Raw genomic sequence first — 576,716 nt, 5'->3', positions numbered from 1 at the left:
ACTTTAGTATACACATAACTGTGGTATGTCCAAAAAATTATATATTTTTAAATCTGTTTTGTTTAATTGTCTTGTATTTTAATTTTGGCGTTGACTTATTTTACAGTACTTTTGTTACGTAACTTCAGTAATTTGCTAACGGTTACGTAACATACATAGTTATTTTATGTAACGAACTTACTTCTTTTAACCCTAACCACAATCTTTTCCTAAACCTAACCAAGTGATTTTGTTGCAGAAGTAAACTTAAAAACAAAACCTATGTTGGACGTTTATTTTGAAGAGATTGTATGCGTGTAGCAAGCATAAACTGTACGTTTCCTGTGAACACGAGAGCCTATTTTGAAAAGACACTATGCATGTAACAAAAGTGACACGCTGTCCCTAACACATCCAAAACGGTGGCAAGAAGGGTACCTAGAGCGTCATAGTTTGAAGCATATGTCCACTGACCAAGCGGCGGTACTTGACGAGTTGGGAGTGAGAATGTGTTGGGTATGTAGGCCTTTGTATTCATGTCTAAGGGTGCTAACAATTTCATTTCATGTCATGATTCAATGGGGGTTTGTAAAATAATCTGGACCTAACTTCTAATTTGCTGCCAGTAGATATCTCTCAGGATCACTGTTATGGATTAACGACCAGAGATTTTACGACGTGTCTCTCACGGTAGTTAACTTTTGTCTGAGTCAGGCCAAAATCACACAGTCAAAATTGTCAAATGCTATAATGATAATAAGACATTAATGTTCTATTGGTCGCTTTTCCAATTGGCATCTGCCTGGATAGAGAGCATAAATGTTCCATGAAGATATATTTTGGTTTGCGGCTTGAAACTGAGGGATGCCTTCATGGGGCATTATTTTTTCCAGCAATTCAGATGAGCTCTCCTGTGGGGTGACTGTAACCTGCCAGGCCTGTTGGCTTTGCTCTGCTCATTCCCAGGCACACAGCAGCAGGTTCAGGCCCTCTGCTTAGGAGTCTAATTGGACAAACACACCAAAATAATTGCACTTGGACGCTAGAAAAGCAGCATTCTCTGACACCTGCCCATGTTGCTGTCTTGTGTTTACATTCCACCAATGAGATTCATGAAAAACCCGTAATAAAAGCTTTCCTTCCCTTTATTCCTCTTTGTCGATCATCTGTATTCTGTAGCCCTTTCCTTTCCTCTGAATTCATTAACTCTTATCAGATATAGTGTGCTGGCTATGGTTGCGGTGCTGATGGAAAGGCCCCGCCAACACAACGGACAGCCTCTTATTGCTTCCATTTTTAAGTCCCATATACCTGCAAAAAACAAATTCCCTCCTCCTCTCTTTCATTTTGCCTAACTTCCCTTTTTACTCTCCAATCTGCTGCTTTGCTACCTTTTCTTTTTCCATCCATCTATGCATTCCTCTAACTTCTCTGTAGCTGGGTAGAATTCACTGATACATCTGAACAATATTACACTTAATTTACACTCGACATCAAATAATAGTTCAACATTCTGAGAAATATACTTCACCGAGCAGGAGATGAGAAGATGCACGGTAAAAGCACAGAGCTGGAATCAGGATGTGGGTGGCCTAGCTTAAAAGATTTGTCAGATCTTAACAGATTTTGGAAATGTGAGAGAGCCCACACATAACGACATGTTGTTTGCAATTGAACAGTTCTGTTCCTTTAGTGTGTGGAGAGCAATGATTTGGCCCAAAAGAGCACACCACACACTAACAGATTCATTCATGAACAACAAGAGTCCCCATTAAAAAAAAACACGGAAATCTTGCAAAATCCCTGGCGATCAAACGTGACTTTCAAAACATGGCGGACGACAGGCAGGAAGAATTAACAATGTTAGTTTTTACTTTGTATAGAAAATTCATGAAGGATGGATGGAAGAAGTCATGGAGACATTTTGAACAGTTAAAAACTGTGCGATTAATTTGCGATTAATCACGATTTACCATGGACAGTCATGTGATTAATCGTGATTAAATATTTTAATCAATTGATAGTCCTAATTAAAACAGATTCCTGTCAATATTACGATTCCATAAAAATCCTAGATTACATTAATTGACTACATTTCACATCTAAAATCAGCATTCTTAAAATTCTCACTTTCTACGATTGTGTTTGTGATGAGACGCCAACTCCGGTCTCCTGCATGAAAGTCAGACATTTATTTAGGTGTTTATTTAGATGCTGGGGGCTCATTAATCCTGCATATATTGTAATTCCTCCTTTCTCCTTTAGTAAAGGTGATGTTTCATGTTTTAGTTTTGAAATACATTACAGTGCAAATGTTGCTGTCACTTCAATTACTAAACAATGTGACCATTTATGATGTGAAATACAGTAGAATTATGAGTAATATGGCATGGCTCGGCTGTTTCACAGCTATGAGACCAGGAATGTGACTGGCTGAGAGTGTATTTATTAATCAACACTACTGTATACTCAACTTCACTTAGCCCTTTTGCACTTTGGGTCGCTGCACATTTATGAACTAAAATAGCAGGTGCGCTTGGAGACGCCCACACAGTCTGTGCGCTCAATACCTACCACTTTGCACTTGTTGTTGTGCTTGCACTAATAAAAATAGGGCCTTACAGGGTCACTGCCTTAATACTGAATACTTGACATGAAAATAGTCCAATGTAAAGATACTGAATATCAGCAAAACAGTAGATGGCAGAACTCTCTGATGAATGAGTGCCAAGGGTTAAATCTCTAAGTGGTTGAGTTATCTCTGAGCAATGGTGCTATGGCTTACCAAAGAAGTGGACTATGAAGCCGTTGCCATAGCCGTAGATGTTGGTGGCAGGGTCAGACTGGAACTGGATGGTGAGGTCTGCGGTGGAGGTGTAGAGCTTAAATCGGGACTTTGATCCACCATACTGACCCAGTACTTTAGCTGTAAGGTCATCTCCATCATAAAAGGTCAACAGGTCATTCTTCCCAATATTCAACCTGAAAAAGGAAGCACACACATAATCAAATCCGTATCTAGTGTCCACTTTAACCAGCTTTAGAACCGTTTTGGTGGTATTCATTAAATTCCTTTTAGGGTTTTTATGCACATAAAACACAGATGGATATAAATACACTTCACATGCTCTCTCTGGCATCACCTTTAAACTCTCTCTTGTAGTGAATGGCGTGTTCACAACCTTCAGGTTGAACACCTCTTATGTACACAGCCTACAGATACACACCTCTTTTGCCAGTGAGAGATTCTTTCATTTTTAAAATGACAGTAATTGCACAAAGAGGGCCACGACAACTCCAGGTCAGACCAAGGTTACTTATTACAGAGACAGACTATTACATCATTCACAAGGGGCAGAACAGTTCGTGTTTCCTTGCTTCGGAGGAAACCACTGTCAGGATAATAATGTGACGATCGACAAGGTGAGATTTTATAAATATGAAAAATCATGGAGCTTTTCAGCCTGTCTTTAATGCAGCAGACCTATCTGGAGGTGATGATGGCCCTAGTTGGCGGAACCTGGGCACGGTGCTCTCCTACTAAAAAGCTCTTCCTTTCTGGCCACAAGCTTCTGTTCTCACCCCTGAATTGTTGATTTTGTTTTCACCCATGCAACCTCACACTTACACGCAGCCCTCATGCATACAGACATAGACGTTTCCCTCTAAGGGCCCTATTTTAACTATCTATAGGCCATGGTCTAAAGTGCATGGCGCAAGTGCATTTAGGGCGTGTTCAACTCCACTTTTGCTAGTTAAGCGGCACATAACCTGTGCGCAAAGTAAAGCGCAAGGGGCAAAGGGTTTGTATTTAGTCTCTTAAAATAAACTTATATTAAAGTGCACTTTTTGTAAGTAAACTTAAATACACTTCCAATTAAGTGAAATGCACTTAAAAAAAATAATACTAATATTATAAGTAAAGTATTATAAGGGACTTGAAAATAATTGTACTTTTTATAAGTACACTAAATTAGCACTGTAAGTATTTCAATCTAGTATACTTTTTCAAAGTACACTTAAGTACAATTTACAATACACTTACAATTAAGTAAAACATTTTTTACAAGTACACTGGAATACCACTTTAAGTATCACAGAATTAGTATATTAATTTTTAGTACATTGAAGTTGAACTTAGTGACATCTAATTTGAAGTTACACTCTCAAAAATACTAGTTAAATATACTTTAAGCACAAAAAGTAAAAGTATACTTGTAATAACTTTTGCATACATAAATTACATTTCTAATACACAGAAGTATACTACTTTTTTGACTCATTTTAAGACCAACACACCCATTGGCGCACAGATGGGCGCAAGTACATTTGCTACTTACACAACGTGGGCGCTGGGCGGGAAAATGCCTCGGTCTGAAACTAGCAATGACAGTTGTGCTGCACGCGCTTTGCTCCAGGTGTAAAATAGGGTCCTATGAGATGAATGAATCAACATGAATCATGCTGAATAACCACACCTACTGTCACAGTTCCACTGTTAAAGGGCCATGTACTGTATTTGTGATATAGCCTGTAAAGCTGGAACTCTTACAAACCTCAGAGCTGTTTAAAAATGTCACCTGGGGCTGAGCTATCTCTTTGTAGAGAGAAGATTTAGAGCATGGAAGAAATGGCTTAGCCAGAATAAAGCAGTGACATGCTCTTTGCTGTTGCTAATTAATCACCAGCGGCTCCTGATAAAACTCATTAGCCAGCCTGAGATTGAGCTATTAATCACTATGGGAATGCCGGAAAATCAAAGGTTCAAGAGGCGTGGATTGAATCGACACATTACAAAGCCTGACAGAGGATGAAATGTTTATTTTTGGCTTTTTTTTTCTACCAAAAACTGGTAGAACTGACAGGAATATGAGTGAGGTTGTGTAGCAGACGACAACTGGAGTGGGGAGTGTTTGTCTTTCCACAGGCAGAACCATTAGTCCTCTGTCAGCTGTAGATGCATGTCTAGCTACACACTCACTAGCACTTGTATTACTACACTTGTAAGGACTTTCCACTGAATAAATCGATTTTCAAACCCTAACTGTAACCCTCTGATCTGAACATAACCTGACCCAAATGTAAACCAGGGCAGTATTTAACAGGGAAGGGAATTAGTCCACTGGTCCAAACTTGTGACTGGCATGTATTTTGGTCCTGCCTCAAGAGTAAAAGCAATCAACTTCAACTTCATCAGCTACATACATAAGCCTTAATATAATTTAAACGGGTGCGTTATATAAAAATTCATCCCCCGTACAATTGTCATGAAAGGGTAAATTAGCTATAGAGACCAAAACCGTTTTTTGTAACAGGCTGTAAACATGTTTATTTCTGCTGTAAAGTTGGGCATTTTAACATGGAGGGGTCTATTGGGAGTGACTCCCTTTTGGAGCCAGCGTCTCAAGTGGCCGTTTGATGAACTGCAGGTTTTGGCGCTTCCCCGTTGGCTTCACTGCTCAGCACTGGAGGTTTCCGCTTGGTGTGTACCTGGGAAGTGAGTGGTGAAGCAAGAGAGAAAGTGGCGGCGAATGTGTGTAAGCGAGTGGAGCAGAAGACAGAGCTAGTTTAGCTCTGAGAATATCAAGTGAATGTACAGTGAAAGTTGCAGTTTGTGCAGAAATAAATGCTGCAGCTCCTCAAGACCAACAGAGGTTTCCCCGTGTCTTGTTTACCAGCTGACGGGTTAACTCGGAATGTTTTGAATCCGGCCCCAAGTAGGAAAAGTTAGGTTTGCCCGTTTTGGGCCATGTAGAAACATGGCGGCCATCTCCGTGAAGAAGACCCACTCCGTATATAAACGGCTCATTCTAAGGTAACAAAAACGCAACAATTCTTATATTCAGGTGATTATACACCAAAGAAAACATACTTATTAATATTATATTCCATATCTGCCAATATATCCCCCTAAATGCTACACACGGTTCCTTTAATTATTCATTAATATAGGATCTGCAGTCTGTGCTGTAGTAACTAATCTACTATATCTACTATATAGTCCTATATAAGAATTATTAGAGAAGTGCTCATTAACGATATTGTTTTTTTGTTAAATAATCATTTGCTCCTCTACAAAATTTGATTAGGAGTTAGGTTCATTAGCAGTTAGTTCCTCATTCGTTCCCTTTAGTAACTACTCACATTTTTGTGGTCCTTATTGTAAAGTGTTACCAAAGATTTGACTCAGTCTGTCGGTGGTTTTAATGTGTTGACTTCGTAGTAAAAACTACTGCGAATAACTACAAAATGGAATCATTCACCTTTCCTTTATTTAATAACTTTCATTTCAAAATATCAGTTAAATGTTGATGCTTGATGAGCGAAGTCTCTGAAAACCGTAACCCCATAAACTCCTAAAATAGATTTCACCTAAACAGTTGAAATATAATGTTAACCTTTAATCCTACTCTTAAAATCACATCACGAGAGGCAAGACCTGAAAAGGCGGCTTCACCTTGATAGGGATTTCATCCTTCTGAAGGTGGTCCTCACAAGTGTAGTAAAATGAGTGCGCCGTCTACTAAACTCATTGTGTTCCATGTTTATTTGATTGCTACCGGATAAAGCCTCTCACCTGCTCAGAGAGCGAGGCAGATTGAGAAATATTGTCGGCTGGCGTCAAATTTGTTGTGATTAGGCTAAACAAGGCTTTGTGCGGCTCTGCAGTGCATCTGTAGAGAAAAATCAATCACAACCTCCATTCCCTGACACTAATTTGATTTAGTTCAATTTGAAAAAACAGGGCTGAGTTTGGCCTGGCCCCCGGGACCAGCTGCCAACACATTTTACCCCAACTATCCACTTTATGGTCTGCTATTTCCGTCTCTCCAAAAGTCTGAAAGACAGGAAGAGAAAGGTTGGAACTATTTACACTTTTCTGAATATCTGATTGTTTTACAGGACACATGTCAGTTTCACTTTTTCTTTTTCACAAGACGTTTAGATGAAACATGTTTAAATCGATCAGATATCTATTGATATTCTAAAGTTTTTTAACAAATTGCTTAACAGCGACTACGTTTACATACACAAAAGGTTCCGGTTCTTGCCCTTATTCCAAAAAAGACAATATTCTTACTTAGCTGTTCACACGGCTAATGAAAATGAATAATCCACTAATATTCCCATTTACATGCAGCCATCCATACTACAATTAACGGAACCGGTGGCGGACTTGTCCGACCATGCGAACACAGCCTCCCTCTTTCATTCCTTCAACCACCTTCTTGAAAAGGTTGACGTTGCAATATTTGCACATATCCAAAAACCTGTAGATATTCAAGTCTTTCATAATGAATATTAAAATAGGTGTGCTTCTCCCTCCGACCAGAAATGTGAGCTTTTCTTTTGGGCTTGGATCAACTGTTGGCTAGTTGGGTTTGTGTACAACACAGAGCTGGCCGCAAACGGGCAAGAAGCCGTGGGGCCGTGTGTCACAAACTGCCGTAAAAACACAGATTCTGAATGCGCTGTAAAGAATGCAAAGAATGCTCCTAAAACTCGAATAATATTGTCATATCCCACATGTCGTAATCAGAAAATGCTCCTTGCAGAATGAAGTGTAATTCACAATATCCAAACAGAATATGCTTTTTACATGACCCGTATCAAATTTGGAATACTGTCATATTCAGAATAATAGTTGCTGTTTTCAAACAACTAATATAACCCTACATAGTACAGACTGTACAAAATTAGAATTATGTAAATTAGTGCTTTGTCCTTGAAAATGATCTTCATCTCAGCTTTCAGATACCACCTGGGAACCTGGGCTTTTGTAACATATCATCAACAATAAGGAAATACAATATCTCTTTTCAAACATAGGGGACAATAGTTTGGAATAAAATAAACAAAATTAACTGTCATTGGCAAAAATATTGTCATTTAGTGATAAGAGTCCTCAAAAGGTCAAGTTGGACACAACTACTACTACAACTACTTTTTTTGCTCTGTGTTTTTCCTGCAAGACATCATGAATACGATGTGTAAAATCAATTAGAAAACTAGAATTACCGCCTCACGGTTATATGTGAACCATATATATTATATATATGGTAATGTTATATATTCAACCAGTGAAGTTTACATCCATGTATGTCCAAAATGTCATCACTTCATCATTTCATCCTATTGGATGTTTGTGTGAAATTGTCAAAATTAGCGTATGAGTTCTTGAATTATGGGCACAGTGACCTTGACCTCTGACCACCAAGATCTAATCCTTGAGTTCAAGTGGATGTTTGTGCCAAATCTTTTTTGAGTTTCTGAGTTATCACGTTCACAAGAACGGCCACAGCTGTTGCCGGCATGGAGGCATAACTAGAGCAGTCTTCAATTGTGGTGTCATGGCAGCATTATATCTAACAAAAATAGATGTCTCTCTCTGTACATATGTATTTATGTGTGTCCTTCGAGTTTCTCGATAACTGTTCATCCCATCGACTTCACACTTGGCGGGTGATGCAGTGTCAAGTGTGAAGTAGTTCCGTTTACTACTTGCAATCACATTCACTATCACACTTGCTTTGCTGTTTCACTGACAACAGGACTAGAATCCATCATTATTGATAACAGATGTTGGATACAACAAAAAAGATAAATCATCAAATGAGTCTGTGAGTGCACTCAACAAACTGACATCATAATATAACAGCATGCGAGGTTGATTGTTCCTTTAATAATGCAGACTAATAAACACTTACTGTTATTTAAAAAAGTCAATGTTTTGTCATTTCCATCCAGAAGCAGAGGACAGTAGTCCATCTTTTATGGGAGAGAGGTCAGTTTTGTTCTTTTTACTTCCCTCGTGTTCACTTTAATCACACCTTTCACTCCCCCTCTCTTTCATTTGAAGGCCATCCATAAAAGTCATTTGATACACCCTGGTGATAATGTCCCTCCTGCCATTACACAGATGGAGCAGGAGATACGTGCGATGTGTGCACAGGTGTCTGTGTGGACCTTGTTAAAGGCCTCATATATCTCTGTACACTGTCTAACCCCGAGGGCCCTGCGAGAACAGCTGCTATTGATAAGCTTCATGTAAATGCTCAGACACCTGCTGGGCATATGTTCAGACAGTGAGGAGACTTTGTGCTAGATTAGAATGCTTCTCTCCGTGGAAATCTCTGTTTTTGGTATATTCCCATGAGCCCTCTCTGGGAAACTGGACCGCAGTGTGCTGACACCTCAACTTTAGTTTGAGCTGCAGACTTTTCACTTTATCCCTGCACACACTGATGCTGCACATACACAATACAAGCAATGGAATCCCCTAAAGCTTCTATTTGTTTCACCACAATACAGAAATGAGCACCAGACTGACGGTTGCCTTACCTCCAGGAGACTAACATTTACAGTTTGACCTCACGATTCCTCACAATCAAGAACAGGTTTTGCAAAGCAATAGGTTTGGCTTCAGAAGTGGTGGTGGACACAATGACGTCAGAGGTTTTTGACTTAATTCTTAATAAACCCCTTGACATGATACACCTTCCTGTAGCCAGTTTCATGCTACTCGACTGAATGACGGTTGGTAGCGGTAGTGCACCAAGAAAAAAACATGAATACCAAACATGGATGTCAACAATGCAGGTTTAAAATATTCAGAAAATCAGCTTTGCAAATGTTTAAAAATAAAAAAAAATGCATTCAACATGTTTGTTAGGCCTCAATGATACACACAAATTACCACCTCGCTGGTGTATATCTCCGCCAACCAGTCAGGTTGCAGTTTACAACCGTGTCTATCTCGAAAACCGTTCATCCGATCTACTTCACACTTCGTTTGTGTATAGCTGGGGACCCAGGGACGCGCAGTGTTGCCTATGTTGCAATTTGGATAGGTGACATGGTCAACATTAATAAACTTTGAATAGTATGGCGAACGGTGCTCTGTTCAGCAGTGGAGGTGGGGCTTCAGGGCTCTGTGGACTGAGTCGTGCATGTCATCCTCACTTTTGCTGCTGGATGCTGGATATATAACGATACAATCAAACTCTTCCTCACTTCCCTGGCGACAAACAAGTGATGAGCGGTTCTCGACAACGTCGCGAGCAGCACTTCCGGGGATTGCTGAGCAATCGGCCCGCTACAAAACGGGCATGCATTCCAAACAGCCACGCTCCCCCGACAATGCTGCAGTCACCAATACCGAGAGCCAAGCAATCGACCCACTCCGAACGGCCAAACCTCGAACGGGCTCGGCACTAGTAGCTTTAAAATCATGGGAAAAGCTTTAACCTTAGTTCTATTGCAGCTGACAATAAACTTGAATTTGTCATTGAATGTGATTCAGGGTTTTGCAGAATAGTCCAATAGCAATGTTCTGTCTGGTGATAGGGTTGAATATCAATGTAAGGATGTGGAAGTGTTAATTTGATCATGTACATAACACTACCGTGGCATGGCAGGTTTATAAATCTTAGAAGTTGGTGGCGTTAAAAAAATGACAGGTAACAAAAAGATGAAGGCAGTAGGATGACAACACATGTCGTCTTCTCCTGGAGTTTGTTTTTTAGGCTGTTGTATTGTCTAAATGTTTTCACAGGATATACCGTCACTTCTCCTGAAATCACCCGCTCTGCTAAATGAACAGCAGCAATTACTTATGTTGACAGACTTCCTTTCAAAAACCAGAGGAAGCCATTAATCAATGCTTCTTAAAGTACAACAAGAGCACAGGTGCTGTTTTAGAGAGAGAGAGAGAGAGAGAGAGAGAGATACAAAGAGAGAAAAAAAACAGAGCAAAGGATGCAAACTATGCAAATGAGCCCTCCTTAATTTGCTTGCAAATGGCAAATGATTTTCTACGGCTGACTGACTTATCGGGCTCTGACACGGCGGGGTGTGTTGTTCTGTGTCTTCACCTTGGCACCGCAATCACAAGAAACACACACTCCCATGCTGTACACTTGCACCCTCTACTCCGCACAGCAGCCATTACAGGAGTGGGAGGAGGCGTGAGGAGAGTGTTGGTGGTGGGGAACTGCCAAACAAACCCTCCCTGATATAATTAGTTTTCTCCGCTGCACCTAATTAACCTTTGTCTGTGTGGCACTTACGCATCTCATTCACAAGCCGAGCGCTCTTTCATTAGCAGCGTGTTGTGTTTTTAATGCGTTTACCAGTCATGGTGAGGTAGCTCTTTGTAATCTTCAAACTGCTTCTGCGGCGCTGTTTGAAGCCGAGGACTGGTGTTCGTATAAGCACGGGGAGATGAAGTGGGTTTTGTGATGATTAGAATCAAAGGCCCTGTTCAGACCTGACACTAACATGTGTCTTGGGTGATGCGATCACAAGTGGACAGCTCAGGTGTGAACGCACTCAGGATGCATTGAGGACGCACTGAGATCCAATCGCTCAGACCTCATTTGGAGGTGGTCTGAAGGACAGCCTACTCAACTGACGTACGTGTGTGTGTGTGTGTGTGTGTGTGTGTGTGTGTGTGTGTGTGTGTGTGTGTGTGTGTTACTCTAGAAAGGTGATCCACAGGAGCTTGTGTCGCCGAGGGTTACGTTGCGCCTATACTTTATAAAGGCAATAAAATAACGGCAAACACTTTAGTACTCCCGCATTGTCAACAGCAGCGGACTTCACTCCTTCTATTCTGACCTTTCACAATAAAATTCCTAGACATAACCTATACACTGCATCAAAAGGCAACTCAAAACAATAGCTTAATATATAGTTATAGAGCTTGTCGGTGATGTGTCAGTGTTTATGTTCTGGTGTTCTGCACAGATCTGACACCTCTCTGTATGCCGCCGTTGCCTGGCAAAGGTGGGATAGGCAGCCGTGTCGGGGACCGCCGGTAGACGATTACCTTATGGTTTTAGGTTCACTGTTAGGTTGGATATTACTACTGCTGCTTCCCAATGGTTAAAAACAACGACGCATTTGGGCTTTGCAGATGGATTACATGTAGGTTACGTGTTTATTTGCATATAGAGCAGGGAAGTGAGATCCGATCACAAGTAGTCACTAGAGACGCATGTGGAGATGCATTCTAATGCCAGGTGTGGCCTGACATATTTAGAGCTTGGATCACCCAAGACGCATGTTAATGCCAGGTCTGATCAGGGACCAAGACTCCAAGGAAGGTTTTTTTTTTAGTAATGTGATTTCATGCTTATCAAAGGGTAAAGGGTAAAGGGTGAGGAGGCGGATCAAACTGCAGATGTGGAAGGCGGATACGTACACTTGAATGTCAACCATGATCCTCTTGTCCTCCTCAACGTGGATTCCCCAGATACAGTCCTGGCCTTTATCATAGGCTTCGGGCCAGTTAGGAGACAGCACCACTCCAGCTGAGTCTGTGATCTCACCACTGCACACAGCTGGAACATACACACACGTACACACACAACCATGGATATTAAGACAATGCTGAGGGTAAGTTCAATGTCGTTACCAAAACAATAATTTTTTTTCGTTACTTCAATAATAATAATAAAATGTAGGCGTTGTTTTTCGACAGGTTTTAATTTGATTCAATAAAAGACGCCAAACTCTTAAATGTTGAATCCTATCTAAACACAAGCAACCAAACAATAGTTTTGCTAAAATAAAATTGCGATTTAAATAAGAAGCTGTCTGATCAAGCAATGTGATCTCATCCCTACTCGTCATATTTTCCTGCTTGGCCAGAAGCCCCCAAGCCTTTTTGCGTAGTATCTTAACACAGAAGGTTCTTGCACGGTTAACGTTGAACTTGGTTAAGATGACGTAATGTCACATGACATAACGTCAGTAAAAATAACTAAACTTTTGGTTTGACATGGGACACAAACACTGGCCTTCCGAGTAAAAGTCCCTCGCACCCTTAACTGACTGTCTTGCTCTTAACCCCCTGGGACCTGCGGGATCGCGACCGACTTTAATGTCTTTCAGGGGCTGTAGCAGGTTCAGTTTTAGTGCTAGTGAATGTACAATTATCATCTGAAACTAGAAAATCTAAGGTAACAACCACATCATGCTATCTTGTCAGCAAGGAGGCTCAGGAACGCTCCAAAGTTACGCTAAATGTTGGCGAAAAACTGGCAAGGCCATTTTCAAATGGGTACTTTGACCTATGACCTAGAGATATATAATGGAAATGGGTTCTATGGGTACCCACGATTCTCCCCTTTACAGACATGCCCACTTTATGATAATCAAATGCAGTTTGGGGAAATAAACATGCACTTTTTTGCATGCAGTAAAAATTTGTTATTTTTGATAATTCTAAAATGGTGCATTTGAATATTTCTGCATACTAATGCCTAAAATGATATATAATGTTAATTAATTTTATGTAGATGTAGATGGGTCACTTCTTTTCAGCAATATACAGACATACAGACCTCTGCAGGCAGGCTCGGTTTCATTCCACTGGGGATTGTTGGGGTCCATGCATTCAATGGTGACTGATCCCTGTTCCAGAGTATAGCCGGGGTCACAGGCAAACTCCACCACAGCTCCCACTGCCCAAGTGTTGTCACTACTGGTCAGGTTACCGTACTTCACGAAGGGTTCGTAGCAGTGGCCTGCTGCAAAGGCTGTAATACAAATACATTTTCAGTGGTGGAAAGGACTGACCTTTACCAAAAAGCAAGTGAAATGTTATGCTTGCCAGATGAGTTAGCTTCCCCATTTGGAATTTAGCACCTTTATTGAATTGCCATGCTCGACATTTAATGAAATTCAATTTTTGTCTTGTAATTTGTTGTTTGATTTAATCGTTTCATGTTTTTCTTGAACTCTTCTTGCATTTGGAAACATTTGGCTATTTAATAGGTCCCTGGTTTCCTGTGAGGTAGGCTACAGTAAGAAAACAAGTTGTATAACAACAAATATGTCAAGCTGTCACAGTGAAATGTTTCACAACTTATGCAGAACTATCTAGATACTCAATTTAATGGTACAGCTATGAAAAAATGGTGTACATTTAAACATGTTACTTAAAGGGGAACACCACGTAAATTAAGAATTCCAATATGTTATTTCCATGGCCTTGGAAAGTTCAATCAATGTTTGTGAAAATGAGCTCCTCTCTCTCAAAGCCAGACACTAGAGAAGTAAGTCTAAAACTTGTGATGTCATCGGGTGTAAAGTCTGGAGTTTTCTCCATAGACGATGAATGGGAGATTGGTTTCCTGGACCCACAGAATGGTTTTCTGTTTTATACCCAAATTAGCTTTATTTTATTGTAGTGTTCTCAGTTGTGAAACAGAAAATGTACCCATACATGAACATTCTGAACATTCCCCTGGATGCTTTCAGTGTCATCTCTAACAATGCGTTGTCATTGCCCTATGACATTACATGTTTGAGTTTTAGCACTCTAGTTTTTGGATTTGGGAGATAGTTCTTCGTGTTTTGGACTGTCTTAGACCACAGGAATAACATGTAGGTAGACTGAGAGAAATGCTTAGACAAGATACAAAATATACAGATATGAAATGTGAACACATAATGCAGCTGTTGTCAACAACAGTGGATTTATTGTACACTTCAAATCCAACCTTGAAGTTACTTAAGTGGACCCATTAGCATTCAAATGGTTGAAGTGTCCAGAAAGTAGGCCTACTGCCCTGCATTACACCACATGTTTGGAACAGCTGATCTTAAAGCTTTTATTAGCTGCAATTATGTTGGATTCTAAATGTTTGTAATGTTTGTGAGAGCCATCCATTATGGCTCTATCGTTGGCGATGTCAGTCGGTCCACTATTTTGGTCAAGACTGAACTATCTTGAGAATTTTGAATGGATTGCCATGAAATTTGATGCATATATTCAAGGTTTCAAGAGGATCTACTACATGGACTACATGAATATGGTTCTGACATTCATGGTTCCCAAAGGATGAACTGTAGGCTAATGCCTGTAGAACTGATGATACTCCCATCAGCTCTGCAGCTGTTCATTGTATTTATATTTAATTTGCTAACAAGGAACATATCCCCGCATTGTGTCCAGAACACAGTAGTTACATTTTAGAATTTGTATAGTACCAAATGCAATGCATATAAACTTTAAGATGAATTAATGACTTCCAGTCACTTGCAAATAGTTCTGAATGGATACATTCAGCGACAAGACGGTGCAGAAAGAAGAAGAAACTTGAGTGGCAGTTAGAAACGGCTGAATGAATGAGGATAGCGGCTCAACAGGGTGGGAATGGTTTGTCAGGATAAAGGAGGTACCATCAAATCTGTTAGGGACTAGCTGAACAGTATTATGTCCTGTTAATGGCCATAATTAGGTCCGTTGCTCCCTTTGGACCTAATCCCATTTGCGGCAGTGAAGCGGAGGCCTAAGCAGATTACACTGATCGTATTTCCAAGTGGTCCTCGTGGACCAGAGAAGAGCTGCCGATCTGATGGCGAGCGCTGAGACAAATGTGAGGGCAAAAGATAAGAGAAGCTAAGTGATAGCTCACCCAAGCCATTTAGATGGAAATGACTGTAAAATAAATCACATTGATTCTAATGTATAAGGTTATATTGGTAGAAGCTGCAAGTTAATATTGTGCACGCGAAAGACTGTCCTTGATTCTTTTATTCCCAAGCACCAGAGAGGCAATAAGTATGAAGTAGCTGTAAGATTTATTGGGGGTATCTACTGAGAGCCTTTATTAAATGGCTACAAAAGCAACAGAAAGAAAAGACAAAATAAAGAAAGAGAGGTACTTTTCACCCGGTTATGGATGTGTATAAATGTACCCAATTATGTGTTTATTGCAAAAACTGCAATCAAGGCTGCAATGAAAGTGAAAAACGTCTTTTGGTTATCTCGAAAGTATTTTCGAAATGGGGCTTTTGTTCAGATAAATATGTGTTTTGTTTCTCTCCTGCACCTTCAAATTCCATTGAGGAGATACTAAGGTTTAAAGAGAGCCGTTTCATGGCTTCAGTCTCAGTCTATGGCCCTGTTCAGACCTGGTATTAAGATGCGTCCTCAGAGATCTGATCACAAGTGGACAGCTTTAAGTACGTCTGTTCACACCTGGCATTAGAATGCGTCTCCGCTTTTCACTGCTTTCACACAGTCCATGTAACACTTCATTTAGTGGTCATGTTTGCCCTTTATTACCTGAATGGCATTATTGCTGTAACTCCTGACCTCTATTCACCAGTCAGCATCTCCGTTCACTCTGCAGTAAGTTTTCACACTATATTCTGTTGAAGGTCTTTGCTCATTATATTTTCAAATCGATAATTCACTGAGAATCTTCAGCAGGACAACGTTTCTCACTGATGATTGCTTCTTGGCCTGAAGCATTTAGTCAGCTTACATCTTCTTACATGAAGTCCCTTTTATAAAGAATGCTTTCTTATAGGGTTTGCTGCCACGATTTGTCCACGTTTTTACAATTTGTGACATCAAGAGCCCACATGACACTATGACAAACACCATGTCACCACATCCTATACTTGATTTATCCATTGCTCTTGTGCTTACCTTGGTACCTTATGGCAATGCCAGTGGATGTGCCTGTAGCGTCTGTAGTCAGCTCAGCGAAGAGATGCCTGGATGTGCTGAGTAGACCTTCATTGGGAAGATACTCCACCTCATATGAATCATACAGGGCGGCTGCAGCTATGCTGTTACCATTTTTGATCAGCAGCCTAGAAGAAAGGGAATAAAGAATCATTTAGCAGGGTCGCTGATAAAATTAATACCTGGGCTACGTTGGAATTTAAAGCGCTGGTACAAACATATTCAAGTAATCACCGCTTTTCCTAAGAGTTTTCAGGAAACACGCTCCCTCACCCCCTGAGTTCTTCCTGGAGAAAATACGAAGTCCAGGAATAAAGCGTACTAGAAGCCGACCGAGAGGAACAATGCCAAACGGAGAATCATACACACCATTCAAGGACATATAGGCCAATTAAACATCCAAGACTATCAGATTGGGAGGCGACTCTCACCCAATCCAAAGTAATCCATGTAAGCAGGTGCTGCGGATGCCAGATGTCTTTGTTTGTAATGCAAGATCATAAACAAACAATGTAGACAAACTCAAACTGCTCTTGAAATCAGAAAAAGCAGACATCGCCTGCATTACTGACACCTGGGCTCACTCAAATATCCCAGATGAGTCACGTCACATACAAAACTTGTGGTTTTTAAAAATTGTATGCATGGTTGTATGTAAGTGTATGGTTGTATTTGTAAATGCATATGTATGAGTATGTATGGGCATATGTGTGTATGAATAAATGTATTTGTTGTGTTTTTTATATGACGTTCAATCATGTAATGATTTCTATTTATATCAATGTAAATTCTGCTTCTATTCAGTTAACTGTGAGCATAAATGCAAGTAAACTCAAACTCATGTTGTGTTTTCAGCTTCTTCCGCTGACCCCAAATCCATTATTGCAGTTTTAACGGTCACATCATATAGTTCAAACAGTAATTAAGAGCAAGCGAAAAAACATTCAGTCTCCTTGATGTAATAATGAGTCAGAGATGTTGGGAATTTGTGATGATGAGCATGTCTCCCACTTGGTGAAAAAAACCAAACCCTACAATCAGTGGCCAAAATGGCTGCAAGTTATCCATCACTGTAGAAGCAGAGTGGGTTCACCAGCTTCTTGTAGAAGGGAAAAAGTTTGAAGAGGTCAAAACTCCAGCAACACTTGTAAGACCAACGCGTTTCGGCTTGTGGACCTTCATCAGGGTTATCCAAATTCTCCTTTGCTGACAGTTACATTTAAACAAAAAACAATATTAACACTGATGCAATCAATTTAGCTAATTCAAAAGGAGCTATACATGTTTGTTTGTTATCTGGTTTCACTTGTTAATAAACCCCTACAAATATATGCTATTTAAATGGTGTGACTATGAGGCTAACAGTGGGGGCAACCATCCTGAAATAATGTGACTCCCAAGTCAGAATAACCAGCACGTTCTCACTCACAACGCACAACAGCAGAAGCTTGGTCAGTGGCCTTATGCGTCAAACTACGATGCTCTACATGGCCGTAGTTATGGCGGGAGTAAATGAGGAAATGAGGTCACGTAGTATAAAGAGCGATAAAGTCTGCGTAGAGGGGAGGTCTGGTCTGAAAACACAGGCCTAGGAGACCACTGTTTGTGTCCTGTGTGAAATCAAAAGTCAACGTTGATTGACGTTATTTTAAGTATATATGTCGCATGAGTAATGGAGTCTACTTAATTACATAACAAATGTACTTATTTTAACCCAAACCACAATCTTTTCCTAAACTTAACAGAGTAGTTTTGTTGCCTAAACCTAACCAAGTTGTTTCCTGTGAAATTGGAAGTTTATTTTGAAAAGACAGTGTATGCATGTAATGAGCGGAAATTGACACGTGCAAAACTGACGCTGGGAAAGACTGGGTGTTATAGTTTTTTTTGTCCAGTGGGAAAGGGGCTTCAGGGTGCACCTGTTTAGTTCAGCCGGTGTGTTTAGTTCGGGTCATTTAAGCTGGTGTGAAAGTTCAGAGATCAGAATTGGTAACTCGGATAAAGATCTGGATCTGGTTTGAAAAACGCTAAATAATGAGTCCTATGAATGGTGGTGGTGTATCTATTGGTGAAGCCAGTAATCTATCAAAAACATGCCGATCATTTTGGTGTCATTTGGTTGATGTTTATTTGATCAAGCTTGGAAGCTACATTACCAAAGTCATTGAAGCGGTATGTATAGAATGACCAAAAAAAAGCAGGTGGCTTTTAACAGGAAACTGTCGAAATGCCAACAAACCTCAGCTCATTACGCTGCCACCTTTAACGCTTGTGCCAATTCTCTATCTTCTCCACATCTTCACTTCTATCTGATCTTTTCAGTTTCCTCAGAGTTGTCCAGATGTCTCTTCATATCTATGAGGTCTATATTTGTAGCAGGGGTGTCAGAGCAGCCCCTAGCAGCTATTGGCTGGTATACAAAATGGATTATTCAGCTAATTTCCCCCCTGTGGCTCTTCCTTTCAGTCCTCTGTCACGAGAGCCCCATGCTGCTAAAATGACACTCTACTGTCCCCGCTATGAGCTGCACTGACAGCCAGTTGTTACCCTACAGAGTCCTCAGGAAGTATGTTTTTCCAGGGAAAAGCAGAGGGTATGAAGCACGAGAGGCCTCAGTGAAGGAACGCGCACAAGTAAAGAGGAAGGTAATACATCACTGTTAACCAGAGCATGACACAGTAGTTACACCAGCCTGTAACTAGCATGTCGTGACATTATCAGATGTCATCAATGTAGACCGTTTCATGTGAAGTAACAAAGAATTCGATTCTTGTCCTGGTATACGCCACTCAAGTGAAATTTTAACCATTATGTCACCCTAACGGCCGGGCCACACAGTGAACGTCAGCAGGGCGTAGCGGCTGCAGAACCTGTTGTTTATATTTTGGCGCCCATGTTAATCCATGTTAATTTCCGTTTCAAAATAAAAGCCCTGTGGCATTTTTTTGGGTGGAAATAATCCATTAATTTGTTAACACAATGCTTTTATTCTGAAATATTCTGAAATATTCTCAGGAAAAGGCTGTGAAAAAGCAGTTACTTGCAGGTCTCCATAAATTAATGTCGACTGGCTTTTAATTTTGTAAACACAGTAGTCATATTAGAAACCCCACGTATGCTATTAGTAGGCTATGTTAATAAGTTAAAAGAACATCAGGTGAAAGGCAGTATTTTTCCAGTGTTCTCTCTGTATTTCTCTCTCTCTCTCTCTCTCTCTCTCTCTCTGTCTGTAAACAAAAACTATGTGACTTCTTCTTGGGTATAACTCTACACTTTTCAGACAGTTCATCTTCGATGGATGACACTAAACTCATCGTGGAGGTAGAGAAACACAGAGCTTTATGATCCACAGAACATTTTTATAACAGCTTTATAAAGATATAATGAAAAAAGAAAAAGCATGGGAAGACGTTGCTGCTGCTGTTGGTTTTAATGGTTTACGGTTTGATGTAGCCATGCGCTGCTGACGTGCCCAGTCTGGCCCGGGTTTAAAACTCTCCACTGATACCATTCACTGCAGATCATTTTCCAGAGCTTGTATCCTTCTCTTTGGTTGATTGCCAATATGAATATCTTTAGACTAACTTCTTGGTACTTGCAATTACATATTCATCCCAACTCGTCACATACCACCACTTTGTCACGCCCCTTGGCATCACTTTATTTTTGTCATCAAAACCACTATAGTTAACCATGGCGCCACTTTAGGATTAGGAATAAACTACATGGTTGACCACGTAGATGACCACTTAGAGTAACTTTTAATCTCAAAATAATGCATTATAACAATCATTATAATGCATTATAAAAATGTGACAATGAATTACAACTATGGGAATTATAATAAAATATGATCTTTGAAAAAAAATTATTATTATAATACTTGACCTTATAAGTCATCATCATTAAGTGCTTTATAATGTGTCATGATTATTGTTATAAAGCATAATTAATATGAATGAATGCTTATAACTTTAATTATACAGTGCTATAAACGGATTATAACACATTATAAGTATGTTTATAAGGCATTATAGACATGGGCGTCATAGAAAGTGTTGAAAGATGAAAGGTCCTGCTTACCGATCATCATCCTCAGCCAACGCCACCTTCTCAAAGTGGATATGTAGTTTCTGGCCCTCAGGGGCCTCCAGCAGCCAGTGGCAGGTCAGGTTGTTGCTGTAGTTGCTGGGAAAACCAGGCGAGACGATCCGACCGACTGTGACGTTCCTGATCAAACCACCACAGGCAGCTGAGGGAGAGGAGGAGGAGGGAATGAAAAACTGCACTTGATTGTTTAGATTGAAAATACATTGATTGAAAGCCAACCAAATTCACTTACTGACCATAGATAAGCTTATTTGCCCAAATTAAACTCTGGTGTCAGTATCGACAAATTGGGAGCAACCAGGCCAGAGAAGGCATTGATGAATGTTTCATGATTGCATCACAAAGGACTTTCCATCTGAGCGCTAAAATCCCTGTGAAATTACGTTAAATGGTTGTGCACCAAAAACAAATTACAAAAAACATATGAGCTGGGGGCCAACATGAAAAAGTAAAGGCTGGGAGGGGGGGACAGAATTCCCTGTAGTAAGATGTCTCACATGGTAATGCTTTCTGTCAATAAAATCCAATACTTCCTACAGATGTTTCACATTAAAAGCCGAATAGCAACACAGATGACGCCCTTTTATCCTCTGAAAGACTTTTAGTGTGAAATGCCTGTGCAGGAATATTGTTTTCATTCCCTAGTTATTTCTAATTGCTTCCATTTTACCTTTTTTTTGGTTGCTGTCATTCCCCCTAGTGCTTGCTCATAGGGGAATGTTGGGTCTCTGTCAATTATGGAGTAAGGTTTTGACCAGCTCTATATGAAAAGTGTCCTATGATAACTTCTGCTATGATTTGACGCCATGCAAATAAATTAAATTAAACAATTTAACTGAAGGGAAAGTAAAAATGTGAAATGCAATCAACCAGTGTTTGTTTTTTCTGTTCTGGGCTACTGAAGAAAGATGGCAGTGCAACATGGTGGACATCATGGAAGAGGACCAAGCCCCCGGGAAGAGCGCCAGGCTTTGAAGCAAGTGGCCAAACGGTCCGTCACGGGATGCCATGGGCCCAAAAAGACTTTTTCCCATAGACTTACATTGGGAAAGAGACGTCTGTAACTCAGCGGATAATGTTTTTGAGGTAAATCAACTTCCAAGTACGAACACATGAATAGCGCTGATTTAAATCATTAGGTTCTAAAAGTTGTAAAATGCATTAATAGCCGAATCCAGAGTTTTTTTTTTCATGCTGCTGTTCATGTGAATGAGCCAGAGACCGAGCGGCTGGGAGACAGGGTTAAAAAACACAACAATTCTAAGTTTCAGGTGATTATATACTAATGTAAACATAATAATGAATATTATATTCAATTTATGCCAATAGATTCCCCAAAATCTGACACACTGGTCCTTTAAAAGCCCTCTTCAGGATGTAAAGGACTGTTAAAAGATTATGTATATCCTTCCAAAAATAATGTTCCTGTTACTCAAAATAATCTGCAGCTTTCACCAGAACTGCTTTCCACCAATAAATAGTCCCTATAAAAACGGTTGAGAGTGTATGTATGGCTAGATGCCATTGGAGGTATAGGGGAGAAAATATGTTTTTGTAATTTGGGTGAATCAACCATTTAATAAATTGACCAAGTAATTACTGTATCCTGTAATGTGTCTGAAAGTGGATCTTTTGTGCAGATTGATCACTCATCCATCACTTTTTATTTTAAATTCATGAAGATCATGAACCAAGAGATGAGGTGAGAAAGATAGCATCATAAGAGATACAATCAGATTTATCAACACATACAGAAAAATCCATCTACAGCTATAGGAAGGTGTTTGTGTGTGTGTGTGTGTGTGTGTGTGTGTGTGTGTGTGTGTGTGTTGGGTCCCAGATGATCAGGTCAAGGTTACTCATGCAGGCAAAGCTTAATTAAAGCAGAGCAGGAAGAATAAACCCAATGGCATCCTGCCCAGCTTTCAGTAATCACACCTCGATACACCTGCTTTATGCTCTGACACACACTCACTCACACACACACACACACACACACACACACACACACACACACACACACACACACACACACACACACACACACACACACACACACACACACACACACACACACACACACACACACACACACACACACACACACACACACACACACACACACACACACACACACACACAGAGATAGAGATACAGATATACAGCCACACAAACTCCCCGTTTGAAATTGCTTTCAGAGAAACAGTCCCTGTGCTGTGAATCAGAGTCGATCAGGGTGATCAGGAGTAAAATGGTCACTTATTATTCATCAGCCAGCCTCTTAGGAGCAAAGAAAGAAAGAAAGATAGAAAAACTTTCATCATCCACACACTCCTGAGGGAGTCCAGTTTCTGGCTCTATGCCTGTCATGCAAAAGGACCAGAAGGTCCAATAGATAACTCTTGGCTGAAAGTCTTCTAAAAAAAATAACCCAAAATGCTGTGATCGTTGATGGGAATTGAAAAGCTGGCAGGGAGCGACTGAAGCACAGTTAGCTCTGATTCAGAAAAACAATACTGAAAAGTAACAGCACGATACCTTTACGTCTTCAAAAAAGCAGAGGTCAGGGGTCGAAGGGCAAAGTTTACTGACAATATAAAATACTACAACAACATCATGCTTATGCTAAGTAATGTTAATAATAGTTAATCTAAAAAGAAGGACAATTTGAATATTGTAAAGTTGTTTTTAATATATATAAGGAATCTTTATTAAATAGTTTGAATAATATCTGTATTATTATGTTAGATGTACACAATTATTTAAAATAAATATAATATTAATGCAAAATGATGGTAATGCTATCAATAATTATGCTAACAATAGTAGTAATGCTTATAATATAAAATAAATTTGTTTTATTGATACATTTATACTTATAAATAGTAATTTTGTTTTTATTATGCTAATAATGATAATACTAATACTGTAAAGAAAGAGATATTGGTTTATCGGATATATTTCTATAGCTTTAGTTTATAAATAATCATGTTGTATTTATACTTATTTTAAACATCTCTGTTATAATTTTAAATATCAAACACAATATGTTGAAAGACTTTATAATAATAATAATAATAATAATAATAATAATAATAACACTATTTCTAATAATGATAATAATGATAATAATAATTTAATTCCGGGTCATGGTAATACGGATACAGTAAATAAATAATGATTTTATGAATACATCTCTGTTTAGAAATGATGAAATTGTATTTAATACATCACTAAGTATTAATATTATAATATTGTATTATATGTATTATTATATTATTTAAAAAACAGGTTACAATAGTCTAGAAAATAAATAATGTTGAAAGTATCAATAATTATTATTATTATTATGACAATGGTGATAGTGCTAATATTATAAAGAAATGTATTGGTTTTATCACTTACTTTAAGTATTATCTGTATTATTATTATACATTATCTATAATAATAACAATAATAATAATAATAATAAAGTATGTGCAATGTTTTTATTATTTGAAATATTACATATAATATTATTAAAACAATAAATCAATAAAGAATTAACAAATATCACAATAAATATAATATGCACTATGTAGATTGCAAATGGTTTAATCTTTAAAGAGAACACGTTTAAATAGAGAGTCTTACTCTCATAACTCTGATGAAATGATTTTGTAGTTCTATGAATTAATTGTTCCTTCTTGCCTTAATATTGATTCATACAACTGAATCGGAGTTCTGCCTGGGAAGCTGGAATATGTGTGCATTTTCCTCGAGTCGGTAATCTTTAAATGATGGCAGGTAATTAGACAACAAATATTTGTAATGATTAGACTTTGTAGTAGTCGGGTTTACTCAAACACAGAGGCATCTCTGTGAATAACTTGAAATTGTTTTTAAGTGTTTAGTTGTTGTCCTTCCTATCTCTGGCCTGTGGATATAAAAGATGAGCTTTGATTGTGTTTTCTCTTGGTTCTGGTGACCTCACCTAGGCAGTGTGGTTCCTTGCCACTCCAGTAGGGGGTGCTAGCATTGCGGCAGGTCAGCACACTGGGGCCTTGCAGCTGGTAGCCGGTCAGACAGGAGAAGAAAGCCTCCCCCCCAGAGTGGAGACTGCTCACTGATACATCACCGTAGAGAGGCCGCTGGGGGAAGACACAGCTCAACACAAAGGCTGCAGAGACATAGATAGAGAAAGAAATGAAAGAGTCAGAAATTGAGAGATTTAAGACAGAAACAGAGGAACAGAAAGAGACACAAAGGGAGAGGGAATTAAGCTGAAAGAAAGTGAAATTTCAGCAAGGGGCTGAAGTTTGGTTTCAGAAGTTGAAAGGACTCAATGAAGTTAGTTTGAGCTATAGCGGCTCATGTATCACAACAACCAAATTCCATACAGCCCTCTATATAAGCTCCAACAATATAATGGTCTTGTTTAGGCTAGAAATGGTTTTGGTTAGGGGTTGCAGCAAGATATGTTTGAGTAACTAAACCCAGAGCAAAAACAAATCTCAAAAAACCCTGGCTATAATGACTCCTGGAGTTTTTGATGAAATCATGTGTAACGGCAGAAATTGGCAAAACTGTATTGTGAATTTTTAGCAATTCAGCACATTCGATCATCCAGATTTTGGTGGCTGGGCATAGAAAGTACACTACCAGCATGACTTAAGAGATGTCCTGTCTCATGCACTACTGTCAGGATATAGTGATAGTGATAATTTATGAAAATAACTTTTTTTTTAAAATCATATTTGCTCCATTTCTACCTACTGCTGCTTTAAAGCATGTAAACATGTTGTAGTAGAACCTTAAAATACAAGTATGAACCTGAAAATGAGCATAATAGGTCTTCTTTAACTATGTTCAAATATCCACCACAAACTGCTCTAGTGTATGAATTTCCATACTGTATTTATAGGACCTTATTTTCCGTTAATGTGGGACAAACCCTATAGGCCCCGACTTTCCAAGCTGCCACAGTCAAATTGATTTTCTAATTAAGCTGTCTGCTTATACAGAGGTAAATAAAACTACAGGGAAATATTTAGTGTACCAGTGTCCCCCTGTGGCCAGCATTTAAACCCACACACACACACACACACACACACACACACACACAGTTGTACAAAGACCTGTCACATCATTGCCAATATATGAGGAACATACAGGCTGGCTCTCAGGTGACCAGTTAACTAACTGGCTCTTTTATTGCCACTGATTTGTCTTCCTTCAGCCTCCTGGCGTTCAGCCACACATATTAATAATTTATTTCTGCTAAAGACTCTGATCCATCTCACTGTAATTGTCCTAGTTTTATTGTTAGCCCTCGGATGGCTTGGCAGTAGTGCTGCTATTGATTCTGTCTGTTGGGGACAGCGCCGGGCCTCAGGCGAGGAAATATGTAGGGAGATTAAATAGGCCAATAAATGACAACCTACGACCTCGGCCGCCTCCAACACTCTGTTAGAGCTGAGGGATGTTCGTCAGCTCTATAGTGTCTCAGAAATAGAGATAAGAAGAGAAGTTTTGGTCTTTATAGTATTTCTCATTAGAGCAACATCCCAGACTAGTGCTGCCATAGCAGCAGCTGCTGAAGCTGTGTCCTATCACTCCCTGAGCTAGTCATTACCATGGTCAGCTGTAGCTATTAATATCCAGGCCAACCAAAAACTATGAAGCTCATAGGCTCGCTGGAGACTAGAAAAAGAGATAAAAGAGCCATCATGGTAGCATTGTGGCATCATAACACTGGTGCTAACAGGGAGCCTTCACGGAGAGAAATTGCCTTTGGAGCAGTAAAATGCCTGCTATTTGCTACATCACTTTGTCTTGTCTTCGTAGACCTTAAGGCCATAAATCATGTTTCGGCTTTAATGAAAGGTTATTGATAATCACTGCCCTTATTTTGTCTTCTCTTTCACACAAGAGGGTGCAAGTTGACCTACAGTGTGGTGTTTAGCTGAAGTCCACTGGATCACAAAAAGAGAGATGAGTAGCAAAACATAAAAGCTGAAAATGCATAGAGCAAAGGGAATGAAATGCAACAATAACCTTTGCGCAAATTGGAAAAAGTTTTCAACAGGGTTTCTTTTGAAAATTACCATATTGAGTGTCCATAGATATATAACAGGATCATATACATGTCCTTTTTAATAGTGGTAGTAGTAGTAGTGTGTGAAAGTTCTGCATAGTGCTATAGCCTGCCACAGGTGGAACAGTGTGTATGTGTATTCATCACTTACTTTAAGTACTCAAGTCAAGTCAATTTTATTTGTATAGCCCAAAATCACAAATCACAAATTTGCCTCAGGGGGATTTACAATCTGTACAGGATACGACACCCTCTGTCCTTTACAGTACCACCCTCTCATCGGATAAGGAAAAACGTAACCAAAAAAAACCTTTTAACAGGGAAAAAAAAAGGAAGAAACCTCAGGAAGACGAACAGAGGAAGGATCCCACTTCCAGGACGGACAGATGTGCAATAGATGTCGTGTGTGCAGAGTAACAACATAATGAAAATACGCAACACGACCTCCTCTCCACGCCAGATAGATAGAGCCAGAGCAACACGACCTCCTCTCCACGCCAAATAAGTAATATCTGTATTATTATTATAAGTTATTTCATAATTATAATAACAATAATGCTAATATTAATAACAACACTATTTACTATGTTTTCTACCGTTTTGAATATTAAATATTTATAACATTATTATTAAAACAAGAAATCTATTACACATTTAAACGGCAAATGGTAAATTGACTTGTATTTATATAGCCGCCCCAGTGTGGAACAATTAGGGGGATCTATTGGCAGAAATGGAGTATAATATTAATAAGTATATTTTCTTTAGTGTATAATCACCTGAAAATAAGAGTCCTTGTTGCACCGCCTGTTTCTACAGTACTGTTAACTTTTCCTGCTTGGACCAGAGTCGATAATGTTACTCGTTGCTGTCACCGTCACTCTCTCTCTCTCTTGCTTGACCACTCACTTCCAACATCTGCTCCAAATGACCTACGCTACTCTCACAACGACGTGTTTTCACGTCAGCCACCATAGTTCTTCTACACGCTTGGAGAGGCTTCAGTTGGCTGCAATCTGCAACCTCAGAGCTAGATACCACCAGAACCTTTAACCTTTAAATACAGACTCATAGGTTGCTTCTGAAATTCCATACAAACATGCTATTTAGTACGCTAAAACAATATGTGAGATTTTTTAGTGCGTCCGAAACCTAGTATTAAACAAATAGTACGTGAATTGCATACTATTTCCGGTGAAATATTACAGTATGCAAACACTGGACACTACGGCGGCATAAATATCCCACAATGCAATGCGGTAGTTATGACAACGTTCTTAATAGACAATATCGAAAGGAGTCTATCGCCTTTTTTTAGCTGGTTTTCCCGTTTTCTTTTTTGGTAGAAAAAGGGTATAATTCACACCTTTGTATCATCCATCCTGTAATGTTTTGTTATCAGGCCTGCTACATGATAATTCTGGATAAATGAATGACATAAAAATCCTGGGATGCTGCTGCAAATTTTTACAATTTGGTCAGTGGCTGAGAATGGCGTTTTAATTGTGCTTGACTCGAGAGGCTGCTATGTGGGGATAGCCCCACGCTCACAATGTCAAGTGCCCTGAGTGTGGGAAAACAACAACACGCATGCCCAAAGCCTTTGGCAAAGAAAGCGGTTGGCACAAATTTGATGCCGAGTGTGGCATCTTCAAGCTACTACATATCCGTAAAGCTTTGTGACCGCATCTTGCACGGTTGCGACGCTGTGGCTGTCACAAAATTTGTCCACAGACAGAAATATAAACACCTGGCAAAATATTCACACACAGACTGACAAGGTGAAAACAATACCAGCGTCGATGGCGTGGCTGGTAATTAGATCTGACTCTCTGTATAATGAAAGCAATCAGGCTACATGATTCTGAACCAGCCACATTAACCAGGTGTGTTTGTGGAGCAGCAGCTGGACGTTTTTGCTCTGGACAGCTGAGCCAAACAGAGTAACTCATTGCACAATATCAAATCACAAGTTAATCAGTGTCAGTAAATGGTTAAAATCACTGCACATAGGAGAGAAGGAGACAGCTGTGTATGGCACATGTTCTCACGCTGCACCACCTGTAAGCGCAGGTTTGATGTTTTAGGACCAAAGCGAAACATGAAACGAAGCTCTCAGTGTCTTGGTCTGGAACAAATGATAAAGCGTGTGTTCAGATCAGTCTGTGGACTGTGGGGAACATCTGGGCAGAGCTGATCATATTAACATAAGATTAGATAGAACTTTATTTAATAACGTTCCAAACTGCAAACAGCCACAGTCAACATTTTTCATTTCATTGATCACAAGAACAATTGGCAACATATGATGCTGAATGTGCATCATGTTTTACTCTGACTTTACATACTTAACTTTTCTCTAGGACAGCTTTCTGTTATAATGCAGAATAAAGGAGTGACTGTATCATCACATTCTCACATTCTCAACTTGTCAAATACCGCCGCTTGGTCAGTGGCCGTAAGCTTCAAACTATGACGCTCTAGGTACCCCTCTAGCGTGTCAGTTTTGGACGTGTCAGTTTGGTCAGCTTCCGCTCGTTACTAGGGGTGTGACAATTTAAATTCTCAATTGGAAATCGAGTGAAATTAACTTCCGATCTCGACCATCAAAATCAAAAGAAGGAACGATGATCTCCGCCCCCTGCCCACTTTCGTACGTTACTAGTACAATCCAGCTGGACTCAAGAAATGTAACAGCCACTTCACTCATGGTTAAAACTATAAACCAGCACAAAAAAAAAAAAAAAAATCACGGTTGAATTTCAGCCTTCATGGACATTTTTCAACTCAACGTTGTTGAATCAGAGCAGCTGATAGTAGTAACAAGTTAGCGGGACTACCGAGTGCCGTGTCTCAGCACACAGACTTAGTCAAACGCTCAGCCTCCCCCGTCAGTGACTGTTTTTGTCCTTTTTAGGGGGGTACAGAGGTAAAGTTGTAAAGTTTCATGAGGCTGTGATTATCCTAGAGGATAAAAATGATCAAGTTTCAAAAAATGGTTTTACTACAATGAAATAGCTACTATTATTATACTGCTACTATCATCACACATGAATATGAATAGGCTCATTGGATCCACAAGAGTTTCAGCTTTAGAGTCATACCCAATTTATGCAATTCCAAGACTGTTTAGGGACCTGTATTAATACTGCATTCAAAAAACTGCGTGCTTTATGCACAAAACTGCATGTGATTATTATAAAGTGGGCATGTCTGTAAAGGGGAGACTCGTGGGTGCCCATAGAACCCATTTTCATTCACATATCTTGAGGTCAGAGGTCAAGGGACCCCTTTGGAAATGGCCATGCCAGTTTTTCCTTGCCAAAACTTAGCCCAACTTTGGAGAGTTATTTAGCCTCCTTCCCTCAGGGACAGTAAAGTCGGAGGGTGAAAAGGTCACTGAAACTTTTAGTGTATATGATGTGTGCACAATCATTTCTTCTGATCTATTTTACATGTCATTGGTAAATGTCTGTTATCAGTCAAATATATCCTTTTTAATTTGACCTGGTATGTTGATTTTTACATTAGGAATTCTGGTGCTGCTGGAATTGTAAAACCTCAGCAGAGTACTTCAATGGGCTGTATTATTGTTTCCTCTGCTGCTCCCGAGCTGCTAAACCAGCACATGAGCCCCAGACTGGCCATAAGCCAGCTCCCTACAACTGCTGTTGGCCTTCACTGTATCTAATCAGGCCTCGCGGCCACAGTGTAGATCACAGGGGCAGAGCAATAATGTGATATGTTTAATGGTCCCCCGTAGCTAGGGGATGTAAATTGAATTTATTTATTTCGTGGTTGCATTGTGATATGGCTTTGATGTGGAATGGCTCCACTCGGATCAAACTTCATCTCTAATCTTGTTTGCTCCCTCAGAGCATTTATTTCTGCTGACCATTGGCCTCGCATTACTGTGAGGAGCTGACAAACTCTGCAGAGATTAATGAATCTCGTAGCTCTGTTTCCGGGCTTCACTCTGGAGCCGCTGGGATCTGTGCCACAGGATATTTTCTGTGTTTCGTGCTTCATTTACAGTACTTATGCTACAATTGTCTGGAAGGCCACTTAGTCTCAGAGGTCAATGCCAGCCTGGTATAAACATTCTCCATACATTGTTTCATCAAAGGTAAATACTCAAATTTAAATCAATCTGATTTAGGGTTTGCACAACATCCAGCTTTAAACATCATTATGGAAATCATATTTACTCAGTCTTTGTCAAATGTCAACACTTTAGCCCTAAGCAAGATATCTCAACACCTGTTGACCAGATTGCAGGTGAATAGTAATGGTTTCGGTGACCCCTGACCTTTGCTTTTTCCGCCGCTTGCGATCCAAATTTCCCTATTGTACATGAGTAAAATCAAAATCTACTCAGAAGATTGCTGTTACATTTACAGAGCACAGTCATGCTGCCCATGAATGCTTTTTCAGGACATCCTTAGGAATCCTTAGGAACCACATTGCATTTTACATAAATGACTGACATAAATTAATGCAACAGTAACACATTATAACCTTATATTAAAGATGATAAACTTACACACACGCATAGCATCATTAGCATTCATTTGGAGTTCTGTTTGTGCAAACTGTGCACCCACTTCGAATGTTATCAGCCGATGGAATGGGCCTCATCAGCTGTTATCAGCCTCCTAGATATGGGTTAGATGGGGCCTGCTACATCTATTAGTAGGTTCAGAAGACGGTTATCATCTATTCCCATGTTGATCACTGATACGAATAAAAGAAGGCAACGGCAACCTCTAGTGGCCGTGGTAATTGTGATGGGAGCAAAGGAGGAAGTCAGTATAAAGAGCAACAACACAGGACTTTCACCAAAAGTCCACGTTGACTTATTTTACCTTACTTTTGTTTCGTAATGTACGTACTTCACAAACACCAAGTAACATAGACTATGTAACAAGCGTAGTTATTTTAACCACGATCTTTAACCAAACCTAACCAAGTAAGTTAAGTTGTTTTGTTTCAATTCACAACATTTAGTTTCACTTTCACTTTCCCAACACAGTATAGGTGCAGTTTGGCCCGTCTGAAGCATTAGAATGGTAGTGATAACCGCTGATAACGCCCATTCAATCCGTTGATTACATTTACAGCTCAACAGTACACTACAAGATGTTTCTGAAAACATTTGAGGCGAGAAATAGTCATTACAGTAACAGACTATTGATTCATATTTGATAAGCGCTGCCTAGTTTGACCATTTGATCAGAGTTCACGAGTGACTGACAGCTGCCTTTGTTGAATGAACAGCCAATAGGAATGCTCTCTCTCTGAAATGACCTGTGATTGGCCAAAGTCTCCCTTCACAGGCTAGATTTTCTAAAGCCTGAAAACAGAGCCATGAGGAGGTGCAGAAGTGTTTTCTCACAAAACACTTGAATAACAATATGCTGAAAGGTTATTATGGATTTTTTTGCGCAATGATGCCAAAAACATTCTGCCTACTGCAGGTTTAAGTGAATTTGCAGCTCATAACAGTGAGTATGTTGTTCTTCAGTCACAATCCATTTTGAGTGTTGAGTGCCTCCAGCTACTACTGTGGAATAATTCTACTATTAAATTTGCAGACCTGTAAAATGAAGTGTTACCAAAATATTCATATTAATAATGACTTGATATCTGGATGTTTTCAAGAAGGAGCTGCCATTATATTAGAGGTGGGAATGAAGAAAAACAAGCTCTCTTCATGTGCTGTTTTAACTGTATTCCAGACATTTTCTGCATTGTCCTAATTTTGCGGTGATCCACTGGGAGAGCAGTCTTGACAGAGAGAACGGCAGAGAAAAACAAAGAGAAAGATGGAGAAGACCTAGCAGCTCTGAGGAGAATCCACTGGGGCTACACCCCTCTTCTCTCCATCCTCAAGAGGCCATCAACGATGATAAATAGCCAGCAGGAAAGAGAGGATGAAGGCACAGAAACACCCAGATCACATATAAAACAGAGGACCACAAATGATGAGCCGAATAGAAAAGAACAAGTGAAGAAACAAATTGCTGACAGACTGTGGTCTAATCTATGTTGCAGTGAAAATGCAGCTCTCTTCTTTATTCCCCCACTCCCTGAGAGTCAATGAGCCATAGACATACAGTGGAACCCCCACACCCACCCTCCATCCCTGCAATCCATTTTATTTATGCTTTATTGCAGCAGCCTCTCAGCTCAGCGGCAGCCTGTGGCAGCAGAACGTGGACATGTTGTTATAGCAAGATCACCCTGCCGTTTCTCTTTCAATTAGCCCAACATGCATGGGGCACTAGACCTCCCACCTAGAGGTAAATCACCCAGTAGCACCTAGAGCTCTCGTCCTCTGATGGCAAGCTGCTCTATGGGGCCAATGAAAGGACACATGGAGTTTGTAATGATGGGGACCATGAAGGAACTTATGAGGTGAACCATACGAAGCTGATGCTAATGTCTTTACTGCAGCCCACCAATGGGGATTCTGCAATTAGGCTACGGTCCAGTCCTCCAATGGACAGTGTTTTGTGTCAACATTCACTGTGTGTCTATTTTGTCCCTGCTAGCATGATTATGACAATGTCAGTGAATCTGTAAGTCTAACACTTTCAGTAAGAATTTTCAACAACAACCAGTGAGATTGCCATGGACGTTGGTATGGATGCCATAATTTATCATAGAAGCTGCAAATGATGAGGGTTCACGGGGTTTGACCATGACCCTCTTAAAAAGGGAACACAGGCGTAGTTGCAGATTTCGTGATGGAAGATATGTAATGTGTTGGCCTCTTGTGCAAACATATTTACAAAATGTGTGGGAAAAATACGTTTTTAATCGCTGATAAGCTGCCATCAGTGAAACTCAACACTTCCGGCAGATGTTCTAACAATGACAAGAGCTCGACAACGATGCAAAAAAATGGCAAAGCAAACTGAAATTAAAGCTGAAAGCGGCAATGAACGGGCCCTCGCTCCTCCATGCACGTCAGTGGTACTAGTGGGATTCCTGTCAACCCAGCTGTGCATTTCCGCAACTTTCGGATACTGCATGCACGACTTAGACATTATTTCCTGTGTGGAGTGTGTGGTGCTGGAAATTATGTGTTGCAAATTTTGTACCATATCCTGTGTCCATTATGTGGCGCTAGAGAACACACACGCTAATCATGTTGCTGTATATCATGTGTAGACACCATGATAGCTTAACACCATGTAAATTTCATGTAAATCGTTTGATCTTTGTCACATAAGGCCGACTTCCTGTTGTCAGTAAGTGGTGCTATGACTATGACTCAATATGGACATTTAGCTGTCTTCCGGTCTGGACTGTGGACCTCGCAATAGCAACGCCGTTCCATGAAAACAAAAGAGCTTCGAAATTTGGCATTGTGAAGTTTCTTGAACAAGGTGCCCCAGAGGCGAACTGGCACCTCTCATCAGTCCTTACATGGTCCATACAGGGACTTGAACCGGCGACCCTCCTGTTCCCAAGCCAAGTCCCCGTGGAATGAGCTGTCTCCCCACACAAATATGTGAAATACTTATGAAAGAAGGACATAAAGGCCTACGTTTAATAATTAATAAAAGCCTGTTTCAAATAACGGCCTGATTCTTCTTGAGGTAAATACAGGCTTCGGCCAGAGAAAATTTTCGACGCCATACGTCACAACCGTGCAAGTTGCAGATGGTCTTTAGTTCCTCATCCTTTTGGTGACCTGCTGATCTTTCCTCTAGCACCACCAGGTCAAGTCAGTCTATAATCAAGGTCAACATTTTGCAGTGATCATTACTCTGGTCCATGAAGATATCTCACAAGCTAATGGCTATATTCATGTCAAAATTCTATCCTACTTTTTCACTAGTGTCATCGTGTATATAGGAAATATCAAACTAAGCATGAAATGCTCTGAGTACATCCAGTCTCCCCAGAGGACAAAGCTTTTCCACTTTAAACATTGGATGGCAAGGTGTTTTAGTCACTAATAGATCAAAGAATGTCCATATTTAGTATTGTTTTGTGCTAGAAAAAGTGAAGTAGCGCTGCTAATAATGACATTACTGCAGATAATTGCTGGTTACTGCAGGTTGTGTTTTAGCATACGCTTACATTTGTCTGTAAAATGTGGGATGTCGCAAAGGACATGGAATGTAAATTTGTACAAATGGCTACTGAAACCAATTTATAGTTACTGATTGAGAGGAAATTGTCTCTGTGTGGGAGAGAGGAGGTAGAGAGAGAGACAGAGAGAGAGAGATTAGACAATTTTAGCCCCTCTTATTATCAACGTTTCATAAATAACTATATTACAATGAGAGCCACTTCAACGCAGCAGGAGAAAGAATACTGCAGCAAAGTAAAAGCTGCTTAAAAAGTCACTTTACAGGAGCTGCAGCAGTACCAACAGAAGACAACAGACCATGCTATGCAATAACATTACTGAATTACTTTTCACATCACTGTTGTCTGACCTTCCCTCTACTTGAATTTGTGATGTCTGCCAAGTAGGTACCGTACAGTGGCATTTTAGAGCCGCTTTGCTGAAAACAGCTAAAAACTCGTTGAGAAAGCTCCATAAAGCCGAGGGGAGCTGCAGTGACCCCTTTCACATTGTTTTCACATTGGCACATTGTTATTGTACAAATATCAATTACAGTTTTTTTGCAATTGCCAAGACACAAAAACTGGTACTTGTGGCACAATTACTGAAACCACTCAGCACCACCACTACATAGCGCAGGGCACCAAGTGCCAGAGGGGCACCATAACAGCCTGGACATAACGCCGACGCGACAATATCGGAAGGAATGGCCTGAAAAAAGACAACAGAAGTTGGAGGCAGAGAAGAGGAAAAAAGAAGAAACTATGGATGACTCTTGCGCATTGCTTTCAGGTATTTTTATTTTTTATTTCAGTAGGCAGAATTTTTTTGCATCACTGGGCAAAAATTCCATAATAACCTTTCAGCATATTGTAATTCAAGTGTTCTGAGAGATAACTAGACTAGTGCACCTCCTGATGGCTCCTTTTTCAGGCTTTACAAAACCTAGCCTGTGACGGGAGACTTTGGCCAATCACAGGTCATTTCAGAGAGAGAGCGTTCCTATTGGCTGTTCTCCGTCGGTCGGGTCACAAACTTTCTCATTTTACAGCTAAACCGTACACTACGAGATGTTTCTGAAAACATTTGGGGAGAGAAATAGGTATTACAGTAACAGAATATTTATTCATGTTTGATCAGCGCTGCCTAGTTTTACCGTTTGGTCGGAGTTTGCTAAGTGATTGACTCGTGACTCTCATAGACGGCAGAATCCAGATCATCTCGGATTGGTTGTTTTCCTCCGGTCTGTGAAATCTTGCAGATGCCATTAGGAGCACCAGAGGACACCGAGGCCCATGTTTTTTTTTTAAGATTACCTGTCTCATGCACTACTGTCAGGATATAGTGACTGTTTTATAAAAAATAACTTTTTTTAATCAAATTTGCTCCAATATTACCTACTGCTGCTTTAAGTATTTGCTTTTGCAACAGATGTAAGATTTATTGTATGTTGTGTATGTGTGTTTTTTTTTTTTTTGTGTAGAGTTTGGACAAATAGGGCCCTAGTTTCAGAAGTTGTGTTTAAGCAATTGCAAATTGTATTTAAAAAAATTTAAAAAAGTAAGTCGTTAAATATGTTGTTTCTGTCACAACAGGGTCTGTTTACAGCAGTGGTCTTGTAAGTACATAAGTAAAACCAACATGTATTTACTATTTACTATGATCTCAGCTTGGGCTTGGAGACAAGACATGTTTAAGAGGAAGCCTGTGTTACAAACTGGATGTGTGTCATTTGAAAGACGCGGGCATTTACAATGGCAAGGAGGGTATAACGAAACATGTTGTTGAGTTGCATTATGGGAAATGTAGGATCCAGTGTTGCTGCTTCAATTCATCTTTTTTAAAATGTGTCATTTGTGAGTCCTGTAGTTGCGATACAAAATTATTAAGGTAGCCCTTTAATCAACTGTTGTACAGTATACATACAGCAACATCAGTGCATTCTGAAGTTTTCTTGGTTATATAGCTATATGTTGGTACAAATGTATGTTATCTATAAGCTTAAAGCATTTAAATGTTAAAAGTTAAATAAGTTCCTATCGCAGAGATTGCCCCAGTTACCAGTAACAGTCTCCTAAATAAGGATGTTCTCCTTCAGTTTACTGTCCTGTGACCTGACAGCCCTGCTGATGTTCTATATTTATAGCACAATGAATTCTCCTTTTGCTAACAAAGACAAATGGTCTATTAGCGGTCTTGCATTTTACATGGACTGATGAAAAATACATACATCTTCCTCTGCGCCCGGACATCAATAAAGAAACTGACAGAGGGGATTCATTTACGCCTCGCTCATCAGAGCTCATTGAGAATGATTGAGCGTGACAGGCTTGCACAGGAGAGGACACTGTGGGTGGGAAATATCCTTCAGTGATGAGATTCAATTTCACACAATGTCATAGCCTCTGTGGGACTGGCCGTTGTCTGTGTGGAGGGATGGTTTACTGTACAGTCAATTCTAGACTGCAAAAAGCTGCACAGCGTATTATGAGACCCATCTGGACCACTTACAATCAACTTGCATTTGACGGTTTAAATTGAAATGTTTCATCGTTTAAAGAGAACGAGGAAATGAATCATTCTTCTGAGAGATTTGTCATAATGCTGGTGCAATGACAGCTGGTCTGAGTCACAGTTAGAATGGAGGACAATGAAACACAATAAAGGAAAGACAGGTGTGAATGTCATTCAATATGAAGGGGCCTGTAGTGTGACCTGGAACATTTAGGCAAAACAGTTTAAACTGTGAAATCTCTAACTGCATATTTAGACATAATGAACTTACGGTAGTTAGTCCATATTTCTTTAGGAAAAGTCAACATAATACACATTACTGCTACAGTGAAACATGAACTATGACAGTGCGAAATTTCAGGTTCAAAATGCTAGCCAGTTTCTATACAAATCACACACTTTTCATTATTCCTTTAACACAGCAGGTGCTAAAACAGAAAAACCTCTAAATAACAGGAGCTTCATGACTGCTGTCACCTCTTTTCTTACTCTGCCCTACCAACTAATTAAAGATCAAAAAGAGTTCCATTTCAAACTTACTTACTTTTGTACAATAGCTGCTGTCAGGAGAAGTTAAAGTTGGGATAATTTGTTTTCACGGTGACATTTTCTGATCGTGTCTGCTTATGTGTTCAAGCTTAAATCCAACTGATAGCTTGAAATTGGGTTTTTCATCAGTCTCTCAGAAGTAAGAAAAGAAAGAGCAGAAAACAGCAGCACAGCTAACAGAACACACAATGAGCATCACTATCGTCATTGTTTGGTTGTCTGTTACAAATTGGAACCAAGCCAAAATGTTTACTGAAAGCCACATATGCGTACATATTTTATATGGTCATTGAGTTTATCATCTAATGAAATGCATTTTAGCTTGTAGAAAAATAAGACAATCATGTTGAAAATTGGTGCAGTCTATACCTCAGCATGCATTGGGCAGCATGTTTTTTTTGTACTACAATCAGGGACGCCAAAATTGGAATGTTTAAAATTCAATACAAAGTGGGTTTAAAATTGCATTTATCAATCATTTTGGATTAACAATGACTGAAATCACTATGTGTGATATTAAAGTGGTTGCTAGTAGTGACGAACACATAGAGAGTAATCGTAAAAAATAGGTTTATATACTACTAATTTGCTTTGCAGGATACATTTTGAGGGAAACATAATTGCTGTCTGGATTATGTTCATTGGCGTAGTTGTTTTTTTTTCAGTAAAGGAAGCGCCACTGCAAGGAAGCAGGAGGTCAGGGTGGCTGTATAAAGCAAATTACTTTTATTCTGGAGACCAAGGTTTACACAACAAAAGCACTTTCTACAGAGCTTTTTAAGGTCTTAAAACACATTCTGGCCCACTAACTCCACTCTCATCTACATTGTTTCCAGCTGCAGGCAGCCGTTTTCAGTGACAAAGATGTGGATGGGTCCAACAAACACAAGGCTTTCATCCAGGAGACCCCTGTTTGTGTCCCGTGCGTTAAGTTTCACTTTCACGTTACAATCCCCTGTTCGTTCGTGTCCCGTGTTCACAACGTTCAGTTTCATTTTCACTTTGCAGACGTAGTAGTTTTAAGCCCAACCATGTATTTTTTTTCCTAAACTTAATCAAGTGGTTTTGTTGCCAAAACCTAAATTGACACCAAGGGACGTGACAAAACAGCAGTATGTGACGAGTTGGGATGAGAAGGTGTCGCAGCAGCATTAATGTGCATTGATGTGCTAACTGAAACTAAAGGTCAAAAGACAAAGTCAGAATGTTGTAGAGTGATACAAACACGTGTTTTTCTTCCCTCCGCAGCTGAACACTGTAATTTGTCACTGAAGAGATCACCCCATGTCTGTTTTATGCTCGACGGACTCAACTGAATGCCAGACCTATTTGTGTGTGCTGCTATTCCTGTTAATTTCTGATATGGCAGTAATTTAATGCAGCAGAAAAAAAGGCAATTTGACTCCCCCCCATAATTAAGTAATAGAACAAATCCCGTTCCAATTACATCTTCATAATAACCAAAAGAATATTAGATACATGCCCATATTAAATTAATTTGTCAGCATGTCAATGGTTTATAATTATCCAAGGAACAGAATGAGCTGGTCCATCCGCTCAACATTGAGCTCGATATCCCAGCATCACTCCTGCGATGCAAGAGTTAAATGGGAGACTACTGAGTGTTTTCCATCAAGCGATTAGATGGAGCATGCAGCTCTTAAATTCACTTTACATCAATTGTATTGTATTCTAATTAGGGTTTTCTGGGGTTTCGAAAAAGGAGATACTGACACCAGCAATTTTTAATTGAAGCAGTTAATTGCTGGTACTTTGTGCCAACATTTAATATCAATATATTTGGGCATTTTATTGCAAAGAGAGTTTTATTGTTATCAGGGTGGACCATCCTCTGAAACAGCTTTTACACATTCAAAGGACACTAGTCTGTTAGATAAATTTCTGGGGTCAGATAGTGTTAGTCATTTGATCAATGGTTAATTTAAAATACTGCCATTCCTTTCAGCTCTATGGAGCCCTTAAAGGGACTGTTTGTAACTTCTTACAAGTATAAATCCATCCGGGTCGGTGTCCCATGCGCGCTCGCGTGTGGCTACGCTGTTCAGACTCAGACTCCAACACAAACTACATGGAAGCACCAAAACCGCAAAGTTCTATCAAGTGAAGCCCGTCTGTTAAACAGTGTTGGTCGCGGTCGTAGTACACGGGGGAGACCGTAGCTTTGGTCTCCAGGGCCGGAGTCTCTGCTGTACTCTGCTCCTCTGCTCCTCTGCTCCTCTGCTCCTCTGCCTGCCTGCCTTCACTACACACACCGCTCGTTCTCGCTCAGCTCGCTCCACCTCATGTTTGTGTGTGCACACTACACACAGCAGAATAGCTGGTAACTCTGAGAATATCTAGTAAAAGTACAGTGGACGTTTGTGCAGAAATAAATGCTGCAGCTCCTCCAGACCAACAGAGGTTTCCCATGTCTTGTGAAGTGACGGGGCTCCGCAGCGAGTAACGTTATCGTCTCCGACCAAAACTCCGGTGTCTCCCCTGTTCCCTCCGGCCGTGGTCGGAGGGCTGAGGCAGGAAAAGCCAACGCTAGGATCAGCAGTGATTCATGGAGAGACCTTCGTCTGGTCAGCTAACATTACTGCCAAGCAGGTGAAATATAGAGTGATATTGTGGTTTTAGCTGACGTGTGTCGCCTCACTGTTTTGAGCGATGCTCGTTCATGTCTATTTAGAGCGAGCACAAGCGCGAACCCGATGCTGACTTTCGTTGACTTAACGGCCACAGGTGTCGCTGTTAACAAGCATTTCTGATTCTTACAAACAGTCCCTTTTAGTATTATTGCGGTGCACTCTGGGGGCCTTATCCGACACCCGGGGCTAAGCGGAGTTTAGCCCAACTGTCCTTGCAATTTTCAGACCGACGCAGTTGTCTTCTTCACACTCAGAAACCACGTTGTGTAAATATTAATGCACTTGCGCCCATCTGTGCGACCATGGGCGTGTTAGTCAGGCGCATTGTCCTGTGTTTGTAGAATTAGGTTTATGATTGCGTAACCTTCGTTATTCACGTACTCATAGACCCCATGATTGATTATAGAATGTATCACCCACCCAGTAATGCATATTCATGAGAATTTGTGGTTTGTGGATTAATCAGTAAAAGTAACTCTGTTACCTGTTAATGTTTGAGACAATAACATTTGAATCCATCAGATACACCTTTGGATCTCACATCTTATGTAGCAGTAGACAGGCCTACATAGCCATTTTGGCATGGGAATGACGTGGAACAAAATTTCTTCCCTGGGTCACATATTGCGTATCACCTCACACACTGAATTATACAATGAGATTTATTGTGCAGCCCATGCCTTATAGGCTGCTTCCTGATAAGTAAGAATATTGCCTGGGGATGTGGTTAGAATTTCCAGAAGGATGTTGTATATGCACGTCAGAAGTGACATATTGCAAACTGATGTGAGCATGTTCTGAACATGTTCAACCATGAATACAATTACATATTCATCCCTGGTACCTATCTGTCATTCTCCTCCACTGCTGCCTGGTCTGCACTTTCCTTTCTCTGCCTAGGAACAATACGTTGCAACAGCAACTCAATGTGATGAATCCTATCTCAGCCAACACATGCACTACTTCACTGTCCAAGCCATTGCAATCCAAAACATTGAATGCATTGATCAACAGCTCTTTTCAGACAAAAAAGCCACGGAGGGAAGGCTAGCTTCTAGAGGGATTTGAATGGTGAACAAAAAAATTGAGTATTTCTGTGGTGTATGTCTGAGGAAAGTTTTAGCTCAATGTGTGGGAGCTTTAACTGGTATAGTTCTGTCTGCATTCTAATCAATGGGTCAGTGCAAATGCACTTATTAAGGGAAGGTGGGAGGAGCTGAGGAGGGACAAGAAAACCACACAGACAGTTATCACTGGTTTGAACCTGCTCATTAAGCCTTAAAGTGGCAGTAGGCAGTATATTTTTGGCATCATTGGGCAAAGATTCCAGAATAACCTTTCAGCATGTTGTAATTCAAGTGTTCTGAGAGAAAACTAGACTTCTGCACCTCCTCATGGCTCTGTTTCCAGGCTTTAAAAAATATATTGGCTGTGCTCCGGTCATATGACCAGAACTTTGCGTTCCTTCAACAGATTTTTCAATGGTGGCCGTGTCACAAACGTTCTCCTTTTACAGCTAAACCGTGCACTACAAGATGATTCTGAAAGCATTTGGGGCGAGAAATAGGCATTAACGTAACATGATATTGATTCATATTAATCAGCGCTGCCTAGTTTGACCGTTTGGTCGGAGTTCGCGAGTGATTGACAGCTGGCTCTCATAGACAGCAGTCCACAGATCAGCTCTTACTGCTTGTTTTCCTCCTGTCTGTAAAATCTTGCAGATGCCGTTAAGAGCACCGGAGGACACCGGAGGACACCGGAGGACACCGGAGGACACCGGAGGACACAGAGGCACATGATTCTTTTCAGGCTACTTGTTTCATGTATTACTGTCACGATATAGCGACCGTTTTATAAAAATAACTTTTTTGAATCACATTTGCTCCAATCTCGCCTACTTCAACTTTAATTCTCTGATTATGTTGGGAAAAAGTTTTCACAGTCCTGGTTTAAAAAACATTACACTAAGCAGATGATGCTGTCTGAAATGTTTTTTATTACCCGGACAGTAAAGTATTTTTTATCCTTCGGTAGAAAGTGGAGTCCAAGCAAACAGGAGCCCACAACTGGCTCACATCCTTGCTGGCACGCACACATACACACACAAACACACACAAATACACACACACAACTATCAAAGCTTTATAGTTCTTCTCCCATTTGGCCAGCAGTGGTGAGAAACTAGCAAACACAGCACAGATTGCCTTTAAGCAGCAGGTAAGAAGTTTGCACATGCCATCTGCGCTTTGGAGGGCAATCAATGGAAACGGGCATAAAGGAAAAGAGATCAAGAAGTGGAATCTCTACACAGTTTTCAGGGGCTGACCAGCAGGACCAGAGCTGACCCCGTCTCCTGGGGGCTGTTAAAACGCCATCACACATTTACAAAACCCCTTCATGGATTTCCACAACAAAGGCAGCTGCAGAAAATGACTTTCAGTTAGCTGGCTGCAGGATAAAGCTTTTCATAATTGCTGTATCTTTTAGACATGTCCAGTACAATAATTGATAAGTTACAAAGATAATGTATTAGATAATCATTGTGGCTGACTGACAGCAACAAAACCTTTTTCTTAACAGGTGGTAGATAACATACACTCAGATACACATTGCCTACAGCCTGCCAGGAATGCAAGCCAGGCACACATGTGCTTGATCTCACGATGAATCAAGTCCATCTCCAGAACAGTCAAGAAGTCCAATTCCAAAGAATACACTGAAGTACGCTATGTATTCTGGGCCCCTGTGCCAGAATGACTTATAATGGACACCTGACACCAATTAGGAAAAACTATATTATCCATGACCATTGTATGCTGTGTGCAAATCCATGACCATGATTTGCACCTCAAAATTCTAGTTTCATACATACAGGTGGAATTTGTCTTGTAGGACACACTTACCTTGGTATCTGAGCAGGACGGATCCAACCTGAGACCTCTGGCTGTGGAAGCGGATAGAGATCTGATTGCTGTGGCTTCGTACTACCAATCCCCTCATCAGAATGGACTCATTGGCCAACATGGTGTTCTCCCCGTGGCCCGCATCTTCAAACACCACCTTGTCTCCCTCAGATAGATTCACATTCATCACCTGACAGAAAACAGAGAAAGGATAAGTGTATAATATATGTTATATGTGTTGTATAAAAACAAAACAACAAAAGATCCAGATTGTGGGATCTAGAGTCTCTCAGGACCTGAGGCAGGAGACCAATATTGACTCTATTATCAAAAAAGGCCCAGCACCCACTGAGGATGCTCAACCTGTTGGGAGCTGATGATCCTGTTTTGTACAGCAATCACTGAGGGCCAGATTTACTATGAAAATGCAGTTGCAGTTTTCACTGAGTTTATATCCGCAATTTGCAATTATTCAGCGCCTGATCAACTAAGACAGCATCTAATAACACAGTCAGCATGTAATTACAACCTGAAAAGTGTATCCAATGCGTAGTGCCTTAAACTTGCATTCTTTCAAATAGCCAGCAGGGGGCAGCAAAAAGAAGTCTGGTTGTATAGAAGTCTATGAGAAAATTAAAATTTCTCACTTGATTTATCATCTCAGTAAACATTTTAAACATGAGTTTATGGTCTCAATCGCTAGTTTCAAGTCTTCTTCAATACAGCATGATGTTCATTTAGTAAATTATGGTCCCATTTAGAATAAAAAAGATGATAAAGCAGGGTATGCTTTAGGGCGTGGCTACCTTGTGATTGACAGGTCGCTACGACGGCATTGTCCGATTTGGGTGTTGTCCGTGTTTTCGTCTTATAACTTTAACCCTTTCATAGTGTGTTCATGGAAGTTAATTTTAACATTTTGGTCGCCTAAAAATGTCTTATTCAGCATTTGGTTGTACTTAACTCCAGCCCTTCGTGTCACGTCTGTTTGCAAAAAAACTAAATGGCGACTCCCAAAATAATCACAAGGAACACTCTGGACTAAAATCAGAGAGGAGAGAGAGAGAGAGAGAGAGAGAGAGAGAGAGAGAGAGAGAGAGAGAGACCTGCTTCACCTGCTCCGGGTGGAGCAGGTGAAGGTGGTGTTCATATGGATGTTAATACTGGGGTAAATGCAGCCAAACATTCACTTAAATGTTATAACTAAACGAAGAAAAGTTTAGCTGCAGCCTGTAGTCATTTCACAGTTCACTGATGGTTAAGTTCAAATCAAATCAAAGTGTGATGAACACACAGCACAACATCCGCCCACTATTCATTGCGTTACAGTAATAATATTGCTTTCAGTAATAATAGCCTGATTGCTTGATTTTTGTTCAGATTTTAGTAATACACAAGCATATATTTAATTAATGTTTCTTTTCCCACTACTGTACAATCTTCCCTGTGGCTCTGTGTTGACGCCTGTTCTTTAGAGGCGGAGAATTTTCCTCACACAAAACTGACTGTCGCAAATTGCATGACCTCAGTGAATCCAGCGGGATACATAATCAACCTCTGTTAGCACGTCTCCTATTATTTGTGTGATCCGCCCTTAAATGCATATTCAATGAGGACAGAGGCGTACCCTGACAACACTCGCACAACATGTCGTAAACTGCGTCTCCAGGCTGCCTCATCTATTTGATTAAAGCATGTGTTTGGAGCAGAGTGCGTCACAATCTCCCAGAATATGGGGGATGGAGGATTTTGTAACCCAATAAAATGGCAACGAAGCAAACACATTCCGCTGAGGAAGACTGTTAGCTGTGGCTAAAAGCTCTAAGGTCAAGAATGGACCTCTGGCTTAACTGATTTCCAATTATACCATATTTGTTTTGGCATTCTTTACACTCTCATAGACTTTTCTTTGCATTTGTAACCCAGTATATTGTAATTGTACATAGTATTATGTTTATGTTGTGTATCTTTGTTGTAGCTGTATGTCTGTATTTATCTTTTTGTACATTTGGTCTGGCAATTGTGTGTAAGTTTACTGAGAGCTAGTGAAAACCAGAGTACAATTCCTTGCATGGTTGAACATACTTGACCACTAACCGTATAAAATGAGTAAAAAGCTGTTCAAAAACATAGCCTCTTTCTGCCTGCCACAGCCATACAGATGTAAATCATATGTAAATGACACTATTTACATAATTTATATTTGCAGTCATGGCCAATCACATCAAAATTTCACCCAACTCGTACAACAGCATTTCCCCACATTACTCTGGATAAATTCAAAAGTGGCAAAAAGTACGGTGGCCCTTAGGGTCAAAACACAACATTTCGCGGCTTTTTAGAAAACACATAAACATTTCACAAAACACAATATTTCACAAAACACAACAACATTTCAGGAAACACATTTCACCAAACACAATAACATGAAGATGACACGCAAACCATACTTATTGGACAATGATTCCTTGATGCACTGACTGTCAATCTGCCAATATATATATTGTATTTACAGTATATACAGTATATATATATATATATATATATATATATATATATATATATTAGGGGCTGTCAAAGTTAACGTGATAATAACACATTAGCACAAATTTGTTTTAACGCCACTAATTTCTTTAACGCATTAAAAAAATCGAGAGAGACTACAAAACCAAAGGAATCCATTGGTACCAACCATTTCATACTAGCTTGTCACGAAGGAGGTTAAATAACGCTCCGAACTTGCGCTAAATGTTGGCGAGGAAAAACTGGCATGGCCATTTTCAATGTGGTCCCTTGACCTCTGGCCTCAAGATATGTGAATGTAAATGGGTTCTATGGGTACCCACGAGTCTCCACTTTACAGACATGCCCACTTTATGATAATCACATGCAGTTTGGGGCAAGTCATAGTCAAGTCAGCACACTGACACACTGACAGCTGTTGTTGACTGTTGGGCTGCAGTTTGCCATGTTATGATTTCAGCATATTTTTTATGCTAAATCTTCTGGACAATATTTGTCATTGTTTTGTGTTGTTAATTGATTTTCAATAATAAATATATACATACATTTGCATAAAGCAGCATATTTGCCCACTCCCATGTTGATAAGAGTATGAAATACTTGACAAATCTCCCTTTAAGGTACATTTTGATCAGATACAAAATTTGATTAATTTGTGATTAATCGCGATTAACTAGGGACAATCATGCGATTAATCACATTTAAATATTTTAATCGATTGACAGCCCTAGTTTTGTGAAATGTTCTTGTGTTTTCTGAAATGTTCTTGTGTTTTTTTAAATGTCATTGCGTTTTATGAAATGCTGTCTGAAAGGCTTTGCACGCAGTTTATCCATTCAGAGTGGCAGCCATTATTGTTGTCACACCATGCTATTTTAATGTCTCTCCCTTCTCTGCTTTGTGGAGGAAATGATGCGCCTCCAGTCAAACTCACACCCCTAAACCTGGAGGAATATTTCTATAATATAAGTGAGAAAGCAAAGCAGAGAGAGTTTTCCAATTTCAGATCAGATAATAAAATGCTTCAATTCTATAAAAAGGGCTTCAGGGTGCAGGGGTGCCAGCCTCCGTGGATTAATTTGACATCTGACGCTATTTGTACTTCCAATTTGTGATTAAGGGGTTATTACTTGCACAGTCCAAGGGCTTGTTTGCACTTAAACTTGCATGAATTTCCTAGTGCAAAATAAAATAAATCAGCACTCTGGTGAAGTGTTGACCTGAGATACTCGGAACTTGACTTCTGTGGTTCAAACGATATCTGTGACCATTGTAATGCAGCAAGTGACAAACATTTTATCGTTAACAACATATCAGCATGTACCATCTGAAATAGCGTTGGAAGTCTGCTTTGCATAATGCTCGGGCACAAATCAAAAGTAAGAAATATGGAAAATGCCAAAAGGACAATGTAGAGCTCAGTGATTACACCGCAGATAGGCGTTATAATTGTCAGCTTGTCTCCACCGCAGACAGCACGTCTGGTGAGACATGTCGCTGTTATCAGCTTTTATCACAGCGGGTATATCTTTATTCAGGCGTTAAAAGGAAGGGGGAGTCTTGTTTCCACGTGGCCCTTCATAGATCATATCAACTGCCTCCTATCTTACCTAGCAGGGGGATGAATCCACAGCTCTCCTGAGAAAAAAGCTGCTGAGGGAGTCTGTATTGATGTGTATCCAGAACACAAGTGTCAGTTAACAGTATGTTCATATTATGTGAATATCAAAGCCACACTTCAGACTATTGTTAGAGGTGCAACAACGTTGTGAACATATATACAGACGTAGGCACAGTGACTACTTTTCACCCTTTAAATAGGCAGACTGACTGATTACAAGTTTGAAGATACCTGTGATGCTAATTACAGGACACACCTTAGTTTAACATGTCCCTATGGTCACATTATTTTACATATTTTCTAGGGGTACCATCATTTTTGTCCTGGCCAGTTTCATTAGTTTGTTTTTTAAAATGATTCTGTTGAACCACAATTCAAAAACAATATCTGATTTTCATTAGTTCATTTTCAGTAAATTTTTATTTATTATTACTTTTGTCAGTTTCAAGTTATTTCAGTGACCATTGTGGGTTTTTCTCTCTTTAACGGAACGTTACCAACAACTTTGCCTACGTCTGTATATTATAAGTAGAATAAAAATAGTACTGATGCAAAGACATTTTTGGAATAACGTTGACTATTAGATACAAGGATAACTAGAGTTACAGCCCTGGGGTTGTATGTGTCTGCCAACAAATCAAGTTGCAGTTTACATCCATGTCTGTGTGCCAAATTTGAAGAAATTCCCTAAAGGTGTTCCTGAGATGTCACGTTCACAAGAATGGGACGGATGTGAGGTCACAGTGGCCTTGACCTTTGACCACCAAAATCCAATCTGTTCACCCTTGAGTCCAAGTGGACATTTGTGCCAAATTTGAAGAAATTCCCTACAGGCGTTCTTGAGATATCGCCTTCGCAATGGGAAACGTGGATATACGTAGATGATGACCTACGGACAGACGGTGGGGAGGCATTAAAAAGTCTGTAGCTCTGGCATCCTTAATCATGTCATTAAAATCCATTAAAAGCCCTTACTGATAGTGAACTTGTAGATGGATTTCCACAAACGCTCAGCTCTGCAACAGATGCAGTTAAAAGTTCTCGTAAAAACAAAGTTAGTAAGTGAACCTTGAGTTAATATTATTTTGCTAAACGAATATCATATTATTCACATGTCCTCATTTCATAAATTAGCACTGTGTTTGAAAGTTTTTTATTTTTTTGTTTTGAATGTAAAATGAGGGAGGAAGTTATGACTGTTATCACTTAAACCCACTTAATACTGCTTATATAATATACTGCACGTACAGTCCATTATTCAATTACAGTGCATTAGTTTGAACTGAAACTTTACTTGCAGCCCACGTACAGTAGGAGTCTATCCAGCCTGAACGCAACATGAATGACTCATACTGTATGAGCTCAGCAGCCTCTGCAGCGCGCTTGTGTCTAACAAGTCATAATGTGCTGTTAATGAACTCATGGACACAGCATCAGGATAATAGTGCGCCGAACAAAGGGCATCACCAAGTAATCACATTATGCCTTCAGCTCAGGGATAATAAAACACTTGAGAGAACATTGGAAGACGTAATCCAATTTGCCTTGGCACCAGTCCAGCTTCTGTATAACTGTACCTCACAAACATAATCATGAGGGGTGAACCCACATCTGGGAAAAAAAAAGAGTTATTGCTCTGACAATATAATGGATCACAATACACTTTCAAAAATGAATCATTGGCTGCAGTAAATAAAGCTGGAGATATCGGAGGAAATTGAGATATGTCAACAAGTTCCGACAGTAAAATCTATGGAAAGCTACAACAGTGGTTGTGAATATTTGTTGTACTGCAGCTGAGATCACTGCGTTATTAGTGAACTGACTGCGGTTGACATGTCTGTCCGCACTAAACAGTCCTGAACTCTTCTTCTGAAACGGTCAATTCCACTTTGTACAGTTCATTAGCTACACCTCTTATAAAAGCAGTAACAAAAGCACTAAAGCTGTGAAACACAGGGTGCTTTCACTAGTTGGGTTCATTTGGTCTGGAGCAAAAGGGGAAGAAATGATAACTGGTTGCATTCTAGTTCTGGTGCGGTTCCTTTTCACACTGACTTTTTACAAACAACCCAGAGGAGTAAACAAAATGTCATAGAGACTGACAGGTAACTTGTTGATTGGGCAGTTTTTGTTGATTGTCATCCTGCATCATCAAATTCCGATGACTGACAGAAGCAGCACATTAATGCTTCTGATCACGTTGTTTGGTGTAAAAAAAAAAGCTCAAATAAATAACTGATTATAAGCATTAGTGTTATTAGACCGCCAATTGACCACATGTTATGAATAATGACTAACAGGTAGAGACAGGACTGTACAAAAGCCCCTTTGCACGCTCCCAGATGACTGATGCAAACGTCGGGGAGTGCTAGGGCATGCACATGAGAAGTCTTGTACAGTAATGATTCGGGGGCTTATTATTGTGGGATCACTGCCACACACTTTTTAATGGACTAATGAACTGACAAAGTATACACAGAGTCCAAGCACAGCAGTTTTAACAGCTTTTGACCTATTAAAGCTTCAGTAGTATAAGTGTTCTGAGAGATAATTAGACTTCTGCACCTCCTTATGGCTCTGTTTTCAGGCTTTAAAAAATCTAGTCCGGGACGGAAGACCAATCACAGGTCATTTCAGAGAGAGCGTTCCTATTGGCTGTGCTCCGGATGGTGGGCGGAGCTTGGTATTTCCTTAGCAGATCTCAACATAGCGGCCGGCTCACAAACTTTCTCATTTTACAGCTAAACAGTACACTACAAGATGTTTCTGAAAACATTTGAGGAGAGAAATAGACATTACAGTAACAGAATATTGATTCATATTTGATCAGCGCTGCCTAGTTTGACCGTTTGGTCGGAGTTTGCTAAGTGATTGACAGCCGGCTCTCATAGAGGGCAGCTGGACGGCAGACTCCAGATCAGCTCTGATTGGCTGTTTTCCTCCGGTCTGTGAAGTCTTGCAGATGCCAATTTTCAGTACCGGAGGACACAGAGGCACTTGATTTTTTTCAGATTTACCTGTCTCATGCACTACTGTCAGGATATAGTGATATAAAAATAATTATTTCTACCCACTGCAGCTTTAATCAGGGAAAATACCTGTGCTGATGTGCATTCATTTGCATAAATAGGATTTATACATGGCCTTATATACTACTATAAAATTGCTTCCTGAACAGATTGGGAACAGGGAGGTGCGGGACTCCCAGCGCGACGTTTACCATGCTTATGCTGTGTGATTTTTTGCCATCAGCATTCCTAACCAGGCAACTTTTATGATTAAATTGTTTACTAGAGCACCACGTTCTTCATAGACTCTTAGAATTGCTCTCAAAGTGCTCCAGATTGATGCATTTAACTTTAATATGTTCAAAATGTTCTTTCAAGGGAGCATGACCCTGAACCCCCATAGAGGGTCCAAGATCCTCCCACCACAGTCTCTAAAAATCCTGTATAGGAGACACTGTATTAAGTCATCCAAAGCTGAAAAAAGCAGCACCAAAAAGCACATCGGGCAAAACAGCGGTGCGGCTGTAGAGCAAGACTGTGTGCTTGCAACCGCGCAATCAAATGTGATTATTACATCACTTACATTACATCACACAGCAATGTTGGGTAGGGGTGTGTCAAAGGGAATGAGGCGATAAAAAGGTGGGATGGCATAAGGGATTGTGCGCCATTCTCCAGTGACAGAGGCTTTGTTTTTTGAGGAGTCATACGAGGACTTACTAGTCAGTTCCATTAGCCGTATTAAAAAATAGATTACTTAGGCAATGTGTATATTTAGAGTACAATCAGTTGTTCAAAATCCTCTTCACTGAACTGAAGACTTCCAATATGGCTGCCAAAGGGTGTTACACTACCTAAGAGCCCTCTACTGAAATGTAATACTCTTTATTCCATCATGTAACTAACATAGGCTATTTCCATACTGCATAACTAAATCCTCATAAAAAAAAACCAACTCTTATCTCGTGCAGCGACGCAGCAGAGAATAGAGAACACTGTGTGCTGTGGTGTAAAGAGAAGCGCCTCTCTGACATTCATTTACTTTATAAAAGCAACAAATGACAGCTGAATAATTCAACTGACACTCCCTCATTAAATATAAGCCGACAACTTTGGGGGACAGCATGGAGGATGAGAGCAAAACAGGGACAGATGGAACCCTGGGATATGGTGTTGACTAATGGATCAAAGTCGATATGTGTGTGTGTGTGTGTGTGAGAGAGAGAGAGAGAGAGAGAGAGAGAGAGAGAGAGAGAGAGAGAGAGAGAGAGAGAGAGAGAGAGAGAGAGAGAGAGAGAGAGAGAGAGAGAGAGAGAGAGAGAGAGAGAGAGAGAGAGAGAGAGAGAGAGAGAGAGAGAGAGAGAGAGAGAAGAGAGACAAGTAAAAACAAATGCAGCAACACAAAGAAGGAGATGGAGAGGAATGGGAGGGGGGTCCAGTATCCAGTGTAATGCAATATCATGTTGAATGTTGTACTGAATTTCTGTGTTATATATTCTCCTGTTCACCACAGAGACTCTTTGTTGATCTTCTGTTTTTGTGTAACACATGCCAGAACCAGCAGAGAATAAAAGGACTTTACCTCTAATTGCTTGCCTCCCTGCAAACATCACACTTCCTCCCTCTACGACCATAATTACAGCTCTATAAACTGCTGAACCTGCCTCTCAAATGCATCAAGCTGTGTTTTTATATATTCAAGTATAATATCACCGTCCCTTTCATGCGATGGAAATACTATACAGTCCATGCATGTTCCTATAAAAAGGCGTATGTGTCTGCTAATTAGCGGCAGTAATTAAGAGGGAGGTGAGTAAATGATGGTGTCGAGGGAACATCTGTTTCAGCAGGAGAAGTGGGTCATAGAGAGAGAGAACAGAGATAGACTGAGGCGTCCGTCAGAAAAGGCCACTGATGATGAAAATTATGTTTTTTTTTTCTCCTCACTTACTGTCTAAACTGCCCCGCTGAATTAAGGGCCGCAGGTAGAGTTTGCAGAAAACTGCCTTCAAATAAAACCCCACTAAATTAATAAAGATAGTTATGAGCTTATCATATATAGATGACTGTCTCCACCTTTGGTTATTAAAAAAAATATATATAAAAAGAAAAAGATAAATGTGAGGACCCAAACTAACAATGGATGTATCTACTAACAAGTATTGTGTGTGAATCAAATCCTGTTATATCTTCTTCCTCTGTGCCAAAGAGCTCCATTGTTGCCCAGAAACTATTAAAAACACATAAATGAGCCGTACTGGAAGACATCGCCTTCATTACCATGACCACACACACTGTAGTTTATTTTGACTCAATCCCACATACATTGTTCTGCTAACATAAATACTAATGTGGATTAATCCGCTGCTGAAAATAGTCCCCAAAAACTGACCTATTCCCCCCTGTTTGAGTTACATTTCATAAAAAACAGCATCTTTTAAGAAATGACCAAGCCTTTTATCAAAGGAAACTATGAGATTTACATCTTCAGTAGGAACCAGTGGACTTGGAGCTGAGAGCTAAAGACAGAGTAGTGTTGAGAGACAACATATCCTCATGCAGCGGTTTGTATGATATCTTATAAGTAATTTTGTTATTTTTAGTGAGTTTTCCAACAAATGTCCAGCGATCAGTGCGCCTGCACAAGCTCCTGCGGCGTTTAGGCATCAAAACTACTTGGTTAGGTTTAGGAAAAGATTGTGGTTCTTTTTCTTTCGGGGCCGAAACTATCTACATAATTGTAAATGTAAATACCTGGTGTCTGAATTATACTAAGAAAAATGTATATTATTGAGAGAAAGAAGAGGAACATCAATATAGCAGCTGATTCTGAACTTTTGAGTGGTTGTGTATATTAAATCATATTACTTCCAAACATAAAGCTAATGGAATCACCACTACAAAGGGATCATGTGACCTTTTTCAAATAACCTTTATTGTAAAAAAATAAATTAGACAATTTAAATAAAGGAACTATTCAGGGGTGCTAAGAGACCGGCAGAACCACAATGATTTGATCAGAAACACATATAATATTTATTATCATATCAGATATACTTGGACCATTTGCATTTTTCTCCTCTGGCTATAAAAAAGACCTTCTATCAACTGGACTGTATACGGTACGTATCAATAATGAATAAACTCTACTGTTGCATATTAAGTGCAAAGGAATTATTTCATCATTTTCCCGAGAGTGATTGATGCAATAGATTGCACAAATGTTCCCATTTTTAAAACATGGAAATCTTCTCACAGCCTCAGTGTGAGACAAGCTAGTGTTTCAGTAAAAAGATCTGTGCAGCAGCCTGCCTTAATGACCAGACAGAGATAAGACTATTAATGTAGCCAGGCATTCACTATCTGCAGTTAACATTCACTAATCCACTTTAACCACGACAGCAACACAGTTACCATTAATTGCAGTGCTTGCAATTTCTCATTATTTGTTAATCATAAGAACACACATTTTAACAGCTTAATCCATTACTTCCCATATTTAGCTTCATCATATTTATTGTACTTTATATATACAGTATATATACACACACTTTTCTCATCCCAACTTGTGCACCCGATTTGACTGTTATCAGGCCATTAAATAGGCGTTATCAGTCGATATAAGAACCGTAGATGTGGGTCAGTATGGGCCTACTCCGCCTACTAGGTTGTAAAAGTAAAAGTGAAACTTTAAAGCAACACGTTCTAACATGTTGTAAAACAGAATAAAACGTCACGTTTTGAACACAAACAAAAAGGCTTCTTTAGGTTTAGGCAAAAAAAGAACCCCACTTGGTTAAGTTTAGAGGAAAAACATCCATCGTCCCCGACCTCCACCCCATATGGAGTTTCACACTGTGTATACTGAGCGCCTGACTTCCACTTCTGCTCCTGTCATAGTTACTACGGTCGCTAGAGGTCGCTGTCGTGTTCTTTTATTCCTTCTTTCTGTGATCGACCATGTGAATAGATGATTAAACCCACCAGTGGGTGTAGTAGGCCCCTATTAACCCACATCTATGGGGCTTACAGTGATTGATAACGCCTATTTAATAGCCTGATAACAGCGCTTTGTCAAGCCCCTTAGCGTCACTTTATTTTTTGGCATCAAAACCACTATAGCCCTAGTTACCCTTGGCATCACTTTACCTCTTAGTTTGTTTTAGGAAGAAATTACATGGTTGGGCTACAATCTACTACGTTTGGAAAGCGAAAATTAAACTGAACGTTGTGAACAAACGGCCGATTGTAACGTGAAAGTGAAACTTCCCAGATTCTGTAAGAACATCACAAATATACTTTAAGAGTCAGTAGTGTCCAACTGTCTTGCTTGGCTTCTTGTGCAGAGTATTATAAAGGAAATTTATAAGAGAGAATTTTTAATTTTCTCTTTTTTCCTGTTCAAGATCTCCTTCATTATTTCTGCAACCAAGCAAGGTTGCTCTTTGTCTTTGTGAAGGCAGTCTTTACAAGCTCTCCAGCCTTGACCTTGAGCGGGCCGCTCCTCTGTTCGGACGACCTTCTGCCCATCTGCATTCATACTGTCCGTGAGACAATGATTACCTGGCTGTCCTGAGGGAGAAAAAAAATGAATAAAACAGAGAGAGGGAGAACTCTTCTTGTCTGGTCGCTGTGACACAATGTTCAATTTCCTTTCAAACAGCCAGACTAATCTCGAGCCTCTCTCTTTTGTGTTTGTAGCCGTGGCTCTTGTGTGATAGCAGTTTGAGACTACAGGGCGACTCAAGGACAGGGCTGTGGAAGCAGGCTGGATATATTCCTGCACAAAGAGAAGGCCATGTTCACCGTATTGTGTCTGTATTGCTACTATAGCATGTACACTGGGTGCAAAGCTATTTGTTCAACTGCAAAAATCCACATCACGAAAGCTTTCCTACACTGACAGTGAGGAAACCTGTGGGGAGAGAATACTGTTGTTATTTAACGTGGGCCAAGGGGCGTGACGCCAAGGGGGCGTGATAAACCATTGCAACTGGTTTACACATATGGCGCCAAGGGTGTTATTAGTCAGCGCCGCTTATATGTCATCATGGGGAATTTCTTTTCAGCCAAGGACCCGGCAAGGTCCCGGCACGGACCCGTCACGGATCGGCCTCGGCCCCATCACGGAAAAAGGGCAAATTCTAGGTCGCTGCATCTGTAACTAAGTAGTTTTGTAGCCTAAACCTAAACTTCCTGTGAAGACAGAAGTTTATTTTGAGAAGACACTATGTAACTGGCACGCCGTGGCACCTCCAAAAACAATGCTAGAGGAAAACCTAGAGCATCATAGTTTGAAGCTTAGGGGCACTGACAAAGTTACGTTTTTTGACGAGTTGGGAGTGAAAATGTGTTGGTATTAGGACTGTCAATCAATTTAGATATTTAATCCTGATTAATTGCAAATTAACCGTCCATTTTTGTATCTTTTCAAAATGTACCTCAAAGGGAGATTTTTAAAGTATTTAATACTCTTATCAACATGGGAGTGGGCAAATATGCTGCTTTATGCAAATGTATGTATATATTTATTATTGGAAATCAATTAACAACACAAAACAATGAAAAATATTGTCCAGAAACCCTCACAGGTACTGCATTTAGCATAAAAAACATGTTCAAATCATAACATGGCAAACTGCAGCCCAACAGGCAACAACAGCTGTCAGTGTGTCAGTGTGCTGACTTGACTATGACTTGCCCCAAACTGCATGTGATTATTATAAAGTGAGCATGTCTGTAAAGGGGAGACTCGTGGGTACCCATAGAACCCATTTTCATTCAGAGGTCATGGGACCCCTTTGAAAATGGCCATGCCAGTTTTTCCTTGCTAAAATTTAGCCCAACTTTGTAGCGTTGTTTAGCCTCCTTCTTGACAAGCCAGCATCACATGGTTGGTAGCAATAGATTTCCAATAGAGTTTCATATGATAGCTTCACTGTAGCCCTAAAACTGAACCTGCTCGAGCCTCTGAAAGACAGTAAAGTCGGTCGGGATAGCGGGTCTCAGAGGATTTTAAGATGGATATTAGAATGAAACAACAAAAAATATAAGGTAAAAGATGTACTGTTTGACTGCCAAGTGATCCCTTGGAAGAGAAACAATAAATACTTAGCACTAGAGATGGAGACTAAATGAAAGCACCACATCAATTCTTGGTTAGCACCACTGATGGAGACACCAAAGATTAAAATTCAAAGAACAAAACATTACAACAATGGGCGAAAATCTAAATAAGAATACTAGGGTTTGAAAATTAGCACTTTAGAGATAGGATTAGTCAGTCCAGAAATCCCTCATCACACCAATGAGGATGAACTTTCTTATATTTTGGGGGAAATCAGTTACAGAGCTCTCTACAATACACAGTATGCACCTGTCACAACCAAAGGGTAAACCCACGAGACTGCTCTTTTTAAACCTTGTTCTATTTTTTCTGTTAGTCTTTAATGTCTAAAAGGCTGTTCTGTTTAACATTTGACATTTAACATATCTGTATTGTACCCGCCTAGACATACAGAGAGTATCACGCAAATCATGTGAACCTTGGAAAAGGGAAATGGACTGTAACTTATAATTGAAATGCTGCGTGTGGAAATTGGTTGGGCAAATGTGGTCTGGGAAATTAATAAAAGAAAGCTATTCCCTACTATGTGCCCGAGAGCAAGGCACTGGAATCCCAACTGATAGAGCTCTGCAGATGTACTGAGAATCCTGTATGACTGGAGGGCTGGAAAGTCTTTCATATACATTTACATATAGAACTACATCCAGTTCAACTCTACTCTACTCACCAGCAGGATAACAATCCCCATTTTCCTAAGAAACAGAACATCCACTCACTTCATGGGTTGGTACTTATCTTGTTTTAACATTCACCTCGCCTATTGCTGTTTCATTATCACCACAATCCCTACACGCCTGTCAGAAAATTGGTTTTATGCAACATGCCTGAATGAGAGGCAAAAAAAAAAAAAAAATCACTGCGCAGGCTGAAAAACAGCAAAAGAAACAATGACCAAGTAAGGTGAAGGTGTAAATATTTACGTGCGCTGCAGTAGTACTGTATGTATGAACAGAAACAGAATGGAATTTACATTCTCAGGCCTGTTTGTCATTGGAAATGGTGCTGAAGAGAATAAATTGCATAGAGGGAAATAAAATATGTATTTTTCTCCAGGGAACTGCATGCAGAAATTGGGCTTTAGGATATCAATATGAAGCAGAATTGAGAAACATGGTGATGGTATGATAATACTAGGACTGTGCTTGGAACCATACTGGGAATGCTGAGATGATACTGTAAGTACAAGCAATATTCAAAGTAAACCAAACACTGATAATTATCTTTCCAAATGGCTATCTAAGTCTCTGGTGGATTTAACATCATCAGACAGACAGAGACAACAGAGATTACATCTCTGAGTCTAGCTTTGCACCAGACGAGTCTCCCATATCATATTTACAGGGTAATATAATTAATACAAACATTTGTTACTAGTTACCAGTGAATGAAATCAGGGACTGGCTGATGATTAATAAGTACTTCATGAGCAACTCTGAATCAAGACCTATATAATAGATGAAAATAATGATAAGTTACAAAAGACTTTGAGATGCAATGTTATTGAGACTGTATGTAATAATTAGATATCTATGCTATCTTTACATATGGAGCTTTCTTAATCAATTGTTCCTGATTAACTCCGAAACTAAACCAAATTAAAGGTGCTTGTTGATAACATTGATAACATTCAGCCACTAGATGTCACATTCTCCCTCCCCTGTTCCATTGCCTTCACTTCACAACAAGTGGCTGCCAGTTTGTTGCACAACGTGCATAGCCTATTTGTCATGTCATGTCAAGTGATGAACCTGAACATGGAGCTATAGGCCTACATCTGCCGTAGTTTCAGTTTGGAGATCAGCTGTTCTGGCAGTGGAGCATTGTAAAACCATAGACTGTATATAAGAAATGGATATAGTCACCCATTGGTTTGTGGTCTACTCTTTTGAAGCCTCGAGTTCGGCATTTTGGTTGTTGCCATCTTGTTTTTTGCAACCAGAGAGTGACAAGAGAGGGCAGAGCTAAGTACAACCGAACGCTTTTAGATGACCAAAATGTTAACGTTAACTTTCATGATTTGAAAACACACTTTGAAAGAGTTAAAGTTGTAAGACGAAAACATGGACAACTACCAGACCGGACAACATCGTGGTAGCGACCTGTCAATCACAAGGTAGCCACGCCCTAAAGCATACCCTGCTTAATGGTCTATTTGACTCTAAATGGGACCATAATTTACTAAATGAACATCATGCTGTATTGAAGAAGAATTGAAACTAGCGATCGAGACCATAAACTCATGTTTACAATGTTTACTGAGTCAATAAATCAAGTGAGAAGTCGACTCATTTTCTCATAGACTTCTATACAATCAGACTTATTTTTTCTATCCAGAGGAGTCGCCCCCTGCTGGCTGTTAGAAAGAATGCAAGTTTAAGGCATGTCCACATTGGCTTCACTTCTCAGACCCGGAGGTTGCCCACTGCATAACACGTACTTCATTCAAACTCGACAGAAACTAAATAAATGTCACCAAAATCGTCTTGGTTAGTCTTTCCAACAATCACCAACTATGGTTCAGACGGCCACCCACTTCTAACTGTAACTGGACTCGTACTATATGTAACCATCACTAATGCTAACGTAGCTCCTCAGGGATTGAAGTTGTGAATTGATGCCATCTTGGGGCCATATAACACCCAGCGTCTTCTTACATTTCTGGTCGGTCTTCGAGTTGTCTTGTTTGGGCGTCAGCAGCAGGATCATGAGCAGGCAGAGCATCCTGTCTATGTCATAGTTTGGGACAAACTACCACCGCACCATCCAGATAGTGATTCAATATCAACCAGCAATTCATTAAGGTTTGCCTTCCACCATATTCCCCTTTCCTCAACCCAATAGAAGAGCTTTTTCTCTTCATGGTGATGGAAGGTATATGACCGACAACCCTACACCAGGGAAAATCTCATACAGGCCATGGAATCGGCCTGTGGTGACATAGGTGCGAGTCTTGCCAAGGCTGCCCTCTGGTGTGCCGGCACACCGGTTTCTACCTCTGTTGCCTGGCTGGGGATAATGTGTCATGTGACGTACATGAAGTCCTGTGGCCTGACCCAGCATGAAGACCTAATGCTGAGGCTGAATGACAAATCATTTGTTGACTTTGATTTTGTGGTCCCCTTAACAGTGTACTGTAATGTGCTTCTCATTTACATGTAGCCTTTGTCCTATTCCAGGACATTTTCTTTTACTTTTTTTACTGTATGTAAAGTGCTAAATCCACTGAGTTATGATATTTTTTTTTTTTTTGGAAATGCAAAATGCATTTACTGAATTGTAAACAAACATTTTTTTTTATGCTACATTCCCTGAATGCTGATGTAGTGTGTAATGAATGCTCAGTAGTGTTTTTATTTGGAGTATGATCTGACAACATCTTTTGGTTTTGAGCACAGATGAAACTGTTTTAAGGCGATTGTTTAGTTTTGCGAGAAGAGTCAGAGGTTTTGTGAAAGTAGTTTGAAAATTGGATTTTGTGCTTTCAGTTTTGAGAAAAGAGTTTCAGGAAATGTGTCTTAACGATTGTGAAAAAACTGTAAAACATTGTGCTCTGAGAATCTTGTGACTTGACAGCATGCGGTAAAATGATGAGCCGAAGTTGCCCAATACAAAAATAATATGGATATATGGACTCCTACTACTTATTAGTGAGTCATTCATTTTCAGTCAGTTACATTTGTTTATGACTCATTCCTTTGCAACTACTCAAAATGTTGCATAAAATGTCACCTATAAGCAGTATCATTAAAAAGATCTGAGCCAAGTTCTGTGAGTTTGCTCCAAACGGTACAGTCTGTGCAGTGTATTTACTCTAAATCCACATTCCAAAACAGTGCTTGAGCTTTGACCGAACATTTTTCATTTGTTAAGCTGCTCCTCTGTGTTTCTGTGAAGTTAGCAAAGCTGCCATATCTTTCTCTCTGTGTCAATAAGATGTTAACACAAGAGCACTTTTAATCGATTGAACATCTCGGAGCAGAGTGGAGCCTGCAGGTAGTTTTCAGTTCAGTCCTGACTTCTGACTGCTGCCATCTTTGTAGCTATCCCTTAAACTCTGTTTTTTCTTTTCTTCCATTAAGAATTACCTGTCCTCATGCTATAGACGATCATTCTGTCACCAGACACATTTTTTTTTGGAGGGGGACTTTATATGCATGAAGGATTCTCTCTCCATCCCAAAGCGAGCTTGTGTAAAGGCTGAGGAGGAGGCTTGAGTTTAGCCAAGTGAAAAGTCAAGGGCAAGAAGAAGGAGACTGTGTACAAAGGTGTACGTACCTGCACTGCACTCTGCATGGCGTACATGTTTATATGCATGTGTGTGCGATCAAGCGTGTGTGTGTGTGTGTCTTTGAGTGGTGAATCAAAGGCCTTGTGTGCAAGGCTGCACAGAGCTGATAGCTGACCCATCAAGCGTGGCCAACCTAAAGCAGAATAAAAAACACCCACATCAGAAAAAGCCCCAGCGGAGAGAATTTCTAAAGTGCAGCGCTGCACTGTGCACATCTAAACGGCCTACCTCAGCCACAAACACACGCCTCAAATCCTCAGACAACAATGGGTGCTTAAAAAAGGCTGAGCTGAGGGCAAAGAGACGGAGGAGAGGGAGATGGGTCAAAGAGACTTGTGTCCTTCACTCTTCACCCTTTCATGCTCACGCTTTATGCTTCCTGTCAACAACGCACTCTATGTTGTCAGGAGTAGAGGCCAAAGTCCCCCACTACCTTATCTGTGAAGATTAGATGGACAGAGAACAGCTGAGTTCTGAATCCACAAAATCATTGAAAAGAATCATCTTTTGGGGGGTGGACTTGTTTCCACATGTGCCATGGCCAAGAAAGACGCTTTACGCCTTTCTGGCACTGCGTCTCATTCCTTTCCTACTGGGGACAGTGAGGCGGGGGCACTTGTCAGTCTGGTAGCCCCTGACTCAAATGATGGCGGCCCAGCTCTGGACCATCCCCCAGTTCTGGGGGGCTCTGTCTCAGGAAGTGGGGGTGATAAGTGAGGGTTTTGGCAAATAAAGACCGGTCTTTGGCCACCCTCTCATGAAGCGGTTTCTGCAGGGGGTCAGGAGGCCTCCTCCATGCAGTGGGAACTGCCATTAGTGCTCGAGGCTTTGGTGTAGGACCCCTTTGAGCCTCTAAAAGCATTCCTCTTTAAAGGTGTTGTCATTCAATACAGCTCTGCTGCTTGCTTTGACCTCATCTAAGAGAGTATGTGAACCAATCGCCCTGTCGGTGCACCCCGGTTGCTTGATGCTCCGTGGTGACTGCAGTAGGGATACTCTCAGACCAAACCCCTCCTTTGTTCCCAAGAACTTGAAAAGTTCATTCAGATCAAGGGTCATACAACTGGTTGCTTTTTGTCCTCCACTCCATGCGAAAAACAGAGAAGCAAGATTGCATCTGCTTTTCCCTGTTCGTGCGTTGGCAAGTTATGTTGAACGCACGGCCCCCCTCAGGCGCACTGAACAGGTGTTCGTGTGCCTCTGTGACAGTGTGGACGATAAAGCCCCCTGCTGCATGGTTAAATAACTAGACTTGGGTTAAGAGGAAAACAATTAAATCTTTTGTAAAAGCAGCCTAAACAATATATTTTCTCATGAAATTAATCTGTTACTAGAAACTACTCTGAAATCTAGCTGCAGCCACATGAGCCGCAACTTCAGCCATTAGCTGGTGTAAAGCTTACTACAGAATTGATGAAAATACAGCAGTCTTTTTACATACATCCAGCTCTAGCCCAACTTGCTTTTTTTTGGAGAGTAGAAAATACAGAGGAGAGAGAACAACCCCAATCAGTGTCACTGCATGTTTTTCACACCATCGCCCAGATTGGCGGTGGCGGGAACAATCACAGCCAGATGATACAGTCATGACTCCCCCGCTGCCAAATTAAGTGCAACTCCATGTTTCTCTGCTCTCCTGGAGTGATGTTGAGTGAGGCACCACATCCAAATCCACTCCAAATCCTATAATTGAACCTCTCTCAGGTCTTTGCTATAGTCTTTGCTACAATGTCGCAGCTAAACAGGAGAGAAAAAAACATTGCCGGGGAGGAGAACACTTGTCACTGATCTCTCTTCTCCCCACACAGGTTCAGACTTAATTGATATTTAATTATTTTGCAGTTTAAATTAAAGGCAACTAAAAGTGCATTATCATACTGCAGCAACAGAATAGTAAATGGACAGACTTCAGTGGTCAAAAGAAAAAACTGCTTTAGGAGATAGAAGACAATAGAGACAGTGTGTCAGACAAAAAGCAAGGAGTGAAGGAAAATGTAAATTCTCTGACCAGGAAATATCTGCTAAAAGATTTTAAAGCTTCCAAGGATTTTTATGTGATTATAGCATTGTTCATATAATTCTGATGGCATAATTTTTTGCAAGTTTGCAATGTACAGTATGTGTTGCTTTCAACCCTTCATTGTCAGAACCATGTCAGCATTGCTGTCTGCCACTGTGTCTTTTTTTATTTTAAGCTGCCCTAATTTAATATTGTGTTGTCATTATGTTTATTCATTAATATATCATGTCTACATTTTGTTTATTACTGTAATTATGACATTGAGTTGTACTACACTTTGTGTGTTCATCGTGACATCATGTGCCAGATTCGGTTTATTCATTGTGACATCACGTTGTACTACATTTTGCTTATCCATCATGACATCATATTTTACTGCATTTATTCATTCTGATGTCACATTGTACTACATTTTGTTTATTAGTAGATAGATATCATCATAGATATACATGTACTGAATTGTTATTTATTAAAATAATGGTATCTGATACCAGATCGGCCCACCGATCTATGCCCGATCCACCTATTTGACTCACTATCGGACCAATATCCAATATTGGTATCGGTGCATCCCTAGTTGCTCTGTAGATATTGAATATTAAGCTGGGATCTTGTTGGCAACACGGGCCACTCCCCAAGCTTATTTGATATGCTAGTAAAGCTTATCTAAATTGAACTGATGACAAAAGAGAGAGACACGAGAGGCAATGAGTAAATGATTGTGTATATAAGAGAGGGAGGGTTATAGAGGGAGAGAGATGAGCCTGCCACTACAATAGACTTGTTCTAGGGCAGTGGCAGAGGAGTGCAGAGGTTGTTTTATTGAATGCTGCTGTCTATAGAGCTGTTTGACAGCTGTTCATTGAGCCGCTCACTGTCAGTGAGTGTAAACACTGGAGTCATGAGGGAGAGGCAGAGGCAGCTTTTCTACAGATGAAAGGAAGATTGGCCTGGTTTAGTGTGGGCTATGCATCGTGGGAGTTTGAACAGATACAGTATTCTGCTGCAATGCCTCTCAAACCGGGGGCGAGGAAACCACCAAGGGTCTCTGTAGCAACTGGTGATGTAATAAATTCAGGATAATGTAATAGGCCTACTGTGGCTGGTCAAAATGAGGTCACGCTAAGTAGTGTAGGGAGTGATTATTGTTTGATGAATTCAGCCATCCTGCTACGAGGAATGTCTCAAAAATCCATGGATAAAACCAGTGATTCCACTCACGGAGGTGATGCGTAATATTGATCTGGGATGATTTTATTCTGCTGAGTTTGTACACCTCACTCCACTCTCATTCAATCGCAGTTAGGTAGTGTATGTTAATCCAAAAGAGGTTTTGGCAAAATGAAGGAAAAATATGAAAGCAGAACTCAAACTAGATGTGAAAAGAAAAAGGGGGTCAAACTTGCACAAAGAAGCATTTCTGTTCCCATCTTATAAATATTGGTACTTTCAAAACAGGGCTTTAAAATGCAGAGCAGAAATTCCGAGGCCCGGTCTCATACAAGTGCTGGGGGCATGGAAGGCGCAAACAAATAAAGGCAGGGTAAAACACCTGTACCTTTCATGTTAAATTCAATGTAAAGCAATATTTTCACAGTTCTAAATCAATCAATACAACAACAAAGTCATGTCATACTCACCACTCTGCTTCAAGAGTTTCTCTTTCAACAGATTTAATTAAATTTACTTACTTTAAATAATTCTAGCAGTTCTACTTTTCTGTTTTTTTCAATCATTGTTAAGCTACTGGAAATGAAAACTAAACACTCCTGCTCCTTCTAGTACCTCAAAGGGCAAACTTATTAATTTTCCTGGTAGACGTCTAATGTAAAATAACAGAGGGGGGATTTGCTCAATGGGAACTCTGATGTAATTTATTTTATGATCTAATGATTGACATTGTGGCACATTGCCTTCTTTGTTGCTGAAAGTTGATCTTTTGAATATGAAATAAATTGCATCAGAGTTATAAGTGTGTGATTTCCTATCTTTGATGTCCACCTCCCTGGAGTAGATGTGGGGGTTTTATTCAGTCCTTCCTGCTTTTGATATGAAACACCTTCAGGAAGAGTTGTCAGTGCTAGATGTGAGTATGACTTGACTCTGGTCAAGTCAAGTCAATTTTATTTATACAGCTCAATATCACAAATCATAAATTTGCCTCAAAGGGGTTTAAAATTCCTCCTTCAGATAAGAAAAAAATCCTTTAACAGGGAAAAAAAATGGAAGAAACCGCAAGAGGAGCAACTGAGGAAGGATCCCTCTCCCAGGACAGACAGATAGGCAATAGATATTCTGTGCACAGTGTGCATCCGGGATGATGTCAAGCAGCCTCCAGGTGTCGGTGTCTAATTAGGGCACCGGTATTGAATTTAACAGAGAACATGGATGGAAGTGTTGAGTTTGCATTGATAGCAATTGTAAAACTGTAGCAGATTATAAAACAGGGATAAAAGATGAAACAATCTGGCCCAACCAAATCATCTCAAAACAGAAAGAAAATCAAATCAAATATTGGAACGAAACCACCAAATCACAAAGTAAATTAGAATTCTATCTGACCCTAAACAGAGAGTACACGGTGGCAGAGTATCTGACCACCGTGGCTGATAGCAAACTTAGAAAAACGTTGACAAAGCACAGACTGAGTGGACACAGCCAGGCCATAGAAACAGGCCGTCACAGGCAGAACAGACGACCCAGGGAGGCCAGGCTGTGTTCACGTTGTCATACAAGAGAGGTGGAGACAGAATCTCACTAAAAGAATATGTATTTAAAATGTATTTGGTATATTGTGATGTGATTATTTTGTGATTATTTCTTGTGAAATGTAATTATTCATTAATATGTAATTTAGCTTTGGCAATAATGTAATCTGAGCATTCATGCCAATAAAGCTTATTTGAATTTGAATTTGATAAAAGATGATAAGACCTATAAATCAGGAAATTTTAAATAAAGGCATATTTCTAATATAAGCTTAGAAATAAACACCTTAAAGTAAGATTTTCCTTGTAGTCCGAGAAAATAAAATGAGTTGCACAAAACACACCTAAGTCTTCTCCTTAACTTTTCCTTAAAATGTTCTGTTTTAAATGCTGCTTTTCTGTCTCTTTCTTCCACCGTTTTACCCTCATGTGGGGTTTTTATGCCTGATTTACATTTGGTCTTAAAATGAGATTTTTTTTTTTGTTTAGCTGAGTTTATTCTTATTCTTTGTTTTTTTTGCTAGCTACACAGTGGAGAACAGGAGGGACCTGCAGAGGGTGGTGAGGATGGCGGAAAAAGTGATTGGTACCACATTACCCCCCCTCAGTGACCTATACGCTGGCCGGCTCTGTAAGAAAGCCAGCTTTATCTCCAAAGACCCCACCCACCCTGGACATGTACTGTTTACTCCCCTTCCATCCAGAAGGAGATACAGGACAATTAAAACACACACAAACAGACTACGAAACAGCTTTTACCCACAGGCTGTCAAGTGTGTAGAACCCCCTCACCCCAAAGGCTGAGGACACTAGCTGCTGAACCATAATTGTGGCACCTGCACTTTATGATGATCCACTTATTTATTGTTCTACTTTGTGACTGAATGTTTTTAATGTTTGTTTTTCACTGCAAAGAGCTGCTAAACTGTTTTTCGTTGTTTTCAATGACAATGACAATAGGGTCTATCTATCTATCTATCTATCTATCTATCTATCTATCTATCTATCTATCTATCTATCTATCTATCTATCTATCAGTTAAGTATATAAGGTATTCTCCTTATCTTGGTCTTATACTCCTTTTATCCCATAAAGTTAGTTATAGATAATGAATATTTATTTGTTATTTATTACTCATCATTATTTGAATCATTAAACATATTCCAGAATAAATTATAGGAACAAGGTGCTGTGTAAAAGTTGTTGGAGTAGGGACGGGGTGTTGACTTTTAAAAAAAAGCAAGACTCACCAGCGTTATTATTTGTAAAACGCTCTCTTCCCATCAGCTCAAAGAAATATAATAGTATTCTTGTTTTTACAATGAATCTTACAAGGCAAACTCCTTTTGTTGCATTGCCTCAGAAAAACGAAACAATACCCTGCCTGTTTTCTGGCCTTAACCAGATAACATATCCAAATACGGATCACAGGTTAGGAAATACCAGGTGTAATTTCAGTCTTATACTGCACAATTCCAGGTTTAACTCTCACCAATATATCATCTTGCCATGTACTCTGGAGCAATTCAGGAAAAAAAAATCAACTACAATCTTCTGCAGCACACACCCAGACAAAAGCTTCATTGGATAAGGAAATGTAGATATTCATACAGTGGGCCTGCGTGGGGCCAGTTGGGCTGCTGCCTAACAGCATATACTTTCCTCTGGTCAATGAGATCTTGACAGGCTGCTGCTATCTAATCAACCTCTCCACCATTTTAATCCTCCGGCCCAATCTATTGCCTTCTCCAATTTCCTCCTCTCTGAAAGGCAATCACAGAGTGTAGGGCATTTTAATAGCTATTTGGCAGAATGCACTTGAAGGCACCATGAGCTCAGTACAAGGATCTTTCATTAGATTGTCATCTTTGAGTGATGTGAAGCACTCTGGATGGCACAAACGCAGGGGCGGGGGCAGTGGAGGGGGGCAGTGGAGTGGAGGGTATGAGCTGTGACCTTGCTCACATGATATCCCTGCAGATGGATAACTGCAACAACTAAATCTATCTACCTAACTCGTACTGACTCAAATATGACACGTTAACTAACAAGAATGTCCTTTGTGATTAAGTTTGGCTGTTGGCCCCTAATGGACTCATTCAGGATTAGTAATCACCATTTTTGACAACGCAAACAAGCTCATCCAAATGTTGCTGCAGACTATTCTCAGATGTTATAACTGTGTCCTGGAATGGCGAGTACAGAACAGTAGATTTTATTTTCATTCATGTGTCAGTTGACTAACATGTACTCTATGACAATGGTTCTCAAACTATGGTACACGTACCACTGGTGGCACGCGTGCTCTCTCTAGTGGTACGCGGAGGAATCTCTGACTATCGATTCCTCTGTATTGATGCTTTCCCACAGTTACACATGCACAATGACGCATATGCACGCTGTATCATGTTTCCGTTTGTTTTGGACTGGAGCTACGGTGAAGAGAAAAAAAAGCGCTCAACAGCGTGGCGCTACTAAACCTGAGGGATGCACCGTATTTTTCCTTGATAATGCGACACTGTGCAACACGAAATCTGTGTTGAAATCAACAGGATGCTGAAAAATAACATGTTGAGATCTGTTGGGGAAATACCAAGCCCCGCCCACCAGCTGGAGCACAGCCAATAGGAACGCTCTCTCTAAAATGTCCTGTGATTGGTCAAAGTCATGCACTAGATTTTTTAAAACCTGAAAACAGAGCCATGAGGAGGTGCAGAAGTCTAGTTATCTCTCAGAACACTTGAATTACAATATGCTGAAAGGTTATTATGGAATTTTTGCTCAATGATGCCAAAAACTTGTTGCCTACTGAACTTTTAACCAGTGGTTTATAGGACCAGCGTGTAACAATTAGGGGGATCTATTGGCAGAAATGGAATATAATAATAACTGTGTTTTCTTTAGTGTATAATCACCCGAAAATAAGAATTGTTGTGTTTCCGTTACCTTCGAATGAGCCCTTCATATCTAGATAGGGAGCGGGTCCTCTTCACGGAGTTCGCCATGTTGCACCGCCATGTTTCCACGGTAACCCAGAAACGGCTTGGGCCAGAGTCGATAACGTTACCCATTCCCATCGCCGCCGCCACTCTCTCTCTCGCTTCACCACTCGCTTCCCTCGCACACGACCATGCTCAGCAGCACTGGCTCTGCTCCAAATTACGCTATACTCTAAAAACAACCGGCTCTAGGGAGGGCTATTTGCCTTTTTGCGTCAGCCACCGTAGCTCTCCTGAATGCTTGGCACATGGGAGAGGCTTCGATTGGTTGCAATCTCAACCTTACCGCTAGATTACTGCCAGATCCTACACTGTTCCTTTAAGGTCATGGAAAACGGTGGTCATCATATAGGTAAATAATCAAATGTCATGCTGACTTTGAGGTGTGACACAAACCTGGGATGCTGATGAAGGCAAACACTTAACATCCCCCTCCCCCCTTAATTTACACTGCACTGTATGAAGGTCACACTGATCTCTGCCACTGAGCATTACCATTTATTGTAAATCTCAAATGAAGAATAACTGCATATGGATGTAGTTTACAGTAGACTGGGTTGAGATTGTAGTGGTATTTGTGGAAAAAAAAGAACTGGCAAGCCACTAATAGCTTTCAATGACTTAACAGCTTTCCTTTTCACAACTGGATGCTCTGCTGTGCACACACAGCAACAGAATGAATGAGGCAATAAAGTGTGCCCTTTACTGTACTGCAAACAAAGTTTAGCCCATGGCTACAGCCTTGTGAATTTGTGCTCAGCTATTTTTTCAAAGTGTAACCAACGCAATTAACTCTAAGGAAAGGAAATAAGGAAAGCCAAGTCGACCTCTCCTTCTCTTGATGGTGCACAAAGTAACGAACGACCCAAAGGGTAGAGATACGCATGTTTATGGTAATGAAGCTCATACATAATGTAGCATTGGCGTGCAGCTTAGGTTGAATTAATTATCCTCTGCTTCAGGTATCCTTCCTAAGTATGTCATTTTTCTCTTGATTCTCAGCTCCTCTGTCATTTAGCATGCATGGGATTATTAGTCTAGTTGACAACATGATAAACCTATACGGGCCTCAGCAGACAAACATGGTTAGGTGGGTTTTACAGCAACAACATGCAACCTCAACCACTCATAATACACTGTGAAGGCTCATTATTACAAGCTAACAACGAAGCAGAGAAACTTAACCTGTGAGAAGCCTGCACATTTTACAAATGAGCCGGAAAATACCTAAATGTGGCAGCTGCTCCCACAGGACGTGAATGTTACCTATTCCTATTGGAAACTGTCTCAGCATTGACAAATGCTTCCTAATCAATCTCTGCCATCAGTCCAGACAGGGACTGCAGATAGAACTGTGCTTTATTGAACTGAGGTGGAGTCTGGCTCAGCTAAAGCAGTTGAAGGTATTGATCCATCAGTCGATACCCTGCACTATCCGTGGCCAAACCTTTGCTGACTGTTGTTTGTATCTGTTTCGAGCTCTCTTCAGGGAGATTGCTATTTGGCCTTGGCTCTCATCTTTATATGGTCAGATGGGATTCGTGCTCGGGCTGCACACATCGGGAAGGCTCTCATTAAAGAAGAAGACTGTCAAAGTAATCACACAGTGTCACAGCTCACAATAGTGGGGCCAATTTACTAACGGTATAAGCACATTTAAAAAAAAAAAAAAAAACTCACACGTTGACCGAATTACTGTACAGAGAGAGAAGCTACTCAAATCACTAAAATACATTCAAATAAATGTAAAAACACATTAAAAACACAAATACTGCATAAAAAGCACTCTACGTGAACTGACATTTTGTTTCACTTTATTCATTCAGCTAGCCTGGCTCTGTTCAGAGGGAACAACATCTACCAGCATCTCTAAAGCTCAATAATTAACAGCAGTGATGCTGTTCCCCCTGCCTCTAGTCTGTATTCTAAGCTAAGCTACTTGAAAAGGGTCCTTTAAAAAAAAAAGAAATGCTTCCTGGCTGAAAGTACACCTTTCCCCAAAAGGACAAGTGAGACAAGTGACTCTGAGACATGCGACTGGCATCCAGTTGATTTCAGATAATGGGATACCACAAATCACACACCGGTTGTGTCCTCTAAGTTTACTCAAATAAAGCTCCCCTGCTGCATCTGAAGGATCCCTTGGAATGGGTCAGCCTCACTGACATCCCAGGTCTAGGAAGTATTTGGTCTTGAAAAACAAACTTAATAGGAGGAGATCCTTGAAATGTGGCTGTATATGTTGTGGACCGAATATGAGAAACAAAGGGCTGAAAGATCAATGTTGACTTCTTCGCAACCCATCTGATCATCTGACTGCTTGTGTTTCTTACCTCACTGAACTTTGTTGAAGCAATGTTGCCATGTTTCTAAGTCTAAGCAGCTTAAAGCTTCAGTAGGCAACAACTTTTTGGCATCATTGGTTAAATGTTCCATAATAACCTTTCAGCATATTGAAATTCAAGTTTTCTGAGAGAAAACTAGACTTCTGCACCTCCTCATGACTCTGTTTTCAGTCTTTAGAAAATATAGCCCATGACGGAAGACTTTGGCCAATCACAGGTCATTTCAGAGAGAGAGGGAGAGAGAGGGTTCCTATTGGTCTTGTTCCGGCTGGTGGGCAGTGCTTGGTATTTCCTCAGAAGATCTCAACATGGCTGCCGGGTCAAAAACGTTCTCATTTGACAGCTAAACCGTGCATGACAAGATGATTCTGGAAACATTTAAGGTGAGAAATAGGCATTACAGTAAAAGAATATTGATTCATATTTGATCAGCGCTGCCTACTTTGACCGCTTGGTCGGAGTTTGCGAGTGATTGACAGCCAGCTCTCATAGACGGCAGCTGGACGGCAGATCAGCTCTGACTGGTTGTTTTCCTCCGGTCTGTGAAATCCTGCAGATGCCATTAGGAGCAACGGAGGAAACCGAGGCAACATGATTTTTTTTTCAGATTACCTGTCTCATGCACTGCTGTCCGGATATGGTGACCGTTTTATAAAAAAAACTTTTTAAAATCATATTTGCTCCATTTCTACCCACTGCTGCTTTAAGTAAGTACAATATCATCCTCACTAATTGGAACCAATTATCCTTCAACACCCTCAAAACTGATGCCAAAGGAAGGTAGGGTAGGTTAAGGGAAGGTAAAGACCAGAATACGTCCTATATGAATATGAAAAGTCCGTCCAAAAGTAATGCAAGTGTGTCGGTCTCCGGTGCCGAGGGGTACTGACCAAGCGGAGGTATTTGACGAGTTGGTAGTGAAAATGTGTTGGAAAAGTCAGTGGGTTAAACCTAAGTAGTCTGGGAAACTGGAGCAACTGTTCTTACCTCTGAATAGGCCCCTTTATTACCTCATAATCATTATCATGTTGTTAATTATTTATAGGTTGCTGCTATGACAAGTTCCTCTGCAGGATTCTGAGTGAACAATTCATCCTTGTAATAAGAGATTGTGTGTACATGCAGACAAGTTTTCATTATCTAGAAGTGGAACAAAAAACACACCTGAAAGTATTTGTAATGTTGTTCTCTCACAGTTCCAGCACATGTCTCAGCTATCAGATGTAATGCAGGCTCTATGTTGCCATGAGGTCTTATTATGTCCTAAGATAAGAATTGCGACCCCAGAGCTCCTTCACATTTCTGGGGATCATGGCCAGGTGAGGGAGAGGAGATTGAACAAAGCTCACCCCGGGGCTGCCTCGCTGGGGTGATGAACTCTCTTTTCTCCTTTGCCAACAGCAATTTTCACATATTCTGTGTGCAGTCCCAACCCAGATTCATACACAGAGTTCAGCTCTTCAGACCCCTCAGGACTTACACAGTGAGAAATTACTATAGTATATGAAATATAATTTAATGGAATAAGAAATGACTTTCTTATTGATAAATGCATTTGACCAGACAGCCTGAACAGATCTGAAGTCTATCACAGGACTGACACAGACAGAAACACATTCATCCCTTTGGACAGACAAATCCAGAACAAATGAAAGACCAGCAATCGAACCTTCATCCTCTGTGCTAGGGTGCTTAACAATGAGTCAACGGGATTCCCCACTGTCATCAAAATCTCTATAAAACTAGAATTAGTTACCTTGACTTTTGACCACCAAAATGTAATCAGTTCATCCTTGAGAAGTTTGAAGAAATTCCCTCCAGGAAAACTTGAGGTATCGGGATCACGAGAATGGGTCGGACTGACGAGGGACGGATGCACTGACTATATCTTACACTAGACAATCCAGGCATGCACCATGATGGCAAAAGTGTAGTAGTGTAAGAACTAGAGGACTTTTGAGACCAAAAAACAGTAACTGATCTGTTCGTAGGGAGAATTGATTGGAAAAGTGCAAATAGAACTGACAGTTTTAGTTTTGGACATCCGACTGGTGGATTCACTGTCATTTCGGCTGTCTGTAATTCCACAATTCATCTGAGTGGGAGATATCCATGCTTTACTGTACTGCTCGTGTTGCAGGTTTTGGGGTCTTACCTGGTAAAAAAAATCCAAACTCGACCCAGTAATCCCTTTTATCAGAGTCCTACATCAGGGTAAAATCTTTCTTATCTTGTACACAAAGACAATCAAATTAGGTAGCTGTGATTCTCCGGGGCTAATAAAGACCTCTGAAGTAGATTAATGAGCATGATTTTCTTGATAAGACAAATTAGAAGCCAGCTCTTAGTGCATAAAAAGCTCCAGATCGACCTCCCAGGTCCACCTGACATCTTTGATGTAAGTCCAACATTATTTTAAATTTCCACATTTGTTAAAGAGTGTCTATCTAGGGAGGGAGCCTTTTCAATTTAGTTTAGAGAAGCTGATAAGACATTTTAGCCGAGACACATTTAAAGAGGTCCGTAAACAAACAAAAGGAGGGGACAGATAATCCATGAGTAATTAATTAACCGCGGCAGCTCAGCCACATCCGGACACTGGAGTCACTTTTAATAATGAGTAAATGGAAGATGAGAGAACTGCATTTATTTTATCTCAGGTGTGTGCTTATCGCCTCCTCTTCTCTTTTTCTTTGCTTTCTTTATCTTTTCTTTCCTGCTCCTAATGCTCTCCCCTTCTTTTTTTCTGTCCTTTCATCTCCCCGTTTCTCATCCTTTGATTTACTTAGATTTTCTCCTCTTTATCTGATGGCTTTTCTTTTCACTGTCCTTTTCCATTCTTTCCATTCTTCTCCTTTTCCCCCTCACCCATTTTTCTGTTATCCAAGGGCATCATTTCAACTATAGGGGAAGGGGTCAGCGGACGGGATAGGTGGGTGCTCTGTTGCCTGATAATCAGATTCAATGGGCATCTTGTTTCACGTCATTCATTCAGGCTGACACGGTAATTCTAGCCCATTTATCTTGTTTTGTTTTGCCCAAATCAATCAGTAGTGAGTGATTTATCCATGCAGCTGACTTCCCACCAACACAGACAACCTGTTCTCACTCCTAATTTGTCGAATACCAACGCTTGGCCAGTGCCCCTCGGCATCAGATACCGACGCACGGAGGCAGCCTTTAGCGACTGTGCGGTGCACCAGGCTTTCAACTAACTCCAATGTAAAACCACCTGAGGCCTTATTAGACGGTCAGAGCAAGTGACGTGGTACAAAGAGCGTGAGAGTTTGCTCAGGGTGGGTGGGAGCTTGTGGTGGATGGGTCAAACAAACACAGGATTTTCAACCAGGAGACCATTGTCCGTGGCCCAGTACAGCTTTCTGCCTCATTAGATTAAGGGCCACTTCTTGCCAGACGAATCGGCAAGATCACGTTATATTTGCTCTGGCAGATGCATCTGGTCCCCCTCCGCTTTGGACAGCAACTTGAGCTTGAGGATTGTTCTGTGCAGTTGGGTTATTTTCCGCATCAGTCTAGCCTAAACTGATGCATCTTGCGCCGCCAGTTTCCTCTCTAATCTACTCTGACGACCCAGCTGCAGTGTTTTTGAAGAAACCAATAATGTCCGACCCGATTCGACTGTTATCAGGCCAATAAATTATGGCGTTATCAGTCGCTATAAGCACCATAGATGTGGGTCAGTAGGGGCCTACTACGCTTACTACATTTAAAAGTGAAAGTGAAACTTAAAAGCAAAACCTTCTACCATGTTTTAAAACTGCATGAAATGTTACATTTTGAACGCAAAAAAAGTTAGGTTTAGGCAATAAAACTACAACTTTTTTAGGTTTAGGCAAAAAAAAAAAAAAATACTTGGTTAAGTTTAGGGAACAATATTGTGTTTTGACTCAAGATAACTAAGAACACAAAGACAGCTACACATTGATGGTTTCACACAGGATGCAAACTTAAGTCTCCTGGGTGAAAGCCCTGTGTTTGGTGGTATTTTTTGTATGCTGGCTTTGCAGCATACAACACCCTCTGGAAAATAAGGAAAAACTCCCCCTCAAAAAAAACTCTAACAGGGAAAAAATGGAAGAAACTAAGAACACAAAGACAACTAACCACAGTTGGTTTCACACGGGATGCGAACTTGGGAACTTGGTTACCATGTGAATAGATGATAAAACCTACTAGTGGGTGTAGTAAACCCCTACTAACCCACATCTATGGGGCTTATAGCGACTGATAGCACCTATTTAATAGCCTGACAACAGTCTAATCGGCTGAATATCCATTACACTTTACGCTAGTCCGTCTTTGGGCACGTAGGCTCATCCAGGGCGGGCACAGGTGACTCAGTGGGCAGGATGCACAATGCCCGTCCATGTCGCCAGACCAGCTGCTATGTTTGTTTTTTTTTCCTTTCTTTTTTGTTGACTGAAGAATCTGCCCACAAAGTAAACCTATACACTCTTGCTTTCATCATGTCTTTTTATGTTCTTCTATTTGGCCTCATCCACCTTTCCTCTCTCAAGTCAAGTCAAGTCAATTTTATTTATAAAGCCTAATATCACACATCACAACTTTGCCTGGCTTTGCAACATACAACACCCTCTGTCATTTCACCCTCGCTTCAGATAAGGAAAAACTCCCCCTCAAAAAAAACTCTAACGGGGAAAAATGGAAGAAACCTATAGAGCAACTGAGGAGAGATCCCTCTCCGAGGGCGGACAGACATGCAATAGATGTCATGTATAATGTAATAGAGTTACAGTATAGACAGTCCAAATGACAAAAAATCAAAGCGAGAGCGAGAGAGAGAGAGCTGTGCTATGAGCCTCTCTTCCTCTTCTTTTGCTTTCCGGTTCTCTGACCTTATTTCCCTTCCTTCCCTTTCATTTCCTTCTCTCTCCTGTCCTTTTCTCTCCACATCAGCAACAAGAAGCAGCTGGCAGACGTCACTGACCATGATTTGCAACCACATATTCATTTTTTATCCTAAATATATTAGGCCAGGCATCTGGAAGGTCAGCGGCGTAATGGCCATTGTATATTTTATGAGCAGCAGGAAGCAAAGCTCTTGGAGTTAATCATGTGGAGGAGGGGATTTTCAGGTAGAGACAAGGGCACTACTTAAATCATCACATAAGCCTCCCCAAAAAGGTCAGACGCTTCAAAACGACACCGAATGCCCCAGAGTGGATAGAGTGGCTGTAATCATTTGGAGCGCCTGCCATTGTCTACGGGCCAAACACATTTGTGGAGGTGACATTGGGCATCTACAGCGCATTTCCATGGATTGCTGTATGCTAGCATATGTGCCATGCCTTGGTATGTCACATTTTGAGGAAAGGAGGGAAAATATCTTTTCCGTCACTCATGTCTTCGAATCTTTTTAGTTATTTATAGGTAAATATATAGCCATAAAGTGATGACAATGACAATGCATCCATGTATCGACAAGACATTGTTGACTCAAAGTGCTGTATGCTAACACTGTGGTGGGTGATAGCTGGCCGCATTATTTCACACAGTGACAAAATTAAGATTTGAAGCAGCTCTAAAGCTACAGCTCTAAATAGTGAGCCATTTCAAACAAGACAACAGTAAACATGTTGTCTTCAATCCAGTTCTCCTCCATAGCAACCTTCTAAGTGCCAAGAAGCAATTTCTTAAATATTACACACACCTGGCCAATCATGGCGTTAAGTGGGCGTGCTTGTGGGATAATCAGTTGTGGGTAGTTGTGAAAAAGTGTCAGATCCAAACCTCCTAATTCGGATGTCAGAAAGGTGCAGGAGGAGTAGGTTTCAGACACTGTTTGATGAAGCAACAAGCACTTTGTGTGAAGCATAGGTTACTGATGTGTGACACATTATGTTGCCAACCTCTTTCTTTTCACCTGCCAGCAATGAGCTTCACCTGGTGGGCACAGGAGGTTTTCCTCCCGGTTTCTCCCACACTGCGTAGGTGTTTTGACCAACTATGAGTTGCTAGTTCAGCGCAAGGAAGCTTCCCAACAGGGAACACAGTGTCACGGCCGTGCTCCAGTACTTTCTCTTGTGTTTCCAACTTCCCCTGTCTCTGTGGTTGTATTCAAAACCACCTACTACATACTACTGACGAATGTAGTATGCAGTACATACTGCGTTCCTCAGTAGTATGCAGTATGAAACAGTTAAAGCGATTTATTTTGCAATATGCCAGGCCAAGCTTTAGCCTTTCAACAAGCTCTTAAAGCACTGGACAAAAAAAATTAACTTTTGTTTATGACCAATTTTTGTTTACTTTATAAGATACTGCAGGTTTAGCTCCACCACCCCTTGAACAATTTAGTCTAGTCTGGTGAAGTAAGACAAACAGGATCATCAACAAGGGTAGACGGTAATATAAAACATTGATCAACAAAATTTACTCTAACTGCTTTTTCAGTTACAGCAAGAAAACAGTGGACTGTGATCTCCCTCCAGATATTAGAGTAATGTTAAAAATGGTAATGTTGTCTCAGCAGGTATCTCTCTGCCCCGTCAGAGGCAGCTCTTTCCCCTGCCTCTTCCCTCGCCACTCTGCTGCTCTGTAGCCGGTCTGCGAGCGAGACTGGCCGGCTGGCGAGCGAGCTATGCTCGCGGGCAATTATGGAGCTTTTCAATTCCAAAAAGGCAGATAAACACAGGTTCCCGTTAATTTTACAATGTGCATTTGTGTTGTGATATTTAAACAAACTATCCGTCAAAAAGGAAATAAAAGCCCCTCATCTACAAGACCGGTCTCTAGAGAGCTCCAGACAGCTCATAGCAGTCTGTGAGAGTGACTGCCTGGCTGGAGAGGTGGCGACCCCGGCAGGGGCTAGCCAGCTGTCACGGCAGTTTGAGTAGCTTCAAAACTCCTAAAACGTTGGAGCAAATGTTCGATTCACCATCTAATATTCTAAACTGCCTTATTCAAAATCTACACAGTTGATTTCTTGCCTCAAAAATGTTCAGAAGTGAATTTAGTGATGAAATAGCTACGAAAAATGTATAAAAAACAAGCCGTTTTTGGCTGCTGTTTTTGGCTGCTGTTTTTGTTGTAACCGCAGTCTGTATCGCTTTAGCGCTTTGCATTGTGTGATACAGTAGGCAAGATAGACTGGTCCGATGAATACTGGAGATTTTTTGCGAATCAGTATGACATGCGGGTATTTTTGGCATTTTGCTTTTGTTCGCATACTGCATACTACATACTACATTTTGGCTAAATCAGTACATACTACTAGTATAGTATACGGTTTCGAATACAGCCCATGGCTGTTTTCGAAACCGCATACTGCATACTACTGAGGAGCGCAGTATACAGTACATACTGTATACTGCGTTCCTCAGTAGTATGCAGTATGTGACAGTTAAAGTGATGTATTTAGCAGTATGCTAGACGAGGCTTAAGCCTTCAAACCAGCTCTTAAAGCACAGGACAAAAAAACTAACTTGTACCACTATTACAATATTATCAAAAAATACAACTTTGATTTTGTTGTTTATGTTGTGCTTGTTTACTTTATAAGATACTGCAGGTTTAAACTATTTATTCTGACAGCTCATAAAGAAGTCCGACAAACAGGATCATCAACGAGGAGAGACGGGAAATATAAAACATTCATCCACAACGTTTACTTTACTCAAACTGCTTTTTCAGTTACAGCAAAAGGACTGATCTCCCTCCAGATATTAGAGAAATGTTAAAAAAGTGTCATGTTGTCTCATCAGGAACCTCTCTGCCCCGTCAGAAGCTGCTCTTTCCCTCTCCTCTTCTCTCTCCTCTCCTCTTCCTCTCCTCTCATCTTCCCTCTCCTCTTCTCTCTCCTCTCCTCTTCTCTCTCCTCTTCCTCTCCTCTCATCTTCTCTCGCCACTCTGCTGCTCTGTAGCCGCTCTGTGAGCGTCACTGGCCGGCTCTCCAGCGAGCTACGCCCGCGGGTGATTGTGGAGCTTTTTAACTCGAAAAAAAGGCAAATAAACACAGGTTCCTGTTAATTTATAATGGATACCTGTGTTGTGATATTTAAACAAACTATCCGTCAACAAGGAAATCAAAGCCTCTCGTCTACAGACCGGTCTCTAGAGAGCTCCAGCAGCTCATAGCGGTCTCTGAGCGTGACTACCCGGCTTGCTGGCAGCGACCCGGGCAGGCGCTCGCTGGCTGTCACGGTATTCTGTGGAGCTTCTAAACTCCGACAACGGTGGAACAAATGTTCGATTCGCCATCTAATTTCGTAAAACTGCCGATATTAATAATCTACACAGTTGATTTCTCACCTCAAAAACTTTCAGAAGTGAATTTAGTGTTGAAATGGCTACAGAAAACGTAAAAAAAGAGCAGCTTTTGGCTGCTGTTTTTATACCCGTAGCCTGTGCTGTTCCGCCGCTTTGCATTGTGGGATACAGTAGGCGAGCTAGACTGGTCCGATGCATACTGGAGAATTTTTCCAAATCAGTACGTCATCCGGGTATTTCTGGCATACTGGAGATTTTGCTTTTGTTCGCATACTGCATACTACATACTACATTTTGGCCAAATCAGTACGTACTACTAGTATAGTATGCGGTTTCGAAAACAGCCCATGTCTCCATGTCTGTGTGGTGTTTTTGTGGCTTTCACTCCCCTAGTTCCTGCTCAGTCAACACACCTGCTATTAATCAGCTCATCACCTCTCTCACTCACCTGGCTCCCTGCTCAACCTGTCTTCAATCAGTTCCTCCCCTCTCCTGCTGTATCAACCACTTCATTATCTCAACTGCTGTTGAGAGTGAGCCTTTTTGTTTTACTCCCTTTTCTCTTGTTGATGTGCACAGAGCTCTCGTTACGTTGGACCCTCTTAAACATCCTGGTCCTGACAACCTGGAACCTTACTTGTTAAGATTAGGTGCTGATTTTATTTCCAAACCCAATTTGAGTATTTTTAATCTTACACTTATTCGCAATGAAATTCCAAAGATGTGGAAATCAGCTTATGTTCTCCCTCTTTTAAAGGATGGTGATCAAACTCTTTTAAATAACTAAAGGCCCATCTCTAAGTTGGCTGTTCTGGCTAAGGTTCCGGAGAAGCTGGTTAGTGATCAACTTAAGGAGTATCTGTCTTCAAATGCTATTTGAAGACAGCACAGTACTGTTACTGCAGCAATGAAAATAGTGAATGGTTTAATCGAAGCCTTGGACTGCAAACAATTCTGTGCAGCTCTTTTTATTGATCTATCAAAAGCCTTTGATACCTTGGACCATTCTATACTGAAACAAAGGCTTTTTTTATATACGATTGTCTGAACATGCTGTTGGATGGTTTAATTACCTTGCTGAGAGAACTCAGTGTGTCAGGGTCGATGGTGCCAGCTCAACAGAACTGAATGTGTCCAGAGGTGTGCCCCAGGGTTCAGTCCTTGGTCCAATATTATTCACTATTTATATCAATAACCTGGGTCAAAATGTTCCAAATTCTAATTTCCACTTCTATGCTGATGACACTGTCATTTACTGTTGTGCCACCCCTCTCAGCCAAGCTTATGCATATTTACAGCCTGCCTTTAACATTGTTCAGTCACAATTACATAATCTTAAACTAGATTTGAATGCATAAAAAACTTAGTTTATGTTGTTTTCAAAATCCAAGAAGATGGTTGATACTAGTCCAAGCATTATAACTGTGCAGGGTGAGAAGATTGAACAAGTTCAAATGTTTAAATATTTGGGTATTTTAATTGACAGCCAGCTCTCTTTTAAACCTCACATTGAAACACTTGTGAAGAAGCTAAAACTAAAACTAGGATTTTATTATCGGAACAAGGCCTGTTTTTCTACTGAAGCTAGGAAGAGATTAGTTACTTCTACATTTTTACCTTTGCTAGATTATGGGGATCTGCTTTATATGAATGCATCTGCCCAGTGTTTACGAATGTTAGATACTCTCTATCATAGTGCACTGAGGTTTGTGACTGGCTGTAAAGTGCTCAAAACATCACTGTGCCCTGTACACCAAGGCTAATTGGCCCTCTTTGTCAATGCGGAGGCACAAACATTGGCTCACATTTATTTATAAGTCCATTCTTGGTATGCTCGCCTCCTATCTGTGCATTCTCATATCGCGCAACACTGGCAGCTATAGCCTACGCTCGTCTGACCTGTACTTATCATCTGTACCTAAAGTCCGCACAGAATTAGGTAAGATGGCCTTTAGCTATTCCGCTCCCTACTCCTGGCAAGCTAAGTTGAAACTGGAAAATCTGATTACTTTTGATGAATTTAAAACATTAATGAAAGACCAACAAGCAGAGGCAATTGGGAGCTGTCTGTGTCTCTGAATATGTTCCCTTTAACGTTGGCTTCATACACTTGATTTTAATGTGTTTTGTATGATATTATGCTGTGTATTTATTTTGCATTTATTTTATGTTGTGGCTTCTGAAACTTTAATATATGTTTAAAAGCTGCTGGCTTGGCCAGGTCTCTCTTGCAAAATAGATTCTTATTCTCATTGAGTACTACCTGGTTAAATAAAGGTTAAATAAAAAATAAAACTAAATAAAACTGTGGTAGTCACACGTTGCAGGCCTCTAAAGTCTAGTTAATTCTGAGAGCTGTGTTGTTTCCTTGCCTGACATTAACTGTCTTTTCCCCTGTGTCCCAGGATCATCTTCCAGCTGCCTGCCTGCTAACCCTCGAGCCACTCATCCTAATCCACTCGTCTGCCATCCACCGTGGACAACCCGGTGAAAACTATTACTTAATTACCAAGGTTGGAATTTAATTATAAAAGGAATAGCATGTAGGCCACCGGTCACAAAAGTGAAACGAAATGGTTGTTACATTGAGAATCGTTGCTCAACCTCTAGTCCACTCATATTTATTGACATGAATCCAAATTAGAATGATTGTATGAAAATACATGATGATCTGCGTCTTTTCTTGGTCATGTTGATTGTTTGTTTTCATGAACGTCGCTTTAAATGTTGCTGCCACAAGGAAATCTGGGACGACATTACCTTCTTTCCTTTTGTGAAGGACGGTCTAGTGTTTAGCATTGAAAGACCTTTCTTTAGCATTTAGAGAATTGGACCAGCTCTTATCATTTGGCTGCCACTTAGATACTTTACCGCTTCATTTCATTCAGTTAGGAACCTTCCTAAGCAAATAACACACACGGTCTTTACATCTGATGGTAAGTTTGCTCCCGCACCACCCGTGTGCCCCAGCACCTGAGTATTTCAACATTATGGGTTGTTAGCATTGGCTTGGTACATTCTTAAAGATGCTGAAGTCTTCACAAACGAAAAAATTGTACATTAGTACACAAATTAGTACTATGTATTCCTAGCAGAGATGGAGAGTAAGTTTTGCTGAAAAACAACTTCACAGAATGGCATTGAGTGAAAACCGGATCTAATAGAAGCTCCAGGTTCTCCACAACTCTGTGACAGGGAAAAGCCAGAACTAACTTGTTCTCACTCCCAACTGGTCAAATATGACTGCTTGGTCAGAGCCCAGTGACATCGGATACTGACGGATGGAGGCACCCCTTAGCAATTGTATGCAATGCAGAGCGAGAAGTCCTAACTCAAAGTGTTTGCGTTACCTAAACCTAACTTCATGTGAAAACTGAAGTATATTTTGAAAAGACACTATGTATGTAATGAGCATATATTGACAAGCTGTCCCCTAATGCTGATGCTAGAAGGGTACCTAGAGCGTCATAGTCCGATGCCAAGGGCCACTGACCAAGCGGTGGTATTTGACGAGTTGGGAGTGAGAATGTTTGGAAGAGCAGGGAACGCAGATAGACAGGATAGTCGTGGCAACTTAGCCTAAATACCAATGGAGTCTACTGTGGCAGACCTAAAGTCCAGTGGGAAATTATACAGCATGGTTATTGCCCACTTAACCGTCATGGAGGACAATGGCCTTCCTTTTCAATTAGACCGAATTAAATAAACACATTATCTCTCTCTCTCTCTCTCTCCCCATGTGGCCTCACTGACGGCTCAATGTTCTATCAGGACTGTGTCTAATAACATCCGTTCAATTGTGGATGTTGTTATATTACTTGAATTAATATAAATTTGTTTTGTTAAACCACAGTTACATCAAAGTCAGACCTACAAAACTGCTTGTAATTGTGTGCTGCTTACATACAAATATTCAGTACCATAGACGGGGCACATCAATCTGAATAAATCTGGAACTCTCACAATTTTGCAGTTGTTAGTCTCAGTCATGTGGGATTTTTGTTGGGGGGATTTTTTTTGCAGCTTTTGAAGAGGATCTGGCAGATGCTTGTTGATTTTTTTTCCCACTTTGCTTTGGTTTTAAGCTTCTCTAATAAATAACTATAATATAATAAATAAATTATATAAAAAACAATGACCTTAAAGGTGCTAAATAAGGGATTGGGAGCATTGCCTCTCAACATGGTGACAGCGAGCCAGCACGACTTCATTGCTCGCTCTGACATTCAACTGGCTCTGAGGCCACAGTGCTGAAAATCCAGAGCAAAATCCATAGAGTCAAAAGCTGCATGTCTCTAATCACATGTGGAAGACAGACTGATGAGTTTTGACTTGGAACACAATAGCCAGTGTCAAAGATGAGACCTACACTCTATGTGAATTCACGAGGGTATTAAGAATTGATTGACGTATAGCTTCATGAAATGTAATCTTTGGAAAATGTCCTTATTGACCTCATAATTCAAAGCCTTTTTTATCTTGTCAAACATGGGAGGAAACGTAAGCTGGTATGTCAGAATTGGTTGGACTATAAAAGCATGTTTCATATTTCTATGACGTATTTCTGGTGAAATCCTTTTATAGAATCCAAACATGGTAGAAGGGAGAGGTCATTTTTTAAAATGAACAGTGAATTGCTCTCCAGTCAGAGCAGCTGCAATGTAAATGGTAAATGGATTGGATGCATTTATCCACTCAAAGCACTTTAAAGTCAACAATCACCCATTCACACACATTCATACAGTGATGGCAGAGGCTGCCATACAAGGCGCAACCTGCACATCAGGATCTCATCTAATGCTCATTCACAAACCGACGGCCAAGGACACTTAGACATGCGGACTGGAGGAGCCGGGGAACGAACTGCCGATCTTCCGATTAGTGGACGACCCGCTCTTCCTCTGAGTCACAGCTGCCACTGCATATATCCGCACTGCTGGCCTGGAGATGGCTTGAGAACTATTGTTGATAAAAAATTAAATTAAAATGCTAATTGAGCCATACATCTGACAGGAGGCCAATACCATGCTCAGTGTTTTAACAGTCTCAACAGGGACAATGATTTGGACACAAATGGACAATGTCGGAGTGGGTCCAGAGCCATTACATGCACAGGGACAACACAGTGTCTGTATGAATAAAACCTAAGCCTGGCATAGGTCACACACACAATATTGATTATGGTGTCAGCATGTCAACCTGCTAGGAAGGCAATCCAATTAACAACATGTCCATAGCCACTAATGTTAGTCATGGTGATCACACTCTGTTTCTACCTACTTGCCCTATGCGCCTGTACGTGGTCTAAGATCATCTGATCAACTCCTTCTTGCTGTTCCCAGGTCCAATTTTGTGACAAGAGGAGATCAAGCTTTTGCTGTCAGGGCTCCCAAACTCTGGAATGCACTTTCCATTGATATTCGGTCATCTAATTTTGTATCCACTTTTAAAAAACTTTTGAAAACACATTTTTTTGGGATAGCATTCTTATAAGGTCCCCAATGTTTTATGTCTGTATGCCTTTTTTTATGTGCTCATGTGGTGAAGCATGTGTACAGAACATGCGTGTATGGGTATATATATATATATATATGTATGCACCTGTTTGTATAAATGTAATGTGCTATATAAATACATTTATTATTATTATTTCTTTCTCACACACATACGCACGCACACATGCACAGATACGTTAAGAGGAGGTCGACAATGTTGCCCAGAATATGCAAGCAAGCAGAAACGCAGCAGTAATACACTAACATCTGCTTACGCAGCACCACGATTCAGAAACTATCTGATGCTGGTTTTGACACGAAAGAGATTATGGCCGCAAGTGGCCACAAGTACAAAACCTCTCACCAGAGCTATCGGAAACCGGGACTGGAGAAGGTGGAGAAGCATCCTCGCCATGCCAAGCAACACACCTCCACCTAACAAAAAAAAATGCAAGCCTAGTACGAGCAGTTATCAAAGTCATCCTACTGATGCTGGACAGTTTTGCAGGGGTTTCACAATAAATGGCAACATACAAATCAATGTAAATAAATAGCAAAATAATGAAATCAATATAACCCTGGCTTGTGATGAAAAAATAAATATGCCAGCTGCTAGTATACGTTCCATAGGTAATGCGTTGGTATGTGCAGGCAGCCAGCCCAGGAGGGCCTGTATTATTCTGAACATTATTGTTTATTAATAAAAAAAAATCTTTAAATTGTAATGTGTCTATAACTTTCCTATTGCTGTACTTGAGACTGTTTTATAAAAGCAATAGGTCATTTCAGGCCGTGATATGTTGTGATTATAATAGAAATGTACTTAGTTACAGTGATACATTTTTAAAAGGAAAAGGGAGGGGTGGAGGGAGGGTAATGAAAAAATTGTATATGATGACGATGTTATGTGATAGACCCATTCCATTAAATAACACATTTAGGCTACAAAATAAAGTCCATTAACATGTCAACATATACACCCTACAGAGCCCTAATGTCCAAACCAATGATATATTCCTTTTCTATAGACAGCGCTTTGTAGCCTTTGCACACAACTGATTATCAATTATACGACCAGAAATGAGGTCGAAACTCAGACAATTAAACAAAAATGGTAATAAATTAAGAGCTATGGACACCACGGCAGTTGCAACAAGCATTATTAAGCCACATAAATCAAATAGCCTGACGCTTCTTATAGAATGAACAGCAGAATAAAACCCCAACCACCAAAGCAGACAACACAGAGACGTATAAACATTATAAACTCTACAGTGGCTGCAGCCACATGTTACAGCAAAAAAAAAAGAGCTGCACAGTTTTTGCACAACGTGCAGTGCACAAACACACTACGTTGCCTAGCAACGTTGATGTTTTCCTCTGTGCAGTGAGTTAGAACCATCGCAGTGAGTTTGTGTTGGACCCTATATGAACGTCATTCTGTGAGTCCTGTAAACGCAAAGTCCTCCTCTAGTTTCAGCTTCTCGGCTTGTTCATTCTAAAAACATAATATACTATGACCAGTCCACTCAGTGTCTCTGTCCCATTATAACCAGTCCACCCAGCCTCTCTGTCCCACTATAACTAGTCCACCCAGCCTCTCTGTCCCACTATAACTAGTCCACCCAGCCTCTCTGTCCCAATATAACCAGTCCACTCGGCCTCTCTGTCCCACTATAACCAGTCAGTAGTATAAGACTGGTGCGTTTGCGCGTGCATGTGAAATGCGCGTGCACGTGAGCGTGCGCGCGCGTGCGTGTGTGTGTGTGGGGATACAGGTGAACCCTTGGTGACCCTGGTGTCCTTTTTGTAACCCTAGGGCTGATGTTAATTATTGGTAGTTGTCCAAAGGTGTCTGCTGTATGTGTTATCAGTTGCTCCACAACAAAAAAGAAGACCCCATCCTGTGGATCCTGATGCAGATAAAAAATACAGGTGTATACCAATATGTGTCTTTATTACCGTATCATTAAAAGTTCAAACAAACCCCTGGTCCCTGTGACCAAATGTTTTTGCTTTTTGGTGTTTCCACAGAAGACCCATACTGTTGATCCTGAGTCAGATAAAAAAAAAAAGTCGGTTGTATCCAAGATGTTATCAGTTGCTCAGTAAACAAAAGAAGACCCCCTCCTGTGAATACTGGTTCAGTGAACAAAACACAGTTGTATACCTATATGTGAACTCCGTTGTATCCAAGAGGTGTCTTTTTTATTACAGTATCATTAAAAGTTCAAACAAAGCCTAGTGTGCTGTGGTCAAAATGTTTATGGCTTTTGATGCTGTGGTGGTTGGTACTGTTTGCAGGCTATAGCAGCATGGATCCTGTAACCATATGTTTGTTTGTGAGAGGGTGTATGGATTAGCGTTGTTCGTAGTCGATATTAACATGTATCCAGGACAAATGGTGTGAGAAGGGAAGTATGTCATCTCCTTCATGTCATCTCCTAAAATTCTTTATGAGATGTATCTGTGAGAGGGGGTGGGGTATGGGGTGGTATTGTTTGTAATAGATATCAGCATGTATCCAGGGACAAATGGGGTGGATGTGAGCGGGATGGGGGTCATCTCTTGTATGCCATCTCCTAAAATTCTTTAGGAGATGTATCTGTGCTGTAATGATTTGTTAACATTTTAAATTGGTAGATGTGTGTTAGTACACCACTAATTTTGCTTGTAGTCATCTCCCAAAAAAAAAAAAAGCGGTGCAATGTCGGTAGAGTTACAATATAGTGGGTTTTTAAAAAAAAAAAAAAAATGTATGTAGTGTGAATGGGGCAACCTCAAGGCCTGTCAACCATGCGTATTCATGAGATGTCACTAGCTCCATCTTTTACCGACACTTTGTGTATATAGTCAGCATTCAGCTGAGGTCGTGTTTACCAAACTTCACAACTTTTGAAGAGGACGCTTTTCCTAACGCCACTCTTGCATTTTGCACATTAGGTACAGTGTTCTTTTCTTTGGATGCTTCATTTTTGGCGTCTGTGAACATAGAGCTGATGTGACTTGCCAAAAAGCCCCAGTTTTGTCTCATCTGTCCAAAAGACATTCTCCAAGAAGCTTTGTGGCTTGTCAATATGCATTTTGGCATATTCCAGTCTCACTTTTTTATGATTTGGTGTCCTCCGGGGTTGTCTGCCATTAAGTCCACTTTGGCTCAAACAGGAGAAAATGGCTCATGGACTACTACTAAAACACTATGAATATTATAGAACTAACTAGCATTGTTAGAAAAATAATTATTAATGGGACAAATTTCTTGGGTATTTTAGCGTGCGATCAACTGCCTAAACACATCAGGCTGCTTGGAGATGGTCTTATAGCTTTTACCTTTAACATGCTTGTCTATAATTTTCTTTCTAATCTCCTGAGACAACTCTCTCCTTAGCTTTCTGTGGTCCATGTTCAGTGTGGTACACACCATGATACCAATGTTTAATGTGTCCCTATGGTCAAATTATTTTCAATCTTTTCTAGGGGTACCATCATTTTTGTCCAGGCCAGCTTCATTAGTTTGTTTTTTTAAATGATTCTGAACCAAAATTCAAAAACATTAGCTGATTTTCATTAGTTCATTTTCAATACATTTTTATTTATTATTACTTTTTTGTCAGTTTCAAGTTATTTCAGTGACCATTGTTTTTTTTTTATTCTTTCTTTAACGGAAGGGTACCAACAATTTTGACTATGTGTGTAGATACACACACACACACACACACACACACACACACACACATACAGTATATACATATGTCTATATCCACACCCGCTTACATATAGATATCCACTTAGACACAGCCAATGTTTAATGTGCCCCTATGGTCAAATTATTTTCAATCTTTTCTAGGGGTACCATCATTTTGTCCAGGCCAGCTTCATTAGTTTGTTTTTTTAAATGATTCTGAACCAAAATTCAAAAACATTAGCTGATTTTCATTAGTTCATTTTCAATAAATTTTTATTATTACTTTTTGTCAGTTTCAAGTTATTTCAGTGACCATTGTTTTTTTTTTATTCTTTCTTTTAACGGAAGGGTACCAACAATTTTGACTATGTGTGTAGATACACACACACACACATACAGTATATACATATGTCTATATCCACACCCGCTTACATATAGATATCCACTTAGACACATTTGCTTACACAGTTATCTATTCTATTTTACAGACAAAAAAAAAAAAAAGGACATATTTACATCCCTTTAGTTGACCTTTTTGTCGACATTACTTATTAATTAATTTTGTTTAACTCCAATCCTCACCCTGACTCAAAGTAGCCCACCCATGATCAAAAATGATATTCTGTTCTTTTATTTCTATTAACATCCCTCTCAAGAACCCACTGATGTTTCAAAAACATTTTGAAATGTTCAGTGTTTAACTGTTGTCTTTTTATAGCTTTAAATATAAATGCTTTCCCCATCGTAATGATGATGTTGTTCAGGTCTTTTCCTTTTTTTTTTTCATCACCCCTTAAATCACCAAACATTATAGATAAAGGACAACTATAGAAATTTGATTTGTAGACTGAGATCCACTTTTTTCAACGTTAATCCAAAATAATGCAACTTCCTTACAATACCAAAAATAAATGAATGTCTGACTCCTCTTCCTCCTCACACAATCTACATATGTCACCTTGTTGGATGCCCCATTTTAATTTTTTTTAGCATTCTCTTAGTAGGCAAGAATTTGTAGATTAGTTTTAGTTGTAAAATTCTAATGGAGACATCAAAAGAAGTTGTGTAAATACATGCATATACTTTCCTCCATGGGATACATTTGTCTAACAAATACCCCCATTTTTGACTGGATAGCTACTGGTGTAGCAGAAATGTGTTTAAGTTGCATGTATAACTGATATATTTTCTTGTTTATTTTTGTCTTATTCATCCATGTTGTGTCCTTAATGTAGGGGTAACATGCCACTTGTTTTGTACATAATAATAGCTTCCTTTTCCAGATCTGAGGTATAGCTGCACAGAGTTGATTAAATGTAAAAAGGTCACAAACATTACCGTATACTATTTTAAATTCATCATAAGTCTTGATTTCGCCCCCACTATTCAAGAGGTCATTTATAAATAATATTCCTTTTTTCAAACATTGATTCAATAAAGATACGGTGATCATTAATCAAAATATTTCTATTATACCACAACACTTGGCTCTGGATTTCATAACTTCACACTGGTTGATGATATTGGTATTGAAACCAACTGACTATGGCCTCGTCCAAAAAGCCGGATAAGTATGGAAATGACTTTCTCTTTAATATAGTGAACTGAAAAGCAGTTAACTGGAGGTAAGGATAGAGTTCTTTGTGGAACAGAGGATGAGCAGACCTCAATCATTTTGCTGAAAACCACTGCGGATTTAAGATACATTTTGGTATAAGGGATGCTTTTAGTGCAAAGTTGAGTGCCTTAAGGTTTAACAATTTAAGTCCACAGTGTTTGTAATCATTATACAGATAAGCTCTTTTAATTTTGTCAGGCTTCCAACCCCATATGAAATTGAACACATTTTGCTCATATTTTTTAAACAGCTCCTCTCCTGGGGTAGGTAATGACATGAGGATATAGATAAACTGAGGAATCACTAAGGAATTTATCACGGTTATTTTTTTCCATATAAAGTTAAGTTAGTCATTCCCCAAACTTTTTAATTTTCTGTCTACTGTATGTAGCTTTCTATCAAAGTTTTCCTTCGTGATAAGGTCCATGTCTTTAGGGATATGTATACCAATGACATCTATTGGGCCATCTGACCATTTTAGTGGGCAGATTACTATAGATATTAAAATTTGTACCTTTCAGAGATCCAATTCGCAGCACAGTACATTTATCATAGTTAGGTTTTAGTCAGGAAATTACTGAGAAGTTATTCAACTCTTTAACTAATGCAGTAAAGGATGCAACATTTGGTTGATTTTGAAAGTTTACATCGTCCGCATACATTGATATTTTTGATTCCAAACTATTTATTCTCAAACCTTCTATGTTGTTATTCATTCTTACTTTTTGTGCTAAGATTTCTATAGCTATAATAAATAGATACGCAGCTTGTGACACATTTGTATTATTGTCTACCCGTTCTGTTAAATCTTCTATCTCAGCTATCAATATTTTTTCTGTCTCCAAACGATTTTTATTTTTCCTTGAGCTGTATTGAATGCAGTGTCCCCTTAAGGTGTATTTTAAAAGCATCCCATATAATCAAAGGATCCGCTGTATCATTATTCACTACAAAGAAATCTTTTATGAATTTGTTTGTTGTATCTATAAACTCTTTATCCTTCAATAGCTTCTGATTTAATTTCCAGTATCCTGGACCCCTATGAAACGTTGTGGTACAAATGCTCAAGGTTATAAGATGATGATCTGACCTAAATCTCTCTTTAATCTCGACTTTATTCATTTTTGGAGTCAAAGAAAATGATGTTAAGAAATAATCTATTCTGCTAGCCTGATTTCCTCGTCTCCATGTATATCTTGTTTGCTTTGGATTTCGCAATCGCCATATGTCAATTAAATCTAGTGAGGTCATGAGGCCAGAAATAGCATTATATGCTCTAGAATGATAATTCTTAGTTTGTATGCCTTTTCGATCCAGATCTACATCCAACACAGTGTTGTAGTCTCCTGTCATTATCAAATTTTTTATCATGTAGTTTTTCTTTTCTTGCAACATGTTGAATATATCTTGAAAGAAGAGTGGATCATCAGAATGAGGTGCATACAGATTTACTAATACAAATTCTAGGCTATCCACCAATATATCTTGTATAATATATCTACCTGCTTGATGTATTATTGTATCTTTGACCACAATATCTACTTCCTTTTTATACATTATCATTACAACTTTAGAATTTGAGCATCCGTGTGAAAAGTATATGTTATCCCCTCCACTCTGTTTTCCATTTAATCTCATACAGTTGGGTAGAGTGAGTCTCTTGTAAACAAAATATATCATAGTTTTTATCCGTAAGCCAACTAATAAAGTGTCCCCTTTTCTTCCTATCAGCTAAACCGTTACAGTTGAAGCTTGATATTACTAACTTAGACATATTTGATCTTCAGTGGATTCTATACTTTCATGATTCTTGAAAAAAAAAAAAGGATGGAAATAATAATAGTGACACCAAAACAACGGGAAGGGGCTGAAAATATTTCCTGTTTCTTCCATCCTCTGATGATATATTTTCTATTGTCATATTTCTCTCCCTTTTTAAATAGCGTCTAAGAGAAACATTTTACTATAACAAAACATCCAATCCCAATTTATGAGCGCAAAACTAAGAACAAAAGATCATAATTTTTTTATTTTCTGCATTGATGATCTTTTGTTCTTAGTTTTGCGCTCATAAATTGGGATTGGATGTTTTGTTATAGTAAAATGTTTCTCTTAGACGCTATTTAAAAAGGGAGAGAAATATGACAATAGAAAATATATCATCAGAGGATGGAAGAAACAGGAAATATTTTCAGCCCCTTCCCGTTGTTTTGGTGTCACTATTATTATTTCCATCCTTTTTTTTTTTTCAAGAATCATGAAAGTATAGAATCCACTGAAGATCAAATATGTCTAAGTTAGTAATATCAAGCTTCAACTGTAACGGTTTAGCTGATAGGAAGAAAAGGGGACACTTTATTAGTTGGCTTACGGATAAAAACTATGATATATTTTGTTTACAAGAGACTCACTCTACCCAACTGTATGAGATTAAATGGAAAACAGAGTGGAGGGGATAACATATACTTTTCACACGGATGCTCAAATTCTAAAGTTGTAATGATAATGTATAAAAAGGAAGTAGATATTGTGGTCAAAGATACAATAATACATCAAGCAGGTAGATATATTATACAAGATATATTGGTGGATAGCCTAGAATTTGTATTAGTAAATCTGTATGCACCTCATTCTGATGATCCACTCTTCTTTCAAGATATATTCAACATGTTGCAAGAAAAGAAAAACTACATGATAAAAAATTTGATAATGACAGGAGACTACAACACTGTGTTGGATGTAGATCTGGATCGAAAAGGCATACAAACTAAGAATTATCATTCTAGAGCATATAATGCTATTTCTGGCCTCATGACCTCACTAGATTTAATTGACATATGGCGATTGCGAAATCCAAAGCAAACAAGATATACATGGAGACGAGGAAATCAGGCTAGCAGAATAGATTATTTCTTAACATCATTTTCTTTGACTCCAAAAATGAATAAAGTCGAGATTAAAGAGAGATTTAGGTCAGATCATCATCTTATAACCTTGAGCATTTGTACCACAACGTTTCATAGGGGTCCAGGATACTGGAAATTAAATCAGAAGCTATTGAAGGATAAAGAGTTTATAGATACAACAAACAAATTCATAAAAGATTTCTTTGTAGTGAATAATGATACAGCGGATCCTTTGATTATATGGGATGCTTTTAAAATACACCTTAAGGGGACACTGCATTCAATACAGCTCAAGGAAAAATAAAAATCGTTTGGAGACAGAAAAAATATTGATAGCTGAGATAGAAGATTTAACAGAACGGGTAGACAATAATACAAATGTGTCACAAGCTCTACTGGACAATCTTGAGCACAAGGAAAGAGAGTTAGAAAGACTATGTGCAGAGAAAGCCAACGTATCATATTTGAGAAATAGAATAGAATGGCTGGAAAAATCGGGAGAGATCAACCAAATATTTTTTAAATCTGCAGTATAAAAACACTGTAAAGAAAAATGTTTTGAAGCTTGTAGTAGGAAATAAAATCATTGAAAAAACCAAGGGAAATTTTGCTGGTACAACATAATTATTTTTCAAAATTGTACTCCTTACAGAGCCCACCAGAGGATTTATTGCCTCAAAATACTAGCCCCAATTCTCAAGACGATAATACCGTAAAGTTAACAGAGAAAGAAAAAAATCTTGTGAGGGACTTATTACGCTGGATGGAATTACATCCAGCTATTAACTCCTTTGAAAAAGGTAAAAAGTCCAGGAGCCGATGGCATACCTGTAAACTTTTATCAAACCTTCTATGAGTCTGTTAAAACACCTTTGCTGAACACATTCAACTGGTCATATAGCAAAAAACAACTTACAGAAACTCAACAGGAAGGTTTAATCTCACTATTATTGAAACAAGATTCAGGTGGAAGGTATAAAGATCCCACTACTCTAAAGAATTGGAGGCCAATCACACTACAATGTAACGATGCTAAAATATTAGCCAAATGTCTTGCAAACAGATTAAAACTAGTACTGCCCAATATTATTCATCCAGATCAGTGTGGCTTCTTACAGTGTCGATCTATCAGTGACAGTATTAGACAAATAATTGAAATAATTGAATATTATGACTCAACAAAAACCTCTGCTTTCATTTTTTTTTTTTTTTTTTTGCTGCCTTTGAGAAAGCTTTCGATAAAGTACGTTTGGATTTTATTTATAAATGTTTAGAATATTTTAACTTTGGAGACTCTTTAATTAGTTGGATAAAAAGTAATGTATAGTAATCCAAAGTGTAAAATAATAAACAATGTTTTTTTTCTGAAACAATTAAGCAATATAGAAGATTGAAAGAAGGATGTCCACTGTCTGCGTATCTATTTATTATAGCTATAGAAATCTTAGCACAAAAAGTAAGAATGAATAACAACATAGAAGGTTTGAGAATAAATAGTTTGGAATCAAAAATATCAATGTATGCGGACGATGTAAACTTTCAAAATCAACCAAATGTTGCATCCTTTACTGCATTAGTTAAAGAGTTGAATAACTTCTCAGTAATTTCCTGACTAAAACCTAACTATGATAAATGTACTGTGCTGCGAATTGGATCTCTGAAAGGTACAAATTTTAATATCTATAGTAATCTGCCCACTAAAATGGTCAGATGGCCCAATAGATGTCATTGGTATACATATCCCTAAAGACATGGACCTTATCACGAAGGAAAACTTTGATAGAAAGCTACATACAGTAGACAGAAAATTAAAAAGTTTGGGGAATGACTAATTTAACTTTATATGGAAAAAAATAACCGTGATAAATTCCTTAGTGATTCCTCAGTTTATCTATATCCTCATGTCATTACCTACCCCAGGAGAGGAGCTGTTTAAAAAATATGAGCAAAATGTGTTCAATTTCATATGGGGTTGGAAGCCTGACAAAATTAAAAGAGCTTATCTGTATAATGATTACAAACACTGTGGACTTAAATTGTTAAACCTTAAGGCACTCAACTTTGCACTAAAAGCATCCCTTATACCAAAATGTATCTTAAATCCGCAGTGGTTTTCAGCAAAATGATTGAGGTCTGCTCATCCTCTGTTCCACAAAGAACTCTATCCTTACCTCCAGTTAACTGCTTTTCAGTTCACTATATTAAAGAGAAAGTCATTTCCATACTTATCCGGCTTTTTGGACGAGGCCATAGTCAGTTGGTTTCAATACCAATATCATCAACCAGTGTGAAGTTATGAAATCCAGAGCCAAGTGTTGTGGTATAATAGAAATATTTTGATTAATGATCACCGTATCTTTATTGAATCAATGTTTGAAAAAAGGAATATTATTTATAAATGACCTCTTGAATAGTGGGGGCGAAATCAAGACTTATGATGAATTTAAAATAGTATACGGTAATGTTTGTGACCTTTTTACATTTAATCAACTCTGTGCAGCTATACCTCAGATCTGGAAAAGGAAGCTATTATTATGTACAAAACAAGTGGCATGTTACCCCTACATTAAGGACACAACATGGATGAATAAGACAAAAATAAACAAGAAAATATATCAGTTATACATGCAACTTAAACACATTTCTGCTACACCAGTAGCTATCCAGTCAAAAATGGGGGTATTTGTTAGACAAATGTATCCCATGGAGGAAAGTATATGCATGTATTTACACAACTTCTTTTGATGTCTCCATTAGAATTTTACAACTAAAACTAATCTACAAATTCTTGCCTACTAAGAGAATGCTAAAAAAAATTAAAATGGGGCATCCAACAAGGTGACATATGTAGATTGTGTGAGGAGGAAGAGGAGTCAGACATTCATTTATTTTTGGTATTGTAAGGAAGTTGCATTATTTTGGATTAACGTTGAAAAAAGTGGATCTCAGTCTACAAATCAAATTTCTATAGTTGTCCTTTATCTATAATGTTTGGTGATTTAAGGGGTGATGAAAAAAAAAAAGGAAAAGACCTGAACAACATCATCATTACGATGGGGAAAGCATTTATATTTAAAGCTATAAAAAGACAACAGTTAAACACTGAACATTTCAAAATGTTTTTGAAACATCAGTGGGTTCTTGAGAGGGATGTTAATAGAAATAAAAGAACAGAATATCATTTTTGATCATGGGTGGGCTACTTTGAGTCAGGGTGAGGATTGGAGTTAAACAAAATTAATTAATAAGTAATGTCGACAAAAAGGTCAACTAAAGGGATGTAAATATGTCCTTTTTTTTTTTTTTGTCTGTAAAATAGAATAGATAACTGTGTAAGCGAATGTGTCTAAGTGGATATCTATATGTAAGCGGGTGTGGATATAGACATATGTATATACTGTATGTGTGTGTGTGTGTATCTACACACATAGTCAAAATTGTTGGTACCCTTCCGTTAAAAGAAAGAATAAAAAAAAAACAATGGTCACTGAAATAACTTGAAACTGACAAAAAGTAATAATAAAAATTTATTGAAAATGAACTAATGAAAATCAGCTAATGTTTTTGAATTTTGGTTCAGAATCATTTAAAAAAACAAACTAATGAAGCTGGCCTGGACAAAATGATGGTACCCCTAGAAAAGATTGAAAATAATTTGACCATAGGGGCACATTAAACATTGGCTGTGTCTAAGTGGATATCTATATGTAAGCGGGTGTGGATATAGACATATGTATATACTGTATGTGTGTGTGTGTGTGTGTGTGTGTGTGTGTGTGTGTGTATCTACACACATAGTCAAAATTGTTGGTACCCTTCCGTTAAAGAAAGAATAAAAACAAAACAATGGTCACTGAAATAACTTGAAACTGACAAAAAAGTAATAATAAATAAAAATGTATTGAAAATGAACTAATGAAAATCAGCTAATGTTTTTGAATTTTGGTTCAGAATCATTTAAAAAAACAAACTAATGAAGCTGGCCTGGACAAAAATGATGGTACCCCTAGAAAAGATTGAAAATAATTTGACCATAGGGACACATTAAACATTGGTATCATGGTGTGTACCACACTGAACATGGACCACAAAAAGCTAAGGAGAGAGTTGTCTCAGGAGATTAGAAAGAAAATTATAGACAAGCATGTTAAAGGTAAAAGCTATAAGACCATCTCCAAGCAGCCTGATGTGTTTAGGCAGTTGATCGCACGCTAAAATACCCAAGAAATTTGTCCCATTAATAATTATTTTTCTAACAATGCTAGTTAGTTCTATAGTATTCAGTGTTTTAGTAGTAGTCCATGAGCCATTTTCTCCTGTTTGAGCCAAAGTGGACTTAATGGCAGACAACCCCGGAGGACACCAAATCATAAAAAAGTGAGACTGGAATATGACAAAATGCATATTGACAAGCCACAAAGCTTCTTGGAGAATGTCTTTTGGACAGATGAGACAAAACTGGGGCTTTTTGGCAAGTCACATCAGCTCTATGTTCACAGACGCCAAAAATGAAGCATCCAAAGAAAAGAACACTGTACCTAATGTGCAAAATGCAAGAGTGGCGTTAGGAAAAGCGTCCTCTTCAAAAGTTGTGAAGTTTGGTAAACACGACCTCAGCTGAATGCTGACTATATACACAAAGTGTCGGTAAAAGATGGAGCTAGTGACATCTCATGAATACGCATGGTTGACAGGCCTTGAGGTTGCCCCATTCACACTACATACATTTTTTTTTTTTTTTTAAAAACCCACTATATTGTAACTCTACCGACATTGCACCGCTTTTTTTTTTTTTGGGAGATGACTACAAGCAAAATTAGTGGTGTACTAACACACATCTACCAATTTAAAATGTTAACAAATCATTACAGCACAGATACATCTCCTAAAGAATTTTAGGAGATGGCATACAAGAGATGACCCCCATCCCGCTCACATCCACCCCATTTGTCCCTGGATACATGCTGATATCTATTACAAACAATACCACCCCATACCCCACTCCCTCTCACAGATACATCTCATAAAGAATTTTAGGAGATAACATGAAGGAGATGACATACTTCCCTTCTCACACCATTTGTCCTGGATACATGTTAATATCAACTACGAACAACGCTAATCCATACACCCTCTCACAAACAAACATATGGTTACAGGATCCATGCTGCTATAGCCTGCAAACAGTACCAACCACCACAGCATCAAAAGCCATAAACATTTTGACCACAGCACACTAGGCTTTGTTTGAACTTTTAATGATACTGTAATAAAAAAGACACCTCTTGGATACAACGGAGTTCACATATAGGTATACAACTGTGTTTTGTTCACTGAACCAGTATCCACAGGAGGGGGTCTTCTTTTGTTTACTGAGCAACTGATAACATCTTGGATACAACCGACTTTTTTTTTTTATCTGACTCAGGATCAACAGTATGGGTCTTCTGTGGAAACACCAAAAAGCAAAAACATTTGGTCACAGGGACCAGGGGTTTGTTTGAACTTTTAATGATACGGTAATAAAGACACATATTGGTATACACCTGTATTTTTTATCTGCATCAGGATCCACAGGATGGGGTCTTCTTTTTTGTTGTGGAGCAACTGATAACACATACAGCAGACACCTTTGGACAACTACCAATAATTAACATCAGCCCTAGGGTTACAAAAAGGACACCAGGGTCACCAAGGGTTCACCTGTATCCCCACACACACACACGCACGCGCACGCTCACGTGCACGCGCATTTCACATGCACGCGCAAACGCACCAGTCTTATACTACTCCAGTCCACTCAGCCTCTCTGTCCCAATATAACCAGTCCAACCAGCCTCTCTGTCCGACTATGACTAGTCCACTCAGCCTCTCTGTCCCACTATAACCAGTCCACCCAGTGTCTCTGTACCAATGTAACCAGCAGTCACACCAGGGATCATTGTGACAGACAGCAGAAAGGCCTCACACACCTCACTGAAGGTAGACGTTCCTCTGTGTATTTGGGTCACTCAGCGTGCTGTTGGGTGGTGCATAAAACCAGTGATTAATTAAGGCAGATGCTTTTTTTTTTTACCTATGCCGAGGTACACTAATGTTTACTATGTTGTACAGTTCACAAAGATATTCAGCCAGTGAATGTTAACATTAAAAACAGTGTCTCCTCTCTGGAGCTCTGCCCTCCTGCAGCTGAACACATACACACCAGCAGCTTCTTCTCTGCTGCAGCTGCTGATTGATTTTCTTTATTTTGTTCCATTCTCACACAGTTTATCAGGACTGTTTCATCTCACTTTTATTTTTTTCAGATCCAGCTTGAAATGTAGCGAAGTAAAATACTTGAGATAAAAAAGTACTTCAGTAAAAATAAAATTACTGTTTTTTTTAATACTCAATGACAAAATGACCTTGTATATATAGTATATATAACACAAAACCAAACAACATCCAGATGACCGGCAGAGATGGTATGTAATACCTGGACTAGCTACCGTATGTCTTCCCACACTCTCCACATAGTTGATTTATGTTTATGTTTCCCATTTCATAACTTTGTATGTTGTGTATTGTATACTTGTGGCACTTTGGTAAATATTCTGTGGCCCAGCACCGGTCGGTCAAGAGGATTTACAGCACTGGACAAGAGGATTTACTCAATTTTATCTGGTAAAAGGCAAAGAACTGCCATTGTAAATAACATTAGATTGGACCAGACTCAACTGATAGTATAATTAAGTGTGTTTATGTATAACAAAAAGTCAGTGTTCACTTCCTCAAAGGACCGTCCAAGGGTTTTAAAATCTGAAAATGGCTCTAAATGCTCACAAGTAAGAATTTTTTTTTTTGTGATCCAACACATTGGGGTTTAACAATAATAATAATAATAATAATACATTTTATTTAGTGGCGCCTTTCTGGACACCCAAGGACACCTTACAAAAATCTGTTAAAACATAGACAGATAAAAAACAATATAAAAACAACAGGACATGACAGAGACATATTTGTACAAACACATAGGATGGGTGATGATGAGTTCTAGAGAGAGTAGGCCAGTTTAAACAGGCAGCCAGCAAACGGTTTGGAGGTATTTACTGCCCATCAACAGCTGTCTAGTGGCTGCATATAGCACTCTACATATCCCATCTTCATAGTGAAGCCACTGGCTACACACACCCTCCAACTCTGAACAAAACCAGCTGATTCCTCCATGTAGGCTTACCAGTGGCTGATGTTAGCAAACCAGCTAACAAGACACAACATGTGATAAGACAACTGTGGATTTGCTGGGAGGCTAGCCACCCTTCCATACCTCCAGCTTGTGAGGTGTCCTACGAAAACCACAAGTTTTCATTGAATATCATACAAATCAGACAGCCTTGTTATTAGTATTGATACCATGAATTTCAAAAATGACACTCATGTGCTTTTTGGCTAAAATAACTGCAATGATTGAGACCACAAAGTATGCAATCTTCCCTCCATATAGTAAATGAAATGTATAACAGTAGTACATTTCCATGACATCAGGCTTGCTGGAGAGTATCAGGAGTTTAACATATGCAAGATGTATGGATGTTGTTCTTACCTGGACCTCCACTCCATAGCCCATATAGACAGTGATGACGTAGCTGCAGTCCATAGTGGAGTGAAAAGCAGAGCTGGACTGTGGTGGAGCCTCTATGTATCCTTCTGGCCCAGTCAGGTTCAGCTGGCAGGGAACTGCAGGGACAAACGGAAATGGAAATGATACTGATGCAAGTGCGGACAAACACACACACTCACACAGTCATTCATTTTCCATAATATTCACATAAAATTGAACACTAACATACTTATCAACGGAAGCTAAAGTTGCTCTCATGCAAGCTGATTTTGGCTGGTGCTTTTTTTCCTCATAATTTTATTCATGGCAACAATGAAATCCTCCCGAAATGGCACTGAGGCTACAACTCTCCACTGTTAAATTTCTTTAAACCATGACCATGACCTTTCCTTATATCATTTTAGTTTTTGTAATGATTGTATGTCATTTTGGAAGGCACTGACATTCTATTTTGTTGTCAACTTTGTACACAAAATAGCTGAGCCTAATTATGGTCTGAGGAAAGAGCCTGGGGCCAAATTAATATTTTAATCTCTTGCAATAAGGCTCTAAGAACAACACAAATGTCAGTATGTTAATTATATAGTTGCAAATATTTGTATATTGTTGCGTGTGTTGCCATTAATAGCCCTTTTCGACCCCATTTCCACCTGGTATGAACATGTGATCTGTATCTGGATACATTGTGTGAATATTGGCATCTGATCACAGGCCTTTGCATTTATGCCTGATATTACTAAGTGTTCTCATTATCTCGAGACTGCCTGCATTGTGATCAGATCTCAATATGCAAATTAGGTAGATGGAGCTGGTAGACTTGTGAACGGGCATGGTGTGTCTCAGGTCAAGAGAAGTGATGCTGGATACCCTCAAGACGTGCAAGGCAAAGGTCTGACTGCAGATTACTTTTCAGTAGCCTGCTAACTTGGCTAACATATTGCAAGAAGGTAATCTATTTACCAAATATTATCATTCTGTTTCTTCATACTGTAACTTAAGTAGGGGATAATGGGATTATTTCACAACAATGACCCGCTAGCTGTACATTATCCCGCTTATAATATGGCTACTTACTTAAGAAATCAATATTTTGGCACAAAAACAGTCCGCCAGAGTCCGACATCAGAGCTGCGCCCATAGCAACTGTCTGCTATACATTGCAACAGTCTGTTATACAGAAATTACAGACCGCAGAAACGCTATTATTGACCAATCAGAATCGAGTATTCAACACAGCTGTGTAATAAATAGGTGTTATCAGTTTCTATAAGCCCCATAGATGTGGGTCATTAGGGGCCTACTACACCCACGAGTAGGCTTTATCATCTATTCACATGGTAGATCACTAAAATAAATTATAAAAGAACATGACAGCGACCTCTAGCGACCGTAGTAATTATGACTGGAGCAGAAGCTGTAGTGTAGACAGTATGAAACTACATAAGGGTACCTAAAAGTGTTTTTTTTGCCTAAACCTAAAGAAGTTGTTGTTCTGTTGCTTAAATCGAATGAAGTTGCAGTTGTGTTCCTTAAACCTAAAGAATTTTTAATTTGATTGCCTAAACCTAAAGAAGTTGTAGTTTTGTTGCCTAAACCTAAAGAAGTTGTAGTTTTGTTGCCTAAACCTAAAAAAGTTGTAGTTTTATTGCCTAAACCTAAAGAAGTTGTAGTTTTGTTGCCTAAACCTAAAGAAGTTGTAATTTTGTTGGCTAAACCTAAATAAGTTGTAGTTTTTTTTCTAAACCTAAAGAAGCCTTTTTGTTTGTGTTCAAAACGTAACGTTTTATTCAGTTTTACAACATGTCAGAACGTGTTGCTTTTAAGTTTCACATTCACTTTTACAACGTAGTAGGCGAAGTAGGCCCTTGATGATCCACATCTATGGTGCTTATGGCGACCGATAACGCCTATTTAATTACCTGATAACAGTCAAATCGGGTGATGCTGTACAGATTGTAAAGCCCTGTGAGGCAATTTTGGGCTATACTGTATAAATACAACTCTTGACTTGACTCTTGATCATGTGACTCGTCTTCTCGTCTCCTGTAGCAATGCTGCTGTATGGGCTCTACTTTTTTTTTTCCTTTGCAGAGGACGGGCTCATCTATAGCTTTTGTTACGGACAGCTTGTGACAGCAGGAAGAGGTGAGCTCAAATGACCTTTACCTTAAATTTATTTATTTATTCTTAAGAATGTGGTCACTCTGTACAGATGTTATTTACACCTGGCTGAGATTCGATAACAATGCAAGGCAGACCACCTCCAGATGTGATCCAGCCAACCCGATAGCATTCTGTCTGCCGTGTTTTCTGTGTGTATTTACATCAGCATTAACACAATTTTTTCCTGACCCAGATCAGATATCCAGCAGGTCACATGTCAATACCAGGAGTAAATGGGATATTAGTCTTGTTAAGGAAAAGCCAAGATAAACAAACCAGTATACATCAGTGTACTGTAACTCTATTGCACATACTGTACGCGTACAGCCATTGCTTTAAAACACACATAGACACTCTATCTGACTTTGTTTGAAGGTTTGCTGCCTCTCTGGCTGCCTTTTTAAGCAGCTCAGCCCTGCGATGGGACAGCTGAGGACAGAATATTTCCTAGTGGCCTTCGGGGGGTTTCTGCTCCACCACCTTCATCTCTCATAGCTGAAAAGTAAACTTTTGCTGAAGTGCTTCCTTATGAAGAAGAACATCTTCCCTGTGTCCCCTCGGCACTTCACCTCAAGGAGCATCATCTCCATTATTACTGCATTATTAGTGCTGTCATTCACCCTGTGCCTGGATGGATATCTGTGTTACAGTGGGTTCTTTATGTACAGTTCTGCCTTGTCTGTGCTTTGACCTGCCGTCACCATGCACACAGATGAGCCGATTAATCAAGCTGCTCCCATCTTGCTCTTCCTGACCGGCAAAGACCACTAAGAAGTCACTGGCCTGATATTTAATTGGCAGATGCTATGAGCACGCAGGTGTCGGTATCCAACAATAATATTTGCAACCGTGCAGAATAGCCAATGTGGCTCTTTACACCTGGGTGTATACTGTATAGCATGGCAGAGACAAGCACCCATATATTTTCCCCTAAACTTAACCATGTAGTTTTGGTGCCTAAACTTAACCAACCTCGTCCTCAACAAAATTACAAATTTATATTTAAATTACTATTTCATAGTTTCTAATGTTCATATTTATTTTAACTGCATTTTTTTATGCCTGAGATTATCATTTTGCTTTTGAGTTTTCTAGTTTTTATATATATTTTATGAGCATTGTTGAAGGAACCTGAGACCAAAGATTTGCAATAACTGCTTTGCTGGCAATGACAAATGACAAATAAAGAACCTTGAACCAAACTGTGACTGAAAACAGAAAATAACAAGTCATTTAACTGAAAAAATAGACTGGCCATGGAACTCGAAGCCTAGTCTCCTAGGTTGAAGTCTTGAGTTTAATCCATTCATCCACCACAACCTACTCCTTTGCATGCATTTTGTCGCTCGTTATATTACAACTATTACTACAACTATTAATACTGCTACTAAATATTTGGTAGAAAGCCCAGTTAACTTTAGCATGTGCAACTTGGCAGGGTGTAAATAGCCGAATGGTTGCCGTGTGACAATTTTCAGCCGGGTGCAAATAGAAACTCCATATTTAATTTCCCCATCCGCTCTCTTCATAACTGACAATCTCAGAGTGTTATGCTGCGGTCCCTGTTTGGACCTCTTGATTAAGGGTTAGTGATGCAGCGATGCTGCTGCAGTTTATTTCAGCCCCGTGGCTTTGTGACCGTGAGAGATGCAAATAGAGAAGATATTAGTTAAGAGTGTGAAGACAGAAGAAAAGGGAAATGATGAATAAATTCAAATAAAGGATTACATAAGATTATCAAATATGCTTTGTTCCTTATAAATGTAGAAACAAATAGTTTTGTTTTGATGTAAATACTTTGTTTGTCTCACAAGAAAAAGTTTATAAAAGCAAATTAATTCACCTTTTTTTTCACTTTTGAGTTATCCTCCATAAGCGGACTATCATTTCAAATGTATTTGTGATATCTCAAAAACATACGTAATCCGCAGCAAAATAAGTTTTCCCTGAAATGTCATTCACAACGCAGTTTTGTTGTATGGGAATGTAATTTTTAGGAGACAGGGCTGATAATGTATGATAAGCACAAGAACATAGTGTTTGTAAATCACATCTCCATCCTGGTGAAGAAAACTCAGAAACAGCTGTATTGAAGGACCAATATGTAATATATTTACTGTAATAAATCATGATATATCATCAGAGATTAAGGAAACATGATGAATTGAAATACTGGCTGCTCCGACAACAATGCTACAGTCAGCAAGCAGATGATTATTGTAACTGAACTTTTGTTGTTGTGCATCATTTCTCATGCAAATTAACATCTAATTGACATTTGTATATTTATTAAATGAATACAAAGTAATGAAATGGACCGCTTCACTATTTACTGGCTCGCTGCCAATTCTTCTGCCTTTTCCCTCACCGAGGGCGAGGCATTGACGTTTTTGGCCGGCTCTGCTGCGCGAGCGTTCACTTACGCGCTTTACGTGGCATTACGTGACCAGGCATTATGGCAGGCACGTGACGAGAGGCTTTCCCCCGTGCACATTTGTTTATTATACAGAGAAAATTACTTTCTTTGTGCATGCAGCGTGAGCCTCAGATATCCAGCCAGAAAGCAGACGAGTCTACAAGGTAAAGTATCAAGGTAGTAAAGTAAAAAATCAAAACTAAAATTCAACGTTAGTCTAACATAGTGTGAAAACTTTTTTCCACGTTTTCACATATGAAAAGACCGAAAATTAACACTGTGAGCGGACTACTTGATTACTATAAGCGAAATATTCAAACAGCATTTGTATAGGAATGTTTCTGTCCCAAGCTTTTCGATCCATATAAGCATTTGATTACTGTAACCATGATCACTATAAGCGGTTTCCACTCTAGTTGGCGTCACTTTAGGTTTTGGCAACAAAACCACTTAGTTAGGTTTAAGAAAAAACAACATGGTTGGGCTTAGAACTACTACATTTTTCAAGTGAAAGTGAAACTGAATGTTGTGAACACGGGACATGAACAAACAGCTGATTGTAACGTGAGAGTTAAATTTCACAGGACAGGACACAAACAACAGTCTCCTGGATGAAAGCCTTGTGTTTGTTGTCCTTGGTGTGTCATTTCGCTCTTGGGTGCTCTTTGTGGTGCTATCACACGCTGACGGCCGTGACAAAGCCGCAGTATTTGACACCCTGGGGATGGGACCGAGAGGTTTCCATCTGCAACCTAACCGCTTGATGTTGCTAAATCCTAAACAATGTTCCTTTAATGACAGTTTTCACTGACTCCAGTCACAACAACTCACCACTCAACCCACAGATACACATATATCTGCACCAGCACTTTATTTAATTATATTATATTATATAATTGTTTTCAAATCATCATTAGGAAGTTGATTCTTATGTTATGTGGTATATTTAAAAAGAAAGCATAATAATCTTACCCGGACTCTGCATGGTGGTGATTATGGTGGTGGTGGTGATGGTAGTGGTGGTTGTCTCGTCTTCATCACTGCCGGGCCTCACATTGTGCTTCAGTCCAAGCTGATCTGGCCTCCCTACATCTCTCTCCCATGCAGCAGTAGAGGGGATGGTAGCAGCATGTTCTGGATCTTTTAAAACCACACCGCTGACTGGAGCATGGGTGTTGGAGTGAGAAGTGGCCACTAATGCTTGCATTACAAGGGTTGTTTGCATGTTGGAGCTGTCGGCACTCTCGTGTGAAGCCCTTTTATCACCATTATCCAGTGGAGTACCGGATGGCAGGGTTGAGAAGGTGGGCTGAGAGTTGGATAACCCGCTGTCTTCAAAGTAGGTTGGCTGACCCTGAGGGCGTTGGGGGGGATTCCTGTAGAGTTGGTGGTGGTTCGGGACGTTGACAGGTGGGGCGGTCGTGACAACGGGGAGCCTGCTGCCTGTGTCCTGGGTGGTGGGGTACAGGCTGGCCCCACTCTCTGGAGGGCCCCCCGGGGTGATAGATATACCATCCTCAGAGGCAGAGGCTGCAGAGAATGAAAGAGAATAACAAATGTGGTCGGATGGATGTTGATTCGTACCACTGACTCAATAATCGTTTGGCCGTGCAGGTACAGAGATTTCTGGCTTCACTTTCTTGCCTTTTCTCTGCTTTGGCTCCATTTAGATGGAGATAACTAAAAGAAAACACTGCCAGGCCCACTTTCAATTGGTTAGTGATGGAGAATGGTGCTAGAGCAAGAAACCAGCCTGTGTCATAACAAATCACATATCTGCAACAAAGGCAAAGAAGCCTTCAATCCAAAAAACACAAAGTGCCAAAACAGCCTTATTCCAGTGATATTTAACAGATTTAACACGGCGACATGCCAACCTTTTATTTGAAAGTCAAAAAACAGTGATTTATTTTCTTTTTGACCCTGGGCAATAATTACAATGTTTACTTTTTATTGGAAAAAATAGCCATAAAATAATCTTTCTCATATTTCTTCATCATGCTTATTTTACCTCTTAATGCACCGCTATCCCCATTTGTACTGTACATTTGTATGATGGCCAGCTTTTTGTTCCAACATTGAATGTGGTCGAACACGTCATAGAAACTGGTTTGTTTCAGGCATACTCCGGCCTCGAACTTACTAAGTGGGCCCTAGCGCCCATTCTTCTCACCCTCTGTGCATTACATATGCACATATCCTGTTGCCTTTAAGTACCTCAGGTACAGAGAACAGGCTACACTTCATGAAAAGATAAACATGGCAGCTTCGGTATATTTTACCTTGAGCTCCTTTAAAGTTACAATGTGTAATATATGGCGGCATCTTGCGGTGAGGTTGCAGATAATGCAACCTCTTCCGTTTGCCAAGCGTGAAAACATGAATGGCCCTATCTAGAGCTGTTATAAGAAGTACGTGGAGCAAGTATCACTGTTTCCTCCGGCCCAAGCAGGAAAAGTTAACACAGTGATTTGTCCGTTCTGGGCTACTGTAGAAACATGGCGCCCTGCCCCATGAAGAAAGGACTCGCTATGTAGATATAAAAGGCTAATTATACACAAAAGAAAACATACTTATTCATATTATATTATATTTCTGCCAACAGATCCCCTTAAATGCTACACAGTGGTCCTTTAATAGAAAACTACCTGGTCTAAGGTTCACCATGTGTCACGAAGTGTGTGTTTGATTTAACACAAAATTATAAAAGGGGATATATCATGAAAAAGTCACTTTTTCAGAGCTTGTTCACATACATTTGGAGTGCCTTCCAACCCACAAACTGTGAAATAAGACAACCCAGTCAGTTTTTTGGGGGGGCTACCTATTGATCAGAAAACATGTGATTCAACAATCCAATCTGATTTGACTCCCCATCATATCTCAAATGCAGGCTCATTAGAATATACTGCCTCTCCCCCAATCTGATTATCTCCACTCATGGCTTGAGAACTACTTTTGCAAAGGTGCACCATATTTTTTCTCGTAAGCCAAATCAGAGCAGATTGGGCTTTTTCAGGAGGGGAGCTTAAAGAGAAAGGTGCTAAAACAAAGCGTGGGTGAATAGGTATTATATATATAGGTATATTCAGACAGACAGTATGAGATAAAGAATTTTATTTTAACATTAAAGCATGTAAATACATATAACCAAACTACAAATATGAACCTGAAAATGTCCCCTTTAAGAAATATGCACCATGTGAGCATAATACCAGCTGAAGCAATAACGCTATTAAGACTTGATTTTTACTCGGACCCACCTACAACACAGGGCTTCACAATTGTGTAATAATCATTTGAGTTTTTAAACAAATTTAAAATGAATCAAATTACTACTACAAATTGATTGGCACACAGTGAACCAGGCGACTTTGGGGCCCTGAAGGTCCCAGGGAAGATGCCCACTTTGTCGAGTTGGTAATTCAACCTTGGAAGCTTTTGCAGCAGTGGTGAGTAGATGAATTTCCCTTTCCATGAATCAACTCACCATAATGCATCATGACATATTGTTAAAACCTGATGTGGTGGAATTGCACATTATGTCGCACTGTATACAAAAAAAAAATCCCTTATTTTACTGATTTTGTGTTGAATTCAGCAGTTGCTGTCAGCTGCAAACCTGGAAGGACTGACCGGACATTTCATTTAGAGTTCTGCTATAATTAGACTTTGGTGCTGTGTAGTGTTTATTTTAATGACATGCCACTATAGGCCGTGCACATATGTACGAGTATATATGACTATGTGCTGCCCACCAACCCTGTTTCTCTACTCAAAAGAAGAGATTTATACTGTGCCACTGATTTATCTCAGTCTCGTATTGAAAGTTTTATTTCACAGAGCTGCAGTGATTTTGACAGCAGAAAGTATAACTTCATAGCCAGAGAATAAATCTGAAATTCAGTCACCCTCTTTATCTCTCCCCATTCACTGCTCTGCTTCACTGTACTTCACTCTGGCATCAAGGCAGAGAGAAACCTGTCTCATGCTTGTGGATGGAGACAGGACCATTCACTCACACAGCTCTGCGTCCATTCCATCTTTCCTATTTCCTTTTCAACACTTCTTTATGTAGAGCAGTGCATTAGTGCTGTTACACCACTGTGAGTCAATTGGCAGACTGAGACGCTACAACCCAAACAATTCTCATAAATTGCTCACATTAGCGGCTCCTTTCCTCCCCATCCTCCTCGTAATAAGACTTAATATTCATTCCTGAGGAGATTTGATGAGCCGCTATAATTCTCCCAGTGTAATGATCAGCGCTCCCCTCCCAAGTGCACCTGTGAGATCTAATCTGAGACCCCTTCAGGAGGCTATCATCCGCCGAGGGAAGTCTTATGTTTCTTTAACAATGCTTCATTTCCACCATAATAGCTCCCACTTTCTGCCGGCTAATAGCTATCTGCTTCAAACAATCAGGGTTTATTGTAGCTGAGCCATCCAGCACCTCACTTCTCAAACACACACTCACACACAGCTCTTTGCACAGAATCACACACATTGGCAGGTAAATCTACAAGAAATACAATGAATGAGACAGAATCCCAAATTGACTGACTAGAGGTCTGTCTTTACCCCGCTGCCACAAGGCGTGAAAGAAAATGTGCACTGGGTGAACGGTGTGTTTTGTCAGTTCCTTTGGCTCAAAGTAAATCAGATGTGTGCATGAAACATGACAGATGCAGTGGGAGGAGACAGCTTTAAAAATGTATATCCATGGTCGTGCAGTAGGTTTGCTTTCAAAAATGAGGGGAAAAGTTAAAATCAGGGTTTTTTCTTACCAGCCAGCAAATGTGAATGTGAATTTTTTTTTTTTGCATTTACACACATTAATCTCAACCTAAGAAAACACAAAAAAACGTATAACCAGCGTTGCCAGATGTATGATAATTATTGTATTTGTGTGATAGTGTTGCCCCCTGTACAATCAATAATGCCAAAAGTGCCATAATGTATAATATAGGGCTGTCAAAGTTAACGTGATAATAATGCGCTAATGCAAATTTCTTTTAACGCCACAAATTTCTTTAACGCATTAAATATTGAGAGAAACTGTGTAGCTTTACTTTGACACTAGGAGTCATCATTTAGCTCTGGAGTATTAAATACTGGGAGTTAGGCTAATATCTTTCTACATATTGTGTCATTATGACTTCACATAGCACAGTAGTATTTCTATAAATCTGCATTGTAGAGCATGAAGAAGTTGTCATTGTCTCCCTCTTGTGTTTCAGTTCATCCTCATTCATATGCACACTGATGCATCAAGGTGTCCCAATATCTCCAAAAATCACATGTGCGAAGACTAGTGTGAGGGGGTACCTGTAAAATGTGGGATGAAGCTTCGACCAAAATAAAAACTCAACACTCAGTTTGTAATTAAGAAACCTGTACGGCCACACAGAGTCATAGCGTCCTCCTGGCTGCATCCCACAGCCTCTCAATAATCTTCCCTCAAAAGCGTTCGTGGTGCTGAACTTGATTGTATGTGCAAAAAGTGATGCAAATGGTTGTGTGAACTAAAGATGAAAAAGGGGAGCTTGAGAGTGAAGTTTGAAACCCACCCACATTCACACCTCAAAACACCTGGTGGCCAGTCACAGCGAGTGTCAAACGTCACTAGAAACACTCGAACAGCGGTCTCCTGGTTGAAAGTCCTGTGTTTGTTGGACCCATCCACCTCTCCACCCGCCCACCATAAGTGGGCTTTCTCGCTTTTTATGACACGGCTGTGTTGAATACTCAATTCTGATTGGTCAATCACGGCGTTCTGCGGTGTACAGCAGACCGTTGCTATGTATAACAGACCGTTGCTATGGGCGCAGCTCTGATGTCAGACTCTGGCGAACCGTTTTTGTGTCAAAATATTGATTTCTTAAGTAAGTAGCCGTGTAATAAGCAGGATAATGTACAGCTAGCGGGTCATTGTTGGGAAAGAATCCCCTTCAGGGCAATGAAAGACCCTTCCGCTATGCGTCGGGTTGCAGCATCGCCCTTTCGGGGATTCTTTCACAACAATGACTGGCTCGCTGTACATTATCCCTTACTTTTTCTACGTCACTAACTCTGGTCGTAGCATATTTATGCAGAGCGTTTACATTGCAGTCAGTACAGATTACACATGTACAAATGATGCAAGAAAGTCATTCTTATTGAACGCTAAATACCTTGCACATTATTGTGGCATTCATATGCCTTTTCCTATGATTGGGGAGGGTAAGTGTTCGTCTCCACAAAGGATACAGTTTGTGCTGTTCCTCTCCCTTGCTTTCCCTTCACTTCAGGAGCAGTTTTTAAAGTCTTTGTGATGCAGCAAGAGGAAAAATGTGACAAGGGGCAAAGCACCTTGAGGGACACTTTGATGTCTTTCCCCTGGGCTATCAGAGAGCCACAACAGAATTTAAGCCTCCCTTTGAATAAACCATGAGTCCAATACAAATCCCAATCATTAAAGTTCAGAAGAGTTTACAGTAGGAGACAAAACGGCCAGGAAGACAGGATCCAAAGCTTGATCACTGGATTATTTTTAAACTCTCTCCATGGAGTCATTCAGCTGAAAACTACAGTATATAAAACACTTGTCTGACTTAATAAGCATTCTTATCGCAGTACATGAAGGTGTTATTGTGCTGTGATGAGAAAAAAAGAAGAGTCTGGATGTCCTCCTTAAATACACATAAATATTTTAGTAACCGACATCAGTGCACTCGGGAAAGGTGATTTTTTTCCCCTTTGGAATATTCACATTTATTTGTATCCTGAATGAACAAAATAGATAACTTATTCAGTGTGACTGTATAGCGAGGAGCATCTGGATCAAGCAGGTGTCTTGCTGCGGATGAACTAAAAACAGACATGAAAGGAAGAAAAGAAGTCAACTCCTTCTGTGCGTTTTAACAGGATTTCTTTGATTTCGGCTCCTCCAGCTAGACAGAATATGTGTGTGCAGCATGAGAGGACATGTAAGAATTGAAAGGATAGCAGCAGGCCATGGCAACGTGCTTCTGACACACTCTAACTACAGTGGTGAAAGGGTCAAGAGTTTGTGTGTGTGTGTGTGTGCATGTGTGTGGTTTTGTGCTTCAAAGGATAATCTGCACAGGCGAATAAAGCTAGGACGTTTTCACACCTGTAGTTCGTATGCTCTGGTCCGAATCACGGACCAAAGTGTTATAATGTTGCATATTGCCTCGAGTTTGGTATGTTTTTACACAGCAGCGTTTACAAGCGGACCAAAATTTTGGTGTGCAAAGAAACTGCTCTCTAATTGTTCAGAATTTCCATGCTGGAAAACCCCCGGAAGTAAACAAAGAAGAGCAGACTTCCAGAACGCAACAATGGAGGGACAACTACGCGGCTTGATCTTGGCTCGGGTCATCTTTTTTTTGTTTTACCTCGTAGCAATTTTTCACTCAAGGCAAACGATACAGTTTGAAAATGAGGCGCGGCTGTGACTGGAAAACAATGTATTGATGCACTTGAGTCGCCGAAGGTGCATATCAAGACAGTTCAGGAGGAGGCGTGCATTAATCCTCCTAAACAGTGACATGCTCGTCGGCCAAAAATATTTTCGAAAATCCATCAGATATGCCCATGGTCTTCAACACAGCCTGACATTACACCTGTTTAGTACTGATGTGAATAGCGAGGGCAAACGTTGGCTCTTTTGTAGTAATAGTGTCTGGTGTTGACATGCACAGCGCAGCTTGCTACCGGAGAAGGTTTAATCCAAAAAGGGACAATGCTTTCTCCAGTTGGGCTGTATCGAGGTTGGATCATGTTCTCACCAAAAACGAAGCGTACCTAACCACACCGCAGATTGTTTGGAAGCGACCGAGACCACCCCCTCAAGGAGGTCTCGATTCGCTTGTTTTGGTGCGCACCCGAGTGCGATTGCTGTGTTCACACCTGCCCAAACGAACCGCACCAAGAGGGTAAACGCTCCAGGGTTCGATTCAACCGAGCTAAACAAGGCAGGTGTGAATACGAATAGTTTGTCCCAATGTAAGCAATCTGAAGAGACTGCACTAGATTCTAAAATAATGTCTCACATGGTGAATATAATGAAATGTACATTCCCACAGCACTAATTCCATCAGTATAGCAACAGAATCATGTCCTACTCACCAGTCTACTGCTCTGAGTTACTCTTCTCTAATCATCATTTCAATTGTCTACTCTGCCGTTATTTCAATCACTATTAAGCTATTACCAATTAAACTCAACACTTCCTGCACATGTGTCACATTACAATTTTTCTCATTTGCTTTGGCTCAATACTCGAATGAGAATTCTTTTTTTTTTCAAAACAATAAGTTCAAATCTCTGAATAATTAGTTTGTTGTTCACATCAGATTCAAATTTCTCATTCATTCAGCAAATTGCACTTGCACATGTCTTACTGATCAAAACTGATGAGTTGACTCTCAGTGAAACTGTTGTATTATTCATAACATATAAACATTCTTTCATCGTTTGAGCAGTCACATGCAAAATGATCCATTCAATTATCAAAGTCAGACATATAGGACATGTATATTTAATAAATATTTATGACATCCCATTGTTATTATCATTTAGTTTAAATTGAGCAATTCCTCTGGAAATCGTACCTTACTGTAAGACATTGGATCAAAAAAGAGAAATCACAATGATATTTCCTTTCTTTTTTTGTGAATCTATCTATGAATCTAGCAAATGAACATTATTATGGAACAGGCTTTCCAAATTAATGGTAGTCTAATATGTATAAATAAATAAAATGCTATGTTCATTGCAGTATTATCAATACACTAATGCCAATTTAATGGCATTTGGTTTTCATAGATACATGGATAGATACTATAGATAGATAGATCAGAAAACAGGGAAGTTTCTTACTAAATATGAGTAAATATATGGACAAAATTAATCTTAGCTTAATTTATCCGACTGGCTTATATTTAAGGTCCCCCAAGTATATTCTGACTTTGTAAAATCTGCCTTTTTGTTTAGTGCTCCAGATTCTTGGAACAACCTTCAACACACTTTAAAGATCGACACTCTTCCAACCTATATGCACAACTCAAAACCATGATCATAAACCATTGTATATCACTGTGCAACTGTTTTAGGTGAATCTTTTTGTTTTATCATGTATTTTATGAGATAGTTCCCTGTTTTTATCTTTGCTTTATAGTGTGTTGTGTGACTTTCCCTGTTTGTATCTTGTTTTATCACATTTGCATGATTTTCTCTGTTTTTATCTTGCATTTTGTATTTTGTTGTGTAATTGCTTTTGACTTGTCTGTCACTCGACAGAGTTTAAATAAAGGTTAATAAATAACAACTAGCTTTTTTCAGGGGATTTCAACCACAGTTTTCTTCAGTGGATTCTACTGCACTACGGAAAAAGCTAGATACTGTCTCCAAGATGATTAGTAAATTATTAATTATACTAAATACTAGTTATGGATAGAGGTCTGTCTATATACTGTAATATAAGCCAGTTTCAAATAAATACCTGGTTCTCTCTGCAGATGAGGCTGAATAGAGCAAGAATAATTTCCATTGCCCATTTTAAGTTTATGTATAAACACAGAATATTTGTAGCACGTTTTCGATTTTTTTGTATGAGGAAGAATTGATTGCAAGGCATACAAACCAGACTCTTAATCCAGTGTTGCCTGTAGCAAAATGTTTTTCACTTTAAAATTTCCCTCATCGTATTGATCCTGCTCCTAACACACCCGCAGCGAGGGACACTCATTCATGCAATCTTAATAATAGCAGGTATAGGCAACCACCATTATATCCAAACACAAGCCTCTCAGCCTCCCCGTGGCTCATGAAAAACTGAACACCAGAAACATTACAGGAGTCAAAACCTACATTGACAAACTTTGCTTTGGTACAAACAGCTGAATCTCTTTTTATCCCAAAACATCTGCAGCAAATAAATGAATGAAAGGTGTATTTTATTTGTCACACAGCATGTCGTATGTCCTTGTTTGAAATGTACGAGCCCAACAAAACATCACAATAGACTGGATGGTGATTTATATTTAGAATATTGAATAGAATTTTTTTTCAATTGAAGTCCCTATTTGCTTTCAAAATTTATGAAACACCAGAAGCAGTACTTTTACTGCTAATGTAACTACTTATATAGTCCTATCACTCTCACTATTGCCTCTACTACTGCTGCTACTGCCATAAATCATATTATAACAGCTACTAATTACTACTACGTAATATTGGTGTAAGTACATGTACTCAAGTACTGTACTTAAGTACAATTTTGAAGTACCTGTAGGCCCACTTTCCTCAAGTATATCCATTTCATGTTATGATTTCATGTTAATAATACCTTATTTTATAAATATATAATTTCCTGGAAAGAACTATTTAATAGAGGAGACTAAGACAAGTGTGCGCTTGATACACTTCAATAAAAAGTCTATACAATGATCAATGACAACCTTTCAGTGGCACGGCACTGCTACGAGCTGAATATCCTCCCTTGTGCTGCAGTTAATGTTGTTCTATAAACGTTTGTGGCGTTTCCTTTGATACGGAGTCACACCATTTTAACTGATCGACTATACATGTGTGATTGACACAATGAAGACCATTGCAAACTTTTACTAGCACTTTTTAATCCTGGAACTTCTCTCTCCATGCCAAACACAACCTGTACGAAGGGGAAACAACCTTGCGCTCCCTTATGAGCCTTTCACACAAAACGCGGTAATGGCACCACTGCACCCTGAAACCCATTATTTTCAACGGTTTGTGGGGCGCAACAACGGCTTTTTGTTGTGCCCAAAGTTCAACTGACGCAGCGCACTGTGATGTGCGCTGAAACCAGCGGCAAGTGCAACGCAAAGTTCCGTGTGAAAGGCCCATTACACCAAAGACGCACCACCAAGAGGGATCCAGCAGCCGCAGGCCGCCGCTACCCTCCATGATACTTAGCAATGTGAGGTCACTAAAGAATGAAATGGACGAGCTGCGGATCAATACTAGTGCCTGTTAAGAATACCATGAGTCAGATATCATGGTGATTACTGAGACGTGGCTTCATCGGGACATTCCTGCCTTTTTGTGTGAGCTGGAAGTTTTTTCTCTCATTCACTCGGACATGAGTGAAATGATGGGGAAAGGCAAGAGTCGGGGTATGTGTGTCTTTATCATTGATAAATGGTGCAGACAGTACATGATGCATAACACTGTTTGTAACCCCGATGATGTGTGTGAGTTTAAGACCCTTGTATCTACCTAGAGAGTTTGGGAATATCATCTTCTACACTGTTTATGTCCCATCCAGCGGCAACGCTGCAAGAGGAGCTGATTAAATCACCAACTGTGTTCACCAGCAATTACTACGCACCCCCGAGGCCCTGATTTTCATTTTAGGAGACTTTAATCATTGTAAACTCAAACTGTCACTTCCCGGTTTTCAACAATATGTTAAATGCGAGACACGAGGATAAAACTCTAGGCAAATGTTACGGCAATGTGAACAACGCCTACGTGAGTAGAGTCAAACCTCCACTGTCAATCTCGGACCATAATACAGTGCACCTCATCCCCACGTACAGAGCTGTTCTCAAATGTATAGCAAACAAACCAAGACTGCAAATATTTGGACGAGCATATAGAGTCTCTCAAAGGATGTTTTCTCTCTACTGAGTGGATTATCTTTCATGAGATGGGATATAGGGAGATTACTGAACAGAATGTTTCTGCAATGAACTCCAAAAAGCTCTGGGACACTATGAAAGCAGTCACCAATGTGAATCCAGTTAGCCTTATGCCTTAGCACTTCTGATGACCTGCAAAAAGCAAATTAATTAAATGACTTTTATCTGAGATTTATCTGCTCTACTGTTGCCACATATACAGTATACAGTATATATATATATACTTATATATATACCGATCAGTCATAACATTAGGTCAGCACGGGCACCCTGACCGGTCTGCGGCTACGCAGCCCCATAGGCTACAAACTGCGATGCACTGTGTGTTCTGACACCTTTCTATAAGAACCAGCATTAACTTTTTCAGTAATTTGAGCTCGAGTAGCTCTTCTACTGGACCGGACAACACGGGCCAGCCTTCGCTCCCTATGTGCATCAATGAGCCTCGGGTCCGACCCTGTCGCCGTTTCCCTTCCTTGGACCACTTTTGGTAGGTCCTGACCACTGCAGACCGGGAACATCCCACAAGAGCTGCAGTTTTGGAGATGCTCTGACCCAGTCGTCTAGCCATCACAATTTGGCCTTTGTCAAAGTCGCTCACATCATCCTTACGCTTGCCCATTTTTTCTGCTTCCAACACAAAGTTCAAAGTTCAAAATGTTCACTTGCTGCCTAATATATCCCACCCACTGCCAGGTGCCATTGTGACAAGATAGTCTATGTTATTCACTTCACCTATCAGTGGTCTTAATGTTATGACTAATCGGTGTATTTTAGCCATCTTTGGCAGAAAAATTATTGTAGAATGAATACATTTCTTTCTTGTATTATTGCTATTTGTACTAAAACTACATTTACTACCACTACTCCTGTTATTACTACCAGTAATGCCCTACCACGTATTGTTTTTTACTACCACTTGTTCAACCACTGCAACTGCTTTTCCTACAGTTAATTATAATATTATTAAAATTATTACAACTACTATTACCCCTCCTACTTCACTTACTACAACAGTACTTCTACTACCCCCATGATTGCTACTGTACAGCTATAAATACCAACACTCCTGTCAATACTGATACCAGTACTGCAGCTACTACTCTCACTACAATAAAATCACATCACTCATCTTTAAATCTCTCCATAGATACAAATAAACAAAGACGCATACAAGCCAAGCATTATGATGATAGAAATTAACCGGCCATTATGTTGAAGGGCATTTTAACTTTGTGTTTAGAAGCATAGTGGCTATAGTGGGAGTGTACATACGGTACATGTACTGTATATCCGCGTGGTGGTATACAGTGATGGTATACTATCGTGTTTGTGGTCAGTTTTGTCTCATAAAAGTCCTTCTAACCAGCGCTACAAGGCGGAGTCTCTTTATTCTCCTGAAAGCTGTTAAACAGTCTCCTTTCCACTCCTGACACCTTTGGAAAAGGTCACTCTCTCATCTCCATAATGACCGAGGACAAAGACAAAGCAGAGTGGATCAATATGCAGCTCCAGCTCATATCAGTGCAGATGCATTGATCTGCTGCTTAGAGAGGAGACGAGCGATGCTCTGTGCCAAGATACTGCCTGGCCTGTTTTTCTAGCAGCAGATGAGAGAGGCAGTGGCACATGTGAATATCTAAAGCAGGCACCCACTGCCTAAAACTCTGCAGTATACCCAGTGGGCAACTCCAGAGTGTGAGAAGTGAAGCAAATGCAGAAGTGTCTTAAACTTGCGTTCTTTCTAATAGCCAGCAGGGGGCGACTCCTCTGGTTGCGAAAAGAAGTCTGATTGTATAGAAGTCTATGAGAAAATGAGCCTACTTCTCACTTGATTTATTACCTCAGTAAACATTGTAAACATGAGTTTATGGTCTCAATCGCTAGTTTCAAGTCTTCTTCAATACAGCATGATGTTCATTTAGTAAATTCTTGCTAATAATACACAGTAGATACAGATGGTGAGAGTTGAAGGAGGAAGTAATTCTGTACACTGTCATGGATGTTTACAATGGACAGTGTGGTTCATCATTTTAGTGTTCGCCTTTGTTTTTTCTTTAAATTAAGTTTGACTTTTGCCTTGACAGACTTTGTTGTAGTGATGTCACCGTGCTCCCAGATCTCAGCCGTTACTTTGGTGAATACAATATTATCATAACCTCTTGGTATGACAGCCAAAACTATGAAAATAAGTCCCAAATTAAATTAAAAACCTTTCAAGAGCCTAAGTCTGTAGTTTCCGCATGAACCATAGAAAGCGCGGTCCTCACTGATGTGTAATCTAGGCATTCTGACTGAAACTCGCACTCATGAGTCATGATGAAAAAAAAATGAAACAATCTGGCAGCAGTTAATTGAAACTGTGTGTGTGTGTCTTTGTCACCAACTATGTTCAAATCCTCCTCCCAGAAATGCCTTTCTTTCTACTCCACCTCTCTCTACATCTTTGCTTGTTTCGTCACAAACATTCACCCTTGAGCTACAGATTAGCAATGCCGGCTCTTTGTGAAGCTGTACAAAGCCTGAGCAATTAAAGGCTCTTCTCTCGCTTAACAAGCTCTAATCCAGACATGCTTTTATTGCATTTGATTTTGCTCGCTGCTTGTGCCAAAAATGCTGAGAGACAGGGACCCTGCTCTTGCTCTAAGTGTAGCAATAATCAGTGAGGATTCAGACTCCGCTCAGGTTCTGGCGACTGTCACTTCCCCAGCTACGGATGGCAAACAAATTAATGTAAAAAAAACAAAACAGCCTCTAGAGAGAGGCCTGGATCCACCTATCAAACAACGGCAAATGGAAATTGTTTGGCAGCCTTGAGCCTCAGCAATGCCAGGAATTGTGATTTAGAGGGAAAGTACTTTGAGACAATACAAAGCAATGCTCTCTATGCTGGATATGTCTGACCTAGCGTGAATTCATTCAGACCTGTGGAAATAATTGAATGCTAACTGGGAACAGATTGATAACTGGATGATGTGGCAAGCACACAGGTGTATGCTGTTAATGGTGAAGTGAAATAAAAGTGGCCATTGCCAATGTCTGTGTGCATAGATAACAAGCAGGGAGGAATTCTATTCATACGGTCCTCGGAAAACAAATAGAAGCACTATTCAAAGCACTAAACACGAGCTGCATGTTGCTTTAACACCTCAGCAACACCATACATTTAGAGTCTCAATATAAAACACAAGTAACCCCGTGTTTACATACAAAAAGCATTGCCATTATGTGTAGATTCTACTCGAACGCAGCTTTAAAGGGTAAATGTATGAACAAAAAGCATGTTTCACCGTGTATGAGAGCTTATGTGTGCTCTCTGAAGGTCAAGTTTAGTATCTAACATGATGGGAGTGAAGATACATTGCATTTTCTAAAAGGGTTACAAAAAGTAGAAAAGCATCTCAATGCTCCAGGGCTGGGTGATTATTGTTTATCAAATGTCAGCAAAATCATATTTCGATGATAAGCCTATATTATTGTTTTACACATTTCTGAATGATTGTGTGCAAATTTTGTAGTTTGAAATCCACCAAAGAATTTGGTCCTCATAAGTAATGTATGACAGTGGAGCAAAAGTTATTGTTTTGAACATGCATTGAAATCTTTTATATGTATTTGCAACCCTGTCTCCTACAACATTACATTCCAACTAAACTGCGTTCTCGATTACGTTTCGAGGGATACATAATTTCTCACGGGTTATACGATCATAGTTTTAAACATGTGGTTAATGTTGTAAATTGACACAAAACAAAAAACAAAAGCGCAACAAAACTACTCGGTTAGGTTTAGTAAGGCATCATGATTTGGTCTTAAAATAATTTTGTTGCATTATTTAACCCCTTCAAACAAACAATCTGGCCACTATTCTGTGTTTCAGAGGCTGTAGATACTGGTATCATATGAAACTAGATAACCTAAGGAATCCGTTGGTACAAACCATGTCATGCTAGCTTGTATTAGTTCATGGAAGAACTAAATAATGCTACAAAGTTAGGCTAAATTTTGGCAAGGAAAAACTGGCATGGCCATTTTCAAAGGGGTCCATTGACCTCTGACCTCAAGATATGTGAATGAAAATGGGTTCTATGGGTACCCACGAGTCTCCCCTTTACAGACATGCCCACTTTATGATAATCACATGCAGTTTGGGGCAAACACCATTAGTTGTTTACATGCAGTACAAATGTGTTGTTTGTGTGCTTGCCATCCAATCACCTAAAAATACAATTCTTGCAAAAATCTCCAAATGTCAAAAGTCTTTATACCAAATCCCGACATGGCTTTTTCTATGGTGTTCCTCAAGATCTTGGTGTCTTAATGTGGTATTTTGGAGGAATTATTGATCATTTTTATCGATTCTCGAGTGGGAAAAGATGGTTCAATTTAGCACCAAATCTGTGTAACAAATGGTATCAACCCAAAAATTGCTGCAACAACATACAAGACATAAGTGACCATGGGAATGGCCATCATACACTTCCATCACAATGTTCTAAGCCCTTATACACTTTCAGAATTTATTAATTTAAATTAATAACATAACATAACATAAAATAATTAATGGTTCTTATTTATGACTGGACCAACTTGACACACAGTGCTGAGCTGTATCTCATAATTAACCTTCATGCGTCATCTTCTATGTGACATCTACGGTTGACTTTTTACCTACCCCTGACATCCAGCCTATGTCTGATAGATTATGATAATTGAATGGATCATGGAAAGGAAACAAAGAAAGATTGTTTAGAGGTTGTGAATAGTACGATGATTTCACTATCAACTCATCAGTTTTGATCAGCAAGACGTGTGAAAGTGGTAATTGTGCAAATTATAGACAATTGTACTGACTCGTTTGCACACATGTGCCAAAACGTGCAATTTGCTGAATTAATGAGAAATTATTATCTGCTGTGAACAACAAACTAATTGTTCAGAGGTTTATTATCTTATGTTGTTGTTATGTTTGTTTTATGTCTGGAACCGTGTAACTGTGCTGCTGCCTATCTTGGCCAGGAAACCCTTGAAAAAGAGATTTTTTAATCTCAATGAGTCTTTACTCCTGGTTAAATAAAATAAATATAGAATTATTGTTTTTGAAAATAATAATTCTCATTCAAGAATTGTGCCAAAGTGAATGAGAAAAACTGTAATATGATGATTTTTTTAAAGTGTCAGTTCACCCAAATACCAAAAATATTTTTAAAATGTTTTTACTAGGTGTGCCTGAAAGTACTTTCTACCAATAAATGGTTGTTATGAAGACTACTGACAAAGGTCCAAGCCCAGATTTGAACCGGGATTTTACTTTTCTGACCTCTGAACCACAAGGGTTGCAATTTTTCCACATAAAATAATTATCTTCACCCCCAATGTGTTGGTCTGGAAGCAAAAGTTTCAGAGACAGATACCTCAAAACCTTGTCACATAAAACTGAAACTCTCTGTGTGGCTGGATACCACTGGTGAAAAATGGGAAAATATTATTCTGATTGTAGTTTGACGACCGTCATTCAAACTACAGTCTGTTCTGATCTGGAGTTGTGATATAAACTCGCCCTCACTCAGACTGTCTGGTGGGCTGCATAGTTTCTGCTGCTAGTCTGTCAGCTCCACTGCATTGTACTGCCAGTGTCCAGCAGCTACAGTCCATCTGCCACCTTGGATCTGTCCACCTACTGTCTCCATCAATCCTGAGATCCAGCAGCATAACTGAACAAGATGTTCCCCGGTGACAGACTGCAACAAAAAAAGACAGTGTGCAGTCTCACCGGAGGACAGACAGAGACTATTTGACTTCATCATGGGGCTGGAGGGGATGGAGGGAGTAAAAAGAAGAGAGGGGCTGCAAAAGAAAACAACCACTATAGGAAGAGGAAATGTTAGGTAGATAAAGACAGAGAGTGAGATGGAGGACAAGACAAGAAAGAGACAAAATATGAATGGATAGGAAAAATTATGAAGCAAAGTCATTACTTAGGCTGTGTCGGGAAGCCCCGAGCTAAGCAATCAGCGGCAGAATGCCGTAAATGTGGAGGAGGTGGTGGTCGTATACAATGAGACGCTGACAAGCTGCAATCCAATTAGATGAAGAAATATGAGCGTGGTGCGCTGAGATGTGGGACCTATCAGCGGCTTGCAGCTTTGGGGAAGATCAAGCACTTCACAACCTTGGCTGCTTACTGCCGGCAAACGTGATGGATCACCTGACACACACATACGGTAGACACACATACACATAGTAAACTCATCACAGCCCCTTGCAAGACACATTTTTATTGATGTAATCATGAATATTGCCGTAATATCGCTGTGGTAGCCATGATATTCAGGAGTGATTGGATGGAGATTTATTCAAAACGGTACAAATTGAAAGCACGGTGATTATACACACTTGATGCTGTGCTTTAGCCCACAACCAAGTACAAGGACAGGTCAATAAATATAGGCCTACATAGTCATCAGGTTTTGATTGATAGACACACCTCGTATCTACGGCCACACTGGTGGCTGTGACTCTGTTCTGGGGCACAGTGGTGCTAATCTCAGCATACTAACTTGTGAACAATGACAATGTTAACATACAAATGTTTAGCAGGTATCATCTTAGTTTCTCTGTGAGGCTTTAGCGGTGCTACAACATAAGGCTAACCTCAGCATGCGAACACTTACATTGTTAACATATTGTACCCATGTTGGGTTACACATAATGTTCTTAAAGCTGAAGTAGGCGAGATTGGAGCAAATATGATTAAAAAAAGTTATTTTTATAAAACGGCATCTGCAAGATTTCACATACCGGAGGAAAACAAGCAGTAAGAGCTGATCTGAGGTCCGCTGTCCAGCTGCCGTCTATGAGAGCCGGCTGTCAATCACTCCCGAACTCCGACCAAACAGTCAAACTAGGCAGCGCTGATCAAATATGAATCAATATTATGTTACGTTAATGCCTCAAATGTTTTCAGAGTCCAGCCCATACCTGTGTCCCCAAGAAAGAGCACCCCAGAGGACACTATCATGTTTTATCTACCATAGGACATCCAAGAGGGCACTTTTGCCGTGGTTTGTCCGAACATGGGGGTGGCCAAGGAGGGCGGGACGCAAAAGAAAAAACAATCTTCAGAAGGAAAAATAAAAGGATTTGAGGGGGAGAGACTTCGGAGACAGAAGAGAAGGACATGTACAGAAAGAGAAACCCCACCAAGTTATTCCAAAGAGAAAGAGAACAGAATTCCATTTGGGGATTCAACACAGTAATCCCCCCACCTCATTCATTCACAACCCCCACTGTCTCTCCACCCTCCAGTCCATACCATGATAGAGCTGCTGTCATTAATTCTGTAGAATGGGGTGAAGATGAGAAAGGCAGCGAGTCACAATCTTCACAGCCACATATATAGAGCCTGGCCTCCTTTCATCTCTCCCAGACAAAAACACAAAGATACTATCTACTATGCCTGAAACCCATTTCTCTGTACCATTAGGAGCTGAAATGGGGTCCTTCAGAGGACCCGTGGGCCTGGAATAATCAAAGCCTATATGTTACTGTGATTCACCTGCGTCAGTGTTTTCTGCTCACAATCTGGCTGAAAACCGATGAGTGGAAACTGGATACGCAGATTAGCAAACTGGTTTTGAGCCAGTCAATGTGACCGGTATGTTGACCATCCAGTGACACGGACACTATGGGATTTCATTGTAAGTCAATGAGTAAAAGCATTTTAACCCATTTTTCAGACAGCAGTGTGTGTAATTGACCCTTGTTTGACCCCTTGACCCTTAGTAAACATTAGTTTACTAATGTAATCAGAGTGTAATTGTTATTGTCTCTTATCAGCAATGATACAATGTGTAAAAAACTAATGATAAATTAACATCAATTATAGCATTATTAATAATAAGCAAACGTAATTCATTATCATTTCATTGTTTGTTAACAGTAAAATAACTATTAGTAAAGGTTCTACCAGAAATACATACAAATTATACTTTGAACATCATAGTTATTTCTGGAACTTGGAAATAATGATAAAATAATATTTACTCAAGGCCCACTTACTAGCTTTTTTTTTTTTGTTTTCAAACACATTTCCGGGTCTTCATCAGTGGATGGTTCTAACTTCATCCATGCTGCAATAACATGTGGTATTCAGTATTCACTAGATTTTTGCATTATTTACTTTCTTCATCTAAATGTCATGTTGAACAACATTCAAACTAAATAAAAACCCTGTTTTCTTTGAGTGAGGAAATGTCTCTTGTATGGTTGTGATGCCTTGAAGGTTGTACGATACGGCATCTTTTATTCATAACATTTGTATAGTCATTTTGAACAACAGAAGCAATAAGAAAACAAAGTGTACAGTAATATGGTTCTCCATGAGCACAAGATACTGTATATAGACATGTGCTTTCAAAAAAAGGAAAGAGAAATAGCAAATCACACAAAAACATAACCCTTAAATCAATATGTGGCAGGTTTAGAAGCAATAGCATTGTTCCCTGGGAGGGGGAGAGAAAAGAGGAAGCCAGCTCTATTTCCACTGCTGGGAATGCCGCTGATGCTGCGCTGTGTTCCACATGGCTGCCCGCCTTCACCAAACTGACAGCCACAAAAATGAGTGTTTACTGCTCTCCGGTGGAACAAGATAAGCCCACAGATGGGCCTCTCCACTCCAACAGGTCGAGAGGAGAGCCATCTCAAAGTGGCAGAAGGCTGGATGAAGGAGATGAGAAGGGGGGGCTGGGGTGATAAAGAGGCGGAGGCTGGGCACAGATAGGGAGATTTAGAAAGCAACTGGCAACATTTTAACCAGTTCAAGACGATGCGAGTGCTTCTGACCGACACATGGTTATCACGAGCAAGCTCTGTACGGCAAGCTCCACATTATCTGCCATGTAGGGCTCCGATTCAGTTTTTGCGATACACCACACAATATCCCCCTAACACACTTTCTACATCATGCAACATGAATTTAGATTTCACATAGCTTTGGATTAAAGGTGATTATTTAGGCTGCGGTATAAAACTCCAAGCATTCACTGTTTGTAATGGTATCTCTGATACCACTTTTTAGCTACTGAAACTGTCCATTGAAATCAATACACAGTAGAATATTGAAACATATGTAAGTCAACCGATAAGACTGTTGTCAGGCTATTAAATAGGCATTATCTGTTTCTATAAGCCCCATAGATGCGGGTCAGTAGGGGCCTACTACACCCATTAGTAGGTTGTATCATCTATTCACATGGTAGATCACCAAAAGAAGATATAAAAGAACACGACAGCGACCTCTAGCGATCGTAGTAATTATGACAGGAGCAGAAGCGGAATCAGGTGCTATATAGACATCATGAAACTCCATATGAGGTGGAGGTCGGGCAGGATGGATTGGTTTTCACACAGGAGACCGGAGTTAGCATCCCGTGTGAGACCAACAACGTGTAGTTGTCTTTGTGTTCTTAGTTATTTTAAGCCAAAACATGTTTTCTTTGCCTAAACCTGAAGAAGTTGTAGTTTTGTTGCCTAAACTTAAAGAAGCCTTTTTGTTTGTGGCCAAAACGTGGCGTTTTCTTGCATTTTTACACTGTAGTAGGTGTAGTAGGCCCGTATTGACCCACATCTATGGTGCTCATAGCGACTGATATTTAATGGCCTGATAACAGTTGAATCGGGTGTGTAAATGGTCGGTGCACATAGTCTGAATTTCACACCTTCTACAGGTAAATCCTTTAGTTGACTTAAAGGAACAGTGTGTAACATTTAGGGGGATCTATTGGCAGAAATGGAATAAATAAAATATTAACAAGTATGTTCTCCTTATTGTATAATCACCTGAAAATAATAATTGTTGTGTTTTCATTTGCTTAGAATGAGTCATTTATATCTATCCTGGCACGTGCATATATATAGACCTTAAAGGGGGCTGGAGCTCCTGCCGTCATGCCTTCTGGAGAAAACTGACATCCTGCTGCTTCCTGTCTGTCAGGTTATGTATCCCCAGATCTCGGAAATGAATAGGGGTGGGAAAAAAAATTATTCACCTATGTATGATGAGTCTCTGCAGAGATAGAAAGAAGTTACCGCTATTATTGGTGTAGTCTGAGTAAAGTGACGTCATATCCGTTCTGTATCCTTCAACAAAAACAAACAGCAAGCTGCCACCATGAGCCGAAACGAAAAAGTAGAAAACGGCAAAGGGTCCATGTGGATACGACCTGCACCCTCACATGTTAAATCAAAAGTGGTTAACACTACACATACAGTAAAGTATGGAAACACTTTGGGTTTCACACATTGCAGGAAATGATGTCTAGCTCTAGACATCATGGCTAAAGCTGCATGCTAACGCTGTCATGGACAGGAAACATTATCGTATTGCGGTAACGTGCCAGCCGTCACTCTCATCTCCGTGGTCAAATGGCCCGACGCTACAACTGTAGAGCACCCACATACTGACATTTATGTTAAATGCATTTAAACGACCGTGGATGTATAAAGAGAACGGAGCTGACGGGAGAGATAGAGACGACCTTTGAGAAGTTAGAGTAAGTATACACGTGTGACTACGTCAGGTTTTCAAAATAAGGTGTTAACAAAGAGAGCCGTATATACAAAATACATATTTAGAAATAAGATTGATTGGATTATATTCACCAGAAGTATAAAACATTACATGTCCCTCATAATTTAAAAAGAAATTACCTTCAATCTGTGAGGGAAATGTCTTTATTATTTGATTTTTGGGTTGCTGGAAATTTTCTTTATAAACAATTCCTGACAATGACTGATATGTTTGGCTTCAGGACATCTCTGACTACATACAGGCTGAAAATCAAACCTTTTTACTGTATTAATTTAGATATTTTCCAAAGTAAAAGTCCCTTGAACTGTATGGTGTTTCAATTTTTTCCCATGGTCTAGTGTTAAAAAAGTTAATAATAAATCACAATATCGAATCACAATATTTGCATCACAATAATTCAAAATCGCAACACATATCGAATTGGCACCCAAGTATTGTGATAGTATCGAATCAGGAGATAGGTGTATTATCCCAGCCTGAGAAATTAACCTGGTCAATCAAATGACGACCAATATGGCCAGAACTATGAGTATATGATCCAATCTTCAATCACCTCAGGGGAAATCATAAATCATAATAAACCCCACAGCAATTACATGTGACTCTCCATCATGTCATACTGCAGCATTCCTTAATTAAGATATTTGCCTGTTATGAATTTGAAATATGGTTTATTTAAAAATAGATGAGCAGGAATGGGACCGGTTGTGACCAGTTCAGCTTCAACCTGAAGCCATCAGAACATATAGACGGGGTGGAATGGGGCAAGGGGGCCCGAGGAGGCGACGGTTACACTCAGATGTGCTTGTAGCTGTTTGAGGAATCAGGCAGCCTGACAAGTGTGAAATTTGAGTGAAGCCAGTAGAGTGGAACGGAAAGGACTGTCAACATCCAGTGACTCAGAGAGCGGAGGGAGCCCAGATGAAACACTGGCGCTGTAAAGACCTTTGAACTTAAGATAGAAAGGCACACTGGCAGCAACAAGGGCACTCGGTGGGAAAATAAGCCGTACGCTGATGTCTTACATGGTTCCAGTCTTGTTTCACCAGCCAGAATGGAAGCGATCCTTGATTTCCCAAGTGCAATTTTTAATCATTGGAGTGTGAGAGAAGGATAGCCACAGGGATTAATCTGAGAGAAAAACAAACAAACAAGCTGGTTGTATGTTTAGGGGTGAATTTAACTATCATCTCTAACAGTAAAACAATTAGAGGAATTTGTTTAGAAGTGAAATGAAAAGAGGAAGTAGCTCACTCCGGCCTGATTAAAATACTCCCCCACTAAGCGATCTGCATATCAGTGCAGTGACCAGAATAATTCAAATATTTGAATTAGGCACAAAGAATGGGTGGCATGTGGAAATTGCTTTTGAATTTACCAGGAGCAGAGAAGGGGAAAGATGGAGGCTTCATTTGCCTCTTTGTCTAAGAGGAACCCGTCAGTGGCATGGATCAAGTGTGCGGCTTCCTGTCTCTCTTATCGAGCAGCACTACCTGACGATTTCCCCCAACACATGGGAGATAACTGACAGCAGACAACTGCGGATTCAATCGGAGATGGGCACGCAATCTTGCCCCCTCGAGTCTCTCATCTCGCTGCGACAGGCAGCCACACCGGGTGGAGATAACAAGAAGGGGAAAGCGGAGTCGGGGAACCCTGCTGCGGTCTGTGTGGATACATTTCTCTCTACAGTTGCATGTCGGTTTAATCAGACAGTGAAGAATTTCAACTGAAACAAAAAGCCGTAAGAGGACACGGAGATGGAGAATAGATGTCGGCGTGACAGCTTCACGCGCCAGCAATGACAACTTGTATAAATATAGTGTCAAAATAAAAGACAACATCTGTAGCAATGAGGAGCTCCTGCCTGTGTTGTTTTGTAAAATTAAACCTGAACATCTTTCTGGGTATCATCTCGGTATGGTCTATAAAGTTTTTTTACCATGCTTTGAAATGTCCTTGTAGGTTTTAAGAGATGTAGAACGTCTCTATGAGCAGCTGGTGTTGGTCTTCGATTTGTAATTCTAGATTTGAAATTGTATGAAGGTTTGAAATTGATCTTGTCAAAATGGGTATGTATTTGATATTCTGAATATGTACTGAATGGACACAATGTTTTGAGGCTAAATTGAGTTTGATCACAGCATATGAAAAAAATATCTATTTAGATAATAAAAGGGATAAGGCTTGTATTATTCCACGTTTGACTTATTGTCTACAAATAGTCCCATGAAGAAGAGGCTAGTATCACCAGACGTATCCTGTAATTTCAAATATGCTTTGCACCACACGTCTCAAATTAAATTCAGATTGAAATGTAATTAACAATGGTCTATTCAATTCTTCACATGCAGATTCAGCAATCTGAGAACTACAGTTGTGTTATTATCTTACATGTTACTGCTGTTTGTGCAGTGTTTATTTGCTCCAAACAGCCAATGTACCACCTGTACAGACGTTAGCTGTAGTTAGCGAGCAACAACCAAACATATACACCGATCAGCCATAACATTAGGTCAGCATGGGCACCCTGACTGGTCTGCGGCTACACAGCCCCATAGGCAACAAACTGTGATGCACTGTGTGTTCTGACACCTTTCTATCGGAACCAGCATTAACTTTTTTAGCAATTTAAGCTGCAGTAGCTCTTCTATTGGATCGGACAACACGGGCCAGCCTTCGGTTTTCCTTCCTTGGATCACTTTTGGTAGGTTCTGACCACTGCAGACCGGGAACATCCCACAAGAGCTGCAGTTTTGGAGATGCTCTGACCCAGTCATCTAGCCATCACAATTTGGCCCTTGTCAAAGTCTCTCACATCCTCCTTACGCTTGCCCATTTTTTCTGCTTCCAACACAAATTTCAATGTTCAAAATGTTCACTTGCTTCCTAATACATCCCCCCCACTGCCAGGTGCCACGGTAGTCAATGTTATTCACTTCACCTGTCAGTGGTCTTAATGTTATGGCTGATCGGTGTATATGTGGAGTGTGACTGTGTGTGTGATAGCTCAGCCTCTGACTGATCCAAGAACTCACAAAGAGCCCCAATTCTTTCTGTAATTTCCCTCCACTTATTCTCCCATGTCCTCTTTTCTCTGGGGCTCATGCATTGAAGTTATCCAGCCAGATAGGATACGTAGAAATGTTTCACTTGTTGAAAACAGAGCTGAAATAGTTTCAACTTGTTCAGACCACTCAAGACTTCATATGCAATTGCTCTATATCCAAAATCTGCTTTTCGTTCAGTCAACATACCTCTTTACTAAAAAGCAAATGGCCAAGTTGGCACATGGTGTGCAGTCTGAATTTCCTGCCTGTGAACCAAAAACTTAAATCCGAATTAAAGGAATTAAATAAATTATACCACTACAAAATAAATATAGATAGATAGATAGATGGATGGATGGATGGAGATATGGAGATAGATAGATAGATAGATAGATAGATAGATAGATAGATAGATTAATTTAAAATAATAATAATGATCTGTATACTGACTGTGTTCTGAAGTTAAGTGCCTTAAAAATAGTGAGAAGCCAGTTATGACAAGTAATTGAGTTCTTAATGTATTTGAAGTATTTGTTTTTTCTTTTATCATTTAATACCCTTCGTTGTGTTATTGTAACTGGTCTGCATCCCACTTTGCTGAAACTAACTAGCAGCAGACATTTTTCATTCACTCAACATAACGCTGCAGTGCTTCAGCAGAAATGACAACGTCCTTAATTCATGCCAGCAAAGTTTTTGGGTCCAGCTCAAGAAAGCAAACACAATTAACAAATCAATTATGTTCCCGCTGATTACTCTTGATTAATAATTACAGAGCTCGGGGCCTGCTCTGCTTTCTTTTAACATTAATTCAATAAGCTTGTTTGTGCACAGCGCTGGCTTGCGGGGTCTGATTGGCGGCGGTCGGAAAGCTGTACAGGTGCCGGTCCTCGGCCTCCCTTTTCCTGTCTCACTGACAAGAAGGCCTGTTAAACAAACTCACTGGGATGGACAGGCAATCAGAGGTAGCAGGAGTTTTCCCAGTGGGACACATGACCCGCAGGGCAGTGCTGACACGAGTAGGACGGATATGACAAGACTCTGAAAACAAAACCATGGCCCTGCTGTTGGCTTGTCCTTTAGACCAGTTCCTTAGAGGGAGACGCAAGCTTCAACTAATTTGGGTTATGAAATCCAATATTAATAACTGTATAATCAATATGTTGATAACCAATATAGCAGGCCCATATTTAATATCATAAGATGAGACATTTTTACTGTCAAAACCTCTGGAACAGCATTCAGATCAATGCAGCACAATGAGCTTAAAAGGACCATTGCAGCATTTTTTACATGATTTTGGGTTGATTGAGACCAGACTCTCCTGGATTATTTGACAATGCTAGGCCTAGAGATTAGTTGTCTCAGTACCTGTACTCTGTGCAATGACAATAATCTAATCTAATCTTATTGGTATGGTCATTAGTTTACATATTTTTCCACTATGTTTCTGAGAAACTTTGTTTCTAACATTTATATTCTAATTGTGACCCCAAGAGGAAAAGAGAGGAGTCTCCTGGGGAAATCTGGAGGATTGGAAAGTATGCTTCTCAGTTGTCCAACCACCATCACCATCACCAATGAATCTAGTTCCACTAATATTGCCAATAATTATCAACCACTCTGGTATTAGAAACTTTTCATGAATTATATCCATTTTACCAAAGAATATATGGTTTCAATATGAATTTGTGTGTGGGGTATAAGAGTGCAGGTAAGTCTACCTGGTGATCAGGTGGGCGACCTCTTGGGCCCACGACACTGAGAAGACGCAACAGTATGCTCAGGCATCCCAGAATTACCCCCCTCTTTACCTGCACCCACATCCCTCTGAAGCAGGACATATTCACCATATTCACCTCATGACCAGATAAAAACATGTTAACCTAACTAGCGTGTTGCTATAACCGGCAGCATGCCGCTCAACCAACCAAGCAACAAACCAAACAATCATTCTCAGCTATGTCACCTTAGTAACCAACAAAGCATACGCTCCTGTCTACAATATCACCAGCTAACACACATTGCATAAAACAGAATAAAATTAGGTCAAACACAGTTAGTGAGTTGACTTAAGCTTGATATCTAACAACTAATGCTGTTCATATCTTCACTGACGCTTTTTTCATAACTGCTCACCGAGAATGTGAATTGAAAACTGTGAAAAACAAACAGTCCTCCTCAATGACAATGACGAGTCAAAGGAGAAGCACAGAGGTACATCACAATGTGAAAGGAGAAGAGGAGTAGATCACTTACAGGCTGAATAAATAATTCAGATTGCAGCATCAGCAAAGCAGATTTTTATGAAGCCTCAGAAGACAAGGTGACACCTGCGAGGAAAAGCAGCTCGGTCTCCTTTGTTTATGGGAAAAAGTTAGTTCAAGTGAATATTTTATTTTTGTACTCTATATTCCTCTGTTGAAAAATAACAAAAGCTACAGCAGAAAGAAAATAAATATTAATACACAAAGTCAAAACTGCATAGGCCTACCAAAATATCTTGTTTTTTCTTACGTGTTAAAATGTAGCTTGAAACTGATAAAGTATGCTAGTGAAATGCTATTATGACAGTACTTGATATTAAATTGTCTTTTACTGTACATGCTGACTTGAAGGATAGAACAGTTCCCTTAAAGCTGAATCACATCAAGTGAATATGAATCCATGTGCAGATATGCACATCAGGCTATAGCTAACATGCCATCAGTGATTCGGCAAAACATCTAACACACACTCCTCAATATACAAAACATTTCAAATTGTTTTACTCACTGGCACCGACTGTCGAAGGGCAATAACATGCATGATGGACTTTGATAGAAAAACATACTCAACACTGACAACAGCAAACCGCAAGTCCAAGGACAAAGAAAGAGCAGCTTCCTGTCACATGTGCTGCCAATGTAGTTTGGGAAAACTGCTGAGCCACAATCATGGATGTATAATAAGACCTGGTAACGACGACGACGACGCTCAGCATTGCTACTCGCGGTATTACAGCAATAAAATCCCCCTGCAGCCTAAAAAAGTAAAAGAGACGTCTGTAAAACTGTTGATTGGACACCTTAAACTGCAAACACATTCGATTAAGGACCTCTGTATTATTAATTTTTGATCCATGGAGGTTTTGCATTTGTAAAACCTTCCTCGAGCAGAGCGGGAATTTGCGGGCAGCCAGGAGAAACACTACTGCGCATATTCACAGGGCCGCAAAACCCGGAAGGTGAGCAATTCTCATTGGACTGAATAGTCACCATCTTGGGTCCGGTATCCAGTTCTTATTTACATACATGGCCAGAATGTAACACCCAAGTGATGGTTCATCCTCTGAGAGCATTAATGTCCATAATTTCATAGCAACCTGCCCACTCATATTAAGCATTTTATATGAACAAGTAAAAAGGTCGGACTGACGGTGGCGCTATAGAGGAAAGGTCACCAACAACATCAGAGTTAATCCTCTGGGGACCATGAATATTTCAAGTGAATTTCATTTGATCTGGAACAACCAGCCAACCAGTTCAACATTCAAAAGAGCACAGGAGAACCAAACAATTGTATCTATCAACTATGTGAACTGCATCTTATTTCTACAAGTTTAGACTTGAACATATCAATCCTTTGGGAAAAATCACGTGTCTGTAGTCAGATAGGACATAGAGATGGACTGCTTATGGTTAACAACCTAACATAAAATGCAATGGGAAATATCTTATTTCCTTTCTTTTAAGATTTAAATTCCTCACTGATTTAAATATAATTACACATGAATGGAGAGGTGCACCGTTTTAAAAGGCAAAAACCAACAAAGTTAACATTTAGGAGTGAAACAAGGGTTAACATATCTGGCTGTAGTGCTGTCTTCCAGGCTCTGTGGAGCATGTCTATTTTAGAATAAGGCACACTTACAGCTTTAAACACACATATGTGCACACACACAGCACTCACACCAAGGTAATGGAGGCATTACTGTGAGTGATGGGCCATGCCGGGCTCCTCCACTCCATCACCTGCCCATCTCGAAGACATCTCCATTTGCTCACCACACCTCAGCAATACTCATAGAGTGAAGAGAAAACAGAAAATACCTGCACAGTAAAGTATTTTGATTCCACAGCTATGGCCAGGGGAATTGAATGCATACTATATGCATTCTGTGCTCTGTGTCATATTTTTTGAGCAATCTATTTCTAAGATGTGCTAATCCAATACCATCTCAGTCTTTCAGCCGGGCTCAGTGCCATGAGCTGTGCTTGGAGCTTCATTAGTCACCTGAATGACAGGTTCAGACATCCACACCGCGGCTTGGAATTCGGGCTGGGCAGGCACCTCACACACTGCTGGCTCATCTAAAGCCTGCATGCATTTCTAGCTGCCTGACCAGACCAGTATAGCGAATTTACAGACAAGCATCCATCTGTGGTAACATGCATCAGCCAAATAGTTTTAAAAACACTGAAACAACCACGCCTAGTTCTGCCTCCAGCCATCACATACAAATTAAACTTCACAATACTTATTACTTAATGATAATATCGGAGTGGGAGGATCCTCTCCATGGCGAGCCCATTTTCCCATTGTGGTGCCCCGCGACTGGCTCTAGGTCGGATTGGAAAAGCCCAGGGTGAAGGTAGAGCCATCCATACTTGCCCATCCTCCTAATTTTCCCGGTAGACTTCCGTTTTTTCATTACCTTCTCCTCCCGACGTCACAATTCTCCCGTATTTCTCCCAAATTTATGACAAAATGTTCAGATCTTTTTCCCTTTACGTTATCACAGCCTGTTTCTGGCACTGTACAACATGTATTAGCCCTACTGTTACCACCACAATCCACAATAAAGCTACACCAAATGTGTTTTCCTGGCAGAAAAGAGCTGCTCGCGACCTCCCGACACAACGCGGTTTGAGCTGCGTTCAGTGCACATGACAGCGTGCAACCATCATGGCACAGCGCAGAGTGGTGCTGTTGTTGCGTTGTGTTTGAAAAGGCGAGGGGGAGGACCCCGCGCCTTAGCTTTTGTAAATAAGCTCAGAAAAAGGTCTAAAATGGTTTATTTGTCATTGTCAATGTTAGCCTACTTGACTATAAAGGTTCTGCAAAATAGGAGACGACAACAGTTATGTGTATTCATGTTAATTTATGATTTAGCCTAATGTTAGTAGAATATCAATGCATTACAAAAATTCTGTGTACGCACTTTGGCTTTGCATTGTGGACACCTCTAGACCTCCCTTTTCCACCCTTGTGTTGTTTGTTCTGTTCAACATTTTTATATTGTGGGGAGTTATGAGGGTTTTTAAGTTTTTTTGCAGAGAGAACATTCATTCCGGTTAGGCAGCTACATGCATTTGGTCAAGAAGAGTGTTAACGGTTTCCATAATGAGTAAAAAAAAAAGCAAAACTCTCTAAAAATGAGAAATTCACTCACAGCAGAACATGAGTTTAGAATTTACCCTTGACCCACTGGAGCTGAAAATAAGTGCCTCCGCCCTTCCAAACACCCCAACCTCCACACCCTCAGTCACATTCCTGTTTCCTGCTCCTCCAACTAATTTTCTGCCAGGGAATTGTATTTCTCTCACCTTTCTTACATGGAACAGCATTTTAAGACATTTGAGCTCACTTCAGTACATTTCAAATTCAGAAAGAGCAAGGTGAAGCAAATGGAATAGTGCAGCATTAGCACTTCCAGTGTAGAAAATAATCCACCAAGTATGATGGCTATATGGTAACAGGCTTTATTTATAATGCAGTATACGGGCACTTAAATGGTCGGTCACAATGCCTGATGACCATGCTTAAGAATGTGCTGATATGCTGATATGTCAAAGCATGATGAGTGCATCATACCTTGACCAGACATGAGGCATTTCTTATTGATGTCCTTATGATGCAATATATATATTATATATGGTGGAAATATGTTTCCAAAAATTCCATTTTGTTTCCATAGTGTGAGGGGAAAGGTTGGGATTGAATTTGATTTCTTTATCACGGCAGAGAGAGGGCCTCGCAGCCAGCAGGTAATCAACAGTTCCGTATCTTTTCACAGCTATACGGGAAACACAGGAGTCCCAACAGGAGAGGCGTTGAGTAAGACTGCTGTTTTGTCTCAGTAAACACAAGAGGCTTAATGGGATTTCACGATTATCCTCCAAGGCTAGATATTGCAAATCTCCCACACATCCCTGTGTACAGGTGGAGAATATTAATGGAAACTAGGTAGGCTGAAGACGTTCGCTGCAGATCTGGTCAAAAGCCAAATATCTTCCTGCAGACACTGCTGGAGGGTCAAATTCTCTGGAGCCACCGAACAAGGAAAGAAAAGGTATTTAGCTAAACTGGGTCTGACAGCTTTTGATGATGACTTCTGAAGACATCTAGAGTGATGCAAAAAGCTATGTAGTTACCCTCAGTGTTGGGCAGTAACACATCACTGAGTTACCAGTTACAGATTAAAGTAGTGTACATGATCACAATTTGAAATTCAGTCAATACTTTACGTTACAGTTTCTAATCCAAGTAACTCTCCACTAATTTGCCATGTTGCCGGGTCAGCTCGTTGCTGTAGAGGTGAGAATTACAAATCATTCAGTTCAGTTCAAAGATTAGTAGTCACTGACTCTGTAGTTCATTCAGGCTTTTAGCCAGGCTAGCAGCATGGCTCTCTTTATCATACATGGGCCCCTAGAACAGGGGTTCTGAAACTTTTTGGGGCCAAACTACTCCATTTGGAGTCAAAATTATACAATTTAGTTGTTTTTTTATTGATTTTATTCTGTGCACAATGGTAGAATGTGATGATTCACAGGGTAAATGTCATGGCCAAAGGCTCCATTGTGTGCACATAGCCTCCTGTAGTGGATATCAGTAGTATTTTATAGCCAGATTCCCTTTCAAGAAGTAGAAAACCCATTTTGGCAGACTTTGGGTATCCAAGTGGCCAAATGGAGAGTCCGCCTGGTCCTATGCTTACTGAAACCTTTGTAGAATCTATGTGCTTTGTGTTATTTATATCTGCTTTGGCACAGTTGTAGTCAAGGAGTTGCTGAATTAATTCAGTGTCATCTCTGTGCATGGCATCATTGCTATAATGGTGTTATCCACTGTCTAATCTAGAAAACATTTTAGGCGAGGATAAAAATTTTATATTTCCCTTCGGTTCATCACAATTTACTCATACATAGTAACAGTCACAATGTTACTGACACTGGGGATGAATTCTCTGTGGTCTTACCTATCCATAGAGACCAAGATAATGCATATACACCTGGTAGTTGTGGAGCTATTCTTGATTTATTTTGGGTATGTCTGTCTAGGTGAACCACATGCCTTCCAGCACCCTAGAGCGTAAGAGGTTAACAACAACAATTAAATCATTGCTGTCGTAAGCAGGCCAGGCTATTCAGACACCCAGTGAATGTTGATTTGCATTTACTGTAATTAAAAGAGACAAGGGAAGAGTTATTTCCTGGTCTAGAGTAGAGGTTTTCAAACAGCGAGTCATGCAGGAGAGTTGGAGGGAGAGACGTGAGGCAAAGAGACCGCGTGAGGTGAAAGGGACAGGTATATGACAGTGTTCTTTACACAACGGGAAGTTTGTTATTATAGTTTGTCAGTCTTGCTTAATATTAAAGTAATCCAGTGATAGTTGTCTGTACATCCAATCGAGGCGGAAGGGAGAACAATTTGTTGCCCAGCTGATTCCTTAAAAAGCTGCACATACATTCTGTAAAGGCCTAATTCTGTTCCTATTTACAATCCAAATAGCAGCAGCTTAGCATGCGATTCAGTACAATATTCAGGCATTAGTCAGCAGAGCTGTTCTTCTCCTTGTGTGCTCCAAATAGATGAAGTCAGGGCAAATCAAGTGATCAATTTACTTCCACAGCACATTTAAAATCAACACATGTTGACTGAAGGGGTTTACAAAAGTACAATTAAATGATAACAATGAAAACAAATAATTGATTTAACCGATGCATGTAAAAAAAAGTACGATAATGATATTAGTGCATGGGGGAAATGGCCTGACAGTGAGGAGTTAATGGCTCCACAGTTTGGGGCAACCACTGCAAATGCTCCATCACCCTTGGGTGCTAATTACCAGCGTGGAATGGAGAGCAGTGATTGCTCAGTAGATCTGAGGTACTCCATTGGAAATCCTTGTGGGACGGTCGAATAGCTTCAGAATCCTACCTACCCATAGCAACTACAGTATGGTTCAGGTTAAAGAAGGATTTTGTTTATGGCACATAAACAAGAAAATTGTAGTTATAGATCATTTTTCTTAAAGAAACATTAACTCTAAGACTGTGAAACGACACAAACATGACAGCATGCCAATTTGATAGCGTTAGTGTTACAGTTAGGGTTAAGGTACAGGGTTGAGCTCCACCCTTACAGACATTCTCCCAAATCTTATTTAAAAAAAAAATACAATCATAAAACATACACATAAAGGTAGAAGTTTGAGGTTACAATATAAATCAAAATGAAGGCAGATGTGTGATATCAAATTGGACGCGACTGTTCATGAGCTCATATAGGATTATGCTTGCTTAAAGGTAATGCAGCGGGGATTTGGAAAATGTCAGAATAGTAGTTTATCTTGAATGTCTTTGGTGCAAGGCTGCTCAGATCAAAGCTCTGTATGTATGCTGGCATTTCCTTGTTGCGCTGGGATTAGCAGAGCTGGCTACTTGTGGAGGGGCTGCTGTGTTATGGCACTCTTACCCTGCTGCAGCTACTTAACCCTGCTGAGTTTTCACCGGACTAACCCCTCCTTCCTCAGCCTGTCACAAGTCACTGGCCAAAGCTTCGAGTCAACTGCTGGATCTCCAGCACGTGTCAGGGGAAATGAATGAACGGTGGCTTTTGCAGTAGCAATCATAGTGTCCGTTGATTGAAATGTGGCAGAGGTTAGGCCGTTCTGACACCAAACTGGTTTACACACCAGAGCACAATCAGACCAAGAAGGGTTTTTGAAAGCCGTTGTGGAATAAAAAGTCCTCCAACCTAAATAATATAATAAGTCCTTTGTCATTGTCTTCCAAAACAACTTAACAAAGATCAAGAATGAATCTTCAAGTCCCAAACAAACCACATGAGCATTACAAAAACTTATATAGGCATTTCTGTAACTGCCATATCTATGTTTGGTTTTTTTTCATACAGCCCTGGCTATCTGATCTATCAACTATGATGACATTGTACTTATCTCAGAATTTTGCAGCATTGCTAATATAGGTGTAAGGGGGCAGGGAACAGACAATCAGATGAGTTGTAAACAAGCCAACAGTTAAGCCAGATTACTAACCATTTTTTTTTTTTAAATATACAGTATATATATAAAACCAAAAGTGAAAGCACCCGTACTGTCAAACCGTGAGTGAACACAATTTCGGCAAGGTACGCTAAGGAAAGGTAAGTGGAACCAGAAAGTTTGTCTATAAACTGTGATGGATGTTTACAACGGAGAGGTTGGGCAAAGGTCAAAGAAAATTAGGCTAACCTGAGGCCTGCACTATGAAGCGAGTTCCATAAACCCAGGGTATCTTCCGTTATCTGGCTTAACTAACCCTAACAAACGAAATCCCCGCTAAGCAGTCCTACGACGGTGGTTATCAACTCGGTAAATCAACCCGAGGTCTCTCAATCTGGATATGAGCGCGTTCACATGATGTTTGCAGCATGTGACCAATCACAAACATGGACCAGTCTACTGTCAGCAAAGTGGCAGATTTTACCACATTATATTTTAAACGAAGAGCAAACTATCCTAATGCCATGATTTCACATCTCACAACTAAAACAACATGTATTATGTGTTTAAATTTGGGGAAGAAAATGTGCATCGCATTGCAATAAGACTCCCCCCACCCCCGTCCATGTTTGTCCCACCTGGAGACTTTCCATGGAGCCATATCAGGAGCTCTGTTTGAAATCCAGCCAGTGTTATTGAGCTGTGTTTAAGGTATTAAGTAAAGCCCTCTGGATCCGTCCACTGTGCAATGATTCCCTTTAATTAAAGAGTGCACTGAGCCGACTGGAGGTCTCAGGGGAGAGTCAGCTGGTCACACTCCGCTCAAAAAGTCAAACACTGCCACAAGTCGAAGATCCGCTTTAAAGCTCATTAATCTAGCCCAACCTATTCGCTGGGAGTGCCCCGAAGGACCTGCAGGGATTTGGGCTGACCAGTATTCCCTGAAGCAATATTGAACCTGAAATCCTCAGGGAGAGGTAGAGCTCCATTTGACTCCAATTTTTGCTCCATTAAATCACAAGGTGCTCTCTGCATCTAGCCTGTCAGGGTACGGTAGAGTGATGAAGACTTAATAGTGGACGCTAAGCAGTTTGAAGAATGACTCACAAAGATGAAGTTATCCATAACTAAAACTGATCCTTGCATTTTTTTTCTGTATGGTGAGGAAGACAATGAAACTTCCATTGCAAGAGATAAATCTAGTACAAATTGGATCCACCTTATCCAGTTTAATTCTAAGGATAGCTCCGAGGAAAGATGAAACCCAGTTAAAACAATATACATCTTTCCAAAATATACACAAATATAATATTAATTTTGCAGTGGTTAGCACTGTCACCTCACAGCAAGAGGGTTCAAACCCGGCTTGGGGCCCTTCTGTGTGGAGTTTGCATGTTCTCCCCGTGTTAGCGTGGGTTTTCTCCGGGTTCTCTGGTTTCCTCCCACAGGTGTGAATGGGAGCATTAATGGTTGTCTGTCTCTATGTGTCAGCCCTGTGATAGTCTGGCGACCTGTCCAGGGTGTACTCCACCTTCGCCCAATGTCAGTTGGGATCCGCTCCACCATTTCTCACAAACAAGAGTCCTCACAAAGTGCGAGTTTGCCCTGGAAAAGGATCCTGACCATACAGTGTTCACCTCTGGAAACAAGAATATACATTATGTTTGTGATGTATAAAAAAAAATATGGCTAGATCTGCTCAAAGCCAAAGCAGTGGATTCACAAGCATATACTTTTGCCAAGAAACAAAAAAATAGCAAGATAAAGAAAAACCATAAAACAAACTCGTAACATTATCAATTATTTCTCAAAATACTGCATAATATACTATGACTTTTTTTTTTCTTCAGGAAACATTATAAATCAAAAATGCATCTTTATGATATATAATATTTATAACATATAATATATGTATAATATTATATTTATATTTTATATTTTTAGTATATATTTTTTTCCTAAAATATTTGTTTTCCTTCACATACTCCATTATTGTTTTAAAAGGATAAAATAGCAGAATTCTACTGGATTTTCACTGCATACACAGTAGAGCAACAAGGCAGTAAACAAAACTCTGCAAATATGTTGCAACATGTCTTGTTTTATTTACTATCTGATCCATATATCTGCTTTGCTGTCAGTGTTGATACAAGCTGCCCTGCATCCGAGGTCAGGGGTTAAGTTAGCTGCTTTTATGTCATACCAGGAGGTACGATTACACCAGCCCAGATCTGGGAAGCTTTGTTTCAAGTGTCAAACAAATTCTGACCTGGTATAAAACATGTCTGACACCCTGGTGCTGCAACATTTACACTCTAAAGACCTTCAAAGTAAAATACAGAGCACAGGATGCTCCTGCTGCCATTCCCAACTTAAGGGTCAACAATGATACACTGTTGGAGTCTACAGGACAAGATACGCCCTGTCAGATGGGGAGAAATGTGTGTTCCTCTGATCAAGTGTTTTTACAGATGTGTAGTTTATGTCCAGTGTCGAAGACAAGACAGCCTAGTAGCCACACAACAGGCTATTAGGATCTCTTATCTTAAACACAATGGAATATGTTCTAAGGGTAGTAAAACTATATTAAGCTATTGCTTCTATGTCACGTGGCAATACTACTATTAAAAAGTAGGGCTGTCAATCATTATTCATGATTAATTGCATGATTGTCCATAGTTAATGGTGATTAATTGCAAATTAAGCGCTCGTATCTGTTCAAAATGTACCTTAAAGGGAGATTTATCAAGTATTTAATACTCTCATCAACATTGGAGTGGGAAAATATGCTTGCTTTATGCAAATGTATGTATATATTTACTATTGGAAATCAATTAACAACACAAAACAATGACAAATAATGTCCAGAAACCCTCACAGGTACTGCATTTAGCATAAAAGAATATGCTCAAATCATATTATGGCAAACTGCAGCCCAACAGACAACAACAGCTGTCAGTGTGTCATTGTGCTGACTTGACTATGACTTGCCCCAAACTGCATGTGATTATCATAAAGTGGGCATGTCTGTAAAGGGGAGACTCGTGGGTACCCATAGAACCCATTTTCATTCACATAACTTGAGGTCAGAGGTCAAGGGACCCCTTTGAAAATGTCCATGCCAGATTTTCCTCGCCAAAGTGTAGCATAAGGATATTGTAGGAAATCAAATGAAATACTTTGTCCGGGAGAGTTTTACTGATCCTATCTGTGTCAACAGTTTGCTACTTGTCAGATTATGAATAGTTATAACAATGATTCATCATTATGTCTATAAATAACATATTCTATGCAGCAAAATCTTGTATAATATAATAATATATAGTATAATATATAGTAATATCATTTTTAACTTAGCGGAAATTCAAATTGTGTCTGGAGTCCATGTGTATGAGAGATTCCCTCATCTGGCAGTAACATGGAGACAATGTCATCTCAGAAAACATCTGTTCAGACAGGTGGAGCGGTCCACATCTGACAGTAGTCCAGTCCGAGGCATGTTAAAGGTTACCTACACTGTGACCTTGCTGTCACCACTTGTTGAGTCTGTGAGAAAGGACAGGAGGCTACACGGGGAGAGACGTAGACAGAAACGGTAGGTTTAGTCAGCAAACAACTCATCAACCCTGGGGTGATGGATAAACGCCAGATATTGCTGTCTGCTTCATCCCAGCCAGCCTGAGCGTCACTCAGTCAGTCTGTGTGGCCTCCGGAGAGACTGCAGCTGTCACACAGTCTCTCTGGAGGCCAATTGAAACGGTGTGACCTTGAGAGAGTAGATTGAACTAATATGTCAGCTGAAGGCCAAGCGGGGCTTTCACCTTCCTAATGGAAAGCTTCCCGAGAGCCGGCTGAGCGATAGCTCGACGTTAGGTGATACCTATTTGGATTAATAAAACACTGAGACATTTGGAATGAGGCTGATAGCCTCTCCTCCTGCGTAAGCACATAAAATGTGTGCAGTCACATATAATGCCTGAAAGACACCGGACCAGTTTTTAAAATCTTATAACAATGTAGGAAATGTATCACAAATCACAAACAAAATCAGAGAATCCCAGCCTGGAAGACAGTGATCTCATCGGCTATATGTCTCTTACACGTGGTATCAAGGTCACATTGTGAACAAGCGTCAATGCAACTGACGTGAGAGTCAATTTGGAGCGTTAAGGTTGAATTTGCAGTTCTTTTTTTATTGCTAAATATTCAATATAAATTACAACTTTCTAAAAGGATTTATGGATGTTTTTCCTTGATGAACATCACAGTAAAAAGTGAGCTCTGCTGATCGTAATAAGCTGTGTATGATGTCTGTGTGTTTCATGGGAAGGCATATAAATAGCACAACATTTTAAAGACATTCCGCCTGCCATTATAACGTATTTAAGGCTTTTCGTGTGTCATTTCACGTCACGTCGTTACCATGAAACGGTCACTGTTATATGCAACAAAACTACACTAATGGCCGCAATTACGTTTAGGCAAAAAAAAACACATACTGTAGTTAGGTTTAGGAAAAGCATCATGGTTGGGCTTAAAATAAGGAGGTAAACTAAATAAAATCTATACATAAACAATGTAACATAAAAACACCGGTCTCGAACAACGGTTGAAAGTCATGTGTTTGTTTGACCCATCCACTTCCCCTCCCCACCCATACATATAGTACATCACTAGCTCTGAGCATAGCATACAGTATTCACATGGATGCGTTTACATTACAGTCAGTACAGACCATAGGGCATCAAATGACACAGCAAAAGCAACAACAGCGTTGTTATTAAACACGAATGACTTTCAAATTGTGTTATTCATACACCATTTGGTGAGACCGGGCTGAATATTAGTAGGGGTGTCGTGGGTATTACTGCAAAAAATCTATGGAGGATTTTGAATCAACTCAATTTTGATTCTGTTGTCTGTGCAACATCCCCCTCATAAATAAAATAAGCATTGTTTCAGCGGTGTACAACTCCACCACCACCTTCCTAATTTGTAACAAATTGTGTACAACTAAAGTCAGTTCAACAACCCTCAATGTAAAGTCTAGTGATACAATACAATTGGGTTAAGTTCACATTGTAAACAGGAGGATGGCTACTACTACTACTACTACTAGCAAAAAAAACTGTGTATGTCACCTTGGACGAAAGCATCTGCCAAATGCATACACGTACAGTAATGTAAAAATTGTAATCCTCTAGTTTCTGCCAAAAGCAAGACACGCTCATTGGCTTCCAGTTGGCATAGTTTGCGCCAGTACTTATCATGCAGTGCGTGTAGTCTTGTGACAGGCTGAAATAGATGGCGAGGTCAATGAATCTGTCAGTGGAAGGAAGTGTAAAGATGAAAATGTTCAATATCATTTTTTGACGTTAAAATTTCCCAAATTGTGTAGAAATAATGGAGTCAGGACCCCAACAACCAGGGGCCAGATGCAGTGTAGGAACTATACGGGGTACAACTTCGATCCAACTGCAACTTCGGAACACTAAGGACAATTTTACATTTGTTTTGACCTCAAATCCGAACAATTAGGAACTGTTTATCATTGTTTCATTCACATGGTCGGTGAAACACTAAGAAGTAAACCAGCTTCATGCTTTAAAAGCACAGACGGTGAATTAACATTTCTTAAACCTGCAGTAGGCAGAATATTTTTGGCATCATTGGGCAAAAAATCCATAATAACCTTTCAGCATATTTTAATTCAAGTGTTCTGAGAGAAAACTAGACTTCTGCACCTCCTCATGGCTCTGTTTTCAGGCTTTAAAAAAATCTAGCCCATGACAGGAGACTTTGGCCAATCACAGGTTATTTCAGAGAGAGAGTGTTCCTATTGGTTGTGCTCCAGCTGGTGGGCGGTGCTTGGTATTTCCTCAACAGATCTCAACATGGCTGCCGGGTCACAAATGTCTCATTTTACTGCTAAACAGTACACTACAAGATGATTCTGAAAACATTTGAGGCGAGAAATAGGCATCACAGTAACAGAATATTGACGGCAGCTGGACGGCAGACTCCAGCTCGGCTATGATTGGTTGTTTTCCTCCGGTCTGTGAAATCTTGCAGATGCCATTAGGAGCACCGGAGGACACAGAGGCACATGATTTTTTTTTCCGATTACCGGTCTCATGCACTACTGTCAGGATATACTGACCGTTTTATAAAAATAACTTTTTTTTAATCATATTTGCTTCATTTCTACCCACTGAAGCCTTAAGGACAACATCAACCTCAACACTATTTCTTGTTTTTATAACCCTTCCATTAATTCAATGAACTCAATGCAGAAATTTCAGTGTGCTGTCTTTCCTGATTTCTCTAAAACTGAACTGTGCTTGGAGATAAGGTTACCAGAGTCAACCAGAGGTGACCCGAGCAGCACAAGTAGCTGATACCGCAACCTCTCTCTCTCTCTCTCTCTCTCTCTCTCTCTCTCTCTCTCTAACTGACACCGAGCTCGTTTCCAGTGACAGGTGGAGCACTAAGACAGCAATCCGTCAGCGCTAATATGTTCGACTCACCCGATCGATAGTGCCGTACAGTATATGTGAGCTAAGAAAAGAAGCTCTTAAATGAATGCAAAGCAGACAAGAGTATAACTGCCTGGAGCAAAGAGAGGTCTCCCCGCTATTAATATGAGCAAAGCAGACATCTCTAGGAAGAGTCTGTTTAATTTATATCTTGTGCTTCCAGCCATTATGGACTCCAACTCAAATCTAGAGGGAAATAAAAGTCTGGATGGTGCTGACTGTAAAATATATTCGAGATGTCAATAGAATTACTGTTTTTGCAGCTATAATGCTGTAGATCTCGACGCATGCTTTGAGGCTAGGTGAATTTAATCTTCCATCAGGGCTGATGATGTTTTCCCAAAACATCGTGCAGTAAAAGCTATTTGAAGCCTCTCGGTAATGATAAAGCAAATGGCTAATGGTGATTGTGGCGGCATTACCCGCAGCCCCACCAATCATAATCAAGACGGTGCTGATTAACATGCCGCGCTCCTGCATAAACAAACCCCGTGTTGGCTAACGACAGAAAGCACTCTGCATTAAATAACAATTATACTCACTAGGATTGATTCAGCTGCTGTGCTCCATGACATTTAGTCCAGAACCCCTAAATTAGCCGATCTATTGTACTTTTCAAGTATCAACCCAAACTGTGTTCTTGTCTTACTCTTTTGCCATTTTTTTATTCTTTAACCGTCTGAAATCATTTTACTCTTGCTTTAGTTCATGTAAAATAGATGAGCTGACCTAAAAACTGCTACAAAAACTAAAAAAAAAACTGTAGCCTTTGAGACAATACAAAAACTGCTCAATGTAACTGCGCTTTTCACTATGAAAATAGGAATGACCTTTGACCTCACTGGCTCTGGCCTCCGTTTCAAGTCAACTAAACTTAACCTAGATCAGAGAGAAGGTGTACTAGCACAGACAAAAGCGAAAGATAAAAAACCTTTTTCCAGAATAAATTTGGATATATGAATTTTAAATAGAGCATATTCTCATTCACGAAGAGTTTGATTTGTAAATAGAGAAACCTCTGTACTCCATCCTGTTTTACTTCACTATTTCCCAGTATCAGCACACAAACAAGTCTTAAAACACGGCACATACAGCAGTCTCACACAACCCCGGTATCAGGCTCATACTGTACCTCAGCACATCAGTCTGAGAGATGTTGTTCAAACACTTTGAGAATCCTATATGAGCAGAAGAATGATCAGAAGAAGAGTGCTGCTGAGAGCGCTAACATACTTATTACTACATACTAATTCAATACATTTGTATTTAAATGCATTACTAACAGAAAAAAAACAATGCATGGTTAATTAATGCTATACATTACATGAATAAATAATACACACACATTTGCAGAAACCTGCCCATGAAAAGTGGAAAAAGGAAGAACTAATGAAAGCTAATTTCAAAAGCATTAACTATTTGCATATGTTACACCTGACATAACCTTACATATTCATGTGTTTCTCAGCCATTTTTCCCCCCAGGAAGATAGGACAGTATGTTTGATAATGTCATGCAAGTGTGCATGTTGCAAACATCTGGGAGTTCCATTGAAATGAGGCACTACAAAACAAGTAGTTGATGTTTTGGGTCAAATTGCGTCTTTGTTAGGAATGTCAGTAAATTTGTTTGCATTTATCTATGAATTAATATGGGTGATTCTTACAGTATATGTTGTCTACAGCAGCTTTATACTGTATGAAAAGTTCCTCCTTCAGTTCATTAAATCCCTGCTGCCACTTGAAGGCAGCAGAGCACAAATGTCGTATTAATATGTGCATGTCAATGATACTGTTTTTATAATAACATTAGTGCATTTAACGCTGTTGGTGGTTTGATTGTCTAATTGCTTTCCTATGTTGGCCTGTGAAGAACTTTGTAATATTATAGTTCGGAGATGCCTATACACAGTCAGTGCGCCCAAGACCTATCACAACGTAACATGCCAAATAAAAATATAAAATAAATATACCTTATGCTTCTTGCATGTTACATTGTTCAGAGAAACAACACATTCTATGTTAATAAGCGTTGATCTTCGCTTTTTCATATGGTCATACATGACTGCCCTTTAGGGCTGAAACTAGGGATGTTAACCATTTAACCGTTAACCGACATAAAGAATTTTAACCGATTAATTCTATCGGTTAAACAGTTAAAAAGCTGAGCAAAACTAAGAAGAGCGGCTTGTCACTTAAATGAGAAAAGCTGGTCCGCCTTAACAGCTCACCTTAAGAGAGAGACTAGCTGGGGACTAGTTTGAACTGGGGACTCATTGTCTGTTTTGCACATACACTGCAGCTGGCGCACCGCTGCAATGCGACGCACTAATCTTGTTGGTTAACGGTTAATAACCGGTTCAAGAGGGTCGATTATCGGTTAAAAAGAAATAATGAAACGATTCCTCAAGAAAATCAAATAATAAAAGTCTGCAGGGTGCGGTTTTGCTGTGTCGCTAGTGGTCGCCGAGGTTAACGGTTAATGATTCGTCCTTACTGAATACTACATGATCAGGTTTTATCCTTATGTACATCAGTATTGTGGAACAAGCTCAGTGAGACGATGATACTCTTAAGTTTCTGTACTTTTATCTTCTTTTCTTCATATAACTGCTCTTGGCATTTTATTATGTGGATATTAATGGCACTATTGATAAAACATTTTAACACCGTTAATGGTTTGGTTGACTAATTGCTTTCCTATGTTGTTCTCCGAGGCACTTTTTAACCTGTCTTGTGAAGTTCTCTTCAAATACAGCTCATGAATTATGGTCCTATGCTAACCGGTCGTACAACAAACTCTATAATGACATCAACAACACCGCTGTATTGCAGTGCTTTCCACATTCTCCCTACTGCAAATGAGAAGCGATAGTGACCCAGGTGAGACAGATCAGTGGCTTGGCTCTAATGACATTTTAATGGGAAACTAATGGGGGTTTCTGCAGACAGACTTCAGTGGGTTCAGTGTGGGGTCAATGAGGCATGAGAAACAGGCTAATTGCTGCTTCATAAAGGCTGTGTATAAAAACAGTTATTGTTCTGCTCGACCCTCCCCGGGAGGTATTTTGCAGCGGATTGAGGTTTTACGCTCGTTTGTGTCAGGCTCACTGATGCAAAGATAAAAGTTTACTACATGTAATACAGTACGACAATACAGAACATTGTTTTTAATGGTTGTGGAAGGCAAGGCAATTCTGAAATCATTCTATTCCCCGTCTTTTCATCCTGGCAGGTCTTCTGCCTTAACAAGGAGAAGATTATAGGAACTTCTCCCTATAATATACACATTTATGAAAAATGCAACATTTTCTATGGCGCCCATGTCTATAATGCATTTTTAAATATACTTATAGTGCCTTACAATCTTATTATAGCACTGTATAATTATAGTTATAAGTTAGTAGATTATATCGCATTATAAGAATGTTTACAATGCATTACAGACAAAGACCATAATCTTTACGAAGACCTTATTAAAATAGTTTGAAAGGGAAGATTGAATATCTAACTGAATTTATTCTTTAGATTTCATTGAATTTATGATTATGATGACGTGAATAACATGTGATTTCAATTTAAAAAACATTTTTTTTCAATGCATAATGGCAACAAGACCTTTTTTTTAAACATCCAGTCCGATGACATTTCATTATGGAGTCGCTTTCCCGACAGCGCGTTGTGCGGGATGTGGTATTGAGTCCGAGGGCTCAATTAGTGCAGCTCAATAACTCTCCCAAGACCATCTGTTCCAACCATTGAATCTTCAACATGTCCAGAAACATGAGTTCAACTTTAAACCAAACAGTATCTTCTCTTGGGAGCATATTTAAGCTGCTGTGTATTCATTTTGCGACTTTGCACATTCCGGACAATAATACGTTTCCTCCGGACTGGATCCCCAAACAATGTTTAAAGGGGACACATGTGTTTGGCCATGATTTTCACAGCCTTGAACACGCGATCCCGCCCTGTATCCGAGTGCACCACAGGTGCGCCAGGCCATTTTTAAACTGCTCTTTAAATTCAATGTCATTGCATTTTCAAAGATACACTGCACCACCAGCCAGACCTGCAGCACATCAAGACTGAAACTCACTTTGATCACACCATTTGGTCCCCCCTTTATCTCCAGAACATTGCTCTTACAGTCAGTCATGTTATATATAAGAAGAAAAAAAAACGTAAACTGGACCTGTCATGTCTAACCGGATACAGCACTCGGAATAGTCATTGGTCAAAATCAATGTATCTCAAGCACAATGCAGTTTTTCTGCAAGGTCAACATGGAATTCTAGCATTCACAGCACAGCCTGTGATAATCCCCTTTTCTGTAAGAGGTCAGCAGGTGAAGGAGTCCCCCAGGGTGATGTGTGTGCGTGTGTGTTTGCGGGTGTTTCAGCGTGCTTTACTTTACTCTGGCCAACCAACAGTAGTTAGCGTGGCTGTTCTGTCAGAAGCTTAAAGCTGTAGTGTGGGGGTCAGGGGCCAGGCTGCGGTTAATGCTGTTCTAAATTGCCTTTCCTTGGAGATTTGCCCCCATCGAGACACCTGAGAAAGGTGGGAAGGTCACGCTGTGAGGAATAGGGTGAAGGAAGTGGAAGGGAAGTCTCAAAGAAGCACATGCAAGGCCAGTTAACATGTCCACTATGCTGACTATCACCCTGCTTATAACGCTTATGACAATGGACTGTATTCCGCAGGCTGTGCTATTATCTGCTGGAGTTTTCTTTGGCTGTTTGTGTCTGATTCTCTCCAAATCAAAGAGAAAAGTATGTGCCAAAGGCCAGGCCTTTACTTTGGTGAGTACAATTTATCATAACTTATGATATAGTTTATAGTATGATACGTATAGACATCGTATTTTTTTAAGTAATTGTAATTGTCACAATCGTACTTACATTCCACCTCTGTTAAGTACTGCAATCACAAATTACAAGATCATGCGGTGTATATTTTCTTGATTTTAAATCATCCTTTAACCTCAGTCTATCAGGGTAATGATCTTCCTTCTGCATGTAAATATTGGGTTTATAATTGGTTTGACACCTGAGTCATTAGAAATGGTCTTGGAGGAAAGAACCGGGAGGAGAGTTCAAATGATATTCTAGTTTGAAGGTCACCATTGATATTTTACAAATGTAAAGGTTAAGGATGCCCATACGCTTCACAGTGTAACATAGAACATATTTTGTAAAACATTATGAATGACGTGATATATTTGTCTGTTTTCAGTGATGTTGGAAGTAATTTGAACATCATTTTGGAGGTTTTGTTTACCCATTGTATTAGTCTTGAGTGAATCACTTACAGTATGCTTAGAATAGTAACTGATCAAATGTATTTATTGTTTGACGTTTTAATAATAAAAAATAATAATAATACATTTTATTTGGTGGCGCCTTTCAAGACACCCAAGGACACCTTACAAAGATAAAATTATACTCAAACAGATAAAAACAGCCAGACATGACAGAGACACATTTAGGCAGACAAATATGATGAACTGATGGACACGCTACAGTGAATAGACCAGTTTGAACAGGTGAGTTTTGAGGTGGGATTTGAATGTTGTAATAGTGTCAGACTGTCGGATGTGTGGAGGGAGGGAGTTCCAGAGCCTGGGAGCAGTGCAGCTGAACGCCCAAGCTCCCATGGTGCTGAGGCGTGAGGTGGGGATTGTCAGAAGACCACCAGCTGATGATGAGCGCAGGGAACGGGAGGGGGTATACTCCTGAAGGAGGTCAGTGAGGTAGGTGGGGGCAAGGTTGTGGAGGGCTTTGTAGGTGAGCAGAAGGATTTGACATAGACAAATTGACATTATTGACAGGCAGGCTCCTGAGCAACAATACGGCCTTCTTAGAGATTGTGTTGTTAGTTTGTGTGTTAGTGTTCAACCAAGGGGCAACCTCCGGGTCTGAAAGTGAAGCCAATGCGGAAGTGCCTTAAACTTGTATTCTTTCTAATGGCCAGCAGGGGGCGACTCCTCTGGTTGCTAAAAGAAGTCTGATTGTATAGAAGTCAATGAGAAAATGAGCCTACTTCTCACTTGATTTATTACCTCAGTAAACATTGTAAACATGAGTTTATGGTCTCAATCACTAGTTTCAAGTCTTCTTCTTCAATACAGATTGTTCATTTACTAAATTATGGTCCCATTTAGAGTCAAATAGACCATAAAGTAGGGTGTGCTTAGGGCGTCGCTACTGTGACGTCGCTACCGCGGCTTCACTACCACAACACTGTTCAGTGTTCTGTTGTACTAAATGACACTTTGGCTGTTCATTTTTTCCCGGTGTATCAAGCATGTTTTTCGCTATCCCAATTGATATCACAGTTAACCAGAATTACGCATGCAGTAACAGTACCTGGTCCTAACGGGCCTCGCTTTTCCCCAGCTACACCCTCTCGTCCAAATATGAGCATTTCTGGTTCCAAAAAAACAAGATGGCAACGGCCAAAATGCCAAACTCAAAGCTTCAAAACGGTAGTCCACAAACCAATGGCTGACGTCACGGTGACCACGTCCACTTATATACAGTCTATATGTTCAACACAGTTATATATCACTAAGTTGTATTGTGTTATACATTTTGTAAGAGCACATAATTGCTGCCTGCATCATGTTTTTTTTTCCTTTCTTGATTTAGGGAAGTGCTACGTTTATTCAGAGCTCAGCTTCATATGGAGGTGGTTGGGATGGATGGTGGGCGTACAAAGACTTTGACATCAGAGACCAGGCTTCACATCCTGAATCCTGTTGGTAGGTTTTGGTTATGGTTAGAGAAAGATAGTGCTATAGCTGCTCTAAAAGAATACTCCACAGATTCAGCATTGCACTTCAATAACATTGTCGGACTCACGATGGACAGCTTAAAAAGAAAATAAGGATCAGAATTGATGCAGCAGAACCACAGATATTGCCTTTTTTTATTCCACATATTCTTTCCTTCCTTATCCTAAACCTGGAGCCCACAATGCAACTCAATCACTGACAGTTCAGTTGAGGATTCGGTTGTAGTAGCGGCTAATGTATACCGGAGACTCTAGCCTGCAGCGGAGATGAGCAGCGGGCTACATAGATCTGGTAAGCTCACTCCGTTCTAACTCCACACCTCAGACCTAACCGACGCTTACTCAAGTGACATCACGTATACAGTCTAAAAAAGGGTTTAATTTACATATAAAATGCTACATACAGTCAGTCCTAAATTTTACCTGCTGACGTCTTCCCAAATGCCCCTAATAAAAAGAGATAACCTATTTAATGATGTACGGATGAATACTGTATACTATACTATATATGCTGCATGTAACCATACAAATCGTATACAACGTTCTATTAAAAACAAGGCAGAGCTGAGTGTATCCTTGCACAGTGTATGTTGCCTCTGTGGACTAGCGCAGTTCTCCCTCCAGTGCTCTCTGCCTTCACTTTGAAACTAACAGAATCAGGTCTACAGTGTTAAATATTTCATTGTACCTTTCCATGTTACTGAACTAAAGAAAAAGGGTGCAATGAGACACCTGGCTGACATGCATTTAAATCTCGTTGAGGCTGTGGGAGTATGTTTACCTCTCTACACCGAGCATACGGTGTACTGTACCACACCGAGAAAGGTAAACATGCCACGAAATGCAACCGCGGAATTTAGAGAGCATCACTCTGTAAGCAAGTGACTTGTATTCATCTTTTCATTGAATTTTCCGAAATGAAGAGATGATTGGCCTTTCACTCCATTCGAGATCAAAGACTTCAATAGTGAATCAGCTGAAAAGAAGCCGAGGGAAAAAACACCTCAGCGGTTGACCTCGTAGACGTGGAAATGAATAGCAGACAGTGGCACTGATCCTTAGTGTAATTTGTGGGGGTCTACAAATGTGAGGGTGGAGAAGAATGACACTGAAAGCACCTTCCGTCTGCACTATGGAGCAGAAGCCATTACTGGCTATAGTGTTGTCAGCCGTTCAGCATCAGCTCCTTTGAGAATGAGGCTTTCAATCAATGTATGAAAAGCTAGTATCTCGGTGGAAAGAATGAGACGGAATAACTCATAACGGGGGTAGCGGCAGCAGTCGAGTGAGTAGGTGTTCAAAAGCAATGCAACTGTCTGCTTTTATCCATGCCATCGGCCTCGCTGCATTGTTTGTGGTAATGATGGTTTTCTTGGCTGCTGTCAGGCATATTTACAAGGATGACACTCCTGAGAGAAGTTAGCATGACTGGACTGAATTGTTGGATTGGATTATAACATTTTCTGTGTTTGTGTCTGTTTTAGTTGTGCATATATTACTATTATTCTATCATAATAAATAACATAATATATGTTGTTCATATCCAAACTAAATATTTAATTGTTAACATTAAACTACAATGCCAGTGATTTTGCACGTAACTTACAGTATCTATTTACCAATTATCACATATACGTAACATAATAATAATAAAAAAATAAATAATAATAATAATAATAATAATAATAATAATAATTATTATTATTATTATTATTATTATTATTATTATTATTATTATTATTATTTATTTTTTTATTATTATTATGTTACGTATATGTGATAATTGGTAAATAGATACGGTTTATTATTAACAACAGCATTTTTTGGGCTTCAATTGATTTCCATGATTTTCCATGAGTCATACAAGTGAATAACTGCAGTGTATATTTCCATAAATGATAAAGTAACAGCAATAAATGCCGACGTGATGTTGACTGTGATGGATTTAGCGAGTTGTTTTGTCAAATTGATATTTAATTGTGATTAAAGCCGTCACTCACGAGAAGTCCTGCTAGTGCTATAGATGAAATCCCAACGGCTACTGAGCTCGACATTTCAACAGATCCGTCTTTGTGACAACCGCTGATGAAGACTGTGTCAAATGGTTGAGCGCTCTTAAAAAGCTAGTACAGTAAGTGGACCTTGATTTGGTTTTTTTCTGCAACAGTCTGTAAGATGATTTTCACACTGTAGTAAAATTATTACAAAGGGTGCTTGAAGGTTTGAAAAACACAGAATATATAACACATCTGTCATGATCCTTGATCAGGGCCCCAGACCTTCAGGGGCTCCATGTTGCCCCTGTAACAATTACGTTGTGGTATTTTAACCACGGTAACTTGGTTTGGTAATATGCACTAAAGCACAATTAAAAGCTGAAGTAGATAGGGGCAAATTTTCAAATTATCAGTATTCCATGGTAGAAAGACTGGTTGGTTTTTGGGCCTCTGGGAAAAATGGGTTGAGGGGACATGTGTGGAGGGGGCGACATCTCAGCCAGTTAATTCAGTCCGGTCCTTGATCAGGTAGTATCTATTCTATGCAGTAAGTATATTTGTACTGTTTAAACTGTATGTTTTCTTTTTTTTCTAATTTTGTGATGATTTTGGTCCCTGGGGACAAAAGCAGTAGTGATCCCAAGAATCCCTTAAGAAAACCTCTCATTTTAAAGCAACAGGGTCTGACAGTCTTCTTTGTACAGTCCTGGTTTTGGTTCTCCCCTGGCCTCCCTTCCCTCCAGCAGGCCCAGCAATACGGCCTGGGCCTCCACCAGCGGGGTGTCCGTGTTGGCTCCGGCTAAGCGGGGACCGGCGGAGTGAGGCTGCTCCTGGCCGGAGAACGAGCTGCTGCTTCCGGGCGTGGAGCTCTCCACCTCCCGCCGGAGCTCCGACTGCAGGTCGAAGGCGGCAGCGTAGCCGGCTCTGGGTCTGTCCGCGGTTTTTAAATCGTTTTAGATTTAATTTTGATTTTCTTACCAATGGTCTAGTTTACTTATGTAGGTCATATAGTGGGATCAGTATTACATTTAGACTGTTTCATAACCAGTTAAAAATTCCTCGTAGTAACTTTAATGTAGATGTTTACACATTTCACATGGTCAAATTAACATAGCTCCCACCTCGTACATATTTCTAGCTTGTTCTGTAATTTCAGAGCACCATATTATTACCATTTTCACTTCTAATATAAAATTATATATATATATATATATATATATATATATATATAAAAACATTGTGTGGCAATAATTTCTAGTTGTTACATTGTTGTTAATTACAATTCCTGATCACAAATAATTATCAGTAAAAGTCAGAATATTTAACGTGAACGCATCATGAGTTTCTTTTTTCCGTGACGCACACTTTGTCAGACATTTTTTTCTTGTGTACAGCCATTTTGTGCTTCCATGTTGTGCCCTCCTTCCTGTTCCTCACAGGGAGGAATGAGCCATCCTGTTATTTGCAATGTGGGAGTTTTGAATAGCGGCCTTTATAGAAACAGGTGTCGTTTACTGTAGGGGAGCAGAGCAACTCAGTCCTCCTCACTTCTGCCAGCCATTCAGAGCACACAATACCTCTTGCAGCCTGCGGCATTTCCTTGGTGCGTAATTAAGCCTTATTCAAGAATACGGCATGACTAATACTGCCAATTTTTCCATTTGGGCTGTTCAAAAATGCGTCATCGCCCTGCAACACTAAAGCACACTGCAAGCTGCTTTCAGAGTTGCGAATTTGAAGTCCTTGCACAGTAATATGGAAGTATATTGATGACAAAAGATTTGAGAGAGCACAAAACAAATTCAGAGCGCTCCTCGGTCGGCAAGTCAACATTTGAGAGCTCACAGGCACGGATTCATAAGAGGTTCCAAGAAACTTTATGAGCACATCTCTGGTAAAACCAAGATTCAAAGTGGTGCTTTTGTGTGATTCTTTGAGGAGAAACTCAGTTTTACAGATCTGTTGATTAAATCAACTAATTGATTAGTCGACAAAATCGTATGAGTTTTAGTCGCCTGTTTCTTTGGTTGAGGGCAGTCCCACTACAGTATTTAGAACTACATGTGAATCACATTATTGTGGGCATGTGGATCTGCATTGTATATTGAAGTTAAGCCAAATTCTGCCTATCCAATAACTGATCCCCTGACCGTCGTCTCCTTACGTTTATTCATACTGGTATGTCGGATTTGCACACCGCCTACTGACAATGCGGTCATTCTGAATGTAGCTACAGGCCATAATCATTTTCTTCTTATTATTAATATTTAATACTGCTTAGAAGTGACTCAACTCATGTTTTTCTTATCATCGTTCCAATCATTTTCTCTGTTCAAATTATTCGTAAAAACGGAAAAAGAAGAAATAAGAAAACCCTGGATCAGAAAATCACACTATAATAGAAGTACACAGGAAGCTAAGCTAGTGACTACTTTTAAATTAATTTGACTCTGAAGCACTGCTGCAGCTTTCTGCCACACGCATACCGGAAGTCACATAAAATAACGTTCATTAACTGAAAATGAAATGAAACGTTAGGTCAAGCTGAACGAGGAATAATTCAACGACAACCGTAATGATGGCAGAGAACTCTGCCACAGAGAGAGTGACACCACTGTGTCCTAACGGCAAGCGTTACGTTTCATCATGTAAACAAACCACGTACCCACAGTATCAGCTGTGAGCTCCAGATCAGACTTGAGATGTAACCACTTAAAAGATGGGTGAGTAGTACTTGCTATCTTCCAACCTTTGTGCTTTTTAAACAGAAAATTCACGGTTTATATTGAAAATGACTGTGAATATAGCCAACAGCAAGAAAAAGACTTCCAGGTGATCTCCCTCCAGCAAGGTCTTTGTTGTGAAATGTTCGGACACGGTGTCATGGACATGACATGAAAACAGATATTTGAATAGTTTGAGTGAAGCGTTTTTGGCAGCCCTATTTTACACTGAGTGGATTCAGACCTCCAAAAGTGAGCGTGAGCAGCTTTGGTCATTAGTTTGATCATCCTCAGTGTGATAATTCCTGTTTCTGGCTCAGATATAGTCACACAATTCCTCTTACATGCTCAAATCACTTGTCACACTCAGCATCCTGTCCTCCCTCACGCACAAATCTAATTCTGTGCTCACGAATCCATCTGTGCTCTTTCAAAGGTTGACTTACAGACTGAGGAGCGCTCAAATTTGTTTTGTGCTCTTATACTCTTTTGTCATCAATATTCTTACCTACAGTATAGAAGATGAATGTAAAAGACGTGTTCAAAAAGATAGAGGAAAAACAAAGACAAAATGCTCCTGGTATTATCGTTATGTGAGAAAACTCAAAACGCAAAAGTCTGCACTCTTCTCACAGTCGGGCATTTGTCTTACATCTGCAGATTTGCAATGCCAAGCCTTTGCCATTTGTTTAGCTCTAGGCGCTGCTCTGCAGCTCACCCAACAACTCTCAAGGTAAATAATGATGCAGCTGATTTCTTCTGACGCGAGTCTGTGTCTCTGCTCTGCATCTGCATGTTTTATGTTTATTACTGCAGGGATGAGAGCCCGGCGTGGACTGTCAGTGCTATTTTACTTGGTCAGTTCATTACATGCACAGTGCCCGCCTCTAAAGCCCACCCCCACCCTTCATTTCCATGAAAATGATTAATACACATTTCTCCTGAAACTCTCTTTCACCGTACAATATTTCATTGAATTCATGAATAGTTATACGTTAAAATGAAAAACCCGACATTAGAAAAACATACTTCAGTAATGTCGCTAAGGCTCTGAATTAATGTTCACAATATAATTTACAATCCCCCCCCCAAACCCCGGACAGCGCGAACACATCCGGCTCCTCTGTCCGCATTCAACTGCTGAATGAATAATCATTCTAATATCTGTGAAGAGAAAAAGTCGCTGAAGTGGCAAAATGGGAGTCGTGTGGATTCGGCTCTTTTCCTCTTGTTTTCCCTCCGTTCATATGGCATTGTTTTGCAACAGCAGCTTGTGAGAGTCTCAGCTTTCATATCGTCCTCAGTTTAAAGCAAATGGCTTGGCTTAGTGTTAACAAGCAACAGCGTGGCTGTGATCATCTGTGGTGCATACTGTACTAATGAGACCATTACAGGGAAAGAAGCAAGCTCCTGGGCCTCACAGATGTCACCATTGCACATGTGCTCTGCTGTAACCAACGGTACTGTACTGCTCCGTCACCTCGCTGTTTTAAATAGATATGCTATCCGTTTTTTCCACTCTATTAATCAACTATGCATATCCGAGCCTCCCAAAACACATCTATGCAATGATAATAATCTATGTGATAAAATACATTTTTGATGACATACACATTTTATGAAACGTTGGGGCACAGAGGCCCCAGGTTGCCTGTGTGACAAATTCTTAGTGGTCATTTGATCAATTATAAGTATTTGTTTGGTAATATGCACAATAAGCACAATTAAGAGCTGACATGGCAAAGGCCTGTCACCTAAAAATTACATTCCCATACATCAAAACTGCATCGTGAATTACGATTCGAGGGAAACACATTTTGTCACAGATTCCGTTTGTTTTTGCCGGAGTGGTGGAAAGGTCAAACAAACGCGCAAGGCATTTAGCGTGTAATACGAACGCCATTATTGCTTTTCACTGTCATTTGTACGCCATGTAGTCTGTACTGAGTCCATAGTAAATGCATCTGCATAAATATGCCTTGCTTAGTGACGTAGAATAAAAAGCGAGAAAGGCCACTTACGGTGGGTGGGTGTGGAGGTGGATGTGTCCAACAAACACAGGACTTTTAACCAGGAGGCTGGGCTTCAAGATCAGTGTTTTGTTTTGCAAGTTATGTTAGTGAAGTTTGTCTCACGTTTTCCGTAGTTATGTTACATTGTTTCCATACGTATTTCACTTAGTTTACATACTTATTTTAAGTCCAACCATGACGTTTTTCCTAAGCCTAGCTAAAGGGTTTTGCTGCCTAAACATAAGTTAGTGGTTTTGCCTCAACCTAACATCATCGTAGTTTTATTGCCTGGCATACAAATGACACGCAAAAAGCGGCGTACAACTGATGCGTAAAAAAGGCTAAGAATCGTCTTCATGACATGCTGAATATCTGTGTTATGTTGTGCTATTTATATGCCTTCTTGTGAGACCGGGTTGAACAAACAGAACTTTGACCCAGGAGACCGCAGTTTGTGTTCCGTGCATTTCACGTAACAATCAGCCGTTTCTACGTGTCCTGTGTTCACAAAGTTAAGTTACATTTGCACTGTCCAAGCATAGTAATTTTGTCCAAATTGTATCTAATTCTATCTAAGTGGTTTTGTTGCCTAAACCTAAGCAAGTGTTTTTGTTTAATTCACAACCTTAAGCATGTGTTTACTGCAACCAAAAAGCCAATGGGTCTGACAAAGTACGTGATGAGTTGGGATGAGAACGTCTTAGTCTGTCTGTGGACAGATATTTTCACCGCAACCATGTAAGATCCAGTAATGAAACTTTACAGGTCTGTAGTTTAGATTAAAAAAAGAAGGCTGGGTTCAAAGGTGGGTGTGGTCCGAGCAGGAGTGTTGGAAGTAGGGGGGTGTGAAGTGTGCAAGGGGCCCCCTCCACTTTACGCCCCTGGCCTGATTGGGCGTCACGGCTGGTGTGATCCAATCGCAAGATGGTCTCTAGTTTATGTTATGTATGAATATGCAACCCGGTCTCACGGGAAGGTATATAAAAATTCACGACATTACACATTCCGCGTCAAGAGGACGCATTTTAGGCTTCGTGGTTAAAAGGCCTGTGTTGGTTGGACCAATCCACCTCTTCACCATGCCTGCCATAACAGCCTTTCTCGCTTTTTATTCTACGTCACTAGCTCTGAGCGTGGCATATTTATGCAGATGGGTTATCATTGCAGTCAGTACAGACTACATGGCGTACAATTAATACGCAGACAGGCTGGAATGTGGAATATGGAGTAACGCCTAGGCCACACTACCTGCGAGATGCAGCAGTTCAGCGAGGCAGCCATCATGAGCTGCTCACACAGGCAGTGTGACCTGGGCGTAAACCCCAGGAACATATTTTACTATTTCAGAAAGACAATGATGAATTGTGATGATTCGTGAACGTAAACTTTGCACTCATAACTTTGCACTTTGTGCAAAGTCATGTCGGTGTAACTTAATCCTTGTCAGACTCAATATCTCTTGAAAAGTAAAATATCGTAATCACTAAATGCTATTCCAGACCAGCTGTAGGAAAAGAGAATTAAACTGAACACAAACAAGCATAGAGTTTTGTCTCTGACTTATGAAATTTATGCATACTAATTTTTGCACTTTATTTTTAGTCTGGTGTTTTGTACAGCAGGTTTAACACTGCACTGACTAAATTTTTCATTCTACTATAGTATGAAGAACTTATCTCACTACAGTTACTTGTCTTCATACATTCACCTTTTATAATAATGTTCATGAGATATTTTCCAGCAAAACAATGCCAAAACCAAAAAGAATCAACAACAACAAGTAACCTACAATTACAAAAACTAGATCTAAAACTAAACTAGTCTGATTCTGATGTAGTGAACTCAGGCCCACAGCACCTAGTGTGGTGGTCTCGTTTGTTCACTTCTTCTCTCATTTGTTCTCATCTTCCTCCCTAACCAGCATTCCGGCTTTCCTGGCAAGATTTCAGCTGAGCTCACCCCTAGCTCGCCCGGGCAACTCTGCTTATCCTTGGAATATAGATCCAAAGAAGAGGACATGAAACAAGGATTAGAATCACAGCCTTTACTAACAAGTGTTGTTTCTCGCTTTCTGTTCGTCACATACACTTGGACTTATTTAATACAGAGACACGCACACACACAAAATGAGCAACTTCCTTTGCTGCTGCCACTGAGCATCAAACTATGACCCTCCTCCCCTCCCCTCCCTCACTAAAACAGCTCTGCGGATGTCAAGCGGCAGTCTAAAAGAGAGCCAAGCCTGTCAGAGTCCTAATCGTTGTGGAGAGGCCCTTGGCTCTGTATGCACAGCGAACGCCAGCCCCAATTACACAGGTGTATACAGTCTGCCAGTACATGAGACGAGAGCGGACAGGCCCTATTCTCTGGACAAACACTGGTTCTGCGCCATCGCTGCTGGATCGATGTGGCGCTGAGAGCTGGACCAGGAGGCTCTGCAGCAGGCGGCAGCGGTGACTGAAAATAAGCCCGAGAAGGACGGATAAGATGTTGACAGAGGAGGAAATGAGAGATCGTTGTGGGAAATGAGGAGAGGTTGATGCCGATTACAAACCCAACTTGTCAAAGCCGGCGAGCTGAGTTCTTGTTTCCCAAGTAACATTTTGACAGTGAATAGACGATCAGATGACAGTCTGAGCGTATAAATATAGAGCCACGAGGAGAGCTGAGACAGCGTCTGTCGCTGCTACATGGACTGTTTTATCCAACATGTCCTCATACCTAAACCACAGAATAGGTTGTTTGCCAATGTATGACGGTTAGAGAGTGCAAGCAACAGGCGCATATAGGGAAACTGTCGCAGATTTTGTGGTTGTGAAGTGAAACAAAACTACTTGGTTATACTGGAAGGTTTAGGAAAACATCATGGTTTGGGTTAAAATAGGTAAGTTTGTTATGTGACTTACGTACATTAGTTGAATACGTTACATAATTTAACTTGCGTAAGTAAGTCAAAAGAAGTCAACGTTGACTTTTGGTTTCACAAGGGACATAAACAGCCGTCTCCTGGGTGAAAGTCCTGTGTTTGCTTGACCCATCCATCTGCCCTGACCTCCTCTCAATTACTTTGTCGCTCTTTATACCACGTCACCTGACTTCCTGCTTTATTCCTGACATAATTACAACGACCACTAGAGGGCGACGCCTAACAATAAACGTAAATATGGATCGTAAGAAGCTGCTAGCACAGGCGACCTATACGGCGGTTTTGTTGGAGAGGACACCAACATATATTTATAAACTTTATACCTCCTAGAAGCATTTTAAATGGTGTATAACAAAGATAACGACTTAAAGCTTCAGTAGGCAACAGGTTGTTGGCATAATTGGGCAAATATTCCATAATAAAATTTCAGCATATTGTAATTCAACTATTCTGAAAGAAAACTAGACTTCTGCACCTCCTCATGGCTCTGTCGGAAGACTTTGACCAATCACAGGTCAGTTCAGAGAGAGAGCGTTCCTATTGGCTGTGCTCCGGCTGGTGGGAGGTGCTTGGTATTCCCTCAGCAGATCTCAACATGGCTGCTGGGTCACAAACTTTCTCATTTTACAGCTAAACAGTACACTACAAGATGTTTCTGAAAACATTTGAGGCAAGAAATAGGCATTACTGAACAGAATATTGATTAATATGCATTCATGGTCCTCAGAGGATGATTTTCAATGACTTTTGTGACTGATTATTACTGTTCATCTACAGTAGTGCCACCAGCCTGTGAAAGTTTTCTGTTATCCAATGAAATAGCTGATTTCATGATCCCAGATGATGCATCCCTGACTTTGGCGATCCTCTAACTTTTCCTCTATAGCACCACCAGCAGGGCTGGAATTGTTTGGTTTAGACTCATGAAATTTGGTACTGGGGTTGAATTGTAATAACTTGGATCTTTGCTCAGTCTCACAGAGATGCTTGCGTGGCTGTAAATGTTGTTTATTCAGTGTTTTTCATTGTGCTTTAGTGGTGAATACTACGAAACAACTTTGTAAATAATCTAATTACCACAAAGGAATTGACAACCAGAGGCCTTCAGGGCCCCGGGCCAGTTGCTTGTTTCTCTCGGTTGGCCTTGCCAGCTACAATAGTAGCTGATTCACTGACAGCCTTAATAAATCCTTTTATATAGGCAAGGGGTTACAATGAAGTTTGATTAAATTGAGTGTATGATTTGATATAGAGTGATTTGTTGGTCACCTCCTGCTGACCACAGTCCATCAAATGCTCGCTTGCTTTTGTCAATCAGTGGCAGTTACAGGCATTATGAGCTGCATGACGCATTCATATTATTCTGAAACAGGCAGAGCTAGTCGAGCCCAACATAACTCAGATTGGCCAATGATTTGTGAGAAATATCCCCAGGTGCCCCCGGGCGAGATGTTGAGTGACAGCTGCAACATGACGGCTATCAATTAGACCGCGCTAAGTATTAAATGCAGCAGCTGAGAATTACTGTGAGAATTAAGGTCGAATTAAGTGTAACTGTGAGCAGAATTGGATTTAGAGAATGTTCTATTGTCAGATTTAGAAGCAAATGAGAGACATTCAGCTCATTCTGGGACTATTCGCGTCACGGCGTGTTATTCAAAGAGCAATACACCAGAGAGCTGAAACGATCTTCAAAGATGACAGGGTGTGGGATGTGATGGTGACACATAAAGCAGGTGCAGCTCAAAGCACATCAGATCCCATTTGCATCCTCTCTAATTTAACTCGGCTCTGTCATGAGAAAATCTCAAACAGGGGAGGAGACAGAGATATTGTAAAGCAGATGAATGCAGCCTTCAGGAAACCAGCTTTGATTGACAGAGATGAGGGTAAACACTTCACAATCGCGCCGCTCGCTTCAGAGGGACTGTTATGCAAAGAGGGGGATAGACGGAGAAAAGGGAAAATGAGAGTGCTCCACCCCTCCGCCCCCTCAGCTCCTCTCAGGAGGTGTCAGGAGCTGTGTGTAAAGAACCCAGCGCCCCCATTTCCTGTGAGAGGGAGTAGCGCTGAATTTTGATAACACTCATTTCAAATTGAGCGCTTCAAAGAGGAAAAGGCTTGGAGACAATTAGAATGAGAGCGTAGCCTCGGCACCCTGAATAGCCCTTGATGAGAGCAACGGGCGAGTTTGGATAGGTTAATCAGCCGTAATCGGAAAGCAGGTGTTGAACACGCAACCTTACAATCCTCCACCCCAAATTATATGATCGTCACATTCACTAAAGTGTGTCTTTTAATTAAACACAGTGTCCTTTCCTGCTGTCTTTTCCTTATTCAAAAGCGTGAAGCAGCGCTGATTGCATCAGATCAGTGACACCAGGAACAAATTGCTTTTCTGCCGTGGCAGGGATGATGAAGGGGGTGGGAACAGTCTGTGTACACACGTGTGTGTGTTTGTGTGTGTGTGTATATATATATATATTAAAAGAAAATGTGCGTGTGTGTGTGTGTGTGTGTGTCGGGGGGGGGGGGTGATAGGGAGAGAGTGTTGCTTATCACAGGAGAGGCACAATGGCGACTTTAATCTGAAGTTGATTAAAAAATTACTGTGCAAAAATCATCTTCTCAAGCCGTGGAAAAGAGGATTTGAAGTTTCATTTTGACTCTAAATAGAGTGAACCTTTTAAACAGGCCCTCACAGGCCTGCAGCTCACACCCAGGTATCGTGATCAAGGTGCACAAAGTGTCATGCTAAAAAAAAAAGCCTCATCAAAGTGATTCTAAGATTCCATTTAACATTATATTGTATGATAAAAGAAGGACTTGTGAAACAATTACAGCACTTTTGGTTCAATGTTTACAGTAAGTGCGTTGTGAAATGATTATATATATTATGTTATGGTTCTAATGAGTCTAATTAAAAGCTGGACTAGTTTCTGTGATGCAACCACCGCAGTTGGTCTCCAGTTTAATCTTACCTAATGAAGTGTGATAAAAATACATCCACAAACAAGTCTTTGGATGCAAATCAACCTTTTTACACGTATAGCTATTTTACTAACCATTTACAGGTAAATCTGAGAGTGCACAAGGTCAGATCTTGCAACAGAATGACAATTAATCTTTAAAAAGGTGTACAAACAACAATCCAGCCATCTTTAGGAAACATCAGGGCCATCGGATGATTCAAGGATCAACACAAGCCCTATATGTGATACTGTACATACAGTACAGCAGCTCGATCCTATAGTGTCCTGTTCAGGTGGCTCCTATGGAAACATGGACTGAATTAGATCTCACAAAGCCGTGAGAAATAATGACTGTATTGGTCTTCCTGACAGGCCCCAGGACGAGCATCTAATTGATGAAGTTTCCATGCCTGATCAATACCAGCACGGAGTGACTGACAAGCTCAAACAGCTTTGGGCTCGACTCACTCCCCTCACTGCCCATCATTTTAACGAGCACATACCATAGTGTCACATGAGGATTTTACAGAAAGATAAACTCATGTACAAATTCCAAATGTTATGTCTTTGCTGGTATAATAATGATGAAAATAATGTGTATGAACTGGCTATCAGCAACTTTACATTGAACAGTTATGCAATTTACTCATGCTTTTTCAAAGCTCCCGTGGTATACTTACAGTCACCATCTTTACATTTTACAATTTTCTAGACAAAATATTGCATTAATAAAAACTAATTTGTATTTCACCACCAGAATTGCATTCTCGGCATTGTTGAGAGAGCATTTTGATAATTATATAGGCAGGGCCAGAATACCCATTAATGGAGCTGTGATGCTCAGAGTTACCAAGTTAGTTTGCTTATAATTGATTAAAAGCAAAAATATTCATGAATATGCACTATATAAGATTAATATCAACTAAAATATGTCAGATTCTGAAACTAGATTTTGGGACAGGGTTCTTCAGGGCCTCAAGAATAGGTCAAGATGATGAAGTATGGTGTAAGTTAGGGAGATAATATTTACACAAACTATAAATGTCAAATGAATAAATAAAACGTAAAAACATATCTTTAAATTATTTGATAACTTTACAATCCTTTCGGGTGACAAAAATGTAAATGTGAGTTGGGTGGCATGCATTGGGAATCCTGGGAAATAATTTGGGATCAACTTTAAAAAATTATCTCCAGGAGAAAAAAAACGAAATTCAAAATGTAACAGAAATAGAAGGATGTGCTTTGCCTAGGTTAGCACAGAGCGTGTAAGCAGGGGGGAAACTGCTAGCCCGGCTCCATCAAAGTGAAAAAATATGCCTTCTAATCATTATAAAGGGAAAGCAGGGCAACTGCCCTGGGGCCCCCCGAAGGCTCCAGTTTCACTGTAGGAATTTTAGTTTGTACATATGTAATTTGTTGGAATTTCATTAATTGACAACTATTACATACATAATGCGCAGAGTGAGAAACATGGGGGTCAATAGAGGTTCATTTATGTCCCTGGGCCCCCATGTGGGTTAATCCGGCCCTGCTTTCAACAACTCCAAAACTGTCCTATTTACACATTTGATCTTTCAGTAAAATTGGAGACTGGAGTTGGTGTTCAGTCTTGACAAAAACCTTTATGTGTGTGTAACTACACTTTTTGCCCATACTTTAAAAAGTAATATGTTGAACTCAAGAACATACTGCTCAATAAATAATATTGAGTTTGGAAGTTTTTAGTGGTGTGGTGACAGATGTAAAAAGAGAGGAACTGTTTTAATACAGAGACAAATCAATGAGTGTAGTTGTTTAAGATTGCATTCCTTTCTTTGGCCAACAGCACTGAGCAGCCCCTTCCTCTATCGTCTGAAGGCTGTGATGTGTGTGTTTGGTGTACTGAGTTGTTGCTGTTGCTGGACTAAAATAAAGCCCCTTTAGCCCAGTCAGCCCTGCAGCAGCCATTAGTTTGAGGCAGCTCTCCCAGCAGAGCGCTGACAATGATGACAGGCAGTGGCAATGCAAGCAGGCCCCGGGGGTGGGACTCCGGAGGCATCACTTGCTCCGGGTCAGCCGGGGCCAACGTATTTATCTGGGCAGTAATCTGAAGGAAAAAGGACAGAGTACCTGACCCCTAAACCTCAGGGACATCATCAAAACAGCTCCTATTTCAGTTCCACCATAACTCGCAGTGTCGCTCCATGCCTGCTCTCAAAGAGAGAGAGAGAGAGAGAGAGAGAGAGAGACAAACTGATGAATAACAGAGCAGCAATCAGCAGCGAGTCTAGTAGCGAGGGTAAAGCGTTAAGGAGAAGCAGAACTGATCACTCGTGGATCTGAGCTCTGAGCTGAAACTGGCCCAAACCTGAAACAGCAACACTGTCATCTCACTACGGACTCCGTCTGCACCGTGATCTACTGCAGTTGGAGACTTCCTCACTGTGATGGCAATGCTATACTTGTATATAGGTTGAGTACTAGTTTAGTTCTATAATATTAAGTCAATATCAATTAAATTCCAAATTGCAAATGTTAAAGGACCTTACCAATTATTTAACATGTTTTAGCCACAAGGCTGGAGTACCAACTGGACAAAATTAGCAAACCGATCCAGGGTTCCAGATCCCTAATACGTTTGTGGTTTGGGATAAATTAATTAAATGCAAATTTGTTTTCCAAATTTTGGAATATGTACTAAACCGCATAAACATCTAAAATATTAAGGGCATTGATGCAAGTCCTGTATCATTACTGAGGGCCTTGAATTTTAGGTTTTAGGAATTAATAGTCACTACTTTAGTTGATATAGTGCTTACTTCGTGCACTTGGTTTAAACTTTTGAACCCTATGCTGTTTTACTTAATTTTTAACTCTTTTTTTTCAGACTTAAAGCTTCAGTAGGCAGAATTTTTCAGCATCATTGGGCAAAAATTCCATAATAAACTTTCAGCATATTGTAATTCAAGTGTTCTGAGAGAAAACTAGACTTCTGCTCCTCCTCATGGCTCTGTTTTCAGGCTTTAGAAAAATCTAGCCCGTGACGGAAGATTTTGGCCAATCACAGGTCATTTCAGAGAGAGAGAGGGTTTTCTATTGGCTGTGCTCCGGCTCATTTTACAGCTAAACAGTACACTATTTGATCGGAGTTCAGCCGGCTCATAGACGGCAGCTGGGCGGCAGACTCCAGATCAGCTCTGACTGGTGATTTTCCTCCGGTCTGTGAAATCTTACAGATGCCGTTAGGAGCACCGGAGGACACCGGAGGACACCGGAGGACACCGGAGGACATCGGAGGCACATGTTGTTGTTGTTTTTTCCATCTCATGCACTACTGTCAGGATATAGGGACTGTTTTATAAAGAAATATTTTTTTTTTATTATTATTTTGATAGCATTTGCTCCAATTTCGCCTACTGCTGTTTTAAGTCACCACATGTCTTAGCTAGGCATGCCATATCCTTTTTGACAAAAACATCTTAGCACAAGGTTACTTACCAGGGACCAAAATTCCACGTTTATGTCATATAATAAAAACTGGACCATCTCAATGACAACTGAACTGAATGGCATCTGCTGATGAAGGCTATGTGATATGGCTGAAATCTTCCGGGGAACTTCCTATAAATAACTGTGTTCTAAATATGTTTTTGTATTGCCAAGGTTAATAAGAAACCTTCAAGCTCAATGCCATATATTATTATGTGCAGAATAAATCAGGCTACTACAGCTTTACTGTATATATAAAAAAAAAACATGTTAAGAAAACGGTGTTCCCTGTACATCATGAATGGACAGAGGGGAGTGTCAGTGTTGCAGCAATATAATAACCGTGTTGGTGCAATATTCTATATCTTGGTGCTGTTAAAAAAATATTGTAATTCCAAAAAGCTCATTTTCATAGATGTTATCATACCTGTTGATTTTATTTGTTGTTTGTTTTTAATTTTGGATGAATATAATTGGACCTTGGTCCACAACGGTTCCCATCATTTGGATGATTTAAAACAGGGTGTGAAATAGCCTGTTAGTTTGTTATGGGCTCCTTTTCTGTGACCTGTTATAGTTTAAATTTAGGTGAATCTTCACCATGGAAATTATTAAGCTACTACCATGGATGAGTGAAAACTGAAGAAAATATCTAAGTCTATCTGAGGCAAAATCTGAAGTTATAATGGAGCATCTTATTTTAAATGTGTGGCAATGTATCCAAAATAGACATCAAAGCTAGCACAATTACTGAGAAGGGCTGCATTTTTCATGCAAAATGCTCCAACCAGGTTCAAGGGATTAATCAAATTACCAAAAACTATCTGACCACCCGTTTCAAATGTTTTCAGCCAATTGAATGGATGTTATCAGCGGTTATCACTACCATTCTAATGCTTCAGACGGGCCAAATTGCACCTGTCGCATTATGAAAGTGAAACTTTAACGATGGAAATTGAAACAAAAACTTTAGGTTTAGACAACAAATCTACTTGGTTAGGTTTAGGTAAAGATTGTGTTTAGGTTAAAATAAATACTTTGCTGCTTTATATACTGTACAACGTCACCTCACAATATTGCTACGGCCTCTAGAGGTCGCTGTCGTCATGTATTTGTATCGGTGATCAATTATGTGAATAGATGATAACAGTCTTATGAACCTACTAGAAGGTGTTGCAGGCCCCATTTAACCTATATCTACTGTACAGTAACCATTGATTACCATTCATTTCACTGCATCACTGCATTCTGTCTTTTGAGTAAATGCAGATTTATTTGAAATGCTTGTGCTGTATCAACAGAGCAGACATGAAGATCATTGTGAGGTTTCCAGTCTGTACAAATTGATTTTCATACGATACAGAAATGAATGGAAACAAATGGCTGCCTAGAGAGCAGAAAAACAATTCAAAATGGGAAACACTATCACATGCTTTGGAAGATGGTCATAATGTAATGTAGGGTATTCGGGATTTGTAATAAATGGAATAGACATGCACCACCACATTCCCCTTGTAAATTGTGTGTTTTTTAAAGCAGAACTGTTACAGATCCCTGCAGGGAAACTGTCCGCCTTCCAGAGAGGTCAGAGGTCAAGGTCGGCTACAGACCATCACCCCTGAAGCCAGCAGCGATCCAAAAAAGGACAGTCTCTCTAACCTCTGCCATACTGCTTCCCCAAAGACACTCCGTTTACTACTGTAGGTATTTTATGCAAGTGAAGCTCTCAAAGAACACGCTGGCTGTTTTTGTGCATCAGTGACAGTGAGGAGCTTTGAATCAGTATCATAGCAAGAAGTAACAGCCAGATGAAGAGGCTGCAGGGTCCTGGCACTGCTGATTACAGGCTAATCAGGGGGCAGGGGAAAGGATGGCCATTGCTAATGTGAAGTATCACTTGCCTTGGGTGATACTTGTCTATTAGAGCAAGAATAGCATCTCATAAATCTGATTAATCTTAACAGTGCCGATGATGGATGAACACTAAAGAGTGAGAAGACCTACTGTACATGCACAAAACCTGAAGACGGGAAAGATTAGATTCATTAGAATATGCTATGTGTACATTACTAAAACAGAGGGGTCTGATATTGAAAAAGTGGGAAAAGCTGCGACACGCAAGTGCCTCAGCTGGTGAAGTCTTCACCTCTACAATCGTGTCACACTAGTAGGTAGATTATTATGCAGCCGAGCATTGTTCAAATCCACAGAATTACATTCTCTTCAAGATCCCAACATTTCGAGTGATACCAAACATGTCAGGCTGAGTTATGTGCAAATATGTCTAAAATGATACACAAGAGGGACCAAATATGCGCACATCCAGGCAAAGATATTCAGGTGCAAGACAAAAAATACTTAACTGTCGGGTACAAAATGATACACAACGCATAGATTTTATTTACTTTTTTTCAACTGGATGTACCAGTGAAGGAATAAAAAAATAAGGTCAAATCAGGGTTTTGAATGTGGCAATGTCATACATTGTGGAAAACTGTTAAATGTTATTTGACTTTATAGCCTTAGTGTTGAAAGATCATGAAGTCCCACAATGGTCAGTACTAATGAGTGATGTTTAATTGTGTAGTAATGAGTGATGTTTGATTGTGTGTTTTGATGTGTGCACATAATGCCAAGCCATCTTATTATTATTATTTTTATTTAGTTTTGAGAAATATAAAAACATTTTGAGACCCACTTTCTAATGACTCAAACCTTTTACAGGGGTAGAAATGGTTTAGACTTTGTAACTAATGGATCCATAAATGTTTAAAGAATCATTTAATTAATGCATTGGAGCTTGCTGTTTGTTCCTCTGACTATCTATTTGGCATGGAGAGGAGGTCGTGTTGATCTGGCTCTATCGATCTGGCTCTATCTATCTGGCGTGGAGAGGAGGTTGTGTTGCTCTGGCTCTATCTATCTGGCATGGAGAGGAGGTTGTGTTGATCTGGCTCTATCTATCTGGCATGGAGAGGAGGTTGTGTTGACCTGGCTCTATCTATCTAGCGTGGAGAGGAGGTTGTGTTGCTCTGGCTCTATATCTATCTGGTGTGGAGAGGAAGCCGTGTTGCTCTGGCTCTATCTATCTAACTGGTGTGGAGAGGAAGCCGTGTTGCTCTGGCTCTATCTGTTTAGCATGGAGAGGAGATCATGTTGCCCTGGTTCTATCTGTTTGACGATGCTGGGAAGCTGCTTGACATCCTCCTGGCTCCACCTTCTCACATATGTTCATATTATATGTATTATTTTTTGTCATATGGATTGTCTATGTTGTATTTTCATTATGTTGTTACTCTGTACACAACATCTACTGCATGTCTGTCTATCCTGGAAGGGGGATCCCTCCTCTGTTGCTCTTCCTGAGGTTTCTTCCCTTTTTTCTTTTTTCCCTGTTAAAAGGTTTTTTAGGGGGGGGGGGTTACCTTATACGATGAGTGTCGCAGTGTACGCACGGAGTGTGTCGTTTCATGTATAAATTGTAAAGCCCCGAGGCAAATTTGTGATTTTGGGTTATACAAATAAAATTGACTTGACTTGACTTGACTTGCTTAGCTATTAATAAAAAACCTTGCATTGTCTTTTGAAGATATCTACTTGATTTGTCTACCTCAGACCAGTAATGGCTCTAGACCATTTCAAATGGGGGGAGGGGGGCCAGGCTGGGGCCACATGCAGTTTTAGGGGTTCCGAAAATATTAAGCACAACTATTACATACCTCAGACGGTCACCCACTAATATGAAGGTTGGTGGTTCAAACCCTGGCCCTTGCAGTCTGAATGTCGAATTGTCCTTGGGCAAGATTCTGAACCCCAAATTGCTGTGAGCAACTGTGTGCGTGTGAATGTTTATCGCTCCTGATGAACAAGTGGCACCTTGTATGGTAGCCACCACCATCAGTGTATGAATGTGTGTGTGTGAATGGGTGAATGTTGTGTTGTAAAGTGCTTTGAGTGGTCGCTAAAACTAGAAAAGTGCTATGTAAATGCAGTCCATTTACCAACCCTACAGGTTTATTTAACAATAAACACAATAATACTCATTCAGTGCTAACATATATTTTATCACTGCTATGAATAATTACAATTTCCCCTCTCTGGGGTGAAAAATGTACAACAGTATTTGCCACAGCTAGGGGGGGTCTAGGCAATATTACAGGGGCATCATCTGGACCAAAATGTATTAACAACCTAACATTTACTACTGCAGACTGGGTCCATTATTGTAACAACCATTATTGATGACCTAGTAACATTATACACTCACAGATGACTAACTGGCTTTCGCTGTTTGCCGAACACCCATTATTAATGACTTTACTATTAATGACTCTCTGGCCACAGAGGTTTTTTCACAACTTGTCAACCCAAAAGTTGTTCTTATTAATAGCTTAGAACTATAATGGTATATAAAGCGTATAGATATTTTATAATGGGTGTCTGATGAGAAAGTGCCACTGATTTTTCTTCTCGATGGTCCTTATCATTCATGTAATGTGCATGCGTATCTGTACTTTGTTACTGGTTACATCGTGTATTTTCTGTCATTTTACAACCCGTTCTCACCCCATCTCGTCACATACGGACGCTTGGTCGAGACCCCTTGGCGTCACTTTCTGACATGTCAGTCCACTCAGGTCGTAGTAAACACGTGGTTAACGGGAATTCAAACAAAAACACTTGCTTAGATTTAGGCAACAAAACCACTTCGTTAGGTTTAGGAAAGAAGATTGTGGTTTTGGTTAAAAATACTACGTTTGTAAAGTGAAAGTGAAAGTTATCGTTGTGAGCACAAAGACAACCAACACGTGTTGGTTTTACACGGGACACGATCAGCGGTCTCCTGGATGAAAGACCTGTGTTTGTTTTCCCCCTCCGACCTACTGTGTGTGGGTTCTTTCTGTCTTTACACTATCACCACACTCCCCGAGCACTTCCTCTGAGTGTTTAATAATGACGCGGGTGGGTTTACATTGGAGTTACTTGAAAGCCCAGTGCGTCTCATACAGATGACAAAGGGTGCCTTGTGCATCAGTATCACACGCTGAGCGGTGTGACAAAGCACTGGTTGAAAACAAACAAGTGTTTGAAAAGGTAAATAATCAAATGAAATATGAGAATTTAATAAAAGATAAACAAAAAAATTGTTGACCTGTTTTTCTCTGTATGTTTATTTATCCTTCTGTCTCTCTACCAGAGCTTTTATCATTGTCCACAGCTGACATTATGCGTTACAGTAACTAACATCTTCACCATCTTCCCACATGCACATATTATTTGTACTCATATATCATACTGTGAACTTTTGCATCAATATTTTGCATATTCTTGCCCAAACTGTACATCTCTCCCACTTTAAATACATATATTTTTATGCATTTCTTATATTTTTTCCTATTTTATATTGTAAAATATCTCTTTTATATTATGTCCCTTGACTTTTGCACTATATTTACTGTTATGCACCAAGACAAATTCCTTGTGTGTGCAAACCTCCTTGGCAATAAAACTGATTCTGACGCTCTGCCATCAAAAGCAGTTTTAGTCTACATACTTACTTTTTTGTGTTCTTAATAAAATAATACTTAATTTTCCTGTAGGAACACACTACAGACGCAGCTCTGTTTATAGAAATGTACAAATAAGTGAGAAATCTTGTATTTGTTTTCAACTTCTCACTATAGAATTATATCAAAATCATTTTGAAAATGGACTTCAAAATCATCAAACCTTTAAGCGCTTGGACTGATCACAGTAAGCAGCTCAATCCATCTATGGGACAATTAATTGCCTGCTTTTTGTGCAACACACTCACTAACCTGTCAGCAGCCAGACCATAGACCTGAATGTACAAAACTAGTCAACACATTTTTGGGTGATTATGCAAACACAAGCACAGGCGTGGGCATCCATCACAACCTGATTTACAAGGTTGTGGAGTCAGCTGGGTGTCAGTTATGTCTACACAAACACATCCAATTAAAAGACGCCTGACAGGGCAGGAGTTTGCCTTCAAATAACTTCTTCCCTTCACAAGTTTATATAAACTGTCATCTATCCAATACAAAGAGGAGTTTGTATGCAATTTGGATGATATTTCTGATGCACACATGACGCAGCGTGAGAATTGATTTAATGATAATCTCTGAGACTTAATTTGAAGTGCAAGGAAGTAGAAAATATTGAGTGATTGTTCAAATTGCCGCAGCCATCCAGGGAGACAACTCTCTAAACATCACACATGTTTTGTAGCATTCTTTATTTTGTCAGGGGGGATATGAATAATGCAAGGATGCTGCAAAAAAAACAAAAAAACACTATCAGCCATTCCTCTATTGTGACAAGAGCACCAGGGGATAGGCTGCATTCATTTGGAGCACTTCTAGTTTTTTTTTTCCAAGGCTGGAAAATTACATTTTTATCAGCCTGCTTGCCTACTTGAGTTCTCTTTTCTTTTTTTATTCTTGAAAATTGAAAAACTTGAGGCAATATAACAAAACTATAAAGGAATCATATAATAACTTTTTATTAGACAGTGGTTACTATTATATAAAATGTGTTCTGACTGATAACTTTAATAGGCTTTGAGGATATAATCTTTGCATATATTATCTGACTGGAATGTAACAAAAAAACAGCACATCTCTGTTAGTGATCCTGTGTGTTTTTTCTGAGGGGGATCAGTGAGCCATGTGAGCACATGGAGGGGACTGACAAAAGAAAGAAAACAGAAAGCTTCCCAGGCGAAAAATAAGACACAACAACAACAACAACAACATGTCATTTGGGAGATCGAGGGCTGAAAAAAAAAAGCTCTTCTGAACACTCAACATATCCAAAAAAAAACAAGGGAGTAAATATGTTTTTGGACAATCCTTACCTTCAGCGCCCATCTCTGTCACCGCCGCCACAAAAACAAGCAGGAGAGGGAAATAAGAATAATAATCTCTGGCAGCATTCATCGCGTTTTTCCACCCCGTTTTCCGCTTCTCAAGCTTTTAGTAGTGAACGTCCTTGGGATCAACACTTTTTTTCCTCTGGCTGGAGTGAAAAACACTGAGCTCCCGCCGAACACCGACTACTCACACACACGAAGCGCTCCTCTCGGTGACTTCAGCCCGGGGTTTGCTGTCTGAATGTTACTCATTGACAGAGACGACGGTGCTTTTTAGTTCTGGGTCCGCCACCACCACGACTATACTGACTACTGACTGTAGTGAGTCCACTGACTGAAGCCTGTAGACTGTGGAGCTGCTGCTGCTGATGATGCTGATGCTGCTCTGTGCTCTGTGCTGGGAGCCTCCTCTTCAGGCTCTTCCGCGCATTCAGCACCACGGACAGCTCCTAGCGTCGGCCGAGGGAACACACGGAGGAGAGCAAAAAGAAGCTCAAAGTTAGATATTATCGAAAAAGCATTTTCTTTCCTTCTCACTGTTCATGCAACCTCACCTTGATAGTTACCTATATGTCATGCTTTTGCCCAGTGTTTAACCTTGCCTGATCACTAGTAATATGTGATAATAATGCACACAGAGCACTTTCATAAACTAAGCTACACTGTTAAGAAAGTCCCAGTAAAATAACAGTAAAGAACTGGCAGCAGGGTTGCCTTTATGTTACTGTAAAATTAACATTATTATACTGTCGCTGAAATTCACAGCTTTGTACTGTTAATGAAAAATACAGTTTGAACTGTTTTTTTTTTTTATTAATTTCACAGTATTTTTCAGTTAATTTACTGTTTAAAGATACATTATATATAGCTGTTTTTCCACCTTTCTTTTACATTATATTACTGATTTGTTTTAATGCACTATTTAGGTTGTATTTTTTACATACATTTTAATAAACATTATTTTTGCCTAGATGAATAGACTTAGCAGGTTACAGACATAGGAATAGTCACACTAAATACAATTAAAGGCACTTGTTAGGAAAAAGGCTATAATAGACTTGTTGACACTTTTCCCAAAATGTCTGTCTATAGCTGGCTACAAGCACAGAATGCAAACCAGAACAACATGTGAGTGAAGAACAATAAAGCTAATTCACTGATTTTACAATCTTGTACAATGTACAAGCCTCACATGAGCAGATCAGGTCCCAGAATTAAAAAAATACTGCATGAAACTGTTACTGATGATACTTTAGACAGTTGATCAGCAGTAAATTGCTGTTTTTTAAGAATGCATTATAGTTCAATTAAAAAACGGCCTATGAGCGTAATTTAACAGGTTTTCTTTTGTATTGACAGTAAAGCACTGTTTTTAGCAATAACAGATTAATACTGCTGAAATCCTGCTGTAAATTAACAGAAATTGTTTACAGTGTATATTGGAATTACCCTGCACTATATTCATTTTGAACAGTCTCTTCTGCACTATATTCACTTTTTTTAAATAGTCCTGTATCACAGCTGTTACCCTGCACTATATTCACTTTGAACAGTTTTCTTCATCTCCTTGTATTTTTTATATCTGGTATATTTTTTTGTACTTTGCACTACTAACTTTGTTACTGCCTTTTTACTAACATGTTTTGCACTATGGAACTGTGATCCTATCTATCTACCTATCTATCTATCTATCTATCTATCTATCTATCTATCTATCTATCTATCTATCTATCTATCTATCTATCTACTGTCATTACAGATCCTGTTACCTTCATCTACCCTGCAATCACCTCATTCCCCTCACCTGAGCTTCCCAGCCCCATGTCCACACCTGAGACTCTTTTATACATCATCAGACACTCATTCATACACCGGCTCAGATTCACTTACCCTCTGCCAGATTGTCTAGTAAATGATCTTGCATTTATACAGCGCCTTTCTAGTTTTCTGATCACTCAAAGTCCTTTACACTACATGTCAGCATTCACCCATTCACACACACACATTCATACACTGATGGCTGCCATGCAAGGTGCCAACCTGCCCATCAGGATCTAATCCAAATACTCATTCACAAATGATTTCGAGTGATATGATTAAGATAAATATGCAAGTAATGCATTACAATACATTATAAGTTATTAATTGGTATTCTTGATTGATAGTGAATTTATATTTTGATAAGGCAAATTATATCAGTAATTGATTTATATTTTTGTGTGACAGAGATAAAAGGTAATACTTATTATATTTAGACAAGTTTAGGAAAATTCATTAGATTATATGTTTAGCTCAATAAGGAAGCTGGTAAATTATCAATGAATGACTTATGGAGAAGGGCTGGGATTAAATGAGTTTGTACTTCTTCTCACTCCTTTTCGAATATGTAAACCAATTAAGGCATCAAGTGTTTGACAATTTCTTTTGCTTGTGCTTTTCATTGTATGTAAATATTACTTTTTTTTCTGGTTGTCCACTTGTTTGTATGATCATTCTCTTTTTTAATTTTTAATTTTTTTAATTTTTTACAAATTTTTAAATTCAAATTTTTAAATGAACACACCGATGGCTATATGCCTGGAACCAGGATGATGGACTACCTATTTTCAACCGGTTTTAAATATATTTTAATACTTTTGTGAAATGACTGATATAACATTTTGAAAATGTACACACATTAAAATAGCACTGATACCAGGTCAGGGGGCATCCCACTGATTTCACACATGAAGATCACACAACATACTCAGCCTTTGTTGTATAGACAATGATCCCGCTGATGTCACAGTGGTGTCATCAGAGGGTTATCTCAGCTTGAACATGAGACCGTGAACAAGGGACAAACCAAAGACATTATTGAGTTGCAGTTCTAAAGTTTGGCTCGTGAAGAAGACTAAAACATTTAAAACATTTTTTTAAATCTTGGTTTTGCAAATCCCCCAACTTTATGAAAGTGCATTAATAAATCCCTCGGGTTGCCCTTTAACTGTCTCAATGGACTGTATCTTACAAAGCTTAAAAGTGGCAGTCTGGACTCTGAAATAATTAACTCCAAACTCATTTCTTTCTTACTGTTGGCCTTTGCACAAACACAGCTGTGTGTACATTGTCTGAAAGAAAGCAGCTTTAATATTTAGAGCTCTAAATATGAGGCATTTCAGGTAGAGTACACAACTTAAGCCTGTTTAAGGAATTACTTTAACAAAGAGAAGACTTGAATGATTTCAGTACACAATGGAATAACAAATTCATACAGATACTGTACAGTGTATGATATCTGATAGCTAGAAGCACAAATACAAAATGCTGTTGACATCTATAAGTTGTGAGCCTCATTTTCAACACACAAACAGAACAATGAATAGCTCCTATTGAGCTGCTAATGTTGACCAGTGTAAGAATTCGGGGTTCTCCTAAACAATGACAGTGTTTCTCATATATGTGATTCTAATGTGCATTAGAATATTGTGGAGCATTCAGAGTATCCTGGTTATGTTTTGCACGTGTAAACATCATACCTTGGTTTCAGAAACCTGCATAAATCCTTATTTCAGTTTTGAGAAATTGTGATATGCTAGCTGGAGTACTCTGATAGGACACTGTCAAGTCAATTCAACAACCCCCTCTAACCTTAGACCCTTGATTCAGATAAGCGAAGCCAAATCCACAGAGTTCAGGCAGCCAGAAACCAAACTGTTCTTTCTTAACTGTTGAGGTAACTCAGACAATCCAGAAATGACAGATTTCTGGATTTGGAAGAATCACAGACTCTGCTGCACTAGTAGACTGTGGACTACCAAAAACTGTTATAGGAATATGAATAAGCACATTTCTCAGTGTTTGGTGTAAATGGTATGTCCTGAATATGATCTAAATCAGGATACTAGTGTGCATATAAACATATGCAGTATTTCTAAAAAAAACTAAAAAGTATGGCAACTACAACTCAAAACTAAACAATAACAAAATAAAAAAAAAACGTACTTTCTAAACCATTATTTTTGTTTTCCAAAAAACACTGATATCTTATGCAGCAAATTGTCTTGCCTCTGTCTTTTCAACACAACTCATCCCAACTAAAATACTGAGGCTTTGTCAGACCCCTCTGTGTCACTTTTCGGACGCAGTAAACACGTGCTTAATGTTGCTTAGGTTTAGGCAACAAAACCACTTAGATAGGTTAAGGAAAAAACAACATGGACGGGCTTGAAATTACTATGTTTGCACAGTGAAAATGTAATTTAACACACAAACTAACAGATGATTGTAACGTGAAAGTGAAACTTAACGCATGGGACACAAATAGCTGTTTCCTGGATGAAAGCCTCGTGTTTATTGCACCCCTCCCATCCACCCTGAGTGTCTCTTTTCTTTCTTTAAACTACGCCACCACACACACACACACACACACACTTTCTCTAAGCGTTCACTGATGCCGCGGATGGGTTTAAATTGTAGTTAATGGAATGCCCGGTGAGTCTCATACTGGCACTAAAGGGTGCCTTGTGCAGCGGTATTGGACTCCGACGGCCGTGACAATGCATCCGTATTTGACACCCTGGTAATGAGAAGGGGCTGGTCTTTTTAGTGTGATGTTTTGAAAAATACATCATCTCTATGTGGTATATAGCTAATGTTACCCGAGATAGCATTACATTTGATTAATCCTCATCCTACAGCCTTTTCTCTTGTAACATTAAAAGTGAAATGTACCATTTGAAAATATGAAGAATAAAACAGAACATCTTGAATGTCGAGGTATGTAGCTAAGCAGCTAAACAAGGTTATTTTTTCCCATTTTCCTTATCATACTTATAATACTATAGGACTAAATAGCTCTACACTGCAATACAAGAACAATGTTGTTGTTTTTATTTCCATGTCTTCTACATGAATCATGAACTGGAGAGAATGCTGACTTTATGCCAGCCATCAAGTTTATATTTAAGGTGTTAATATTTTTAAACTCAGCTTGAAACATCAAAAAGTCTGCAATTCATAAGAGCTAAAAATAGCTTAATTGACCAGCAAGCTAGCTACAGCTGATATTATTTCAGAAGGCAGAAACAGAAAGCTTGACAGATATATGTACAGTAACCAAGGCGAGTTTGGCTTAACGACCAATCAATCGTAAAACACTGTAATAAAAGAGTGGGTAACGTTCGACCTTCAATTAGGAGAAGAAGGCAAACAACTTCCAAAACGAACAGAAATTATTTCATTTTCAGAGGTGGATTATTTTTTTTCTTGAATTACTCTCAAAGGAAGAAGAAAAAAAAACAGGAGGAAGCTCAATGGAAAGGAAGAGCTTAAATCAGTCTTTTAGAGGGATTAGATTACAATGACCTGAACATCGACATGTTTGCTCTCTGGAAATAGCTAAATCTGCAAATGTTGTTGAATGTATGCTTTAATGTTTTCTACTGAATGATGATATGTGAGTTTGCGTCTCATCTGTGAGTTTATGCTTGGAAATCTACATACTTCCTGCCACTGATGTGTCTCCTCCCTCCTTTGACTCGCCGAGCATGGGTTTGATTTGACAGTGTTGCGTCAGCTGCCCTCTATCAGCGCAGTCTTTTACATCAATTGGTTTTTGAGTCATCCTTCTGCTGCACCTCTGGCTACTTAAAACCCGATGAAGACCTTTGGGCGTCTGATCTCAGCTCTGACTTCTGAGGCTTTTGCAGCCGAGGTGCTCCACATCCCTCCAGTATGTGTCCAGCCTTGCAGCTGCTGCTCACCTCACTGAGAGATGACTCACTACGTCAATGCGGGAGAAAGTCTCCAACACAGTAACTGTGTTGAATCTCCTCAACACATTTGCTGTGATTTACGCACCTTTGCCTCACGGCAGATAAGCTATTCATAGATTCAATACTCTGTATGTAAAAGGCAAGTCATGCACAGGCATTACTCATCACATTAAAGGCCCATTCTGCAGTCTTTTTGACCACTAACATGTGAGGTCTATTCACATACATACAGTAACTGGGGAGATAAAATATTGTGCATTTGATACATTTTACCACCAATGTAAAATGAGCCTTATATATATATATATATATATATATATATAGACTTTACTGATGTAAACAAACCTTTAATATCATCAGCAAACATTTAAAAAGTAGATTTAGTTGTTATCTGGAACAACTTAGGAAACGATTGAAGGTCCTGAATGTGAAATGTTTGGTGGTTGGAGGACACTTTTGTTTACACTGGGGTGATGGATTTATTAAGATTGTGCATGATATTGTATTGCAATTATGTTATTATTACATCTAAATAATTAAAATGGTATTATTTAATCCATCCATTCATTATATCACGGTGGCAGCAGGCTCAGTAAGGTATTCCAGGCGTCTCTCTCCACAGCAGAGACACAAATTTTTATACTATTTATGGCCACAATTCTTTCAGCAGCATAAGCAAGTCAATGTAATTACATTCTGTAATTGCAAACTACTATAGAGAGAAATTGTTAATGGCAGAGTCTGCCTTTCCCATGTGGGATTCAACATGCGTGCCTCGCGGGACACCAGAGTTCATTTTAGTTTTTTTGTTTTTTTTACTGCAACCACAATCTTCCCCAACCAACCATGTAACCATACCACGGCTGTTGAACCTAATCAGTCATTTTGCAGAATCCTCCATTATCATTGTTCTGGTCTGGTGATAGAGTTGGCATTTCTGAGTATGCTCAAGGCCTGTTTGCTGCCCCTGTGGTCAATATACGTATGTGTTGTTTCCAACAAAAGCAGGACTGAAACTTTAAAGCTACCAATGTGGAATTTTTGACCACTATGGAGCAAGCTTGTGTTGCCACAATACACTTTTCTGCCACCTATTCCACTAATAAACAGATGATGGCAGTGGCCCCTTCGCCCCCCTTGCTGGGACCAGGCCCATTTTATAACTCAACCTTCAGTTTGATCTCAACTACACACCTATACAGCGCCTCTCACCCTGGGCGACTCTGTAAAAAGCGAGAACCCAGCCCCTCTCCAGGAGTTTGGTTCCAGAACCAGAGCTACTCGTGGAGGTGAAACCAACTATATCTAGTTGATACCGCTCCACCTCCTGCACCAGCTCCGGTTCCTTCCCCACCAGAGAGGTAACGTTCCACGTGCCAAGAGCCAGTCTGCGATGCCGGGGATCAGCACGCCTATCACATTAAACATGCATTAAAAAATGTAAATAGGTCTCATAGAAACACAGGGTTAAAGCACAGCTCTCCCTCAACAGCAGAACAGACAGCTCTAGTGAAGCACTACTGAGATAAAAAACACTGAGTGAGTAAAACCTGAAGTCCCTGTTTGTTAACAGATAAGCACAGATTGTTTTGATTGGTAACTGCAGATGTATATTTTGTCCAGAGCAATTGTCTTAACATTACTATTAAAAAGGTGCATACAATGCATTCAAATTAAATGAAATTCAGGCAGAACAGCAGGGACCATGAAAAAAAATCCCCTCACCTCAGCTCCAGACATTCTGGGCTTAGATGCGGACCTTGTCAATTCCTAGAAACGCCCCATGGCCCATCTTACTTATTGTGCTTAAAAATCTGTAACCATCAGTTTCTGTCTTATAGGATATGGGTCAGTGGAATAGTAACTGCGGCTTCCATACGGCTTTCACTTCTTTCTCTCAGCTTAAACCCACCTGTGATACCTACAGATTAATTTCCTCCCTGCTGTAGAGTCTGCCAATCACAGAGTCAGTCAATGTCTGAGCTTTTCAAACGGCCCAGTCAAATTCCAGAGGACTTAATTTCCTTGGAACACAGCTTCATCTACCAGAAAGGAAGAAGCAGGAAATTTAGATATCCATATAAATATTCAACAGCGGTGCAGTGGTTAGCACTGTTGCCTCACAGCAAGAAGGTCCCAGGTTCAAACCCGGCTTGGGGCCCTTCTGTGCATGTTCTCCCTGTGTTAACGTGGGTTTTCTCCGGGTTCTCTGGTTTCCTCCCACTGTCCAAAGACCAGCCCCCCTGAATGGGATAAACAGTGACAGATAATGGATGGATGGATACTAATATTCAGGAACATATTACTGGTCGCAGCAATCCGTTGAAATGAATTGATTTGGTTTCAAAATGTCACCGTTTTAAATGGTGGTGTAACTGGGGTATTACTTTTCTTTTCTAAATATAACAAAACTGTCAAGATGTTGTTCTTTCCAACACTTTTGTATTACAGAGAATACTACATGTTTCAGCCCTCAGAGGAATCTAGCATGGCTTCAGACTAACAATAGACCTGCTTCACAAAAGTTGTTGTATTTTTCTCTTTGTTCACTCCCTTTTTCAGGCGGCCAGAAGTGTGCGAGACAGTAATTAGCAGGATTTAGACCAAGCAGCACACAGCGTAGTGACAGATATTTCCATTCCTTTCAGATCAGAGTAGAGCAACTTTATTGGATGTGGTGTGGAGTAAAGCAAGTGGGTTCAGTTCTATTGCCTCCTAATGACAGCATCACATTAAGGCCTCTCCACACCTTTGCTCTGGCACTGGGGCTTATTTGTCTTAATAAGCAATAGTGTCGTGGCTGCTTCTATTAGACATGCGGTCAGGCTGAATGCATTTCCCTTCAGAACCAAGGATAGATTGCCCCAGCGGCTCCTCCTGAAGTTATTCTGGCAGTGCATACCTGTCTACCAGGGCAGGGGAATTAGGGAAAACATCTAATCAAGGTTTTATTTTTCACTCTACTCTCTGGGTATAAATAGTGGGCACATTGCTTATTCATAGTTTACTCTTGTTCTGCCTCTGTAGGCATGGTTGTCTTGTTATATAGAACACAAGGTATGTATGTGACAACAGACCATCATAAATGTATTGTAACCAGTGCTCGAGGTGGGCCGGTAGGCTACTCACCGGTATGTACTGGCACTTTCCCACAACATTTTTTTATTGAATTTTCAAAAAAACAGCATGGTATGTAGATCTATACATTAGATGAAAAGACATGCAGAAGTCTCAGGGCTTTGATATATTATACAAATCATGGAATACACAGCCAAAGGCAAGGCAGTAAAATGCCCAGAGAAGAACGTTAGACATTCATGGGGGCACTGGAAGGGCGCCAGTCCACAGTGCAATGCCCCCTACGTATTAAATCTGCTGTACAGTTTGGGAGGGGGTTTAGAAAGGGTGCCCACAACTCATCAGAAACACTCTCATTCCCCTTCAAGATTGAGCTCAAGCGCTCCATTGGCAAAACTTTAAAGATTTCACCATACCACTGGTTAACAGTAGGAGGTCTGGGCTTAATCCATTGGAATAGAATGCATCTTGTGGCTAATAGGAGAAGCTTGTTCAGAAGTTTTTGCTGGACACTTGTCAAAGAGAGTACTGGCACTTCTTCATTTTACTCCTTGGCGTACCGTGACTTTTTCTCATGTACCGGAACTTCTCCGGTACTCTTCTTTGCCTTCTCTCTATGAGGTTCTCTGTGAGACTCATAATGGCGATTCATAACGGCGCAGTGCCAGCGTATTTGCACCATGCCTCATAACATCTCTTCCTAACTGGACGCGATGCGAATGAGTGGATGAGGGTGCTGTAATTTATTGATACAGTGTTCACGTCCTTTTTTGTAAATAATTAGTGAACTGTTCGTCTCATAACTTTTTTTTTTAGTTGTTAAGAAATAGAATTAATGAAACATTATTTAAACGATTTCTGAATCTGCTCTTCTGATTTATGGAATAGGATTTTACATTTACAAAAGAATTGAATGTTCAGACGAAGGCTGTCATAAATAATACAAATAATCATTTAAATAGTAATAATAATGGTCCATAATGATTAAAAAAATTGCATAGTTTTAAGTCAAGAACCTTCAGATTTTCTCCTAGTATCTTTTATTGACTGTAGAAATTCAGAATGTGTATTAGTATTATATGTAGGAGCATCCTGACTGCAGGACACTGCTCCTAAAACCTGAATGAACAGCTCACACTCCTCAGCGCAGCATGCATACCTGCCTGTCTGACTGGCTGCAATTCCAGGCTATAGACATCCTATAATATATTATAATATACTTTAGGTATTAACACTACAAACACACCACCTTAACCCTATAATGTTCCAGTTGGAATATTATAGGCCTACTATAGAAGATGCATATGGACCAAGTATAATAATAGCAATGAAACCACAGCTGATTATGGCTGACACAGTATAACATGCTTAAAGAAATGATGAATAAATAGGAATAAGTTGCAAGAGATTGCTCGTACCGGCCGCACCGGCACTTATTTTTTTCCACTTCAAGCACTGATGGTAACCATAAACTTATTAATACTTCATGTCTAACCACTTTCTTTCCTGTGTGGCTTATTGATCAACTATCATAACAACATTTCTGGCATAACATGGAATTAGTTTGAGTTTCATGTAACAGTGATTTCAAAGTTGTTTCAAAGAAGGTGCAAAAAGCAATTTTTAACAAATGGGCTCATTCAGTATGCCACTGCATGCATCCACTGCATGTTTCCTGCTGAACTGTCCAGCCATGCTATTGCTCAGTGAGCAGAGGTCAGCTAATGTTCCTCTCTCTCTGCATCATGACCAGATGTGACCTGCATAGCCGAGGCTCTCTACGGCCGTGTTCACACTGCAGCGAAATATGTCCCAGCGTAGCTGTTGTTTTTCTCTCATGTGATGCAGATCTGATGTGCTTGATCAGTGTGACCAGCATAATGATGCACAGCAAGTTGACAGGTTTTCATTTTCTCATCGGCCTGCAGTATAAAATCCAAATTTTCTGTTTTCACTGCAAGCATCAAGACCGGCAGCATGTTTATGTTTGCTGGTGGTTCACACTGCAGTACACTACAAGCTAGCAGCTTAGCTCGCATTGCGAGCAGCATAAAATCAAACTAATGGTGCTAATTTATGGTTTGCTTTATTGGAATACAGTAGTACAAGTACTTTCAAAGTATGTAGTTAGCGGGAAGCCTCATCTTTATTCCTTGCAAGTCCCGGTACGGAGCTAGACTCCCCGGTGCTACTCGAAGTAGTTGAAGATGTACATGAGCCTAAGTGCTTACGCATGTGCGTTACAGCAGCAAGCACACTTTCTTATTTCACATTAATGTATAGAACTGCTCCCATTATGATGTCCTGGAGGCTTCTTGCTGGCAGCACGGATCCTATATAGTTCCATATTATGACATTTTAAATGAACCATTAAGTTACGTCGAAATTACGCATGTGTAGACCACATTTTGCCGACCAGTGCAATATGACTTTAGAGAAATATACCTCCAAACACTAATCAATATTGTCTCTCTTTCGACCTACAACTGAAAAATTATTAAAATGATTAAACAAATGTGTTTTGTGACACGTTGATGTTGTAACCGCATTTTAGCTGGTTGAAAAGAGGGCAAAAAGAGGTATGTTCAGACCAAATATAACTCTGTTTTATAACTAGAAATCAACGTTGAAATCCTGTTTGGTGCTGTTTTTTTGGCATGCAGGACAAGGAGACGAAAAAGCACCAAACAGCAGACTTGACCTGTTTTTAGGAAAACTCCTAAACTGAGCGAAATACTATTCTCAGTGTCTAGCTGAAACTATTGTGATTGAAATGAATTGTTTCTCTCTTTATTATCTAAAAGGCTGTTGTTAGAAGAATAGGTACAGTAATAAATGTGTCATAGTTCTAATGGCAAGATTACCTTGAAATTCAACAATGATGGACCGTCGTCCATAATATCAATATGAATATCCATAGGAGACTGACATCCACTGACCCGTTAGTGTAGTTGTGAAGCGCACTGTAGTTGTTGAAATATTTTAGTCTGGACCAAAAGGGTGGACCGACAGACTGACATTGCCATATAGAGCCATGCCGCAATTTTTTTTTTTCTGTGAGGAAAGGTCAGGAATGGTAAATCGTAAATGGACTTCTAGTCTTCCGACCACTCAAAGCGCTACATGTCAGCATTCACCCATTCACACACACATTCATACACTGATGGCAGAGGCTGCCATGCAAGGTGCCAACCTGCCCATCAGGATCTAATCTAAATACTCATTCACACACCGATGACGCAGCCTTCAGGAGCAATTTTGGGGTTAAGTGTCTTGCTCAAGGACACTTCAACATGTGACCAGAGGAGCCGGGGATCAAACTGCAGACCTTCCGAGATCGATTGTTCAAGGTATTCATAAATGTGAAAATGTATTTAAAAGAAAAAAAATGTCTTCCTTTAGTCTTGTTCAACTTTGTTGTCCTTGTTTTTAGCTGTATTTATATTTCTGTGTATGTGCAATGAAAGCAAAATGACCAGAGTCAAATTCCTGGTATGCGTATTTATAATTGGCCAATAAAGCTGATTCTGATTCTGAAAAAGCAAATAAAGTGAGTTATGAACAAATTATTGATCTGAGTCTGAAACTGTGAAGAGATGCAGTTCATATGACTGTCTGGATTCTTATATTGCCATTTGCAGGCTGATGGGATAGAAGCCATGTCTTTGTCAGTAGAGAGACTATGCCTGTCTGCCAGCTCCAGAGGGAGGGATATCGACAGCTGTCTCACCATCCCCCAACAGAGAACATAGTCTAAAATATGCTACGCTATCCAGCGAGAATGATTGGGTGAGATTGTTATAGTAAAAAAAAATAGAATGGTTTATTTCTGCCTATTCAGATTGAAAAAAAACTGAAATGTATTCAGCAAGTCCAGCATGTCCAGATGTCACTACATAGCCTACACATAAAAGAATAACCAGTTAGCTATGACAAAGAAATGTAGCTTGATGCCAGCATCTATTGTACACACAAGATAAAGTGAGTGAAGTGAGCAGTCTGAGCTTTTATCCATAAACACCCTCCTGAAGCAAAGGTAATCCTGTTCCCCCTCAGTGAGCCCACATCTATCTGACGAGCAAAGAGCAGCCATTAAAGTTGGCAGCAATAGGGGCCACAGAGGGAGAATGAAGCAGCTAATCCTCCAGCAATTCGGGTACAGGAGAGAGTGGTCAAACGGAGTCATTAACACAGCAGAGGCAAAGTGGAGAGACTATTCTTCAGGTCAGAGGCGTCCGTCTGCCGTGGCCACTGGAACTATGCATTATCACGACAGCAGCGGGGACGACGCTTCCAGCTGCCTATAGAGGCTCTACCTGCAACTGAAGCGGTGGTGGTGGGGTGAAAGCTGTTCATTATTCATGATGCTTCAGTTATTCATTACAGGTTCCTGAGCGTACTCTTGTCCTGTTGGTATGGGCAATCGTCATGAATATTTACAAGGGGTGCTTGATATTTAAACATGACTCAGAATACATTGCCAGCAGTAAATGCCAGGTAAATAGCAGTGGAGTAGTACCTGAGTCTCGGGGACCGCTGTCTTTTTACGTGACCTTTTCTCAAATGAAGCTTATGTCACCGGGTTGGAATTTCTGCCAAATAATCTATTCAGACAGCCACCTGGCAGAGTGTGAGGGCGGCATTAACATATGTCAAACTTCTCAAAACTCTAAATTCATGCAAGAATTGAAGTAATAATGCAGGATATTTCCATATCAGTTTATGTGTTTTTGCGCGGTTTCACTAAATGATAAGAAATGGCAGTGTTTCAACCCATGTGCAAATTATACGGCATTTGATTTTTGTTTTAAACACTTGGATTTGAATCACTGATATTTTAATTTGAAATAACCTGTACTTAAACTGAATGTCTATGGGATGGGATGGGGATTTTGTAGGAGACAGGTTTGGCTTAACCATACTGAATTGAAAACTGAATTAAATTGTGTGACAACTCTCTGATTTAACATTATAATGTCTGATTAGCATTAAAAAAAAAAAAAAAATCTTGTAGATTACAATTCAAAATATTCCTAAAACCATAAAGATCAGCCTGAAACAGAAACACGTGCCCTCGTTTTTGTCAAAGTCAATCAAGCATGGGGTGATGAGGGCATTTTCTAGTGGCGAAACATAATTTTTTCTGACTGCTTCCAGGATCCCTGATGTCAGGGACAGTGGCAGTGCTTAGTGGAAATGCCCTGACGCTGCGTTTTCTCCCCCCACCGCTGCAGAGCGGAGGAGTGTTTTAGAAAGCGAGGAGGCACACCGTTCATCATATTACACACAGCTGAGGGACGTGGAGGGGCCTCAGCGGCAAGCCTCTGCCATGTGCACAGAGGGAATAAACTTTCACTACCAGCAGATGGTGATTTCAGCATCCCAGTAAGACTCCCAGATCATAAACAGCACACTGATGTCTCATTTTATCTCTCTACGAAGCTTTGGAGAGTCTCGGCTGACTCAAACCAGAATAATGAAAATCATATTGTACCATACCCAAAATTATTAACATACTATAGACATGTAAGCATTTGGGGTTTTTCATTAATGTTGCCTTGGTCTGTCACTTCCTGATGAATGCATGTGTTCAGGGATCATGATGAGTGATCTGAACATATAATAATAATCCTGAGAAGGGCACACAACCTTTGGCGCAGTCAACATAATACATCTGCAGTAAAAAAAATGTGCCCATATTGTGTTCTAGAGGTACAGTAATGAGCCTTTCAAGTAACTCAGGGAAGGAAGATCAAAGGTAGAGTGCTCCCCCCCGTCCCACCCCCACACACACACACATACAAGAGTCTAATTTGAATGGAGCTGTCTGTCTGCATGCTGTTTTCATGAGCGGTTTGATTTGATGGAAACAGGCAGGAGCAATCACTGTGGACTGCAGCAAGTCAAACCCCGACACTCTACGATACAGACAACGCAAACCACTGCAACAAATCTGACACATACATTATATATGCCTTTTTACAAGAAACCTTCCATCACGCAGAGCTGAACATATATACTGTACATATTTAAGCCAGTATGGCCGCAGGGGGACAGGGGGTCATGCCCCCCGGTACACCGTCTGAAATAGGTGACAAAGCCCTCTAGCGGCTGTAGTAAACGTGAAGGGAGCAAAGGAGGAAGTGAGGTGACGCTGTTATAGAGCAACAAAGTCCACATATGGAGGGGGTCAGGGTTGATGGATGGGTCAGCAAAACATCAGACTTTAATGGAAGAGATAGCTGTTCCTTTCACATTTCCAACTGTGAGTCAGAGTTGTTGTTTTTTTATAGAATGACCACGATCATTCCCTAACCGTAACCATGTGTTTAAAGGTCCAGAGTGTAAGATCTGGCGTTATCTAGCGGTGAGGAGATTGCAACCCTCTCCCCCGTTTGTTGGAGAGCTATATGGTGGTCGACGCTAAAACACGAATGGCCCTCTCTGGAGCCAGTTGTTGTAAGAGTAGCGTAGGTCATTTGGAGCAGATCCAGTGCTTAGAGTGTACTGTATGTACGTGGGAGGTGAGTGGTGAAGCAAGAGAGAGAGAGAGCAGGTAACATTATCGACTCCGGCTCAAGCAGGTTAACAGACTTTGGGTTGTCCGTTCAGGGCTACTGTTGAAACATGGCGGTGCAACATGGCGGACTCTGTGGAGAAGGGACCCGCTCTCTATGTAGATAAACGGTATTTCTGCCAATAGATCCCCCTAATGTACACACTGGTCCTTTACGTTGTGTTAGGTTACACAGCATTGTTTTTCCTTCAAAATAGGATATTGAACTATGTGATGTAAGACATACTACACATCTATTTTGTATTATCTGAAATTTCTTTCTATCCTTAACTCCTTTTTTTCACAGAGCTGAACAATCCTGAACCAAACAGATGTTTACACACATACACTATATTAAAACACTTAAAAAATGGAATAGTTCGGGGTCCTTGATTATGATTGGCTGAGCTGCGTTTCACCCCTTTGGAAGAGATGGATGGGATAGAGGGGGAAGATAAAAAAGAAAGGAGACTTACTGAGAGAGAAAGTGAAGAGCTGGAAAAGTCTAGAAACGAAGCTGGGCCCGTTACACTGACGATGTGGCCTGTTTGCTGTTTTCTGAGCTCAGAAAGATCTGGCTATTAATTTTAAAGCAATCACCAAAATGGAGCTCAACCAAGCTCTCTGTCAGTTTTATGCCACTGTGCGTCAGGATGGGCATCCGGCGTTAACTGTATGCCAAATCAATGTGTGGGTCATTGATCCGCTGTGGCGACCCCTAATGGGAGCAACAATGGCGATATCCAGATAAATGTTAATATTCACCAAAATCTTCAAGCATGCTTTCACCTTCGTCTGTGTGTTGCTTGGCAACCATTCTGCTAAATGTCCCTGACGAACTATATTGTTTGGGGAAAGAATGATTATTTGTGATATTATGATTGCATTTTCTGTTGCTGTATGTTTATTTTATGAAACCTCGCCAGGCATAATGCAGTAATGGTTTTATAAAAGCAATAAGCCACTTGAGGTCATAAATTTACAGTGATTTTACAACAGGGTTCAAGGTTCCACTCCACGTTGTTGGCTGTTCTAAAAATCACAAATCAAAATGAAAGGACCAGAGTTAAACTGATATTTTTTTTTTTTTGCCATAAGAATATTTTTGAGATTCACACTGTAGTGGAATAAATGGAAACCAGTTGCTATCGCAAGGTATTAAAACATTAACAAATGTAAAACAACATTGCATCCTTCGGAAACTGTTTAACAGTACAGAAGGATATATGCAATTTGAACTAAATGTGCTGAAACATTACTGATACGGTCCTTTAAAGTAGAGCTGTACACAGAGGGGTTGAATATGGTGTGTGAGGTTAATGTTCTGTGGCGTGATGTAGCGGGGTGGTGGCTGTGGGGGGGTTCACACTTCATGTGTGTGTGACACGATGGAACAGCGGGGTGTTTGACCAGCTGACCCTCTGCAGGTCTGTCCTGCCTCACCATCCATCTGCTCGGCCTGCTGTCTTCAGACCCCTGCGGAAGGAACAGAGGCCATCTCCCACCAAGTCCACTGTTTACCCACAATTCATCTAACATAACCTACTCCAGGTGTGGTTACGACCTCGTCAAAGGCAGCGATAATGTGCAGTCAGGCAGTTGACTAACACTGTGCTGTACATGTTGTTAGCGTCTTGTATTTATCTTGCACTTATTGCCTCATTAAGGGCATTAGGATCTCTTGTATACTTCAATTTGCTACACATTCAATACGCATAATGGTTTCCGCTGTGCGAGATACAGGGGATCTCGAAGGTCTCGGATCCTTTATTTGATACCTTGGACTCTCTTACAACAATGGAAAATATGTTGTAGTCATACACTACAGTATTTAAATGCAATATTTAAAGCAGCTAAAATAGATATAATAACAATGTGTCATATGACGGTGTTAAAACAATGTGACCATGTGAAAGAGGTCTCTGATGAACCAACACATTCTCACTCCCAATTCATCAAACTATGACGTTCTAGGTTCCCTTCTAGCATCGGTTTGGACTCCAGGACGGCTTGTCAACTTTCTGCACGTTACATCCACAGTGTTAGTTTTAGGCAACAAAAGGATAAGATTGTGGTTTGGGTTAAAATAAGTACATTTAATTACATAAAATAACTTATTACGCCATTGCTGTTAGTAAAGTCCGGAAATTACAGAGCGAAACTGTGGTAAAATAACTTAACGTTGTCTTTCGGTTTCACACGGGACTCAAGCAGTAGTCTCCTGGATGAAAGTCCCGCGAGTGTTTGGTCCACCCTGACATTCTCCCTACACGGACTTTGGCAGATTCATTAGAAACGTATTTGTGATACGTCAAAACAAATGTAATCCGGGAGAAAACGTTTCCCTCGAAACGTAATTGACAATGCAGTTTGGTTGTATGGGAACATCATTTTTTAGGGGGCCAGGCTGGGTTAAGCATTTGCATAGAAACTAAAAATAAAGCTCCAAAGATACAGGTTAATGATTCTACCATGATTTCCCATTTTGTGGATATACTTTTGGGAGGTAATGAATATTCCAGCCTCTATTGGCTGTTTCTGGCTGAAGCTGCTGATGACTGATGTTACTTATATGAGATACCTTCATATTTAAAAAAAACAAAAAAACTGTCCATTTTGTTGGCATCCTTTCAGATTAGGTTCTTTCCAAGCAAGGTAGCACTAAGTATTCCCGTTATATGTTCATCAAATCAGCATTGGTTCATATTTCCTGATCTTATGTCCCAAGGCAATGTTTATATTCAAGTCCATTAATTTAAAAACCCACTTTGAAATAACTGAATGATTGATGTGTAACCAATGCAAATAAAGGGCATTATATCAAGGCTTATTATTGTTATATACAAATGAGGAAAAAATGTTTCATCTCAAATTCAAAGTGCAGAGCGATTGTACAGCATATGCATATGAGTAACAGTCAGGTTGTGGTTTTAGAGGAGACTCTCCCTTACTTCTGTATTGTCGTGTTGCAGAGGTCGATGGGGATGAGCTATCTCAGCTCTGATCGATTGCAAATGAGAACTGTTCAGACTGAGGCTCCAGCTGTCCACAGAATGAGAGGAGAAAAAAAAAAATCAATGAATGAATGCTTGAATCTCTCAACCCCAATCAGAGAAAACTCCTGTGCCTGGGATGAATCAGTCTTGGTTAAAATTTAATAAAAGAAAAGGTTGTTTTACTGTATGCATAAAGACAATAACATCACCATAAACCTGTATATGTCCATATGAAAATTATCAATTGAAGTGCGTTCATATGGAGCTAAACCAGCACCCTCCTTCACTGGTCTTAATCAAACTGGTGTAACAAATATGGTGACTACTACTTACATTCTCACAGAGAACCAGTAACATACTGGGACTGAAATTCAGCCCATGACTTTGAGATGCAGAGGCCTCTTATGCAAGGACCGTAGGACCATACGGTAACTGCCGACATCAGAATTTGAAAAAATACAAACTCAAGTTTGAGTGAGCAGATACGGATATGAGAATCAGGTCAGGTCATCAGAGGATTCTCAGGTTAATGGTTTATGGTCTGTAAGAGGAAAAACATTAACCAGATATTTAGTGTTACACTTACATAAAGTTGAGACTCACAAGAAACAAATAAAAAAAAGTTCCAATCTAAGCAGCAGAGGCAGAGATATCATGACCCTTAAGCTGGCCACACATAATCAGCGTTAAAATCACTCTGCGCTAGCTGTGCCATTGTTTACCTATGGGGAGAGCGGTGCTGCCAAACTAGGCAAAAGTGCTACCCTCGTAACTGCCACTGAACGCTGCGTTCAGAGTTCAAATCATTTCAACTTTGACCTCGGTGGACCTCGACCTTTCAAAGTGCAACCAATGAGATGACAGCTGAAACTGTTGTTGTTGCCTAGAAACAGTGAATAAGTTCCTTGCGCACTGTTTGATGACATATTATACCCGTGCTGTGCTTTGCCTCAACAATGATCTGCGCCCTGTCTCAAAGTGAGCAAAGAGCAAATTTCTTATGATGTGAAGGCAGCTTTAGTCCGTAGTATGGGTAAGGCTCCAAAACACTGGATCCTACACTTCCCACTATGCAACTGGTTAGTGCTCCTCAATTAGACCCAACTCACAAAAAAGCACATAACAAAACATCATTTAGCCCATAAGGTCTCTGCTAGAGTCAATTAGCTCATTAAACTATATTGTAAAAACAAAACAAAAAAAACTACCCTAGCTTGTATACTGTTGTTGCAATTCCTCGTGTGTGCTGGAAGTTGTCATAGTATATAGCCTGAATGTTTATTATCTACGTGTTTATTATCTGTTACAGTAGAGCTTTACAAGCCCCAGTTGGCAGGGAGCACTTTGACAAGTTTTAATATACATTTTTACTGTTTCAAAATATTAGATTGTGAAAATATCATCATACTATTTCTGTGCAAGTCTGTTACTGAAGCTGCAGAAGAGTGACCTCTGGATTGAGTAGCCTATTCACGGTTATGTAAGTGTAACATGTGCACTTTGATCTGGTTAGAAAACATATTTACAACAGTGCTGGATATGGCCTGATATAACTGGAGGAACCACACCACTGATGACCCACTGTGTCAGCACCAGAACAACAGGCCTGCATACAATATGACTGCATGTATCTTGTAAGCTTAACATAAAGAGTTTATTAGTGCAACTTTTAAGGAAATCATTTGTCATTTTTCATGCTGCAGTATCTTGTTTTGGTTTTCCAGGTTTGCACAGTTAAATATAGCCTAGCCTATAAATGTCCATTGCCATAGGCTATATTATAATAAAATGAAATAAAATAAAGTTTATTTCCCTAAAATTCCCTTGGCTTCCAATAAACTAATTAATTACCTCAGGAAACTGAATTTAGTATTTTCCCATCGACAAATTACTTTCACTCAAAAATTCACACTTTCCACCACTCCTGGTTTAAAGCTTCAGTAGACAAAACACGTTTTTGGCATCATTGGGCAAAAAGTCCATAATAACCTTTCAGCATATTGTAATTATAATTAAATATTAGTGTTCTGAGAGAAAACTAGAAATAGGCATTACAGTAACAGAATATTGATTCATATTTGATCAGCGCTGCCTAGTTTGACCGTTTGGTCGGAGTTCGTGAGTAATTGACTCGTGGCTCTCATTGTCGGCATCTGGACTCCAGATCAGCTCTGACTGGTTGTTTTCCTTCGGTCTGTGAAATCTTACCATGCCATTAGGAGCACCGGAGGACACCGGAGGACACAGAGGCACATGATTTTTTTCAGATTACCTGTCTCATGCACTACTGTCAGGGTATAGCAACCTTTTTTTTTTAATCATATGTGCTTCATTTCTACCTCCGGCAGCTTTAACTGAAGTAGAAGAACAGCCCCAGACACAGCACGAATCAAGTCCATACACAGTTGTTGTTGTTTTAAAGCTTAATTTGAAATTGGCTTGTGGCAACTTAAACTGTGCTCTATGCCCTATGGTAGGACTGTCAGGCACTCGTGTCCTGTCATGTTCCTTACAAATCCCATTTCCTCTCAAACTGGCACAGACCCAGACCTGAGCAATGTCCCCAACCGTGTATAATCTAACCTTAAACAAAGGCATTTCATTGATGAAGCTTGTTCTGTGGAGGCACACTATGAGCCCCTGGCAAGAAGAGCTCAGGGCACAAATAGCACAAACACATTGTACTGCCCCCTCCACTTGAAATGGGCGGATCTGTTTTCGCATATTTAAAAGAACTCTATCTGCATGCAGTGTGTCGTTAGTGCTAAATATAGGCAGCATGTCGACTAAAGAGGAGTATGACTGTATAGTGATCGGGGCCGGAGTCCAAGGCTCCTTCACGGCCTATCAGCTGGCTAAAAAGAACAAGAAGACTCTTCTGCTGGAGCAGGTGTGTCACACACAAAACTTTATTTTTAGCACTCACAGCTAAGAGGCTGCAGGAGAAAGTGAAGTATTCACACATAGTGTGTAGGGCTATGAGATATTAGGTTTATTTCCCATGAACAACTGTGTATGCATGAATTAAATCATCATCATCGCTCTCAGGGGTAGTACAATAGTTGTAGTAGTTGTATAACCACTCAGAAGTGATTTTACTTTACTGATTTTACTTGACCTCATTTGTGACTTGTCAAAGTCATATCTGGCTGCTGCTTTCCACTGAGCAGCTGGCTTTATTTGACATTCACACGTTGCCTGGCAGCTATCTACTCCTTCACCTAACATGCTCTTTTATTGTCTTAATTTAATGAATTTCTAAAAAAACAAAAAAAACAACTAGAATGAACATATCTTTACAATGCGTGATGATTCATATATGGAAATAAGATTGATTGGATTATATTCACCAGAAGGATAAATCATTACATGTCCCTTATAAATTAAAATGAATATACCACTAATTTGTGAGGGAAATGTCTTTATTCTTTGATTTTTGTGTTGCTGGAAAGAAATTCAATAAATAATGCCTGACACTAACTGATATGTTTGACTTCAGGGCATCTCTGACTACATACTGAAAATCTAAATTTTTTACTGTATTAATTTTAGATATTTTCTAAAGTCTGTATGATTTCCCCATGGCCTAGTGTTAAAAGGGTTAACAAAGAATGCAATAAATCGTAATATGAAGCCCTGCTGTATATGTAGCACCTTCATCATGCAGAAACCGACGCAAGTCACGTGGGAAAATGTTTTAGAAGGGCTTAGGAAAGTAGCATTTTGATGCTAAAACATACGTCCTGAATTTTTAAAGTATACATGCGCAACACCACTGAGATGAGTATGATATAAAAACCTAAAAAAAACAAAAACAAATAACCCTTTAATTCACTTTGTGTGACACTCTTTAAATGGATATAAAAGAATACTCAAGCTGGAAAAACATGTTTTAAGAAAATGTGGAAAGTGGCAAGACAGGTCCGGCAACAGCTCAGCAAACAAAGTCATTGTCGGTAACTTTTTTGATATGTACTTTATGAAGTGTGCAACAGGGACAAAAGGTTCTGCACTGTAGGGGCTTGCGCAGGCGGACTGATCGCTCGTGTTGCTGGAAATTGGTAGGAAAACACATGGAAAATGACAAATAACCTTTTGCAAGATATACAAACCGTTGTATGAGGATAGGTTGAACTATCACATATGGCTAAAATCATAGGAGGTCCAACTTTTGGCTATTTCATGCACGTTATTCTCAAACCAAAGTGATTTAATTTAAACCAAGTGATATTATGTTCACCTTTTCCAGTTCGTCCTGCCCCACACCCGAGGGAGCTCCCATGGTCAGACCCGTATAATCCGCAAGGCCTACGATCAGGACTTCTACACCAACATGATGGACGAGAGCTACGAGCTGTGGGCCCAGCTGGAGAGGGAGGCGGGTGTCAAACTGTACAGGTAAGCAGTCAGCAGAAACACACAGAGAGAAAACCCATTAAACGGAACATAACAAAAGCTTTGCCAGAACACGGGGATTTGTCACATTCAAGGTGCTATGTACGCACAAGAGCAGCAACTCAATCTACGGGAGCCATAAATGCATGACTTTCTCATTACCTCCGGCGTCACTGAATCACCCCTTGACAGCTCCCATGCCTGTGGAACAGGGAGCTTTTCTTTCATCTCACTAAACCTCTGATTTTCATACGCAGAGCGAGGAGGAATTTGTGTGTTTATAAATATGACAATGGCATCAAACTGTGAGCAACCCTCCTGCAGCACTTTAACTTTCCTGGTCATATTACCTCTGTTTGTTCTCAGTTCCAGAGAGCTGAATAACACATTGATTTATTATTCACGCGTCAGTGTAATAGTTCACGGTACCGAGCCACGCCCACATTATGTTCCCTAGAAACACAGTGCGCCTCCCCGTCCCCTGTGCACCCGTCGCAGCTCATGACTGATGGGTCCACATCTGAAGGCCACCTGTGCCCTTGGGCTGGCGAAAAATGTCGGCATCGCAATGAGAAATGTCCAGGCAAGGCTGGTGTGAGCAATGCCTCCCACTTCTGCCGCCGCCTCTGGGAGCGATGGAGCCGTCGAAAAAGGGCCGGAGCTAAAGCTAGAAATCTTTTTTATTTTCTCCACATGTATGGCAACATGTGTGCACATCCAAGCAGCTGAACCAGTGTCACCAATCACAAAGTTTGACAAGTTGGACTAGATGAGGTATCATATTTACGATCCTACACTCGCGTGGCTTTTCCTTCCTCCGTCACACACTCGTAAACACACAAGCACACAGGGAGACATAGTCATAAAATGTTCTGATGAATGGCTGAAGCCTTTAGCTGGGGTTGTCTGTGCCTTATGGCTGCTGACAGATGTCGGAGCAGCCTTTAGAAAACACTGCTGGCAAAGGGCGAGTGAGCCATATATCAGGCAGATTACTGAATCAGACCCTGTGTTTCACAACCTCTCACTCTGGTACTCAATAACTTCACACTGGAGCTGCCGTGATCTGCTGTATTACTGTCCACTGTTCATATGAGTCAAGGTTCAAGAGTCAAGATGTTTAGTGTCACATCGGTTATACAAGTGCAATCGTGTGAAATACATTTTGCTGGGAAGCTCCATTAAGAAAACAGTAAGTTAAGTAGCAAAAAATAAAATTAAAATAATATACAGTATAATAATAAAGAAAATACTTGGTATTCGGTAAATATAGAAGCACAATATATATACATAATAATAATAATACATAATTAAAAAAAAAATGAAAAACCAAGTTACTGGTGTAAGATTTATTATTTAAATAATAAATAATTTAGTCAATTTATTTGTATGTATTTATTTGTTACATTTTGTTTCACAAAGTTAGGGAAGCAATGTTTAAGTCAAGCCTGATGTTGCCCTACACATAAAGGAATCCCAGTCACTTCCACACAGTGAGGCATGCAGCTTATTAATTAAACCCTGGTACCAAAGCCCAGGTATCGCTATTGGGTCTGAAAAAGTCAGAACGGTGCATCCCTAATCCTCAGCACCATTTCGGTAGTGTCTTTAAAGAGGACATGAAAGGTGCATGTTTGTCTCTGATAGCAGTATGTTCTTATGTGAGTGCTCTGACTAAAATATATTCTTTGAGTTTGAAACAGTAGCTTAATGTTGTTATTTAGCTTTTCTGAGGCTATCGCCAAGATGCTGCTCCAATGGTCCTGCAAATTTGGAAAGTGCAACTTAGTCTACATGGTGATTTATTCACACACACTAAGGAGATTGATTGAAAGCATGAGTTATTTTCAAATATGTATTAACAGTATTATTAATATTTTAATATTTTCTACCAACATAGGCTATATATCATGATTTATTGGAAGAAACCAAGCAATTGTACATAAAATCGCCCCTACTGTACTGTGTAGTGCACAGACATTCCTGTGCAATATAAATATTAAAGACATTTCAGGTGCATTCACCACCTTTTTTTAACCTCCAGATAATCTGGGTAATCTGCTGGTTTGGTTCCAGTCTGATCATCTGACTGCACGTGTTTATTGCCCCTCCAAAAAATATCTTTCCATATACTAAAGACCTGTTTTATAGACAGGCCGATATCGCTATCATTATTCCCCACCACTAGAAAGTCATATAGAAACTCTTGCCAAAGCACTTACATCATTACATCAATATCTTCATAGGCATCTTTAAAAGGGTTGAAGTGTGCTGTCTTTTTTTCTTATGTCTGGCTATGTCTGGGTAGTGAAAGGCTGTTTATAGTCATTAGCCTTGACTGAGGGGAGTCTTACAGAGAGGTAGAGGTTTTGGATCAGGTGACAAGGAACCATAGAGCATCGCCGGAGTGAGACTGAAAGCTGGTATCAAAAAGGCAAAGCGGAGACAGGAGAGACTGGAGAGAGACACCAACATCAAAGATACATGGCAAGAGATCCAGAATGTCACAGGCAAAAATCAGGAGTGTATCATGTGTGAGGCCACGTTTCCAGATGAGCTTAACACCTTCTATGCTCGCTTTGATCTCCTCAACAAAGAGTCAGCTGTCAAGTCACCGGATGTAGACTGTGGGTAAAAGCCTGCCATTGGCTGTGCATCTCACACAGCATTCTCCTCCCCTTTGGCTATCTGCGTTCTCTATTTAGGAAGGGCGACGTCGCTGCATCTTGTGCTTAGCGCCGCCCCCAAGACAATTGTGATTGGTTTAAAGAAATAAAAACAAGCCAGAGTATTTTTTCCCCCTATACCAGAATGATAACGTGTGGAGCCAGATCTTTCTTTAGCACTGACACAGTGCTGTGGAGATCCCAGAAGACTTGAGAAGATCCCTTCTGAGAGTGAAGATGAGTGAAGCTACTGGGCCTGATAACCATCCCTGGTTGTGTACTAAGAACATGTGCCAACCAGCTTGATGTCATTACTGACATTTTTAACATATCACTCTTACAGGAGAGTGTTCACATCTGCTTCAGACTGTCCCTGTACCCAAATAGTCTGCAGTGTCTAGTCTAAATGACTACCGCCCTGTGGCACTCACCCCCATTCTGCTGAATTTTAAAGTAACTGGTTCTCCAGCACATCAAAAACAACATGCCAGCCATCCTGGATCCTCACCAGTTTGCATACAGAGCCGGCGTATCCACAGAGGATGCCATCTCCACTGTCCTCCACTCAGCCGTCACATATCTTGAAAATAGCAAACACCTACATCAGAATGATGTTTGTTGATTTCAGCTTAGCATTCAATACAATCACAAACTGATCGGCGAGCTCAGCCCTCTGGGCTTGAGTACCACACTCTGCAGCTGGATTGGATATTGGACATCAGACAGTCAAGATTGGCTGCCACACTACTGCCTAACTCTGGAGCTCTCCAGGGATGCGTGCTCAGCTCCCTTCTGTTCACACCGTGCACCCATGACTGCAACCCCCGACATGGAGAGAACTCTGTCTCTCCATGTCTCTCTCAACGATGAGACCTCATGTCAGAAGGAAATCAACAATCTTGCAGAGTGGCCTTGTGCTCGGAGAATAACTTACTGCTCAACGTCAGCAAAACCAAGGAGCTAATCATTGATTTTAGGACAAATGAGGTGAAGATACACACTCCTGTCTACATCGGTGGAGCTGAGGTGGAGCGGGTGAACTGATAACCTGTCATGGTTATCTCACATCTCCATCCTGGTAAAGGAAGCTCAGAAATAGCTGTATTTCTTTAGGAGGCTTAAGAAGGCAAAATTCCCGTGCCAAGAAATAGAAATAGACAAATAGAAATAATCCTAACTGGAAACATTACAAACTGGCAAGGGATGTGCACGGCCCAGGACAGGAGGGCTCTGTAGCGGGTGACTGAAACCGCCCAGAACATTATTGGTACCCATCTACCGAGCATCACTGATATCGGTGAGGTGAGGTGCCTGCGCAGAGCCCAAAGGATACTAAAAGACAATACCCACCCCACCAACTGGCTGTTCAATCTGCTGTCGTCTGGCAAGAGATACATAAGTACTCGCTGCCGTACCACCAGACTACAGAGCAGTTTTTTTCCTCAGGCTGTAAGACTCCTCAACTCCAACTCATCCTCAGCAATCCACCATAAACATTTTTGTGCACATTACCATACCACTACCTTTTATACTACCCTCATTCCCACTATAAACCAAAGTCTTACACTATAAATTAAAATACTCATATTACACTGACATTGCACATACTTTGTGTGTATTTGTGTATAGGTAAATGTATATATGGTATTGTTTTATTTTATTTTAAATCTTTTCTAAATATTCTCTATTCTGAATATTTGTATATGTTCTATGTGTGTGTAGCCTGAAGGGGCTACAACTTACATTTCAATGTGTAACCCTGAGTTGTAACATCAACCTTGAATCTTGAGGTTGGATGGAGTCAGTTTGTATTACTCAGCTTACATAATAACACTCACAGCAGACTCTTTAGAGCAGCCTTCAGCCTATATGCACACATTTGTGGTCGCAAACTGCAAATAAAAGCATCAACTGTCATTAACCAAACACATGTCGAGCATGCAAAACAAATAAAACCAAGTCCCATTTATTTTTTTATTCTTTGTTGCATTGCAGCAATTGGGGTAGCCAATCGCGGAGACACCACCCTGCGACAAAACAAGACTGTTTTTGAATTCTAAGTGAAATTTAGTAATGGCTGAACATTTTTTACTTGCGGTTTCAGACACAAATGCCTGTACACAAGGTTATGTCCAATCCACAGCAATAATGTCTTCCAAAGTGTCTGAAGTCATGTCCCTCATTTTCAGAATAGATATACTTTTATTTATTAAAATATGCACGACATCAGCGGTCAATATGGGACTCCTTTAAGGACGTAAAGCATCTGTTCTTTTCTCTCGAACACCTTGTAAAGTGTAATCCCCATTCAGATAACACAAAATCTGCTAGTTACTATACTGTATGATGTGAACTTTATGAATAAAATATATCAACCCTGTTTTTCTGATTCATATTTCTTATATAGCACACCAAAAGGATTTTTGTTGAAACAGGCTGATAGCCTTTGGGAAGACAGTTTGGTTGGCGGCTGTCCTCTCAGCACCTCAGGAGTTGGACAGATGGACGTTTCTGTAACATGCATTTGCCACTGACTTGTCACTTCTGGTCAGCGTTAAAGGTTAGATAATAATTTATGGACAAAACCGAAATTCTTGGTCAGTTTGCACTGCAGCGGCACCGCTAAAGAAGCAAAACTACAGCGTGAAATCCAAGTTCATCTTAAGCAGCAGTGAGTGGGTGCTCTGACCTAAGATAGATGTACTTAGATCATTTTCTCTCTCATCCCTTTTTTTTGTGTCCTTTGATATGATGCATCACAGACCAGCTGGGCTGATATGGATGACTACAGTTTGCTGGCGTCAGGTTACAAGTTTCTGGGTTGGGAAGTTCAAATGTGTCAGAATAGTTTTGCTGTTATGTGGAAACTTGCCTGAACAAGTATGTCACGGATTGATCTGACATCAGCAGGAGAAGTAAGTTTGAATTCTAAAGTAAATATGCTTGGTTACAACTTATCATACCTTCCAAGTTTCAATTTTCTTCATGTATATATATATACACAGTATATACTGTATATATACGGCACCCACTTGTCACTCAAAGCGGCCACGCCCTCAATTATACCTAACTTTAAGCCTTAAAATAATTTAATATTTTGGCCGTGCTCACACTTTTGTATCCAGCCGGAGTGAAGTTAACCTCTTGTAGTGTCCTTGCCCTGTTTAACTGTTGTAATAATACTAGGACGTCCCCTGGATTTAAATTGTCCTTTTAACATTAGTTCTAACAATGTAACACAGTTGGTGATTTGCAAAGGCTTCCACTTGTGTCTTCACCGGTTCTTACCAACCTTCTTAACTTCACTGATCTCCCCTCTCAGACAAACAGGATTGCTGGTGGTGGGACCAGAGAACAGTGAGGTTTACCAGCAGTATAAGAACACCCTGCAGAGGAACAAGGTTCCTATGATGATCCTTAACCGTGACAACTTCAGCCAGCACATCCCCCATGTCCACCTGGCTGAGGGAGATGGAGCGGTGGTGGACATACCTGCTGGAGTTCTGTTTGCTGACCGTGCACTCAAGGCTGCACAGGTAGGTAAAGATACTGCTGATAGAGCATTAGTTAGCTTCAGAGACTGATGTCATGAGTCGAGGCCAATCAGGTGGTCCACTTAGGACATGATCTGGACTGCCCAGTGCAAATTGAGAAAAAGGTGCGTCCTTATTAGTTTCAAAGGTTTCAACTTTTGCCGGAAAATGTTGGCGGCTTGCATGTTTCTATCCATAGATTTTCTCTGTATCCCAAGTTAGACAAACTTAATTGGAAAAAGAAGGTGACTGGTATAACTATTACCCAAACTATTTATTGTAAACATCCACTACAGTTTACAGACCCACTTCCTGGTTCCACTTATCAAACTTACCATAGTTGTGCACTCATAGTTTTCCAGTGCAATGAGGGATTATAACTGACATTTCAGGTTTGCTCACTACAAGTTTTACCTCCAAATTAAGTGATTTAGATGATCTGGATAAACTGTCGACTTGATTGTCTGACTGCTCGTGTTTCTTGACCTTTTTTGAATAATATCGCACACAGTGTTTTGAAACCTCAGCCACTATTTGGTGAGTACAATGTCATAACTCACAGAACTGATGGAGAGTGCTACAAAAATGTATTCGTAGTTGTTAATAGGGGTAGTTTTCCTTGAAATTTCCTTCATGACTTCATGGATTACAGTGACTGACGTCTAATCAAGACTAATCATGGATGTCTATACAGTTCATTCACCTCAACATAAATTAAGTTTTTAAAAGATTTCCAATATTTGTAAGGTCTTTCTCTCCTTGGTAAATATGAAAGTGCACACAGTGTCGACATCATTCCCACCCTAAAAGGCATGACCCTTTTCAGATGCATTTTGTAGTAAGTTACCAGCATTATTTAATGCATCAATAGCAAATAAGCCAGTATGCTATTCAAAACAATATTTCAACAATATAAATTGACCTTAATGTCTGTTCCAGGGTTGATGGCAGAAAGTCGTGTCTTGATTTAAGGAATCTGTACCGTATCAAATTTACAAAAGAACTAGAGAATTGGGCTGAAAAATACCAAGATGTGGATAATTGAACATATTTCATGCCCATTGTTTTAATCTAATAATAGCTCACACCAGGAATATCTTTCAGCAATAAATTCACATTACTGGACTCTGTCAGCACTGAGCAAAGGCACTGGAGGAGAACAGACTCATCCATGGCTGCCAGGTCAAGCACAAAACACTGCTTTGTTATTTCAGTGAGGTGCCATTTTCAATTCACTGGACAGATTGTTCAGCCGCTTTTTTGTGAAGCAGCAGTCAATTATAAATTAAAGCTTGTAGTGACAGATAGATCGGTAGATTATTGCTTTGTGAATTCTCATGCTTTGACTGTTTAATAGGCTCTTTGCCTTTAGTGTTACATCTTAATATATGTTGCAATTGATCCGTCTTATTTCATTATCTCAGAGTGACGTGTTTCTTAATGTCTTCTTTTTCTCTCTCTTTCAAAACAAACTGCTGAATTTCCCTCATGACTGTGTGCAGGGCCAGCTCAGCTATGGGTAAACTTAAGAGGGAACTGTAAATCAGTGCATTCATTGATTTCACTATCAACTACTAGTCTACTACATGTGACTAGGTCAGAATTGTGCTGATCTGAGTAAGTAGTACAACAGGATACCAATATAGTATGGTATAGTATAATAATATAGTATAGCATAGTACGATAGTATAGTATAGTACAATAGTATAGTATAGTATAGCCTAGGATAACATAGTATAGTATAGTACAAAAGTATAGTAAGGTATAGTATAGTACAATAGAATAGTATAATAGTATAGTATAGTAAAGTATAGTACAACAGTATAGTATAGCATTGTATAATATAGTACAATAGTATAGTATAGCATCGTATATATTACAGTAGTATAGTATAATAGTATAGCACAGTATAGTACAATAGTATATTACAATAGTATAGTATTGTATTGTATAGTATAGTATAGTATAGTATAGTCCAATAGAATAGTATATTAGTATAGTATAGTATTATAGTACAATATTATTGTATATTAGTATAGTATTGTATTGTATAGTACAATAGTATAGTATAATAGTATAGTATAGCATATATAGTATAGCATTATACTGTATGTCATAGTATAGTGTTCATTAACACATGTTCTCTCGTTCTCTGTTCCCAGGGACAGTTTCAGAAGTTGGGTGGGGTCATAAGAGACCAAGAGAAGGTAACAGACATCCAGCCTGGCCCTGTGGTGACGGTGTCTACCTCTGCTGGTGTTTATCGAGCCAAGAGTGTGGTGATCACGGCTGGACCCTGGGCTAACAGACTGCTGGCCCACACTGGCTTTCAGTTGCCACTAGAGGTATTCAAACGCTTGGTGTCCCACATGCAATAATGTTCATATAGCTGCGCATATATCATTATTGTATTCAGTTGTGAATTCCAGTAGAATATTAAGATTCAAGAGGTTAACATACAGTATATGTAAATGATACCAAAAGCTAGGTTTCATTGCCAGCACTTTAACTAGCAATTGGACACATTTTTTTCTCCATAATGTAACTTGAATAGTTTTTAAAAGCTAAATACCATACTTATCCTAGCCAGCATGGTAATGATGCAAAACGTTTCAAGTGTACCAAAACTATGTTTTTTTTTTGTTAGTTACATTTCCGTGCTCCATCACTAAGTTAGTGGACAAACAGAGACGTCGAGATGCATAAAACTCTGTTCCTACAAGGACAGAAATATGTATATGTACTCTTTTCGTCAGATTTGTAAAGCAACAGAGCGCATGTGCACAAGCCGGACTTCCACTCCACCTGTCTTTGCACCTGTCAGTGGAAAGAAAGGCAAAGACGAGGTGACGGTTCTCCAACTTGTAAAAGTATATTCTTATTATTATTAATGGTTATTACGAATAACCATCATGCAAGCTTGTGGCTATTTATAGCACTCATTCCATAATTTATCACATGTACCTTCAAATGAATACTTCACCCTCAAAATCATCATTTGTATATCAATTACTCACCCCGTGTTACCGTAAATTGACTCAATGACTCCACAGTGAACGGAGAATCCCAGACACATCTTCACTAAAACAGGCAGGCACGGACGAGTATGAGACTATTTATGAGGACGTGTTTTTTAAATAGTAAGGTTTTAGAAAAGATAGATATGTTTGGGAAGTAGCGAGCATATGACTGGATAAATGAGACTTGGATTATACTGCACGAGTTGTGTGAGAGTTTGTAAACCGATGTTTTGATATAGTCTTGCTGTTTGCTGCCCCCATTTACTTCAATTCATCAAGACTTTCCTCCGTTTTTGGATTCCCTGTTCACCGAGAAAAACAGTTTTCTTCAAGAATTCAATGTAACACGGTGAATAATTGATATACAAATGGTCATTTCGGGGGTGAAGTATTCCTTTAAACCATCATTGACAGTAATATCTCAATAATGATGATTAAATGTGATTTAGTTTATAGGAGACTTTACAAAGTGCTCCACACATAAGGATGAAACATGGGAAATTAAATGATGCCTCCCATATAGAGGCATCATTTCATCAAATTAAAGATCCCTGCATAACTGCAATAAATGATACACCAATTAGTGAAATTGGCTAACAACCCTAAATAAATAATAGTTTTATAACTAAATTCCATCGCTCAATTTCCATTTCACTATATCACATTCGGCTCACTAAGGAAAACCATGTGTTTCATGGTTTATGTAGCGTGTATCAGGCCCCAGATACGCAGTAGAATCAGCCGCACATTTCACATTAGACTCTGTATGTTATCAACTTCAACTTGTCCATCTCTAATCCACTTTCCCTCTCTTTTCACCACTGGGGAAGTTGCCCTGCCTACCCTTTAAATGCCCACCTGAACGTGCCACAGAAACAAAAGCAGTACTCCTCCATATTTAAACAGCTCAGAGGCCTTAGTCAGCAAGGCAGTCTTTTCCATCCAGCAATATGCCACACAGCCTGAAAAGAGAAGGTGATGGGAAAACAAGCAGACAGCTGTTAGAGTGGAGAATTGGAGTTGATATTGGAATTGCATTATTCAGGCTAGCAGCAGGCTGGGGGGCCTGGGGAATGCCATGCCTGAGTGAACTGCTAGAAAAGCACAGGCTCTGAGCTTGTTGGCTCGCCAGAGCACTTCTGTCTGAATTTTTATGGTCCCTGGGAATGAGTGCACGGCCGGTTAGTTCATTACATTGAAAGCTCCTGAACAATGTGTCCTTATTATTGCCACCCTCAGATGGACGTCATTTGTACGACCGTGTGTACATTTCATTAAATCCCAATTCTCACTTTACCACCGCGGAGCTACTTTTGTAATTGCACTTCTATTAGACGGAAAATAAGTGATGAGGAGGTTGGGGGTAGGTGTTATGGAGGTTTTATTGCTAGCTGGTAATTCTGCGCCAGTGTGTATTCATTCGGGTGGAGGGCTTCTTGCAGAGAACCAGTGTAGTATTGATCAGTTGTACAATAAATATATAATGAATGAAAATATATCTTATCATATCTGAGGTAACACGGTCCGTGTACCGTCCGTGCAAAGCTGTGCTCAACTTGTTTGATAATAGGAGGAACAAATATTCAAAGTATTATCTGTTTTTTCATGTGAATTAAAAAAACATAAATCCACTTGCTTTTCCTGTTTTCATCTTCAAATCAGCAACTGGAATAGAAGTTAAACCAAAACCAGAAAATGACTTGTTCTTTGCTTTTATTGTTATATCTATAGTCTATCTGTCCATACTGCGTCTCTACAAAAACAATGTCACTGGCTATATGCTATAGGCCTAGACAGACAGAGAGAGAGAGAGAGAGTTTAGTAAAGTTGGAAAGATATTTACAGATTCAAACTTCCAGGATCAATAACTCATAAGCGAAACGTTGTTAAAAAACAAACTATGGCTCTTTCTAACCGTAGTAAGGTAGACGACAAGCTACAACCTCATTCTCAGGATCAAAACGAGCCGTCCTCCGAGCAGGACACATACTGTATCATTGGTCTCTGTTAGCAGAGGCTGTGAGACCAGTGCTCAGGGACAAAGTGCAACGCCGAAAGGAGATGCTAAAACAATATACAATAACTTCACTGGTATACAGCGTAGTGATACCAAAATCACTTCCTACATCAATGGTATCCTGTTGGTTATACTACAACGATAAGTTTGGAAAAAATTTGCTTTTGTATACCTTTGGGGAATTTTTATTGCGAAAAAATTCAATAACTTCTCTGTAGATGGTCCCTGAGCATGTTATGTGTCCAGCTCAGAGGACGGCTCGTTTTGATGAATTCTGCTATGAAATCTATATATATAATTTATATTCCAATTGACAATTTGAAAACAGGAAAAGCAAGATAATTTCTGGGTTTTTTTTTGTTTCTTTTAATTCAAATGAAAAATGAAAAAACAAAGTAATGCTTCGTATATTGTTTATCCTATTGTCAAACAATTTGAACACCGCTTCGGACGGAGGGTACACGGACCTAACACACACTCTACAACTACCAAGATTGCCATGACATTTTGTATGAACATTCAAATACCGCAAAGGACAATTACTAGAGATCGTAACGACGCCCTGGTCTCTCCTCTAGCGCCACCATCAGGCCAAAAATAACACTTTATTAACACTCTTCCCCTTGACGAGGCATCTGGGAAACTTCTGATCACATTTCCATTTGATGTGCATATTCATGGTCCCTCATGGTTTTTGGTGTCCTTGTGACCTTTCCTCTTGTGCCATCTGTTTGAATTCACAAATCTGAAAAAGCATTGGCATTCAATTTACTGAGCACAGCACATCAATGCTGCCCAGAGGATGAACTCTTTGTATGCTGGACACTCCAGGAGGCTTTCTCTCTTGGACCACAATCAGACCAAAATCAACAGTTTTCAAATAGGAGATCAAGTGTTGACATTATTGGTGTCATCGCCTTTCATGTAACGCCATCCTCAGGAAACGCTTTACATTCTTAGCACACAACTGGTATGGCTGTGACAAAAGTAAAAAGGACTAAAATAGCACTTCATAGTAAAAGAGAAATGTGTGCTGCTTTTACATCTGATTGTTTTATTCCAATCTGGGTAGAAGTTTATAATGTGATATTGCATGTTAGTGGAATTGTTAAATTGTAAAATCCAAAATGTGTGCATTTGGGTAGATGGAAAATCCAGAAAAAATAACTGAAAAAATAGAAACAAGCAGGTCATCTTCACGAAGTCTGCCATGTTTCAACAGTAGCCCAGAACCGACAAACTGTTAACTTTTCCTGTTTGGGCCGGAGTTAATAACGTTACTCGCTCCCGTCGCCGCCGCACTCTCTCTCTTGCTTCCCACTCACTTCCCACATACACACACTCTACGCTCCAAACGGCTCTAGAGAGGACCATTCGTGTTTTTGCGTCGGCCACCGTAGCTCTCCAAAACCCTTGGCACACGGGAGAGGCTTCAGTTGGTTGCAATCTCCTCACTTCACCGTTAGATACCGCCAGATACTACACACTGGTCCTTTAATGGCCAGTGTGAACAAGAGGAATTATTACAGCAAACATATTGACATCTGACTTGTTGTAAGTTGTTGTAAGAAGTATTGGATCAGAAGACTGTAATGGTCATATTTTAACAGTTATGGTAGACAGTGATAAACAACACCAACAGCATATGTATTTATTTTGTTTTTTTGGAGGACGTGTTGGAGTATTAGGCTGTTTACACAGCAGCTAGTGCTTGAGAAACTCTCTGAATTTCAATCAAGGAGTTCTGTACATCAGAACTAATGCACAGTATACACTATGGTCAATCACTAGGTCTTTAGTGACAGCCAGATCTCTGGGGACTTGGCTGGTACTAATGGTTTTCCTGGTTTCTCTACTATAGGTGGTGAAAATCAACGTGTGCTACTGGAAAGAGAAGGTTCCCGGATCATACGACGTGAAGCAGCGCTTTCCATGCTTCTTGGTGACTGAGTGCGAGGAGACCAAAGAACACATCTATGGCCTCCCATCCAATGAGTACCCAGGCCTGGTGAAGGTATGTCACAGTACTGAACCCTCAAGAAGAGTAACTCTAGATTCTGCACAGATACCTTAAATATTCATGGTAATAATATCAAATAGATTTTATCAATGATTGTTTTTGTTTTTTAATGTAAATGTGATTTCATCTATCTGCTTTTCTAGTTGATCATTTGACTTCATTATTCAACATTAGTATCTAAACCAGTGCTGTGTGTGCACTGAAGCAAACCCTGCTCTTTATTAAATTAAGATAAATGAGCATGCACACAACATTTAGTTTGCAGGATGTGGCTCTGATAAAATTTCATCAGCTTTTTAGTATTCATTTTTTATTTAAACAGTTTCTTAGTTTCAGATATACATCATGCATGTTTGAAGGGGCACTCTAATCTTTGGTGGACCAACCAATCAGGTATTGGGGCTGCAATTAATAACTGTACCAACAGATTCTCACTCGTCAAATACCGACGCTTGGTCAGTGTTCTTGTGCTTCAAACTATGTCACTCTAGGTTCCCCTCTAGCATCAGTTTTGGACGTGTCACATTGGTGTCAAAAAAGCCAGCAATGTAAACTTCCAAAGGGGTGAATATTTTTAATAGGCACTGTATATTGTACAGTATATTTCAATAAGTGATATTTTCATGTTTATGTGTTATTTGTTAATTAGAATTAATACTAATTAACATAGATTTTGTACAATTACTGATAATGTATTGTCCGAAATACGCATTATTAATTTATGTAACCCTGCTCACCCATATCACACATGGAATCCATTCATTATAAACTGCTCGGTGAAAACAGAGACAGATTTGTGCAAAATGTGGCTGGAATGTTGCTTTGGAGAACCACATTGCCACTGTGGTACAATTGCAGTCCACTTTGAAATAGAAACACTGCTGCAAAGACAACTGTAAAATGTGATTTGTTCTACCTCAACATCAGATTAGTTATGGGAGTTGTGCTGGGTTTGATGTCATCTGATGGCACATCTCTATTTTGGGCATTATGGCGGGCCAGCAGGAGCTCAGAGCCTAATAGCAGACCACATGCAATGAAGAGAGGGGTGGACAGATGGTGATGCCACGTCACATTATTCACTCTGAGACACAGTCACCAGAGCTACTGTATGCCCAATGTTTGGGCCATTTAACATAGTTTGAAAAAAAAAGAAAAAATCTCCCAATGAAGCAGAGAAGAATATTTGAATTACTCTGTTTTAGTATTGTTTGTTTTTACTGCATGATAATGACAGAAGGTTTTTTCTAAATCAGAAAATCCTGTAGGAAAAAAATAAAATCTGCAGCTCTTTTAATTCCTCAGCCTCCTCGCTGTGCCTCTGTTCTCTGGGTGAGACTGTTTGTGTCAGACCTGGCTGACAGGAGCTCACAAAAAAAGCAGCTTTAGAAGTTTGGAGTGTGTGTATGACAACCACTCCTCCTCCCCTTTTGTCATTTACTGGCATTTGCTGGCATTAGGAGCCTAAATAAGGAACGTAGACATGAGAAACGTATCATTTCCTGCCTTATTACTTCGCTTTACATGAAACTCTAAAATAAGCCCATTCAGCACTGCATAAACAGAGCTGTGGGATTCTGTCTTAAAGGGGACATCATGAAAAATTCACTTTCTCATTACTTGTGCACATCTGCCTTTCGTGCGGCGTGATTTCATACAAAGTCAATGTCGAATAGACGCAAGTTCGCGCCGGATGCTTGAATGTCTCGAAGGATGAAAAGGACGTCATTCGCATATTCGTGCCAGTTGAAAAATTTCAACTCGAGCAAGAAATTTGCTGTGTCGCAAAAGCCTATCAGCGTCACTGACATCCTGACATTGAATGAGAAATGGAGTAAAAAAATATTGTACGGGCGCCTGGGTTAGCTCAGTTGGTAGAGCGGGTGTCCATGTATCAAGGCTTGGTCCTGACCGCGGCGGCCCGGGTTCGAATCCGGCCTGTGGCCCTTTCCGCATCCACTCTCTCTCTCCCCCCTTTCAAGACTCTATCCACTGTCCTCAATAAAAATGGAAAAATGCCCCCAAAAAAATTACTTTAAAAAAAAAAAAAAAAATATTGTACCCATCTGTTGGCACCCAAAGCTCACCGATAGTAGGCTACCTCATATTTATACCAGAGAGAGACCAGACAAAACTTTGTGTGTAAGTGTATGTGTATAAACTAGGGCTTTTAGCGCAAATTAGTTTTAACGCCATAATTTCTTTAACACATTAACGCAACTTGTTATTTTTAGTTTGTAGCAGGTTCAGTTTTAAAGCTAGAGTGAAGATACTGGCATCATATGAAGGAATACATTGGTACCAATCATGTCATACTAGCTAAATAACACTCCAAACAAGGAAAAAAAAAGCATGGCCATTTTCAAAGGGGTCCCTTGACCTGTGACCTCAAGATGTGTGAATGAAAATGGGTTCTATGGGTACCCACGAGTCTCCCCTTTACAGACATGCCCCACTTTATGATAATAACATGCCGTTTGGAGCAAGTCATAGTCAAGTCAGCACACTGACAGCTGTTGTTGCCTGTTGGGCTGCAGTTTGCCATGTTATGATTTGAGCATATTTTCTATGCTAAATGCAGTACCTGTGAGGGTTTCTGGACAATATTTGTCATTGTTTTGTGTTGTTAATTGATTTCCAATGATAAATATATACATACATTTGCATAAAGCAGCATATTTGCCCACTTCCATGTTGATAAGAGTATTAAATACTTGACAAATCTCCCTTTAATGTACATTTTGAACAGATAAAAAAAATGTGTGATTAATCTTGATTAACTATGGACAATCATGCGAGTAATCTTCTTAATCCTTCTTATGGCACGCTCTTCCCTTACGCATTATCATGTCATTCATACATAGTTTTGTGCGACCGGGCTGGATATAAACAACATGAGGAACAGGATTCACTTAGATTTAGCTGTTGTATTAAAACACCTGTCAGTTCATTTGTTTACATGTGGATCACAGATTGTGTACGAGTCAGTACATCGAGCAGTTCTTTTTTTTTTCTGAATCTGAACTAAAAAAAAAAAAAATCACTTCATGTGTTTAAAACCAACTTCCTGCTCCACCCTCAGCATCGAGACCAGAAGATGGTCTTCTTTGCTTTCTGTCATTATTTAAAATGCGACTCCTCTTTACATTTGTCAATACAAGAAAGATTATGGATTTGTGGAATTGTCATTCAAATGATGGTGGTGGCAGTAAACATCAAGGCAGGAATGACACAAAGACTATGGATTACTGAATACTAAATGAATAAATGCTGAATTTATGCTAGAAGTAAATAAACTATAAGCATTCAAAAATTCAATAAATACCAATAAACCTTACTGAATACGAAGTAAGAGTTGGATGGTGTTGGCATACTGCTGCTGCTTTTCATTATACATATTCAAGTATGCAGGATTACCAAACTTAGTGATTCATATAGAAATAATATTGACGCTGTCATTCTGTGTGCAGGTATGCTACCATGGCGGCGGTGAGACAGACCCAGACCAGAGAGACAAGCAGACAGACAGGTCTGATATTGACATCCTCCAGCGCTACATCGCCCGTTGTCTTCCTGGCCTGGTCCCTGAACCTGCTGTGGTGGAGAGCTGCCTGTATACGGTCAGTATCAACAGTCCACATCAAAGTGTTATTGACATTTAAGCCTCAGAAGGTCGAGGAATTTGATTACATCTGTGGGTCATTGGGAAATATCAGAAGATTCAACACACTGGCAACACTTATTTAAAGGAAGGACCTAAGCTTATATTGAAACTTCGAATGCTTCTACCTTGTTTTTTTAAAGTGTAACTTCATCCCCAATTTTGCTAAAAAGTGGGCAAGGGGCTGAGAGATGAAACCACGCCCACTTCAAATGACAAAAGCCTTGATGCAGCAAATATGACAGCTACAGTAGCTTGGAAAATAGCGCCCCATAGTTGATAGAATTAGACATGGGAGAGAAGTTACTACATCAATGAGTTACTGTCTGTTTGTAGACGATTCACATTTATACATTTTTTCTCAGTGAAAAGTTTGACGGCATATTTAGCTAACATTGGTAGCAGCATTAGTAGATAGAGCTGTATCACATTCAACAGTTTATTAATTTGCTAACTTCCTGTATCGTCTGTCCGCAAAAGTTCACTTTTTTACAACGTACTCGAGGCAAATTACAGCCCAAAAGTCTCACATACACATCAGAGATCACGGAGGCTCCCATAGCCCATAGCAATGAACTTTTGTTTGACTTGCACACATGCACAGTGCTGTGTGGAAACGAGGCGTAAACAGCAGGGGCCAGATGTCTAAATCTCTGCGGAGATTGACGACTAAAACTGTGAGACAAATACAGAAATATGCATACGCATTAATTTTCGTCAGATTTATAAAGCCACACCTACACCTTATTCTGTTTTTCTAAATCTCAGTCATTATGGAACATGTTCAACCCTTATTTCCACGCCCACAGTTAGCCATAAGTGGATGTAGAAACGCCCTTAAGCACTGTTTGCATATCGATACTCGTGCTGGCTCAACCACTCATTACATCTGTCAGTGCAATTTCACCGACTGTGTTGCATCAAACTAGTGGTACGGGCGCTAAAATTGCCACAGCAGTGGTCATGTCTGCACAAATGGAAAATTAGGCTACGTTGTTTATATTGCATTTTAATTTTCAAATTTGATTTAGCGTCCGAATATTGTCCACTGTAGAGCGGGGTATGACTATAAAAAAAAGAGCGTGAGCTTCCATATTGGGCAGTTAAACTGTAAATATGAAGTGTATAAGTTGCTCTGTATTTAATTTACTGCTGGAAAATCCTCTCCAATGCCATTCTGAGGTGTTAGTGTGTGTGTGTGTGTGTGTGTGTGTGTGTGTGTGTGTGTGTGTGTGTGTGTGTGTGTGTGTGTGTGTGTGTGTGTGTGTGTGTTGCAGGGGTGGGAGGTTGTGCAGCCGCTCTGCCCTCCAGCAACACAGCAAGCTGCTTTTACCACGATCACAAACTGAAGCTGTAGAAAAACATAATTTCTGTGACCTTGTCCAATGCCCCTGAAAATCCTGACTGTCACGCTCTTTTCTCACATAACAGCAGGTGTTTTGTTCCATTACCAGTGATTCCTAAGAGGACAGAGAGTTAAATTACATGTGTCTCTACAGTTGGGGTAAAATGTTGCCTTTTGTCGGAGGTCATTATGTACTCTACAATGGACTCTTTGATCCTGTTAAACACATTTTCCACAATGACTTTGATGGAGAGGGAGTATGTGTGTCCCTGTCGAGTGGTTCTCAGGACAATCTGCGATCGCTCAGTTCATGTCTTATTAAAGTAGAATGAAGAGGCTGGAGAAATAATGCTGCAGCACTCTTGACTTAATGTGCACAAGCTGCATCGCGTTTATCAGACAAGAGCATTACAGTTCATACTTTTCAAACCAACAGGTTTGCAAGCAAGGTGCAAAATGTAACACTTGGTCAGAGCGACTCAGTTTCTCCTGTACTCTGGACCCTCTCATTTTTATTTTGGTGGTTGTTCATGTTTTGTTGTTTTTGCAGATGACGCCTGACCGTCATTTTGTGCTGGACTGCCACCCCGCCTACAGCAACATTGTGGTTGGAGCAGGATTCTCAGGTACGACGCAATACGACACAAAACATCTACAATCAATTGAAAGAAGGGATCATCTAGCCCGTGTGTTGCAGGCTTGGGTCAGATTACTTTGTAATGTAGTCAGTTACTGAATACAAATTGCATGGCAATTTTTGTAATCAGTAAAGTAATTGGTTTACAAAAAAAAAAAATGCAATCTAATCTGAATACTTTTTGGATTACTTCAAAATCAAACATTGAAAATATTGCACCTTGTAAAAATCGGACACAGACACAAAATTTGAGTTCCACAAATATTTCTCATTAAACTTCTCAAACCATGACCACTAAAATGTATTTTGCATCGTCAGCATTTGGTCAGGTCAAATGACCTTTTACAAAAACAGTATTGGCACATACTACAGGTGTATTGTGCGTATGTTCTACAACAATGTGGGATGCCGTTTGAGGTTTTTGTTGCTATTGTTTGTTTTTTTTAATCAAAGGCAAAATGGAGGACTTTGCTTTTGTAAGGCAAAAGGAGCACTTACTCAACATGTTCATCTTCCATTTTCAATGTAAATAAAAGGAATACAAATTCCATTATCCATAAATTATCATTAAAATACAAAAACAAATATTAGTTAAAGGGACTCTCTGTAAGAATCAGAAATTACTTGTTAACAGTGACACCTGTGGCCCAACCGACACATGCAAGACTGAACGTGATGAAGGTTAGGCATTGACCTTGAATAGTTAAGGTTAGGCATTGACCTTGAATAGTTAAAGTTAGACATTGACCTTGAATATTTAAGGTTAGGCATTGACCTTGAATAGTTAAGGTTGGGCATTGACCTTGAATAGTTAAGGTTAGGCATTGACCTTGAATATTTAAGGTTAGGCATTGACCTTGAATAGTTAAGGTTAGGCATTGACCTTGAATATTTAAGGTTAGGCATTGACCTTGAATATTTAAGGTTGGGCATTGACCTTGAATAGTTAAGGTTAGGCATTGACCTTGAATATTTAAGGTTAGGCATTGACCTTGAATATTTAAGGTTAGGCATTGACCTTGAATATTTAAGGTTAGGCATTGACCTTGCATAGTTAAGGTTGGGCATTGACCTTGAATAGTTAAGGTTAGGATAGGTCGCCGGGCAGCGAGTTTAGCAGGACTTTTTGCAAATATTTGGCAATAAAAAGTGTGTAAAAATGTACATACAGTCCCTTTAAGTAACCATCAACAAAACTGGCAACCTGAGAGGAATAACTTAACTTTGATACACAGTAGAACATATTTAGCATATAGAATTGGTCAAATCAAATTGACCTTACAAAAACATGCTGGCAATAAACGTATATTTCAGAGATGTACTCCAAAATGTTATCATGTAAACAAGTAATCCTTGCCTATGTAACTGTAATCTGATTGCACATTTTGTTCAGATGTAATCTAGGCTGATTATAGTTACTTATTTTTTTGTAATCTGATTACATAAATTTATTTTTGTCAGCTTTGGAATTAAGCTTCCTTACTTCTCTAGCTGTTAGTGGAAGCTGTAGCCTAGTAACAGCTGAGCCCAGCAGCCTTCCAGCTGTGAGAATTTATTTAGAACAATTATGAAGACGCTGCATCAGAGCTGTACGGTTGTATAAGAGTCTACAAGCCACGCTCAGAGCTCTGTGAGGCTGCACTTAGGCATAGTAGTGCTTTGCGCTAAATGCTAACATGCTCACTATGCCAGTGGTAACATGCTGATGTATAAAAGGTCATGTTTACCACGTACAACATTATAATTTAGTGCATTAGCATGCTAACATTTGCTAATTAGCACAAAACACAAAAGTAGCATACAGCCGAGGCTGATGGAAATTACATTATTTTTCTAGGCATTTGGTTGCAAACCAAAGTATTGGACAAATCCTTTTGTCATTGCAGTTCATCCTCTGGTAACCGGGAATGTCAAATGTCAAAGCAATCCATCCAATAGTTGTAGAGATATTTCAGTCTTGATACAAGTGGTGGGCTCATCTAAGTATCATAGCAACACGGGGTTTTCTGTGTTCAGATCTGCTCAAGGACTATTGACACATGTAGGCTAATGAGTGTCACACTCATCTTAAGAATCATTTATTAAAGGCAAAATGCCATGTCTTAAAAAAAAAAAAACAGAGGTTTTTGAACCAATGGAGTCAACTAGAAATAGACAGCGTCGAAATGAAAATGCTCAACAGCTCAACAAGTCAAAGAGAAAACAGAAAGTAGTACATCTGGCACATTGTACACCAGATGTGGGCCGATGAGTGCCAGCATAAAAACAGCAGCAGCCAAATGAATCAGCATCACTTGTTCCCTCCTCACCCAAGAAGAGCACAGAGCCAAGTGGCCTATGTGCTCAGTGGGAGCCCAGACATCAATGTTTATGACCACTGTGGTCAGAGGGACAAGGTCACAATCTCAAATGGATGTATTGGACAAGAAGAGGAAACAAAAGAAATGAGAGTATCAATTAAAGAGAGAACCAGAACCTTTATTTGAAACATGCTAATTTCTTTGTCTTTGAATTCAGGACAACATTCATTGAATCTGTACAACTGAATCATGTCATACTCACCAAGTAGACACGATTGGAAATAATTATAATGAGATCGGTCGTGTGTGTGTGCGTGTGTATGAGTGAGTGTGTGTGCATCTCTGTGTCTGTCCACAGCTAATCTCGCATACTGCTGTACCAAACTGCATAATATTCTGGGTGCTGATTTATGGCTGCATGCCACAGACCTCTCGTGGTTGCTGTGACTTTCTCAGAATACCACTATTGATTGACTGCTGACTCGTCACTCACTACTCTTACCCAGCCCCCAGCCAAGTAGGGGCCGCAAGTGAAACACAGTGGGGGGGAAACACTTTTATTGTTTTGGACGGTGTGTTTGGCTATAACAGCTAACAGAACTACACACAGCAGTGTGCATCACCGCCGCTCAGCCGCTGCTCTGTGACCAAATGCAGTTATTCCGTGCCTTTTTATTGTGCATACACAAAAAAATAGACTTGAAGCCGAAATAAGTGGCTCAAGTTGTGGTTACACCTGTAAGACAGAGCTGAGACGGAGCTGAGGCGTGCGAGTGAAAAACACGTCTGATACATATGCAGTCAAGATGAGGGGATAGCCAATTGTGGTTTGATCAGAGCAGCAGCAAAATGAGTATGACATGACTCTATTGTTGTTCTCCACCACTCCCATAGGTGGATTTACTTGGATCCAAAAAAATACCAAATAGGTACATGTGAACATAACACTGCCTTGTCCCTGACAAAACTGGCTTACCATTGTTCTGCACCAAAGTGCAACACAGCCGGCCATATGACAGCACAAAAATCAGCAGACCAATCAGAAAATGTGTCAAGTAAAGCCATGACATAACTTTGAAATAAACACCAAATCAATTCAGTAATTGAAAGCAAGTATAACACAAACCCCTTTCTTGCCCCTTTCTGTTTCAGACCGCAGACAAGATTTGTTTAACTTTGTTATATTGTTTGGTTGATGGGAAATTCTGAGCCTCTGTGATGTCAAAAAAATCTTGAAAAAACTTGAATGGATTTTGTCACTCCTATTATTCCTTGTATTACTTCTATTTGGGCAGCCTGGTTTGTCTCACTAAAACTGACATTCTCATACAACAAAACTGCTTTGTCAGTTATGTTTCAAGGGAAAGATATTTTCACCCAGTTTACATTTGTTTTTGACGTATCTCCACCTCGGGATGAGGCCGAGGTGGACGGAAGAGTCAACACAGGATTTTCACCCACGCTGTTTGTGTCCCGTGTGAAACAAAAAATCAACGTACACCTATTTTAATTTACATACCTAAGCTAAGTGACGTAACAAAAGTAGTTATTTGAAACCAAATGATGATGTTTTACTAAACCTAACCAAGTAGTTTTGTTGCATTTTTGTTTATTTTCTTTCAATTTACGACATTAATCACGTGTTTAAAACTACAACCGTTGGATAATTTAGTCAAACTGTCTCCATTAAAAGTATGCTGATTGATCTATGATCAGCTCCTGTTTGCAGTGTAGCCATGGATGTACAGACGAACTATCACTGGATTACATTGACACTGAAGAAAATTTTAAAACATGATTATCTGGCAAGTTCTGGAGTTATGAGTAGCGTCTTTTTTGAATGATTTCTAGGCGTATTCGTGGACGTTAATTTGCAATGGATTGGTTAGTGGATGATATCATCCTCGGATATCTTCTGATTCAGTGTAAGTCACACTGAATTAAAAGTCTGCTTTCAAATTTGAGTTATGACTCAGAGAAGGAGTATTTTTTGACGCATATTGTGGCAATCAGGCTCTAAGGGTTTTAAAGTAAACCTCCATGAGCTGTGTGTCGTGATCGTGTTGTGATCACCGTGTTGGTGAGCAGCCAAATCAGCATCTACTGAGATATTACTTCCATCATGTGTTCAGTAGAGAGCTATTCCCAAGACATGATTAGCTCAGCTTTGCACAAAGACCAGAGACAGGAAACTGCAAAATGCAAAATGCACCTTCCAACAATTCAAAAACTGTCCCATTTACACTTTGCACCCTTTCTTTTTTTTATTCAACATGTCTGCAAAGTCCAGGTTTCAGAAGCAATTACTACCAAAACTGTCTGTTGACCAACAACTACCGGATGCAGTGACTGAATGCATCATCTCAAAGCTCCTGTCTCCTCATGTGGGGTTGTCAGGTTTGAACTCAGGACTAGATATGAACCTCGCTGAGTCATAAACTGATAAACATGTACATTAAAAAGCTGTGAAGTCACTGGGAGACATATTATTTCATGTTTTACAGAGTGAGGCTAGCAGTGTCTTGCTCCTTTATTCTTGGTAAGCTATACCAAAAATGTCCGTGACCTCTGTATTAACTGCACAGAGATGAAGCTGATACCGTCCTCATCTCATCTAACTCTGGGTTAGATGGCAATGTCAGGCTGTTCCTGGAACAGTATTTGCTTACAGCACACTGAACCTTTTATGGAACATAGAAATATAAGAGGATTTCACATTTGTAATTTAGCTCCCCAGCCATGGCTCAGCCAATCAGAGGACAGAGTGTTATCCAGTGTCTTTTAGGGCTAATTTCTCCTAGTTTAAAAATAAATAATGTTTCATTTTTTTTCAATTTCTTAATTTTCAAATACCCTCCACCATCAACAGTTACTTGCAGCTTTCAGTGTAGTTAAATCAAGACAATGCCACAAATGCAAATCATTGAATTAATTGAATCCAAGGACTGATTTAAAGCTGAATTTTTCAAATATGTTAGCAATTAAAAAGAAAATTAAAAAGACAGTGTAAAAGAAGTTTCAAACACAATGCCGATGCATGCACACACGAAGAAGATAGCCTCATGTGTTCACACGGTCTTCAGAGCTGCAGAATATCCACAAAGTCTAGCTGGACACACCAAACCTTCCATGTATTCTAGGGACATTAGATCCTTAACTTTTAATGAGATGTTCTTGTCCATTGTGAAAGGTGAAAGCGCCTGTGCTTTGGGTCTACACTCATGTTCTTCTCTAATTAATATGGCGGAGGCACCCAGAGGGCCGACTCGACTCCACCTCTCCTCTCCTACACTTACTTCCATTGTCTCCTGGCACTTTCCCATCTCCTCATGCATGTCCTTAACCTAATTATATCTGTAATTAATATCCTGCTCACAAGTCTTTGCTTTCAGAGGAGCTTGCTGGGATAAAGGAACCAAAAGTCTGAAGAGCTACAATACAAATATGTTGATCAAATGAATTAAATACTAAAGATTTTGCTATTTTTACAGCCTTACGAGTAGTGAAGCTTAAAAATTGTTTACACAGCCCCGCCTTCACATCAAATGTTCTGGCGATTATTGTTCTGAAGAGAAAAGGATGCCAGGCAGCGCTGGATGCCGCCTGATATACTGTGGTGACGCACATATTCGGTAGGCACGACCTGATGGGTCGGCTACGTTTACGCAAATCTCAGTGATCTAACGTGAGCATGTGATTGGAGGAGAGTATTACCTATAGCAGGGGTCAGCAACCTTTACTATCAAAAGAGCCCTTTTAGGCAAAAAATAAAAAATAATCTGTCTGGAGCTGCAAAACATTTGAGCATTGTGATAAAGGTAACACAGTTTATAGTCTCAGTATATAGTATATAAGTCTAATGAAGTGATTGCCAAAGTGCAAATGTACTACGTGGTATTAGGGCCACATTGAGGGAAAAAACATCTGAGATTTCCAGAATAAAGTCATAATATTATGAGAAAAAAGTCATACGGTTACGAGAAAAAAAAGTCGTAATATTATGAGAATAAGGTAATAACTTTATGAGAAAAAAAGAACATAATGTAAAATTACTACTTCATAATATTATGACTTTATTCTCGTAATATTATGACTTTATTCTCGAAATCTGAGATTTTTTTTTTTCCTCAATGTGGCCCTAATACTCCGTCATACCATAGACCTACAACAATGATAAATACAATTGAAAATGTAAACAAAAAAACTGTTATTCACCAGCTTCTTCTCTGCCGCGGCTGCTGATTGATCTCCTTTATTTTGTTCCATTCTCACACAGTTTTATCAGGACTGTTTCATGTCACTTTTGTTTTTACTCTGACAGATGCGACTTGAAATTACTTGACGTGGGTTTAGGCATCCATTTTTGTTAGCTTTTTCTTTTAAAAGGTACTTCCATATTATCAAGCTCCAAGTTTTCCAGTCATAGTTATGACTTGGATGAATGCCATTTAAGTCGGAAACTGGCAATTATGATAATTGTCACATGACTTCAATGTTCCATTATACTCCGATCTTAATGTATAGGTTACAGAGAACAACTTCAAGCTCTGCTTATTCTGTTTATTAGCCAGTGTAAATTGTTCTTTATTGTTAGTGCTCATTCTCCAATAGCAGTAAAGAGCCGTATTGGAGAGGTTCACTGGGCTTCTTCCATAATACAGAAAAAAATGTGTTGCCTTCCTCCCCCTCCTTCACTACGTGCATTTGTCATCAAAGCCTGACACAAGTGTTTTAAAGCAAGTACTGGGGGGGTTGCCATAGCTACAAAGTCGCCCTGTGGGCTTGGCCATCTATTGAGGTTTTCCATTCTCCTTCTCTGGTGAGATGAAAATTCACGTGGCCAAACTGTCAGAGCCGAGCTTTTATAACTTCAAAGCCAAGCCGAATCCACGGGAGCTCCGAGACCTTTGTCAGATGGCAATATGCTGCATTCCTCAAGCCCTGTTGACATTCACAGTTTGCCTCTCAGACCTTAGCAGCAAGGACAATCAGACTGCTGCATTTTGAAAATGCACACTCTCTCATCTTCTGGGCTTGAGCACATGAAGCCATTCCGCAGAGAAAGGACAAACCTCCCTTAATTTAGCATTTGGTCCCGGTTCACTAAAGTGAATAGATGCTCGGTGACAGGCATCGCGGCAGCTGTACTCTTCTTTTATGTATTCACTCATGTGGGGCTCGAACCCTTCGCCTGACTCAGACAGAGACCCAGAGACGCAGGCTATTTATAGGCTAACCACAAGGTGCAGGCCATGCATTTGATCACAGGAGGATGTTGATTCATCTGACATAGTTTGATGATCTACGTACGTACTTTTGCTCACCGCGATGACTTCTCTTCTCCAGGTCACGGCTTCAAGTTTGGACCAATCATTGGCAAGCTGCTGTGTGAACTCAGCCTGGGAGAAGTGCCCTCCTATGACCTTTCACCTTTCCGAATCGGACGCTTCCAGGCAAGGACCAAATCAGCTTTATAGAGCTGGGACTGGATACACAGCACATCAACAGACCACCGAGAAGTCTTATATAATTGTAATTGTAGAATGATTTGAGATTGCCATGGTAATTTAGCCCTACATTGTTCAACGCAATTACACAATGACTGTACGTATGTTTTGTCTACTGCTTTATTTGATGTAGTCTATGTGTGTTAATTCCACATGGTGTAATCAGCACTCATGCATCATTACATTTTGTGATTAATTCTTGTGAAATGTAATTATTCATTAATATGTACTTTAGCTTTGGCAATAATGTAACCTGAACATTCATGCCAATAAAGCTTATTTGAATTGGAAAGTCTGTGTGTTTACATGCAGTTACGAAACCAGGTTAAAGTTGGCTCAATGCAGTAATCTGGGAACCAGGTTCATTTGCTTTCTTGCCGAGAGTGAGATGAGAAGAAACCACTCTCGTGTCTGTATGTTGAATATGAAGCTAAAACCAGGAGGTGATTATAGCTTAGCTTAGCATAAAGACTGGACGCACGGGGAAACGACTACAGTAGCCTGACTCTGTCCAAAGTTTTAAAAAAATCTGCCTACCAGAACTTTTTAAGGAGACGTATCATGAAAAACTCCCTTTTTCAGCGCTTGTGCACATCCTTTTGGGTATCTGGAGTTCTTACCAGCCCATAAACCGTTAAATAAGACAACCCAGTCAGTTTTTTGTGATTCAACAAGCCATTTAGATTCCTATGTCACATGCAGGCTCATTAGAATATATCGCCCACGACTTGAGAACTACCTTTGCAAAGGTGCACCAGATTTTAGTTTCAGACAGAGGATGAATACAGGTACAGTATATTCAGACAGACAGTGTGAGAAATACAATGTTTTTTTGAACATTAAAGCATCTTAACATGTTCTAGTAGAAACCCAGAATACAAGTGTGAACCTGGAAATTATATGTAAAGTTTTGCTAATTACTGTAAAACACCTAGTTTGTTTAATCAGTACACAAACAGAAATGCAAAAGTGACATGTTGTGATTTTACAGGGAGTTATGTGGTAAAACTAACACAACACAACATTGCATGTCATTTTTCCACTTTTGTTTGTTTTTTGTCTTGTTTTTTTGTAACACAGGTACAACATGTATAGGCTATAGTAGTGACATTTAGAGTTGCTGGTTGACAGATTTGTGGGACAGAGCCAGGCTAGCTATTTCTCCGTACTTCTCCAGTGTTATTTATGCTCAGTTAAGCTAACTGCCTGGTGGCTCTAACTTCACATTTACTTCATATTTACCATACAGGCTCTGGGCAAGAATGTGCATTTTCCCAAAATGTTGAACTATTTCTTCAAGCATCATGTATAGGAGAAACCTGGTGTCTGTAATTGGTATAGAAACCTGATTTCCTCAGCTAGATTTCTCCGACAGAAGGCTGATTTCTTCGCCACATATATAAACACATTACCAGGTTTCTAATCAACTTAACATGTATGCATGTGCATGACAAAGACTTCATTATCGCTATGATGGCAGCAGGATGAAAGGAGAGATCATATTACATTACATTTATTTAGCTGATGCTTTTATCCAAATTGACGTACAATAAGTGCAATCAAAAATGTCGGTAAAGCACAAAAAGTGCAAGAATCATGCAAGTACATCAACTGCATCAAATATGCTGAACTGCTTCAATTTTATTTTATTTTATTTTATTTTATGGGCCAAGTCTGAATAGATGACGGTTCAGTCTGAAGATGTGCATAGTTTGTGCTGTCCTGAGGTCATTGAGGAGCTCGTTCCACCATTGTAGAGCCAGGACAGCAAACAGTCATGACTTTTTTGAACGGTAGCTGGGCCCCCTTGTAATGAGAAAGTAGCAAGCCGATCAGCTGTAGCAAGTGTAGTGGATGGGCTGGGTTGTAGGGTTTGACCATGTCCTGGATATAGGATTGGCCTGAGCCATTCGCAGTACAGTATAGGCAAGTACCAGTGTCTTGAATCGGATTCAAGCAGCCACCTGGAGCCAGTGCAGGGTCCGGAGGAGCGGCGTAATGTGGGAGAACTGCACCAATGCAAACTTTTATTCAAAATAATTACATTTGGAGTCAAACTAAAACTGAAACTGATTCTGACTGACTAAAATAACTTCTAAATAAGTCAGTTTCCAAACCTCTTTGTAAATTTCACATAATTGTTTCAACATTTTCATGAGAAAAAGCTGTCCTGTATTTCTATAGAGCCTTCCCTCAGTTCATGGAAATGCTTTGTATGATTTCTTGGAGTAACCTGCTTTCTTGTGTTCATGTACACTTCCTGAATTATCAACCCATCCTCATCCCAACTCATCACATATTGCCGCTTTGTCAGGACCCTTTGGCGCAACAAAGAACCTTATATAATGAACCAGGAATAAACTAATACTGCCTTGATTTTGACCAGAGAACCAACATCGACAACTGAAGTCTAACATTGTTGTGCAATTGTAAATTTATCCATCTGTGACAAATGGTAATAAAAAAAAGCTATAATCTTATTGGCTTGTATGATTTCATGCATCAGTACACCTCCCTCTTGCTGCCTTCCCAGCATTCACCATTTTGCCAACTAAGTACATGGTTAAAAAGACATCAGCCGTCGAGCCATTTGTCTATGTGAAGCCAGCTGCGTGCTTAGGCTCCAGAGGTGGCCTATTGCCTGGATCTATTTCCCCATGTACCGGTAAACATTTTAATCACTAATCAGACGGCCTATTACAATGGATGCCAACCACGGCCATCAGTGGGAATGGGAAAATTATGCAGCGAAACGGCAGAGATCAGCAAGCCATTTGCTCCCTTGCCTCTAAGTGACTTCAGATGGATAGCAAGGGGCCATTATGCAAATTGCAAGAATTAGAAGTACATTAAACATGCAAATGCAAATATTCAACCACCAATAATCATCAAGCAGGACCAACTGAAACACCTATCTGGAACATTATCTAGCTTGTAAAATCCAATAAAGCCTTGAAAAAAGCCAACTTTCTCTCTGCACACAATTCTCTGAGGTGCATAATTGGTAATGGCATCCAGTCTGCTTATTGTATTATGGTACCGGTCCAGAGTTCACACTGTACATCATAGAGGCATTGCAGAGGGGAGAAAAAAACGTGGCACAGATCGCAAATGGATCTGAGTGCTCAGTGCTGCGTGAGCACAGGTTATAGCAAGAATAATTCAGCTGGAAGAACTACTATTATATTAACAATTCATCATATCACTATGTGCAATGTGAAAGGGTTTGCTTGTAGTGATGGACCCACAGAGAATTATCACCAACACTGTAGTTTCCCTCAGCTCTATGGAGTTTTCAGCTTCGAGCTCATTGTTTTTGTATTCCAACCGTGCAAACTGCGCTCATCTACCGGGTTTCCAGCAGAACACAGCTGTTTTTCAGTGACAAAGCTCTGATAACACCACTGTACACTAGCTGCTCAGCAGCAAAAGGAACACAAACACAATTATGGTGAACACAGTAGAGCATTTAGCAGCTAAAGAGACAGATGTTTTTTCTCAGGAGTTGGTGGAGACCAAACCAGAGCTAAAAGGAGAGTGAATACATTCATCAGGTGGACACAAACATGACTCTAAATGAATGTTAGTGTTGCTCAGTGTCTGCTGGATGTAAAAATAGACAAGGTTTTGCAAACGCACACATCATCTTTGTAAAGGAATGACATGTTATATTGTGTTTACTTACTGTGCTTGTTTCACTGCCCCAAGGTGTCAAAATCAATCAATCAATCAACAAATAAACAATACAACTTGAAGTACTAGATGTACATATTTTTTGACAAGGCCAAAAAGAAAAACAGATGATTCATATCAAGCGAGCACATGTCAAAAACTGAGGTCAAGGAAATATGACAAAGCTCTCACTTTCAGTGTCAGTAGAGCCGGAAAGCTTTATGTCTTTTGTTACTTAAAACTTTGGCAGTTTGGTCAAAGTTTATTAAAAGACTATGTAACTTGTGCCGAACAGCAAACACCATGGCCAAAAAGTCTTACCCAAGACTCTCTTGAGTAATTTGTTTTAAAGACATTATCCTTACACAACCTGTCTAAGACAGGAAGTGGAGTGGGACTACAGACAGGACTTCTACTATTCTGATTTAGCAGTTAAATGTGAAACGTTTGCATTACTTTTTCCTTAAAAAAAAAAAAATCACATAGTAACGCTTTACTTTGTGTTTTTTTTGCATTTGTACTTTACATCAGTAAACCTGCTTGTTGTCCAGCTGCCTGTTCCCCATGAGTGAGGATTGTGGGTGACCGTGGCTCAGAGGCCTTCCACCAATCAGAAGGTCGGCGATTTGATCCCCGGCTCCTCCGGTCACATGTCGGAGTGTCCTTGAGCAAGATACTTAACCCCAAATTGCTCCTGATCGGTGTGAATTAGTATTTCGATTAGATCCTGATGGGTGGGTTGGCACCTTGCATGGCAGCTTCTGCCATCAGTGTATGAATGTGTGTGAATGGGCGAATGCTGACATTTAGAAAAGCGCTATATAAATGCAAGTCCATTTACCATGTGGGATTCTTTTTTGTCATTTCTTTGTGCAGTTTCACTTGTTTCAGGAACTTGAAAAAATTCTATGAAATTATTTGTATTGGAAACAGGTAAAAACAAATACAAAGCTCATTGCTGGGTTTTTATTTTAACTCATAATAAAAATAAGCCAATCTTTCCGTATGACTTTTTCAGATGGGGAATTTCTGTGTCAAGTATTTCACAGTTAGTTTTTAATTTGTACTCATAGAGACCTGTTTGTAAACCTTGTAAATCAGAAATCTCTGTCTGACTCATCTGCTCATTTTTCAACCACATTATACACCTCAATCCTGCCTGCTTTTCATCCTGCTTGTAAAGGCTCACCACTCCTCAGTCGACATTCAACGTATCCATGGTTTGCAGACACTTACAATACCAACATTTTTTTTGTGTCTCCAAATACAATGTTTGACAACCACTGGTATGATTTATAAAGAATCACTGAAACCCACATGTAGTAGAGACCAGGTGCTGCAGCTGCCTACACAAACCTTCCTTGTATAGAACCCTGTGATATCATGACAGAATAAAGAGGGACAAACAGGAGCACCAGTGGTTAGCTAAAGGTTGTCCCAGAGGGGGTGAAGCCAACCATTGGAACCATCTCTCACACCGCTGCTGTGACATTGGAATGATGGAAAAGAAGAAAAACAAAAATACATAGTGAGACGGAGAATGACAGCAGAAGTATTTTCCACTTGGCTAAGCTTACAGCGCAGTGTCACAACTGTTCCCTCTCTCTCACTGTTGTGCAGGAAATATGCCACTGCTGTCATGGAGGTTTCAGGCAAACGCAAGCTTGAGATCATAAGTGACATTTTCCCAGAAAGCAAACAGATTTGATGCAGTGATGAATATTTACAGGGGCAGCGGTAACCTGAAGGTGTCTCTGGAGCGAGGCGCATAGCCCAGAGGAGTTTGACTAGACAGCTTGGAGAGGCTCACGGTGGAACAGTTTGGAACTGGGCAGCTGCCACTGGTCACCGAGAGTGTACTGGGATATGCAGGCATTAATATATGTACACTGATGCATTGCACAAGAGTTGGCTCAGCTCCCTGAAGTGCTCTATAATGTGACAGCTCAAGGAGGCCATGTTTGGTTTGGTTAAAAATGCAATTGTTTTTCATGGGACCGGGTTAAATGCTGGATTTGAGCTGTTGATATTTAAGTCCACTGAAGGCCCGAAAACATGATGTTTACAATAGGAAAGGACAAAAAAGGGGACAAAAACACCATCAAAAGGTTTCTATCATCAACTATTTTGTCATGATTCCACTCATGACCTCAGCCTTCCTAATGTGTCTCTTCCCTTTTTCCCTTTGTGTCTGTCTTGTGCGGGCGTGTCTGGCTGTATGTGTAGGTGTGTGAGTTTTCTCCCTGGCAGTCTCTCTCTCTCTCACGCTGATGTAATCAACGCACCTGATCAACCTGCGCAGCTGCAGATCATCCAATCATCCGCCTCAGCTGAAATACCCTGGACTTCCAGACGTTCAGCGCCAGATCGTTGACTCAACCCAAGTGGTAGTTTCGCCTCGGCCTCTTAGTTGTTTCTTGCTAGAAATCTTGTTCATAGTCTTTTTGATCTTGTTTATGCCACTAACGTTTTGTTCTCCTGTGCCTAGGATCACCGCCTGCCTGCCTGCCTGCCCTGCTCATGCCCACCTCGTCACTCATCCATTCATTCTGCCAATATTCCTGCTTTTTGGCAATAACGCCTTTTTGTTCAACTGCCACCATCGTCTGTGTCTGCATTTGGGTCCAAAACTACACTGATCGTAACATATTTACCTCAAATAGATTCCTTAAAGGGACTATTTGTAACTTTGTACGCGCATAAATGTAGCGGGTCGTCACACATGCGCGCTCGCATATGCGCGTTCGCGTGTAGCCGCTGTACCCTCCTCCTCTGCCTGCTCTCCTTCACTCAGACAGCTCAGCTCGCTCCACCTCTAGACGTGAACGTGCGTTCACTACACACTGCAGAAGAGTTAGTTTAGCTCTGAGAATATCTAGTGAATGCACAGGGGACGTTTGTGCAGAAATAACTGCTGCAGCTCCTCCAGACCAACAGAGGTTTTCCGTGTCTTGTGAAGTGACGGAGCTTTACGTTGTCTTCTCGTTACCGACCGGGTGCCGGTGTCTCCCCTGCTCTCTCCGGCTGCGGGCGGAGAGAGCAGGGAGACATGCTGCAGAGCTCCGCTGCCTCAGCCTGCACTTAGGCAGGAAAAGCCAACACTAGGATCAGCAGTGATTCATGGAGAGACATTCGTCTGGTCAGCTAACATTACTGCCAAGCAGCTGAAATATAGAGTGGTATTGTGGTTTTAGGTGACGTGTGTCGCCTCACTGTTTTGAGCGATGCTCGTTCAGGTATATTGAGAGCGAGCAAGCGTGAGCCCGACGCTGACTTTCGTTGATTTCACGGCCACAGGTGTCGCTGTTAAGAAGCATTTCTGAAAGTTACAAATAGTCCCTTTAAAGGTTTCAATGAGGTTTAACTTTCTTTTTGGATTAAAATGGTTCTCAAATGGGTTCATAGATATCTTCATTCACCATTAGAAACAGTAGAGAACAACGATAATAATCACCACATTTAAAAGCCCTGTACACATAGGTGTTTTAAGGGGCAGAGCTATACTGTAATTACTGGAGGTCACCAGACTACATCTACTAATGAGAATGATATATGATAGTTTGTTCCAACCCTCAGTGGTGTGACAACAATAACAAAAGGTTAAATATTGTAACGTTAGTTCCATAAGCACAGGCGGAGCCCTCTTCTGGACCCTATATTGGTAATACTCTCCTCCAATCCCACTGAGATTTGCATAAAGGTAGCCGGCCAATCAGGATGTGCCTACCGAATATGTGCATCCTCACGGTATATATGGCAGCATCCATCGCTGTCTATATCCTACACCCTCTTCAGCGAGCGGCGCTGGAGCAATAGGGCCCCCTTGGTAGAGGGCTCCGCCTGTGCTTATAGAAGGTTACAAATATTATAACCTTCGTTCTACATCACAGAGGCTCCGCCCTCTACTGGACTCTATGGGTGGGTGGAGCTCGATGTATGTACAATCTGTCTTGACACCATCTCGACCTAACCACACTGATCCAGACATGTTGATGTTGTAGCATTGTATGTTTTGGCACACTTTGCTCATGTAAATAATATTTTATTGTTATTCTATGTTTATATTTTATATTTTCAAAGTTAGTTGTAGTAGTAGTCTGATATATATATAGTGTATTCTAATTTATTTTTTTATATTGTGTATACTATAGATATTTATGTCTATTGTTGATAAGTATATTTACTGTTCCTGTACATTGCCTGGATAGCCTGCTGCTGTAACACAAGAATTTCCATCAACAAAGTCAGTCCATCCATCCATCCATCCATCCATCCTGTTTTCTAGTTTCATATGATTCCAGTACCTTCACTATAGCTCTAAAACGGAGCATGCTACAGCCTCGGAAAGACATTAAAGTCAGTCGGGATCGCCGGTGATCCTGCAGGTCTCAGAGTTTTAAAGGATGAAGTATTAGTGCAGTACACACAGGACTATTTTAATCCTTTTTTTGTCAGTATAGTGTACCTTGATTACCCGGAAAAGGCCATGTACTATACGTCCTGTTAAAATGCTGAAGCACGACTAACAATGTAGCTGTAAATATGCACATGCATATCCCTTGAGTGGTTGGATGTGTGAATAACTTTGCAGTGTGATGTGGAGAGCTGCCGGTGACCTTCTGAGGGCAGAGCTGTAGCTCAGAGGCCTTTTCCAAACACTCCTACACAACCCCAGAGATGAGCCTTGACATGAGGTCGGCCTTCACCAGCCCCCCCACCCCCTCGGGCTCCGCTTCACCTGTCCTCCTGATCAACACTGCTGCAGGACTCTGTATGCACGCTGCTGCCGTTACTGAGTCTCAGCTAACCTGGACCTACAGTATGTACGACAGACCTCCAGCTGCGTCCCAGAGGCAACACTAAAACCAACAGCCTACAGGTCTTCGCACGGTGATAAACACTTGAAAGCTCGGCCAGTAGGAGAGCACTGGAGAGGGTCACATGAATGAGAGCAATCAGTATGAAATATGAACACTGATTCAGTGAACACGGTCTCCTCTGACATGCAGGAGGAAGTGGAAATCAGCATGAACCCAAACAAGCAAAACACAAGATGTTATTATGTTTGCAACAACAACAGGAAAGAAATCCTGCGCCAACATTTCTATCATCAACAATCTTCTGCCCCTTTACGCCATGTGAGAAGAAGTTATTTGAGTACCTGTGTATCCTTGGTGAGGGATGAAGTAGGCCTGAAGTCTGGCTGCAGTCAGCTTGTTTCCACAGATCCTTTTTCAATATCCCAATTATAGGATACTGTTGAGCTTCTACAGAAATCTTTGGCTGTGTGGTTAAAGTATAAACTGTAACCATAAAGTCTTTCACAGTGGTGGAGGAGCAACTCAGGATTGTCTGGAGTCTGACTGGATGCTCAACAGTAGTGATGTTAAGTGCTCTGCCGAGGCTTTCGGAGCGTGTGTCGAGTAATCCGGGAAGTTTTCTGTGAAGCGCGTATCGAAGCCCGTATCGTTTTAGACAAATGACGCCATTGTTACGCCACTGTCTAGGAGGGGTCGGAGCGCAACATAAAAATATATTCCCTCCCCGGTCCCCAAACCACAATCTCAGGACTAGATTTTGAGTTAAGTAAAAAAAGATTTATTACTAAACTCAATTTAACAAACAATACAATGAGAGAATATAACTCAGGGTGAACAAAGGCCAAAACAACAAACACAATCTATCTTTTGAACACCCTGACTAACCTTAAACAAAACAATCAAGCAAACCAAAATACAGTTACTAAATCTGGCTCCCTAGGATGCAGCAGATAAACATGAGAGAAAGTTAATTAAAGAAACATGGCAGTTCACCCCTACCAAACAATTTACTATTTTAAAACAAAGAAAAAGACTCCTACAAGTCATACAATCTCACAAAAACTACTAGAGCACTAAGGCTACTAAATCCACACTAAGTTGCAAGTTAACCACAAAGGTTTGGAGGCCGAGGACAGATTGAGGCTGCTGTCAGTTAGCTATCACCGGACTACTGGGCACCAGAGCATTTTAAACTGCCGAGATGATGGAGGGACCAATCAGCAGCCGGCACAGCCCAGACCGAACCCACACCTCCAGCCAATCAGAGAGCGAGCACCTAAATAGGAAATCAAAGATTCTCACCACACAAGGTGAACTGCGCCTTGTCTGGAAAGTAGACGAGATCAGGCGGCAGCAGCAGGGGGCAGTGACAAAAAGCTGTGGTCAAGTCGGACAGTTTTCAGCCGTTTCCAGCAGCCTTCACAGAATTTACAGGAAGTCACAGAGACAGTTACTTCCTGTTAGATCCGATCTGTAGGCCACTTGTAGTTTTCAGACCAAGTTGGGATTTATTTATATTGATTTGTAAATATATGTGGAAATGTGCGGGTCTGGCATTGGATTCTATCCTTTATTATTTTTATGTCCACCTTGTATAGCACTTTGTAATGAGCACTCGTTTTGATAAGTGTTATACTGTATATAGATAACCTTCATTATTATAACATTATTATTATCAACCACACAAGATGTGTTAGTGAACAGATGAAACCTTCATTGCACAACATGAGACTAATACAATCTAGTGTTATATATTACAATTACACAGTGATTTTCTACAACACGTGGTGTTTGCTGTCAAAACTAAGAGCCAATCAGCTCTTTGATCAGGCGCGAGCCAGGCGTTTCCCATAATGCCCTGGGTCTTGCAGTCGGTGGAGAGCAACTGCGGCGCCTGGCTCTAAAAACTGCGGTCGGCATCAAGTCGGACACAAATCAAACCGGCATGCATTGCGTGTCTATCGCCGGTGATCGATTCTGCGCCGGCCTGGCTCATCTCGAAGCCTAAAGAGACACTCACTCACAAAACACAGTCACACAAAGATCCTCACAAGATGGAGAGACACTCACTCTGACACTAATACAAGTACATTTCACTATACGGCCGGAGCCATAACAGTCATTGAAGACCCCCAAAAGCCGAAATAAAGTTGAGAACTTATTATTCCTGAATAAAAACGAATAATGTCTCCCATCTATCATTTTCCTACAGTTACACAAGCACATTTACTCCCCTCTGCCCGGTTAAACCACTGCCACATATCTGGAATATATCTGCCTGTTTTACACTCTTTGGTGGTATCGTGTGCATATGAAGTCCAGATGAAGCCTCGTGAAATGAACCAGTTTGCTGGAGAGCTTCAGTGCTTCATGAAGCTCCATCACCAGTCAACAAGATATACAGAACAGCCCTCAGTTAGCAGCCATGTTGGCTGTCAGTCATTTTGACCTTTAAAGGGTCACTTCACGCAAATTACAAGGACATGTTTTACACTTACTTCTCGTGCTTTGGGGGAATTTGGGAGGTTTTAACTACCTGGGGGAAGTTTACACTCAATACTGCATATTTTATGAGATTATTCTAGTATTTTTTTTGACTTTTTACGAACAACAACATAAAAGAATGAATTTAAAAAAATAAGTATTATTATTTCTCCCCAAGAATTGTATTACTTCAATGTCAAGGGGGCTTTGAAACACCATTAGTCCCTTTATGTTGGAAATTACATTTAGAGAAAGTATAATTGAACACTTTCCTTCTGGTTTCTGGTGATGGTTTTCTGAGGGTGGTTGGGGTAAATGGAAACGGTGCCCTGTGCTAGATATTTTTTTTCCACAGACCTTGCTGTGGAAAAAAAATATTTTTAATGATGCAGAACAGGTATCTCAAAACGTCAGCTAATAAAACTAAAAGTATGCATGGCCGGACAGCGGTGGGGATAAGTGATAAATCATGTGAACATTTTGTGTAATTTGGGTGAAGTGACCTTTTAAATGTGTTCTGTTTGTTGTGTGCTGTCTTAGGGCGAAGATGTCAGGCTTGACATTTACATTAAGAAGGAAAAAACAACTTTAAGTTCATGGTTGTATACAGTATATCCCATATCAAATGTTACAGCGAACAATTATGACATATGATGGCCTGCGTCCAGGGGTGGAGTGGCCATCTAGCATACCAGGCATTTTCCCAGTGGGCCAACCAGTCTATAGGGCGACACAAGAGTTTTTTTGTTTTTTTTTGTGACTGATAGATGGTCGATCAGCCCATTCACATCTTTAAACCTCTCCCAAAAAAGAGTGCCAAATGGATAAGACAATGCAATGGAGGCAGGGAGAAATTGGACTTTCTTAATGATAAAGTGGTGGAATCTGACTGTGTATTAGACTGTAGCCTACATTACATCTACAATATATTTGTTCAGCTCTGACGGGGACAAAATACAGGAACAGCAACTGAAGATGAAAAATTGAAGATTTAATAATAAATTATATTTAAACATAGAGACATGATTGTAAACTCACAGTCTGATCCAGTAATAATGGGTTTGGTGATTTAAAGGTTAAATAGAGTAGATGATAATATGCACCTTACATAATGTAATCTTGTATAGACTGTCTTATCTTGTTTGTAAGGTGTCCTTGGGTGTCTTGAAAGGTGCCTTTAAATAAAATGTATTATTATTATTATTATTAATAACATATAATCTACAATATTATTATGTTCTATCAGTGCGACCAATCACACCGCGAGTGACAGAGATCATTATTCGTTGATCCTGTGTCTGAGATTCATTCCAATTTTTACTAGCATATTTAAACTGAGATACACAATCTGTGTGCTTCCCTCATTCAGTGTCAGGTCGTCTGCTTTGTTACTCGTGTTCATCCTCCCATTCTGCCTGTGTTCCCTGTGCCCTACCAATTTGCACTCAGTTTAGTTTTTGGTGTTCTTCCTTTGTACTTTGTTTTTCCTCAGCCTGCGTTCTCAGTTTTTGTTTCCTGTTCGCTTTGTTTTTGCCACCAGCCTTGCTATTAAAGCTCGCCTTTGGTTAAATTGATCTGTCTGCCTGGTCTCTTGCGTTTGGGTACACCTTATATATATATATATATATATACAAGATAATGAAGTTGTAATCACAATAATAAAATTGGTATCTCAATAGTTCAGTTGAGATACGGAGCTAAATTAAAATAACTAGCAACCATGGCCACTTTTGGCCTCCATACATCTGGAACTTAATGGTGCACTGAGAGTTGAAACGATTCAATAACATCACATCACATAAAACAATGAAAGGAGATTTTCAAACAATTACAACCCACTGCCCATTGAAAACAGCTCTGGGCCCAGTGCCTCAGTCAGGGTTCCCCGTCCAAGTGCGACCCTGCTGCAGGCATTGACCTCAGGCACTTCAGGTCGGCTTGTTTTCCCATGGTTTCTTGCCTCTTGTTGAAAAAAGAACCACTATCGAGCGACTAACCCTCCGAAGCAGATGACAGTTCAGAGGGACTGTCAGCTGTTTGCTTGACACGAGGTCAGAGGCAACGACTGTGAGTCAGCCAAACGACAAGATGAACTGTCAGCCGAGGAGGGAAACAGCAGCCACATTTGGAAGGGTAATGAGCTTGGTTGCAAGACAGCCAGGAGAAAACATTGAAAGCATTGCATGTTTTTACAGCATCTTCTTGTCACTGTGTCTCTCTGGGGAAAAGGTGTATGCTCACCATTGCTCCCTCCTTCCATCATCTCCGTCTGTCTTTCCTTTCCTCTCCCTCCCTGCCGGCAGAGATGTGCTATAGTGGCTGAAAGACCAATTTCCATCATTCAGCTCATGAATACTGAATGGCCTCAAGTAGTTTTGATTAAGAAGGTACAAAGGTTGCAGACAGTAATCTGCAATATTTCAGCAGTCACAGAGGGATTTCTAGGAAAACAGGCCAGAGGAAGAAAAGGAATAATTTATGTTTCATTTTTAAACTTATTCAAACAGAGAAAGGCTGTGACTGTTTAAAGAAGGGGAGTTTTTTCATTTCCGGACAGAAGTGAAATATAAGGTATTAGCACCAGAGAGAATTGCCTGAAATTGCCATTTCCCCATCCTGGAAGTGCTGAGGCAGCACAGCAACTTTTGACATCCTGAGCGGCTGAGCTGATGCCGTATGAGAGGTGAAGCTGAGCAGCCGCCTGCCTGCTGTTTGGGGATGTTTCCCTATAGAAGAGCCACAGTGAGGGAGAATTCACTATCACTTACCAGCTCCACAGATGATCTGACCTCGCCTCTGGTTGCTTCCTGCTGGCTTTTGCTTGTCAGTGGGACTACACCGCAGGCAGGGAGCCGCAGATGAAGAGCAAAACGTATTTGACCCGTGAAGAGAAAACTGCATGAGCCCAACCTCCCAACCCCGGCGCATTTTCACAAATATGACCTGTTAGAGAGGAGAATTCATCTACTATTGGCTGACAATGGATGCTTAATTTATTCCAATATATCTAGAAGTGTGTGTAAAGAAAGAAGAGCGCCAGATGCCAGAGCATTTAGATGAACGTATTTCTTTCTGCATAGGTCACTGTGTACAAGGCCACCTACTGCTGCAGCTACCAGATGGTGTAGTAAACGGAATGAAAGTATCTAAGTGTAGATGTGATGTGAGACTAAATAAATATATGCATCTGCTGGTTCGATAATGTCCATATAGCAAATCCTCAGACTGTACTGAATATTTCAAAATCCCGACTACGCTCTCAAAATACAAAATAAATATATTCTTTTTGAGTCTCAGGTGAGGATTACACTTCTGTGTCTTGCTGGTGATTTTTTTAAATCACTGTGCTATTATTATCAAAACTAAATGATTTTGCTGCATGTCATCCCCTCTCTCTCGCCCCCCTTTTGTGTCTATACTATCACTATCAAATAAAGGCAAAAGCCAAAAGAATAATCTTTAGAAAAAACTAAACAAACAAAAAATATTAAATGAATTGTTTCTTTTGGTCTCTTGGGGACAGAGGAACAAGCTGACAACAGTGCTGTAGCTATCACTGAGGACACAGAGCTCCTGTGCTCAGTATTGTTTCTGGTAATGTGGAGAGTTTACGATTTGAGAAGGAGTTTACGATGAATTTACACAAATGACTTCTGTAGCCTACTTCAAAAACCCTGCATTTGTCTCATTCACTCCGGTTATAATAATTTGCGAGTCATTGTCATGTTTTAGTGTTTCCCATTAAAGCAGCAGTGCGTAGAAATGGAGCAAATATGATTAAAGAATGTTATTTTTATAAAATGGTTAATATATCCTGACAGTATTGCATGAGACAGGTAATCTGAAAAAAAAAAAAAAAAAAGTCATGTGCCTCTGTGTCCTCCGGTGTCCTCCGGTGCTCCTAATGGCATCTGCAGGATTTCACAGACCGGAGGAAAACAACCAATCAGAGCTGATCTGGAGTCTGCCGTCCAGCTGCCGTCTATGAGAGCCACAAGCCAATCACTCGCGAACTCTGATCAAACAGTCAAACTTAGGCAGAGCTGATCAAATATGAATCAATATCAATATTATGCGGCGGGGAGGACGAGGCGAGGGTGCAAGTATTTTCTTTTTTCTGCCACTTTGGATTTATTCCAATTAACAAACTATCAAAACGGACACAGACCATGGATGTATTATTGACAAACCCTCGGGGGAGCTTCTTCGTCATGGTAAATGGTAAATGGACTTGCATTTATATAGATATCGCTTTTCTAGTCTTCCGACCACTCAAAGCGCTTTAAACTACATGTCAGCATTCACCCATTCACACACTCATTCATACACTGATGGCAGAGGCTGCCATGCAAGGTGTCAACCTGCCCATCAGGATCTAATCTAAATACTCATTCACACACCGATGGTTCAGCCTTTGGAGGCAATTTGGGGTTAAGTATCTTGCTCAAGGACACTTCGACATGTGACCGGAGGAGCCGGGGATCAAACCGCTGACCTTCCGATAGGTGGACAACCTACTCTACCTCTTTGTCCTCTCGTGTTGGACTGAGGGACTGGATGCTACAGTCACTCTCTATCACCTCTCGATGTAGCCTATAAGTGGTATTACAAGAAAGTACCCACTGGGGCTAGCTGGTCAGCATGCTCATTTCTGTAGATATCTCTGCAACACAATGCATAGACGTCTTTGACCTAACGTCAACAGTGCAGCCTCTTCACATTCTGTTGATAAGGTTAGTTCATTTTTTGAATGCTTTAAATTAAAATTCTGGCCAGATCTTACACATTACACCTTTAAAGTGTAAAAATGTCCTGCTGATGCACATATATCTGATTAAACAACATGAAGGACTTTCTCTGCTCTCAGAAGAAGTCAGAAGTCGAATGAAAGACGAAATGCAGAGCACATTCCTTGCACATATCAAAATTTTAGATTGAATATTGATCAGCAACGAAAGATTACATCTAAGGTCTCACTCTGCTGTCCTTCAAGGACACTTTGAGTACTTAATGAAAGTCTGCACACACACACACACACACACACAGCAAATGTTTGTGTTATGAAAGCACTGCTTGACACTGGATGTTTGAGGATTCACAGTGAACACATGACATGGCCTTAAGTGGCTCTGAGAGATTCTGTCCAGGATTTCATACAGTCAAGGTCACTGGTCCCAAAGATATTTTGAAAGAGGTCGTCAGGGTGTCCTTCAGTCATTATGTGATATACACACGTAGGCAAAATTGTTGGTACCCTTCCGTTAAAGAAAGAAAAACCCACAATGGTCACTGAAATAACTTGAAACTGACAAAAGTAATAATAAATAAAAATTCACTGAAAATTAACTAATGAAAATCAGATATTGTTTTTGAATTGTGGTTCAACAGAATCATTTTAAAAAACAAACTAATGAAACTGGCCTAGACAAAAATGATGGTAACATTAACTTAATATTTAGTTGTACAACCTTTTGAGGCAATCACTGCAATCAAGTGATTTCTGTAACTCTCAATGAGACTTCTGCACCTGTTGACAGGTATGTTGGCCCACTCCTCGTGAGCAAACTGCTCCAGCTGTCTCAGGTTTGAAGGGTGCCTTCTCCGAATGCATGTTTCAGCTCCTTCCACAGATGTTCAATAGGATTTAGATCAGGGCTCATAGAAGGCCACTTCAGAATAGTCCAATGTTTTGTTCTTAGCCATTCTTGGGTGTTTTTAGCTGTGTTTTGGGTCATTATCCTGTTGGAGGACCCATGACATGCAACTGAGACCAAGCTTTCTGACACTGGGCAGCACATTTCGCTCCAGAATGCCTTGATTGTGTTCAGATTTCATTGTACCCTGCACAGATTCAAGACACCCTGTGCCAGATGCAACAAAGCAGCCCCATAACATAACCGAGCCTCCTCCATGTTTCACATTAGGTACAGTGTTCTTTTCTTTGTATGCTTCATTTTTGCGTCTGTGAACATAGAGCTGATGTGACTTGCCAAAAAGCTCCAGTTTTGTCTCATCTGTCCAAAGGACATTCTCCCAGAAGCTTTGTGGCTTGTCAATATGCATTTTGGCAAATTCCAGTCTCGCTTTTTTATGATTTGCGTCCTCCTCGGTTGTCTTCCATTAAGTCTACTTTGGCTCAAACAGCGACGGATGGTGCAATCTGACTCTGATGTACCTTGACCTTGGAGTTCACCTCTAATCTCTTTGGAAGTTGTTCTGGGCTCTTTGGTTACCATTCGTATTATCCGTCTCTTCGATTTGTCATCAATTTTCCTCTTGCGGCCACGTCCAGGGAGGTTGGCTACAGTCCCATGGACCTTAAACTTCTGAATAATATGTGCAGCTGTAGTCACAGGAACATCAAGCTGCTTGGAGATGGTCTTATAGCCTTTACCTTTAACATGAAGGTCTATAATGTTCTTTCTGATCTCCTGAGACAACTCTCTCCTTAGCTTTCTGTGGTCCATGTTCAGTGTGGTACACACCATGATATCAAACAGCACAGTGACTACTTTTCTCCCTTTAAATAGGCAGACTGACTGATTACAAGTTTGAAGATACCTGTGATGCTAATTACAGGACACACCTTAGTTTAACATGTCCCTATGGTCACATTATTTTACATCTTTTCTAGGGGTACCATCATTTTTGTCCAGGCCAGTTTCATTAGTTTGTTTTTTAAAATGATTCTGTTGAACCACAATTCAAAAACAATATCTGATTTTCATTAGTTCATTTTCAGTAAATTTTTATTTATTATTACTTTTGTCAGTTTCAAGTTATTTCAGTGACCATTGTGGGTTTTTCTTTCTTTAACGGAAGGGTACCAACAATTTTTCCTACGTGTGTATATCATTATGTTCTCTTAATTGGGAGAATATTTAACAATTTTACTGTCTCGCAAAAACATAAGCTTATTACAAAATGATTCAATATGAAAATCAAAGACTATGGCTTACAGTGTATATGAAGTACATGGAAAGGTATGTAAAGACAGTTTATTTCTACTTTGGGAATGGCCTATAGGAGGAAAAAGACATCCTGGCTTCTGTACAAGTATCACTATAATGGTGTTTCTGAGTGTAGAATATATAAGTATACAAACTATAACTAAAACAAACACCAGCTAGGCATCAATTGATATGAACCATAATCTGAAGATGGACGACGAGTTTCCACTTTTTCCTGCTGTACAGAAGTGAAGCCGGATACGGAAGCTACCACTTAAATTTTGTCATAATTTGGAGTCTGTTCAGTAGTGATCTGGTGGTGGAGCCGCGGTATCGATGTCACCTGCCCGAATCAATCACGAGCCGAGCACGGTAGCGGCTTGTCAGCAAGAGAGAGAGAGAGAGAGAGAGAGAGAGAGAGAGAGAGAGAGAGAGAGACGTCAATCATCAGCTGTGAATCATGACATCTCACCCTCTTTTTATAGCATCAAATAACTAATTACTAATTGCCGTAAAAGCCAAGGCGAAGATGGCTCACAGGTTTGGGTGGGAGCAGGAGATCTGCAGTTGTAGCCCAACGCATCCCGCCGCAGCAGCCATCCTCAGCGGGAAGTACCGGCAAATCCAAGTCGACGGCGAGCTTCCAAGGACCGTGGAACCATCAGACACCGAGGAAACATCATCGTCTTTATCCGCAAACGAAGCCGGCGTCTCGACAAGAATGACCGGAGACAGCGGAGGAGTCTCACTACGCAACAATTGAAAATGATTCCATCTCTGCTGGCGTCGAATCTCGGGAATCGACCTACAGGCTAGGCAGTCTCGAAGTTGCTGAACATCCTCATCTGCGTGGTCCGCTCCGAGGCACAGGAAGCAGATGTCGTGAAGATCCACCCCGGCGAAGAGGCTGGGGGGACGACGGGCATTGGCGAAGTTCTTGTAGCGGCGAATCCATCCGTATAGATGTAGCAGTCAGTGGGCAATCGCCGATCACTGAAGAGAAAAGGATGCTAGGCAGCGCTGTACGCCGCTTTATAAAGTGTGGTGAGGCTACGTGTATGCAAATCTCAGTTTGCGAATGCATGCGTGTGATTGGAGGAGAGTATTACTCATAGAGTCCAGTAGAGGGCAGAGCCTGTGTGAGTTAGAACAACACTGTTTCCCTTTTTGTTTTATCTGAACATGAAAAGTCCTCACTGAAGTGTAAATGGAGAGACCTGACCTGAAAACACACAACAACAAAACACTCCAACTCAGACAAATCCAGACTTCAATGCATTCTAAAACAATCACCATCATTTATTTACAATATATTAAAGTGTAATGCAAAATTTATAACAAGTGGTCAATTTGTTCAATAATGAAAATAAACATGAACTATTTTCAAAGCTAGCATCAATCATACACATATTTATATATAAATACGGTGTGCAGTCAGCAATATTACGCCTGCTCTTTTGTTTTGTTGTTGAAGCAAGACTCTGTTATCAGGGTCAAGAAGGTCAAAAAACACATTTCCACACTTGTGTTGACTGCATAGAGAATAAAAATGAAGACACAAGTCTACAAAAAGCATGTATAGTAGAATAACACCCAACTTCTCCCACAATGAATAACATCCACAATTTGTTTTTTTAGCCCCAAATGCCACGTCAAGCTCTTCTGGACTTTCAATGGCTTTCAAAATCATCTTAATGCCACTCACTAAATACCAGACAGACGACCAAAGGGTGTGATGTAAAACTTAAGCAACCATGAAAATGCAGGTTCCTATTTTTTTTCTTGCTGTATTTCGAGGCATCATTGGGTTAAAAACATGAAAACCAGACAAATAGACAGGCCTCAAAGACAGTGAACATGATTTCACAGTATTGGTTATACAGGCTGTAGTGTGTCCAGTTAATGAAGTTACAGTTTAAGTACACAATGAGCTGGTGATATTCTACATTTTCCTTATATTATCATCAATACCCATGAAAAGACATAAATCAATGTTCATTTTGTGTCAACAGAATCACTGCAGATCTGCTTGCAGGATTCACATTCAACTCTGGGGAATTTTGACACTCAAATTTGCACAATTGACCGAGAGCAAAATCCTGCTGACAGTGCCGAGAAGTTAACCTAGCCTATTGGCCGATAGGTCAGTCACTTCTCTTTAAAAATTTGAGGGACATGAGGAAAATATAATATGATCTGTTTAAATGAAACATTCTCAGTGTATAAGCACGGCAGGCACTGTCCCTCTGGACTAATGCATGCCCTGTTGCCCTGTCTGTAAACTACGCTAATGTTCTTTTCGCTAGCACAAAAATGGAGAATACTACCTAACCGTGCTTAAAGGTGCAATGTGTAAGATCTGGCCAGAATTTTTGTTTAAAACATTAAAAAAGTAACTAATATTGTCAAAAGAATGTGAAGAAGTAACAGTTTTGATGTTCTACCAAATGTGTCTCGATATATTGTGCTGCAGGGCAATCTCCTGCCAACCAGCAAGGTCCCGCCTGCTCTTTCTTGTAATACCAATTGTTCCTCAAGAGGCGATAGTGAGTCACTGTAGAAGTAAAGCTGCACCGAGGGTTTGTCAATAATACATCCATGGTCTGTATGCGTTTTCATAGTTTGTTTATTGGATTAACTCGAATTCAGCCAGTGCAAACCCCAGTAGCCGGGGGTTTGATCCCGGGGAGATTGCCCCAACTCCCCGCCAGATCAGCTAACTTTCTGTTGCTGCCGTTACACATGTTAGACCCAGCCCGCTGTGACCCCTGACGTTGGGGTTTGTGTTGGCTGAATGCTAGTTGCTACAGCCGCCAACTGAAGGCCCATCACCCGGAGCCGCAGCCCACCTTCCTGGTGAAGTAGTTTAATGGTGGCGGCGAGGACCAGATGAAAATACGAGTTGTTTTCTCGTTTCTGGTTTTTGGCAAACACACAGGCCGATGCCACACGTGAAGATTATAAAATAGCAGTGTTATTTTGACCGGCTCTCAGAGTTTCAGCAGTAAGACTGTAGATTTAGATTGTATGGACCCAGTAGTGAGGTGAAATGCTGACCCCTGTTTGTGTGGAGCAGGTGGCTCAGTATTACACATTGCACCTTTAACGAATAATCATGACTCAAAACCATCTAGGAAGTAATGTGTAGACTATCTCAGTAATGTTGTATTGTAATGTCACTTAGTTTGTCACTTCAGTGAGGCAGCGGAGGCCTCTCCAACATTTATTCTACCACATATTTTAGGACAGGCTGTGTGTTGTATTAAGATGAATTGGAACAAATTAGCCTACGTGTTGGTTGAAATCTATTCAAATGCGATTTTGGCAAAAGTGAAAAAGCCTATTAGTGATGTTGCATCATCCACTTTTATACGGCCCTTCTTTACTAGAGTAAGTACAATGGTTTTCACACAGTTCTGAAGCAAAAATTGATGATACAAATATGTTTCTTGGAAAATAATAAACTTATTGTCCAGTTAGTGAACAAGCTAGTTGAGCTATTATTAATCACTAGCACTAGCATGTTCCCGCCGGTTGGTTAAAAACTACAGTGGCTAGCAATTTAGGAAATTACTGAAACTGTTCATAACTGCCATATTTAAAGATTTACGCTTTCAGTAGGAACTAATTGGCGTTGGGATAAGAGTTCTGACGATACCTGTGCCAGCTCCATTTGCTGAAGAAGACTGAGAGACATGGTTGAAAGCTCCAAAAAAAAAATTGTTATGTGGACCTTTGAGCTTAGAATATTGTGTTACACATACTATCCCCAAAGGTCAAGAAAACACACTGTTGGTTTTTGGTCCTTCCATGTAATTTGTTGACAATAAGAAGAAGAATATAGAATAACACCATTGTTTTTTCCCTTGAACATGCTGGTTGAGGATACCATACAAATGACTGGTGCCCAAAGTCAAGTACATTCCCTCTGGAAAAGGAAAGCACATCAAACTTAAAACAAAAATACAGACAACATGTGAACGACAAGCACAAGGACATAGCCAAAGTCTCTTCATCACTAAATAATTCTGGTTTGAACTTAGTCAAAGCAAGTCAGATTAAAAATGAGACGAGGCCTTTTTGCAGAGGTAAGCTCAGACCTCAAGGAAATGAATTCGCTTGACGGCAGTCCTCTGCAAAAACAAATCTATAAAACACCAAAAACAAAAGATCCAAATGGAGAAAAAATGCTTTGCTTTTATGGCGGAGCAGTTAGTGATGCAGTAATCCTCCCCTGTAAGGAAGAGCGCATTTGCCAGCAAAAAAAGGCAGAAAAACTTTTCAGGCAAACAAAAAGTGAAACAGATGATGATGATGATGATGATAATGATGATGGGAGCGTCCTCCGTGTACGGCGCAGCAGTTCATGAAATGCCACAGCTGCAGAGAAGCCAGCTGTAGATGAGCCCACTTAAATCAAATGGCACTTGTCCCGAAACGGAAAGAAGAACAAGAGGGCTGCGACTTTTCTCAGGACTGCGCATCAATTGGCAATAAGTAAAAACAGTGTGCACACATACTTGAACAAAGGCTTTTTGGCAATACATTGTACTATGGCAATACATATTATTGTGGTGTATTATATGTAAAGAAGAGGAAGAGTGACAAAGGCAAAGAGATAGAAGACAGAAAGGTTATTATCATTGCAACACATTGCAAAGTTCTTTGGCTCAGTTACAACCATACAGGGTGGCTGCTAAAGCCAAGCAACTGCTGCTTGCATGCAACCAGCAAAGTCAAGTCGTTTATAACAGAGCTGCTGTGTGTGCAGTGAGGTTAGACCGATGAGTGTCGAGTCCAAAACACCATGTAGTTTGTCAAACTATGACCAAATCCCGTGAGGATCAGCCATAGAAAGCTCTGACTGAGTGTTGGGAACATGTTCATCCTGCAGGATTGCGAGTAAATGAACTGTGTGGTTGTGTCCGACTGAACACAACTGTGGTCAACTTTGCATGCAAGACAAACTGTCACAGTGTAATGAGGATGGGGTGCTGCTAGCGAAGACTACGAGGTGGACTCGGGAAGCCTGTCCTCGCCGTCGTCGTCTTTCACTTGGCTGCCATATCTGGATCGAGAGTAGTTAGTCGCCCCACCTTCTTCTTTTTCTTCTTCCTCCTCCTCTTCATCAGATCTATCGAAGCCGTAGTATCTTCGGCCGGTGGGGCTGGAGCAGGAAAGAACAAGCAGAGTAGCTGATGTTATTGTCAAGAAAGTGAGCAGAGAACAGTACGATGTCTAAGAGAGCTCAATGCACCGCAAAGTAAAAAAAAAACACAAGCAAATGCAGAAATCATCATCATCATCACAACACACGCATTGCTTTTAGAAATTACAAATATTAGGTTCGGAAGATTAGGAAATCTTCTTAATGACCTACCAGGTGGGACAAAATGACAGCAGGCAGATGTAAAGTAATAAAAGTAGAAGGCGGAGCCTGTGTGAGTTAGTACAAAGGTTACGATATTGTAACCCTAGATCTATAGGCACAGGCGGAGCCCTCTACCAAGGAGGTTCCTGCCGCTCCTACGCTGCTCGCTGAAGAGAGCGTGGGTATTCGCTTGGCACATCCTGATTGGCTGGCTATGTTTATGCAAATCTCAGTGGGCGAACATGTGTGTGTGATTGGAGGAGAGTATTACCCACAGAGGCCACTGAGGGCTCTGCCTGTGCTTATAGACTATAGGGTTACAATAACGTAACCTTCGTTTTCGGTTGTGTTGTGCATCTCTTCATTGTGTACTACTTGCTTTGCAGCGTTTTCTGTATTTGCCGATGTTTGTGTAATTGTGAATTTTTCTCAATGTGCTTGTGTTTTCTATATTTGCTGTGTTTTTCTAAATTTGACAGCTGTGTTGTTGAAGTGCAGATGAGGTCATCTTCATTTGCTTGTGTCTTGCCTGTCTGCTTTCTTCTGCGTTCTTGTGTTACAGCATGTCAAGCTCTCATAACCACCACAAACTAGCTGTGCATATGTTGTGAGGTTAGCCTTTGCTTTTGCATCTAATGGGCACAAAAACTCATGCAGTGTGGTGCAACGCTAGCATGCAAAACTGTTTTGTGTTATTATGGTTCCTAAGGAACTAAATTGATGCCATTCAGATACCAAATACAAAGTAGTGCAACAGATGCGATTCCATCCTCTCAAAATGGTCCTGTTCAGACCTGGCTTTATAACATGCGTCCTGTCTGATCCGATCACAAGTGGACAGCTATAAGTACAGGTGTGAAGGCACTCAAGACGCATCAAGGACGCATTGAAATCCGCTCGCTCAGACCACATTCGGAGATGGTCTGGGCTGAATGGAAGGACCATATGGAGGTCAATGGAGACCGCTGGCCCGGTAGACAATAACTTTATGTTTTTAGGTTCGTAAAATTTACCCAAATTCCCGAATATGTAGGATATTACTACTGCTGTCTCCCATCGGTAAAAAACAATAACGCATTTGGTCTTTGCAAACAGAAATGATGGGCTACATGTTTATTTGCATACAGAGCAGGAAAGTGAGATGCGATCACTGGAGACGCATTCTAATGCCAGATGTGAACTGACGAGGTTAGAGCTGTCCACTTGTGATTGGATCACCCAAGACGCAGTCAAGTGAATCAGCTATATTGAATTAAAAACCTGCTGAATATGAAACAAGTGATTCCATGATTTTTTTCATCATCTCCAATAATCATAATGAACAAGAAACATAATGATCCAATCCCATCACTAGTCTACATAGAGCCTATGTAAATGGCTTAAATATTGCTAACTGGGGGTTAATTACTGTCAGCAGTGCATCTGAAATGAATTTGCTAGTTATTGTTAATCAATGCTCGGGGTCTAATTATACCTGCAGTTATGGGGCTGGAAGGAGGAATGTATTATTTGCCTCCTGTTATTTTTTACCTGTCTGGGGCTATAAATCAAAGTGACATCTCGGGAGTGATTAAAGGCTCAGTTAACATTCACGTTGTGTGCAGATTCTCACCAACTACACTTCCTGGTGTGGAAACATTCACAACCCCGAGCTCCCATAGAGTCCTCAATGAAAGCCTTACTACACTAGTGGAAAGACAGCCACAGATGTTGTGGTCACTACTGTTTGACTTTAAACTGACAAGGTGTAGCAAAAATTGGTTAGCATGCCTAAGTCAAATCATCAAAAATGCAACCTGGATATTAAAATGTAAACTGTAGAAGTCTAATCCCAGTCAGATTGAATGGGGAATGTTTAATGCGCGATTGTTAAGAGTGAAAAAGTCTTTGATTGGTTAGGTCACATCATGCTTCAAAAACACTCTTCAAGGTAAATCCGTCTCAGGCAACCACCTACTGCCTGCCTCAGTCACTGTCCGCCCGGTACAAGTACTTCATCATCAGGCTGTCCACCTTCTTCTTTCTCTTCTTATCATCCTTTTTGTTTGAGGGTCCTTCCTGGCTCTCACTCGGTGGCCTAGCTTCTCCTTCCCCTTCTGGGCTGGACACCTTTCGAGCTGGGGCCCTCTTCACACTGCTGGAACTTCGGTAGGAAATGGTGGAAGCGCCGGAGCTCGACTCTGACCCGGAGTCCGACTCGGAATCTGAAGACGAAGACGACGAGGAAGATGAAGATTTGTCCCTCTTCTTTGACTTTTTCTTGGACTTCTTGGATCTCCTCTTGGAGCTACTCCTGTGACGACGGTCGTCTCCTGAACTGTCAGACTCTGAGCTGTGGCTTCTCTTCTTTTTCTTGCTCTTGCCTTTGCTCTTGCTCTTGCTGCGATGGCGACTGCTGCAGCTGCTGCTGCTGCGGGCCGGTCTCATGCAGTCCACTGCGGATGCAGAGCGTCTCAGACTGCTGACAGGGCGACTACCCTCTCCATTATGGGTATTTTTGCTGTCGTCTTCATCGTTCTTGGATTTTTCTTCTTCACCCTCAGAGTCTTCCAAGCTCCTGCGCTTGAATTTGATAGGCTTGAAACTCAGCACCTCATTGATGGCTTTCTCCAGGTCAGGGTCAAGGTAATTGCGATGACTGACTGTTTTGATTTCCATGTTGTCAATTGGGTCATCAGTAGTTGATGACCTGGCTTGTGGTGGTGGCATGGACATACTGCGGCCAGTGGACGAGTGAGGACTGTACGCCGACCTCTCGGTGTAGGCCACGCTTCGATTATCATCAACGTCAAACTCGCTCAGGCGGCAGCTGCGCGACAGCGACATATGGGAATCAGCTCGGCTAACGCTTCCCGGACTGCGACCCCCAGACCGTCTGCTAAAGCAAGGGCTACTGGGACTGCTGCCATACAGTGACCGCCCACCTCGGCCCCCATCTAAACGTGAGGTGCTTCGGCAGCGTCCAGTTGGGCTCGACAGACCTAAACTAATGGTAGACTTGGCATCATTTTCAGGGCTTAACCCAAGCCGTGTGGAGGCCCGACTTGGTGCAGTGTATGAAACGACTGATTCTTTGTCAAAGTCACCCCAGCGGCTGTCCATGCCTTTCCTGGCTCGGCTGTTGGCCTCTGAATAGGCCTGGGAGATGACTGATTCTCTGTCATTGATGTCATCCCCTGCCTGGGACCTCCTCCTGGAGCTGACAGAGTAGGTTTCACGCTGAAGATCTGAGTTTTGGGGTTTAGCCTTATGGAAGGATAGAGCGTCTTCTGACTCAGCATTCTCCTTGAGGGCACTGAAGAGGGCATCCCCTTTGCCACCGACGGAATCAAGGTTGGAGCGTTTTCTGTAGCTGAGCGAGCTCATCACTGACGTCGGCCTGCTCGGCTCTACCCCTTTGCCCTCTTTTTTTACCTCTTTCCATTCCTTACCCTCTTTCCACTCTTTCCCTTCCTTTGCGTCTACATTTGTAGCAAATCTAGAAAGAAGCAACAGTGGAAAAGATGAAGGAATGAAGACAGTGGGAGAGGAAATGACAAACGTGATACATTGGGTCAAGTGGAGGTGAGTGAAGGAAGAGAAAAAGAAACAAATGAATGAAACTTGACAAATAAAAACAGAAAAAATCATGAAATTTAGCAAAATGACAGTAAAGTAATGAAAAAAAGACAGATTAAGGAGAGTGCAACTGGAGACAACTGACAAGGGCTAACGAGGTTTTTTTTTCCTGTGTGAAATGTTAAGACTCCGAAATAATTGTATTGCCCACCAAGGACAGATGAAGGTCACAGTAATGATAAGAATAGGAAAAATCCCAACTTCAGCCCACTACAAAACCACTTTAAAGCACATGAAATGTTTCGGCCAATGTGGCATTATGGCAACAAAACATTCATAGAGCGAAAAAGCAGATGCAATACATCTGGAAAAAACAGCTATTCTACAGAAAATAGATTTGCTCAGGAAAAGGATTCAAAACATTTGCAGCAATTTGTTTCTATTGGGTATGCTAGACTGATAGGGTTGAGGTTTATGGTAACCCTGACTGTTATGTTCCAGTATAAACACAGGCTATATGTACTGAGACACAATTAGTGGTTGTATTCTGCATTTTTATTGGAATAAGTGACTTCAAAATCCATATTTTTTTTCTACATGAGCATAATATTGAACCAAGCTACTGTATGTTTAATACTGATCTCAGACTGTGAATCCCTGAGAGCATTATAGAAACTTCAGTAACACCATTTTGGTAAACTCTGGCGGGAAATGTTTTCCATATCAAAGCTTAAACATCATGTTAAACTTGATGAGCTTTATATCCCCTTTTGTTGCTCTACTCTTTGTTGAATCACCGAGAGAACTTCGGCAAGAATTCTAAAGTACTTGTAATCGTGAACCTGTGCAAATGGCAATCAAAGTCATTTGAACTTGAAAGCTATTACTACAAGGGACAGTGTTGGCTAGCTCGGTGAATCAGTCAGTGTTTGTCTGTGGAGACATGCTGCTAAGGGAGATTTAAAAACTCCAAAACTTTTAAAGTTGGGAGTGGCTCAGCTGAGGGAGGGAAGTTAAATCTTCTAGTAAGGAGACGAATCTGGGGCAATCGAAGCTGTCAGCTGGCAGACACATTCATTAATCTCAGCGAGCGGCTCAGGTAGACTATGCCAGCTGGCCATTGGGCATGTCAATAAATCTACCACGGAGGTGGTTTGCTTTTAGAAAAAAAAAAAGTCCCCTCTTCACCGAGCTGGCGACAATAAAGACAAAGCAGCTTGAAAAATACATTTAAGTAATAGCAGCCCCCTCATTTCAGCCAAGTACTCGGCTCCGATTGCTTTATTTCCTTTGGGTCAGATTATATGAACCATTTCATCCAAACTGAGTCCAACAGCAGTCAAATGTGTAGGTAGACGGCTTACTAACTGTCGCTGTAGTGATAGTAATAGCTGCTGCCTTTGTACTGACCTGGAGCTCTTGAGGCTGCCGTCGTCTGAAAGGTTCTTGGCGGAACCTTTGCTTTTAGACAACCAGGACTTCACCCCATCCACACGATCCTCCACCTCAGAGTCTGTGTCTGAATCCCCCTGACTGGTGAGGAGTCAGAGACAGGAAAAACAAAGTCAGAGGAAGCAAAGGAGAGACGAGATGGCGAAAAAAAGAGAGAAAAAGTAAGATACAGCCATTCACAGTTGGAGAGAATAAGGTAAAAGAATTGTTAGTGTGAAAGGAGAGTCAACGCTGGTAGAAATGTTCCTGTAATTCTCTGTGGCTGTGGAGCCAGAGAGACTGAAGAACAGGTTGTTAAGTGTTAGTGTGGAAGCAAAGGATTGTGACATTTGTTCTGGATAAAAGACAGCACATGCTCAAAGAGCCCCAGTAAGCACACAAACATGCCCACGAGAGGTTGTATAGCTGTAAACACCACACGGGCAGCTTCTTCCTGTTGTCACTGTTAGAGGAGTGCAACAGCACATGTATCACGGTCCTGCGGTTAGCCGGCACTCAGGCATCCAAAAAAAACATGCAACCTTTACATTCCCAAAGCTACTTCAGAGAGTAGTAGCACCATGACCGGAACAAAACCCAACGACAGAGCTTGAATTATAGGAAATTTATGTTTTTTATGATCTGGCTTTTATTTTCATAGTTATGGCCATCACTGCTGTTTGGTATATGATATGATTATACACACCAAATCTGGGAAAGAAGCCACTCTACTAGACACACTTTTACATTGATCAACCACCTAACCTGACTGGTTTAAAAGCCCACAGCTCTACTTTGTTATATTAAAAGTGAATATGAAATGTGGTTTAGGTAATAACTTCATTTTCAAATAAGTGGTTGGATGATTTGGTTAAACTGATGATGGGTTCATCACCTGCCTAGTTGTGTGATCACTCATGTTGCTGTAAAAGGGGTAATTCAACAATTTAGTATCGCAAATCCATAACTTGGGTGAATTTGTGATTTAGAAAAGAAGAAGCAGACACATATCCTGGAGATTTCTTGATATCTCAAGCTCACTGGATCCTACACTTCCTCAAATAATAGCGTTTTTCATTACACCCTCCCTGCCTGCCTGCCTGCCTGGTAGATGTCCACATCTTTCAAACTCTATGCCCACAGTTTGTAACACTTTCTATTATGTATTTGTAGTCTCCAACCTCAAAGAACTTTTCTCAAAAGTTAGTGTGGAACTCCACCAATTTTACACATCAAAGCCTGTACAGGTGTTGGGGAGTTCTACTCCATATGTGGAGGGAAAAAAAAGTAGTATAACGCCTTTAGTGTCTCCAGAGGGAGCTGTCTGGAATCTGATTAATGTCCTCGAGTGATGTCACTTGAGTCAGCATCGTTAGAAAATGAAACAAATCTGCTTGCGTGGAGTTAAAAAGAAGTGATCTCACCAGACCTCTGTAGCCCGCTGCGCATCTCTGCTGCAGGCTACATTAGCCGCTACTAGCATTGCATCTCTGACCAAACTTTTGGCAACCATGTTGCATTGCATAAAGATATCTCTCGTTCTGCTGAATATATTTGGATCCTTTTTTGTTATGTGCAATGCTAAATCAGTAGAATACTCTGTTAAGAGAGCTCTCTCGGAGCTACAGAAGTACAACTTATGAACTGACATAGTGGCATTCCAAAAACAAATCTCAATACTATAACCTCAGCTTACCAAAGGCCGAAAGCCATCTGCGCCTACATTTCCTACATTTGCATTCAGAAATGGGTTCAATAAAATGTGGTTTCCAAATGGGATTTGGTTTAATGGTGCGATCTATGTTTGTTTGAGGATACTGCTCTAGTGGTGGTCTAATGAAGGCTTGTTTGCTGAAAAGCATTGGCATGAGAGAATAAGATGGTAAACTAAGGCCATAGTATTGAGATTTTTTTGTGTTATTAGAGTACGGTTATCTCGGGTGATAAATTGTTCTAACTTTAGCAGAGCAACCAATTCACTCAGAGGAAGTGCACCTGGCTTGAATTGGACATTGTGTCACTGTTTGTCGAGCAAATAGTAAACAGACTTGTGAAAGCCGTGTAGATCTCTGTGTGTTGAAGGACATAAATGAAAGAGAAAATCTCTATCACTCTCACTTACTTATTGCTGGTTTATTTCATACTTGTATTTCTGCAATGTGTCAGTCTAAACAGCCGTCATCAGGATACACCTGCATATACCTCATAAAGATTAGATTGAAACCACCTACACCAGATTAAAACACTGTAAAAGTGTGAAAATGCTCCCTTCTATTTGTTTTTAGATCTATAAATGTCACCATAACCAATGATGAAAGATGGCAAAAACGATGAAAACAACACTTATGTTGGGGGAAAAAAAACTGGATTTTCATTGAACTGCACAGCAGAGTGGCAGAACATGTCCAGATTTACCTTTCATCTGGTAATTATTTCCATCACCACTCCTGTGCACACACACGAGTCATATGCATACACTCATAATTCCACTTCTTGACAGAATGATTTGGTACACAGCTGGGCACTGCACTGCTTTTCCTCTCAATTATCATTACACATTCACAAACCACGGCGAGCCACGGAGTAAAATAGAGGGCTTGTCATAAAATTTGACACGGATGAAAAGAGCGCAACACTCATTAAGTGCCGTCAAAGCCCAGTGCTTGTGTGGCGCTGTGAAATTAAGTTGTTACAGCTTAATAGGCCTACAGAGACATCAGAGGGGTGGCTCAACATCTCTGCATCTGTTTCAGAACGCCTCCCATCTTGTCAAAGGAAGAGAGAGAAAAACATTCTTTTTTTCTGCAGCACACACAGAGAGCTCAGAAAGGCCCGGCACTACCTATAATTAAAATCATTAGCAGTCAGAGACAAAAGCTCCCTGGATTTCAAAGGGGGAGATTTAAAATAATGGCTTGCCCAGTGAGATCCAAATGCATATAGCCTGCTAGCGTTTATGGAATACAATAACCTTGGACGGTAATGCTAGGACAGCATTCATGCCAAAGACAAGGGAGGGAAAGGATGGGAAGGAAGGACGGGGGCGACGGACTCTTAAGCTGTAATTAGCTTTGCAAAACATGCCTCTACTATTAGACAATGTGGGGATTTGCTGCTGCCTACTGTTACGATGACAGAGCAGCCAAGTGTCTTTGTCTTTGGAACAGTGGACTTTATCAGAATAAACATCACTCAATGAGGGGAGAGGACGCTCTAACGTCAGGTAGCAAGATGTGTTTCCCTTATACCCTTTTTTAGAGTTAAAGCGTCGCACGGATTTGTGTGTTGGTCTTGTCTTGGCCAGTCAGCTCTTAAATTAGTCTTTTAACCTTTGTCTTCACTGGCAACACTCGTTTAAAATAACAACTCCTGCCTTGAGAAAATGGGAAAATGAAAACGGGGAAAATAATTTTTTTTTTCACCTTGTAATTATAGCAACACTGCTGAGTTTCCTGAAACCTACAGCAGTACTACAAAATACTGATTAGCTTGTGATGCTCTTTCTCCTCGAAATGGTTATGCCTAATACGTTTTTGGAGGAAACGTAATTGCTGCCTGGATTGCTTTATGTTGTGGACTGGCAACATTTTTTTCAGTTATAGGGAGGTGGCCGGGGTGGATGGTAAGCATACCAAGTCACGACTGTGTTCTGCATGTAGTTAGGTTTTGGCAATTAACACGTTGTCTCAAGACAGTCATCAAGCTTTCGTAGTTACGAGCAGATGTTGTTGTAAAATAAATGAAATACGTTGACGGTAAATATTTTGCAGCTATGTTCAATATGAAAAACTTTAGAGATATGTTCATTCTAAACGGTTTCATATTACGTGTCATTATTCTCCAAGACTTTATCTGTATACAATTTCATGAGACATTCAGAGCACATCGAGAGAGACCTCTCAGGTGTACAGCCAAAACCACAATTGTGGGCAATATGTAATTGCGCACTTCACACATGGTGTCAACCACAATTTATGTCTTTGACCACCATACCATTAGTTAAGCCCTGCCGGAAGCCTGGGGGGAAGCAAACAAACACAGTGCCGGGGAGACATTAATTGTCTGTGACATTCTGCCGCCATTGGTTGTACATCTCTGTTACACACTATTACATTCATCATTAGCTTCTATGGATCCTCCTCTGCTCTGCTCTGCTTAGCTTCGCTCCTCTGTGTCCCTGGGTCTTATAGACACCACAGTTTATGGCTCCGATATATGAAACTGTCGACCTAGTGAAGTCCCTGTGGCTTTGGAGCACAGACAGGCATATGCATCGTCTCCAAGACCGTCGGGAACAGAAGCTGGGAAAACTCCTCTCATAAACAGAGTCACATGAAAAAAACAAAACTTCCACTGCAGTGAGCGCTGAGTTCAGTGCAATACGAATTGCACATATTCAAATAGTCATTATTAGCAATACTAAAAAGCCAACTGAAGTCACAAAAGCCATCCCTTTGTGTAGTCAAATATCTGGGCTAAAATGATTGTCATTTTTTAATACTTAAAAGTAAGAACGAAGGTCTTTGGAGCCAGCAGCGGCACAAGACACAAAGTAAACACATTTAGCCCTTACAAACCTATAGGCAGTATTTTGTTAGTAGTGGTATTGAAGAATAAGGACCACACCGTTTAGCATTTAAACTGACCGATATTGACATTTAAAAGGTACATTGGTAAGCTTCTTTATTGTGCTACAGAAGCTCCTTTTCGATACTGGTGCTACCAGGGTGACCAGATAAGAATGGAAGTCAACTGTCTGTCTTTAGAAAAAAGAAACACAATGACTGCGTTGTATGTAACAGTATGTAAATCACTATTATTGTACTTTTTGGCTGGATGTCCTACAGATCCCAGGACACCTGTCCCGGAAAAAGGGAAAATCTGGATATGTCATTTACAGAGCAGGTCTTTATGTTGTTGCAAAATAACAAATAAACCCCAATATAATTTATATCTATAATATATTGTGATATTTTAAGCCAAAAGTGTTCCAACATTAGATATATGCCTTTCTGAAATGTATGTATTTTAGAGCAGCTTAATACAAATTGAATTATACTGTATTAATGTTAATACATTCAAATGTATAGCTGTATAATTCATATTCACTGAAATAGAAATGTGTCTTATCCAAACACCAGGAAAGAGGAGCTTTTTTTTTTTTAACAGCTCATTACAAATCAAAACACTTGCTGCACTTCCCAGCTCTGATTAATAATCCCTTTACAGACAGGGGGACTGGAATGGCTGAGAGCCAGAGGTTAACGCTGTGTGTGTGCTACTCGCCTGGTGAGCAAGACAGCTTTTTGTAAGACATTTGAGGGTTCTGCATTATTAAGCAAGTGCGAGTCAAAGATTGATGAGGAACACACCCTTTCCTTTCTCCTGTCAGGAGGGCAAGTCACCGCCGAGCCACGGTCACATCCAGCCCTAGAGCGGGCCGATGAAACATTAAGATGGGGCCCAGGGAGCGATAGGCCCAACTGCTGTTCAAACACAATACAGCAGTGTCCGACATGACGCCCTGAGACCAAAGCAAGCCGGTAACCCCCCCCATACCTCCCCCCCGGCTGCGTAAAGGAGAAACATGAGGAAGATCTCGGCCTCAAGGGAGAGGACCAGAGACACTCTTGCCTTTCAATTCAAAAGCTTTGCAAAGTGGTTAACCATACAGTGAATCTGAGGAGGGAGGCCTGTTTCATGCTGGGGCTCAAGTAACATATTGTCAGTGGTATTCATGCAACTCAGCATGTGAGGGCATGCAATGAAGAGTGGAGTAAACTGGGGGTTGAGGGAATCTCTGAGCACTGTTGATGATGCATTATCCCAGAGCCTTCACACATCAAAGGAAAATCCCCCCTTTGGATTTTCTGTATCTCTCTGTCTTCTGTGAGGCATGTCTTCCTGTTTGAATTGTGCGGATCTGGAACTGAGCCATTGCTCTTTGATTCTGAGGGCCTGACACCAAAAGCTGATGTCTTGAAATAGATGAAAATTATCACAGGAATCAGGGGAAAATCACCAAACAAAAATAATGGCCCAGAATGCCAGGTGCATTTCAGATATCTTTTCTATTTTTTTTTTTTTGTCAGGGGGGATTTTTCCTTCAAATATCAGCTCTTTCCTACAGTGTGACAGCCAGAAGTGATGGACTAACTGGACCGAAACTAAACCCAGAGAAAAACTCGGGATGTTCTCTCTCCACTATCATCCTCTCAACTAAATGTTCAAAGACTGTAGAATACTGCATCATTTCCAGTGGTGCAAAAAAAGTTCAAGTTGCTCACGCTCTGTTCTGTCTTTTCTGATACTTTGTCACCATATCTTGCAAACTGGTCGTGATGATGATGATGATGATTGGTGGAGGGACAGAGAAGAAAAAAGACAACACAGAGAAACAAAAGACAATAGAAAAGGAAAAAAATCAAGTAAAAAAATTATACATAAAAAGGTGAAGGATGCTTAAACATATCTCAATAAATGTGCGTATCATGGCCGACGCTGGGATGACCTAGTTTTGGTTTTCCCTTCGGCAAACTAACTGTATGGTACGCATCATGTTTTTAGGGGCATTGGCTCAGCGCGCCACCTCATCTTGATCTCGTGTCTTGCATACGGAGAGGAGAAGAAAGCCTTACAGAGCGTATTCTAATGACTCACAGAGCTGTTTACTCTCATTATGTCTGTGTGTGTGTGTGTATTATATACTGTACCTCATGTCTGTGTGTTTATTGCAGAACTAAAGTCAGGATGCGGTTAGCCTAGCTAAGCATAAAGACTGGAAGCAAGAAACATGTCAAAATGTCAGTTTGTGATTTTAGGGAGCGTTATGTGCTGGGACATTAACAGTTTATATATTTGCCCAGCAGCACTTCTGAGCAGCGTCTATAGCCCTGTTCAGACCTGGTATTAACATGCGTCCTCAGTGATCGGATGACAAGTGGACAGCTCTAAGTACAGGTGTGAACGCACTCAAGACGCATTGATGACGCATTGGGATCGGATTTTTCAGACCACATTCAGAGGTGGTCTGGGCCACATATGACCACATTCTTTTAGCAGCGTGAACACAAACGTGTCCTGGACTACATTAAGGACCGCCTACTCTACTGACGTCCCGCTGGGAAGCGTTGGGTGTCTGCGTTCCTCATGTGAGCAGACACGCAGACGCGAGCGCTGGTCTGTATTCTGTTGGTACAACTGTATTTTCTTCAAATATATCTTATCTATAGGCTACATATCTACAGACTATCAGGCTAGGGACGCGAAGTGCATTATTATCATACTGTCGGAGATTTGTCTGTGTTTTTGTTCCGCTGCTTTGCACGGAGCTGACACCCGCCCGCTCGCTCTCTCTCATCCCCCACTCTCTGAAGCTCTGTGCCCGCTGTTGCTTGGCAAATACAGCGGTGCCGGCGGCACGGAGGTCCCCGGGGAGCGCCGGTACAATAACCTTTTATTTTGATGTTAATAGAATGTACACAAATGCACGAATATGTAGGATATTACTACGGACACAAATGTAATATTACGCCACAACGTATGCTATATTTGCATACAGAGCGGGGAAGTGAGATCGGATCACAAGTGGCCACTCAGGACGCATGTGGAGACGCATTCTAATGCCAGGTGTGAACAGATGTACTTAAAGCTGTTCACTTGTCTTCGTATCACTCAGGACGCATGTTAATGCCAGGTCTGAACAGGACCTATGACTATAGTGCGGGTTGCCAGTTACAGTTACAGACTCCACTATTTCTATGTGCCTGCCTGTTGTTCATCAAAGCTCTGTTCTACACATAGACATAAGACTGAAAACAGACAACTTTCTGGAAAGCAGAAAAAAAAATTGAGAAAAACATTTCTCTGCAAAATGATGAGCAATAAAAAATTACAAAACTGTTCCACCATTTTTGGATACCTAAAAAGGAAGGTAGTCAAACATCCTACAAGATGTGGCTAACAATGTATTGGTAATAATAATAATTTTCATTTTCTGGTGTGTCAACAACTCAACCAAAAGTAATCCTCTAATGAAGATGGTGAGATGAGGTTGAAAGCTCAAGAAAATAGTCAGTAAACCTTTAAACTATGATATTAATGTTTTCCAAATATGTTCGGAGGGATATTATCCTGATTTTCATTCAGCTGACAGTTGAACCATCTTCATGACAACTGAGCAAACTCCATCCACTGACGAAGACAGTGAGATTCTGCTGAAAGCTCTGCCAAAAGCTAGTGAATGGACCTTGAGCTAAGATTTTTTTTGTGCCCTTTACTGCACTCACTATTCTGTTTCAAACTAAGCCCTCCTTCCTTCCGGAACTCCAAGAGGCTCCAACGTTAGAAGTGAATTCCTCTGTACCTGTTGATAAGGTCTTCATTGTCGTCACTCTCCATCTCGTCCTCGATGGCTGCCTGGAGGTCACCGATCCTTTTGAAGGCCAGCTTGAGGTCTGCCTGCAGGCTCTGATTAGCAGCCTCTAAGCTCTCAATGTCCATTTCCTGTTAATGAGACAAGAGTCAGCGGACTGGGACAAAAAGGTTGACTTGTTGTTGATGGATGCTCTCCTAAAATAACTGTACTGCTCGCTCATTGCTAATCGTCAGCAAGTTGTCTCATTATTGTCCATCACATCCTTACCAGCTCGTGTTTTTTGCGGCTGGCCTCTGATTCCTTTTTGGCCAGCTCGCCCGTCTCCTCTTTGACGTCGCGGATCTGCCTCTGCAGACGTTTGTTCTGTTCCTTCTCTCGAATCTCGCTGCTGCTGCGCTGGTCTCGCTCCTCTGTAAGCTTCTCTAAGTTCTCCTTAAGACGAGTTACAAGGGTCTGCAAAGCAATAAAGAGAGACGGTTCAACAATATGCTCAGATTGATTCCGTGTACAGCCGGCTGGACAGAACACGAACATAATGTACTGTATGAAAAAAAGCTGCCCCTCTTTCATTTGAATGAGGGCAGCCTGTCAGCGGAGTCAGAGCGCCAACACAGAGGGGTTCGTCATCCTCTAGATGAAAAGTCAGAGGATCACCAAAGTTATTACAATTAATCCTGAGAGGTACATATTTCACTCTGAATTGTACGTCTGACTGACTCACTAGAGCCCGGCTGCCAGCTAACATGCCATTCTAAATATTTACAGTATCCTTATCATTATGTCCCACAAAGATCTGCATCAACCAATCCCTGGTTCAAACTTCAGTGCTGTAGCAGACGAGAATCAGAGCACATAAAAAGGGAAAAACATTCAAAGAAAGCCCTGAAATAATGTGAACAAATGTTGCGGTTCAGTGAGTATGGGCAATTCATCTCCACAGAACCCAGTCAGAAAACAATGTTAACAATTGATGAGCTTATTTGTATCAATAATGCATTGGAGTGGTGCAGCAGGCTTTCATCACATATACTGCATGTTTGCAGTGTTTTAACAGGCGGCTCCTCTATAAGTCTTTTTAAATCTGCAGCCAGTCTGTATTCAGTCTGTGCATCGACGCCGGCAGCATACTTCTCCGGTGAGTTAGCTCCTGCATTAGCCACCAGCCCTGTCCATATTTCACACACTGAGTGGGTGTTGCACTGTGCCTCCTCACATCGGTATTGATTGAGCTCTGCTACCTACAGCTTTGATGAGTTATACTACTCAGGCAACCTGAACTATTCACTCTCTGCAGTTATTAATGCTGGTGAGAAGCCATAAAAAGCCAAGAGTGTAACCATTGTGTGTATTTTCCTACCTCTGCACATTTCACCACAGGCTAAAAAAAAAAAAATCACATTTAATAAATAAATATATTTATTTTGAGTTTGGAGGGCAAGGAGCAGAGGGAGAGTGTGCCTGGCGGTGAGCACATCGCACAGCTAGTAATTACTAGACTGAACCTGCACAATTGAGCGCAGGGTCATTTTAACAGTGGGCGAGAGAGGATTTCAATTTCTCCCTGGGAGCGTGCAGATGGTAACCTTTATCCTCCAATTGTGCTTTTTGTCTCGGGCGCAATCTGGAAATAATTTCAAAATGACACAATAACAAATTGTCAAGCGAGAGCAATAAAAGCTAGAGGACAAAGTAAAGCAGTGATGGGTATAATCTAACTGGCAGTGGTCGGAAATGTGATGGAGGTACAGTACGTGGTGCCACTTGGGTTCAGTTTATCGTGACCTTTCTCCGTCTCTGCAGTCGACCTCTGACCACCAGCAGCACATTTCACCCTCACACATGTCTTTCACAATGTTGCAGCTTCCTCTACCAGCCGCCGACCAACACCAGCCCTCCTCCACCTGTCTTTAGCTCTCACCTCCAAGCGTTTGACCTGGGTCTTCTCAAACTCAAGCTTGGTCTCCAGCTCGCGGATCTTGGCCTCTTGCCGGCTGACGAGGGATTTCTCCACCATGGACTGCTCCTGGAACTCCAGCTGGCTCTGGAGGGCCTGCAACTAAGACACAAAAATACACACATTTAAGTCACTATACATGTGAGGGCCACTGAGTGCTAGGATAAAATCTGAGCTTTTTTTGTCTGAATTCAAAGCTTTTCATCACAAAGAGTAGATATCCCATCTGGAGTGCTGCAAGGCTCTGTCCTGGGTGCACTACTCTTCAGTCTTTATGTTACTGTCATTAGGGATGCTAATTTAGAATTTGTTTTCTAACCAATAACCGACCCTCATTAACTGACAAGATTAGTGTGTCGCATACAGCGGTGCGCCAGCTGCATTGTATGAGCACAACAGACAACTGAGTCCCCAGTTCACCCATCCGGGAGAGTTAATGTAGCAGCCACGATGCTGCGTGTAGTGTCGAGGACACATACAGCCACTTTCCCAGTAAGTCTGCACCGCACCACTAGTTTAGCTGCGAGGTTGTCAGCTGTGTCTCTGCCGTTAGCGAGTGTCCAACAGACTGTGTCTGTTTGGTTTTGCTACGTTCGGAGATGTGGCGTTGCTGGTGGATTCATGCTCCCCGTTGTCACATACATATGGTCTGTCAGCGCGGCGTAACGTCAGCAAGTGTCTGACAGACCGCGTGTGTGTGGCGGCGGTGAGGGTGGGGTTGTCGCTGGCATTATAGCTGTTAACATAGCTGTAGCATTGTGTGTACAGTCTATTCGTCGGTGAGTAAATGCTACAACTCCTCAGCTCAAGACCCGATCCAACTTCCTGTATCTGCAACACTTTCCTCAGCTTTTTAATTCATTTTTAATGTTTCTTTTAACCGTTTAACCATTAGCATTAATCGGTTAAAATTCTTAAAGTCGGTTAACGATTAATTATTAACATCCCTAACTGTCATCATTTAAGGCCCCTTAAAAACTGCATCTTAGACATCAGTTTTTTGACACCCCAAAATGTCCTCTAACTAAATCAGGACAAAACTGAGATTGTAATTATTGGTCCAAAAACAAAGAAACCGTGTGCACATTTTACTAAACTCTTTCAGCACATTACCGCACAAGAGTCTTTAGGTTTTCACTCCAACCAATCGCTACGGTAGTTGATGTTTTGAGTTGTACATTCTCAAAACATGGGTGATAGTGGTCTAATCTCCCCTCTTCTTGGCTGGGTCAGGTGGAGCTGTGTCTGATGGATTCATGGGGAAACCAAGTTGGCCATCTGTGTCACATAGTGCCAGGGCCAATCCTGCTTGAATGACACATCTATTACATCAAGGGTTGTATTTCTTAAGCGACCAGTGCAAAGGCAAAGGAAATCGGCAGACGCAGCGCTGCACATTCATGCAAGTTTGTAAATTGGATTCTTCACTGCACTGCAGCAGAGGAAACTTTAGAAACTTATGAGACTGAAATCTATCATACTATCATAGAAAGACAGACGAGTAGAAAATTGTTACATTCAAGAAGTTGGAACCAGCAAATGATTGGCTTTCATTGTTGAAAAGTATTACAAGCGTAAAATAAATGCTAATGGACTTGCATTTATATTGTTCCTTTCTAGTCTTCTAACCACTCAAAGTGCTTTACACCACATGCCACCCATTCACACCCACACACACTCACACCGATGGCTCAACCTTCGAGAGTAATTTGGCATTCAATATCTTGCCCAAGGACTGGAGGAGCCACCTCCTGAGCCACAGAAGTGCTTCCTGTTCTTGAACCTTTTTGAATTACTGTTATGATCCTGGTTTTAAAAGGAAACTCTTTGGAGTTAATGCTGCAGTGGGTAGAAATGGAGCATATATGATTAAAAAAAGTTATTTTTATAAAACGGTCACTATATCCTGACAGTAGTGAATGAGACAGGTAAAAAAAATCATGTGTCCTCCTGCCGTCCAGCTGCCGTCTATGAGAACCGGCTGTCAATCACTCGCGAACTCCGATCAAACGGTCAAACTAGGCAGCGCTGATCAAATATGAATCAATATTCTGTTACTGTAATGCCTATCTCTCTCCTCAAATGTTTTCAGAAACATCTTGTAGTGCACTGTTTAGCTATTAAATTAGAAAGTTTGTGACCCGGCGGCCATGTTGAGATCAGTTGAGGAAATACCAAGCACTAACCCAGCAGCCGGAGCACAGCCAATAGGAACGCTCAATAGAAACGCTTTCTCTGAAATGACCTGTGATTGGCCAAAATCTGCCGTCACGGGCTAGGTCTTTTAAAGCCTGAAAACAGAGCCATGAGGAGGTGCAGAAGTCTAGTTTTCTCTCAGAACACTTGAATTACAATATGCTGAAAGGTTATTGTGTAACTTTTTTCCCAATGATGACAAAAATATACTGCCTACTGCCACTTTAAGTATCTAAAAGTCAGACTGAATCAAAGTGATACTAAGCCAGATTTACAGAGACAAACATGGTACTGTATAATAAGAGATTATTCTCAACAACACAAAGGAAATGGGAGATCAATGACATATTTTAATAGAATAAACTAATAAATGCTGTTTTCTAATAAGTTATTGAGCATCAATCAAAAGCCATACATGTATGTGAAATGACTTCAGGTCTGGATTCCAGTTGTCTAAACCCGTCCTACTGGTTCCTTCCTCTGGTCTGACGCATACTTTTTAAAACTGACATAAGTTCCACATTGTCACATCTCTCCCTGCCCATTTTACTGTCCTTTTAGATGGAATACAGATTTCAACTGGATGTCAGTGATATGCTAAGAGCAGAGAAACAGCATTTACCTTCTCCTGAACCTCCTGCTTCTCCTTGAGGGCGTCCTCCAGCTGGGCTTGAAGGTCACTGATCTGAGCCAGGTTCTGGGCCGACTGAAACCAGGAAAACACAGGAAAGAAGCTAAGTCAGTGAGCAACATGATACTTTAGGTGGATATTAAACATGTTTTTTCTTTTATTCCACCTGATGGAAGAAGGAATTTCACTTTTACAAGTGCATCATCAAGTATAAAGTATGCAGACTAATCCACAAAACTAAATCTAAATCCATTAAATGCAAAACAATAAAGAAATACCATGTAGATCCAGTAAAATATGATGCCATCAGTGACATTACCTCGACAAATAAATCTGCTGGAAACTTTTTTTTTTAGTCTGGTGAAAGTATCTCCGTGAATTTCATTTCAATGTGACCTGTGTGAAATATTTGAGACAAGTGCTCTTTTTTTTCACAGTAGATGAAACACTCTGCTACAGCGGGTCCAACAGGGAATTCAGCTGCTTCAGTTTAGACAGGAAGGATGGATTCATTTGAGCCAGTTGAAGCAGATCACTCATCGTTCCATCAGCAATGGAAAGGAAGCGCTTTTACTACACTTTCACTTCCACTTGCTGTTCATCTGCATATACAGCTTTAATACTACTGGGGGGTGGGGGGTTGGGGGGGAACTCGGAGCTAGCCAAATACCATCGCTTTTCAAAAATGTCTCAATTGGCAGGGATGAACGGTGTTCAGATCATTCAATGTAAAGCTGGATCCAGGGAATTTACCTTTTAAAAAAAGATCTTGGGTTGGGCAAATCTTTACTTTTTTATTAAAAATCATTCACCAGCCAGTCAATGTCATCCATCTAATATCATCTTATATATCGTTATATGATGGATGATTCAGTTTTATTGTTGACATACAGTATTAGCTGTGGAATTGACCAATATACTGCACTGGTTGTGTTTGGGAACAGGTTCCTTGTTGAGTTTCTGACCTCTGGTAACACTGTGTTGTGCTGTTTTTCTACGAGTGGGTGCCTGTTTAGTTTATCTCATGCACATGAGGGCGCACATGGGTGAAAAAAAATATTATTGATTTTTAAATTTGCATTAAAAGACTAACTTGAAGTTACTACAAGGAACTTTTTAACACAGTCTCAATGTAATACTGATGCCTCTATATGACCTAGATAAGTAAACGAGACCATCAGCGAGAAGATTGGCTTTTTCTATATAGTTATTCTTAAAGCCTGTCATGGGGTCAGATTCCCTGTGACATGAGACATGCAGGAACACCAGAAACTCCTTCAGCTCAGACTCCAGCAGGGCCTCCGGCAGCGACCAGCCCACCGCGGACAGACCCCGATCTGGCTTCGCTGCCGCCTTCGACCTGCAGTCGGAGCTCCGGCAGGAGGTGGAGAGCTCTACGCTCAGCAGCAGCGGCTCCTCCTACGGTCAGAAGCAGAGCTTCGCCTCGCTGCTCCGCTGGTCCCTGCTGGAGACCCAAGCCATATTGCTGGGCCAGATGGAGAGAAGGGAAGCACGAGAAAACCAGAACCAGGACTGCTTGGGGCAGACCGTCAGACCCTGCTGCAGTAAAATGAGAGGCTTTCTAAAGGTACTCTGGTGCTTGGAAACACTACCGCTTTTGTTTCACAGGGACCGCAAAATGAAAGTTCCTCTTAGTAGCTTTAACACTAAAACCTAAATCCTTTTTTTTGAGTCAGTAAATCTTATTATTTTGCTATTATACCATTGATCTTGGTCTCCGTTTATAGGCAAATTACTGTCTGGAAAAAGACAATTATTTCTTTTCTCCAGAGAATATCTAGTAATTCTGTCCTCTACATGAAAATAAACCACAAAAAAACATTTAGTATCACTTGAGATGAAACACATTTGGTGTGTGTCTTGGTTTCAAATGTATTTGAATGTGTGAAGGGGCTGTGTTCGAGCTAAAACGGGGTGTTAAGTTGCTTTTTAAATAGTAGGAGCTTCATTGGCCGAACCCCACACACATGATTTCCATCAACACATAACAGATGGCCAATCCTGCTGCTGCTCTGTGGGTTGAGCTTCATTTAGTTTTTAGGCTTTTTTTATTAAAGTGATCGTGAAGTAAAAGTAGGTAACAAATTCATTGTGAGATGAAGAAAATATTTTTTTTAAATAATTTTTTGTAATAAAATATGTTTTTGTAATTCCATTTTAAAATGTAATTCATTAATAATTTAAAGCTGCATAAGGAAATGGAAGCATTAATTGGCAAATGTAATTTCCAGGTCTTATAGTATAGAGAGAGGAGAATAGTCGACCTGGGCCACAGCGGCCTTGTGTTTCTTCATCAGCTCGTTGAGGTCCTCCTGGTCTTCCTCGTTCCTGGACTGCAGGTCATTCTTCTCTCTCTGCAGACGACTCAGCTGCTCCTCCAGCTGAAGATCACAAAGCAAATCACAGAGATTTATTAAATCGATAAAGCTAGCTGTGTTATGACTGTGTCAGACAAAATAAGACAAACAATGGCAGCCAGTTCTCCCACCAAAAACTAAATATCTTTATTTACACAGGGTCAAGCTCTTGAAATATTTTGCTCTATACGAATCAAATGCTTTCGATTTGTAGCGCCATTATAATGTACTCAAACTGTTCCGGCATATGCATTAATCACAATGCAGAATGCACCAGCAGATAGAAAAGCTTTTTGGAGTCTGTTGAAGAGAACATTTAGCTGCTAGTCACAAAATATACAGCTCAGAATAAACTAAAGTCATGGCACAGTTAAAAGTCACAGCTGATATAGCACATGTCCGTGTGTATTAGCAAACTCACAGATCAGCAGCACATGAAATAGTATTAATGTGTTGTTGTGTGCAGTGCTGCTCGTGGGAACAAAAACATAAAGACAAATGTAAATATCGACTTTTAGTAAAAATAACTGGGCAACCATCAAAAAGGATCCCTGATATATATACGATATACAATACAAAAGCAAGGCCAGAAGCATTTTACAACATCTAATGAATCACTTAACAGGGATAGCTATTGCACAAGTTCAGCACGTTTTATACCTATTGAAGAGATCAATGGACAAAAACACATTCCTCTACACTGTAGTAATAGAGTGGAATAACTTTACTAATAAAAAACAGAAAGAGATCGCATCTGAAAACAGATTAAAGGCGATGTTCTGTGGCCACCATGACACAAATAAAATAATAGCGCAGATTTTTTATTCAACAATTGGAACAAGATATCATTGTATTGTTATAACTGATAGATGGATGGTGGAGAACATTTTGTGATAAAAAAGGAGATTTGTTTTTGTCAAAACAGAACAATTTTGGTATGTAGTAATAACAGGAAAAATATCTTGTTAAAAATCTCTTGGCATAACATTTACAGGTTCTCATTAAAGTGAGAACATTTTCTCATTATAAATAGATTGTTTTGTTTGTCATGGTGGCAGCAATACGCTGGCATACTTTTTGTATCAGTTTTTGTTTCTTATTTTTCATGTTGTTATCAGGCGGCAAGCTCCGGTTCTGAAAAGTGAAGCCAATGCTGAAGTACCTCAATCTTGCATTCTTTCTAATAGCCAGCAGGGGGCGACTCCTCTGATTGTATCGAAGTCTATGAGAAAATGAGCCTACTTCTCACTTGATTTATTACCTCAGTAAACATTGAAAACATGAGTTTATGGTCTCAATCGCTAGTTTCAAGTCTTTGTCAACCCTTTGATCTACAGGTCGCTACCGCGGCTCTTGTGTCATGTCAGGTTGAAAGAAAAACAGCTTGGCGACAGCCATAATGGCAAACTCAAGGCTTCTAAACACTAGTCTAAAAAAACAATGGGATGTGTTTTTTTGTTAGAGGACTACAACAGACATCTTGGCTTTATTAAATTTGATTTAATTTTAAAATATGAAATAAAAAACAACTAATTTATGAATTAAACAGTGTGGGCCATTCCTTTTGGAAAGAATACAATTGGATCAATTTTAATTATTAAACTGTGCACAAATCAAAAATGTATTATTATTATTTCAAGAGCGCAATTTATTATTTTGTGCATATAAATTCTTTTTTTCTTCTCACATCACACCTTCTGGGCACTGCACCGTCACAGTAATATCTAATTGAAAATTAAAAGTGAAAAAAAGTAAAGTAAGAAAAGAAAAAAAAAGTAGGAATAATTTCTAAGATCACTAGAATATATAAATATACATATATACATTCTATATACATATATATATATAGACATACACATTCTATATATATATACACACACACACACATTTACATATGTATACATAGAGTATATACACATAGATAGATTGACAGTTATAATATCTTTTATTATATATATTATTATTATTATTATTATGATATTAATATATTATTATAATTATTATATTATAAATAGTTGTAAATGCTCATAGTCTGGAGCCGTGCCTTGACTTTGTGGGTGCGCCAGTTGAGTTTTCTTTTCTCTCTCCTAGGAGAGCCCTTAATAGCTCCCTCCAGTACACAGCCCCCGTCTTATCACAGGACCCAACAGGGGTTATTTAAAGGCCCTACAGTCATAACCAAGATATCCAATTAGAGGTTAAAAGCTAGCAGCAACTGCCTCGTACCTTCAGCTGAGGGGAGGGACTGTTCTGAAATAATCCTATTTCCGTAATGACTGGGATAATATACAAAAGAGAGAGAGAGGTTGTGGTGGTGCGGGGCTACGGATTAATAAATGATGACTAATGTGACTATGTGCAAAGGCTAATGAATCCATTTGCACACAGCGAGTAGATGAGGAGTCGGGGACAGGCAGAGCTGACACTGTGGCATCTATCTTATTAGGAAACAGTCCAAACAGGATGTAAAATGAGCTCAAATCACTGAATCAAAAGGCAGTTTCAAAACACGGATTTGGATTATGAGGGTAAGATTTATTTATTCCTCGTCTATTTTTAATAATACAACCCAGTGCTGACACGTTACCAAGGTGTACTTCAGAAAACTAAAAATATCCATGTGGAATCTAGGGCGAATTCATTTACATATCACACTTTCCTTTTTTAAATTCACCGTTGGCCTCACTGAGTGCTGATAAAAGCTTTGAAAAGCAGCTCCAGCTCCGCAGCGCGGGGACAATGTTGTGATGGACGCTTGAAAAAACGTGACAGTCGAAAGCATCAAACTGTCATTTAACACATTTAACAATAGGCTGTCAGTGCAATCTCAACCCAATTACTTGGCTCGGCTCTTTGTTTTTTGGACTTTTTTTTCCTGTCGGATTCCCGTGGCTCTCTGTGGAAAAATAAAGCTGTCGAAAACATGCGAGACAATTTTCTCCAAAACACTGCAATTACGGCGACAGAACGGCGGGAGAATGGCAAAAACGGCGGACCATCTGAAAGAAATGCTATTTGCATGATTTTATCTCGGTTGAATTGCAGTGTATGATGCGGCCGGCGGCTGCATCAAAAAAAACCTTCATTTATGTAATAACCATTTCTGTCATCAGTTGTAGCAGCCTCTTACTCTCCCAGCAGGCTGCATGTGTGCCGCAGAGGTCGTCCTCAAAGACGCCATTTCAAAACAAACAGCCGTGGACACGTTCATCTTATCTTTTTCCACCTTCTACTAAACGGATCGTGCGATTTGTGAAAACAATTAAGTTGCATTTGCTTTCCGCGGTCTGTATTTTCACGAGTGGAATACATTTCTAAACTTAATAACAGGATACAAAATCAAAAATGATAGCTGAGATGAAGCCATCCATAGTTTTCGAAATAGGTCTCCAAAACAACCTTTAAGATGAAGAATACAGGGCCAAAAAACTGCTTGGTTTTATTGGGATGGAAGAGGGTGACTTGCGTCTGATGCTCACTTAAAGGTTCCCTGTGGAGTTATTGACCTCTAGTAGTGCTATGGAGCTGTTTTTGATGTCCCTGTGTTGTTTGCCTCATGCGTGCGCAGGAGGACGTACATGTGCATGTGGGTAACACAATTTGCATTGTGTCATTGCACTGCAGTCTATTCACTCAGTCCTAATGAAATGTATTAATGAATTATAATTGTAGTTGAACACTAAAAGACGTCTATAATTACTGTGATGGCAGACTCCATGGTGCTGCTCATAAGTTTACCATTAATAAGACATTCTACAGAGCAGTTAGTTCTTCTCCAGTTCATTTAAAAAAACAGGAATACTTTTGGAAAAGAGCTGACAGTAACATTTCAGTGAGTGCACGTATACATCCCTTATGTGCTACATCCTTCTGTTAGAGGGTAAAAGGAAAAAAAAGGAAAAACAAATGAAATTGAGGGAACATCATCCTCTATCTATGCATCATTCCTCCTGACCTGCAGCTGTGTCAACTCAATTATCTTTACCCTTCACTTCACTGTGGACATAATATTCACCTTTCTAAAACATACAGTCAAACTTTCCAAGGTGCCATATCTTATTCAAATTAGATTCAGCAATAGGTTTCAATAATAAGTCATTCTTCTTCAACAGGCAGCAGAGAAAGCAAGAGAGATTATCGCTGCTGCGCGGCTGTTGGTCGGGGACGGGCATTTTGAGGAGGAAGAAGAGGAAGGAGGAAGAAGGAAGACAAATGAAAAGTACAGGACAGTTTTCAAGACAGAATTCTGAGAATTTGCGTACTTCATCTACACAACATAGAGGTGTTTGTAAGTTATTTTAATAAAGATTGATTGCTCCGTTATTAACAAACTGATGTTTAAAAATGCTTGATTTCCATTGACTGCAATGGTTCACATGAGGATAGAATTCAAAATGTAAAAAATACAGTTTTTCAAGATAACATTCTGAAATTTACCCCCCGACATCTACCGTGACCTCAATATGTTGTCATTTATTTTCATCAACATTGGAGCTTTATTTAGTGAGAATGTGCAGTAGCTGTGTACACTACTGTTTACACTAAAACATTCTGATGCACTGTGGGCTCAATTTTTAATAATTCAAAAATCTGTCTGGATGGTTTGTGGAAGACAGTCTGAAGATGCAGCGCAGTAACTTTGGTGTCAATTGAGCAAAACATGTGGGAGGAGATGCAGTTTTTGAGAAAAACAGAGTGATGGACTTCATAATTCCTGCCAGGTTGAAGCATCTGAACATTTTGGTGGAAGTTGCAAAGTTGTAACACGCACGGCATTTGCTGTAGCGCCACCATCAGGACTATTGGCTGACTGTTAGAACTGGACCTATATGCAAATTATGGTTTATTTTCATGCATGGGAAGGCAGATTTTCTAGGAAAAATAATAATAATAATAATGATAATAACAATATTGTCAAAAACAAGAGAGACCCAGCAGCATAGCTGCCTGGCCCCTAATTACTAAGAATAAGATTGAGGGTAAATGAATAGCAGGAGAAATATTGGAGAGAAGAAGGAAAGAAGGCAGTTTGACATGTGGAAACAGATTGCCATGGGAACAGGGCATAAAGTAAGAAAAGCCATGTCAAAAGGACAGAAAAATATAAAGGAGAAAAAACCCTTACATGTAAAGAAACTTAAAATGTAAAGAAATACAGTATGTAAAGAAAGAGGTATAGACAGAATGAAGAGAAGTTTTTGTTATTGCAGATAAATAAAGATCCTACCCCAGAAACAGAAGCTGAAGAACAGAAGGGGCTCTGAGGAGACAGTTACTCCCTTCACACCTGGCATTAAAATGCGTCTCGTATCCAGGCTGTATCTAGATATGATTTAACCTGATTACATTTACACCTTGTATTAATATGTGTCTCCACATTGAGATCCAATAGAGATCCGATCGCTCTGTCTGTGAAAGGGGTGAGAGGAAGCTTCCGGAGGCTGCATTACGCTCAGGCTTGCAGCCTGGCATTGCCGGAGAGGTGGTGCATAATGCGCGGACACATCAGCCTCAAAACGCCGCCGTTTAGAGGGGAGAGGGTCCGTAAATGTGACATTGAGGTACGTCTATACTCGCACACACAGAGGGATGAGGAGAGGAGATGCTGAGCGCAGACAGAGCATTGGCGGTGATGTCTCTTGTCATGGCGGTCCAGTGACCAGAGGAGCGCGCTGCAGGTTGGGTGCATTTACACCTGTACTTTCATGTGGTCAATCTGACTGCAATCCGATCACCCAAAACGCATTTTAATACCAGGTGTAAATGGGGTCAGTGTGTCCTCTGCCCAACTACCACCACAGATGGTGCAGCCTTATAAAAGCCTCAAAAACAAGCCACATGATCACCGCTGATGATCATTTCACATGTTGTGACAGCTTTAGCTTTTCCCTCCTTTTTAACAACAACTTGCAGCAGTAGCTAAACGTAACCATACATTTGATCGAAACTGACACCTGTGGTTGTGTCACTGCAGGAAACTGCTTTTAAAGGCCAAGAGGAGGATCCAGAGAGCTGTACTCACCGACTGTTTTGTTTTGGAGATGTCCTCCATCTGAACGTGCAGATCTTCAATCTCCACCTCCATGGACTTACGAGCTTTAACTGCAGCTGCAGAGGTGAACTCAGACTCCTCCAGCTGGAACGGACACAGAAATGGAAGAAAATGTATCAGTTCAGCAACAAAATGTTTTTTTTTTTTAAGTTAATAAATCATGTACAGTCACTTTACCATACTATCAATTGATTCTGGGCCCAAATAAATATCACTAAATCCACTTAGAAATCAAAGAATAAAGATGCCCTTTACAACTCTCGAACCCAAAACCTCAGGATCATCATGTTTTTAAGTTTCCTTCAGTATCAAAGTGACAGTTGTGTGTACATCCATGGTTACACTGCCAAAAACCCTCACAGGTACTGCATTTAACATAAAAAAAATATGCTCAAATCATAACACGGAAAACTGCAGCCCAACAGGCAACAACAGCTGTCGGTGTGTCAGTGTGCTGACTTGACTATGTGGGAAAAAGTTGCTTATTTCTTCACTTTAAATAGTCCAGCTAAATAATAGGCTTTGTGGAAAAAATGGACGTGGCACTGAGAGTGAGGTTGCATACGTTATCTGTACATCTATAGGTGCATTAATGCAGAATTTACACTGGGTTTTTCTTTTGCTGCCTGGCAGCTTTTCCCCTGTAAATCCAGTGTTTTCTTATTTTGTTGAAACTGAATCTCCTCTGGTGCGCACAGAGCAGCAAGTAACCCACTATCAACCTGTGGAGATAAAAACAAACACTCTGTGCAGAGGATGCACCGATAGCTGCTGATTTGGAGGACAGACAGGACGGACATCTACAGTATCTTAAACATGACGCATCATTATCGTTGAATGAAACAACACAAACTAAGCAGCAATCAGCCCGTACGAGTTAAGCCTGTACGTTTATGATTTCGGTTTCCGTACCTGGTTTTTGAGCTGAGCAATCTCCCTCTTGCTGGGTGCGTTGTTTTTGATGTGGTCCAACATGATCTGGGCATCAGCCAGCAGAGCCTTGGTTCTCTTCAGGTCCTTCCTCAAACGCTTTTCAACCTCCACGTCACCAGTTCTCACCTGGGAAACAGGTACAGCACAGATAAAGGTTTGGTGACTCGACTGACCAGGGATTGGCCATGCACTCAATCCATTCGACCATTTAAAAGGCCCGATCCTTACACTTTATACCTCACACATTTGAGTTAAATTTACACACACATGTATGGCTTATAGATGGAAATATAATATAGATGGAAAACCTCTACGTTGTGTTTCTGTCAACCAATCATAATTAAAAGAGCCTGCTAGAGTGAAGGCACTGGTATCATATGAAACTAGAAAAACCAAAGGAATCCATTGGTACCAACCATGTCATGCTTGCATGGTATGGGAACGGCCATCACATAATGTTCTAAGCCCTTATACACTTTCACAGTATCGGACACATTTCCGATATCGATACCAGTATCGGAAATGTGTCCGATACTGCCCAAAATTCGGTATCGGGTATCGGTGAGTACGCCAGTGTATGCACCAATCCGATACCATCATTTATTAACTCAGAAAAAAATCAACTTGTTTAACTGGAAATAAAACAGCAGCCTTCACTGTGCTGCCGTCCTGGATGTATCATAGCTGCCAATTGGCTACTACTGTTTTAGAGCAGCGAAGAAGAACTGACTGCACGTAGTTTTTCGCGTGACGATAGCAAACAACAACAGTGCGGTGCTCGTGGAGAGTGTAACGGCGGACGTTTTACTGGCGTCCGGTAGTCGCTTTCAGTCCAAAATGGCGGAAGCGTAGCTCTGCTGCCGGGCGCTGATGTTGCAATGGAACGAACAATTGACTTTAACTTCTTAGCAAAATAGTGTTACCAAAATTTGTAAATTAACGTACAGGCTGTTCACTGAGGAGACAGCTATGAGAATACAGAATTCTTATTTATGACACAGTGCTGAGCTGCATCTCAAATTAATCTTCAGGTTCACGGCTTTCGGGGTAGAAAAAGTTAATATTTGACAAAATAATCTTGACCCAAGGTCAAACATTGAATTTCTGGCATAGTAGACGAAAATGAATGACTAATGGATAAATCGTTGCAGCTCTGGAAAAGATTTTAGGACAGGGGTGACCTTTTCTGATCAGATTTTACATTTAAAAATACAGGAAAGAAATTCTATCGAAGTCTTGGGAATTAAAATTACCTTCATGTTGGGGTATGTCAGTACAAGAAACTCCACTGGGGAAGTGCACACATTGAATATTATTCTGTAGGCTGTGATCACAGTTGTTTTATATGCATTTATTCGACTGGTTTGGCTCTTCCTCTGTGTCAGAGGGTTGAACATCAGACTGAACTTTATTGATGCCGATGGCTCTCTAATTGCAGTCGGCAAAAGTCAGATATATATTTGATTCAGTCAGTATAAATGACTCACTTCAATCATATAAAAACGCCCACATCTCCGCCCACACACCTCGGCAGCAGTAGAGCTCTATATAGCTTTAGAACAAATAACATTACTATCATTCCGTTACTATCCAGCCATTTGACGTGCTGTGAATACACAGGAGAAATATAAAGTCCTGTTGGAAGATGAATGTCTCTTGATTGAATATTTCACAGAAATGTATTCTTAAAGTGGAAACTTTTCATCCGGAGTGACTGACTTCACCATAGAGGGATACTGCAGGAAATCACACCGAGGTGGCTTTTCACATGCGCTACCTAAGATCCTGTTCCAGCTCCAACGGGACTGGGATCCATCCCTTCACATCACATCACAGTGTATAGTTACCTGGTCGTGTGCTGACATAAGCTTTGACTCCAGCTCTCTCTTCTCTTTCAGCACCTTCTGCTTCTCATCGTACTCTTCTTCAAGCTGGACTTCCATTTGCTTCAGCTGGTCACACACAAAAACACAGCAGTGAGTAAGTTTATAGTTCTGTCTGATCACACAGGAGTACATGAAGTAGTGCAAACGTGGCTGCTGACCTTTCACAACTATATACTATATAAATAGCTGAGGCTGATGGACGTGTCATTAGTGGAGATGCTTCAGTTAAGCTGGACAGATAGTAGGAGGAGAACTACACATTGATCCTACTTTCTGAATAGTAAACCAATATTTTATTATCACACTGGCTGTAAAAATAGATAAGTTCTTACACTGTCGAGTCTACGGTAGCTGGTAAGTTCATATACTTTGGCTGAATACAAATGAGCTGTGTTGAGCTGAGTCATGCAATGCCAAATTTTCAAAGGCAATACTACTGGGCTGTTTCCTCAGCATAATCCATCATCAAATACTACATCACACTATGTAAATGTCACTGGAAGACACAGTGTAGAGACAGCTAATTATGCGTGACAGCTAATTATGCGTGAGCTAATGAGGGCTCGACTGGTGGAGTGCAGTGATAGGGCAGTCAGCACTGGCAAAGCAAATAGTAATCGATATTATTGTGATTTCTGTTAACTTTTTTAACACTAGACCATGGGGAAAAGTTGAATCATACACTTCTAGGGACTTTTACTTTGGAAAATATCTAAACTGATAAAGTAACAAATGTTTGATTTTCAGCATGTATGTAGTCAGAGATGTCCTGAAGTCAAATATAGTCCATCGCTATAGCTCTCCAGTCAGCTCCGTTCTCTTTATACATCCATGGTCCACTCCATTGGGGTCGTTTTAATGCATTTATTATATTATTACGTCAGTATATGGATGTGTTACACTTGTAGCATCGGCTGATTTGACCACGGAGATGAGAATGACGGCTGTTAATAGCCATGTCTAGCTCTGCTTTTCCTGCAATGTGTGAAACCCAAAGTGTTTCCATACCTTACTGTATGTGTAGTGTTTACCACGTTGGATTTAACATGTGAGGGTGGAGGTCGTACCCCCCGTGGACCCTCCGCCGTTTTCTACTTTCTGGTTTTGGCTCGCTGCGGCCGGCTGCGATTTGTTTTGGTTTTTAACAAATACGGAACGGATATGACGCCACGTTACTCAGACAATAAAAGCAGTAACTTCCTTCTACTTCCGCATAGACTCAGATGAAGCAAAATATAGATTCTGGCATTAAAAAATGTTTTGATTATAAGAAAAAAAAAAACGCTATACATAAGTGAATCGATTTCTTTCCCACCCCTACTGATCACGTGGCAGTTAAGCCACTAATGGGAGCCATTTTAATGACATATATGTGACTCAAGAAAGAGTCAAGTAATTTACATGATGGATCTTTATCTAACAAATGTAATTAAATGCAGCTGCATACAACTGTTTGTGTTGTATGTGTATGTGTATGTGTGTGTACTAAGACTACTAAGCGATCAAAATTCAGGAAAATACAAATTCAAGCAGACAGCGTCAGACAGAGGCAGCAGGGTTAAAGTGGTGGTGCTGATCAGAGAAGCTCCTGTAAAGTGACTTTATATTCAGCATTTCATTTATTGCAGTATTTTTAAGCTGTTGTCACCAAAGTGTTTTCATTGTCTTATTTGACTTTTGTCTCCGCTCTCTTACCGTTTCTCTCTCTCTCTCTGTGGCTAGTCTTTACCTTTCTGCTCCCAACATCACAAATGTGACACCAGTCTCTCCCTCACATTAAATCACAACCGTAGAACAAAGAGCTAAAGTGCCTGCATTTTTAAGTAGTAAGATGTGTGCATGTGCATGAAATGAACCTCCTCACCTTCTTGCTGCAGGACTGTCTGATCTCCTCCACCTCGTCGTCTTTGCTCTCGATCTCCTTGGAATGAGTTTGACGCAAGCGCTCCATCTCCATCTCCAGACGGAGCTTGGCCTGAAACACAAACACAGACATTGTACATGCTGCTCTCCCCAAGCTTAAAGGAACCCTTTGCTGATTTTCAACCTTATCTCCATATATTATTCATAGGCGTGCATATGTCCACAGCATTTTCTGCGGTTCTCTGTATTGCTTATAAACTCTGACATCTTCTCACAGTGGAAGAACTACAGGGAGTTACTGCAGGCTGAGAGAACATTTGCTTTCTGACTGGGAGCATCGCTACAGCTCGGTCTGCTGCTGGAGTTGAGTACTGGTTTTTATACACCAAAACTACTAGAATTACTGGTTGTACGCCTCCGCCAACCAGTCAAGCTGCCTTTTACATCCATGTCTGTCCAAAATGTCATCACTTCATCATTTTATCCTGTTAGACATTTGTGTGAAATTCTCATAGTTAGCATACAGTAGGAATTGATGAGTTATGGTCAAAAGCATGTTTTGTCAGGTCACAGTGACCCTTGACCTTTGACATTTGACCACCAAATTCGAATTGGTTCATCCTTAAGTCCAAATGGACGTTTCTGCTAAATCTGAAGAAATTCCTTTGAGACGTTCCTGAGATTCGTTCACGAGAATGGACCAGACGGACGGACAACCAGAAAACATAATGCCTCTAGTCTGGACACGTCAATCACCGGCGCGGAGACATAAAAACATACTAAAATATACTGTATGATCATTATGGATAACTTCACAACTCATGTCAGACTCTGGTGGCTAGACAACCGGCTAGTCCCAAACCCATATGACTAACTGCTGCATGTTTGTTGGACAGGCAAAAATGTCCTGATCCCTGGAGCTTTTATCCAAGCCTGTGCTGCATAATTCACACTATGATCATATATACAAAATAGAGCTGGGTAAATAAATCATTATTATCATTTATCAGTTCCTTTTTTATAAACTTTTGTTGATAGAAATTTTGCAAGTAAACTGTACTGAAAAACAAAATGACTTGTTTTTGTTTTACAGATGTTTTAACAGTACATCCTGAGTTTGTGAATACATTTGATCAATTTATATGTAATTTGGCAAAATCATGATATATTTAGTTATCAGGGAAAATGTTATTAATGTTATGATACAAATTCCAACCATATTTTCCAGCTTGAATCTGACATGTACAAAAATATTTCCTTAAAAGCGTAATTTTGCCTCTATCAGTCAGATATGTGTCTTCATAACTATTATCAGTAAGTAGTAGTATCTGACTTTATCATATTCTAAAACAGCCTAAACCTATAGCAGCCATACATCTTCCTACTATCTGAGGTTATGGTATTAGTATATCATTAGTCTAGGGTATATGATTTGTAAAAGAGACAATCCTACATTTAATTATCATTTTATTTTACCAACAGGGTCTATGCCTTCTCTTAGTTACCACTTCTCCAAATACAGGGCTGTATTTTGTTTTCATTTCATTTGGAAAGGGCTGGCAAGGGCTGTAACACTTTAAACAAACTTGAACTGAAGTAAACAAGTACAAGTAAAATATTCATAACACACTCTCATCACACCATGCACAGTGGTGTAATAGTTGAATTCCCAGCACTAACAGGGCATTTCTGTTAGTGTTTGTGTGTTACTCTGAGATAACACTGCACTGTCTGTGTGTCAGCTTGGTATCAAATAGAGGTCATAGGGAGTTATGTGGACGGTGTTAATAATCAGCAAATCATCTTTTTGGGGAAAGCTATTCCTTTAAAGCTGCAATAATTAATACCGTTGAATGAAATGAGGTGTAAAGTGAAAATTGTTGCTCGTAGTGGACGAACCCACGGAGAATTATCTCAGACTCTGCACTTCCCTTCAGTTCTACAGAGCTTTTTAGCCTCTTCTGGCTTTTACAGCACATTTACTACACGGCTCAGTCTCACTGCGACGGTTTTTAACAAACACATTTTGATAAAACCACAGTTCACTACCTGCTCAGCAGCAAACAGCAGACAGACCCAGTTAGAGACAAGTGGTGAACATAGTGGAGCATTTAGCAGCTAAAGAGACAGATATTTCCCTCAGGAGATGGTGGAGACCAAAACAGAGCTAAAAGACAGAGGATATTGAGCTTACATTCATCAGGTAGAAACACACAGAGACTCTAATGCTCTGCTTGGCAACTGCTTTCTTACTTGTTAGCCTACTTGTTGGCTGTCAGTATATTTGTGTGTTCTTCTGCGTTTGTCAAAGATTAACAAACGCAGCATTAAAATTGGGCTGAATATTTTGCTGTGCTTTGTCTGTACCTGCTCCAACATCTGGATGGTGCCAGCCTGCTCGTCCAGCTCCTCCTCCTGGTCCTTCAGCTTGGCCTCCATGTCGCGAAGCTGCTTCCTCACCTGAATAATAAAATATAGTACAAAAAAAAGTAAAAATAGGATATAATATACATTTAATAAAATAGAGCCCATTCACCTGATAAATAAGACTGACTGACTGTACTGCTAATAGAGCTGCTACAGCCTTGAAAGATAGCGTACTGCAAGTTCTGTACATAGTTTCAGCACAAAGAGCTTTATAGCAAAACGCAGCAATAAATACAATAACACACAAAGGGAATCATAAAAGATAAAGAAAGAAAGACCTTGGCCAGAGAGGCCTCATCCTTGGTTTCCTGGGAGTTGAGGTCCTGCAGCTCGGCATCCAGCTGCTCCAGCTTCAGGTTGAGCGCACACACCTCCAGGTCCTTGTCCTGTAGGACAGAAGGATGCAGTTAGAACAGAGAGGAGGGGACGGTCGAGGAGTCACAGTGTGAAAAATGGAACAGGAACAGACACACATACAAGTGATGAGGGAAGGCTGAGCAATTATTTACTCAGCTCAGCAGGTAGCTACACGGTGTACGCACACACAGAAACATTATTTCCAAAACTTGGCTTCATAATTACAAACTCGTGTTGCATGGATAGGTGCAGTGCAAACCTGCAGATGTAATCAAGATCCACAAGTTTCCATAGACCAAATAAAAAGTGTTAAATTACAAGGGAATGTTATGTACAATATTCCACAAGGAATGCAGATGATCAGTGGACATGTTGGATTTAAATAGTTCACTTAATATGAGTAATAAACACAAGGGGGTCAAAAACACATAGGCTACAAATTAAGTGAAAATTAAAAGTCCATCACTGCAAACACAGCTACAACCTCGATCTAGTTCTAAAATGAAAACAGTTTTGACAGTGGCATTCAATAACAGAAAGTTTACAAGCAGGCCGGCCATGTTGTTTCCTGTTTTAAACGGCGAGCAGAGAACCAGGGACCAATCAGGTGCATCCAACGAGAGGGTACGTCACTGCTTGAAGGGGCCAGGTGAGTGGAGCAGCACGTCCCCTAGTGTCCTCGCCGGACCTGGTGGACATGTACCGTTGGATTTAACATTATAGACATGACCACTGACCGTACACGGTCCAGCCATATACTTGGTTTTGACCAAGTCTTGTTCAGGATTGCTCCTTCTGATAGATAGATAGACAATTCTTTGGAAAAAAGCACCTGAATTTTGAGCACCGTCTCATTTTTCTTTGAAAAGTCACATATCAAGTGCTCATCTTTATCACAGATGGACTGACTGATCTCTGATAGCTCCCTAATAGATACTGTAAATGATTTCATCCTAATGTGGCCCAGCTTTGTACTAGTGTCTTCAATAAAGATTAATTTAGTTCAGAGTACAAACTGCATGAGTTTAAAGGAGACAATTTGCTGTTTTTCAACCTTATCTCTATCTATCTGAGTTAGGGATATACTGTAGTGCGAAAAATGCCTGCAGTTCTTGCAGATGTTGTCCGTGTCTCTGGAGCGCAGCTGCAAAATCTGTTGTTCTTCTGCATCCAGGGATGTGACAGTGACGTCGCTCGAGGCAAGGAAGAACTACAGAGCGCCACGATCATTTAAAAAAAATTTGACCTCACTGTATAAAATAACCTGTTTTGACCTCTAGTATAATCACAGCCTCATGAAACTTTACAACCACAAACTAGAGACCTAGAGCATTCAGAGGATGATATTAGGATATTTTGATAATGAATCATGTATGTCGTTTATTAAGCACAAATCCCATACATGATCTGGTTCCATCTTTACTAATGTGTGGATTTGCTGCTTTCCCTCATTTTATATTATTGTACATTTATTGTGGTGTTAGTTTGTTGGTAATCGATACAGTAATCTCCTGAAAGTTTGAACATTTTTTTTTACCTTGAATAATACTAGTGTGAAAACAACAATCCTAACTCATGGCTTACTTACTACCCGTTTCTGGAGATTCAGAGTTTCAGTCTTGCGCACAGTCTTTATCAGCTGATGGCGTTTGCTTAGTTGTCTTGGTGATGAACCTGTTGACATGGGAGCTAAGTAGAGAAAAGTAGAGCTCCTAACAGCTACTGTGCTTGCATGTCAACAAACTTCATCTGCCAATGACGACCATCACGGTGTTCAAATCACTCCCTATTTACTATATACTGCACTATATATAAATGGTAAATGGACTTGCATTTATACAGCACCTTTCTAGTCTTCCGACCACTCAAAGCGCTTTACACAACATGTCAGTATTCACCCATTCACACACACATTCATACACTGATGGCAGAGGCTGCCATGCAAGATGTCAACCTGCCCATCAGGATCCAATCTAAATACTCATTCACACACCGACAGCACAGCCTTCGGGAGCAGTTTGGGCTTCAATATCTTGCTCAAGGACACTTCGACATGTGGACTGAAGTAGCCGGTGATCGAACCGCTGACCTTCCGATTGGTGGACAACCGGCTCTACCTCTGAGCCACAGCCGTATCCACTCTGCAGTGCCATCAGAACAAAAAGAGTAATGCTTTCTACTCGCCGTCCCACAATGTAGTGCGCTGCAGTTTTCAGATGTGAAAATGGATGCTGTGAGACACTAAAGCTGTCAGTGATGATGCAAAAATGATGATGATTAAGGGGAAGTGTCCAAATCTGAATTTACTGCTCACTGAAGAGAGTGTTTGTCATATAGGGAGTAGTGAAGGAGTCAACAAAAGAGTGATTTCAGACACAGGTCTAGGAAAGTTTAGTGCACCTTGAGTTAGGACTTGGGTTTTCTTTTTTCATACTTCTTTTCTAACTGGTTCTGTAACCTTATGTGATGCGCACCAAGATGCAAGAATCAATGTTGCTTCAGAACAGAGTGACTGGAGAGTCATTTAAAGCTTCAGTAGGCAGACATTTTTCGGCATCATTAAGCAAAAAGTCCATAATAACCTTTCAGCATATTGTAATTCAAGTGTTCTGAGAGAAAACTAGACTTCTGCACCTCCTCATGGCTCTGTTTTCAGGCTTTAAAAAAATCCAAAATTTGAGGAGAGAAATAGGCATTACAGTAACATAATATTAATTAATATTTGATCAGCGCTGCCTAGTTTGACCGTTTGGTCAGAGTTCGCGAGTGATTGACAGCTGCTCAGAGACGGCAAGGCTCCAGCTCGGATCTGGTTGGTTGTCTTCCTCCGGTCTGTGTAAATCTTGCAGATGCCGTTAAGAGCACCGGAGAACGCCGAAGCACATGATTTTTTTCCAGATTACCTGTCTCATGCACTACTGTCAGGATATAGTGACCGTTTTATTAAAAATAAAAATTGTAATCATATTTGCTCCATTTCTACCCACTGCAGCTTTAATCTCAAAGCTCTTTTACACCTTAGGCTGTTACCTGATGCTTATGTAAGCCTAAGGATAGTCCTTATTTTCAAGAGATTCCTTTATTTGTCATTTTTACGCTCCACATAACATTGTAACTTCTACTTTGATTCAGTGGTCACCGCGGGCATGAAAATGAACTATGAATTCACACCACAGAGAGGAAAATCCCATCATCACCACAGCAAATCTGTATGTAATTATACAAATAAAAAAACAAAACATATATCAGTTCAGTGATTTGAGACACAAACCTCCAGCTGCTGTTTGAGGCTGAAGGCATCTCCGGCCAGCATGTCTTTCTCTCGGGCCAGTTTCTCCCTCAGGCTCCTCTCCCTCTGCACCTCCTCCTGGGCTCCACTCAGCTCACTGTCAAACCTGCACGCCAACACACACTCCTCTGATTAACACCGTTACGGAGCGTAACTGCTGCTACTCCGATGACATTTCAGAAGCAAAATTCATAGAGTAAAGTTCATGGATATATAATGTGCTGAGCTGGTCACAAAGAAGATCCTGCATGTTTTAACAACAGCATGCATATTCAGCAACACACATACAGCTACAGAGCACGTCCCTTGATAGAAGACACACACACACACACAAACACACTCGGTTTAGCAGCAGTACAAATGAGCTGGAGACTTGTCTGTTCTCTCTGCACAGCATGATGCTATAAACAATCTGGAACACACTTTACAGTTATTATTGTTACTACAGCAACACCACTGGACCCTACACGGTCTGCGGAAACACGGCAGAATAAGGTAATATAACTGTGTGAAGTCACGTGTTATCTACAGACACCTGCTCAGACATGCGGGGGGGGCGTGTGCGTGTGTGTGTGTGTGTGTGTGTGTGTGTGTGTGTGTGTGTGTGTGTGTGTGTACTGACTTCCTCTGCTTCTTCTCCAGGTCGTGGTTGCGGCTCTGTTGGCCCTCCAGGTGAAGCTTGGTGTCCTGCAGTTCAGCTGTCAGTCGTTGGGATTTCTTCTTCAGCTGCTGGATGTTTCGCTGGGACTCCTCATTATCGGCCTGCAGGTCGCTGATCTGCACAAACACACGCGGACAACAAATCAGAAGTGGAAAAGAACACTTTGCAACATGGGGGAAAAGCCTGTTGGCACGGAAATAAACGTCATGCAATGTGTAACGCCTTGAGAACCAACCAGGCAGAAATATGATCTATACACTTCTTTCACATTACAACAGCTTCCATCCATCCATTATCTGGAACCGCTTATCCCTTTCGGGGTCGCGGGGGAGATAGGCGGGCAAAGGCCGGGTACACCCTGGACAGGTCGCTAGACTATCACAGGGCTAACACACAGAGACAGACAACCATTCACGTTCATATTCACACCTATGGGTAATTTAGAGTCAACAATGAACCTAACCTGCACCTGTCATTGGACCCAAGCTGGGTCTGAACCTGCGACCCTGTTGCTGTAAGGCGGCAGTGCTAACCATTACAACAGCTTTACAACTTTGATTTAAGTAATCATTTAATTTACAGTATCACACGTCGCAGCTAACCAATTCAGCGTGGAGAGCAGTTAATCGCATGTTGGTGTAGTCACATACATCATTCGTTAAACCGGACGAAGAGTCTACAGCCATGCTGGCAGCAGCCGTGAAGCCGTACTCAGGCTACAGTTGGGCTATCCATCGATTTTATCAATTTAAATTTATGGTTTAGGATGATGAAAATCGATTTTCACTTTAACTTGGGTAATTATGGTACGGAACCGCCACCGCTTCCCTGAGCTCCCATAGCTCACAGTAACGCGAGAGTTCTCTTCAGACACAGGTAAAATATCAACATGGCAGCACGTGCTAATAATAATAATAAGTGAGGAGTTTGTTCCCAAAAGAGGCATCGTCTTCTCGTCGTGTGGAAGAAAACTGACTGGGTCGTCTTATTTCATAGTTTGTGGGTTGGTAGGCACTCCAGATACCCAGATGGATGTGCACAAGCACCTTTAACCATAGAAAGTCTTCATTATAACATCGTGGTTTCTATGTATCCTCATTAATCACTACATAAGATAGAAATGATCTGAATAGTCTCATTACCACCCTTACAAGGTCTGTAACATAATGGAGACTTTAAACTTGAACTGTCCTTCAGAGACTCTGGAGTTGATGCGGGCTTCAGTCGTGTACTTACAGTATGAACATCTCTTTTTTGCCGTAAATTTTAAATAATTGCAAATATTTGAATTGTTGTAATAAATTAAGAAGCGAGACAAGAGGTGTCTAATTTGGGTAGAGCCGTGTATCGTACCACAGACAACAAAAGTATGGGAAATTTTATTTCATTCAACTCTTTCATACTTCAAATGAATATCAATGAGTTCTACAATACATAGAGAGTCAATGTATCAGAGATGCAACACAATGGTTTAATGTGCACTCACCCTCCTCTCCAGCTGCCGTTTGGTCTGCTGCTCCACCTCCAGCTTGTCCTCGGACTCCTGCTGCAGTCTCTTCTTGGTGAATTCAATCTCCCTGATGGCTCGCTCATACTTCAGCCTCCACTCTCCTCCTGTCACACCAGCATGTTCACAGTCAGCTTCATCCAATTTTTGTTTTAACATCTGGATATGCTTACACTTGCTGCATACCTCCCAAATAACATGTATTTTTCAATAAGGAATCAGTTTAAAATGGGGATTTCAGTAAATAAATAAATAAATAAATAAATAACTATCTCCCAACTGCTGTGTGTCACAAAATACATTTGCAAGGGGTGATGATAATTTCATACTAAATTTAGCAAATGTACATGACGTTTGCATGAAAAAATGCATTTACAGGTTCCCATATCCGACTTTCCAGGACATGTTAAGGATTAAGACAGTTCTATGTTGTGGAAGTCTCAATTAAAACAGTAAAAGCCAGCTCAGTCTATGCAAAGGAAGAGAGCAGGGGAGTGCTCCAGGATTATGGCTCATGATATCTTAAACTTATACCTGAAGTCAGGCTTCAATTTGCTAGACGTGACAAATCTGGATTTCTCTGTTTGTGAGGTGAGTGGTTAGGTCAGGTTGAATTGAAATAACAAAATTAACAATGATCTTGAAAACGTTTTTTTGGGGGGTGATTTTAGTTGCCAGTGTTAAACAGAAATAACAGAAACAATATATCTAACATCCCCTCTTTTATAAGTATATTTGATCATATTTTATTAAAGAAACCTCATTGTTTCCTGATCTGCTGTTCATGCAAACACTTCCTCCATGTTTATCTTGTTGTTTTGATAAATTCAGTAGCACTAGTAGCATTCCACAGCACTAATTCCATCAAAACAACAGAGTCAAGTCATGCTCAACAGTCTGCTGCTCTCACTTTCCTTCTTTAACACTAATACAGTTTATATTTACCGGCGGCGACAGCGGCACTGGTATTGTTTTCACCTGTGTGTGTGTGTGTCATCATGGTAAAGTGTGGTAAAGGAGACACCTACTGTAGCAGGTACTACCACAGATGAGGTTTTGAGTACTTTGCCAGGTTTTGATATTTCTGTCTTCCAACCGTGTAAGATGCAGTCATGAAACTTTATACTGAACAAGTCAGTTCCATTATTCTCAGCCACATTTCAGTAAGACCTATACTATTTGAGGTATCTCCATACGGCACAACCCACACATACAGAATGTACTTCAAGTCTGACATGAAGAATACCTTCATGATTGTGCTGCAGTGCCAGTTCACCTGAGTCGAAGCTCTTGTGTGGCATAATGCAACGTGAAGACACTTCATCAATTCAATTTTTACATTCACAAAGTCTGCATGTGACACAAAGAGAGCTGGCAGCCTGCCCTGCAGGGCGCCTGGAACTGAATGCTCGCTTTATTCCCTCACTTGTAACTGATCGATTTCTAATGTACTTCTTCACATCGGATTTTTCTCGGCTTTTGTCAAAGCATTGATCGGACAGCACCCCTACGGTTCCTCCAACACCGCTGAGGAACACAGTCTGAGGGTGAATTACTACTATTGTCTAACGTCTGTGTGGGAGCATGTGCATGTACAATGCAGTTCATACACAGTTTGTGTACTAATACTTAATACTTAAGATAACCAAAACATGGTTACAATTAGTATGTAAGGCTGTGTTAAGACTGACGCGGTACTGTGTCAAAAAAACGCAGCCTCCTCATTCATTTCAATGAGACCACTGAGTTGGCCGCAGCAAAACAAGCGCAGGAATAAAAAAAAAAAAAGAAAAATGCTACAAAATATGTGTCTCACAGTAGTTTTACTTTGCAACATGAACAGGGTCATTCTCAGTCTATGTAGCTCTATTTTCTGTCTGAACGACTGTTTCCAGAGTAATATGTAACACAGCTGCTTAAGTTGTCCCACCGCAACAGATGTAACAAAACTCACAGAGCTGTCACTCAGGCTTGATCTGTACACGCCCACACAGTCCTGTGAAACACCTGCGTGGGTTTCCAGCTTTAGCAGAAGTGTGATAATTAGCATTTTTTATGTGTGGGTTTTTATAAAATAACATAAATATCTGTTATTTTGTCCCAGAAGTGGGAGTAAGTCACATGTGTGCAAGTCTCAAGTTACTGTGGGGAGAATCAAGCAAGTCAAGTTGAGTCCCTGCAATAAGTCAAGCAAGACAATAGATATCTATATGATCAGATATGATGATCTACCCCAACTTAACCCATCCCCAATTAAATCCTGACCGCCTCAATAATAAAATGACTGTTTTTCTCCATTAACATTATTTCCATAATTAAAAGTGGCATAAATAAAACACCATGGAAATGATTCAATTATAAAATTGGTTACATAAGCCTATAAATATCCATTGATTTGTTCATATCGCATGCACTCAATTCAGAAATCAACTGTTTTTCATTACACGTGTGTGTGCACAAGAGAGAGCGAGAGAGAGAGAGAGAGAGAGACAGAGAGAGAGAGAGAGAGAGAGAGAGAGAGAGAGAGAGAGAGAGAGAGAGCGAGAGCGTTTTGGACTTTGCTTGTGCAGTCTTGTATTGTGAACTCTCTCACAATTCTACATTGACAACTAAATCCAATCAGTGTCTGACCTGTGTCGTCATCATCCATCTCTCCATTGAGTTCAGACGCCCTGATGAGTCGAGCCTCCATCACCTCCATCTCCATGGAGTCAGTCTGTTTCTTCATGGTGTCAAACTTGCCCTGGTGGATGAGAGAGAAGAAACGGTTTCTATGACACATCTGTCTCCAAAGATTAGCCGAGGAGTTCTACAGGTTTTCATGTGTTGGAGCCCAAATAGAAGCATAATAGACACCACAGAGACACAATGGTCCACATTAAGTCTCAGGGGCCTGCAGAGGAAAGTTGAAATGTCTCCTGCTGAGAGTATAACCTAAGACCAGTCAGTCCCATCATGGTGTGATAGAACAGGTGTGTTTAGAGAGCATCCATGTCCCTCAGTGTGAGAAAAAAAATTGTTTAAAGAACTCACCATGATACATGATTTGAGAACTTTTAATTTTGGTAGGTAAATGTGGCTGGTAGTTGGTGCACATCATTAGCCAGGAATTTGAAACCATCCCGAGAGGCATTTTGCCCTGAATCAGGCCTTGCAGACAGCCTTACCAACACGCTCAGTAAATGGTTAGTCTGGGTGTTCAGGCTGCAGAAGGTTCTGGTTTGGTAAAGAGAAATGCTTTACAGACATTTGAATGGGCGAGACTTCTTTGGAGAGATGTGCAGGGAAGTACAAGCTGCTGGAGAATGAAACTAATAAAGTTGGGCTTTAATCTGATGACCCAGGGCCATTTCTGAAGTGTCATACAGTTCCAATACTTATTAAATATACATGTCGTATGAGAGAGGGTTAGGTTTCAACCACCAAATTGTATTAATGCTGGCCACTTGCAGGATTTTTTTTTACAAACTTTCCTCAAAGCCTTCTGGAATTACATCTAGAAGGACTACTTTGGGATCTTTGGGACTATCATGATGAAACACCCTTCACAATAAGTTGCTGGTACCTATCCATTCCAGTGCAACACGTCCAACATGCCTCTGTGTGAATACCCACATTGCCCCCTTGTGCCTCTCCTCACTCACACACACAACAAAGAAAACCAAAATCCATCCCACATTTCTATAAGCCTGGCCATTTGCAGGCAGCCTCTCCCGATTGCTATCTGAGCAGTCACAGAGAAAAAAATATATAAAAATAGAGAAAGAAATCATGTCAAACATATCAAATGGTGAACTAAATGGATTGAGGGAGCTGGGGGAGGGCAGTGGTAGAGAAATGGCCTGACAATATGATTTCACAATTACAGTCATCACTCTGTGTCTGTGTGAGAGTGGATGTGAGACAGGCAGAGGGAGCAGGATGAGAGAAAGCTGGTGGATAACAGAAAAACATGGAGAGGCTTGTAGACCGCCTGTGTCCATGTAGGAATGATTGCACGGTGAGTGTCACTGTTGCCGATGTCAAAGCAATGCTGGCTGACCTGAGGCCTCATTAATAAAACTCAAAATGTTTGCGTACGAACAAATGAGGAAATGTACGTACGCCAAAAAAATTCTGATATATAAAACCGTGCATACGTCTGCCAGCGCTTAATTTCCTTTTTACAAATCCCAAATCAACTTGGAAATGTGCGCACGTGAATCAGCCTCATATCCCGCCTTCGACACGCCCCCACATTCAGCTGTAAATGGTCGATGCAAATGTGTTTGGTCAATGCAAAATATGTTTCTGCATATAAATGAGCGTGTTGATCAATGGATCTTTACGGTGAATTACGGCAACTACCGAGAGGAAGACCGAGAAAAATACTTTTTTCTGAGACCATTCAAGGTTTTTGTGGGTGAGGTGGTCCCTGAACACTCGTTCCCTCACTCCTGTGATGGTTAAACGGCGCTGATGAAATATTGAGCGGAATTTGATTTGAGCTATGAAATGGCTTCTATCTTTTACAACTGAAAGGTGCTTATGTAATAGTTATGGCTCATTAGCACAAATAACACTGCGGGTGTGAATGTTGGATAAGTATGAAGTGAAATTAAATTTGTGAGAGGGAATCATTATACGTATAATTTAATTCACCACATCACCATCTGTGTCGACAATTTCCCCCACCTCCGTTATGTGCATATGGATGGGTCAAAGTTGGGATCCAGCCCTGTTTTGTGCATACACAATGGATATAAATGAGCCCCCTGGTGTTTTGGTAGAATATATATTGAGTGCATTTAAGGCTCAGATTCTTTCAAGTCTATCCTAATACTATAATTGCATATACAGTCAATTGAAAGAGTTAATGGTTGTTGTAATCATTCTCCCCATCCTAAACAGCTGTAAAGTGATCCCTTCAGAGCGACTCCACTGTAAAAGATGGGGGACAAAATCTACAGTCCTCCGCAAAAATACATCCTAAAGTTCAGCAGAAGCTAATTTGAGGCGTCGTCAGTCTGAGTTAGACTGGAAATGCTGTAACATGCTCTGTATTCTGAGCATTACGGTCCAAGTAATCTTCGCAAAAGTGTATTTGTTTCTTCGACGAAAGACTCAGGAATGATGTTCTGTGCTTCCACTCTCCAATATTGAACAAATTTAAAGGCCACATACCTACAAACCAGCATCTTGTTGTGTTATAGGTGAAAACTCATTTAGACTGTGAGGTTTTACAGCCCAGCAGGCTGTGTGTTCTCCTGCTGTCTCACAGCAGCATCTGATGCTAAGCCCCACACACACCTGGAGGGGATCATTTGATCTGGTACATGGTGGGAATATGCTAGTTAAAGTGGGCTCCTGTGTGTCTGTGTGTGTGTGTGAGATCAGGATCTGTTACAATGCAAAACTTGAACTTAATTAGAGATCCATGTGCACTCAGTCAGGACAAACAGCTATGAATTAACAAGTGACAGAAGAAAAACGGTGAGGTACGATAAGTGGCTCAATTCTACATGAAAAAGGGAGTTGACTGTTTGAGATCACACCGGATGTGATTCATTTATATACAGTACTGTAGAGCAAAATAATTTTAAAAGATTAAAAGGAAAAAGGTATTAAGGGCCTATCAGCCTTTATAACAGCAAAATCCCAGATTGAAATCAGTTCATTTCGACTGAATGGTGTTACTGTATGCCTCTGAGACCGTGTTGCAGTTGAATGAACTGTGCGTTTAGGAGCTCCTGGGTCTTCAATAATTACTGCCTGAATGTCTTGACAAAACAGCAGTGTTTAAATATGAAACCTTTCAGTTATCTAAGTTTAATTTTATATGACACTTTACAACATCAATAGTCCTTTGGAACATTACAATATACTATAAAATCCCACCGAAGCAGAAGGCAGGGCTGGCTAACAGTTCAATAATTCACGCTGATGCGCTAATGTTAAATTTATATATAAATGAGCAGACATTAAACTGCATTTTACGATGCGCCTTAACATGAAAGTCCATTGTGAAGTCAGAGAATGTGACTGTGTTGCAGAAAAAACTTTATTACCTCACTGCCTAAGTGCTAATTGGGCTATAAACTGTTATCCATCTCTATTTGCCATCACAATAAGGTAGTTCCATTTTCATTTGCCTTAATAGAACTCTGCTTGGAAAAAAAGTATCAAATGAATGGGTCGGTGCTTTAATGGACACACTGAGGTATTAGTCCCCTTGTGTGTGACAGTTTTAATCAAAGCTAAACTGGAGAGTTAGATTGACCATTTAATGGCATATGGCGCAGCATATGAACACAACATGACTCTTATTCTACAGACATGGCTGTGTTCCTTTAAAACAGTTCTCCTGTTATCTCCTGTATGTGTGTGTGTGTGTGTGTGTGTGTGTGTGTGTGTGTGTGTGTGTGTGTGTGTGTGTCTCTACCTGCAGGTCCTTCATGTCCCTCTCCAGGCGGAGTCTCTCAGAAGTTTCACTCTCCAGCATCTGGGAGGCCGACTCCCCGGTGTTCCGCTCATCAGCCAGCTCTGATGACAGCTCTGTGATCTGACGCAACACATAAACATACATATAAATACACAGTCACAGCAAGCATCAATATTGTTTATACTGTATAAGCTTGGACAATTTATTCAGTCAGAAATAGTGTATTTTTGTTCTAGGCCAAGTTTGAGGATCCATCACATATTCATATGCAAATGAGTTGATGCATAGGAGATCATCAGAGACGTGACAGATAAGACATAAGAACTACGTTTTTAAGCAGCATCAACACATTCTCAGACCTGAAGCCTGTACTACGAAGCGACTTCAACATACCCAGAGTATCTTCTCGTTATCTGACCCTAACAAACTAGATCCCGCTAAGCGGTCCTACGACGGTGGTTATCAACTTGGTAAATCAACCCAGGGTTTCTCAGTCTGGATATGAGTGCGTTCACATGCAGCATGTGACCAATCACAAACATGGACAAGTCTACTGACTTGCAGACAGGCAGGCAGAGCCGCACATTTTTACAAAGGAAGAGTAAACTATATTAGACAAATACGAAGAAGTTAAACACATAATCCAGTCTAAAAGTAGGAAGGACAGCTGGAAAAAAACTCCCGATGTGTGAATGGGTAAATTAACAGATTTATTAACTTAACGGAACACTCATAAGTCAGATATAGTCGTCTAGATTGGGCAGTGATATTATAAATAGCTTTCAGAAGTTTAATGGACGAATAGACTACACTTCTTTATGCCCTTTGACAAGGTTGTGGCGTGCGTGACTTTTTCAGCCTTCTTTCAGCAGCGTCCCCGTCTCCCTGGGTGTGAAACGGACTTGAGAGCAAGTAAAAAAATAAATATAAGAATATAATTCAAAGCGGTAAACATCGACAGCATCCAGCCAGCTGTCCTTCCTGCATTTGTCAGTTTAAACTGTGTTGATTTCAGCCTGGATTATGACTTAAACTTCTTCGTATTTGTGTGATATCATCACACAATCTGCGTACCGAGCTCTGATTGGTCAGTAGGCGGTGCTTTTATACGAGTTGATCTCTTATCTGGAACATAACCTGCTCTGGAGCAGGTTAGCTGTTCAGCATCAGTTACCATGGCGATCTACCCCGGTAAGAAGTGATCCACTGTCGAAGGACGGAAAATCCTGAAGGGTTATTAACCCTGAAGTTACCTCGCTAACCCCAAATACTGCTTCATAGTACAGGCCTCAGAGCTCAACTCATTATTTACTTGGGGACAAACTGGCGTTGCCATGGATGCAGAAAAATATATCACATAGGATATCTGTTGTCCTCTATGGTCACCCCCATTACATTCCCTTTAGTAACTTAACACCAGGGGTGCTTTACTTCATGTTGGGTCGGATCACTCGAGGAGCGACGGCTCCTTTGAATTCTTTCATCTCATATGTCAAACTTTTTTGAGAAAGGATTGATAATTCTTTATAACATTTTGCTTCTCTGACATGACCCAAATCCTCCCGTGTGCATGTGTCCCGTCTGTTTCTGTGCGTTTACCCGGCTCTCAAGGCGGTCGCTGTTGAGCCTCAGTTCGTTCCTCTCCTTCTCCACCTTCTCCAGCTTCTGCTTCAGCTGCTGGATCTCTTCCTGAGAGGATGTCAATGGCAGACAGACATGTTTGTTTTGGATACAGCAGATGGAGTGAATTAATCAGCATATACATAAATTAATTATATTCACAACTATGTTCTCATTTTTGCATTAATTGTAGGGTGTTTTCCTTCATGCATAACCTCTGATATTTATCTGATAGATATGATGCAGTTTGATTGATAAAATATTATTATCAAACACATATTCATTGTCAGAATTTCAATTTAGAGTGGTAGAATGGTGCCAGACATCTCCATGGAAAGAATATGACATTCAATCTTGGGGAAAATACTTCTTGGTCAAACTGAAAAACAGCCACCACAGACAAAACATGAAACGATGCTGACTTCTGGGAGTCTATAATATGTGTGGGTGGGTGTGTGAACTCACATCCTTGCCGCGGATCTGTTCCTCAGTGAGCTGCACCTCTATCAGAGGTCTGACGGTGGTGAAGAGCTTCCACCATGGCCAGCCTTTGACACCCTTATTCTTCTTTATGTTCTTCTGGATGCAGCGGATGGCCAGATCCTGGATCTGTCACACACACACAGATGCAACAATATAAGGAAGAGGAAGAACACAAGGCTGAAAACAGCTGTAAAGATGATTAGTTGTTCTCAGAGTAGCATACTGCATTTACTACTGCAACCAAAAGGGCAGTGGGGGGGTCTCTCCTCCAAAGCACCTCAAAGACAAACACCGCTCTTTAAACACTTGCTCTGGCCGAATGCAAAAAAGTCGACATTCAATGTATCCCTGGTTTGCAGCACTGTCCTATGCCAACATTTTTTCCTAGCAACTGGGCTGCCTGTAGTTCATTCTCAGCTAAAGGATAATAGGAGAATGATGAAATAATTTTCCAGGACAACAGAATATTTTTCAGGGCATTTTCGACGTGTTTTCAAGGACTGGAAAATTAATCAATTGTTTCCCAAGTTTTCCGGGACACGTGGAAACCCGGAGTAAATTGAGAGCTTTGCCTTCAGGCTTCCTCTTCACCACGACAGCGCGTTGCTATGCCCGCAACGTATGCAAGACAACGAGACACTGAGCCAGTAAAGTAGTGAAACCCATGTAACAGGAAAATGATCATCAAATGAGATGCCAAAAATCAGAGACATGTGGAGCAAATCTAGTGATTCAAGTGTACTGGAAAAGACAATCTGATCGCTGTTTGATTCAGACTCTCCAACACAGCTGCCATTTGTAGAATCAAACCAAGACAATCTTTTTTTTCAAGACAGGAGATGCCTAGCAAATCAGCAGTAGTTTCCTTTACTTTGGCATAAACGTGCATCTGGTTTGGCTGATGGCCGTATCTCAGACAGACTGCTAACGTTTCAAGCATAGATTAAACCATCAATGTTACACTGGCAGCTTGTTGAGGAGAGAGAGAGAGAGAGAGAGAATTCTTCCCCAAGTGCAGGTAATCTGGAGAGCCATTCATATCACACAATTGGGACAAATTGTTCTCTATAGCAAAGACTGGCATGACTGGGAGGTCCTGATTACATTAGAAATGCTACTCATCAAAACAAATCAGGGTCTTTTTCAGACATGAAAACCAGAGATTTTTTATTTTACAAATGCTCATGTAAGTGGGAAAGTCAGTTTCCATTTCCAGGTTATGAGATTAGGAATAACCCAGTTACAGACAGCTAGATTTCTGAGCAGAAACTGGTTTAAAAGCAGAAGACTGAAGGCAGGGGAAAGATCCATGTGGCAGGATGAAAGGAAAGATCAGCAGCTTTGAAGAGCAGCTTGAGAAACACTGATCTGGGGCCATTTCACTCTCATCTTCATCTGAACACTTTTACAAACTTCATGTCCGATTCCCACACTCCTCCTGACCGGGACAAGACCCTCAGCTTCCACTTATCTCATTTTCACTTGATCGAATTTGACTTTTATCAGAGAATAAATAATCTTGTCAAGCAGTTATTTACAGTAAACTTGTCAAATTATACTACTACTTTTCAGGGAGATCTAAGAAGAAGCAAGTCTGTGAAGTCAGCAGAAGACAGGTTGTCAAAGGTTGCCATACTAACATCCACCTATTTAGAGAAAACTATGGATTTGCGTATTTCAAGAATCTTAAAACTGGGCTATGAAAACAACACGGCAAATATCTGTCCTTTTCCTTTGGGTGTACTGGTTAAAGGCAAAGTCTTCACAGCGTGACAGTCCTATATTCAAGTTAACAATATAGTTGGACTTGAGGCAGATTGCTGCACCAGTATTAAGAAAAATGACACAATAACGAAAAAAAAAAGATTTGACTTAATATTATACAGAGTAGATATTTACTTACTAGTGTAAATTCTTCTGCTCTGCACATACAGCAGCTACTGTGCTTAGTGGCTTCCTGGAAGAGGGATCCTTCCTCTTTCATTCAGAGTGTTTACATGAACATAAGTAGCCGGGTTGCTAAGGTAATTGGAGAACGTGTTTACTACACTACGGTAACCTGGTTACTGTATTTTTACTGACTTATTGGAAGCATGGCTCACTTATTTTAACTGTATTAGTGTATAAAACGATGGATGGAATATTTTGAATAGAAAGATGCATATCACCTTTTATCTACCAGCTCTGCTGTTACTTCCCCTAAACGTTTACACACACATATATATATAGAGAAGAAAACATCAGTTTGGGTTTTTCCTTTAACCCCCATTTATTTATTGCAAAATAAACTTAATATGAAAACAAATGGTAGGCAGTTGATTTAGAGGCCAGTTTTAACTTTTTGCAGAGTCCCATTTATGTGCTGTGGCTGAGTGAGGCTGAGGTCAATGACGGTATCTGCCGTAACCCGTCCTCCTCACATGCGCACAAACTTTTTGGAGGGTGCGAACACTTGTAAACACAAACAGAAAATCCAAATATTACATTATATAAATAAACTTAAATGCGGCTCCTACATACATATATATATATATATATATATATATTTATATCATATATATATTATATGATATTATATATAGATTTAAAGGTTAGAGAGAAGTGAGCTTGAGACCGGAAGGTCGCCGGTTCAATTCCCCGGATTGAACCCGGCAGGATAAATCTAGGTGGGGAAAGTGAAAAGCGCTTGCCCCTCCCTCATTACCACCACAGAGGTGCCCTTGAGCAAGGCACTTAACCCCAACCGCTCCAGTGGAGCTGCTCAGTGGCCAGCAGATCAGACTGTGGTTGTACTGGGCAGCTTCTAGGTGTGAATGTGTAACTGTGTGAATGTGATCAGGGCGTTCCTGAAAAAGAGAGCATTGCTCTCAGTGAACCTCCCCCTGAATAAATAAAGTTAAAAATATATATATACTGTATATATATATATATATATATATATATATATATATATATATATATATATACATATATGGAAACGCAGTGTTACAGTATGCTGTGTGAGCCCTGACAAGCTCTAATATGCTACCTCTCTGCATGCTCGGCCTACTTACACTTGTAGTACCAATAATGGGGGCAGTTTGTGTGTTTGGTTACATTTGAATGCATCTGATTATGACTCACTAGCAGCAGGTAAAACCCTCCCATTGTCTGCTAATCTCTCATTAACACCTTCTACATGAATAATATGAATACAAAGTTTGGGTATGCACTGTGGCAGAAGTAAACAGTGGTCACCTTAAATGATAGAAGAAGAAATTGTAATGATGGGTGCATCCTCCACTGCCCTCTACCTCTCCTTTACACCTGGCACCTAGGAGGCCATTACACACACACACACATACACACACATACACATCAAGCAGCAGCGTCTGCCTGAGCCCACCTGTTCCCCGTTGGGGGGGATGGGAGTGTGTGTGTATGTGTGTGTGGGGGGGGTTTCTGTCTTTAGGCAACTATTTAATTAGGCTCAGTGTTGGTTGGCTGGCAGTGGAATCCCCCATGCTCCTCCACTCTCAACTGTTCCCCATGAATGTCAAAGAGATAGAGAGAGGAGAGGCAGACTGCAGGGCTTCAAAGCAGCCAGCGGATCTCTTCTATTTGTCTATTCCCCCATGGCGAGGCACAGTCTCTCTTTCTCCAGCTTCCCTTCCTTTCTCCCATTTCTCATCCTCATCCTCATCCTCATCCTCCCTCTCACTTATTTCCCGGAGTGCTTTGAAACGCTGCTCACCCATACCGGGAGAGAGAAGTTGGAAAGAAATGGGAGACGTTCCCCAGAGCAGGAATAATATAGACGAGATGGAGGAACTAAGTCATTGATTTTGTGTTGTGGCAATATAAAGAGGGCCTGAGCAAATTGGCATCTGCCTTTCTGGGTAATAAGGACGTTTATCAATGACAAAACTACGAGTTAGAACAAAACAAATTAAAGTTCTACTCCAAACGTGAGAATGCCAAGGGAGAGATGAGAGAAAATTTGAAATCTGCGTTTCACTAGCTGTTATAACAATATAACAGCTGTTAATAACAATATAACAGCTGTTAATAACAATATAACAGCTGTTAATAACAATATAACAGCTGTTAATAACAATATAACAGCTGTTAATAACAATATAACAGCTGTTAATAACAATATAACAGCTGTTAATAACAATATAACAGCTGTTAATAACAATATAACAGCTGTTAATAACAATGCATTAACGCAAATTAGTTTTAACGCCACAAATTTCTTTAACACATTAGCGCATCTTGCAATTTTCAGGTTGTAGCAAGCTACAGTGAAGATACTGACATCATATGAAACTAAAAAACCTAAAGAATCCATTGATACCAACCATTTCATACTAGCTTGTCGCGAAGGAGGCTAAATAACGCTCAAAACTTACGCTACAGTTTGGCGAGGAAAAACTGGCATGGCCATTTTCAAAGGGGTCCCCTTGACCTCTGACCTCAAGATATGTGAATGAAAATGGGTTCTATGGGTACCCACGAGTCTCCCCTTTACAGACATGCCTACTTTAGGATAATCACATGCAGTTTGGGGAAAGTCATAGTCAAGTCAGCACACTGACACACTGACAGCTGTTTTTTGCTTTTGGATGTCATACATTCTATCACTCTGAAAATAAATCATTCCTCTTTTTGCTTGGGACCCCCAGGAACCCACTGAAACCCCCTCAAGGACTCCACTTTGGAAACCACTGTTCTAGACCATTTATGTATTTGCGTTATATAACTTTGTCCATTTTACTTCGATGAAAACAAAGTCTTGTCAAAGCTTCGGTCTGTTTGCAATATTAAAGGCTGCAAATATCGTATTTTTTCCGTGTGATGTTTTTTTTGGTTGACAGTAGCGATTGCACCAGCCTCATAAAAGTTACTTCATTATCGCTCTGTGACGAACAAAGAGACATCTTAACACCTCATCGTCAAACAATTCCTCAGTGTCTTTCACGCCTTCTATTTACAGCTTTTCACCCCGGCCCCCCCCCAAAAAAAACATCACAAGGAGAGCGGGAAGTGAAAATCTACAGAGCAAAATCCACTAAGCCTTGAGAGGAAAATGAGTCTACACTACAGTACAGAGGCATGCAGAAGTGCATTAGAAAAGCCACTAAAGTGTGAGTGTTTTCCTCTTTTCTGTCTGAGACTCCTGCCTGAATCCCTACAAAATGTACATTAGCAAATAGTTGCTTACAACGGTCACAAACTCCATCCAAACTTCATCAATTACATGAGATTACTATTTCCCCCCCAAGAGATGAGGCTCAAACTGCGTCCTCCTGGGGAGACAGAGTAGTGAAGTGAAACCCAAATGCCCTTGAAAAAGTAATTTTAGTTGGCAGGCCTGAGCCCAATGCAGGAAAAAAGAATAAACTGAAATGGTAATAAAAGGCGGACAGGGATCCAAAGCTTAATCTCTAGCTAGTCACTCACACACACCCACATCCACACACACACATTTACTACATATACAAAAACTGTGCACCAAATGAACTGTGTGCTCACATGAGAAAAAACTTCCACAAGCAACATCAAAACTTCTGTGAAGTAGCACACACACACACACAGAAAGTCAACAGATTCCCACTGGCATCAAGAGTCAGTCAGCGCACGGCAGCAATGTTTTCAACTTGTCAGACTCACTCTGGTGGAACAACACACACACACACACACACACACACACACACACACACACACACAAGCACACAATAACAAATAAGAAAATGGCAAAGTCCTTTACAAGGGCAACTTGTGAAGCACCAAAAGAGCTCATTTGGCTTCTCCTTGGGTTTGAACATGTTTCATTTCAGTCAGGCTGAAACGCCATGATGGTCTTTAGAAAACACATGAACACAGGATAAAGCACTCGCCCACCTACAAAAGGGACCAGAGATCATAGCCTGACAACTTTTCCTTCCAGCTTGACCTCGAACAGAGTTGGCATTGATTGTGTGTGGGAAGCCAGTGTGGGATCGTGTCCTTGTCGCTGCATTACTGTTTCAAACTCAAGTTTACATTTGCATAACGCAGCATATTTGCCCACTCCCATTTTCATAACAGTATTAAATACTTGACAAATCTCCCTTTAAGGACCATTTTGAAAAGATAAAAAAGAAAATGTGTGACAAATTTGCGATTCAATATTTGAATTGACTGACAGCCCTACTCCTGATGTTTGAAATGAGTTCTTCATCAAGTATGCCTAGAAAAAATGGTTTTAAACTGCAGTAAAAATGAGGCTACAAAGATGTACCGTAGCATGACAGAGCCTTCAGATATGTTGAAGTGATCCTATACCACTATATGCAGCAGCCTTACCTTCCTCTTCTTGAAGGCCTGTCTGGACAGGTATCCCCTGCAGGCAGCCTGGAACAGAGAGATGTTCCTCCTGGTCTGAACGTCTCGTTGCTCCTCCAGCCGGGACAGAGTCCCCGCTCTGAAGAACACCTGCAGGAGGAGAGGGACAGTTCAGGCAAAGTCAGGACACATGGGAAGTAGAGTTCACACATATAGTGGTCACATACAACTGCAAACTTTTTTTTTCCAATTACAGAAAATCTTAACTTGAAGACGTCAAACTGTATTTTAAGTGGGTTGAAATCCACTCCGAAGAATGACTATTTTTAAGGGATGTGCTAAGCTCCATGTTGATATGATCAGATTTGAAGAAAATGGAATTTGTAAGAGCTGCACAGATACATGTCACGTTGGATTAGAAATCGTCCTCTTTGGCACACAGACAAAATCAGTATATGGACCTCTGCCCAAATAACAGAGCGCTTATAAATGGAAACATGCCAACCCTGCATTTAACAATTTCACAGAGAAGTCAATATCAAGTCACTTTCATGTATTAGTGAGTGGGAATACAACTGCTTCTGAATTCCGTCACTTTATATTCTCCGTGCATTTACCGCGTTCAACCAAGTCGTTCATTTCTGTTGCACGTCACTGACCTGTGACATGCAACTGTCATACTGTAACACACATGGGCCGTTTGAAGCGGGTCAGTTGATGCCCAAAGCTCAAACTAAACGTGTCGTGCAGACAGAAGAAGTAGTCAGGATGTGCCGATGCAGGAAGCAAATGAGATAAAATTGCGGCTCTTTTGAAGTTGACGTGCATCGACACTGAGAAATGAGACGGCGGTGTATCTTGACGGGTTACCCAAGACGCCACCCGTGCGTTGACTTACTGTACATGGGAAACAAAGGGTGTGGGTGTTTTGACATTTTCAGCTTGCCCCTCTGCTCTCAAGCTCCGGCACCGAATACTAGACTACTCCCTGAACCACCCCAGACTCCGGTATAGCGCTTTGTCTACTGCCGCCCAGCGTGATCAACACTTCGGCTGACAGCGCTGTCGAAGCCGAAGCAGGGAAAGACGCTCTGTAGTGTGTTAACATTTGAACTGCATGTATTTCAATGGAAGGATGAGACTCCCCAGTGTTCTGACAGGGCTGAGGGGAGCGCTGCAGCTTGGCTGTGTTTTTTGTGTCACAGAGAGTAAAGCTAAATCATTTGAAAATAGTTAAATTTTCTTGATGAGATGCCACACAGATCCTCTGTAGAACCAATAAGTGTCAAGGGCTCCGCAGTGTGAATGTCCGGTGTTTAATGTGACTAAATGTGACATCACATTGGAGCCAACTGCAGACCTGTTCGTGCTGGCAGGAGGCCATCGTTCAATCCAATCCTGCTAAATATGCCACCGAAAAATGTAGCAGATTTGTCTTTTTGCTATGTGTTGTGTTCATTTTACAAACAGCTGCTCACTGCTCATGTTACTTGATAATTTTTCCCTGTCCAGAGCAACTATCTCAGTGATTTTCCTAGCCTGATCGTTATAGTCTCGTCCAGAAACATCCCCTGTGTCTTTCATCTGCTTTGCTGATGATTTGGGGCAGCAGTCGTGCCACTTCCTGAATGCCAATGAGTGCACAATTTCTTTTTTGACTGTAAAGAGTCACGACGGGCTGACACTGGGCCAACTCTAACTCCTTCTAGATAATTTGTGTCTGGGGACAGACACTGCTCTGTTCCTCGGCCCTAAATTAGCTGGCAGCTCTTTGTGGAAGTAGATTCATTAAGCGGAGTTTGAGTGACGCTTTGTCCTTCAGAGGATGTGACTGTTCCTAACTGTGACTGTAATTTTCAAATTCCCGTCTGCTCTCTTTTGTAGATAAGCAATATGAAAATGCACTAAATTCAGGTGAAAAAGAACCTCACTTTAAGTCTTATTTTGATGAAAGAGGTTTGTTAATTGTAGGAATGTTGCCCAACCTGAAAGTTAAAGCAGTTCTCTCTTGATTTAACTACAAAATGTTGGTACATTTGTATTTATATTTTGCTCTAGGAGATGCACTGTGAATAAGGACCAGTCTTATTTAGATGCAACGATTTGTGCATTAGTAGGAATTTAGCACAACATGCGAGTGAAAGCAGTGCTCTGTTAACTTAAATGTGAAAGTGCAATAAAAATATGTTGTCCTTAAAATCAATGAATAATCGTGATGAATAATCGTGATCTCAATATTGATCAAAATAATCGTGATTATCATTTTGGCTATAATCATGCAGCCCTAACTGAAAGCTGGTATCAAATGCTGTTAGATTTGAAATAATGTTTAGTAATAATGTCTACCATCAAATTCCTGATTTAAATGAACGTTTTGGTGATTTTACATTTTTTATATTATTATATAATTTATATCTTATTTTTTAATATTTATTTTAATTTCCTTTCATTTTTTGTGCAGCTTCTTGTATTTAGACATTTATTTTAAAAATGGATATTATGGAGAAAGGTATCCAAAAAAAGCATTGTCAGTATGGAAATGTATTCTTTAATTAAATTAATTAAATGACGGTGTTGTACTGGCACTAGTATCTAAAAATTTCAAATGATACCCAGGCGTAAGGAGGCTGGGTATATTGTTGTGTAATTATGGCTGGTGAAGAAGAAGCGACTGCCGTGGGCAGGTGATGTCAAACAAGCCTGGGAGGAGATAGTAACACATCTGGGTAACATGAAGTGCTGTGCTCCTTGGAGACCCATTTGTCAGTGCGGGGATGGTTTAATGACATCAGGCAGAGAGCCACATACAAGTTGGCAGTGAACCACAGGGGCAGTTTGGCAGTGAGAGGTGGATCATCTGCCAGCCACCTGCACAGTCCTGACTTCACGTGCCGTCATGGGTGACACTCTTATTTTGGATGATAATCATTCCCACAACAAAAACTAAGGTACACAACGTTGTGTGTCCTTCTTTCCAGTTTGAGAGATTAGTGGCAAGATAACAAGTTTACTGAAGTTTACTGTAACTTTTGGAAATAGCATTAATTCTGTGATGTTAATACTTCTTTCACCACTTTCAACCAACATACTTACAATGACAGTAAATCATTTTCATATTGTTGACTCTATTTTAATAAGTACACTTAGTTTCCCAGCCCAACTTGGCAGGCGTCTATTGTAGGAGACGATGTGACTGATGCACGAGTAATGTAATGCCAGTGTATTAATCATATGTTATTCGCCACTTTCATGCAGCTCATTTATTCATTATTCAAAATGATTCCCACACTGCATGAGGTACACTGCATAATTAGATAGTAAGTGGCCCAGTGTGTGGGTTGGTTGGACCTGTGTTTGTCTCATCTGCCAGTAAAAATAATGTGAAACAAGAGGCATTAGTAATATATTAGTAATACGAGCAACACGGAACAAAAAAAGTTCTGAGTTGAAACTTTTTTTCTGAACTGGGTAAAAGTATAGACTGACACGCACCGACACTAAAGCAAGGTTAAACTCCCAGCTATATCTGCCAAGAAACTTCTCTAATTGACAGCTCAAGGCACTCGCTGTTCTTTATTCCACAGACATTCACAGATCTAATTAACAAAACCATCAGCCTGTCTTTTTTCCCTGTGATTAGCTGATTTTTTTTTTTTTTTATCTCAAAGAGTTGGAGTCTGGCAGTGTCTGACTGCTGCTTGGCAAGGGTCACAGATACAGAGAGCCTTGACGATCAGCTCCTCCCCATAAAAAGAAGAGACAGCAGCAGGACTACTGAAGGTGAGAAGGGAAGTGTGAAGACGCAAAAAAAAAAAAGCAGCACTGACTTCTCGATGCCCGCCACATCTTTTACTAGAAAGGCAGGTGAGTGGAATGGTAAAACACTTTCTAATTGTCTAATGGAGAGTGTCACAGAGTGAAAAGACATCGGGACTTTGAAGAAAAGACTCCTTGACGACAACACCAATGATTCAGGACCGGCATGCTTTTGCCTGATTTGATGTGACAGTTTTCAGGGCTTCCTGCAATGAACTGGCAACTGCCCCCTCCCCAAGTAATAACGGCAAAAGAGAGTGTTGTATTCTGAAAAGAAAAGGTGTTCCTGCAGGCTACGAATGTTGCCGGTGCGGAGGCATAATAAAACATCTGTGCAGGAAGTGTTGACTTTCACTGACAGTATCTTAACACAGAACGTACAGAAAAGGCAGCAGATATGATTAGATACGAATGGTATGCCATGAATTAGTATTATGGAGGAAGTGTTGATTTTGCGATAGCAGCAAACAGCATTAACAGAAAATGAAAAGCACAACAGCACAGAAAACTGGGCTTTCGAACATATAATAGGAATATACTTATAGTAACAAGGCCTTTCTCTATTATACACCAGTTAAATAAAGGCCCCGGCCACGATTGGAGAAGTTACAGTGTTATGGTAACGACCCTTAGATGAATAATGAGATGGAAAGTGTGCAGGTGCATCGATATGACTCCACTCACCCTGCTCAGCCCCATGTGGTAGCTGCTCTTCTCCAGCTCCAAGGACTCCAGCAACTCCTCCACTGCCTGCAAAACCAGCAAGAACAAACAGTCAGAAGACACATAAATAAAAACAACTCCGCTTTGTTCCGGGCCTTACCTTACCTCTAAGAGATCACATGACCCGGTTGCCAAAAGGATGCTAGCTCAGTGTTATAGCAACAAACAGTATTCCCCCTTCACACCAGCTAACAAACACACACACCCACACCTCCCCCTGGTCTGCCTCGAGGGACAAAACGAGTCAGACAGAGAAGCTTCTCAGGTGCCTTTTCTGTCAGGTTTCATCCATCGTGTCATTTCAACCTTTTAGAAGACAAACTGCAGACTGTGTGTGTGTTGGGGCTCAACTCAGGAGGGTTGATGCTGGGATTACGGATCTCAATATCGGAATTATATTCGTTAAAACTGGGCTACAGAGGAAAAAGACTAACCCTAACTTCCCATGGGGGGGCTCTTGATGCTACAATAAATTATATTCCACAATGGAAAGTGTTGAATATGGCTATTCTCGGAGCGTAAGAGCTACAAATGTAAAGTTTGTCATGGGGGTGGTGCTCCAGGAAAGGCCAAGGGACATTTAAATTACAGAATCCTTCTTTAGATTTAGCTGAGTTGGCATTACCTGTGGTATAGTGGTAATAGCAACTGTGTATAAATAATACAAGTCACCTTGAGGTGCTGCTGTGTCAGAAATGCAACAGAAGAAGAGAAACTGCTTTTGTCTTCCTCACCACATTCGGTACAAAAATGTATCATAGCATGTACATGTTAAGAATCCCATGAACTGGGCATGTGTAACTACAGTACAGCTACCTGCTGGCAAACAGTGTATCTTCAGGGTTGCTGTAATGCTGCACTATAGTGGTTGTCAATAAAAAGGCATCACTATTATTTTACAATCCACCCTCTGTGCCTCTCCTATCAAGTCAAACTAGCATTCTTTTGATAACTTATAGGCTGTTGATTTACACTTCTGGGTGTGGTTTTGTCCATCGTTTCTATTTGTTATGTAAAACTAATGAACTGGGAATACGCAGAAAGAAAGAAAGAAAGAAAGAAAGAAATCAGAAAGAGAAGGTTGATCATGTGACTGCTTGTGTCTCTTGCTCCAGACTTCAGCTGCGTTCCAAATCACATACTTTTTCTTATTACTTTTAGTACATACTGCAGCTGCCCTTACAAAGTACGTACTGTTGCATGCAGTATGCATACAATTGGGACATACTACTTCTTCATAACATTGTGCCATGAACTTTGACCCTCTTGCTCATATATCTGCTGTGTAGAGGATTGTGGGTCAGAATATCCAGAAAAGCATGCTGGACTGCAAAATGTGACCGGATGTAGTAGGACATCCTGGTATTTTTGGAATACTGCATACTACATAGGCCTACTATGTAATGGGACATACTAAATACCTTTCTGGCATACTAAATAGTATGGTAGTATGGGTATTGGAGAGCACAGTTCATTGTAGTGATGTCATAGCGTTCCCAGATCTCAGCAATCAACTTGGTGAGTATAATGTTGTTACTGATGGGAATGATGAACAAACTAGAGGTCGACTGAGAGTGGATTTTTAAAGGGTGATAAAAAAACGATAGTTTGGAGAGGGAAAAAGGCGATATAAAATTACCTTGATGTAGTCTACATTGAGAAACGTAATTTAAAGTCTCTCGAGTGCCAGTGCTTCCCCTCAACCTTGACTTTGTGTATGGCGTGTATGGAGGTTCACAGCCATCGGCCACTATCGAAGCCCAGTTCCACCAATAACGATAGTTTATAAAACATCCTATCGGTGCCGATTAATAGGCCAAACTGATTAATCGCTCGACCTCTAGAACAAACGAAAATACAATCCAAGTAGTAATAATCCAGAATTATCTTTTAGGACTGCTCACTTCATTACTAATGTCCCACAACAACATGGAAATAAATCACATTTAGAATCTAATGATACCATTTCATGGCAACCTGTCAATAGGAGTCTGAGATATTTTGTAAGTGTTCTAGAGGAAAGCTCATGGAGTGTCCAAGTGGAAAGGATTTGTGTTTTGGGAGGCATGAATGTGCTCAGGACATTTTATGGCATTCTGCCCAACAGACTTTGATATTAATGTGTACAAGTTAAAATGTTGTTCTGATGGTGCCACTAAGGAAAGGTCAGGGGGTCAGAAACATCATTAAGAGGGGAAACTCCACCAGTTTGAAATGTCAGAGTCATTTAACAGAAAGCCTGCATTACAAAAAACATTGATCTCTACCAGACAGGCTAACACGTTCTCATCACATACCGCTGCTTTGTCACGTCCCTCGCTGTCACTTTAGGTTCAGGCAACAAAATCACTATAGGTAGGTTTAGGAAAGAACTATACGGTTGGGCTTATAACTATTACGTTTGCACAGTGAAAATGAAACTGAACGTTGTGAACACGGGACACGAATGAAAGGCTGATTGGAACGTGAAAGTGAAACTTAACACACGGGACACGAACAGCAGTCTCCTGGATGAAATCCTTGTGTTTGTTGAACCCTGCTCGCCGGCCCGGTGTATGTCTTAACGCTCTTTAAACTACGTCACCACACTCTCGGCGCACTTTCTCGAAGCGTTTACTGTTGCCGCAGATGGGTTTACAATGTAGTTAATGAAACGCCCGGTGCCTTGTGCGGTGGTAACACGCTGACGGACGTGACAAAGCCTTGGTATTTGACGTGCTGGGAATGACAACGGGCTGGACAGAGTCTAACAAAAGACACAATCAAGTTGTATTACCAGAAGTGTATAATATGACTACAGATAAAAGTCAGGGTATCTCACTTCTACTGCTTTGTGGTTTTTGTGTCTCTTGTGAGTCCCTTATTGAGGCATTTGTTGAGATATCTCACTGCGATTCAAGGTTTTGGTCAGATTGACAGAAACTGGCATCCTCAGGAGTACAAAACCAAAGTGTACTCCACTGAAAGACCATCTTACAAAGCATGTAGTGCATTGAAACTCAGGATAATAGTAAGGCACCATAATAATACGTGTGGAACTTTACATGTCAGGTTCCACAGAGGGTTGAGCCTCTCAGGGACAGGGCGCTGATAGGAATGTCGGATGATGTGTTGGATTTCCTCTCTGCTGTTTGCCTGGTTGGTCTGAAAAGCTCTTGGCAGGTACACCATCTGGCTGCTAACATCATGGCTACATCACGCTGTATTAAGAGGAACTGACAGAACTGGGCTGTCAGAGGCAGAAAGACAGCGTTTTCTCAGACGGGCTCAGCAAACCAATATATTCTCTTTCTGTCACTTTCGCTTTCTCTGAAAACCAATTCTTTCATAATATTCCTCCAATTATACGCCCTTCTCTGTCTCAGACCGCCTCCTTTTATCCATCTCCCTTGGTTCCCTTTATTCTCCACTGTTCATCCCCGACTCCCCAGAGAACTGGCTACCATTAGTTCTTTCTGAGTGGGCTATCCTCTCTAAGCTCATCTCCAAGGGATCTTGTGAGCCACTTGTGTTGTGGTGTGGTAAAGAGAGTAAGCTTGATTTCACTGATCTGCTTAATTAATCCAGTTAAATCTGCTCTGTTGACAGCAGCTATTCATTTCAATGTTCTTTTCGTATTCCACATTTAACCGACAAACACAACCAGGCAGGCAGTCAGCCAATCGGATTTTTAGATTCATAAATAACCCGGGAAAAAAAACAAAAACATTCTTTACCTTCTAAGGCAAGACATTTTTACACATCAGGTACAGGAGGCCTTAATGTAGAGATGTTTTTTTTCCACCAGCAGCCCCACACCTCCCACTCATAAAAGCTAATCACGCCTTTGTGCGAAGCTGCTATATACTGCCTGAACAGAATGTAGAGAAGGCATTAATCATATGCTCAGGATGTTCCTAAACTGTTCTGCCTCCTATACAAAAGGAATGGAAAGATAATGAGACAAGAAAAAAAAAAGTGGAAAGAGACAAGGGAATGGGAGTGGAGAGGGAGAGAGAGGAGGAAAGAAAGAGCTCTTCCCACTGCCGGTAATTAATCAGTACAGTAGCCGTATGCTGCCAGCCTGTGCAATCATAATTAATTACACACAAGAGCGCTCTTGGAGCAGGAAGAGGACAGCGGAGAGAGGAGAGCGCGAGGAGAGGAGGAATAAAGGGATTCTGTTCACACCGGGAGATTAGGATGTAGAGGACAAGTAGAGAAATAGTGAATCTTTCAACATTTTAACAATTTTGACATCATGAAGGTTATTTTTATGAGAGTAGGACGAAGCTCCTCCAGAGCCACAGACGACATTGTTTTTTACAGGCTGAGGAGTGTTAGCAATGACAAGTAAGCTGAACTCTTTAAATATGACCATTTTTATGAAAAAATGACTTCCTAATTCTTACAAGTACACATTGTTGCCTCCTCTCTCTCCTGTCAGACGTTCATACCAACTGTCAATTCTCAGGATTCGGCAATCTTCTAAACACACCAGGGTTGATTCATTATCAATATCAACTTATGATTGTGTTGATGTTTTGGTTTTTATTGCTGTGTGATTTGGGCATATGGTCGTGTATCCTACTATATTCTTATATTTATGTTGTTTATGTTCTCGTTTATATTTCTATATTTTGTCTTAAATGTAAAGCACTTTGAATGTATGTGTAATGAATTGTGCTAAGACACAACCAGAGCTCATTGTTTTCACTTTAAAAGTAACTGTTCTCCAATAAAAACTGTTTTTTTTAAGGAGTGCGTTGGCTTAAATAGATTTTGACCAGGATTTTATGTCCCCATGCATCCTTATTGTGTTTTCTGTGAGACAATACGATTGATCGCAGTTTAAAAGAAACAAGGTCTTCCTGTGATCAACCCTTAAACCTCTTAATAAATCTGACGGCCCACTGCCGGGCCCGGCCGCTCTTCTGTCTTTCATAGTTCTTATCATAATTTTATTAGAACATTGTTCTGTGCGTGTCTGACACTGTAAATACAAATACAGAATGAAGACATTGGATTAAAAATTAAAAGCACAACTGGGATTTCAGTACACTAGATTATAAATGAGTAACAAATCATCAATCATTTAAAAAAAACAGATGTGTTCATGTGTCTGTTGCTAAAGATCACAAGGTTTGTTACGCGGCAGATGTTGGTTTTTCTCTATGAAATAATCTCTGTTCTTGATATGTCAATAGGGTCCTCCACTGGATGGATACACAGTATATGTACATGGGGAGAAGATCAGAGTAATGTTCTATATTTGTTTTATTGTCAACAAATCCCATGTGCAGACCCAAACCAACAGTGAATGTATCTACTAACAAGTATTGTGTGTATCAAAGCCTGATATATCTTCTTCCTCTGTGCTATAGAGCTCCACTGTTGTTAAAAACACATCAATAAGCCACACTGTTGCACTGTGTGACATGTTCCTTCATCACCATGAACACGCACACTGTAGTTTATTTTGACTCAATCCCTCATACACCGTCCCTGCTGCCACAAATACTCACTAGAGCACCACATGTGGATTAATCCGCCGCTGAAAATAGTCCCCAGCAAATGTACTGTTTCCTCCTGTTTGAGTAACGTTTGATAAAAACTACAGTGACCAGCTGTTGGGCTTTTGGGCTGAGAGCCACAGACGAGGTTGAGGGACTAACTAGCACATTGTTGGTCTTCTCATTAGATTTTTTGACAATAAGAAAAATATTAAATAGAAAAAACGTATTCTTTCAAAATTATGACATCTACCACAACAATCAAAAATCACACCTGTGTGAAATGCATTTCCAACATCCTCCATCATATCAACAGTCACTATCCAGCCACACACAAACAGCCCTCACAAAGTATCAGTATCTAATCCTGCCAAACACTCACCCTCTTCTCATCTGTGACAATGTAGTGTCGGCCATGCTTCTTGGTCAGATGTGGTGCCAGGACATCAAAGCGCCTGCGGAACTCAGAAAACACCATGTGGTCTGGGTATCCTGGAGGCAGGGAGGGAGCAGAACAAAGAGGAGAGCACAAAAACATCGAGGTTAGAGGAGCGTCTGCAGCAAGTGGTGAGCCAACAATGTGTCAACGGTCAGCGTTTATTTTCAGGAGAAATACAGCAAAAGAAAACAACTTTTCAACAGACTTAAGAGCAAACAAAAGTGGTAAAGGTTTGAAAGGTGGACATGTTTGCGGTTACAGGGGGTTCTCACTGGATTCAAATGATTTGGGCAAGAAAAGAAAGAGAGTATAGAGTTCATATTTGACATCATCAGAAAGACAGATGAGTCATAAAAGAGTTTGAGAGCAGGTTTAGCTTGAGGAACTTTGGAACGTTTGCATCAGACAGTATAGTTAAGATCAAAGTTTAATGATCTCCATGAGAATATACCAGTGTTTTATGGACAACTTTTGGCCACTAACATTTACGTCAAATCGCTAATATAGAGGGGTACTCCAGTATTTCCAGTATTGTTCTTCCATAAAGTTGGGGGGAGACAATGATCAAAATCAAAGCATCACTTTTTAATGTTTGACTTTTAATGCCTAGTAAGATAGTTAACTTTATTTTTAGAGCACCTTTCATAACCACAACAAAATGATTTAGATACAGTAAAAGTAAAAAAAGAAAAAGAAAAAAAAGATATACACATAATACAATACCACGGGAAACAACAAGAATGTCATATGAAATGGTCACACCTTAAATAATGTAAACTAAATAATTAAGAACAAGATAAATTGGGGTATCCAGTGGAGTATGACGATAAGGAGTTGAAAGATCAGAACTACAAACCAACATTAGAGTGTTTTAGCTGGCATTGGTCAAAGATAGGGAGTGATTTTTGATGGCAGACTTTCAAGATTACATGAGACATAAAACTGGTAGTCATCGGCGTAACAATGGTTGGCCACAGTGTTGAAATGATCTATAATAAGGCCAACGGAATAAAACTGGCCCAAATATCGAGCCCCCACGTCTTATGAGTCACAGAATAAATAAAGTTTACCAACAGCTACTCTGATCCATAGGAAGGATGAAAATCAATCCAAAGCAGTTCCATTTTGTCCAGCCCACACCCCTGGTCAAGCTACAAAATTCACCAGATCCTACATGTCCCATAAAGCAACCAATAACATGTATTCATTAGCCCTTACTGCTTGCAAAGGTTCACATCTTTTAAATTGTATACCATAAGTTTAAAACACAGGTCCCATCCCAGATAACCCTGATAACATCACTATGATATTGTTATTTTCTCAGATATGGCATTATACAACACAGACTGAGTGTACTCCTCAGTACACTGACCATTTCATGTAAAATAAATGGCATTCTTTTATCATTTAGAGTAAATAAAAATAAATGCAAAGGTTTCCACGAGTGCTTTCCTACCTTGCCTGTAAATGCGAAGCGCATCCAGCAGCTTGGATCCTCGCAGCTGAGCTCTCAGGAGGCCCACGTCCAAAGTCATAAGGCCAGACTCGGGGCTCTCTCCATGCGTCACACGGGGCTCACCTCCACCACCCACTGCCTCTGCTTTGGGCAGCAGGCAGTGGACGAAGTGAACCCTGGAGCGACGCACCATGTCAATCAGAGCATCCTAAAAAAAGAATAGAGGTGACTCAGATACCATAGAACAATAGCAAAACAGCTTCAGGTTCCTTCTCCAAGTTTAATCTGACATTCTCTTTACATTGTGGCAGTCTGTGCACGATTGCAAAGCAGCTATCTACATGTAACCTACAGTAGCTGAATGAAGGCTCTGAACACCCACACAGGTGTTGTCTACTAGATACTCTGGCTGATTAGACCTCTGGGTGGAGCTACGCTGGGGGATTACATGATGTCACCAAGCGTTATGCACTAATAAAAAGAATAATCCCGCCCTAACAGCAACAAAACCAACAGAAGGGTAAGGAAAATGTGAATAAATGCAGTTTGTACACACCCACGCTGTTGTGAGAGGAGGTGAATTTAGGCAAAATAAATGAAAACACCTGTGTGGGTTGACTATGGGTGTGCAGGGGCTTTAAAAATGCAATTAAGATGTCCAATTTATAAACTCACATATTCTATTATACTTTAAGTATTTTGTTACTTTTATGAAACAATGACATGAACGTGTACTGTATGTTTTGAGATTTCTTTGGATAAAAGTAAGGGGAAGCACAAGTTCGAGGTTTCATCCAAGCTTAGGATGTTAGCTGATATAAGTACACACAATATGATGTTGTATTAGGGCCATTGTAGGAGAAATAAATTACAGAGGAGGTGGGTAATATTCCGCAAAAAAATTCAAGCTTTAATCCATAAATTTAGGAGAAAAATATTCTCTGAGATTAAAGTGGTAGATTTGCGAGAAAACCGAGGTACAAAACCTTGGTAATGAAAAATAGAGGGGTATTTTTGTTTAGGAACTATTCAGCCGACGTACAAATCCAAATCATTATTCAAACATTCTTCAGCATAGGTGGAGACACACTTTGGGAATTGTGCAAATCTCAATCTAAATGTTGTAGACAGTGTAAAAAAATTGTGCTGATAGATACGGTTTAAAACTAGGAATCAGTATTTAATATGGATAACCCACTTCCAGGGAATACTCAAAGTCAGTATCTGCACTGATACCCAAAACTAATATCCAACAACCTCCTCCCAGATGATTGTTCAGGTATTGAAACCCAACAGTCAGCTAAGAGATCTGGGGACTGGTGGAGCTATTGGATCATGTACCACAATCAGGACTTTTAATGTATCAACGAATGGATGGATGGAGGAATCCAGGTTTCATCTGTCTTAACAATGGATATTGTACTTAATCCATTAATCCAAAGCAAACAGCAAATGAACAATAACAAAAATACCTGATCACAGTACGTTACTTCAGCAATGACAAAGGCCCAGTTTGCAATTGCTGTTGACCCGATGCCCCAAAAAGCTGACAAGTGGGGCTTTTATTTAGGAGTGAAGTACAAGTTTTAAGCGCCGTCCCCTCCACTTACCACTTGGAGTTTGACCTGGATACACAGGCTCTTCTTCTTGACGGCAGCCACGCCAGTGGTGAAGGTCTTCCTCATGCTGGTGGCTCGTCGCAGGGCGAGCTGGGAGCTTCCCTCCAGACCAGCGATGGAGCCCGACAACACCGTGGCCCCGCTGGCCCGGCCCATAAACAGCCCGCTGATGTTCTTCCTGTAGTGGCCGAAGGATACATTGCATTTGTCAGGACGTTTTTCTTCCTCACTGCATATTAATAATAATAATAATAAACAATATACAGGGAACTAATCTGATGGCTTTAGGGGCATATTGTGCTGCTTGGAGAGCCATATGTTGGTGGGATGCTCTATGCATCATTTGGCTCACTCTGTAGCCTGCTGCTCTCAAACTGTGGATCGCACTTTCTCTAAATCAGTATGGATACTGGAGGTCTGAATTTGATTAGTTGCTATTTGCAAGTACACATTAAGGGAGATTGTGTATTCATTCTAAATATGTAAAGGAATAGTTGAGAGTGACTGGCAGCATGGCTATTTTGGAAATTTTGGATCATACTGTATGTGATGGCCAGTATGGGGGGTAACGAGTTACAGAGTAACACATTAGAGTACTCAGATTACTTTTGTGTTGTAAGGAGTAACGTAACGAGTGACTTTGCAATTCAAGTAATCATCTGTCACAAGAACATCACAGGGAAATGCAAATTGTGGCTGGGGGGATAAGCGTCTGTCAGCTGTGAAGAACTCTACTTCAAATTTGAACAATGCACCTGCATTCACACAGCGCTCCACAACGCTGGTGGGTGGTGAGGCGCATCGAGGAGGAGAACGATGCCGGTGCTACAGCTCCAAAACAGCAACGGCTTCCGGCTGTCGCTCCGAGGGAAATTACCGAGCTTGTAGCTGGTTACGTGGTGGAGGAGATGCTACCAATATCAACTGTACTGTAGAGTCTCCATCTTTCCGTAAGATCATTAATAAAACCCCTATGAGGCGTAACATGGAGGGAACAGGGCCTGACCTTGATATAATAAAGAGCTGTAAAGGGGATATTGCGTCTGCAGATGCCGTTGACGAGGCTAAGCAATGACTGTAGAGTCAGTACATTCAGAGGTAGGTTTACAGTAGGCTACGCGCCCTCTGGACAATATAACCAACATGCGCAAGGAATTGCAAAGGGGTTTTCATTTTGGCAGTTTTCTCAGTAGGTAATGCAGTAACGTAACACGTTTTGATGGCAGTGACGTAATGTTTTTCTTTTTATGTAACTGACAAATGATCTGACCTTTTCATATCGTGCTTTTTTGCTATGAGGGATTGGAAGCCAGACAATTGACAACAGAAAAACGGATGAAAATGCAAAAGAAAAAGAAGAGAATACAAAGCGACAAACTTGACAGATGCTGACGTGATGAATTCAGTAAATTCTAAATGACTTAGGCAACTTGGGGTGTTTATGGTTTAGCTGTATCATTTTCAATAAACATGTAAAAGTGGATAATAAATCTTAGACCTACTCATCATCTAAGTGCTCATGAATGTATTAAGTCATCAGAAAATTGAGCATCTTTTTACACATAACATAACATCAACATATTTATCATGTATTTGTTATTTATGGGATTTTGTTGTTGATAAATACTGAATTATAGCGTAGTGATAGTTCCATTCAGCTCCATTGTATTACGGTGGAAGCAGAAATCTTAAAACCTGGGAAAATAAAATCAAACCCATCTGCATGGATTGATACCACTAGAGGTACATGAGAGAATATGTTTTTCTTTTGTATTGTGGGAGAACTGCTTCTTTAAAGATTTATTGCCATTTTCAATCCACAAGCAATTTCATTTCTCTAGCTTGTCAGTTTGTGCGACTGCCATCCCTCATATTTTGCTCTTCTCTAATAAAGATGGATATTACAGGGTTCCAGTGTCTCGTAGGCTTTTTCCCAGGAAAGTCATCTGGTGCACAGACAGAGTTCTGTTTCACTCTTTCTGTGAGCTTGATTTAAACAGATAACCCAAACAAGACAGCACAGCATTACTAATCCCCAACAGACTCTAATAAAGTGGATGTTGCTGTGAGCGGTCGTACTTCTGGGAGTCCTGCAGCAGTGTGGCAGCGTTCTGAGCAGCAGGGTTGTGCTTGGCATGGCTCAGCCAGCCCTGAGCGTTGTACTCCACCCAGTCGGTCCCGTGGCTGTGGCCCAACAGGAAGAGGTGGGGTTTCTCTCCTCGCAGCAGCAGACTGGCTCCTGCAGCACATGGGAAATATTTCCATTATTCCCCCACAATGTCAGGAGTACGATCAGTGCGGTCTGTTGTTCCTGCAAAACTCCAGGAACCTACTGTTGATTGCTTCAGCAGGCGGCGACAGGTTGAGTGCTCACCTTTGTTTTCTCCCTGCGCAGAGCCGTAGTAGCTGAAGAGTCTCTCCAGCATGGTTTCCTCTGAACCTCCGGGCTGAATGGCCTCCTCCTCCATCAGCCACAAGAGGCCTCGAGCCTCATCCGTCCTGGCCAGAGATCGCACCTGTGATGGATACCAACACTCAGAGATGTCCCCTTACTTTTTCTTTCACAATCACTTCTTTTTGACCTTGATTGAAAAAATCATGAGGTCAAGGCAAAATGTGTAGAAGTCTTTTTTTTTTTCCAGCACTTAAGTTCATGAAACAATATGCAGGTAAAACGGGAATATAACATGATGTAATAGTGAAATAGTTTTACTGAAAAAACAAGAACAAAGATAAAAGCAAACACTATTTCATGAGTGTCCTATAGGGAAGATTAGGGCTGTCAAAGTTATCACGATAATAACGCGTTAAAGCAAATTTGTTTTAACGCCAATAATTTCATTAACACAACTTGCAATTTTTAGGTAGTAGCGGGCTCAATTTTAACGCTATGATACTAGTATCATATGAAACTAGAAAACCTAAAGAATCCATTGGTACCAACCATGTTATACTAGCTTGTTGTGAAGGAGGCTAAATAACGCTCCAAAGTTACATAACATTTTGGCAAGGAAAAACTGGCCTGGTCAAGGGGTCCATTGACCTCTGACCTCAAGATATGTGAATGTAAATGGGTTCTATGGGTACCCACGAGTCTCCCCTTTACTGACATGCCCACTTTATGATAATCACATGCAGTTTGGGGCAAGTCATAGTCAAGTCAGCACACTGACACACTGACAGCTGTTGTTGCATGTCGGGCTGCAGTTTGTTATGTTAGGATTTGAACATATTTATGTCTGCTAAATGCAGTACCTGTGAGGGTTTCTGGACAATATTTATCATTGTTTTGTGTTGTTAATTGATTTCCAATAATAAATATATACATACATTTGCATAAAGCAGCATATTTACCCACTCCCATGTTGATGAGAGTATTAAGTAATTGACAAATCTCCCTTTGAAGTACATTTTGAACCGAACCAAAATGTGCGATTAATTTGCGATTAATCACGATTAACTAAGGACAATCATGCGATTAATTGCGAAAAAATATTTGAATTGATTGACAGTCCTAATATATATACAGATTCTCTTCATTTTATTTTCCCCTTTCAAGATGATCACATTAGACCCCACCAATCATAGCTTGGAGGGAAGAGGGAGGGAGATGGTAGAGAGAGATAGAGGGAGTTATTGGTTACTGTTATTGCCGCTTGCTATGGTTCGATGTATGATGTATGTTTTTTATTTTTTTTAAATGAAACAATAAACATTGCTATTTTTTTTGCTACTACATTCATTTGCATTTGTTTAAAATTTGTCAAAAACAAAAAGGTTTTAAATAGGCTGTTGAAAATGTCTGGCCCATCTACATTTCCTGGTTTTAAAATCTAGCCCAGTTGAATTTGTAACTGAATAGCCCTGGTGTAGTCTGATCCCAGCATAATTAACATGGAGGTCTTTTGGATTCAGGATTCCACCTAAAACTGTAATTCCTTTTAATTTCCTCAAAAGAAGGAAACCTTTGAACAACTGTGTGCTTGAACAATCTCTGACAGCATGTAATGAGAGATTTACTGTTAATTCTACATGGTTTTTGAAAGCCAAATCTTAAATATAATATTAATAATATAAAAGAAAAAAAAATGCATATATATATATATATATAACATTCCACTGTAAAAATAGGACAAGGCTTCCTGTGAATGACCACATGGTGAGCTGTCTACAGCCAGAGCCAGTAATTGCCGTAGCTGCTGTTGCTATGGAGAAGAAGACAGTCAGAGCTGCAGCAACTTCATCACTTGTGAACAAAATGCCGCGCAAATATCAGGTTTCTGCAGAGTGTCATCAACTGGATTTCTCCTTGGATAGCCGACGTATCCTGACCTTGTTTTCTAACACAGTTGTTCATCTTTTGTTCTGATGATTCAACCGGTGATTTCTAATGTCCACCCAAGCCTTGAAAATGTGTCATCTGTCAGTCACATAACATCATCTATGCAGAAAATAAACAGGGCTTTACTTCCAGAATCCTGGACGTCTGAAATAACTTCTCTCACTTCACTAATCTACAGCATCCCGTTGCTTTCTCTCTTCACGATGATCTTTGTACACACACTTCAGAAGTCCTTTGGTTTTGCAAAGTTCACTCAGATGCCTTCTTCCGACATTCAGTATGGCCATTATCCAATTCCAAAGAGAATTTAACCCCTGTCCTTGTGTATTGTAGCACGGGATGTCTTGTGACATATGAAAGGGCTGCTTTTAACCTTTTCTAATCTGGTGAAAGGATGGAAATGTGTCAGGTTAATAATCTTTCCAATTGCTTTCTATTTTTTTGGATATCTTTGTCCTTTCCTTTCTCGTGTGACGTCAAAGCTGTTCTCCTGAGAACACCCCTGTTTGTCTTCTAAAAGCATCCAAACAGGTTACCAGACTCAATCATTGTATTGCTTCAGTTTAGGCATATAACCGACTGAAGCCAGGGATTCTAACTTTCTAGCTTTAATAACTGTTCCTAAAACCGCCTACTCTACTGACGTCCCGCTGGGATCCACGGGTTGCAGCTAGCAGCCATCAACAGTGACCGCGATGAGATTTCAACAAGTCTTTCTTTACCGGTCAATGTAATTGTATTTCATGAGAAACTATTCTACTAGAACAGTGCAAAATAAAGATTGTGCAGGAATGAGGAATAACCTTCTCATAAACCATGCTGCCATTGAGTTTTCTTTTTCTTAATTTCAGTTACTGCTGCCAAATTAGTACTTGCTATCTAGCAGCTTTGATAACACAAAGGGTGCCCCATGTCTCCCATTTTATTTGTTTGGTGCTGAATTACTCAACCTGTATATTGTACGTTCACTGTACAAAGATTAAAGATACCATGGTGGGTGAAAGCTCATTGGTAGGGGTCATGACAGATCATCTAGGTTCCTAATTTCCGAGACCAGAGATAAGACCTTTATACACCAGGGGCGTGACGAATTAACAGTTTCAACACTTATTTGAAGGTTTGAATAGATTCACGCAGGCAGAGGACTAACTACCAGGATCCCAATGACCCAGAGCAGCATCTGTCAGTCTGTCTGAGCTAAAACTGTTGTATAGCCTAAACTACTGTATGCTATTTCATTGAGTTTCTTCAACCTCAAAAATCAATGTATATGTCAAGGGCTTTTATTGTGAAAGGTAAGAATGGAAGGAGGATCTGGTCTGCGCTGCATTTGTCAAGGCCGCCGTGTTGTTGTACACTATATTGTTCGTTTTGAATGTGATATGTGATAAGTGCGAAAGGTCAACCTCAACCTTGTTCTGAAAAAAAAAATAATATGCCGCTTTTGTGTGTTTAGGAATAAAGACTATTTGTTTGGCAAAGATTGTGATTTTGGTTCAAAACAACAGATCTGTTAAGGTTAAGGAAGCCTAACCTTAAAGCCAAAAAAGGACACATATGAGCATCTTCTAACATCCCCACCGACAGTACATCATCGTTTATCAGTGTCATCCAAAACCGTTACAATAAGGATTCATACGACTTTTTCCTGATCTGCCCTCTTTCTATAATTCAGGTTTGGTTAATATTAGGTTAAAAAAAACTTGGGTAGGGAAGGATTGTGATTTGAGTTAAAAAAAAAAAAAAAAAGATTGCTTGTTGTCATTGTTAAAGGAAACCAACATTGACTTTCAGGAGGAACCTGGATATGATAACTGATTTTCTGTGTCGGTCCTCTAACCCTTTGAAAAAGTCCCATATGAGTATTTTCTTCATCAAAAACCAATAAGCTGAGAGAACTTTCATCATCATGGTTACAAAAAAACTTGATACAGGGTTACAGGAAACCAGCTTTAACTCTGTCTTTAACTGTGTTGACCTATCCATCCACCTTGGACTCCTCTCTACATGGCTATGCTTCTTCTACCGATATTAACCAAAACCACTCCATTCAAAAACAGATTCTTTCTTGACCTGTTTTGCTCTGACTGAACTGAACTAGAACTGGGCTTGTTTGCACTGGTACAACAATCATTGCGCACTTCTGATGGGAACTGAACTCTTCATATCATACATTTTCACTGTCATGTGATTCCTTTTAGTGTGTGTTGTTGTAATGGTTTATGGTGTCCTTTTGCTTGCTTTCTTCTCTCCGTCTTTGCCCTAGAACTGAACTGCCTTGTTGTACCAAAACAATTACCACCAAAACTGTTGAGTGGCAATAAAACGTATCTACCTTTGTTGCTGATGCTGCTAATATGACGCTCCATCAGAGCTTAAACTGTGATTTCCACTTCACACACACGTATACGGTGGCATATTTACTTTTTTTTGCAATCAACTTCAATACAAATCTATTCACGGGCATTTTAAAACACTTGTTAGTGCAACTCGCTCAAGCCAATACACATCAACGCTGCAGACTTTCTGCCAAGGCCTGGTGCCACACATATTCGTACCACTAATAATTGAATGGGCTTTGCGTTAAGAGGCCAACTGATGGGTGGAGCGAGAGAGACCCTTTCAAGCCAACAAGAGGGACACAAATCACAAACTTGAATCCAATTAATATTGCTGATGTGAGAGGAATTTCCAAAAGGAAATGGAGCAAATTAGAAAAGAAAATGAGCCACAATCACGAAGAGCCTATCTAATTGGATGGAGCCAACAGGCCTGGTACAGCATACAAATGATCCTTGTCTGCTTGTTTCTCTATTTAAGGCTAAAGATTTAATTTGACACAATGTTACGAGTTGTAAACAACAAACACCTGGGCAGGTGAACAGTCAAATAACAGTTTTTCTAAGAGTTCATCACAGGTTTCACCACAATGATATCTCATGCACATAGATAGCCTGAAACAGAGACAGTGTAGTGATGTTTCTTGTGCTTACCAGAGCTTGGGATGAGGCTTGGTCAATAGCTGCTACAGACAGTGAGGTACTGGACTCTATGTCATCTAAAGCAAGCTCTATGTTTTCCTAGATGCAGGAGGGGATAAAGGCTTAGGTTAGTAACCTACAGGAGATTTACCAGCAGAAGATGAGATCATCAATGAATCACAACTGAAGCTATATTCAGATCGATTATGAAATTAGGCAAACCTAGACTGTAGATTGGGTTGTGTGAGGGTACATTTGTTTGTAATTAGCGCAATGCTTCTAAAAAAGGGTACAATCATTAAGTTAATTTGTCTTTGAATGAGTGTTTCTCAGTTACCTATGGTGGTACCGATCCATGCAGATAGTTTTGCGAGGTGAATCCAGGATAATCTCAAGACATTGATGTGAACAGTTTTCATTGGAACTACATCTAACAGTAGTAATAGTTCCTAAAAAAAACGTTGAATACGGTGACTGTGGTCGAATAGTCAAAAAATAATGATGTCCTATGTCTTTTCCTAACCACTCCTCCTTGACCTCAATGGAAGACGTCATGAGGTCAAAGAAAGATGTGAGGGAGAATTCATAAGGACTTAGGAAAAGATAACTGCGATGCTCAGAAAATCCGACTGGGTTTACACGGCAGCGGACGGATGATACCTTTTTTTTTCCCTTTTTTGCAACTTTATTCATAACATGTAAAAAATGAGCTACAGTGACAAACTCGATGCTGTACAATTCAAGTGAGGATTCCTGTCAAATCACGGCCGAATGGTGCATCACTTTATATGTTGCTGCTGCAAGGAATTGTGGGACGGCATTATCTCCTTTCCTTTGGTAAAGGATGGTTCAGTGTATCCTATGCTAAGGAAATAAGAAAGGAAGCATTGAAGCACCTTTCCTTAGCATTTAGCAGAGAATTGGACAACTTTGATATTTCCGGGTCATTTCACTCAGTTGGGAACCTTCCTGAGCAGTAAAGACTATTCGACCGCAGCCTGTGTTTTCTGCAGATTATCCAGAGTTTTTGAATGTCATTTTCCAATGCCGTGGACACCAATGAATTTCCATTGGCCTCCACTGTGTTGAGATCTACTGGTATCTCCAAACCGAAACTATATGCATGGGTAGATGCCACTAGAGGTGAGCATGTAAATAAAAAAGAAAAGATATCATATTGTTTCAATTTGAACGAACCAACCATTTAAATAAAAAATACTTATTTTAATTGAGACTATTTTCACCGCAGATAATCTTATCTAAGGATAAAATTATAAGCTAATGTGCTAATATGTGTATGTTCTGTCCAGCAGCACCTCCTTGTATCTCTCCAGCTCCCGGACGAAGGTGCGTTCATGGAACAGGGTCTGCAGCCTCTCCTGGGTGTAGTTGTGGCAGAGCTCCTCAAACGTGGCTCCCCGCTGCTGCTGAGCCAGCCGAGGGTTCTGGAAACCCGGAGTGTCCACGATCAGCAGGGAGCAGAGAGAGTGCTGACTGGACTTCAGAGCCCTGAGGAACACAGATATTATCATGAATCATCTTCAGTGATGATGACGCTTTGACACTGGGAAGCTGCCGTTTTGTCTGTCCAAAATCCAAAAGACATTTAATTTACAACGATATAAAATAGAAAAAAAGCAGTTTTAACGTATCCACGTTCTGAATATTAAACCAATATATAATAGGTTAACATATTAAAATAAACACCTGCAGAGTCTGAGTGCATGGTGCCATCTTATAATTCAACTGGCTTCTTACAAGAGACTTTCCTTCAGGCTAATACATAAACCTAGCACTTATGCAAGGCTTCCTGACCATATCAACACTTTGACCCAGATTTTTCAGATTTTCTGAAAAACACAATGTATGTATTTTGTGTTTGTTGATTTCATTATTTGGTTGTTTTTTTATGTGTGTGTGATCCACTTGTATTCTGGTTCTGACTGCTGTGTAAGTATCAATGAACAAGAATGGCCGGTAGCCCATGTTTTCCCCAGTCTACCACCAAGGACAGGACTAGAAGTTATTTTGCAAACTCCTGCACAGCTTAGAGGTCTAATCTCAAATATTTATAGTACTATCATGTCACTCAATAATGTAAAACTTGACAAGATCCGAGCAGACTGGGTGGAAGAGCTTGGAACTGATATATCTGAAGTATGGAGTGGTGCATGGGGGAGGGTAAACGGGTCAACCTCATGTGCCCGCCTTAGCTTAATTCCGTTTTAAGGTTCTTCGCCGAATCCATTATAGCAGGGCCAGACTGTCTAAGATCTAATGTCAATGAAATATGTGATCGATGTCACATAGAAAAGGAAGACCTCACCCATATGTTCTGGTCTTGTAATAGGCTGAACAACTTCTGGGCTACTGTATTTCAGACTTTATCTCAAAGACTGTGCTGAAATGGCAATTTTTGGAGTTCCAGGGAGAGGGTATATCAATGACTAATAAAATAAAAGATGTGTTTGCCTTTGCAACTCTTCTCGCTCGGAGAAAGATTTTGCCTGAGTGGAAATGGGAACACCCACCGAAATCTTCCACTAGGATGAACGACCTGATGCTACTCCTTACGTTAGAAAAGATAAAATATTCCGTTAGAGGGCAAACCCAAAAATTCCATGCAACATGGAACCCTTTAGTATCTTATTCTGAAAGACCCTTCCCCAAAATGAGGCAGGCACTGCAATTTTATTGGTCAAGATTAGCCCGCCCCAGGAAGCGCTCATCGAGCGCTCTACACACTAGAATGTAGTGTTAAGAACTGATGGTAAATAAGCCTATACACTTGAACATCCACAAATTTGGTTATATTTCAAAGCAATCTGTATGTATGTTTTACTATATTAATTTTGTGTTTGTTGGCTTTTTTTCTTTTTAATTTTTCCTTGAACTATGCCCTTTTTCTTAAATAAAAATGTTATAAAAAAAAGTGAATGGCTGGTATACATTCAAATAGGGCATGTAAACTGTAAAGATCAATGTGTATATGCATGGCTGGTAATGCTCATAAATATCTGATCAAATAAAAGAACAGAAACGTGCGTACATTGTTACATTTTCTTGTTTCAGAGATTTGTTGGTTTGAGTCTGGTCACTTTTGTGGGAGGAAATGTTGGACAGCGTTTCTACAGTGTAGAAATAGAAATGTGCAACTTTCACAGTAGAACTGATATCTGTGAGTAACACCATGTGTGCGGGGTTTACAAAAAATCTGCAGCAGAGCATATTGAGACAAAGGCACAATATGAAATGAATTGCAGGCAAGTGAAACAGCACATTGTTTCACAGCCACCTGTGTAACACTGCCAAGGCTAATTGTTTATTGCAAAGAGGAAGATTCAAACAATAGTGCAGAGCTGCCATACACAGCAGAAACAAAGCAGCACATGCTAACCTTATTAAAGCTGCAGTCTGTAACTTTGAGCAAATATGATAAAAAAGTTATTGTTATAAAACTGTCACTATATCCTGACAGCAGTGCATGAGACAGATAATCTGGGAAAACAATAATGTTCCTCTGCCGCATCCTCCTAGTGCTCCTAACAGCTTCTGCCAGATTCCACTGCGCCCAAAGAAAAACAACCAATCAGAGCCGAGCAGTCTCGAAAAACTCACTAACTCTGATTAAACTGTCAAACAAGGCAGCGCTGATAAAATATGAATCAATATTCTGTTACTGTAATGCCTATTTCTCTCCTCAAATGTTTTCAGAAACATACAATCCCCTCGAAAACTATTGGAACAGCGAGGCCAATTCCTTTATTTTTGCTGTACACTGAAAACATTTGGGTTTGACATCAAAAGATGAATGTGAGACAAGAGATCAGGATCTCAGCTTCTATTTCCAGGTGTTTACATCTAGATCTGTTACACAACTTAGAAGATAGCATCGTTTGTAATGGAGCACCACATTTTTAGGTGAGCAAAAGCATAGGAACAGATAGACTTAAAATAGATTAGAGTGAATAAACAGGTTGTGATAATGAAAATGAAAAAAGGTGTGAAAATGTGTCATAAATCGGGAGAAATACGGGAGTCTTGTGACCCCAGGAGGAAACCGGGAGAGGGCAATGAAAAACGTGAGTCTCCCGGGAAAATCAGGAGGGTTGGCAAGTATGCCGATCGAGCATTTTAGGCCGTATCGGAGGCATTTATGATACTGGTATCGGTATCGGAAGAGGGAGGACAATTCTGAAAGGAAATGGGTAAGAATAAAAAGACGAATGGAAAAAAGGATAAACAGGAAAGAGGAAGGTGAGAACGGAGGGGTTAAAGTTAAAGCTAAAAAGGAAGAGAGGAAGAATGGAGGAAGGAAAAAAAATACACTGGGGAAAGAAAGTAGTACGATATCTGCATCCCATGTCGATGTTTGAAGAGAAAGAGACAGTAGCTGTTTTTAATAAACAGACATGCTGTATGTGTCAACTACATCATGAACACTTCTGAAAAATAACTCCCAATAAGATCAAACTAATAACGTCACATATTTGGAAGTGAATATTGCAAGGTCTTACCTGTTAATTAGGGAGATGACAAGAGTGAAGAGCTCCGAGTAGAGTCCGGATGCCATGGCCTCCAAACACTCCAGAGCTGTGACCTTAGAGCCTGAGAGACAACAGATCAGAGTCAGAGACAACGAGAAACAAGATGAAGAACGTCAAATCAACCCCCCCAAGTCTACAGCTGATATCCTCTGCTCAGGGTCAGCACAGGTGTCACAGGGTTTTACTCTTTTAATAGTGTTTTTTCTCCAAGGACTTATCTCTTTGGAACAGCATTTCAAACCTGTGAAACAATCCTGGAAAACAACCACTCACGGATGACTATCAAACCTCAATTATTTTTGAAGAAATGTGTGAACTGTCAATTAGCAAAAACTGGCATCAAATGTTTGGTTACATTCTCAGTAAGCAGATTTAAATTGTAATTTTAGACTATATCTTATCAAAGCTTCCCACATACAGTGTTTATCAATGGTGCACTGATCTCAATTAAACTGTTCATCATATCAGGGGCAGGGAAGCCACCACTGACCACATCAGATTTTCAGTGAAAAGCCAACACGATCTCACGAAGGAGAATCAACATTCAGTTTGGGTTTTTACCTGCGCTGTCACCTTGGCCGGCCTCGTCCGGTCCTCCTCTGAACGAGGTGGAGTGCTGCAGTCCTTTAGCCTTGTGTTTAAAGATGGAAGAGGACAGCTCCTCCAAGGTACAGCCCAGAAGGTAGGCCGCCTTCTGAGCCCATTCATGACGAGCAAACTGCCTACGACCCGCTAAAAGAAGGAGGTAGAAAATGTGCTTAAAATACAAAAAGATATGCAATAACGACCTGAGGAATAAAGATAATGAAGATGTCAACTACAGAAAGATGAAGAGGGAGGGAGGGTGAATAGGGTAAAAAAAGGATGCTTCAATTGAGATACATCAGAGAACCTGTGTACTTTCTGTCAGCAGCTATAGCTAACCTGGACTAAAAGTACAAATCAGCGTCAACCACATACGTCTTAGCCTTTAACCCAGATAGGCATCTCTCAACAGCGGGTCTGTATATCCACAAGAGATATTTCCTCTGTGTTGCTGACAGGAGTGGAAGTGGATCCGGGGAAACGGCTGTGGGAGTTGTGTGAAAACTGACAGCTAAGGTGTTAAGATTCATACTTGAGGTCGAGTTTTTCCATCAACGGAACATTTAGTTCTTTTTCTAACTGTTCTAACAACGGGCCTGATTCCCTATGTTCACGCTGTATTACATCACGATGCTCTCAGATAGCATCCATGTATAGACGAGTGTACTACAAGTGACTTGATGGTAACACCGCTGTAGGAAATGACTCCAATATGGAGATTCCATCTGCATCATCTTCTAAGCATTTTAGTCCATGATAACACCTTTTTAAATGTGACTGTCTACTTTCTTAATTATAACCACTTTAGTCATGCTGCACATTGAAAGTGGCAGAAAATTGGGAGAAAATTTAAATGCCGCTCATAGTGTAATAATGTAAACGTAATAAAAGCTCATAATGTACTAATCAGCATATAATGTAAGAAAACCATGAACGCGACAACTAGGGATGCACTTTTGTGTCAAGTCTGAGGAGATTACTCGTGTAACGTCAGTTGAATATGTGGGCTCGGAGACACATTGAGGGTGTGAGATTGAAAGATGCGGGCAATTACATAACAGTTCTAACAACATAAGCAATCGAGTTGCATTGTGAGAAGTTTAGAATTACATTTTTGGAGCTTAACCCATACTAGGTACTAAACTAAAAGTCTAGATATGGGCCTGTATTTCTTGCAATTGACCCAACTTATGGAAGTGCAATACTAAATTACAAAGAAAACTCCTAACAAATGACCACAGCTAATAAAAGCCATCATATGTTAGCTACTCTAGGCATTTGAGCAAATAAAATAAAAGCTTTATAGAGTTAAATCTGGTGTTTTCTGAGATATCTGGTGGAAAACACATTGAAAACAAACCTAACAACTCCGATTTAGATTTTTGCTAATTACTGTTGATCATAGCCTGACTATCAGTCTGTATGAGGAGAGCATCTCCATTTGGTCTGGAGGCGATTCAAAGCCCATGTGTTAGACGGAACCAAGGCAACATGACAGCCCGCACCGCCAGCCAATCAAAGAGCTTAGACACAGAGCCAGAGAATCAACAGGAGCCCCTGCCAGGCAGAAACTTCATGGGGATACACGGAGTAAGCTGGGAAATACAAGTTCTGTGGTGGAAAAGTCAAAACACTGACTAGAGAAGTGAAAATGAACAAGCTTTACTTTGCTTTTGAGAATGTGTTGTAGTGTGACGACGGCTCGGGAGGCGAATGTGGGCGACATGGGGAGGCATCAGAGAGAGCAGTTTAAAAGGGACAGCAAAGTTCTGATCCCCGTGATTTTCATCTCACGGAAGAGAAAAAGGGTGAGACAGGGGAGCGGGGAGAGTCGTCATGAGGAAAACAGCAAAACACAAGAGGGAAGGAGATGAGAGAGGAGGGGGAGGAGGAGCAGAAACAATAAAAATGCTAATGTCTTAAGGCCTGGAAGGAATGATAAAGGCATTAAGACATAAAATGCAAACAAGAGAGCCTCTGAAATAAAGTTTTTAAGTGAAAAACAGTCAACAACTCGTGTGTTGTTGTGTTGTTTTTTTTCCATTACCTTCATCTCCGTCTGCGTTTGATAGGGCACAGCATGCAAACATGCAAGCAAAGAGAGGGGGTTAGAGATAACACAGTTCATGGATTCATCAATTCACAGCCACAGGAAAACATACACATTAGCATTAAACAACACTGAAACCAACACCGACATGCTTTGGAAGAGCAAGCTATGAAGTTAGACATGTCACCGTCACACACGTCACAAGCCCCTGGTTTATATCAGTGGATGGTAAATGATACTCTGTGGACTGCCAGGAATCCTTGAGGGGGTTTCCCAACAGACTCAGACTGTCCTCTAAGTAAAGTAACAGCCAGGGACAGTGAAGACTTTAAAAATCTCCTAATTGTTGTACTGTTCAAGCTACAAAGTCTTTTTTTTTTGTCCCAAGACTGTTGTCATGTTGACACAGGTTTGCAAAAAAAACACATCTAAGCTCTAGGGCGGTGGAATTACACTTCCATGTCCATCATTTAATGGCATTGGGCCAAAAAGACTTTTTCCCATAGACTTAAATTTAGAAAGACACATCTGTAAATCAGTGGATCATTTTAGGTAAATCAACTTCCCAGTACGAACACTTGAATAATCCTTATTTAAATCATTAGGGTCCTAAAGGTTGTAAAATGCACTGATAGCTGAATCCAGAGTGATTTCCGTGCAGCTGATCATGTGAATGAGCCCCAGAGCGAAGCTGGACCGATTCCTGGGAGGCGGGGTTAAAAGAAATGTTATTAAAAGCTCTGAGCAACAGAGTTGACCTTCAGTTGAGATCGATTTGCCATCTGCTGTTTTCAATGTCAAGAATGAACTTTCAAGCTCAAAAAACAAACATGTCCGAACACCGCTGAAGAAGCTCGTGATAGCTGGGACATTCAAACACATCCTGGAACTGCTTGAACTAGAGGACTGATTTGATTCTTGTAGGCTTAACACAGATTGCACATACAGGTCTGTAAATGTATGTGTTGCTTGACTTAGAGGACCTTCACTAACTACATTTATCTGCTACATGCAATGCAGTGTGAACATGTTTTGCAGCTTGTTCACCCAAATTACAAATGAGCATTGTGTCACTAGTGGAATCTAGCCATGCAGATACAGTCTATGGCCACGAGTATACGGACAACCCTGTCCACATACTTTTGGTTTGGTTCTGTTTTTCTTGGTTTGGTCTTGCCCAACATCATACAAGGATATTTTGGTCCAACTTTGTGTCACTTTGAACGCCCTTTCCTGTTTCAACATGATAATGCCCAGTGCACAAAGCCAAGTCCACTGAGAATTGCTTTTCCCAGTTTGGTGTGGAACAACTTGACTGGCCTGCACAGAACCCTGACCAATCAACAGTTGGGATGAACTGGAATGCTGACTGCGATCGGCACAAACACCATAAATGCTTTTGTGGCTGAGGGTCAGCAAATCCCAACAGCCAGGCTCCAACATCTGGTGGAAAGACTTCTCAGAAATCTCACACAGACATTTCATAACCTGGATGAATAAAACCACAACTATCTGCATGGTTACATACCGCTAGAGTGAGAATATGTCCCATTGAGTTGACCGGCATTTTCCACACTACAAACTGAAGAATCAGTGTGAGGCTAAACAGCATCTAGTGGAAAATCCTGATGTTCTGGTTGGTGTTGCAGTCAGCATGCTGCCTACTGAGAGTGTGTGCATTCACGGGTCGCGCCTGACACCTAGTGGCAGCTGGTAGAAAGTCAACTCCAGTCTGATTTTTTTTGGGGCTTTTATGAAAAGGATTTGCATTTCATTCTGAGCCGTTTTGGGTAATTTAAGCAGAGCTATGTTGTCATTAATGTTGGAGTAATAAGGTGAGGGAAATTAATACGTAGTTGGCGAGACATAGAAGCAATTTTCTGGGTAAAATGAATAAATTGAGTGTTCAGAGACAGACATATGAGAATAAGAAAAGAAGAGTAAAAACTCATTTCTGTAGCATGTTAAGGAAACAAGTCCAAAAATCTTTTTTTCTCTTGGCTCCACTGTTCCAAGTAGATTTTACACAGCCCACTAGGTATAAAATGTATAAAATTGTTGACACGGTGTAAGAGCCATGTTTATTTAACCCGTAGTTAGTGGTGGGGTCTGATTGGACTGCATTATAACAGCAGATTGCTGTCCGGCTATTAAATAGGCCTTATCAGCCGCTATAAGCCCCATAGATGTGGGTCAATAGGGGCCTACTACACCCACTAGTAGGTTTTATCATTTATCCACATGGTAGATCGTGAAAAGAAGGTATAAAAGAACATGACAACGACCTCTAGCGACCGTAGTAATAATGACAGAAGATTGGAGTTTGCTTCCCGTAGTTATTTTAACCAAAAACACAATGTTTTTCCCTAAACTTAACCAAGTGGGGCTTTCGTTGACTGAACCTAAAGAAGACTTTTTATGTTCAAATTGTGACATTTGTGTTGCTTTTAAGTTTCACTTTTACAATGTAGTAGGCGTAGTAGGCCCCTGATGACCCAAATCTATGATGCTTATAGCGACTGATAACGCCCATTTAATGGCCTGATAACAGCTGAATCGGGTGGTTATAACAACACAAACTGTTTCTGTTATTTTGTCCTCTTGGTGGACAAAACTTAATAAAAGACTTTCTGGCACAGTATCAACATAACAATGACATTAAAGTCTTCATAAACGTAACATTTGTTGCATCACTATTGAATTGGATGACATTATATTTTCCACATTATTGTCTCCCCTGCATATACTGTACTCAAAACTGGCCTATTCTCACCTGGAGTAGAGCATTGAGCTGAAGGGTCACTATTGCATTCACCTGTTTGTGTCTGCAGTATTTGCTTATCTGGCTCCATCTGTCATACCCTGAACAGTTGATCTAATGCTCCTCTCGTTTCTCCTGACATGCCTAATGAATGGTAAAGTGAGCACTAATGAATCTTAAAACTGTTAATTCAATTAAAATCCTTGCAGCGTGAAAGTTAATGGATTTTACAGTGGTCTTCCCCTTCCGTGGAAAATACCATACTGAGTCATTTAATGAAAGGGGATGTGACACAGTGAGTGACATCCGTCCTCAAGCTCTACCGAACATGGACCGATACAGGAGATGAAAACAAGAGGAGAGGTTTGTCTCTGCTTCTGGGATATGTTTTAGAGAAAGACAAAGTAGATGACATGCATGTATTTTGTTAAAGTCATGCATTATTTTAGTCTATTAGTGATTTCATCTACCGGGTTTTACTTACAAACTCGAATGATAAATCAAGCTTAATGTTTGTTATCAGTTTTGTGAACAAAGTGTCATTGGTCTTATTCACCATAACAAGATGAGAACACACACATTTCATTGTCATTTGGGGAGGAGGAGCCGATCCAGCCTGGCCTTCAGCTCCTCTGAAGGATTAACCTTGCTCACCAAATATTTTTGTATGTGAATTTTCCTATATGTGTATGTTTTCAATGTGCCTTTTTGTGGTTTGACCTCTGGCTCTATGAAATGTCTCTACACCTTGGGAAGATAGTAAATGCTACAGTGCTGCTGAGGAGCCCTTAAAGTCAGGGACTCATTATATGTTCTCATCATGTAACAACCAGTATAAGCAATGACACGATCTTCAAGTGACGCAATGTACTCAAGATTTTTATGTATTTGCCGTCAGTCAGTTGGGAGTTCCTACCTTTAGTGGCTCCTGCGGCCCCCAGGTGGTAAACGGCCCCCAGGATGAGCCAGAGGGCCTTCTGCTCTTCGCCAGAGATGCCCAGCACCTTCATGGCTGCCTGCAGCTTGGTGAACTGCTGCGAGGCTCGCTGCTTGTCTTCAGGCTGGAGAAGGATATGATCAGATCAAACTGTAAAGATCCCTGACAGGAAGTGGAAATGTTGCAGCAGCAAACAGCTACTTCATCAATAAATACCACAGAGGTGAGAGCCCGGCCGATACATTGGCCAATATTATTATTCCAGATCACGCCCTACGTTTATTTATTTTTATTCCTTCACTCGCTTTTCTCTTCGCCTTCTCCTTCTCTCCATCTTTATTTTTAATTTAGTCATTACTTTTTTTTTTTCAAACTATTTTATTCTTATTTTCACATGCTGTCCTCTGTTACTTATATGTGACCCTTTATGTTTCGTAAATCATTAACATCTGTTGCCACCTTAGAGAAGAAAAACAAATAAAATATATATTACTTTATTGCAGATACATCGGTATCCGCGTATATGTCAGCCCATAAATGAAATTTAAGTAGAGAAATGCTAAAGAAATGTTTTGAAACTGTGTCACCAAAGTTAATTTGTCAGCTGTAACATGTCCTGCTCAGTACATTTCTTGGTCGCAATTGTGTGAAAAAAAAAACAGGAACCTCATCAAAAATGTTTATTAATTTTATGGGCTGTGTAAAAAATTATTTCCAGACATATATCTTTATATAATTTTAAAACTATGAACTCTTTTTAAACCCAATCGATATTGGAATCGGCCTCAAAAACTCCTGTATCGGTCGGCCTGTGATATAGGAATCAGCAAAGAAAATCTGAACTGAGACATGTGAGTTAAACCATGTAGTGTGATTACCTTAGACTGTGGTAGGATCCCAAAGGCACTGTTCTCAGCCAGGTGGTTAAAGTGCAGCTCCGTTCTGTAGGGGAGAGGAGGAGAGAGGTAAGATTCTGGGATCAGCCTCTGGATTCTGTTCTACATGGTTTCAATGTCACATGAATTTCAATAACACTGTCTTTTGATTTAGTTTATCCAACACTACCTGCAATTTGTGACGCAATATGATAATAATGGTTCAAAAGCTGAAATCTAATTCTGCTGCTCCTTAAAGTAAAGTACTGAGTGTTAATTATATCGGGAATAGTGAGTAGGTGAACAAGGGAGTGATTTCAAACAGTCGCCTGGAATGACTACAACAAACTCGATGCCCAAATCAGAACAACAAATGTTCCTGGAACTGGAGACCAATTTAAAAAAACAAAATCATGAAATTAAATTAAAAAGAAATATGTATAACTTAGATAAAAAAAAATAAGATTTCATAGTTATGCTACTCATTTTGTTGACAAAGAAGTGCTAGACGAGTCACCTGAGGCTGCTGTCAGCTCCAGCCATCATGTAGTAGAAGACGTTGAAGGTGGACTCAGCCTCGGGTCGTTTGCTCACCCTCAGCTTCTCCAGCAGCATCGTCTAAGCAGGAGGAGACAGTCAGGACAGTTCTGCTGTGGACATACTCAGCACAGTCTCCAAAGCTTCATCTCTTGTGTGTGTGTGTGTGTGTGTGTGTGTGTGTGTGTGTGTGTGTGTGTGTGTGTGTGTGTGTGTGTGTGTGTGTGTGTGTGTGTGTGTGTGTGTGTGTGTGTTGTGTGTGTGTGTGTTACCTGGATGGAGGCGGAGGCCACCTGCCCAGCCTGGTCAAAGTCAAGGGACACTACGTGAGAGAAGCGGCTGGCGTTGGTGTTCATAGAGGTGGAGCTGTTGCCAAAAGCCTCCAGGATGGTGTAGACCGCCTGCCACTTCTCAGCTGTATACAACAAAACAATGTCAAATAATTGTATCTCATCATTTGCTCTGGGGGATTAGTAGAAACTTTTTTATTGAGAATGCCTCTGATGTTTTTCACTGAATACTTGAGCAGTCTGTTTACATGTAACTTAGAACATACTTGAGCCTACTGTCATAAATGACACCAGAGACAACTATGATGCTACTAAGTCTGCAACAGGTCACTATACCCAGCACTGATCATAAACTGGAAAGAACAACAAGCTAACAAGGACAGCAGCTCTTATGGTGGGTACATATTATTATTACGGCTGGGACAATTCACCTATCTCCCGATTCGATACTATGACGATACTTGGGTGCCGATTTGATATGTATTGCGATTTTTAAGTATCTGTGATTTTTGTTAACTTTTTTAACACTAGAACTCTTTTTTATCTGCAGGCTCACCAGAGAAGATTTTGCCCGTGCTGCCGGCGATGGAGACCAGGTACTGGACCAGGTGCTGGCAGTTGGTGGTCTTGCCGCTGCCTGACTTGCCCAGCAGAACGATGGACTGATCCTGCCGGGTGGTGAGCAGGTTGCGGTAGGCAGACTGGGCCACAGAGTAGATGTGAGGGGCAGAGTCATCACGCCGACAGCCTTTGAACATGTGCATCACCTGAAGAGGGGGGGAGAAGATGCACACAGCAGGGGAGCCGATTAAGCAGAGAGGTCTTAAAATAAGAGCCACAAACACAGTGCTGCCAATGTAAAATTTCTGCCAGTTATTCAATATTTGTTGTGATGGAATAATTGATATACAAGTTATCTTTGGAAGGAAGAGGTCCGGAGCTGATGATGTCTTACAAAAGAAGGTTTATTGAAGCTTGATCAAGGAGAATTGTCAGGTCTCCACAATAGATGCTCTCTGCGTGAAGGCCTCACAACTCTGTCCTTCCTCCCCGGTGCTCAGTGTCTTACCCCTTATCATGTTATGACTTACTTCGTTCCTCTGGCATCTCTTGCCCTAGCGACTGGCTCTACGGTCTCCACTACAGGCACAGCTGTACAGATAACGGTGGCTCCTCTAGACAGGACTCCAACCCAAGAATGTCAACAGAGGGACACTCTGACAAACACTCTGACCTTTCTACCAATAAGAGAGGAATTGATGGAAAATTCCATCACATTTGTGACAATCATCGAGCTCAACAGGTGGTCTGCAAGCTTCATCAACATATGATTAAGACATTTTTATATGCGTTCCAGGTAGAATTCAATCCTAGACTGGGAAATTTCCTATTAGATTACACCGTAAAACTGACTGCATAATACTGTGTCTTCTTTATTCCTTCCTCTTTTCATGTTTTCCATTTGAGCTGAGAGCAACTTGTCTGATGAGCCCGCAGGAGATGAACAAGAGGTTCACTTTAATAAGGCAAAGTTAAAGAGGACATATCATGCTCATTTTCAGGTTCATATTTGTATCCGGGGTTTCTACTAGAACATGTTTACATGCTGTAATGTTCAAAAAACACATTATTTTTCTTGTTGACTCTAAATTGCCTGTAGGTGTGAATGTGAGTGTGAATGGTGTCTTTGTCTATGTGTCAGCCCTGCGATAGGCTGGCAACCTGTCCAGGGTGTACCCCGCCTTCGCCAATGTCGGCTCAAGCCCTTCCGCGACCCCTAACGGGATAAGCGGTTGCTGATGATGGATGGTTATTCTTTCATTTAGCGCATAGATTTCAAAAGTGGCAGATAAAATTTCTGAGTAGCAGACAAAAATAAATACTTATACTAATTAACTTTTTTTATTAACTAAAAGTTAATTTCAGACCCTGCTTGCAAGAAAAATATGGTGCATCGTTACAAAGGTAGTTCTCAAGCTGTGGGCGATATATTCTATTGCATGTGACTTAGGAAGGGGAGCCAAATCTGAATGGCTTGATGAATCACACGTTTTCTGATCGAGGCAGCCCACAAAAAAACTGACTGGTTTGCCTTATCTCACATTTTGTGGGTTGGTAAGCACTCCAGATACCCACATGGATGAGCACAATCACTGATAAAGGGAGTTTTTCATGATATGTCCCCTTTAAAGTTTTTGGGCTTCTCTGCTTTGTCTTTTTCACACAACATGGACACCCAAGTATGACAGGTGAACATATCATTCTAAAACCATGGGCATTAAAACAGTATGCTGCAATACAAGCTTTCTTAAACTTACCTTCTCAGAGTACATGGAGGGTGTGCTAAGGGGGTTGATGACCACCATATTGGTTCCAGCGTAGGTGTGAATGAGGTTGCCTCCATAGCGCTGCCTCAGGCAGTTCATCACACTGGATTCATTCAGATAGAGCAGTGAAGCCAGGTCCTCTGATCGGCTGTATGACGGAGGGTTGGCCTGCACACGGAAAGAGAGAGAGATGACGACGATAGCCTTCAACTAGTAACAGAGGGACGGGTAACCAGATAGTGAATCTTTAACACCCCTGGACTATGAGTTGCAATGGGAGCACGTTTAAGGTCTGTACAGTACTGTAAGATGATCCAGGTCATCGAGGTTCAAGTAAGGGGCATCACTATGGAGGAATGTTGAGAGCCACATGGAAAACCCCACAGGCAACAAGCTGATGCAAATAAAACAGAGGTCGTTCTCTTTCTTATTGCCAAACTGCCATCAAGTTTGCAATTATTTACTGATGCTTCATACATTTGATTAACTGTTGATCTGGATGTGCACCATTATCACCAGTGCTGTCCTATTTGATTGCCTGCAATGAAAGCCTGAATTCTTAAGATTCTATCTTGACCTGACACACGAATATGTATCTCACAATACCTTTATTGTTGGATATGGTGAAACATGCTACATCTTCTAATATTATGCTGGTTTATTTGTTGGCTATTTGGACAATTAGTTTATTTAAAATAAAAATAACCCATCTCCCATCACCTTCTCATCTCCTTCCTTGAAAGAAATCAGGCTTCAAATCCCATGTGCATACCCAAACCAACAATGTGTTGCTCTCTGACATCCCTACTCTCAGCTCCAAGGCCACTGGTTCCTACTGAAGACGTACATTTTTATAAACAACTCAAAAATGTATGGTTACATTTTTTAAAAAGGGCTCAGTGCTTTTCTAAATCATGTGAAACTGTAGTTTTTGGCAAAATACTTAAACAGGATGAAATCGTACATTTGTTGGGGAATATTGTCAGCGGCGGATTAATCTGCTGCTCCAGCGAGTATTTGTGGCAGCAGGACGGTGTGTGTGGGATTGAATCAAAATAAACTACAGTTTGTGTGTTCATGGTGATGAAGGAACATGTCATCCAGTGCCACAGTGTGACTCACTGATGTCTTTTTAACAACAATGGAGCTCTATGGCACAGAGAAAGAAGAGATATCAGGCTTTGATACACACCCACAATACTTGTTAATAGATACATTCACTGTTGGTTTTGGTCCTCACGTGGGAGTTGATCACAGTAAGAAAATGATGAATATCACCAGGTCAGAAAGACACTTCGGTGCTTATGTCATCAGGTATGCTGTCCACTGCATGGCGGTAGCTTTTATCCTGCCGGTGTTAAGAGGGCTCTTCTCTTTTTTTCAGTTAAGTACACTGACAGTGATTCTGTATATTTTTAGAAAGCCCACTAAACAGGAAGGTCAATGACTTCATTACATCATCAAACCAAATTACTTTTTCGTCCTCTGGGTGGTACTGATGCTCAGAGCCTTATCGTCAAAATCTTGGCAACGACATGAATAACAAAGTTGTTTCATTCCAGTAAACACATCTTCAGAGATTTTACAAACGTCTGATTGTGGCAGTAAGCAAATGTCAACAACTACCAAAATGTCCAACTGTCCCGTCTGACCTGTCCCCTACTGGCTGTCAGTGTCCTCTGTGGCCATCTGTGGCTCTCTCACACAGACTAAGTGACAGGTGGAGAGTAGACCTCTTCCATCCTGCCCAGGGACTGCTTCAGGCTAGATATGCATCTATATAATTGTACATGGAGTCTACTGAATAAAATATTAAATGAACTACACTTCATCCTGTTTTATTAGAAGCGGAAATCTGGCTTGACTGAGAAATCAATTATGAATCACCAGAACAAAGGCATCAACTCATTTTCTTGTTTTGAACAGTCAATAACACACTCATGTTTATAATTAATAGATACAATTATATACGCAATTACTTGGTAATTGCTAATACTGTGATACTGTGATGATGTGTGTATGATCTGTGATAGAAATGTTGTACTGTGCATCCTCAACTGACATGATGAGATCGGATTCAGTCTTACAAATGATATTATTCATAATGCCCAGAAGTGAGTATGAAGAACTAGTAACGCGCTATAAAAGCATTAAATTGGTATGGATGAACAGTGTGTATCAAACTGTACAGAGGAGCTCTTGAATCGGAACAGATTCCTCCCAGTGCACTCCCATTAACCATTTGGAGCCATCTCTCATTCACCTTTTCTATGTCGTCTTCGTCCACTTCCAGTATTGTCCCATCATCCTCCAGTTTGATTTTCACCTTGCCCTCTGGCAGGGAGCCTTCCTCTGTCTTCACTACGGTGGCTGGGGAGAGAAAATACAGAAAACACTGATAACAGCAGCTATTAGCCTGCTAGAAGGGCTCAAACTCATCTGTTTCTCTTAACTGGCAAAATATTAGGCCAAAACAAAATTTATGAGTTTCATATTTAAAACTTTGGAGATTGCAGACTACCACATGGATGGAACCAGAGCTTCTCATGTCACTTAGGGCGTTTTCACACCTGTAGTTCGTTTGCTCTGGTCCGAATCAGGGACCAAATTGTTGACCAAATTGAAAATATTTCCGAAGATCCATCAGGTATGCCCGTGGTCTTCAACACAGCCTGACGTTACACCTGTTTAGTACTGATGTGAATAGCGAGGGCAAGCGTAGGCTCTTTTGTAGTAATGCTGTCTGGTGTCTGGTGTCGACATGCACAGCACAGCTTGCTACCGGAGCTGGTTTAATCCAAAAAGGTGCAATGCTTTCTCCAGTCGGGCCGGATCGAGGTCGGATCATGTTCTCACCACAAACGAAGCGTACCGAAACGTACCGCAGTTCGTTTGGAAGCGAACCGAGACCACCCCTTCAAGGAGGTCTCGGTTCGCTTGTTTTGGTGCGCACCCGAGTGCGATTGCTGTGCTCACACCTGCCCAAACGAACCGCACCGAGAGGGTAAACGCTCCAGGGTTCGATTCAACCGAACTAAACAAGGCAGGTGTGAATATGCCCCTACAAGCAGAAGAGACAACACAACCTTTTCCCTCCGCTGACAGAAAAACTAAAGAATCTGACAACCTTTTACCACCCAGTATTCCACCATGTCTAGCACTACGAAAACTTTCCCTATGAAAATTTGATAAATATGTAATATATTAATGTGCCACCTGAATGTGTTATGATGTATTAAAAAGGAAAGTAAGTATATATATAATAATCCAGCAATGGGTAGAGACCAATGGGAAACAGCAAGGCTAATTTCCCCATCAGGATATCCGCAGCGCTGACACGTCACTCACCAGAAAGGTGGCAAATGCATTTGGATCAGCTCTTATTTTATATTTCTTTCTTATGTTTTCGGAACTTTACAACCTATTTTATGCTGAAACCTATCCCTAGTCACACATTTCAGAAAACTACATAAAATATGAATTAATTTACAAATCAATTTAAATCCTATTATCTTTGTAATTACACTTGCTTGGAGTAACAAGATTAAATTGTAGTAAAAGACACCCACATGTATAACAGTGAGCGCAAAATTGCTTACACAAAGGTTAGAAATGTCTTGCATTGGAATGTTTAAGAGGAAAGCCAAGTAATCCCAACTCACCCAGGGAGAAGCCATTTTTGTGGACGAGCCAGACTTTCTCTGATCCATACCAGGCCTGCTCTGCTACAATCTGCTCCTCTGTCTTCACCTGGTGGACAGAAAGGACAAGGAGAAAAATGACTGGAGAGCAGCGACGAGGACATTATTATTGTCACGTCACAGGACCACTCATAGTCACACTGGGTTTTTCTGAACCACCAGTATTTCCAGTTTGACACCACCACATGCTGAAAGGTTATGAATGGAAAGCTTGCCAAGATGATGAACATGCAGTGTATGACAGTGAACTCAAAGGTCTCCAAGTCCACTGAGCACTGCTTGCTCTTTCAGGTTGGTGTGTGAGAATGTGTGTGTGCATTTTTGTGTGTGAGGAACTTCAAAACAGACAGATGCCAATATAACAAGCCTCAGGGGGAGTGTGAGGGGGGTTCAATGGCAACCCTGGTAACAAAAATACCAGGAATTACCTTGGTTCAGTGAACACAAAGGGGACAAAAGTGAGGAGGAACACAAGAACTAAAGAACTGAAATAATAGAAACACATGTTACAAATTAAGATATTTTTGGAACCAAACCCAAAGAACCAGTTAAACTTTGGGATTTTTAAACCTGGACCATAGTTTCACAAGTTTTTATGTCTCGGTGTCTAATGGGGACAACATTCTTTCGAAATTGGTCCAGTATTGAGGGATAACGCTGTAACCGGCAGCCACGAAACAAGCCGCAAGGGTGAGTAGGCAGCGTCAATTTAACGTTACATCCACTAAAAGTGCTTGTTTTTACCACTGACTGGCCACTGGCAAACACAAGCACTTTTAGTGGATGTAAATGACAGTGCCACCTTGCCCTAATAGCGCCATATTACAACCTGTGAGCAGCTGCCTTGAGCAGCTGCCGTCTACAGCGCTCTCCCTCAATACTGGACCAATTTCAGAAATTGCTGTCCCTATTAGTCGGTTAGACACAAAAACATGGGAAAATAGGGTCCAGGTACCAAAGTTACCCTTTAAGTCATAACTATTGGTGACTAGTTTTTAATGGGAAACGTGAACAAGACACACTGCTCTTCGCAAGCAAAGGGAGAGAGCACAACACAGCACAACATTCTATGGTGCAGAGTGATCATGGGTGGAGCTGGTGGTGGATTACACTCAGGCACAGTTCAGGCCAGACCTGGGATTGCTGAGCTGCAGCATGAGATGCCTGAAGAAGGGCCACAGGGTCCTCTTCCACTGATCCCTGGTGATATGGCCAGCATGAAGAGGTCAAAGGTCACAGTTATATATACAGTAAGTAACAAATGTTATACAGACAAGCATACAAATAAATAAGCACACAAATAAATGGAAGTATCATCTGCATAGCTGTAGACTGTCATTGCATCTGAACAGTTTGTAATACTTATCCAGCACACCTGTGAGAAAGAAACCCAGTTTGTGATGATCATCTATGAAAAGACCAGTTATTAATGGTAGATCTGCTCTAATATTACACTTACACTGGTGAAATGTTTACAGATACTCATGGAATAAAATGGTTGCATGACAATAAAGTTGGGGTAGCACCTAAACGTAATAATAAGCCACACAACACCGCCAACCAAAAGATACAAAGCCCATGCGGGTTGCTTCTATCAGCCTGGTGTGTCATGAAAAGAAAGTTACGTCATGCAATTGTGTTACAAATTACACCTTATGTTGATGACAAAACAAGGAAAGACCTGCCAAAAAGCTTCTGACTGAATAATTCACATTTAATGGTGTGTGAAAAAAAATCAGTGACTGTTTAGAAAGTAGACTTCAGGGGTTTGGGTTTGCTGTAAAACCCAGCATCAGGTCAGTAAAGAACAGTCAGTTCCATCTCTGTGTTTCCAGTACAAACATATGTTTAGGAGATGTTTAGCCTAATTTAGCAACTGCTAGTCTAGCTCTGCCTGAAAGATACTATACTCCTATACTTTTCTCTTGCAACAAGGCTAAATACATCCTACATCTATCTCTGTACTGGATTAAGAGATTAAATTATGTCAATATTCCCAGACCATTAATAGATGTTACTTTCAGACCATTCTTTAAAATAAAGAAATTTAAAATAAAGAAATAAGTCAATGTTTTCCCTTAATGTCATCCTTTACCAAAAGTATTTAGACAGTCACAAAACGTTCTCCTACTGACAACCAGGATTATCACAGTAAGGCTAATAATAAAACAATCAATTCTGATCAGTCAAAAAGCGGGTCTGGAATCAATTCATGTAAAGGGTTTGATCAATGCTAAAACAAAAGAATTGATGCATTATATCAGATGTGGATGCTGACTGCATTAAATCTTATAGCCCTTCAGCTTTTTGTATTGGCCGCAGCCTGATACACATGTTGGAAATACTGCAGACAAGGGAAATGAGGAAAAGGAGGGAAAGTTAGAAGGATTCCGGGCCTTACACTCCAACAAGTCACACGAGTACAAACTCCAGCCAGGAGGCCCAGAGGAGGGCTGGAGGGTTGCGGTACCTGGAGGGGGCCCTGGAGAGGGCCCTGGGGCTGCGGGGCCGCAGGGGCGGGGGCGGGGGCTTGGACAGAGGGCGGAACACTGACTGCCAGCTCCAGCTAAGCCACAAAGCAACCACAGCGAGACAACGACAACCAGCAAAGCGGCGTGTGTACGGTATGAAGAGGACAGAGAATGAGGGGAAGAACAGGAGAGAGAAGAAGACAAGGTCAACATGGAACTTTGGATGATGAAAAGGCAGTGAATAAAAGCTAAGACAAAGAGCATGGACCCTTGACAGAGTAATGGAAAAGTGAAAATGGCTTTGCAATGAGTAAACATGGGATGGAGATGAGTTCTTTACAGTGACAAAATGATAAGTTCAAACAAAATGCAGTTATTAATGACTGTCAGCGTGGCACATTAATAGGCGGCAGGTCTGATCTGATATCACTAACTGACATCACTTCTGTTTAATTCCAACAAACATGTAGGGGTGTAACGATCCATTGATCTGGATCGATATATCGTTTGAATGATCAACGGTCCAATATCATCATCGATGCAAAGTGAAAACATTGATACATATCTTTAAGATGCGCCTTTATTTTGAAAGTCTCACGGCACGTTTGTTTCACTATTTCTGTCCAAGCGCACCTCATGCCTAAACATCCAAACAGTGCTAGCGGTGCTTCGGTTATGCATTCCGCAAAGACAGTCGCGCAGACATGAGACAAGTGGAATCATGACGAGGAAACGAGCGACATTAGTGAGCGGCGTTAGTGAGCGGCGTTAGTGAGCGGCGTTAGTGAGCGGCGTTAGTGAGCGGCGTTAATGGGCGATGTTAGAGAGCGGTGCTAGCGGCGTAACATTAGCAAGTGTGGGGTCGACCGAGAGAGAGAGGGCGAGAAAGAGGGTGTGTGTGTGATGGCGAGTAGCAGTAACGATATAGCTGTCTCTCGGACCGGATTCAGTTTTGGTATATAGCCAATATTACAGGACTCCGAAAATAGTTGATTGGGACATCCCTAGTGTGTGTGTAGGAAACTTTCCAATGAGTCTACAAAAGCAAGCAAAGAGACCAAATCTTCAACTGGGAAACGGAAATGTGACTTTTGAGAGCAGCCATAGTTAACAGATAAGTTGAGAGGTGAGTAAGCAATACAAGTGCATGATAAAAGCCAGAGAAACAGAGTTAGAGAAGTAAGGGTCAGAGCACTGGAGTCAGGACACCAGCAGCGGGGATAATATTTCACTCTGTCATGAGTCGCAGCTGGTAGAGCAACTGTTCTGCCCCCGTCAGGAGGGCAAGAGACACCCTGATAATACTTTCCTCTGCTGTGTGTCTCTGTAAATATACATGCATGTTAGGCATGGTGACTAATACTAACAGCCTAGGGGAGCAATCACTGTTTAAGTTAGGGAGGCTGAGGTTCGGCAAGCCAACTCTGAGATTGAGAAAACAAACACATGCAGTAGAACTGAGTAAAGCTCATAATGCAGATTTTGTTTGAGCAGTGTTAATTTGACTCAGCCTTAGGGCCATAGTCTGTAGTGCTGGCACAAAAATGTGCTGTTAAACTAGGGATTAAAATGGACAAACAAAGCCAAGCAAAGACATCAATAATATGTAGATGGACAGCACGGTGATTTACAGGGGCACTGAAGATCCTCATCAGGCGTCTCTGAGCCTCCTCGGTGGGACTGAGCGGTTCCTCCTACAGGTCAAAGCAGCAACACATCAACACTAAGCCCACTAATAAAGCTGAAGCAAAGCCCATGACTACACACAAACACAAAGTTAGAAAACATGTGGATATGTGATGTAGTCCTCTTACAAATCAAAGACCGTCTTTACTCATGTTCCCTACAGGAGACTGTGCACACTCACACTTTGTCATCAACATTAAATAGCATCTTGTGTTATTGTGGAGTCTGATTTGAAAAGACCGTGTTAGTAGTACTCCCAAGGTAAATGTTCAGAAGGTGCTTCAAAAAGCATGCACACCAGCAAATCAATGCCGCACACAACAATACAAATGTCTTTTAAAGAGACAAATATTTGCAAGACACAAGTTTGCAATAAACCAGCACAGCAAATAAATGTATAATGAAACATGGACAGATATTGGCGTTCTTAGGGCCTTCAGCCTGTAGGGCAAAACCCTGATCCTAATGCAACTCGCATCATTTTTTATCCTGACAATACGTACAATGTACAGGTTGAATTCATGTCAGAAAGATTTGTCATAAAGAAGTTAAAAGTTAGTTGATCTTTCCAGCAAATAAAAAAAATGGATTTCCAATCTACTACATCCCTCTATCCCAAAGTATGACACAGTAAATGGTATGATTTGAGAATCTAGCAGCAAATTCCTTCTTAGAGTTACTGTGCTGGTCAGAGGCAGCATGTGTTTGGAGTAAACTAAGACCCAGTGAGATCAGTGAGACCAGTGAGGAAAATCAGTTTTTTCTAACTATGTAAAGTTGTGCTATCTGTGCCTGTTCATGGGTTTTGAGTTCCTCTCACAGAATGCAGCACTGCAGTAATTGGCTCTTCATGGGTCTCCTGTTAGTGACTAGACACGCTAGGCTACTGAAGTCCCTTATTTGGAACAGTCTCGGGTGGGACTCTGCTTTTCTAAACAAGGCTTATGAGCTACATTCTGCTATGTGATCTCATGTATCTCATGGGTGAAGAATAAAGGCGCAACTGTTCTCCCTGTTTTGATGGTAGACTTCACAGAAAGGGGTTTTAAGGCTCATGAATCTCAAAAAGAGCACGCTTCTAAAATCTGCAAAACCACAAAAACCTCTCTAACAAATAAACAACTTGCTATTTTGACAGCAAAACCAAGTTTGTGAGGAAATTAATAAGTTGGAGAGGAAATAAAGGGTTTGTGACTGATAGGTCACTAGAATGGGAAATTGTGGTCCGGAAGTTAAAAAAAATAATAATTCCTACTCCTCAATAGCCACTATTGTTGAGTGCCTTGCTCCTGGGCACCTCAACAATAGAGGACTTGTAAAATAAAATGACTTGACTTGTTCTGTGCCCAGAAACAAAAGACAAAGATAACAACTAAGGACCAAAAGTCAAAAGCCCCACTGGCATGATATGTCGAACACAACATATCATTAAAATCTAATGGGTTTAGGAGCAAAAATGTTATCAGCAAAGTTCATGGCATTCCAGCCATTACTTTACAAGATACTGGTCGAGAGGAAATTGTGACCAGATCGTGGCACCACACAAAAGGTCAGGGAGCTACCAAAACCATTAAGAAAACCAATAAACCATATTTCATGGCAGTCTGGTAGTCATATCTTGCTCCATTTTTTGTTTAGAACTGAGACCCAAAACTGCATCTTTACAACCCAACTCAGGTAAGCCCAAGTGGTACCACAAAATCTGAGACCTGGACCAGACCTGAGCCTATATTTTTGCTTTATTAATGCACAACATTGGCTACACTGTCTCTTTCCCACTGGGGATTGAGTATAAACTTTCAACACTTATGGATTTTGAAACCCTGTCTTGTTTTAGACCAAAGCGGTGGACGGTTGAACAGGACAGCAATCCAACTGACTGACATCACCGCATGGACTTTGGCCCTGTCACCAGTGGCTCAAAAGAAAAAGTAGGCTATTCTCAGTTAACTTTTACCTAGTTATTTGGAAGAAATGCAAACAATATTTCCTTTGTATGTTTTGTAGCATGCTTATAACGGCTATCAAGTGACTCTAAACCCATGCCACGCTGAGGTTTCACACATATGCGGTGTCTGTAAGCAAACTCCACAGTGCTCTTTTATTTCAAACATGCATTTCAAATGGTCATGCGCTTTCCACACCAATGTCCCAAATGTTGACCAGACATGCGAAGTGTGGACAGTGTACCTTTTGTTGATTGACACCAGTTTGTTGAATGGGAATGACGACTTGAGGGGGAGACAGTGGACTAGGATTGGGACGGGGAGGAGCAGGGCTCACAGGAGTTGCGATTGGAGCGGGTTTAGGAGCTGGGATGAAACGTGGTGGAGGAGAGAGGGGGGAAGACTTTTGGGCCACTGGGGTGATAGGAGGAGGATTTGTAGGAGTGGGTTTTTTGACAGCAGTTGGTTTGGGTGCAGGTATGAAGCCAGGAGGTGGAGACAATGGTGTGGGCTTGGGAGCTGGGATGAAGCCAACAACTGGTGGGAGAGATGAGGGTCTGGAATGAGTCGATTTGGAAGGTGTTGGAGCGGAGCGCTCAGAAGCCGTGCTGGTCGGGTTTACAGCAGTCACAGGAGATTTGACATCCCGTATAGCTGGACCAGAGCTTGTCAGTTTGTGTTCTACCTCGTGTGGCTTTATGGTAGTTTTATCTTCTTTCTTCTCCTCAGGCTCAACAACTTTTACCTCTTTCTTCTCATTTTTCTTCTCCAACTCGATTTTTTCTGGTCGTTCATCTTTAAGTACTCGCGGGCGGGGCTCCCTTGTCCTGCCTCTGACCATGAGGTTTGTCAATCCTCGCGAAATGTCGTCTTTGTCTTCCGTTTTGATGACGTCGTGTTTAAAAGAGAACCCTGACATCATGGGGGCCTTAGACACTGAAGTTGGTGCTGCCACTGCTTTAACTGGTTCGGCAGCAGGCTTGGCTGCTTGTGGAGCTCTGTCTGATGGTTGTGTTGGCACAATGGTCTCGTCCTCTTCTGAGGGCAGGACTTTCCTGACAACACGACGAACCACCTTTACTACTTTCTTACGAGTCAGACCCTTGTCCTCTGTAGTATCCATCTGGTTGGTGCTGGTGCCTGTAAGTTTGGTATTACCATTGGCTGTAACATTGACCACACTCCTGCCCATTATACCATTTTGCTCTCGCTCACTGTTCATAACTGGCTCTGGACTCAGAGGAGCTTGTGGATGTTTAGGGCTCTTTGGCGGTGGCTCGGGGCTTTTGAAGCGTTCTGGCACTTTAACAGGTGCCCTGGCTTTAGGTGGCGAAGGACTCCTGACCCGGGCTACAGACTGCGTAGGGGAAACTGATGAGGGACTTGTTGCCCGGAATAACCCCCTGCCAGGGTCTAGAGCTGGCACTGACATGGCACGACTGGGCAGCCCTTCACTGTCTGACTTCTCGTAGAGAGGAAAGAGAGGAGATGTAAGGATGTGAATAATGACGGAAAATCCAAGCATCATGTCTTTGTCTTTAATAATCAAAATTAGACTAACCCTTACCCAAACAGACAGGCCTACTAACCTTAACGCAATATTAGATACCAAACTTTGTACATAAAATATTCAGTGTCTTTCAGCTTTATCCATAAAATCAGGCAAAAAACAATCACAAATTTGGCTCAAGATTTGGTACCTTTATGGGTTGATCAATCACACAACTCTAAATGTGACAGACAAATTTTATTCCAAAACTATAAAAACTGTCTGACTGTGCAGAAGTTGACAGAACAGCTTGCTGCTCACTACACTCCTTCGCTGACTGAGAACCCTGTTATACCAAAATAAATGTATTTTGAGGAGGGTTTGCAGAGCACTTAAGATGCTATGAAGAAGCCAAAATGTCTAGGAGAACCGACTGACGGGCCATTTGTTGAAACTTATTGCGAAATGACCAGCTGCTCACAGTATGACAAGCAGATATTCTTACAAGCACAAGTCATTCTCAACACATTATTATGGCTGATAGAGCACCCCCTCCATGACTGGCTACAGAGTCTTCAGTAAGACAGGGTGCATGCTCTTTTGTAGAGGCTGGGAGGCCTGGATTTCAACTGTTTAAAAATGCTTTCATACAGTTTTACTTAATAATGATCCTCAAAGTCAATGGGCCAAATGCAAGAAGCACTCGTACAAGCTGGATTTGAGAGAATTTGTCCAAAAGCAGGACTTCCAGGTCTCCATTTATCTCTTGGGTAACATTTTTGTGAATGAAACTTGTTCACAAATGAAGCAAAAAAAAAAAGAAAAAAAGTAGCCTTTCACAGCATCTTGGGCTATTAAGCTTATGATCAAATCTCGTGAACATCTGTACGAATCTGATCAAAATTAGCAATGTGTGTGATACTAACATTCAATGAGTTGAGTTTTTAAAATATATATACAATAGAGCAACAACTTGGACTTTGTTCTCTACAAAGAAGACCTAGATGAATCACTAGACCTGGAAAGGTTTGATCCCTGGCAGACACAAGACAGCTCTAACATCACTACTCTGACGACCAGAAAAATACTGTATATACCAAAGTGAAAAGGACAGTATTTACTTACACTTGCGCTTCCCGGTTTATCTTCTTTGATCTAAACGTGTTGATATAAAAAAGAAGACTAGATGAATACCTCAACACTACATGGAGCTGTTGTCCATCACACACCGTGCAAACCTCAAAACATGCACATGTTCTGTTCTTTTGCACTGAAGTGATTTTTTTTTAACTGCAACATCTTTCTTTCGATACAAACACTCTGTCTTATTTTCAAGAACTAAAATTGATGCACTTCCTGCATTGGTTAAGTGTCCAGCAAATGGCATAGGTGGTACAAAGTCACAGCTACTAACATGTGCTTATACATGAGTGAAAGCCATCACGTTCTTAGTGTGATACAAGCAAAAAGCCACACGTATCTAAAAGCACACATGTTAATACAGAGTGTAAAACACTGTAATACCATGCAGTGTAAGAGTGCTTTATGAAATGTCCAAATGAGACTTCCCTTTTGCTCCCAGAAGGAAAAGCGAGATGAGAATGCCATGTTGGCTGATCTGCTGTCATGGGCTGCGATGGATGAGATGAGAACAGGAGGAAGAGGAGGTGGAGGGGAGCTGGGAGAGGAAGAATGGTGAGAACACACAGAGACAGATGAACAGAGATGAGGATCGTCAGGCCACAGAGATCATTGAATTTTTCAGTGTAGGCAGAGCCACATGTTGATCGCAAAGCAATGAATAGCGTCTATAGGACAAGTAGAGGATGAACAGGAGATTAGAGCCGGTTTAGAGAAACGAAAACACAAAAATAAAAAAATACACCACATTCAAAAAAAAAAAAGGGATCAAAGATTATCATCATCCTACTACAACCTAATAGTGCACAACACCCTTGGAAACAGTGAATGGTATACAAAAATACAAACAAAATGCCCAAAGTGATGCATCCTTGAGGCCAGGTCTCAAGATCAACATCAAAAAACTATGTACGGATCAGGGCTGGGCGATATAGCCCTTGCTGGATTTGCAAGATCGCGATATAGTGAGATTGCACAAGATCACGCGAGAATTGGTGGAAACGGTATTGCCAAATCTTTACAGTAAAGGCCCAGTCATATCGCCCAACCCCATACAGGATTGTCTTAAAATGACATTTTCATGATTATAACGTTAAGCACTTCAACTTGTCTACCCCGATACATCAAACATGTCCCTTTATCTTCACTAATGCATTATGGTAAATGTCTACTCAGCCATGCATGCACTTTCTGTGTATAAAAGCATCAGGCTAGCCAATGAGGGAGGTAGGGTAGGATCAGACAGTTCTGAACCAAAAGAAGAGCAGGAGCATTAGCGCAAACCAAACCAACGCCAGCACATGCACTGCTTACAGATTACAAATGCTTTGAGACATTTTTCTTGAAAGTGGGGGGAAAAAGTGTCCCACACTGGCTCCATATGCGTTTCTCTTTCATTCAGATGACGTTTCGCCGCACAGGGGAGACGTTTGCCTTCAGGGTTTTCTACCAACCCAAACCACAATCTTTTCCTAAACCTAACCAAGTAGGTTTCGTTTAAGGAGATGTCGTTTTGGCCCTCAGGCCTTCTTCCAGGTCAAGAATCACAGCCTCCCTTCTCCATCTAGAAGCAAACTACAAAACTTAAACACACCTTTGAACAAAGCAGACCCTAAATCTAGATTTGTCTAATTTATGTAATTAATTTTACACAAAATAAAACAAAGCTGGTCACCAAAAATCTGACTTGGACTGGAAGTCTTTAGCCTTTCACTGGGTATGGGACAGTGTCCAGACCTGGCTTGCGGTTAGTGGCTTTTATCACTGGTCACTGAATTAGAGCACTGACTAATAGGTTTATTTTTGGATTAGACAGTAGGCTGTTGGCCAGATTACTCCCTTAGAGAAAGGCCAGCAACCCACATAAGCGGTGCTGAAGTCATACATTACAAACATCTTAGATGTACAGATATAAGCAAGACTTGATGAAATAAGTCTCAATTTGATACCAACTATCAAACCATACTACCTTACCGTCTCCCTGGAACACATTGCATGTAAGTACTACTGTAAGACTACTGATGCACAGAAAATCTATATTTAAAACGGAAAAGACAATTATCATAACCCAAATGTTACACCTATTTCCAACAGCATTTTACCACCATTCACACATGACCCCAAACAACAGGGACATGACCACAAAAGAGACACTGTCGAGAGACACTGTCGAGAGACACTGTCTCAAATTCAATCATTTTACTTTCATTTCTTTTATTGTGTTCTGTTCACTATTTATGGAGCAGCCAGGGAAATCTTTTGTTTAGATTCTGTATGAGGGTTAACTTGGACTTCAGTACACGCAATGGCTAAAACTTAGTTTGAAATGGTTCTTCTGAATTAGGCGGTCTGGTGTTACATGTGGACCTCATGTGACCCATGTCTGTACTTCACATAGGATATTTACACAGGATAAGACTGCATTTCATTGGAGTGGAAACAACTGAGTTCATACGTCTACGAAGCAAAGAAACTAGCTCACACATGGAATCCCACAAGAAACAAGCAGCTGCTTCTTGCTGCACTAATGTTAACAGTCTGGACTGGTTATCCAGGGCAGAGGTCTGATCTAAAGCAGACCCATGGAAAAACCTAGCCAAACCCAATGCGCATTAATTAATTTTCCAAAAGTAAAGCCCAATTTGAAATGGGACCCGAGGACAGTCAGACACAGTCCAAATATACCCAAGTACAGATAGACTTGATCTGGTCAACCTGAACAGACCCAAATAGAGAGAGAACAGCAACAATGTGTGTCAGAGCTAATAGAAAACACACTTGGGTCCACTCAGGTATTAGACATATTGACACAGCGACTTGAAATCTGCACCGATACAACAGAGCCCTAATTTGTCCCGGTCTTGGGTCAGATGTCAAATACCAGGCACCAAATGGAAAACCTCTAATCTGCAATTCTGTTGTGTCAGTAACCTGAAAATCAACAACTTCAACCAAACCTACCTACCTCCCATATTTCCCCAACCAGAAATCTGAATCCATCGTATATTTATCACAATGATTCTGTGGTTTATTCCAGAGACTGAAGTGGAAATCTTTAATGATAACTCTGATAGCATTTTGAATGCAAATTCAGGAGGCTCACAATTGTGTTATGTCTATCTATTATGTTAGCTGTCTATCTGCAAAAAAAGTCTTGGAATTTGGTCCATTGAATTTGAGTCAAAATGTATTTCTTTATTCCATGTGAATGTACAAAAAACTTAGATGTGGAGATGAATTCATACACCACATGAGCATCCCAGGTAGTCACAGTCACAACAGGCCATAATTCAGTGAATTACAAAAACAAGGCAATGTGGCTGAAATCATCTTTAAGATATTTAAGATTTTTTTTTTCACATATGGCAGCTGTATGCGTAATAAAACTGATGTTCAAAACAAAGTCGTGCTTCACTGTGTTACATGAGACCAAACGTTTCCTTATTGTAAAACCAAACCTTCACCCTTCACCTCAGGATCATACATTTGTAGAATGATAATAATAATAATATAGAGTCATTATGATACAATTTGGCGTGAAGTTCAAACACAATAATAGTGAATGATCACCCAGCCCTACTAGTAGTACGTCTGAATGGGATAGGTCTGAAAGAAAACTAAAAACTTTACATTTCAAAGTCAAACTAACATACATACAATAAAGAGAGTGCCCCCAACTAATGACACAATGTCACGTTTGTGTAAACATGTCATGTTTAGTGCACTAAATCTCAGTCTCAACTACATTTCCCACAAGTCCATACACCAGCACATGAGCCCCCAATGAGCATGTGTCCCCCTCTTCAACCCAGACAAACTGACATTCTGCACACTTCTACTTTTAAATTCTACTACTGTCATTACTGATCACATCTGAGTAAGAAAAGGGGAACTGTCAAACGGCACAAAAGCTGCTATTGTAAAATGCTACTTTCAGTTGGAAAACCACTCAAGCTACCCCCCTCAGCTAACTGTAAAACTCTAAAAATAGTGCCACTGGCTGTGGGATCTCGAAGGCCCACGCTTATCATAGATTTCCCACAAAAATGTTAACGTTATCTCACATTGTTCTACCTGTTGGTGAAGTAATTCCACAACTCCTGAATCCAAATAGCTCCCACAAGTCACCGATTGAATCAAAAAACTGGCCAAAGTTGAGGAGACCTGAGCAAAGCGGCTGGAGACACAGTGGAAAGTGAAACAGCAGAAGCCGAAGAGAGGGGAAGCAATCTGATAGGCCGGCTATTCCTGACAGTGGACAGACGAGAGATGTGGGGACAGCTGTTGTGATATGAGGGTGTTGAGAAGGAGTAAAAATAGGAGCCTCTGCTCTCCATGAACTCCCACCACCACCTCCACAGTCCAATCAGCAGCCACACTTTTCAACCACACATGCTGCTGCAGTTGCTGTCATCTCAGCTGCTTCTGTGTGTGCACAGGTGTGTATCTGTGTGTGTAAGGAAACGCAGCTTAGGGGTCTGTTAATATATTCAAGAACATACTGGTTACAATTGCTCATGTTGTAGGTCAGCGATACAAAAATATAGGACTTGGAAGTTGACATCATGGTGCATTCGGGGGCTAATCTGACACAGTTGTGGGATACTGGTGTTGGTTTAGATATGGAATCAGTGTCCCAAATTAACTTTTTGATTCACCGGCTCAAGCACTGAGTGAGTCCATTGAACAAGTCAATAAGTGGATGTGCCAGAATTTTCTTTGCCTAAACAAAGACAAAACTGAGGTCGTAGATTTTGGAGCCAAAGAGGAAAGATTAAAGGGTTAGTGCTCACCTACAAACTGTAATGTTAAAAAGCACAAACCAAGCCAGAAATCTTGGTGTAGTCATGGACTCTGACCTGAGTTTTAACAGCCATATTAAAAGTCCCATATTGTGCTCATTTTCAGATTCATACTTGTATTTTGTGTTTCTACTAGAACATGTTTACATGCTGTAATGTTAAAAAAAAACTTTATTTTCCTCATACTGTCTGCCTGAATATGCCTATATTTACCTAGAAACGCAGTATTTACTCAGAAACGCTCCGTTTTAGTGCATTTTGATGGCATAGCAACAGAATTGCGTTGCTAGGCAACAGCTTGGGTCCATGTGTACTTCCTGTCAGCTGATGACATTCACGTACACTGCAACAGGAATAAACTGGAACACGTTTAGAATGTTTACGTTAAAAATTGTGTCAAGGGTCTAAATATTGTATATTCGTGACATCACGAATGGGCAGAAATCCTGACAGCTTGTTTCGAATGCAGAGTTTCTGAATACGGGCTGTGTGTATTTCCATGTGGATTGAGTGTTTTGGCTACTTTCACAGTATTTATATAGAACTTAAGCCTGCTTTACAATAAAAAAAACTTGAAAATTTCACTTTTTATAATATGGGACCTTTAAGACAATTACAAAGACAGCCTACCATCACCTGAAGAAGATAGCAAGAATTAAAGGACTGATGTCTCAGCAGGATTTGGAAAAACTAGTCCATGCATTTATCTTCAGCCAACTTGACTACTGTAACGGCGTCTTTACTGGTCTTCCTAAAAAAAATCGATCAGACAGCTGCAGCTGATTCAGAACGCTGCTGCTAGAGTCCTCACTAAGACCAAGAAAGTGGATCATGTCAGTCCAGTTCTGAGGTCTCTATACTGGCTCCCTGTCTCTCAGAGAATTAATTTCAAAATACTCCTGCTGGTTTACAAAGCACTAAATGGTTTAGGGCCAAAATACATTTCTGATCTTCTGCTATGTTATGAACCATCCAGACCTCTCAGGTCATCTGGATCAGGTCTGCTTAGTGTCCCCAGAGTCAGATCTAAGCATGCAGAAGCAGCGTTCAGTTTTTATGCACCAAATATTTGGAATAAGCTCCCAGAAACCTGCAGGACCAACTCCAACTCTGAGTTCTTTTAAATCAAAGCTTAAAACGTTCTTGTTTGCTGCTGCCTTTTATTAAACCAAAAAATGATCTTATACTGCACTAGAACTTTTACTCTTGTGTGTTATACTCTATTTTTCCTTCTATCTTTTATTTTTAGCTTGTTTTTATTTTCTAATCTTTAACGTTTTTTATGACTGTTTTAATTATGTCTTAATGTTCTTTTGCATTTTGTCGCAATGTTTTTGAATGGTTATGTAAAGCACTTTGAATTGCCCTGTTGCTGAAATGTGCTCTACAAATAAATCTGCCTTTGCCTTAAGCCATACCTTTACTCTTTGTCCAATCATCATTTTGCGGGTTCAATCCCACAGTCCAATCCCTCAGCTGTCTGAAGATCAAATCCAACCAAAACCTTCTCTCCCCTGTTTCATCAGCTCTGCTCTCTCTAGCTGCTGGTTCTTCCACCTGTTCCAGTAGATAGACGGGACCAAAACACTCTACATGTCTACATTTTAGTGTGTTGTAAGTCACATCGTCTTCCTGTGTGAAACTGTTTCTGTGCAACAGAGAGGAAGATGTGAGCATCTGAAGCATGGAAGCGCAAAGAAAAGCAGAAGCAGAGTGTAACATGTTACCGGAAATGATAAGCAGGGGTCCCTAACTGCTGGCAATGAATGAAGAACAGCTCGTCACAGTCAAGTATATTCTCATATTCGTAAACAGAGATGTATTTGTATCAGCTTTACACTCATCCAACTCACATCCACTGACACTGCCTTCAAGTTTTCCAGTTGTAATTACAAAGCCACCACAAGTTACAACATACATGGAGAATGTAACAAAAAGGGGGGAGTTAGTGCGTTTTTACATTGAATGTAAAAATGGAGATTTATGGACTGCAAACTGGTTGTTTTATAAAAACATAATTGATGAGGAGCTATAAGACGCTCATTACAAGGAGCTGGTGTCTTTGACGGTGTGGGGGGTTCAAATTGCTACTCAAACAGACATACTGAACCACAAATTTTGTGTTCTTTGTCACACCCCATAACCCCGGGTTCACACGGGCCGCGAAAGCACCGTGATTGTCGGAGAAGGGCTGCCTGCATCCTTTCGGCGCCCGTGTAAATCAATCAAGCTGTTCAAATAGGAATCAACAGGCCACGGAGCTCCTTTGCATGCTGATGAGAGCCACAAGAAGTGGATGAAAGCTTTGGAAAAACTAGTGAACCTCGTGATAAGAATCGTTTGTTGAACTATTAGCAAAATGCTTACTGCCAAATGAAATGGTGATACTGAATGTACCTGTAAAAATGTCCCTTTATACGTCCAAAAATTCTCCTCTTCCCAAAAAACATGAAAAGGGAGCATAATATACTTATTATATACTAGATTATTAGGGTATGTATATGAATGCAATTTATATGTGTCAGAGTTGATATATAATAATACAGCTCTGATTTGAGTTTTTCTTACACAAGCAACACAGTGAGGTTTTTCTCCATCTGTCAACGCCAAAGCAAAGTAATCCTCCCAAGCACACATTATAGGCTATATCCACCCACATAAGGACACATATCCCCAGGCAGCCAGTAGATATCAACCACTCCTATTTGTTCCCCAACCACCTCTGCTTTTGGACCACAAGATGGAGCAAGAGCACCAGGAAATGCTCCACATGCTTTTTATGAATCCTGTTTTCGCACAAAGCCTCCATTATTTCCCAGTGGCTGCCGTGATATTCTAGGGAGGGAACTGCAAAGTGATATAGATAAAGTGCAAACAAACTGCGCTGTGAAATGAACGGACGTGACAGCTTTAGTCCAGCTGACAGTGGGGAGGAGGAGGTGGTGGTGGTGGAGGAGGGTGTGTACAGGTCTTTGGAAATAGAGTGTAGCTTAAAGAAGAGGGTGGGGTAAAGAAGGGCGAGGAGAGAAATGCAGTGACGTAACAGTGTGTTCAAAAGTCACTACAACTATTATGAATGGCAAGGAAGTGTGTCATGTGCTGTAAAGCCAGATCAGCTGAGTGGAACGCATACTATATGTAAGTCTGCAGCTTTCCACGAACTATTCAAACACTTCATTTTGAAAATATCCTCTACTGTATCTCTAAGTTAGTCAATAAAACGTAGAAAGGCTGTGAGGGTTGTTGTATATAGTGTAAATGCTGCTCTAGAGAATAAAGCAGAGTGTAAAGACAGGGGAAGTGTTCTGCTCTGTGTTCTTAAGTCCGTCACCACAGGCTTCTCCAGACAATACTAGTCAGATAGGATTCAGACTGAACGGAGCGTGCAGAGCAACTATAAGACATTTGAATGATTTCTGAGGAGAATTAGTGTTATCTAACAATCCGGTCACCTCTGTATTAACCATATAGGCATTATTAGAGGCTAAAGTAAGCTAAACACTGTAATGATAATGGATCAACAACATATCAAGTCTGATGGTTCGACTAGATATTGTACAACTGAGCTGTCAAGTGATCTTCATTGTGTAAAATTAGTGGAGTTCTCCTTTAGTCCTCCTGGAATTCAGTGAGCGTGACGGGTTTGTATTAGTGTCAAACTGACAATACGTTACTTTCATCATCGCTTCCGACACGCAGACAACGTCCACGCCTCTATTTAGCGTGGCCTTTATTACTGAGAAACAGGGCAAGTCACTGGCAGTGAGACGTACTGTATGTTCATTGCATTGTTATTAGTTGCATTGTCGCCCCGCTTCCTACTTTTCAACACCATAACTATTTAGATGAAAGCATAGATGAATAGTTTGACAGCAGCCTGCAGCACACAACTGCATCTCCTTCAGGCTCCAGAGCTATAGGCACCACAGTGACACAATTCAAATGTGCATATCCTCAATGGCATGTGACATTTCACTAATGCCCCCAAGAGAATGTGCTCTAATGTTCTCTGCTGTCGGGAGATCAGGGGATGATGACAGAGATAATAAAACCACAATCCACTCAATCATTTCTCCTACTAGGGGGCTGATTTCATTTCCACTCCCATGTTGACAGGATTGAACATGCTTTGAAGGACACACTGATTCAGTCCCTGAAACTGACTGATTGCCGTGGCTCAGTGTGGTACACCGTCACCATCACCATCACCGGCAGCTGGTTGCACAAGGAAAGACAAATAATCAAACTTTAGACAGACATCTGGTTAGCTGGACTAACTTCTGAGTTAGTGGCACAGCTCAAACCTGGCAACCCTACTATGATATCTGTTAGTTATGAGATGTTACGTTGCAGTCACTTCGCCCAGAGGCTACTAATCAAAGCAATAACTCAAACAATACCTGTTCCTAAAACCACGCGTGTTGGTTTTACATTTATGTTCCTACACAAGATAAACAAACAAGATTCACAAAGTAAATAAAACTGCTTTTGAAATGTAGGGAGGTTTTTTTCCACTTTTGACAGAGCCAGGCAAGCAGTTTAATCCTCCCTCCCATCTGGTCCTAAACTAGACTAAACATGCCCCAGACTTAACTCTGTGGATACTCACAGATGAAACTGATACAGACCTGCTCATCTGTCTGTGTCATAGAGCAAACAACTAATTTCCCCATAATGTTCTTTTTCAGCTCTCTTGCTTTCGTCAGGGTGGCATTTCCCAGAATCCAAATCAACATTACAATCATCTCTTTAAAATAGTTCCTATAGAATACAAAACTTTTTAGAATAGTTAAAAAGGTTTGCGAGATGAAGGCAATATACCTGTACCAAAACTCTGGTATCATATCAAAAATGTTGGACTGGACTTTGACTGAGGTGGCCTAAGCTTATAATTAATCAATCTTTATGTATTTTCTAACAAACATTTGAGTATACAAGAGCATATCTAGGACTGTCTTAACTCAATCTCGGAGCCCATCGGCTTTCTGTCTGATGAAGCCTCTGGGGGGCAATATTTAGGGGTTTCCGGTGTAGCCAGCGGATATCCGGGCAAAGACTCCCTCTTCTGTGTGCCGGTCAATTGCTTACAGTCCAGTTGGAGTTGAAAGATGACGTGTACAACTGGATTGTTTCACAAGTAGCCAGTTTGCAAGGTAATTTTAAGCTATAATAAAAAGCTAAATGGTCGTCAGAGGATAGCCAGACTGCATTTTGGCCAATGCGTTCCACGTCTTTTACTCTCCACACGGACTGTTTCACCAAAGCCCGCTCAAACGGGATCGTAGTCCGAGCAGTATTGACCAAGCGGAAACACAACGCTTCCGATTCAAAAGTCTTGTACCGTTGCCTACAGAGTCTGCAGTCATATGCAGATATCTGTTTATAGATACCTAGACAATACATCAGACACTAACCTTGTGTGAGGAGGCAGACAGTGTGTGTGCATGTGTGTGTGCGCGTGTGTGCGCATGTGTGCGTGTTATGCCTGAGCGAGCTCCTTCGTGTCTTAGTTCTGGTGCAGGGTGGCAGATATAGGTCAGACAGGGTGCATGATGTATTTGTCTGTACATGTGCACATGTGATGCTAACGTAAAGATGACTTTACACACACACACACACACACTTTTCTATGCTCGATAAGCGATGTAGACACTCTGCAAGCACACATGACGGCTCTAAATCCACACTCACATGTACTGTATGTTTGAGATACCAATTCAAACACACACATTAACACATACAGGTCACAGAGATTGACACAGAACTGAACTTGTACGGGAATCACTGAAACTCAGTTTCCCACTTGTCTCCTTGAGATAAAAGCATTTGATAGAAATGCAGGATAAAGCCCCTGAAGGGCTCAACATCATCATCACCGGCCCCAATGTACGTGTCAGAATCGTCATCTTTCATTATGACCACTTCATTACTTTCTGGTCATTTCTGTATTATTAAATTCTAACTGAGCCAGGGAGTACCTGATACAAAGGATTGCTAGGAAATACATGAGCACCATTGGTGGGACTCTTGTGTCATGATTGAAATGTCTAATATTTTCAGTAAATACTCGCAACGCTGGAATCTGTCCAAGCATGTTTGTGGATGATGGGCGGTGCTGACTCTTTGGAATGTCACATATGTTTATATATAACCAACATCAGACTCTGACCTAAATCAAAGCAGTCATGGTCTTAGCACACTGTCCAATTATGGCCATGTGAACGTACAGTATACTTACTGGGACTCCACACCTGATAATTCAGTTGTGTACATGTCAGAGCAAGAATGGTTAGTCATTGTGACGGAAGATTTGACATGAAATCCTCAAAATGATGCAACCCTTCCGTGGGGTTCCCTAGATTAATCTGAGGAGTCTTGAGATGGTTACTGGGATAGATATCAGGATCAGATTTGTGTTGTGAATAACTAGTAATAGTTTCACATCTTCTGGTTCTATAATAATTACTCAAATGAAACAATAAGAAAAGTTTAGAGGGGAAAATAACTCTTTAGGTGGAACTTCTCGCAACTCAGACGCGCAACCTGTGACGTTGTGTCGTAAGAGTATACAGCTGGTCTCAAACGATGATTTCATTCAGAGAAAAAAACTCTTTGTAGACTAGAAGTGAATCCTGCTAACTTTAAAAAACTATATAACCCATAGTTTGTTACTAACACAGAACCAAATAGCTACACTGAAAAACAAAGTGGCCCAATAGACAGAGACTGACTGTACAGAATGGTGTACCACAAAGACGCACACAATAACAAACAGAACCACGAGGAACACCCTAACCCTGATAGAGGCAATCGGTATAGCTGTAACCAGCCACAATGATTAAGGACTTGTTGGACGGCTGTGGTTCAGTGGTAGAGCAGATCGTCCACCAATCGGAAAGTCGGCTCTTCTGGTCACATGTCGAAGTGTCCTTGAGCAAGACACTTAACCCCAAAATTGCTCCCAAAGGCTGTGCCATCTCACAACATGATAAACGTTCAACAGTCATGTTTTGTTTTCTCCGAGCATGTAATTCTGTCTGGCCGCAGTAATCTCTGTCTGTGGAATGTGTGGGCAGGACAAAACATGGACGATGCTTTTCTACACAACTATGAATCCAGCTCATCTGACCTAGCATGCTAGTAGGTAAAAGGGCAGGTTAGGTGCTTCAAAAACCCAATAGAGGCAGCGAGATTTGGATGCAAGTCATTGACTGAAACCCTCAGTGACATGAGAGTGGCTGAAAGCATGTGCGGTATTGACTCTATTGATGATTAGGGATAGTGCATGTCAGTAGGTCAGGGTGCAGCTTCTGTACACATTGAACTCCATAATGGATTTAGGAGAAGGTTTTTTTTTTTTTTTTTTTTATTTATTCAGGGAGGTTTCACCAAGAGGAAGCCTCTCTTTTTGCATGAACATCCTGATCACATTTTACAAAGTTACACATATTCACACCTGGAAGCTGCCCAGTACAACCACAGTCTGATCTGCTGGCAACTGGAGCGGTTAGCATTAAGGACCTTGCTCATCGGCACCTCAGTGGTGGTAATGAGGAAGGGGCAAACGCTGCTTTTTCACTTTCCCCACCCGAACTTATCCTGCCGGTCCGGGGAGTGAACCGATGACTTCCCGGTCACAAGCTCGTTTCTCATTATGGGCCACCCATAAAGCATCCTTCTGCTGTTAGTTACGTATCATCTTCCAGTATTTCAGTGGATACTTCCACACAACTATCACTCAGTTAGGTCAAAGGAGACTGATGTTTGTTACAGTGCAGATGTCTTTCAATCCTGTTCCACTCAACACCACTTCAGAGATGTGTATGAACATATTTCCATGAAAGGGGAACTCCTCCGATTCTACACAAAACGGTCTTCTGTGACTCTGGAGGAGCTTCGTTAAGTCTGAGAGAATAGCCCTGATGATGTCATTGGGGTTATCTTGGCTTGGGCTGACAAAAGACGCTATTGAGTTGCATTACTAGTTAGGGGTGTAATTATGCAATCCGCAAGGACGGCCGCATGGACATGAGCTGACATGGAATTGTGACGCCTCAGTTGACATTGTAAACATGAGTTCATGGTCTCAATCGCTAGTTTCAAGTCTTCTGCAATACAGCATGATGTTTATTTAGTAAATTATGGTCCCATTTAAAGTAAACTACACGATAAAGCAGAGGGTGCTTTAGGACGTGGCTACCTTGTGATTGGCGGGTTGCTACCACAGCGCTGTCCGGTCTGGGGGTTGTCCGTGTTTTGGTCTTACAACTTTAACCCTTTGACAGTGTTTTCACTTCATGAAAGTTAATTGCAACATTTTGGACAACTAAAAATAACTTGTTCGGCTTTCGATTGTAGTTAACTCCATCCTCGCATCACGTCTGGTTGCAAAAAAACAAGATGCAAACTCGAGGCTTCATAACCGTAGTCCACAAACCAATGGGTGATGTCATGGTGACTATGTCCACCTCCTATATACTGTCTATGGTCCCACTACTACTGGGGCAAAAAATTGTCCTAAAGAGGGACTCCAAGGCAAATCCCATAAGGAAAACATGCTATAATTGTAACACCATACAAGAACTGTAGACGTACTGTTGGACACTGACATATTAAACATTGAAAATATGGGATAGTGGGGCATGTGTTGGTCCATTTATGTCAATGCATGTATGGGGCACTCTACTAGATGAATGAACAAATTGACTACATTTCAAATGTGGTGAGTGATTGAACATCCAAAATATGAAATACAAAATTGCTATTAGACAACAGCAAAATAAGCAATCTATCTCCATACTGGGACAGATTTTCTTTACACACTCATGTACTGATATGACGTTCCTTCACACTCCAGCAATCCATTTCACATGTGATTACTTTGCATTTTGACAGGTTATATTATATTATCAGTCAATAACTACAATGCCATATGAAAGCCTACAGTTATGTAGATACACACACCCACACAGCAGTGACAGGATACAGTGATTGAACAATGAGCCGCGTACACAGTCTGTGCTCTCTGGCTGAGAGAAGCCCCAGGGCTTAGGTCAGCTGAGGAATAGTAGATAAAACACAGCGCCATGCACTGCCCTGTTTGCTCAAACGGAAACTGAACAGCAGATAAGCTGAGTGGCACAGGACATGTGCTGAAGTGTGGCCTTTGAGTTGAGTGTGTATATGTGTTGAATGAGTGATTGTGTAGGACTGACATTAACTTGCGTGTTTGTTTGGGGCTTCAATGAATTTTAGCAGTTTGATATGAACAAAAGAACCCATTTGTGGAGAAAACAAAGCAGTTCATTGGCTATGGGCTTCAGCAGCTTGCTGTCCCAGCTAAATTCTTCGCCCACCAACATCCTACTATATGTCTGCAACTGGTCTAAAACATCACGTGATTGCAAGTCTTTCCTTTTCTGGTCTATTTCCTTGACTTGCATTTGTGCTACCCATGTGATACTTTGAGGGGTATAAAGATGATTTCCATTTAAGTTCTCAAAAGTTAAATGTTGTCTAAACACTACAAGAACTTTGGCGTAATAAAGGTCACAGTGACCTTGACCTTTGACTACTAAATCCTAATCAGTTCGTCCTTGAGTCCAGGTGGACGTTTGTGCCAAAATTGAAGAAACTCCTTCCAGACGTTCCTGATATATCACGTTCACGAGAATGGATCTAATGGGCGTACGACGGACAGACGGACAACCCAAAAACATAATGCCGTCGGCCATGAAGTCACCGGCATAGAGGCATAAATACAGTAGTGTATTCATGTAGTGAGTTTTTTTCATTTGTATCAAGACGATTGTAAACAGAAGAAACAAAAACACTGATAAATACTCTGGGCAGATACCGTGGTTGGCATCTTGACACTAAAAATTTGACATCAGGGAAACATTGTTTGGACCTTGAGCTGATAAGATGAACCGAGTCACTGATCCACTGCCTGCTCTATCACAGTATTTACATTTTTGATATTTGCGGGCTGAGAACAGGCCTGTAATTATCGCAGAGGAAAGAGAAACTCTGTATCCCAAAGGAATTTCATAAACTTACAGAAGGCGTCTCATTACATAACATATGGCACCAATCTCAGCACTGATAGAGTAAACTCTCTCTATCAATGTGTGAAACTCTCCGTCTTATATCCACAGGGCTTTATTAATATAAGTTTTCAACTTTGTTATTATTTGCAAACTGAAGTTTTTATTGTAAATCATGTCGATCGTCTCAGAGGTAAACTGACTGGACGACATCTACGTTCTCATGACGTGGTACTACTGGTCTAACCTTGAAATATGTACCATCAGTTTACGACACTTTCACTATCCAACACATATATCTTGTCCTTTCTACAATGATCTGTTTTAACTGACCGTTTGCCCCCAAAATCCCACTGCAAACAGGTCAAGGAGAGCACTGTTCTGTTACCGTGGAAACAGCCAGGTGCTTCGCTTGAGGCAGTGTGCTTTGACAGTGCTGCTGTGTCACTGTACTGTAGCGTGGAGAGAAAGGAGACTGCTGACGGTGTGGTTTTCAGTCAGCAGCAGTCAGCACTGAGAGAGAGGCCAAACAAGCAGTGGCATCTAACCAAGGCAGAGACACTGACACACTAGCCTCCAGCTCTCACACACTCCACACATGGTTATCGCCTTCTGAAAGGGGGCAGGGAAAGGAAATCACTGGGTTTATGGGAAATTGATTTTTTTAGCACAAACATTAGGGTGAGAAAGGCTCTACCAATCATTACGGATCTGACTTTTTCTCCAAATCTAAAACCTCAAGTCATGGTATCAGCCAATACCGAGCGCCGATCCACTACTAGTGGTCCCTTTTTTTCACAAATTGAAAACTCTTTGCTCATTTTGCAACATGAGCCAGGGATTATCATGGTACTAATGGCGGCCCTTCATGTCTAAATAGATGGAACTAATCGGATATACTGAATTTTCTGACATTGACGGAAAAAAAAAAAAAACATGTGGAGTGGTCAGGTCTGGCCAATAACCAATCCATTCAATAAGGTCTATATTAGTGTTGATACTGGTGCATCCCTACCAACCATCTTCACAATAGTCTCATTAGCTTATGTTTACTACAGCAAAATTTCATCAATCATTTCAATTAAAAGGCAAATACTGGCGCTATTCTAATGTTTATTGTCCTTATCTTACAAGAATCCCACGAAAGACCAAAACCAATCACTACTTTCTGATTTCCGTACTCTTGTCTGTTGTTCTCACCCCCAAACCCGACTGAAGACGTAAATCTTTAACAACAACTCACAAATGCATAGTTTCACTTTTCAAAAAGGCTCAGTAGAGATTTCTCTGAAAGTAGCCGGACACTGTAGTTCTTAGCAAACGTCTCTCATACAAGAGGAAATGGGATGGGGGCTATTTTCAGCAGCTTTCGATGCTCTAACTGCATTGCCATTTCCTGTCTCTTTATTCATTCGGGCCACATTCACACTGTATTCATCTTAGCCGAGTTGTGTTCAACAGGGGTTTGTTTTGTTTTGCCCCACCCAGTGCTGTACATAGGGAGATAGCAGGGGGAGCCGCATCAGTCCCACAGACGTCATTTTCAGTTGACATAGAAGCTACAGTTGTTGTTGGGAGGAGTTAACAATTTTTCATAATTAAAAAAATATATTGATTTAAGAGTTGTTATTTGTGTAAGGTGTACTTACAACGACCTGTACATTTGCGTTCATCTCATCCATACATGTTGACATAATTCTCATGCTATTTTTTGTCAGGTGGTGAACACAGTAATAAACTGTATGCGTGACCGAGTGTGTGTTCATGGTAATGACGGAAGATGTCATCCAGTGCAACAGTGTGGCTCACTGATGGGTTTTTGGACAACAATGGAGCTCTATGGCACAGAGGAAGAAGAGATATCAGGCTTTGATACACACAAAACTAGGGATGCACATATACCGATACTGGATCGGATATCGAGCCGATACTAGGCCTGTCGCGGTGGTCGGTGTTACACGGTGGTCGGTGTTACACGGTGGTCGGTGTTACACGGTGGTTGGGCACACACCGATTACATTACGTGCCCATCGCCCCCACTGTTTCGCTTTTTTTTACAGAAATAAAACCCATTTAGTTCATCTTGGAGTATCAGCAGCATGATAACGATAGATAGTCCGACAGCGGACGCTACAAACTGACCATGAATGCATCCATACGGAGTCTCAGCTCAGAGTAGCAGGTATCATTTTTCACACACGGGACGAGAGAGAGTTGACAGACTGAGAGATGGCGGAGGATTTGGTGTCGAAACGAAAAGCAAACGCGCCTATTTGGCAATATTTCAGATTTAAACCCAATGCTATGAGGGAACCACAACATTAATGAGGTTGCGTTAATTGCTGCGAGCAAGACGGAGCGGTCACAGAGACGGTAAAGATCAAAGTAAGCGCGCTACACATATTGACCTTCATCTTTTCTTGTAAAATGTCCAGTGTAATTGGTAACACCGGTGCTGTCAAAAGTTCAGTGCATCCCTACACAAAACACTTGTTAGTAGATACATTCATTGTTGGTTTGGTTCTGCACATGGCAATTGGGTAACATGAGAAAAATTCCATCACCAGACTCATCTTTTATACTGAGTTTAATCAGTATAACTTTCCTCATCATCGCTCCCTCTGACACTGAAACCTCATTGTAATTTCTCAGCGATCAGCTGTTGAACTCTCCTGACCTCCCTTCTTTACTCCAACAAGTCTTTCATTCAGCAGTCTCCTGTATTATTCATCGGGCCTGCAGCATCTCTGTAAATAATTCAGTTCAAAGAGGAGGAGGGGAGACACCTCACGCCACAGCCACAGAGAGACACTTACCAGAAAGCTGCCAGGAAGGTCAGAGCGAGAGTTACAAGTGTAATGCCACATTGAAGTACTGTAAAAATACTTGTCTAGTGCCCACACGCTGGCACTAGAAATGTCTGAGAAACATACTTCTACAGTTTCACAGAGTACATACTGTATAGTAGCATGTCCTCTGAGTCCTGACCGGGCCTCAGCCCTCACCACAATGTTTGTTTAAGGGAAAGCTTCCTCTTATAGAAAGAGAACGACTATCTAAGAATATGTGTCTAGACGTGTTGTATCTATGACTTGTGACACTGTTGAAGATTATAACTCAGGGTTTTGACATCTCGCATGCACTCAAGGGACGATTGTGGGAGTAAAGCTCAGACTAACATAACTAATATTGTGTCTACCTGCACACCTGGCTGCCATCAACCAGCTCATCACCTCTCCCGGCTCCCTGCTCTGCACACACCTGTCAGCAATCTACTTATCAACTCCACAGTAGCCTTTTTCCTAGGGGCAGTGGTGGCCTAAAGGTTAGAGAAGCGATCTTATGATCAGAATTACGTAATTGAATTAGAAAACAAATGTAATTGTAATCATTTAGTTAGTTTGTTGTTCATTCTGTTGCTCTGTTCCAATCTTAATTCAAGTTTATTACGTTTAGAATTATGTGTAATAAAAGTTTGTCAGTAATCTGCGTTGAGCATTGTTGTGATGATTACACTGCCTGGTTTATGTTTTTAGGACTTTTCGGCTTTATTGCCCAGTGTAAAATATTTGTTAGAAAAGTAATCAAACGTAATAAGTTACATTACTTTGATGGAATAATTGAAATAGTTACATTACTTATTACATTTTTAACAGGGTAACTAGTAATCTGTAACCTATTATAATATACAGGCAGAAGTGCACACACATGCATTCACTTGTTTGACTTGTTTAGCCTGGTGCCTCCTCCACTTCATTTAACAATAACCCCCCTCTTATAGCGGCAGCACTGCTTGATCCCTGCCTCTGGAAGGCATGAGGATTAGCTCCCAGCAGGACAGCCGGCTCAGCCACAGTGTTAGATCTGGTAGGGTAGGAGAGATCCTGATCTGGCTACTTGGGTCCGAGAGGCTATGAGGAAAAGAGGATTAAGAGCTGGACAGTGTTGCGTTAACCTTCTTGTTTGGTAAATCACTAGCATCAGGCACGCATAATCCTTTGACTGGCAACAAAGAGTGATGGGTGACTAATGAGTATCACGCACTGGCTCGCCAACCAGAGAGATTAGCAGACGGGTCACACACACTAATCTACACCACTGATGAAGATGCAGCCACAATGTGCTGCAAAAAAAAAACTCATATCACCCACTGGTGAACTGCTATTACAACCTTATGGGCAGCGGAGTCGAGCTATACTGCTTCATACTGTGTCTAGGGAAGCACCAATCTGATAAATGCTGACCTTATTGAGCAGATCAGGTATTGGTCAAACATCGCTGATCCACATTAAACCGTTTTCTATTCTGCTCCTTTCATTTGCAGTGCTAAGCTTGTTGTGACTCAACTATTGATTGGACTGCCATGAAATTTGGCACAGACCTTCATGTTCCCCTCAGGATGAATCGTGATAACTTTGCTGATCACTTAACTTTTCATCATCAGGTCAAAATTTAAAATTGCTAGTTAGCATCATCCATGTTGATATTCATTAGGATAATAAGAGTGCATTTATCGTCTCAATCTCACACATGAAACTGCTCCACCTGTACGGCATTTTGTGAATAACATTTAGTCTGAGCAGGTAAATTCTTTTAGTTTGCCATTTCTGGCTCGGTGTGTGTGTGTGTGTGTGTGTGTGTGTGTGTGTGTGTGTGTGTGTGTGTGTGTGTGTGTGTGTATGTGCGGAATAAAAATAGATCTGTCTTTAACTCACCTAACTTGGCACATTGTTTCCGCATTGATGTCATTTAAACACATCTAGACTATGTGTGTGTCACCAGCAGTAATGCGAGTTTCACTCATCACATTGCTTTTCAACTCGTCCTATGGCATTCCTGTCTCCTGCCTGGTCTGGTCTGACCTGGCTGCTCCATGAACTCTCACACACACTGAGGGTTATATGGAAACCAGGGATGCAAACACATGTATGGGGAAAAAAAGAGAGAGAGAGCTACCCGAGGTCCCCCCAAATAAAGTGAGTAATATCATATATCTATATATGACGACGGTCTGTGCTATATGCTTAAATAAATTGAAAATTCCACAAGTATCCGGAGTAGCCAGCTAGGAGGGCCCGGGGTCATGACCCCCAGGAGAATAATTTGTTTGTTTTAGCCCACAGTCCGTAAAGAGCTATTAATATTTAATTTATTCCTGACTGATCAGAACTTTTGTGATTTAAAAATAATAAATAAGACTTTATCTATTGACACCTTCACTGTAAGGTCCATCAAGACATGCCACAGTGATGGTTTATGTAATGTTTTACTAGAAACATAAATGCTCTCTTATTCAACGGAAATAAACAAGGTTATTACATGTTTTTAATCCCATGTCTTATCTAGCCCATGTAGTCTATTGGTTTTAAATTAAATTACTTTTGAAGATAAACCTTTGCTAAAATAACTCTAAAATAACAAAACATGTGAATCACTTGACTCAAATCATGTCAATACTGAATCAACTCAACTTCTAAAAGTGCAATGTAAATTCATTCATTCATTCGCTAAGCCCTAAACGTCTGCGTGGCGAGAGACAGAGCAGCGTTTCGTGCAAGTTACTAATCAGAATCATTGCGTGCAATCCACCTTCTCTTCCCCTCTCTGTCTCGCTCTGTCTGTCTCTCAAACACACACACCAGTTTTCTGTCCTTGACTCTTCGGATCTCAAATTGACGTGAAAAACGCGACATTCCCCGAAAAGTGAGTCGTTTGCAACACTCAGCACTGAACAGAGCCTTGCTATACCTGTTCATCTGAGAGGCAACACACTAGCACCACAAATAGTAGGCCTACAGCTCCTTTACAATGAAAACATGCTAAACAAACAGACAGACAAAAGACACACTCATCAGTGCAGTAGTAGTATTCTGCTGGAAACCAGGTTTGACATTTGACTGATGGAATTTAAAGCATTTTCTAAGGATGCCAGTCGGTGATTTCAGAGCTTTTTGGTCAAGTCCTTCCCTGAAAAGGAAGTTCTTCCTCTCAGACAGAATGTGGTTAAATAAATAATCATTATGTTCAGAAAAGGGCTGCTTTAGAAGCCTGAAGCCTGAAGCCCAGGGGAGGAGAATAAAAACTAAGAATCCAGATGTAATATGTCACTGCTTCACAAGCAGATAAAAACAATTCAACCTTTTCAAACTTTCTATTTCCAGATACTCAAGTCAGATTGAATCGCTGTGAACACTCACACGGGAGGGTTTGTTAACAAGAATCAGGCTGGACTGATTGCAAGGACGGGTGTGTATGATCAGGCGTATTAGCTCTTTCACACACAAACAGCCATGCATTCATGTGCATGACTCATCCTTACCAGTCTGCTGGTTACACATGGTCTAAATTCCTGTTTGTTGTCGTTCACACGAGCCTTAGTTTTATAAGCTCGTCCACAGACATCACAACACAGATCTATAACTGCACCGTGCATTCTATCCTGAGAATCTGACTGAAACAATCTGTGTCAAAAATCACACCCTTAAAAGTTAATTTAATGGTTCAAGACATTAAATATGACTTGCTGTCATGAACAAGTCTGACTCTGAACCCCCTTTGGATCAGGTCTTACTGAAACAGCTGTGATTGCTTGTGGAGATGGGTAGCATTACAGTCTTGGAGTTGTATAAGATGTCTATATGGTGACCAAAGGTACACTCAGACAAGACATAAATTTATTGTGGAATGAGTCTTGAACATGACAGCACATATTTCTCAGATTTCCCTGCTGTTCCCTTCCCTTCCTTTCCTGTCTCAGACTGGATGTAGAAAAAACAAGAGGCTCAACACAGGATAGTGGTAATCATAGAAAACACAAAGGGCTACAGGAGGAAATGTGTGTTGACTGAGAGGCTTACAAATACTGTAGGAAAGTCAACTTTTCCTAGAGCTGCACCTGAGAAATGAATTGTGTTAAGTACAGAGCTGTAAACAAGGCTGTCCAGTCATACAAGCCATGTATGCACGGCATGTTTGCCGTTCTGCTCTCAAATTATGTGACATTTCTCACTTCAAACGATTCGGACAATAGTTTAAATTCCCGCTTCCACTGATGATGCAATGCACTTCACCTCTACTACCTCTACATAGGCCGAGATGTCAGCTCCAGCTGTTCATATCTAGTCTCAAACTAGGTAAGTGATTGGAGCAGCAAAAAAAGTAGAAGATTCTATTAAAGAAAACCTAATTCTGAGATCTACATGCACCGCTCCATGTAACGTGGTACAGAAAGTATGCTGTGCATGGCTGTCATGCATTGACCATTGACGCAAAGACAGACAAGACAGAGCAGCAACGTCAAACACTGCGGTCAAGCCAGCCGCCGCTTGGATTGTGATGCTCGTCCATTCGTGCTGTTACGATACCGGTACTCTGAGCGGCCAAAAAAGGACAAAGGAAGACTCATTACAGTAATGATTTATTATACATCATATGTTAAATAAGTTTTGTTGAATATGTGACGTAACCAAAGAAGTCCTAACATGATAAAAATATCCATATTAGGTTTGCTGAAAATTTGCTGAAAATGTTCCCAACCACATCAAATGTGAAGTATTTTCACTGCACATTACTGTACAAGGTCAGCTCAAATGATAAAGTAACACATAGAAAATGTCCTCGTTTTTTAAACTCACATTGTGGTCGAAGTTCAACCTCTCTGTGCTAACGCACTGGTCTCATTGAAATGAATGAGGATGCTGGGTTTTTGTTAATGCAGGACTAACGTCTGTCTGAACATGGCCTTAAACAATAAAGTGCTTTTTAATGGGCCCACGACTGTCACCACACTGTCTGTTAAAACACAACTGATGAGTAATGCAGAAACCACGACACAGTCACATTACTTTTTTTGAAGATATGCAAACATATGTGGCCAAGTTTTGGAAAACAAAACAATTCTATTATCAAACACATTCACAGTTTCCTCCCTCTTCCATCAGCCCTCAGCCTCAGAACCTCATTCCTCTTCCTCCAGAAGAGAAATCCCAGGGGGAAAGGGTCAGGAAGTGGCCTATTTGTTGCAAAGCAGATTCCACAAATGCCAGAGTGAGACCTAAAGGGAGAGGCCTGCTTCCCGTTGTTTCCAGTCAGCCTGTTAAGACAAGTGAAGATGGCTTCTTGCTACTTTAACCTCGGCTCTCTCTCTCTCACGCTCTGGCCTACCCTCTCCTTTCAATCTGGAATCCCGCTGCAAGTTTCAGATAGTTTGGGGCAAAAGTCTACAACTCCAGAGAGATTTACAAGCTAACAAGTTTATTTAACTATTTCCACACAACGTATAGAATCACGTTTAACAGGCTTGAGTGTGGTTGGAGAATATATGAATATCAAATAAAGCTAAGCCAGCTTCCTGAGCAATAATTCACATGGCACATATTTTTTTATCTATGAGAACAACCACGACCCACGTACAACCCACGTACATTTCATCCTTTGAATAAACCTTTACATCTTTAGTAACTCTACCTTCAATTCGCCTTTTTTTGGAGATTTGACAGAAAATATGAGAAAGGGCAACTTGCAACAAGCGAACCCATCCACATTCAAACTCTCTTACTATGTATATCAACAGCTAACTTGGACACCCCCCCTAAAAGCATATGACCATGAAAATATTGAGCATTTCTTTCTATCCTAATTCTGTGTGTAATGTGTAATGCTCTTCAGCAGCTTTTCTGAACCCCAGAGTTTCACATCTGCAAATAAAACCAGACATGATGACTGCCTAACTTGCTCTACTGGCCTGAAAGGGTGAATGCATGCCTGGCAAATCAGGTATGACTACTGACTTCTAGTTTCATTGTCTGGTGACTGGGATTGAGAGGACAGAGATGGAGAACCAACAAATGGAAAAATGCACGCAAGGTTAAGATACTATACGCAGTTATATTTCAGCTTAATGATGAAAATGTGTGTGTTGTACATATTTAACAGTATAATATTCCGTGCTTGCTCAAAGATGGCGGGATACTTCGCCTCCCAAGACTTCTCAAATTTCCTTTTTTGTTCAGGTGGTTCATCTGGTTCACTGTCAGTTGAATCAATTTGCATATTAGTTTGTGATGCTGAAAGATCAGTCAAACCTTTCACCCCACAGTCAAACAACTTCATTTGCTTTAGCATCATCTCTAAAACAGATGCCTGTGCGCACGCGATTAATGCAAGTTCATCTACATAACCGTTTACCGCAAGCTAAACGGATTGTATCCTATAGCTAAGGTTATTGTATCTTGGCAGGAATGCTTTACTTGTCAATGTTACCACCGATATTCAACAGTAGTACTTGGGGAGAGTATCTATTACATAACTGAACAGTGACACATTTAAAGTGTCTGTCACTATCAAAATGTTAACACTTTTGGGAATGGGAATGAAAGTTGAGTAAAATCGGAGTAAATTGTTTGAGCACAGAAAGCAGAGAAGTTTGAGAAGGTCTGAATCAAAGTGGAGGCGAGTTAAATCACAATTGCTTCCTGAATGGTTTGAAATAACAACAACTGTGCCAAAGTTAACAGGCACTGTTGAGGGTACACTAGGGTGGACAGCGGAGAGGGTGAATGAGAAAGAAAAGAGTAAGTGAGTGGAGTGCGAGAGGAAAATATGGCTGTGCTTTAAAAATAGACATATCATGCTCATTTTCAGGTTCATACTAATATTTGGGGTTTCTACTAAAACGTGTTTATATGTTTTCAAAAACACATTATTTTTATGTCTGAATATACCTGTATTCACCCCTCCTTCTACCTCCGTATAGACTCAAATGAAGAGAACATATTGATTCTGGCATTAAAAAAATTTATTTCAAAATCGTAAAAAAAAAAACTGCTTCTTAACAGAGCCAATGTCAAGGCACCCACAAATACCAAAACCTGCTGCCAAACAAGGAGGAAGAGCAGGAATATGGAATATGAGCAAGAGAGGAGAGGAGCTGAGGGGCGAGTGAAGCAGCAGCATGCTACAGAGTAAAGCCTGGTCGGTTTGAATCCTCAAAGAAAGCCAGTAAGAGAGAGACCAAACGGTGAGAAAGGCAGCAGACAGAAGTGAAGCCAAGGACAGTCAGTCCTTAGCTTCACTTCCCAGTCAGTCAACTTTGGCCTCTGTCTGCATTTACACCGCTGAATGCTGCACATCAGGTTTTACTGGAGCAAGTCAATGAACTGGACTAGGCCTCTGCTCAGGCAGGGAATGCTCAGCACTTCAGGTAGCGCAGCTTCTCCGCATAAAAGGCCACTTGTGTTGCACTGCCACACCGCCGCCACACAGTCATATATGATGAAAATTACACTATTACTAGGCTTGTATAGGGTGTATCTGTATTATTGTATTGTCATTAATCGATTATTTCATTTTAAATATGAATCTATCTCATTGATATTTCTATGTTTTTGTACAAGGACACCAGCAATTTTAATTTTAAAGAAACAGAGGACCTACTTTAAGTCCTCTCACATTTACTTTGAAGTAGTCCTATCGTTTCACTTGATCAGTGGAAAAGTTGATTTTAAAAATAGCTGATAGAAATCAGTTCTCCTGTCTAGTGTGCACCTAGCCGTAACTAAACTGGAGCCAGTAATTGTCTTATTTGTTGGTTCAGGGGGAGAAAACGTCTCCTCCTTTCCTAAGACATCCCAGTGCTTTTTTTAGAACATCCTGCTCATACTTGTCACCGCTAAAAGAATAGGTGCATCCTGTCTGTCTGCTTCCAAATCTTGATCAACTCTTACTGTGTTCATGTTTGTGCGGAAGACACTCCTGGCACCAGCTTTAGGTGGACTGACACAACTTCAGCTGTTTAACCCCAACTGTACTGGGAACAGCGAGAATGCTGCTTTGTCAAACGCAATCCTTCTTCTTAGAGGATTACTCCAGTTTACTACAACGTAACTCACATCTGTACTGAGACCTGGGTGTTACACTGATTTTGAAGACCTTGGGCTCTGAGAAATGGCAGATCAAGAAAAGAAGCAGCCTATTAATAGATCATGAAAACAAATATTTGCTGCAGGCATCGTTATTATCGAAACTCAAGTATCATATTGACATATTGAAACATTTCAAACGATACCATACCGAGTCCTATTCATTACTGGTTGATCAGGAACATGATAATAATATGTAGAAAAGCAGGCAGCTGCTGTTGGTATGGTGAATTATGTGACCCGGCAGATGCAGCGTCCCTTTTAAACCCTTTGTTGGGACTGAATGATGGCCCTTCTGTCGGCTCTCCTCTACTTAAACCAGTAGTCGAGTTGGTGATATCCGTTAAAGAGGACAAAGAGACACAGACAGGCCTGCTGTTTAACACGCACACAAATCAGCTGCAAATATAGTGAAGTTAAAGGAGGGGAAGTGTGTGTGCGTGTGTGTGTGTGGGTCTGTGTGAACCAACACTACCTATACACTTAAACAAAGCTCCCTCCAGTGTGCACTTCCTGTTTACTTCATGGAAATCATTATAGCAGCTCCTCGCATTACACGGAGTAAGTCTCTTATCTGAGAGACAAACAGCCAGTGTGGAGACTCAGTCACTGCTTCTGTCTCCTGTAAGGAAAAGGACAACATGGGCTACATAGAGTCACTCCCTGACTTCCAGAGCAAATTAATTCAATTGTGGAGAGAGAGGGGGGGGCCAGAGTCCCTTTCTGTCTGACATTGTCACAAGGACCCTTGATCCAATGCCAGTGGAGGCCTACTGATGGTGCCAAGCAGGCCCTACTGGGGACACTCAGCTACTGTTAATGCAGGGTATCTGCACACTCTACAAACGTAATGACTAAGATGTTTCAATACCTTCAAAAGTCACTGACAAACTAGGTTCCTTAATCATTTTCCCAGAGACCACAGTGAAAAATTACTTGTTTAGTCCAACCAACAGTGGAAAACCCAAAGGTTAGTCTGCAATGATAGAAAGCAGAGGAAAGCAGCAAATCTTCACATTCATTTTCATTAATCAACTATCATTTCAGCACTTATATGGTACTTTATTAGCTATTATGATGTATTCTGCGCACAATAGATGGCATTATATGATAAGGGCTAAAAAAACAAAAAGTAGCTGTAGCAACAGATTAGGTTGCAGCAGATGACTAACTCATACTGACTACTTTTGACAAATAATAGTTTCATTCACTCATTATTTTTCATTCGTTTATACTTTCAATACATCCTACAGATTTTCACATTAAAAGCCTCCAGGAAAGTGAGGCATAATGCCAAATGCAAATTATCTCAATGAACCAACTCCTACTATTTGCATAATGACAGTGGATGAAAACACACATTAATTCTCATTTTCTTTGGCCAATTTTCTGTGAATCTGGCTCAGAATTCCCAGTGGAAATTACACCCTTGCTATATTCACTCCGTCTCACAAAAACAATATCAGTATTCATCTTACTTGATACTGTAAGTAATGTTATATTTTGAAGGAAATACAGTACAACAATATAAAGTCAATAGCCTTTAACAAACAATTCATAGGGGGTTATGAATCGCAACCGGAGTTTTGTTAACTAGTGAAATGGAGTAGAGGATTACGGTTCATCTAAAGAGAGGAACACACACACACATACTTACAGTATTATATCAAAGGTTTGCGGCGCAGATAAGAGAAAATATGTGTGGGTGGTTCAAAGCAGTGCATCCTTGTTTATCACTGACAAAGTATACAGAACAATAGGATAAAAATGGGCTTCAAAATCAATCTCTTTAAACTGATATAAAAAGGCACTGCTAACGTTAGCGGGGGAACCTTGACTCTATGACTCCAACCAGCATTATCTCACACATCATGATCAGACGCTTGGATATGATGTCTGAGAAACTGCATACAATAACTGTAAAGAGAAGTACATGGAAAGACAGAACACAAATACCCCCGAGAATCTGGGACACCGCTGTGCTCAATTTACAGTAAAAATGTCTGTTGAAAAGCGTACGTTTGGAAGACTTAAGGCTCGGTTGAGAGAAAATGTTTCATCATTGTTTCTGTCGTGGTTAGACGCAGTCAGTTAAGATATCAATTAGGAGTGTCCTTAAATGTGTGTGAAACTTGCTGTAGCCTACATATCATGGGCAGACAGTGGGTTTGATAGTAGTGGTGTTGAAGAGTAAGGAGCACGTCAGCATCTGACCGGACCCAAGAGACATTTGTAGATCTGTTTACATGCTAATTAGCTATCTAGCACTTTTCCCCGGCAAGTGTTTGTCTCATTCAACAAGCTAAGGTGCAGGAACAAGACCTGTGTTCATGTTTGCAAGTTAGATAAGAAGGAGACTTTAGCAGGAAAGATAATGTGGTTGTTGATGTTCAGAGTCTCTTGTGTTTTGTAGCTTGCTGCTGTTTGACTCAGTGTGACCATCTGCTCCGCCTATGGTAGAACGCTGACTTTACTGCTTTATGCCAGATTTGATTGGCTGTATTGAAATAAGGTCTCCATCTGTGTAGACGGAGAACTAATGGTATTTAATGCAAAACTAGGGGGGGCGCCGTCATGAAACCATAATATTATTAAATATAAGTTTCTCCCTTTTCTTTTCTGAGATTTCTCAAAGGAGAACACAGGACAAGTGATTTACAGAGCAAATGTGTAAGCAATTTCATTTCAGTTGGACTTTAAGCTTTCTAGGCTAGACATTTTATTCTTGCAATTAAATAAGAACAAGAATTTACAGTAATGTAAAAAAAAAATGCATTATCTCAGCGAGAAAAGCACAACTTTAACAAATGTTTTGTAAAGCCAAGGCAAGGGTGGAAACTCGTAAAACCAGGCGGCTCTTCTTTCAATTAATTTAGTCTTGAAGCTTTCTTTTCAACCCAATATGTGGCACAAATAGTTAGCAGGACACCTTGACTTTACTGACATCCAGCCAGCATGACCTCCCACATCATGATCAGACACTGAGATAATGTATGATATCTTACAAAAAAGCTTGCCAATAAAGCAGAGCCCAAACTCTGCATCTCCGAGAATCTGGGACATTGCTGTGTTTGCAAGTTCTTGAAACTGGCCACTTGAAAAACTGTGAGAAAACATGTCAGATTTAAGAAAGACTTTAGATTGGAAGACCAAGATATCGAAAAACAGAGCACCATTCATGGCAAAGAGAGCGAAACAGTGACCTTCATCTGTGTGTACGTAGAAAGTGGACCGGCTGCTTACCTGTCTGGCCTCCCTGCGCAGCCCCTCGGTGTTCCTCAGCCAGCAGCGGCTCAGCTCGCTCAGCTCCAGGATGGGCTGCACCTTCAGCCTCACCGTGTCCCCCGACTGACGGATCATCTCCACTATCTCGTCCCGACTCTTGTTCTCCACGTTCCGTCCGTTTATCTCCACCAGCCTGTCGCCCGGCACCAGCCCCAGCGCCAGGTCTTTGGTGCCGGCGCCGGGCTCGGCGAAGTGGACAACGCGCCTGTACACTCCTCCGTCAGGACTGCGGTCCAGCATGGTGGTGCGACGCAAAGAAAATCCAAAGTCGCCAGTGTTGCGGCGTTGGAGCTCCAGCTCGCGGATTTCTGGTTCACTCGGTGCGACGACAGCCGGCAGCTGCAGGTGTGCAGGGAAGGTCTTGTCGACCACTTCGGGGATGTAGACTTTTTTGGGTTCTGGTGCTGCTTCGGGGTTCGGCTTCAGGCTGTGCTTGCGGAGCATGCTGAACACTTTGCTCTCCACTTGCGGGGACGGGGCGGCAGAGTTCTGGCCTGAGGGGGTGGAGCCCTCCGAAGGGCTCTCCTCTTTACTCCTCTGGGAAAAGGAGAAGCGTTTCATCATCTGACCCACCTGCGCAGAGTTCGTCTTGGCAAGTGTACCAAAGTGAGCCACACGCTCACGTACTGAACCGCGATGTCCGTCCTGTCCTCCTCCGCCCTCGCCCTTCAGGTCATCAGTGGAGCTGGCAGCGCTCAGCTGATCATCCAGAACCATGCTGCTTCGGTTGCTCAGGCCGTCCGATTCAATGTCAGTGAGGGTGAGCTCGTTGCTGCTGGCCACTTTGATGGGAATGGGGTTGGAGATCTCCAGTTTGGTCTTGGACTCACGCTTGGCCTCCCTCTTGAGATTGAAGAAACCCCGCCGCATGCTCATCTCTTCCAGGCTGCGCATCTCTGCTGCAGACATCCTCTCCTTTTTATCTTTCTTGTCCTTCCTATTCCCTTCCCTATCCTTATCCTTATCCTTATCCTTTTTCATCAGATTAAACATGGTGACACACTAAATGCTGCGTTTCCGTCCACCGTAGCTCTATTTTCCCTACAGAGCTGGAGGTCCAGTTCACAGGTGCTTTTGTTGTGACCACCAGGAACCAATCCCCTGGGGAAAGAGACAGGGACAGCAAACGGTGTCAAACTTACAAAATACAAAATATTAACGAAAAAAGGCATGATTTTCATGTGAAGCTGGACACAGCTGACAAATAATATATATAATAATAAAGTCAGCAATAATGTTGATGAATAATGAATTGTTTAAGTCATTTGTCAAGCTAGGGATGAGCGATATGGATAAAAATACTCCATTGTTGTACAACTAATTATATACTGGAATATCAACATGTGTTAATAGTTCTGAGAAACTGTTTATGGATACAATTACTAGACAGGAAAGTCTGTTTTTGGCTCATCTAGTGAAGGTACTTCTTCACATGTATGCAAAAAATATAATATTACCATAAAGAAGTAAAGAATAACTACCATTGTATAAACAAACAACTTAAAAGACGGACTCTTTTTCACTATTTTCTATATTCAAAAATATAATTGATAACTTATCAGTGATATCTGTTTTCGCTATCTGTTTTTTTTATTCATTTTATACTGTTGCACAATGGTAGAATGTGATGATTCACAGGGTAAATATCATGGCCAAAGGCTCCATTGTGTGCACATAGCCTCCTGTAGTGGATATCAGCAGTATTTTATAACCACATTCCCTTTCAAGAGGTAGAAAGGTAGGCACACTTTGGGTATCCAAGTGGCCAAATGGAGAGTCGGCCTGCTCCTATCCTTACTAAAAACCTTTGTAGAATCGATGTGCTTTGTGTTATTTATATCTGCTTTGGCACAGTTGTAGTCGAGGAGTTGCTGTAGGAGTTCAGTGGCATCTCTGTGCATGGCAACATTGCTATAATGGTGTTATCCACTGTCTAATCTAAAACATTTTAGGCAAAGATAAAAATGTAAATTTCTCCTTTGGTTCATCACAATTTACTCAGGCATAGTAACAGTCACAATGCTATTTACACTGAGGTCTTACCTATCCATACAGACCAAGATCATGCATATAGACTTGGTAGTTGTGGAGCTATTCTTGATTTATTTTGGGTATGTCTGTCTAGCTGAACCACACCTTCCAGCACTCTAGGGCTTAAGAGGTTAATCAGAATTTAAGTAAGTTGTAATTACATCTTATTATATCAGTATTATAACAATGTATTGCCAGTTCAAATGGGTATAATAACTACTGACAAAGTAACAATATCCATCTTCCCAACTAGCATCTGGCTATTGTATATTTTGTACACTTTATTTATTTTGCAAGACGATAAAAACAGCATTGAAAGTCTCACAGCATGTTGTAACTGTCCACATGTGTAGATGGCCCTGTAAAAAACACAGCCCTACGTCACTGAAGACCTCCAACACTCTTACATTATTACAGAGGCCCATTGGAGGAGCTTGGCAGGACCAAAACACATTCCTGGCCTCATTTTTTTTTTTTTACTGGGTCTCTCTCTCTCCAAACCCTCAAAAATCAGGAACCCCTGCCACAAACTGACACAAGCAGACAGGCAGATACACACTTCCTTCAGCCTGGTTCTCATTAGCTGCTGAGTGACACACAGAGACTCCTCTACTGCAGGGCAGCACTAGGCTGGAGTCCCAAACAAACAACCACCTCCTACTTTAATTACAGCATATGTAATAGTGGGCATGGATCCCTCTTATTAGGTGATACTCTGTAACGTTACTCCCAGCTAGAAGTGTCACAGCTTAGCACTGCAAAAACACAACACAGAGATATCACAGTGAAGCTCTGAGTTTGGTAGTTGAAACAATAGGACACAGTGCCTCAAAACCAAGTTGACATATTGCAAAAAAGTAGTGATGTTTCGGTCGCGAACGAGCCGGTTCAAAGAGCCGGCTCTTTTAAGTGAACGATAGGAGCCGGCTCCTGTCCGAGAGCCGTTTTTTTTTTTTTTTTCTTTAGTTAATTCAAGGCAGAATGATAGGTTAATCTTCTCCGCGCCACGGGCACTCCATGCACTGACTGTGACTGAATGTTGTGTTAATGACGTTAGGTGATGACAGACCATGAAGCAGGGAGGGGCGGGGATGCACGGCGCACTGACGGTCTACAGGTACAGAGAAGGAGAGAAAGGAGTGCAGTGCGCGAATAGCAGACAAGATGAGTGACAGTCGGAAATGAAGCAGCATGTAAAATTATGGTATTCTGGAAATTATAAGGTTTAGTATAATTATATTGAATAATTTAAAGGGACTGTTTGTAATTTTTTACACGTATAAATTTACCGGGTCGGTTTCCCATGCGCGCTCGCATATGCGCATGTGAAGCCCGTCTTGCAAAACAGTGTTTGCGGCGGTCGTTGTACGCGGGGGAGACCATAGCTTTGGTCTCCAGGGCCAGAGTCTCTGCTGTACTCTGCTCCTCTGCCTGCTTGCCTTCACTCACACGCTGCGCTCGTTCTCGCTCCACCTCACGTTCATGCGTGCACACTACACACTGCAGAAAAGTTAGTTTAGCTCTGAGAATATCTAGTGAATGTGCAGTGGACGTTTGTGCAGAAATAAATGCTGCAGCTCCTCCAGACCAACAGAGGTTTTCCGCGGTCGGAGACGATAACGTTTCTCTTCCTGCTTCAGCCTCCCGAAAAGTCAACACTAGGATCAGCAGTGATTCATAGAGAGACCTTCGTCTGGTCAGCTAACATTACTGCCAAGCAGGTGAAATATAGAGTGATATTGTGGTTTTAGCTGACGTGTGTCGCCTCACTGTGTTGAGCGATGCTCGTTCATGTCTATTCAGAGCGAGCACAAGCGCGAGCCCGACGCTGACTTTCGTTGACTTAACGGCCACAGGTGTCGCTGTTAACAAGCATTTCTGAATCTTACAAAGAGTCCCTTTAAGTGATATGCACACATACTAATCATAGGTCAAAACAGCACTAAATTTAGCTGAATCATAAAAAGGCAGAAGTGGTAAAACGGAGAGAGAGAGTTTGAGAGCCGAAAGAGCCGGCTCCTCTTGGTGAGCTGAGCTCAAAAGATCTGGCTCACTAAAAAGAGCCTGAACTCCCATCACTACAACAAATATAATGCTGCCCAGTGAACTATCTACAAAGCAATTAGCCAGAACACTACAAAGTGTCCTAAAAAAGGTCTTTTTCAGTCACTAACTTCCTTTTCTTTCAACATAAACAGGTCCACAGTGAATGGACAGCTTCTGTATCAACATTAGTGTCACGTTGTGTCTATTATAATAACCACCAGGGCTGATGGGACATTAAAGCAGTGCCTCCTGTTTTAAGCTCTCTTCTGTGTCTGGCTGAGGTTAAAAGGATGCTAACACCTGGAGTCTAACGTCCACAAAGCAACATTAATCAGCCCCACACTCCGCATTCAATGTGAAGTCAGAGGGACAATAAAAAGCATGACAGGGCTGAAAGAGGTGTAGCTGCTCGGCTACATTAACGTGAGCTAACGCTAGCTGAGCTAGGTGGAGGGGTAACGTTACCTAATAACATCATATCTGAGCTTTTATTCCACCGCAGACACAAAGCACCAAACACACAAGCCAGCAGTAATTCATTGAGTGTTTAGTTTAACTTTCCAGTGAGCCCTCTGGCTGGATAAATAGACTAATTGGGTATTAAAGCCTGCAGTTCTTTGCCCTCATTTTTTATGGTGAAGCAAAATCCTGGAAACACCACACTGAGATCCTGTGATTATTATTATCCAGACTGACTCAAACACTGCTGTCTTCACACATAAAAGTCTCCCCTCACTCCGATCACTCAGGTTTATTTGTAAGATAGAGATACTCACTGTTCTCCAGTAGAGCAATGTTGTAGCACCGCTGGTGCTGGTTGCTGGTTGCTGGTTGCTGGTTACTGGGTGCAGCTCGGCTCGTAGGAACAGAAGCCGCAGACTGGCTCCTAGCTCCTAGCTAACGTTATCATAGCTGGCTGCTCCCAGTCAGTCCTGCTCTCTGAAGGCTCAGTGCTGCAGATAGAGGTGGTCAACTAGCGACCTCTGCTGGACAGACCCTGTAGATGCACCACTGTGGGGCTAGACCAGGGGTCAGCAACCTTTACTATCAAAAGAGACATTTTAGGCAAACTTATACAAATAAATGTGTCTGGAGTGCAAAACATTTGAGCATTGTGATGAAGGTAACACCGTTTATAGACTAGGTATATAGTATATAAGTCTAATGCAGTGAGGGCCAAAGAGACAGTGCACTACGGAGTATTAGGGCCACATTGAGGGAAAAAACATCTGAGATTTACAGAAAGATTTCATAATATTACGAGAAAAAAGTCATAACTTTAAGAGAAAAAAAGTTGTAATACTACGAGAATAACGTCAGGAGTTTACGAGAAAAAAGTCATAATATTATGAGAATAAAGTCATAACTTTATGAGAATAAATTCGTAATATTACGAGAATAAAGTCATAGCTTTATGAGAAAAAAAGTAGTAATGTTATGAGAATAAAGTCATAACTTTATGAGAAAAAAAGTAGTAATGTTATGAGAATAAAGTCATAACTTTATGAGAAAAAAAGTCGGAATATTACGAGAAAAAAAGTCATAACTTTAGGAGAAAAAAAGTCGTAATATTACGAGAAAAAAAGTAGTAATATTACGAGAAAAAAAGTCATAACTTTACGAGAAAAAAAGTAGTAATATTACGAGAATAAAGTCATAGCTTTATGAGAAAAAAAGTTGGAATATTACGAGAAAAAAAGTCATAACTTTACGAGAAAAAAAGTCGTAATATTACGAGAAAAAAAGTCATAACTTTATGAGAAAAAAAGTCGTAATATTACGAGAAAAAAATAAGAGAATTTATACCTCAACTCTAAGAATAATAATTAGCAAAACTGCTGAAAATAAGACACAATTTCTTCAAAAAGCATACTATAAACAAGCAATTTTGTCTTAAATTAAACCACCAAAAACATTCCTATTTTTAGCATTTTTTATTAAAACAATTCGGGACGTAATACATAACATTCCAGCTGCCACTGTCAAAATGTGCATTTTCCAGCTATTCTAACAGAGTACTGTATAGCAATGCCACTGTCAAAAAGTGCCTGTTCCAGAGGGAACATGGGAGCATTGATCCACCCAGGGCTCTAAACTAACTTCTTCCCCCATCCTCCCGGAACCGTCCCGAAATACAACCTAAACTCAGCCAACATTTGTATGTGGGGCCCATGTGGGTAGTAAATGGGCTGAAAAATGGGCCCTATATGGGATTGTCCGTGGGTTCCATAATGGCCCCATGCCAATTGCCCTTGTGGGTTTCATGCAGGAGTACACCGGATGTTATATTGGCCCAATCTGGGCAACATAAACCAAAACCCATCTCGGCCCCAGGTTTAAGTTCTATGTGGGAACTACATGGGGACTACATGGGCTGAAATATGGGTTGTAAGTGGGTTTGTCCACAGTTTCCATGTCGGTCCCATGCACTAATTTCCCAGTAGTGACCTAACTAGGACCCACACGGGTAGCCCACATGGGGAGCCCATGTGGGACCAACTTAGTTGATCCAAATGGGCCCCAGATAAGATGCCTATTTTGGGCCCATACCCACTTGGTACCCAGGTACCCCCAGCATAACCCATGTGGGGCCCACATAACCATGTTAGCTGGGAAGCTGTCCCGAAATTAATGTGGACCGTCCCAAATTTAAAAATCTTTGTTTTTCTACATTATCTTTAGTTATTACACGGCTGTGTTGAATACTCGATTCTGATTGATCACTCACGGCGTTCTGCAGTCTGTAATTTCTGTATAACAGACCAATGCTATGTATAACAGACCGTTGCTATGTATAACAGACCGTTGCTATGGGCGCAGCTCTGATGTCAGTTTTTGTGTCAAAATATTGATTTCTTAAAGGTCCCATATTATGCTCATTGTCAGGTTCATACTTGTACTTTGTGTTTCTACTAGAACATGTTTACATGCTGTAATGTTAAAAAAAAAACTTTATTTTCCTCATACTGTCTGCCTGAATATACCTGTATTCATCCTCTGTCTGAAACGCTCTGTTTTAGCTAATTTCGTCCCAAACTGTTGCCTTGCTAGGAAAAATGGACACAAATGGCTTGTTTCAAACGCACAATTTTGGAATACAGGCTGTGCGTATTTTTCCGTATATTGAACGTTTCAATACATTCACAATATTTATATAGCACTTAAACCTGCTTTATACTATAACAGACATGACAATCTCACTTTTTACAATATGGGACCTTTAAGTAAGAAGCCGTGTAATAAGCGGGATAATGTACAGCTACCGGGTCATTGCTGTGAAAGAATCCCCTTCAGGGCGATGAGAGACCCCTGTCAGGGATTCTTTCCACACAATGACCGGCTAGCTGTACATTATCCCTTGCTTAATCATTCAAAGTGACCTTTAACATAAATCGAACATAAAAAGTGGTTTATTTTTGTTCTTAAATTTATAATTTATCCAAAATCATTTTTATTTTAAAAAGTAATTTTATTGTTTCTTTGTTTTTATTCATGATTTGCATGTTTGTTTTGAATCCCTACTGTGCCTCACTTATAGCCTTAAGCTGTCATACCATAGCCTCCAATAGAGTTTATGATTATGACAAAACAAGATTATTATATTGCACACAGGTTAGGAATTCATCCTCTAGAGAAAGGCCTTCTTGCATTCTTACAGGCTGCCGTCAATTTGCTGACCACATAAGTTGACTGATAAACTAGAAATAAATGAAAACATATTTCTTTCATGAGGTATTTACAGATTATGTTTATAGCTTGTTTAACATTTTGTTATCTAGAGTAGTTTAATTGTTCATTTTCTTGCCTTTTATCTTTTCAAGTTCCAGCAGGAAATAATTAATCACACCATAACACATGTTGTCACACTATACTTTAATTTCAAAGTTTCACAAACATTCATGAATACACAATTAAGAGGCTCTTGTATTGAATATAGTAGCCTATTCATTTTTTTAGGAACTTTTACTTTTCAAATATCTGTGGAACTGTTGATAAACACTTTTACTTCGTTAGCTGCATTCAGTCTGATGTTCATTGAAATCCAGGAGTTATTATGGGTTGTGATTTGCAGATCTTGCCTTGTCTCCTTGCACCTCAGTGACTAATACACAGAATACCTATAAATAAACCCCAGAATACTGAATTAAACCAGAATTATTCAAATGTATGAACTGACTGGACCTGATAATCCTTGGTTGGGTTTTTCCTTTAAGAACCAGTGTTTTCAATATCTGTATAAACAACATAAAAATGAGAATGATTATGTGGTATGAATACATAGGAGGCAAATATACAATATCCAGAATTAGCATGGGTTCATTAATAAATGCAATGGCTGTTGTCAAGGTTGTGTGTAAGATTATCAAGACCAGTCACAGGTCCTGGCTCTCTACACCACCACAGAGGTCAGGCTGATGTCGCCATCGATCTCCAGGCTGGCAATTTGTTTGATGGGAGTGATGCGATGCTGATAGGTGTGTGCCTGCATCCCGTTGGCCACAATCCTGAAGGAGTGACTCTCACAACAGATAGTCATCTGAAAGAAAAAAAGGGGGCATTTCGTAATCAATCAACAAACTTGTCACAGTGTCTTTTTTGATACTACCACTAGGAGTCACCACACACATAGGGGTTTTAAGACATGTCTGGCTCAAGTCTGGGAAGCAATGAACCACAACAGAACGTGATCTATGCGACTGAAAAAATAAAATATTAACGGAAGAGACTAGTGATGGCGAGATGGAGCTTCATGAAGTATTAAAACTCTCCAGCAAATTGGTTCAAAAAAGGGTTCATTGAGGCTTCATCTGGGCTTCACATGCACACAAAGCCACCTATTGGTCAAAGAGTGTAAAAGCGGCAGATATATTACAGATGTGAGGCAGGGCAGTGAATGTGTAACTATAGGAAAATGATAGAGGGGAGACTTGATTCCTTTTTATTCAGGAACAATACTGTGTTTCAGCTTCAGGCAAACTGCTTTATATTTCTGGTGCAGCAAACCTAATACTTGACAAACCGGGAAATTTGTAGGGCTGTACCGAATAGCTCAAAGCTTCATTCATAATGTTGACATTCACAATATTATTATTATTAACAACTTTGCGGGCAAAGTCCACTTTCTCTTCCCCTCCTCTCTCTCTCTCACAAAGCGAGCAACACGGGGTCGTGTCTAGAAGGGAACCAGCAAACTTGGGAAACTCTTGCGAGATTGTTAAGTTTAGATATTGACCTAAGGTCGTCGGGCAGCGAGTCTCACGAGAGTTTTTTGCAAGGTTTAGCAGATGTCAGATCAGACTTCCCAATTTGCGGGTTACCTTCAAGACACAACCACGCTCATTCACAGTCTCTGTAATTGTCTCAGTCCAAAAGTACACATTTAGCAGCAATCTAACAGCACCATAAATTACATTTATATGACCACAATTACACACGGTAAAGCCTTAGAAATTTGCATGTAGGTTAATTTAATTTATATGGGTACTGCTGCTGCTGCTCTAAGTTAAGATCCAGTAGGCTAACTAATGTGCCAGTGGTTGGAGTCCTTGGATGATGACAGTATTTTCAAAGCTGGAAGGCAGAACTCGCTCTGTACTGTGATGTTGTTCCTCTTTTCTGCTTTACATACAAAATAATGGTGAACATTTCAGCATTTTTCTTTTCTCTTGTCTTTATTTACATATTCGGTATTGAGGTAATCCAAAAGTAACGGAAAGTAATCCGATTACATTACTTTTATATTGTGATACTTGGATTAGGCTACTTATCATAATTTTTAACTGGTAATTAGTAATTGTATCGGACTACATTTTTAAAGTAACCCTCCCAACGCTGACTACAAGCATGAAGTCTTCTTGTGAGATGGTAGAATATAAATGCTAGGAAAATCTATTAAATAATTCTGTCAGCTAAACGAAAGCAAAAAAAAAAAAGGAGATTTGTCCTGTAAACACATAAACCTCCTTATTAAGGACATGCAATGTTTGTGTCGCAAGTTTTGATTGTGAAATGTTATGTGAATCAGTCAGATGATGCCTGTGTGTTTTCACATAATGTCACTATCTGTGATTCCCTCTCTTTTGTGCATCACGCTGACATTTAGTCTATAGCAGAGGAACAAAAGAGCACAAAGTCAAATTCTAAATGAATATGCTCAGAATTCTTCTCAGAATTGTGAACTCTCAAAATGACTGACTTCATTTCAATTTCAGATTTTTGAGATTTACTGTAGAACTCAGAGATTAAACGTCTTTATATCATTAAATGGCCCGAATATCCCATAGTAAATGGTGGGGTCCATCAAGGTATGGAAAAAAAATGTATCCCTGCACAATGATCACAATGATTTTGAGAGCTAGTTTAGCTATGCACACAACTATGCAGCTGAAGTGATGGAGATACAATGACGTATACTAACTAGAGCTGTCAATTGACAGTCACTTAACAACACAAAACCATGACAAATATTGTCCAGAAACCCTCACAGGTACTGCATTTACCATAAAAAAAATATGCTCAAATCATAACATGGCAAACAGGCAACAACAGCTATCAGAAAAAATGGCCATGCCAGTTTTTCCTCGCCAAAATTTAACGTAAGTTTAGAGCGCTACTTAGCCTCCTTCACGACAAGCTAGTATAACATGTTTGGTATCAATGGATTGCTTAGTTTTTTTTTGTTTCATATGATACCAGTATCTTCATTAGCTTTAAAACTGAGCCCGCTACAACCCCCGAAAGATCGATTGCGTTAATGCGTCAGTGAAGTGTTTGCAGTGGTACCGTGAAAGGCTTTCCCCGATGGAAGGGCATCCCTCCGCCGCGCTCCTCAGAACCCCAATTCGCCCCCTGTTTGGTGTTTCGGACCACAGCGTTCTCGTCGAATCGTGGATTGTAATGCAGAGCGATGCCAGAGTGATAGCTGAGATTCACAATGAACCTGAGAGGAAACACAGAGGAAAAACACCCGAACCATCCGTTTAAAAGAGCAGATCTGTACATTCTAGGACAGATATAAGGTCTAAGGGTAAATGTATGGTCTAGGCACAGATGTAGAGTCTTGGGCCAGTAGTACGGTCTAGGGGCAGATATATGGTCTCTGTGTAAGTCAGGGGGGCAGGAATGGGCTCTGTCATGCAGAGTGTGCCGATTGATAGTCCAGCCAGATTTACACCAGGCAGTTTCACCTCTTCTCTGGTTGAAGTTGAGTACAAACAACTAGGGTTATTGGTTAGCTGGAGCCGTGGAGAAGTGGCAGACATGGCTGCACATCTTTGGCCTATGAGTGGGCAATCAGTGTGTATTTATGTTCTGTATTGTATTCTGTGTTTGAGTTTAATTTGAATCCTCATTTTTTTCAACTATACTGCGTATAGAGTTATGTTGTTTAATTTCTACAATATTGATTTCAAAGTGAAATTCAGCAACAATTGAAAATCAAGTCAGACCTTGTGGCATTGGCTTTAACAGTCCCCTGGATAGTGATGGTCCTGCCAGGTTTAAGTCCACCACTGATGATGTTCTTGTATGGAACAGCCTGTATAGAGACAGAATGGGAAAATTAATTAGGCTATACAAATATTCATTCTTTTTTTTTAATGTAGTTAAATTAACGAAGAGTATCGTTAATCTATAGATGAAAGATGACAAAACTGCTGCTGGTGTGCTATCACTCCAGACAGTGTCAATCTGTAGAGAGAAGTGCAAGCAGCAGTTGCTTTTTTGTAATCTGTGATCTGTTACATAAAAGGAAGTTTTATGCCCTATGTAGTATGTTCTGTGTCCCTGTTTCTCAGTTTGTTTCCGATCATTAACATCCATTCAACAATAGAGTGCTACAGGAATGAGTCCTAAAACCCAGAAGGGTTTAAACATTTCAGCACTTCCCGTTCCCTTATCTAGAGGTCAATGGGTTTTTAGTTAATTGCCTGAAATACGATCTGTGGTTAACACAAGCTGAAGAGAATTTAATGTTTTGTTCAACAACATAAAACTATCCCACTCGTGAATTTTGAAGCCTTTATGTGTCTTAAAAAGGCGGGTTGCTAACAAGTGGTTAAATGAGACTACTAAACATCATCACTCCAACTCGTCCGCCTTTACAGCCTCGTTGTGTATACTTGCGTTCATGCGACCGTGGTGTAGTTTGTTTATAGCCTAACGTTAGCTTTTTTACTTCTGGCGATTGCATTCACGCTTCAAAAATTCATAAAAATTGTGTTCATTTGTGGAGATTATCACTTCAGACACAGATAGCTTCAAATCTGGACAAATGAAACCAGAACTATCTACATGGCTAGATATCACTAGTGTGTGCAAATTTGTGTGAACTGACCCTTTAACTTCACCATTAAGGTTTTCAGAGCAGCTCTGTAAAATGTCTGTAGTACTGTAACTCCACCCTGGCTGATACTCACAGGCACTGCCGGAGGAAATCCAGGCTGGGAGGGGAATCCAGGCTGGGAGGGAAATCCTTGCTGCGTAGGGAATCCTTGCTGCGTAGGGAATCCTTGCTGCGTAGGGAATCCTTGCTGCGTAGGGAATCCTTGCTGCGTAGGGAATCCAGGCTGCGAAGGGTATGGGTGCTGGGTTGGAAACCCTGGATAAGAAGGAAAGCCAGCCTGGGGGGGAAAGGCCACCTGTGGAGCAAACGCCGGCTGAACAGGAAATGCCGGCTGTCCAGGAAACGAAACACAAAAGGAAACCATTTTAATCCCATTCAGCCTTCCGTAACACTCTTCACAAACTCTACATGCTGACTCATGTATTAGGGTTATTCATAACGAGAGCATTGACAAAAAAGTACACGAAACACAATTAATGCAATACTTAATTCTGGTAGCATCCTCACCATAGGGCTCTGGAAGGCAATGGAGGAAATTTCTACGTTCCCAGCTACTACGATGGTGTCCACCTGGTGACATGGGATACGGTGTCTGAACTCCATGAAGTGGCTGCCACTGACATCCACCTGGGGAGAAAATATGGAATTTCATTAGTGTCTCATTTCGGAGCAAGGAAAAGTGGGATGTTTTAAATGTGTTCAAATAAGGGCTGTCAATTGTTTAAAATATTTAAACGCGATTAATCACATGACTGTCCATAGTTAATTGTTGATCACATATTTTTTTTCACGTATGCTTATTTTATACAAACATATATAATTTAGCATAATAAATATGCTTAAATCATAACATGGCAAACTGCAGCCCAACAGGCATCAACAGCTGTCAGTGTGTCAGTGTGCTGACTTGACTGTGACTTGCCCCAAACTGCATGTGATTATCATAAAGTGGGTATGTCTACGAAGGGGAGACTCGTGGGTACCCATAGAACCCATTTTCATTCCATATCTTCAGGTCAGAGGTCAAGGGACCACTTTGAAAATGGCCATGCCAGTTTTTTCCTCACCAAAATTTTGCGTAACTTTGGAGCGTTATTTAACCTCCATCTCGACAAATTAGTATGACATGGTTGGTACCAACGGATTCTTTAGGTTTTTCTAGTTTCATATGATGCCAGTATCTTCACTCTAGCTTTAAAATTGTGCAGGCACACTTGAGGGAGCTCAAACTTGAGACGTTATTGTGTTTTTGTCTTCTTAAATTTAATTATTCTTTGCATGATATTATTTTTCGTATAAAAAATAACTTGTGTTCTTCAAAATGATATTCACTTACAAACGAGACCGAATTAATTTTTAGACTGAATTCAATTTCTAGAATTGTGTACTCGGACCCAACGCAGTAGATCATTTTTTCAGATTGTCAGCAATTCTGTCCCTATACAGACCCGGTAGGAATCACGGGAGACTGTGATGTTGAGGCTGAAGGTGGAGCCAACAGGGAACGGTGAGCTGTGCTTCCTCTCTTCACTGGCCCAGGTGCCATTCTGGAAGGAGTTGGCAACCACATAACCAGGGTGGCTGTCATATCGTGGGTTAAAGTGGAGAGCAACGTCCGAATTGTTGCTGGAACCACACTGTAAATTCACATGGAACCTGGAGAAAAACAGAAGTCAGATTAATTCAACATGTTTATTATTCCTCAAGGAAAAACACAATGTGTTTCGCTGAGAAAAAACTGATTGTTAATCACCAATAACTTAGTTTAGTTCTAAATACTTTGTTTTTTGTGTTGGGTTTTTTTCAAGAAAAGAAAAAAAAAGCCTTAATTGAAAATGAATGGAATTCATTAAGCACAATGTGCCCTAGTGATAAATAAACACTTAAAACTAAGTCAGAATGAAATGAAATTATTAACAACATAGCATAAAGGCAGCATTTTACCTACTGTGAAACAAAACGAGACACATTCCCTATTTAATAGTAATGAGAATATTAGGTGTCGTCCCACTGTAGAACCCTGAAACTATTTTCATACTGTAGGATTACTGGAGATGATAGTCATAGTGTGAGTGAAGCCAAGAGTAGAGGAAAGAATGTCTAAATGCGATGATTGTATATCACGTTAAGAAAACCAAAAATAAAACATCTCAGGAAACAAAATTTACAAATAACATATTTCTCTCGCTACTTGTTTTTCACATGCATGTTTTTTTGGAATTCAAATATTTTATGAAATGTTACATTTTGTGTGCAAGCACTACAGCTGTGAGATCAACTGATTAAAAAGAGCAGTCTGACCTGTCGGCTCTAGGCAGGACTCGTCCATTGATGCTGATGGACTTCCCCTCCTGCATACCACCATGGATCGATCCAGTGAAGGGGATTCTCTACAAAGGACAGGACATAACAGGTCAACAGCTGTGTTTCATTCTAACTACTAATATATACATGTTATTGCTAGTATAAAATCCCCTTGAGGCAAAGTTGTGATATTGGGCTATTTAAATAAAATTGACTTTACTGGACAAAATAAATCAAGCTTGTACGCCCGGTCCGTTTTAGTCCATCACTGTACATGGTTAGATTGGGAAGGGAATGGATCAACATGGTTCCTACTACAGTAGCCTAAATTATATGACCTTTATTCTGGTTTAGGTGCACATATACAAACACAGAACATCATAGGCTCTAAAAGAGGTTTTTATAGATTTTCATTAAAAACTAACTTGTGTTACAGCCAAGTGTAACACAGAGTTACCAACCACAGCAGGCCGGCAGCCCACAAAAACGGACTGGGTTGTCTTATAGTTTGTGGGTTGGTAGACCCACGTGTACTGTATGTGCACAAGCACTGAAAAAGTGAGTTTTTCATGATAGGCTATGTCCCCTTTTAACATTTTGCACATCTGTGCATTTTGTTTTATTATTGTGTGTTTTAATATCATTACCTTTTGTAATTATTTAATCATTATTAGTTTCATAATTGTCCTTTTGTCAAACATAAAGCATTTATTCGATATGTATTTGTATTTGTACTTTCCAGGTTAATAGGTCATATTTCCTGTAGCTTCTTCTCAGGACACCACATTACTGTGGCCAGGGATCCAAATATGCAATGCTTGATTTACCCCATGGCATTAAGGTGGGGAGGGGGGGGATCAATATTTTCAGAAGTGGGAGGGTACATAATAAACAGCTATTGAAGTCGACTGACAGCTGATCCAGCTGTGATCAGCTGCTGCTGACCCGGACGTCGCTTCACGTGACGCTTCAGAGGAAAGAACGTCTCAGTTCTCTGAAAACATTATTTCCTTGTTTCCTTGCATGGTTTCCTAGGGACTAAGGCGCAAGGAAAAGGCGCAAGTGAGGTGAAACGCGGATGCAATTGAGAATTGGGACTGACCAAAGGTTAAATTAAATTAGGGCAGAGAGTCTCGCGAGAGTTTTTGCAGATCTTGTCTCAGATTTCGCAATTTGAGGGTCACCTCAGGAAAAGTGACCTAGTTTTTAAGATTTAAACACAGTAACACAAAGTGGCTGTCCACTGGGCGTTTTATCGTTTCTTTTATGTTCCTTTGTTGTCCCAAGCTAAATATTCTCTGTATGAATTGAAATGTTTGATAATATTATAATATTTTTGCACGTAAACGGGCGCATTCATGTATGCGCGCGCGTAACCCCCCTCCCCCAAAAAAACAACAACGGTATGACCACGAGAGTATAGCCTCACTCCTGCTCTGTACTCAGCAGCTAACGGGTCCAGCTTCTCCACACGTCTTTAGACTCTACGTGTCTTCTTGTCCCGGTGTGAGACCGTGTGGGACAGGATGTCTTAAACGTCTTTAACGTGAATTAATTAGTGCCAGAAGAGTCTCCAGGAAGCTGCGTCTGGAACTGAAATACTGCGCATTATAGAAAGATGATCAATAAAAGGTTGTAAACAAGTAGAGAACGCACTATTGAGTTGAAATAGTTTCATTATTTATATTATTAGTATTTGTTTATGGGATTTAAGAGCAGATCTCGATGTAAAAGGTCCTGCAAATCTTATAACCGTCTAACTCTGTGCCCTGAGATAACCCGACCAGCCTCCACATCATCATCATCATCCGTCAGGAAAATAAAGACAAGTTATAGAAGGACTTACTGGGTTATAGAAAGGCTGCTGCTGATTGAAAGCCATGGTTGGTCCGTGGGAGAGTGGAGTTCACTGAGCTGCAGGAAGTGTTTCTGCGGACTCTGATGCAAAATGGGAGACGTTTTTACAAGTTAGGTTTTTTATTCCACAGATAGGTTTCGATTTCCTACAGTAGGCGGTGTTCAGATAGCAGGCAGTCCAATTGTATCAACACAGCTTTATAGCAATAAAGAAACGTTATCAGTGTCAAACAGAAGGGATGTGTTTTCGCTTCTTGATTCATGATGATTTTACAGCTTCCAACATGAACTTGGTTAGGGTGTTTAGCCTGTACTGTGGTCTGTGGCCGTGAACACAACTATATTGTTCCATCTTTCACATCATTCTCAGTTTTTCCGTGAGTCCATTTCAAGCTTTAAAGGACCAACTAATATTTGCTTTGTCTCTCTTTATTTTTATTTTTATTTTATTTATTTATTTATTATTATTTGTTTGCCCTATTTGTATTTATCTATTTATCTTTTATTTATTTTTGTTTATTATTATTATTCCAATTTTTTTGTCTTCTTTTATATTTATTTCTATTTTCTAACTTTATCTCTCATCTTTAATTTATTTTTATTTATTTATATATTTATTTATTCTTATCTTCCCTTCTCTCCTAATATAAGTATAAATAAACATATAATTCCCCCTCCTCCCCCTGTACATTTATGTATTCTCTGGTCCTATGGATGATAAATATTACTCATTCCTACTTAATGGAACAATGTATGGACATTGTGGGGACGCCGAAGCTCACGGACTGCCTCCCTAAGGACACTTATGACCCTGTTGTGTCATGTCAAAACATGTGATTGTGCTGTACGACTGTACCTGTTGAAAAGAAAAAAAAAGAAGTTAAAAAAAAAGAAAAATAAAGGACCAACTAATGCTTATGCATGTCTTAGCTCATACTGCTGTTTAACATTACCCAAACATCAGTGGTGGAAGAGGTTGTGAGACCTTATTCTTAAGTTTAAGTAGCAATCTCACAGTGTGATGATATTCCTTCCTACATTCAAAGTTGTATTTAAAGGTACATGAAAGTCAAAATGGTATATTTGTAGTGGTTTTCTGCCATCAACCACAGTTAATTGCATCCAGGTTAGCACAGACCATAATTATGACACACAGTAACAGTGAACGCCATGCCTACTTCTATCTCTGTCAAGGTAACATTATCCTTATGAGATGATGCATTGCATTCCCAAACACTTTTAACATTAACTTATTAAAAACACAGATGTTCACTGTGAGGGATTACACAACTCAAGCAAGATTCTGCAAGGTCATTTTCATAAAAAATAAATGAAAATCAATAGAATCCAATGATGAGAAGGAAGAAAAGCCCTCCTCCATCCTGTCTGTGTTTCCATTAATGTCCTGGAATGACTCATCTAATAGCATGGAGGAACTCTCATGATGCCGGACAGGATATCATGTTTCGTGAGGAAAAAATGTGAACGAATAAAAGAACAACTGAAGCTGGCAGACGTGCACTAGTTTGAGCTGTGATCATTTGTGTGTAAAGAACCCGCTATGCGATCTATGTGATGTTTGAAGCTATCATACATAACCTCACACTGACTATAGGTGTAATATTGACCTAAAGTCTGAAGTCAGTTTGTGTAATGGTTCCTGGCCAGGATAACACAGGATGTCAGAAAAGGAAGTGAATCATCTCTCAGTCAACCACCAACTGTGGTTGACTGAGAGATTATCTACTTCAGTATGAACTTTGGATATACAAATGAAACCATGTCTGTCGTTTACTGTTTGCTCTGCAGTAAAACTTACATGGTGGATCTTATGTATTCAAAACCTTTGGATAATAGTAACATTTAGGAACAGAAACAGAACATTCAAATGCATAAATATGCAAAGATAACCACAAACAAGGCTTTAAAACAGCTCATGCACCTATTTCACTGATGTTACTAAACTTGTGTTAGATTTAGAATGCACTACTTTTACTTGCAATAGAGCATTTTTGACACCACAGTATTGCTTGACATGAGGTTAGTATTGACCAGTCATATCCGTCCTCAGTCCACCAGCAAATAACAGCTGCAGCGGTTTTATTAGAGAAGTTAATGAATGACCAGTCATGTGCCTCACAGGAGATAACTGACTGCTTTTACTGGAGGTCACAGAGAACAGGAACAAGGGTCAGTAGTGATCTAAAGGTTAGAGAAGCGAGCTTGAGACCGGAAGCTCGCAGTTTCAATCCCCGGACCGACAGGATAATTCTGGGTGGAATAAGTGGAAGTGAAAAAATTACCATCACTGAGGGGCCCTTGAGCAAAGCACTTAACCCCAACTGCTCCAGTGGAGCTGCTCAGTGGCCAGCAGATCAGACTTTGTTTGTACTGGTCAGCGTCCAGGTGTGAATGTGAACCTCTCCCTGAATAAATAAAGGTAAAAATAAAAATATAAGATACAGTCATATCATGGTGTGTGTGTGCGTGCGTGCGTGCGTGCGTGCGTGCGTGCGTGCGTGCGTGCGAGTGAGATTAACTGGTAAAAGGCAAGAATTTGAAGTTATAAGACCTTCCTTTTCTATGGCAATTTTCCCAACAACGTGAGAACGGCTGTTTTAAATGCTTCTACTATTTCAACACGGCCCTCCTGACAGCTTTCTGTTCCTTGTTCCTCTTAACCCACCCCCCTCAGTTGTTACTGTATGTTGCAGCCCTTATCTACATGGTGCTTACCAAAGTTGCACAGTCCTTGAACAGTGTGTAGCATTTAGGGGGATCTATTGGCAGAAATGGAATATAATCTTAATAAATGTGATCTCTTTAGTGTATAATCACCTGAAAATGAGCATCGTTGTGTTTTCCTTACTTTAGAATGAGCCGTTTATACGTGCATAGGGAGCGGGTCCTAATCACGGAGCCTGCTGCCATGTTTCTAAAGTAGCCCAGCATGGACAAACCAAACACTGTCTCTAGATCAGTGGGCAAACTCCGGGTCTGAAAAGTGAAGCCAATGAGGAAGTGGTTTAAACCTGCATTCTTTTCTAACAGCCAGCAGGGGGCGACTACTCTGGTTGTATAGAAGTCTATGAGAAAATGAGCCTACTTCTCACTTGATTTATTACCTCAGTAAACATTGTAAACAACACCATCTCTGGTTTCAAGTCTTCTTCAATACAGCATGATGTTCATTTAGTAAATTATGGTCTCATTTAGAGTCAAATAGACATTAAAGCAGAGGATGCTTTAGGGCAATGATAGGGTGTGATTGACAGGTCGCTACCACGGCGTTGTTCAGTCTGGGGGTTGTCCGTGTTTTCGTCTTACAACTTTAACCCTTTCACAGTTTGTTCTCACTTCATTCACTTGTAATGTTTTGGTCGCCTAAAAATGTCTTCCTGCATTCCGTTGTTCTAAGCTCCACCCTCTCGTGTCTCTTCTGGTTGCAAAAGTGGTTAAACCTGCAGTAGGCAGAACATTTTTTGGCATCATTGGACAAAAATTACATAATAACCTTTCAGCATATTGTAATTCAAGTGTTCTGAGAGAAAACTAGACTTCTGCACTTCCTCATTGCTCGGTTTTCAGGCTTTAAAAAATCTGACGGGAGACTTTGACCAATCACAGGTCATTTCAGAGAGAGAGCGTTCTGATGGGCGGTGCTTGGTATTTCCTTAAGATATCTCAAAAGTTATTTTTATAAAATGGTCACTATATCCTGACAATAGTGCATGAGACAGGTAATCTGAAAAAAACATGTACCTCCGTATGACCCGGTAGCCTTGTCGAGATATCTTGAGGAAATACCAAGCACCGCCCATCAGCCGGAGCACAGCCAATAGGAACGCTCTCTCTGAAATAACCTGTGATTGGTCAAAGTCTTCCGTAACAGGCTAGATTTTTCTAAAGCCTGACAACAGAGCCACGAGGAAGTCTCAGAACACTTGAATTACAATATGCTGAAAGGTTATTATGGAATTTTTGCCCAATGATGCCAAAAATATACTGCCAACGGAAGCTTTTTTTGCTGTTTATTTCCTATTTCGGTCTTGAGTTTTTAATTCTCGTCTCTGTCTTGTCTAGGTCATAATCTCATGTAGACTTGGTGTTGATTTAAATTGGACTAGATCAGATCTTGGTACTGTGATGCAATTTGGTCTTTACAACCGGCTTGTACAGATATATTGTCTATTACAATATTGTATCAACACTAACTGCACATTTATCATCATGGTTTTGATACATAACATTCATTCTATTACAAAAAGGGAGCACACCGAATCACTGGAGATCAGCTTTAATATCTTCAGTTGTTCAGCACAGAAGCTTACAAAGTATCAACACATCCTGTACAAAAATACTCTGCAGATTAAACCTCAACAATCAAAAAAAAAACACCAAATCCACCAACAACAGTTTGCACTGTCTAAAATCTATACATAAATGTTACTGAAGTACCAATTAAAATGCTCTAAACTTGAAACCCTTATACTCTGTATATTACATATAACCTCCAGCACTGTATATACATATGCATAAGATCATTGTTTGATCATGATCATGCTGGTGAAGCCCATTACATTCATCGAGCGTACATTGTACTCCTGCCCGAGGAACAACATACGCACGCGCACGTACATCCTGTTTACTAACACGATGTGGTGCAAGATTTCACACAGGAAAGACACACACCTGTGGCAATATCACAAGTCTCTTTATACCATTATTTCCAGTATTGTCCTCAGCTCATTGTTCTCCTGCCGGGAGTCAAAGTAAGACTGAACAAATAGCTGCGGTGAAATCAAAGTGTGGAAAGTGTCTCTCAGTGGTTTTGCCATTTGATGCATAAATGATGTATGATGAATAGAAACAGGATGTCATGTGACAGTTCTATTTGTTACAGCAAGACAAAGACAAAGCTTCCCCAATACACCAACCCAGTCGCTAGAAAAATAAATGTTTGCAACGTACGTTTCTGCAAACCCACGGGATACGTTGAATGTGGACGTTTCTGAACCAAAGATATGTTTCATATCTGCCTTGTATCATGCTTGCAGGTTTAGGCAACAAAACTACTTGGTTATGGTTAGAAAAAACATCACGGTTTGTGTTCAAAATAATAATGTCAGATAACGTAAGTAAAGCGGCCTCCTGGGTGTGTCCTGTGTTTGTTTGACCCATCCACCACCCATCCTTCCCACTTTATGTGGACTTTCTTGCTTCTTATACTTGTTAATATACCACATAACTTTCAATAACGGTCGCTCGATATACTACGTCACTTGTTGTTCTACATCACTTGCTCTGATTGAATGCAAAAACGTTGACGTTCAACCTATGCCAACATTTTCCCCTGGCGACTGGGCTGAACATTTAGGACCAGCTTATCATAAATGCCTGTATCTAAGGGTCTGTTTCATGCATCATGTCAAGTATTTTTGTAGTACAGCATAAAGCAGTGTCTCACAAGGGGTCAATGTGTCTCATCTCGCTTATATCACCACAATCAAAATACAATAAGTATTATTTATTCATAGTTTTGGGGAGTACACTTTCAAAAGGTCAGTTCACCCAAATTACAATAATGCAGTGTTGGGAGTGGAAAGACTAAAGGCTAACCAAGACTGGTTTGATGAGTTTTATTTTGTTTCTGTTGAGTTTGAAGTGTGTTTTACAATCGGCGAGGTAAAATTGCTGGGTTTTTTTCTATGGAGTCTGGTCGTTTTGAGGAGAGCCTAACTGCTGTTTCTTTTCACATCTAACTTGGTGATTTAAGGTTTAATTCAACCAAAACTAAAGTTGGTGATTGTTGGGACGGTGGGAAGACTAACCAAGACGGTTTTGGTGAGTTTTATTTTGTTTCTGTCGATTTTGAACTAAGTGTGTTTTACAATCAGCGAGATAAAATCACTGTATTTTTCAATGGAGTCTGGTAGCTTTGAGGAGAGCATATTTATTTAATGTTTTGTGCGTTAATAAATTATAATAATTGTCCAAATCCCTGTTGATTCAATTTATTTTTAAATAGTTTTTAATCTGTTTATATTGTTTTGAGGAATGCAAAAATCAATATTCCTACTACAAATTGTAATCTACTGAATTGTTCTACACACCGACACACTCGCTAGACTTTTCCAATGTGTGCTCTTCGAATGCTAGGAAGGAGTCTTGTCTAGCCTCCTACCAAGGAAGAGTCCTTGACTTTGACAAACAGCCAACGTTGCCATTCCTTGAGCTACGTGTGGCTAAAAATTTAACGGCAAATTAAATTTACAGAAAAAGTATCCTGGTCATCTGGATCATATAGTTCCAATAAAACGGTCCACAGTGAGTGGAGGCAGGTATCTCAACCCTGGAATAATAAAACAAATCTGCAATGGATAGAGAGCACTAAAGGTAAATGAAAATATAATGCATTTTTGAAATTTGGGTGAACCAACCCTTTAAAATGTAAACCGTGTTGGCAACCTTACAATTATTGTTTTTCGTAGCCGTAGTCGTAACAGCTGAAACCAGCAGCCTTCCTGCGACGAGGATGAATCATTGTCCACTGACATACTGATATACAGATTTACATTTATATAGAAAGGTTAGAAGAAGAAGAACAAGTTGGCACACAGGTTAACAAAAGGAAACCCGCCTGAAATGTAAAAAAACTGAGAATAGAGACGAAGACAAAAGATATGTTTTTTTTCCAATAGCAGCTAATGTGAGGTTAACGTCATTTTCATAATATGACACGATATCTACGTCTGCTACATTTTAAGTGACATCAGTCTACTTAGAAAGAGTACAGAGAAGTAGCCTATGGGTGCCTCGGCTCCATCCCTCCGTCACATGACCCTCCCCCACATCCCTTCAGTTGACCTGACACACGGGTCGCCCGTCACAGTCCACAAGCTCTGCCTACAGAACTTCCGTATTGAGATCTGATCACGTGCGGGCAAAATCAAGACAACAATAATGCTTATCAATTCCAGATACAGATCACATTTTAAACACCCATGTGAAATGGGTTGAACTCTGAAAAAAACTGAAATGATATTGTCATTATTTGCTCAAGCCAATGTTAAGTTTCAGTTTTTAAAAAAAAGCACTCAGCTGCTGTATTTATACATGTACGGACAGTGTGAATGTAGACCCTGATGGCAGTGATCTCGCAGGCAGTGATGATGATCCCACGGCCTTCACCGGGAGAAGAACGTGAGGTGAGGAGACAAGGAGGAGTGCACATAAAGAGACAGGGAAACATAGCGAGAGGTGGAAATGTGACCGTGGAGATCAGACACAACAGGAACAGGCAGAGGTGGATCAGTCGGCACCCAGAGGAGAGGAAATCACAGAGAGAGGAGAAAGAAGGAGAGAGGGTGTGAGAAACACTATTGAAGTGTCCCGAAAAAAAAGATGAAGGGCGCATAATAGAGGGAGCAACAACTCCATCCATAGGCAGAGCAACACGTGAGGCTTAGTAGATCTTTCCTCAAAATACAAAAATAGCAGTCACATTAGAAAAAGATCTTTTATATTAGTGGACACTCCGCAGGACAGCGTCATAATATTCACATTTCTTTACAAAAATCCTATTTACAACGTTTTCCATTTGACTGATGGTGCATCTCATGACGTGAAAATGCAAAACTAAATAAAATGACTCCCTTGGTGTAAATGGTGTTGTAGGCTGGTCCATCCAGGATCATGAATATACCATCTCTTTCTATGATACCTACTCGGGTGTCTTCCAGAAGTGTCCGGGGTGCGACAGCCTGCGGTTCAGTTTGGGGAGCTTCTCCAGCATGTCTGCCAGCAGAGTGAAAGTGAGCCTGTTGTCTATCTCGGAGGACCAGCAGGCAGACAGGATCTCCTGTTGGGGATGGAAGGAGGACGATTAATTCATGATACAGGATGTTTCATCTGGGGTTTCCATGGACCCCCATGGATTTTGTGGCTGTTTGCATCCCGAGAATCCACTGTGACTTTGATGTAAATGATGAATCTAATGTATCTGAAGCTGGTTCCTCTCATGATGCTCCACAGCACCTCAGCCTGTACTTAAAAGGTGCAATGTGTACGATCTGGCCAGGATTTTGGCAGAGTAAATATAACATAGGCCGACGCCACACGTGGAGATTATAAGATAGCGGTGGTATTTTGAGTAAATAGGAAAGGTAATTTAGGAAAAAGTAAATTTAGATTCTTTATCTGTAACAACTCATAGCATCCAGTGTATCACTTGGAATACCCATGGTTTACTTGATGGTGAAAAAAAAACATCAGGTTTTGGCACACTTAAAAAGTCTCTTCTGATGATTTTAAAAAGGGGGAATTGAATATTTAAAGAGAGGCTGGGTGGGAAAGGCTTATGACGCCACCTACTGCAGCAATAGGGGAGTAGGAATTCTGATCAATAAAATATTTTCCCCGATAGCATTACTCAAAGATCAAGATGGCTGTTTTCTTTATATTTATCTTAAAAAGAACTTAAAAAAGGTTGTAAAATATTATTTCAACAAATAAATTAGATGATGCATGGAGAATATTATTTCCAACAATTAAAGACTATAGTTATTATTATTATTATGATTATTATATAATAAGATTATACTTATTATTCACACAACAAGAAGAGCTATTCAACAGTTGATTATGATTTCATTTCAAAACCTGCATTCAACAATTTATTGGGCCCATAAATGTAGGAAATTGTGATATCTGATCATTCTCCAGTATGTTGCCTTATTGTGCCGACAGAGAATAAACAGAATGATCGAATATGGAGAACGAATAGAGCACATTTACAAGACGCGCAATTTATAAGATTAAGAAAATGAAAAAATAGATGATTTTATTAATACAAATGTGGAGGGGGACAAAAGGACAAAACAACTCCTGAGATAATCTGGGACGCCTTGAAAGAGTTTTGTTTCTAAACACATTATAAAAAAATTTAAATGTTGTAAAATAATTACTGAAAACATGTGAAAAGACTGAACATTGTAGTACTGGATTGTGGAGTTAGACCGTTTTTCGCCAGTTTTGTGTTCAGGATTTTTTGGGCGGGGCTGAAACCATGGCTCAATGACGCAGTGGAGCCATACTTAACATAACCCCACCCTTCTTGTTTTTGAAAGGCAAAAAGGAAGCCCAGGAAAATGAAAAAGTGTCAGAGTATGGAGTACCAGGGCCACAAAAGCAAGCACTTTGTCCACGGCCCCGGAAAGTGGCAAGGTCCGGGCGCTGAGCCTTTCCAAACCGACCTAGAGCCGGTCTCAGAGGAAATGCGCCCGGTGGGGGCCAGCCAGTGCCGGGCAGAGGTCGTCCCTAACCCGCCGAGTTGAATCCCCCGGGCAGACCCCACCCGCTTACCTCTCAACGGTTTCTCTCTTCAAAGTTCTTTTCAACTTTCCCTTAAGGTACTTGTCGACTATCGGTTTGGTGCCGGTATTTAGCCTTAGATGGAGTTTACCACCCGCTTTGGGCTGCATTCCCAAAAAACCCGACTCCGAGAAAACCGGACCCCGGCGTAACGGGGGCCGTTACCGGCCTCACACCGTCCACGGGCTGAGCCTCGATCAGAAGGACTCAGTCATGTCTCTCTAGCGTGTGCTGTGGTAGCGAAAATCATTAAGACAACAGACAAGCATGCTTTGGAGTTTTGGTTTGCTTGAATGGCAGTTATCTCAGCCTATCACACTCCTGCTGGTCCCATCACAGCTCCGCCTAGACTCCCTTCCCTCTGACCAAATTAGGATTTTCTGGCTCCAAGATGGCAGTTAGGGGGTAAACCCATACCCAGGTGTAATCCCTCCCTTCCTTTATGGGTGCTGTCATAGCCATGGTCTTCTCCAATCTATGTACAGTAACCGACTCACCGTGACCTCCTTGCCCAGGTTGGCGTCTGCCAGCACATTCTTGACGCCCTCACTGCTGCCCACTAGCCAGATTTTAGCTTCCACAGGCTGGTTGGTGATTGGCCAGTCTCCGACCTGCAGCTCATACAAGATTGTGCTGAAAACGCAAAAAAATCTGATCAGGAAAACAGGTGGTGACAGTGAAACCTCCTCATCTTCTACATTCCATGTCAAGTCTCAGCAAATATGCCAAGCGGTGTATGAAGCTTATGGAAATCAAGTTTAGGTCTAAAGGTCTAAAAGTTGTAGAACAAGTCTGGCTGGCTATGATTCAAACATCAACAGAAAACTGACACTGTTACAAAACCAAAGACTAAAAAAGAAAAACAAAGTCCAGGTTAAGGAACTGTGCTTTAAATCTACTGAGTTTCGGCACCACCGTAACTTAAAGGGACTATTTGTAACTTTCAGAAATGCTTCTTAACAGCGACACCTGTGGCTGTGAAATCAACGAAAGTCAGCGTCTCAGCGTCGAGCTCGCGCTTGCTCGCTCTAAATATACTTGAACGAGCATCGCTCAAAACAGTGAGGCGACACACGTCAGCTAAAACCACAATACCACTCTATATTTCAGCTGCTTGGCAGTAATGTTAGCTGACCAGACGAAGGTCTCTCCATGAACATGATTTAGATCTGATCCTAGTGTTGGCTTTTCCTGCCTCAGCGCAGGCTGATGCAGCGGGGCTCTGCAGCGTGTCTCCCTGCTCTCTCCGCCCGCAGCCGGAGAGAGCAGAGGAGACACCGGCACCCGGTCGGTAACGAGACGATAACGTTACTAGCTGAGGAGCTCCATCACTTCACAAGACACGGGAAACCTCTGTTGGTCTGGAGGAGCTGCAGCATTTTTTTTCTGCACAAACGTCCACTGAACATTCACTAGATATTCTCAGAGCTAAACTAACTCTTCTGCAGTGTGGAGTGAACGCGCGTTCACGTCTAGAGGTGGAGCGAGCTGAGAACGCGCGCGCTCTCTGAGCGAAGGCAGGCAGGCAGAGTTGGAGAGGCAGCGGCCGGCCACACGCGAACGCGCATATGTGAGCGCGCATGTGTGGCGACCCGCTACATTTATACGCTTAAAAAGTTACAAATAGTCCCTTTAAGAATATAGCATACATTGAGTGTCTGTTGCTTAACCTGAGTTGTTTAAGTGTCAATACCCAAATGCATAAACGTCAGTAGCTTTGGAGAAAGGCAGCTGGTCCTCCTCAACCTCTGGGCTCATTTTTCGAACAATCTCTGGAGCCAGGTAGTTGATCCAGCCATGAGGTAACCGCACCACGTTTTTTCTTCTGAATACACACATACACAAACACACACACACACACAGTACTCATGAGGACAACAACCGTGGCTTACCAGAGATACAGATCATTGAGATAGAGAGATAGAGATCAGCGTATCATTTATTTCACTCCTACCTGCCTTCTTGTACCACGCCAGACATCCCAAACAGGCCAAAGTCTGTAATGACCACCCTGTTGTTGTCATAGAACACATTCTTAGACTTCAGATCCTTGTGAACGATGTCTTTGGCATGCAGATAACCCATTCCCTGTAAAAGAGTGGAGGATGAGTGGTAGCAGAGGATAGACATTTTTATTAACCACCTGAGACCTTTGGGATCACGGGCGATCCTGACCGACTTTACTGTGTTTCAGAGGCTGTAGCAGGTTCAGTTTTAGAGATACATATATCATATGTAACTGAATAAGGGCTCATAACATGTGGGGTATGGAATTAATCTGCAGATACTCCGTTTCAAAATGAGATCAAACTTTTTTATGGATTTCAGTTTTTGAGCCACAACAAAGGCCAAAATGTGGTGAATAATGGAAATCGGGTTTTTATGTGATATTTTGTTTCATAGATAATCGGAAATCAGCATATATTGATATTAAAATGATAGTTTATATTGTTTTTATTCCGTCCATCTCACACAGCTCGCGGGTTGCTTACCTTTACAATGTCCTGTGCAATCTGTCGGGTTTTATTCATGTCTAGCTGGTGACCTCTCTCTCTTACAACAGAGTATAGAGTCACACCTTTACAGAAACTGCAGAGAAAACACATGCAATATTGTCACTGAAACTGAATTCACACATCGAACATAAATATTCAGCAAAAAACAACATATTACATGTAACATATAAAAACAAAAATGAGTATTACCATACATTTGTTTATGTGACGAGTCATGAGGCTGTACCTGGTGATGATGGCGAGGTGCGGCGGAGCCATGCAGGCGCCCATGAACAGGATGACGTTCTCGTGCCTGGTCTGCCTGTAGTTCATCATCTCCTTCTTGAAGAGCTTCAGGTGATCCTGGTTGTTGCCGTCGATCTCCAGCAGGCGGATGGCCACCTCGCCGTGCCAGCGACCCTTATGCACCTTCCCCCAGCGACCCTGCACAATTGCAACGTTAAATGTGTCAGCTGTGTTGGACCCTGGTGTTGATATTTTATAATAAGACTCAGTGTTTCTGTGCAACTTTCACCTTGCCAATGAGCTCCCCCAGCTGCAGCTGCTCATATGGGATGTCCCACTCCTGCAGGTAGACGCTGGCCTGGCTGGCCTTACGACAGATGGGGCCCCTCCAGCGGCCAACGGCCCCACGACGGCATATGGAAGAAGGCAGGTCCTCCAGCCCGTCCTCATCACACGCCTCAGTGGAAGAGCGATTTTTTCTGCCGCACTGGTCGGCTGCTTCCTCGTTCTCGGCTGGGTAACCTTCCTCTGCCTCCTCGTCCTGAACCAAATAGCAGAATAAGGGAAGTGAAAACGGACCGTTTAATTAATGATTGATTTGATTAAAACTCAGTTCAAAGCACTTTATAAAGAAGTTTCTCTGAGGGGAAAAAGATCAAAAGCAACAACAAAAGATATGTGAAAAACATAAGAAAACTAAAGTGGAAGTTGGAAAGCATTTTTTAATGTTCATACATAATTAGCAGCATGGGCTTATTGGGCACAATGTAACAGCCCTGATGAGTCTCTCCGGGTCTACAGCATGAGTCAACGACCAGAATTTGTTTGTCTTATTTAAAGGCCATGACGCACCAAGCCGACGGTCGGCCGTAGGCCAGTTTGGGGTCGGCTGTGTGCGTCTGTCGGCCTAGTTTTTCGCAGTGTGTTCCGCACCGTCGGCTCTAGTCTGCCCGTGTCGGAGGCTTTTTGGCCGATTCAGCATGTTGAATTGGCGGCGGAGCCCGTCGATGAGAGAAATCACTCTGATTGGCTGTTCAGCTTAAACGAATCAGTGCACGAGAAGAGAAACTGAAGTGAGGAAAGCAAGCCAACGATTAAAGTCAAGACGGTGCACACACAGAAGGCTCTTCTCAGTTTTCATCTTAATCTCATCTGATCGTTCCAACACACGGATATTTTCACAGCAACATGGCCTTCTGGAACGAAGCTAAGTGGTGAGTGAGAGCGGTGTGGAAATGGTCGGCAAACGCGGCTTTGTTTCATGTACGTATCATAACAACGGCTTGTATATCCGCCGTCCTCGGTCTTCCCGTTTCCCTTTTTGAGCGACGAATACAGACTACCGCTGCCCGCTGGTGTGGATAGTTATTTCATCTCACACAGTAGCAGAACGTACGTGCTAACTGGCCATCAGCTGTAGTCTTTGCGGTGTGTTCAAATGCAACTTGTCGGCCAAGACAAAGGCAACCTAACAGTCGGCCTTCATCACAGCATGGTGTGTCTGGGCCTTAATACATTTTTTAAAGGACCAGTGTATATGATTTATTAGCAAAAACGGATAACAATATTCGTAACTATGTTTTCATTAGTGTATAATCACCTGAAACTAAGAACTGTTGTGTTTTCATTAGCTTAGAATGAGTCCTTCATATCTACGTAGTCCGCCATGTTTCTACAGTAGCCCTGAAGGGACAAACCAAACACGCGATTTTACATTACCTGTGTCCTCCGACACGCTTGTGAAACTGCAGTAACGTGAGTGCTAAACCGTGGTACCGCCAACGCCGTCTGACTTCGGTTGCTCCTAAAGTGGTGTTATTATGGTGAGGATGGCCTCTGACCGAGTCTTGGAAAGGTAGAAGTGAGCGGAGCGGAGGCGTACAACCATACCACTAGATGCCACCAAATCATACACACTGGCCCTTTAAAACACATGATTATATGCAGCATTATTTTATATGGGGATGTCATTTCAGCCGTCCAAAAATACAGTTAATTTATTTATTCCCCCGGGACTTTCCTGCTTTATCCAGTTGGTATCAGGTCATGCTCAGAGACAGAGAGGACACAACCCCACTTAACAGTTTCAATTTCAACTTCCACTTATGACATAAAAAAACAGAAATAGTGCTGCAAACCACAAAAGCTTATGAATAGCCCAGGCAAATAACTCATCATTTTCACTTCTTCTTTTTGCTGCTGGAAATCACTGAATGTGACTGCTAGTACTCACCCCTCCTTGCTTCGCTGCTATAGGCTGCGTCTCAGTGGCGGCCACCTGCGACACTCTGAGAGAACAACCACAAGAATTAGGAACCGACAATTTGTTTTTTACCATATAAATTAGCATTTATGTACTGTGTAGGCTGTATACATTACAGCCTTACCAATACTGGATTTTTTTTATGTTGAGAGTTTAAACAATCTGATATAGATATATTGACCGATATTTGTTTTTTAACACCAACACATAAAAAAACAAACACAAATTAGTGACTACGATATGTAGTGAGTACATTTCACAGTGTAAAAATAAACGTGTCTGTAGAGACTGTGGAGCTTCTAAATGACCTCATACATATCTTTGACATTTCTTGTTACTTTTCAGCCCACGAACATGAAATGTGATGAGCTTATATCAGCCAATAATATGGTACCTACAGTATGTTGCTTTTTCTCTTACCCAGACTCATAGTAGCTGCCCGAATGTTGAACAGCAGTATATGTGGAAGCAGAAACATCTGTTGGAAAATATAACGTCAGAATACTGCACTAGGCTACACGAGTAATTCTCATCATTCAAAAATACTGCATAAATACTCGTTATTTTATGAATTCAGAACAGAGGGTGACAAATGCAAAAACAGTCAAAAATAGTCACCGGGGTGAATAAATCTTAAACCTCTGGCTTCAAAACAGTGAGGGGAACCTGCCCAGTGTGTGGCAGGTAACTTTGCGATCATAAAGTAATGACTTTATTACTACAGTGCAGTACCTTGAGAATGACTACTGATTAACTGGTAGCAGTTATGAGTCACGATTAGATCTCTATCTGACACTAGTTTCATTGTCTGACAACAGAAACAGAGAAATATGTAAATGAGAACTATAAAAAAAAGAGTGGTTAAAGGTCACATATTATACTCCATTTAAACTAGTTATTATAGGTCTCAGACACCTCCAAACCATGTCTCTGAAGTTTTTTTTTCAAAAAAACAATCAGATCATGCATTCCAGCATGTCTCTATAACCTCTGTTTCAGCCCATTTCCAAAAGTGCTGATTTCTGTGTCTGTAGCTCTGTAGGTCTCATATTATGCTCATTTCCAGGTTCATAGATGTATTTTAATGTTGCACTAGAACATGTTTACATGCTGCAATGTTCAAAAAATCCTTTATTCTTCTCATACTGCAGCCTGAGTCTGCCTGCCTCAGAGCCTAATTCAGCCTCTGTCTGAAAACCCCTGATTCACAGCCTGTCTCCTCCCACTCTGCTCTGATTGGTCAGCGTTTTCTGTCAATCAAACGTCCTCAACAACACAGCGTCACACTCTCCCCCTCCCTCCCGGAGAAGCTCTGGAGAGAGAAGAGTGGAGAGAGAGGAGCTAGAATAAAGTTTATAAACCACTTTAAAGTTTATAAACCAGAAACTTCACCCAGCGCACGTTACCGGAGGAATCTGATCAGAAATCGGCGACACATGATGAACATCTGCGGTCCAGATTCCAGGTTCTCCTGACGGTTTCTCTCAGGTAAATAATACTATTTATATCTCTGTTAGTTAACTCAGTGTTTACCTCATGCATCAACTCTGTAAACCGTAAACATACACTCTGTTTTACGTTTGACTTTACAGATCCATCTGTGAGAAATGACCGATAGAATCATCCCAGAGGAGAGCAGACAGCTGAGAGCAGATAGCTGTGAGCAGACAGCTGAGAGCAGACAGCTGAGAGCAGACAGCTGAGAGCAGACAGCTGAGAGCAGATAGCTGTGAGCAGATAGCTGTGAGCAGACAGCTGAGAGCAGACAGCTGAGAGCAGACAGAGGAGAGACAGAGGAGAGCAGACAGCTGAGAGGAGATAGCTGAGAGCAGATAGCTGTGAGCAGATGGGAGATACAGAGCTAACCCGTTAGCATGTAGCTACATGCTAACGGGTTAGCTACATGCTACCGCTATGACACGGTGTGTAAACACAGCGACCATCAGGGTGGAAAATAGAAGATGTGAAACAGTAGTCAGTTCATTATTTCTGCTAAAAGATAAATGTATGGAAGATCAGAGTAATGGTATATTATTTACAGTAGGAGCTGTCTCTGTGTTACCATGACTACAGACCACCGGAGCTTAGCTTACCATAGTTTACCGGAGCTGAAGACTTTCTCCTGTACCATGTTAACATAACTAACAGGTGAGATGATTACAAATGCTGTGAATAATTAATATTGTCATCTGTCAACTCAAATAAAGTTTGACTGTGAAACAGAAATGTGTTGTGTTGCTTACAAGTCACTATTTACTACCTGTACTCTGCTACATGCATGACATCAAATATATATAATATATAAATATCATCTGTTTAAACAGTGTAATTACATAAAGCCTTTGTGAAAGAACATGTTATATCTAGATGATGGGAGTACATGAAGCCTGTTCTGCTGGTTCTTGCAGACTAACAGTAGGAGCTACTTTGCTCAAGTTCGGTTGAGGAGGAGAGACAGTGACGCGCTGTGGGGCGGGGTCAGCTACTGAAGGTTCTGCTCTGGTTCGACCAGGAAACCCTTATATGGCTAATTCTCTAACGACGTCAGAAGAAAAGAAAAGCTGCGCAGCGTTGTTTCGACACCCATTTCCGGACAAACGGAGCAGGAGAAAAAGAGAGAGGATGGTCTTTTATGATACTATGGTGACTTGTAGACACACTGGGGACAGATATTGATGTTTAAAAGACATGGAAAAGTGCATTTTGCATAATAGGTGACCTTTAAATACAAAGTAGCATTGGCTGAGACCTCCTGATGTTTAGTCCCAAGTATGCGTCAACTCTAACAATACTGGATCCTACATTTCCCTTAATACAACCGACCACTAGCATCATTGCACTGCCTGGTAAATGTCCACATCTTTTAAACTCCATGCCTCTAGTTTGCAATGCAGGCTTTCTGTAAAAACCTTGAGTCTCCTTGAACTGAGCCAATCCCAGTAATCCATCATCAAGGTTACTTCCTTTTTTCAGACACAGAAGACATTATACAGCCGAGTAAACTGATCTTAATGTGTGAACTTTAAGACTTTCTGTGTCAGAAGATTTTCCATCCGAATGCAAGTGAAGTTCTGAAATCCTTTTGTTACCTTTATCAGCAAGAAAATAGACTATTTCTAAAATGTATACTAAATATCAGCATTAACTACAGTACATGCACCTCTGGTTTTCAAAACTGGTCAAATAAGCTCATATTTTCACATTAGCTGCTCTACATCATTGTGTTTCCACATCACACTTTTCCTTTGTTGGCTCTTGGTATCAACAGATATGTACATTTCTGACATTTTTTGAACATTTTTATGCCAAAATGCAAATGCATTAAAAATACAGACAATTGTCAAGTTGTCAAAAGTAAAGCAGTCTAATCCAACAACCCTCCAATAAATCCTCCCTTCATGGAGGTTATAATGTTCAATATCTGTTGTTTTAAAGAGATGTTGATTCAACTCTATGGTCATTTTAGTCCTGGCATTTTACCCAAGAAATGTGGGTCAACCTCACACAAACTGCAACAAAAACAAACTCAATCTATTCCGTGTTTTCAATATGTTTTCAATGAAAAAAGAAAACTCCTAAGGAATTGTACGAAGGGTAAATTTTGAAAATTGCCTAAGTATAATCCCACCAAAAACGCCTTTTTAGCCATATTTCGGTGACTGTACAAGCCTACATTGTCTACATAGCCAACAAAAGAAACAGAATATCAGTGATGAGAATTGAATTGGTTTCCTATTCTACCTGGTTTTTATTACAGTTCAGATAAAATGTTTGCCTTGATGGACAGTCCACTGCACTGGTTGAGGCAGGAAGCCTGTGCTGGCTTGCTTGAGGGGGGATGAACTTAATTACGGAATTACTGTGAGAAGTGTGGGCTTTTATTTATTTTTTTTACAATGTTTATTGTATATGTACACTTAAAAAAAAATGGAAACACTCTTAAGTACATGCTGCTCACTACATCATGCTACAAACATGTACATCCCTTGAACATGTAAAGTGTCAATGTCCCCAAATAAAAATTATTATATAAAAAAAAGAAGTGTGGGCTTTCAAAATGCCCGTGTGTGAGTGAATCTAAGTGTATTGTTCTTCTTTTTAAGATTTATTTACATTCATTTCTTATTTATGTTTTATGAATCACAGAGAAAGTATTTTGAAAAAACAAAATTACTCCACTCTAAAGTATTTTGTTTTTAAAGTATTTTTTCAGCCGTGTCAATTACCAATTACAAAATACTCCAAAGGAATTGTATTTCAACCGACACAACGTATTTTAATTTTTGTGTGTGTGAGTGAGTGATACCAGTGACAGGGTGCTGACCTGGGAAGTGGAAGCGGCTGTCCCGAGAGCCCTGCGGTGACGGGTTGGCTGGGGGTGTGGCGCTGACACTGGGAGGGTTATTCTGCTGGAAATGTGCTGGGGAGGAAGGTGTGGAGGAGGTGGCTGATGACGGGTTACTGCTGGAGTCCAGATGGCTTAAACTGGGGGCAGGCTCCTGCTAACACACACACACACACACACACACACACACACACACACACACACACACACGCATACACACACGTACAGTCATTTATTTCCTGTACACCAACCTTGACACTTCGTCTTTACTTACACAATTACCGTGGGAATAAAATCAGAATTCCAAACATAGAAAAAAAAAACGTACTCACCCTTTTGGTTATTGCTTTTGGTAAAGTGCCAAATTGCAGTGGGATTTCTACTGTGTGATCAATCCGATTGTTGATATCTGATGGCACTGATTCTGCCCTCCGCATCCTCGGCACTACAAATCACATTGAGATATTAGCTCACTTTACATCACATTGAATATTAAAGGACAGGTTCACACATTTTAGACAAGTGCCTGTATGCACATAAACATTGTGCTTGCTGTAATCAGTCCTCCTGTTTATAATGTCCATTACAAGTTCCCTTCCTAATGTAAGTGATGGGGGACAAAACCCAGAGTCCACATACCGTGCAAAAATACATCCCAAAGTGTATATGAAGCTAATATGAGGCTGTCTCAGCACAGTTACAGTCTTTTTAGTACGTTTCTTTTTTGTGTTATTATCTCACCACTACAGCTCAGCACAGAAACGCTGTCTGGGGAGAGACAAAGAGGGAATTTCATACTGCCCCCTTAACGCATATGATTCCCATGTCAACTCTCATTTTGTCAGTCGAATCAGTGCCCTTCCTGTTTCAGCTGCATCATTGCACGCAGAGCAACACAGAATAACAGCGTGGCAGGCTGCAAACTTACCTAACCACAAAACTAACTGTGATGGAAACAGAGAGCAGCGAGACGTGTTGAATGCTGGCGAAGTCGGCTAAACTACTTTTGAAACAGATGCTATTATTATTATTATTATTATTTTTATTTCTGTCATTTTAGGCAGTTTTTATTACGCTGATGTTGGCGTATTATGAACTGGGGTTACAAGATTGTCAGTATTTCTCTGGCAATTCAATTTAAAAAAGAAAAAGTGAAAGACAGAAAAGGTGCTGAGCGTTGCTTACTTGTGAGAAATGATATCCGACATGAGGGAGCTTCTTTGGTACATTTGTTGTGGCACTTTAACCTGTGAACATAAAGATAAGACATACCCTAATGAGACCATAACAAGTAGTACTATAATGGGTGGGGGGAGTGTGGGAGGTTGTATTTACAGTCTCTTACTTGCAGTGTTTGCACTTGACACCAAACATCATGCTCTTGCGACACACTTGGCACGTCTGGGAGAGCCAGGACTTGGTTGAAAACCTACAAAAGAAAGAAATATTTCTTTATCACAATGACAATACAGTATCTTCTAACATCTGATTCGGATAATTCCCCTTATGCCAATTTGCCCCTAAATTCAGTGGCTGTTACCGAATGCAGGGTTATGTGGCTTTGGATTGGAGACTACAGAAACAGAAAGCAGTCAGGAAGTCAGTTTTGGATACAGTGTTTTTGGAGCTGAACTCTGTCTCTTGTTGGTCCCCCAACCTCATGGTACAATACTACAACTTGATGTATACTGGTGGTGGTGGTTCCATGGCATCCCTCAGTAGCTACCTACAGTGTACATTTTGATTTATAGTTGAGCATCAAATTTCATCTGCTGATATCACCACAGCAACTCTGCGTGACTTTACAATAGCTGAAGTTTTCATGTTTACATTCTGTCATTCTCTGTGATAAAGAGCAGCACTCCACTGCACAGGGTTTTCAGTGGAGATGGCTTTGTTACATGTGTTAATAAAAAGTTTCTTTCTTTCATCAACTTCCTTCATTTTGTCTTCACTATCGGCGCTGGCATTAGAAACTAAAAAGCACCCAGTGATAGTTTTGCATTCTCCACAAGTCACTGCAACCCCAATAGTAACATTTTTTGAGGATGTGCAGCTACAACGTAGTCAGGGAGCACACTTCTGTGTGTGTGCAGGCTCCATAGATGTGACCGAACCTCTTAAGTAGCGTTGCAAAATTCTGGGAATATTGAAGGAGGAAACTTTCCATGGGAATTAACAGGAAATAACATGAACTAGAATGGCACTCAGAGAGCGCAGACCTCTGCCAAGGTTCATGACTTTAAAAACAGATCCCAGACTCCCAGCTCAAATTATGCAAAATTTCGGAACTTCCCGAGCTTAATTTCCCTTTGGAAAATTTCCAGAAATTGACCGACCCTTTGCAACCCTACTGTTAACACACAACTATAAATCCCCTTTAAAATCACACCTTTCAGTGCTATCTAACGTCCGACACTTCTGTAACCACAGTGTCCACAGAAAGATGTAAAGTCACTTTTTCCTATAAAGTCAGACAGGAGGAGTGGGAGTGATGGTACTGACCTGTGTGTTACAGCCAGGCCAATGTCTCTCCTCATTGTCTGAGGGGAACTCCTGTGCATGGTCACATCTGTGAAGAACATTAGAGGGGAGTAAGTCGAAAACACACAAAGAGACGATGGGAAAATGAAACAGATTCACAAAAGTGCCGATGGACAAAGACTCACTATCCAGAATGGTGGGTGTGGCGGGCATCATGTATGGGGCTGAGGCGGGGACAGGGCCGGGTGTTCGGGCAGACAGCAGCGGCGACCGCAGCGCTGAGTCCTCGGGACCGTTACCGCTGTTACCGTTGATATGAAGAGCACCCAACACTTTGTTCTTCTTATGGGCTCTGCAAGGACAGAGGGACAACTAACAACCACGGTATACAGCAGTCCACTTCATCCTTTGACACGGTGTCAACTCAGCTGCACAGTACAAAGTCACATGATTGTAGGTAAACCATTTGTCACAGCTGTCAAGATAGCAGTTTGAGGAAGACTCTGGTGATGTGCAGTTAGGCACTCAGGCCGTTTATTTATTTAATTCGGACTGAAAATGGACCTTATTACAGTCCTACGACAGCCACAGATTCAAGATTTGTATACTTCTTTTTGTCAGAGCATTTGATTTATTGATTGCTGTCAGGATGTAACAAAAAATGTTTTTTGAGAAGATTACCAACCCTAGCTTTAAATCAGAGCCCTGACCTTGGAGACTGTGTTGCACAGGTTGAACAACTTAAAAACAATTTTGTTATTTGTACAGTTTTACCACTTGTGAGGCTACAAATTTAAAGTTTTTTACTGGGGGTGGTATTGCAGAGAAGGCCGTAAACTAAATTAAATTCAAATATTTAATCCACTAGGGAGCGTGATAGTGCTCAGTAAATCATATTGCAAAATGCCTGTTATATTATGAGATATTTTGTGTGCAAAGCTGACATTTTAGGCTGATGATTACGCTAAAAAGGCACCGTGTCTCTTTGTTAATTGTTCAGTTATCTTTTTAATATGTCAAAAAATTAATGCACACGTGCTTTTTTAAGTATTTTGGGGGAGGTTTTGTGCCTTTATTACAGTGGAAAGATCAAATCAGGGTTCATGATCGGGATCTTATCTTGGTATTGCTGATTTAACTAAGATATAATGTTCATGTATGTATTTGGGATTAGTTCTCCAGCAGTAAGGTCAGTATCTGTGACTGAAATAACTTTACTATTCATCTTCTGGAGATCACAAATATCCACAGTAAACAAAATGTAATTGTTTGGTGACATTTTCCCTTTCTGTGATAAAGCAGTGATATTCCAGGATTTCTTAATGTTATGACATACATAACAGCAGCTGAAAGGTTTAAACAGGAGACTCTGATCTACCGTGTTTACCACATGACTGCAGTTCTAAAAACCCACTTGTGTGTAGCCGGCTCCTCGATGCGGTTGGCCAGCTGCAACTCATGACTCTTGGTTCTTGTCAGTGCAATGTTGGGGAGGAGCTGCAGCAGCTTGCGGGAAGTTAGCGGTGGAGTGTGGGAGGTCTTGGCAGTGTGCGTCTTTGAGGCTCGAGTGGCTGGAGGGGTGCTCTGCTCCGGGGCGAAGGCGTCCTCCGTTAATGTGCACGTCTCTGGTCCCCGGTCATTTGAACATGGTACCACTGATATGGAGATGGAGCGGCCGTGGGTGCCGGTGGGCAGCTGGTGTGTGAAAGGGCTGGGGAGGGGGCTAATGGGAGAGAAGGCATCACTGTCGTCTTGGGGCTCAGAGCTGCAGGAGCCTGAGTCCATCCTCGGGTCACCTCCTTGAGTCAAAGAGTAAAGATCACAAATAAGTTCACAGGTAAATGTACATTTTGTCAAGACATTACAAATATAATCAGTGTTATCAAGTGAATGTATAAATTCAAATATACTGAAATTGAATTGAGATTTAACTTTTTACTTCTACAACAACAGTAGCTACCTTCTAGCAGTCAAGTTCAAGTGTAGTACACACTCTAGTACAGTGGTTCTCAACCTTTTTTGGGCTAGCGTCCCCCTATCCATTATCCAGGTCCCTTACCGCCCCCCATCAAATAAAATGTGGGCTAAGTGTCTTCCTAAATATTAATGTTGATTTTGATTTTGATTATTATTATTATTATTATTATTATTATTATTATTATGTTGATTATGTTGATTATGTTGATTATTATTTATTTATATTCTCATTATATTCTTCTTATTATTATCATTATTCTGTGTTATATCATTAAAAAAAGCATGTGAATAGAATAGATATTTATGAGTTTTGCAGCGGTTAGAAATTTGACATTCAGACTTTAATTAGGTATCATCAACATACTGGCCAATCTTGAGACCTTAAAACAACTGATGATTTCTAAACCAAAAGGAGGTCTGGGGGTCCTTGTTTCCTGAATTCTGGTGACTTTAAAAGAGGGAAAATAACAAAATAATAACTTCACTGCAACTGTATTTTATGTTAATTATTTAATTTTACCTTTAACTCCCAGGAAAGAAAACTGAATAATTGTCCCCTCTGGTGTGAACTTGAATATTGTAAAAGTGTCAGACTGACAGATGTGTGGAGGGAGGGAGTTGCTATGCACATTATACTAGAGCCTAGTATAATGTGCATAGAACACTAAAGCGTCAGTGTACCCGCATAACATAAAATTATTATCATTATTAGAACTTTACTTATTTACATTCACAGTGAACCTGGGGCTTTGAGGGTCCGGTAGCTGCTATACTGGGTTGGTAATCCTGTTCAAACTCATATTTCAAACATGGTATATGTAAAACATAAAACCAAGATGGCTGTTGAATATATCACGTAACAATTTCTCAAAATTAAGATTAAACAGAAGGAATAAATTAACCCTAACACTATTTATTGCATGTATTGTATTCAATGTGGTTCCTATGAATGACCCCATCACAACATGTACTGTAGGGCAGCCGGGTTCCTGGTTCACCTGTTTCATTAGCGCTCTTCAGACAGGAGAGGGCGGCAGTGAGGCGAGAACGATCTTCTGAGTTGGAGCCCAGGCGTCTCATCGTGTCCGGCAACTCAGAGCTGGAACTGTGCAGCAAGCCGTCCACTGAGTGCTTCCGTGCTGCAGCCTGCAGGGGACAAGGAGGACGTCTCCGTCAATAATCAGCAGGATGTACAGAATAATACTCTGAGGCCGTTTGTGTGGAATCCTGATTCTTTGTCTATGTTAAACAGTGAAACATGATAAGAGTCTTAATCATGAGGATGTACTCCAAAAAGACATCAGCAAAACTAAGCAGAGGTAGATTTTCACCAAGCCTGCGAAGACATAAAGACTTTATGTCTGCTTTACAATTACAGCCTCAGGTACCATCATTCGAGTTGAATCGGGACCTCTCAACAAAAACAAAGCATGAGGGCTGGGACGATACACCTATCTCCCGATTCCATACTATCACGATACTTGGGTGCAGATTCAATATGTATTGTGATTTTGAAGTAATGGAATTTGATATAACAATTTATTGAGATTTTTTTTGTTAACTTTTAACACTAGACCATGAGAACAAAGTTGAATAATACACTTCTAGGGACTTTTACTTTGGAAAATATCTAAGAAAAATATATCTACAGATGAATGTTGCCTTCGGTACATGTTAACATACAATGCATTTGACCTGACCCAGTTAGCATCAATTTATGTGAGCCTTGTATGCTCACATTGGTAAGTATATTGTATATCCGACTCATTTGTATACAGCCCCATGAATTAGCTTGCTTTCATTTCAGTTTTCTCTTGCCTCTGTATGCTATGCAAGTCTTGTAGCTCCATCCACGTGGGCCTACAAGACACTACTCAGCCCTCAATAAAAGTATTCATTCATTTATACTTGTAGATGGCCGTATTGATGTCACTGAAGACTGGAACATCAACATTGACATTGCGTGTGTGTGATAGGGATGTTCCTAACGACTAATTTCCCTGACGTTCAAACTTAGACTAGTCGACTAGTCTAAAAGTAAGAAAACACCAGTATAAGAGCCATTTGAAATAGCACATTTTCAGACACCAAATCATATTTTAAATGCCACTGAAATCAATATGTCCCCAGAGACCCCAGTGGACGAGTTAGCAGGATATATTTAGCAGTGTAAAGAGTGATTAGTCTGTGACTAGTCTTTCTACTGTATGGCATTCTCTTTAGAGGTTTGTTTGTGTTATACAGTATGTCAGCCCTGTTCTAATGGGGTGTAGGCCACATTATGCAGCACTTACAGTAGAATAACATGACATTTAAATACCTCATTCAGTCTGGCTCTTAAAAAGTTACTAATCTTAATTGAGCTGAATGCCAAGCTTTCATCCACGTGCCAGGTAAATCCCATAAAAAGGTGTGTATATCTGAAACAAGAATGACAGTTAAAGATTTAAATCTATAGCGATGTCAGTCCCTTTCTCCGTAGGCAGTAAGACAAGCTTCAACAGAGTCTATGCAAGTGGAGAATTGAAGATATTCTGTGAAAAGTTGGGTCATCTGACAGCTGGATGATCATGGACCTGTCAACAGGCTGATTTATGGTTTATTCAGTGCAAATTAAAAGAAAAGATTGCAGATAAACTACTATGCTTGTGGGTCTAAACTGTTATATTTAAAACCTTTTTTTTTCTCAACTGCTCTAAAATGCCAGACCTGATGCAGAACTGATTCCTGGAAGCTGCTGGCAAACTGTGAAAACGAGGTTTACTCTACACTGCTTTTATTTGACTGGAATGTGTTTTCTCAGCCCTTGGGGTGTGTGTGTGTAAGGGGGGCCGGGGGGGAGAGACACTGCACTGTGTCCATGGTAAGTGAAATGGACAGGCTGTGGTAACAAAAGGCTCAGTATTTGCATGTGATGTATCTGGGAGACAATGCCGAGATTGAATTTGAGGCTTTTCCCCAACTAACTTCTGTGTTCTGTTCAAAAATGCAATCTTTAAGTTCAAACTCTAAATGTTTTGTGTGCATCTTCTAATATTAGAGTCTTTAAGATAAAATTCCCCCATGTCATGTTTCCACAGACAGTGTGTCCTTGTCCTTGCAGTATATCCTGATAGTTGCATGTACTGTAGGTTTGTTCCTGGGACAATACAACTGCCAGGATGACGACTGCAAGGCTTGATTTGGCTAACTCAAACCATGTCTTCAGTAATTGTTACGACTGCAGACACATATTGTTGCAAATGTATGTGTCATTTATATTTCCATTTTTTTGGTGCAGAATTGCAGGAAGAAGTGTGTAGTGACAGTAAATGTAGCTATGACATCATCAGAAATTCCCAGAAATACAGTGCTAAAAACAGAGGAGTGAAACAAAAGGCAGGAGGGATTTTCTTTGAGATAATACACAAGCATATATTACGAAATGTAACTGCGGAAGATATGGAGGAGGATATGTAATTAGCAGAAGGAGAGGGAACACAAGGTACTTGTGTTTAACGTGAGATGCCACAGAGTGAGGTTTAATTACAAGAAGTGAAATATCATTGAAAGCCTGCTTACATGTTGCCCACTAAGGCGACTGGAAGTAAACAGCAAAGTGAAGAAACGTGGGGAGGGGTCTTGCAGCCAAATCTAATGTATCATGCATTATGTCTATTTAGTGGTGTCATGGTGGAGAAGCTTCTAAATTTGACTTGTTCCAGATCTGAGATAATAACTCTGCTTGGAATCTAATACATACATCCATACTTGCAGGGATGCTTATGTGAGCTGACATTTTTTTAACAAATTAATGAAGTTACAGCATTATATGTCATATCCAGCACCTTCTCACTTACAACTTGTCAAATACGGCAACATGGTCAGTGGCCCTACACGTCAAACTATGACCCTCGGGGTACCCAGTTTTCCACTCGTTACATGCATACACATTGTCTTTTCAAAATAAACTTCTGTTTTCACAGGAAACAACTTGGTTAGGTTTATTAAATATCACGGTTTGGGTTAAAATAAGGGATGTCACGATACCAGAAATGTAGTAGTCGATACCAATACCAGTGACATTCCACGATTCTTAATACCAATTCAACACTACGGTAAAAAACAAAAGTGAAACAATAAATCCCAAGTATTTCAACATAAAGTCCTTTATTACCGTTTGCGTACTGGTTTTTGTTAAACAGGTCATAATTCCCTCTCTATTATCTATTTTATATTCCTGTGAAAACATCTTCAAACTACTATTTCAACATCTAAGTTTCTTGCCAAAAACGACATTTTACAAGATTTACATTTGAATACATCATTATAACATTACGATTTAACTTTGCCCAATATTCATTTTTACTAGAGCCTGAACGCATCATAATGTAAAGCAATAAAGCAGCACGGTCCAGTTAAAGCTAACTAGCTCTTGTCATGCCAATTTCAACACAGATTTGTTGATCGCAATGAAGCATTATCAGGGAAAAAAAATGGGACGCACCGATAGTGAGTTTACTGCGTCCCAAACACATTTTCTATCATTCCTGGAGCAACGTAGGACGCCAAAGACACTGAGGTAACATTAGTGAGGTAACCAAATTAAGCACACTGTACACTGTAACACGAGCACACAAGTAAACAAACAAGCGCTAAAGCTGTGCTGCGCTTCCACATAGACTATACAGCCCCACCACAGATGAAGTTGTAGAGGTGAGGCAGCATGAGTTGAAAAACTGAAACAATAAAAAAGAAAAACATGTCTTAATAGTGTTTGTTTAGCACACCCCCCCCTAGATCTGATAGATCCACTATGGACAATTTTCATTGGAACTAGTCTCCCTCAACGAAACAGTCCCTATGAAAACTGTTGATAGTGAGGTCTGGGGATTTTCCAGAATAACCAGGACATTGTTTCTGTAAACACACGCTGCTGCTGTTTTTCAAATGTCATTCCACCTCCATTGTATAGGGGTGGAGGAGAAAATCTCAGACAGGATCATCTAATAATCCCAAAATTGAAACTAGCTGCAGGGCTAGATACCTCACGGCCTAAGGAGAAAACTATTGCCTTCTACTATCATGCCCACATGGGCAAGACTGTCCTACCAGCAGTGTCTGTCATTATTTCCAATGCATAATACAACCTATGATTACATTTATCTGACAAGGACCTGTGTGACTCATGACTCTTGTCAGTCATAATAAGAACGATGTTGTTATACTCCCTGGAAATTTGGACATGAACTTTGACTTGGACAGAGACCATCGTTTTTGTCCCATTCCTCACCAGCAGTGGTTTCTTTTAACCATGTCCACATAACCTTAACCACGTTTTTTTTTAACCCCAACCACCATGGTTGGGGTTAAAAAAAAAAACCATAACATTCCAATTGTTTCCATAACATTTCCAAAAAAGTTATTTTAACCTAAACCACAATCTTTCCCTTACCAAGTAGTGTGTGTGCTTACCAAACCTTAACCAGCCTCCGAATAACACCACATGTTGTTTGTAACTGCCCTTTAGAAACGACACGTTTTCTGATCTGACACCACAAAATAATTTGTCTGTGCCTTTCAAAACGATCACAAAAATAAATCTGTTTCCTGATGTCCGATCAGACCGCTATGGTTAAGGTTTGGTTACGCTTCAGCACAAAAACAGCTTGTTTAAAGGAACAGTGTGTAGGATCAGGCGGTGAGGTTGCAGATTACAACTTCTCCCCTGTTTCTCTCATATGCCAAGCGTGTAGGATTGCTACGGTGGCCGATCCCCCTAATTGGTACACACTGGTCCGTTAATGTCAGGGAAAGATCATGGTTTGAGTTAAAAAAAAGTACTTTGTTAAAGCTGCAGATGGTAATCTACAGCCAATATGATAAAAAAAAATGTTTTTTTATAAAACTCATCTAAAACTATATCCTGATAGTAGTGCATGAGACAGATAATCTGTGAAAAACACAGTTTCTACCGCACATGAACAACCAATTAAGAGCCAAGCAGTCTCTGGGCAGCTGCCAATCACTGCTTGCGAAACTCACAAACTCCGATCAAACGGTCAAACTAGGCAGCGCTGATCAAATATGAATCAATATTCTGTTACTGTAATGCCTATTTCTCGCCTCAAATGTTTTCAGAAACATCTTGTAGTGTACTGTTTAGCTGTAAAATGAGAAAATTTGCTCCAGCTGTTGGGCGGTGCTTGGTATTTCCACAACTGATCTCAACATGGCGCCTGGGTCACAAACTTTCTCAGTTTTACAGCTAAACAGTACACTACAAGATGTTTCTGAAAACATTTGAGGAGAGAAATAGGCATTACAGTAACAGAATATTGATTCATATTTGATCAGCGCTGCTTAGTTTGACCGTTTGGTCGGAGTTCGCGAATGATCAACAGCTGCTCAGAGACGATTGGTTGTTTTCCTCCGGTCTGTGAAAGCTTGCAGATGCCATTAGGAACACCAGAGGACACCGAAGGACACAGAGACACATGATTTTTTTTTCAGATTACCTGTCTCATGCACTACTGTCAGGATATAGTGACCGTTTTATAAAAATAATCAGATTTGCATCAATTCTACCCACTGCTGCTTTAAGGTAAGGGGACGCTCGTGGACATGCTTAAATAAAACAAGACAACGTTGTTACATTTGTGTCTGAATTATAACACTTTTGGAAAGTACCCATAATGTCCTGCTGATAGGGCTGTTAGATTACAAAATGCTCCTGTGTATGTACATGTTGTGTTGCTAAGTTTGGAGGACTTGTTGCTGTGGACACACCTAAGGAACTGTTGGATGACTGATGCAGCTTTGGAAAAGCTCTTTTCATACATTTGAAGTGTAAAATACAAGTTATACATTTAGAAACATGCTCAGAAATAAATGATCGACCAACTATAAATAAACACGGAGTCCCTCCAAAAAAGGATACTGAAATAAATACAAGCATTTAAGTCAAGATATGCAGGTGAGTTGACGAAAAAGACTTTGACCTCAGAAGTCCTATCAGAGGGAATCATTTATGCATTCGTGGCTTATCTGAGGGATTTAAAGGGCACATCACTGGGGATATCTAACTGCACAACAAACAGTGTGGTTGCACAAGCTGATGAATCATGTTCACATCCAAATTCATGACAATGGTCTGCCTGGAGGGAATTCCAATGGGAAAAAAAGGGTTTGTTTATAAGAAGTGCTTTTTGCCATGATAGGAGCAGCATTGTCAAGACTTGAGAGTCCACCCTGGTGGCAGTCCTTGCGTAACTTTCTCAAAACATTTCACTTTTTTTTTTTTCCAAAAATGCATCCAGCACTTACCGCACATTCATAATCACTGCCACAAGTTATCTCTTACTTTGAAAAGTGGATACATAACCTCGCTGATGAAAAGGATGAATTCATGAAAAGATTTACTCTTCCAGGTATATGCCTCAAAGACCCAGTGAGATGGGGAAATAAACTTCCCGGAAAACAGTGAATCTTTAGGGCTTGTTTGAGATGAATTCGGACATGTCTGGATGAGAGCAGCCAGGGACAAATAGCTGCAGTCTGCTTGGACAGTTTCCAGCCTTACCAGCTAACGCTGCTAACACTGCAAACAATGGTGAAAGTGCTGACAAAGCAGTGTTAACTTGAGTCGGGACCGGAGGGTGGGTGCTACGCTTCCGCGATGACGATGACGGTCGGGACGGCGTTATCAGCTGTAACCGCCATATTAGAGCAGTGCAGTCAGTGGGGCACGCTCACGTGCACAAACATGAACTAAACCGGTCCAGTGAGATCAACACAGCACAGAGAGGCTCGGATTACAACACACTCAGACGGAGAGCGACTTCATTCTCTGCTCAGGTAGACATTATTCCTCTATATCTTTACATAGACAATAGTTGTTTGCTGCTATATTAATGCTCTGAATATCGAATTTAGCACCTTCAATAACTTACAGAAACATTGTGTACAATAGTACACCTTCCAATTTCTCTTCCCCTCTCTCCATCACTCTCAAACGCACAGTTTGCGACGTGGCGCTCAGGTCTGTAGTTGTCTCAGTCATCAGTCCAAAAGACAGAATTTATTGAAATAAGCTAGAAGTAATCTTTTCCAAAATCCACAACATGTTTTTATCTAACAAATTATTCTGCTTCAATCCATATTTGTTGCTGTTTAGCTTTTCAAAAACAAAATTTTCACCGCGGTCAAAACCTGTTTACTCTCCCGCACACACACAGCAATCTAACAGCACCATAAATTACATTTATATAACAACAATAACACAAAATCATATTTCCCACATGTTTGTAGGGTGATAACTTCATAAAATATGACAACAGCTTCACCCGAAAAACTCAATCAAAGCTTCGAATGTAAAAAAAAATATGGCTTTTGGTACAGACCTACTACATTACAAATTACAGCTAAATTAAATGAGAGTTTCACAAATAGCATCGCTTTCTCACACAAACATTGTCCCTGTTGCCATCTTAATGGGAAGAATGATGCTGCTTATGCTGAGACATCAGAAATCCATCCAAACTGGAAAAGTTTTAGTCTCACATCCGGGTCCACATTGATCCGGTTGCTCAGGGTTACACAATGGTCGGCTTCATTACTGAAGTCCGAAAACACAGCAAAACAGCCAATTTAAATAATAATGTTGGAATTTACATACAAGTTGATTTAATATTGAAAACAACACATCTGTATGCTACTCGCTACTAATAGGGCTGTGTATTGGCAAGAATCTGGCGATATGATACGTATCACGATGAAGGGGTTACTATTCAATATATTGGGATATACTGCGATTTTTTAAAATAGAATTTTAGGAAAACTTTCTGATAGTATGAAGAACGCACAAACATAAAATCTGAGTGAAAAAGTTGACTTTTTTATGCAATCAGTTGGATCTGCATTTGCTACGAGGCTTTGGAGTCGCTTGCAGAATATTAATTGGGTATTTAAATTAAAAACATGATATTTTTCTAAATGTGAATGACTGCTCTAGATTATAATGTGACTACTGAAAATAAAATGCTGATTGTGTTTGGGTCAGTTCCTCATCCGTCCATGATCCTCCTCTATCACTCAGTGGTTCACTGCTCAGAGCATAGGATTGGGAATCTATCAAGCCAGCTGCTTTTAGTCAGCCTCAAGTTTTAATAATGGCGAAACAAAGCGTTGCGATTAAGTTTGTGACGTGACAACACCGTGAGGAATAGAACAAGTTCAAATTCAGCCGTCGATTGTTCCATTTTCCCCATCAGGCAGTTAATAGGCGTCAGAAGTAAGAAGTCTAATTCAGCCCTAAATCAACCTGCCAGCAGCCACTTCTCTCCGGTGGTGGATTTGATGAAGTAGCCCAACCTACTGGACATAAAGGTTATTCCACACTAACACATTTCCTCAAGATGAATGTGGTCCTACAGGCCCTGCTCACCCCTTCATGACAAACTAAACAATGATATCACTCTTTCCAATATTTCTTTCTTGCTACGCTACTGCTCCAAACTCATGTGCTATCCAAAGATAAAGATATTCTCATCAAAACTTCCTCATATTCACAAACTGGGAGCGAAAAAGAAGATATAGAGATCACCCGTTTGTCCTTTATTGATATGTTAGCCATAATTAGACTGACTGACTAGATTAGACTTTTTAATCCGCACGTCTGACTTGTTCCCAAAAGTTCTGTATCACTTCACAATCTTAAAAACAGAAAAAGGTACGGCCAATTGTACACATTGAATGGAATTCATTTCTTCAGCTTCTTTGGGGTGACTTTAAGTTGACATTAACTATAAAACATTGATTCAGAACAAGCCTTCGTAGTGCGAATTAACACCAATTAAAACATACGTCTTTACAATTAAAGACAGAATGAAGATATAAAAAGACTTCTTAAATTAGTAGAGAGCCAGATGTTTCTCATCATGCAATGAGGTTTTGCAGTCGGCAGAGAGCAGCTGCTGGTTCTAAGAGCTCCTGAGGTTACTGTCGCCAAGGCTGAATGAACCCGGGGCTACCAGCAAAACCAGGCACGGTGCACACAGACACTGAGAGCCGTCATCATTTCTATGGACATTATGATTAAGTGGCACCTATTCGCCAAAAAAAACGTTGCACTTGGTCAAATGACCACAAACCATTTGACACAGTAAACCCTCAAAGTCTGGGGCCCAAGGGCAGTCGTCTAGTTTCCCTATTGGTGATCCAGTCTCGATTATTGTGTGATTGTCAGGAGCAAGTCGAACAGAAATGTAACCAGCGAGTACTAATTGATGATCTCCACGGCTCATCTCAAACAACCCTAATACCTTGTCCTGCACTAGTACACGAGGTGTGAACAGAAAATTCAACCATATTGTCACAAATGTTTAAGGCATCCAAGCTCTTCCAAGAGTTTTACACACAACCAAACACATTTCTCTCTCTCAGTATTGACTTTATACCTAGTGGATTTGCCAAAACATATCCAATTTTGTTCTTTGTCAAATCCTATATTAGGCATAAATATAGGCAATAAAGGCAATATGCTGAATAAAAAAAAACTTTAAGAAAAACCTACAACATTTATGATTTCTGTTATAGCTACGCAACTGAGTTGATGCCATTTTTCCTCATATGGTATCAGTATAATATTCCAAAAACTGTTTAACATTATCAGAGACCGTGTGCTCCTTTTGCCAACCAAGTCCTTCCTGACCGGGGGTTCTCCAAATAAAGGGGGGAGAGATTTGTCATTTTAATACAGCAGTCACGTGAAGAGGTTTCACACCGACATCAAAATGGTATGGTACTTTGTGAGGATTGCCGCTAATGGATTATGTTATTATCATTATATATTTTTGTGACAGTGCACCATCTTTTCCTTTGCCCATCTGTGTGGTATTTTGGTGCCTATAGTGTAGAGGGCACAGTGACCAAGTGGGATTAGAGGCGCAAACAGGAGGGAGGAACCTGCACGTCTGTTTCTGGCGCGACGTCACTCCGCTGCCACTTTGATGGATTTTTCAACAAAAGCAAAAACTAAACACTTGGAGCAACTATGAAGAAATAAGCAGCAGAACCCGAGCTATTGTTTTTTTTAATTCCACATATCCTTCTTCCTGGTCAAAACCTGGCACCTATATTACCCATAATGCAACATGTCCGCTGACAGTTGTGTTAGTACGCTAGTAGCAGCTAATGTAGCCCTAGCCTGCAGCAGAGAAGAGGAGCGGGCCACAACTCCAGATTATTTTCATTTTCAAAATCGCAGTCTTCAACCGACACCGACTCGAGTTGCGTCACTTGAGGACAATTCACACGGCTCCCTCTGGAGACACTAAAGGCTTTCTACTACTTTTTCCACATATGCAGTACCTGGAAACACACTTTGATATGTAAAATGAAGTTCAACTTAAATGCTCCACACAGCTCTCCCACAGTTTTCCTAAAACAGTCACAAGTAGCAGCTGATAGTTCAGTGACAATGACACTTAAAGGGCAATATAGGGTCAGCAAGAGTTCTTGCTGTCAAGTCATGATGAATACGTGACCCTCTGTAGTGAAATTGTTACTTATTTGACAGCATTTAGTTTTCTAAAAGTGAGGATGGTTTCCTGTTAACTTCCCTTCCATAAAAAGGTAAAAAAATAAAGGTTGGAGAAACAGAGCTGCAAAGCTGACACATACCGATACCTGGGCAGTGCCTGGGCATGCCTCAGCAGCTGCCTGTGTTTACAGGTGACGAAAGGCTGAAAGGAAAGGAAGGAAAACTGACAAGAGAGACACTGACTGAACAAGATGAGTAGGAAAGAAAGTCGTTCTTTTAAACCACACGAAGGTAAATCACACAGAAAACAGCCAAATGACCAAAATATCTTCCTCTGACCCTAATCACCGGTTTCTCATGTACGTACATAAAACAGAAAGAAACAAACTTCTGAGTGAACAGTAAAGCACGCAGACTGGATCAGAGTCCACACTATAACAGGCACGTGAGGGTTGGATATCTGCCTCCACCTAACAGGCAAACACAAATCTGACAGCCCCATAACTGTATCTACCTGAAACAACAGCAATATTTCACTAATGTGCTTGGACTCGTTCTCCAACGGCACTTCTGTCAAATGAGGAAATGAAGGAAACACCTTTTTCACACGCTATCACAGGTTACACATGCTGAAAGGTCTGGTACTGTACCATGATGTTGACTTGTCTCTACTGAACATTAGAGCCCCTGCTCTCATAATCCAGCCACTGTTAAAGAGAATAATCCGTGAGAGGCAGCAGGCTTGCTGGGAAACACATTGACAGAGAGCCAACAGATCTTCCCAGCACTGTTATCACACTCCCTGTTTTTCTCCTCCTTCCTTCTTACATTCCCTCCCCCTCTCTCTCTCTCTCTCTCTCTCTCTCTCTCTCAGCCAGTCAGTCTTCTTCCTGACATGCCAACGTTGTGCATCAGCGACCGGTGGCGACCAACCGTGGGACACCTCTACTCCCTCTGGGAAAATCAGGGCCATTACGCTTTCATTTTAGTTTGAATTACTTTTCAACAGCTGGGTGTGAAGTTGGCCTCTAAATAATTTATAGTGAGTGCTTTTTCCGTTGATTTCTTTTAAATGATTTAAGTCACTTTGGAATGCACAGCAACTTTTACAATTAATTTTCTCGTAATGCTGTGAAACAGTGGCTGTAGTTACCCTCTTTACATTTCTGGAATGTTTTTTGTCTAATCAGTGCTGCACCCCACCCTACCTCGCAAGATATCCTCCACTTCCTCTGCATGCCTTTTTTTCCCCCCACTGTACCATTCCTCTTCACTGTCCAAAGCCAGGCCATATAAGACTAAGATGGTAATGAGAGGGCAAAGAGGGAGAGGACAGAGAGGAGGGGGTGTATAGTTGACAGGAAACAGAGAATTTGAGCCAAACTGGGGACTAGAACAGCAGAAAATACACACCGTCTTCAAAACTGTGTTTGATTGCTATAGTATCCCTGAGTGTCAATACAGTACAGACTCATTCTGATGAGTTGACAGGGAAAGCTGAACCAAACTTTAATGAGTTTACTGTTGACATTGTGTAGACCTGTAGAGCAAGATGCCACAGCCTTTTTGGCCTTAAGGCCTTAAGGTCCTGACACACCAAGCAGTTGACAGTTCGGGGCCGTCTGTGAGCATCTGTCGGCTTTTTTCCGGCCGATTCAGCACGTTGAATCGGCGGCGGAGCTCGCCGGTGAGAGAAATCACTCCGATTGGCTGTTAAGCTTAAACGAATCAGTGCACGAGGACAGAAACGGAAGTGAGGAAAGCAAGCAAACGAGTAAAGTCAAGAGGACAAACACAGAAGGCTCTCATCTGATCATTCCAATATACGGATAATTTCTCAACCACATGGCCATCTGGAATGAAGCTAAGTGTTGAGAGAGAGCGGTGTGAAAATGGTCGCCAAACGCCGCTTTGTTTCATGTACGTCTCATAACAACGGCTTGTATATCCGCCGTCTTCGGTCTTCCGGTTTCCCTTCTTGAATGACGAATACAGACTACCGCCACCTGCTGGTGTGGGGAGTTATTTCCTCTCACGCAGGCGCAGGACGTACGTGGCAGTTGGCCGTCGGCTGTGGTCTTTGCTGTGTGTTCGAGTGCAACTTTTTGGCCGAGACAAAGGCGACTTGAGACGACTCAACGGACGGCCTTCATAGCCGCTAGTTCTTTAATGTCGGGTTGGTGTGTCTGGGCCTTCAGAGCTCTGTCTCAAACTTTCAATTAAGATGCCTGTTCAAGGTCATAAAGCTCTACATGCTTTGGTTAAAGGTAACAGTGTAGTCAAATGGATTCAAATATAAACACGCACAGAATGTACCAGTGATGGATCGTGATACAGGTACATCCGGCCTGAAGCTGACTGGTCAGGAAGAACGTAAAGGTTCCCTCTTTATTAGTCACCTTAGTGCATGCTCTCTCTCACTGAACATTACAACCATAGCCACCATACATAAAGTTGGATAGACAAGGAGCTGGCTTCTCTCGTCCTGCCGTGGTCACTCTGTTTGACTGGTGGAAGTGTGCTCTCCCTTGAGGTAAAGCAAAATAAAGTGATGCTAGTTATTAGGGCTGACCCCTAGTCATCGATAATTCCAATCCTCAGTCAAGAAGCCCCCGAAACTGAATCGCATGTTGTCAGTGGAATCACTGCACATTTACACTGGGGCTGACCCCTGAATGTTGAACATGATTCAAAGCACCAAAGCAGTTATTTTACCACGTAACTTTCTATAACAGCTGCTCGATATACTACGTCACTTGCTCTGACTGAATGCAACAACATCCATATTCAACGTATCCGTGGTTTACAGTAACGTCAAATTTGAACATTTACAAAGCAAGTCTTGCCTCAAAAGAACAAATAACGTGTGATGGAAACAGAGCAGCACGACTCGTTTCTGTTCTCAGCTCCAGCGCTTCTGGACTAAATTATTTTTGAAGCAGACGCTGTTCCAACCTCCTCTACTTTCCGTCCAGTGTGAAGGACGCTTCAGCGGACAGCAGCAGAGGAGACGCTCTGTGTTGCGCTATAGGATTTTATAACTCAAGTGTGACCAGGACAAACATTTTTTTATTTCTCTGACGTCGTGGAAATGTGAACATCACTCTCTGTTTGGTCTGCATCGAGGAACTCGAAGCAGGCGTGGTGAAGAGTTTTTACTCTTTTAGTACTTTTAGTCCCTGGAACTACTTTTTAAGGAACTAAAAGGTTCCTTCAGCCCACATTTGTCTGCGTTTCCACCGCGGTCTAAAGACTTGTGAAGATTAGGCAAATTAGTCGTCTGACGTATGAAAAAGCAACATGACGTGAGACGAGGGCTGCTTGTGGTCACAGCAGTAAACACACTCTGCAGCCTGCTATATTAATATATACAGTATATATAAATATTAATATAATATATAAATATTTACTGCTGCATATATTTACTGATGCACGTTAGATGTAATGAATGAAATGCAGCGGAGGAAAATGAAACTAAGAGGGTCTGTCTCCACAGTAAATCATCTGTTGAGTGTTTGATGGTTATTCATTTATCCTTTAGAACACGAAACAATCATTCAAAGCACCATTCTTTCTTTTCTCTCCGTCTTCTTTTTAATGAGTCGGGAGGCAGAGCCTAACTTTACTTTCAATGTTATCAAACAAAGAGAAATGTTCTCCCCTCATCCTTGTACTTCCTTGTTTTGTGAATGAAGCGATACGATTGAAGTAGCGGCGCTTCGTGTGTGTGTTTTTGGCGAATCAACGACGGTCATCCTGCAAACCCTGCCCCGAAAGTTCCGGTAACTTCAGAAAGTACTAACCCCCAACCAGGGCATTTTTTGGGGGGTAAAAATGTCCCTGGAACTTAATTTAGACCCTGGTTCCCGCGGTCAAAACACAATGAGTTCCTCAGAAGGTTCTTAGTTCCGGGGGGGGAAGTTCCTGTGGTGGAATCGGGACTTTACTGTACATCATGTGGGATGGAAGGTAATGATGGGAAAGAATAATCAACAGTTATGACGTGCAGGCATTCGTGCAAGCACATGCAAGCACAACCATATCTTATCCACAGACAGAGCCACATGCTTCCCGTAACTCTCCTACTTTTCCTTTGAGTCAAAAGGCGTGAGAAAACAGATGAGTAAACACTTTCTGAGAAACTTTAAATGCTTTCCGTTACCGTGGCTGATGATTGTATGATTATCAGGAATTGGTCGCACCCGTTCAGGGAAAAGACTCAAAGTCAAAAGAATGTTTGTGTCAATTACATAATGTCCTTGGTGGTTTCATTGTTCTGGTGAGATAAAAACAAAGCCAAAAGGAAACCTATACAGCAGTAAGACATTTGGATTTTCCACTGAACAGCACTTTGACTGGGCAGTGGAAGAATGTGCTGAATCAGTACAGGCACCTCAGAGTGAAAGAGATAGGGTCAAGTTGTTGTCACATGAGGAAACATTTTGGATCCAAAAGCATCAGACAGAAAGCCAAAAGGCCCTGATGAGGAACTCCAGTTTAGAGGTTTCCTTTAATGAGTGAAAAATGATCTTAGGTTAGGGTCAGGGTTGCATATTTGACACTAATGATTCCTCCATTGTATCAAAAGAATTAGGGTTGCATTTTCTCATTTTGCTGCAGCAGGGCCCAGAAATAAGGCTTGGGTCTGCAGCAGCGTGGTGTCGGTGTTGGCTCCCGGCGGGGACCGGCGAAGCAGCGAGGCAAAGCTCTGCTCTTGGTCGAAGCTCCGACTGGTCAGAGGCGGCAGCGTAGCCGGATCTGGGTCTGTCTGCGATGGGCTGGTCGCTACCAGAGGCCCCCGCTGGAGTCTGAGCTGAAGGAGTTTCTGGTGAAACTTCATGATTTTGTATGATTTTGCGCAGAATCCGACCCGGTGGCACCGATGACGAGCATTAAAAATAACAATATAGAAATAGCCAATCTTCTCGCTGATGGTCTCCTTTACTTATCTAGGTCATATAGAGACATCAATATTAGATTGAGACTGTTTTGTAACCAGTTAAATGTTCATCACAGAAACTTTAAAGAAAGAACAACAGAAAATCCCCATTTAGCTAGAGAAGTAGAGAATATTTGCTTGAAAAATGATCAAAACAATGAACAAAGAATTTATTATCAAAATAGTTGCTGATTATTTTTTGGTTGACCTACTAAGAGCACAGCCTGGTATCTGTAAACGCATGCCATGTATTGAAATGAACTGATCTCGGTGCCAGCAGAACACCCTGTGCAGCACCTGAAAGGAGGATTCTTCTGCAGAACAGCCTCCAGCTGGCAGCTCTCTTCATCTCTGCCTCTTCATGCATTTTGCAGATCTCCCCAAGCCATGTAAATACTGTGGGAACACGTCTGAGCCCAGCTCTGCCCCCTAGGGGCATTGCTCACCTCTTCCACAGAAATACATGACAGGAACCCACATGCAAAATATGAATTCAGTGACGTGTGTTTATACTGATGAATTATATATACCAACAACAAACTGACTGATTTCTGAGCTTCTGAATGTATTCATATTGTACGGGACAAGATAGTAAACAGAAACTTGATGCTAAAAAATACCTTTCACTGCAACTTTCAGATGGTAAATACTTATTAAGAAGACTAATGTTCCCTAGAGGCAGTAATGTCCATTACGCCCTACACATCTAAAGTGTTGGACCAGGGCAGCCAGTATGCTTCTTCAGAACTGCTTGTGAGATGGTCAAATAGTTCAGAACCCCCCCCCCCCCCCCCCCACCCCCCTCACATCTTTCCAACACCAACATTCGCCAGCTTTTCACTCCGCCTACTAGTGTGGCCGGTCAAGGCAAACAATGAAAAAACATTCAATTACGTTAATTTATGTTTAGCATTAGAACTGAACAAATAATTAACCAGCAACTATTTGTATCTGATTTATTCAAATAATCATAGTCATCTTTAAAGCCAAACATTAGCTGGTTCGGGTTCCACCTTCTTAAAGGTCCCATATTATGCTCATTTACAGGTTCATACTTGTATTTTGTGTTTCTACTATAGAACATGTTAACATGCTGTAATGTTAAAAAAAAAACTTTATTTCCCTCGTACTGTCGGCCTGAATATGGCTGTATTTACCCTCTGTCTGAAACGCTCCGTTTTAGCGCATTTTGACGGAATTGCAACAGAATTGCATTGCTAGGCAACAGCTTGGATCCATGTGTACTTCCTGTCAGCTGATGACATTCACATGCACTGCAACTAGGAAATAAACTCAGACACATTTAGAATCTTTACGTTTAAATATTGTATATTCGTGACATCACGAATGGGCAGATTGTTTCAAATGCAGAGTTTCTGAAAACAGGCTGTGTGTATTTCCATGTAGATTGAGTGTTTCGATACTTTCATAGTATGTATATAGGACTTTAGCCTGCTTTATAATAAAAAAAAACATGGAAATCTCACTTTTTTATAATATGGGAACTTTAAATGTGAGAATTTGCTGCTTTGGAAGGTCACCAGTTAGATACAGGATGAATCTTGGTGGGGAGAGTGAAAGAGCAGCACTAGCCCCTCACTTCCTATACCACCAATGAGGCGCCCTTGAGCAAGCCCCTCCAGTGGAGCTGCTCAGTGGCCAACAGGTCAGACTGTGGTTGTACTGTATGTGAACCAGGCATTCCTGAAACTGCTCTCAGTGACACTTCCCTCGATAAGGAAAGGTTAAAAGAAGCGTGATCTCATTATATATTATATTTTGTGCTTTCTTGTGTAGAAGTGAAAATGTTGGCCTGATGGTGGTGCTAGAGGAAAGGTCATGGGGTCAAAAAAATCATCTAGGGTCCTACCACAAGTAGTACAAACACAATATGTACATGTATGATGCATTTGAATGGTACATACGAGTCACACACATTTATAGATACTGACAAATAAACCCTATGCGCAGACGTGGTCAACAGAAACTGACAGCAACCGGTGTCACCTATTATAAACTTATTTTGCTCAGTGACCAAACATTCCTGCAGAGTGACTCACAGTGTGAAGTGAGCCGCAGTTCACAGAATGACTACTGTTGCTGGTCAGGACACAGACGGCTGCCAGGGGACCAGGACGCACTTTACTGGCTCCAACCTGAAGAGTCACTGACACATAAACAATACTGGTGTTCACTTTACCGATACTCTGTGAGTACACAGAACTAAGTACAGCAATTTTAAAGGGTACATGTGGTGCTCATTTCCAGGTTTATACTTGTATTTTGGGTTTCTACTATGGTCTGTCAAAGTTAACGCGATAATAACACTAATTTGTTTTAAACGCCACTAATTCCTTTTTAACACATTAACGCAATCAATCTTTCGAAGGTTGTAGCGGGCGCAGGTGAGGGAGGTTAAATAACGCTCCAAATGTGCGCTAAATTTTGGCGAGGAAAAACTGGCATGGCAATTTTCAAAGGGGTCCCCTTGGCCTCTGAACCTCAAGATATGTGAATGAAAATGGGTTCTATGGGTACCCACGAGTCTCCCCTTTACAGACAGGCCCACTTTATGATAATCACATGCAGTTTGGAGCAGGTCAGAGTCAAGTCAGCACACTGACACACTGACAGCTATTGTTGTCTGTTGGGTTGCAGTTTGCCATGTTATGATATGAGCATATTTTTTGAAAAGGTAGTTCTCCAGCTGTGGGTGGTATATTCTAATGAGCCTGCATGTGACATAGGAAGGGGAGCCAAATCTGATTGGCTTGTTGAATCACATGTTTTCTGATCAAGGCAGCCCACAAAAAAACTGACTGGGTTGTCTTATTTAACAGTTTATGGGTAGGTAGACACTCCAGATACCCAACTGTATGTGAACAAGCACTGAAAAAGGGAGTTTTTCATGATATTCCAGCTTTACTTGAAAGGGGACCGCACTGGGTTGAGTTCAGTGGTTGAAAGTAACTAACTACCGAGGCGTTAGTGTGAGCAGCAGCTTCGGTGGTCTTTCTGTGTCTACACAGGATGCGTTCAGGCAGAGTGTCGAGTGAAGGTCAGATGCATTTTGGCAGTATTTAGTATAAAAAGTTCCATCTCCACCAGCTACTGTACAACATGAAAATGCTGCTTACGCATTAATCAATCAATAATAATGATCCAATATTAGAGTATAGCACAGTAAAAAAGAACTGCATTAGTACTTTTGATACTTAAATATCATATATGCTAACAATATTGTACTTTAACTTAAGCACACATTTGACTGCAAGATCTTTTCTTATAATGGTGTATTTTATAACACTTTTTCTGAAGTAAAAGATCTGAATACTTCTTCCCCCGGTTCCTCCTTGTCTGTATGTCGAAGTGTCCCTGCATGGGCAAGATGCTGAACACCAAATTTGCTCAGTGTGTGCATCGGTGTGAGTGCGTGAATGAGCATTAGTTTCCATCCTGATGAGCAGGTTGGCAGCTTGTATGGCAGCAGAATGCTGGCATGTGGTGTAAAGCGCTCCGAGTGGTCGGAAGACTAGAAAGGAGCTATATAAATGCATGTCCATTTACTATGTCAACGCCTATGCATAGTACATATACTGTATTCATTTATTTAAATAATTGGGATAGTGCATGTGTTCTATATGTGCTGTATTTAGCCAAAGGGCAGGTTTTTTTCATCTGTTGTCCCTGGCCAGATGTTCCACAGTCTGAGGCACTGTAACAATCTGCATGCAACTCTAAAGCCTATAAATACATAAAGCAAGTGTCATATTCATGCAAAACAACACATAAATCACACTGAACTAGTGGTGCAACCAAAATAATACCACTATGGCGGACACGTGCCATTACAGCAAAGAAGAAACCAAGTACACCGGCGGATTAGGATGAACAGAAGAGAGAGCAACTGATTTTAAATGATCCACCTCTTTAAATAAGAACTACATTACCAGTATAATGGTGTATTTAACAGGTTCAAGGCACTTCTCTCAGAGGGACGACCCCTCGGTGACTAAAGATTTCAATCCCTCTCAGTGGAATAAAAGTATGCAACCGTATATTCAATTCGATGCCGACTTCCAGTATTGTCTTACCTCAGTGCCTACATGTGATCCTGTGAGGTCGGTAAAGCCTTGCTGCTCCCGTGCAGGCTGACTGTCAGCCTGAGCGTCTCTCTCTGCTGCTCTTCGTGTCTCTGTCTGAGCCGAGCCCACCTGTCGCTTCCTCCTCAACACAGTGTCAGGAAAAAACTGAGTCACCCTGAGCCACAGCTCCCCCCCGCCTCCTGCCTCTAGAGTTTGTGTTCACTATTGTTTACAAGGCGCTCTCAAGTCTGCCGAGCTGCATGCAAGTGTGTGTGTGTGTGTGTGGTAAATGTGCCTGCGTGTAGGTCAGACATGTGTATGCGCTTGTGTGTGTGTGTGTGTGTGTCGGTATGTGCAGAGGCCGGTTTGGGTGTGTATAAATAGCACACTGGGGAGGGACAGAGGCTTGCTGAGCAGCTGACTCAACACATTCTAGTTTGGGTGAGTGCTCATCACAAAGAGCAGTATGGCTGGTGCTATTCAAAACACTGCAGGACTCTGTCCAACCAACACACTGCAGCACACAGCAACTGCCAGACCTCTCACTAGTACTGTCAACATAACATCCAGGCCATCCAGGCGTTACAAACAGTCAAAAAAAATTTAAGATTCACTGAAATCCAAGTTATCTAAGAGTATCCTGCATACCCTTTCACCAGTGATGCATTCAAATTGCATGGGAAATAAAACTTCATAGCACAAAATACCAAGTGTCAAGTGAACCAACACCGATCTTGATCAGATTCAGCTGCTATGTCCATATTTCATACATTCTATCCTGGTTTGGAGTACGGACAGCATTCAAACCAGAAAGGTTAACAAGGCAAAAGTGAGCATGGCTCACATAACACCCGCTCACTGCTTGACCCTTACTAAAGTAGGGCCAAAGGTTTTGCCCTTTTGGAACTAATGGAACGAGTTCTGCTCCGGAAACAAAATTGAAATCGAATTAAAATCAAATTTTTTTGCCCAAAATGTCAAGCATTTTGGGCATCCTGGACTTCTAACCCCCAAAAAGGCAGAACTAGACCACACTGTCAACCATCATACCAAATCTAAAGTTCCTAAGTTAAATAGTTTCCGAGGTCCGGAAATGAAAGAGTGACACGCGAACGGATGGAAGGACGGACACATGGAGCGCTTTATACCCTCGACTATGTTGTCTTGAGGGGGGATACACACAAATATACACACGCAAATTTGTCCACGAGGACCACCAAAATCAAGACCAAATGAAAGTTCCTCATATTAACTGTGACTATATACAATGTAATGTGTCCGTGAAGATTGAGACAGCAATGTAACGTGACTTACATAGTAATGTTACCCTTGAACAGGCTTAGCATAAACACGCTTAACGCAACCAGAAAGGGGAAAGTTGACCGAGGTTCTGCCAGGTTCCAAGCTTGCTCAACTGTTATTGGAGCAGAGCGAAAAGGGGCGGGACTTAGGAAGGGCCTATTGCTGAGTTGACGCATGTCGACGCCAGGAAATAGGCCGTGAGATTTGACGACAGTCGTTACAGGTTGATGCTCCTCAAGATACCACCAGTACGCAGCCTTCCATAGAAAACAATGGGTGTGGTAGATTTTTTTAAAGCCTGAAAACAGAGCCATGAGGAGGTGCAGTAGTCTAGTTATCTCTCATCCGTCCATCCATTATCTGTAACCGCTTATCCTATCCTAGCCGATCTCAACTGACATTGGGCGAAGACGGGGTACACCCTGGACAGGTCACAGGGCCGACACATATAGAGACGGACAACCATTCACGCTCACATTCACACCTACGGGCAATTTAGAGTCAACAATGAACCTAACCTGCAGGTCTTTGGACTGTGGGAGAAAACCCACTAACACGGGGAGAACATGCAAACTCACACACAGAAGGGCCCCGAGCCGGGTTTCAACCTGCAACCTTCTTGCTGTGAGGCGACAGCCCTAGTTTTCTCTCAGAGCACTTGAATTACAATATGCTGAAAGATTATTATGGAATTTTTTAACATAAACCGACTGCCTACTGAAGCTTTAAGTGAAAACTGTGACCGGGGGGGGGGTCACCAACCTCACAAACAAAGGAGGATTCATCCTGTAGGGACCAAAAATGTCACAATGTCTCAAAATGAAGATGGTGACGGCCTACAGAGAGGAGGTCAGAGCTCTGACATCTTGGTGCCAGGACGACAACCTCCATCTATTAACTGCTGCACTATTTTATGTCGTAGGTTCTAATTCGATTTAAGAGCATGAGATCAAATCATTTTATTGCCAACTTCACTGTAATTGTTCTGCATATGACAATAAAGAACTTGGCAATACGTTAAAAATGTAGAGAAGCAGGCAAAATGCCTCATTTAAGTGTTTATAACTATCAACTGTTGCTTCATTAAGGACTTCATCACTTATCTACTTTTATGTTTTATGTAAATACACCAGCAGTTGTCCAGGCTGATGATCTACATGACACTTCTGTGCACTTTAACAGTGAAAACAAAAGCTACACGAAAAAGGTCAGGGGAGGAAAGTTAACGACAATGACAAGAAAGAAAACAAGAGCAGGCGGTTGAGAAACCACATGGGGGTTTCCTGACAATCTTCATCACTTTGTGTCATTTGTTCGCCCTTTGTGTTTTTTGCGTAATGCCTTTTTTTGTACAGTGGGTGTCAGTCTGGTGGCAGTCCCCTATAATGGATCTGCATTTATACAAGAAGGGTAATGAAGTGTTGCGTGGGCCACTCACACCACCGCTGTGGTCGGGAAGGCCCAACAGAAACTATACGCTCTGAGGCCGCCTATAGACTTTTGGACTGAAACCACAAGTCCTCTTCTATCCTCTTCTACATAGCACCATAGAGAGCCTCCTGACAGGCTGCTTCACCACCTGGTGCGGCAAACTGCAACCATCGTGGACCGTAAGGCGCCGGGAAGGGGTGGTGCGCTCGGCCCAACACATCACCGTGTGCGAGCTGACCAGCCTGCAGGAGCTGTACACCCAGCGGTGTTGAACATATTGAACATACAATATTAACAATTTGAAATCAGTGCGGCCAGGATGGACTTCAGAGCCGAGTGGGGGACACAGGCATATCTGGAAAGATCCATCAAAAAACATCAGGGTGTTGCTGACCGTTGTCGGGAGGGGGGGGAATCAGGCCCAGACTCGGCTTGATTGTCATGTAGTGTGTGCCCTGCATTAGTGGTGGGCGGCAGCAAATGGACAGATAAAGTCGGAGCGACAGCATTGATCGTCCCAGGACATCTATCCAGCTGTTTTCAGCAGCTGGGCCAACGTTGATGCTAACTGAAGTCCATTGTTGGGAGACTGGGGTAACCGGTTTTACATTTATTTGATAATGTTACAGATTATTTATTGTTAAATCATTCAAGAAACTTGGTGTTTACTCCATCTCTCCTTTTAACTTCTGCTGCAGCCTACCCTGATCTCCCATTGAACATAGGTCATGTCAGTGGTTTTATAATGGAAAAACATATTTCATAAATTATTAGTGATTAACCGGTAATCGATTGTTAAGGCGGCCGACTATCGGTTGAAGTAATTGCTTAAAATGTTTAACCCAAGTGCATGCTCATGCTAGGTGATGCTTTTGTTTGTACACGTGTTTACAAAATAGCCTGTTTCCACACGTCTTCACTATTTCTCTATTTTCCTCTAGGTGCAACAACAACTTTGGTCCGTGTTGCAAATGCAAAACATAACCACACAGTTACAGGCGACCCCCTCCTCCAGGTGTCCCGTATAGGGTCCCTCAGCCCAGTGTCTTGCGCTCTCATTGGCTGTAGCTCTCTGACAGATTCAGGGCCAGATATTTAGCATGCTACATTTGAGCATTGTGATGAAGGTAACACAGTTTATAGTCTAAGTATATAGTATATAAGTCTAATGCAGTGAGGGCCAAAGAGACAATGTACTACGGAGTATTAGGGCCACATTGAGGGAAATAACATCTGAGATTTACAGAAAAAAGTCATATTACAAGAAAAAAAATTGTAATATTACGAGAATAAAGTCATAACTTTACGAAAAAAAAGTCATAATATTACGAGAAAAAAAGTCATAACTTCACGAGAAAAAAAGTCATAATATTACGAGAAAAAAAGTCATTATATTACAAGAATAAAGTCATAACTTTATGAGAATAAAGTTGTAATATTACGAGAATAAAGTCATAAATTTACAAGAACAAAAAAGAAAATAACACATAAAATGACTACTTTATAATATTGACTTTATTCTCATAGTACTATGACTTTTTTCTCTTAAACCTATGACTTTATTCTCATAATATTACAACTTTTCTTTCATAAACTTGTGACTTTATTCTCGAAATCTCAGATTTATTTCTTTTCCTCAATGTGGCCCTAATACTCCGTAGTACCGTCGTACCATAGACCTACAACAATGATAAATAAAAATGAAAACGTAAACAAAAAACAGTTATTCATTTCCATTTTTAAAAAAATCCACAGGGAGCCACTGGAGAGGGGCTGAAGAGCCGCATGTGGCTCCGGAGCCGCAGGTTGCAGACCCCTGGGCTATCCTCTCGGCTTGCGTCTTTGAACAGTTCACACATAGCGCTTGAGCGCCGATTTGCAAAGCATCGCGCCAACGTGGATTTGCCTCTGCATCAGGGGCTGAAAAATCAGGGCTAAAGCCGTGTAGTGTGAACTAGACATAACGCAGCTTTGAGGTTTAGCTCATGTTCTGGTGGGTTAAATTTAGAGTCAGTTATTTTGGTCAGTTGTGAAACCCTAACCTGGTTGAGAGTACAGGGTGCACATTGTGCATGTATGTTTTAAGTTGTATTGATCAGCTCCGTTTTAATGTAGTGCGGAGACACTGTGTGACTGTGCAGCTTTAAAGACACACCATGACTTTGTCAAAGTGTGGTCTTGGAGGAGCTTCCCTTATCAGCGGTTGAATGACATCATTGATTTTTGACATCTTGAACTCTTGACTGTTCCCTCTTTTTGAACATATCTACACAGTCTCAGATGGATTTTCTCGATAGAAGCATGTTTACGTCATTGTTCCCTGCACCATTTTATAGAATTTTGGCCAAAATCTAGTCGGCAACATTTGACATTGTCTGTGGGTTTCAATAATGAACTCACAAAGATGGACACATCTACGGGTCGGCAGTTTAAGAGGTCAATATAAGAACAGGAAAAGGAAAAAGGAGAACTGTCACAGCTATGAACCGCAGTTAGTTCACACCTCCCTCGCTCTTCCATCTGTAACGTGAGCCCCAGCACAGCAACATACTCTCCTTATACTCTCCCACTGTCTTTCACGTCATTTCGTTTTCTTGACAAACAGGACCTGCTCAGAATGCGTGGGAGGGAACCACAGCCACATTTAGCCTCTTACTGCAGACATGTACGCAACAAGGGCTCTGTGTCCAGCAGCCACTCCTCAGCTACACACCACACACACTGTTGTGATGCTTCACATGCATCAAGCCCACCAATCGGATTTAAAAACACTACTGCGAGACCTTTTTGGACAACATGGAAAGTTTTAACACGAGATGAATGTGATAAAAACAAAATGCAATCATCACCCTGGTACTGACTGAGAGAAAGACTTGAACCAAACAAACCAGACTGTACACAAGAAGAGCAATGTATGGACTTACCAGTGACAAATTAAGTATCTTAACAGTGTCATGTGCATGGGGTGTCATTTATATTTGTTTGGGTCTTATGTAATACAAGCCTGCTCAACCCTGTCTCCCAAAAACGATGCGTTACATTTATCTACTGCACCAGATTGATTAAAGAAATCATCATACAAAAGAGGAGCGATTACTGACCTTGATTGCAGTTTAAGGTGTCCGGACAACAGTTTTACAGATGTGTGTTTTACAATGATGGCCTCTGGGGAAAATGCTCTTTTGACAGCAAGACTGAGTGACTGTATCTATAGCTCTCTTAATACATCCAGGAGTGGCTAAGTTCACCAAAGGTGTTATAGTCTTGCTTTGAGACATATTAGGTCATCAGGTCCCAGCCAACATTTGTATATTGTGGGGCCCATGTGGGTAGTAAATGGGCTGAAGAATGGGCCCCATATGGGATTGTCCGTGGGTTCCATAATGGCCCCGTGCCAATTGCCCTTGTGGGTTTCATGCAGGAGTACACTGGGTGTTATATGGGCCCAATCTGAACTACATGGGGACTCCATGGGCTGAAATATGGGTTGTAAGTGGGTTTGTCCACAGTTTCCATGTTGGCCCCATGCACTAATTTCCCAGTAGTGACCCAACTAGGACCCACACGGGTAGCCCACATGGGGAGCCCATGTATGTGGGATCAACTTAGTTGATCCAAGTGGGCCCCAGATAAGATGCCCATTTTGGGCCCATACCCACTTGGTACCCAGGTACCCCCAGCATAACCCATGTTAGCTGGTGTATAGAACAAATACTGTAGGTTTGCCAATTCATTGAGGTTTTGGACTCGGTTCATAGGTCGTGCTGGTCGCCACCACAGTGTGATTTAAAGTGCATTATTGTGATTTGCATGCAGGTGAAAAAAAATATTACTTTGAACGGCTCTTGATCCGGTCGTTGTAGGAAAAACGTGTTAGGCCTACTAATAGGGCTGTGTATTGGCAAGAATCTGGCGATACGATAAGTATCACGATACAGGGGTTACGATTCAATATAAGGCGATACTGTAAGTAAGGCGATATGTTACGAATTTTTAATCACATTTTTTGGAAAGCTGTCAAAGTATAAAGAACACGCCACCATATGCATAAAATCTGAGTAAAAAAAAAGTTTTCTTTCTTTTTATGCAAAGAGAACAGTGGGATCTACATTTACATTAAACACAGTCCCTGTAACATCCAACATCACAGCACTACTCTGAGAGGACGCATCTCTCTGCCAATGAAATAAAGTATTGACTGAGTTCATCTTTGCATGTAAACTATTGATTCAAAATCAATACAGTGTTGTTGAGACTTGATACAGTATCACAAAACATAATATCCCTATATATGCGATTCTTTCGACATTTTCTTACACCCCTACCTACTAATAACATTAACAATGGCTCTGTTCTATTCAAGTGTCCCACTAAGACATGACAGTGTGACAGTGAGTTGGCCGCATACACAAACAACACCAGCATCCTGAAACTGAAGCAGCGACATGGAATTCAGCCATCATTCATTACTACTGATGACACCTGTGCTTTTCCTACTGAGACATGTCAACATGTGTTCTGTGAAAAAGGTTTTTACACATTAGCTCGATAACAACGCAGGTAGACACCTCAAACCTTCACTTTTTAACTTTAAATGGAACTACAGCAATCAAAATATGAAAATGAGTAGGGATGCACCGATACCTGAACGGATATCGGGCCGATACTGACTCAAATAGCTGGATCGGATATCGGTGACAATGGGGTCGATCTATTCAAGTCAATTCTATGTTTATAAACTATATACATTATATACTGACATTTTAATTCCTGTTTCAGTTTTGACCAATTTGTTGCTGCATTAAACCGGTTTGCACCTGAATTGTAATACCTGCTAATTTAGAAGATGTTTTGCCAAGTTATTATTATTAGACAGAAGGAGATATGGTAGTATATAATATATAATATATATATGTATATTATATATTACATAATATATATATACTCTTAATAATATTAAAATGTAACCATGGACGTTTGTAGATAGTGAACATGTGTGATCAGGTCACACAGGATCTGATGGGTGACAGATTACAGTGTAGCACATGTTTCCAGGTTCTTGTGATAAAGTGTGTCAGTAAGAAGCAGGAAGTTGTCAGACCTCCTTCATAACAGCAGCAGCAGGCCCTATATATCTTCTACCCTCTCTCCCTCCTCCCTACCTCTACAGAGAGGACCTCCAGCCGGCTGAGGTTGAGGTGGTCTGATGAGCAGCAGCTGGTCCTGGTCGCCCGCAGGCTGGAGATGGAGATGTCCACCAGGTTGTCCTCAGCTTGTCCTCCTCGCTCTGTCCCGCTGTGGACCGACCTGTCCTCACCGTCCTCCACATTGGCACCGCTAATTGTGTGTCACACTAAAACAGCGACCTGAAGACGCGTCGCAACGTTTCAAACACGTTTCCGCGTTTTGACTTCCAGAGAAGTAGAAAGTTTCCTTCTGCAAGCTCAGCAGAAGAAGAACATGACGTCCGGATGTCACCTTCAAAATAAAACCAAGACGTCACCATGTCTTGAGTAAACATTGATAGGTTTATAGAGTATAGTTACACTGAATGACAACATGTTAACCAAAGGGCTTTCCATAGTTTGGGGTAACAATGTAATGCAGTATGAATGCATTTGAATGGTGGTTTTAAAGGTCCCATATCGTACTTGTATTTTGTGTTTCTACTATATCAGGGGTCTGCAACCTGCGGCTCTTCAGCTCCTCTCCAGTGGCTCCCTGTAGATTTTTAGAAATGGAAATTAAAAACTGTTTTTTGTTTACATTTAAACAATTTTATTTTTTAATAATTAATAATTAATATTTTGTATTGAATCATACATATAGACATATATACATATATACACATACAGACAGACTAACAATATTAATAATTCAATTATACAATGAAATGTTTAGTCAGAATTTCAACGAAAGAGACATGACATTTCATATATTACATTTTCATTTTTATCTATCATTGTTGTAGGTCTATGGTACGACGGTACGACGGAGTATTAGGGCCACATTGAGGGGAAAAAAATAAGTCTGAGTTTTCGAGAATAAAGTCATAACATTACGAGAATGAGTCAGGTTTACGAGAAAAAAGTCGTAATATTATAAAGTAGTAATTTCACATGTTATTTTCTTTTTTTCTCGTAAAGTTATAACTTTATTCTCGTAATATTAAGATTTTTTTTCTCCTAAAATTATGACTTTATTCTCGTAATATTACGACTTTTTTCTTGTTAAGTTATGACTTTATTCTTGTAATATTAACATTTGTTCTCGTAAAGTTATGACTTTATTCTTGTAATATAAGGACTTTATTCTGGATATCTCATATTTTTTCCCTCAATGTGGCCCTAGTACATTGTCTCTTTGGCCCTCACTGCATTAGACTTATATACTATATACTTAAACTATAAAACGCTCAAATGTTTTGCGGCTCCAGACAGATTTGTTTTTTTGTTTTTTTGCCTAAAATGGCTCTTTTGATAGTAAATGTTGCTGACCCCTGTACTACAACATGTTTACATGCTGTAATCTTTAAAAAAACAACTTTATTTTACTCATACTTTCTGCCTGAATATGTCTGTATTCACCCTCTGTCTGAAACGTTTTAGTGCATTTCAACGGAATTGCGTTTGCTAGGCACCGGCTTGGGTCCATGTTTACTTCCTGTCAGCTGATGTTATTTACATACACTGCAACAGGAAATAAACTGGGACACATTTAGAATGTTTATGTTTAAAACCGTGTGATGATCTAATTATTGTATATTTGTGACATCACAAATGGACAGAAATCCTAACGGCTTGTTTCAAACGCACAATTTCTGAATACGGGCTGTGTGTATTTCTCAGTATATTGAGCGTTTTGGTAGTTTAACAGTATTTATAAAGCACTTAAACCTGCTTTATTATATAAAAGACATGAAAATCTCACTTTTTACAATATGGGACCTTTAATGAAAAATAATAAGAATAACTTCTTGCAACGACATCAGTTACAGGCAACTGGCTACAGAGCAACCAATATAATCTATGGTGAAAATGCTCCTACACCGGACAAGTTGGAGTTATCTCCATTTTAACTTCTTTATCTATCCAATTTACCTCCTACAATCTATAAAGACTCCTCATCATACAGGCTGGCCGAACTGTTATACTGCATGGTGCGAGGATTAAAAAAAAGAGCTACACAACATGTTGATTTATCATTTAATTTAAAAAAAATAATGTAGCTTAGTTTGTAGTTGTTTCCACAATGTCCTCTATTGTTTTTGGCTGTTTTATGCTTTTATTTTGAAGCAGGTATATTTTGATTTCCTGTTTCATTGCAGCAAACACACGTACACACAGCTCTGGCAGTTTGACAGTAACAAACACCTGCTCCAACACCTGCTGCATTTGTTGTCCCCTAATCTCTAGACATCCTTAATGTTTGTCATGATAATATTAGGGCTGTCAATCTATTCAAATATTTCTTCTTCATTAATCGCATGACTGTCCATAGTTAATCGCGATGAATTGCAAATTAATCACACAGTTTTTATCTGTTTAAAATGTACCTTAAAGGGAGATTTGTCAAGTATTTAATACAATTGGACATGGGAATGGGCAACATTGCTGCTTTATGCAAATGTATGTATATATGTATTACTGGAAATCAATTAACAACACAAAACAATGACAAATATTGTCCAGAAACCCTCACAGGTACTGCATTTAGCATACAGAATATGCTCAAATCATAACATGGCAAACTGCAGCCCAACAGGCAACAACAGCTGTCAGTGTGTCAGTGTGCTGACTTGACTATGACTTGCCCCAAACTGCATGTGAGAATCATAAAGTGAGCATGTCTGTAAAGGGGAGACTCGTGGGTACCCAGAGAACCCATTTTCATTCACATAGCTTGAGGTCAGAGGTCAAGGGACCCCTTTGGAAATGGACATGCCAGTTTTTCCTTCACCAAAATTTAGCATAGGTTTGGAGCGTTATTTACTTCACGACAATAAATAATAAACAATAAAAACGCAAGAAATTAGTGGCGTTAAAATTAATTTGCGTTAACGCGTAATTATGTTTATTAAATTAGTTTTTTACTTGTTTTTTCTTAAAGGTGGAGAGACCAGTGTTTTTTAGTGAAATGGCACCACCATGTGGCCATTTATAAAGCTCTTTGGAGGCAGAGGTGCAGGTTGATGGCTGTAGGTGGAGGTTTGGGCTGCAGCGTCTGGAAGGATCTGCAGGTGGAGGCAGCGGTGAAGGTTGCTGGTGGCGGCATTAGGTGGAGTCAACAGTGCAGATTGCTGTCACTAGCGTATGTGCTGCAAAGTTTCAACAGTGACCAGTACTGATACACATTTACATTAGAAAAATAACATATATGTCCTGAAAATTATACAGTAATAACTGAGATGACAAAGAAATAAAGCTTTTCTTCAAATAAATAAATTATTTCCGAAAATGAATCATTCTTGTCTGTCATACATCGCTGGCTTTCAAAGCTGAATAATAGTAATGATGTATGAAAGATGTGGAATATTGTAAGGTTTGAATGGAGCATGAATCAGCAGATGAGGGTTGAAAATGCACCGTTTTCATCATTTTATCCTCTTAGACATTTGTGTAAAATCGTCATAATTAGCATATGAATTCTGGAGCTATGGCTGTAAATGTGTTTTGTGAGGTCACAGTGACCTTGACCTCTGACCACCAAAATCGAATAAGTTCATCCGTATCCGACGTTTGAGCCATAGTTTAAAGAAATTCCCTCCAATTCATGAGATATCGAATGACACCGACAGACGGTCAACGATATGTAAAGTTTACAAGAGAAGCACAAATCAAATCACACACAATTCTATTCATGTTATTTACTGTATATCCTGAAATAACCCTGTAATTGCTGTTCTTTCTAGTAGACCTGCAGGGATGCCTATAATGCAACAAACTATTGTAAATAAAAATTCTGAATAAATATTCAGGAGCAGTTTGGATGAATTTTGCGCAAATTATTTTGTGAGAATATTGCATCAGAGATGAGTTTCTCTGATATTTTTTAGGACCTTTTAATGCAGTTATCTGTATTGTGTTTTTTTTTGTTTTTTTTGTTTTTCTTTCCCCCTGACCCTTGTCCATTGTTCTATTAGCTCTTTGGTTGTTTTAACTGAGTACTTTTCTAAAGCAGGACGAGGCTGTTTAGCAGAGAGGGAAGGTGTTCAGGTCTTCACCGTGCCCTTATCCTGTTTATAAATATAATGTATATAATATATATATTAATATAAATATTAATACAAACTCTAAAAATAACAATTGGTGCATGGTGCACCCATACATGCTCAAAATGGACCTTAAAAGGAGATTTGTCAAGTATTTAATACTCTTATCAACATGGTAGTGGGCAAATATGCTACTTTATGCAAATGTATGTATATATTTATTACTGGACATCAATTAACAACACAAAACAATGACAAATATTGTCCAGAAGGGACGCTCTCTCTCGCTCTGAAATTGAGGAGGCTTAGAAGTCTAGTTATCTTGCAGAACACTTGAATTACAATATGCTGAAAGATTATTATGGAAATTTTTGCCAAATGATGCCACAAACGTTCTGCCTTACCGAAGCTCTAAGCAAATACTGACACTGAATGAACAGTGCAGCCTCTTGGAGGCACTAGCAGAGCTTTAAACAGGACTGGGACTCTGATGGCTGATATCCCTGCTCTGGTTTGGTGATCACTGAGCGTTGAGGAGAGAGATAAATGCCAATATGATAGATAGATAGATAGATAGATAGATAGATAGTAACTTTTTTGATCCCGAGGGAAATTCAAGTTTCCAGCATCACAGTTCCATAGTGCAAACATATTAGTAAAAAGGCACAAAAGGTGCAGAGTAGAGCTGTTTGTGGTGTGCAGAATTAAAAAAGTCTATTAAAGTGCACTGTGTGCATTATCTGTCCTGCAGACCGTCCTTTTTGTCCCCCTCCTCCCCAGAGAGGTGTTGTACAGCTTGATGACTCGGGGGGACAAAGGATATAAAGATATTCGGCAGAATGATGGTATGTTCCCCTTAGCTGAGGTGTGGTTTGAGTAGCTTTCTCATGAGCAAGAACACTGTGTTAAGCTGCTATACCACTGTGGCGTCTTCCACTTTATGTATTATGGAGGAATCTTGAGCGTCTTGTTATTTCTCCCAACAGAGCTTAGAATGTTCCAGTAGCATGAAGCGTCTATAAGGATTACTGCATCCTCTGCTTGGGCCAACGCCCTCCCTCTTGTTAGTTTTCTGTCCGCAGCCTGTTTGTACGTGCTTTGTTTTGGTCTTTCAGCCACAGGTTGTAAAGCTGAAGGAGTGCCAGGGGAGGTGGAGGGACTATTTGCCAACACAACACATTTTTATTTCTTGTTTGCCTCAAACTCGGAAGAGAAAAAAAGCTATGCAAGCTGTGAAATGACATGTTTTGTACATCAGAGAAACTTTAAAAAGGTCCGTAGCATCACATGTTTCCCACGTTGCTGGGGTTTGTCCTTTTAGATGCACAATTGAAACATCTTTCTTTTGAATTTCAGTTGTGTGTTTTATGAGCTTGTGTATTTGTGAGGAGGAACCAGGCCTCGAACGGGTTCCTGTGCACAGTCTTGACACGTAACACATTCCTCCTTCGCAGCACAGCTCCTCTCTGATCCACGGGGGAATATTAATGGTTCGCCATGCGTCATTCTACTTAACAGTAAATGAAGAATTGAAGTACAAACTAACTGCAGTTAGTTTTTCGTCTGCGTGCTGACTGCTGCTCCACCCTCCTGTCCTCGAGAGCCCATAACACAGTGATGACTCACTTCCTTTGCTTGTTGAAATCTCTCTTTCACAGAGTTGCAGATCCTCATGAAGCCACGTGATGATGAAACAGAGATCACAAAGACATATCACAGATTAAACTGGATTATTTCACTCGTGGCACCTACTTTAAAACAAAGTGGAAAAAGCACTAAATGTCAAATGTGATGCAGGTTCTGCAGCAGAGCCGTCAAACATTTATTTTCTTTACTAACTATAATGTATAGGCTTAATGTAGCCTAGATATGCACTGTGCATCTAATCACACTCTCAATACTTAAAGTCAAACTGAAATCAAATTACATTTCTGTGTCTGCTACAGCACATTATCTGCTCTGTAGATCACATCCTGTGTTCTCCTTTGAGAGAATAAACAGAAACTGAAAGGGAGAACTTATATTTTAGGTTTCAAAATGATACTCCTGTATTTTTCAATTGACTTGTCAGAAATGTGCCGAACAAAGAAATACACATAAATGAGTTCCAGTGAACTGCTCTATTCATCATCAGGTCAGTGAGGCATGATGAGAAACACTTGTGATGTCTGGAAACAGATGTTGCTGTTGAGTTATTCAAATGCCCTGCCTATAGTTTGGAGCTCAGTTAACGTGTCAATGAGCTCTTTTGTGCTCGCAGCCAGAAGAGTTTTAGCAACTAGTGTATTAAAGGTCCCATATCGTGCTCCTTTTTGGGTTCACACTTGTATTTTGTGTTTCTACTAGAACATGTTTACATGCTGTAATGTTAAAAAAAAGACTTTATTTTCCTCATACTGTCGGCCTGAATATACCTGTATTTACCCCTCTGACTGAAACGCTCCGTTTTAACGCATTTCAACGGAATTGCGACGAAATTGCAACAGAATTGCGTTGCTAGGCAACAGCTTGGGTCCATGTGTACTTCCTGTCAGCTGATGACATTCACATACACTGCAACCAGGAATAAACTGGGACACATTTAGAATGTTTACGCTTAAATCTGTGTAAAGGGTCTAAATATTGTATATTTGTGACATCACAAATGGGCAGAAATCCTGACAGCTTGTTTCAAATGCAGAGTTTCTGAATACAGGCTGTGTGTATTTCACTGTGGATTGAGTGTTTCGATACTTTCACAGTATTTATATAGGACTTAGACCTGCTTTATAATAATAAAAAAAACAGGAAAATTTCACTTTTTTATAATATGGTACCTTTAAATGTTTAGTTCTCAGTTGATGAATAGTTCCCTCTACAGACAGAAGCAGAGCTCCGATCTGTTGTCACTCTGCTTCAGTATCAGCGTCCTCCAGGTCAATAATAAATCCGATCACAGCTCATGTGCACACTGAGCACAGAGCTGTGTGTGTGCGTGCGTGTGTGTGTGTGTGTGTGTGTGTGTTTTAGATGCTGGTAGATTTCCATTCAGCTGATAGAAGTGTGTGTCTCTGTGTTTTTAGATGCTGGTAGATTTCCATTCAGCTGATGGGAGGATCCCTGAGGTAAACATTCCAAGCATATATATAAAACAGTAGATGTGACCTGTGGTGCCTTCAAATGGGGTGGTGTTTAACGTGTTTACGAGATGAGTCCATATGAAAGCTAATGTTTTTTTATATTCAAAGTAATGAGTGCAAGACAACTGTGTCTACAATCAATGAACCAAAAAAGATTTTAGTAGAATTTTGATTATTATAGTTCCAAGAGAACAAAGCATGCTTTCAATCATGAAGATAATCTATAATCATTTTGCATTTATATTGCAGACAATGATTTTTTCCAATTTTTTCCTGAACTTAATATGTAAGAACTGTCTTTGGTATTCTGAATGGCGAATACACTACACTAAGCAATATATTTTATGTACAATATATATATAGATCCAGTATTATGGGTATTATAGGCAGGCAATTACAATCAGTCACTTCCTGTTTCGCAGTTTTTTCTTTTAGTTTTTTTGTAGGTGGTCCTTCTTAATGTAGCCCAGGACACATTCGCATACACACTGCTAAAAGAATGTGGCCATATGCGATCCAGACCACCTCTGAATGTGGTCTGAAAGATCCAATCTCAATGCGTACTCAATGCGTCTTTAGTGTGTTCACAACTGTACTTAAAGCTGTCCTCTTGTGATCAGATCACTCAAGACACATGTTGCGGTTATGTGCTGGCACTGTAACCACTTATCTACGAAGACACTCCCTATCTGTGCTCTACTTACTTCTAGGAATGACTTGGCTCAGGCTCAGCTGGAATAATGAACTTCCGAGCACCAATTAAAGCAGAGCTTCCAATGTTTCAATTAAAATGTCACGCCAGTTGTGTTATTCTTTACTTGTTTGCAGGTCGCTGCCAATCAAATCTGATCAAACTTGTTTTCTGAAACCAAACTTTAATCATTGCATATTAATCGCCAAATGTTTCATGTTATAGAGAAACACAGGAGACTTGAAACCAGGTTTTCAGGGGCTTTAGACATTATTTTATGCAGTTTAATGTATGTGGCATTAAGAGGAAAAAAGGATTCATCAAAATCTTAAAAAAATAAATAAATAAAAAAACACACCCCCTGCCGAAACCCGTCTATTGTCTGAAGGCTCATTGCAGATTTTCTCACAAATTAATAACCACCATTATTTTTGTCAAAAAGCCTTTATTGGAACTAAAAAACAACAAGAAAAATACAAGAAAAGAAAACTTTATACATTCATATATATTTGCCGCTTCATACTGCATCTCACTGAGGCAGGACTGTGTTTTTCCAATCACAATGGTTACATCATGTAATGCAAACCCCCTGTTAAGGTTCTGTACAGAGAACTAAGCACTGCAACCCATTCATGAGACACCCTCTACACATCTTAGCAGAAAACGAGTTCATAAGCGATCCGAGAAGGAGAATCCTTTGGCATTAGCACTGTCAGAGAACTTGTTTCCAAGAACGACTGGCAGCTGTTCTGCACCCCGCCTCACTACAGTAACACAAACAGGACGACATTAAAAAGCTCACTTTCCCTTCTTCACATCTCATACCACTGACACACAAACTGAAAATGACCGAGAAACAGATGATTCTAGGAATGCTCCATCTTAAGGGTCATTGCGGATTATCATGTAGCATTTATTTCTATCAAGAGTGAACATGAAGGTCTTTTAACACCGAGATGGCTGAGGCAGGCAGCTGATTGGTTGGTAGCTTTTGATTACTTTCAGGGTTTTGCTGGAATTATTGGCAACAAGGGCGCAAGTAACACTTCCACTGCCGCAGTCTAAAACCTGACCTGTAAAAGAAATGTAATACACACTTTTTTCTTTCTGGGCTTTAGCAGTAAGACGTGTAGTTACTAGTAGACATTTTCACATTTAAAAGGAGAACAAATAAGACAAAAAATACAAAAATTGTTCCAACAGAAGAACTGGATATAAATGATAAAAGTGGAAAAAAACTTAACTTGTTTATAGATATGATACAATTTTATATATACACACATACATATCACATGGAACTCTGTGTACAGCAGCAGAGGTGCTTTGCTTTTTAGGGTGAAACCATCCAACATCACTGGTCTCAAAAGGCTTTGGGGCGGCTTTGGGGCAGAGAGGGGCACACACTGAAGTTAATTCAAGTATATCGATGACATTTATGTCGCCAGTCCAAGACATTTTTTTGGGCTGCACCTGCATCATGTTGGAGGTCAGGGTTGGACAAATTGTTGGTTTTCAATCTCACTGAAGCTCTGATGACAGATGATAGTTTGGTAGTGCATTATAGGGGCCATTTAAGGAGGGTTTCAAAAAGGTACCCTTTGGAGTTTTCGTGTAAACAAAGTTATGTTTACATTCAGTGTTTGTCACCACAACACAGTGTGTGTGTGTGTGTGTGTGTGTGTGTGTTGAATGCATTCCTTCCTCATAAATCCTTTGCAAAGGTGATTTTTAGACATGTTGGAGCCTGTATTGTTTTACATCCACTACCGATCTTATTCCCTGCCTTTGGTGGTACATTGCTGGGTTTCTTGGTGCATTATTACCACCACCAACAATCAAAATCAGTGAAGCAGTGTGAAAGCCATTAGCAGGAATCTGTCACCCTGCTGGGTGCTTGTGCACGCCATAGAAAAAAAAAAAAAAAAAAAAAGGTAAAAAAAATGGTGACCTACTCATAAAACTATACACCATAGTGCCAATACTGGTCAAAAAACTATTTGCAATGATGTAAAGCCGTAAAGCTGTCACAGTCATAGAGTAAATCCAAATGAATGAAGACATCCTTAGTCAGGGTTCTAAGGTACTTCTCTGGTAAACCAATCAAATAGATACAGGATTTTTGAGGCCACTACAGATATTGATATTTGAGAGTTTAAAAATGATCCAATAATGAAATATCAGTTCCCATAAATTTGTTTTTGTAACAATTGCAATCCAAGAAATGTGATGGGCAGAAGATTTTGCAGTTGAGAAATAGAATTCACTACTCTCTGGGTGGACAAAATGATGATACTGTTTTAAAAAATATATATCTTTGGCATTTATGTACTTCAATGTCTTGTCATTTACCGGCCGACATATACGCCAATACCGACATATCTGCAATGACCTAATATCTGCCCGGATGATTTATCACTGTAAAGATACTATACGTCCACAAATATCAGTAGTTCACAGATCCGAGTATTGGCCTTAAAAAACCCTGCATCCGTTAAACATCCCACCTGTCTCTTCCCTTTAGCTCACCTACTTGCAATCCTGACATTAAGAGCAAACACCGGTGCAAAGATCCTCACAAGGTTGGAAGAAAAGAAAAAAAGAGTTTACTGAACCTGGTGGAGAGCCGGAGCTGAAGAGGAGGAGCTGAACACTTACAGGTACACCTCACCAATATGATGGAGGGGGATAGGAGGCCTCTGAAATAACGCGCCCCTCACAGGCATGGGTGGTGCACTGGCCCCCAACACAATTATTGACTTAAGTACTTGCAAAAATAAATATTTAGAAAACAACACAATATTCTTCTGTGAGTGGATGTGGTGGTGGGGGGGGGGGTTTGAAACGAGGACATGGCTCTGGGGTTTCAGGAAAACGTAACCTTTTTCCTCCTCTCCCGATTGCTTTTGTTTGTTCAACAAAGTTCTATGAAAAACTGTTTATTTTTTCGGAAAATAATTCATTGGTTTTCCAGCATGCTGCTGCTGCTGCTGCTGCTGCTGTTGCGGCAGGGACAGTTGTTTCAGTTGGTGCTGTGGTGGTGGATGGGTGGGGGGGGTGATTAGATGACTTTGTAGGTCAGGTAGTCACAGAGCAGCGTAGGGATGGTCAGGGACTCCACCTGCTGGGTGGTCATCACCCGGCGGAGGGACATCCTACACATGTGCTGCAGATTGGGAACGCTACGAGGACACTCCCAGAAGTGTACACTACCATCACGAGTCCTAGAACAAAACAAAAAAAAAGCACAGTGAGTTTCTAAACCAAAACTAAAGATAGCCAAGAATGCAAACATCCTGCACATGGTGCCAGCAAGCTGACATGAAACATGGAGAACTGGTTTCCTTGGCTCCTCTATCATAAGGTCACTAAGGTGCAACTGAGGTAATGTGATCTGTATGTTCAGGATTGGTGGGCGTTTGTACGTGTAATTGAGCCTTACCCAGCAGCAAGGACACTTCCTTCAGCGGAGAAGGCACAGCAGAGGCCATTAGAGAGAGAGGCGATGGCCTGAGGAGCTCTTTCCTCGATGCTCCAGAAACGAACAAGCCTGAGCAGAGACAGAAAAAAACACTGCTGTCAGAATCCACACTGCATGCAGGAAACTTTGTATTTGTATCACAAGGCGAGCAGCTTGTTAGCGTGAGAGCCAACTAGCTGCTACGTTAGCACATTAACACATGTTCTATTACACAGACCGGTGACGGTTATGGGAAGTTACATCTCCTCTGTCGTACAATTCCCGAGCCACCAGCTCTGCAACTACTTCACTCAGAGCAGCTGTCAATCATATCACACATCACATCAGAACTAATTTGATGCTTTACCCCGGGGCTTTATGAACCTGCTACTTAAACGTACAAAGATGAGAGGAATAAAGGAGACTGGAGGGAAATAACAGAACTGGAGATCCTGATGAGATATGAGTGAGTTTACAGTCAGAGACTGAGCTGAACACAAACACACACACACACACAAACAAACACTCCAACAGATGGTTGGTGTGTACGTTGGTAGCTAGTTCACAGCCAACGTCTGTACAGTTGGTACATTGTCTGTTTAGGGTGAATAAGCACAGACTGTAATAGTCCAGAGGTCATTTCAATTCACACAAATGATGTGAACATTTTCTTCCCTTTCTGTCTGCACACAACTTGAGAGTTTTTCCCCCGGAGGTGGTGCTAGAACGTGGCTACAGGGTCATTCAAATCAAAGGGGATTATTACTTGGATGGCATGAATGTGATCAGGAAAATGTATTGCCAATCTGCCCCTTAGATTATGAGATTTCTAGTGATGAAAACTGACATTTTGAGATAAATTAAATTTGTAAAACATTGGGAAGATCTTAGGACTCTTAGTTTACTAAATTGTATGGTAATCTGGGAAGTTGTTGATAAATCTTTGAATGGAGCAAAAAAAAAAAAAAAAAAAAAAAAAAAAAAAAAATCACATACAGTTATTTATTAATTAGCATCTGTTCATTACTTGTATTTTCTAACTTTACGGTACCTAAAATAATCACACTGCTGGTCAAAACATTATGACTTTTCCCTGAAATATTTAGAGTGTTCAGTGGGAGGGCTGAGTTGGTTTGTTTTTTTCCACAACCGCCATTTTGCAGCACTTCCTCCTGCCTCTCTTCTCAACATATTTCCTGCCAACAATTCAGCACTCGGCCAACCAGCGATCAGAGTGATTAATAGCTACCTTGTGACAGTCATGTGACCCCGGCCAAACAGACCAGCATACCGTAGCTCTGTGCTCCCAAGTCCTCTTTAAGACTCATGACTCCCGAGCAAGACTTAAAAACAAACCGCAGTAAACAGTGAAGCTTTTTTCTGCTGCACTGTGCTGTTTATATATCAGCCCATGTGCACTGAAAAATGCTTTAGTGTACCAACATCCACTCGAGAGGCACACAGCTGAACGTGTGGGTTTGTCAAGACTTGTACTGAAATCACTTCTCGTTCAGAAGTTGAACACGTTGAAATATGTGTTGCAAACAGTGCACTTGTTTATCTACTGCTGAAACATTCATGCTGATATAGCTAACCTCCTAGAACAGACAGCAGGACACACAATATCCCACGACAGCGAAAAAGACAGATATTTTATGTGATAATGGTTTTTCAGGGTTTATGCTGAAGTCAACATGTTCATCATTTTCATTTTAAAAGATCCCCCATTTAAAGAGAAGAGATCAGTTCCTCTTAAAGCAAAGAAAACCCCGAGACCCACCACTAAACCGAGTAAAAACACAATAATTGGAGTTAAGAAATGGCATATAACCAGTTTAAGGAATATTAGTTTATCATTCAGTGTCGTACCTGTCATCAGTAATGCTGGCAATGTGGCGGCCATCAGGGCAGAAGCTCACAGAGCGAACCCAGCGGTCATTTGCCCCTCCAGCAAAAATGGGTGAAGGAGGAGGGAAGAGATGGCTGGAGAAAGATGAAAAGTAGGAGCTTAATAACAGAATCAGTATTCACTGTTTTAAAATGGTGAGGCTGTCCAACCATTTACAAATAAGACAGTTTATAACTTGTGACTTGAGAAATTAATTTATTCTCTTGAAAATAGTTGCAATAATACACAGTTTGGGTCAATTCAGTACACTCGGGGGTTTTACAAATACAGCCTTATGTGGTCTGGTGTGACCAGTAGCTAATGTTAGCCAAGATATAAATAGATATTGCTGTGTTTTAGCATTCACCATGATCCTGTAATTGTGACCACTGTTAGACAAACTTATCCACTGAGGAAAACCCTGAGGTATGAAAGCTCCAGAAAAAGTTAGTAGGTGGACCTTAAGTTCCCCCAAAATACAATACTTGTATTGTAGTCATTGGCAAATGGAAATATTCCGGTGGACGGACGGTTTACTTATCCCAAATTGGGAAATTCTTTCTTACCCAAGTTCCAGCAGGACGGTGCCCTTGTGGTGGTCCCACACGATGACCCGGGTGTCATAAGAGGCGGTGGCCAACAGCGCCCCGTCTGGTGAAAACTCACAAGACACCACATCATTGTGGTGCCCCTCCAGCTTCTGGATCAAGGTGTACTTATCCATGTTCCATAGGAACACCTGCAATGTGAAGAGAGGACTGTTATAGCCCATGGAATGATTTGGACGGAGTATAGATGTGCTATTTTTTTTTTTTTTTTAAACTTATCATTACTATATGCACTTAAAGAATTTAGCAATTAAATTAAGCAACATGAATTAAAACAGAATTAAACAGTTATACTCAAGTTATGCTCAGTGTCATATTGTTATGCTTTGTAACCTTTAACCAGACCAAACAAACAAAGTGCACATGCTACACAAGCAGCAAGGCTATGTCAAAATGCAATCACTACTCATACATTGACAATTATAGCTAACATCTTTATATAATAGTATTAAAATACAACATCAGAATTTAAATGTATACATCTTTTAATATATTATTAAATGTACGAAATAAATACTTCTATTATGTTAGCAAAAAAAGTCTACACAAAAAAAAGAGAAAATGAAACAAGTAGTAACTTAAGGTAACCTAAAGTTACTCCACTGGTTTCCCCTTTGAGTTTTAGTTCACTGTGTTTACAATAGGCTCGCACCTCCGGCAGAAGCCTACGGAGAGACAGATACTGCAAGAGAAAAGAATATTTTATGGCCAAAAGGTTGATACCTCTGGCACAATACACATATGCTCTCACACACACACACACAAACACTTTACACACACATACACACTGGTAGAAAAGTAATCATCTGTTGCAGCCTTTTGCTTTTTAACAGTCAGCCATGGTCAGAATATTTAGTATTAATATCTTTGCTCCAGTTATACAACTTCTGCACCTTGTCACTATTATTGTTAAAAAATGGAAATGCTTCAAAGTGCTGCAAAAACTACTTGAAAACAAATGCAGTTAATGATCTACATAAAAACAGTCACATGCAGACTAATGGTTCAGTTTCTTGAGCCGTTTGGTTTTACTCCTCTCTGTACTAGCTACTTTCCTCAGTTTATAGTGTCCCAATTTAAGTTAAAAACATTAGCATAATTTTCTCTGTTGGATTGTTAAGCTGTGTTTTTCATCACAAAGTGTGCTGATGGAAAAATGCGGATGAAATGCAGTATAATTTATCGCTGTTCCACTGTTGCTGCCAAAAGCAGAAACACTCAAATGCTTTTTAGAAAAGCAGAAAAAGCCACAGAAGAACTGCAGATGGAAAAGTTGCCACATAAGTGGGCAATTTGTCGACTGCCTTAAGGGCAACAGCTGACATTTGTAGGATACAAGTGCTCTGCAAAAGGCACAAGAAATATCTCTATTGGAAATCTAAATTAGTCTGAAACCTGCACAATAATTCCATTACATAAGGGGTTGCTGTAACATCTGCAAAGTATTAGAGGCTGCTGGCTAACATGGACAGTAAAGGGAGGGAGCAGGCTGTTGTTGTTAAGGCCCTGACACACCAAGCCGACGGTCGGCCGTCGGCCAGTTTTGGGCCTCGGGTGAGCGTCTGTCAGCCTAGTTTTTGAGGTGTGTCCTGCACTGTTTTATGATCGATTCAGCATGTTGAATCGGCGGCGCCGCTGATTCAGCTTAAACAAATCAGCGCACAAAAAGAGAAACGGAAGCGAGGAAAGCGAGCGAACGAGTAAAGTCAAGCTCTTCGCAATTTTTCATCTTCATCTCATCTGATCATTCCAAAACACATCAACATGGCCATCTGGAATGAAGCTGTGAGAGTGGTGTGAAAATGTTCAGCAAATGCTGCTTTATTTCATGTACGTATCATAACAACGGCTTGTATATATATATATATACATACATATATATATATATATATATATATATATATATATATATATATATATATCTCCACAGTCCTCGGTCTTCCGGTTTCCATTTTTGAATGACGAATACAGACTACCGCCGCCTCCTGGTGTGGAGAGTTATTTCCTCTCACGCAGACGCAGAACGTACGTGGTAGTTGGGAGTGGCTGTAGTCTTTGTCAGGCGTGTTTGAGTGCAACGTTTTGGCCAAGACACAAGCGACGTGAAACAATACAATGGTCGGCCTTCATGGCTGCTAGTTCTTTGAAATCGGCTTGGTGTGTCTGGGCCTTTAAACTGTTGTGGTTGGCTGAATTATTTTCTATGACTTTCCATTAAAATGCTACACTGTATGCTACTAGGGAAACATTTATACTGACAGTAACAGAAATCCTAGTAACAAAAGAGAAAGCTAGCTTGTGCAGAAAGTGGACGGAGCTATTTAAAGATGGGGGATGGGGGGTGGGGGGTAGGGGGGTAGTGTGTTTGGGAGATAGGTTGGGGGGGGTGAAGGGGGATAGAGGGAGTATTTAATAACCACTTTAAAAAGGTGCAATGTGTAACATCTGGCCACATGCTCCCAAGAAATGGGGGATAGCATTTCACCTCTACTACTTGGTCCTTCTAAATTTACAGTCATCAGTTATATAAATAAGCCAACTACTAACTAACAGCAGGGCAAGAACATGCAACATTTTCCAACTTCTGAAACTCTGAGAGCTGGTCAAAATAACACTGCTATCTTATAATCTATAGGTGTGGCGTCAGCCTATGTTGTGTTTACTGTGCCACTAACCGGGGGCTGACGGGCGGCTGTACGCTCCGTGGACATTTTGATAGTTTGTTTTATTGGATTAAATCCAAAGTGGCAAAAACGAGAAAACAACCTCCCTGCCAGATGACTCCTTTCCCAGAAGGAAATACAAATTAGTTTTTCTTGTTTCTGCGACTTTGGATTTAATCCAATAAACAAAAAAACAAAGCGTACACGGACCCTGTACCTTCAACGAGACTGACAAGCCCCCAGGACAACTATACTTCTTTGTCCGCGTCTTCTTTGTCCGCCACAGTGACTCACTATCACGAGTGGTATTACAAGACGGGCCGGGGCTAGCTGGTTAGCATGCTCATTTCAGTAGATATCTCTGCAACACAATACATAGATATCTTTGGCATAAGGTCGACCGTGTAACCTCTTCTGTTGATAATATTAGTTCATTTTTTTTGAACGTTTTAAACTAAAATTCTGGCCAGATTTTACACATTACACCTTTAATGACAGTTTGAACCTGAAATAAATAAGAGGAACTGCAACAGCAGAGGTAGACAGACACGGAGCAGCACCTACGTACAGATCGGTGCCAGGCTGCCCCTGGCCAGGCCTTTGGGCATTGCGCACTGTGCGTCCCCGGTTTACACCGGCTGCTCAAAATGTCAGCGCGGCGCTCCCTTCAAAACCAATCACACACTGAGCTCTGCCACCACCTGTGACAGGGAGAGCAAGACACACACTGTAGGGACACACAATCTAACAAAACGACCACCATGTCTATCACAACCATGTTCAGATTGATCTAGAGCTGCAACATTGTAGATAAGGTGAACTAATGGCAGCCAGTCTATGGAATCAATATCCAGAAACATGTCTGCCGTAAGGGCTGCAGAAATATGGGAATAAAAGAAGAAAATGTTTTTTTTATCTTATCTGACCTTTGATATTATGCAAGAGGTCGGAATTGTTTTTAAATTGGCAAGAGTGTTGTTGTGGAAGTTACTTAAAAAAATATTTGTAAGATTCCCCTGCTGTATTGATTTAAAGATTTTGTTTAGTCTCCCCCCCCCCCCCAACAAATACTTTTAGGAGGTATCTGAGTTACATAATGAAACAAGTTTACTTCAGCTATACAACAATAGTGAAAACAGTTGTCTGCTCTGCATGCAAAATTCAGAACACCAAAAGCCTGTTATGTTTTTTTCCCCCACTGCAAACAAAAGCAGAATCTAGTAGATGAGGGTGGCACAACTTATCATGACACCGAGCACAGTTTGTTCTAAGGTGGAAATGGGAGGGCAGATGGGAAGTGTATTGATTTGTAAGTTGATTCAGCATGACTGGTCACAAGCAACTGAACAAAGACTAGCTAGCAATCACAATCAAAAATAAGTAAAAAGGAACTTGTGTACGTACTGCTTTGCCAGCGCCGACTGAGCACAGGATGGAAGAGTCAGGGGAGAAGGCGCTGCAGTACACCCAGTACTGATGCCCCCGCAAAACCTTCACCATGTTACCTACAAGACACAAACAACATTATCTCAGTTGAAGCAGTACGCCATGTCCTTTACTGTCAACGCTACACTGCTGTGATAGACCACACATTATGAGTCACGTTAAGATTTTTCTTTTGGCGTGTTTACCTTTATTTGACACCAGACAGTATAAAGTAGAGGCAGACAGGAAACACAGAGAGAGAGAGAGAGAGAGAGGAGGTAGGCTATGCAACAAAGGTCTCAGTCCGGAATTGAGCCAGTGACTCAGAGGCCATGTGGTATGCACTTAAATCATTTAGCTATCAGGATGGCCACATAATAAGTCACTTATTCTGATTTATTACATTTCCCACAGATATTATTTGAGCACCATACCCTTCTTGTGGACTGTACTACAAAAGGATAAGGCAGGGCTGATTCTGTGTTGGTCTTTTTGCTAACAATTTCCATGAACCAAAAATTGTGGTAGTCTCTCAATACTTTATATAGTTTCATGTTTAAAGAAGCCACAATAATTACCTAAAACAGCTGGTGACTCATTTTTAAGTGAACATTACTCAAACGGGAGGAAATGGTGCATTTGTTGGGGACTATTTTCAGCAGCAGATTAATAACCATTTTCCAATAATGGGATTTGTTGACAATAAGCAAAATAAAGGTTATCACCAGACTTTGAGTTGAGATAATGTTCATTAAACAGTCAACCAAGAACTAGCAGCATGTGCAACTGATTCTAACTGACCCATGAAGAAGAAATGTAGGTCACACCACTAATGCCATGTAAAGGGACATCAACCATGCATGGCCCAGGCGCTATGCACATAATCTGTGAATGCTTGCTGGAGAGTGTGTTGTTTTAAGCAGCCCTGAAGGGATGTATTTTGTGGTTCATGCGGACCATACAGCAGATCAGGGACTCTCATAATGTCTGTGTGCAACTGTATTTCCCTATGCATATAAAACAAGAATAAATACCACCAATACACTAGGCTTTAGCTGGGCTATTTTTCACATATACAGGCTGGCCATAGCCCCGGGATATTTCGCCTACTTTTCAAAACTGGCTGGTATTCCCCTGCCAACAGCAAGCTCTGAGTTGAACAAACAAAAGGTCCCAGAGTTCTGCTTCAGCTTTGAAGTGAAAGAAAAGAAAAGACAGTTGAGCTAAAATGAAAACAGTTCATCCACATACCATCATCTTTGAGGTCCCAAACACGGAGGGTCTTATCTCTGGATGCAGAGACCAGCATGAGACTGCCATCGGGTGCAAAGGTCAGGTCTCGCACTATATCAGTATGGTCCATCAGATTCAGCAACAGTTTTCCTGCAGCAAGCCATGAAATCAAACAGGGGATTAATGAAAAAGTCATCCATAGTTAAGCGCAACTACTCCTCAGTCAAGTTTGAGAGCTGTCAGTGGTACAGTGTTTATAGGCACGGCAAGGACTACATTCCAGTTCCAATGCAGACCTACAGGCTGTTTGAATATTACATTTTTACTCACATTCGAACGAAAGTTGTAATTTAAAATACAAAGTGACAGCCCTAGTGTACACATGCCATAACTAAACCATGGCTTTCTTCCAATGGGAAGATTGGGTTTGTTTACTCAAAATACCTACTCATACCTATTTATTGACAGTGTGCCAATGACGACACAATACCAAAAGTAGTGCTGTATATCCTCAAATTGTTTCTTATTAACTTCCTCTTTCTTTTTCTCAAAAGGAAGCAGACCCATAATGTGAAACAACCTTTTTACTACTTTCAGACTGCCCAAACAAGACTCCCTTTGGAGTATGTATCAGCTTATAGCCTCATGGATTTCAGATAGTGTCGATTCAACTTAGTGCCTCCAAAATCCCACTGCTGTTGTACACATTAACAAGTGACTGCCAAAAATGTGACACCCATTTACTGTATTTAAATTGAAATACTTGGTCTGATTACCGACTAATGAAGCTGAAAAGGGAAACTACTTCTAATTAACAAAAATGTGTCCTCACCAGTGTAAACATCCCAGATCTTGATGCGACCATTGTTGAGGCCTGTTGCCAGTAGCAGCTGGTCCTGACCAAACTTGAAGCGGTGCCACTCGATGTTCACACAGCGGCTCTGCTTCTCTGGCACCGAGGAGCCGAAGGCCAAGCCCCAAACGATGTCACCGCAGTCGATGGTGTGTTCGCGGGGCTCGTCGGCCGCTGGGATTACCTGGCCTTCGGCGCTGTTCTGACGAGACAAACGCCGGGGGCTCAAGGCATTGGTGGCCTCCCCGCTTTTGCCCATTGAACTACAGCAACAGAGAATGGAGACAGATACAAGAGGCGGTCAACAAGAGACAGCCCAGGTGAGCAGTTTGGCCACGTTGGCACGGTACAAGTGTTTTCCCCCTGCACCGCACAGCGAGGCAACGTTGTTTACCTCAATGACGTAATGGAAGCACGTTAGTCATAAACCAGAGGTACTATTCCACTGCCAAGTTTAGTGTTTTTTGCCACTGCAAAAAAAGCAGCCAACCAGCCACGGCCTGCTGTTTTGGGACAGCAAGCACTTGTTCTACAGACAATTTCAAAGTGTGGCTCTGAGAGTCACAAGGCGCTATTGAGTGGAAAAAGAGCCTGTTAAGCAGAAAGGCAGCTGATAAAAAAAGCCACATGTCCTTGGCACTGAGGAGCACCTCTTTGTGTACGTTCTGCTTTCTGTGTAAGGCGGGATGGGAAACTGAGGGCCAGTAAATGGCTAGATTGTTCTATTAGCAAATAGATCTGCAACAACACAATATATGTAGATCTATGTGCCTCATTCACCAAATGAGTGCATTGCATTGCATCATGACTTGATTTCATGCAGTGTAGTTCAAGATTTGGCTGTATTATTGTTTTTTTAACAGGTACTTTTCTTAAACACTGCAGATAAAATAGCACATAGCAATCACATTTTACGGCAAAACATGCAGTGGTAACATTCTCCAGCTGCTAATGTTTTCTGCTTCTTCCACACTTTGTCCTATCTGGACAAACTGTAAAATATGCACTCCTAAAAGTATGCTTTATCAAAGTATGGCTAAGTCATGTGTGAAAATAATTTGGCCCACTGTCTGCGTAGAACAACACGACAACAAGTGCCATAATACTAATGACATCAAGTTCAGCTTCCTGATAATCTCAGAGGAATTTGCTGTTTCACAAAATCCCAGCAATTCGCCTGACCACAGATAAGCGTACTTGAATTTGAGAACAGTCCATGACAGGATGACGGGAGTCCTTAATGATGTTACTGGCTTTCTTTTTGCAGGGAGTGTTGTAAATCTGCTGTAGTTGTGGTAATTCCGTGCCAATGATTTTTGGCCACACATATATAGTTTCGTAATCAAGATAAAAAAAACGGCTTAGTCATTTCCTAAAACAGCTGGACACTGTAAAGGATTGGTACCATGAGGTCAGTTGTTGTAGTTTTTCTTGCCCGAGTAGTAGCTGAGTTTTTTAATGTATCTGCCAAGTTTGGTTACTGTGGGTTTGGCGGTTTCTGAGTTCCACACTTCTAGTGTATAATAATAATAATAAAAGAATAATTCCTGCATTCAGGCCTAACCATTACATGGATGACACATAAAATAAGTACTCCACAATAAAATACTATAAACCTAAAAAAGGGCATAACCTAAAGAGGTTTCTTAAACACTGTTTACAATTGAAGGTTTTCAGATGAAAAAAGTCTAAACAATTGAACAAAATCATAAATATGTATGTTAATGTTTTATCAATCATGGTTGCTACATTAAAGTACTGGTAGTCAATGAACTGCAGTTTAAAAAAATACTTACAAGTCCTTCAGACATTTTGCCAAGGGAATGAGCCTGACAATGCGATGCCCCTGAGACCAAGCGAAGTAGGAACCATTGGGTGCAAAGGCTACCGTCCAAGCCTCGCGTCCAGACTTCTGGTCGAAGGGAGCAACGGGCACCAGGAGTTCACCGATGAACTTTGCCTTACCTGGTGAAAAAACAACAACTACACTGTTAGGATCACTTATTAACACATTCAGTCTTATTCGAGCCAACCCACAGGAATTCCAGTCATCCCAAAGTAACTTATTCACTGTCTGCAGTGGGCTTGTCACTGCTGCAGGATTCTGATTGGTTAACTGTGCTATCGGCACAAAAACAGCACGTCATAAAATGAAGAAACCACTTACAAAATAAACTAATAGGGAATACTCTATATATCCACAGTCTTGGGCCCATACTTGACCTCTTACAATGATGCATTGACCTATACTTGCCCTCTTAGGTCAATGCAAGCCCCCCTGAGGGCAAATTTGTGATACTAGGCTATAGAAATAAAACTGACTTGTATAGTATAGTCAGATCCGAAAAGTAACCTTTAACTAACACTTCCCATGTAAATCTTAGACTCCAGAAACACAACTAACAGATTGATAGACAATTTCACAACAATTCTCAGACACACAAGCAGCACCTTTTTTATACATAAGTATAGTTGTCTGCAGATAACAAATTACTTTAACATATTTTCATGCCCAAGTGTAAATAAATTGGAATTTTTTTTGTTTTTTTAAATTGCAGTATGGTATTAGTAGAGTTATAGATTCTGACAATAAGGAAACACAGAATTAGCTCAAATGTTGAACTGAAGAATTCAACACATTTCCCTTTACTAACATTAAAAACACCACCAAGACCAAGAAAGTGGATCATATCAGTCCAGTTCTGAGGTCTCTACACTGACTCCCTGTCTCTCAGAGGATTGATTTCAAAATACTCCTGCTGGTTTGCAAAGCACTAAATGGTTTAGGGCCATAATACACTTCTGATCTTCTGCTATGTTATGAACCATCCAGACCTCTCAGGTCATCTGGATCAGGTCTGCTTAGTGTCCCCAGAGTCACAACTAAACATGCAGAAGCAGCGTTCAGTTTTTAAGGCACCACATATCTGGAACAAGCTCCCAGAAACCTCAAACTCAAACTCTGAGTTATTTTAAATCAAAGCGTAAAACTTTCCTGTTTGCTGCTGCCTATTATTAAACCAGGTAATGATCTTATATACTGCACTTGAGCTTTTACTCTTGTGTGTTATATTCTATTTTAGCTTCTATCCTCGCTTTTATTTTGAGCTTGTTTTTATTTTCTAATCTTTAATGTTTTTATTACTGTTTTAATTATGTCTTAATGTTCTTTTGTTTCAAATATTTGTTTATTATGAAGCATGTGCATGCATGTCAGTGACACATACTTCTGTGGGGTGTGTATCATGCCTCATTTTTGATATATATATCAACAAAAACAGACAATACTAGGAACTAAGGGCAAACACAAATGGAGACAAGCAAATACAAAGAACATAATTAATTAAAGGGAAAAAAAAAAAAAAAAAAAAACTATAAATAAATAAATAAATAAAACACAGACAACACCCTAAGGCACACAAATCAGGGAGACATTGTCTTAATGGTATTTTGCATTTTGTCGCAATGTTCTTGAATGTTTATGTAAAGCACTTTGAGTTGCCCTGTTGCTGAAATGTGCTACACAAATAAAGCTGCCTCGCCTACATGAGACACGTTACACGGCCATGTGTAGCTGCGTGTGGGCACGTAACCTCCGTCTCTCTGTGGTGTGTGTGTGAGGCAACATTATGAATCAGTCACTAGGAGCGTGGGGGAGGGAACAAGAGACTGAACCATGGTGGTTCAACCAGAGAGAAGAAGAGCATCCATTTTTTAAACATTAACCTATTTTATTTTGAACACAACACACGTGTTCATCCAGACTATGTCCTCAGCTGACTCTTCATTCACATCACTGTTAATCACTCAGCTATAGTTTCTCCTCTGTTATTCATTAGTATGATTTTGTAAAGTGTCCTTTGGTTTGTTAAAGGCGCCATATAAGTCTAATTTATTATTATTAATATGATTATTATTAATGCATTTATGGTTACCTGAGACGGTGCATAACGTTACACTTTAACCAGACAGTCCTGAAGTGAGCTAGCAGCTCTCTATACACCGTGAAGCTACCGTAATGCTAAAGCCAGACAAACACTGCAGCTCCACGCAGACACACAAGACCTTTGTACACAACATTGGACTCATTTGTCATTTCTTACTCACCTATATCATTTTCGTTTACAGGGTCTGGGAAGCTTGCCATCTAAATAAGGGCACAGACTTGAGAGAAAGCCAGGCAGGAACTGATAAAGAGAAGATATTAAAGAGGAAAACGAGTAAAACGGAGCGTTGGACGGCTTCTTCTTCTCCTCCTCTAACGATGTCTGTCTGTCTGTCAGAGTCCGTCTTCTCTTCCGTTCGCTTCGTCGACAAATACCGCTTAGTTTGACGGTTTAAATCTATAATTATGCTAGAACTGTTTAACACGTAATTATAGCACTCCCTTCCGTGGACTTCGATAGGATTCCTGCTGGTACGCGATGGCTTCTGACTGGATGTTACCGAGCTATTTCCATATATAAAGGAGGAGTGACATGGGAGGGACGTCCTTACACGTCAGCACAGTTGCCATGGTAATACTATTAACGCCCACATCCATGTGAACGCCTCCCCTTGGTTGTCTAAAAGGGAACCAGTAAATTGGAGGAATCTCTCGCGAGATGTTAGACATTAGGCATGAAGGTAAGGTTATGATAGATAGGTCGTCGTGCAGTTAGTCTCGCGAGAGTTTTTGCAGCCCTCAGATCAGATTTACGTAATTTACGGGTTACCTTCTAGACACGACCATTTTTTTCCTCTTCTTAGATAGATAGATAGATAACTAAGCTAGATAGATAGTAACTGTATTGATCCCGAGGGAAATTCCATAGTACAAAACATGTTAGTAAAAAGGCAGTAAAAAAGTTAGTAGTGCAAAGTACAAAGTACAAAAAAATATACCAGATATAACAATACAAGGAGATGAAGAAAACTGTTAAAACTGAATATAGTGCAGGGTAACAGCTGTGATACACCACTATTAAAAAAGTGAATATAGTGCATTATTATCTTCTCTTTATATATATCCATGTTCTTCTTCCTTTGGCAACAAACAACACAATTGCACATTGCCGCCACCAACTGGTAGGCCTGTAAAGTATTTTTTATTCTGAAGCATTTATAATAATAATAATATATAATAAACTTTATTTATATAACACTTTTCTAAACAAGGTTACAAAGTGCTTTTCAGCAAAAAAACAAAAAACACAATAAATGAGCAAAGAATAAAATACAATCAACAGAGGGATCATAAAAACAAGAAACATCTGGGGGTAAAATACAATTTAAAAAGCAGAATAAAATGGCCAGAAAGGGATGATAAAAGCCAGCATCATATTAATCACTCAAAAACGCTTTCCTATAAAAGAAAGTTTTTAGAAGTCTATGTAGTAAATTAGTACATCATATTATACAATTTTCTTGGCTGGACTGCAGGAGTGGGCGGATTCAAAGCTGGTCTCGACCCAGGAAAGTCAGATACAGATTTTAAAGATTAAAAATAATGGTGTATCAGTCAAAAATGTATTTGTTTAACACATAGCCTAAAATAATTAAAAAAATGTATATGGATCTCATATATTTAGTTATTAAGCTGTGACCGAGATATGCACTGAATGAAACATTTTAACGAGTCTAAAATATAACAGTAACAGTAGGTTTACATTTTAAACTGGAAATGTCACTGGAAATTAAAATAGCTTAAAAAAGTGTATTTAACTATAAAAATACCTTCTATAGGGAGTGGAATCGCAGTGCATTCTGGGGCGGCGCTGCCATTTTTGGAGGATAACAGCTGTTATTATCTGTCACTCTATGTACTTATGCATATGCAAAATTGCTGTTTTTGCTGTAATTTTACCTGAAATGTTCTATTATTTTACAGATTAAAAAAAAACATTAACTGTTCAAATCAATAACAGAATGAAAACAGTGAAACTGTGTAAACAGCATCCTTTAGTTTTACATATCTCCAGAATTAAATGAATGTTCTTGCTTAGTTACTTTGGTTAACGTTACAGTCCACAGACTACACTAGCTGTTTTTATTGTCTGCCTGCATGTCAGGTTGCAAACAACAAAACAACATTTTACTTTTTCATATCTACACCCTAAATGGGCAAAATATCCTGGAAGATACAAACTGTAAAATGAAAATAAATAGAAATTGGGTTATTCAAACCTTGAAGAGATGAAAAGTAACAATGATTTAATTGTCTTTCTCTGGATGATTGACTCAAATGTTATGTTATAATTTATGATATTTGTACCAACAAAAAAGTGAAATAAAGTTGTACTTTATAGAAAAAGCTTTAATGATCATGTTAATGTATTTACAAATATATAACTCACAAACAAATCAGACAACGAAATTATATCAAGGACTAAGAAATGTCCTGCGTACTAGAAAACTTCTGTGCAAAGCGAAATAAAAACACAGCGATCACCAACAACCATTACACAACCTCGGGGAGAAACAAACATGTCTAATCTTCACCTTCTTCAGAGACAAAGTAGCTGAGCCAGAAGTGTAGAGTTCCTTCAAAATAATTTCAAATCTAACAATGTTTTCTTCCTGTTTGGCAGTCCCATGACTAACAACATGTAGAGACGGGCTCCATATAAAAGGGTTGGACAGGGTCTATAGCCCAGGATGTGGTTTCTGCTCTGTGGATATGGCATATACATTCTTACAAGATCATATACACCGTAAACAATGCAATGCTGCTAAATGGTTCAGTTCATGTACATTGAAGCACTGAGCAAATCACAATGTGGGTATGCATACTGTAAAGAGAAAATCTCCCTTACATCATCTTACACTTCTCATACATTCCAGCACCAACCTGACTCATTTATATGGAGTCTGGAGTCTGTCCATGGAAAAAAAACAACGTTACAGTGTTTCAATACAATCAATTTAATAAATTGATTTTGAGTTATTTAATTAGCATTTGAGCTGTGTATTATAAAACTAAAACTAAAAATGTGTGTCACCTAAAACACACTCACACTGCATACACAAATTAAAGAAAGGTGTCTTTGAAATAAAGGGATAATGAAATGGACACTGTAAATACTTAAGCATTAAAACAATTAAGTGAAATTATAATGACAGGGAGACACATTGGTAAAGGAAATAACACATTTAGCTCTAGCTGTGTATAGATCTCAATGGCTTCCTACATTTCCCCAAAGCCTGTGCAAAGACAACACTCTTGACTCAAACTACAACATGTAGTGTGGCTGTACTAGTGTACGTGGCATCATGTGATCTACAGTATGTTTGATCAGTTCTACAGAATAATAACAACTTCACACCCAGATAAACAAAATAAACCCTGAAACATGACGTGCATTGCAAATATCTGTGTGAGCTATACTGCGTTCCTTACAGTTGCCGGTGGATTTTTCCTTTAGTGCTGCATCAAATGTGGAGATCTATGAGATTAAGTATGTTTCTGACCTACACATAAGGTGTGTTTGGAAGACTAATCGAGCGTGGATCTGCAGTGATCAAAGAGAAAAATCAAGATATTTCCCAAACTGTTGGGACTGCTTCTATAAATTACTTTCTCTGTTATGACTGACGGCTTTTGAATGGTACTAAATAGTCCTTATGTTGCCTATAAGCATAGGGAAATAACCTATACTCCTGTACGGAAGATTTGTGCTTGTATGGTGCGTCAAAAACCTAAATGGAGGAGAATAATTGGGGTGGGTTTCCCTGAGAGGAGAAGACATCAAGTTTCCTAAAAGAAGAATCAAACATCAACCCACTTACACATCACAGCAAAAAACATGACACAACTCAGGAAGCCAGCTCATTAAGACACATCCCAACAGACAACAATCTGAGTATCAAAGACCCTGAGACACTGATCTCAGGGTCTTTGATCCTTTTTTCTTTCAGAGTATTATATATTATTATATTATGAAACCAATGATATGGGATTATATGCGGCGATACTGTGGATCTGGAAGGGTTTACGTGGCTGGGTGAAAGGTCATGGACTAAAAACATAAGCCAGCCATCTGTTCCATGCTTCCTGTGACTCATGACTGACTGGTTGTGTAAGGGTCCGTCATGCAAATCAAAAAAAAAAGCCAATAAAAGGTCAGTCATTTGTAGATTAATATTGATTACTTGCAGAGTCCTCCTTTAAGGTTCAGTGCGGGACTTTTACATAACGAACATCCGTTACGTTCAAGCCCTTGTCAAATGAGATCACACAATGCTGATTAAGCTTATCGCGTCAGGGTAAGCTCTCGGTATTTCTCAGTACACCGGAGTGAGTGAGTTGTGTGTGTGTGTGTGTGTGTGTGTGTGTCTGTGGCGACTTTCCCGCGCTGGCACCCTGGTGATGCATTTTACATCAACCAGCCACAGCTAAAAGTATGGCAGAAGCTATGGTGGAAAATCCTAAGAAGCCTCCAAGAAATGTTTCTGGAGTGGATGCTCCAGATAAAAAAAAGAAACTCTGCGTTCAGAGGAAGGATTAAAGTAAAAAAAAAAGAAAGCGATTGAAGGCAAGGACACTGGTGGCGGGGGAGATGCAGCGAGCTCACCTGCAGGCCTACATCTTAAGCAGTGTCGACAGTATTTGAGTAAGAGGGGGGAGATGAAAGTTACGCACTCCTGATTTAAGGAAACACTGCTCTGCCCTATATATATAATACCTGAACCTGATGACCTTTCAACCCAGCTACATGAGTACTAACCAGTGTTTTTGCATGTTTCAGCCCATTTATTAAAGCGGTATTCATTTCTATTTTGGCCACATGGTGGCAGCAGAACTGTGACACAAAGCTGATATATCACCTCATAAAGTTATGATAAACAACTCCTGAGACAAATGTGTGTCTCTTCAGCTGCTAGATGCTCCACTGTGTTCACCAGCTATAGTCTCCAACTGTGTCCGTCTGCTGTTTGCTGCTGAGCAGGTAGTGAACAGTGGATGTATCGCAGCTGTTTCACTGAAAACAGCTGTTCCAAATCAATGAGCTGAAAAAGGCTCAATGTGCTGAGGTGCACTGCAGGGTTGGTGATAGTTCTCTGTGGGTTTGTCACTACAAGTGACGCTTATTATTACACCGTCACTTGATCGATTGTTCGTATAAAAATAATGATACGTGGAGCTTTAAAAGTAATGTCATGTATACATTGGTAAATGGTCTAAAACACGCATCAACACTGGAATGGTCCTTCAACAAATTCCTTATTTAAAGTCACCGTCAAGACATCCAAACTTTGCTCGTCACTAAATAAGCAAATAGCACATTTAAGTAGTTTAATCAAAGGGGATAGATAACACTCACACAAAATTGAGAAAAAAAATATGCAATTTTTTTTGGAGATTTTCTGAAGTGATATAAAACATTTTATACACAAAGGAGAGAAACAAATTAGATACGTGAAATCAACTTTCTTTCTCCCTAACACCTTCTGTTCACACAGGCTACATCAGACTTTTACTACTTGTTTAATCCATGCTAGTTTCACATCTACACATACAAATGGAAAGAGCAGTAGAAAGGGGGTTGTGTTTTCATTTTGTCCAACTTCAGTCTTCACTTTCATCCACATCCTGTCAGAACGAGTCTTGGCAGGTTTGATGATCATCAAAATTACGATTTAGAAGCTTTATCCTCCCAAACGGACATATCCATCATTCATGTGGAAATCACAACAATGAATTCCCTCATGTTCAAACATAATGCCATCGTGATACAGTATAAACATTGGGATTTAGAAATGTGTTCCTCCTTCGCTCAAGGAGATGAGATCAACAAAGACATGATTTGCTACAGGGACAATCTGAGATATGGCAACGTAGTCTGGCTGATATTTCTTATTTCCGTAAGATCTTTGCAAAACGTCTCTTCGGTTTAATGGCAAGAATTCTGGAAACCTGGCAGAATATTAGCAATGTGTTAGTGAAGAGGTCAATGGAGCTCTATGGGCTACGCTCACTCCTAACATGTCTAGAGCAGTGGATTCAGACTCCTAGTTTGGTTCAATAGGCGAGGTGAGAACAATGCCATTCCCCAAGAAGAAGAGTTACAGTGATGCCCACAAAATGCTGGTTCTGAGCCATCTCTAGAAAACATGATCCCAACCAACAGGACATGACTTTAAAAAATGCAAGGGTGGATAGGAGGAGGTAGATGTTGACATCTGGAATTTGGAGTTCCTGGTGAGGGTTTGCAGACAAACATCTGTGACGCATGGCGTCTCCAGGTGTGAGTGAGAGTGGTGTGGAAATGGTCGGCAAACGCTGCTTTGTTTCATGTAACGTATCGTAACAACAGCTTGTATGTCCGCCGTCCGCGGTCTTCCTGTTTTCCTTTTTGAATGACGAATACCAACTACCGCCGCCCGCTGGTGTGGAGAGTTATTTCCTCTCACGCAGGCGCCGAACGTACAGTACGTCAGGTCATGTGGGGGGAAAAGTATTTAGAAGGGCTTGGGTAAAAAAAAGAAATTTAGACATATCTTGACGCCAACCCAAATTTGAATGTTTGGATTTTGATACACCACTGGGAAGCTACAGAATGATATGAAAACCTAAAAAGAAAAAAAATTTACCCGCCCTTAAGTCCATAAAGCAAGTTCACGTTGTCATTCACATAATACCTATGTCATCAAGGTTTAATGTGCTGACAACTGTGCTGTTAGTGGTGCTACAATAGATTGAATGACACCGTTTTCACCTTGCCAAACAAAGCAAACTACTCCAAACACTGCAGCCTTCAACTGAACTGCTCCAAACATGCTTTCTAAGAACACCTGTCCTTTAAAGCTAGGGTTGGTAATCTTAAGAATCTGGCGATAGCACGCTAGATTTTAAAAATTATCTAACCGAAACACCCAGCCCAGTGTTGCCAACTCTTTTCCAATGACATCAAGCAGCATTAGCTCCAAAAGTCCCTAAATGTAGAGAGAAAGTCGCCAACTCAGCAACACTGAGTCCATCCTTTCAGGCCTCCCTGCAAAGCCACTCCCCCAAAGTGATCATTATGAACGAGAACATGGCTATTGTTGGTACTCACAGCTGTCCAGCTAGCAGTTTGTGGAATACTTTGGTGACGCACAACGAGTGCACGAAAGCCGGTAGTGTAGACAGGCAGTCCACCCAATCAATGAAATTATTAGACGGGCTTATTACGGACCTGTGACAGCCACACATACCGTTTTTTGTTTTTTTTAAAGAGAATTTCAACAAATATAACAAATGTTTTTTTGAAGATTACCAACTCTAGCTTTAAATGTGATCGATAGCTTACAATGGCCAAGTGTTGACATTTGGGCAGCCACGAGTTTATAATGGCCACGATATTCTGACACATAAGAATTACAGTTATATAACCCCTGACGTTCATAAACAGCAGAATATTACAATCTGATTAAGAAAACATGGTAAAAAAGCTCTACATGTTTTTAGTGTATATAAAGGATCTGAAATGCCAAGCCTGAGGGACACCGGTCAGAAACACAGTCTGGAAAAGTAATAAAGTTTCATATGGAAAGATCATCTACGCTAGTGTTCCTCTCAGTGGATTAAAGGAAACAGTTAACAAATACTGGTAAGGACTAATGCATTTTCCTTTACATTTAAAATGATATATTAACAAAGTGTTATAATACAGAGATAATGCATTTATAGACAGTTAGGCCAGTGCTGGGAACAGTCCGGTTCCTCTCCCTGGGGAGGAGGGGGGGGGGGGGGGTCTCAACTCATTGCTGAGCCTTACATTGGCTGGTTAGGAAGAGGGTGGGGTGAGCAGGTGGAGACAGGAAGAGCTGCAAGGCCACCACCCCATGGGTCATGCTGCTGCTGCCATGGTAACCCTGATATGGTGCAGCATAGAGGATCTGAAATAGAGAGAGAGAGAGAGAGAGAGAGAGAGAGAGAGAGAGAGAGAGAGAGAGAGAGAGAGAGAGAGAGAGAGAGAGAGAGAGAGAGAGAGAGAGAGAGAGAGAGAGAGAGAGAGAGAGAGAGAGAGAGAGAGAGAGAGAGAGAGAGAGAGAGAGAGAGAGAGAGAGAGAGAGAGAGAGAGAGAGAGAGAGAGTCTGTGTGATGAGGGTTTTCATCCCAAAATAAAACAACGAATGAAGATATTGTCTGTGCCTTATTTAGAGGCTTTTCAAAGTGCTGGCCGACAGAACGACACAAAGCACAGTGATCAAGAAGGACGTCTCTATTTTCAGTTTTGTTGAGAGGAAGAAAGCAGAGGTGAAAGATAGTCAGCATACACCGATCAGCCATAACATTATGACCACTGACAGGTGATGTGAATAACATTGATTATCTCGTTACGATGGCACCTGGCAGTGGGTTGGATATATCAGACAGCAAGTGAACATTTTGAACTTTGTGTTGGGAAGCAGAAAAGATGGTCAAGTGTAAGGATGTGAGCGACGTTGACAAAGGCCAAATTGTGATGACTAGACGACTGGGTCAGAGCATCTCCAAAACTGCAGCTCTTGTGGGATGTTCCCGGTCTGCAGTGGTCAGGACCTACCAAAAGTGGTCCAAGGAAGGAAAACCGGGCAACAGGGTCGGACCCGAGGCTCATTGATGCACGTGGGGAGCGAAGGCTGGCCCGTGTTGTCCGATCCAATAGAAGAGCTACTGGAGCTCAAATTGCTGAAAAAGTTAATGCTGGTTCCGATAGAAAGGTGTCAGAACACACAGTGCATCGCAGTTTGTTGTGTATGGGGCAGCGTAGCCGCAGACCGGTCAGGTTTGAATTTCAATATTTACATTTTAATTTCCTTGAATTGAGTTGTGCATGTAAACTAATAAGAAGCTAACAGTTTTTGACTGTGCTCTAATGACATAGCATGCCGTTTATGTCTCAATTTAGAGATTAAAACTTATTAGAAGTGACGGAAACGGATGGACATGATCGGTAAATAAACGCTGTGTTAGAAAGTATTGGAACTTTGTATGTCTAAACATTACATGTCAATTAGCAGACACTTTCTACAACACATTGTTTATGACAAGACTCATTCGACTGAGGAGTACCTTACCATGATGTTGGCTCATTGCGTTGCTCATTCTCTTCCTGAGTGTTTGCTCTTCTGGGCTGACGATCTTCCTCTGGACACAGACAAAAAAACATGTCAACATAGCTACAGTGTATGTGTGTCTCCCATAAATACGTCATGTTTATTGAGATACATTGAAGATTTTCACAACAGCAGGTAATGCTGTCATATTTTTTGTATTTGTTTTTTTTAATCCGTCATCTGGTAAAAAAAAAAAAGTTACACACAGAAACCTTGCACAGTCCGATGCGTTGTTTTATTATTCTATTCGTTGTGAAAATTCTAAATACAAGACCATGCACGTGCACAGATAGACCTCAAAAAGGGCTTGAGCACCTGTCGTTTCCCCTCCTAGAGAGAAAGTGCACTTTTTCTGGGATTTAAAAAAAAATAATTAAGATAAATTCCTGTATGTGCACATTCTGCCCTGCCGAACAATAAAGCCTATTGATTGAATCATAATATCAGGTCAGGATTCCCGACTCGGGGCGGATTGGTGCTCCCGATCGATGCCCTCCGTCCTCCCTCCCTCGTGGTTTCCTTCGACAGTGGAGAGCACTGTGTGGGCACCGAGCCTTCAGTTGACGAACACACACACGCTAAATTTCACACATACACATGCATAGGCACTTGACAGTCAGCGCGAGTCGATCAGTGTGATGTTTTTGAGACAAACATCATAACGTCACAAGACCGGCAGCTCTGTGTCCCTGTCTCTCTCTGTACTCCAGGATGCTTCGCTGTGAGCTGCACTTTATCGGAGGTGGTGAAGTTAACATCTGTGCGGACGATGGTGAGATTTATGTCTGATCAGAAGTGTTTTCAATTAGTTTCGGTTTTCCACCTTTGACGAAGAGCAGTACAGCCACTTCCCTAAACTTTATTTCATCCAGAGACCAGATTCCCAAACGGGGTTCTGTGTCTGTCAGACGGTTTGAAATGCAAACAGAGCAACGGTAGTTTTTTTTCTTCTAAAAAAACATACTTTCTTCAACTTCATTGCTATATATTTGGTTTCAATGCGTCAAACACAAAAGCAGGTGAGCTCTATGACTACTCTTCTGTGACTTTGGAGGGGGAAATTAGGTAGATTAATTCACTGGTTGACTCACCACAACACCATTGTATTCATATAACACTCTTCTATCAATCCAGGCTAAAGTCAATGATCTAACGGGTCATGTTAATAACACAGGCTGCCTACCCTAAAGTAAGGGGGCTCATTTGTGAATGAAGATTGGTGTCTAAAAGGGATCCAGGAGATCCGAAATATTACGACAACAACGGAGGAGTGGCTTGTCACTAAAATGAGAATAGCTGGTCCACTTTGCAGGTGGTCAGGAAGACACGGGAACTTGGCTTAGGTCTTGAGGAGTTGTAGCATTTATTCACCGACAAATAGCCTCAAGTGTATGCACACTGCACTGCTATGTCCACAGCTATAACATTACTGCCGATTTCATAGTCACCGTCACACACACGCTCTCTCTCGACCACACGCTTGCTAACATTATGCAAGCGTGTGCAAGCCGGGCTTGCAAGAAACTAGCAGAAACTCTGCCATGCTAGGTTTCCTTTTGTATCGAGCAGCAAAAAAAGTCGTAGAATGACGTGTTTTGAGTTCATTTGCAGACATCGCACATCCTGTTATTACGCACATTGCAATGTCAATGCTTAAACAATATATTGTGTATAGTCACTGTCACTTCAAATGCTGGTGACGGATGCAGGAAAAACCACAGATTTTGGGGCTGCAAACTCAATATAGCACGCACTGAGGAATTTATTGCTTCAGTCGACTACACTGATTGGACATCAACATAAAAAGTGGCGAATTTTCCCTTCAAGTGATTCCAGTTTTAATTTTGTAACTTAAAATTTGACCAAAGCTCAGTGGTGAGCTCGGTCTGGATGATGGAAATGTCCTGAACGTCTGAGGGAACATTTGGACCCTGAAGCTAGACCCAGTTAGGAAGCACTGCTCTGTAACATAGTGGCAAAAGCAAAAAATGTTTTACATTGTGTGTGCGACATGCATTTCTTACCACAAGAGTTTCCCTCTACGTCGTCGAGGAGATTGGCTGTAGAGTTGGCTGTGCCCAATCTGGAAAGGAGCTTAGTTAAGAACACCATAAGTCCAGCCTTGCAAGCCACAGAAACAATTATGGAAGCTGATCCATGGCTGATGATGTATGTGAGCAGCAGAACACCTGAACACTAGTGCTGTTGATGGGAGTATGGAAGTGCTTTGTGTAGATAATGTAAGATTTGGTGGGTTAAATGTATTCCCAATGATTTTGCTTTCCTCCATATGGATTTCACTTGTTCCACCAGCAGTGAAGAAACAAACAGCACTAAGACAAAACAAAATATGCAGGTCATGTCTCTGGTTGTTGCACACATGGAGGTAAATAAATAAGATTTGGCTACTTTATTGCCTTACAACAACAAAAAAGTTACCCAGATAACGTGAGCAAGGTTAAGCAAAGGATACGAATGGTGCTTCAGGAGCATCTTCCTTTTTGACTTTCTCCGCTTTGTCTTTTCCGAGAACGTTCTGGCAATTTCAAACAGCTTCTTTCTTGTTGCTGAAAGAGAGAAAACATCCCGAGGTCATTAACTACAATTGACAATGACCTTAAAAGGATAGTGCAATTATTTGTGAAATATGAGTAGTATTGTAAATCAGGTGACTTACATTTGCCCATGTGTTTGAGTTTGTCTCTGAACAGGGCTTCATCTGAGACCGACTCCATTGAAGCGGAGGAGTACTGTTCTCCTGCACACAGACACAGCAACGCTACCCAACTGTACACTCGTATGTACTGGCACACAAACATTTGTATTTATAGTATATTATCCGGAACACAAATCCTTTACACAACCAACAAATATCACAGTGAATGCATATACACACACACACACCAGTATTAAGTAGAATTCAATGACACAGTTTGCAAATAGCTTAGCAGAGAAAGCTTGATGAGTGATATCTACCTGTGGAATTCTCCATACTAGCTGAATGATTGGACTTTGATTTCTTTGATTCATACTTCAAGCGATCTAAAAACAGAGAGCAGATGTTATGACCACTGATGTGAGGAATCAAGATGTGATGAACTCTGGTATAATGGTTTAAATGCCCAGACTTCTAAACCTCCATTCATGTTGACCAGTGTCTGATGAGAGAGGGAAATACTTTTTGAGCTGCGCAATGTTGCATCGTAACAGCCAGTCTTTGTCTCATCTAGCTCGTCTCAGCAAGGCCTAAATGTCAGAAACATTTGAATGGTAGGATTTCCACCATTGATACAAACATTTCACTGTCTTTCTAGTGGAAAATAAAATTAGTTACTGGCCAAATATTTTGTTGTTCATCCTGTTCAAGTTATTAGAGACTCTAAAAGATGACAATTAGTGACAATTCGTCTGAGTTCTGAGACGAAAGTTACACATCGACTCTGAGAATAAAGTCAAAGTTTTACTTTCGTCTCAGAACTCAGAGCCACATAGAGCTTGAGTTTTTAACCCCAGAAATATGAAATCATATAGGTATATATAAACAGACAAATAGTAAATAATAAGTAAATCATGAGATTAAAGAACTCAGAAGTTCATCCTTTATAAAACGCCTGAAAATCTGTGTGGTTCAGGCACAACTGGACCTTTAAATATACCCAATAAAACAATGGAAGCAAGGGCCTTGATCATAAGCTGAGGGATGTGAGACTATGACAAATGGAGACACATGGAATTCATTTTTGTCCAAATAAAGAAGATCAAAGAAATGCACGATAAAAAAAAATAAAAACCAGCAACCCAAAACTATTAACACTGCTTCAACGTGACAGAGCTAAAATGTTGGATGCCGGCTAGGCGTTTACAGAGACTTCCAGTTTTTAACTGGACCACAGCAAAGCGGGGCCAGCTATAGACCAGTATTTCACAAACTACTTTTTTTTCTTTCTGGGGACCCACAAAATGACAAACCACTGCACCACTAGTGTTAGTAGCTTTGGGTCGCTGATATTGCCGTGTGGTTTGTAATCATACATTTAAGTTTCATTACTTGGACAAAAATAATTCCAAAGAGACAAGCATAGGACTTGAGCATCGAGGCAAATTATGGCAATAACGGCAGAAAAAAACAAAAAAACAAAGGCTTTTAAAAGATGCCCTGCGGAGTTTTCTTGTAAACAAACAAAAGTTATGTTTACATTCAGTGTCACTAACCAAAACCCATGGTGTGCATCCTTGAGCTTTTATATTTTAAATCCAGCAATGTTAAACACATTTACAAGCTTGCAGCCTTCTTCTTCCTGCATTTGCTGGCACATTGAATAGTGTGAAACCATTGGTAGAAGCGTGTACTGTGTCACCGAAGTGCAAGCATGTGTCCTCGTACGCATACACGAGACAAACTGGGGCACCCACTCATAGGAAAAACAGCTCCACAGCCCCACTAGAGGTCATAAACTCCACAGGGAACCTTTCATGACAACGGCTTAAGGACTATCTCAAAAGATATCTGTTCAGTATCTCACAACCTCAAATGTGAACGTCTTTACATTCTATGCATTTTTATCAGTCACTAATATCCTGTGTATATTATACCACTATACTATACTATACAATAATACACTCATACTGACATTATGAGCAGAATTTCTCTGTGTGTAATGGGATGAATGTACACAGTCGTACCTCTCTCTAAGGCGATGAGGAACTCGCGGTTGCGCTGCAGCTCTTTCATAAACTCCTCGTTCTGCAGGAACAGGGCGATGCGCTCGTCTTCCAGATACTGCTTCAGTTTCTTGTCTTGCTCTGTAGCTCCTGCTGTCAAACCTGGACATCCGGCGGTCCCTGCAGCTCCGGACTGAGAACCAGACGGGGCTGTCCATTGGGTTATTGAAGAAACTGAGGAAGAGGATGACGGTGAAGGCTGGGATAGACTGCTCTGAGAGCTCTGCTGAGGAAAAAACAAGAGAGGTTATTGGTTAGGACTACTCATGCTATTAGTAATTTACAGGGCTTGTTAAACGTAGTTAGCCTAGATCGGCATTCAGACTGGAGGCGAGGCAAACAGCTAGCCTGGCTCTGTCCAAAGTTTAAAAAATACACACACAGCACCTCTAAAGCTCACTAATTAACACATATACTAGACGTATACCAATCCCTGAGCTCACGACAGAATCATATCTGGAAACTAGGGCTGTCAATCGATTCAAATATTTAATTGCATTAATCGCATGATTGTAGTGGACGAATACAGTATGCTTGCTTTATGCAAATGTATGTGTATATTTATTATTGGAAATCAATTAACAACACAAAACAATGACAAATATTGTCCAGAAACCCTCACAGGTACTGCATTTAGCATAAACAATATGCTCAAATCATAACATGGCAAACTGCAGCCCAACAGGCAACAACAGCTGTCAGTGTGTCAGTGTGCTGACTTGACTATGACTTGCCCCAAACTGCATGTGATTATCATAAAGTGGGAAGTCTGTAAAGGGGAGACTCGTGGGTACCCACAGAACCCATTTTCATTCACATATCTTGACGTCAGAGGTCAAGGGACCCCTTTGAAAATGGCCATGCCAGTTTTTTCCTTCGCCAAAATTTAGTGTTAGCTGTTATTTAGCCTCCTTCACGCCAAGCTAGTATGACACTGTTGGTACCGATGGATTCCTTAGGTTTTCTAATTTCATATGATGCCAGTATCTTCACTCTAGCTTTGAAACGGAGCCCTCTACAACCTAAAAATCGCAAGTTGCGTTAATTCGTTAAAGAAATTAGTGTCGTTAAAGCAAATTTGCGTTAACGCGTTATTATCGCGTTACCTTTGACAGCCCTACTGGAAACCAAATATGCCGTGACGTTGGGAGGATGGATAAACTATAGTTCCAGTACGTAGCTGCCCTAAAACCCACAGATTGTCATTTTAACGTGTCTGTCTGTGAATGGATTTAACAAAGAAGATAAAACTATTTAATTCAATTATTCAGTTTTAGGGGTGTTTTGGAAGTATATTTCGAATTTTGGATGGAGACAGGCTAGCCGTTTCTCTCTGTCTGCAGTTTTTATGCTGGATTAATCAAAGAAACTGCCGGCTTCAGCTCCATACTTTTGGATTTGAATATAGTATAGTAGAACTACTCCAGGCACGCATTGTTTTCCTTATTTCTGTTGTTAGAAAACTCTTGAAACTTGCTTGAGTTGTGTTATCACTTACAGTGAACATTTTGTCTGCACTCATTTTGTCAAAGGTACATTATTGTTGGTTAATGCAGTTCAGGTAATGCACCTCAGACCTCTCAAATCAATCTGCACTCAAACTGCATTACCATAATGTAACACTGATAAATATTAATTTAGACTTGATGTTTAGACTACACAACTCAAGCATGTTTCTTACTGATTTCCCTACTGTATGGAAATTAATGGAAACTGGAATGACTGGGGGGAAAAAAAGCATACAAAAAAATTTATCAACTCAACTCAAAAATGGTTGGTAAAAATGTGAAAAAAATTATTAACAAATATAAAAAATAAAAGCCCAAATTTAGCGGCCTCTGGCACATTTTAAAACCACTATTCCATCATATACACAGACCTCAATTATTGCATATTTTAATGAGTTTGCCTGCCTGTAAACATATAGTCAATTACTGTAAAGGAGAATTAGGCTTCCAGTACATTTTAACCCAGTCTGTAAATAGCTATTCATATTTAAATTTATTTTGACTGATCAGAATGTTTGTAATTAAGAATCATTAGATTTTTTTTTTTTAATCTATTGACACCTTCACTATAAGGTATATGAAGACATGCCACAATGATGGTTTATGTAATGTTTTACCAGAAACATAAATGCTCTCTTATTCAACGATCTAGCCTATTTATTGGTTTTAAATTGAATTATTTATAAAATAAACCTATGCCAAAAATAATTAAAACAAAACATGTTTTGACTCAAATCATGTGAATCTACTGAATCAACTCAACTTCTAAAAGCACAACGTCAATAAGATCATTCATTAATTTGTTCATTCATTAAGCCCATAAACGTCTGTGTGGCGTATATGAAAAATCAGCTGAGCGCACTCACACACCCATTCATAGAACATGTGGTGGCGGGACTGATACAGACAGACAGGACATTCTTCTCTCATCATCACGCTCGCATTGTTTTGAAGCAGAGGCCAGTGGTCGAAAATGTTCGGTGATCTCGCCACTCGCATTCACACTAAGTCACCCAAATTGACGTGAAAAAAAGCAGCATTACATTTTCATTTTGAAAATGAAAATGTAATGTACATTTTGACAAAGAACAAAGAAACCAAATGCACCAATTTAACAACCGTATGCTGAAATTTTTTTTTTTTACCTTTATACTGTCCAACTGCTGTGGCAGGATGCGCAGAAAATCATCGGGGAGATTTCCAAGCAAAGGAGGGTTCCAGTTCCGGTAGCTTCTGACCTGCTGGTGACCTGGAGGTGGCTGGGCTTCAAATCTACGAGAGCCAATGGAGTAACAGGACACATTAGTAACTCTACCAACTGCATTAAGTACATTATCAACTAGCTATCTCAAACTACTATAAATTATTTACATCCTTTAAATTGCCCACTCACAAAAATCACATGGGATGGCCCAGAGAGAGGAAACATCTATTCGATTCCCATATTTCATTAACAGAAAAGTTCAGGATATTATGAATGAGGAAATGCCTGATGAGACACTTACAGGAACAATGTCTTTAAAATAAAACTGTCTGATTGATTATATTCTAAGAATAATCAGACCATTAGTTTATTAATTTCTGTTATAATATGTTCAATGAGTGAGCATAGAATGAACTGCCATGTGTTGTCTATCCTCTATTTTAGCAACACAAGCTGCTTGGCTCTACGGATGGCAATGTCAATCACTCGCTTAAATATCTGAGTATCTATTGGATGAATTTCCATGAAGCTGTGTGTGTGGTCTGCAGAGGATGGATCCTAATGACTTGGATGATTTCACATTTTGAGTGAACTATCTCAACAGCTATTGGATGCATTGCCACGACATTTGGCACAGATGTCAAAGGATGAATCCTATCTGCTTAAAGGATTGGCACAGAAATTTGGTACAGCCATGGTTCCCATTTGATGCAACCAATGAATTGTTCCCCTCACTTTTAATCTAGCATCATTATCGTGTCAAAAGGTCACTTTGTTCCAAAGAGCAGAATTTTTACGTGTAAGAAGTTACAAACAGTCCCTTTAATTTGTTAAAGGAAAAACCCAAAGAGAACAAAACGCTTTTAAAGTTGCTCTTAAAAGACCTCAGCGTCTTCTATGCAAGAGTCCAGTTCCTCTTCCTTACCTTGGCGGTGGTGTTGGTGGGGCTTCTGGGTATTTCCTATCATAAATGTGCATGTCATATGCTGGCGGAGAGTAGACTGGAGGCGGTTCCTCATCTGAACTGTCAGGTTCCAGTGTTCGCTCCAGAATCTACAAAGAAACAGACAAGCCTTGTTTCATTAACCTGCCTTACTTACCATCATGGACTTGCAATTTTGATTCCAATTAGAAATCGTTACAAGGTTTAGGCCATATTGAAATCTAACATGCTGAATTTAGACCTCCCTGTAATCTTATTCATTTTGATATAAAGCCTAAAATGTTACAGTTCTGCAGCGCTCCATTCAAGAGTAGCATCCTTCCTTCCATCAGTCATTGAATTTAGATGTATGAACAGTTGATTAACATGATGTTAACGTGTCTGACTACAATGGAAACTGAGACAGAGACAGCCTCTATATATCTAAAGAAGTGTGTTTCCACTGCTGAACATTTGATTATTTGTTAAATTCAGACACACTCATGCTGAAAAGACAAACTCCTCTCAGCCTTACAACACACAAACACAAAAATCAGGAAGCGTACATGCCTTGAGTGGACAGAAAGGCCATTAGGAAACACATTATAAATGAATGCTCAGGTTGGGATCAAATTCAATCTTCAAATTAAAAAATCAATTAGTTCTTGGGTCAGTATCAACTCTAGCAGGTCATGAATCCCTGGGTCAATGCCCTGTGACTGAATAGAGCCAGCAGACTACGTAGTTATGTGTCCAAGGTAATGAACGACATTGCGCATGTTACACAATACCAGGAGAACAGGAAGAACTCTAAACATAACACCAGCCTTGTCCTAATCTGCAGAAAATTGCAAAGGGGGTTTTCCATTAGCTCATTGCATAGTACACAAACTTCTCGTGTACAAGTGATTGGGCGGCAATCAAAATAGCAAATTGTTCAATTTGTGGTTGTGGTTTACATTTGTTTGTTCAGAAAAGCTTTTGTAAAAGAGATGACAATAAATACTCCACCGTCAAAAGGGTTATTTATACCCAAGGTTGTTTGGGTCGGTAATTGCATGCTATGACCTCAACAGAGTTTCATGTCCATGAAGTTACATAAAGTTTTAAGACAAGGAATGTCACCAAAGTAGTCGGTCACGTGTATTTTTAAATCTTTTCTCCATCATCTCGAAATATTTCTGTCACACAGACCCTGCTGGTGATCAGTGAAATAAAAGTGGAGGATTTGGATTCTATTATCAACATTAACAGCCCACCAGGCTAGGCCTGCATTAGATTCCCCAGTTGTGTCAGTGCTCTTGGATCCTTTCCACTGACCTCTGGTGGGATGCTGTCATCAGAGTCTGAGCTGTCATCTGAGCCCTGTCCGTCAATGCTCATCTGGAGCAGCTGGTCGATAGTGGCGTCCACCGCTCCATTGTTGGAGCGCAGCACGCACTCGATTACCTCGTAGTCCATAGAGGGGAACATGGTCTTAAAGTCCTCCATGGCCTGGTTGAACTCCAGGCGTCGGACCTGCCGGTTGGGCCTGCTGTTGTTGAGCTGCCCCTGCCCACTGCCGCCGCCCCCGCCGCCACTTCCACTGCTTCCAGAGCCTCCATTGCTGCTGCTGCGCTTGAACAGGCTCGTCATCCTCAGGGCTCTGGCTGCCTCGAGTGCTGCCAACCTACTGATAGGATGGCTCTTCTTTTCTGTCAACAACACAAGCACTTTGGCCCCTTCAGTCTCACTTGCTTTCCACGTTTCCCCCCCCCCGCTCAGTTTCTCATTCTAACACAAACATGGCAGTCTTTTGATGGGAGTTTAGAAAAACTTGAGTTCTCCCACCCCCCCACCCCAATGCTACTCGTTATTCAGCTGCATCCAGCATGGCTGACCGTGCGGGGACTAGAATAGTCAGTTGGTGACAGAAATTAGACGTCCAAGATCCTGTCACCAGGTAGAGATTAGAGTCAAAATCCGCCAGGAAACACACATGGCTCCATCACAGTCATCAGCACCTACAGAGAGAGAGACGACAGGCAGTGTGTTAGTAAGAGCCAGCAACACAAACTTTATATAGTTCTATTATTAATCTATTTATTAAACTACAACATTGCTTCGCGACTGGGACCAAGAGCTCTGCTGATTTTCACTCTACAGTAGTAGTCAATCAAGGGACTTTAGATGCAGTACCACTAATAGCTAATAGATGCTGGATCCAAAGAAATCACCAGCAGCACAGATATCCATTTAAAAAGTGAAGTCAAGCAGTGACAAACAAGGTGCTTGTTGTAAGTGCTTGTTGGACAAATTAAGTTATCATTAGTATTTGGAAAGAGGATGTTTAAACAACTACTTTAGTCACTTTTTGTGCACAACCGAGTACAACATCATGAAGGTCAGGGGAGACTGTCTGAAAGGGCTTGGGTTGAGTTCAGGTTAGGTTAGTGGAAAGGCAAACAATGAGGAAACTTCAACATAACACTGGCCCCAGCAGTGCCCTGCATTCAGAGTAAATGTGAAAGAAAATCTTTATCGGCAACACTTCTTCCACTTGTTGTTTATCCAACTGTTGCTGCGGTGTACGGGGGACTCTTGACAACCGAGTAAAGTCTGGTAAGAATTATCGAGGTCTGCAGCGAGAGGCAAGCTGTAGCTTTCTCTTAATGTATTTGCAATTCCTTCCTCCTCCCTTCCTTCCTGCTTCACTGGGGGTTCATTGTAGCTGGCGGCTGCCCAGTGCCACATGGCAGTGCCAGGCCCCATCCACAGCCTATAAACAGAGCCCCTCTCTTAGCCTCCCATTTACCAAGAGTCTGGCTTTGATGTAAACAACATTGCCGTCCTAATAGCCTTGCCTTCGTGCCACACTGAAGCTGTGGGTGTCTGTGTGTGTGTTTACAAAGAGCAAGAGTGTGATACAGGAATTGAAAGTAGTCACAATACATAACTTGTGTGCAAAGACATGCACATGAGAATAAGGCGCAGGCATACAGTCAGGGTGAAATTACATTTAGGTCATTTATAAAAATGACTTGAAATGGAATTAGACCCAACTCTAAAAGGCACCGGTCGAGGGGGGTGGGGGGGGGCCTGACCAGAGATCTTGTTACAGCTTTTGGATCTGATCAATCACATGTTTCCACAGCAAAACTGCAACTCCTAATGCCCACCAAATGTTGCTGCATCATGTTACAGCTGAACCCCGGTTGCAAAGACGTGGCTCTTTTCTCTGCTCCACTGTTTTACAACCCTAATCTGCTTCATACAAGATTGAAACATATTTCATATTAAATAACACATTTGATGTGTTACACACACAGTTGACATGGTTTCTGACATACAGACCGCCAAACTATTTTATTGTCTTGTTACTTTATCTGAACAAGTGATTATTGCTTCATGTGATCAGTGCAAGAGACTGCAGTTGGGAATCATGACAACACAAATCTTGTTTTTGCTACAATTAATAGTACGGGAAGTGGGCTGCTCAATTTTGGCCAGCGACTGCATCAAATGGACAAAATGTTACCAGCAGGTATGGCTGGGCTATATCTATGGTTGAAATAATTATTAAGATATGAGGCTAATACGGATATTTTCAGATATTGGTATCACCATATGGCAAATGTACGCAAATCATAAGTGAAATATCAAAGTGATAAAAGCATCAAACTGTGTTTAGCTGTTATGCGTTAAATGAGTCCACTCATGAGACTAGTTTGAAACCTGGTATGTGGCTGGACCGTGTTTGGTCAATATGCTAAATTGTGGCCAGATTGCGTGAATTCCTGGATATTAAAGGGGACATATTATGCTCATTTTCAGGTTCATACTTGTATTTGGGGTTTCCACTAGAACATGTTTACATGCTTTAATGTATAAAAAAAACATTATTTTTCTAATACTGTCTGAATTATGGATGCTAATTTAGATTTTTTTTTTTTAACCGATATCCGACCCTCGTTAACCGATTATTAACCGTTAACTGACAAGATTGGTGCGTCTCATGCAGCAGTGCGCCAGCTGCAGTGTATGAGCACAACAGACAACTGAGTCCCCAGTTCATCCGTCAGGTGAGCTACTGTAGTAGACACGGTGCTGCGTGTAGTGTCGCAGACAAATGCGGCCACTTTCCTCGTAAAAGTCTCCAACGCACATTTAGTTTAGTTTAGCAGGTTGTCAGCTGTGTGTCTGCCTTAATATTTCTTTAAACCGTTTAACCGATAGCGTTAATCGGTTAAAATGCTTTATGTCGGTTAACGGTTAATTATTAACTATGTACCCCCAACTACGTTGTCACGGGGGTATAAAAACTGACTAGGTCGACTTATTTCACAGTCCGGTTATGAATGACATGGATCAAAGATTTGTGGCTGTGTTATAGTTGTTAAAAATACAGTCATCCTCATAATTATTTCATATCTATATATCACGTCAGGTGCCTGTTAGCAAGAGGAGAACGCTCGCATTTGTGTAAAAGCCTTTAGTGTGCATGCGATACCATGCCACGGCCATGCACTCACAAAGATATCTTCACAACATCATCAAATCAATCTGCACCTAAGAACCATGCTATATTTAGCACACAATCCAGGACTCTCTGTCCCCAGAGACAGAGAGAGACCGAGAGACAGAGAGAGTTGCTTACCAGCAGCAAGCAAACAAAATGTGAGTGTTCTTTCTTTTGACCAGCTACATGAGCAGTGAGCACATGTGCTAATGTCTGAACAGTTAACATCATATCTGACTCACGGCTCAACACTTTAACCTCACATCACTTGACACACAAGTAAGGGATCAAATCAACTTGTCATATGACCTCTGAACTCCCGAGTTTATATTTAGTGTTGATATTGATTTTCATATGCACATTTATCTTATTTCAACGCTTTCTTCCTTGTGTTACTTACCTGAAAGGAGTTTTGTGTACAAAGGTAACTTGTTTGTTGCATGCATGTTTAGTCATTGCTAAGGTGTAAATCTGTCGGTCTCATGAGAACACCAGTATTGGTCTGCCTCACTGCCACCACTGCTCACTGACTTACTGTCTCCCTGCTTTACATATTTCCTTCAGCTGACTGCTGCCTAGCAGATTAGTTGTAATTCTGCAGCAGTGACAATAAAATATGTTTAATTACCTATTTTAATTAACTATTAAAATAATACTTGCGTAGTTTAATTTTACATACAATATAGCATAAATCTAAAAAATGTATTGCTTGCTACTTAAGGATTTCTGTAGTAAACATCTGTGTGGCGTTATGTTAGAAGGAAATAACAAAGCCCTGTCTACATCACTGGAGCGGAGGTGGAACAAGTGAACAGTTCCTGGGAATCAGCATCACAGAGAACCTGTCATGGTCATCACACATCTCCATCCTCCTGGTAAAGAAAAGCTCAGAAACGGCTGTATTTCTCAAGGAAAATTGAGAAGGGCAAAAGTCCCGTGCCAAGTTCTTGTCAACTTTTACAGAGGAGAAATAGAAAGCATCCTGACTGGAAATATTACAGACTGGCATGGGAATGTGCACGGCCCAGGACAGGAGGGCTCTGCAGCGGGTGAATAAAACCACCCAGAGCATCTTTCAGGGTTTTCGCAAGTGTATTTTAAGCACGGTGGCCTGCACTTAACGTTGTTTTTTTTGTTCTTTTAGAAAGAAAAATTAAACAATTTATAACAGAATAAACATTGCTTTATTTTGTCATATACTGTATATATAAATATAAATAGTAAATCAATTTTCTTAATTTCTCCAATACCAACAGCAGAATTTGGTATACCGGTCCGGTCCGGCGTTGTGGCTTAATATCAAACCGGTTTGAAAATGTTTATACCAGCCCAACTCTACTCTTTGAGGCTTTGTATGGCAGGATTTATGACATAGATACAGCACTATAGGTCACACACACAGATGGGAACAGCTGGATTTAGACAGACAAATGCAGAGTCAGACCTCAGCTCCTACAGCTACACATGATGGATATTACAAAAAGGATCATATCCTGCTGCAGGACAGCCAGATGTTCCATGCTCTTACAACAAAGGCTTGAAATGAAGGCTTAAACAATACATTAGTACTTATAAAATTACATTTTAGGAAATGCTTCTATGCAATTTAAATGCATTTGTTACGTTTTCATTCCAATTTCAGTAACATCATAACACAGAGTGAGTGTAGGTATAGGTTATTGGTCTCTTCCTAACTTTTGAAAATAAAGTCAAGCGTCCTTCTACATTAATTAACGGTCTTGAACCACTTTTTCGTTACATTAGGTCGGCCTGTTCAACTGTTTTAGAACAAGCTATTTAAAATAAATCTGTGCTGCAGAGCGAGAGATGTTTCAGAATGTGCCCCTGTGCAAACTATTTTTGAAGATTAATTAACAATGCTTGGTCAGCGACGGCATCATTTCAAATTGAGCATCCATTGACATCAACGATATGGATTTAGGCCTAGTTGCTAAGCTAAACACAACAGCACTGCTGTGGGCACATTTCGGTTATAGGCCAAAGGAAAAAGAAGAGTCCAATAACTTGGTTGGAGGAGGCGATTTGTTGGATCTGCAGGGTGGTGGCGGTCAAAGGCTCTAATAGCACAAATCTAAAAGAGACATTTAAAGATCCATCAGCCCACCAATGCACCAAACTTGGAAAGACAACAATAAAAGACAAGTTCCATCCAGGCAATTGACTATTACGGAAGCTTTCGGCTGAGTGTCTAAGGGCGCTTTCACAAGTCAACATTTAGTCCGCTTTAACTGAACTCTGGTGCGGACCAAAACAACCGGAACGAGACCGCTTGCAAGAGGTAGTCTGCAAAAGTTTGACAAGCAGTATGAATTACCAGGAAAAACAGACATCTCCAAAACTGCCATCCCCAACTTGTCAACAATAGAAAAGAAAGTGAATTTTACTGAGCTCAAATATGACCCCATACATGAGCTTTACAACACATTACCTCACCACTGGCACTGATTGGGCCTCTACAGTCCACGAGTTTAGAAACAAGATATATACGCCAGAGAAGAGAGAACCACACAGCTGATACATCTGCAGAATGCCTTCGGTCTGCTGTGGCAGATTGGGCGTTAGATGAGCAGAAAATATCCTGCATAATAACCACAGATAACAGTTCTATTATTGTGGCTGCAATAAGCAAACTGGGTTGGCCACGGCTAAACTGCTTTGGCCATAATCTCCATTTGGCTGTCACAAATGCCGTAACAAGTGAGAAGAAACACACACACAGCTCGTGTCTTGGGACAGTGTAGGAGTCTGGTCAACTTACTTTTACTTGCATTATTTGCTTATTTATCATTTACACTTCAAATCTGGGCATGAGCAGTGATTTCTCTCAACATGTTTGAAATTGAAAGCATAAATGTGAGCTTATTGTCATCATGAAATCTTTGTATGATGAACAAAAGCCCAAACAAATGTGTTATCTTTCCTGCAGGCTGTCTCTACATGATGGACTGAAGTATGTACTTTAACCCTATGTGGAACACAATTAGACAAGTGAATTGTCCGTATGTCTGCTGATGTACATGTAAAATATTAAGTAGGCATATATATATATAATATTAAGTGTCACTATTACACTATTAGTTTGTTCACCAGAGAGCACTAAAATTGTAAAATGTCTGATCTCTACATATTTAAAATGCACAATTCTTTACTGAACAAATTTAGTAGTAGTAATAATAGTAATAATAGACATTATGAATCTTTTAAATCTCAAATACCAACATTGGTATTAGCCTCAAAAATTCAGTATTGGTCTGGCTCTAAACCACATAGACCCCATCCCTCAAAATGTCTCATAAGAAACACAACACAACCCAACCACTGACCTCACATACTCTATGTCCATGTGATCTGTTTCTAGATGACATATCATTTACACAAGAGGCAACTTGATGATCATACTGTGGATACATACTGCTGTTACACCCAAGTTATAGCTGTGGCCCGTTTTAGGCATTGCAGCTATTTTAACTATATTGCAATTGCAAATGCCTTTATCATAGTCATCTACCATATTTTGATAGCGGTTACCAAAAGGTGCCCCCTTATAGTTAAAACAGGGTCACAGATTTTGAGAGCAGTTACCCCAACAGTGGGACTGTGACATTAACTGGCGGCTACTGCTACCATAACAAATAATCAAAAGTACGATCTAGACCACAATAGAGGCAGTTGCGCGTGGCGAACCTCCTACTACAGTAATGGAGACTCCCCAGTGGCTCGTATAAAAGATAAATCTAATCTCTGCTACACTGCCCACCCAACACGGTATATTTTAAGGGGAGGGGGTATTTTGAGAGGAACAGCTGACGAAATATGGAGTTGATTTTTACCAGGGGCAACTCTAGGATCAGACCTTTAGGGGGGCTCAGCCCCCGATGACAATGTGACATGTGTAGAGTCAATGGGGTGTAGGTTTCGTTTCAACATGGGGGGAAATTATGAGCGTCAATCACTTAATTTCTTGCATTCTGGTGATGTTTTTATGCACCAATTTCTACATCAATTTATGGTGGAGTCTCAGCTTCCCAGTCATAGTCAATTCATGCAATTCCAAGACTGTTTGGAGAGCCCAGTATGCAGAGATATTCAAATAGTTTTTTAGAATAGGCAGAAATAACACATTTATACTGCATGCAAAAAAATATGTTATTTTACCCCAAACTGTATGGATTATCATAAAGTGGGCATGTCTGTAAAAGGGAGACTCGTGGGTACCCATAGAACCCATTTTCATTCACATATCTTGAGGTCAGAAGTCAAGGGACCTGTTTGAAAGTGGACATGCCAGTTTTTCCTTGCCAAAATGTAGCGTAACTTTGGAGCGTTATTTAGCCTCCCTATCTAGCATGACATGATACCAACAGATTCTTTATGTTTTCTGAGATAACAATATCACAACAGCGTTAAGTAAATTAGTAATAGTAAAGTAACGTCGGCGGTCTCAGAGAGTTTGATCATTATTTTTAAGGGGTGTTGAGAAGATATTTAAAGAGAAGAAGAAGAAGATAATGAGGTGTGCTTGAGCACCCCTAAAGAGTCTAAAATCCTCTGGATTTTACTAGAACACTTTGTGTGCCTCATGGATCACATGTGTGCTGAATTAAACAGACCATAGGGGTCATAATGTACTTGTATGTGTCGATATGCAGATTAAAAATATATATATATTTTAATGTGCAATAACGTTACCTTGACTGTTCCACTACATGAAAGCGTTCATGCTCTCCGTGTTCAAGCTCTGTGTTCGTGCTCTCTGTGTTCATGCTCTCTGTGTCTCTGTGTTCATGCTCTCTGTGTCTCTGTGTTCATGCTCTGTGTTCATGCTCTCTGTGTCTCTGTGTTCATGCTCTCTGTGTCTCTGTGTTCATGCTCTCTGTGTCTCTGTGTTCATGCTCTCTGTGTCTCTCTGTGTTCATGCTCTCTGTGTCTCTGTGTTCATGCTCTCTGTGTCTCTCTGTGTTCATGCTCTCTGTGTCTCTGTGTTCATGCTCTGTGTTCATGCTCTGTGTTCATGCTCTCTGTGTCTCTGTGTTCATGCTCTCTGTGTCTCTCTGTGTTCATGCTCTCTGTGTCTCTCTGTGTTCATGCTCTCTGTGTCTCTCTGTGTTCATGCTCTCTGTGTCTCTGTGTTCATGCTCTCTGTGTTCATGCTCTCTGTGTCTCTCTGTGTTCCTGTGTTCATGCTCTCTGTGTCTCTGTGTTCATGCTCTCTGTGTCTCTCTGTGTTCATGCTCTCTGTGTCTCTGTGTTCATGCTCTCTGTGTCTCTGTGTTCATGCTCTCTGTGTTCATGCTCTCTGTGTCTCTGTGTTCATGCTCTCTGTGTCTCTGTGTTCATGCTCTCTGTGTTCATGCTCTCTGTGTTCATGCTCTCTGTGTCTCTGTGTTCATGCTCTCTGTGTCTCTGTGTTCATGCTCTCTGTGTCTCTGTGTTCATGCTCTCTGTGTTCATGCTCTCTGTGTCTCTGTGTTCATGCTCTCTGTGTTCATGCTCTCTGTGTCTCTGTGTTCATGCTCTCTGTGTCTCTCTGTGTTCATGCTCTCTGTGTCTCTCTGTGTTCATGCTCTCTGTGTCTCTCTGTGTTCATGCTCTCTGTGTCTCTGTGTTCATGCTCTCTGTGTTCATGCTCTCTGTGTCTCTGTGTTCATGCTCTCTGTGTTCATGCTCTCTGTGTCTCTGTGTTCATGCTCTCTGTGTCTCTCTGTGTTCATGCTCTCTGTGTCTCTGTGTTCATGCTCTCTGTGTCTCTGTGTCTCCATGCTCTCTGCCTTCATGCTCTGTTAATGGGGAACAAGTCGCTGCTAACTGGCTAACGGTACTACAGTTATGAACCAACATGTCAAATGTTGGTCTAAATATCGAGATCAACATCACTCTTCCTGGGTGAAATTCACTCTTGTAAAAGAGACTCTAACGTTGACTTAATGCTACAGCAGCTATTGTTATCAGCAGTAGTTAAACAATGTGTCGCTAGCTGTTGAAGCTAACTAATCACAGCCAGGCTCCATCAGGTCCTCATAAGGACAGCGGGTTGTCATCTACCGTTAACGGCGCAAGGCCTCGGACCACAGTACCTCTCGGTCTGCAGCATCCAGCCCAGTACAGCTCTCAATATGTCAACGAATTCAACACACCAATGGTCATTTTCAGTGCAAGAAATGCTATTGAAAAACGACACCGTGTTTACAGAGAGGAGTGAGGGTAAAACTGAGGCGACATATTCCCTCGTAAAGCCAGTACACGGTGCTTAAATGTGTGTTATTGTGAAACACGGAGTAATGTTAGCGGTACTCACTGAGGAGGAGACGGTCCAGAGGAGCTCATAACATCCACAGGAGCACAGCTGAGCAGCGGGACGGAGGGTTTTAGCATTATAATGAGAACCAGAAGAGATACTGAACCTCAGAGCTCAACACACCAGCAAATATGCCATTAAATTACACTGGCAACCGGATGTGTCAGGTCAGCCACGGCACACTCTGCCCTTCAAAATAAGAGACATGTTTATGTGCATGCTGTGGATAATATGCTACATTTCGATCAAGATTATAATAATGATATATATAATAATGATATATATAATATGATATATATATATGTATATATATGTATATATATATACATATATATATAATTAATTATAATAATATTATATACACATACATGCTTGTAATATTTATGAATAAATATTACGTATATGTATATGTATATGTTTTTCCCCATGGCAGTGGGGCTCTCCAACAGCCCCTCTGCCCCCCTGTGACTCTCTCCGTCCCACACACACACACACACACACACACTATTGCCCCGCCGACACCGGCTCTCCCCCTCTTTCATACACTCTAAATAACACCCCCTACTGTATCCCTCTCTCTCCCTCTGATACCTGATTGTTTGCACTCCGGCAATATTTGCACTCCGGCAATATTTGCACTATCTGTATATATCATGTTTATTTTTGTTTAAAGCTTATTTTGTATATTGTATATTCTTAAAATTTCAATTTTTTTAATTCTATTTTATTCTAACGTTTTTATCTATTTGTTATTATACTGTTTGACTTGCACCAACATAACCAAAGCAAATTCCTAGTGTAAATCTCTTACACCTGGCAATAAACACAATTCTGATTCTGATTCTGATTCTGATTCTGTAGACCAATAAAAAGTCACTGATGATCTACAACACCCCAATGCAAAAAAAAATGCAATTTTATGCTTTCGAGATCTAACAAGAATATAAGTGAAAGCTTGTTATTCCTTTTATTTGTAATATAATTGAGAGTATCCATCCATAAAGATGGATGGATGGATAATTGAGAGTAGTCCAGTAGTAGTAAGTGTTTACGGTAAATATATGCAGTATGATATAGCATGTAGGGAAAAAATATAATAATAATATGCTACATTTAAATAAATATTTAAAGGGGACATATCATGCTCATTTTCAGGTTCATACTTGTATTTTGTTTTTTTTACTAGAACATGTGGAAGCCTGCGGCGGCCGCTCCGAGCTCAGCGAGCTGTGGCCAAACTAAAAGTTGGTGATAGTTTAACTTCTAGCGTCTAGAAGGTATACCTTCTGTCACTTAACTTGTTTCTTTTATGGTTTAGAAAGTAATTTGATTACAATTAACCAAAAACGTGATGTTTAAGGTAATATATATATAATATATATTCATATGTCAAGGTTAAACAAAAAATCTACAAAGCAAAAAAAAAAGGCATATGTACATGTTCACCCTGTCCCAGAAAACAATAAAGAGAAGTTAAACTATCATAACCCACAAATTCCGAAAACTTGCACAAACTCTTGTGAGACTCCATGCCCAGCGACTCCTCACCTTAACCATTCGAGGTCAATGCTTAACCATGACTACTCAAGGTCAATGCCTAACCTCAACTGGCTAGCGAGAGTTTCGTAAATTGTGGGGTATCATTCTAGACATGACTATAGCGAAGTAGGGCCAGACAGTATCCGCAGACAATCAGTAAACAGAGGTCTGTGACTCCTGTGACATGTTGACCTATATTACAAAGAATTTCTTCCCGCGTGAAACACGAACACGCCTCCAGGCTGCAGAAAAATTTAATTATTGCGGCGAGCCGCAGTTCATCGCTTCCTGGTGTGTTTTCAGCATTCAGTATAAGCATCATATAGCTACTGGAACGAAAAGACACTATTGTCACAAGTGTAGAAAAGTTAAATAGATTCTAGACAGAAATCGTTTAAGAGGTAAGTACAAGTTTTGTTACATACACTACATCACTATTGTTTTTAAAGTTTATTTTGAAGGCCAGATTTATTAGCATCCTGTCTTATATTCATGCAGCTTCTGGGGCCTCGGGTCCTTTAAACAGCACAGCAGATGAATGAACACTAGTCAGACAACAACACAGGTTTAAAATAAATGGCAACTTGGAAAAACTGACATGGATTTCAGTATGAAGCTGCTCCTACTGTGAGGTCAGACTCCCATAATGTATTTCATTATGTCAACTCTAGTAACACTTAGCTTTCTCAGATGGGGACACAGGTGATTAAATCCATCCATTCAGCTCATCCTATTCAGGCTGGCAGGGGGGTCTGGAGCCGATCCCATCTGACATGGACAGGTCACCAGACTATCACAGGGCTGACACATAAGAGAAATAGATGGGTGGGTGGCTCGGTGGATGGATGGTTGGATGGATGGATGGATGGATGGATAGATAGATAGATAGAGGCAACCATTCACACTCACATTCACATCTACGGGGCATAGAGTCAACAATGAACCTAACCTGCATGTCTTCAGACAGTGGGAGGATGCCGGAGGACCCGGAGAAAACTCATTATTGTTATTATTAATGTATTTATTATTATTATTACTAGTGCAGTGCCTGTTCAGAACGGGCTGAATGCCTGGCCTGTGGTGTTGCTGCTTGCAGCTTTCTCGAGAACCGCTCATACAACCAATTTCACACTCAACACTGCACTTCCTCGGGTCCTGAGCAATACACCTGCCATGACATAGTTTGCTTCAGAAACACCGGTGAAATACACTTCGCAGAAGCAACATCCAAATAGGCATACAGTATATCCAGCATCCATGTAACGTATAGGCTATAATGTTAGTATAACTGCAGTCAAAAGTCAGCCACGGTCTGCCCGCTGCAGAGGTGAAGAAAAGTTGGGTTGTAACGTTATCCAGTGTAAGCGGCCTCCATCATCCAGCAGCAGTGTACTTCCCGTCGCAGACGATACGTTCGATCTAGCCTGCAGAGCACTGAAGCCCCGCCGCCCGCTGCTGCACAGAGCGCTGGTCGTTTGTCTATTCAAAATGTATTAATATTGAACGTGTCGCGTGTCCAAATTGCACCAAATTCGACAAAGCACTCAATGGGGTCAACATGAGCGGATAGCCAACTGGAAGCAGAATGGAACCAGAGTGTGACTGTGAGTTCCCCCGGTGTCAGACTTGATACTAACTAATTAATAACGTTTCCACCAGAAAAATACCTCTGCTAATTAAATCCATGCTACTCTTTATAACTGCTGTGGTTATGTCAAAGCAAGCGACTAATACGCCCAATACGTTAGTGCCCAGTCAAACTCCCCGCCAATAATATTAATAAAACTTGGCTTCATCGATCATTGAAGGGTACCTACACATGTGGCTTTTGCAAGCCAATATAAAGGAGTGTAAACAATTCAGTGACCTTAAGACTCACAAGGTGTATGACATCAAAACGTTCATTAACTGTAACACTACTTTTGTTGTGTACCGTTTATCCTGTACCTGTGCTTGTTTTTACATAGGCCGGACAAAGAGACGATTGAAAGATAGAGTCTCTGAGCATAAGTATGCAATCCGAAAAGCTAATTTGAATTTTATGAAGTGCATAATAGCAATCCAGACAGCCTTATGGTTGAAGGCCTAGAAACCATCAAAAAGAACATTCGGGGTGGTGATCGACTAAAATTATTACTGCAGAGAGAAACTTTTTACATCCACCAAATGAAGGCCACAACATATCCAGGACAAAACGAAGAAATTGATTTTATTTCTTTTTTGTAGTGGCTCTTGTGCATGTGGTCTGGTACTGTTGCCATAAATGGTTATATATTATTACTTATTTACTTTTTTTCTATCTTTTTATCTGTATATTTATGTTTTCTTCTTTTATTTTCATTATTTTCTCTGCTTTCTTGACATCCTGTAGAGCCATCTAGTGACCACATTTTGCACTTGTAACTCTTACTCAGATGTTTGCAATCATCAATTGTCTGACTGTGTACTCACAAAAGGGAAAGCTGTGTGCTGAGGGTTATACCCTGAAGAAGGCTGTTTGTGCCGCTACGCGTGGGTTGTTACCCAATCTTACATGTACCAGCATTGTTTTTAGCATTTCATCATGAAATAGCCAATTGAATAAAGGCTTTTTATATTTTGCCAGAAGAGTGCCTTGGACTTCCCCCCTTTTTTGACTAATACGCCTAGTTGGAAATTCCCTTCGCTAAGTGTATTTCACTGGTGTTTCTGACTGTGAGTAACCACGATTTGGTATGTTGGGGTTAGAAGTCCAGGATGTCCAACATTTTTGAAATTTTTCCAAAAGGGCAAAACCTTTGGCCCTACTTTAGTAGGGGTCAAGCAGTGAGCGGGGATATGTGAGCCATGCTCACTTGTGCCTTGTTTCTGAGATCCATTTCAATCCCTGTTGTGGAACTTCATCTGCATCAGGAGCAATGATTTTCCACCAGTGATCTACCAATCATCAATAGAAAACTGTTCTTATCAAATGCCCACTGGCGAAAACAAAAATCTGTGACCAAGACTTCCCCATAAATCCCTTCACTTCAACGAACATGTGGGAAAAGAATATACCAATAAACACTTTCAATAACTTTTTTATTTTTTTCCCTTAATAGATCTGTACAATCAACAAATCAAACTTAAGATGAGCCTAGCAAAACTGATCTGTACATGTTAAATGCTTTTTTGGGCACAAGAGCTTAACACCCATTTAAATAATCAAATGATGACTTGTCTAGCTATAATGCAAACACTTAAAAATCAGTCCCACGGCTTTGAGAACATTGAGTGACCGACACAGGGGGGGAGGCAGGATGAACCAGAACAAACCAAACAGAAACCAAAAAAAACAAAACAATGTTCCCTTTATATATCTCTTTCTCTCCAGTGTTATAGAAAAGTACAGTCAAATATCTTATTTACAGAGAAATGAACAAAAAGTCTAGTTTGATCAAACTGATGTTTAAAGGTGTGGTGAAGGGTTTCTGGGCTGTTGTCAGAGACTGGGGGAGTATTTTATCTGGATTTAAAAAAGGAGGGACAGGCAGGATCAGACAGTTCATGTGAAAAAAGGGAGGAAAGATGCACAGAAGCCAACAACAGACGATTATGGCTACTGCTCCAATTCCAGCACCAACTTGAGGACACCTTGTTCAAAAAACTCATACACGTCTTCTATGTAATTCTCTGTAAAATGACTGATTTTCCTATTTTCCTTCATCAGCTGCCTTCAGGCATGTCGATCACTAATCAACCAGCTCATTAACCATTCCTGAGATAAATTATTGAAATGATGTATCATTGATGAGTTGTTTTAAAGTGTTGTTTACATGTGCTATATGTTAACTTTTCTACGTTCTTAGTTGTGGTCAAATGGAACACTTAAAGCCCGCCCCTTTCCCCACTCTTGTCCTTTCAAAATAAAGCTGCCTTATTGCTAGGGTAACAGTGATTTCATTTCCATTGAAAAGAGACTTTAAAAAAAAATAAAATAATGAAATACAACGGAGTTCATGTTATTTAGAATTACAGGCATCGTGGAAATGAATCCCTCCTCTTTATAGGCTGAATCTAACATTGAAGTGCAAACGCAGGGAAGGTCTGACTTCATGACACTGGATAAACATGATTCAATGTTTGACAAAAAAATAAATCTACTGTATACTACAGTGACAAAGACACATTCAGATGCAGATTTAACCGAAAAGAAACATGTGTTAGGGCTGTGGTTCTCGCCTGCTAAGCAGCACCTTGTTCTTCAAATGTAGTGGAGCTAATCCAGAGGAGTGTTTCATGAAGCGACGTTACCAGGATTGCTTTAGTAAATTAATAAAGTAGGTTTAAATAAATTATCATGGAAACTCCAGTTTTCTCTTTACATGTCTGTTTTTCTTCCCTGTGAATTGAGGTGATCCGAGCTCCATGTCTGTGTTCTTAAACCATTTTCCAATTAATCTGACCACATTAGTCTTGAGTTTGGATTTATGAAAGTTTAATCCTGGTTTGTTAGGCTCACTCAAGCCAAGCTTTTCACAATAAAGCCCTTCTCTTCTGATCCTTCTTCATGAAACACACCTCAAGGCTAACCGGATGGTCCTGCAGACTCGGGTTTGTCGAAACACCATCAAAGAATTGATTTGTCAATCTGGGATTATCTCGAGTGACACTGCACTCTTAATTTAGACTAAAGACAATATGCTTTTGTGAGAAAATTTATAATTACACCAACATCTTGATGATTCTCAAAAACAAACAAGTTCCCATCAGGGGCCTGCATCAGTAGAAGAGCGCCAAATATTTCTATAGAACAGTAGTATCGCTATAAAACAGTTTTTCTAACAAACAGTAGTTTTTTCACTGTTTCATCTCGCATTAAAGGGGACATATGACAATTTCCAGGTTCATACTTGTATTTTGGGTTTCTACTAGAACATGTTTACATGCTTTAATGTTCAAATGTTCTTTTTTCTGTCTGATTAATCACCCTCTGTCTGAAACACTCTGATTGGATTGCAAGAAAAATATGGTGCACCTTTTTCAAAGGTTGTTCTCATACGGTGGGTGGTACATTCTAATGAGCCTGCATGTGACATAGGAAGGGGAGCCAAATCTGACTGGCTTGTTGAATCGCATGTGTTTTGATCTCTGACTGGGTCGTATTATTTATCGGTTTGTGTGTCGGTAGGCACTCCAGATAGTCAAATGTATGAGCACAAGCACTGAAAAGGGGAGTTTTTCATGATATGTCCCCTTTAAGTATTCCACTCATGGCTCCGATGTCCAGGATCACCACTGTTAGGCCCACTGAAGCCAGCCAGACTAAGTTGTATTAACTTGTTGATGCAGGCCCCTGAAATCTGATTTATATCAACATTTTTCAAGTTTGGGTTGAGGACTTGTTGCTATGACAACTGATCCAAATCAACTTTAAGCCGAAGAAGTGATAGATCCAGGCTCATCGTATCCACATGTGAACAAAAAAAAACAAAAAACGGACCACTGGGAGGTTTCAACGGTCAGTTTACAACAAATGAAGAGCAGAGAACAGAGGTGCTCCTGAGCTGGTTTACCATGCAACACTAACAACACGATTTTGATCGATATTAGGTCGACACTGAAGAGCTGCGCTGCAAACTAACTCTACTGTAGTGTTTCTTTCCCATGTCAGTCCAAGTTTTAGTGCTTCAAGTCTCTGTAGTATAACAGCAGCACTCTGCCATCATACGGAAACTCACAAACGTGTATATTAACGCTGCGTCGCAGCTCAAGAAATCCATTTCTTTGGAATTATTAAACCAGAGGACGCCCATGAAACATTCAGTAATTTGACCAATATGAAATGTCAGTAATGGTAAATTAGTGAAAACTGGTCACCACAGACCTCTAGCAGCTTCAGATTTAGAGATTTAACCATTTGTTACCAAGTGTTTTAATAGCTTTAAAAAAGAAAAAAAAAGCACACCAACTCAGTTATGGTGCCGTTATGTTGCAGAATTTTCTGAGAAGTTCCCGTAATCGAGAATTTTCTTTTAATTTATTATTCTTATCTCAACTTTGGGGACACTAAATTTTGGGATTTGGAGGTTCCTTCACAAAATCTGAGTGGATCTTTACAGTCGTGTCTTTAAATACAGAACATGTGTAATTTGAGCATTACAAGCAGCCCTTCCATAGTGATCTGCATCATCAGACGTATGTTGCCCTGCTGAAATGCTGTCAGAAAAATGCATCTTGGACATTTTGAGTTACAGAAAATCTTGCCCAACTTGGGAGTTCCGATCTGAAAAGCTGTTCAACTGCATTTTTGTCTGGTAGGTTGAAATTCCTGGCTCCTCTGTAAATGCAGTGTAAGTTGGTGAAGAAAGGTATAGAGCAAAGGCATCCAGCTCGCTCCGCCGTCCTGGTTGGAGTTGCAGCAGCAGCAGCAGCAGCAGCTCTGGATGGAGACCCCCAGAGAAGTCCGTCTCTCGGGGCTCCACCAGGGACGGACCTCTGACCTCCTCTGCTCTGCTCTTTGCCATGCTATCACCCATCAGTCTCTGTAGCCTTTTTGCCCCGTTACCCAGACAAGAACCCAAATCAACTTTGAAATGTAGTGACTTACAAACGATTATAACCGAAGTGTCAATGAAACTCAAAACTGTTCACAACAGGTGTCAACCTGGTCTGATGGAGGCGTTTGTCCTTCCACATAGCGTGATGATCCACAGTCAGTGAGCAACGGCCCAGAGCAAAAATTAAGGTGTGATGGGGGAGGGAAAAAAAATATTGGTTGAACCTTTATTTAGTTACAATATAGATTTAAAAATGTTCTTTTACAAGTACCTATTCCTTTTCCTTCTTTTAGTTCTTTTGTGTGTACAAACACAATAGGGGGAGGTTGTCTTATTTTGAAGCAGTGCTGTTCTTGTAGATTATGCCTGCAAACAATTTTTAATTTATTTTCAAAAACGAAGGGGTGGGGGGACGGGGAGGACAAAAAAACAAAATGAAAAACAATCTTCTTAGATCCAGTGGTGAGTCTGGTGGGGCTGAGACCGCAGGATGACCTGAGTCCCAGACTGCTGATCACAAGAGAATAAGGGGGGTGGATGGATGGGAGGGGCGTGTGGAGATCAGAGCATGTTAGGAGTTCAAAATCCATCCACCCAAACGCCCAGGCCCCTCTCTGCCAGCGTACGGTTTACTGAAATCACCTGAAATGAGAAGAGAAACATTCGGCTTATTCAAATGATGGCAGCACTAATCCAAACAACCGAGTCATGTCATACTCACCGATCTACGGCTTTGTCTTTTTAATAGAAGCAGTTTTATTTATTATTTTCACTTGTGTTTCTCATTAAATGCCTACCAGGAAAGTTAGAGACTATGTCCTTGAGGCTTTTTACTTTACCCAGACTTTAATGTATGTACTGATTCCAGCTGTAGTGTCAACTAAGCATGTTTGTACCAACTGTTTGCAAGAAAGTAGGAATGTGTAAGAAAGTAGTCATTTTAAAGCTATTCCATGTGGCTACTACCGACATCCTCAACCCTGAAACTACCAATACAGATATACATAACCCTAAAACTACGAGTTGGCCTATATGTCACATATAGTACAAAGGTCATTTGCAAACCAGGTGTGTCTAAGCATTTTACCTCTTCTCCGACCATGTTCCACAGGTGGACCAGTGGGAGGCCTGTGTTGTTGTCGTAGTTCGAGACCTTACAGAGAGTGACAAACAAATGGTCAGTCAGTTACAGTTGACACTACTACTCCAACCATCTCTGTACACACGAGCGCTTTAGCACCGTTTTTAGAAATAATCTCCGTCCATACCAACACGCCCGAAAACACACACTTGTCGCTCTGCCGGGTGGCTGGAAGTCCCCGTCGTACTGGAGAGCAGCGTTGATGCTTTGTTCATTTATAGTTTCTTTGTGAACTTGACAATAGTTGTGCAGAACAAAATAAGTATAGATAACAAAAGGAAAGTCCTCCGTTTTACGTCCATCGCCCTTCTCAAAGCCGCAAACTGCGCCTTCAAACGTCTGCTCCGTAGGGCTGATAGGGCCACTGGAGACGCTGCTCGTAATCACTCGAATAAGCTTGACTTTTTCTGCATTGAGAAATAGACGTCCGTGAATCAGCGGATAATTATTTTTAGGTAAATCAATTTCCCAGTATGAACCCTTGAATAGCCCTTATTTAAATCATTAGATCCTAAAAGTTGTTAAAATGCACTAATAGCTGAATCCAGTTATTTTCCTTCCTCCGTTCATGTGAAAGAAACGCTACTGCGCCTTCTTTACGGGTCCAATGGATGCAGAAGATCGCCGGATGATGCGGGTACTTTATCACTCGGCAGTCGAGCCATTTTGGCTTCATGCGCCACTGAGCAACTCTCATAGGAAAGAACGGGCGCCGCTGAATCCAGTTCTCTTTATACATCCATGGTCCAGACTAAAACACAGTTTTCAAACTAAAATACAGCAGCGTTTTCAAATGTCTCTGTTTTTAGGGTTCTAAAACGCCAAAACAGTGTGGACGCTAGGGATGGGTAATGATTTTCGATTTTTCAAATAGTCATTAAATTATAAAAAACAACGTATAGTTTATGCGACTACTGTCCTGTCTCAAAAAAATATATAATTTTGCAGCGATTTTCGAAAAATCATCGACTAGTTCCCAGTGATTAACGAATAGTATTTTTTCTTGAAATCCTTAGTGGATGCTAGGCACTTAGCACAAGTTCTGCATTTTAAAAGGAAAGCGAATCAGTGTGAATGTAGGCTGACACTCTGGAGTTTAGTTTAGTGAGGAAGGTGGTCTAACCTGGGCAAGCAACGCTACTCCTCTGGTCATCTCCTCCAACGCTGATGTGGCCTCTGGTGAAAAACGATCCTCTCCTGATGAAGGACATTTTAAACATTATGTGAGAACAAATGAGAGGAACAATAGCTCCAGCTATACAATATCTGAAGCTTTCTGCACTGCCATTGTTAAGTTGTTGTTTGTAGCCTTAAGTTTTAAAATGATGTGTTAAACAAAGTTGTACCTGGAAGTGGGGCGATGTTGTCAAGCAATACTTCAGCACCTTGAAACGGTAGTGTTACAAAATCAGACCTGGAAAATAAGAAATCAGTTGTAAATGTATAGAAATATGTCTCATAATATACAAATATATATTTTACATATGGTGACACATTGAAAACATTTTTATAAGCTTTTACACATTTTAAAATCCTCTCATCTACACTGACCTGTTAGTACCTGCTATTGGCTCTGCCTCTACCAGCTCATCACAGTTTATTATCACAACCACCAGCTGCTCCTCTCCTCTCTCCCATCCAGGGTCTGATATTCACTTTTTTCACTGCCTACTACTGTGACAGGTAAGTGTTTTTTTTTGTCTGCCCTCTTGAAATCTATGCGCTACATGAAGGAATAACATTTTAGATATAATGTCATTCAATGTTTGATATATTTTACATAAAAACATATGTACAGTAAATTACAGAGTTCAAATTACACCGTATCCTCCGGGAGAGCCCTGTTTGTCAGGGGTGGGAGGGTACTGTACACAGTACTGTACTTTGTTACTGTCATCTATAGTGGTTATTTGCATAAAAACACACAATTCAAATGATTATTACTTAAATATTTGCTTTGACTAAAAAAAAATCTTGGCATTAGCAGTTTTAATGATGTATTATACGCTGCTTAGAGCTAGTGTTAGGAAGTTAAACAATATCATATTTCTCTCTCTAATATCTATTAGAGCGCTTTCTTTCTCTCCACCGTGTCTCCGGTCCCAAACAAACTCAAACATGATACAGCGTGCGTTTGCGTCATTGTGCGTGCGTAACAGTCGGAAAGCATCGAAGAGGGATTGGTAGTCACAGAGGCACGAGATGCCGAGGACTCAGACAACTAGGAATTGGTTCTCTATTCCCATCTCAAATGCTTTTCCTGTCTGTCAAAGTGGCGGATGGCCTCACGATTTTACCTTCTACTGCCAATTACAATTTACCCACATTTCACGTGCTAATTTCAGACCCTGCTCCCATCAAAGCGTACTTGCTTTTTCAACAGTTTGTGTTTCAGCCAGTAAAGTGGAGTCAGGGTAAGGTTAGAGTTACAACTGAAACTTTTAACCTGATGCTGGCAGTAGTGGTAAAGGTCAGGGTACACTGATCACTGCTGCAACTATCAGATAACGGTAGAATATGGACACATCTTTGGAGGTGTGATATAGAAATTTGCGCTCATTTGTGAATTTCCAAAATGAAAGTTACATTTTACATTTCAGTGTGGAAGCTCCTCAGGAAACATGCTGCTCTTTATTTACTATATGGAAATACATCAAGTTAAATATACTGAAGTCTGACAAAGCACAACCCCAGCTCCACAGCCATCTGCCGGGGAAAAGAAAGACAATGCAGACTGGGGACATACTGGAGCTATACTGGAGTTGTACTGGGAGAGGATGGGAACCAGGGAGCAGCGCATAGCTGGAGAGATTTGAATGTGTGCAGCTCTAAGTTTCTGGAAGACTGCCAGTACAATAATGGGTTGGCTTCAAAATTCAGGAGGAGAAATGGAGTAGAAACCCACAACCCCAGGGTCTCCATCTCATCTTTTTTAAAACCGTTTTTAATCTTTCATGTTTTAAGTGAGTGATATTATAATAGGTGTGATAAAGTTAATTTACACCAAGAATACAAATTCATTCATGACTTGGAAAATGAGAATTTGCATTTGTGTGATTACAGTATATACATACAGTACAGCTGGTTACCTGGACAGGGATTCTTCCTGCACTGAAACTAAATTAGGATTAGTCTTAATTCCAGGGAATGCTCCTAGTTGGAAGACTTTGGAATACTTTTCCCACAGCGATTGCTACAAAGCAGATGTTCACCAGGATTTGAAGGCAACTATATTCAGAGTAGCAATTACATCATGTTTGTTTAGAAGTTCTTATCCTTAATGGCATTACACAGTTGTGATCCAGCGAGGCCTCTGACACTCACCTTATCTGCCGTAGTGAGTCAATCTTAACTCTGTCATAGCCTCCGTAATCAACGTATCGGATCTCCACTTCATTAGTTTCCTTATAGAAGGTGATGACCTGAGCTCTCCACCAGGCTCCTTCCACCGCCGGAGCTGCACAGATCACACCAACTGGACGACAGACACAGACACAAAGACTATTAAAGCTGCAAGTAGCAGTACAACAGTCATTTAGTGACAGCAAGGAAAAAAATATTGCTGACTTTAATACACGTATAACATTTCAAAATGTTCACACTGAAGACAAATTGTCCCACGTCGCTGTATTTTGTGTCTAAAATGGTCTGATCAGCAATTATGTTCCCCTTTGTGTTCAGTTCATGTTAAGTTACTTTGGCTTTCCTGACCTCTTATGGGGCCAGACATTTTGTTGCATATTTTATAAAATTGGTTTTCAATTTTCACAATTGCTGAAAAAAAATGCAGCTGGGGTATCTTTATGGTTGCTGAAGATGCCGTTCCAGCTGCCTATGGACTCAAAGGTTTACTAGGATAAGAATGACAAAGACTGCAGAAACATGTATCAGCGACACACCCTGCCGTGTGACCAAGGTTACCTTCAGCAGGTGAGGGCAGGGCGGGGGTGCCCGGCTGGGAGTAGCAGAGGAACATCTGCTGGTCGAGGCTTCGCAGAGCGTGGTAGGTGGGATGGGTGTGCTGCTGGACGAAGACGTGACCGGCTGACACAATGTTCACCACTATCACCTCAACGGTCACTCCGCTGGGGAGCAGAAGCTGAGAAGACAAAAAAAGGTACACAAGAGGAATTGTTACTCTTCCATGATCCAGGATCTGCATTGCCTCTGGCTAAAACTACACTTCATCCCAAATAAATAATGCAGCATTCTCAATTTCTTCAATGAGACCAGTGCAGTGCCAGAGTGCAGAGAACAGAGAAAAGTTGCTTAACCTTTGTGAAATGCAACATCATCCAGCAATGTAAAGCATTGGCCAATAAAACAAACCTATCAGGCAGAACTCCTTGTAGGTTGCAGCTTGTATGATGGTAATTTTACTGTTTTCCTCGCAAGCAAATTGCTGCTGCTGCATTCACTTTCTAGGGTTGTACAGTCCTGCCTAAAATAAGAACATACTGTACTTATGTGCAGCATGTTTGTGTCTAATGAGCCTTTGAACTGGACTTGTGACTCTGATTTGTATTGGTTCTTCTCACAAGTAGCAGACACTTGTGGTGTTTTGCCATGCGTCTACTCGGGATGGGGTTTGAAAGTATACTATAGAATCTGTACACAGTTCTGAATCCGCTTAACTTTTAAAATCCTGTAATCAAATCATTTTAGGTAATAAAGAAAAATATGTACTCCTTATTCTACTGTGCTGAAGAGGTATTCGGCTTTCACCACATCTTTTGGCACTGCTCTCTGTGACTTTCATTAACCTGGCCCAGACTCATTTTTCCTTTGGCTGCGAAAACTGTGTTTAGAAGATAAAAACAACACAGTGGAAATAATAAATTCTACTTTATCAGTCAGAAAATATCAACTAAATGCCTGGTCACTACATGCAAAGTGCACTTAACGTCACCGTCGGGTAACCTTTAGAAAGGTAGCACTGTTGCAGGTCACAGAATATGTTGGAACACCAGCAGTAGACTGAGACAAGAGTACCCGTCCTTCTCAAGTTATCAAAATGCCTCGAGGTCTAAAAGGGTGATAGATAAATATTTAAGCAAGGGACTTGTCGCGGCCCCTTTGTCGTGAGTATCCTCCCACAGGTGCTGCATTTCAGTTTTGTTGACTTTGATGAAGTGTATACACACTTTGGAGCGTTTAAGTTAAGATGACATGAGAAAAATCACCCCCGTCCAGTTGTTATGAACAAGAGAATTCGCTATAAAACAGTTTTTTGTACCAGGCTGTAAATATGTTGATTTTGGCTGTAAATTTAGGCAATTTAACATGGGGGTCTATGGAGATTGACTCGCTTCATTTCACAGCACTGGAGGTTGCTGCATACACCTATTAGTTGCAACACTTCCCACTAGTTATTAGTAAGTTCTCATCACAATTGAGCGGTTGACCAGCTCACTCTACGGAAGGACAAATCAAGAGAAACTACGGAAACTTTATGTCATGAAGCCTGGGTTGACATACAGTATGCCTTAATTTTCAGCCTTGCAGGTCTGGCAATATATTGCAGCAGCTAAAAAAAAAAAAAAAATCAGTCCATTTCAGTAATGGTGGCACAGAGCAGCCAGAGAGCCCACCCTTACCCAGGAGGTCATGGGAAGTGATGGCAATGTGAGCGGGGGAGGCGGAGGTGCATATAGGTTGGTCAAGTCCAGATCTTTGAACTTCTTCCCAATCAAGGACAGGGCTTTGTCAACCTGCTGCTGCGTACCTGGAGAGAAACACAAGTCACAGTTTTAGGTGTAGTTCAAAACAACAGTGATCTAAAACGTTGAGCTCAATAGTTTCAGATTCCCACTCACCCTCTATGTGACAGATCTGGAACTCCTGTGTATAAGGCAGGGTGGAGATGTAGATCTTTGCGCCAGAGTTCTGCTTCAGGAAACTCACGTATCTTCCCTGCTTCCCTATTAACCGCCCTACAAGATGCTGGTGCGGGAAAACAGGCAGAAAAGACATGAACATGTCAAAAGGACAGTTCATTCATACAAAACTTGCAGTGTTATCATTTTATAAGAATGTGAACCAAATGTTAAAAAGCCTGGTCACAATTCAGACTTCTCTAAATAGAGAAAAAACAATGCTGACAACTCTGGAAAACTATTCGTGGTATAAGTAGTAGTAAGTATACATTTTTATCAAGGGGTCAGCATACGCAAGCAGAACTTTGCATTTCAAATATTCTGGTGAAGTGGTGTACAGTGAGGTGTTGATATCATGTCACACTGATAAGTTGACAGGTTTTACTTCTTGTGCCAGTTGTTCTGACTCACCTTTGGCACCTCAATCTCCCAGATGACGAGCTCAGAGCTCGAGGAGGCAGCGTGGTTGCTCTGGCTATCCCCAGCAACACCCATAGTGCAGCCGCTGTCCACCGAGTCCATACTGTTCACATCAGAGCCTAGATACACACACAAAATCATCATCCCCTTTACCAGCAATATTTACACAGCAACATAGATGTTTCAGGTTCCAGTGCCCATCCTTCAGTGAGTCTAGTGTATCATTAACAGAAATCATATCTTTAGTTGTGACACATCAGCATGTCTTTCATCACATCAAATGCCACGCCACGCCACCTGGTCACATTTGGCAGGAAATCACTTAATCACAAATATGCTCCACTTGGGAGTTGCAGTTACATTTTTGTTAATGGGAACAATTTCTGTCACTGCGTCACAATTAAAGCTTTCCATCTACTACCAACTACCAATTAATAATACACAGCTCATGCTGAGTTTATTATATGAACAAGTGGGCTGTTGCCTGATATTTCCCTGCTCTTAATTGTTCACACACACTGCAACTCTGTCAGGAATAGCACACTATGGACTTATACAGGCCAAAATACACCTGTGAAGTCCATCAATAGGAAAAAGACACCCATGGGGGACACACAGTGATCAGAGGAGAGAGAGAGAGCGAGAGAGGAAAAAAAACAAAGGAGAGAAAAAAGTGTGACAGTAACAAAACCGTATTTTTGTAGATTACAACTCACTTGTAATGCACTGCAGAAGGATTTCTGTTTTGCTTTTGTAATGACGCTGTACTGAGGTTGGTCACACAGATACGGCCCCAAATATTGTGTATCGGTCGGCTCTATTACTTAGCATGTACACTGTAGTTGTCATGCCATACTCATCACTGCTTTGTTTTTCTCTCAGCAGAAATACTGGTCTCCTCCATTTATCTATTCCAATCATTCATGCTCTTTTCATTCTTCCTCTAGATGTTAAGCTACTGTTAATGAAAACAACACTTCCTGCAGATGTGTCACATTAAAAATCTTCCGGAAGTTCAGAGGGCAAAATCTGTGAAGTGTGAAGAATAGAATATAAAATCCTTCTCACCTACAAAGCCCATAAGGCACCATCATATCTTAAAGACCTCATAGTACACTATTGCCCCACTAGAGCACTGCGCTCACAGAATGCAGGGTTACTTGAGGTTCCTAGAGTCTCCAAAAGTAGATCGGGAGCCAGAGCCTTCAGCTATCAAGCTCCTCTTCTGTTGAACAAGCTCCCAGTTTCAGCCCAAGAGGCAGACACCTTCTCCACATTTAAGAGTAGGCTTTTCCTCTTTAATAAAGCTTATAGTTAGCTCAGGCTTTCCTTGGAGCAGCCCTCTCATCATCTGCGATGTGGAAACATCACATTTCAACACAGTCGGAGAAATAAAAAGTGTGCATACAGGCCATAGTTCACTTATAAAATCCTAGAGCACCACAGAGCATCTCCTGCCGGACTGCACTGTAGGCCAAAGTCATTCACGCTGTACAGCAGTAGAGGAGGTGGTACCAGGGTCTGGGTTCAAAACCAGTTTAGCCTACTTATGTAACCTTTATTTAACTAGGAAGACTTCGCTAACATTCACCGGAGTTGAGGGCATCAGAACGGCCGACTGAATCAAGCTGTGCTGTTCCATGTCACAATGCCTCCCCCTGTTTCTATCACCACTCATTCTGGAGACAAGACTCCGTTTGTGAAACATTATATCCTGTCATGCTGTTATCCTGTGTTGCTCTGTGTAAAATGACGTGCACTGATGACAAATTTGACATGTGGGCTTCTCGACTGATGATTCCCATCATTGGCATTCAGGGGGCAGCTCTAAATATTTTTTCTAAATCTAAGGGATTGCCATTGATCGATATATCATTGTCCAAATTTTACACTCTGAAATAACAATATCAGCCTAAGAAAATCCAGTACCGGTCTGGCTGTACTCAGCAACACTTGTAACACCAACACCAAGAATCAACAGATTGATGCCTCACCTCCGGACTGGTCCGTCTCCACGTCACACGTCCCATGAGCTCCATTCCTCAGGCCCAATCCATTTAGCCTCTTTATCTCACACACAGCATCCACAGAGCTGTCTCCAGATTCAGCCAACACCGATGCCTCCGTGGCAGTAGTCTCAACCAGTGATTGAGGCTGCGTGGCTTCTCCTGCTGACAAGTCTGTAACCTGGATCACATCCGTTTGGTTGTCAAACGTGCTGTTCTGGAGATCCTCGTTGCTGATGCCATCCTCAGAGTGGCACGTGCTGCAGGCCGAGTCGTCGGCCAGCGCAGCCGTTTCGTCCCCTTTCGCTTTCACGTTTAGCGAAGGGGTGCTTAGTGCTGTTTGGTGCGATGGTGCTAGCCAGTGGCCTCTCTGGGCATGGTTTGTCTGATGAACCCTGTGACTGACCTCAACGGGCTCCCATGCTGGAGCCGAGGAGCATCCATTAGGCATCCCAAACTCTTCCTTCTCTGTGGCCTCTCTAGACTCGCAGCCTTTCTGGGAGGGGCTTGTCGATAGATGGCGGTGCTGCTGTGCTGCTGCGATTGGCTCCTGTTGGGAGCATAGTCTGCCGCTAGCCAGTGGCGTACTGCTACTGCAGCTGGGCTGGCTGTTGTCTGTGAACTGGCAGCTGGTGACACCAAGGACCTCCTGGGTAGCTGCCGAGATGACCTCGGTTATGAGTCCAGCTGCTAGAAGCTCCAGATCCTGTTCCTCTCCATGGCCACTTTGTTGTACCTGGATGTCATCTGGGGTCTCCGATGTGGTGGTGGAGTCTTGGACCGTTGTCAGGGCCGTGGAGATCAGAGCCAGGGGGATAGGTGTGCTGGTTAGAATGTGTTGGCGGAAATCCTGGGCTGAAGGGGGTGTTTCTAGAGAGTCGGCCTCCGATGGGATCACTCTCTGCACTTTGGCTGAGGTGACTGCACAAACACCCATCTCATCTTGTGTATTAACAGTGCTGTAGTGCTTTGCAACTTCCCCTTCTGGCTCCGGCCTCTCTGCATCAGAAAGATGTGTTGTTGGGAAGGAGGAGCTGGTGACTTTGGTAGACTGGCAGGGCAAGATGACCTCTTCTACTGTGGCTGGCTCTTTGACTAGGTGTTTCTCCAGCTCTTTTATCGAGGCAGGTGTTGAGCTTTTCTCTGGGTCTTTCAATGACAGCTGTAGGCTGTCTTCTTTGCCAGGTGATGGTAGAGTCGAGACTGAGGGTTTATGGACTTCCTCTTGTCTTACCCTGCCAAGGTGAGGGGCAGCTTCTTCAGAACTTTGTTTCAGGGAAGGTGCTGCTTCAGTGTCATGGACATGGATTTGGGAAATAATTTCATGTTCTGTTCCCAGGTTACCGACCTTCGGAGGTCTGTGGGTGGGGCTTTCTGTGTCATTTGTGGGGGATACAGTGCCTTTCTCAACCAAACCATTGCTACCCTCCGCTGGAGATGCTCTAAGGCCCATAGCAGTTGGAGCCCCCTCTGGGCTGTCATGGCTAATGGACCGCTCTTTTTTCCGTGAGATGTACCACCACCAGCCAATCAGTGCAAGGACTCCGGGTAGTGTGTAGGGCACAACAGAACGAAACCTCAGTGGCATTTCCTCAGGACACTAACAGCTACACCTGAAAGTTACAAAGACACACACACACATTTGTATTAGTTGAGGGACAGCTTATACTGGAAAAAATGTATGTCAAATCTGGGAAAACTGGTCTGGATCTGCTTGTTGATTGCATGTTCAAAATGAATATAGTACTTTTCATGTGCGCACAACTGCGAGCAGCTCATCACTACGTATCGCACCGCTCTGAGGAGGGGCAAAGTCCTCATGAAACAGACCAAGAACTGGACTGATGACTCCATCCGGAGCTTGCAGGGCTGCTACGACTGCACGGACTGGGACATGTTTAAAGAGTCCTGTACTGACATTGATGAGCTCACTGATGTTGTCAGCTGCTATGTGACGTTCTGTGAAGATAATGTAATCCCTAACAAGTGTCTGAAAGTGTATCTAGAAAGAAAGCGAGGGATGTGAGAGATAAAAAGTGAAAAAAGGAGAGCAAAACACAAATACAAGGAAAAGTTAGAAAGAGAACTTGGCAACAATAATTTGGTTTCTCCCTGGTCTGGTCAAATAAAAAAAAGCCACTTTAAGGTTGTTCTTGATGGTTTTAAATCCGACAAACAGCTGGCAAAGGAGTTTAGAGTTTTAGCTTAAGTTTGACAGATTTGATTTTAGTAATGACATTATAGAACTGAAAAAAACAAGCTAACATGCACTGGTCCCACCCCCTTTGATGCTCACTCTGTGGCCTACTCTTTTAAACACACCAAAGCTAGAAAAAAGCCCAGAGCCTGACAACATAAGTAGCCGCCTGCTCTCCTCTTCTTCAGAACAATTAGCCCCCCATCTTCCACTACACTTTTCAACTGTCAGTCAACCAGCAGAGGGGGCCAATCAGCTGGAAGCAGTTTATAGTTATCCTGGTGGCCAAAAACAATCATCCTGAGGTTTCTAATGATTTTAGGCCTGTTGCTCTGACTTCCCTAGTCATGAAGTCCTTTGGAAAAACTGTTAAAAAGACAACTTCGCACCAACACTGAGCACCTGCTTGACCCATTACAGTTTGCGTCCAGGGCTGGGTGAGGGGTGGAAGACGCTACCACCACTCTGTTTAACCTTGTTTTTAATCTTGAAGGCAGTGAAACGCTGCTATTTATGAATTTCTCATCTGTTTTAATACCTTCCAACCTCACATTTTAATAGACAAGCTTATCAATAACTTTGGTTTAGATTTATATAATTAATATAATATTGTGGGCTGGATCCTTGTTATTTCTTAACAAACCAAACTCAGAGAGTGAGGGTGAATGGATGCATGTCAGGGGAATTGTCCTCATCCACGGGGCTTCCCTCAGGGCTGGGTCCTTTCTCCGTTCCTCTACATTTTGTACACCGACAAGCCGGCACAACAACAGATTCATTTTAAAGTTTGTTGACGATTCTGTCATAGTAAGTCTCCTCCATGCTGATGATCAGCACAACAACAGCCACAGTCCTGTCGTTAATGACTTTGTACAGTGGTGTTACAGTGCATTCCTTCAGCTAAATGTAACAAAAACATTTGAATTGATTTTAGGCATCAACCCTTAAGCCCTCAGAATACTATTATCAAAGGACAGGTGGTAGACTCCGTAGACAACTACAAGTACCTTGGGATCTTTATTGATAACAAGCTGAATTTGAACTGCAATGCTGTGTAAGTAGGGCTGTGCGTTGGCCAGCAACTGAAGATATGATACGTATAACAATACAAAGGTTACGATTCAATATTATACATTGGGAAAGAGACGTCTGTAACTCAGCGGATCTTTTTTTTGTTAGGTAAATCAACTTACTTAAATCATTAGGTCCTAAAAGTTGTCAAATGCACTAATAGCAGAAACCTGCTGGTGTGGACACCACACGCGTGACACAGTTCAGGCAGGCAGCCGTCACGCACTGCTCACGCGCCCCCCGTTCGTCCCGGCTGTTAAGAGTTACAAAATGGTCAGCTTGTACTTGGGAAATCCGCCCCAGCTGAAGACACTGGAACAGCCCTCTGCATTCCCGGTTCCTGGTGTGCGGCCTAACAGGAGGTGACTCTCTGTCCATGTTAAAAAAAGGACATGTGCACATGCCTTTCCTTAACAAACCTGGCAAAGTCTGCCTCCTCCAGGAGGAATGCATCACATGGTCTGGATGTGACTCAATCATATCCTGCCCTGCTTCCAGACACGGCTACCATTGGTAGCTACAAACACACACACACACACACACATATACATATACATATATATATAAATATATATGACTTTTGACCTCTATGGCTGCTGGCACTCCCACCTGCTCTACATAATCAACTGCTGGCCCTCTGCAGGCTAACAGCAGTACTGGGATATACTCTCAACATTAAGTAACAACAGAAAGAGCTTCTGTAAAGGCATTAGGCACGCTCCTCTAAGAATGTCAACATTTAGGCTAGAGTGTGCAAACATATACAAGTACCGAGGCTCTGGCACTTGTCTTGCATAATGCACAAAATGCATGAAGACTCATTCCCAAAGAGGTGGGAAAGACTACACCAACCACACATCAGGCTGACACATCATGATTTGATTGTTTTTTTACAAGTGCATCAAATTGCTAGACAATTTCAAATGGATAAATTTACCCACAAACTTTCTGTATGTTTCTTGTTTCTTACCCCCGACCATTTTTTTCCAAACATAATCCTGTAAACATCTGATATTTGTACATTTGATATAATAGTTTCTGCACACTGCACATCATTTACTCAATCAGTTCCCTCAAAATGATTATAGTGTTAGCAATAGGAACTAATGTTACAGGTTGTTGCAGCAAGGCTGGGAAATTAGGGAGAAAACACCCAGAGCTTTAGCAACTATGAGATGTTCATAAAATTACTGAATTAATTCATGTATGTGTGAGTATCATGATGATATGACTCAATGATAGAAGATTATATAGTGGTAGTGGTACATTCAAGGCTGCTCAGACGTCCATGTACTGAAAGTCAGTTATCAAAAAGCATTGTGCGCTCCAATGAGCTCCATTGCTTGAAAAATCAAACAAGCAGGACACGGTGACAAGGACAATGCAGAATTTTAATTTTTTTTAAACAAAGGTTGCCGTTAGATGTTGTAGCAGGAAGAGTATTAAAAATGCACTGCCTGTTAATGCATGCCCACTTTTTTGATGAAAAAGCAAAAGCACAACAATGTAGATGTGAAGGGCAAACAATAATACATAAAATTTTATGACGACTAAAATTCCATACGACATGCAGTTTAATATTATATAAATAATTTAACTGCTGTATCTCCAATAAAGGTTCATACTCGATCCAATCCTTGATTAATCATCAAAATACTTGCTTTTCCTCAAAGAAAGCTTTGTTAAAAAAAAAAAAAAAATGGACCAGGGCTATTTTACATCAAAATCCAACTGAACTTGGTCAAATCATTGTAATCAAATTTAAATTGCCTTCACTCAAAATTGCTGCTCTGGCTTTCGTTATTCATCAAATCTACTGCAATAATAAGAGGAGACTTGCAGGGCACTTAAAAACAAAGCCTGCCCAAGAAATTAATAGAACTGTAGCCTACACATTTCTATATCAAGCAGAAAAGTAAAATGGACTTTCCCCGAGAATACAAAAATATAATCATGTGCGATCAAAGGTGAGTCACATGCTCACTGTATGCCTCGCTCATGATAAGCCAACTGTTCAGTTTTGCAACGGATAATATCACCTGTGATGTATAAATGTACAATACAATTTTAAAAATCAACTGATTAAGTCTTTCCATATTAAACTAAATCAAACAGAAATGAGCCGGTATACTGTAGGCTGTATAATGTGCCTATGAAATGGTGGCCCACACTACATTCACCTTGGACAAGGTTACTATAGCAGTTCAGCAGTCAAACTGCTCTAGAGCTCTTCTTACAGGTCAAACCGGCGTTCATTTGGTGCTTTTCTTGACCCTTAAAGTCAATATTCAGACTGTGACCTTGGGTTCAGATAGGGGGAGTGGTCAGGCTGTATTTACATGTTACAATCCCTACAACGTGTTGAGCACAGGCAACCCTAAGCAGCTTGCAAAATGGATACAGAGCAGCCACACAGCTTTCATACTAGCACACTATACTAACGTGACATACTGTCATAAATTCAGAATTTAATTCCCCCCCCAAAAAAAGGTACGTGCCTGATCGCACTAAATGACTTTATGTTATCACTGTTTCAATCTGTTCTGTTCTTCATAAACCACACAGACTGGACGGTTAAAGCATTGCTTACTCGTGACTTTTATTCAGTACGACAGTCCACATGTTAACTCAGCTCTAGCTAGCATTACTTTGGTCTGTGTCACACTAACAGTTCCCCGGAACAACATCAACTAGGAACAAACAATCCTATTGTTACATCTTTTTTCTTTGAAGTAAAGTACCTTACTCTTTAACATATCACTTTCCTTAACTTAAACTCAGTGACCAATATTATTATTATTATTATTAAACAAAAACAATCCTATTGTTACAATCACCAATAAGGACAATCAACTGGTTCGTTATATTTGACAACTAGACTGTAGTGTACACCTGTGAAACTTGCACTTTCTAATTCGCCCACACTGTTCGCAGACATGTGGGGTTAACCGGAAACCACATACTTAAGGTTGACATTTTATAACCATTACCAACAATGTAGGAATCATAGAGTGGCCCTCGTTCCAGCACAACTATCCTAACATTTCAATAGAAGTGTGAGTGTCTGTTACGCTGTCTAATGTGTCATGCAGCCTGGCCAAAAGATAGCACAGGTAGAGTCAAGTTTTGATTAACCAACTTTCAATGGCTCTTAATGTCAAACCATTAATTAGACCAGTATATTATGTTACCACCAATAAGGACAATCAACTGGTTAGTTCTATTTGACAACTAAGACTGTAGTGAACACCTGTGAAACTACTACCTGTAATTAGTTCACACAGGAAATGCTTAAGATTGACATTTTATAACCATTAAATAAACCCATGTAGGCATTGTGTGTGAGTGTCTCTCACACTGTCTAATGTTTCATGCAGCCTGGCCAACAGATAGCACAGGTACACGACTAGAGTCCAAGTTTTGGTTAACTAGCCTTATTGTTGCCATGGCACCGAGATAATGTGCACCTTGACTCACCTGGTTGTCTACTACACTGTTCACTGTACCAACTCTCAATGGCTCTTAATGTCAAACCACTTCAGCCAGCTACGTGCTGATATCATCCACAATAAAGCAGTATGACAAACAGTAAACATGTGCCGTGTGTTAATTGATACTATCTCTCGTAAATGAACCCCGTCGTGTAACGATAGGACCATTTCATCACAACATAGACCCGGCTAATGGCATTAGCTTGTTAGCTTGCTAGTTAGCTTCGCTAGCTAGCAGGTACAAAGAGCACAACGCCAGACTGCACTCAGAAACCCGCTGGTTTAACGCGTCCTCTCAGTGCGTTGTAACAGGGTGCGTTATGCATAACGGTATCAAAATAAGGGGATTGTTTTACTCCTAATTCAGTCTTTTGTACCTTTTGCATAGCGCAATAACGTTAGATCTGTCTTTGCGTGCCTTTTTAACTTAACATAGTACAACCCATCTTTGGAAGGAAAAACAAACAAAACGTGTAGGCGGAAAGTTAGCGGGGCAATGACAACTATTAGTACAAAACTGTCATTTAATACGAGCCACTAGGTGTTTCATTTCAATGCCGAATTAATCAGAAAACACTGAACATCCACATGAGGAGTTAAATCCGGTGATACAACGCACAGCATTTTGACAGTGAGCCCGAGAGTCTGAAGTCACAGATAATTACATGGAGTCTGGCGTAACGTGACAGCATGAAGGTGGTTGTGACCTAACGCTACACTACTCTGAATAAAAGCATGGCTGGTTGGTTGGGAGGCCGCAGTGCAGGATAGTATGAAGTTAGCAGGCTAGCCTCGCACATTTGGGTTACACAATGCTACACCTATGAACATGAATTAAAACTGCCAAGGTTTAATATCAATTTCAGCTGATTGCATCATTAAAACCTCGTGTTATAGGTGCCACTTTGGAGTTTGAACATCGCATAAAAGGTAATGCATCACACAGCTTTTTAAACGCAACCAAATACACTAGTAGTGAGGAGGGCTCGTCCCAGACTGACGCAGGGTTTAAGGACGATCCTGTAGTGCTTTCTGTCCTGCCTGCATGGGCCTCAGACCTGCGTGTTAGCTTTACTAGCCGGCCTACTGACAACTAACTTAAGCTGCATTTGCACTGCTGACAACCTACAAGCATTTGTTACCATCCAAGACACATGATCCTGTTGTTAGTGCATGCAGAGCCCGCAGGAGAAGAGGAATTAGTGTAATCTAAGTTACACAACATGGAGAAGAGAGGCTAGCTGTGTGTGAGTGTGCTGACTGTTAAGTTACAGAGGAAGATGTGTTCAATGACATGGAGATTACTGCACTCAGCCGGTCACACAGTAAACCACCACACAGACAGCCTGCAGACACGCGTGGAAATGTCAATGAATGGGATTTTTTGTTTTGTGTTGCACCCCCTGTGAGTTGATTTTGAACTAAGTCACGCTGTGTGGAGCATGCATGCATATGGCTATATATGCTTCCCATGGTATAATGGCTAATAAATGCGCTCAGTGTTTTTTTGGTTTACTTACAGTATTTTAGAGTCCTCGGTGCCGCCACGATGAGAGCAATACTGATAATGTGAGTTTTTATTTCAAACGTGTCCCTGTTGGAAAGTCGGTCTCTCCTCCCCACGTGTAGAGCGACAAGCACCAGGGCTAAAAAAAAACAGACTAAACAGCTGGTCAACTCTCGCGATACTCGCGGGTTTTTCGAGCCCCTCTATTTAGTGTAGTCTCGCGTTGACTGAGAATGCAGTAAAATATCACCTATTTCAGACATGCATACCCTTTTTACGTTGATCTGATGTCTGTTTGGTGTCATGTCTGAGTATAGGGCGTCCTGGTCAATGTTATGAAAGAGCCACGACTGCAATCTTACGAGGTGACATTTCCATGTCACTTTCGATACGATGCAAATGCCGCGAGATCAAGGAAAAGGCTGCAGCAGCACAAGGTTAAACATGCACACACATGCATGCACACACATGCACATACACACACACACACACAGAAATGTGCAGCTTCTAAGATCACTGTACATGTTATCTCAGTCATGACTCATGCACAAAATCAGGGCACTAGTAAACACCATGATAGAGCCAAATTTAAGTTAAAAACTTCTCTAGTAAAACTAGAAAGAAACTCAGATCAATCGGTCAAACTAGGCAGCGCTGATCAAATATTAATCAATTACATATATTACATATTATTATATATTATTACATATAATTCACAACTTATACTTAGTTGTTTTTTTCTATTTATTTATTTATTATTATTATTTTTAATTTACTTATCTTTTGTGTTTTTGGTCCTTTCCATTTTCCTTTTTTTTAATATATGTTTCGTTTATGTTTCTATCGGATTTAATTAATTTATATGTATAGATGTAATTGTTTATGAAATTAATTGTGCTTATATGGTGCAGTAATATTGTTATAGGGATGGGGGGGTATAATTTGTTTATACAATTATTTCTGTGATTTATTGGATTTTGTACAGAATACCAATAGAAAGACTTTGAACCAGAAAACAAAATATGAATCAATATTCTGTTACTGTGATGCCTATTTCTCGCCTCAAATGTTTTCAGAAACATCTTGTAGTGGACTGTTAAGCTGTAAAATGTTCTCATTTTACAGCTAAACAGTCCACTACAAGATGTTTCTGAAAACATTTACTTATTTACGTCTTCTGGTGATTGCATTTACGCTTAAAAAATCATAAAGGGTGTTAATTTGTGGAGATTATCTTAATGTCTGCACACAGAGTTTACTTTCCGCAATAATCCCAAACCCAATGGAAAAATCTCATTGCGCGTTTTCACGTTTTTGCATTCACATAGGTGAGGTTGCAATCTGCAAATGGCCCTATCTAGAGCCAGTGTTTGGTTTGTCCGTTCTGGGCTACTGTAGAAACATGACAGCTGGCTCCGTGAAGAGGACCCGGCGATCTGCAACTTCATCGCTAGATGCCACCAAATCCTAAACACTGCACCTTTGACTGCACTGCACATTTTCCTAGAGGTTCTCTAAAGGTTTATACAGGAACATTTCCAGAGGGTTATTTTTTAAAACCTTTATGGAACATCTGGGAAGCGTTCCATGAAAATCCTCAGAAGGTCTTTTATGATAAAAACTTTACAAAACCATTATGTAACATTCCCTGTAAGTTCTCAGAAGGTTATTATCGAAAAAAAACAACCTTTACAGATCCAAGGAACGTTGCCTGAAGTTTTTATAAATGTTTTTCAAAAATAACCTTCTGAGAACTTGCAGGAAATGTTACCCTGAGGTTCCGTAAAGGTTTTACACAAATATGGTTACGGTTGTGAAAAATATAACCAACGGGAACATTTAGGGTAAGTTTCTGGAGGGTTACCTGTTTGTTGGGCAAATGTTTGCATGGAATAAAAATCCTTTAAACAAACTCAGAGGATTAAAAAGTTAAAAAGTTAAAAGTCCCAGAGGCGTTAACGTCCACGAATCCACTGTCTGTGTCGATAAGCAGCTGCCTCCCCTGGGGCATCCTCTCCCCCTCAGCCACGGATCCAGGAAACAGGTCCCAAATTGCCTACAGCTAACACAATTTTCCTTACGCTGTGTTGTTGTATGATCCAATATTTGCTCTCCTTTTAGCTCTGTTTTGGTCTGCACCAACTTTGAGGGGAAAAAAATCTGTTTATTTAGCTGTTAAGTGCTCTGCTGTGTTCCTTTGTCTGCTTTTTTTTTTTTTTTTTAAATTAGAGCGGTGAGAGTGAACCAAACTTGGTGACAATTCTCTGTGGCTCTGTGACACCTTTCACATTACCCATAGTCATTTGATCAAAGATGAAAGTTATATTAAGTTATAAGTTAAGTTATATTAAGTATAGTTAAGTTAAATTAGTACAGCTTTAACTTTTATTGATTAGATAGCTGCAAGATTTCCCAGACCGGAGGAAAAACAACCAGTCAGAGCTGGTCTGGAGTCTGTCGTCCATCTGCTGCCTATGAGAGTCGGCTGCCAACCACTCGCAAACTCCGATCAAACGGTCAAACGAGGCAGCGCTGATCAAATATTAATCAATATTTTGTTACTTTAATGCCTATTTATCCCCTCAAATGTTTTCAGAAACATCTTGTCGTGTAGGGGAGAGTGGGGTAAAATGAGCCAGTGGGTAAGTTGACCCACCCCCTGTATCTTGGCAACTGTGATTATGTTTTGTCATGTGACCATAAATTCAGGAAGTACCCATCATTTCTATCTTGCTGTGATGAAGTGAAGCACATGGGAGAAGTAGTAAGTACTTTTTTACACCAAAAACAGTTTTTTCCCTATCAAAGTAAATTTTCTGCATGTCAGGAATAATGAATGTTAGGTCAAAGCAAATTTATCCAGGTCTAAAAAAATATATTATACATGTTGGTGATTTACTAAGATATAACACCATGTTAATCCCTTCGCTAAAGATTAGCCTGAATTGCTAAACTGGGCCATTTTTTCCAAAATGGTAGCTATGGGGCAAAGTGAGCCAAAGGCTATGGGGTAAGTTGAGCCACTGGCTCACTAATATTCTACTATTATTCCGAGCCACTGGCTCAACTTACCCCACCATAAATTAACCAAATTAATTCTCTGATGTATAAAATGGTATTACTGTTGAGTGTTACACAACTTGGTTTGATTTTTGTATGTGTTAACCTTTATAGAAGAGGGAGATAAAGGAAGTTAAAACAGTTGGTTATAGTGGAACAGCAGAGGCAAAGAGGGTCCTCACAGAGGAGGTAGAGAAGGAGCTTGCAGACCATATCAAGAAGCTGGCTGAACAGTTCCACGGCCTTACTCAAAAGAAATGCTGTGAACTGGCATTGGAATTGGCAGAAAGAACAACCTTCCTGTCCCCAACAACTGGAAAGAGCAGGGTTTAGCAGGTAGGCCTAGGTCAAACCAAAGACCAAGACGAAAATCACAGCATACAGCAGTTCTGAGGAGAGTGTGATGCCATCCCATTTGATGACACTTCTGAGCATGAGAGTTCTAATGATGAGAGAAGTGAATCAGACATCTCAGATCTGTCAGTTGGTGACTTTGTCATAGTAAACTTTGTATCCAAAGGCAGAAGCTACCATTACATTGGCTTGGTTGAGAGCCTGGAGGGCAACGAAGTGAGTGCAAGATTTCTCAGAAGAATCCGGGGGAACACTTGACGTGAGAAGCCCACCTTTGTATTCAAGGAAAAGGATGAGGCATCTTTTCCACTGAGTGATGTGCTGAAGGAGCTACCTCAACCTCAAAAGGCTGGAGGAACTGTAAGGAGGGAGCAACAGTTCATATTTCACTGCAACCTTGACGACTGGAATATTGTCGAATATTGAATGATATTTTGATTGTTCAATGGTCTTGAAACTCACAGGTGGTTTGTTCTCACAAGTTCATAACTGTGAAACTGTTTGTTAACACACTTATGCTGAGGTTTAAACTTAAAAACTCAGATGTTCAGTTTACCCCACGATGGCTCAACTTACCCACTGACTCGGATCAACTTACCCCTTACCTGGGGCAAGTTGAGCCACAGGAGCACTTTTTTTGGGAAGGTCATTTTTTCCAGACAGCTTTGTGATGGATACATGCTGATCATTTCATTTGATAGGAGAGATCCTGAATTTAAGGTTCAAGTTTTCATTCTGCTTCTGTCTCATTTTTCCTAACCTCGAGGACAGCATAAGTAAAAATTGGCTCATCTTACCCCACTCTCCCCTACTGTTTAGCTGTAAAATGAGAAAGTTTGTGACCCGGCAGCCATGTTTGATCTGTTGAGGATATGCCAAGCACCGCCCACCAGCCGGAGCACAGCCAATAGGAACGCTCAATAGGAACGCTCTCTCAATGAAATTACCTGTGATTTGCCAAAGTCTCCAGTCACTGGCTAGGTGTTTTAAAGACTGAAAACAGAGCCATGAGGAGGTGCAGAAGTTTAGTTTTCTCTCAAAACACTTGAATTACAATATGCTGAAAGGTTATTATGGAATTTTTGCCAAATGATGGCAAAAATATACTGCCTACAAGCAGCAAAAATTGCAGCTCTGTGTCTACATCTGCAGGTCTAGAAATGCCAGTCTGCAACTGCAGGTGGTGCTGCTGCTTTCCTATTAAATTATGCTAGACGGTCAAGGAGAGGAGAAGTCCTTTGCAAGACATTATCTTTGATTTAACACAGCATTACTCCACAACACATCTTTTGCTAAAGTGTCCATGATGGTTAAACAAAATATGGACTGTATGTAATATTGATTTCACTTTGAGCTTTCCTTAAAATGTAGAACAAAGTTGAAATGCATTTTACTAACTTGTTTAAACATATCTGTATCTTGATAACAGGGAGCACATTGTCACGCCCAGGCAGGAAATGGTTGAGGTTGTTTGCCTCATTGCACAAATTCACTCTGAAAGCCAGAGTGCAATCAGTATGGTGTAAGCAACCGAGGCCTGAACAATGTCTACTGTCTGTCTTCTGGTGACCGTGGGTGTAGTTGTAGGAATTGCTTACATTTTCCGTCATGTTGTGGTGAAGGGAAAGCGGTGCACAAGTAAAAAACGGCTGGATGGGAAAACTGTGATTGTGACCGGTGAGTAAAGGTTCTTGTTTTTTTTGTAGACTGCCGTGTGTCATCAGGGTGGCAGAAGTCATAGCCACTGGCTTTTTTTTAATTATAGACTATTGATTAGATGTATGCACTACTTTTGAGAAATTGTGTGGGAAGAAAAATCTCATATATACAGCACATTTTATAGGTTTCCAGTGATTTCAGTTGCAAACAGACTGTGACTGCAACTCTACATGAAAACAAAACTTTATGAATATAAAATAGAGAATTTGAAAGTAAAGGGCTAAAATTAGATTTAGGGGATGGAGCAAGGTATCAGATCAGGTTCATAACAAAGTCCTCATATTCTTGAATTAAAAATCAGACAGTTGTCATCTAATATGAAGGAGATTCCATCATCAACTTTGAAATGGTCTGACAAAAGTACAGCCCAGAAAAGTTCTTTTAAAGGGGCTCTATGTAAGAATCAGAAATTGCTTGTTAACAGCGACACCTGTTGCCGTTAAGTCAACGTCGCGTGAGCAACAGGCCAAGTGGGGAGTATTCTCTCCTCCAGGTGTATATGTTTGTTCTGTTCATTAGATTCGGTAATGTATTTTCATGCAGCAAAAATGTAAGTTACTCTTGCATGCATTGTGCACTTGCAACCGCATTAAGTCGACCCTAGCACGCATCAACTCTGAGTGATCCCATAAAATCTCAATACTAACCTGATTAATGTAAATAAACATAACTTCCATCATGAAAAAAAAGGACTATCATCCTTGCACTAGGATTTAATTGCATCAATTGAAAGGAGTGACATCCCCATCACCTGCGTCTCTCATTTTTTTGATCTCCAGGCAGCAACACAGGCATCGGGAAGACTACGGCCATAGATCTGGCAAAAAGAGGCGCCAGAGTGATTCTAGCCTGTCGCAGTAAGCAGAGAGGAGAGGCTGCTCTTGAGGAAGTGAAGAGGGTGAGTAGAAATCTATCAAGCTCCGTTTCTTCTTCCAAGAGAAGCTTCTTTGTCCTAAATGCCTTGTTGACGAGCTTGTGGGTCATATTATGTAAGCTTATGAGTTGCTAATAATGATGTTGTGCTGATGTTATTGTGTGTAGAATGTTAATACTTAGCATATTTTTAGCAGCAGAGGTAGATGGTATAGTTGATATCACTGTGTCTGCTGGTCCACTCTAATAAAACACTGTTGCACAACACTTTTTGGGGAAGTATCCTAGATAGTCATGTGGCCACACAGAGATTAAGAAACAATTGATAACAAACAAGTGTATTCCAAAATTTCACAATGCATCTTATTATTTTATATTCAACTTCTCATTCAGTGTGCTAATTCTGCTCAATATCTCCCACAGGAGAGTGGCAGTAATCAGGTAGTGTTCATGCCATTGGATCTGGGGAGTCTCAAGTCTGTTCGCAGTTTTGCTGAGACCTTTCTGAAGTCTGAACCCAGACTGGACATCCTCATCAACAACGCAGGTTAGATTGTTCATCGCAGTGATCATTAACTTGCACAGCATCAGAAACCCTTGTTTTAGAGGTTTACATCCTTATCTGTCTTCATTGCGTCATTTAAAGTTTTATTTTAACAACAACTTCAAAGTTTATTGCAGAAAGATAACTCTATTATTCCTACTAATAAAGGATAATTTAACATGGTATGATGTGGGCAGCAGTTGTAAATGTTTCAGCTTTGTTTGTGACCACCTTGGTACATTGAACATCTTTATCATGATATGAAAGATATGAAACATTAATTGAACAGTGGTAATGGAGGTGAAACCAGACTGGCACACAGGGGTGGACTAACCAAAAAATACTTGTCTCTATCAACTGTCAGGAAAAAGGGCAGGGGTGTAAAGGAAACTTAGGTTCTTCCTGGATCGGGGCGGTCACTTTCCTTTCTTTAAGGGCTGTGGTTCTCCTGGAGAAAGAAAGAGAGATCAGGCAGGAGTGTCACTCTTAGTTTCCACAGCCTTCCTTCCTTGAGTTCTCCTCCTCTGACAGCTCCTGCTCTCATTCTTATCCAGTAGTCCCTGATTACTGATGCAGCTCAGATGGTTTAATTAAAAGTGTCCTATTACTTAGAACATAGGGCATTGGTTTACATGCACAAAAAGGGGTATTTAAAAAACTTTTGATGCGTACAACAATTCTACATATTTATATTTATTATGGATATGATCGTGAACCTATATGAAAATGTATTAATGTGTACTTTAGGTGTTGTTCTAACAAACTCAGCAAACCAGTACTTAGATTTTATCACAGCTGCTGAGTCATATATGATGATGCTAATGTTAAAATAATCGAATTATCCCCAACTGAATCTGCAGTTTAGCAGCTTGAACTAACATTAGATTACCCATTTGGAACGGGCCAATGGTTTGGTCCCCGGAAGTGATGCTTGCAGCGTTGTCAGGGAGCGCGGAGCGCTTGTTGACTCCAGAGAAGTGAAGAAGAGTTTAGTTGTAACGTTAGTATATCCAGCAGCAAAAGTGAACTGTAGTCAATGAGCTGCGACCTGTAAAGGCCAGCTGCAGACAACATGCTCGACTCAGTCCGCATAGCCTTGAAGCCCCACTCCCGCTGCTGCACAGAGCCCTATCACTTGTTTGTTCAAAGTTTATTAATATTGAACGTGTAGCGTGTCCAAATTGCACCAACTTTGACACTGCATGTCCCTGGGTCCCCAGCAATGCACCCCCCGAATGTGAAGTATATTGGATGAACGGTTCTCGAGATATGCGAAGGACACACCCACATACAGACAGACAGACATACAGAGATTCCTTGCTTTATAGTTAGATGTTTGCTATATTAATATGAATTAATATATAATCTATTGCACCTTTTTGTTACAGCTTTTATTTTTCTAGCCATTATTTATATTGCATACAGATTTCCTGTGCAGTGAGGGTTTATTCCTGACATTTTGGGTGTATTATTTTCAGTTTTAGTTTGATATAAAGTGGTTCGGATCATTTGGCTAAAGTAATGGCTTCTTTACAACATGTCTGATCTTCTTGACCTATCAAACTTTGTATAGCAATGTGTACATGTTCCTGGATCTTAGGAATTACTGTAGCGTGTGTAATGGGAACCTTCACTGACGGAAATTCAAAAAATATGACCAAGTTGTAATAAACTGAAATGGTCCTTTAACTGAGTTTACAGGTAATAGCTGCTGTAATTTGATAATTTGGGGACTGTGTTGAATCAATTTTCTGTGCAGAGACGGGATATTAGTTTTTTCATGTCTGCTGGAGGATAGGCAATGTATGCTTGTCTACCCTTCTGGACAGAAATGGGTCATAGTCAACTCAGCAAGTACGTAATGCAAGATATAGAAGACATGCGAGTTCTCTGAAATCACGATCATGTTGACTGTTCTTGTGACTCCAGACAGTCAAGGAATCATTATACTCTTCCACAGATATTAGATAGTTTAAAGCCTTGCTTGTTTTGATGTTGCCATGTCTGGAAACAGGATTAAGCTCTCTCCATGTTTTTTGTTACAGGTGTTTACCTACAGGGTCGAACAGAGGATGGACTCGGGATGATGTTTGGCGTCAACCACATTGGTCACTTCCTGTTAACCAACCTGCTGCTGGATCGGCTGAAGGAGTGTGAGCCCAGCAGGGTGGTCACCGTGTCGTCTATGGCACATAACTGGGGAAAAATTGATTTTGACTGCCTGAACACCCACAAAGCTCTGGGACTGGGAACCTCATCCATGGAGGTTTTCCAGGTCTACTCCAACAGCAAGTTGTGCAACGTCGTCTTCACCCATGAGCTGGGCAAGAGACTGCAGGGAACCAAGGTCACCTGCTACTGCCTCCATCCAGGTCAGTGGTCAGATTATGTCACCATTCAACTAATGCAAATAAGATGGGAAATAACATTTTAAAACAAGGAATTGTACTACACTGGTTCATAAAATGGGGCACGATGGGGGTGTTTGAAGAAGATTAATACAGTTCAATACAACGAGTGTCGAGGCTCCAGGGCAGGGGTCTGCAACCTGCGGCTCCGGAGCCACATGCGGCTCTTTAGCCCCTCTCCAGTGGCTCCCTGTGGATTTTTAAAAAAATTTGTGGAAATGAATACATTACATTTTCTTTTTTATTTATCATTGTTGTAGGTCTATGGTACGGAGGTACGACGGAGTATTAGGGCCACATTGAGGAAAAAAAAATAATCTGAGATTTCGGGAATAAAGTCGTAATATTACGAGAATAAAGTCAGAAGTTTATGAGAAAAAAAGTCGTAGTATTATTAGAATAAATTCATAATATTTAATTTTTTTCTTGTAAAGTTATGACTTTATTCTCATAATATTACAACTTTTTTCGAAGAGTTATGACTTCATTCTCGTAATTTTAGGACTTTTTTTCTTGTAAAGTTATGACTTTATTCTCGTAATATTACGACTTTTCTCTCATAATATTACGACTTTATTCTGGAAATCTCAGATGTTTTTTCCCTCAATGTGGCCCTAATACTCCGTAGTACATTTGCACTTTGGCCCTCACTGCATTAGACTTATATACTATATACTTAGACTATAAACTATGTTACCTACATTTGAATGCTCAAATGTTTTGCGGCTCCAGACAAATTATTTTATTTGTTTTGCCTAAAATGGCTCTTTTGATAGTAAAGGTTGCTGACCCGTGCTCTAGGGATAGCAATGTAGGTTGGTCAGTCCATCAAGGATTGCCATGAAATCTGGACCAGACATCCAGGTCCCCAGAGGATGCATCCTAATGACTTTGATGATCCCTTGATGTTAGGCTGCTAGCATGGCCGAAGACCCTTTTTGGGTGGAGGGAAAGACAATATTTGTAATAATTAATTTTTATGTAATTATAATGTATTTTGTATGTACACCAACAGGACCATAAAGTGTGTGTTTATTTTAGTATGTATACACTAAAACTAAAACTACACTATTTTATGCTTTTGCAGGAGCTATCAAAACTGAGCTGGCGAGGAACACCGGCTCAGTAATGCAAATGCTCATAAAGCCCATGGTTGTATTTTTCTTCAAAGACACCGTTCAGGGATCCCAGACCACCCTGCACTGTGCTCTCGAGGAGGGGATCGAACCTTTCACTGGACGTTACTTCTCTAACTGCACTGTAAGAGACGTCTATGCTAGAGCCAAGGATGACGCTGCTGCAAAGAAGCTGTGGGAGCTCAGTGAGAGACTCTCTGGTCTCGCATAAAAAGCTTTCCATCAAATTCCTGATATTGGCTTGTCATTGTTTCGGTCATATAAATTATGGGAAGATATCCTGGCAGGCAAGATAAGGCAGGTGTAAAAGGTAAAGGTTTTGTACAGCACTGCTTAAGCATTCATGTTGGTGATAACTTATAACTGTAATAATTTATATTTGATTGTAAAGATTTGATTTGAGATTTTGATTGGAATTATTGGAATTATTGATGCACATTATAAATAAACACGTGATGGGTTCCTACATGAACACACTGCTACCTTGTATTGTGATCATACTGGTTATTTGACACGAAAGTTTCTGGTTTCGCTGGTTTAGAGTGAGTTAAGGTGTGTCAGAAAAAGGTGAAGACAGGTTTAATTTAACAATGTAAAACAAATAATCTGATGACCGATGCCAGTCTAGTGAATCAACTCAAACCACACCCAGAGAAGGACATTTTTGAGTTTTAAAGGGATAGTTCGGGTGTTTTGAAGTGGGGTTGTATGAGGGACTTATCCATAGTCAGTGTATTACCTACAGACCCCCACACGAGAAACAGACACGAGTACCAGCATGGAGCAAAGTTATATACTGCTGTGGACGGTGGTAGCAGCAAAACATATTTTAGACTCCTAAAATAAGTCAATATCAGTTTGATAAGTGTACGCTATATTTCGAATATTTTCTGATGGGGAACTAAACCGAACGTGAAACTCATCTATACTGTCGCTACAATGTCTGGCGTCTTTGAAGACAACATAGATAAGTTTCACTTTCAGTTCAGTTCCCCATCGGAAAGGGGCTGTCTGACGGCAAGATGAAGCGGTGAAAATATTCGAAATATAGCGTACACTTAAATGGATATGAATTTTATTTTAGGTGAGCCTTTCTTTTAGAGGGCTAAAATACGTTATGCTGCTGTCCCCGTCTACAGCAGTACATTACTTTGCTCCCATGCTGGTACTCCTGTCTGTTTCACCAAACCGGGGGTGTGCCGACCACCGTCTACTATCGGTAACTGCAGAACTGGGTACCCCTCCACTCACTCCTCCCTTTCCACGGCTGCGGTAACGTGAGCCGCCGAGTGCAAAACCGTGGAAACGCTGTTCGTCTCGCTCAGAGCCCATTCTTCCCATAACAACACTTTAGGAGCAACAAAGTCATATGGTGGTTGGCGGTACTACAGTTTTGCATTCTGCAGCTCACGTTACCGCAGTTTCACAAGCTGCGGTGGCCCTCAAGTAATGTTAAAAATGTGAAAGGCTCTCTCTAGAGCCAGTGTTTGGTTTGTCCATTCTGGGCTACTGTAGAAACATGGTGGAGCAACATGGAGAACTCCGTGAAGAGGACCCGCTCCCTATGTAGATATAAAGGGCTCCTTCTAAGCTCACGATTCTTAGTTTCAAGTGATTATACACTAATGAAAACATAGTTATGAATATTATATTCCATTTCTGCTAATAGATCCCTCCAAATGTTACACACTGGTCCTTTAAGAAACCAAGTTTTCAGGAGCTTTAATGGATGATTAAATTAGATTATTATTGGAGAACCTTCTTTTCTTCCTGCACAGAACTGGAAGCGTGGGTCTTTACTCAGTTCCTATGCACACCTGAATCTCTCTGTTTTTGGTCCCGCTCTACCACTGAGCGACAGCCGCCCCGCATGAATGTTTATGAATTAATGAATGACTAAATTAAAAAAAAAGTATCTTCAAAAATATCACTGCAATCATAAGAGCTCAGTCATAATGCTTTTGCTTTGATGAATTCAGAATTGTTTTAATAGATCTTTCAAATGTAAAGTGTTTGTCTTCGTTGTAGCGATGACACACACTGAATCTTACATGTGTACAGTATGAGTGTGTGCCTGAGAGTGTGTTATGAATGAGAATCATTCAAACTCCAGTATCAACAGGGACATAGATCCATCTGACATTTTTGAATTCTCCCTGGAGGATGGTTTTGTGGGACATCACATTTCTTCTGAAAGGAGTCTTTTTAAAGAGAGAAAAAAAAAAAAAAACAGCCGCAGCTAATAGTTGGTGGTTTGGTACTCTTATTTGCAAGTACTGACACTAGGCCGTATTGTTGACAATAATCACTAATGGGGCAAATCTAAAGCTGCTGCTCAAGCTTGGTGAAAGTGCTTTTAAAGTTTTTACACTCATCTTGGTGTGAGCTACAGAGTCACTTTAAACTAGATTAGTTTATAAGCATGGACGAGTATAAAAACAGGAATAAGGACTATTTTACCACTGTATGTCCTGTTACTGAACACTGCTAATTCATTGTTTGATTTAGTTTGCTGTTTGTTTTAAGTCTGTAGTTTGTTTATTTTATGTAAAATGTCTTACTGTATGTTGTTTGTTTTATCTTTTTCGCTGTTTTGTTTTAAAGGAGTAATATGTAGGACGGACAGCTAGCGTTTAAAACGGGTAACAGCAGTCCAAATTCATAGCCACAAACTTTAATTTTCCCAGTACTAAATCAAACACAAGAGTGTAGTTAATGTTTAATTTGTCATCTCAGAGGCACTTACTACAACCAAACACACCCACTCCCTCACTTTGTCAAAATCAAACTCTTGGAATAAGGCTCTGAAGACGGCAGATTTATTTTACACTTTGTCTGTTTAATGCAGAAGGCTTACGATCATTTGAAATTGGGATTAGAGGTCATTCTCCACCCAAACCCTGATTCTGGTTCAACAGGTTAGTCTGGGAACATGGTAACTACACCCAGCAGACTCTGAAAGGGAACAGGACTGAGACGACTTCAAATTTACTGTTACACATGTGTGACTATTTCCTACAACTACAAATTCCACAGGGCACGGGTGTTTATCTCCAATAATACCTTCATACAAATGGGTTTGGCCATAATAGGTGAATCTGTTTTGAAGTTATGCACCTTTTTGTTACAGGTGCACTCTCACTGCCACACCCCCTGTTTTGCCAGTTGGCATGAACCCAAAGACACCTTCACACTGCACCGCATTGCTTCTTTTGTTTACACTGACAACACTCACCTCACATTATCCCCTGCATTCATGCACTCTCATTCATCACTGATCCTGACTTTTACACCTCTTGGCAATTATCATCGTAACTTACTTTAATAAATTTCAGTCTGTTATTGCTAAGTTTGGTGTGCATCTCCCTCCTTTGTTGTGGCCCACAAGCAGGTCAGAATCCCACTCTGCATGATCTCTCAAAATGAACCTCTCAGCCAATGTTACTTCTTCAAGTATGGGACAAATCTGTGGGAACTGAGAGATTGTGTGGTCTACCATCAAAAGCTTTACAGCTGATTCCTGACATTGGATGTCATCATGTTATAAACAGAATTTGGTGTTGTTTCCTTCAAACATGACGCTATTACTGTACATGGATCACAATATCTAGAACTGGACTCAATATTTTCTTGTGCTTGTTTTGTGAAAAGCTTAGCTATAGGCTAACAAGTGTAAGGTTAACATAAAGGTTTGGCTCTTAAACTAGTATGAAAGCTGCTGGCCAGTAAAAAAACCAAACATTTTCTATTAACTCAATTAGAATTCAAGTTAAACTAAATGTAAAATTAAAAAAAGCTGTCATCCAAATGAATTCTCCTAGTGGGAATGGGTTGTGATTCAGATCACACCCTTCTTTCACTGCCACTCCACTCCTCCCTAATAAGATAAAGACCTGTCAGTTGTTGGTTCTGTCACCATGACTTAGCAACTTTCATCAATGCTGTGTAGTGTTTGTAAAGTCCTTTTATGTAATATGTTGTGTTTGCACAGTCATGGCCGGATAATTCTGAATATGAATGTCAAATAGCCGATCCCAGTAAAGTAATCCCACAGACTATACTTGTGTGATAGATCAAGTTGTTTCTGCATAGCAGTAGTAGTAGTCAGTGAGTTCTCAGAGCTTTTTGAATACTATAAATGCCGTTGGTGGTTTGCAGATTGAGCAGGTGTGATGATCCTCCTAATAATACCGTGGCTTTATGTACATAAAGAATTCAACTTTAAATGACATGCTTCAGCACACACATTCAATGCACACACTACTATGTCTCCATGTCTACAGCGCAAATACACACTACTGCATACACATAAAACTACTCCTACTACTTTAGTTATTATTAGACTCTACTTTAGAAGTCCTCTACCTGCAGTAGCCTATCTTATTTCATTATTTATTTTATTTAAAGCTTTCCTTATTTTGTGTCTATTTTGCATGAAAGTGCCCAATTTTTTTTTTTTTTTAAATAAATGCCAAAATACAGCACTTTTTATAAATGTGGTAAGATGATAGTAGTAGTCAGTGAGTTCTCAGAGCTTGTTGAATACTGTAAATGCCGTTGGTGGTTTGCAGATTGAGCAGGTATGATGATCCTCCTTATACCTTGGCCTCATGTACGTGAAGAATTAAACTTTAAATGACATCACTACACACTTGCACGTGTGCTCTCCCCATGTCTACAGCGCAAATACACACTACTGCATACATACACACAAACCTACTCTACTTTAGTTATTAGCCTCTACTGTAGAAGTCCTTTACCTGCAGTAGCCTATCTTATTTCATTATTTATTTTATTTAAAGCTTTCTTTCTTTTTGTGTCTATTTTTTTTCCCATATATAATTTGTCTGTGCACTGTAAAAAGTTAAATAAAGAAAGAACATCCATTACACTATAGGCCTGGTTACTTGACAAAGCAGTGATGAATAATGTCACTACAAACATTAACCATATAGTCAGAACTGCCCATCGCATCGATCTATGCAGGGTTTAAGGTGTGTCACTCTTGACAAAAGCACACAATTATAAGTATTTAAAGTAATTAATTCATAATTATTATTAATTATTATATTAATTAAATATTAATAATGAAGGGAGTATCCTGTTTGGATTGTACTTGCTCTTTATAAATGTATTAAATGTAATAAATGTTACTACTAAGGCGACATCTGGCGGTTCAGTGACGCTAAAACCAAGAAACCCAACCGGATGTTTGAACTGTTTTAGATGGATTGTCCTTCAAAATAAATTCTTTATATAGATAAACTTAAAATATATCATCTTGCCACTTTTATAAAAAAAAGTGCTGTATTTTTTAATTTATCTAAAAATAATAATTTGGGCACTTTCATGCTTAACAAACAGTAAACGATGTTTTGTTCGGCCACAGATAGTTTATTTTGAAAGTCTGGAACAGCTGTAAGGGAAGTTGACTCTCCAGTCACTAGTTGAGTGTAGTGATGTCTGTGTTGCTGTGCCTCGCAGCAGGAGCTCTGTGCTTCTATGTGCTGGTGTATTACTGTGTGTTCAGAGGAGCAAGGTGCTCCAGCTCAGTGACGCTGGAGGGGAAGACGGTCATTGTTACAGGTAACGAGCCTCAGCTTCCTGCTAACATGTAGCTTCAAACTGTAAAGCAGCTCATCTTCATGTAAACAAACAGCCTCCAGACTGTCCCCTGTGTGCTAAACAACTTCCCTTCTACACAAAATACATATATACATTGATTTACTATTTTCCCCATTTCTCATAAAGTACTGCAGTTCCCAAGTGATATTTCCATCTTTCTTTAGACCCAAACATAGGAACTGTTTTACTCTCTTCATATTGTTGAATCCATATTATATCATATATGGATTATTATATTATATCCATATATATTCTAAAACTTAACTTTTTAAGTGTGTGCATTATACCTAAATCTGTTTTCAGACATTTTAATGTACTGCCCTAATTTGTGAGGGGAAATGTACCTCTGAAATGAAGTATTAATCTAACCACACCAAGTTTAAATATGTAAAATAAAGAATATACACTGATCAGACATAACTTAAAGACCACTAACAGGTGAAGTGAATCACAATGACTTTATGTTGTAAATTTGTGGTCTTCAAACCCAATCCAAGATAACTCAGATGACATCATCAGGTTAAGAAACCTCCTCCAGAGCCACAGAAGTTGGGTAGACTCATGATGACTAGACTGTTGCCCCTTAAAGGTTAAAGTGGCTATAATCAATATTTTCATAATAACAATGTACTAAATGTGAAAAGGGTGTCTTGTGGCAATGAATTATGACCTGAATCTGCGGCTCCCCCTCGGCTTTACAGAGCTTTATGTTGAATTTCAGCTCATTGTTTACTCATTGTGATCTCATAGCGTTGTTTCCAGCTGCAGCCGGCATCTGTTTTCAGCAAAACCGCTCTAAAAACCCACGTACACTACCTGCTCAGCAGCAAACAGCAGACAGTTGGAAACAAGTGGGTGAACGTAGTGCTAGGTGCTAAAGAGACATACACCGATCAGCCATAACATTAAGACCACTGACAGGTGAAGTGAATAACATTGATTATCTTGTTACAATGGCACCTGGCACTGGGTGGGATATATCAGACAGCAAGTGAACATTTTGAACTTTGAACTTTGTGTTGGTAGCAGAAAAAATGGGCAAGCATAAAGAGGATGTGAGCGACTTTGACAAGGGACAAATTGTGATGGCTAGACGACTGGGTCAGAGCATCTCCAAAACTGCAGCTCTTGTGGGATGTTCCCGGTCTGCAGTGGTCAGGACCTACCAAAAGTGGTCCAAGGAAAGAAAACCGGTCAACCGGCGACAGGGTCGGACCCGAGGCTCATTGATGCACGTGGGGAGCGAAGGCTGGCCCGTGTTGTCCGATCCAATAGAAGAGCTACTGGAGCTCAAACTGCTGAAAAAGTTAATGCTGGTTCTGATAAAAAGGTGTCAGAACACACAGTGCATCGCAGTTTGTTGCGTAAGGGGCTGCGTAGCTGCAGACCGGTCAGGGTGCCTGTGCTGACCGACCCGTGTCCACCGCCAAAAGCGCCTACAATGGGCACGTGAGCATCAGAACTGGACCACGGAGCGATGTAAGAAGGTGGCCCGGTCTGATGAATCACGTTTTCTTTTACATCGTGTGGACGGCAACAAGTTCAATGTGTTGACTCGGCCTCCAAATTCTCCAGATCTCAATCCAATCGAGCATCTGTGGGATGTGCTGGACAAACAAGTCCGATCCATAGAGGCCCCACCTCGCAACTTACAGGACGTAAAGGATCTGCTACTGACGGCTTGGTGCCAGATACCACAGCACACCTTCAGAGGTCTAGTGGAGTCCGTGCGTCGACGAGTCAGGGCTGTTTTGGCGGCAAAAGGGGGACTTACTCAATATTAGGCAGGTGGTAATAATGTGGTGGCTGATCGGTGTGTATGAAATCCAGTATTGATAACCTCATTCATCTTCCCAATAAACTCACAGAATTCTTAACTCTTAGTTCATCTTTGTATAGACTTCCACTATCTTCTTCCACCCTAGTACAGTATGCTGGGTGCTATAGAACAATGCGTAATTTAAAGAACTGAATTTGTTTTTAAATTTTGTATATTATCATTATCTAATGTATGAAAGGAGTAATGATTTGTATATACTATGGCTCTAATCTGCTGTGATGCCAGGCTTTGGAATGACTAGTTAGGGGTCACTGAGTTGAGCACAGCTCCTTGTTGTCATTGTTTTGTTGAGTTTGATGTATGCGAGTGCTTTTCCTGCACAGGAAGCAACACTGGCATCGGCAAGGCCACGGCTCTGGATCTGGCAAAGAGAGGAGCCAGGGTGATCCTAGCCTGCCGCAACAAGGACAAAGCTGAGGCTGCTGCTTTTGACATCCGTAGAGTAAGTTCTCCGATAGTATAGGAGACATAGTCCGCACAAAGAGCAAGGAGAATTTCAATTCAGATATCAGTTGTTAGTAGATCGACTAATCTAAGAATTGTGACTATAAAGCATTTAGTCCAGATATACTCAGGAATCTTGACTTACTTAGCCTCCCTAGAAACACCTCTTATAACCCAATACAAAATGATCACACAGTTGAATCAACAACTCTAAAATAGTTTGAACAAAAACTCAACATTAGAACCGTCGTGAATGTAGGATTTATTGTTGTATTAGTTTTAGCTTGGTGTCCCTAATAAACCGGCAACTGAGTGTAACATCACACAGTTTCATAGGATATTCTTTGTAGAGAAAGCATCCCAGGACCAGGCTTTTGTTAACCCACAATTAGACTTGCCTATAGCCTCTGCACATTTGTAATAATGTGGAAGTAAGTTGCTGTGAAAAATCAGGATGTGCAGTAGGTGTGTTTTCTAATCAGTCTGACCACAGTAACTGAAATGACCTGAGCCTTCCGGAGACTGCAGGAAACATTGTTTTCAATATGTTTAAATATCAGTATTGTTCAGTTCTGTTAGATTTGTGTATTACAGTCACACTCAGCCAGCTTTAATGTCCTTCAGGAGAGTGGGAACAATCAGGTGGTGTTCATGCAGTTGGATCTTGCGAGTTTCAAGTCTGTTCGCAGCTTTGCTGAAACCTTCCTAAAGACTGAACCCAGACTGGACATCCTCGTCAACAACGCAGGTGAGGGTGTCAGAGTACGGTGGGAAATCCCTCCATGATACGTTTTTTTATTTTTTACATGAAAACAAAATGAAAATAGTAAAGGAAACAAAGTCAGTTACATTTGAGCTCTCTGTTTCAGGTGTGATGGGTCCAGGACACACTGAGGATGGTTTCGGCATGGCGTTTGGGGTAAACCACCTGGGTCACTTCCTGCTCACCAACCTTCTCCTGGAGCAGCTGCAGCAGTGCGGTCCCAGTCGTGTGGTCAACGTGGCTGCACTTCTGCACCGCCTTGGCAGCATCAACTTCCCTCTGCTGGCCTCCAAGAAGGACTTAGTGTGTGGTCAGTCTACCTGGGACAACATTCAAGCCTACTGCAACAGCAAGCTGTGTAACGTGCTCTTCACCAGGGAGCTGGCCAACAAGCTGGAGGGCACCAGTGTCACCTGCTACAGCCTCCACCCAGGTTAGTGCCTTCTGCACATTTTGTATAAGAATGTTGGGTGAGTGAGGTAACACATCCTAGATATATATTATATGTGACCAAGCTGGAAAGCATTTTCATTTTCACTCATCTCTTCTGTTTTACAGTCCATAAGCAATAATATTATTATTGGGTCACTAGACACTTCGGTCTTCAGTGACATATTTGCTAACCTAGCGCCTAGTTACTCACAGTGGCATCAAAAGATCTTTGAAACATTTTAAATATCTCACTGTACAGAATGTCACAGTTAACTTTTAGTCCTAAAAATCAGGCGGTGAGCTATCTATCTAGTCACAGGCTTCCACGTCAGACGTCAGAGCATTTCTTACCACAAGGGTCTGGAGTAAAGTCGATGGTTGAGGTAAGCTCAAGAGAGAGTTCTTTCTCATCAGAAGAAGATTTACAATCTATCTTCAAACTATAGCAGTAGTTGTTCCCACTTGTTGTTGCTAGGGTATTATGGACCCCCAGTATTGCTGCCCTGCCACTAGATACTTATGTCACCACAGTATCTGAGGGCAGGTCAACTGAGAGAATAGACTACCTGTGACTACCTGTGCTTTACAGTAATCATGGAGCACTTCAGCTAAACCTCATATGTTTGGATCATTTCTTCTTCCAGGAGTCATCTACACAGAATTCCTCCGCAATATGAGCCTGTGGCAGCGGCTCCTCGTGATGCCCTTTGCCAAGCTCTTCTTCCTGGATCCTGAGGGGGGGTCCCAGACCACCCTGTCCTGTGCCCTGCAGGAGGGCATCGAGCCTCTCAGCGGACGCTACTTTTCTAACTGTGCACTGCAACAAGTGGGAGCCAAGGGTCGAGATGATGCCCTGGCAAAGAAGCTGTGGGAAGTGAGCGAGAGGTTAACCAGTTTATGATAACATACTGAATCCTAATCCAGTATGATCGCTTCGGTGCCTTATCAGAGACCTCGACAGGCCTCCAGCGTCAATGTCTTATTGTTGGTCTCTATTTCTTTAAAGACTGGTTTCTCATGGTGAACATAAAGCAATGCAATGTCTTACTGTTTCTATTATCTGCATAACCTTACAACTGTGCCTATTGTTTATTAAATGGCAGTTATCCACAAAGAGATGTCATGACTTGTGGTCAAGCCACATTTTTTTACTGAAATGTTACGATGGCCAGCTGTGTAAAGAGGAGGAAGACTGCTTTGGGTAAATGCTCCATCAAACTAAGGATGCACCGATACCGATACCAGATCGGATATCGGGCTGACACTGACTGAAATAGCTGGATCGGATATCGTTGGCAATGGAGCCGATCTATTAAATTCTATTCTATGTTTATATACTATATACATTAAATACTATGTAATTTTAATTCCTGTTTAAATTTTGACCAATTTGTTGCTGGATTAAAAAGGTTTACACTTGAATTGTAATTCCTGTTAATTTAGAAGATTCTTTACCAAGTTGCTGGTGTATGATTTATTATTTTAATAATAAATATCAATTGTGTTAATTTAGAAGATTCTTTACCAAGTTGCTGGTGTATGATTTATTATTTTAATAATAAATATCAATTGTGTTAATTTAGAAGAATTTTTACCAAGTTGCTGGTGCTAGTGTACGATTTATTATTTTAATAATAAATAAAAATTCTGTTCATTTAGAAGATTTTTTTTACTAAGTTGCTGATGTATGATTTAATACAGCCCTACACTTTGTCCAGTAAGGTAAGTATGTTTAACATGTTATGCACTATTTGAATTGAAATATGTAATAGAGAATGAGGTAGTAATTAAACGCTCATTAATAACCATAGGATTTTAAGAAACGAAATCTGGTGCATTATCTCTCTGTATGAAGTATCCTAAAAACACATTTTCTCTGGTTTTCTGTGGTTGGAGATGTTTCTCATCCTCCGCTGTAGAGAAATGACGATGAGTCTGTTGTGTTGCGCCTGTGCCAATAAAGTGTGTTCACTCCTGAGCCAGTACAAAGTGAGTAATGACAGAACAGGCAGCAAACAACTGCCGTTTCTGCTTCCTTATAATCTGTTACATTGCTTCATGTTTCTGTCTATGTTAACATGTTCAGCAGTTTTCCACAAAGGGATGGACAGGTGTGTTTGTACCAGATTTTATCAATGCTTCTCATCTTCAGCCCTGATTGCTATCAGTCACAAATTCCAGCCATTTAAAACATATCACGACTCAAACAACCTAATCAGAATGACTCTGCAGAAATCAGTGAATTATATGGGACATAACTATGACTATTAATTGCAACTTTTAGATAAAAGACACATAGCAAAAGTATTGAGGTTTAATCCAGTTAACTATTTAACAACACAAGGAAGTGTATTTTCTGTAAGGGAGGTTTGGGGAACATCTTGTGAGAGGTGGGGTATGCCACCCTGCGGAGAGGGACTGGAAAGTCAAGAGATGGACTTCAAATAGGGTCAGAGACTCAATGCAGTCGGGTCAGGATGGGACTGATGGGATTTAATGTTTATACGCTGTAAATCGTTTTGTACCGAAGCTTCTAGAATCCCAGTGAAGAGTGTCTTACAGCAGTCTAACCTGGTGGAGACAAAAGTGGACCAGCGTCACCTCCTGGAAAGAATGTAAACACTTTAGAGAGGAAATTAAAGAAAAATGTCACTAAGCAGGATGACACATACAAGCAATAAAATGTGTTCACCAACTGATGCAGATATATGTGATATTAAAGGAACACTTCACCCACAAAATGACCAATTATTCACCCCGTGTTACTTTGAATTCTTGAAGAAACAACAGCAAAACTATATAAAAACAACTGTTTATAAACTCTCACACAACTCCTGCAGTATAATTCAAGTCTCCGGTTCATCCAGTCGTTTGCTCACTATACTTCCCAAATACATGCATTTGTCTCTGTCTTTAAAGTCTCCTAAAACAGTCGAGTGAAACAATCTGAATCCACTGGAGGCTGTCTGTATCCCGTGTGTCCACAGGGGGGCAGTAGCGTAGCACAGCTCTGACAACAGAAACCCCAGCGTGTCTTTATGCTGTGCCTTGGTCGTTGTTGCTTGGAGCAAGGTTGTTGAGGACCTTAACCCAGCAGACCTATGGATTCTGTTCATTATGAGCACTGATTATTAACACGGGTAGGCATGAAAGCCAGGTCAGTTGTGTGTGTTAAGAGAGGTCCTCTTGTAATTACTCAGTAGGACATTCTTCTGCGCAGGCTTCTCCTTTAACCTCGGCGTTGGTGGGGAGGAACACACTTCCACGATCGATTCCTATCTCCTCCTGCCTTCAACTATCCCTCTGTCCCCTTTCTTCACCCCCCCACCCCCACCACCCCCAGCCCAATCCTGCTGTCTCTGCTGTATGCTGACAGGACCTGTGGTAAACTTGAATCCTCATTGAGAAACAGCTTTAATGACAATCTTTTATTTATCCAGTAACAGTTCAGCGCTTTCCCCCTCACCTGTTCCAGCTAACAGTTACAGGCTGGAGGTCATTAAGCATCAACATCAACCAAAACAAGAATACAAAGTTCAACACAAACAGTTGCAATAAAGAAAGCATGATCTGTGGATTATCCTGAAAACAGACAGTGACAGGCAGAAGACTGTGTTTCTGGAAATAGATGTTGCCATTACGTTTTTTTTGTTGTTTTTTTACATCATTTTGTAATTCACCTCTACTGTATTGGGATCCCTGCAGAAGAGTTTTTCATCAACTAGGTCAGGGGTCTGCAACCTGCGGCTCCGTTGTTATAGGTCTATGGTTCGACGGTACGACGGAGGAAAAAATAAATAAATCTGAGATTTTGAGAATAAAGTCGGTCAAAGTATTATAAAGTAGTAATTTTACGTTTTATTTTCTTTTTTTCTCGTAAAGTTATGACTTTGTTTTTGTAATATTACGACTTTTTTTCCTAATCTCCAATTTTGTTTTCCCTCAATGTGGCCCTAATACTCCATCGTACATTTGCACTTGGGCCCTCACTGCATTAGACTTATATACTACTGTATATACTTAGACTATAAACTGTGTTACCTTCGTCACAATGCTCAAATGTTTTGCGGCTCCAGACACATTTTTTCACGTCGGCCCAGGTGTGGCTCATGAAGCTGATGACGGACAGATCCTGTAACATAAAGAAGAGCCGGCAAAAAGGGTACAGGGACACCTAGTGGATTGGTGGGGTCGTCACAATGACAAATATACCACAATGACAGCTCCTTCCATTGTGCCCTCAAACATGTTGAGCCTCCCCCAACTTAAGTTGGTTAGCTCGTTTGTCACAGTTCTGCTCCAGGTTATTTTGAGTCTTTAACCTGGAGGAGTCTATTTATGCTCAGTTTTTTGGATGTGATCTGCCTCCATTTGAAGCACATGACCACAGCCACCTTCCTTATTTCAATGATGATTTTTTTTTAACTTAGTTTCTACTAGTTTCTCTATAATTTCAAGGTTCCACCTGTTTGCTTGGCAAATATGTCAAGCTTGTCTGTCTTTCCTTGTCTGTTATGGTTGTTGGTGGAGAGGATGGCTAGGTCAGGTCCAAGTCTTTACGCTGAAAGGTCCACTGATTGCCTCTGTTTATCAGCCGTGGTTTAGGACATTGGTGGGATGTTTTCTTGCTCTGGACTGACAGGGTTTTATCCATGCAACGTATTCTCATGCAACAATTCGTATGATATCTTACCAAAAGTGTATTCCTCCTTTTTCGTTTGTTTTCCTACAAATATCCAGCAACACGTGTCAAGTTAAGCTCACTTCGTGCATACATGCAATAAACTTCCTTCTTCACAAGAACATCTTCCAAGGTTTAGGCAATAAAATGTCTTATTTAGGCTTCAGGAAAAGATCGACTTGGTTAGGATTAGGCAACAAAACTACTAAGTTAGGTTTAGGAAACAAAATAGTTAGGCTTAGGGAAAGATCATGGATAATATGAACTATCCTCCAGAGCGTGTGCCTGTTTCTGTTATGGAAATGTATAAATGCAGTCCATAATAAATGCACTGCATGACATGATGTCAGCATTTACATTGTTTGCTGTATTAACTTAGTTGCAAAGAGGCCAAGCGGTATGAATTTAAATGCAATCAAGTTGAATGCAACTTTTCAGTGAATTGCAGGATTTGATACAGTACAAAGAGCAACCCTGATGAGATTCAGTTGCAGACAGTCAAGTTGCATTACAGTTTTTCCATGTGAAACACCAGCGTAATGTGATACAGTCGAATCTGTCTGTGCATACATTACAGTTTTATATTCATTTTTTCACATTAGCCTACTGAGTCCCGATGCTGGAAAAGTGGTGAAAGGTTAACTGCAGAAACTAGTTTGGACTATGTTATTCTTCTTTTGAACATTCTCCTCCACTACCCCAACACTGGCAGGTCTTTCAAGAAAACTTGCAAGGAAATTAATAAAGTGTTAATGTTTTTATTTCTCTAACGTGGAAATTCAAAGTTCTTCTGCATGCTACCAATGAAAAACATTCTGTTGGACAAATACAAAATCTTTTACTTATCAGTCAAATTTAATATATTGATCCCTAAAAATATCTGGAATCAACCCCCCAAAACCAACCACGTGTACATTTTTAACTGTAGGATGTAAACTCCAACAAGCTTACTAAGAGCCCCAGATTCCCAGAATTCAGACGTCATGATGACCTCAGTGTGGGGTGAGGTGATGTCAGCAAACATGATGCTTACCTCACTGTCACACGTGTAAAATAATATTACAGATAAAGTAATCATGTGTCGCAGCCACATTTCCTGAGGGCCCATTAGATAAGAAAGCAGTGTTGTTTCAGGCCAAAGGTCTGCAGCTCGGGAGTGTGCACTTCTCTTCCTTGATCTATAGTTCATAGATGTTCTGTCAGTCCTGCTCCACTCTCTTGTTTGAGAAGCAGCTCATTGATGACTTGTGTGTTGTGTTTGCTTTGGGCAGACTCCACAGCGCTGCAGTACTTAGTGACTGGATTAGTGCATCAATTAGGCAGCTATTGGACGCATAGAGCCATGCTGATTGATTCAGATGCTGTGGGAAACCGTGTGCAGGTTGTTTGTATGGGGACAATATTAACACATATGAGTGAAAGAAAAACTGATAAATTAGTTTTCTATCGTCACTGTTTATAATAGATGGAGCATTTTGGCATGTTCGCTGCCAGTGAAAGCCTATTTGACATAGTTAAATGTTCTCTATACGATATCCAGAGCATTAATGTAGCAGCAAGACACTATTTGCTATGTAAATATATAGTGAAGTAATGTCTACCTGAGCAGAGAATGAAGTCACTCTCCCTCTGTGTTTGTTGAAATCCGAGCTTCTCCATGCTTAGTGCATGTTCGCCATGTTGAGAGCCATGCAGAGGCAATAGACATGCTCCCAATCTCGCATTTAGCACCTTTAACCTACCTTGTAATCATGGAATAAAAGTTATATGGAGTCAATTATGAGTATTTATTATACATCATAGAAAGGAGTACTAAACTGATCTGAAGTTAAGTGAAGTTTATACGAAGGGCACTGTGACACAGAGGCCAGACATCCAGAAAGGATAGAACATATTTTACCTGGTTAAGTTTCATCTGCAGACACAGCCAGGTTTTTTAATCATGGAATCTCATCCTAAAGTTTGAAAAGTCTAAATGAATCGTTCCAGTAAATTATCCTCATACCATAATGTGGGTGGCAAGTCAGCGGGACGTCAGTCGGCTCAGCCTGATAAGGAGGTATTTGGGCTCAAAAACAATCAGTTGGGCATTTCTTTAACTAACATGTGTCACCCTGAAGACGTTATTGAAATCAGATTGTACAACTTTATGAGTTTTAGACTATTTAAATTGTAGTTTGACTGACTGTTGTGATAGTAAATTTAGTTGTGTGTGTGTCTTGTTCAGGGAGAAAGATGTGGGTGGGAGGCATATAAACAACGAAGCAAAGTGTTGGTGAGCCCATATTATACATTAAATCCCCCTCATCACCTCTTTCCTCCAGACACTCCTCACTTTTCAGTGTGAACACACACACGCCACCCGTCTGGCCCTTATCAGTAACAGTGGGGGTGTCGATAAATAGAAGCATCCTCTGGGTCTTGTTATTTCCTCCGCTGCAATTAACGTTCTCATATGCTAACCTGTGATTAACGGTGTTTACCAATATGCTGCGGCGTGTTCGACTGCTTCAGTCACAGTAGCCTCCACACTTTCCTCTCAATTTCCCAACCCCTCCCATATGCAGCTCAAGCTGTCAGCAGTGAGGATAACTAAACAGTTCCCTCAGGAATCTCTGTTACTTTGGCCCCAGTGGTGGAAAGTTATGATTATGCCATATTGTATATATATACATATATATATATATATGTATATATATTAGGGCTATAAAAGTTAACTGGATAATAACGTGTTAACGCAAATTCGTTTTAACACCACTAATTTCTTTAACGCATTAACACAACTTGCGATTTTTAGGTTGTAGCAGGCTCAGTTTTAAAGCTAGACTGAAGATACTGGTATCATATGAAACTTGAAAACCTAAGGAATCCATTAGTGTCATACTAGCTTGTTGCGAAGGAGGTGAAATAACGCTCCAAACTTGCGCTAAATCTTGGCGAGGAAAAACCAAGAGTGCGTCGATGAAGCATTAAGTTGTTCAATTTTACTCCTTTACTCTGTCTCTCTGTATTTCATAATGTTACTACTCCACTGCTTGTTTTAGTCATTACCGCAAAATTGCACCTCAATGAGTCTACGACTTGATGTAAGTTGGTTTAGTTTATACAGAATTTTGCCCGCTAATGGTCACAATGGCAGAAGTACACATAAAAATGGCCGTCGGCGCATCTCTGACCATCCTGCTACATCCTGCTACATACAGGGACGGCAGTAGCTCAGTCCGTACTTGGCCTGGGAACCGGAGGATTTGCAGGTTCAAGTCCCCGGACGGACCAAGTATGGACTGTGGACTGGTAGCTGGAGAGAAGCCAGTTCGCCCTCCTGGGCACTGCCGAGGTACCCTTGAGCAAGGCAATGGACCCTCAAACTGCTCCCCGGACGCTGTATAGTAACTGCCCATTGCTCCTAATAGTAGGATGAGTTAAATGCAGACTAAGTTAAAGTTATTACTAAATAATAACTAGTACAGGGGTACCATGAGGCTGCATGAGCTCACCCATCCTATTCACACTGTACACAAATGAATGCAGAATTAGAGAGCCAAATAATTACATCATCAAATTTTCAGATGATACAGACCCACCGGCGATCCTGGCCGACATACTTCTACATACTACTGATAGAAAACCAAAGGAATCCGTTGGTACCTTGTTATGGTCGCTTGTCGGGATAAATAACACTCCAAAGGTAGGCTGAAGTTTGGCAAAGGAAAACTGGTATGGCGATTTTCAAAGGGGTAACTTGACCTCTGACCTCAAGATATGTGAATGAAAATGGGTTCTATGGGTATCCCTTTACAGACATGTCAACTTTTTGATAATCACATGCAGTTTTGGGCATGCCGTATAAATGTGTTATTTTTGCCTATTCTAAAAATGGTGTATTTGAAAATTTCTAAACTAAACGGTCTTAGAATTGCATAAATTGTGTACGATTGGAAAGCTGAGACTCTGAACAAATACGTTTTGAGTCGTTTCAAGTTTTGTGCAGCTCAGTGGCTGATTCATAGTTAACTAGGAACTACTCATGAAGAAAGTGGTCAGTATGTCCATTCACAAATACTTCTGAACTAATCATTACCTAACGGCTCATTAATACAGTATTTACCTGTTCTGTTCTCTAGTAACTCATCTACGATAGGCTACAGACCTCGATTCAGTTATTCTGGAACTACTCATTCATGTTTCGTTAATTATCAGGTTGTTCCTGATTAGTTCCTCACTCTTAATAATTGCTCACAATTTTGTGTACCACATTGTAAAGTGTTAACCAGCATTCTGTGCTTCTTCTCTTTCCCATTGAAGTTAGCTTAAGACAGCTGGGCTTAAGACATTAAGGCATGTTTAGGTATGCAAAACTGGTTATTGACTGGCTCAGAGGTGCATCACTGGAGGGGAACACCTTTTTTTTTTTTTTATTATTGCCTTGTTTTATCCGTCTGTTTTGAACATTTGCAAAGACAGTGTCCATCGGCTGATATACAAACACTTACATAGTGCATATTCACCGGACCAAATTGAAACGACAAGTTTCTCCTGTGAACAAAGACCAGTTTCAGATGTTGTGACAAAATCAGGCTCAGTATGCAGGTGTTCATAGAAGTTTTAATCATGTAAACGCTTTTCATTTGTCTTGTAGGTGTTTTAATTATCCTGCCTGTTACCCACTGTGCCTGGAAACAACATGACACCGGCGTGGGGAGAAAGCAAACCTCTTAAAAGCCTCTTAAACATACATTTAGTTATAGCGCTCAGGTAAATTAGCCCACTCTCATGCTTTTTGGAATTTGCAATTATCTAACGAGAAAATGCTGCTCGCTGAGCAGAGACTATAAAACAGCAACATACATGCTATTAATTAGACGGAAATTATACTGTTTCCTTGGTTTCTATGGTAACAAATTGCCAATTAGCTGTACAGAAAAATTTATTTGTGTGACACACATCCATCCAGTCACAATAGCTTTATTTCCTGAGGACTATTGTTCCTTTACTTCTATGTCAGTTTGGCTTGATAAAACTAACAATCAGCCAGTCATTGGTCCATCAACACATATCATATGTAAGCTTTAATGATATATCTTGGGAACAGAAAATGCGGCTTCTTTCAAAAACTTCCCGGCAGTTCTTATAAGAACGTAAGTTATGACTATAGATATATGAGACTGAGCGATGACCATCACCACAGTCTTTACCTTGAATGATGCCATCATTTACCTATCCTTGAGACAATATATCAACAAAGTCATGTGACTGACCTCAGGAGCCTAAAAGCATCCAGGTGAACACGCCTCCTCCTCTTGCCTGAAACGCCTCAGCCCGTCCTGAGCGATAAGAGATGGTGATGCTCATTGTTCGGTCTCATAGATCCATAGTTATAGCCATAACTTACAATCTATTTCGACCTCACTCAGGCTGTCACCATAGTCTTTACTTTGGATGACTTGTACCATCAGCATCAAAATGAACAGAGGACTCCCTCACATCCCCGCCCAGCAGCTGAGAGCATACGACGGAACTCAATGTAGTTTTGGAATCCAATCCTATCGAGGTGCAGCAAACTAAATCAAAAGTCATCTTATGTGAATATTCCTTAAAGATTGAAGAATGTGAAGAACACTTTTATCCTTTTATGCTGTATGTGAAAACAAGTGGTTCTAATGTCTACAGTACATCTAAGTCTATGTGTGTCAGTGACTGTGAGACGTAACCACTATAAACAGAAACAATATAAGAACTTCTGTAACGTTTGCAGCTTGCGGGGTTTTGAAGCATATGCATGCGATGCTGACGCCAACACAGGCTCTCTCAAGGTTGCTGGTTTTCTCCGCTTTCCATTGAAAATTGATTGAGAAATTCCACAAGAGTGCCACTATTGATTAGACACTGATTGTGGAGGGTGAGAATAGCCAAACATCCCGAGCTGGCAGTCACAGATCGAAGTCTGCTATCTGCGCAATTAACACCACACTGTATATATACAATAGTCTGCATGAAAAAGTATCCTATAGTGTATAGTGCAGGAATCTGGCTCCCTTTGAGGTAGGCTTGTTTAGACAGCTCGCATCCTGTCTTCCTTTCACTTGTGACATCTGAAACAAGGTCAGACATACAGTATATGTTAGACATGTTCAATGAAGACATAGGGTTGCTTTGAAAATCAACTTCAAGTTCTAAGAGGTTGTTGTTTTGAATTGGTTAAGGACAGTTAAGCAAACCACACACACACACACACACACACACGGAAACACGGCAGAACAGACAGACAACATGTGGACACCCACACAGCTGTGTGCAGTTTATGCTGTGTATATCAAATTAGGGGAAGTTATTTTGGAAGTCACAAAAAATTAAATTATTGTCATGTTTGCCTTCCTTTGATAGTTGTCAAGATCACCTGAAAAAGCTAGCTAGTGGACCTTAAGATTTGTATGTGAAAGTATAAAGTACATTTACTCATGACCTGGATGTGTTGCGATTCGAATGCCCGCCATGCAGTGGTCTGAAATCTACGACATAATTCAAACAGCTCTTGGTTCCCATCAGTCTTGTATTGCCTCTCCATTTTTTCATCCCTCATCTTCCCCAGTTTAATTTCCTGCTAATTGGTTGTAACCATTCCAGCTGTTTTTATACATTTATGGCTTAATAACTCTACAAAGTTGGCCTCTTCAGCTTGTTTAGTCGTCTTAATTTAGGGAGCCCATCCTTAGATCTATGCAGCATGGGATGTGGAGGAGCTTGAGAAGAGAAATGTGGAACAAGACTGCACCTGAGCTTCAGGATGAGAGCCCCCTCAGCTGAGATCCCAATTGGATTTTTACTCCAAAGCCTCCTTGTAGATATTTGGATGAGCTATGAATCTGGCAGCTGCTGTAGATGAGCTCTAACACAGCCACCTGGTGCACCTGAGCTCTCTGACAATGTTTTCATCCACAGTCCCATATCCTATTAGAGAAATCCAGGGCACACAGATTGGTTTGTGATTTTTTTTTCAGAAAGATGGATCGAAATAGATTTAAAGCTAAAAACAAGGACAATAAAGCTGAACAAAGAAGGGTAAGAATAAACATTTAACTATAATGCACATACAAATAGGTGTAAAATATATAAATATATATAAAGCAACAATGAACAACAACATACAATACATACAAGTCAAACTGTTTCTGTACATTGTAAACAAGAGCAATGGTGCAGAGTGCACAAAGTGCTGGAATAAATATTGAATGGGTTTGTAATAGATTACTTTATGCATAAGATGAGAAAACACAACCAAATACAGAAAATGCAACCAAATACAGAAAATGCAACCAAATACAGAAACATGCTTCAAGTCATAATGGCGCAGCGCTAGTGTTATAATAATATAAAAACAATTAGTGAACTGTTCGTCATTATTTTTTTTATTTTACTTCAGGCCAAGGGGGCTTATTGGCATGGGTAACATACGTTTACATTACTAAGCAACTGTGAATTAAAAACACAAATCTGTCCCTCTCTCAAGGTTCCATGGTGGAGAGGATGTTGTGTTGCTCTGGCTCTATCTATCTGGCGTGGAGAGGAGGTCGTGTTGCTCTGAATCTACCTGTTTGGAATGGAGAGGAGGTTGTGTTGCTCGGGCTCTATCCATCTGGCGTGGAGAGGAGGTCATGTTGCTCTGGCTCTATCAATCTGGCATGGAGAGGAGGTCGTCTTGCTCTGGATCTGCCTGTTTGGCATGGAGAGGAGGTATTGTTGCTCGGGCTCTATCTATCTGGCATGGAGAGGAAGTCGTGTTGCTCTGGCTCTATCTATCTGGCGTGGAGAGGAGGTTGTGTTGCTTAGGCTCTATCTATCTGGCGTGGAGAGGACGTTGTGTTACTCTGGCTCTATCTATCTGGCGTGGAGAGGAGGTTGTGTTACTCTGGCTCTATCTATCTGGCGTGGATTGGAGGTCGTGTTGCTCTGGCTCTATCTATCTGGCGTGGAGTGGAGGTCATGTTGCTCTGGCTCTATCTGTTTGGCGTGGAGAGGAGGTTGTGTTACTCTGGCTCTATCTATCTGGCGTGGATTGGAGGTCATGTTGCTCTGGCTCTATCTGTTTGGCGTGGAGAGGAGGTCTTGTTGCTCTGGCTCTACCTGTTGGATGACGCCCGGAAGCTGCTTGACATCCTCCTGGCTCCACCTTCTCACATATGTTTTGTCATATGGATTGTCTATGTTGTATTTTCATTATGTTGTTACTCTGTACACACAACATCTATTGTACATCTGTCTATCCCGGAAAGGGGGATCCCTCCTCTGTTGCTTTTCCTGAGGTTTCTTCCATTTTTTCCTTTTTCCCTGTTAAAAGGTTTTTTTTTGGATAAGTTTTGTGTGTGTGTGTGTGTGACTGACAACCCAACTCCATCTCACCCCACCACCACCACCACCACTAGCTGGGAATGGACAGCAGATGAGCAAGAGTCATCAATATCAGTCACTAGCTATTGATTAGCTCATTGATGAGGATGGGCATTGTGCATGCGTGTGTTTGGGTGGCGGTGGGAAGAGAAGGGGAGGTGGAGAGCTGGGGCTCCAGTTTATTCAGGGTCACAGGCCAACCCAGCTGTCTATAGCTGGGGCCCTTCATGGTAAACAAGCGGCTGATTTTGCCATTTGGTAGCTATCAGTCAGAATTAAGCCTCCAGTCTGGGCCTGTTGCCAAGAGGCTGCGCTGTTAGTAGGCCAGGTCAGTATGGGACAACACATTCTCATCAACTCGTCACATATTGACACTTCGTCAGACCCCTCGGCGTCACTTTTCGGTCGCAGTAAACACATGCTTAATGTTGTGAATTAGACAAAAACACTTTCTTATGTTTAGGCAACAAAACCACTTAGTTAGGTTTAGAAAAAAACAACATGGTTGGGCTTAAAATGGCTACGTTTGTACAGTGAAAATGTGACTTGACGTTATGAACACGATCAGCTGATTTTACAGTGAAAGTGAAACGTAACGCACGGGACACAAACAGCGGTCTCCTGGCTGAAAACCCTGTGTTGTTGGATCCATCCACCTTGTGTCTCTTTGGCTTTTTAAACTACGCCAACGGCCATGACAAAGCACCGGTATTTGACGCCCTGGGAGAACAGGGCTGGTATGAGAGGGGACAGTTTGTGGCATAGCCTACACTGTAGGGATGTCTCTTATTTTGAAAGTGACAAGGCAAAAACAATGTATTTTTTTGCTCTCTACATTAGGCCAGCATCATCTGTTTTTAAAAGCTTAACATATCCAGTCCACCAAAAAGAGGAAGATGTGGAAGATGGCTATGATTGCTGTGCTAGGATAGGTCAGGGTCCAGTGTGTAGTCTGCTATGTCCCTCAAATCAGCCTGGTCTCACAGAAAGGAGACATGGCATTAAAAGAGATGCGAAAAGCCTAAAATACGTTTTCATGACACACGGAATGTCCTTAAAAAATGTATGGTGCTATTTATATGCCTTCCCATGGGATCAGGTTGTTCACACAGCAAGAAAGTAATCTGACACAGATCTGACACAAATTACGCATAGTGGGTTTTTAAGGCTGATTTGGATATTTTTTAGAGACAGTATCTATAAATTAGTGTGGAGAATTATTTGATAAAGTATGATGTAGGGAGGTAAATAATACCTAAACAGCTAAATCAATCAATAAATAAATATTATTTTAAAATCTTTTTTTTTTGGTGTCTAGTTTAACTTTTATTAGCGGACCTTCCTGTTTTGTTGCCTTGCATTCCTTCATTTGTTAGGTTTAGGCATGAGGTTAGCTAGGTTTAGGGTAAGACTTTCGGAAAATATCTTGACTGTGAAGAGCCAATGACGTAATTTTCGTTTGGGATAACGGCTTTTGGGATATTTTTTGGACTATAGCTTGGGATTTTTATCCATCTCAACAACGAGTCTCTCCTCATCCATTCATCGCCACACATAAGAGACAGCGACAGCAAGAGGTGAGGAGATCGGGAGCAGAGAAGAGGAGCTGCAATGGCAGCCGGATGCAATATTACGAATCATACTATAGTGAAGGTGTGACCCACCCTACTCTGCCTCTGATTGGCTTACCATGATACTCTTACCCTAACCCTAACCAATTTCACTCCTCATGCCTAAACCTAACCAATCCAACCAACGAAGGCAGCGAGTACTAGCCAAATCTGAAGAAGAGTAAGGTGGGCCATGCCTTTTGCTCTTGCAGGATTTGGAATTTTTTTTCAGGGGCGGTGGGGCAACGCACGTCTAGCTGCCGCCCGTGTGGGGGGTAAACATGGAAAATAATAGGGGCGCCTGTTTTGATGCGCGTCACTCTAGGCCGGGGTGCGTTGGCCTTAACCCTCTGCTGTCTTTCATGTTGCTCTCCACCAAAACCTCGGTGTGACAGTGAAGGAAAGTGCTGATTTATTAGCTTCAGACTTTGTTGAGGTCAAGTATCTCACTTGTAAAACTTGAGGGCTTTTGATTTGTTGATCCGAGCACAAGTTGCAATATTAGAGCTGTACGATCCTAGAGCTCTCTGTCATACAGTATTTCTCAATACAAGCAATTACACACACACACACACACACACACACACACACACACACACACACAAACACACACACCCCTCGCTGGCTTTCCAGACTCTCCGTTGACCCCTTGAGACTTTATGTAGCTCTGTTCCTCCACACACACACAAACAAATACACCTGTGTGCTGCAGTCCTGCTCTGTGTGTCAGTGACCTTGCGTCTTTAAATCCTTGAACTGTCCCATTTGAACAGGCTAAGCTACTTGTTTTTCATTTACTGAAGCTCCACTGGGACCGCAGCACCCAGTGGACTGTCCATGGGTGGAATGTAGGCCATTCAAACTTGGCTTCCTCAGGCATGTTAAAGGCTTTCTAGGTCATGTTCATAATCAATTTTTCAATAAATGTGGAACTCCACCGAGGTTCATGTGACATCACTGAATACATACGTACATGGACATGACCTTATATGACATGATATCTTGGGACACCACTTTCTAATTAGACACTTTGCTAAGAGTTTATAAACTGTAATTGTTTCATTAATTGTTAATAAATAATGTATTAAAGGTTCAATGTGTAAGATCTGACCAGAGTTTTAGTTTAAAACATTCAAATAATGAATGTTGAATGAACGCACAGCGCAGTTTGAGCTCATGTTTGAGCTGCACTCGCCGCTGGGTTCAATGCACATCACAGCGTGCAGCGGGCAAAGTTGGCGTTTTGCTTGACGTAGCGAAAAGCCGTCGTGACGCGGCGCAAGCCATTGGAAATAACGGGTTGAGAGCGCAGTGGTGGCGTTGTTGCGTTGTGTCTGAAAGGACCTTCAGTGAGTGAGAGATGAAGAGAACAAACTGAAAGAAATACTCAAGCAGGAGCAAAAAAATGAATAAAAAATGATGAGTATTAGTTCATGCTGGAGATTCAGACAAGTTTACACCAAAGGGGCAAATTATTCAGTCTCCTTTACTGAAAATCAAAGGTAAAATTAAAAGTTTAACATAAAAATGCTGTTGCAGTGTACTTATTATTTTGTTATTTTCATTGTTTTATTTTCAATTTTTCTAAATAATGCTACCAATTTGCCTCATGGGAAATGAAAGATCCAGTATTTTTGAAGCTCGATCTATACAGGACTAAAGGTATACAATGTTTGTACAACATACTCATTTATTAATTTATTTTCTTTACTTCTTAAATGAATCAGGGAGACCGCTCAAATTGTTTGACTGCACTGAAAAGCATATGGACCACAATCCATTTAACAACTTCATGACAATTACAGCTGCAGCCTTGATGGATTCTTATAAAAGCCATTATTAAAGGATACGACTAGTGATATTCTATAGTTATCATATTGACAACAAAGTACTCTTTGCATTGCCTTGTACTTTTGGGGATGTGGTGAACTGTACGAGGCACCGTCATACATTTTTTCACAGTTTTCTATTCTAGAGGACAGAATTGTTGATTTTCTCTATAATAGATATATAATTGTATAATTCATTAACTCAATAAAGAGGATTAGTTTTAAGTTAGTTTTTAATGACTTGACTAGCAATGGCCTGCTGAGCCAGAGGGCAACGGCCTATAACTGCATAAAGCATTAGTTAGTCATCCATTAGCTATTAATCACAACGTATAAATGCCTTTATAAAGGCGGCATCATTAGAAAGTGGTACCCATGTTAGTTTACCCTCTGCAGCCTGGTGTGTTATGTGCTGTGCGACGTGTAAATGGAAAAGATGTGAAATGTTCAGGGATCAACATTGACAAGAGCGTCTGTGTTTAAGTCATATACTCTAAAACACACACACACACACACACGCACACACACACACACACACACACACACACACACACACACACACACACACACACATACACACACACACACACACACACACACACACACACACACACACACACACACATTTTGTATTGCATCCCATTGCAGCTGTGGGAGCCGTCCTGCATCCCTCTGCCAACAGTCAGTGTCACAGAGCGATGGCGGTTGTGGTGGTTTTTGAATTTAAACTATGACTCGGGGCACTTCGTTAACTTATTATGGAAAACTGAGGCCCTCACCAACGCCCTCTCTAATACACACACACACACGCACACACACACGCACACACACACACACACACACACACACACACACACACACACACACACACACACACACACACACACACACACACACACGCACACACACACACTCCGACACACTCCCTCCTGTCTTTTGATAAGGCTTGTACCCTTGTCAACAAGCACACAATTTAATTAGTGTTGATTGTTGTTGGCGTGTTCAATAGTTATTAATTAGAGTGGGGAGGGGCCCTGGTCTAGATTGCACGCCCGAAGCTGTGACGCATCGTGTTGTCTCACACTCCAGAGTAACAGAGACGCTGTGAAAAATCAAAGACTGGTGGGAGGGGTATGGGTGTGGGGGTTGGAACCCCTTAGATAACATCTTCTTAACTAAGAACATATTAAAAAAATTGCAAAATGTGGACAGGAAATGTGCTACTAGTCATTTATTTGCAGCCAATGAAAAATAACATAGAAGTAAAACACTGATCAGTTCTGAGATGGTACAAAATCAAGTGGTTTTTTTTTGTCAGACAAATTACTTAAAGCACTTTCATTTCCATTGCCAGTGTACTGAAATAATGCAGTACACGGAGAACATCACAGCATTACTAGTTGTTGGTAAAGAAATGAGACTGTGTTAATCAGTTTAATCGTCCAATTCAGAGAAAAAAAAGTCTGAATTTTGAACTTTTGAGAATGGATGTCAAAATTTTCATGCATAAACTCACTTCTCCATATCGCTAACACAACAGGGCTTCCCCTGCACACCTGTAATGAACTGAATGGTTAAGTGGTCTTGCCACACCGCCAAGAATCACTGCCAAGCCCCTATTAAAGCTGCAGTGGGTAGAAATGGAGCAAATATGATTAAAAAAAGTTATTTTTATACAACGGTCGCTATATCCTGACAGTAGTGCACGAGACAGGAAATCTGAAAAAAATCATGTGCCTTTGTGTCCTCCGGTGCTCCTAATGGCATCGTCAAGATTTCACAAACAACCAGTCAGAGCTGATGTAGAGTCTGCCGTCCAGCTTCAGTCTATGAGAGCCGGCTGTCAATCACTTGAAAAGTCCGATCAAATGGTGAAACTAGGGAGCGCTGATCAAATATGAATCAATATTCTGTTACTGTAATGCCTATTTCTCTCCTCAAATGTTTTCAGAATCATCTTGTAGTGTACTGTTTAGCTGTAAAATTGGAAAGTTTGTGACCCGGCAGCCATGTTGAGATCAGTTAAGGAAATACCGAGCACCGCCCACCAGCCGGAGCACAGCCAATAGGAACGCTCTCTCTCTGAAATGACCTGTGATTGGCCAAAGTCTCCCGTCACGGGCTAGATTTTTTAAAGCCCGAAAACAGAACCATGAGGAGGTGCAGAAGTCTAGTTATCTCTCAGAACACTTAAATTACAATATGCTGAAAGGTTATTATGGAATTTTTGCCCAATGATGTCAAAAATATACTGCCTACTGAAGCTTTAAATGAAAATCTTTCTTCATGGTTGTTTCATTTTTTCCCCCTATTCTTCATCATAACATTGAACCTACAATCTCATTGTTTATGAAAACGTATTGATTTTATAATCTTCTCATGCGATTTTTGTTAAACTTACTACTTCATGGCAAATAAAGGCAGCCCTGTATCTGTATAAATGTAACGAAAACCAAAACTGTGGCTCCAAAATCTTCATCCAAAAGATGATATGAGGAAACAGGCCTAATTCTGCTTTTGATGCACTCTGTATTGGTTTATTTTCAGACATTTTCAAAATACTGCTCGTATATTGCAAACTTCGGAGGTACCTCCCTTTATATAACGGCTCACATGATGCTTGATTGTCAAATGGAAATCTCCATATCCCATCTAATGGGTTCTGTACAGTTGACTAACGTGTTAGCAAACCTTGTCTAATTACTCAACCAGCAGACACAGAGCAGCATGATCATTCATTTGGAGCCATGTTTGTGTCCACCTTATGAATGTGAGTCCAATATTGACTCTCAATTTAACTCTGTTTGGTCTCAACTTCTGTCTCTTTAGCTGCTAAATGCTCCACTACCTTCACCAGCTATTGTCTCTAAACTGTATCTGTCTGCTGGTTGGTTGCTGCTGAGCAGGTAGTGCACGTTGTTTTTTTTTGGAGCTGTTTCACTTAAAAACCAGCTGCTGAGAGGTTGATGTGGGCTGTAAAAAACCAAAACAATGAGTTGAAAGATGCTAAAACGCTTAGTAGAGCTGGAGGGACTCCAGAGTTGGTGATCATTCTGTGTGGGTTTCGTCTAGAAAAGGTTCCTCAAATACATTCAGATGAATTGGTCTTCCTATTGTGTCTTTTTTCTTTTCTACATTTCTGTTGTATAATGTTTCTAGTGTCTGTAGCTGTACCTCTGGAGCTGCACTCCTATTGACCTCCTTCCTCGTGCTCCGGCGGCTGACACTTCATCAAGAGGCCTTGTGACAGAGCAGGAGTGACGAGGACCATCCTCCCCCCTCCGCCCCTCTTCCTCTCTCCGTCCTGCTCTTGATGTGCCTTTTGTTTGGTGCCTAATGACAGCTGTGATGGAACCGTCATGCTCTGTGATCACACCGGCCCGCAGCCAGGCCCTTCTTTCTGCTGCCGCCACCGCTCTCTGCTCATTCCCCGTCTCTATCCTGCTCCCAGTAGGCTCCCAGAGAGAGCCGGTCAGACACAGCCTCGCATTCTCACCTCATCACCCCTGATCTAAAGTGGCACCATATCAAATCTCATTTCACAGATCTAGTTTGTTTTGGAAAATATGCATATATATATATATATTTATATATACATACACATATGTGTGTGTGTATATGCTGCCATAAGCTGCAGACTGGGAGGCCCAGTGGCTAAAAATATAATTTTCCCTGGCCTAGGAATTGTCTGGAGGGTTCATTGGAAACTTGTGCAGCTGGGTGCGTTTCCTGCTGTTCGCCTGAACACATACCCTCATTCAGAGACGGTGAGCAGCTCTGCCTATTAAAATGTTAATTCTCTCTCGGTGCAGCGGCGGTAGCAGCAGCAGCAGCAGCGACGGCGGCAGGCGAGCCCAGACTGGGATGCAGCGGGGAAGGAAGGGGAAGCTGGTGGGGGTGAGAGGTGTACGCGCTATAGGCTGGTAGGCTGGATGTGTCTTCCAGCATGCAGCGGCTCCCAGATAGGCAGCATGTGGCTGTATAATATGCTCGGCTGGCCGGGGCCCCTTCAGCTGATTTCAGAGCCATGCAGGCTGGAAACAAAAGGTGATTCCTCTGATGTAATAGACTTTATTTTTACTGACTTTATGCCGTCACTTTGTTCATGTTTGTGTCTTTTAAAAAAATATATTAAAATGCATTTATTTATTTTCATACTCATGTGGCTTTTATTAATCCAAAATGTTCAGGATGCAGTTTAGAATAATGTGACATGTTTATATATGTAATGTAATAAAGTAAAGCATATTACACATTATTCTTAAAACATAAGTAATTAACAATTTTTTTCACATTACTTTTGTGATTGTAATGTAAACAGATGCTTATTTAGTTTAGTCTGATCTTAGTAACAGGAGGTTCCAATCATATCTTTTAATTTGGCTGGTAAGGCTGCCATTTGTTTGGATCATGTACTTTCAATGTAATGGCGCTAAATTGCTTTTCAATATCACAGATTATTATTTTATTCAGCAAATTCAACACATCTTTATTGTTTACAACTATTAACTGTGCTTTAGCTGCTGAAGACAAATTAAATAATAGTAAGAACAAAATAACACACAGAAAAGAGGGATAAAACAACAACAAACCAAATATGACACAATGACATGATCATTGTTGTGACACTAATTCAGTATAAAAGTACAAAATTAAAATGGAAGTTTTGATTAATACAGTGGCTTAAACATCAACAAAGATGTGAACAATGAATGATGGATTTACATATTCTACATATTGTAAAACATTATAAACATATATTCGTATACTACGAATCACACACACACACATTTTGTTTTATATGTTCTGTTGTTGCTTTATCCTGAATCTGTTGTTTCTATGTTTTGGTTGTTTGAACCAGAATTTAAAAGCCTAACCAGGGATGGGGGCATCTGTTGCATTTCTGCTTCCTATGTTATAATGTCTGTCAGCATTGTCACTGTCAAATAAACTAAAAAAAAGAAAGCAAACAATCCAAAAGAGGTTAAGGATTGAATGTGTAAACGGTAGTTTAGGATTTTGAAAAGAAGCCAAATAATATATAATGTTATTATATCATTGTTGCAAAGCTCCGAATAGTTCTTAGCCCTATTGCAAGGACTGGTAACAATCATTAAAAATGAAATTTTTCTAATGAGATAATGGTTCAATCAAAAGTCAACAGAGGACATGTTACACTTGCTGTAGAAAACTGGAAAAAATGGACAAAAAATAAAGACCTTATGATTATAATAGTGTGATTTTTTTTATTAGAATGCCTGTTTATATGATACGGACTAAGCCAAAGTGTGACCCTGTATTGTATCCGGGTAACACGTGTCTCCTTTTTAATTATCATCATCATTAATGAGTCCACTTGGATATGTGAACTTGTAGTGATCCATGCTCCGTGTCTATATATTCGTAAACTGAAGACATAATGATGTTTTATTTTTCTCTTTTTGATCAAATTCACTTTTTAAAATGTTATTGTTATTATTTTTCCCCCTTCTTTCTATAGACATAATATAGACATATTACTACATGTTGTGTTTGTGTCCTGTGTCTGTAAAAGTTACTGTTGCTGTATGTTGTAGATGAAAAGAAAACAATAAGTCCTTTGTACTGTAACTCACTGTGTAATAGTGGTGATAACAACTGGCCAGCACTCAGACAAAATGAACACAAAATTGACAAAAATGTCAAATGTAGTTGCTTTGATATACACGATTAGGTAAACAGGCGTAGCCTAGTTTCCATTTATATTCTGAATTCCCGGCCAGATTACATTCGTGCCTTCAGCTTGGATTAGTCTCCGGTGACCAAAATGATCAGAAGAAATGACAGGAATTGATGAATGATAATAATTTATTGTGCAAACTGTAAAGCTGACTGCAAACCTTTTGTTACAGCTGGCTGGCATCATGTCTGAGTTCTCAGCGTGTAACACTAGATGGAGCTGCGATCATACCGCAGGCAGCTCACACACACATACTGACTGACACGATGCGGTGGCCACTTTCACCGCCTCCATCTCCTCGTCCCCTACATGCTGAACACAAGAAATACAGCTGGCTGCTCCCACTGTCGGCCTCTGTGCTTAATGAATTTGATGCTTGTGTTTGACTTTCCCCCATGCAGCATGTCATTGAGGAACAAACAACTGGAGAAAGTGAAGAAAAGAAGAAAAATAACATGCGATTACATGCTTTCCATGTCAGTGAAAGTGGTGTTGGCGTTTTTTTTTTTTGCTTTTCTACAGCATCTGTATTTCTTGCATGTGTTTCAGGGATCCAGATTGCTCGGTGGATGCTGAGTCTTGCGGCAGAGGCTCATTATTCCCTGAAACAGAAAGACTGATGGGATTAACCTGATACTGTCCATTGGGTGACAATAAGCAGCATTGATTTAGCAGTTACAGTCTGATGTCCGCTGCCCTGGCAGAGCCTATATGTCCTTTTTCTACCTTTGGAGGTGATCAAACATAACGTGAAAAACCCAAACATTCTTGTTCTGTCACAACAATGGTGTAGCCACGGGCGTGCCAGGGTGTGCCTCATGTGCCACCCAGAGAGGCAGCTGACACACCTAAAAAACACCAATGCAGAATACATTTTTAGTTGTAGCCTTACTAAAACAAGTTACTTTTACTGAACAAAACAACCCGCCACTATCCATCTGCAGCCTATTTATATTTCTACTAGCGGAAGTTGGTGACCCACACATTTACAGCAGGAAAAAATAGTCACGAGCAGTCTCAGAGGCAGCTGGCATCGTCATCTCTTGACGTCGGACATCGCTCTTGTGAATTTCCAACCAGCCACAACTTTTCATATTTATACATTTTATTTAATTAGATTGTCTAAAACTGAGGTGACAGCTTCGTGGTGGCTGTATTAATGTTAAAACTGCCAAAAAAAATTCCTGGTCTGAATTTCAGTCCCAGTCTGCCTCTGGATCATGTGGCGCACCCACTTATTGTGATGCACACCCACAGTTTATTTCGGGCTTCTCTAGTGTGTCTCAAGCAGCAGTAGTGATGCTGTGAGTTGAACTATTTTGCAGAAGTCACATGCCTGACGCTTGTCTGCTAATTTGCTTAAATTATAAAGCTTGTGCCATTTTATTTTTTTCCCTCAATGTAAAGAAATCACATGAAAACACCAAAAAACAACAATAAATATTGTACTAACAAGTATCGTCCCAATAAACCTGATATAGCATATACACCGCTCTGTAACACTGTGTATTAATCTGCAGCTGAAAATAGTCCCCAATGTTCCTGTTTGAGTAACGTTTGTTAAAAACTACAGTGTCCAGCTGTTTTAGGAAATTACTGAGCCCTTTAAAAAAAAAAAAAATGGAAGTAAAAATTTCTTAGCCGTTGAAAACAGATTTGTTTCTTCATCAGGAACCAGTGGGCTTGATGCTGAGCTGCTACAGAGTAGGGAAGTCAGAAAGTATTGAGAGACAAACTAACATTGTTGGTCTTTTTGTGGGATTTGTTCATAATAAGAAACATAAGGAATAACACCAGCATTATTCTTTTCATTCTGGCTGAATGAAAATGATTGGACGGGCTTATTACAGTCCTGTGACGGCCACAGATACCAGATTTTTTTCCTCTTTTTTTTCCAGAACATTTGATTATTGATTTGAAGTAGATAACCAACTCTAGCTTTAAGGTCGGTGGCTTGAATTGGGTTGGGTTCATGTCGATATCCCGGTGTTTTTTTTTTTAATGCAGACCTGTGTTATGTAATGAATAATGTATGGGCTCTGTTGCCATCAACCCATTATAACCAATGCAAATGTTGAGATTTAGAATTAGATTTAAACTGACAAAACATTCGAATTAGGGGTCATTTGCTCACATACCATACAATCTCTATTTAATATATATTATATGGTTATAGCATATGACGGTTTTTGGGCTATGCTGAACATTCGGTAGGAGAAGGCATTTGTTCTGAGATTGTGTTGACTTTACCTTGTAGTAAATTTATATATATATATATCACTTTTTGGGAAATTCTGTTTTTTTAATCAGACTTAGGTCCAGTGCTGCTACCGTGGTTCAGGCTCAGGTCGGGCTTGGACAGAAACTATGTTCATGTTGGGTCGGGCCTGATTTTTAGGGCACTATCATAGCTCTAATGTGGGGTGTGGTGGCAGTTTCTGTTAAAACAAGACACAAACCAACGTAACAACTTGTCTTTCAGTGAATTTAATAAAAAGGCATACATTAATAACTAAAACATCTGCAGATGGACTGCAGATGGACTCACGAGCACAGCCACCTGTTGTGGACTGTGGCAAGTGAGCCCCGAATACAAAGAGTAGTCAGTATTTATACATTTAAAGCATAACACGAAGATAAGTGCAAAGAAGAAAGGAAGAGAAGGATAGAAAGTGTATCAATGCGTCAGCACACAGCAGACAACAGAGCATCACAAGACATAACAAGTATTTCAGCAATCTGTTGTTTGCAGTTACAGAGAACTAAAATGTCAGGTCACTGTCCTATGGTGACGAAGTTGAACATGTGAGGCCCTGAGATTATCTAAAGGTACAGTGTTAAACTGCAGATATGAAAATTGCCATTACAGGGGTTAAAATACATTTAAGTAGCTGTGGACAAAAGCTATTTTTCCTTATGATGGAAAATTCAAACAATAGAAATAATGCTTAAATTATGACAACAAGTTTGCTCATGCCTCAGGCTGGCTGTGGCAGTTTATTCTATAAATGTGAAAATGAAACTTAAAACACTTAAACTGAACATCTACACGTATACGATTTTCCCCCCATATGCCATTACACACAGAACACACTCACATTTTTTCACATATGAATATTGAGCACTACATGCTAAAAACAATCCACAGTTGAGTTCGGTTGTATTTTACACGTATGAAAACCCAGCACGTGGCCTAGAATTTGCCCAGAGAGTACCCCTGTAGATTTCACAGGAAAATCTGTGACTGTTTTTAAGTCGATTTTATTTCTCATTACTTAATAGTAGTGCATCATTTCATAGATGATGAAACAAATGACTAAAGTATGACTTTGTGATTGCACCTTGCAGCGGCTCTGACGGACTGGATTTTTGCCGTCAGTATCTGACCATGTATTGAATCACAAGTTTGTTTAAAGTCTCCATAATGGAATAAGATCTGTGGAGGTAATTGCTTTCTCAATACTGATTAGCTTACACTGTGTCTTATAGAGGTGCTGCCTGAACCTGCAGGAACAAACTAACACACATGTGAGCTGGTTCCTCCTGCTGAGAAAGAAACACATGGTTCCTGACTGCTATTACTAAAATAAAAAAAAGGAAATTGAAAATGAAAGGAAATAATGGATGAACTGAAATGAAATAAAAATGCACCATGTTCTTGTCTTTTGCCAGTTTTCTAAAATGGGGAAGATATTGTCATAATTGAGCCCCTGATAAATGCTCGAGTCACACTGATGTGTCCTGTAGCATTGTTAAAGCATTCTGTCTACTAATATGTTCAGTAAACTGTAACTATGAAATGTTCATTTTAAATAATTCCCTGAAAATAAAAGCTATTCAAACAGGATTTGACAATTAAGTAAACTGAAAACTAAACTAAAATGAAAAGAATATATATGATTTCTTTCATCTACACAGGGATCCTGTCAGCTTGTCTATGCGACAAATTCAACTCATTTTCATCCCTTAACAAACGAAATGGGTTGTTGTCACTGCCTTCCAAAACCTGTAACACTAAGGAGAAACTACTTGATTGTAGTCATGGTTAAAAGAAACCAATGTTGACTGTTGGTGGGAGATGGGATGAGAACAGCGGTATCAAGCTTAAACACTTTTCCTTCCCATCCACCTTGACCTCCCTATAGTTCAGCCTGAAGGCGAAAGTCATTTTAGACCTTGTGTAGAAAGTGATGAACAGACTAGAGATTTTGGGGACATGTCAGTTCCAGCTCTTCTTGAACAACAACAATAGTCAGCTATTGAAATAAGGTAAAACTTCACTTCACCCTGAACACACACCTCAACAGGTGCTGCAGTGCAGTCTGTTCTCATAGACCGTTCGTAGCTGTACCTTCGAAAAGTATTGCACTGTAAGTGGTGGAGGTTTGGGGTGGATGGGTGGGTGAGAAAAATACCGGACTTTTGCCCATTAGAGTTATTGACCCATTGATTTATTCGTCACGTAACTTCCGTACTTAAGTAACGTCACTTCCGTAGTTATTTTAACCCAAACCATTATCTTTCCCTAAACCTAACCAAGTAATTTCCTGTAAAAAATGGAAGTTTATTTTGAAGAGACTGTATGCATGTAATGTGCGGAAATTGGAACGTGGACTTCTACCTGCTGTGTTGCATTGAATTGGACTCTGGTGGTCTTCACTTCACAACGTCTCACCTGTACTGAAGTGTTCCGTCCACAAAATGGTCCTCTTCCTCCCTCAACAGTGAAATGGTTTATTCTCTCCCGGAGAGATTTAAGAGTTGAAAATTGTCCATCTGTCTTTTCCAGTGAAAACGAATTCCAGGTCTAACCGATTGTCAGGCCTTATGTAATTGAAGAGACTGCTCCAAATACCTTTTAAGTGATGAGAAGTCATTTTGGTGGCTGTTGTTAGAGCGTATCGCACAAAGGCTTCCATTCTGTCTGAAATGGTACATTCAGCCGCGATGAGGGAAAAAAGAGAAAGCCAAAGTCTGAATGACTCTACGGCCTTTTGAACCCTAAGTCAAATATCATTGTGTGAGCTCCTCTCCTGAGAGGCAGTCACCAAATACTGCTGTTAGTGCTGATTGAAAATCCATGAGGACCTTCGAGAAAGCAGCACAGTGCCCTTGAAAAATGATCCAAAAAATGTCTCTGTCCTTCCTATCAAAATGTTGTGTCTGATGTCCGCAGCACCTCGACTCCTAGCTCAATTATTTCACCTGAACAAAAAGAGAGAGGCTGAAGAGCGTTCGTAGACAATTTTCACTTTTATTAGAAATGACTGTGACCACGGCAGTTACAATAGACTTTTAGAGGCCATCAGAGCTGTTTTGGTGGTATCAGCTTTGCCCCGTCTCTTACTGATTTGTCACGGTTTTGTTGTTGTTGCAGTGTTGGTTTAGAGGCAAGTGGCACTGAAAACTCATAGTGGATTGGTGAGTGGTCACCATGGCAATTTATTTCCTTCAGATTCAAGTTTTTTTTTTCCATCAAGTGTTTAGCTTTGACACATTTTAAAGCATAAATGCAATCAAAGTTAGAAAAATCTAATGTTGAAAAGGCCACTGTAGATGATCCCTACAGTACTATTATGACCTCTCTAAGCTTGCTCAGCCTTTGGCTAAAGCTATGCTAACTACAAAGAAGACCTTAAAAAGGCATTGAAATAAATAAATGCAATAAATAAACACGTAAATACAGAATCAAATAACAAGTTTTACCGAGTGAAAGTGAAGTACTAGAACTTTTAAAGTGTAGTGGCACAACGATTTGCTGAGGTAGTTCAATTTAGAGAATTATTTCTACGACAACTTACTTTCTTTATTAAGAGAACGGATGTTTTTGTTACAGAACAAACCAACACCTTCTCACTCCCAATTTGTCAAATACTGATGCTTGGTCAGTGGCCCCTACGCTTCAACTATGATGCTCAAGGTATCCCTCTAGCATCAGTTTTGGACGTGTCAGGGACAGCGTGTCAGTTTCTGCTCATTACATGCCTACAGTCTCTTTTCAAAATAAACTGCCAATGAAGGTTTACTTAGTTTTTAAGTTTACTTACGCAACAAAACTACTTGGTTAGGTTTAGGCAACCAAGGTACTTGGTTAGGCTTAGGAAAAGATTGTGGTTTGGGATAAAATAAGTATGTTTGTTACGTAACGAAAGTAAGGTCAAACAAGTCGATGTTGATTTGGTTTCACACGGGACACAAACAGCGGCCTCCTGGGTGAAAGACCAGTGATTGTTTGACACAAGCATCTGTTCATTTTGGGTTCATACCGCTGTAGTAAACCAGATTAATTTAGCCGACGTGTGACTTACCGTGAATACAGCTCAGTGAAACACCTCTGGACGATGTTATGAATCCAGACACGACTGCGTTTCGTTCTCCGACATATCTGGGACTTCCACAACATCTACAAAACAGCAAGAGTTTTTTTATGTGGCCATGGTTGATGAAACGTTGTTGGTATCTACATTTAGGTAAGCCCCTCCTCCTCCTCTCTGGCATGTCCGCTTCGCGTTTGGTGTGAACACAGCATAAAGGAATCTCAGCGTATGAGACACAGCGAGATTGTCCTCACCAAACAATAGACATCATTCGTTGCTTGTTCCTGGTTCTTAAAAGCCTTGTGGGATGAGAGTAATGGAGGTGGCAGATCAGAACATTTTTGGAACCTGTATAGGTAATTTTGGAAGACACTGACACTAGATGCTCTACAGTATGTGTGTAGCTGACACTTATTGTATTGTGGTGTGTTCATTCACTGTGGGAACCTCCACTTCCGAGAGTCTGCTGGAGACTCAGTAAGATCTCAGTAAGATGCCCACATGCATTATACTTTTAATAACAACCATGTCTTTGATAGCAGCACATGAACATGTCACATGTAGACTTGAATTAGACGCGTAAAGAATGTATTAGAAGAACACTGGGGCTAGACCTCCAGACATGGAACAACAACTGTATGTACTCAGTTCAGAGCCATTGTATCATCAGGTGCTGTATATGTGCACCTTGGGCTTCATTGTGAAAACTGCCTGAAGGTGAAGCAGCAGTAATCGGTGTCTCACTCAGTTGTACCTGTAGCATTGCACTCTGGTGTATGGTGCTACAGAATAATCCTGGCTCCCATTAGGAAACAAGAATAAGCTCTCCTCCTCCTTCTTCCTCGCTGCTGACGCATGCATATGAATCTGTCATTAGTCCCCCCCCCCCCCACACACACACACATCTCCAAACCTCCTCATACTGTGACACCCCTCCATCTGCGTTCCATCTTCCTCCATCTCTTCCCCCCTTGTTCTTCGTGATGAGGCGAGGCGCCACATGCGTGGCGTAGTTAAACACCTTGTGATTTATGGAGCTTTAATTTGGTCGTGGCCCATCCATTGTTTTGCGGCTTGTGGTGCGGCTGCCCTGCTGACAGTAATTTCCCGCCAGTTGGGGAGGATTGTGTATCATGAGCTAATGGCATCCTCTCCCCCCCCCCATCTTTAGAGGAGGAAGGAGGTGTATGTCAGTGTGTGAGGGGTTGGAAAAAAGAGAGCTTGTGTTTTGAAATCAAGTAAGAAGATAGTGGCGTAGTAGGAAATAAACAGCAGTTCCTATTTACTCTGCCAATTGCACTTGACGGCGCAGTGTGCATTGAAATGAACCGGGCTGTCTACGGCTGGAAGAGGGCCGGGGGCTGGCAGTTGTGGAATAGATGGTAGCAGGTAACGGGTTACGGCAGCCTGTTGGCTGATTAAAGAGCTGCTGTAGCTGAGTCCTCCCCCCCTTACACCCTCAGACCTCCCTCACCTCACTGTGGCCGGTTTGATAGCTATCACACATATTTACTAAATACACCCATCTAACCACCTCCCTGAGGTCAAAGGCCGCAACCTGTCCTGCACACAATCTGTCTGGTCTCAGCCATCCTGAACACAGTTCATTTCCTTGAGGATCACTCCTCTTCTTCTTTTAGAGGTTTTGAAATAACTTAACAAATATTGGAGGCATTGTCATTTTTTTTTGGGGCTATTTTTTTTTTTTTATTGTTGCTAGGCAACAACCGAATGAGGGCTAACGTTAGCTTAAAGGGACTATTTGTAACTTTCAGAAATGCTTGATAACAGCGACACCTGTGGCCGTTAAGTCAACGAAAGTCAGAGTCGGACTCGCGCTTGTGCTCGCTCTAAATAGACATGAACGAGCATCGCTCAAAACAGTTAGGCGACACACGTCAGCTAAAACCACAATATCACTCTATATTTCAGCTGCTTGGCAGTAATGTTAGCTGACCAGACGAAGGTCTCTCCATGAATCACTGCTGATCCTAGTGTTGGCTTTTCCTGCCTCAGCCTCCGGTGTCTCCCTCTCAGACACCGGAGGCTGAAGCAGGAAGAGAAACGTTATCTTCTGCACCCGTAGGGAGACACCGGCACCCGGTCGGAGACGATAACGTTTCTCGCTGCGGAGCCCCGTCACTTCACAAGACACGGGAAACTTCTGTTGGTCTGGAGGAGCTGCAGCAGTTATTTCGGCACAAACGTCCACTAGATATTCTCAGAGCTATGAACTCTTCTGCAGTGTGTAGTGTGCGCACATGCATGTGTAGAGGTGGAGCGAGACAGCGAGAACGCGTGCAGTGTGTGAGTGAAGGCAAGCAGGCAGAGGAGCAGAGAC

The 576,716-nt window shown here is 40.6% G+C and overlaps 10 protein-coding genes and 1 long non-coding RNA gene across 35 annotated transcripts in view; 3 read left to right on the top strand and 8 right to left on the bottom strand.

The window, feature by feature from the left end:
• sez6b (seizure related 6 homolog b) overlaps positions 1-176,511 on the bottom strand; it is a 200,106-nt gene extending 23,595 nt beyond the window's left edge. The window contains exons 1-10 of the mRNA XM_074640064.1: positions 176,055-176,511; positions 106,114-106,671; positions 100,545-100,678; positions 43,361-43,550; positions 24,552-24,737; positions 20,552-20,720; positions 16,430-16,596; positions 13,329-13,523; positions 12,185-12,323; positions 2,765-2,961 (exon numbers count right to left, since the gene is read on the bottom strand). Of these exons, the coding sequence (XP_074496165.1) occupies positions 2,765-2,961; positions 12,185-12,323; positions 13,329-13,523; positions 16,430-16,596; positions 20,552-20,720; positions 24,552-24,737; positions 43,361-43,550; positions 100,545-100,678; positions 106,114-106,671; positions 176,055-176,136 (2,017 nt within the window). The 5' untranslated portion in view covers positions 176,137-176,511. The remainder of the gene's footprint in view (positions 1-2,764; positions 2,962-12,184; positions 12,324-13,328; positions 13,524-16,429; positions 16,597-20,551; positions 20,721-24,551; positions 24,738-43,360; positions 43,551-100,544; positions 100,679-106,113; positions 106,672-176,054) is intronic.
• Positions 176,512-192,552: 16,041 nt separating this feature from the next.
• Positions 192,553-194,903, bottom strand: LOC141770496 (uncharacterized). The gene is made up of 3 exons (XR_012594573.1): positions 194,789-194,903; positions 194,411-194,501; positions 192,553-192,935 (listed from the first exon to the last, which is right to left on the bottom strand). It is a non-coding gene; the product is annotated as an uncharacterized LOC141770496 (long non-coding RNA).
• A 2,290-nt stretch (positions 194,904-197,193) lies between these two features.
• On the top strand, positions 197,194-225,848 carry pipox (pipecolic acid oxidase). Its single transcript, XM_074640063.1, has 8 exons — positions 197,194-197,345; positions 198,705-198,853; positions 204,839-205,052; positions 207,212-207,394; positions 211,948-212,100; positions 215,577-215,726; positions 217,663-217,738; positions 225,396-225,848. The coding sequence occupies exons 1-8, from the start codon at positions 197,235-197,237 to the stop codon at positions 225,524-225,526; spliced, it is 1,167 nt and encodes a 388-aa protein (XP_074496164.1). The 5' UTR covers positions 197,194-197,234; the 3' UTR covers positions 225,527-225,848.
• Positions 225,849-244,756: 18,908 nt separating this feature from the next.
• On the bottom strand, positions 244,757-385,456 carry myo18ab (myosin XVIIIA b). Of its 19 annotated transcripts, none has more exons than XM_074640042.1 (45): positions 349,012-350,457; positions 346,767-346,829; positions 345,066-345,230; positions 343,799-343,864; positions 342,626-342,713; positions 341,227-341,333; positions 338,955-339,131; positions 337,193-337,403; positions 336,619-336,761; positions 336,327-336,427; positions 335,813-335,876; positions 334,914-335,058; positions 329,163-329,333; positions 328,572-328,662; positions 325,371-325,563; positions 324,067-324,153; positions 319,106-319,247; positions 318,811-318,970; positions 316,723-316,909; positions 315,113-315,320; positions 313,600-313,709; positions 307,687-307,752; positions 303,208-303,336; positions 296,860-297,003; positions 296,374-296,463; positions 294,775-294,894; positions 290,985-291,096; positions 288,333-288,460; positions 286,808-286,962; positions 286,168-286,291; positions 282,818-282,925; positions 282,480-282,572; positions 280,114-280,224; positions 278,211-278,315; positions 276,343-276,489; positions 275,401-275,514; positions 269,286-269,402; positions 266,992-267,075; positions 264,138-264,275; positions 262,487-262,672; positions 262,208-262,347; positions 260,130-260,174; positions 253,822-253,944; positions 250,811-252,331; positions 248,510-248,649 (listed from the first exon to the last, which is right to left on the bottom strand). In XM_074640042.1, exons 1-44 carry the CDS (start codon positions 350,293-350,295, stop codon positions 250,819-250,821), a joined length of 8,055 nt encoding a protein of 2,684 aa, XP_074496143.1. In that variant the 5' UTR covers positions 350,296-350,457; the 3' UTR covers positions 248,510-248,649; positions 250,811-250,818. The 19 variants fall into 19 exon arrangements, with proteins under 19 accessions (XP_074496153.1, XP_074496154.1, XP_074496155.1 ...); XM_074640045.1 differs by having other exon boundaries at positions 345,135-345,230; XM_074640052.1 differs by lacking the exon at positions 250,811-252,331 and having other exon boundaries at positions 244,757-248,649; positions 349,012-350,379.
• Positions 385,457-388,381: 2,925 nt separating this feature from the next.
• Positions 388,382-397,180, bottom strand: LOC141770493 (galectin-9-like). Of its 2 annotated transcripts, XM_074640041.1 has the most exons (9): positions 397,020-397,180; positions 395,171-395,259; positions 394,318-394,525; positions 393,377-393,496; positions 393,042-393,200; positions 392,943-392,987; positions 391,974-392,062; positions 391,309-391,465; positions 388,382-389,062 (listed from the first exon to the last, which is right to left on the bottom strand). In XM_074640041.1, the coding sequence occupies exons 1-9, from the start codon at positions 397,053-397,055 to the stop codon at positions 388,916-388,918; spliced, it is 1,050 nt and encodes a 349-aa protein (XP_074496142.1). In that variant the 5' UTR covers positions 397,056-397,180; the 3' UTR covers positions 388,382-388,915. The 2 variants fall into 2 exon arrangements, with proteins under 2 accessions (XP_074496142.1, XP_074496141.1); XM_074640040.1 differs by having other exon boundaries at positions 392,943-393,200.
• A 2,230-nt stretch (positions 397,181-399,410) lies between these two features.
• Positions 399,411-448,920, bottom strand: LOC141770492 (kinase suppressor of Ras 1-like). 5 transcript variants are annotated; one of them, XM_074640039.1, is made up of 20 exons: positions 440,767-440,987; positions 438,733-438,839; positions 421,211-421,358; positions 419,650-420,034; positions 418,421-418,587; positions 418,257-418,323; positions 417,097-417,180; positions 416,937-416,998; positions 416,084-416,196; positions 415,731-415,905; positions 411,827-411,884; positions 411,377-411,431; positions 409,433-409,684; positions 409,145-409,341; positions 408,895-408,991; positions 408,357-408,490; positions 408,096-408,227; positions 406,900-407,035; positions 404,758-404,891; positions 401,312-404,215 (listed from the first exon to the last, which is right to left on the bottom strand). In XM_074640039.1, exons 3-20 carry the CDS (start codon positions 421,290-421,292, stop codon positions 404,128-404,130), a joined length of 2,418 nt encoding a protein of 805 aa, XP_074496140.1. In that variant the 5' UTR covers positions 421,293-421,358; positions 438,733-438,839; positions 440,767-440,987; the 3' UTR covers positions 401,312-404,127. The 5 variants fall into 5 exon arrangements, with proteins under 5 accessions (XP_074496136.1, XP_074496140.1, XP_074496138.1 ...); XM_074640035.1 differs by lacking the exons at positions 401,312-404,215; positions 438,733-438,839; positions 440,767-440,987 and adding exons at positions 399,411-399,456; positions 432,384-432,538; XM_074640037.1 differs by lacking the exons at positions 438,733-438,839; positions 440,767-440,987 and adding an exon at positions 448,653-448,920.
• An 8,019-nt stretch (positions 448,921-456,939) lies between these two features.
• Positions 456,940-473,098, bottom strand: wsb1 (WD repeat and SOCS box containing 1). The gene is made up of 9 exons (XM_074640033.1): positions 472,746-473,098; positions 470,435-470,603; positions 468,618-468,901; positions 467,804-467,935; positions 466,532-466,632; positions 462,423-462,595; positions 461,838-461,951; positions 459,951-460,058; positions 456,940-459,732 (listed from the first exon to the last, which is right to left on the bottom strand). The coding sequence occupies exons 1-9, from the start codon at positions 472,783-472,785 to the stop codon at positions 459,570-459,572; spliced, it is 1,284 nt and encodes a 427-aa protein (XP_074496134.1). The 5' UTR covers positions 472,786-473,098; the 3' UTR covers positions 456,940-459,569.
• Positions 473,099-477,898: 4,800 nt separating this feature from the next.
• On the bottom strand, positions 477,899-501,035 carry cuedc1b (CUE domain containing 1b). Of its 2 annotated transcripts, none has more exons than XM_074640031.1 (11): positions 500,871-501,035; positions 491,377-492,059; positions 490,060-490,187; positions 489,076-489,202; positions 486,384-486,648; positions 484,677-484,742; positions 484,378-484,458; positions 484,174-484,267; positions 483,725-483,783; positions 481,662-481,731; positions 477,899-480,497 (listed from the first exon to the last, which is right to left on the bottom strand). In XM_074640031.1, coding segments are annotated over exons 2-11 (1,206 nt in total). In that variant the 5' UTR covers positions 491,692-492,059; positions 500,871-501,035; the 3' UTR covers positions 477,899-480,496. The 2 variants fall into 2 exon arrangements, with proteins under 2 accessions (XP_074496132.1, XP_074496133.1); XM_074640032.1 differs by having other exon boundaries at positions 486,384-486,645; positions 500,871-501,034.
• A 7,314-nt stretch (positions 501,036-508,349) lies between these two features.
• akap1b (A kinase (PRKA) anchor protein 1b) lies at positions 508,350-526,797 on the bottom strand. The gene is made up of 11 exons (XM_074640028.1): positions 526,650-526,797; positions 518,359-519,983; positions 516,356-516,483; positions 515,885-516,011; positions 515,666-515,793; positions 513,990-514,167; positions 513,393-513,543; positions 511,415-511,482; positions 511,192-511,265; positions 510,015-510,080; positions 508,350-509,569 (listed from the first exon to the last, which is right to left on the bottom strand). The coding sequence occupies exons 2-11, from the start codon at positions 519,956-519,958 to the stop codon at positions 509,507-509,509; spliced, it is 2,583 nt and encodes an 860-aa protein (XP_074496129.1). The 5' UTR covers positions 519,959-519,983; positions 526,650-526,797; the 3' UTR covers positions 508,350-509,506.
• Positions 526,798-531,522: 4,725 nt separating this feature from the next.
• On the top strand, positions 531,523-537,216 carry LOC141770489 (dehydrogenase/reductase SDR family member 13-like). Its single transcript, XM_074640030.1, has 5 exons — positions 531,523-531,727; positions 532,549-532,667; positions 533,066-533,189; positions 535,232-535,558; positions 536,682-537,216. The coding sequence occupies exons 1-5, from the start codon at positions 531,595-531,597 to the stop codon at positions 536,939-536,941; spliced, it is 963 nt and encodes a 320-aa protein (XP_074496131.1). The 5' UTR covers positions 531,523-531,594; the 3' UTR covers positions 536,942-537,216.
• Positions 537,217-542,159: 4,943 nt separating this feature from the next.
• Positions 542,160-547,176, top strand: LOC141770487 (dehydrogenase/reductase SDR family member 13-like). Its single transcript, XM_074640027.1, has 5 exons — positions 542,160-542,316; positions 544,519-544,637; positions 545,264-545,387; positions 545,509-545,835; positions 546,479-547,176. The coding sequence occupies exons 1-5, from the start codon at positions 542,190-542,192 to the stop codon at positions 546,733-546,735; spliced, it is 954 nt and encodes a 317-aa protein (XP_074496128.1). The 5' UTR covers positions 542,160-542,189; the 3' UTR covers positions 546,736-547,176.
• Positions 547,177-576,716: the final 29,540 nt, after the last annotated feature.

This window comes from Sebastes fasciatus, chromosome 7 (genome assembly GCF_043250625.1).
Source record: "Sebastes fasciatus isolate fSebFas1 chromosome 7, fSebFas1.pri, whole genome shotgun sequence".
Taxonomy (NCBI): domain Eukaryota; kingdom Metazoa; phylum Chordata; class Actinopteri; order Perciformes; family Sebastidae; genus Sebastes; species Sebastes fasciatus.
This window is presented reverse-complemented; position numbering and strand designations above follow the sequence as displayed.

What these genes read in the sequence shown, in the direction of transcription:
- LOC141770489 (XM_074640030.1), top strand. Translation starts at nt 531,595, where the DNA reads ATGTCTACTGTCTGTCTTCTGGTGACCGTGGGTGTAGTTGTAGGAATT. An exon ending in CTCTTGAGGAAGTGAAGAGG is followed by an intron (nt 532,668 to 533,065) that starts GTGAGTAGAAAT and finishes TATCTCCCACAG; the next exon opens with GAGAGTGGCAGTAATCAGGT. An exon ending in CTGCTACTGCCTCCATCCAG is followed by an intron (nt 535,559 to 536,681) that starts GTCAGTGGTCAG and finishes ATGCTTTTGCAG; the next exon opens with GAGCTATCAAAACTGAGCTG.
- cuedc1b (XM_074640031.1), bottom strand. Translation starts at nt 491,691, where the DNA reads ATGACGAGCCTGTTCAAGCGCAGCAGCAGCAATGGAGGCTCTGGAAGC. An exon ending in TAGTATGGAGAATTCCACAG is followed by an intron (nt 484,459 to 484,676) that starts GTAGATATCACT and finishes GTCTGTGTGCAG; the next exon opens with GAGAACAGTACTCCTCCGCT. An exon ending in CGTAGAGGGAAACTCTTGTG is followed by an intron (nt 481,732 to 483,724) that starts GTAAGAAATGCA and finishes GTCTGTGTCCAG; the next exon opens with AGGAAGATCGTCAGCCCAGA.
- akap1b (XM_074640028.1), bottom strand. Translation starts at nt 519,958, where the DNA reads ATGCCACTGAGGTTTCGTTCTGTTGTGCCCTACACACTACCCGGAGTC. An exon ending in CCAGATCTGTCACATAGAGG is followed by an intron (nt 515,794 to 515,884) that starts GTGAGTGGGAAT and finishes GTTTCTCTCCAG; the next exon opens with GTACGCAGCAGCAGGTTGAC. An exon ending in CAACATCGCCCCACTTCCAG is followed by an intron (nt 511,266 to 511,414) that starts GTACAACTTTGT and finishes GTCCTTCATCAG; the next exon opens with GAGAGGATCGTTTTTCACCA.
- myo18ab (XM_074640042.1), bottom strand. Translation starts at nt 350,295, where the DNA reads ATGATGCTTGGATTTTCCGTCATTATTCACATCCTTACATCTCCTCTC. An exon ending in AACGGCAGCTGGAGAGGAGG is followed by an intron (nt 286,963 to 288,332) that starts GTGAGTGCACAT and finishes GTGTTTGTGCAG; the next exon opens with ATCAGCGACCTGCAGGCCGA. An exon ending in CTGGAGAAGAAGCAGAGGAA is followed by an intron (nt 286,292 to 286,807) that starts GTCAGTACACAC and finishes GTTGGCGTGCAG; the next exon opens with GTTTGACAGTGAGCTGAGTG.
- pipox (XM_074640063.1), top strand. Translation starts at nt 197,235, where the DNA reads ATGTCGACTAAAGAGGAGTATGACTGTATAGTGATCGGGGCCGGAGTC. An exon ending in AGACTCTTCTGCTGGAGCAG is followed by an intron (nt 197,346 to 198,704) that starts GTGTGTCACACA and finishes CACCTTTTCCAG; the next exon opens with TTCGTCCTGCCCCACACCCG. An exon ending in GGTTGGAGCAGGATTCTCAG is followed by an intron (nt 217,739 to 225,395) that starts GTACGACGCAAT and finishes TCTCTTCTCCAG; the next exon opens with GTCACGGCTTCAAGTTTGGA.
- LOC141770493 (XM_074640040.1), bottom strand. Translation starts at nt 397,055, where the DNA reads ATGGCTTTCAATCAGCAGCAGCCTTTCTATAACCCA. An exon ending in AGCAGCCTTTCTATAACCCA is followed by an intron (nt 395,260 to 397,019) that starts GTAAGTCCTTCT and finishes TGTCCTTTGTAG; the next exon opens with AGAATCCCCTTCACTGGATC. An exon ending in ATCGGGGAAAGCCTTTCACG is followed by an intron (nt 389,063 to 391,308) that starts GTACCACTGCAA and finishes TTTTTCTTTCAG; the next exon opens with ATGACTATCTGTTGTGAGAG.
- LOC141770487 (XM_074640027.1), top strand. Translation starts at nt 542,190, where the DNA reads ATGTCTGTGTTGCTGTGCCTCGCAGCAGGAGCTCTGTGCTTCTATGTG. An exon ending in GAAGACGGTCATTGTTACAG is followed by an intron (nt 542,317 to 544,518) that starts GTAACGAGCCTC and finishes TTTCCTGCACAG; the next exon opens with GAAGCAACACTGGCATCGGC. An exon ending in CTGCTACAGCCTCCACCCAG is followed by an intron (nt 545,836 to 546,478) that starts GTTAGTGCCTTC and finishes TTCTTCTTCCAG; the next exon opens with GAGTCATCTACACAGAATTC.
- wsb1 (XM_074640033.1), bottom strand. Translation starts at nt 472,785, where the DNA reads ATGGCAAGCTTCCCAGACCCTGTAAACGAAAATGATATAG. An exon ending in ACCGTCCTGCTGGAACTTGG is followed by an intron (nt 461,952 to 462,422) that starts GTAAGAAAGAAT and finishes ATCTTTCTCCAG; the next exon opens with CCATCTCTTCCCTCCTCCTT. An exon ending in GGAAGTGTCCTTGCTGCTGG is followed by an intron (nt 459,733 to 459,950) that starts GTAAGGCTCAAT and finishes GTTTTGTTCTAG; the next exon opens with GACTCGTGATGGTAGTGTAC.
- LOC141770492 (XM_074640034.1), bottom strand. An exon ending in GTCAAGTGCAAACACTGCAA is followed by an intron (nt 416,999 to 417,096) that starts GTAAGAGACTGT and finishes TTATGTTCACAG; the next exon opens with GTTAAAGTGCCACAACAAAT. An exon ending in TAGCAGCGAAGCAAGGAGGG is followed by an intron (nt 409,685 to 411,376) that starts GTGAGTACTAGC and finishes TATTTGGTTCAG; the next exon opens with GACGAGGAGGCAGAGGAAGG.